The sequence below is a fragment of the Callospermophilus lateralis genome, chromosome 1, assembly GCF_048772815.1.
Source record: "Callospermophilus lateralis isolate mCalLat2 chromosome 1, mCalLat2.hap1, whole genome shotgun sequence".
In the NCBI taxonomy this organism is placed as follows: Eukaryota; Metazoa; Chordata; class Mammalia; order Rodentia; family Sciuridae; genus Callospermophilus; species Callospermophilus lateralis.
Genome location: NC_135305.1, coordinates 82403544 through 82937186, shown reverse-complemented (window position 1 = coordinate 82937186; position 533643 = coordinate 82403544). Strand labels below are relative to the sequence as shown.

Sequence of the window (533643 nt, the reverse complement as noted above, 5' to 3'; positions counted from 1 at the left end):
GGCCAGGAGGTCCTGTTGATTGACAGGCGTTAGTCAGGAGATGCCGCTGATAGGCAGGCGTTTCTGTGGGCGCCTGATTGATGTTTCTTTCCCGCTGGCTGCTTTGTTCTTAGTCATGCCACCGACCTGACAATAAGAGTCCTTCCCTGGGCTGGGATTGTGGCTCAGTGGTAGAGCGCTTGACTTGCATGCATGGGGCACTGGGTTCAATCCTCAGCACCACATAAGTAAATAAAATAAAGGGCTTGTCCTTAAAAAAAAAAAGTACTCCCCATTTGACCTTTCCTGAATTCTAGAGGAGCTACTGCATGTAAGGTAAGAAGTCTCTCTCTTACCATTTTTATTACCCATCCTACAAGGTGTAAATCCAAATCTACATCCTCTGAATTTTCACCAGTTGGAATTAATCTCTCCCCATCTGTTCTCCCATAGTGCTTTCTCCATCTGCCAACATTGCAACACTTGAACCATTCTACTTTGTATTTTTCAGTAGCTGAGGATTGATCTGTTTTGTCCGTTGTAAATTCTTGAAGAAATGTATGGGAAAATCTTTCGTTCACTTACATGCCTGCACAGTACACAGTACTGGACCTTGCAAATATAAGCTCTACTAACCATTACTCCCTTACTTCAGAGAAGAAGAGGATGCCCAGCTTGGGGTTAGCAGTTAGCTAAGAAGTTGAGCAAAACTTGTTTTAAAGGACCTTTTATGCGTGGCCCTGTGGCTCACACCTGTAATCCCAGCAGCTCAGGAGATTGAGGCAGGAAGATTGCAAGTTCAAAGTCAACCTCAGCAATTTAGTGTGTCCCTAAATTGTGAGACCCTGTCTCAAAAAAGAGCTGGGGATGTGGCTCAGTGGTTGAGTGCCCCTGATACAAAAAAAAAAAAAAAAAGAGTATTCTCTTTTCTCTCCTGGGGCTAGTGTGATCAGAAGGATTTCTATTTGTCCAGTAGAGGCCTGGGAAGCAGAAACTGACTTCTTAAAGTTGCTTCTCATTTAGTTTTGGAGGATGGGCAGGGGGTGATGAAGAGGATGAAGGAGGCCCACCAGTTTAGCAAGATTTGGACAGAAGCCCTGTTCATAGCTCTTGATCCCTGAAGAGAGGATTCCCGTGATTGGCTCAGTAAATGTCTGCTACATTCAAGTTTTTCCTGGGAATTTGAGGATACAGAATAAGGAGAACTGTGTGTCTCAAAAGAGAAGCCCCCAGGCAGGAAATGCTTATGAACCTTTGAAATGCAAAACAAGCATTTGTGAGCAACTAGGTCCTTATTCCTACCTTGTACCCTTGTTCTTGCTGGCAGGAAGTAAAATGAGGGCAATATCCCTGGCCTGGGCAAACTGGTGGGAAGTTATGTAACTCTCCCTACTACTATCCGTCTGCAAATAGTAACACCCCATACCAAGGGGTTACTGTCTCTTACTCTCAAGATGGCTGGCATTATCCCTTGAATGTGTATTTCTTACTTTGCTCCAAAAGGTGTCTCTACCTCGAGATAACCCACATTGGCCACTCAATGTGTCTCTGCTTTCCTAAATGAATCTGACTGGAGTGTGCTGAAATTCTTTTCTGTACCTTTGCCAAAGACCCTTCTTGTATGAGCGAGGTCCCCCTCTCCAGGAACTCCTCCAGTGATACTGACTGCCTGATACTGTGCTGGAGATGGTGAAGGATCTGAGCTGGAATATTTTTGTTCTGTAGGTTTATGGTTTATTAGGAAAAGTAGATATAAATTCTTTGAGAAAGAATATACTCAAATGCAAAATATTGTGAAGCCCTAGGTCCCTAAATTCAATTACTATTTCACACACACACACACACACACACACTCACACAGCCAAAATATTGAGATGTAAATGACCTCAGTGTTTATAAAGGAAGAGGGTGTGGCAGAGACCACCTTTTCTTTTTTTTTCAGGTGGTGCTGAAACAATCAAGAACATACCCTGCCACCACCACCCATTGGAAAAACAGGACCCCTCTGGATTAAAGGAAGAACATCTCTCAGGCAAAATAAATCAGCCGAGCTAGCTCTCAGTTTTCTGAGGTTAGCAGCCATATTGGAAAGATGGGAGTTAAAAGGTGGACTAGTCTTCAAGGCTATGGGAGTGAGATAACAGGCCAGGAAGTGGGAGGCTGGGAAAGTCAGCTCAGTCTTCTGAGACTATGTGGTCATCAGAACTGCCAACTAAAGCCAGACAAAGCAGTCTGCACTATTCTGGAAATAATTATTATCAGACACTTTCCCAGATGATAAGGGCAACTCCAAGTGGTGAGGGGCAAAAACATGGTAGACAGTGAAGTAACCCAGTGACCTTTATTAGCATAGTAAAACCCACTCTCCTAGCTGAAGACTGTGGGATGGTAATGAGACATTCAACTTGTGCAGAGAAGCATGATCAGGAAAAGTAGAAGTATGGGTGGGGGCATACCTCAGTGGTAGAGGGCTTGCCTAGCATGTGTGAGGCCCTGGGTTCAATTCCTGGTACCACAAGAAGAAAAGAAAAGTGCAGGGACAACTGAAGTCCCACTGCTACTTCAGGAGACCAAGTTCCTATCCATCCAGAAGACGCTATAAAAGCTTTACCTCTTTGTTGTTTGCTTGAGCCAGACTGACACCATCCCAGTCAGTGCTGTGACTCCCCCCTGGCTGGAGCAGATGTTCCTTAACAAAGTCTTGCCTGCACTTAAGTTCCTTCTAGGTTTAGTGTTGATTTCTACAACTCTGGATCCAAGAGCCAAGTACCTTCCAGCTTGTGCACCACCCTGTAATCCCAGTGGCTCCGACTCAGCAATTTATCCAGACCCTGAGCAACTTGGAGAGACCCTGTCTCTAAACCACTGAAAATAAATAAATAAATAAATAAACCACTGAGCCACAATCCCAGCCCCCCCTTTTAAATATCACTTCTGCCATTTATCTATCTATCTATCTATCTATTTATTTATTTTTGTGGTGTTGGGAATTGAACCCATGGCCTCAGGCATGCAACCGAGCTATCTCCCCGATCTCCTGCTGCAGCCCTTTTCGTATTTTATCTTGAAACAGGGTCTTCATAAGTCATTTAGGGCCTAAAATGGTGAGGCTGGCTTTGAACTTGCAACCATCCTACCTCAACCTTCTGAGCTGCTGGGATTATAGCCCTTTTAATTTTTTTAAAAAAATTTGTTTCATTTTTTATTTTGAGACAGGGTCTCACCAAGTTTCTTTGGACCTTGCTAAATTGCTGAGGCTGGCCTTGAATTTGCAGTTCTCTTTTTTCAGCCTGTGGAGTTTCTGGGATTACAGGTTTATACCACCACACCTGGCCAACCCTTGACATTTTTAACATGTGAATTGATAATCTCTATCAGACTGCTCACTTCACAAGTGGTTTACCTCTGTAGCTTTCAGACTGGTGGAAAGGAGGGCACATAAAAAACTTTACAGTAAGATATTAAACTGGAGATTGACTCATAATTAATCCTACATACCCTTGACCTTAATACAACAAAAGGTCCCATTTCTAGAAGTGCAGGATAGACTGGAGTGAGATTAAAGGGAAAGACTTACATTTAGATTTATTTCTATAATCTCTCTACCCATAAATAGCCAAGTGAAAAGTCTAAACCATTGTCTTGTAAAAGCTTTGAACAATCATTTACATCTATAAAATACTTAAATCATTGCAACTCAAAGGGTGGTATGAAACTGGCACCAGTTTGTAAACTATTTCTGACCTAGAAGAATTAAGTATAGCCATCCCTTGGTATCCTCATGGAATTGGTTCCAGGATCCCTTCAGATACCAAAATCCACTGATTCTCAAGTTTCTTATATAAAATGTGTAGAGTCTGTATATAACCTGTACATGCTCTCCCATATGTTTTAAACAATTTCTAGATTATTTATAATACCTAATACAATATAAAATGTTATATAGGTAGCCATTAAACCTTATTGATGAGGGACTAACAAGAAAAAGAGTGTGCATAAGTTCATACAGATTCAAATGTTTTTTTCAAATACTTTTGATTGACTATTGGTTGACTCTGTAGATACACATATAGAAACCTGACAGTAAATAGAATTGAGAGTTTTTAGAAGCAATTTGATAAATTTGTGATATCCAACGTGTAATCCATGGGCTTGGGTTTTGTTTTTTTTAATTTGTTTTTTATTCTGATTGTTATATATGACAACGGAATGTATTACAATTTATATTACATATATAGAGCACAATTTTTATATCTCTGGTTGTATACAAAGTACATTCACATCATTCATGTCTCTATACATGTACTTTGGATAATGATATCCATCACATTCTGCCATCATTTCTAACCCCCTGCCCCCTCTCTTCCCCTCCCACCCCTCTGCCCTATCTAGAGTTCATCTATTCCTCCCATGCTTCCCCTCCCTACTCCACTATGAAACAGCTTGATGATGGTTGTTTTAATGAATCATAATAATAGCCATTATTTATCAGGTGGTTAGTATGTGCCCAATACTTTTAAAATGCTTCATGAACTAGATTTCTTTTTAAAGTCATATTTGTTGAGATATAATTTATATATGGTACAATTTGCCCTATTTAGTTTTATAGTTATATGAATTTTGATAACACAAAAATAAAAAATTACAACATATAAATATGGATATATATAGTACTACAGTGAAGATACAAAATATGTTACCTTATTCTCCTTTACTTCTTTCTTTTCTAAGAACAAATTAGAGAAATTAATTTTAATATTTTCATTTAACCCAATGGATTACCAACATAATTTGCAAAGAAAATAATTGTTAGATATTTTATATTCATTTTCTTTGTCCTAGTAATTCTTTGGAATCTAATGTCAATTTAACACATAGCACACCTCAATTCAGACTAGACACATTTCAAATACTCAGTAGCCTCATGTAACCAATGGTTGCCTTTCTCCATCTTTCACCTTTTGGTGAGACATATGCTATAGGCTGCATGATAAGTTCCCTTGTTATGTGGTTTCTTGTTGCGTTCCATCAGAAAGGGACACCAAAGAGATGAACTTAGAATATACAAGAGTAGAGTGAGGTGTTTTATTCCTCCCTATAAGACTCTATTAGACTGTGAGTTGGTTTCCACATGTTTTTGGTGGGTATAAGTTCAGTTAGGTCACCTTCTCCTACAAGTTTTTTATAATGGCTCTCTTTTCCTTCACCTCCAAGTTTATAGAAAGGTGCTTCACAAAATTTGTTAGTTTCCCTCAACCTTGCCCTTACCTTTGTAAATACCTTATTAAACAATTTTTACTCTGATTTGCCGCAGCCCGGCTGCAGCAAAATAACCGGGGGGTGACGAACAACTTGTGTACATTGATACAGCAGGAGTAGGAGCCGTTTATTGTAGGACAACAGAGGTATTTATACATTCCACACAGCAGTCTGTTAAGGTCTGTAAACAAGTCTGGATGGCGCCTGGCCAAATGCCAGAGGGAGTGGTTTGAGAAGTAACAAAATCGAGCCATTAAGTGTGAAGATTCCTTATTGGTTGACTGCTGTATCTAGTTTATGCTAATTAAGATAAGCTGTGTAAAATGTATAAATACCGACGGTTTCCACTCCTGCTGTATCAATGTACACAAGTTATTCGTCACCACCACCTTCCCACCCCCCCCACCCCCCCACCCCCCCTGAGCAACTCAACAAGAACTTGTCTCAAAATAGAAAATTAAAAAAAAGAGCTGAAGATGTGGCTCAGTATTTGAGTTCAATACCTTGTACCAAAAAGTAGATAAATGAAATAAGAATAAATCTGTAAAAAGAAAGAGTGAGTGGCTTCTATTTTGCTTACCTCTCTCTGCATCCCATTTCACCCATTCCCTCTGGGAGCCTTCAGTCAGGGAGAAGGAGGCTGCCATGTCGTGAGTAGCCCTACACTGAGACTTGCATAGCAAGGCCCTGTATCTCTAGCCAACCACTAATATGGAGCCAAGGATTGCCACTAGCCACTTGAGACTGGAGGTGACAGTAGCCCTGGCCCACTCCTTGTTGCATCCTTACCAAAAGACTCTGAGCCAGGGGACATGTCTACACTGTACATGGATTCCTGACCCAGAAATGGATCCAAGATAATATGTGTTCTTTCTTTTTCTTTTTCTTTTTTTTTTAAAGAGAGAGAGAGAGAGAGAGAGAGAGATAGAGAGAGAGAATTTTTTAATGTTTATTTTTCAGTTTTCGGCAGACACAACATCTTTGTATGTGGTGCTGAGGATCGAACCCGGGCCGCACGCATGCCAGATGAGCGCGCTACCACTTGAGCCACATCCCCAGCCCTAATATGTGTTCTTTCAACCCTAATATGTGTTCTTTCAAGTCACTACATTTTGGGTGATTTGTTATGTAGCCATAGATGTCAAATATCAGTGGTTAATGTCAATTAAATAGAAGAAAAACCTAAAAATGTGCCTGTAATTATGCTGCACAATTAATGATAAATTCAGTGAGTGATTTATAACTGTGAAGTAACATTGCATCAACACATTTTGGTCTCTAGATGTAATTATCTGGCTTAATCCTCTAAATGTAAGATTATAGTTTAGCCCGAAAGATAGTTACCACTAAAATGTAGCCACCCTTCGCTAGTACAAGATGAGTACAAGTTGAGTACAGGCAGTAATTTTTTTTTGTAGCCATATAAATAGGAAATATCTTTTTTCCTCCTTATACTCTTATCCAGCACTTCTGACAACAAACATGTGGAGTTTCCATACCCAGCAATCAATCTTCCAGTTCTCTGAGGACACCAACTAGGTGCTCTGTAATTCAACTCAATCCTGACACTACCTGGAATTAGCGTCAAATCCCACAGGTGTGACAAGAGTGCCCCCACCTTCAGATGCCAATCTGAAGTCTGTACCTCTCAAATTTCTGACTAATGGGTTAAATTTGGGGGTTCCCACCACCCTCTCCTAAGGTTCTAAAATTTGTTCTTCACATGGCTCAGGGAAAATGCAGGGGAAACTTAGCTCATGCTTACCAGTTTATTATGAAGAATTCAATGAGTGCATTGTATAGGGCAAGGAATGGGGGGTGGGCTTCTCCCTCCTCTGGAACACCACCCTTCCAGTACCCCCTCATGTGTTCACCAGGGCAGATCTCCAAACCTTGACCTTTTTGTTTTCTATGGAAGTCTCTTTATGTAGGTGTGATTGATTGATTAAGCATTGCGATTGAACACAACCTCTAGCCCCTTTCCCTACTCAGAATTCCCTATCCAGAATTTGGGGGGTGGTAGGGTATAGGACTGGACAGGACTGAAAGTTCCAACCCTCGAATTATGTGATTGAAGTAACCAGCTGTGCCATCATTAGGGGCTTTCTAAAAGCCACCTAATGAATAAATCCAGGTGTGGGTGACAGGTTCATCATTATGGGTAACCTAATGTACTTTTTACCTTTATTGTTTCAGAACTAGTTCATGAGAGGAGCCAAAGGTAAGAACCCCAAAACATGGTCCTATTACTTGTTGTTTAGGAAGCTATAAGGGTTTAAGGAACCCTAGCCAGGATCCAGGGATGAAGACTAAATATATATTTCTTAGTATATTACAGTATCACAGCATCTATCCTAAATCAGAAAGCTTCTGTTAATATTAGTCATAGGCAATTTAAATTTGTGATAGAAATCCCAGGATCAAACAAAATAGCCTATTAAAGTTTGAGACAATAAATTAAGATATAAATGGTATTACCCAGGAGGAAGAATTAGATATTGCTAAGACTCAAAACAAGCACACTCAACAGAATTTAAATGAGTGAAATTGTTGAGACACTTTGCTTTTGAGAGAGAGAGTATTCAAATAGGCGAATGAATTTGCTATCTAGTACTGACTCTGGGATGATGAACAAACTGGTACATTTTTTTTTGAAACCAGGGATTCAACTCAGGGGTGCTCAACTACTGAGCCACATCCTCAGTCCTTTTTATGTTTTATTTTGAGACAAGGTCTTGCTAAGTTGCTTAGGGCCTCACTAAGCAATTGAGGCTGGCTTTGAACTTGTGATCCTCCTGCCTCAGGCTCCCAACTTGCTAGGATTACAGGCAGGCCCTTCCTCCCCACGCCTAGCTCATGTGTTATTTTCAACTATAGAACAGACTGATAAATATTAAGAGAATAAAAAAGCAAAGTTCTGTATTTATATACAAAGAGCTAATTACAGACATAAGATTTTTACCAGGGATCAAACCCAAGGGTTCTTAACCACTGAGCCATATCCTCAGCCCTTTTAAATTTTTTTTATTTTGAGAAAAGGTCTTGCTAAATTAGTTAGGGCCTTGATTAATTGCTGAGGCTGGCTTTGAACTTGCAATCCTCCTGCTTCAGTCTCCCAAGCTGCTGGGATTACAGGCATGCGCCACCATGCCCAGCCCAACTGATACTTTAATAAAGAGGAAGAGTTCATATCTTTTTTCCTATTAGTTGATACTCTTCTGAAAGTTTGGCTTTAAAGTTGCCTTGGACGTGAGCACGATGTTGATCATCATCTTTGAGCTTACACATGGCATTCACAATGGAAGCTACAGGTGCTGAGCCCTGCTCTGTGCTGGGCCCTTTTCATGCATAATTGCTCCTTACAGCAACTCTATGAAGCAGGGATCACCTCCATTTATATTGTCTAGATGAGACCCTTGAGGCTCAGGGACATGTCAGTCTCTGCCCAAGGACATGCCCTTGGTAAATGACAGAGCCAGCATAACCTCTCCTCTGCCCACTGCTGTCCACTCTCCGTGGCACTGTTTTACTTACTTAGCTATTGCTTACCCTCTTCGACATGCATGAGGGAAGGCCCTTCCTCAGTCAATGCATTCTTCCCACAGCTTTTGAAAGTGTGAAATCTGCCAAAGTCTTCTTTTCTTTGAAAAATTTCTGGAGAAATTAAGTAATGGTTTTGTCCCTCTTTTGTTTTACATAAAAAAAAATACTCATCTTGTACGGAGAGCTCCATATCTTGTTGCTTGGCTCTTTGGTGATTCCTGCAAAGCGTTGATTCTTATTGATCCACGCCAACTTTGTTCACCAAAGTGACTCATATTAAGCACCCATCGGTGACAGTCACTGGGATACAAAGATGTTCAAGGCCACAGCTTGCAGTCTCATTGGGGAAGCTGCATGTGAAATGCACACCTTTGATCAGGGAGACTGAGACTCCTGATGCCGAAATTATGTTTGTTTTAGACCAAGCCTATACCACAGAAACCACAGGCCAGGTAGGACTGTGGGCCTCCCACACAGTCTCTGTGGTATGAATTGAAATTCTTATTAAGGTTCCACAGTTGGCAGTTGTCGTGTGTGTGTGTGTGTGTGTGTGTGTGTGTGTGTGTGTGTGTTTAAGAGGATTGCAGAGGAGAGAAAGGGAGGATTAGGAAGAGGGTATAAGGAACATTAGGATTAAACTGATCAAGAAGTGAGAAATCTACTATAAGTTTATAGTCCTTGCATTTAGATGCAGGGAGGGACTGCCATTGCCAAACTTTTTCCTGTCCATCACATCCTAAGTGCTGCACCCCTAAACAATGCTGGGACTAGTTCTTTTTAACTACCCAACCAGCCTAATGTACTAGTCAGTGTAAGCCAATCCCCATAACAAACAATCCTGAAACCTCAGTGATTCCACCCAGTAAAATTTACTTGTTTTATTTCACAGTCAAAAGAAGGATATAGGGTAAAGAGAGTCAGTGATCTTTGGGGTCATTTGAGAACATAGGCCATTTTTTAAAAAAAAATGTAGTTCTGTCCTCCCTTTTATTCAGCTGGGAGATGGAGTGAGTGAAGCTCAAGCATGGGAGGATTTTTATTCCAGGCCTGGTAGGGGCACCCATGACTTCCACTCATCTTCCATGGGGCAGATCTCAGCTGAGGAGCCACACCTAACCCAGCAGTCTCCCTTGCAGGTACTTTGTGGCTTTCACTCCGGAAAGCATCTCATATAGCTCTGGACCAGAAAGCCAAAGATAATGACTCCACTCATGACAAAATTTCCATCTGGATGAGGAATTTGGAAGACTGCTTTCTCTGGCTCTGGGATGAATCTTCCTTTCTTTTGTAATACCTGTATCTGCCTGGTGACAATTTGAGAGTTGGAATACTCATAAATCTGGCTGCCCTCACTTCACACTATTTGCTGGGAGAAAAGCATGTTGGGTCATGGGCATGAAGTAGAAAACCCAAGCCCCATAACTGGCAATTAATATAAATAGAGTTGGCAGAGGCCTGATTTATTACTAGAAGAAACTTTAGGTTTTTTTTTTTTTTTTTTAAAAAAGGAAGAGTCCATCATTTAAATTTTGTTTTTAGTTGTAGATGGACACAGTATCTTTACTTATTTATTTTTATGTTGTGCTGAGGATCAAACCCAGTGCCTCATATGTGCAAGACAAGTGTTCTACCACTGAGCTACAGCTCTAGCCTGAAACTTTAGTTTTGAGGTCAATAAACTTCATCATTATTTAGTAAAGTTGATAGGTCTTTATTATCTGAACTGACTATTAATTTAGTACCTGAATTCTCTCATTTGTTTAATCATCTCCTTCAAGCACATTTATGTTTTTTATTTTTTTATTTTTAGCTATAATATTCTCTTTACTATTTCACATCATTAAACAATTCCTTTTTTTTTTTCCCTTTGGTACTGGGGGTTGAACTCAGGGGCACTCGACCACTGAGCCACATTCCCAGCCCCTTTTTGTATTTTATTTAGAGACAGGGTCTCACTGAGTTGCTTAGCAGCTTGCTTTTTGCTGAGGATGGCTTTGAACTCATGATCCTCCTTCCTCCATCTCCCTAGCTGCTGGGATTATGGCATGCACCACCGCGCCCGGCAAACAATTCCTTTTCAACTGCTTCTTTGTCCTGGTTGGTTTTCTCTAATGCCTAGTTCTATGGTCCTGTGCTGTGGGATCTCTATCTCATCTTAACTGGACAGCAGCCTTCTGGTTGCCAGACTATAACAACTGAACAGAAGGCAGATTCCTCAGTCAGTGAGGTCTACTTTTAAACCCCTGTTGTGCAATATGCTTTGCTGTGCATCTAATTTTGCTGTTGTGTGGTGTTTTCTTGTGAATCTAAGTAAGTTGACATTTTAATTTTGATTGATGAGACAATGCGTTGACAGCACTAACTCCATTTTGAGCCTGTAACACAAGCTGTGACTGAGCCAAGTGGCCAGCTGATGGCCATGCTTGACAACTGAGTGCGAATAGATAAGTTGTGTCTGGGACTTTTCCCTCCACCTCTGGAAGCTGAGTAACATACCTTCTGGGACTATAAATTTGAGACAGATCACCATAGAGACACATCTTGCTGTGAGTCTATCCTTTGCAAGCATTCACTCTGAAATTATTATATGCCTGAAGCTCTGCCTAAGTGAACAGTTTTTTGCTTTACTGTTGACAATGTGATAGCATTTTGAATTGGATGAAGTGTCACCTTGGAGTGACTGACTATGGACACATGGTGTTTCATCCATTACTAGCTCTCAATACTTGAGTGGTTTTCTTTTATTTATTTTCATAGATTCATTTTGCTTGTTCTGTTTTTGTGTGCATTGCAATAAACTGATCCATCCGGGAGCTATCTTTGTTTCATTTAACTTGTTATTTGGTTAGAGAATAAAGAACCTGCTCCTCTAGGAGGAGTTAGACATCTTGAAGATAAAATATCACCAGATATTGAGGAACCAGACCACCCACAATGGTCCAGTGTGACAGCCCCGCTCCAACCTGCCTTCTACCTAACTTCTAAAAAAGGTAAATACTAGTCATAGTTCTACTTGATTGAGTGAGTGTATCTGTGATATTGTAGTGGATTGAATAGTGTCCCCCAACCTGAAATTCACATTCACCTGAAACTTAGAACTATGACCTTAGATAGAAATAGGGTCCTTGCAGAGGTAACTAAGGTAAGGGTAGAGATAAGATCATACTAGATTAGGGTAGTCCCTAAATCCAATGAGAGTGCCTTCTAAAAGTCAGAAAGGCCACAAAAAGACACAGAGAAAATGACGATGTGAAGATGGAGACTGAAAGGATGTGGCCACAAGCCAAGGAATGCCTGGAGCTACCAGATGCTGCAAGAGGCAAGGAAGGATCCTCCTTGAGAACTTCAGAGGGAGCTTATGCCTGCCAGAACCTTGATTTCAGAATTTTAGCCCCTGGAACTATGAGAGAATACATTTTTGTTGTCTTAAGCTACACAGTGTGTGATCTTTTGTTATGACATTCCTAGGAAACTATTGTCAGTATATTTTTATTTTTCTTCCATTTTTGTCTTGTTCTTATTATGTAAGAATTATTTTCCATAGAAGATTATTCAGCCACAAAATGAGAAAGAAATCCTCTCCTTTGCTACAACACGGACGACTCTTGAGGATATTATGCTAAGTGACCTAGGTTAGACACAGAAAGACAAATACTGTTCAATCTCACTTGTATATGGAATCTTAACAGAAAAAGAAAGTAGAATTTATAGAAGTAGAGTGTGGAACAGGATTTGCTGAGAACCGGGAGGGAGAATGGGGAGATGTTAATTAAAGGGTGCAAACTTTATAAGATGAATAAGTTCAAGGGCTCTAATGTACAGCATGGTAATGACAACTAATACTATTATACTATGTACCTGAAATTTGCAAAGAGAGTAAATTTTAAGTATCTTCACCCTCCCACACACAAATGGTTCCTGATTGTGGTGATGGATGTGTTAACTAAATTGATGGGGTAATCACGTCACAGTGTATGCATATATTAAACCATCACATTGTATACCTTGAATACATTTTTATTTGTCAACTACACGTCAGTAAAACCAGGGAAACAAGGACCCTTCCTTTCCTGAGGACCACTGGGCTGCTCTGGATGCTGCTGAGTTCCATGCAGCTTGGGAGCACAGCATGGCATGGAGGGAGGGCACTGCAATGGGGAGGTAAGCTAATGGCACCAAGGAGGCCCACACTTATCCTCCCAGAGGAATGCATGAGGCAGGAGGAGATTTTGTCCAGGTGGTGGTGTCTTGTCTGAGGAAACCCCAACCTTTTTTAAAATTTTTATTTTACTTGTTCTTTTCAGATATATATGACAGTAGAGTGTATTTTGACATATTATACATACATGGAGTTTAGAATCCCATTCTTGCGGTTGTACATGATATGGAGTTTCACTGGTCGTATATTTGTATATGAACACAGGGAAGTTAAGTCTGATTCATTCTACTGTCTTTCCTATTGTCATCCCACCTCCCTTCCCTTCATTCCCCTTTGTCTAATTCAGTGAACTTCTACCCCCACCTCCATTGTGTGTTAGTATCCACATATCAGAGAGAATATTCAGCCTTTGGTTTTGGGGGATTGGCTTATTTCACTTAGCATGATAGTCTCCAGTTCCATCCATTTACTGGCAATTGCCACAATTTCATTCTTCTCTATAGCTGAGTAATATTCCATTGTGTATATATACCTCATTTTCTTTATCCATTCATTTATTGAAGGGCACCTAGGTTGATTCCATAGCTTAGCTATTGTGAATTGAGCTGCTATAAACATTGATATTACTATATCATATCACTGTAGTATGCTGATTTTAAGTCCTTTGGGTATATACTAAAGAATGGGATAGCTGGGTCGAATGGTGGTTCCATTCCAAATTTTCTGAGGAATCTGCATACTGCTTTCCAGAGTGGTTACACCAATTTATAGTCCCACCAGCAATGACCATCTTTTGCTTTATCCTTGTTTACCCTTCCAAGTTCATTTGTACTGACCATAGTATATGGAGACTGAAGAGACTCCCCCCCTCCACCGCCCGACACACACACAGGTAAGGTCCCAGTAAAACACTGCTACAGACTTTTGTCAGAGAAACTGATTAGCAGTTACCAAGGACTTATTTTCACAAATGGGAAACAACTTTTGTTTTCCCTCTGATTATAGATTATATCCTCATTGAATATATAAGACACCACAGTAAAGGAAACAAGAAATTAAAATCACCTAGAATTCTTCCAAAGCAGCAGGGTATGGTGTACACACCTATAATCCCCACTACTTGGAAGGCAGGGGCAGGAGGATTGCAAGTTTTGGCCAGCCTCAGCAACTTGGCAAGACCCTGTCTCAAAATAAAAAGGATTGCTAGAATGTGGCTCAGTGGCAAAGTACCCCTGGGTTCAATTGCTGGTACAAAAACAAAACAAAACAAAAAAACCTATGAAAGATAACTTTTTCTATGTATATTTTATACATAGAAATTTTTCATAATTGCTTAAAAAAACTCATATTGAATTTATCTTCCATATAAACAAACACAACTCAATACTGTCCTCTTAATAAATTATAAAGTATCCCATGCTACATATATATCTTGATTTAGCTAAACAATTTGCTACTGATAACATTTAGGTCATTTTAAAATTTTCACTACTATAAACAATTCCATGATAAATTCCTCTTACACATATTTTTGGGCACACATTTTATTAAATAGTGTAAATTCTCTAAATTTTTTTAAGAGAGAGAGAATTTTTTTTTAATATTTATTTTTAGTTTTGGTGGACACAACATCTTTATTTTATTTTTATGTGGTGTTGAGGATCGAACCCAGCGTCCCTTGCATGCCAGGTGAGCGTGCTACCTGGCATCCCCAAGTCACATCTCCAGCCCTCTAAAATTTTTGAGTCAAAGAATGGCAACTTTGGTGGTGGTGGGGGATGGTGGGATGTGGCGAGGGTAGCTTACCAATTGATTTCTAGAAAGGAATATATATAATGACTCATAGCCACTTTTAAAAAACAATATACTGTAATTTTGAATTTGCACATATACTCCCTGATTTTCTGAGCAAAACTAATATAACCTTGTTACTGACATCTAAATTAGAAAGGGTGTTCTAAAATTTTTTTCTATAAGAACTAGTTACCTTAGTTCTAGTCCTTAGTATTTCATCTTCTGGTCATTCTTCCTCCATCCTGGGTTTAATTTTGTAAACCATAAATTTCTTAGCATAACCTCTGACAGTTCCTTTTTTCTATCAGATGATGGACTTATAGGTCAGATAAAGTAGCTAACAACAGGAACATGATTAAAAAAACACGGACTCTCTCATTGTTAGAGAACCCAGTTTTCATCAATTATCTTTGTGTGTGTGTGTGTGTGTGTGTGTGTGTGTGTGTGTGTTGCTGGGGATTCAACTCAGGGCCTTGTGCATGCAAGGCAACCACTCCACCAACTGAGCTATATCCCCAGACCCATTCATTTTCTTTTGTTGTTTTAAGAATACTTATCAAGCTGGGCATAATGATGCTCACCTGTAATCCCAGCAGCTCCAGAGGCAGGAGAATTGTGAGTTCAAAGTCAGCCTCAGCAATTGAGCAAGACCCTGTCTCTCAATAAAATATAAAAAGGGCTGGGGATGTGACTTGGTGGTTAAGTGCTCTTGGGTTCAATCCCCAGTACCAAAGGGGGAAAAAAAAAAAAGATACACACACACACACACACACACACACACATCTATTTATCCAAAGGGGAGGTACCAGCATTGAAGTTCATTGTACATAATTATAATGTCCAATAAAAAGGAACACATTAAGAACATTCCTATAGTAATTTTGAATTTTTTTGGAGCATAATTTTCTTTCTTCTCCTCTCTCCCTTTCTGTTCTGCCTCATTTCTATTTGGCAGTGCTTTAGGACCACGGTATCTGAGAATTATTTACTACACTGTGACTTTTACAAGCATCAATTAACCAAGAGCATTACTCTCTTTAACGTGATGTCTTCTTATAATTCAGTGTAAATGCATTTTCCCAATTCTATTGAAGTGTATCTCTTCGAATCTGTAGGATTGCCAAGACGTGTTAGGAAGAAACAGGATCTGGATCTGTTTCCTATAAAAATGTCAATATTTGTTAAAACAAAGAGCTGGGAGCACCCCCATTGGAATACCATCTGTTCTTGTCTTTAAGAGCCTGCCAGGAAATCTTTTCCCAGTTGAGGAATGATTATTTGGCATCAGTGACACTGAACTTCAGCAAGGTGGCTTGCAGATCTGAAACTGGCGTTTGTCAAGAGACACTCCACTATGTGAAAACTGGAAGCACAGAAATGCATTTCATTTTTGAAACTATAAATTATGAATTGTTTACTGAGTATTTCCCATAGGAAGCTTTTAATTGGCAGGATCACCCAGTTGATTTAAACATTCAGATCATTAACAAGTTAGTTTCTTGTACAACTTTTTGGAAAGTGAGCAGTTGATAAGGTGACATAAAATTCCCTTCTCATCCTGGAAGATACATGGGCATGTTTACCTACTAGGTTTTTGTATGTGCTCAACTAATTAATTCAAGCCTTGTTCTTGGAACATTGTTCTATGAATAACATAGATTTCATCTATGCTACTTCTGAAGCTAATAAATTCACTACTTCCTTCTATTACCTGTGGCAACTCAGTTCTGTTGAAGGTTTTAGGGTTGAAGTGGGACACACAAAGCCCAACAAATCAGAGTACAGTCCCTAGGTCTATGCTGGCACCTCATTTGGGTTGTCAATAGCCCCCCCCCCCTTTTTTTTTTTAATGAAGCAAGCACGTCCAACGTGCTCCTGGCTGTGGGCAGACATCCAACCTGAGTTCCAGAGGAGGGTCTTAGCCCACTGGATTCCTTTGGAGAAAATGCAGATTGTTTTGAACAGTAATCTGAAGAGTGGTTCAAGAGGTTGTCTTGGGTCCTGGTGAAATTCTCAAAATACATCTAATGGTTTTTAGGCCCAATTCTCCTGCAGTGTGATGTTTGTCACTCAGAATTTCTAACCCATCCATGTATAGTCCAACACGTCCCTGAAACGATTAATTTGGGAACCTCAAGCCATCTGTGGTGTCTGACTCTATAATATTCTTGCAACCACCAAACACTCCATGTAGCTTCGTCCTTCCTTCCAAGTTTATTTTCAACACATACTGCCTTTGGATCCTTCATCTAATCACACTCTTCCCAGGAAAAGAACAATCATTCCAGCCTCAGTCAGGGCTCTCTGCCAGCCCCTGCAGTTGTCCCTCCTGTAGCCTGGAATGGACTAGAAGAGCATATTTTCTCACTGCAAGGCGTTCAGTTCTCCTCACATATCTCTCTCAGTTTAACTAAAGCCAGCTAATCCAGGAGGATTAGTTCTGGAAGATGCTTGGGCATGTTTACCTACTAGGTTTTTGGTTTTTTTTTTTGTATGTGCTCAATTATTTAACTCAAGCCTTGTTCTGGGAACATTGTTCTATAACAAAGCCCCAGATCTAATGGAACTTGCAATCCATTTGCGAGAGACAGTAAACGGTTTATCAGGGGCTAAGAAGTGCTAAGAAGAAGAAAAAAATTAAAAAATAGGAGAAAAGAGCGGGAGGAGAGTGATGGTATGTATAGAGGCACATACACCTGTGTTACCTGGGGAGGTAGCAGGGAAAGTGTGGCCTGAAGGAGGGAGAAAGCCAAACCGTTATCTGAGGGACAGTGAGTATGCCAGCTACAGAGAACAGCCAGTTCAAAGACCCTTAGTCAAGTGAGTGCTAATTACATGTGAGGAACACAGGGGAGGCCAGTGTAGTAGGAAGGGAGAGTGATATCGGGTATCAAGTCATACTGGATATCACCGTGGAGAAGAATAAAATTTTTTCAGTATTGGGGAGTAAACCAAGGGCTTTAGGCATGCTAGCCAAGCTCTCTCCCATTGAGCTACACTTTCAGCCCTAAGAATTTGTTGATTTGCTCGAAGTGGGGAAAGCTACTAGAGGATTCTGAAGAAGAGATTAATTCAGCCAAAACACAACATGCTGCACATATAAGGTAGGTACTCAAAGAAATTCTAAGTTTTATTTTTCTTAATTCTAAAGAAGATCACCATCCCGCCTTATAAGATTCCTATTTTTTTCCCTAAAATATGAAAAGCAAAAATAAAAATCCTGATATTATCATCCTTAGGTCTAGTTTAAACATCCTATGTCTAAAAAAAATTTGATTATTAGAAAATTAAGTCCCCAAGCCTAAGGCTTTAGGCCCTCTAAACATTTTACTGCTCAGCAATATTTTTCTTTCTTTCTTTTTCATTCCTTTTCTTTTTTTCTTTTAGGTACTAGGGGCTGAACTCAGGAGCACTTTATCATTGAGCTACACCTGCAGTCCTTTTTCTTTTTTATTTTGAGACAGTCTCACATTGTTGTTCAGGGCCTCACTAAATTGCTGAGGCTGGACTTGAACTTGTGATCCTCCTGCCATAGCCTCCAGAATTGCTGAGATTATAGGCATGCACCACTGCACCAGGCTCAGCAATAAATTAAAGGAAAAAAATTTTTTTTTTTTACTATGGATATATTCAAATTTAATACAAAATTAGATGGAATACCCAGCTCTAAGCAATTATGAGTTCTAGGCTAATCTTGTTTCTTCTATGCTACCATCTATTTTCCTCCCTTTTCTTACCTTGAATTATTTTAGGGCAAATTCCTGATATATCTTTTCATCCATAAATACTACAATATTTATTTCCAAAAAAACTTTTTTTCCATTATTGCAATATTATTATCACAACTAAAAATTTGAAAAAAATTTCAAAATATAAAAAATTAATTAGTAATAAAATTTTCCTGATTATCTCATGAATGCCTTTATTAAAAAAAAGTTTATTGGGCCTGAGTTCAAATACTGAATATTTGGTTGATAGCCTTGCAAATCTTTTTATATTAGATTGCCCACTCTCCTTTTTTCTTTCTTGTCATTTATTTGTTGAAGAAACCTGGTCATTTCCTCCTTAGGTGTACCTTATTTTGTATCTTGTTGAATGCATCCTCATGGAGTTGGTGAATATTTTCCACTTCCCTTTGTAGTTTCTGTAGGTGGTTATTAGCTCTAGGGACAGGGGCTGCTGGTAGTAGGAGTTACAAAAACACCTCATAGGAGGAAGGGCTGGGAACTTCCCATTGCCTCCCATCAGGAGGCACACCCTGCCTCTTTTGAGAAGTGAGGATTCCTGGGTCGGTTCAGCTAGAGTCCATGATCAGCCATGATGAAGTTGCCTGTGGGCCTTTTTAGTGGCCAGTGGGCAGTGCTCGGCCACTGTCTGTTCCACTGGGGTTCTAACAGCATGATTTTAGTAGGGGTCAAGGTAGATTTGCTTCTAGGCACCACTAAAGCAGCACTATTTTGCACAACCAAGTTCAAGGGACTCCCAAAGGGGAAGAAATGGGAGGGATTGGTGACCAAAAAATTAGGGGAAAGGTACATTTGAAGGATTCTTCTAGCTTTTGAGTCCAGTGCCCACTCACACTAGAGCCCCTGGGAAATTCTGTTTAAAAGAAATCTGCTCAGCATTTCCTTTTTCCTTCTTCAGTGTTAGGGATGGAACCCTGGGCCTCACACACAGTAGGCAAGTGCTTGACCACTGAGCCACATCCCAGCCTGTCTGCTTAGCCTTTTAATAACTATATCTGCCAAATTTATCTGATTGCCACCAGTTTTTTTCTTTATAATATTTCTTATTATCCATTGGTTGAAGAATACTATTTTTTTCCCTTTTTTTGGTATTGGGGATTTATATCCTTAGTTCTTTTTATTTTTAATTTTGAGACAGCGTCTAAGTTGCCAAGCTGGCTCAAATTTGTGATCCTCCTATCTCAGCCTCATCTAGATCCCAGCCTTTGGAGGGTCAGATCTTTCTGTCTTGAGGTCACAGATTCGTTGGTGGTTAAAGGTTAATATCACCATTGGCATGGTGGTGCACATGCCTGTAATCCCAGAAGCTTTGGAGATGGAGGCAGGAGGATAGTAAGTTCAAAGCCAGCCTCAGCAAAAGTGAGATCCTGTCTCTCAATAAAATACAAAATAAGGCTGGGGATGTAGCTCAGTGGTCAAGTGCCCTGAGTTCAATACCTGGAAACCCTGCAATCCTGCCCCTCAAAAAAAGGTTAATATCACAGGCATGTTGAAAACTTGATGGTTTCTAACACCCTGCTTTGGCATTCTGGCATTCTCTGGTCAGCAGCCTCAGCTCCAACATTGGTCTGAGTGCCACCCTCCAATTCTTAATCACTACTACCTTAGAATAAGGGTGTGTTCCTGGTACCATCTACTTAGCAGGAGATGCTAACATTATCACCACTGGTTAATTCTTTCCTTGTGAATCTGTGTCAGCTTGTCATCTCCTTATTCAACTTCCTTAGGAGGGGTATGCTGCTCCCCTGTGCTTGGCACTTGGGTGAGGAGAATGGTGGTGATGTGCCACCAAGGCCACCCACAGGACCTGCCTCCCTTCCGTGACAATCTCTAGTCATGGTCTCAGGGTCAAGTTTAGGTTGCTACTGTACCTTCCAAGAGAGAAGTGATTCCACCATAGAAAGAAGCTGTCTCAGAAGAATGAAAGAACAACTTCAAGCAGGCTCTCAATATTTGATGAAGCAACTTGTGCAGGTTATACTGGGTACAGCCAGTTACTCCTGGGTTGAAAAACCCAGTGACTAGAGAAAGGAGGAAGCACTCCTGAGCCAACTTGCTCCTGAGCAGGAAGTATTCCAATGTGGATACAAAAGCAGTTACCTCATTCTTGACTCAGCACATGCTGATTTCTGGTACAGGGAACAAAAGTTGAAAATTTAATAGTGACACCTCTCAAAACATGCCAGGGAAGGGAAAAGAGAGACTCATTAGTTATGGAGGACTTTTTGAAGGCTGTCTCTTAAACAAAAAAAAAAAAAAAAAAAAAAAAATGGGGGCTGGTATTTGGCTTCTCCAGGGTAGCTTACAGAATGAATGAGCATGCATGTGACATTTAAACTTTGCCAGTTGCAGATTTTCAAGGTGTATCACTTGTAGTTTTGGTTTCAGGATTGCTGCTGAAAAAATTTCAGGCCACTCAGATGACTATCTACAATTTTCATTGATTTAATTACTGCTTAGAAAAGAAGCCATCAGATTCATGTGCTCAGGAAAAGCCATGAGCATCGAGCACTACATTACTCAAGGTGTTCAAGGCAGAGTCCGTATCTATCAAAACCTTTGAGCAGCCTTTAGTCTATATGAAGGGGGTTTAAAGCAAATGAAATTAGCTGACTTATTTTGCGGTCCCTTCTTCATAGTTGCATGTCAGACAGTATCAAAGAGATCTTCCTGAAGTGGTTTGTATAAAATTTTTAAGTTTAATATTTTGTGGGTTTCTATAAAAGGTAATAATAGGAGAACTTCTGTCTCCAGAATATGGAATCACTTTCAAGTACCTGTGGGAGAAAATCCTGAAAAGATGAATAACCCATTTATGGGAGTTGAAATAAACTATGACCTATCTGGAATAAGGGTAAAATAGATGTGTGCATCTGTTTAAAGTAGTTTTTTTTTTTTTTTTTAAATTAGTGGAAATCTTGGCTTACTTTATATATAGTAAACCTAAACTTTGGCAGCATTCTTAATATTCCAGGGACTGCAATTTCTGTGGAAAGGGTTAAAATATGGTTTGTGGTAAGATCAAAATGAGTTTATAGCATAAATGAAAACCCAATTCAAAATAAATGTTGACCAAATGATTCTAAGACTGAGCACTGATATTGGCAGGTACATGATTTGGATATGTTTGATTTTTTATCACAGTGGGCAAGGACCTTAGCTGTCATCTCCTTTGGCTTCCCCAACATACTGTCCTGGGATAAACCCTTTGACAAGCTACGTAGGGTAGACATCTCCAGGACCTTGCAGACCCCACTCAAAGTTTATGGGGTCCTCCTAGGGACTCTAACCACTGGGACTGCTCTCTGGGATTTGTCAGAGTGAATTCCATTTCCACAAGAACGTTATCTTTTTCTCTTTTTAACCTTTATTTTGTTTATTTATTTATTTATTTATTTTTATGTGGTGCTGGGGTCCAATCCAGTGCCTCACATGTGCTAGGCAAGTGCTGTACCACTGAACCACAATCCTAGCCCTCTTTTTTTTTTTTTGTACTAGCTACTGAACTCAGGGCACTTAACAACCGAGCCACATCCCCAACCCGTTTTTGTATTTTATTTAGAGACAGGGTCTCACTGAGTTGCTTAGAGCCTCGCTAAATTGCTGAGACTGGCTTTGAACTCACAAACCTCCTGCCTCAGCCTCCCAAACTGCTGGGATAATAGGCATGTGCTACCATTCCCAGAGATTAGATGTTTTCTAATACTTGAAGGAAGGTGTCCTGGGTCTTCTAACTAATACCTTTCTTTCTCCAGGCTGATTTTGTGAATCTGGATTCTTCTGCTGTTGCTTACTTAATCAGAGAAGATGGAATTGCTGTGGAGAAGGGAGAAGGGTTTTATCCAGGCAAATAGCAAATAGTTGTGTTTCTGAACTTGAATTTCCAAAAGGTCCCCATTTCTAGATCAGCCTCCCATCCCATTCAGCCATTCCCCCTTGGAAGTTTCCAACCAGTCAGCATCCTACAGGACAGTTCTGAGTGACCTTACACAGACCCAATTCTCTCCATTTTCTCACTTGTAGTTCTCAAGAATAACTGTAGAATGTGCTGGGAGTATGACATCCTGAGATAGGGAAGGACTGACCGACAGCCCAAGCTCTATTCCACTGCAGTCCAGTGGTTCATGTCCCATTGGGTATAAAAACCAGGTCAGGATGCTTTTCTGGGATTCCTCAGCTGTGGAACAGTGAAGTGTCTGTGGACAAGACTCTATTCACTCCAGGTTGCCTTCCTGAGCCTTGGGAGACTGCTTGTAATAAATCCTGGTCTTCCATTGTCTCTTGCTGCCTGGGTCAGTGATAGAATTGCTTGTGTGACTTATGTGTGGGTGTTCTGTATCCCTAGACTCAAACAAGCTGACACCCAGAGTGCAGTGAAGCTGCTTCTCACACTGTGAAGGTCCACCACGAGGTGGACATCCTTTAGCCAATGGTCTTAAAATGAATGCTCAGGAAAAAAAAAAAAAAAAAAAGAATGCCGGGCGTAGTCTGGTTGGAGACCCATTTTCTGGGTCATACCCTTCCTGATGTCTGGGGAAGTTGAGAGGTTCACCCACTTCCTTTGGGCTCAAATTTAGCATTTCCTGAATATTTTCTTTACAAATTATTATTTTATGGTGTAAATTATATAATATCGTACAACCACTTTGGAAGAAAATTTCTCATAGTAAAGATGACTCAGCAATTCCATTTTTAGGTATATATTTTTCAGAATCTCTTGCACATATGTACCAGGAGACAAATAAAAAAATGTTTTCCTCAGTATTGTCTGTCCTAGCCATAAAAACAAAAAAATGAACACACCAACCCGGGAAATCACAAATGTCCATTCACAGGAGAATGTGTTAATATAGTATTCCTTCATTTTTTTCCTATTTTTCATTGTGGTCAAATATACACAATATACAATTTATCATTTTTATAAAATCTTTTTTTTCCCATGCTGGGAATTGAACACAGGGTCTCATGCATGCAGAGTAAGTGCTTTACCCGGATCCACAACCCCAGGCATTTTAACCACTTTTTCAGTATAAAGTTCAGTGACAGGAACATTCACATTGTTGTGTCACCATCACCTTTATCCATCTTCAGAACTTTTTTTATCTTTCCCACCTGAAACTCTGTAAACCATTAAACAATAAGTCCCCACTCTTCCCTTTTTCTCTAGGCCCTGGGAAATATCTATTTTACTTTCTGTCTCTATGAACTTGCCCATTATAGAGATCTCCTATAGCTGGAATCACACAATATTATCCTTTTTGTGTGAAGAGCTTATTTTTCTTAGCATAAGTAGCATAATGCCTTCAGGTTCTTCTGTATTTTCTAAGGTGGGCTAATACACACACACACACACACACACACACACACACCATATTTTATTTTATTCATCCATCCACCCATTCATCCATTTACTGTTGTCACTTTGAGTCCTTTGGACTATGGTGAATAACTCTGTTATGACATTGGTGTACAAATATTTGTTCAAGTCCTTGCTTTCACTTTTCTTAGGTATATACCTAGAAAAGTAATTGTGTGGTAATTTTTTTTTTTTTTTTAGAGAGAGAGAGAATTTTAATATTTATTTCTTAGTTCTCGGCGTACACAACATCTTTGTTTGTACGTGGTGCTGAGGATCGAACCCGGGCTGCACCCATGCCAGGCGAACGCGCTACCGGTTGAGCCACATTTAAAATTTTAAGAAATCACCAGACTCTGGGCCCAGGACTTGGCATTTTTAACAAGATCCCCAGGGAATTATGATGCTAAAGGACGCCTTTGGAGAAACCTTGTAGATGTAGCATCTTTAACTTTTTCCTTTCTTTTGTCTTTGTTTTCCAATTCCTCTTCCAGAAGGCCCTCAAGAATGGGCTCTTTGATCTGGGCCTGGTGCCACGTGCCTGTAATCCCAGTGACTTGGGGAGGTTGAAGTAGGGGGATTGCAATTTCGAGGCCAATCTCAGCCATTTAGGGAGATCCTGTCCCAAAATAAAAAATAAAAAGGGCTGGGGATGCAGAATCAGTGGTAAAGTGCCCCTGAGTTCAATCCCCAGTTCCAAAGCCCCAAAAGCCCCAAACCAGAGTGGACTCTTTTTTTCCATTTCCCCTTCACTTGTCTTTTTTTCCATTTCCCCTTCACTCAGTCCCAAGTACAACTGCCTATCCAGGTAGCTTGAGTGTGAAACTGGGAGTGTAGGATGATAAGCCAATTGGGCAGCCAGTTTATCCCAGTCTCGTCCGTCCGCTTCTCGACAGATTGTACTGGCCACCAGCACATACCTGAGAACTTTATGCAGCTCTCTGTTGCTGGTTGACCACTCAACCATGGATTCATATGAGCCTGCTGGAGTTCATAGCACAGGCTCTAGACTCCGCTGACCTCAGTTGGAGTCCCACCTGTGCCACTCACCAACATGTAACCCAGACAAGTTACTAAGCCCCTTTGAGCCTTTCCCTTCTGGTTTGTTCAACTGGACTTGCCTCCTTAGACTTCTGTGCGGATGAAATGGGGATAAATGAGGGTGTCTGGCACAGGGGCTTGTACATGGGGCATATTTCTATACGCTGTCATGAGCTGGGAGAATGGCAGGCAGACATCTCTTTTTAAAAAAAAAAAAAAATATATATATATATATATATTTATTTATTTATTTATTTATTTATTTATTTATTTATTTATTTATTTTCCAGTTTTCTGTGGACACAACATCTTTATTTTATTTTTATGTGGTGCTGAGGATCGAACTCAGCGCCCCGTGCATGCCAGGCAAGCGCGTTACCACTTGAGCCACATCCCCAGCCCCAGGCAGACATCTCTCTATCCTGTACAATCCCTGTTGTTCTGACCTCTGTACTTTGGCTGTTACTTCTCTCTGGAATAAATTTCTGCCACTCCTATATAATCCCGCCCCGCCCCCCAACTGGGTGTTGAACCCAGGGGTGCTTGACGCTTGAGCCAATCCCCAGCCCTTTTTATTTATTTTTTTTGCTTTGAGACAGGGTCTCATCGCTTAGGGCCTCACTTAGTTGCTGAAGAAAACTTGTGATCCTTCTTCCTCAGCCTCCCGCCCAAGTCACTGGGATTACAGGTGAGTGCCACTGTGCCCAGCTCCCATATACATTTAACTAAATTATTTCGGAGCTTTGCTAACGTATCATTTTTTTCTATGAAACCTTTTACAGTAGCAGTTACCTTGGCTCCCAGTCATGTTTTATTTCTTTCTCTAGAGTATTGTTATGATTTTAATTCCCTACCACACCAGTTAGGTTCTGATTTAAGTTCTGCCTTTTATTGATCTTGAATCGTTATGTGGGTGTGTTTTCTTATCTCATCTAAAATAAAACTCTTGGAGGCCAAAGTAAATATTTTCTTCCCATAACTGCAGGGAAAATCTGCATATATGAAAGGGGGATAAAAGTTTGCATTGACCAACTTGAAGTAATTTTTCTTGCTTAATACAGTCAAGGGCTGGGTGTAGCTTAGTGGTAGAACACCTGCCCAGCAGATATGAAGCCCTAGGCTTAATTTCTAATCTCACACACACACACACTCACAAGGAGTCAAGTCTCTGCATTTTAATTTTATTTTTATTTTTCGTGCTTATGATTGAATCCAGGGCCCTGAGCATGCTAAACACATGCTTTACCACTGAGCTACACCCAGACCTGAATTTTTATATAATTCTCACATATGAATTATATAATTCTCAAAGAACCATGCAGTTTTCTGGTCTATTCAGTCACATATTCCTGTGCATTATAAATACAGAAATAGGAGACATTCATTAAAACCTTGATCCTTTCTCTTCAACAGACACATCCACCTCTGGGGGGATACCTGAGACCTAAGATAACCATAATGAAGATGTTGGCTTTGGAACACTCATCTCAGCATTTTGCACAGATGGTGGTGTCCTCTCTTAGGTGCAAATGTGTTGGTAGGGGAATGCCACTCTCAGTCCCAATCCCTTCCAGGTTGGTTGTGGATGAATCCATAGGCTGTAGGTAGCTGTCTATGATTACCCTTCCACTCTGAGGAGGGGATTACCTAGGGGCACTCTACCACTCAGCTACACCCCCTCTCTGACCCCCTCCTTCCCACTTTTTTTTTTTTTTTTTTTTTTTAAATTTGAGATACAGTGTCTCCAAATTGCTGAGGCTGGCCTCAAACTTGTGATCCTTCTGTCTCTGCCTCCCAAGGAGCTGGGGTTACAGTCATGTGCCACCATACCAGGCAGGACATTCTCTTGAAGCAACAGCACTCTTAGCCAGCAGTGGGCAGTCTGTGCTGAATGTGATCACAGCTGCTCAGAAGCAGTCAGTGGAGCATTCCCAAGGGCCTGGGCTGGGGACATTCATATGACACACTCATTTGTAAATTCATGTGACATTCACATTTATATGACACACTCATCTGTAAATTTCCTCTTTGGTGATGAGAGAGCACATAGCTTTCAAATTTCCTGTTCCTTAGTTTTCTTCCTTCTGGGGACACTGTTTCCTTGAGGGCAGCTTTTAGGGAATCTTAACCTGGTGGTCGTGGGGCTTGATCTTCCATCCCCAGCCCCTCCCCCTTTTCTTCTCCGAAGCTCGAGATCGTTCATGCAAAGCGCCCTCTAGAGGCCTGCTGTGGCATCCAGTTAAATCATGTGGAGACTCTCACCGCATTTGCAGCTAGCGTGAGAAGCCTGCAGTGAGATGGATCCAAGAAAGGGGGAAAGGATGTTTTGAAGTTATTATATTTCTCCTGAATGTAAAAAAAAAAAATCTCAGTTTAGACTCTGATAACCAGTTTCTCTAGTGCATTTTCACACGAAGTTGAACTAACCTGTTTTACAACTTTTTTTTTTTTTTTTTTGTAACAGGGATTCAAATCAGGGGTGCTTAACACTGAGCCGTATCCCCAGCCTTTTTTATTTTTAATTTTGAGATAGGATTTCACTAAATAGGTTAGGGCCTTGCTAAGTTGCTGAGGCTGGCTGTGAACTTGTAATCCTCCTATCTCAGCCTCCCGGAGTCACTGGAATTACAGGTGTGTGGTACCAAGCCCAGCTGTTTTACAACTTTTGAGAACTGAGAATACCTAACTTTCCGTGTATACTCCTTGTTTGTGTTGAGATAATTTTTTCATAAGTTTACTCACCCTGAAGGTTTTTCTTGACTGGTTTGATTATATCTTTTGCAAAACCTCTTACTCAATTTAGGATGGGAAGAAAAAAATCAAATCAAACCAAATAACCACCACTATAAACTCTGGCATCCTGCCTACCCCTATGGGTGTTTACCATAAACTTACCTATTATTGGTATAAACCTCTTGTTTGGTCCTGTAAATTGATGAGTGAAAAGAACCTAATTTTCCTTCTTTCTTTACCTCACTTTGCAGTCAAGGTTTACAAGGTTTTCAGGAGGACCGGGATAAGAGATCTACAACTCTGTACCTTGCAAATAGGCAAGATTATTTTTTTAAAAAATATGTATACTGGGCTGGGGATGTGGTTCAAGCGGTAGCGTGCTTGCCTGGCATGTGTGCCGCCCGGGTTCGATCCTCAGCATCACATACAAACAAAGATGTTGTGTCCACCAAAAACTAAAAAATAAATATTAAAAATTCTCTCTCTCTCTTTAAAAAAAAATATGTATACTGAAAATCAGGCCCAGCTTTAACACTGAGCTACATTTCAGTTCTTTTTATTTTGAGACAAGATCTCACTAAGTTGTGGAGAGTCTTGCCAAGGTGCCAAGGCTGGTCTTGAACTTGCAATCCTCTTGCTTCTGCCTCGAAGTTGCTGGGATTACAGGTGAGCAACATACCCAGGGGGAAAAGGTAGATTTTGAAGGAAGATTACTTTTAAAAGATGGCTCTCAGCACTGTACTTCAGAGCCAAAGCCCCAAAACCGGCCTAGCGATGCAGAGTGGCTTAGACTGAGGAGAGAAATGACCCAATGTCTTTTAGTCACGAGTTGTTAACAATCACCTCCAGGGAGAAATTCACATTAGTTTAACCAACACAGTAGGCTTCCAGTTCAACTCAAAAAACCTGATGTTGCCAAATAGAAACACAGGCCCTTAGTCATTTCTCAAGTAAAATGAAAGAAAATTGATTGTCTATAAAATATTTATCAAATCTAGGCTAGTGCTTGAATTATAATATCTCCTACAGATTTTAAAATATCCTCTCTCTGCTTATTTCATTATTGATTAGGAAGACAAAATTTTTACTTAATGCAGCGACTATAATATGTTTACTGGAATTAATTTACTCACCCTTGAGGATTAATTTAATTTCCTTATGATAGCAATTTTTTCTGGGACTTTTTCCCCAAAGGGTCACATCCAAATTTATTAGACTGTTATATGGGTCAAAATAATTTGGATGTAACTGAATAATTCATACCTGTGTTTGCCAAGCCTGACTGCCCTTCAGAATTACTCAGGAAGTGTTTTAAAAAATATGTATTCTCAGGTCCTACCCTGGAACCAGTGAAGCAAAATGTCTTAAAGTGCAGGCTGGGAATTCTTCCATTGAAAGATGCTCCCCAGAGACTCAGGTGCAGCTGAGTCCCTCCTCTGTTGGTGGATGAAATTTTGGGAACTAATCCCTATAGTTTAGTCTCAGGTAATTTTGAAATCAAATACTATTGTCATTCAGTGTAAATTTTTCTTTTGCTAACACCATACCTCCTTGTTTCATTTCATCTCCCCCCCCACTAGAATTGCCTAAGTTCCCCTCTCTACATCAGAAGTGATCAGAAGAGGAAGGGAAAACACAAAATGAAGGAGGTTTAGAGTGGAACTGTATTGTCTCTGATGTCACAGTAACCAGAGGAGCCAGCTAGAGCAAGCAGAACAGCCACGGGACAAAGTTTTCTCTCTTCCACCTTCTGGGTTAACCTGAACCAAGCTCCTTGGATTGGGTTCACTCCATTTGGCTGGTTTCCTGCTATAATCTTTTTTTTTTTTTTTGGTACCAGGATTAAACGGGGTAGGGGTGGGGGGGGCTTAATCACTGAACCACATCTCCACCTCTTCTTCGTATTTTATTTAGAGACAGGGTTTCACTGAGTTGCTTAGCACCTCATTAAGTTGCTAAGACTGATTTTGAATTCATGATCCGCCTGCCTCAGCTTCCCTAGACGCTGGGATTATAGGCATGCTCCACCTTGCCTGGCTATAGTCTGGATCTTAAATGTCCCCTAAAAGTCCATGTGTTAAATGATTGGTCCCTAGTGTGGTGCCATTAGGAGATGGTGAAAATCTTAAGAGATGGATCCTAGGGGAGTTCTTCAGTTCATTGGGGGTGTGACTTTGAAGGGAATGCTGGGACCTCACCCCTTTTTCTTCTCTTCTGCTTTCCAGATGTGGTTCAGTGGTTAAGCCCCCCTGGGTTTAATCCCGGTACCAAAAAACAAAAAAAACAAAAACAAAAACAGACTATAGCAGGAAACCAGCCAAATGGAGTGACCCCAATCCAAAGAAGCTCAGCAGTTTTGCTCTACTGTCATGGTGTGCAGCCTTGCCACAGGTCCAAAACAGTGGGGTCAATGATAAAAATTGATAAAAATTGATAAAAATCTTCAGAAGTGGGAGCCAAAGTAAACATTTTGTTTTTGTAAGTCGATTATGTCAGGTATTTGTGACAGTGATAGAAAGCTAACAGTCTCTGAAGTCCCTCAGAAAAGCTTCCTAACCAAAAGCAATGGCTCATCCCCGTAATCCCAGCAGCTCAGGAGGCTGAGACAGGAGGATTGTAAATTCAAGGCCAACCTCAGCAATTTAATGAGGCCCTGTCTTAAAACAAAACAAAACAAAACAAAAAACAAACAAACAAAAACACAAAACAAACCAAAAAGAAAATCAAAAAGGGCTAGGGATGTATTTCAGTGGTAAAGTGCCCCTGAGTTAAGTCCCCCATACCAAAAAAGAAAAAAGGAAAAAAAAGAAAAAAAAAGCCTCTGAGCAGAATTCACTGTATTCAGTGACAGGAACTAGTATCTGGCCACAGGACTTGAAAAACCTGACCTGTAAAGTTAGTGGATAAGAAGAGGCACAGTTGTACCATTTCAGGACTATAAGGACTAAAATGACCGTTGAAAAACCAGCCTCTACCTCAGAGCAAAGCCTGTCCAAGGAAGGGACATCACCTTTGTCCTTGGAAAAACCCACAGAGCACTCCTAGGCACATTCCCACCATGCTAAGTTGGTTATCTACAAATAACAGGAGAGATCTGCTGCACCAGGTGTCCCTGACTCAGTCAGGCTGGGTGGAGACCCATAGTAACCCCCTAGTAGCCACCAATTAGCATGAGACAGGGAAATACCTGGGATGCCAGATGACCCTCCCAGTAGTTTATGGTGTTGGAAAACCATGTAATTCAGCATGAGCACCCCTCTTGGCTTAAACCAATCAGTTCAAATGAATACCCCTTTTGTACTGACCAATCACCCCTGCCCAACTTGTTCCCGCCAGTGAATGTGCTAATCATGTTTTAGAGTTGTTATTTGATTTTCCCGCGGTGTGTGATGATTTGCTAAGAGATGCTATGATGTATGTGAAGTCCCTGCCTTCCCCAAAGAGTGTAAACCCTGGGCGCGGGGCCTCTCAGCGACACCAGTTGCTGTGTGCGTGCGGAGGACCGAGCAAGCTCGCAATAAACACCTTACATTGATCTTGGTCTCTGGTGGTCTTTTGGGGGTCCCGAATTCGAGCATAACACCGTAAACATAATGATAACAAAACAATCCTGAGTATCATTTTTCTCCCCTTAATGCCAATGAAAGGTTTTTCTTTACTGAATGAATCCCATCTATTTTGAACTAAAAATCAGTTTTCTGGTTTGATCATAGCAATAAGAAGTATAAATCACATTTTAAGGCATGCATTTGGGGGCACGCAGCAAGTCCCAGCGGTATGAAAGGTACATGGTAAAAATACAGCTCTTCATGTTTTCCAGGTTTTGTTCTTTAGAGACTTTCACTGAGACCAGGTTCTCAGCTTTTCTTTGAAAAATATTGTATGCTCATATCATATACTGGTTCAGAGATGTATAGGAACCCCCTTTAAAAAACCAGCTGTTTCCAGCCTTTGCTTTTTATAAAAACTGCTCTAATGAAAGATCCATGTATCTAGATACATACCTGTGTCTCTGAGTCCACAGAGCGGAATATTTGAAGGAAAAAATTCTGAAAGTGCGCTTAGGAGCTCAATGGGCTTTGACAGATAGTTCAGATTGCCCCCAGGGGGTTGCCCATCTCACAGTCCTTGGGAGCAGCCTTATTATATGCCTTTATTGTTTCTAAATGATTTTATTGTTTCTTTTTCAAGTTGTATAATACATCGTCTGCAGGCAGACAGTTTTACTTCCTAATTTCCAATTTTAATGCTTTTTTTGCTTTCATTTTCATTAGCTAATAATTCTAGGGCAATGCTAAAGAATAGAGTGAACAACCTTGTCTTTTTCCCGACTCTCCTGGTGAAGCTTCCATTATTTCCTGTTAAGCATGAAAATGAAAAAAGAAGTTTTTCTTTAGTGAAATTAAAAAAAAAATCAGGATTGAAATAGTAAGTTTTACCAAATGCCTTTTTGAATCTATACAAATTATTTTATCTTTTGAAAATAATTTGCTACATTACAGAAAGATTGTTCCGGAAATCCAAGACTTCTGATTGCCCCAGATCTATCAAAAAAATGTCACGGTTAAACATCATTTGTAATATAAAAAAAAAAAAAAAAGAGGAAAAATAGAAACTATAAAAACATTTCTCAATGGGGAAATGGTTAAATAAATCATAGCACTTTTATACACCAAAGAGCTATGCAGCTCTTTAAAAAATAATAAAGTAAATTAAATATGCCAAGATGGATCAATGTGAGATCTGAAGTCAAGTAAAAATGTCAAGTGCAATACAGTGTGTGTTCTCATTTGTGTAAATAAGAAATAGGGACATGCATGTAAATATGTATGCATATGCAAAGAAAAATTCTAGAAAGACACAGGGTATACTGTTAGTAATTATTTATTTACTTCTTGATGAAGGATAGATGTCTGTGATTTGAAATATTCTATTCTGTGCTTGAGGAATTTTTTATCATTTTTACTATGTACATTTGTTATTTTTTCATTGAATATAAAATGTAATGGTTAAAGTTATTTTTGAAGAAAAAATTTTATTAAAGGTTTAAATACTGTTTAAAAGTTAATAATAGAAAGGAGCAAGATAAATGATATTAAATGTAACTAATTATGGGTAAAATTTGTTCTGGGTAGGACTTTTATCTTTATTCTTCTTCTTTTTTTTTTTTGCTTTACTCTTCTCTACCCTGTCCTGGCTCTATTGCCTGGACCTCTAGCACCAAGAATTTTCTGTTATTCCCCAAACTCCCCTGCAGTAGGAGCTTACTCCCCCTAGGCTGGCCTCACCCTTGCATCTAGGGAAGTCACTTTTACAGTAATTGTTCTCTGAATAGAGCTCCCACAGCCAGTCTTTTTAAAATTTTTTTTTATTTGTTCTTTTTAGTTATTCATGACAGTAGAATGTATTTTAACATATCATACATACATGGAGTATAAGTTTCCATTCTTGTGGTTGTACATGTTGGGAAGTTACATTAGTCATGTATTCAGATATAAACATGGGAAGTTATGTCTGATTCATTCTATTATTTTTCCCATTCTCACTCCTCCTCTCTTCCCCCCATTCTCTCCTGTCCAACCCATTGAATCTCCACTTCCTTCCCACTTCCAGCCTATTGTGAGTCAGCATCCACATATCATAGAGAACATATGGCCTTTGGTTTTTTGGGATTGGCTTATTTCATTTAGCATGATAGTCTCCAGTTCCATCCATTTACTGGCAAATGCCATAATTTCACTCTTTATGGCTGAGTAATATCCATTGTGTATATATACACCATCTTTTCTTTATCCATTCAACTATTGAAGGACACCTAGGTTGGTTCCATAGCTTAGCTACCGAATCCAGTCTTAAAAGCAAACCAAAACCTTTTTGGTTTTATACTGGCTAATAGGGACTCTTTTAACCTGGATGAACAATAAGGAAATGATTAATTAAACTGGGGCCAACAATATGGTGACACATGCTTTTCTTACAATTATGATTATGGAACTTGTAACAGGAGCAGATGCCTGCCATTATAAGTGAAAAGAGCAGATGACCAGATCTCATATACAATATGATTTTGACTTTGCAAAAAACAAAAGGGTAGAATGATTCTATTAGGGTGATGAATTTTTTCCAAATGTCTTCTAATGTTGGCATTACATCCATTATTTTATCAAAACATTAAAACACAAAAAGGAGGCAGTAAGAGAAATAATTTTAAGGCCCTGCTCTGGAATAGAAGAATAAATTTTCTTTTTTCCTTTCATGTCCTGATGTGGAGAAGGGAAGTGTCCAGGTTCAAGGCCACATGTAGCTAACATTCAAGGCAGGACTGTTGTTCTTATTTGCTCTTCCAAGCAAATGAATCGAGCTTCTGTCATGGCAAGGCTGGGCACAACTCTGAGTATAAATTCTATTGTGGAGGGATTATGCTTGGAGCTTCCTAATGGACGGCTGCCACTGTGGATATGGTTTAGATCAGTGTGTCTGGTCATGACATTCATTTACAAGTGATCTGTCTCACTATGTCTGGTGAGGCCTTAATGTTCTTTTGGTTGATGTAAATTTTTTCTTGTGTGAGACAATTATTTAGCAATTGAAGGAAAGTTTTAGAATGTTCTCCCTAAATGTTCAGACTCTGATTGACTCTGAGAAATCTGTTTGGTCACCATTGTTGAACATATTTTCTGCTTTTTGTTCCTCCATACATTCATCTTTCAGTTAATATGGTAAGCAGCACTGGTCTCTACTCATTAATTTCCAGGCAGATTAGGGAAGACCCATACTTGCTGAAACTCTTTCTTCCTATTCTAAAAGAAGAAATAATGCCCTGGTATTATTATATTTCTGTCTCTTTCTAGGGTATGACTTTAACTCTATAGCTAAAGTCCCAGCACCTTTTAGACTAGTGATAAACTACTTTGCTGATTGCTATGGGAGACCAGCCTTGACTAGAATAAGTCCTCTTCCATTTCCTGCACAGTGTCCTCTGGGAAAAGTGGTCTTCATAAAATGACACTTGGGACCATCTTACCCTGGCCAATTCAAAGAATGACCAGATGGGGAGGGAAGTTTCTATCTCGGTGATTTTATGAATTTATAGTTTGGAAATTACTTGTATTGTGGGGAAAAGTGAAAACATGGAGGTTCAGTGGGAAAAGGGCAGAGCTTTGGGGGAAAATGTGATATGCAGAGGCATGTTTTGCAAGCAGCCCTTAATCACATAATCAACCTTTGACATAAATCAGAGAAAAGTGATGAGAGGATCAAAGAACAGGAAATGATTGGTGAAGGGAAAAATCTTGGTAAAAGCAGCAAGGAGTGCTTACCTGGGGTTTAAGAGTATTTGAATGTCCCTTTTAGTTCTTAGGTGAATTGGATTACAAAATAAACCTGTGACAGACTTATCTGCAGTTTTCTATATCTCTCTCTCTATAATATATATTATATAATATATAATGAGATCATATACAAAATATGTGAGATATATATATATTTGTTCTGTTTGTGTGATACAGGACATGATGGCAGGGGGCATGGACCAGAGCAAAGCCCTTAACCTTATGGCAGGGAACTGGAAGAGAGAGAAAGAAAGAAGAGGGGCTGGGATCCTACCATCTCCTTCAAGGGCATGGCACCAGTAATCTGGAGGACATCCCATTAGGCCCCACCTTTTAAAATTTCCACCACCTCCCAACAGAGCCAATCTGGGAACTAAGCCTTTAATCCATGCGCCTTTAGGGAACATTTCAGATTCAAACTATTGGACTTGTCCTTGAGAAACAGCAATGGAATGTTCTTTTGGGGATCTATTCTATTGTATCCTACACATCACGTCTTGATGGAACTGGCGATCAAGTAGTACTGGGTAGGCAAGATCTGAGAACCAAGTTGGACCAGTTACGCTCTTCAGGAATTTGAATCATGAGTGAAATAACATCAGGTCAGAAAAATAATTCATCCTGTGAAGCATCATTATTTCCTGCTACTTAAAATATACTGAGCATACTGAGAAAGCTCCAACGGACTGAATGTGTATGTCCTGCCAAAATTCATGTGTTGAAATTCTAACCCCCCACCATGATTGTACTAGGACTAGGTAGGACTTTTGGGAGATGATTAGGTTACAAGGGTGGAGCCCTCACATATGGGATTAATGCTCTTATAAAAACAACCCTAGAGCACTTTCAGTCCTTTTCCTATCATGTGAGGATACATGAAAAAGGGTTCAGAATCTGCAAGCCAGAAGAAGGCTCTCACTGGGACCTCACTTTGCTGCAACCTGATAGGGGACTTCCAGCTTCCAGAACTGTGAGAAATAAATGTTGTTGATAAGCAACCGATTTGTGGCACTTTGTTATAGTAGCACAAACTGACAGAGACAGAGTAGCCTTGGCCTGTGTGGGTTGTGGAGCTTGATAGTCTGAGTTGTTTTGCCACTGAGTAAGTAGCACCTTGGGCGGGCTAATTAACCTCATTATGTTTCAGTTTCTTCAGGTTGTAAATAGGGATGGTTGTCATTCTCTTATAGGATTATTGTTATGTGAGTCAATGCAGGTGTGATCAGATATGGGAATATGTCTGAGGATTTTAAGTAGAAAAGGAATCTGATGCATGGAATTGGGAACATAAAAAGCAATGACGGGCTAGAATAACAGGCTCCAAGCTGCACAAATGGGCTCGTGAACATACTTCCAAACTGGCTTGACCTGGAACTGCCTCCTTCACCATCATCAGGAATGTGGAACATTAGTTGACCATCACAGGAATGGAAAACTTCAAGAATGTGATGTGAGGGGCTGGGGTTGTGGCTCAGTAGTAGAGTGCTTGCCTAGTGTGTGTGAGGCACTGGGTTTGATTTTCAGAAACACATAAATAAATAACAACAAAGGCCCAATGACAACTAAATGTGTGTGTGTGTATGTGTGTGGGTGTGGGTGTGGGTGAGATAGGGACTGAGGGACTGGGAAGGCACTCAGTTGCTATCTTTACCACTTCTCTTCACTCAGGTAGTTGGACTCTGGATCCTGGGCTGTACTTCACCCAAGAGTGTCAAGATCACCAAGGCTTACTGTTCCATGGTGAAACAATGGCTACTAGTTACTTGTATTATAGGCATGTGCCGCTATGCCTGGCTCCCATTCTTTCATTTTCATTTTCTTTCAGAAAAGAAATTCTCACAGGCTGAATATTATATGAAATGTTTTTATTGTAATTACATAAATATGTAAAACTACAAAGCCATATAAACTTTTGTACATTATATTTACACAATTTCATACATATACATATATGTATAATGTACAATTATAAAACAGTATGATTTTAGGGTAAGAATCCAGGTTTTGGAGCCAGACCTGCTTGGGTTCAAATCTTAGACGCACCACTGACTTTATGTGTAACCTCAAGTCATTTGGTCCCGGTGGGCTTCAATTTACTTACTGATATCAGGTAGTTAATAGTATAGGCAGGTTGGAAGGATTAAATAGGTTATTCATAAAAAATGCCTAGAATTGAGCAAACAATAAGCATGAGCTATTATATTATAAAAACAAAGCCAATGTATGAATGAAGTAAGTAAGCAGCATTATTCAAGTAAGCAGCATCGGTTTGATATGACAGGTGATGCTGTAGACTTGAAACTGACAAGTCACGTTGAGTGTAACAGTAGGAAGACACGGTGTTAGGCCTAGTTCTATATTTATTGCCTTTGGCCTTTGAGTTCAGTGCTCATGCAGAGAATGCCCCTTAGCCTGGCCTTATTAGAAAAACCAGACCTCATAATTAGCTGAAACTTTCCCCTCAAGCGTTCCTAAAATGCTGATTTTAATGAAATGCTTATTGGTAACTCTGTGGAACTGTCTTGTTCCTTCAATAGCAGTGCCACATCTGGGAGATCTGCACTGAGTGTCTAGTTGCATAACTGCTAGAAGAGAAAAGTTCTTCATTGTTTGTTGACTGCTACATTCATAAAAAATGAGCCCCACCAAGTTGGTAGGTATGAAATAGTGTCCATGAGCACTGTGAAAATATGCTTCTGATTATTACAAGTTTCTTTTGAGGTTGAATACCAAAATACTGAGCATTCTATTTATTTATTTATTTTTTAATTAATTAATTAATTTATTTATTTTAGAGAGAGAGAGAGAGAGAATTTTAATATTTATTTTTTAGTTCTTGGCGGACACAACATCTTTGTTTTGTGTGTGGTGCTGAGGATGGAACCCAGGCCGCATGCATGCCAGGCGAGCGCTCTACCGCTTGAGCCACATCCCCAGCCCAAAGCATTCTATTTATTTATGAATTTATTTTTTGGTACCAGGGATTGAACCAAGGGTCACTTTATCACTGAGCCACATCTTCAGCCCTTTTTATTTTGTATATTTTATTTACATTAAGTTGCTTAGGGCCTTGCTAAGTTTGCTGAGTCTGGCCTGGGACTTGTGATCCTCCTGCCTCAGCCTCCTGAGTTGCTGGGATTACAGCTGTGCCCTTCCATGCCTGGTGATACTAAGTATTCTAAAGACTTAGATCTTTTCAAATTACTTTGTCTCCTTCATTGTTCATTGTAATATGACATTGTTTGGCCTTTACTTAGTATGTATTTACTAACATAAATGAAATTATATGGCAGAATATAATTTTTTTTAAATTTTACACTTGGGCTGGGGATGTGGCTCAAGTGGTAGCACGCTCCTCTGGCATGCGGGCGGCCCGGGTTCGATCCTCAGCACCACACACCAACAAAGATGTTGTGTCCGCCGATAACTAAAAAAAATAAATATTAAAAAAATAATTCTCTCTCTCTCTCTCTCTCTCTCTCTTAAAAAAATGTTTAAAAATAAATAAATAAATAAATTTTACCCTTAAAGTGACAAAAACAATGTAGTAACTCTTGTGTAGAATTGAAGAGTCTCTGGGAATTCAAGGATACTCTCATTTAGTTATCCAGCTCCTGGCTTATAGTGGGTGCTCATTAAATATTTATTTCTGAATGAAAGAAAGGAACTAGTAAGGGAAGGGAAGACAATAGCTCATCCCTGTGGAATGGACCAACACAGTGAGGGTGGGTACGATGCTGGGACTTAGAGATCCTATGGACCCCAAAGGGCTTTCCTTGGGCACTCCAGCTCAGGGGCACTTTCAGGGAACAATAAGGAACAGAGATGGTTGGGCCCATGTCATGTTTGGAAAAGATGACCTAATTACTTGCCACAGTGGGTAGAAGGTGGAGCTGAGATACAGCCTTGGGGATTGCACCAGAAACTGGAACTGCCTGGCCCTGCACCTGGGACCGGGGGTAGCAATGGAGTCTGGGAAAACCAGTCCTCTGTGGAGGCAGGGACTGAGATAACCTCCATCTAGATGCCCTGGACAGCAGGCAAATCACACACCTATTCATATGAATATGCTTATCACTTCCATTTGATCCAATTGGAGAAAAATACATTTTTAACCTGAAGTTCAGAGCAAACAATCCAATGTCTCAGAATTTCCCCCAATGGAACAATAGAACACACTCTACATCAGGAATGCCCACCATGTGCAGATTCCAGGGCCTTGACCCATAGGGGTCAGGATTCCCGGGTCTCCTAGGCAGCCTTGGTATCTATATTTTAGATGAGCTCCTTAGGTGGTCCTGATGCTGCAGTGCTACAGCTCTGACTTCATGCACATTGGGGCATGATTTCTTTAAAAACTCCTCAGACCTGGTTTAGCTAAATAAGCCACTGAGTTAATTAATTAAACAGCCAGAGTATCTTCATCGATTGCTTCCACGTCAGGACTTTGTGCTGGGTCCCAGCATGCGAGGCAGTTTATTCTTACACCGGGTCTCCACTCCTCCCCGACTTTGTGCCCCACATCCAGTGCCTGCTATCTTCTTCCTGTAATTAAACCTTCCGCTTGTGCCCCAGTTTTACTCACTGGGTACTTGTATTGCTCCCTTGCTCCAGAATCTGTGCTATTATTTTCCTCTTTGTTCCTCTGGAATCGGAATTCCAGATTGCCCTCAGGACTTGGGTCCCCAGTAAGTCAGGCTGGCTCTTGGCCACCAGACTTCCTAAAGCTGAAGGGATGACTCGGGTCTGGTCCTCAGCTGTGCAGGCAGCCAGGCTGGTCCCATGGAGCTCTGTTCCTCTTCCCAGCCACAGGTGATTGGATTCTGCTGCCCCAGAGTCATCCCATTGTCTGTGCAGCTAGGAGAGATGAGAGAATTGGGGAACTTGGAGTCTAGTGATGGCTGTTAAAAGACCAAGAAGAACTTCAGTAGTTTGTAGATTTGCTGGATTCATTTGGGAGCTGTTTAATGTATACCGAGTTTCAAGAAACATAAAAAGACAATGGCTAATTCTCATGACCTCCTGAGATTGGGCTGCTCTGCGTCTTCTGGGAGTAGGAACATTTGTGTACCTTCCATAAACCTTATTTTTCCAATGTCACAAGTCCTGACTGGCACAGCCGTCTGCCTCTCCATGTCCCCAGCTGCCTGGACAACCCAGTCAACACACTCTTATGTGAAGTTATTCCTCTTACTCAGCGGGACTTCTGTCACCTATGTGGGATGTGGTCATTAGGCTCAGATGCCTTCATTTGGGGGATGAACCCATCCCATGATCAGCCATGTTTCTCATGTAGCCTGATGTTCAGACTCTAGTGTAAAATAGTAAGTTTTTATTTTGGATCTGGTTTTGTATTTTAGAAAAGCAGTTTCATATATTTTTTTTAACGACTGGGAGCCATAAATATCAGCTACCTTCATTTCCATTCTTTTAACAAACTTCAGAATTCCCTGCTGAAAGAAACACAATTTGAAAGGAAATGACATTTTTTGTTGTTATTTCTTTCAGGATGCTAAAATGTTGCTCTAAGTCCTGAGTATATGGACATTTCTGTGCCACTTATCTTTTGAGAGGACAGGGGAGGAAAGCAAACGGGTTTCCTAACTGGGATTCCTAATATAAAAATTGCTAACCTGATTCTTCCTATGTCTTGCTATTGTAAAGTTACAACCTGAAAAATTATATTTCTTTTTTTTTCTTAGAAATTTGTGGGCAGTGCCTGTGAGACTCCATGCTCTTAGAAGTTTAGTTAGTGTGCATCTGTTTTTAATTCTAGAATATATCTTTTCCTTCGTCTTTCTCCTTATTCTTTTTTTATGTGTTCAACTCCCTAGCAGTTGAACTAGATTGTTCAAGTCCAGCCTAGGCAATTTAGCAAGACCCTGTCTCAAAACAAAAAATAAAAAGGGCTAGAGATGTAACTCAGTGGTAAAGTACCCCTGGGTTTGATCCCCAGTATCTACCATAAACACACACACACACACATACATACACAAACAAACGTCTTATAGGTTGTAGACACACTCACACAAACAACGAGTGTCTTTAGGTTGTAGATTTTTCTGATGCAATGATTATGTCTGGGTGAAAAGGATTGATGATAAGTAATGTAAGAAATGATGATTCTAAAGATACTGACAACCAAATTGGTGCCCTTCAACAGATGAATGGATAAAGAAAATGTGGTATACACACACACACACACACACACACACACACTGGATATTACTCAGCTGTCCCGCCTGGCAGGACACATCAACATGGGCAGCGAACCTAGATGGAGAGGAATGAAGGGACAACGAAAGGTGACAGCAAGACAGGGGTCTGTTTTTTCCATATGAATTTCATGATTGCTTTATCTATTTCTACAAGAAATGCCATTGGGATTTTGATCGGCATTGCATTGAACCTATAGAGAACTTTTGGTAATATCGCCATTTTAATGATGTTAGTTCTGCCTATCCATGAACAGGGTATATTTTTCCATCTTCTAAGACCCAGAATAGCAAAAGCAATTCTAAGCAGGAAGTGTGAATCAGGAGGTGTAGCGATACCAGATTTCAAACTGTACTACAAAGCAATAGTAACAAAAACAGCATGATACTGGTACCAAAACAGGCGGATGGACCAATGGTATAGAATAGAGGACACAGAAACCAATCCACAAAATTACAACTATCTTATATTCAATAAAGGGGCTAAAAGCATGCAATGGAGGAAGGATAGCATCTTCAACAAATGGTGCTGGGAAAACTGGAAATCCATATGCAACAAAATGAAACTGAATCCCCTCCTCTTGCCATGCACAAAAGTTAACTCAAAATGGATCAAGGACCTTGATATCAAATCAGAGACTATGCGTCTGATAGATGAAAAGGTTGGCTCCGATCTACATATTGTGGGGTCGGGCTCCAAATTCCTTAATAGGACACCCATAGCACAAGAGTTAATAACAAGAATCAACAAATGGGACTTACTTAAACTAAAAAGTTTTTTCTCAGCAAGAGAAACAATAAGAGAGGTAAATAGGGAGCCTACATCATGGGAACACATTTTTACTCCTCACACTTCAGATAGAGCCCTAATATCCAGAGTATACAAAGAACTCAAAAAATTAAACAATAAGAAAACAAATAACCCAATCAACAAATGGGCCAAAGACCTGAACAGACACTTCTCAGAGGAGGACATACAATCAATCAACAAGTACATGAAAAAATGCTCACCATCTCTAGCAGTCAGAGAAATGCAAATCAAAACCACCCTAAGATACCATCTCACTCCAGGAAGATTGGCATCCATTATGAAGTCAAACAATAACAAGTGCTGGCGAGGATGTGGGGAAAAGGGTACTCTTGTACATTGCTGGTGGGACTGCAAATTGGTGCGGCCAATATGGAAAGCAGTATGGAGATTCCTGGGAAAGCTGGGAATGGAACCACCATTTGACCCAGCTATTGCCCTTCTCAGACTATTCCCTGAAGACCTCAAAAGAGCGTACTACAGGGATACTGCCACATCCATGTTCATAGCAGCACAATTCACAATAGCTAGACTGTGGAACCAACCCCGATGCCTCTCAATAGATGAATGGATAAAAAAAATGTGGCATTTCTACACAATGGAGTACTATGCAGCACTAAGAAATGACAAAAGCATGGAATTTGCAGGGAAATGGATGGCATTAGAGCAGATTATGCTAAGTGAAGCTAGCCAATCCCTAAAAAAAAAATGCCAAATGTCTTCTTTGATATAATGAGAGCAACTAAGAACAGAGCAGGGAGGAAGAGCAGGAGGAAAAATTAACATTAAACAGAGTCATGAAGTGGGAGGGAAAGGGAGAGAAAAGGGAAATTGCATGGAAATGGAAGGAGACCCTCATTGTTATACAAAATTACATATAAGAGGTTGTGAGGGGAATGGGAAAAAAATAAGGAGAGAAATGAATTACAGTAGATGGGGTAGAGAGAGAAGATGGGAGGGGAGGGGAGGAGGGATAGTAGAGGATAGGAAAGGTAGCAGAATACAACAGTTACTATTATGGTATTATGTAAAAATGTGGATGTGTAACCGATGTGATTCTGCAATCTTTGTAATGTTTTGAATAACCAATAATAAAAAAAAAAAAAGACAGGGGTCTGATCAAGCTGCAAATTTTTATTGTTCACACAGGGGTATTTATATGCTGGGGATGGGGAAGCTCTCTAATCAGCAATTGCTGGATGTGGGTGGTAAAACTGCCAGGTGCAAGATGTCTGATGATCCTGATAAAGATGTCTGATAATCCTGATAACCGAGGGATGTTCCAGGGAGGTAGGTAGCTGCAGGATGCCTCCCGGGCAGGATGTCTCCCAGGGGGCTGTCAGGCTAACCTTTGAAGGAGAATTTCCTTCTAGTCCCTGACACTCAGCCATAAAGAAGAATGAAGTTATGGCATTTGCTGGTAAATGGATAGAACTGGAGGCTGTTGTGCTAAGTGAAATAAACCAATCCTCCAAAACCAAGACTGAATGTTCTTTCTAATATGAGGATGCTGGCTCACAATTAGGGGTAGGGGGAGAACAGTTTATTGGATTAGACAAAGGGGAATGAAGAGAAGAGAGGGGGATGGGAATAGCCAAGACAGTAGAATGAATCAGACATAACTTTCCTATGTTCATATATGAATACATGACTGGTGAAACACCACATCATGTTCAACCAAAAGAACGGGATACTATTTAGAATAAGTATGTATAATGTCAAAATACATTCTACTGTCATGTATCTCTAAAAAGAACAAATGGAAAAAAAAAGAAAAAAAAGATGCAAAGATATTTAATTTGGAATGAGGATCTCACACTTCTTGTGGTCTTTAACTTCCTGTTTCCTCCCTTAGCTCTTGGTTTAGCCTTTGTACAGTTTGAGGAGGTTTCACTCACCACAGTGTCACCTCGTTGAGAGATCATTTCCCTGTCTGTTGTTCCTTTTGCAGATTTGGCTCCTTGACCTCCAGGAAGCAAACTTCACCTTGAGGCTCTTGTGGACTCGGGAAGATTCATTTAACCTCTAAAGATACTCATGGGGCTGGGGATGTGGCTCAAGTGGTAGCGCGCTCGCCTGGCATGCGTGCGGCCCGGGTTCGATCCTCAGCACCACATACAAACAAAGATGTTGTGTCTGCTGAAAAACTGAAAAATAAATATTAAAAAATTCTCTCTCTCTCTCACTCACTCTTTAAAAAAAATAAAAAATAAAAAAAAATAAAGATACTTATAAAAATGTAGGACTACTGATACATTTAAAAATATATTTTATTAATTGTAGAGCACTACAAGCAAAACAAAACTGCCTCAGGATTGTGTTTTGTAGATGCTTTTTGAGATGATGTGCACCAGGAACTGAACTCAGACCTGGCGCAGGGCCAGATGAGCAGGGTAGCTGCAGTACTGTCGCGTTGGCGCGAATTGTAAAGGCTGAGTCAGAACACACAGGTGTGAGGTCTGATGACATTTACAGAGAGCTCTTCTTGCTCTTCTTGTCCGCTCTGTGGGAGTAGACAGATTTACTAAGTCAACTCTCAAAATCCATTTCTGGAACTGCTTCTTTGGGGTTTTCCTTTAAAACCAGTTTAAAAAGTATGTGAAAAAATTAATTCCCATTACATCGTAATTACATTTCCCTTTTCATTTACAATCTAAAATGCTCAATCATCCACCTGTTCCTAATGCCCTTTAGCTGTTTAAAAAAATCAAATATACTCTGCAAATGGCAAGATTTGTCACTACCAGATATTAAAAATAATAGGCCTCAGGCTCTCTATAAAAGTTTCTAAAGAAAGATTTTAAAATGTTTTGAGCAATGTGTCATTGTTAGAATAAAGTTGTGTTCTCTTGAAATTTGTACTGTTGAGGATGTGTATGTTCTGATGTATTTGTTACTCTGTCCCATAACTTTAAAGTTTCTTTCTCTATAATTGAAAATAATACCAACAATTTCAACTGTGCATTAGTTTGCTGTTGTTTTGGGGCACAACCTCCAGCCTGCAGGAATCTGTGTGTGGCTCTTAAAATTATTCTTAATGGAGCATGAACATCTTCTGCAATTCAAAATGATCATGCCATCTATTTCATTGGATTCTTCACCTTTTTTTTTGTGACTTGAAACTATGCCAATCTAGTTCTTGGGAACCTGTTTTACAGATTTGAGCAAATAGAATAATTGGGCCACAGAGTAAACATTTACTGAGCACTTACTATGTTCTTGACTCTGTGGGAGGAATGATTTGAAGCCCTCACAGTCCTAATGAGTGAGATTTCCCTTTGTGCTTGAGGACTTCCTCTAACCTCAAGCCAGGAGTGAAATTCAAGGACTGTGAACACGTTCAAGAGAACAAAAAAATTCCAAATCCTCTGTAAAGCGAAACCTTGCTTCTCTTGGCCAGCAGGATAATTCTCGGATGACATGGGGTGTATTTTTCTTCCTTGGGCTCCACTAATCAAAGCATTAACTCGTCTTGGGCAAGCTTTCCCCAGCTCCAGTGCCTTTCATCTGAGATGCCGAGGCTGTCTATAAACAGCAATTATGTCTCAGAACACCCTTGTTAGCCCCATTGGACAGAGAAGAAAAGTGAGGTGGAGCAAGATTCCATTGCTAGGGCGGAGCCACTGACAGAGAATGAGGCCTGTGGCCTGCTGAGCCCAGTTCTGTCTGTGGGCGAGCAAAGGCACCAAGTAAGTCACCCCTCTCCAGTGTAACAACTCACTAAGTTAAATACTCTGGTTTCTTGGTTTAATTTCCTGTCTAACTGGGTTCTCAAAGTCGACTTTTTGACACCAAACTTAGGAATAATAGGAAATTGTTATGATGTCCTGGGAATCCTTCCCTAAAAAATTCCTCTTCTCTTCGAATGTAAGATATTGGGAAACTGCTCCAGCCTCTTTTGGAATGGTAATAGAAAAAGTGTGGGCCATATTTTCAGAACCAAAATTGGGGTCATAGTATGAAAAATCATAAGTGAATTTACTGAAACAATAGAGAGATTAAAAATTGAGATTGTTGTGGAAAATTCCATAAATAGGGCAACTCTAGGCACTAGAGTATACGTGTCTTTCAGTGAGTACTAAATAATAAATATAATTTTAGATCTACTGATGGGGAAAACATTGCATCTCAGTGAAAGGTAGAAGTAGTGAAGTAGCTCTCTCTCAGAATACCTCAGAGAATTCTGTGTTTTTTTTTTTTTTTTTTTTTTTTTGCAGTACTAGGGATTTTACCTAGGGCCTCCTGCATGCTAGGCAAGCACTCTACCTCTGAGCTATATCCCAGGCTCTCTTTCTCTTTTCTTAAGAACATTTCTATCAGCTGCCCTTCCTTGGAGGCCCTCTGGTTTCTTGCTCTGACTGAGTGAAGTGATCTAGCTATAGACCACATGTCCCAGGAGAAAATAGCCCAAATGCTCTGGCTGAGGAGATAGTTGGAAGGGCTGAAGGCAGGCAGAGGAAGGGTAATTCTTAATTTTTAAATTTTTTTGGTGCTGTGGATTGAACCTAGGGCCTCATACATGCTAAGTATATGCCTTATCACTGACCTCAACCCCCCACCCCAGCCCTGGCAGATGCTTTACTAATATTCCCAAGAGAATAGAATTGCTTTGGGTTATGTGAGTTATTATAATAACAGCAATGAAAAGAATGACAAAAACACTAATAGTCATATCTACCTTTTATTGAGTACCTATGTGTCAGGTGAAACATTTTTTATAACAAGATTGTAAATTTGCTTGCATTAATACTCTTATATTTGCAAGAAAATGTAGCATTTTTTTTCCTTATGACAGCTTGGTCACCTGTATTCCCCCTCCACCAAGGATACAGAATTGCTGTATTTAAGTTCAACCTTAGTCCAATTCAATAAGTGAAATAATCTCTCTCTCTCTCTCTCTCTCTCTCTCTCTCTCTCTCTCTCTTTTGTGGTCTGGGGATTGAACCCAGGGCCTTGTAAGTGTAGGACAAGCACTCTACCAACAGAGCTAAATCCCCAGCCCTTTTGTTTTGTTTTTAAACATAAATTTGTTTTAGAATAAATAAATTTGTTTCAAAAAGTAAGTGTCTGCTGGATAAAGTGGTTTGACTTGCTAAGTTTGTCCAGTTTGTCCCATCAACTCCCCCAAACGCCATCTCTGTGGGGGACACCCGGCATATTTCATACCAAGGCATGGGCGGGGCAGAGGGGCCCTGGCATGGATCCCTGCAATGTTCTGGTTGGTGTTCAGTGAGCTGTGGTTGGCATGGTCCCAATCAACCCCCGTTCTGCAGTTGCCCATCACGTTACTGTCTCCTCGTTTAGGCCATGGTGACCTTGCCTCTTTTGGGGAACATTATGGGTCCCTCTGAAGTTTGGCTGTGACTCCCAGTTGGATAACCCTAGATTCTACCCTCAGATGCTCAACTACAAGCCTCTTAGTCGTTATTGTGGTGATCATGTACATGAAGCTCCTAGTCCAGATCCTTAGCTCCATCTTGCATTCCTCCCTTGAGGGCATCTTGAAAACTTCTGGATACACTGTAAGCTGCAAGTTAAACAAGGGCAACCGAGGAAGCAGGCAGCCGGCTACCTGCTGCACTTAGGTTAATTTCCACATGTGCTTGTGCACTGGGATGAGCCTGAGGAGAAGGTCTTCCAGGAATAGGGAGGCGGAGGCCCTGCTTGCCTTGCCTTCCCTGCAATGCCCATTTCCCAATGTCCTTCTGCCCTCTGAGACTTGGGGCCCAGCAAGGAGGTGGGGACACGGAATAATGCTTCTTTCTCCTTGGATCTCTTTAATCCTTTTGATGTATTAAATGGGAACTAAAGGAGATTAGAAAATATTTTATATCAACTATATCTCACTTTTATGAACAAGACACAAAATAAGACTGGTTTTAAATTTGAGACTGCTCATTGGCCTTTGCTCAAGGCAGTACCTGCCATCTTTTCTGTGGTGTAAAAGCACAAGGTGAGCTGTCCAAAACAGGCAAAGCTCTAGAGACTGGAATTAGATTAGTGGTTGCCTGGGGTTGGGAGTGGGTGGCTGGGGATGGGGAGTGAGTGCTAAAGGGTATGCTTTTGGGGTTGATTAATATGTTCTAAATTTGAGGTGATTGCTGTCCAGCTCTGTAAATATAGAAAAGCCATTGGATTGTATACTTAACATGGATGAATTGTATGGTGTGTGAATTATATTATCATAAAATTCCTATTTTAAAAAAGTCACATAGCCATGGAGGAAGTCGACTATAAGTGAATATTATTTAAATGATTTTTTAAAGCCTGTGGTATAGTCACAGAACTGAATATTATACAATAATGAGCAGGGACATTCTATTGCTTCTCATGACAAAGTGAGTATTTCTCAGAGAAACATCATGCTAGGTGAAAAAAGTCAGACATGAGGAGTACATGCTATGTGAGTCCATTTACATCAAGTTTAAAATCAGGCCAAACTAGTCTATGGTGTTAGATGTCAGGCTGTGGTTACTCTGGGGAGGGAGGGAGATACTGCTTGTGTTGTTTCTTGATCCAGTTGCATTTGCTTTGAGGGTTCATAATTTGTGTTCTTTGTATTAGACGTCATTAAAATATTTACTTAAGAAAGTATTTATTTGCTATTTTAAGAAGAGTATTATACTTGTAAGGTAGATTTTCCTAGTCCCATTTTACTAATGAGGAAATGAGGTCTATCTAGGGTTTAAATAACTTGCTGAAGACCACATAGTACAAGTGACAGCCAGGCTCTAGGCAGGCTGCCTGGCCAGGGGGACCAGGACTTCACACCCTCGCCTGGGCTTTGGCTGGGGCTCCCTGCCAGACCTCCAATCTCTTTTCCCCTTGGCCATGAGTGGAGTTTTCATGTAGAGAAACTTGTTCTTCTTACAGGGCAGCTTCAGAGCCAGGCAGCCTTCCTTCCTGCTCAGCATGCGGCTGGGAAGGATCTTCAGTGCAAGGTGTTTTCAGGCCTGCTCCAGCCCCGTTCCAGCCCCGTGAGCAGCCCTGCCACGGTAACTGCAGCCTTTCACTAGTTCTAACTTCCTCTACCTGCTTCCACAAGAGGAGCAGCATTCGAAATAGATGGATGCTGTTCACCTGTCACATTATAGCTAAAAATAAAAAAGGGGAGGTTATAGTGAGATGCCATTGGTGGCATAATACCAGCTGATTGACACATTCTCATTGTTATTTCCAGTGAAAGGACCCATCCCAAGGCACCTCTGACATACAACATGGCAGTAAATTCTGGTCACTCATTAGGACAGTTGGAGCCAGAACTGTTCTGCAGGAAATGACACCGACAGCAGCGTCTTCTTGAACACAAAGGGAAATGAAACACAGTGAATAAGTGAAACTTAGGCATGCTTAGCATAGACTAATTGGATCCATGCTGCATCAAAGGATGACGCTCCCTACCACACACAGGAGAGGTAAGTAACGAGAGACTCAAGTGAACGTTCTGCTGGAAAAAGGCCAGGGCTATGTTTGGACTGAGACTTCAAATGCACCTTCCATTTTAAAGTGTGTGTGTGTGTGTGTGTGTGTGTGTGTGTGTGTTTAGCACCAGGGTTTGAACCACTGAGCTACATCCCCTGCCCCTTTTTATTTAGAGAGAGGGTCTCACTAAGTTGCTGAGACTGGCTTTGAACTTTTGATCCACCTGTTTAAGGCTTCTGAACCTCTGGGATTACAGGTGTATGCCATTGTACCTGGCCAAATGTATTTTTTGACATAAGTTGATTTGTTGAACCAAATTAAAAATTTAAGTGGATTTTTGAGATCTTCTGAATAATTTTGGAATTTCAGAAAATAATAATTTCTTTTCTGAATAATTTTGAAACTTCTTGAGCCTGTATTTCCCTTACGGTCCCTCTATCCCTAAAGTGCTTCTTTTAAATGTGTTTTAAGTAATGAAATGAAAATCTAACGAGTTTGCGCTTAGTGGTCAGGGCATGTAACAGTGTTACCATAGAAACCCGAATCTTGATGTTTGCTGGGTATGGGTGTTTAGTTTTTGGCACTTCCAGTTCAAAGGTTCTGGATGAAAAGGTATCCTGTCTCATGAGGGTCATGCTTGCTTGAAGAAGACCCAGCAGGATGAGACCTACTCTGACACAAAGGAAGCCATTTCTCAAGGTCTACATGGATATACTGATTGGGCCTCAATTTGCTTAGGGAGGAAAAATAAATAAATATTAATGATTATTTTTAACCTAATTTTAAAGTTTGGAGTTCTTGAAGGGTGTAGGCACAACAGGAAGAAGATAACAGAACCTCTGGATCACACAGTTGGAATATTTTAAATGAGAGATACTTTTAAATTAAGAATTAATTTATTTTTATTGAATAATAAATTAATGAAATTCATTTACCTTTATTTTTATTTTTTATTTATTATACATGAGAATAAGTTGATGAGGCTGGTTTCAAACTTAGGAGGTGATCTTCCTGCCTCACCTCCTAAGTTGCTGGGATTACAGGTGTGTGTTACCATGCCCAGCTATAAGTAATAAAAAAAAAAAAACAAAAAAAAAAAACCTATTTTATTGTGATAAAATACACATAACATAAACTTTACCATTTTAACCATTTTTAATGTTCAGCTCAGTGGTATTAAATACATCCATAATGGGCAAACATTGCCACCCTCTACCTCTATAACTCATTTCAATCAAATAAAATGGAAACTCTTTACTCATTAAATAATAATTCGTCATTTGCTTAGCCCCCAGCAGCCACCACCAGGATAAACTTAGCTTTATAAGATTTACTAGAAATGGGAATATGAGACCTGAATGTAGACTTTCAGGGGATGTAGAAACTACTTCATTATATTTCTTCACTTAAAAAATCAAAGAGGAAGAAAATTCTTTTGCTTTTAGGCAAAGGCGTGATGGGATCCCTGGGGACAAGTTGAGACAGCATTTGTCTTTAATTGGATCTGAAGTGTACTGGCTCAGAACAAAGGGAATCCTATTCATGTAGGCAAAAGAGAGACATCTGCTGGTGAATTGGTAGATTTACTTTACTGGAAGTTCCTAAGGCTTTTGGAATATTTGCAAGACAGGGACAAATTCGTCATAGTGTATGTGTCATGGCTTTTTTGAGGCGAGTGCTCTACCACTGAGCCACAATCCCAGCCCCAATCATGGCTTTTTTGAAAAGAGGTTTTGTCCAGCTGTGGAATTTGAATTCTCAGTAAAAGAGAACATAGCTTACACGTTAAATTTACTGAATTCTGTTGCTTTGGTTATATTTGACTATATCTGGATTGGAAAGCCAGGATTTTCCCAGAAAGGGCAAATTTTTTGCTTGTATTCCACATGCCTTTAATTCACAGCCTGCAGTGAGAGGCCCAGCAGGGACAGATCTGTGTGAAGGAGAGCTCCTTCCTGGGCCAGCCAGCAGGCATCCTGATGTGTGTGGTGTCTAGAAAGGGAGGTGTCTGGCTAGTGTCCAGCCCAGCTTCTCTCCGCCACCTACTTAACTCTCAGTGTTTTACTTTTCAAATGGACTAAGCACAGCACTTTCAAGACTGGATAGGAGATTTTGGAATGCAAAGGTTGAGGATGCTTGGTAAAGCTGGTTTCTTCCCTTCTCTCAGGGTCCCCCTAACCACAATCATCACCTTCCAGTTGGGCGGGATCCTCCAGCTCAGAAATGCTCTGTTCTCTGTCTAGCACTTCCAGCGCCTGATGCAGACTTCTTCAGTGTGTACCTCAGTCACAAAAACCTCAAATGAGATTTATTGCTTCCAACTGCCTCCCTTCCCTCAAATGGCTTTGAGGAAACAGGAGGTATTCCTGAGAGAATGGTGCAGCCTCCACTCTGTTGACAGAGCTTGTTCATGCCACTCCAAGCACAGGCTCTGAAGCTGGGACTGCAGTTTTCTTGAGAATGGGGACATTAATACCCGCTTCCCATGGTTGCTGTGAGGATGTGACCTGGTGAGCTCAGGCCCCGGCCTGGCTGAGGTATTCAGCAAGGTTACTTATTTTTTAAGTAATAATATGGTCTCACAGATTTGTCTTCTTTTCTCTATTTCTATCGCCTTCAGCTTGGGTTAATGTAACTGCTGCCATATTGGCCTCGGGGTGTTTGGGTACTGGGATGCTTGACCACTTAGCCATATTCCCAGCCCTTTTAATAGATTTTATTAGAGACAGGGTCTTGCTGAGTTGCTAAGTGCCTTGCTAAATTGCCTAGACTGGCTTTGAACTCTTAATCCTCCTGCCTCAGCCCCCTGAGCAGCTGGGATTATAGGTGTGTGCCACTGCGCCTGGCCCCCCTCCTGTTCTTGAAGCTTGACAAGGAATGTCCTTCAAATTCAGTTCTTATTGGGCTCTTCCCTAGTTAAGAAATTAGATGGGCTTCTTAAACAAGGCAAACTCCTTAGCCGGGGTCAAAGCTCTTTATCTGACTCTTTCTCATTTTATCCAAACTTCTCACTGATTCCTGATTCACATTCTCCATTCCAGGTAGGGCCCCTGAGCCTAATTCTGGCTGCTGTGCCTTTGCTTCTGCCGTTTCCCTGCTCCATCCCTCTTCCCTCTTCCAGACTTGCCTGTGTTTTAACATGTAACTGTGATCTCACCTCACCATCAGTTTTTCTTCAACTCTGAGGCCTATAATGATTTTTTCCTAAAGATCAACTCTAATTACTGTAATAAATTCAAACCCTTATGATACAAATCATCCCACTTAGCATCCATTAGTCAGGATCTAGTTACTCTCAAACTTTTCTAAGATCTGTAAAGTAAGGATCTGTGTTATAGCATGTCTCTGTGCCTCAGTTTCCTCCTCTGGAAAATGGGGGTAGTGACAGTTCCTGCTTTATAGGATTGTTGTATAGAATAAGTAACTTTATATACATAAAGCAAGTGTCCAGAAACTAATAAGCGTTAATAGCGTTAGCTATTATTATTGTCCCGACCACATTAAAAAGGGATCAGTACAACTTATTTGATTGTTGGGTATTGTTATGGTTTGCATGTGAGGTGTCCCCCAAAAGCTCACCTGTGACAAAATGCAAAGGTTCAGAGGAGAAATGATTAAGTTGTGAGAGTCTTAACCCAATCAGTGAATTAATCCCCTGATAGGGATTAACTGAGTGGTAACTGAAGTGGTGGGGTGGGGCTGGAGGAGGTGGGCATTGGGGACGTGGCTTTGGGGTATATATTTTGTATCTGGAGAGTGGAGCCTCTCTCTCTCTCTCCTTGCTGATTATCATGTGAGCCACTTTCCTCTGCTGCACTCTTCTGCCATGATGTCCTGCCTCACCTTGAGCCCTGAGGAATGGAGCCAATCTCTTATGGACTGAGACCTCTGAAACTGTGAGCCCCTAAATAAACCTTTCCTCTCCTAGAGTTGTTCTGGTTGGGTCCTGTAGTCACCGTGGTGAAGAAGCCGACTCAAACAGGCATGTTTCATAGAGAAGCCATCAGGCACTGGACTAGGGCCTTTCACAGCCATCTGACTCAGCATTGTGTATCAAACAGAACATGAATTCATTTGACAAATATTTATTGAGTGCCTACCATGTTCCAGGTACCTACTGTACTGTAGGTACTAGGGTTAGTTTTGTTTATTTTATATATATATATATATATATATATATATATATATATATATATATATATAGACAACCAGCTATTCACATCCAGAATACCCAGTGTAGGTCAAGTACATCCATCAAAGGGGCTTTGAGTTCAAGTCTTGTCTTCATTCATCTGGCCTTGGGCAAGCAACTTACAATATCTTCTTGGGCTTTGGTTGCTCTGTCATATAATGAGCACTAAAGTCTGTCTCTCTATTTTTTTATCTGTCAGAAGAGCCAACTATGGCTTCAGTCACATTTTAGCCAGGCAGGGGCTGGCTCTCTCTCAGGGCCTGGATTATGTGAGCTCCTTGTCCTGATCTGACACTCCACCAGCTTGCTCTGTGACTGTTAGTGACTCTCTTTCTACTCTTGAGGAAGAACCTCTGAGGATTTCTCTGTCCTTGTCCACAGCACTATCCTTTTTGTTATTTTAGACAAATAGAGGAAAATGGGGTCTTACTCCCCAAATGTTATAGGGGTGGAAAGGATGTGTGTACCTTTATCTGTTTGTCTTCTTTCCCTTTTATTTTCCTACCCTTTCTTAATTAAATTACATTAGTGCATGTATGCATAGACACACAACTCATTTATATGCTCCTCAACACAAGACCCTAGTATACAGACTCCTGTCAGTGCCCAGCACATTCCCAATTTCATATGCTTGCTTAATCCATGCTGACCGAGAGATGGAAATTGCCTGAGCTGCCATCATGGAAATGGAATGCTTTGTTTTTCCAGTGGTTTCCAAGTGTGGGTGGGTTGTGAACTCTACCATCTCTCTCTCTCTCTCCCCAACTGAGTCAGAATTTCTGGAAGTAGGGTTCAGGAACCTGGACATTTGATAAGTGTTCAGGTGATTTCTCTACACACTAAGGTTGAAGGCTGGTGGAGGCTGGGCCACCTGAATCAAATGCAAAGCCCCTGCAGTGGCACATGAGCTAGAGCAGGCCCTGTTCACTGTGAATTCAGATCTACAGCTTCACTGAAAGAGGCAACAGATGCCATTCAGTTCTGCCTCATCTGGCTGGAATTTCCAAGGCTCCCTGGTGAGATAACAGCTTCCTATCTTCAGAACTAAAGCATGGTGTCCCCATGTACTCTCTCAGTGGTCTTAGTTACCAAAGACATCTTTTCCTTGTAGTCTCAGTTGTTATGACATGTGGCTTCCTGAAGGAAGCTGAAATTTCTTTGGATTTGTGATTTGAACACCTGGGCATGGTCTAGCTGCTTGGATTTCTCAGGCCCAGGTTGCTTTATTCTGGGAAATAGCATATTGTAGAGCAGATTTAAACTTTTTTGGACCATGACTCAGGGTAAGAAATCCATTCTATGCTGAGGCTCAGTGTACATACAAACATACATGCTCATGTACTCTCTCTCTTTCACTCTGACACACACACCCAAAATATGCTCAGTACATAAATATAGCCGTCCTGTCTTTGAGCTTTGATATTTTCTATTTTACTTCAAGAATATAGCTTTTTTTTTTTGAGGGTATCAGGGATCGGACCCAGGGGCACTTAACCACTGAGCCACATCCCAAACCCTTTAAAAATATATTTTATTTAGAGACAGGGTCTTGCTGAATTGCTTAGGGCCTTGCTATGTTGCTCAGGCTGACTTTAAACTTATGATCCTCCTGCCTCAGCTTCCTGAAGTGAAAAAATATAGTCTTGAGGTGCAACATCCTCAAGTCCTTGCTGAGAATCTGATGGAAGCAGCAGTTTCTACCCTTCACCATTTCAGAGTTCACAATCTCCCTCATCCATCTACAGAACCCAGCTAATGCACTCTCTTGCTTGCCCACTCAAGAGAGCACACCACACTCCGGTGAAGGAGGGTGACATTAGGATAGGGTTTCAGAATTAGATATGGAATAATTTTCAAAATCTGGTGCTTTCCCTGCTCATGCACTTTCAGAATAACTGGAGTAGGGCGGGGGTTCTCCACCCAGGAAAGAGTAGTTAAAAAACCTTTGAAGTGGATTTTCCACACTTCTCACGTGTCCTGGGGAAAGAAGGGGGCATCAGTCCTCTGATAATCCCTATAGTTGGGAGCCACTCTTCATCTTTTCAGAGTGGACAAAAAACTGAGAATCTCTCCACAATTAATAACAAAGCACTTGCAATCCATCCCACAACCAACAGTCTGCGGTCACACCTGGTTAAAAAGCTGATTTCCCTTGACCTTGATACTCCTTTCTCATGGGTCTTCCAAAAATATCTCCTAGCTGCTGATATCCCCTTCCTTCATGCTGTTCCCTTTCCCACCTGGGCTTCCATGGTTCTAGATGGTTCTCATCTTCCAAGATCTCTCATTCTGAACCCCAATGACATGTTTTGTCTGTGCTGGCTAACTCCCTACATGTCTGATATTAGGGATATGTATCCTAACTCCAAATGAATGTTCTCGTATTTTAACCTGCAGGGAAGGACTGGTCTTGCCCTTTGTTGGATTTACCTTTGTACCCTGAAACAGCAGGTGGGCAATGAAAATTCCCACCTTCCAGTCTAGACTCTGAAGTTAGCACCTGTACATTCTGTTCACTTCTGAAATTGTGCCCAGTGGCAAGATGGCAAAAAGGTCATCATCGAATATTTGGGTGCTGGGTAGTTTAGTTGAAGTCTCAGCTTTACATATATGGATGCATAATGTTTTCTAAAAAGTATTAAGGGAGTGTTTTGAACAACCTACAATAAAAATTAATTAAAAAAAAAATAAAAAGTATTAAGGGAGGAGGCGGGAGAGATAAGCTCTAGGGCAGTGTGTTTACTCTGCTACTGCTTTGGAGTAAAAGAGAATGTGCACACTTATTAATGCATGACATTTCTTTGGGAGCATTCCATTGAAGTTAGTGACAGCAACTTCCTCCATGAAGGGAGAGAAGAATTTTTCTCTGGACATCTTTTGAATTTAGTTACGTGTGTATGCACTGCTTAGTTAAAAAGTTTACAATGTAATAATTCCAGCTTAGGTGCTTATTAGTTGTGCACTTTTAGGAAGTTGTTTGATTTTTTCCTAATCTTCAGTTTCCTCACCTGTAAAGCAGAACTAAGAGAGCCCTACTTTGTTGGGATTGAGTGAATTGAATAAGATATAAAATATTTAGCAGAGTGCCTGGCACATTTATCTTATGAATTCATGAGATGGTTGGTAATGATTTACTTTGTTACTTAGGTACACAATATTCTGTCCCTTGGTCTCGTATTTTAGCCTGCAGGCTAGAAGCATAGGAAATTCTGACCATCAGCTTGCATTTCTTGCCTGTTACAGTATTTCGTGACTTGAGTAAAGCCAGTGTCTGGCTGAGGACACTGTAACCTTGCTGTCCCTTTTCATTTCATGGCCCCCATAATCATTCCTCTTCTCTTTTGCCCTTCAGGCACTCTAATCTTTGTTCTTTGCCAAATTCATTCTCTAACTTAATCCCTCCTATACACTTCAGATGACACTAATGAGCGTCTTAAAAACTGGAAATTCTTGAATGAAAGCACAGGAGGTTCTACCCCAAGGTCTCTGACTTCCAGCTGATTGCTTTTCTTCTCTAAGCTAGGGTTGCGTTCCATTCCTGCTGCCTCCATCTGTGTAGCTTGGTGAGACTTTTTTGTGAGTCATCGACTCTCTGCCTTAATTTCTTTTCTGCTAAAAGTGGTTATGATTCATTAGCTTTTACTTACATCATGGGGAACAAATGAAAGTTTGAACTTCTAGAGATTAGAGCTTGATGCAAAATGATTGTCAACTCCTGTTACTCAATATTCTTCTGCAATCTTCTGGTAGTGGTGACCATACCAAAGCAGATTACTTATTTGAAAACAACTAACTTGGACTAGGGAAGACTATTGTGTGTCATTGTCTGATCACATTAAAACATAATAATAACAAACATTTGTGGAACATTTACTATGCACCAGACTCGGTGCCGAGCAATTAGTTTAATTCTCACCCTAAACAATGACTTGTTCTCCTGTTACAGATGAAAAAATTAAGTGACAGGAACTCCCACCCACAATACCGGCCACAAAGCTCATTCTCTCGATCCTCATCTAGATCTTGGGTTTGCATGCTTTTTCTTTGCAACCCTAGACAATATGTGAACAAATGGGCATGGCTGTGTTCCAATAAAACTTTATTTATAGGCTGTGAAATTTGAATTTCACATGATTCTTATATGTCATAAAATCTTCTTCTTTTGATTCCCTTCCCAATCATTAAAAAATGTAAAAGCCATTCTTAACTCCTAAGTATAAAACAGGTGGTGAACTAGACTTGGCCCATGGACCAGAATTTGCCACACTTGACCCAGAAAATTGAAAATAGGCCAATTATGGGAAAATGGAAGAATGCCAATAAGAGGCTTGCCTAATCTACTCTAGATCTTTCTAGAGTTTAGTGAGGGCCTAAAAAGAAAAGACTTGAAGAAAGGTGGCCTCCCCTGTTTGCCTTAATTCTCATACTTGAAGATCTTCTTTATCACTTGTCACCTGAATTACTCTTTCCATCTCCAAACCTCCCTCCCCTTCTGGGTTACTCAGAGCCTGGAGGTAGGAGGAGGATACTTAGATGTAGGTGTTCTAGGTGGTATTCCTTCCTTCCTCTTCCCAGCCTCCAATCTCTTCAGTGAATTGGCTCAAGCTAAAGTGCTTTTAAAATATTCACCATAATGTATTTTTGCTGTTTTTTTTTTTTTTTTTTTTTCCCTTCAGTGTCAAGGATTAAACCCAGGGCCTCCAGCATGCCAAGCACCAGTCTACCACTGGATTACATCTCCAGCCCCTAGATTTGCATTTTGAAGGGTGTTTCTGGACAGGGCAAATTGAAGATAGGATTCTCTGTAGCATTTAGTCCAGGAAGGTGGGTGTGGTATATTTTGGGGGTGGGGAAGGAACCTCTGAACAGACAGATTCTTTTTACTCTTGTAGCTGAACAGAGCCATGGCAAGGCAGGCTCTGGTCAGAGAACTCCAAGGCTTCCCAAAGGCCTTGGACTAGGGGGAATGACCTGACTACATAAGGTTTACTATTGTGAGAGCCCTTGAGGGCTCCTTACCTAACAGCTGTGGGTGATGCATTGTGGCTGGATGCTGGTGGATAAGATTTACTCCCCTGGTCCACTCAGATCCTGGGGGGACAACCCCTCCAGGTATCCACCTCTGTGGCACACAGTCTTTCGGAAGAGGCTGCATCAGCTCTGTAGCCTTCTCCTTTGCACCCAGCGGTCCAGCGGTTTCTAGTACTATGTGTCATTGAGAACCCTGAACCCTGGACACAGCAGAGGGCATGAGAAGATTGAGAAGTCAGTCAATCTTCTCAAAGGGGTGTTTGCTTTCTAAGCTATTTTCCTGTGTCACCTGCTCAAATATAACTATTAAAAAAATAGTTTTTGAGATGGGGTCTTATTTTGTTGCTAGTTTTAAATTCCTGGATCAAGTGATCCTCCCATCTTAGCCTCTGGAGTGGCCAGCACTATAGGCAGACAGCTGGCTTTAAAGTAGGGACTTGATCTTCTGTTAATTACATGCATGTTTCTGTGCCTACCAAACTTATCCACATGTAATGTTTTTCCGTTTATCATAAGTCTTCTTGGGAAGGCCAGTACAGTACCTGACTCCTTTTATCACGGATCCAGCTAAGACCCTGTGGCTGTTGAGAGATTTTTCTGTGGTATTCTGGTAATCGCAACTGGAGGAAAAGGAGCATTTGGCAGGCAGGTGTTTAAGGAATAGCAAGATGGGAAGAATTGCCTATTTTCATCACAAAAGTAGAATTTTCTCAAGGAAATACTTTTTTTTTTTTTGGTCATTAGGAGTAGGATAATTGTTTTTACTTTTATTTTGTTGCCAGGTGATATGTGTATATTTTTGAACCTGGAAATAATAAAATAAACTGTTACATTTCAATTGTATTAGCTCCCCCCCCCCATATTTTTTTTTTCTCTCCTTAAACTGTCAGTTAGTAGATAAACTCTTTATAACCCCAGAAATTTCCCTTTCCTTCTTTGGAGAGGAAAAAAGTAAAATGAATATTCAACCTGTGATATTATTTGACATCCCCGTTTGGCATCAGAAAGGAAATATGTAAATTAATAATGTCTTTTGACCCTTTTCTCCCTCTGGAGGAAGTCAGGCTTTCAGATGTGTCTTTACATCGACTCACTGAATTTGAAATGCATCAACATTAGATCATGTGGAGGAAGCATTCTGTTTGGCTTTATATCTGTCCCTGAGAGGGGACTTTCAGATGGACTGATTCATTCACCAAATGTTAAGCTAATAATCAAATTTTGGATGGCTCTGGGTTTGGAGCTCTATACAAGACTTTGCTGCTGAGCAGTTTGCTGGCTTCATTGATTCTGTCTTACTTTTTAAAAACCTCTGCTCATTTTCCACACCCACAGGTTTGAATTTGTCTTCCTCTGAACCGAGGAGATGTGAATACACAGCAAGATAAAGCACACAAGTGAACTACCTACTTACAAATTCTCCACTTCCACATAAGCCCACATTTTATAGGAGCATCTGAAAGAGGTATGAGTATAATTTAAATCAGTGCTTTAATTTAATTTTCTACATAATCCATTTAAAGACAGGGATGTTGCTATGGCGATGTCCCTTACATATTTGGTGATTAGAGCTACGATGGTATATAGTAATATTAAATACCATTTATTGAGCATCTAGACATCCTAAGGAGTCACCCATATTTTATCTCTTTGGTCCTCACACTAACTGTGCTAGGTGGTATTTTCCTCATCTGGCAGATGAGAAAAACGAAGGCTAAGTGAGATTATGCCAATTGCTTCAAACCGCACAGCTAGGGAGTAGCAGAGCAGCCTTTTTATCCAGGACTGGCTGACCCCAGTCTGTCTGTGAGCTTTCAACTCCATTACCCTGCGCCACCTGGTCCCGCTCTCGCTGGGCATGCGCGGCCGTGAGCTGGGCGCGTCGCTTCTCTTTCCTTTGTCTGCAGCAAAGTGATCTGCGCCCCCTGTCTCAGCGGTCCCAGCTTTGTGTTCTGCTGCGTTTTGTTTGTGAGACCTTTGCTCCCTAAATGGTTTAGTTGGCGTACAAGAAAAGAGATATTTAATCTTCTCGAAATTTATGTTCAAAATCTTGTAACATGGAATGGTGCAAGGGCTAAGCCGGGTAACAGCTGCAGAACTGTTTGCAAGGACTGAGGTTCAGTGAATTGTTCAGAATCACCTTGTGAAACAGCGAGTTCTGTGAGGTCAAAGAACCAAAGACGTGGATCCATGCAAAGCCTTTATTTGTCGTAGTAACGATTAGAAATGATGTTAGCACAAATCCTTTATCTTGTCTGATTTTTATTTTACAGCTCGCTGATCTTTTTGCTGTTTTTAAAATGCCTTATCCTATTGGGCATAGAAAGAGAATCAATCTCTCTCTCTCTCTCTCTCTCTCTCTCTCTCTCTCTCTCTCTCTAACTAGGTTGATTTTACATTGCTTTAAAAAACAATTGGGAAGGAATACCATTTCCAAGGACAGTTTACAGAGATCCCTACCATGAGGTAGTTTCCTGTGGGCAAATGCTTTTGGGGAAGTTCAGGAAACACCATTAGAACTTATAAATTACCCATGATCTCTAATTAGAATCCTAAACAAATGCCCCTGATTTAAAGTGAACTGTGAGAGAGGAAGATATAAGAAGGATTTTTGAATTTGCTTGGTCATTTTATTTTCAAAAACACATTTCATGAATGTGTTTTCCACCTAGATGCTTAGTTTTGGTTTTCCTCAATTTTATTTTGTTTTGAAACATTTAAATTTCCTAAGCACTGTAAAAAAAAGGGAGCATTCTAAATACTGTTAAGTTGAAGCCATTCCTTTCCCTTCCTCCATTCCTTTGCTCCTTCCTTTCTTCCCTTTTCCTTCTCTTCCTTTTTCTAAGGCTTCTTTTCCCTGATGGGAATGAAGCAAGAATTTAAAAAATATTTTAAATTTACCTAGAGATATCATTCAAAGTGAAGCTTTCATATTTTTCTTCCTTTAGACTAAAAAACAAAATGTGTATCTTGAAGCAAGACATGTTGAAATCTAAAAGACAGAGAGACATTAGCTATAAGGCATTTTTATAAAGACTCTGATAGCAAATGAAATGAGAGAAATGCTATTTGATGCACTATGGAAATGTCATGTTTTTGTCTTTCTGTCAATATAACCTGGAGTGATATATAGCCACCTCTCCCTGGCATGGGAGATTAATGAAATGACTCTAATTTTGGTAACCCTCGTACACTGGAAGTGGGTAATGAAACTCTAAGTTGATTTGTGTAAAGGGCAGAACAGACTTTAAACAGAGCATCATAGCATCTAGTCACTTTGGTGACCTTCATAGGGCTCTTTCAGCCCTGTTTGATGGAGGCTGTTCTGTATTGCCTCCTCCTGCCTGCACCAAGATGACACAGCCTCTGTCAGATGACATGCCTTTCAATGATTGTGTTTGCCAATTAGTTAACAGTTGTGCTTTGATCAACCTTAAAAGAATAAAAGAGTGTATACTTTGTGTTTTAAGATTTAACCATTTTTTTTAAAACTATGGTTTATCTCTACCTTTTTAAATTATTCATATTACCTAATCAAAAGGGGTTCTTCTTCAGAGCCCATAAGGCACTCAATGTGATTGATTTCTGTGGTAGTCAAGAGACTGGGCTTTGGAGGCTGATAGATTGGGTTCAAATCTGCCCCCCCCCCCCCACTGTCACCGACTCATGGGGATGTTATAATGATTAAATGAGGTGTACTGTACCTGGCATAGAGGAAAAACAGTGTTACATTTTTTTAAACAAAACTTTCTGAATGTTTGATCTGATTTCTTACATCATCACATATTAACAGAACCCATTGATCATCCATGGCCACTAACATACGAAGAGCTGAACAGCTGCCGAGGCACTTCTGATGGGAAGTACACGACACCGCTAATAAAGTAGTCTTGTCAAAACAGCAAACCTGAATCTAATCAAATCTCCATCTACCACTTCCCAGAAAATAATAGGCACAGGCTGTGAAACCCAGAGTGTGGGAACCTCTGGGACAAATGCCTTGATGTCTTCAGTAAGTGAACTGCCAGGAAAAGAAAAGTGTGTTGGGAGGAGACCTATAGAAGCCATAAATTCTCCACAAGAAGAACTAAACATGATGAAAACAAAGCAAGATAATAGCAAAAACAACCCTGCCAAAGTCAAGCCGGCCCTCAGTATAAAGCAACTCCCAGAATTCCTCCCCCTGAGGCTTCCTGCCCAAATCTCCATTCCTGTTTCTAGGTCACTGAATACCTGAGACTTCCTCAGGAGGGTGGGTGATTTCTCCCATCACAGTTTATTATCTTTAACAGAATTTGAGCAAATGGCTGTTTCAGGTTGGTTTCTGTCACCTGCCTCTGAGGTCAAATACTGCCATCAGGAGTTGACAGTTGCTATTTGGTGCAGAGTATTTGAGGTCATGGTCATTCCATTATCTTTCTAAGATAGCAATTTTTGAACCTGTCTTTACTGGATATCAGGTGCTCAGTTGGTCATCTTTTTATAGATGGCATCAATATCAGGTGGCATATAAAAGCTTTCCCAACTCATGATTGCCTTATTAATCAATTCATAAAACTGATCAGGAAAATGTTAGGGTATCTGTTATGCAGTAGGGAGGAAATAAATCTAAAACCCATCTTTGTTGAATAAGTGGATTTTTAAGAAGAAGTGGGGATAAAGTTCAAACAAACAACTGTGTCTTATCATTTAATTTGCTGTTTTCCTTCTTAACCTATTTTATATATATATATATATATATATATATATATATATATATATATATTTTTTTTTTGTACTGAGGATTGAGTCAGGGGCACTTGACCACTGATCTACATCCCTAGTCCTATTTTGTATTTTATTTAGAGTCAAGACCTCAAGGAGTTGCTTAGGATCTTGCTAAATTGCTGAGGCTGGCTTTGAACTCGAGATCCTCCTTAATCTATAATTTTTGCCTCAAGACATTATCTCCAGTTAGCAACCAAAGTATTTCTCTTTTCCGAGTGCAGATAATTGTAATTTGACAGCCTGGGTTTCCTTTTGTTGTTATTGTCTTCATTGTAGAGAAATTGAACTTAAGACTTTGAGGTTACTAAAAAAAGATTCTGAGCTAAAAGATAGCACATATTTTTGAATTAAAAAAAAATTATTTGTGAAAGTTAGCAAGGCCCTAAGCAACTGAGACTCTGTCTCAAAAGAAAAAATAAAAAAGACTGGGAATGTAGGCTCAGTGGTAAAGCACCTCTGGGTTCAATCCTTAGTACTAAAATAAACAAATACATACATAAATAAAATAAAATAGAATAAAATAAAATAAATTTGTGCTGGACATGGTGGTGCGTGGCTGTAATCCCAGCAACTAGGGGGCTGAGGCCAGAAGATCACAAGTTCAAGGCCAGCCCTAGCAATTTAGTGAGACTGGTTCTTCCTTCTGCAAGAACAAGTTTAAATGTTATTCCATCTGTGAAGTGATCTATTTTGTTACCAAGTCCGCCTCTAGCCAAATTAGTTCATCTTCAGCCCTAATCAACTGCATAAACACTGCAACCTTTAGCATTTAGAGAATCCCCAGACTCATCCCTGAGCACCCCCAAGGATTTGTGACTTGGCCCCTTGGTAATCCTGAGGCCCAGCAGTACTCCAGAGCCTCATAAAGTGGTTATTAAATGCAAGTCTTTCCTGTTTGTGCTTTGGCCTCCATTTTGCCTTCTGAAGCTCTTTTTCTTTTTGCATTTGTCTGTGGCCCCACAGTTCATTCAGGGCATTCCTCCCAAGGGTCCCTTTAGCGCCTCCTGCCAACCCTGGGATGTGGTTAAGGATGAGTTTACCTAGTGGTAAACTCAGTTTACCCTGAGTTTACCTAGGTGGACAGTTTATCTTCAGCTTGTGGAAAAACTGCAATTACAACCCAGGCCTCAGTTGGTAGGTGTTTTGTTTTGTTTTTGTTTGCAGCAAGCAGCTGTCAAAATAACTTAAATACATCAAGTAATACTTTTTCCACATTCCCCACTACTGAAAGATAAGACGGAATGAACCATTGCTTATTTCTCTGCAGCAATCCTCCACCAACTTTGGAGGTATGTACAAAATTTCAGGGAGGCACTAGGCACTGGCTCAACTCTCCCTGTGAGATTCTGAGGTGTGGGAAATGGGGAGGCAGCCTGAGAAATGGGTGATTGATTTCGGAGCTCCATACGCCACCCTGATAAGAGAAGGGTTCATATTGGGGAAAGGAAACTACATCACAGTTTTCTGCATTTTTCTTTCTAATTGTGATATGTACTTTGGAGTCCTGAACATTTTCTTAAAGTGTGTCACTAAAGAATAACAAACAGATCATGTCCAGTTGAGACCTGAACTAAACAGAGGACTCCTCAGGCCTGTCAGTCACTGATTCAGTGCTGAAATCCCTAGCATGCTCTGCCTTTTGGAACACCCATGTGACTGATGTTTCAAGGCCAGAGTTAGATGCATTTCCTATGAACACACTCCCATCCAGCTAAAAGGAATTAGAGCAGGACCCCGTGTGTAATTCGCACATGACTCTGCATACCAGTTTACAATAATCGTGTAATAAAAATTGCTTAGCCTAGGGTTGCTATGCAGCACTGTTTAGCAGCTTGCTTCCAATATTGCATTTACAAAAATTACATATTTCATATAATCAGGCCTGTCTCTTACTTAATCATCCCACACATCATATAAATCTTTAAAATGGACAGGTCTATAAATCACTAGCATTTTTCATTTACCACTTATTCTAAGCCAGGCAGTTTCTTATTTAAATTGCCATACGAATAAATCTAATAATCCTTATTCACTTACATCATCTCAAACTTTAAATCTTATTCCAGCTGAGGTCATAAGTGAAATCAGTATTGAGGGCAAAACTAGCAGCTGTAACAACTATAATAGCTTGCCAAATTATATTAAAGGGCCCAAATAACATTAAAAAAATGAGGAAAAATTGAATTACATGATTAAAGTGTGATCTGCTGAATCAGGCAAATGTAGGGCTTTCACAGAGCTCCTGGTTGGGGTATAGCTTCCATTCAGGGTTGGTGCCAATTGGAAGAGAGAACCACTTGCCTAAACCCTCTGGTTTGCCAACCTGAATTAAAATCTAGATCAGGGTTTCTCAATTTTGTTGCTATTGACATTTTGGGTCAGACTGTTCTTTATTATGGGACTGTCCTGTACATAGTAAGATATTTAGTAACATTCCTGGTTTTTCCCCTACTCAATGTCAGTAATACTCCTTACCCTGAGTTGTAATGACCCCAAATGTCTTCTGAGAGAGCCCCCCTCACACAACCAGTTGATAACTGCTGGTCTAGATTATCAGACAGGATTGAGCTAGGGCCTCTCCCAGGGATGTTCTGATGGCTCTGGGTCTTGTAGGCAGACTGGGTATGGGTGCTTTAGCTTCAGTTGACAGCAGGGAGTTCAGTGAGTTCCTTAGACTAATTGAGGGGTGGTCAGGGGAATGAAGAGGGTAACAAGCAGAATGAAGAGAGTAGGGAGTAGGGAGACAATTCTGGACCCAGTGCAAAACAGCTCCCATGTTTAGGTCAGACCATTTCCTCGCCTTTCCACATTGAATTAGCCGCCTGCTTTGTATGCTTTATGAGAATACAAGGGTGTCACACGTCTGATATTCACAGTGGTTATGTCAGCATGGTTTTTGTATGCATCATATATGGTTCAGAAAGGGAGTGTGGTTTTATAGTGATCAAAGGAAAACAGCCAATGTTTGTAAAGAGAACATTCAAATCTGAATAATTGGCTCATGAGGAACTTCCCATATCAGGCAGGCACTAATGTTGAGGATGAGGAATCAGGTCTCTTCTCTTCTTAGGGTTGGTAGATTGTGTCTTATGATAGCTGGCAGAGATGCCGATAGTTCATTTCTAAGCTGTGGAAGGAACTGGCTGCAATTAGTTTCCCAGAAAGATTCTGCCAGGTCTTTGACAGACTAAGGAGTTATTCCCCATATAAATCATTCTTGCTCTGCCATCTTAAATGCACATGCTTTTCTAGAAGGGCATCCATCCTGCATCACCTAAGACCAAATAAAGCAAACAGTGCCATTACAATTTGGAGATGAAACTCACTGACAACTTGATCTAACAGAATGCCGTGCTGGATGGGGGAGGCATTTATAATTATGGGTTGGCAGTAGCTCAATGCTAACTAATGGAAATGGTGATATCATTTATACAGAGCACCAGAAAGACAGAACCAGGAAATAGTATCAGAAAGATATTTCTTGTGCCCAGGAACTCTGCCTTTTGAAAGGTTTTTGATCAGCCTTGAGATCAGCAAAGTCATTCCATTGTCTTAAACCTATGGTGACTTCAGACTCATTGAGTCATCAAGCTGGATTCGCTTTATATAGGAAAGAGGATATTCATCCTGCTCAACTTTACCTGTAATTTTTGGAAACTCACTTTATCTTCCCCCCTTATTTCTCTGTATAAAATATTATTTTCATTCATGTTCTTTAAAGATGAGTTTAAAGCTCTCAGCTATTTCATTTAATCATCCTAGAGAAGATACAGATTATGCTCTGGTGTCTTCCCAACTAATTAAAATGCTCCAGGATGCCTGCTAGATAAGATGGCATTATTACTTCAAAAGGAAAGAGTATAAATCTCCCCACTGGCCAATTTTCTACCTATCCCCGAAATCAGCCCTATCAGGTAAGGATGATGGAGCCCAAGCCTGGTTTATTGACAGATCATTTTGTATCTCACATAAAAAATATTTTGCATTTTTAATGACCCTTTTTATTTTAGGGGGTTTAAAACATTTATAGAACAATATTAGTCTGTTTTTCTCCATAACCATTGATCCTGATGGGATGATAGTCAAGCCCAGAAGTGGGCCACATGGACCAATATGGTGAGGTAAAGCCTATGAGATGATTCATTCTAGAAGCTCATGGAATGCATCATAGCTAAAAAACAAAACAAAACAAAAGAAAACTGGGCTACAACATCTAGGCTGCTGCTGCTTGAAGAGAGTCTGTGTCCTCTTTAGTAGTGATGCCTACTCAGGGGCCTGTTATATAGAATGGTAATGATAACTGTCATTCAGCACCGGCCATAGTGCCAACTCATTTAAATTGCACACTAGCTGTGTAAGGTCATATGCTGGTAACTCTCTTTTGCTCTCAGGTTCATTCTCTGCCCTTTTCCTGCTCTGTGCTCTGTCAGCACATTTCCCAGGCCCTGACTCCTCCTTAGGTTCAGTCACTAACAGGCCATAGGGAGGACTGGAGGAGGGGGGATGACAGCGGATTTATCCCTTTCTTGCTCTGAGGCAGGCACAGGTTCTGGTAGCAGCTGTGTCCCCTCCCTGGCCTGGTTTCTGGACTCTGGCACAATGCCTCCTCTGGTTGTCTCTCCGGCCTGTGGGTGGCTTCATGCTACAGCTGATCTCATTCTGTCTTACCATCCCCAGGCTTTTCAGTTCTTCCATCACCTGAGTAAACAATTCCCCATGTTAAATGCCCTGTCTTGGAAATTCCTAGAGCAGTTTCTTCTTTCCTGGCTGGAAACTGGAAACTCTCTCACCTGTGCTCTAGATTTGAGGAAACTAAGGCTCAGAGGGATTAAGAACCGTACCCAAGTCTGATCATTCAGTCTAAGTTATTTAACGATGAGGCAATCCTGCCTCCATATCCAAATAACAACTCTTTCAACAATGAACAGAACGACTCTTAAACTTGGGCTCTCTGGAAAACATCTGCTACCCCTGCATCCTTGATGGGTTTGACCTCTCTGTTCTCAGTGCTACTTCTTTCTTCCTCTAGCCAGCTGTGTGACCTTGGAGTCATTCCTCAACTATCATAAAGATGCCTTAATTAGCTCACAAAGTAATTCTAATATAAAATGAAAGGCAGACACGAGATGAGGCTTCACAATTTGGGATCTTTCAAGAAACCACACCCTGGAGGTGGGATCACAATTGGGCCATAAAGTTTGTATGGTCCCTGTGGCGTTTGCTGCAGATCTCATTTTGGTTCAACCACAAGTTTAACAAATATTTTTGAGTGTTGGCCACATGCTATTGTAGGACCTTGACATTGAGGACAAAACAAAACAAAACAAAAGCCACTGCCCCCAAATACAGTCACGTTTTCCCCAGCCCAATACTAGGTATGATTGAACTCAAGGGTGCTGTCCTACTGAGCTACATCCCCAACCCTTTTTATTTTTTATTTTGAGGCAGGGTCTCTTTAGATGCCGGGTCTGACCTTGAACTTGGGATCTTGCTCTCTGCCTTGCTGAGTAGCTGGGATTTTAGCTTTGATTTGTTTTAGACATCCACAATATTAAAAATAGTGTTCCTAAAAAACCTCCGTATTGAGGTAGAATCTTAGAAATTGTCCACACTTCTAAAAGTGTCAGATGGTTGTTCTCTAAGCATATTCTTTCTAAAGTGTTAAACAAACAAACAAAACAAACAAACAGAAAATATTGGCCTCACCTGTAAGTTGGAGAGGGGAAAATAGGTGGAATTTTGGTCCTTCTAGAAGGCACCACAGAGAGGAGGTTAAGTGCATGCTTCCCCACAGTCAATCTGCTGCCGTTCAGGTATCCTTGGTATGACTCACCTGCTGTTCTACCTTAGGCAAGATCCCTAACCTCTCTAGATCTTAGACTCCTCATCCATAAAATGGGGATGGCAATACTAGTAAACCTAACGCATGGAGTTATTGCAAGGATCAAATGGGAATACACATACAACCCTTAGGATGGTGAGGAAAATGGCTAACATATCATTTTCACTTCATGAAGATTAATTGAGATAGCAAATTTCATGAAGTCCTTCAGACTGACTCTTGCCACTTTCAACAAAATCCTTCATTACTGTGGAGCACTGATCATTTTTCTTGGAATTTTGCTGCTTGGATTCCTCTTTTTCTCATATGAAATTGTGTTTTTCTTCCCGTAGTGCTCATCTCCTTTATGCTCAATAATTCTTTTGAAGTATCTGTGTTAATGAATATGCCTCTTAATAGGAGCCTAAGTATTTGAGACTCCACCAGAGGTATCATTGTAATTTAACTTGGTCCAGAGAACTTTCCTTAAGCCTCCACCATGGGCAACCGGGTTGCTGAGGGAGCAATAGACATACCTTGAGGTGACAGGAAGAGGGGTCTCTTGTAGTCCAAACTTACATTGAGCCAAACTGACACTGGCCATCTTCATCATCTATATTTACTGATTGTCTTAGTTCATTAATAATTCACCTTGCACCAATTTTCCAGCCATTCATTCAAATATCAAGCACCAAATTTAGGTGCCACACTGGTTTCTTAGGATGGCAGTACAAAGCAGACTGGTGTGATGCCAGTTTTTCTGAGCCTTGGAGAAGTTGAATAGTGTAACCAGTTGTATGAAAGAGCATCCTTTTATATAAGAAGGGTAACTCCTCCCACTGGCTTATGGGAAGACCTGCTGAGCTTGTGGAGAAGTCTCTCAACCCTGGGAAGGCCTGACAGACAGCCTAATGGGAAAGGGCTCTTTGAAGGCACCTTCTCTACAGTGTCTTAGTTTCCTCTTTCTTGGGAGCTGGTTTGGGGGTTGCACCCATTTACATCCCCCAAGTGTAAGAGGAGCAGGTGACTTCCAGTTTCCATGGTGATGGCGGGTGAAGGACAGGAAGTCCTGAAGCAGCTGCTGAAGCCGGTTTGGCTGATGGGTTAGAGAATGGCGTCCCTCTGTGTGCTGGAATCTAATCGGTAACATTAATCTCCTTGGGGCACAAATGAAATTAATCCTCTCTGCAGATGGCAGCAAAGTGACAAGAGTGCGTAGATTAAAAGAGATTGTGAGGTTATACAGGTGACAGCACCATCAATCGGGTTATGAAACTCGGCACTCCATTCTCACCAAAGGTAAATGGCGCCACTTCAGTTTTGCAAGTCTGATGGGTTTAAGTCCTGGAGAAAAGCCCATTCCCACTAACTTCCTTCCCATTTGACTCCTTTAAATTTCGGAACATCTATTTATGAGAAACTCTTTTCAACCATCTCTTATAGATGATCTCTAGATCCATCCTTCTGTGTCAAACTCTTCGTGGTGATGTGATCATTTTTAAAATTTTTATTGACTTTTATGTAAATACCTGATGGTTGCTGAGTTCCTGGGGAAGCTGTCTCTGGCTTGGGGGTCAGCAGGGAGGTTTACTGATGTTGATTTCTTCTCATTAGCATCAACATGTGCTGGGAAGGGAAGGAAGTGGCACCCAGCAGGAGGATTTGGGGCTTCAGTGTGGTCACACTGGTGGTTGGCTGGTTCCACGGTGATCTCTCAAACTGGGGTGGCCCTTTTCAGCTGTCCTTGTTTATGGCCCTCTGTCAATGGGTCATCAATGTGGGCTGTCCCAGGAAGGAGGCATGACCTACAACCTTCCCTGAGCGGGGGAATAAAACCTGGGGTCCTGCAGGGGCCTGTAAACTCAGCAGCTTGGGAGGCTGAGACAGGAGGATGGCGAGTTCAAAGCCAGCCTCAGCAAAAGCGAGACACTAAGCAACTCAGTGAGACCCTGTCTCTAAATAAAATACAAAATAGGGCTGGGGATGTGGCTCAGTGGTGGAGTGACCTTGAATTCAGTCCCCGGTACCAAAACAAAACAAACCTGGGGTCCTGCTGGGGAAACATGGGTGGCACTGAGATAGAAATTTAGGAATATAGAAAGAAAACTGAGTCTCTAAACAGACACTGCCACCACCATTGGAATGTTGCATGGGCAGCTTGTGGACAGTTCCTGGGCTGGGCAAAGGAGCCTAAGGGACCAAAATACATGAGCACCTGGAGCAGCTTACTTTGTAACTTACCAGTTCACTTTATGTTCCCTAGAATGTAGCAACGAGGAAACAAGACCTCGGTAGAAAGACACCATTAACTTCATGGGGTGAGGGGCATTCATTTGATTGAACCATGACCCTCTTGCTCCATCACCTGCTCTACTACCTGACCACCAGGGACACTGGTGCCCTTGGTGAAACCTACATGCTAGACCAGACACTCTACTGGGGAAATAGTGTTACCGCTGCTGACCGGTGACGAGTCCTTGCTTCCCCAATGTTGAAGAATAACACCAGAGAAGCACACGGAGGCAAGGTCAGAGTAGAAATTAGAAGTTTATTAAAGGACAGCAGAAGAGACTTCTCCCGGAGGAAGAAGGGGACCCAAGAGATGGAATCCATTGAAGGGCAAACGTTCCCCTTTTTATAGTTTTGGTGATGGAATGTAGGGGGGAAGGGTTGGGACACAGGTGGGCCAAACAAGTAATCTGTTCATTGACATTTCTTTGGGATGGGCTATCTCCAAATCTGTTGGGGGCTGTTTCCTGGGCTTCATTAACATTTCTTTGGGATGGGCTATCTCCAAATCTGTTGGGGGCTGTTTCCTGGGCTCTTTGGGATGGACTTTGGGCCTAGGGCTTTTTCGGGACTTCATTAACATTCCATGAGTTGTCCTGCTGGACTTCATTAACATTCCATGAGTTGTCCTGCGTTTCCCCGGAATTCATTGTCAGCATGGCCTCCATTTTAGATTTCACTTGATATTAGACCCGATTTACCTAACTACACTGACTACCTAATTTTAAATCTGGCTTCAATAGGATCTTACTTGATATTCCCCAATCCCAAGGAAACTCTAGCTCCTTCTACCCAATTATGCCTTTTTTTTGGGGGGGGGAGGTAGCTGGGATTGAACTCAGGGGCACTCACCGACTATGCCACATCTCTAGCCCTATTTTGTATTTTATTTAGATACAGGAACTCACTGAGTTGCTTAGCTCCTCACTTTTGCTGAGGCTGGCTTTGAACTTGAGATCCTCCTGCCTCAGCCTCCCAAGCCATTACAGGCATGCGCCATTGTGCCCAGCTCTCTTCTACTCAATTATGTACCCTGCTAAAGTATCCGAACTTACATCCCGGGGTGAGTTTGCTCTTGGGATAGCCTGCACTCTGCCCTAAGAATGTATACCTTTACCTTTTGCTTCTTAATAAAGCTCTTCCTATCTTTGCTAAAACTTGACATGTCCTTAAATTCTTTTCTGTGATGTTTTCAAGAGCCTGGAAGGTCTGAGGAGAGGTCTCCTCTGCCTCAGGAAAGACCTTCTCATATCTGCCGATGGTTGATGGCATAGCATAGCACAATCTCTATGACAGACACTTAGTAGAGGCCCTTAGGATAAATTGCACTTGTGAAACTCCACAGACTCCATCAATGATTTCATAATTATCTCCACCCAAAAGCATCCTTAGTCATTCTTCATCTCTTAGTAGCATTTGACTTCCCCATCTTTCTCAATATTCTCACTAAGTGATACATTTCACTTCCTAACATCCTGATTCTTCTCTTTCTTTGGCTTCTTTTCTAAATACTTTTTAAAAAAGTTTTTGGTAAGACTTTATTTTATTTATTTACTGATATGTGGTACTGAGAATCGAACCCAGTGCCTCACATATTCTAGGCAAGTGCTCTACCACTGAGCCACAACCCCAGCCCCTTTTCTAATTTTTGACTATGATCATATCTACTGAATTTCATTCTTAGAGTCCCCCGACCCCCACACTGGGAATGGAACCTGGGGCTTGCACATACTAGGCAAGAGTTCTACGGCTCCAGATTTCTTCTTTCAGCCACTCCTCTCTTGGTTCTTCCAGCCACCTCCATGCTTCAAAGATATTTCCCACCGGAAGGGGTTCCAAATCCATCAGGAGACTCTTAATCTCTTTCTGAGCTCCAGCATGGCATTTCTAATTGCTTGAAATTTCTAATTTCAAGCTCAGCATGCCTCAAATTGAAATTGCCCTGTTTCTCAAACCAGTTCTCCGGACTTCTCTTTTTTTCTCCATATGCTTGAGACCTCAAGTTCATCTTGAACCACATTTACCATCTTATTGGCCCTAAACCTTTCAAATTCATCTGTCAGAAGTATCTGCCTCTTTGTTTCTATTTCTACAACTGAAATTGCTGAAGTCATTATCACATCACATCTGGATGACTGCAGGAAGACAGTAACTGTGTGTCTTTGGAGACCTCCTTACCATTTATGTGGTATTTATGAAGCAACTGGCACTGACCTAAGCACTTTATGCAATATAACATTAACACATTTATTCCCCATTACTATCCTATAAAGGAGGTACTATTTTTAGACCCATCCTACAGACAGAAAACTGAGGCAGAAGGGTTAAATCATGCCTGAGGTCACACAGTGAATAATGGTACCACCAGAACTATGAACCCCAATAGCTTGGCTCTAGAGCTTGTGTTCTTAACATTAAGCTAAATTGCCTCAAGCAGGCACTTGGCTGGTGACATCTTCTTCATCATTACCCATCTCTTACACAAGTCTTAGCAAGCACTCACTGCCTCTTATCTCTTCTAAGTTTAATTTGAGGAAAATCTCATCTTCTTTCCCCAAGTTGATTGCAAGCTCTCTGAGGGCAGAGGCCCTGTCTTATTCTTCTTTGAACTTCACTGGTGAAATTCATTGATGAAGTATTTGAAATTCTACCTCTCAGATTCCACACTGGCTGTTCCTAGTCCTTGTTGCACACAGAATGGCCCATTTAAAATGCAAAGTAGATTTAGTTAATTCCCTGTTCAGGTCTTTTCAGTGGATTCCTACCAAATCCCAAACTCATGCCATGTAAGACTCTGCGTCACTGGGCTCCTTTCTATTCTCCTGGGCCACCCTGGCCCTCTGTGCTGCTAACCTGCTCCAGGACCCCCTACAGAGCCCTCTCACTTCTCCACCGTTTGCCTGGACCCTCTTCCCACAGGTCTTCCTCTGCCTCCTTCATTTGGTTCAAAGGTCTGGTCTTCTGTCTGAAATAGCCTTCTCCTCCCATCATTCTCTCTCTCCTCCCCCTGCCCTATTGTGATTCATAGTTAGAATTCTGATAGGATTCATCTCTACTTGACATATTTTATAGTTCTCGTTTCTCCCTTTTCAATGTCAAGATCTTGTCTATATTATACTATCTTCAGAGCGCAGAACACTGCCCAACACACAGGGAGCCCCAACCAGTATTCGGTGCATGCATGAATGAACAGAGGGAAATGGGGAAGTCTCAAAATGACCTCCGTGGCGTCTGTCCAGGTCTCTTCCTCCTTCAGCCAGCAGGGGGCTCTTCAACTCCCTGGAATTCAGAAGACTACACAAGCACCTTCATAGCAGTTTGCCTGAAATTCTGCCTTATAAAACCAGAAATATAACTCCCTGCTTTTTACCTCCACGTGGGATTGTGCAAACCCAGGCAAATATTGAACTTGGTGTTAACAAACAAGTTTTACTTTTTATAGGTGGTCCTTCAAGGATTTGTTGGTTTTGAAGGGTGTGATTTTTGCGACTAGAAACGTTCCTTTTTTTCTTCACTCAAAAAGACACATTGTCAGAGTGAAATGTATGGAACCAGCAGAACAAGAGCAACAGGGATGAAAGCTTATGCAAGCCTTTAAGCTCCACAGATTAAACAACCGATCGAATGAAGCCAATCAATTCTATTGTGTGTTTAGATCTTGTAAAGGAGACTCCCCTTTCTGTCTCTGCCTCCCCTCCCTCTTTCTTGGACAACTTCTCTTCTGTAACCTGGCACTGTAATATATCTGGTTGGGGACAGATGTCCTAAATACATTGTTAAATACAATATCTTCTTTTGGAAAACGCTATTTAAAATAGGGTGGTTTTAAAGTTTGTATCAATTTAGAAATTGAAAAAATCCCCACTGGAAGAAATCGCTCGTGCATTTGAATGCACTTATTGTCTCTTGCTCATTTCCTTTACAGTATATTCTGGCAGGAGTGTCAGACTCATTGCCAAGACAAAAAGAACTATATATCATGGCTGCCACTCTGCCAACACAGAGTGGACCTAGTCTGGCAACACTTAACTGTTGTTGGGAAGGTCCAGGTAGAGTTGTCAGGGCATTAATATGGTTTATATGCTGTTACTCACGTCTGTTTCTGTACAAATGCTCCTTAATTCTGTACCCAAGAAAATTTGCCTCCCTCGTCAGACAGGAGTTTCCTGGAAAAACCACAGTAACCTTCTGTAAATGAACCAGAGTAAATGGATTCTTATAAGGAAGGAGCAGAGAACCCGTGGGAATGGAGACTGACCCCATGGAGAAGGCTGCTAGCAGGGTATTTTTAACAAACAGAATCCCTTATCGCAACCTTCAGTTTTCAAACAGTAAACCAACCAGCTCAGATATTTTTATTTCTTTCTGGAAAAAAAAAATGGAAATTGCTGACTGTAGGCAGGGGAAATGAACCTGATGGCTCAGAGGCACTGAAGAAGCAAAGCGTGCGTGAGTCTGGGGACCTAATTCAGCAGGTGTTGTTTAAACAGATTCCTTAGAACAGAGAGCTTCAGGCATGACTTCGTTAAAATCAGGCATGTGCTTAGCCAATCAATAATAGAGCCAATGGGCAGAGATTCTTACCAGGTGATATGTACGGGCCACAATCAACACAATAGGCACCAGTCCTGTCCTCCGAGGGCATATGACACTGTGTGTAGCATGTTGCACACTTGAAAGAGGCACAGAATCATTTAAAGCTAATGCCTGTGACCTAGACTCAGTTATTGCAGAAAATAAGTGTCACCGAACAATCCAGTTTTAAAACTTGTCATTTTTAGATATACATGACGTATTATACTTACATGGAGTATAACTTATTCTAATTAGGATCCCATTCTTGTGGTCGTACATGATGTCCAGTTCATTCTACTGTCTTTTCTATTCCCATCCCTGTCCCTTCCTTTCATTCCCCTTTGTCTAATCCAAGGACTTCTATCCTCCACCTTGTCATGTGTTAGCATCCACATATCAGAGAGAACATTCAGCCTTTGTTTTTTTGGGACTGACTTATTTCACTTAACACAATAGTCTCTAGTTCCATCCATTTACTGGCAAATACCATAATTTCATTCTTCTTTATGGCTGAGTAATATTCCATTGTGTATATATACCACATTCTCTTTATCTATTTGTCTGTTGAAGGGACCTACATTAGTTCCATAGCTTAGCTATTGTAAATTGAACTTCTATAAACATTGATGTGGCTGCATCACTATAATATGCTGATTTTAAGTCCTTTGAGTATATGCCAAGGAGTGGGATAACTGAGTCAAATAGTGGTTCCATTTCAGATTTTCTGAGGAATCTCCATACTGCTTTCCAGAGTGATTGTACCAATTTGTAGTCCTGCCAGCAATATATGAGTATACCTTTTTACCCCAACCAATATTTTTTGTTACTTGTACTCTTGATGACTGACCTTCTGACTGGAGTGAGATGAAATCTTAGTATAGTTTTAATTTGTATTTAATTGCTAGAGATGTTGAACATTTTTTTCACATATTTGTGGACCATTTGCATTTCTTCCGTGAAGTGCCTTGGACAACCCATTTTTTTTTTTTTTTTGAGAGAGAGAGGGGGGGGGCGGAATTTTAATATTTATTTTTTAGTTCTTGGTGGACACAACATCTTTGTTTGTATGTGGTGCTGAGGATCGAACCCAGGCCGCATGCATGCCAGGCGAGCATGCTACCGCTTGAGCCACATCCCCAGCCCAAACAACCCATTTTTTTCAAAAAATGTTTTTTAGTTGTTAATGGACCTTTATTTTTAAAAATTTATTTATATGCAGTGCTGAGAATAAAACCCAGTGCCTCACACAGGCTAGGCAAGCGCTCTACCACTGAGCCACAACTCCAGCCCCTGAACAGCCCATATTTAACAACCGAAATTGTTCTGTAGTTTGGCTGTAAAAATCTAGTGTCTAGAAAGAACATCATGGTATGTCTGAAATAGTTTATCAATATGGCAGCCCTCCTGATCACAAAGGTGTTGAGATCTGGAGCAGGTTAGAGGGTAGGTCAGTGTATTTTTTTTTTCTTTGTTGAGGTCGGATATGGCATGTATATAAATATCAGTCTTCAATGACAATCAAAATTGTTCAGATGACCTCATATCTCAAGATAAGTGTATTTTAAAAATGTATTAAATGGCTATTTACCCACTCAGTTTTCCAAGGTGTAAGGCACAGTACCAGGTTCCCCAAGTTACTTTTGATCAAAAGAGGATAGGGCATGTATATGAATTGCTAACATAAAATAAACTTCAGGATGATTATCTCCAGGGAGGTATATATGAAAGGACCAGGGTGTTCAGAGGAAGGTGGATCACTTATGAAAAATAAAAATCTTGGGGAAAGTGTCAGTAGAAGGTGGTCATGATAGAACAAATAGGACTTAGACATTTTGAAGACAGGTATGTCCTGGGGCTGAAGAGAAGAGTAACCCGTCTGGAAGCGTTGGTTCCCCTGTCTTTGTGTACCAGATGCCCAGTCTGAACTCCATATTGATAAGGTCATTGAATGAACCTTCCCTCAGCATCTTTCCCTGTTCATAATTCTCTGCTTGCCCAATCTTCAGGAATAGTCCTTCAGATTTTGTTAGTTTACTAGCTCAAAAGTTATTTCTCCTAGTGCAAGTGAGTGCTGTGTATTTTCCTCAAAATTTTTGGACCCTCCTCAATCACAGTGAAAGTCGTCCCTTAAGCCCCCAAGTTCATGAACCTTTTTACAGATGTGACACAGCCCTGTTCTGAACAGAACGATGGTCAAGGAGCTGTATGCTTTGCACGTGTTCACATGATGGCTCTTGTGCTGTTTTATGGAAAATTGGGCACTGAAAACTGTATTCATGTCCTGCTGTTGACCCAGCAAAGGGGTTCACACATCTTGAAAGAGGAGCAGAAAAATGTCAGGGAGCACAGGAGACTTGGGTTTGGGGATGAAACTTCCTAATTCTCATCTGATCCATTAAGATTCTCAGCAGTGGTGTTTAGTTAAAATTTTTTTTTCATTTGTTCTTTTTAGTTATACAAGCCAGTAGAAAGTATTTTTATTTATTTGTTCTAATTAGTTATCCATGATAGTAGATTGGATTTTGATTCATTGTACACAAATGGAGCACAACTTTTCATTTCTCTGGTTGTACACAATGTAGAGTCGCACCACGTGTGCAATCATATATGTAAAGAGGGTAATGATGTTCATCTCATTCCACATCTTTCCTGCCCTCATACCCTCCCTTCTCCTCCCTCCCTTTTGCCCAATAAAAGTTCCTCCATTCCTCCCAGGCTCCTTTCCGCCAACCCCCATTATGGATCAGCATCCACTTATCAGAAAGAACATTTGGCCTTTGGTTTTGGGGATTGACTTATTCACTTAGCACTATATTCTCCAACTCCATACATTTACCTGCAAATGCCATAATTGTATTCTCTTTTAATGCTGAGTAATATTCCATTGTGTCAATGTAGTGACAGTAGAATATATTTTGACAATAATACATACAAGGAGTAAAATTTTCCATTTTTGTGGTTGTACATGATCTGGAGTTACTGGTTTTGTATTCATATATGAACATGGGAAAGTTATGTCTGATTCATTCTATTGTCTTTCCCGTTCCCATGTCCCCTCCCTTCTCTCACTGGCCCCTGTCCAATCCAATGAACTTCCACTCCTCCCTCCCCCTTGCCTATTATGAGACAGCATCTGCATATCAGAGAGGACATTAAGCCTTTGGTTTTTTGGGATTGGTTTATTTCACTTAGCATGATAATCTCTAGTTCCATCCATTTACTCGCAAATGCCATAATTTCATTCTTCTTTATGTCTGAGTAATATTCCATTGTGCATATGCTAATATTTTCTTTATTCATTCATTTGTTGAAGGGCACCTAGGTTGATTCCATAGCTTAGTTATTGTAAATTGAGCTGCTATAAACATTGATATTGCTGTGTCACTGTAGTACGCTGATTTTTAAGACCTCTGGGTATATGCTGAGGAGTGGGATAACTGGGTCAAATGGTGGTTCCATTCTAAGTATTCTGAGAAGTCTCTATGTTGCTTTCCAGAGTGGTTCAGCAGGGGTGTTAATATCCCTGTGAGATGCAGGCTTCCCATAGACACATCCAGGGTACAGTGGATTCTCCATTGTTACCAGGAATGTCATTTTATATAAAAGGTAAGAAGTCAGGATTTGGAGCATGCTGAGCTCATCAACCAAGAATAGGTACTTACTCCAACACAACCAAAAGGGCATGAAATGATATGATAAACAGAGATGCAGAAGCACTCCCACAATATTTCAGAACCAGAAAGGGGCTTGATACCTACTGGATGCTTTACAATGACATTTGGGTCATCTTCACATGTCAAGGGTGGCTATAGTTTGCTGTTACTATCTACTTGCTGACTGATGCCCCCTAATGTCAGATATATTCAAATATACTAATCTGTTGCCAAAACTTCACCATAATCCTAATTCATTTGTTCCCCAAGCTATATGGGTTTGTACCCATTACACGTATTTGGAATCGCTGCAGGCTTCTGTTAAACCATGTGATGGAGAATAGAAACAATCAAGTTTGCTGAGGGAGGGAAAACTAATTGTCCCCAGACACCCTGGCCCCTGCACATTTTTATTCACTGTTTCTGAGAATGCCACCCAATTCAATTGTCTACCAATGTTTCGCAATGTAGTTGTGCTACAGTAAGTCATTATCACGCCTTATTTTGCTCCAAACCGTTTCCCAAATGTAGAGGTGCAGACTTCCCTGGGCTCCCAGCACAGGGAAACTGCAGCTCCAACTTCTGCCCTTCTCAGCCTCTAGGCCAGCAGTTTGTTTTCCATCAGGATGGGCACTCACTGTCAATTTCCCCACACTCTACCTGGGTTGAAGTTGCCGCCTCTTTTTCCAATGTGCAGAAAGCAGTGTGGCCACGCCCCTGCATTTCCTTAGACTCAGCTAATAATGCATCTAGAGCCTTAGAAACAATTACAAAACATTCTTCAAAAGACAATAACATCCAGGTTTCATTTCATTATCTGTAAAAGAATTAACTACGCCTTATGCTGAAGGGCATAAAATCCATATTTTAGGTGTGTTTTTTTTCAAAGGTCTGACTGGTATGCAGCACCCAAATTTAATTACTCTTAAAGCTTTTTAGGATCCCAGATGAAAGATGCCGCTGCAGTGGAAAGTTCTAATATTATTTATTTCCATAGTCATTAGTGTTAGTTGGTTTCTCCTTTCTGGAAACCTATTTATCATTTGTATAAATATAGTATTGGGGAGCTTCCTGTATTAGATCATCTCCCGTCCTCTTCGTGTCCTTGAAGTTCATTACCCTTCCCAGAGAGGCCGCTGAGGCTTCAGTGCAGTGGCCTCCACTGTTGTTCTGTTGGAAGTTCTTTAGTATTGCTTCCTGCTTCGGAGATGAGATCTGAGATCCGACAACTGTTAGTCTTGTTTTTGTCTTATATAAAAATCATCTTCTTCCTCATTGGGGTGACCCGTTGTTTTTTCTTTGGATGTCAATCTTGTCATTCACATTTATTTTTGCCTCCTATAGTGTTAGACGCTGGCTAGGTTCTAGGGCTGTCAAGCAATTCTGGGGTCCTTACTCTTCTTCAGAAGCCAGCTCTGATTGTGTCTCTCTGAAAAGTGACATCTGGCCTGTTCTTTCCCACCCATCTACCTCACATAATTTGGTAGACAGACTTGAAGGTTGTTCCCATGATCCTGTCTCCTGGTATTCACACCTTTCTGTAATTCCCACTCCGGAGTGAAGGCAGGACCTGTGACCTGCCAAAGTGGTGGATGCCACTTCCATGGCCACACTACATGAGACTATGCCATCTGTCTTCCTGAGAAACTCTCTTATTTGCTGGCTCTGATGAAGAAAGCAACCATCTAGGGGAGGCCCATGTGGCAAAGAACTGAGAGTGACCTTTGGCTGACAGTCAGTGAGGAACTGAGGCCCTCTGCCCAACAGCCAACACAGAATGAGATGCTGACAAGAACCACTTCAGCTTAGAAGTGCAGCCTTCCACAACTGAGCTTTCAGATGAAGACTCAGCCCTGGCGATACCTTGATTGAACCCTTAGAGAGGACCCAAGTAAGCCAAGTGTGGGTTCTGGAGCCATAAATTCTCATAGATTGAGAGATAATAAATGTGTATGGGTTTAAGCTGCTACATTTGTGATACTATTGCTACACAGCAAGAGAAAACTATAGACATAGCTAATTTCTTCTATGGACTTTATGAATGTTGTACATAGCTCTATTACTATATTTAGATTATATTGTAACTTTTTTTTAAAGTATATGATCCACATACTTCCAACAGAATGACAGCAGTGGAGCCCACTGCATTGATGCCCCAGCAGGCCTCACCAGGAGGGGTAATGAACTTCAAGGACATGAAGAAGACAGGAGATACTTTAAGGATCATAATAATAATAACCACTGAAGAAGAGTAGAAGAATAGAAATGTCCATCAAATCTCAACAAATGTGCAATAGAGACAAAGTGTCATTCCTTTATTTTCCTTAACTGCCCTCATCTCAGTCCAAGGCCCCATCTTGACAGTGGTTGTTGAGTGCCTGGGAGAGGAGGAGTGACTTAAACTTGCCAATGAAACATACTTCAGACTTGAGTCTGCCTGGCTTTGTCTTTAGTCAGAACAAGTTCAAGACTCATATTCCCTTATCAGATGCTTCTTTCCTTTCAAGGCCTTCCTCCCCTGGCAGGTATAGGGAAGGCTTCCTGCCTTCCAGGCCATGACAGGATGCTGGTTTAGGTGACAGTCCTTGCACTGTTGCCTGTTCATGCTAGCCAGCCTCTTCGGAATTGTGTTGTTCGCTTTGTCACTGGGAATTCTGCTGGCATCAGAATTCTGCTGTATCTTGGCCTGATCAGGAGATGGTGGACTTCTTCTGCTGATTGAGTGCTGCGGGGGGCCTTGCTAGCTCTGCAGATACTCTCATTCTCTCCCATATATTCCATGCATTCCTGGCCTAGAAAGACCATTCTATGGTCTCTGCTATGGGCTACTTCAATGCCAGCCATGTCAGCCCTATCTGTGACAATCCTGTGAGTCCTTGGTGCTGAACTAGGTTCTGTGTTATTCATTGGAAGAGTCTGAAAGGGTCCTCGGAATCCCTTTCATGCTGCAAGGGACGCATTTAGAACTCTCTCTGCCTCATCGTAGCAAAGGAATTCTCTGTGAGGCAACCTTGTCCTCCAGTTCCATGGAAGCTGTGGCATAAACCCCGTGTGTCTTCCTCCAGCTCCTCTGCTCTGTTTTATGCTCTTATGAACAGTGCAAGACCCAGCGAGGGACAGTGCTGACTCTGAGAGAGACTTCTGCTGGAGTCTTCTCTCTGCCTCCTTCTTTCTAGATCTTCCTCTGTTGCTCTCATTTCTCTTGGAAGGGCTTCAGTTCCTCTCTAGTGGGAACTTTCCCTTATCTCATTTTCTTCTACCCAGGGTAGAACTTGCCCTTTTCTCTTCTCTGGGACATGAAGTCTCATGGCTTAACCATGATGACATGCATGCTGTAGGGAAAAAACAAAAAAAAAACAAAACCAAAAAAACCACCCCATTTACCAGTTAAGAGAGATGCATCAAAGAGTTAACTGAGCCAGGCATGTGGTGCTCGCTTGTAATCCTAACAGTTTTGGAAGCTGAGGCAGGAGGATTTCAAGATATTTGGGAATCAACAAAAGAGGTAAAAGACCTCTTCAATGAAATCTATAGAATACTAAAGAAAGAAATTAAAGAAGACCTTAGAAGGTGGAAAGATCTCCCTTGTTCTTGGATAGGCAGAATTAACATTGTCCAAATAGCCATACTACTAAAAGTACTATACAGATTCAATGCAATCCCAGTCAAAATCCCAATGACATACCTCATACAAATAGAAAAAACAATCATGAAATTCATCTGGAAAAATAAGAGACCACGAATAGCCAAAGAAATCCTTAGCAGGAAGAGTGAAGCAGGTGGCATCACTAAATCAGACCTTAAACTATACTACAGAGCAATAGTAACAAAAATGGCATGGTATTGGCACCAAAATAGACTTGTAGAACAATGGTACAGAATATAGGACACAGAGACAAACCCACATAAATACAGTTACCTTAAGTAGACAAAGGTGCCAAAAACATATATTGGAGAAAAGCCTCTTTGACATATAGTGCTGGAAATCCATAAGCAACAAAATTAAATTAAACCTCTATATCTCACCATGCACAAAACTCAACTCAAAGTGGATCAAGGACCTAGGAATTAAACCAGAGACCCTTTGCCTAATAGAAGAAAAAATAGGCCCCAATCTTCATCATATCAGATTAGGCCCTAACTTCCTTAACAAGACTCCTATAGCACAAGAAATAAAATCAAGAATCAATAAATGGGATGGATTAAAACTGAAAAGTGTCTTCTCAGCAAAAGAAACAATCAGTGAGGTGAATAGATAGCTTACAGAATGGGAGCGAATTTTTACTGCATGCACATCAGATAGAGCAATCATCTCTAAGACATATAAAGAACTTGAAAAACTTAACATCAAAAACAAACAAACAAACAACAACAACAACAACAAAAAACCCAAAACAGCCCAATCAGTAAATGGGCCAAGGAAGTGAACAGATACTTTTCAGAACAATCAACAAATACATAAAAAAGTTCAATATCTCTAGCAATTAGAGAAATGCAAATCAAAACTACTCTAAAATTTCATCTTACTCCAGTCAGAATGGCAGCTATTAAGAATCCAAACAACAATAAGTGTTGGTAAGGATGTGGGGGAAAAGGCTGGTGGGACTGTAAATTGGTGCAACCAATATGGAAAGCAGTATTGGAGATTCCTTGGAAAACTTGGAATTATACCACTATTTGACCCAGCTATCCCACTCCTCAGTCTATATCCAGAGGACTTAAAAACAGCATACTACAGGGACACAGCCACATCAATGTTTATTGCAGCACAATTCACAAGAGCTAAATTGTGGAACCAACCTAGATGCCCAATCTGGATGTAGATAAATGGACAAAGAAACTGTGGTATATATACACAATGGAATATTACTCAGCATTAGAAGAGAATAAAATCATGCATTTGAAGGTAAATGGATGGCATTGGAGAATATTATGCTAAGTGAAGTTAGCCAATCCCAAAACACCAAAGGCTGAATGTTTTCTCTGATATGTGGATGCTGATCTATAATGGGGATGGGAGTGGAGCATGAGAGGAATGGAGAAACTTTAGATAGGGCAAAGGAGAGGGAGGGGAAGGGAGGGGGCATAGAGTTAGGAAAGATGGTGGAATGAGATGGACATTATATTCTAAGTCCATGTATGAAGTCATGAATGATGTGACTCTACTTTGTGGACAACCAGAGACATGAAAAACTGTGCTCTATATGTATACTATGAATTAAAATGCATTCTGCTGTCATGTATAACAAATTAGAGTAAATAAATAAATTTTAAAAATCACATCTTATTAAAGAATAAAATTCACTTTCACTTTTCATTAAAAAAAAAAAATTAGTACTGGCGATTATCCAGAGGTGCTTAACCACTGAGCCACATTTCCAGCCCTTTTTGTGTTTTATTTAGAGACAGGGTCTCACTGAGTTGGCTTGGGCCTTGCTAAGTTGCTGAGGCTGGCTTTGAATTTGAAATCTTCCTGCCTCAGTCTCCCTATCACTGGGATTAAGGTGTATGCCACAATGCCTGGCTTCAAGTCTTTAAAAAAAAAAGGTGACTTTCTATTTCCTTAATCAGAGAGATTAATAAATTTTCCCTCAAAGGGCAAGAGAGTGACTGTTTTAGGTTTTGAAGGCCATGTAGTCCTTGTCACAACTATTCAGCTCTACACTATTGTATATTTATATATTTATTTATAAAATACATGCATACACATACACAAATATTCAAACACATACATATATTTCCATATGTTTAATATTGTTTGTATAAAAACTTTTTTAAAGATAGAAAATTATTACCCTTAAAAGTTGATAAAAGAAAATCCTGAGATGTCTTGAATTTAATCACAAAGGCTGGAAGGATGTGGGGTAGGTTAAGGGATGTCAATCAGTTAACAGTTATAGGTGAAAGCAACAAAAGACTTCTAAATAAAACTTGACTTAAAACTCCTCAGGAATCTGAGACAGGAGGATTAGGAGTTCAAAGCCAGCCCCAGCAACTTAGTAAGGCCCTAAGTAACTCAGCCAGACCCTGTCTCTAAATAAAATATTAAAAGGGCTGAGGATGTGGCTCAGTTGCCCCTGGGTTCAATCCCCACTACCAAACCAAACCAAACCCCAAACCAAAACCAAAACCAAAACCAAAACCAAACCAAACCAAACAAAAAACTTCTGGTGGCTACCCCTCTGGCATGGCTTTTTATTAACCCTAACTGACCCAGAAGCATCAAGTATTCTCCTTGTGGATTGTCTTCCTATCACTAAACTTTCCCTACTTTTCCATATCCCTTCTCTTTTGCCTATAGCCATGTAAGTTCAGTGGAAAGAATTAATGCTTTCCTTCTGCAAATTTTCATTAAAAAAAAAAAATCTTGGCTCTTAGGTTCTGTGGACCTATCTCCAGTTGCTAACCAGCCTTGCTGCTAGTAGTTGGTACTTGTTTCAAGACCTTGTCCTTTTCTCGCTAGCATTTGTAACAACTCAGTAAACACTTTTATTTGAGTCTCTAAGACTCAAATAAAAGTGGTCTCAAGAGTTTGGTTAACCACTATCACCTATTTAATATCTTCTTTATAACAGCTACATAGTATGACTATACATATTATTTTTAACTTTGGCGATAGACATAAAGTCTAGGCTTTTTTTTTTTTTATTGAGATGTGAAACTAGGTCACATAGGGGATGTTATGGGTTAGATATGGGGTGTCCCTCTGCCGCAGTCTGGCTGGGCACAAAATAACCGAGCGCCACACAGCCTTGTAGGTTCAAAACAGGAACTCCTTTTTCCTCCTCACTCCCGCGAATGCCATGCATGCGGCCTTCTCCCGGGACGCACCACACCAACCGGAAATCCCTCCTCTGGAAATCCCTCCTCCAGCACTTCCCCAACCAATGGGGACTCTCCGGGAATCCCTGCGAGAACTCCAAAGTAGCATGAGAACTCCAAAGTAGCAGGCCTAGTCGGACAGCAGGGGTCTAATATACAATTGAATACACAGCTTAACATAACCATTATCATCTCAATGGCTTGCTGGCATCACCTCTCAACCACTCCATTCTGGCAAAAATGCCCTGCGTCATTCCTACTCGGCTATGGCTCTCAGCATCCCCCCAAAACTCATGTGTGAAGCAGTACAAGAATATCTAGAGGTGAAGCAATTAGGTTATAAGAACCTTAATCTAATCAGCGGCATGGATTAACTAGACGGTAAATGTTAGGTAGGGTATAGCTAGAGGAAGTAAGTCATTGGGATGTGTCTTTGGGGTTTATAGTTTGTCCCTGGGGAATAGGACTCTCCTTCTGCCTGGTGGTTGCCATGTCCTGAGCTGCTTTTCCTCCACCTTGTCCTTCCACCATGATGTTCTACCTCACTTTGGACCTAGAGGTATGGAGTGGACTGACCATGGATTAAAACTCTAAAGCCAGGAGCAAAAATGAACTTTCCCTCTTCTAAATTGTTTTTGTCAAGTGTTTTAGTCACAGTAACGCAAAAACTGACTAAAACAGAAATTGGTACTGAGAAGTGAGGTCATTGCCATGACTAAACTGACCCTGTGGTTCAGAAACTAGTGAAAAACCAGCCTCTACCTCAGAGCAAAGCCTGTCCAAGGAAGGGACATGACCTTTGTCCTTGGAAAATCCCACAGAACACTCCTAGGCACATTCCCACCCTGCTAAGTTGTTTATCTACAGGAGAGATCTGCTGTGCCAGGTGTCCCTGACTCAGTCAGGCTAGGTGGGGATCCATAGCAGCCCCTAGCAGCCACCAATCAGCATGAGACAGGGGAATACCTGGGATGCCAGACGACCTTCCCAGTAGTTTATGGTGTTGGGAAACCATGTAGTTCAGCATGTACACCCCTCTTGGCTTAAACCAATCAGTTCAAATGAATACCCCTTTTGTACTGACCAATCACCCCTACCCAACTCGTTCCCGCCAGTGAATGTGCTAATCATGTTTTAGAGTTGTTATTTGATTTTCCCGTAGTGTGATGATGATTTGCTATGATGTATGTGAAGTCCCTGCCCTCTCCAAAGAATGTATAAAAATGCTGCAAACCTTGGGCTCGGGGCCTCTCAGCGTCACCAGTTGCTGTGTGTGTGTGCGCAGAGGACCGAGCTAGCTTGCAATAACACCTCTTTGCTGCTTACATGGATCTTGGGTCTCTGGTGGTCTTTGGGGGTCCCGAATTCGAGCATAACATTAGAAGTCTTTGGAGTTTGTGGGAGGAATTTTGAAAAGTTTAGAGTTGCAATTTGGAAAAACTTTAGAATGTTGTTAACTGGAGTTTAATGGGTGATTCTTGTGGGAGCTCAACCAGAATGCTGAGACGACGGTGGACCTCATAAAGACAGGGTTTATGAGGTTTTAGAGGAGGAGGACTCTACTGGAAATTATGTTCTGGCAAAGAAGTTGTCTACATTTTGTCCATGTGTGAGGCTTTGTGTGAGGCTGAATTTAAAAGTGATGTACTAATTAATTTGGCAAAGGAAATGTCAAGGCAGCACAGCATTCAGGTGGTGCATGTATATCGCTGGTGGCTTTTAGCTAAGTTGGTTGTGATAATCAGAAAGTAAAGCAAGAAGATTTGAAAAATCTACCTCAACAGCCTCCTATTCTCCCTGACTGTCAAGATCTAAAGTGGTACATTTGTTACACTCAATGAATATACCCTGACCCAATATTATCACCTAAAGTCCAATTCAATTTAGCACTCACTCTTGGTGTTGTATATTCTGTGGATTTTGATAAATGTACAAATGACATATATCCACCATTACAGTATTATAGAATAGTTTCAGAGACTTCAAAATTCCCGTGCTCCACCTTTTACCCCTCTCTCTCCCAACCCCCAGCAACTGATCTTTGTGTCTCTATAATTTTGCCTTTTGTAGAGTGCCATTAGTCAGACCCATATAGTATGTAGCCTTTTCGGATTGACTTCTTTCATTTAGTAAAATACATTTAAGTTTCTCCATGTCTTTTTCTAGCTTGGCAGCTCATTTCTTTCTAGAACTAAAGAATATTCTATTAACTGGATGTACGTGCCATAGTTTATTTATCCATTCACCTACTGAAGGACATCTTGGTTGCTTCCAAGTTTTGGCGGTAATGAATACAGCTGCTGTAAACATATGTACACAGGATTTTTATGAACACAAACTTCCAACTCATTTGGGTAAACATGAGGGAGCACAGCTATAGGATTTCATGGTAAGAGTATGTTTAGTTTTGTAGGAAACGGCCAACCTGCCTTTAAAGTGGCTGTACTAGTTTGAATTTCTACCAGCAATGAGAGTCCCTTTTGTTTCATATCCTTGCTAGCCTTTAGTATTGTCAATATTCTAGATTTTGGCCATTCTAATGGAATTGTAGTAGTATCCAATTGTTAGATGAATTTGCAATTTCCTAATGAAATATGATGTTGGAAATTTATTAATGTGCTTATTTGCTATCCATGTATCTTCTCTGGCAAGATGTCTTTTCAAATTTTTAACTCATTTTTACATTAGGCTATTCATTTTCTTGTTGTTGAGTTTTAAAAGTTCTTTATAACTTTTAAATAACAGTGCTTTGTCAGATATATCTTTTGCAAATATTTTCTTCTACTCTATCACTTGTCTTTTCATTCTCTTGACAGTATTGTTTGCAGATCAGAAGTTTTAAATTTTAATTAAGTCTGGCTTATTTATTAATTATTTAATGGAGGATTTTTTTAAAAATCAATACCTTGGTATGTCTAAAAACCCATGGTCATCCATATTTTCTCCTATGTTAACTTCTAGGAGTTTTATAGTTTTGTGTTTACATTTTGGTATATGATCCATTTTGAGTTTTTTTTTTTTTTGTGTGTGTGTGTGAAGCATGTAGATCTGTGTCTAGACTAAATCATTTGCAGGTGGATGTCCAGTTGTTCTAACTCATTTATTAAAAAGACTAACTTTTCCCCATTTACTAGCCTTGGTTCCTTTATCAATGATTAGTTAACTAACTCAGTATAGGACTACTTCTGGAGTGTCTATGCTGTTCTCTTGATCTATTTGTCTATTCTTTCATCAATACTACAGTTTTTTAAAATTATATTTTTAGTTGTTGATAAACCTTTATTTTATTTATTTATTTTTATGTGGTGCTAAGAATTGAACCCAATTGCCTCACACATGCCAGGCAAATGAACTACTGCTGAGCCCCAGTCCCAGCCCCAATACTGCACTGTCTTAGTGATTGTAACAATAGTAGGTTTTAAAGTTGGGAAATGTCAGTCCTCTAACCTTGTTCTTCAGTATTGTGTTGGCTATTCTGGGTCTTTTGCCTCTCCATGTAACTTTAACTTTCAGAATACAAATTTCAGATTTATTAATTTTTGTTATATATAAAATATAGAAGGATACTTTTATTTATTGGCTTTAAATTAATTTTTAAATTGATGCATTATAGTTATACATAATAGTGGAATACATTGTGATGTATTTGTGCATGCACATAAAATAATTTGGTCAATTTAATTCCCCAATACCTCTTTTCCTCCCTCACTTCTTCTTTTTTCTCTACTTTACTTGTCTTGGATGGATACTTTTAAATTTGATTTTTTTGGGTATTGTTGTTAGAGTTATCTACTTTATTTTCACAGAAGCTTTTCTCTATCTTACTCATTTTTTTTTAACCTCCTGGCATAGTAAGGTCTTTTGCCTCTCCATGAAACTTTAATTTTATGTAATTTTTTTTTTAGGAAGCCAAGTGGTTAATGTGGCTGTTTTAAAAAACGTGTAATCTACAGCTTAGAGTGTAGGTAACACATTTCCCACTTCTAGAGCATTAAAATACTTAAAAATCTAAACTGTGGAAAATATACATAAGATTTATCATTTCACCCATTTAATTAATTGATTATTAATTAATTTATGTATTTATGGTGCTGGGGATTGAATTCAGGGCTTTGCTCAGGCTAAGCAAGGTAGGCACTCTACACTGAACTACAGCCCCAGTCCTTACCATTTTAAAGTATATATTTTAGCAGTTAAATATATTTGTTTTTGTGCAACTAATCTCTTAAAACTGTTTCATCTTTTTTTTTTTTTTTTTTAATGTATTTTTAGGCCTGGGGTTGTAGCTCAGTGGTAGAGTGCTCACCTCATATGCTGTGAGGCACTGGGTTCAATCCTCAGCACTACATAAAAATAAATAAATAAATAAAGGTATTTTGTCCATCTACAACTAACAAAATATTTAAAAAAAATTTTTTTTAGCTGTAGATTGACAGAATATCTTTATTTTATTTATTTATTTTTATGTAGTGCTGAGGATCAAATCCAGTGCCTCACAGCATGTGAGGTGAGCACTCTACCATTGAGCTACAGCCCCAGCCCAAACTTTTTCATCTTGCAAAACAAAAACTTCTTCCTTTCTCAGGTTGAGTAATATTCCATTGTATGCATATGGCATATTTTGTTTATCTACCATCTGTTAATTGGTTCAATTTAAATATATTTTATGTGGAGCATACAGCTATGTGTACATTGTGCTGTATGGTGGAGTGCCGTTAGGCTGGAGCAATAGGCCAGCCTGAACTCCAGCACTCCAATGCTCCCTGTGGGATTCCACAGCAAGGGTGACATGCAAAATTTTCATTTAAACAATTGTGTTTAGAGAATTTGGGCAGAATCAAGGTAAAAAAGAAAATAAACCTTAAAATGCAAAGTGTTTTTCTTTATTTCTACATATTGAAGAAGGCAAAACTAACAGTTGAGCGATTGTGGGGAGAGAGATTAGTGACAAGCTTCCCCCCTCTGTATCTCAGAATATTTTTCTAAAATAATTTATCATTGGGGTGCAGACCCTTCATTTTATTCTAGATGTAGACTGCTGTTGATCCATTAGGTCAGAGCCCATGCTAAGCCCTATAAATCCCACACTGGCTGGGCATGGTGGTGTCCATTTGTAATCCTAGTGACATGGGAGGCTGAGAAAGGAGAATCACAAGTTCAAAGCCAGCCTCAGCAACTTAGTGAGGCCTAAGAAACTTAGCAAGACCCTGTGGCTAAATAAAACATAAAAAGGGCTGAGGATATTGGCTCCGTGGTTAAGCACCAGGATTAAACCCCTAGTACACAAAAAATATTTTTTATTACACTAATATAATTATATACTATACTAACATATGCTAATATAAAACTTATTATGTTAGCACATATAGTATATAATCATTTAGTAGATGAAAATTCCAGACATAGATATTGGAATACAAGGATTTACTTACAACTAGAGTCTATTTAAATAAAAATGCTAAATATAACAATAAATACAAACTGAATCTTTAGGGTGATGTTCTGGTTTGGATGTGAGGTGTCCCCCAAAAGCTCACATGTGAGACGATGCAAGAAGGTTCAGGGGAGAAATGATTGGGCTGTAAGAATCTTAACCCAATCAGTGATCTAATCCCCTGGTAGGGATTAACTGAGTGGTACTGAAAAACCAGCCTCTGTCTCAGAGCAAAGCCTGTCCAAGGAAGGGACATAGCCTTTGTCCTTGGAAAAACCCACAGAGCACTCCTAAGCACATTCCCACCATGCTAAGTTGTTTATCTACAAATAACAGGAGAGATCTGCTATGCCAGGTGTCCCTGACTCAGTCAGGCTAGGTGGGGATCCATAGCAGCCCCCTAGCAGCCACCAATCAGCATGAGACAGGGAAATACCTGGGATGCCAGATGACCCTCCCAGTAGTTTATGGTGGTTGATAATGTGTTGGGAAACCATGTAGTTCAGCATGTACACCCCTCTTGGCTTAAACCAATCAGTTCAAATGAATACCCCTCTTGTACTGACCAATCACCCCTACCCAACTTGTTCCCGCCAGTGAATGTGCTAATCATGTTTTAGAGTTGTTATTTGATTTTCCCGTGGTGTGTGATGATTTGCTAAGAGATGCTATGATGTATGTGAAGTCCCTGCCTTCCCCAAAGAATGTATAAAACTCCTGCAAACCCCGGGCTCGGGGAGAGCTAGCTTGCAATAAACACCTCTTTACTGCTTACATCGATCTTGGATCTCTAGTGGTCTTTTGGGGGTCCCGAATTCGAGCATAACAGTATCTGAAGTGGTAGGTTGTGTTGGAGGAGGTGGGAATTGGGGTGTGGCTTTGGGTATATATTTGTATCTGGCAAGTAGAGCCTTTCTCTGCTTCCTGATCACCACATAAGCTGCTTCCCTCAGCCACACTCTTCTGCCATGTTGTTCCTGTCTCACTTGGAGTCCTGAGGGATGGAGCCAGCTGTCTATGGATTGAGACCCCCAAATAAACTCAAATAAACTCTTCCCCTTCTACCGTTGTGCTGCACAGGTCATTTAGTCACAGCAGAGCAAAAGCTGACTAAAACAGATGATGATATTCTTAAGTACGATATATTCAATATTGAGAGTAATTTTTGAAAATACGATTGATCAGTAGTGATACCCAAGAGAAGAACAACCGAAAGCCACAAGATTTGCTGGATACCAAAGGTGAAAGGGTAGGCATTATGAAGGGGAACCTAAGATGCTGTCTTCAGCAACAACACAACAGTAAATTCAAACAGATAACAACCATTTATTATGAAGAAAGAAATTGAAACCCAAAGCACATCATTTAAAATATTAGAAAAAGTCTTCTTGCTTTTAAGGAATGGAAAAGGAATAAAAAAAATCATTAAAAACGCGGCATTGATTCATATTGGTGGCCCATGGCCTCAAATTCTGTCTCTGCGGTCACTCTGAGTAGTGCTTTGTGGCAGGGCAGGCCTGGCTCTGGGCTTCCAGATTCACAGTTATTGAGTTATCATTTATGAATCGATATAAATGTCAATCATTTGTTTGCATCTTATTTCACCAAAGCTGAAATAAGGTGATAATATCCACTTTGTACCGAGTCCCTAGATTTTCAAACTTTAAGTCATGTCCTCACATGTCAGAGTCCAGGGACTTAGAAAATGGTTCTCTATCTGTGTATCTTTGTAAATCTATGGATTTGAAACTAATTATTTTAAAAATCCAAATTCTCTCTTCTGCCCAGTGTATAGCATTTGCACCACAGGCCAGTATAAGGATGCAAATCTTTATATTTTCTGATTTAAAAATTAATATATGCTCAAAACAAACAACAAAAGTTAATATATGCTCATTATGAAAAATAAAGTATAAAAGAAATATGCAAAGAAAAGCAAAATTTCTAGAAATAATGACGGAGGCTAAGTTGATTGTACTCTTCTAGATTTTTCCCCCTCTGAATATCCTGCATAATACAATTATAATTTGTTTATTTTTACAGAAAACAAGATCATTCTACATCCTGTATTTTCTCTTGCTTTATTCATACATTATGTGCTCTTTTCAGGTCAGTGCTTAGAGAGCTGCCCAGGTCTTTTCCATTCCTACATGAGACCTTAATTGCATGGCTGCTCCATTAATTATTTAACCAATCACATAGTGGTAGCCATTTGAATTTGTGTCCAATATTTTACTCTTTGATACAATGCTGAAGTGATGTTGTGCTACAATATTTTTTGTGCATGTGAGTGATTATTTTTGCATATTCCTGGTAAAGAAATTGTTGGGTCAAAGATATGAGCATTTAAGTTTTAAAGGATCTTGCTAACTTGGACAAATGTTGGAAAGTTGTGGGTCTTAGTTCTAGAAGACAAGCAGTGAGTTTGAAACTGACAATGAAACTGGGAATGGAGAGTGGGAACGGACTAGGTGTAGACACAAGTCACATGAGTCCTGTGCCTCATTTTTTTTTTTTTTAATCTTGTGTTATATGGGGGCTTGAACCCAGGGGAGCCTAGTGTTGAGGAGTATCCTGGAACCCTTTTAATTTTTTTACTTTGAGACAGGGTTTTTCACCTTGCCCAGTTGGCCTTGAACTTGTGATCCTCCTGGCTCAGCTTTCTGAGTAGCTGGGATTACACGTGTGGCGTCACCACACCAGATTCAGTTTCTTTATTTACAAAATAGAGACACAAATAGTTCTCATCTGGCAGGATTGTTGTGAAGATTAAATTAGATCATATTTAATAAGTGCTGGGAATCCTGTCTAAAGAAGGCACTTCATTATAAAAGATGTTGTTATTAGGACTGCTTTAGGACAGAGCTGCAAGCCTGACCTGTTTATTGTCCCCAGAGCAGGGCTGGGCTCAGCAGGTGGCTAGGCCCCCAGCAAAATCCTCCCAGCAAGAATTTTCAAGGCCTACTCGAACCTTCTTTAGATATAATCTGATCTTTTCTTCCCTTGAATGGCTCTAGGAGATCATTTTACAGTTTATCGTGGATTAGGTGAATGGGAGCCAGAGAGCTACTGTCCTTATCCTTTTTTTTCAGACTGTTTAAAGGAGGGTCCAGTCCTGATCTCCATGAAGGAGGAAAAAAAGGAACTAGGATTTGATGTGTCCCTGCTATGTGCAAGTTTTTATCATACTGTAAATAAATGAATGTAAGGGCTGAGGATATAGTTCAGCTGGTAGAGTGTTTACCTCAAATGCACAAGGCCCTGGGTTCAATCCTCAGCACCAAAAAACAAAAACAAAAACAAACAAAAAACCCAAACATATATAAATAGCTGTGTGTGACTTCTTTTTATCCTCACTCTGCTCCATGATGTCCATATTACTATCACCATTTTAGGGATGAACCATTGGTGGTATGATGATATTCAGGAACTTGACAAGGCACACAGCTAATAAGTGGCAGAACTAGGATTTGGCCCAGGATTGTCATCAAAGTCCCTATTTGTTCCATGTTCTCCCAACTCTGGGCCCAAGATGTCCTTTGTATTCTGATTCAGTCTATAATTTTTAATAACCTCTGGTGGGGGAATCTTGATTCATGTCCTCTGAAGTTGAAGTGACTTTCATAGATGATTTGGGGCAGTTATCAGGTCTAGGGGTCACCTGCCTTGTGCAGGTGACAGAAGCTGTGGTGTGACTGGCTTAGAGGTCTTTCCATGACTGTTCAGTGGTATCGCCTCTTGTTGTGTATAGGACCATGACAAAGGGAACTGTAGTGCTGTTACTGGATGGAGGCTTCTCTGGACAAATGACCTTGGTTGTTCTCATCATGGTGGTCATTGTTGGAGTTGGTGTTTCCACCAGGCTAGTTGGAAATAGGACTGTTCCTATTTTAAGCAAACCAGAAAATTCTGAGTTTCTTTGCTTGTCATGGTCAGCTTTTTGCTGCTGTGACTAAAAGACCTGACAAGAACCATTTAAGCAGGAAAAGTTTATTTGGGGTTCACGGTTTCAGAGTTCAGTCCTTAGATGTCTGATTATGTTGCTCTGGGCTGGAGGGGAGGCAGCCTATCATGGCGGAAGGGTATGGCAGAGGAAAGCAGCTGAACACCAGGAAGCAGAGAAAGAGGCGGGGAGGGGAGAGAGAGAGAGAGAGAGAGAGAGAGAGAGAGAGAGGGAGAGGGAGAGGGAGAGGGGTACTGACTCCATTTTCCAGTAACAAAATGTATACCTAATATTTTATGTATGATTTGATGGCCATTTGATTATTACAATGTAAAAAAGTTGCTCAGGATGACATAAAGGAAAGCAAATGTTTTGGTTTAAATATTAGATGTCCCCCCCAAGCTCATGTGTGAGACAGTGCAAGAAAGTTTAGCCAGGTACTGTGGCATGTTTGGGTTGCTCTGTCTGCCCCTGTTGTAGTCTGTGGAGTGTGTGTCAGGGGGTGGAGCAGGGAATCAGAGACAATAGGCACATCCCAAAGACGCACCTCCTCCAGCCACACCCTACCTGCCTACAGTTATCACCCAGTTAATCCATTGTAATGGATTAATGCACTGATTAGGTTAAGGCTCTCATAATCCAATTGTTTCACCTCTAAACTTTCTTCTCCCCGCCCCCTTTAAAAAAATAACAGCTGGGGCTGGGGATGTGGCTCAAGCGGTAGCGCGCTCGCCTGGCATGCGTGCAGCCCGGGTTCGATCCTCAGCACCACATACAAAGATGTTGTGTCCGCCGATAACTAAAAAATAAATAATAAGGTTCTCTCTTTCTCTCTCTTAAAAAAAAAGGGGGAAAAAATAACAGCTTTATTGAGCTGTAATTCACATACCATACAATTCATTTTTTAAAAGTATAGTGGTTTTTAGTGTATTCACAAAATTGTGCAACCATTACCACAATCAATTTTAGACTATTTCATCACCCCAGAAAGAAACCCCAGACCCTCTATTTATAATCACCATCAATTATGTAATATATATATGATATATATATGATATATATATATATATATATATATATATATATATATATATTTTTTTTTTTTAACTCAGGGCACCACTTGACCACTGAGCCACATCCCCAGCCCTATTTTGTAGTTTATTTAGTCTCACTGAGTTGCTTAGCATTTTGCTTTTGCTGAGGCTAGCTTTGAACTTGTGATCCTCCTGTCTCAGCCTCCAGAGCTGAGTGCGTGGGCGCCACAGTATCTGGCTAAACTTTAGGGATTACAGGATTACAGGATTACAGGAGTGTGCCACAGTACCTGGCTAACCTTTCTTGCACTGTCTCACACATGAGCTTTGGAGGGACACCTAATATTTAAACCATAACATTTGCTTTTTTTTTTATGTCATCCTGAGCAATTTTTTTACATTGTAATAATCAAATGGCCATCAAATCACACATAAAATATTAGGTGCCTTTAGGATCATCAATTTTTATTTATTCTTGAAGGTGGACACTTTCCTTTTTCCTTTGGATGAATTTCAGTTCTCAAGCTGTCACCCTGCAGCCTTAGTAGCCTAATGTGGCTCTCTGGTTGAATGAGGCATGACTCCTTTTTGCAGTGGTGAGTTTGATCTGCACAACTTTCTTTCGCAGGTCTCTTAATAAATAATATTCATTATTTATTAATAATGAACTCCCCGAGGATTGTTTTCCAAACTCTTCCTTTTGGGGCCTTCCAGGGAGTACCTGGATTTTCTCACTGTCTCTCAAATGGAGTGAGGGCCCAGTGGTTGTTTTCTTTCCTTCTCTATCCCGAGTGCGACTCTTACTAACTTTTTGTGATACACTTTCCTATTTCTTGGAACTGTATCTAGTGTGTTTTCTTTCCTGGTAGTTTATAAAACCACCTGTACTGGAAGCTATCACTTGAATCTCCCTTCCACATAGGACTGGCTGATCTTCCCCACGGAGGGAAGGGCTACAGGGGGAGGTGAAAGGTGCTGAGTAGGGTTTCTCCCCCAAACCTTCTATCTCTCATCCTCATTCATTCAATAAATATTTATTGAGAATGTTTTATGTGCTTAACATAAATGGAAATGGACCTATGAGCCAGTCAGGCAAAATCCTTACTGGCACAGAGCTTGCCTTCTAGTGAGTGTTTATTAGGGATGTGGGCATGTGAGAAGGTGCATAGCAGCAGGGGGGCAAGTTAGTGCTAAGTGTGATAGAGGCACTGACAAGGGTATTGTGGCAGAGCATGCTGGGAGGGGACTTTTCATTAGAAGAGGCCTCTCTGAGGACATGATGTTTGGGGTAATGATTGAATGATACAAAGAAGCCAGCAATGTGGAAGATCTTTCTAGGCAAAAGGAACAGCAAGTGTAAAGGCCCTGAGGCCAAATGGGTCAAACAGAATGTTTGGTCTATTCAGAGAACTAAAGGAAAAATAGTGTAGCTAGAGCAGAGTTTGCAAGGGCAAGAAGAAGGGAAATGAGGTCAGAGAGGTGAGAAGGCCAGATACTGTAGGGCTTGAGATCAAGACAAGAAGTCAGGTCTATGTCACTGTGCAGTGAGAAGTCATCAGAGGCATGCACAATGATTGGAGTTACGATCTTAGGAGGCTGCTCTGACTGCCCCTATTGTAGACAGTGGAGTGTGTCAGGGAGGGTTTTTCCAGTCCTGAAGTAAGATGATAGTGGCTTAGACTGTGGAACCAACCCAGATGCCCTTCAATGGATGAATGGATTAAAAAAATGTGGCATCCATACACCATGGAGTATTACGCAGCACTAAAAAATGACAAAATCATGGAATTTGCAGGGAAATGGATGGCACTAGAGCAGATTATGCTTAGTGAAGCTAGCCAATCCCTAAAAAACAAATACCAAATGTCTTCTGTGATATAATGAGAGCAACTAAGAATAGAGCAGGGAGGAAGAGCAGGAAGAAAAGATTAACATTAAACAGAGATATGAGGTGGGAGGGAAAGGGAGAGAAAAGGGGAATTGCATGGAAACGGAGGGAGACCCTCATTGTTATACTAAATTACATATAAGAGGTTGTGAGTGGAATGGAAAATAAACAAGGTGAGAAATGAATTACAGTAGAAGGGGTAGAGAGAGAAGATGGGAGGGGAGGGGAGGGGGGATAGTAGAGGATAGGAAAGGTAGCAGAATACAACAGTTACTAGTATGGCATGTAAAAATGTGGATGTGTAACCCATGTGATTCTGCAATCTGTACTTGGGGTAAAAAAGGGAGTTCATAACTCACTTGAAGCTAATGTATGCTAATGTATGAAATATGATATGTCAAGAGCTTCGTAGGGTTTTGAACAACCAATAAAAAAAAAAAGATGATAGTGGCTTAGATTAGAAGATGAAGAGAGCTATATGGGTTTGGAATATGTTTTGGAGGCAGAGCAGGCAAACTAGTCTATCAGTGGGTTGAACAGGGAGGGTAAGTCAAGAGAAGAATCACAAACAACATCTAAGTTTGGTTTGAGTTCCTGAATGGATAGTGAATGTTATTTACTAAGTAGGAACTGTGTGTGTGTGTGTGTGTGGTGGGGGGAGGTTAAGTCATTTGAATCAGAAACATGGAACAGGCATTAGAATTTCAGAGTCTGGAGCCCAGGAGAGAAGCTCTTTGGATGCCTGTGTTGGGGGCAGGAGTGTGTCATTATGGAGCCCACAGCAGTAACATGATGCTTGAATATGGAAGATACTTCTTAGGTACCAATGGATTGAGCTATTTTTATTCAACTGTAAATTTGCCTAAGTGATCTTTCATTGTGTAGTATGATCTTTCATTGTATGATCTTTCATAGTCATTCTACTATGAATTTGCATGTTTATTTTATGACAATGATTTGAAAACTTATGTTTGAAAGGAGATCATAGAATGACTATGACTGATGGCTGGGCATGGTGGTTCACACCTGTAATTCCAATAGCTGGGGAGGCTGAGGCAGGAGGATCACAGGTTCAAAGCCAGCCTCAGCAACTTAGTGAGACCCCGAGCAACTTAGTGAGAACCTGTCTCTAAATAAAATATAAAAGGGGCTGGGAGTGGCTCAGTGGTTAAGTGCCCCTAAGCTCAATCCCTGGTACAAAAAATAAAATAAAAAAGATATGGCTGCACTGGATACTTGGAGTATCCTTGGGAAAGGGCTAGGGATGCTAAAGAGAAGGCCAGAAAATACTACAGCAAGTGTAACCTTGCTTAGGGATACTGTAATTTCTTTATTTCCAAAGGATGTACAGTCTTTTTCAATTGTATAGTTGCTGTCTGTCTTGTTTAAACAAACAAAATAGCAGCAGGAATGACAAAGTGACTTATTTTGTATTACACGTTCAGTTCAGTTTCTTTATTCTATTTCAAAATTGCATTGTGATGCTTTTATAATGTATAGAATTTCGACGTGTAGATATTCCTAAAATGCTTTGCTTGCCTGGGAACAGTTTCATAGAATAATGCAACTAAACCCCAGCAAGCTAGTCCCTTATGAACTAGTGTAATGTGGCTCCAGCCCTTCTTTTTTTTTTTTTTTTTTTTGAGGAAATACTTTTGGAATTCTCCCTCCATGACGAGTGTTATATTTAGCACTCAGTTCTGAGTCCTTGGGGACAAGCAGTGAGCATTTCTTTCAAAGTCTCTCTCCGGCTGGCCCATTGGAGACTCTATGAAGCCTTGGATGATAAAGGTGACTTAAAATAAGGCTGGTAACAAACAGTGAAACTAGTCTTTTCAGTTTTGTTCTTTGAGTCAAATCTAAAGAAAATGCACCAAAGGTTTCCGCATTAGGCAGTGTGCGTCTTATTCCACATTGGGTGCAGCCATTGTTACAAGGCTTTCATTTTCTTACAAAAATTATAAGAAATAATTCTTACCCTGAAAACCATGGTAGGAAGTTTAATTTTGGTAATGTTTGGAGGACCCTTTCCTCTTGCTTAAGGACCATTTTTAAATAAAGGTAAAATCATGCCTCTCAGGTAAAGTGAACAATCTATAAGACTTTATTGAACTTATTAAACAACAAGGAAACAGTAAGATGTTGCTACTAGTTCAAGGGAGAATTCAAAACCACATACATATTTAAGCCCCTGGGAATGCTGAAATGAATTTATAAGTAGATTACATACAGGATACCAGGCAATGACCGACTGCTTTTCTACCACCCTAAATTCACTTGTATTTCAGCAGGTAGAATCATTTGTATCATGACTTGTATAATAAAGTACCACAGATTGGATAGTTTAAAACAATAAAAATTATTATCTCTTGCTGGGTGCCATGGCACACGCCTGTGATCCTAGTGGTTCAGGAGGCTGAGGCAGGAGGATCTCGAGTTCAAAGTCAGCCTCAGCGAAAGTGAGGCGCTGTGCAACTCAGTGAGACCCTGTCTCTAAATAAAATACAAAATAGGACTGGGGATGTGGCTCAGTGGTTGAGTGCCCTTGAGTTCAATCCCTGGTTCTTATTTCCCTGCCTCACCCCCCCCCCCAAAGAAATATATCATCTCATGATTCTGGAAGCTTGAAACCTGAAATTAAGGCACCTGCTGGGCTGTGCTCCTCTGGAGCCTGCTGGAGGAACCTTGCCTCTTCTAGCTTCTGGTAGTTGCTGGCAATCCTTGTCATTCCTTGACTTGCAGCTGTAGCGCTTCAATCAGCCTCTATTGTCACATGGCATTATCTCCTTGTGTCTTCTCTTATAAGCACACCAGTCATAGTGAATTAAGGGATGTTGTAGTCCCCCCTTCACCATGTATCTGCTTTCTAAGATTTTAGTTACCTGAAATATGTCTCAATATCAAATGGAAAATTCCAGACATAAACGTAAATCTTAAATTGTGTACTTTTCTGAGTAGTGTGAAAAACTCTTTGAGTCCCATGCTGTCCTGCTCCATCCCACTTGGGATGTGAATCATCCCTCTGTCTAGTGTATCCATGCTGTATACACTATCCACCTTTTGGTTACTAAGTAGCCATCTCAATTATTGAACCAAATGTTGTGGCATCACAGCGCTTGTGTTCAAGTAACCTAACTTGGATATGCCAAAGATAAACTGTAAGGTGCTTCCTTTAAGTGAAAATGTGGAAGTTCTTGATATAGAATTTAGGACTATCTACTAGGGGTTTTGGAAAGTATACTTCAATGTATCTTTTAGGGGGACACAATTCAACCTATAACATTACCTATTCTCTACAACTACAGAGTTGCTTAAAGGCAATGTAATGTGTTTTAGATAAGGGGCTGGGAATATAGCTCTATGGTAGGGTACCTTCCTAGCATTCATGAAGCCCTGGGTTCAATCCCCAGTAACACACACACACACACACACACACTCACACACACACATAATGTTTTAGACAAAATAACTGGGACCATTTTAGTCTTTATTTTTTTTAATTAATACTTTTCCTAGTTTTGTCCCCAATTTTGGAGATTCTAGGTCCACACTGGTCTCCACAGATAATGCTTACTTAAAGGCAAGAAGCTATACTACTCTGGGCTGCCTGAGTATAAAGGCTTTTGCTGAGGTTTGAAGCCCAAATGCTAAATTCCAGGTGATGCCTTAAGGTTGCCAGGTGACCAGGTACATGCTTCTGAGGTGGTGCCTCTGCTCTAGGTGCTGCACAGGTAAAGCTAGCATCTGTTATTCCCCAAAGGGAAAAATCCACCCCCCTTCCCTTCCCAGCCTCAGGGACAGAAATTACTGCACTGCCCTTCAAATGCTCCAAGCATTTCTCACTGTTCCTTTTCTGGCAGGTCTCTTAAGGCACTTGTAGAAACTCTCAGTCTTTTTCCTTCTCCAGGGTGAGAGGTAAAGGATGGGTTTCTCTTTCTAACCCATCCAGGCTACATCTATTTATGATACTTGTACAGTGAAAATTGTGAGAAGGGCTTTTGTCATCTGATGATTCTCAGTCACTAGCTGGGCTGCACTTGGAGACCTGAGAATAGAATGATGAGTTTGAGAAAGGTGGTTGGAATGAAAAGGGGTTTCCAGTTCCCCTGGATCAAGAGCAGAGCGCTCCGTTCCCTACACATTCTGACAATGACAGTTGTTTGATGTGCTGCTCAAATTGCTCTTCTCACCTAAAACCACCTCCCTCTCCTATGTGTCCTTCTGGGAGCAATGGCATTCAGCTGGTGAGCATGGCGGGCCAATTCCACATCTTCTGGTGCCTTTGCAGTCCTCTGTAGGAACCCTTCTGGGCTCTGTGTGTGTTTTTTGGTCTGTTCTACTTGTTTTTCCCAATCGGCCATTCCATTAACCCCTGACCTTCCTGTCAGGCTGATATCAATCTTAGTGTTCTATAGTTGGATATTTATTGTTTAGAAATGTCCCTTTAGTGTACTTAATCATGATGGCATTTTTTTTTCCTAGCTTCTAGTTTATCTAAATAGGTTCTAAAACCTTTCCAAGACCCTCCTCCTTACATTTTAAAGCAATAAGTTTTAAATATGAGTAATCTTGCCCCCTTACCCATAAGAGGCATTTGGCAATATCTGAAGACATTTTTGTTGTCGTGATTGTGTGGCTGCTACTTACCTAGTAGATAGAATCCAGGAATGGGGCTAAACAGCCCACAGTGCACCAGACTGACGGTCCCCTCCCCAACTCCAACAAAGAAGTATCAGGTTCAAACTGTGAACAGTGCTGAGGTTGAGGACCTCAGTTGGAAAGAAAGAAAAAAGAACTGCATTTATGCTGTTTATGAGAAAAATCGAAAATAATAGATATGCTAAAAATAAAAAAAATGTAAATCTCTTGAAATTTCAAATAGTACATTTTCTGTTTTGGTTAAAATTTTGTTTTTCTTAAAGATATATTAAGAATAAATTGAATCCTTTCTTATTACCAGTAAAATTTATTTATTCCTATTCTTTTATCAAATTCAGTGGATTAAAAGCGATTGGCACAAGTTTTTATGGACTATTAGAAGCATAAAGCTAGGTTACAAATAAGAGCACAATCAGTTTCTATAATGCACAGGTAATGCATTCCAGGTATATTTCTAGATATGGAAATGCTCCCCAAAATGCAGAGAAGAGAACCTTGTCAGAGACGTGGGGAGCTGCTGAGCCTGCCCTCTTTCCCAGAACTCCAATGGGGTGTAAAGAAATGCTGGCACTCAGAAGTGAGGCTTCTGGAGGAGGCAGAGGCTGGCCCTAGTTGCTATTTTTAACATGAAAAACTTCTAAAATAGAAAGATGTTCAACTAATACCCCAGGGAAGGGAAGAAGCCATTTGGTGGAGTTAAAAGTTGGAGACAATGTGGCAACAACCTGGAAGTGTCTCTGAGTGACATTTTGGCCACATGGGTGAGGACTTCTGTAGGATTTGTCTGGTAACGCCTGAAAATGCTAGATGAGTGTGGGCTGACTGTGTAGTTAGGCAAGAAGCAAGCCTGGGGAGCTCCCCTCTGCTATGGAGCCGCTTTGAAAAAGTGGGTATTGAAGGAAGCAGTGCTCTACCAGAACTTCCGGGCTCCATCTGTGGGAGGCTCTGTGCTGGACGGGGCGTCAGGGGCACAGAGATGAATCAGGTTTTTGTCTAAGTCGAAGAAGACATAGAATATGTTGAGACTGGGGCCACATCTTTGCTTTTCTAAACAGGAAGTTGCCTCTTCTTGAAATCTAGAGCTGGTGCAGAAACTGTAGAGCAGCTTTTGTTAGAGAAGGTTGTACCAGTGGAATTAGTAGTGAGTGGATCTAGGCAGGACCTGTCAGAAGTTAATCAAAAAGGCTTTTTACTTAGAAGGAAGCATGGTGGGAGGGGCAGGGCTCCTTAGTAAGTTAAATTCCCTCTGCTGAAAAATTTCTGCAGCAGCTCTACCATTAGAAATTGTTTCCAAGAACAATACAGAGGTGAATCAAAGCCAATCAGCTGAGGAGTGAGACCCTGAGGTCTGAGATTGAAGGTGGGAATGGAACTTGAGCCAGAGGAGCACAAGTTAAAACTGAGGTGGCTTCAGTGTGGTTTGTAACGGGTCATTCTGTCCTTATTACTTATCCTATTGCTGTGTAATTTAAATAATTATTAATATAAATAAAAAAGAAATAATAGTATAAAGAGCCTGATGCCTTTATCAGCCAGTGTCACCAATTTATAATAAATAGCCTATTTTCCCTGACCTATCCAATCCCCCAGTAATATTGAAGGAAACCGTGCATCAGAATATCTCATCTGTAAATATTTCAATATGTATTTTGAAAAAAGAAAAAGAATATAATTTATTATCTATGTTTTCATACAATGAATCGGTCTGTTCTAAATGGCTGATTCTATCTATGCAGAAACATCCTGAAGAGAAGGAAGACTATAATTCCCTCAGAAAAGCATCTACCTCTTCTTCCCAGGGTGAGCTGGCAGCCCTCGGCCTGTGCATTTCCTTAGCCCCTGTGAGTTCTGCACTTCTTCCCTCAAAGCCTCATGCAGAAATGATATCCTTGTCTGTATTCTTCCCTGGTGTGGCATTGGTTTGAATAGACAGTAAATATCGTGTGCTCTCCACATTTTTCCTTTGCAGTTATGTTAGTGCCATGTGACTACTATGGACCAATGAAAACCCACTTTTCAAGACATATTTGTCTTGAAGAAGGAAGGAAGAGTTTAAAAAAGGAAGGAAGGAAGAGAAGAAGAAAGAATAGCTAGAAAAAAGAAGGGAGGCAAGCTAGCTTTCTCTGAGACCAAGGAGGTCAAAGTAGGAGTTCAAAATTTCTGATTCTTTGAGGATAATCATAGTAAAAGCCAACCAGCCAAACAACCCAGAGAGCTGTTTTATAAGTCTCCTGGAACCCTATCCTAATAGGTGTGTATTATATTATTGGTCTGCTTTACCTAATGATTGGTTCAAAACACTAAGATTTACAACCAAGTGCTTCTTTCCTGGATTCGGAAACTTGCTCACATCCTCAAGGGTCCACCTTTGTCACCTCCTTCCACCCTTCCTTTGCTTTTCTTGTACAAGGCTCATGTGGACCTCCTCTATGCCAGGTACTCCTTCCTGCTGCTGTGGGTATAGTAGGACCAAGAAAGGGCACAAGCTTGTTCTTGGGCAAACAGCCAGGTGAGAAGGAAAATTCATACAGACGGCAGGTACTATGTGTTCAACCTGGAGGGCCCCATCTCATCTAGGGCTCAGAGGGAGGTCTCACTAGAGGAAGTACCCCCAGCAGATCCTGCAGTGGAGTTCGTCAGGGGAGGAGTTGTATCTTCAGTGTCTTTTTGGTTGTGTCTTTGGTACTATCTTGCCTCTTCTTTTTGGCTCCCCATCCCTCTCTCTTTGGGTTTCTGTGCACAGTCTGCTCAATACTTTCTTCTGCTCTTGTAGGGAAAGATGATCACCCTAAGAAAATCAGTGGGAGAAGTCCACAACCCATTCCCACCATTATTGGAAAACCTCTGGCAGACAGGCCCTGCAGAGCCATGCAGACCTTGTTATTAACAGCAATCAACATGCAGCACTGGCAAATTTCATTTGCAAACAGATTCAATGAATCACATGTTAAAGATATTACTCTTGTTTCTGGAAAGTGAATCACTGGGAGTTGGAAGAGATGAATTTTACATTGCAACCACTTTGACATCTTCCTTTTTCACTGTCTTCATATGTGTCTCACCAAAACCTTAGTGATGAAAGAATTTCTTGGTCTTCTTTTAGGTTCACCTGGAATAGATGCACCTCTCTAGGATGTGTGTGTGCCTGGAGAACTGCAGTGAACATTCTAACATTCTAAAATGGATTTCAGCTCTCGCCTAACTAGGTTTATGTTTAGGGTCAGGAGGGGGCTATTTGTTTTGTTTTTGCAGTGTGCAATGTGGTCTGCAAAGTCTTGTAGCTCCTTATTAGCTTTAACCTGACCCCTTCAATGTATGACGATGACTTAACCAGTTGGGAGCCTCCTCCCAGCTTGGTCCTCAAAGGGTTTGGCTCCAGGCCCGGTCCCATCTGATGAGTTGCACTTTTGTTCTTCTAGGTTGGCCGGTTTCCTGTGGCTAAAGGTTGCAACTTCACTTGAGCAGCATGACAGGAGTTACGCCGGCCATGAAAAGATATCATCTCTTGGTCATCCTCGGCAGAAATGAGAACGCTTTAAAAACCCTTACTTTGCACTTGGACCATTTTTGAGAGAAAAGGCCTATTAGGTGGAAGGATGTAAGAGAAAAAAGAAGGACATTCCTGCCTTACTCCTCCTTTATATTTTTTGTTTTTTTAGTTGGGCACAATATCTTTAATTAATTAATTAATTTCTGTTTATGTGGTGCTGAGGATCGAACCCAGTGCCTCGCACGTGCTAGGTGAACCATGACCCCAGCCCCTTACTCCTCCTTTAAATGCAGCAATGTTGTAAAGGAGAACAGCTTCATTTCCCAGCAGAGAGACCTTCCAGAAGGAAGGACACCTTCTTGTTCTATTGCTGTGACGCAGGTTCTGCCCCACTGCCCAGCACAGAGCAGCAATGAACTCTTGGTGGGAAAGGCAAAAGCAGGAGTCATTATTTTTCTGTTCAAAAGGGGATTTCCCCCAGCTTCCCATTTCTCCAACATAGAATGAGACTAGAGATATAATGAAACTATTTCTAGATGACAGGAAAAGTAATTTATTTTTATAGTCATAAATCTTTAGTGTCAACATATTTTTGTTTAAAAGCATATTATTATAAAATCTGTTCTACAGAAATAAAATGTCCCAGCAAATAAACATGGATGTGTGAGAAATAACAAAAAAATTGAAAACAAAATATCAATGTTTGCAGATAGAGGACAGTTAAATAAATTTGGATTTATCTGTACAATGGAATATGATGTAGTTATTAAGAAAGTGAATTCAATCTATGTGTATTGACTGGGAAAATGTCCATCATTCATTGTTATAAGAAAAAAAAATTTCAAATAGAACAAGTTGCACCTACACGCAGATCTGTGACTCTAGAGAAGGGACACATACCAGACTGGTAACTTGGTTTTCTTTTGTGGTTGTGGAGGAAATAGAGATGGGGAGAGAAATGGTTTTCCTACAAACCACTTTTGTATTGATTGTCCCATTTCAATGAATCATGCAATGATCATGCAAAATGGACATGTTGCAGCAAAAAATAATTACAGAAAAATTCAATTTAAAATTAGAATATAAATATGACTAGGTTGGGGTAAAATAAGTAGCATTCTTCTTCCTATTGCTTATAAGTTCTTGCTTATAAGTAATTTTTATTCAAGTAATTTTTATTCTAATAGTTTACAGATGTTGTGTTCACAAGTACAAATTTAAAGCGGACACTTTGGATCATAGGACAAACCAAACAAAGTTAGGAGGCTTTGATTTAAAGGAAGAAGAAAAGTCTGGGAAGGGATATGATTTGGGGGCATTTAAGGTGAGGGTTTCTATTATTAAAGGGGTGAGCTGACACAGTAGGATGTGGCCAACACGAATCCATGTGAGTTGTGAATGCACATAAAAACCCAAAATAGGTACAATCATCCTGGGGATGTTGCTCAGTGGTTGAGTGCTTGCCTCACTTTCATGTTGGGAGAAAACTTTCTATTGGTTCCAAGACCAATAGATGCATTTCCCAACTTACATACATAGATTCTGCAACTACAGCATTTTTTGTGAGAGTCACAGCAAGGATCAGACACAAAGGGGACTTGGAGAAAGGGGTGGGGTAAGACATTTTGACTTTGAAGGGATATGGAGAGAATAATACAGAAATAAACCTTTTATTCTGAAGATTTAGCATTCAATGGCCCTCTCTTCCCCACTCCCAGTATGATCCCTGCCTTAAGGATTATTTGGTGGCCAAAAAAATAGAAGCCCATACAAACCATCACAGGTGAAAAGATGATTCATGGTAAAAATATAGGACCACATAAAACCCAATTGTGGAAAGTGCATGTGGACTACCAGGCACTGAAAAATTGTTATCCATCTGCTGCCTTTGTCCCTTACCTTTTCTTCATGTGTATCACTCTGGCCTTTCTTGTATTTGCTTCTGATTTTCCTTGTTTCATGATCTCTCTCTCTCTCTACCTACCTTGGTGCAAACATGGCTGTTCCAACCTGGACTTCATGTTACATTTCAATTCAGGGTCACTGCAGCATCTCCAGGCTGTGAATAGTCACTGTGTCTCTTCATGCAAGACCATGAGATGAAGCACCTGGTCTGCTAATGAGTTAGCTGATTCTGTGGCAGGTCCCCTTTATGTGGCCTACTCTCTCCTTGGTAGAGGCAATGGGACCCACAGAGCTTCTGAGAAAGCTCTGTGGGGCTTAGGTGATTTTCCAAGATGCCTAATAAATAGTTCTTGTGTCTCTTCCTCACCATTTGCTTTCACCCAGTTTCAATTCAGACTCTTGGTCTTCCCCAAACTATGTCTTCTCAATCTTCTTTGCTTTTGATCAAGGTGTTCCCACAGTGGCATATTCTTTGCCCTTCTTTGCTTATCAGGATTTTTTATACTTTCAGACATAGTAGAAATATCACCTCTAATATGGGACATCCCCTGAAATCTCCACTCAACAGTGGTGATTCCTTCCTCTGGGGCTGTCACACCTGGTACCTACACTGTAGGCACCTGCTTTTGTGTGTGTTTCTCGGCCTTCTTATCCCCATAGGTGAACATGTCCCATTCATCTTTGTAGCCAAGAAACTCCCCAGCACTAGTAGGAGGTGCTCATAAGTGTTTCTTGATTTCAAGGGCCCTATGGGTCATAGAATCATCAATGACCAGATTTACCTGCTCAAAGCATCATTATTAAAATAGCAGAAAAATACTTTTCCATTCTCTATTAAATTCACAGAAGTTACCTTTTATATGGGAGATGATTTTTCCTCATCAAGGCATAAAAAGGTATAGGGAAAACTGATATTTGCAATTTTGGTTTTCAGAGAAAAGTAGTAAAAAAAAAAAAGAGTGGTTTTTCTTTGATTTCTCAATAAATCAGAATTACTTCAAAAAAGAACATACCTGATACCCAATCAGAAACCCTAGGGTGAGTTCTAAAGCTGCTCAACACTTTGCTTAGGCAGCATAAACAATGCTAATTTTCTTCTTCAGTGTTTGTAATCTGTTTTTTGTTTATTTGTTAATCCTTTTTAAATCTGTTTTGAGCAGCTTGAATGACAGAAGTGTGAGTCTCTAAGATGAGCTATTATTTTGTCACATTGCCCTTAGCTAATGCCAGTCATTCTCGAATCATTTCTCCTCACACCACATGTTCAACCCATCAAGAACTCCTACCTTCAAAGTATATGTGGAATCTAAACTTTTTTTTTTTTTGTCCATTTCACTGTGACTGTGTCCTTTCTCCTCCATTCCTACAAAGTCCTCCTGACTGGTCTTGGGATGACCTGGTTTATTCTTAACACAGCAGCAACACAGAAAAAAACTTTTAAAACCAAGTCAGTTCTCCTTTCTCTAATCCCATTTCACTAGATAAAAAGCAAGTCCTTTTGGCCAACAAGGTCCATGATCCCTCTGCACCCTCCCAAGCCCTTTCCTCCCTGACCTCACCTCCTCTGTTTCCAGCATCTCTCCTTCAGGCCACCCTATCTTCTTCTGTGTCCTAAACACTGGCTTCCGGGTGCCAGAAGTTGAAAATCAGAACCGTCAGCAAGGCCAGTCTCTCCTGGACGGAAGGCTCCTCCCACACCTCTCCTAGCTTCTGGTTGCCCAGGTTCTGAGGCTCTGGCTGCCTCACTCTGCTCTCTGCCCTGTCTCCACATGCAGGCTTTTCCCTCTGTGACAGCGTGTTCTGTCTTCATGTGGCCTTCTCCCTGGATGTCTGTCCAAACTTCCCTTTTCTTATGAGGACACCAGTCACTCGATTACCACCGACCCTAATGACTTAATTTCAACATGATTTCATCCGAAATAACCCTCTTCCCCGCCTCCCCCAAAGTTTACATTTACAGGAACTGAGGGTTAGAACTTCAACATATGTTTTCTTCTTGAGGTAGGGGTGAGGATTCATAACTCACAAGAAACACCAGGCAGCTTCCTGACCTTCCAAGTGTCCTCGTGACCTGCTCCCCTCTTCTTTAGGACTTGACCTAAATGTCTCTTCTCATAAGGTCATGTTCTCAATGGAGTCTACTCCAATCTGTCCCTTTCCTCCCTGTCATCTTCCAACCCTTTTGAATTTGTTCCCCCACCCTGTGACATGAGTCATATTCTAACTTACTGAATCATTTTTTTATTACGCCTACAGGTAACTGTCCCAACCCTGTCCTTGAGGAGTAGAGTAGACCTCCTTGTTTGACACATCCTACCTCTTATGACAGACCCGGCGCTTAGACACTCAACGTTTTGTAGAACTAGATGATTGTTTGACTTCTTTTCAAAGGAAAGGGCAGAGGAAAGAATGGGCAGTTCACTGTTTTCCTGCAGAATTGCCTATTTAAATATAGTCATGTTTCAGATTGATGCATGTGCTTAATCACACAGGCCATGTGATTAACACCTATGTAAACCTTTTCTTAGGCCACTTTTCCATACCTTCACTATTTGTTCTGGGTGCTTTAAGAAATGGCAACTCAAGCAGTTGCATTTCTCAATCCCATACTTAGGACAAAGTATATAATAGGCTTGGGCTGTGGTTTCAATTAGCATAGCAAACCTCCTACATACTTTCTTCCTGGCATCCAGATTAAAGGAGCTGTTTTCACTTTCTAGCTCAGTTCTTATTTCTGCTCTCTCTCTCTCTCTCTTTTTTTTCACTAAAAACATCTATGGTATCCACAATAAATTGGTAAGTTAAAAAAGCAAGTCACCACACAGAATCTACATTATTATTCCATTTTTGTAGATGAAAAAAAACATGTAGTTATATATCATATATTTTTATAAGAAAGGGCAAGAGTTTAGAACCAAACACATCAATCGTGGGATTGAGAGAGACTTTATAAATATATATATGTATATATGTATACACATATATACACATATATATGTATTATATATATATATGTTTAAAATATAAATACTTACATTTACAAAATATTTATTTTTAAACTTGTGAACAGGTATTACTTTGGTAATATGAAGATTAAGAGAGAGTGAGGTTTCCTCAGCACAAGGAACAAATGCCCCTGGGTGCCGAATGCGCTGTGCTGTGCTGTGAGGAAACTGGAAGAAGAAATTTTGTGCTTCTCTATTTACTGCCCTGGAAACTAATGACTAATACAAGCACAGACCTCAGGCATCTTTTAAAAATGTGTAGAGAAAGCCTGGAAGAAAATATAAATACAGGAACAATGGTGGCCATCATCATGGGGTGGGACCCCATGCATCCACCATTGTTGTTGTATGTTTTGCTTTTAGTTTTATTCTTCACTCTATTAAAAATGGGTACCTGGGTGCATGTTGTGGACCAAGAACAGGAATTTCTTTGCTCTGTGTTTCTTCCTTGTTCTCCAGGTCTGGGGAGGTTCCTGGGCCTGAGGAGGGCCGGGCCCTCTCCTAGCAGGTGGAGATGGGGGTCTGTGTTCATGGGTTCTCTACACACAGAGACCTTGGGCATTGCCCCAGGGTAAGCAGCCATCTTTAAGGCTGCAGGAGCAAGCCTTGAACCTCTAGAAATGTGTCAGTTCTGCAACTTCAGTGAGAAACTGATGTGACTCCATTTTTGAAAATAAATAAATAACAGCAGCTTCTACCTCAAGGCCTGTCCCAAGGAAGGGGGTGTGACCCTTGTCCTTGGAAAAACCCACAGAGCACTCCTAGGCACATACCCACCCTGCTGAGTTGTTTGTTTGCAAATAACAGGAAAGATCTGCTGCACCAGGTGTCTCTGACTCAGTTAGGCTAGGTGAGGACCCCTAGCAACCTCCAATCAGCATGAGACAGGGAAAATACCTGAGATGCCAGATGACCCCCCAGTAGTTTATAGTGGTTGATAACATGTTGGGAAACCATGTAGTTTAGCACTTACACCCCTCGTGGCTTAAACCAATCAGTTCAAATGAATCTGCCTCTTGTACTAACCAATCACCCCTACCCAACTTGTTCCCACCAATGAATGTGCTAATCAATGTTAAGAGTTGTTGTTTGATTTTCCCGAGGTATAGAATGATTTGTTGTGTGATGTTGTGATGCATAGAGTACCCCCCAAACCTATAAAATCTCACTGAACAAAGGACCAGGACTCACTCCCTGGGACCACGGCGTCAGAAACGATTGTGAGTCCAGGCTTGAGCTTGCAATATACACTCTTGTGTGATTGCATCGGATTTGGCTCCTGGAGGTCTACTGGGGTCCCACGAATCTGGCATTACATCAGAACTGATGAGCATTTTCCTAACCCAGAGAGGATATAGAAAGGAGCTGAACTGAGATGTCCCACCTCTTCAGATTGACTTCAAAGAATTCCCCCAAGAAGTCATGTAGAAGGAGGTCAAGTGGGTTGTCTGACTGATACCATTTCATTCTTGCAACAGCAGGACCCAAACTGTAGAAGTATCTATGGTTCAATCTCTCCAATTCCACGTGGGCAGTACAGATGGCAAGCAGGATAGTTGCCAGGTCTCAAGGCTATGCCTTAGGCAAGATGAACTCTGGGTAGTTAAGAAGGCAGTCAAAACAGAAACTATGAGTTTGCTATTCTCAAAAACTGGTGTGCCTCAGAAACACCTGGGGAGCTTTGCTGCCCTATGACAGTCTAAATTCAGAGGTACTTGCCATGGGTCTAGGAATGAACTTTAATTAATATTCCTGTGCTGTTTTCTAACACCAATTCTCTGACATAAATCTTCTTCTGATACCACCTACCTGGGGTTAGTGTGATATTCCACAGATTAAGGGCTCAGGACCACAAAACTGAGTTCATGTTAGATGCTATTCCTGGGTCCACAGGATGCCTGCACTTCTCTCTAGATTTGGCTACAAATATAAAGATTCTTTCCACCCCAACCCCTCAAATTTGATAATTTACTAGAAAGACTCAAGCAACTCAGGAAAGCTCTACCCTTATAATTATTGCTTTAGTATTAGAGGTTTAATTCAGGAACATCCAAATAGAAAAAAATCACAGTGCAAGGTAAAAGGTGGGGAGCACAGAGCTTCCAGGCCCTCTGTGGGTACATCACTATCCTAGCAGATCAATGAGTTCACCAAGATAGAATTCCTCTCAAGTCTTGTCTTTCAAAAAATTTTCTTGAGTCTTTATACACAGCTAGGATTCATTAAGGCATTGGCATTTGATGACTGAACTCAGTCTCCACCTGAGTTGGGAACTTCCTAGAAGTTGGGAGATGGCTAAAAATTCCAATCCCTTAATCACATGGTTGGTCTAAACATGTGACCAGCTCTTCTCTGTTCCTTTGTACTCCTGGAACAAAATACTGTATGCTGAGTAATTTGTAAACAACACAAATTTATTTCTGGAGGCTGGGAAGTCTAAGGTCAAGGTTCCCACTGTCTGTGAGGGCTGCTCTTGGCTTCTCAGATGGTGCCTATTGCTTTTTTTCTCTGGAGGGGATGAACCTTACCTCCTTTGACAGAAGGGCAAAATGGCTGGCAAGGTAGTATTGAAGGTGGAGCCCTCATGACTTACTTTCTGAAGACCCCACCTCTTAATAATGACACATGAGGTCTTAGGTTACAATATATGCATGGGGGGGCCATGTACATTCAAACTGTAATACCCACTAAGAGTCACTTTATTAGCATGGCTTGTAAGGAGGTACTTTTTATGAAAAACAAAAGATGCTCTCAGCAATCAGGCAATTCAGAGTTTTGGGAGCTCTGGGCCAGGAACCTGGGACAAAAACCAAACTATATTACTATATTATAGACTATATGACTATATTATACCAAACTATATTACTATTTTGTAACCCCCAAGTGGATCTGATTCATGCTGCCATATATTGGGAATCACTGCATGAGATGGTATTGACAATGCTTATAAACTCCAAGTATCAGCACCATTTTGGTGAGGAGAGCAAAGAATTCCATTTTTGATGTAGATTGCTTCCTAGGCTATAATGTCTGTTTCAGAATGATCACAACGAACTACTGGGTAACCAACTTTGGAGACAAATCAATAGGTATAGAATGAGCAGTAGAGTTGAAATGAGAGAATCTCTGTTTATAGCCTGGCTCTGCTCCTTGGTGTTGGGAAGGGCCTGGTGCCGCAGTCTGGCTGGGCACAAATCACGAGCCATTCAAGAGGAACAAACTTTATTTCTGAACTCCACCAGCACACTCCACACACGCTCCCAAGGAACTCTCCCGAACGCCACGCGGCTCCTCCAGGAACCACCAACCAGAAATCCCTCCTCCGGCACTTCCCCAACCAATGCGAACTCTTCAGGAATCCCCGCGAGAGCTCAACCGGAACTCAACAGGAACTCTTTGAGAACTCAAAAGTCATCATCTTAATGGCTCTCTGGCGTCATCTCTCAACCACTACTTCTGGCAAAAATGCCATGCGTCATCCCGACTCGCTGTGGCCCTCAACAGCCTGGGGTAGGTTGCTTGCTTGACATCTCCATTCATTCAGTTATTGGTTCCACCATCTTTCATGGAGAACATACACTATGCCCAGTACAGTGCTGTGTACTTTATACATCATTTCATTTAATCAACGTACATCTCTGTAGACAATCATCTTTCCAATTTTAGAGATGAAAGAAAAAAAAATCACATTTCCATGCCTTCCTTGGCAACTTCACACTTCAGTCTTCAGATTTTTTCCCCCAGAAATTCCTGACCTCTGAAAACTGGGGCACAGTTGTTATTATTTATTCCATATGGATTCTGAGACTTCCTGAGTATGTAAAGGGAAATCAAGTTAAATGAAATTTTAGATTTGGAAGGAGCATGAGAAATGGCCTAGTTAATTTGTATTCAAAGGACGACTCAGAGCCAAGATCCTAAATTACGGAATGGGAGGTGATAGTGCCAGAATATAGAATATCTCCTTCTATCACCCAGAGCCTCTCTTGTTTTGACATCTCCTGGGTGGAGGGGTGGGAAGAAGAGAGGCCACTTTCATGGGGAGGTCTATCAGATCCAGGATGTTTGCAGAGGCTGGCAGCTCTGGAGCGTCCCCTCACACATGAAGGACTAAGGCAGGATCAATCATGGTCTCTGCTAGTGTCTTCATCGGAAACCCACACTCTAAACTGATTCCTGAGTTTTCCATTTATTTCTATGTGAGACCAACCCATGTAAAAAAAAATGAAAACAAAAAAACAAAACAACCCAAACCTGTGTGCAGTGGGTGGAGGCAGAAAAGGGAATTGGAAGCATCAACATATTTGTCAGAAGAAGCCCTTCAAGGGTCCTGGACCGGATGTGAGTGATGAAGTTCCCAGCACAAACTAAGGGCTTCTCCTTACTTCCCGCTGCTGGTGAGGTCAGAAGACCAGAGTTGAAAAAATGTCAGGGTTAAACGATTGCCTGGCTAAACAAAATAAAGACAGTGTTTAACTCTCCCTTTTAAATGTATGAGCATTTGTTGTTATGTTAAAAAAACAAATGCCTTGGGAAGTGGAGTTCCTTGGGGACAGTTTGAATAGACTGTACCACTTCCCCAGCCCAGAATCAAAGCCAGCCAACAACAACACAGACCCTACAGCTGGAATGCATTCTGGATTTCTACTCTGAATATTTGCCCGTGATTGTATATATTTTTTCATAGTGTTCCCATGTTATAGACATACGTTTAAAATCAAGACCCCAAATCCCTCAAATAAAACCTATTGCATGAATCACACACTCTTCAACCCACGTAAGCTTAGTGACTTGGGGGGGAAATCAACTAACTAAAATCTGAAGTCACAAGTGAAGATTCCAGCATTGGTTTACTCAGACCCAGGGCTTCCGTGGGCGGGCTCTCCCGGAAGAGAGCTCTGACAACATGAGTGTTTGTTCTATTGGATTTTGGAAGTAATTAAGTGACCTTTCTGTGGTGGTGTCATTGTTAGCAGCAGATTTGACCTCCAGATTAAGTTTGATATCATCTGAAGTTAAAAAATTATTTTGCTTTCCTAGGGCCACCCAAGGCACAAACAAGAGAGGGGACAAATGGGACAATGAGAAAAAAAAAAAAACACCATTTAATAGAAGGGGGTAGATGAAGGCTTGATGCATGGTAGGACACCACAGATTTGCAAGAGGATGGTTCTTACTTTGCACTGAATTTTGCCTCGGGCTTGTCCTGTTGCTGAGAAATAAGAGACTCTCTATCTGCAGCAGGCACTGGAGAAATATAAACTGTACATTTGCTTCAGGGCTTTTCCTCAACTCTCTGGGCCTGGACAAACACAGAACTGCATTTCTTGGATTCCTGCCCATCTGGAGTGGGGAAGCATCCTGCTGCATTGGCAAGACATCAACCGGAGACCACAGGAGAATGAACAAAAAGAATGGCCTCTTATCCACGTCTGGAGGGAAGTCACTCACAGGATTTGAGGTCCACTGCACACCGCTGAGAAAATGCCTGTCAGTCAGGGTAAGAGCCTCTCCTGTGCTTCCTGTAGCGTTACCTCCGTGGGCCAAATGTCACCCACTTTTGAACCAAAGCAAAGCCTTAGCTAAAAGCCAAGAAGAAGGTAGACAAGTGGGTCCTCATTTTTGGCCAAGTGATGGAACTCAAAGGATCTGGATTGTGTCACAGCCTGCCTTCAAGAGGTCCCCCACCACCGACCGACAGGACTCATTTGGATTTTCAGGGCAGTAAGGGGTTGCTAGTTTTCCAGTCTTCAGAGCAAAGCAGGAGAGATAAGGGGCAGACAGGTTCTGGGGGCTGTGCGCCTTGGAGAATACAGATCTGTCCTAAGACAGGGACAAGTTCAATGCAAAACAAAACAGCAGCGGCAATAGCAGCACCAATGTTGTTCCAAGGGTTCTGCGCGTGGCTTCTGCTCTGTATTCAGGTATTGTCTGCCACCACTGGAGGTGGGCAAAGTGAATCTGGTCAACTAGAGGAGTCACGCATGTTTTATTTCTTCTAATGTCATTATTTCTGCCTACGCTAATGACCAACCAGCAGCAGATGCTGCTGAGGACCAAGTGGTAAACATCATGGATCATTGATGTTCTCTGAGCATTTATTATGTGTCAGCCTGTATACTATGTGTGAGGATTCATTGAATCTTTCCAACAAGGTTGTGAAGTCTGCAATTTGACTTACCCATCATTACAGATGAGGACACCAAGGCTCAGGGAGGTGAGGACACCTGCTCAAGGTCATATGGACAGTGCCAGGCAAGGCTGTGACTAGAATCCACATGGATTGACCCCAGGGCTCCTGTTCTGAACCATGAGTATGAAGATGAATTCCTACCCAGTGCATCATTCACAGAGGGTGAGATGATGTCCCCATTTTACCCATGTTGGGCATTTCTAGTGTGTGGTAGCACTAATAGGGGCTCCACCTATGCAGGGTGACCTTGGGTCTGGCCTTTCTGAGAGGGCCTTTGATGCTGCAGCATTTTGGAGCCCTGGCTAGTGGATCCCAGGAGGCAGGGTCCAGGCATGTAGTAGATGCTTACTAAATATTTGTCAAATGTCTAACTTCCATCACATAAGCTCTTATCAGCCGCAAAATTTCATCCCTCGAAACGTAGTCATTGGCCAGCCTTTTGGGGCAGTCACAGATGCTCTCTGGAACTCTTACTGATAAGCTGAAGTGCTTGAAGATGGCAGAGGAAGAGGTGAGTTTCCAAGCTACATGGTCAAAGCCTCCAGTGGCTGACATCACTCACCTACCAGGAAGCCTGGACCTTAAGGAACTAGAGCAGAGATGGCGACGGTCCTGAAAGTCCAGGGTTATCTGTACCATTTCTCTAAAGCCCAGAGAGAGAGAGAGAGAGAGAGAGGACTATATGTGCATATTAAAGATCTTCAACCCCAGCGGAGTGGCTGGATCCAAGGAGCTCTGAATGACCTAAGCACGAGAATTCATTGAGCACGGAACGGTGGGAAATAAGCGGTCTGTTTCACACACGTTCTGCAGTCTCTGTTTTGTGGTTCTGGTGTGAGCAAGAACCAAGTGGACCCTTGTAAAACTTACAGAAGTATTTGTTTCCTTTACCAGGCAAAGCCCTTCATATCAGTCAGTGTTGTGACAAGAGGCACCATAATTTCAGAAAAGAATACTGTTTTCAATGTGGGTGAAACATTCTGAAACAAAATACAAGCAGAGAGAATAGATTCAGAGCATAGAGAATGCAAAGAAGCACTTGCAGTGACGTCTATGGCAAAAGCTACACCGCAAATGCAAGACGTTCCATGTGGTTTAGGGGAAACCATACCTTAGACATTTAAAGTCACTCTTAGGACAAAGTGAATTTCTCCAGTACTTATCAATGGCTAGGCAGAAACACCTACTGGAAACCAAGGCATTTCACAGGAGGGAAGGAACCATCTGGGGGAAGAAATAGGTCTAATCCAATCCCTATGGAAAGTCAGCAAGGTGTGAAGACAAAGTCGATGACTAACGCAGGTGTTAGCAGGTCTTGGAGACTGGAGTTTGGATAATGCAGAGGCAGGGCTGTTTACCTGCAGTGTGGTCTGGGTGGGGGGCACTCTTTGCACAGTGCATGATTCTCCAGCCATACTGGCCTCCTGGCTGTGCCTCAAGCACCCAAGGCTGCTTCTGCTCAATCCTTCACAGTCTGAAGTCTTTGCTCAAACGGCAACTTCTGTAATTATCCCATTCAAGACTTCAAGCTGCCCGGTTCCCTGCTCGCTGCTTCCATCCTGATCTTGCTTACACCTTTTTTTACTTTCTATTTTCCTCTAGACACTAATCATGCTCTAATACACTGTGTAAGTTACTTGTTCGTTATGTTTTTGATGTCTACCTGTCGCCTGGAGATGCAGGAGCTTTATCTGTTGCGTTCAGGACATGTTCCAAGCAGTACTGGGCACATAGTAGGTGTTCAAATAGTTGTTAAATGAATGAATGGATGAATGAATGATAGAAACACACAGATTCACTCCCCTTTTATCCCCATACCCCCATACAGGTCATTTGCCCTCACCAGCCATGATAATGATGTCTTTACTAAAGCCAGGATCCTTGGCTGGCTGCACGTTTAATCAGTGGTCACTGGATTCTGTCATGGGAGGGGCGGGTGGTGCTTGCTCTGGGTGATACGGGGCTGAATTTGCACAAGGAAGGGGCTGATGCAAACATGTTCCCCATCCCCTTGATGGATCTAAGATGAACATGCAAAAGAGATGCACATAAGCAAGGATCAAATCAAGAGTCAAGAGGTTTAACACATAACAGCTTTTGAGCTCTAGCTTTTGTGGCCATATAGCCTGAATCTTCCTCCCCGCCATTACTGAGCCCCATCCTGATTGGATGAAGGGCTATCACTCTGATTAAAGGTCTGAAGGAGGGGCTTATGTTTTGTCTCCTCTTCAGGGTTGCGCTGCCTTCAACATGCTACATACCGGAAAGGGGAGGAGGTCTGCCTTCTTGGGACATACCTCCTGGATTCCTCTCCTGAGTTCTGTGGCTCCAGTGCCTTACTTTGCTGATTTAGGGTGGGGATGAATCTGGAAGTCAGTCTCCTTGACTGAGGTAATCCCTATAAGGTGCTAAGAGCAGCCCTGTGTGTGGGAAATCCCCAGTCAAGGTTAATGGCTATTGGCACTGTTTTCAGGAATCCTCTAAGGGACCCTGATGCACTTTGCCTGACCGTCAAATACCCCTTTAGTCCCAATCCCAACCCTGTTTCCCAGAATCAGCTCTTCTTTGCTGCCAGACCCCCATCTCTTCACCCTTAGCCTGGACTCTCCTTGTTTTACTTTTTCCCTTTTACTCTCCCTTACCTTTTCCTCTTTGCTCTTCTTGTACCAGCTTAACCCTAGAGCCCTGCTACTCAGGCTCCATCACCCCCTGCCTGGCTGCTGCCTCTCCCTTCTCTGCACTTGTGCATTAGTGCTGCTGAGAGGAAGCCAGCCTGATGTTTCCTTGCCTCTTTCAAGGACCTTTTGAGAAACAATATTGGTCCTGCATTGTTAAACTTTGCTGGGCCTTTATCTTCATTCACAGGTACAGCCTGCCCTTGGAAACAGCCCTTCCTAGCCCAGGACAGGGGAAGACGGGGTTTCATTCATTCATTCATTCATTCATTCACAAATATTCATTCATTCCACAAATATTTATGGAGCACGAACTAAAGGTTGACAGAGACAAAGCATGTATCTATCATTCATTCTCCACAGGAGCCACATCTTCTGAAGATGATAGTGTGGTACACGTTTAGTTATAATGCAGAACAGTGTGTGTGCAGTAGTTTGTCTCGTGGCTTATTGAATTGAGCATGACTTTGGATGAAGCCTCACTGACTTTATTTATTTATTTACTTTTGGATACCAAGGATTGAACTCAGGAGCACTCAACCACTGAGCCACATCCCCAGCCCTATCTTGTATTTTATTTAGAGACAGGGTATCACAGAGTTGCTTAGTGCCTCGTTTTGCTGAGGCTGGCTTTGAATTCGCAATCCTCCTGCTTCAGCCTCCTGAGCTGTTAGAATTACAGGCCTGCACCACTGACTTTAAATGCTGGCTCTGCCTCTAACTGAGTGTGTGATCTTGAGCAGATTACATATCCTTTTAGACACTCTGTTTCCTCAGAGGTACAATGGATCGATGACCCACACTTCCCAGAGTTGTTATTTTCTATTGTCATTTATATTCTCTTGCTCTTGGGCATCCACTCTGCTGGGTAGCTCAAGGATGGGTGGACAAAAGTAGAAGGGCCAGGTGTTTAAACTTGCCAATGAGGGTGCCTTAGTTTCTTCAGCTTTAGGTGTCTTGGTGTAAGCTGTCTTAGGGATGGAGGCTCAGTTTTTCAGTCTCTTGTTGCCAAGACATTGTCAGGGCTAGTGGTTCTGAATCTGCAGTGATTTGTCTCCCAGGGGACGTTGGCTCTGTCTGGAGATGTTGCTGATTATCCTACTGGGGTGGGGGTGGTTACCACTGGCATCTCTTAGGAGAGGCCAGGGATGCTGCTAAACATCCTAAGATACAGAAGAATGATCTGGCCTAAATGACATTAGTGCCAAGTGAGAACCCTGGCTGGTCTAGTGGGAAGACTTCCCAGCCTCCTGACTGGGCTTTCCTGCTGCAGCCTGTGGCTACAGAGCCAGCTGCTTCTCAGCTCAGATGGGTGGCCAGGCTCAGAGTTCTATACCTTGTCTCTTCCTGGCACGGCTGACTCCACTGAATTTCCACTTGACCTCTTCCTGATCTTTCTGGTGGGGTTGCCTCTGCCCTTTTCACTTCAGCTTTTTTGCAAGACCTGTTAGCTCTCCACTTACTCTCACTCCTTGGGAGCTGAGGGAGGTTAGGACAGGACCCTTCTCTGCCTACCTAATGCTGGGCTGCCATATTGACTCTACTGTACCTACCGGCGGAGCAAGCCTCAGTAATGGGAGTCACCTCCTGGAGTTTCCAGTGAAGAGCTGAGTTAACAAGACCCTAGACCTCTAGCTTTCCCTCTATCTATCTGAAGCTGGCTCCACCCACTACTGGGATCTGTCCAGAGAGAGGGGAGGACGCTGGACTCTTGGGTCTGTCTGTTTACTCCTCCTATTTCTGCTCCATCCAGTTTGTCTCAGCACAGGAAGCCTGCCTGTCTCTCTTCCCTTCCTCCCTCCCTCTCTCCCTCCCTCCCTTCTTTCTTTTCCTTCCTTTCTACCTTTCTTCTTTCTTCCTTTCTTTTCTGGTCTTGTCTGACATATACATCCTCTTGGGTTTGTATTCTTGTCCTTCCAAATGACACTTCTTCCTCTTCCCTGGGGCTATAGAATGTCTGCTGGGAATGGGAGGAGGGAGTGGTATGAAAAGAGTACACCATTCATATTTGCCAGGATTATTCCTGTTATATAATGGATGGGGCATGTACGTTTCCAAGGCCTCCTCGCAGAGTGGACCACCTTGTGCCTTCCATAGTGCTTAGCTTTCCCCTTGCTATGGGGACAGAGGGAAGAAAGTGACAGAGCAATAGCATAGCAGCTTCTCAATTTTTGCCTGCAAACAAATTGTCCCTCCACTTCTCAGGCCGGGGAGGATGTCCTCTGATGAAGTTAACTGGTCTTTCCTAGACTTTGAGCTGCACTAGGGCAGGTCAGCACCTGGCCACTGTTTGCCTGGTTTATCTTGTTTTCTATGGGAAAAATGGCAGCTGTTAAACACTTAATAATTCTGTTAAGAGCAGTCATCTCCTGACAAGGTTGAGACTTTGACCATGTGTTCTTTTAATAACAATGCTCAACTCTGCTTTCGCCATCCTATCCCTGAGAAATGTGTCCCAAGGAATCATCTTACTGTGAATTCCTGAAATCTTAAAATATGAAGAAATATTTATTTATCTTCAAAAAAATGCTGTTTTAGTGCATTATAATTTCTGATCTCAGTAATTATAATTTGGCTAATTTATTTTTCATCTTGTAAGTGGCAAGATGCAACTAGATGGTATCAAGCCAGAGAAAAATTATGAAGTTTTCCTTCCATCTTTTTTTGTGGGGGGGGGCAGAGGAACCACTTAGGCCTTTATATTCTTTTAATGGTTTTATCACTTAAAACTTCTGGTTAAATCATTTTATCTTGATGAAGCTGTTTTTTTAAAAAAACATGACAATGTTTTATTATAAATTATAATTTTATGAACATTAGAAATGCAAACTTGCAAATTTCTGTTTATGTTTATATGTCAACATATTTAAGTACTAGCAGGTGTTCTGTGATCAATAAGACACAATTTATATACATTATCCTGAAGTATCCTTGGCTGAAAATGCTGGTTGGCAATATCCAAATTATGTCTGAATATGAATGATGATAATCAAGAAGAAGGGTATCATCAATATGGTCCTCCTGGCAAGTTTTATTTTAGTGGGGGAAGTAAAGTAGCTATTGATTTGAATTAAGCTGGTAAGCCCAACCATGATTTAAAATAGACTGGTAGGTCCAGTTGGGGTTTAAAATACTGCTAAAATCAACCTTTTTGTTGCTAGGTACATACAACTGCCAGCAATCTTGCATTATTTTATATGAAGTTTATTCCTGGAATAAATTTAGACCATATAATAGCTGAAACACCCCATTTGCATTTGTGGTTAGAAAATAAAATATAAAAGACTTTTCTTCTAATACCTGGCAAGGTCAGCCGAGAATTGAGATCCATGCAATTTATTAAATATGTTGAATTTGGGTTGCTATTTCAATGGTCATTGAATCACCTAGAGAATTAGAATCACCTAGAGATCTTAAATGCAAAACAAACAAAGCAAAACACTAGACAAATTAAAACGGTGTCTCTGGGGGTGGGTCCTGGCATCTTAAAATAAATAGGTGAACAAACATGTGTTTTTAATATGTATTGGGGAATTAGAACTTCTGACAAATAATCTCATTAAAGAAAACTTTAAGTAGTTCAACTAGTTTTCAGACAACTTATTCTATTGCAATTTTATTTTAGCTTAAGTATAGGAATTCTTCTTTAAAAAAATAATCTCTGCAAGATAAAAGGAGGGTGTAAATTTAGGATTTCCTCTGTGTCTCCAGAGTGTTTGCAAACACAGGTGAGCCCGTGGGAATACCTAAGTTGGTTAGTCTGTTGGGATGATGAGGATCAGCAAGCCCTCTCTTCTCCAAGTCCCTGTGAGGGTGGTGTCATTTCTGAGAGACTCCCTGAAAGAGTTAAAACAGTACTTGATTTTGAGTCTAAGGAATCAGTTTTGATTTCCAGCCTTGATGCTTCCTAGTCCTGACCCAAAGGTGTGTTCCACCCACCACCCCAGTATCAGGGAGCAGGTTAGAAATATAGAACCTTGAGCCTTACCCAGACCTACTGATTCTGCCCTGTAACAGGATCCTCAGGGGATTCTGTGCAGCTCTAGAGCAAGTCAATGGACCCTCTGAGCCTAACTTTCCATATCTTAGTAGTGGGAAATTCTGGTATCTTCTCTGCTTCTCCACAAGGTATTTGTGAGGAACAAACGCAAAATATGAAAGCATTTTCATATTTTAAATTTTGATTTAATATACATAACAAAACTTATCACAATCATTTTAAAAACAAATTCACTTTTAAAATTGGTACATAAAATTGTACATAGTAGTGGAGTACTGTGTGACATTTATAAACATGAAAACATTGTGTAATGTTTCCATCAGGTTATTCCTATCTGTCTCCTCAAATGTTTATCATTTCTTTATGGTGAAAACATTCAAAACCCTTACTGCTAGGTTTTTTAAATATACAGTACATAATTGCTATCTATAGTCATCCTACTGTGCAATAGCACATCAGTACTTCTTATTCTTATCTATAACTTAGTACCCATTGACCAACTCTCCCCATCCCTGCCCCTTATTCTCCCCAGCCTCTGGTAACCACCATTCTACTTTCTACTTCTATGAGATCAACTTTTTATATCCCACATACAAGTGAGATCTTGCAGTACTTGTCTTTCTGTGTGTGGTTTAATTTACTTAACACAATGATCTCTAGTTCCATATATGTTGTTGCAAATGGTAATAGTTCATTTTTTATATGGCTGAATAATATTCCACTGTATTAATATTAACATATCACCTTTTCTTTATCAGTGCATGGATGCTTAGGTTGTTTAATTTTCTTAGCTATTGTGAACAGTGCTGTGATTAAACATGGGAGTACAGAGCTTCAACATATTGATTTCATTTCCTTTGGAGATAAAGCCAGTAATGGAATTGCTGGTATATATGGTAGTTCTAATTTTAGTTTTCCAAGGAAGATTGTACTGTTTTCACAGTGAACATAGTAATTTAAATTGCCACTAACATTGTGGAAGGATTGAACCCTAGCACATGCTAGGCAAGTGCTCTCCACTGAACTATAGCCCAGCCCTATTCATTGTGATTTTGATTTGCATTTCCCTGAAGATTAGTGATGCCAATGATTTTTCTTTTATAGTTATTGACACTGTCTGTCCTCTTTTGAGAAATGTCTACTTAGATCTGTTGCCCATTTCTAAGTTGGGTTATTTACTTGTCTGTATGTTCTATGTGGTGTATGTGTGTTGCTGGAGATTCAACCCAGGACCTGGTGCATGCCAGGCAAGAACTTTACCACTAAGCTACATCCCCAGCCTCACTATGCTGTTTTGATTAGCTTTGTGGTATATTTTGATGTAAGGTAGTATGATGCTTCCTACTTTGTTCTTCTTTGCTTGATATTGCTTTGGCTCTTCCAGGTGTGTGCGTGTGTGTGTGTGGGGTACCATGCACATTTTAGGATTGTTTCTTCTAGTTCTGTGTGAAAAGCATCATTGGTATCTTGCTAGGATTGCATTGAATCTGTAGATTGTGTTAGGTAGCATGGACATTTTAACAATATTGATTCTTCTAATCCATAAACATGAGATGTCTTTCCCTTTTTTTGTGTGTGTGTCCTCTTCAATTTATTTCAACAATGTTTTATAGTTTTTATTGTATAGATTTTTTCACTTTTTTGGTTAAATTTATTCCTAAGTATTTTAATTTTCTATAGAGATTATAAATGGGGTTGCTTTCTATTTCTGATAATTCTAATTCAGACACATTATTGGCATGTAGAAACACTACTGATTTCTGTATGTTGATTTTGTATATTGCAACTATTATTAGTTCTAATAGTCTGGAGTCTTTAGGGTTTCTATATACAGGATAGTATCATCTGCAAGCAATAATAATTTGACTTCCTCTTTTCCAATTTGAATGCCTTTATTTATTTTTTTCTCATGTCTAATTGCTCTGGTGAGGACTTCCAGTACTATGTTAAATAACAGTGATGAAAGTGGGTATCTTTGTCTGTTCCGGATTTTAGAGAAAACTTTTGGCTTTTTGCCTTTCAATATAGTGACAGTGGTTGGCTTGTTACATATGGCCTTTATTATTTTGAGATCCATTACCTCTATACTTAATTTGTTCAGTTGTTATTATGAAGGGATATTGAATTTTACCAAGTGTCTTTTCTTCATCTATTGAAATGCTACTTTGCATCTATTGGGATAGGGATTATTAAAAAAAACACAGAAAATCATAAGTATCTACACCTATGATGATCATATGGGTTTGGCCTTTTTGAGATGGGTCTTGATAAGTTGCTTCATCTTCCTGTCTCAGTCTCCCTAGTATCTTGGATTACAGGTGTGTGCCACTGTGCCCTTCTAATCACATGGTTTTTTTGTCCTTCAGATTGTTGATGTGGCGCAACATGGTTATTGATTTGCATCTGTCAAACCATCCTTGCATCACTGGTGATTTCAATCATGGTGAATAATCTTTTAAATGCACCATTGGATTTGGTTTGCTGCTTTGGGGATTGTTCACCCAGCATATTGGCCTATGATTTTCTTTCTTGTATACCTTTTTAAGCGTACAGTTCAGAGGCATTGAGTGTGTGCACACTGTTGTGCAATTACATCATCCATCCCCAGAACTTTTCATCTTCCCACACTGAGACTCTGTGACTTTCTCACATCAACTGCCCAATTCCCTCTTCCCTCCAGCTCTTTGTAGCTGCCATTTTACTTGGTCTCTGGAATTTTGACTATTCCAGCTTTCTCATAAAAGTGGTTTATTTCACTTAGTATAATGTCTTCAAGGTTCATTCCTGTTATACCATATGTCAGAATTGCTTTCCTTTGAAAAAGCAAAATGAAAAACATTTTGTTTATCATTCACCCATTGATAGAATACTAATTTTTGGCTATTGTGAATAATGCTGTCATGAACATTGGTGTACAAATATCTATGTGAGACTTTGGTTTCAATTCTAGAAGTGGAATTTCTGGATCCTATGGCAATTCGATGTTTAATTTTTTGAGGAACTGCTGTAGTATTTTCCAAAGCTGCTGCATCAGTTTATGTTCCCACCAGTAAATGCCCAAGGGTTTCAATTTCTCCACATTCCTACCAGAACTTTTTTCCTGTTTTTTTTTTTTTTTTTAATAGCCATCACAATGGGTTAAGTGGCATCTCATTATGGTCTTGGTTTTCCTTTTCCTAATGATTAGAGATGTTAAGTATCTTCTCATGTGCAGATTGGGTGTACAGTATTTTATACCACATATGCTGTTGCAAGTTTGGGATCATTTTATATTGAACTTTAGAAACAATGACAACTTTGTTCAAGAAATCTTACAGATTTCCTTCAGCCGTTTTAGGAGTAAATTAGCCAAATTTTGTTCATAAAAACCATCCAACTATTGAATCATATCGTCTGAAGATACTACAGCATTTGTCTCCTTTTCTTTTTCCAAAAAAAGGAGAAAACAGTCCTACCTCATTGAACTGTTTCAAAGATTGAGTGACATAACAGATTTATTTATTTATTTATTTATTTTTTAAGTGTCACATTCCCTTTTATTTTTTTTAAATTTTTTTGATTCTTTTTTTATTATTAGTTGTTCAAAACATTACAAAGCTCTTGACATATCATATTTCATACATTTGATTCAAGCAGATTATGAATTCCCATTTTTACTCCTTATACATATTGCATATTCACATCGGTTCCACATCCACTTTTTTACATACTGCCATACTAGTGTCTGTTGTATTCTGCTGCCCTTCCTATCCTCTACAATTCCCCCTCCCCTCCCCTCCCCTCTCCTCCCATCTTCTCTCTCTACCCCATCTACTGTAATTCATTTCTCTCTCTTGTTTTTTTCCCTTTCCCCCTCACTTCCTCTTGTATGTAATTTTGTATAACAATGAGGGTCTCCTTCCTTTACCATGCAATTTCCCTTTTCTATCTCTTTCCCTCCCGCCTCTTGACCCTGATTAATGGTGATCTTCTTCTCATGCTCTTCCTCTCTATTCTGTTCTTAGTTGCTCTCCTTATATCAAAGATGACATTTGGCATTTATTTTTTAGGGATTGGCTAGCTTCACTTAGCATAATCTTCTCTAGTGCCATCCATTTCCCTGTAAATTCCAGGATTTTGTCAATTTTTAGTGCAGAGTAATACTCCATTGTGTATGGAGTATTACTCTGCCACATTTTTTTTATTCATTCATCTATTGAAGGGCATCTAGGTTGGTTCCAGCTATTGTGAATTGTGCTGCTATGAACATTGATGTAGCAGTATCCCTATAGCATGCTCTTTTAAGGTCCTCAGGGAATAGTCTGAGAAGGGCAAAGGCTGGGTCAAATGGTGGTTCCGTTCCCAGCTTTCCCAGGAATCTCCATATTGCTTTTCAAATTGGCCGCACCAATTTGCAGTCCCACCAGCATTGTACAAGTGTACACTTTTCCCCACATCCTTGCCAGCACTTGTTGTTGTTTGACTTCATAATGGCTGCCAATCTTACTGGAGTGAGATGGTATCTTAGGGTGGTTTTGATTTGCATTTCTCTGACTGCTAGAGATGGTGAGCATTTTTTCATGTACTTGTTGATTGATTGTATGTCCTCCTCTGAGAAGTGTCTGTTCAGGTCCTTGGCCCATTTGTTTATTGGGTTATTTGTTATCTTATTGTTTAATTTTTTGAGTTCTTTGTATACTCTGGATATTAGGGCTCTATCTGAAGTGTGAGGAGTAAAAATTTGTTCTCATGATGTAGGCTCCCTATTTACCTCTCTTATTGTTTCTCTTGCTGAGAAGAAACTTTTTAGTTTAAGTAAGTTCCATTTGTTGATTCTTGTTATTAATTCTTGTGCTATGGGTGTCCTATTAAGGTATTTGGAGCCCGACCCCACAATATGTAGATCGGAGCCATCTTTTTCTTCTATCAGATGCAGAGTCTCTGATTTGATATCAAGGTCCTTGATCCATTTTGAGTTAACTTTTGTGCATGGCAAGAGGAGGGGATTCAGTTTCATTTTGTTGCATATGGATTTCCAGTTTTCCCAACACCATTTGTTGAAGATGCTATCCTTCCTCCATTGCATGCTTTTAGCCCCTTTATCAAATATAAGAAAGTTGTAACTTTGTGGATTAGTCTCTGTGTCCTCTATTCTGTACCATTGGTCCACCCACCTGTTTTGGTACCAGTAACATGCTGTTTTTGTTACTATTACTCTGTAGTATAGTTTGAAATCTGGTATCGCTATGCCGCCTGATTTACACTTCCTGCTTAGAGTTGCTTTTGCTATTCTGATTCTTTTATTTTTCCACATGAATTTCATGATTGCTTTATCTATTTCTACAAGAAATACCATTGGGATTTTTGCATTAAACCTATAGAGAACTTTTGGTAATATCGCCATTTTGATGATGTTAGTTCTGCCTATTCATGAACAGGGTATATTTTTCCATCTTCTAAGATCTTCTTCTATTTCTCTCTTTAGGGTTCTGTAGTTTTCATTGTATAAATCTTTCATCTCTTTTGTTAGGTTGATTCCCAAGTATTTTATTTTTTTTGAGGATATTGTGAATGGGGTGTTTTTCCTCATTTCCGTTTCAGAAGTTTTGTCGCTGATATACAGGAATGCCTTTGATTTATGCGTGTTGGTTTTATATCCTGCCACTTTGCTGAATTCATTTATTAGTTCTAGTAGTTTTTTTGTAGACCCTTTTGGGTCTTCTAGGTAGAGAATCATGTTGTCCGGAAATAGTGATAATTTAAGTTCTTCTTTTTCTATTTTTATGCCTTTAATTTCTTTCGTCTGTCTAATTGCTGTGGCCAGTGTTTTGAGAAATGTATTGATTGAAGTGGTGAGAGAGGGCATACCTGTCTTGTTCCAGATTTTAGAGGGAATGCCTTCAATTTTTCTCCATTCAGAATGATGCTAGCCTGAGGCTTAGCATAGATAGCTTTTACAATGTTGAGGTAAGTTCCTGTTATCCCTAGTTTTTCTAATGTTTTGAACATAAAGGGATGCTGTACTTTGTCGAATGCTTTTTCTGCGTCTATTGAGATGATCATATGGTTCTTATCTTTAAGTCTATTGATGTGGTGAATAACATTTATTGATTTCCGTATATTGAACCATCCTTGCATCCCAGGGATGAATCCTACTTGATCATGGTGCACAATTTTTTTGATGTGTTTTTGTATCCGATTCGCCAGAATTTTATTGAGGATTTTTGCATCTAGGTTCATTAGAGATATTGGTCTGTAGTTTTCTTTCTTTGAGGTGTCTTTGTCTGGTTTTGGAATCAGGGTAATTTTGGCCTCATAGAATGAATTTGGAAGAGCTCCCTCTTTTTCTATTTCCTGAAATAACTTGAAAAGTATTGGTATTAATTCTTCTTTAAAGGTTTTTTAAACTCTGCTGTATACCCATCTGGTCCTGGGCTTTTCTTGGTTGGTAGTCTTTTGATTGCTTCTTCTATTTCATCCATTGATATTGGTCTGTTCAAATTGTGTGTGTCCTCCTGACTCAGTCTGGGCAAATCATATGACTTAAGAAATTTATCGATGTATTCACTATCTTCTATTTTATTGGAATATAGGTTTTCAAAGTAATTTCTAATTGTCTTCTGTATTTCTGTAGCATCTGTTGTGATGTTGCCTTTTTCATCCCGTATGTTAGTAATTTGAGTTCTCTCTCTTCTTCATTAGCATGGCTAAGGGTCTGTTGATCTTATTTATTTTTTCGAAGAACCAACTTTTAGTTTTGTCAATTTTTTCAATAGCACCCTTATTTGGTGCATAAATATTGATAATTTTTATGTCTTGTTGGTGAATGGTTCCTTTTAACAGTATATAATGTCCTTCCTTATCCCTTTTGATTAACTTAGTCTTGAAGTCGATTTTATTCGATATGAGGATGGCCACCCCTGCTTGCTTACGAGGTCCATGTGTGTGGTATATTTTTTTCCCAACCTTTCACCTTCAGCCTGTGTATGTCTTTTCCAATCAGATGTGTCTCCTGGAGGCAGCATATTGTTGGATTTGTTTTTTTAATCCATGTTACCAGCCTATGTCGCTTTATTGGAGAGTTTAAGCCATTAATGTTTAGAGTTACTATTGATATATGGTTTGTACTTCCAGCCATGTTTGATTATTTATCTTTTTTTTTTTTAATTTGATTTGTTTCTCCATGATTAGCTTTCCCCCGACCCTCTGTCTTTACTGAGGTACTTCCCACTGTAAGTTTTGGTTATTGTTTTTCATTTCTTCCTCGTGTAGTGTTTTGCTCAAGATGCTTTGCAATGCTGGTTTTCTGGCTGCAAATTCTTTTAACTTTTGTTTATCATGAAAGATTTTTATTTCATTGTCGTACCTGAAACTTAATTTTGCTGGATACAAAATTCTTGGTTGGCATCTATTGTCTTTCAGTGTTTGAAATACATTGTTCCAGGATCTTCTCGCTTTCAGTGTCTGTCATGAAAAATCTGTTGTTAACCTTATTGGTTTACCCCTGAATGTAATCTGCCTCCTTTCTCTTGTAGCTTTTAATATTTTCTCTTTGTTCTGTATATTGGATATCTTCATAACAATGTGTCTTGGCGTTGGTCTACAGTGATTTTGTATGCTCGGTGTCCTCTATGCATCTACAATTTGTACATCCATTTCCTTTTTTATTTCTGGAAAGTTTTCTATAATTATTTCATTCAGCAGGTTGCTCATTACCTTGGTTTGAATCTCTGTACCTTCCTCTATCCCAATGACTCTTAAGTTTGTTTTTTTTTTAATGTTATCCCATATCTCTTGGATGTTTTTCTCGTGATTTTTTACCAGCCTTTCTGAGTTGGCTAGACTCTTTTCAAGATGATATATTTTGTCTTCATTATCTTGCTCCACTCTGTTAGTGATACTCTCATTTGAGTTTTTAATTTGGTTTATAGTTTCCTTCATTTCTAGAATTATTGTTTGATTTTTTTATAATCTCTATCTCCTGATAAAGATGCTTATTTGCTTCTTTTATCTGTTTATGTAATTCATTTTCAATGTGTTCTTTCATTGTTTGAATTTGCTGTCTCATATCCTCTTTAAGATTCCATTCCATCTGTCTAAGGTATTCCTTGAGTTCTTTATTTGACCATTTTTCTGATGCCTCTAGGTCCTCCTGAATATTTAGGCTGTCCTGCATTGTTTGTACTCCTTTTCTTCCTTGCTTTTTCATGCTGCTCATGTTACTTCTTGTTCTGTTTGACTGCTGAGTTACTATTTACTCCTATAAATTTATTTGATGCTTGGGAGGAAAGGTATTAGAAGGAAGGGAAGAAGTCACTAAAGAGAATGAGAGTAAGCAGGTAGAATTCAAGGAAGGGGGAATAAGGAAATTGAAAAGAAATGAAAAGACAAAAGAAAAAAATAGAAAAAAAAATAAAAAAGAAAAAAAATTTAAAAAGTAATCAAAAAAATTAAAAATTAAAAAATTAAAAAACATAAAAAAATAAAAAAATTTAAAAATAAAAAAATGAAAATGAAAAAAAAAAACCCCAAATAATAAAAAAAAATTTAATAAATGCAGTCTTAGAGTTTGATTAACTTCTCTTCCAGTAGGTGGAGCTATGCCCACCGGGCCAAGCTTCTCCTCTCAATACCAGGAACCAATCACTGCAGCAGCTCCTCCTCCCAGACTGGGCGGGTCTCCAATCCTGAGTGCCTAGGGCCTTTTCTTGTGTCTAGTCACTTCCGCACTTTTCCTGAAGCCAGGCCCTGCTCACTGGTGATGCTCACCACAATACTGGCTATACGCCAGGTCTGCTTCTCCCGGGAGCCCTATTTTCTTGAATGACTGGGCACACTCTCCCTGTTTGCCTTTCCCTCAGACCCTAAGTTTGTGGAGCTTGGGGCTGAGAACCCTCAGCGTATTTTGCTTGCCCTCCGGTAGCCACGCCCCCAGTAGCTGGTGCAAGAGACCTCAGTTGGCAGGACTGGTGGGAGCGGTAGCCAGGGGTTCCACGCCGCGGGTCTCATGCCATTCCTGATTCCCTCGGTCTGACTGTCGTGCTCACGGGAGAGCTGGGAGGGGCCCTTAAGGTTTCCCCACTGTGTGGAGCGGAAGGGCTAGGGGGTTACACACCTGTCTCCGCCAGTTTCAATGAAGTTATCTCCTCTGCCGCATTCTGGTGACGTCAGTTCTCTGCCATGGTGGTATCCCATGCAAATGGCAACAGTTCATTCCCTTTGCCGGGTGACCAATGCAACGGGTGGGTCCTGACTGGCTCTCCCAAGCCCTGTCTCAATCCTGTGGCCACTGCCTATGAAGGCTCGGTTGGTATTAACCTCCGTAGGTTCAGAAGGGCCGACCAGTTGTTTCAGCGGGATCATTTAGTGCTGAGTCACAGCGGTTTGTCTGCGAGACGCAGGCGAACGGGAGCTTGAATTCAGCTGATCTGGGCTCCATGTGTGTTCTGAGAAGCCCAGACTATTCACCCCAGATCCACGTCAGCTCAGCATTGCCTAGTGATCCTGAGAAAACAGCATTTAGACGGTTTAAGACTCCCTATGCCCGCGCAGCTGAAGAGGTCAGAGACTTGATCTCTCCGCGCCCACCGCCATGTTGGATCCCACATAACAGATTTAAAAGGCTTAATGAATGTGGGTGTTCCTCTACTATGAGGGGGTTATCTCCTGATAAACTCAGAGTAGATTGAAATATCATTGTGCAAAGTGCATTCAATATACTAGCCTACTGAATCTGAGAGTTTAGTGCACAATATACCATGAAGCCTTAAAGAAAAGATCAAAATTCCAAATAGGGTTTCTACTATACTTTGCACTATTGTCAACTTGGCACATTATTAAGTTGAACTAGTTAGGGACCAGCTGTATACTAGAAGAGCTGGCTCTTACTGTATGAGGGTGTGGTGGGAATTACATTATGGTTTTGAGAAGAGGAGAGACCTGAGCTGGATGATGCAGGAATACTTGCCATGAGGAGATGCTGAGGAAGGCACAGAGAGAATATTCTGAGGGCATGAGGCCAGCCAGTGTAGCCATGAGCTGTGCTTAGGTTGACTGGTGAACTTGTTCATGGCTGTGGAGAGAGAGCAGGGGGAGATAAGGCTGGAAGGGTGGGTTAGGACAGGTGGTAGGGGCACGGAGGATAAGTACACTAAGAAGTGTGGCCTTTTGATAAAGGCAGTGTGGAACCACTGAAGGTTCTGTGTTGGGAGTGATGTGATCAAAGCCAGCCTTGTTTGCTGTTCTTCCTAAGCAGACAGGACTCTTGGACTATAATAGCAGCACTCCATCCCCAAGACTTTGATCTTGACCATTACCACTGTTTACCTTTTGGGGAGTACCTTGGATATTTACAAAGTGCCATGTAATCAGTTTCATTAGTTTAGAGATAAGATTTATTAGATGTTTGAGCAAGCCCTGGACTGAACTTGACCTTGAAAACTCAGGCCTTAAAGGAAGCAATGCTGGAGTCGGGATGGTGGTTCTCGCTGCAAATCTATGAGCTGTGGCCTCCTCTACTGAGGAGTGGGTAGAACACCATACCAAAAATGCCCTCAAGGGGGAAAACCTGGCTCCTGTATTCAAGGTGATTTCTGCCTCATTCGGGAGGGGTAGGAGTGCTGCATTAATACCAAATGAGGGATCTTCAAATATGCAATGCTGATGGAAAGAGCTGGAACCGGAAGCAGGGATATGATGAAGGAGGCCTGGAACCATTTCTATCCTGCCATGTTTTAATAGAATTTGCAAAGAATATTTTGTTTATAATAAATGGACTTTTTTCTGTCTTTAATGGAGATAATAAACAAATTACTCATCAGTTTCTGTTACTTTAAATGAATGTTTTAGTTATCTTAAACTAGATGGGAAAACAGCAAATGAGCACGTAAAATATTTGCATTTCCATTGAGGGGTCCGATCATATAAAGTGAAAAATTTGTCTTGAGGAATGGCAATTTGTGAATTATTAGTTTCCCTAGAGAAGCTGTCATTGAGTTTCCAAAGGTATGTTTGAATTTTGTAAACTGTACTTTTTTTAAAATCAAAGTTCAGTTTATGTTTTTGTATGATATAATTCTATGATTAGAGTTTAGAAATAAAGGATTTTAAATTAAAGTCCCACCAGGATGCTATTTTTAAATTTATGGCCAGTGTCATAATATCCCACAAACAATACATATGCCATAGGACTTCAGCAGGAATGGTTAATTCAAATATGGCTCATGAGAAAGGTGCTCTTGTGGTCTGAACCTGACTCTCTGGTAGATATCACTCAGGGTTCAGTTAGAAAAACAGAAACCATGTAGGAAGGGATTTAATAGGAAGAAATAGTTGCCTATTAAAAAAATGTTGGGAAGATTGAAGGAGTGAAACTCAGGAGAGGTGGTGCAAGATTTCAAGTTTGCCCCAGCATTTGCACTACCAGAAATTGCTGCAATGGCTTCACTCAGGAGGAGGTAGGAAAGTGATGCTTATGGTCCCAGCTGGTCATAGCATGAAACTGATAACCATAAAGGGAAAACCTAGAGTTGCTGTGAAACTTCACATCTGCTGAAGCCTGAACCTCCAAATCTTGCTCAAGGACACGTCACTGACAGAATGTATTTCTTATCAAGAACCATGAAAGAAACGGAATTTGGGACATAGTTACCAGGCTTCCAGTCCTGGGATATAGAGAAGAACACTGGAAGGAGGAGAAGTTGAATGTAGTTGCCAAAAAAAAAAAAAACAACAGCCAAAAGAAGAAGGGAATATTATTCTTATTTTACATATGAGGGAAACTGAGGCACAAGAATCAAGTAACTTGCTCAAACATAATATGAGATTCCAAGCCAGGTCTATCTGATTATAGACCTATAGCTTCTTACACTTAATTATATTGGGGACTATCTATCGCATGGCAGAGAACTCCCAAGCTGAATTTGCTCACTTTTTTTTTTTTTTTTAGGTTATGTGCTTTAAAATAAAACAGTTTTTAAAAAGGATGTTTTGGGCAACTTCTCATTAGGTGGGTATTTCCGAATGTATAATCCTTCTCACGTCCTTCCAGAAAGTGTGATCTGGCTAACTCTGGCAATTGCAGTAAGTTCCCTAGGAACAAAGTCTTTATTTGGTGATATTTAGGGAGTGAAGTGATGGAGACATAGGCTACAACTCCTAAATCCAGGTCTTAAGCCAAATTATGCCACAGACAATAGCTATTAAGTCTCTAAATCATGACCAAATTTCTTGTTCTTCCTTATTCTTTGAGTTCCTTATTGATGTTGTTTTAAGATTATAGGTCAATGAACAAGATTGGCAGTCTCCTGATTCTGACCCCTCCAAACCCAATAAATCATGTAGAAAGAGTCTATATTCAGTGTAACTCACTTATTGTTTTATTAACAAGCACTCTGTGCTGTATACTGTTTTTTCTCCATTTATCGCCTTCTTCCTGTGTCTCACATTCACACAGATCCCGTCTTCTCCCTCTCTGCCTGCTCGGGCCCCCCGGAGGGGGATTGCTGCCTTCTCTGGGCCCCCTTGCTTGCTGGTTTCCATTTGGGTTTGGTCAAGGGGAGGAACCAGCAGGCAGCAAAGGCAAGAGAAGTGACAGATGGAGGTGCTTCCTCCCTGCTCCTTTCCTACTTGCACCTCATTCTGACAGTGGTCTGGTGGTGGGCCTCCATGATCACAACTTTTACGACCCATCACTCCTGCTCCCACACTGGGTTCTGGTGCCATTGCTTCCTCTCCTTGTTCCTTCTGCCCCAGGGGTGCTAATTGCTTCCCACTCTTGCTGGTCCCTGGATGCTTCACCATTCCTTGTTTATTTCAGTAATCCACCCTTACATTTGTAAGGAGTCTTTTGGCTAACTTTTCTTCATTGAATCCATCTTGGGTATCAACCCCTGACTCTCCTAAAAGACCATCAGAACAACAGATTGGTCAAACAAAACCTGATTTATTATTTTCTAAAACAGGCATCATGTGAGTGGCGACTTGGTCATAAAGAAGGGGAATAAGCATAGAGTTTTGGAGTCTGAGTTCAAGTGGTTTGAGGTGGATCTTTAAATTTAGGAGTCTGGAATTGAGCAAAGTTGATAAAAATTTCTAGGGTTGGCAGGTACAATGAGGAAGAGAGAGTTTAAAAATGAGACGTGATGGATAGTTATTTGATGGGCAAACAGATTTGACTCCAGGGAGTCACCTGGTGTCCTGAGAAAGGGGCTAGCTACTCACCTGAACAACCTACTGTCCTGAGAAGATGACTGGTTGAGCAGTTTATGGTCCAGGTGAATGAGAATTAGTTGTCATTTATTGGTTTATAGCTTTATCTTCCTGGGCCAGAATTACTTCAAAAAATAGTAAAGTCATATGAAAAGAGAGGTCCCAATGTTAGTGCCAATAATTAAGCCACGGGGCTCCAAGCATCTGACAGGCAATTTTGTGACCACTTGTGGTCATTCTTCAGTCCAAGTTGTGGGATGGACCATTACATGTAGAGGTGGGAGAAATCTAGATCTTCACTCTGACTTAGGATTATCAGGTTTCTGGAGGTGGTCACTCCAACTTCTGTGGATGCCAATTTCTTGTTGCCAGATGATCATTTGTTAGCTCATTTGATGAAACTAACACAGCAGCATTAAAGATGCTGGAGACAGCACCTGTAAAGAATGCAACACAAACGAACACCAAGAGAAGGGCTCTGATTCCATCTGAGGTGTATATATGTATGTATGTATGTCCTTTCCAGGAGCCAGTGGTGCTCAAGTTATACCAGGAAAACAGATCTTATCCCTAGGTGGAGAGCCCTCAGAACCAGGTTGGGAAGATAGGCAAGCCACTTAATTTTATTTATTTATTTATTTTGTGTGTCTTCCTAGTAACAGCAAAGATCGCAGAGAGTTCTACAGGAATATAAGGACCACATTCTTCTTAATGCAACCCCTATTTCCTGCACAAGGGCTAGTGCGCTATCTAAAATAGTTCATTGGGACAGGGCATGGGAGAAAACCAGGTTGGAATGATTCACTAGTTTAAAGAGGAAAATGGGGGAGAGCTGTCATTTAGCCTGGAAATAAAAACTGGATTTGATTAAGAGGCTATTTTCATCATGGGTGGTTCAGAGACTCCAAAATTAGTTGGAAAATGTTCCTTCTTTTTACTTCTAATATTTGCTCCTTAAGCCCTAATAAGACACTCCTCTACTTACAGTGGTTCCACTAATGTTTTCCCACTTGACGGTGGTGGGAAAGCAATGCACATTTGTACTTGTGTAACAAATTCTCACCCAGTGGGGGCCTAAAACATCAAAATTCACTCTTTCATCATTTTGGAGGCAGGAAGTCTGAAATGAAAGTGTCGGCAAGGTTGGTCCCTTCTGGAGAATCTGAATGAGAACCCGCTCCACGGCTTTCTTCTGGCTTCTTGAGGTTCCTTCCTTGGCTTGTAGCTGTACTGCTCCAGTTTCTGTCCCCACATGGCCTTCCCTCTGTCTTTGTCCTCTTCTCTTCACAGGAGGACATGAGTCTTTGGATTTAAGGACCGCTCTAATCCAATATGAACTCACTTAATGTGTATCTGAAAAGACCCTCTTTCCAAATAAAGTCATATTCTGGATGGACATAATTTTTTAATTCTAATTTGTTACGTATGACAGCAGAATGCGTTACAATTCATAGTACACATACAGAGCACAATTTTTCGTATCTCTGGTTGTACACAAAGTCGAGTCACACCATTTGTGTCTTCATATGTGTACTTAGGGTAATGGTGTCCATCTCATTCCACTGTCTTTCCTATCCCCATGCCTCCTCCCTCCCCCTCCCTCCCCCTCCCTCTCCCTCCCCCTCCCTCCTCCTCCCTCCCTCTCCTTCCCCCTACCTCCTCTTTTCTCTGTCTAGAGTTTCTCTAATCCTCCCATGCTCCCTGCCTCCAACCCCATTATAAATCAGCATCCTTATATAAGAGAAAACATTCTCATTTGTTTTTTTGGAGGGGATTGGCTAACTTCACTTAGCATTATATTCTCCAACTTGGATGGACGTAAATTTTGAGGGCAGATTAGCTCTACAGAAAATCAGAACCAAGAGAATGTGTGGTAGAAGGGGGATGGAGAGACAGATTAACTGATTTTAAGGAACCAGCTCACACAATTGTGGAAGCTGCAGGATGATCCAGCAGACTGCAGACCCAGGGAAGAGTTGATGTAGTTCAAATCCAAAGGCCACCTGCTAGGAGAATGTCCTCTTTATCAAAGGAGGTCGGTTTTTTCCTTATGGCCTTCAACTAATGGGATGAGGCCCACCCATGTTATGGAGGGCAATCTGCTTCACTCAAAGTCCCTGGCTTAAATGCTGATCTCATCTAAAAAATACTTACAAAGCAACATGCAGATGTATGGCTTAGATACGTGGTGTCCCCCCAAATCTCATTGAGACAGCACAAGAAGGTTCAGAGATGGATTAATTCACGGATATGGATTCATTGGGCAGTAACTATAGGCAGATAGGGTGTGGCTTGGGGAGATAGGTCCTTGGGAGTGTGACTTTGGGATTTATATTTTGTCCCTAGTGAGTGAAGGTCACCATTGTCAAGATAGCAAACATACCCATCACTTCTAGCTGCTTCCTGGTGGCTGTGTTCTGAGCTGTTTTCCTCCACCATATCTTTCCACCATGATATTTTGCCTCACTCAGGCCTAGAGGCATGGAATCATACATGTATGGACTGAGACCTCTGAAATTGTGAGCCCCACATAAATTTTCTCTCCTCTGTCTTGTTCTTGTCAGGTCCTTGGGTCACAGTGATGAAAAAGTCAATTAAAACCCATAGCCTAGCCACAGTGGCATATAAAATTTCATATGCATTTGCATGGTGGAGGACACCATGCAATCTACTATTATGGGCAAATTATTTGCCCTTTGGTGGCTTAGCTTCCTCTGCTGTGCAATGGAGGTGCTAATTCCACCACATGGTTCCACTGTAAGAACTAAATGAGGAAAGGCACAGAAAGTGCTGGAGGTGACATTGAGCATTGTGTCTGTTTAGCACATCTCTCTGCTAGGAATAAAAGCTCCTTCATTTGGGGAATGGCTTGTATCACCAACGTGGGGTGCTAGTGAGTGTGGCCATCCTCTTCCTTGTCCTTTACCCTTAGCTGTCATTAGACTCCATCTGGAATATCTGTGCCAGTCAGACAGGACTCGGGATTTTTTTCAAACTGAAATTGGAGGAGAAAGGCCTTTGTCACTCATGGTGGAGCCAGGAAGGGGACTTCGACTTGCCAGCTGCCGCTCCGGTTGAGAAAAGAAAGTTGTTTGGGGCAAAAAGTTTTGTGGTCGTTAATCAACGATTTTTTTTAAGGTAAATTGATACACACACTGCACATATTTAAAATGTATAATTTGATCAAAGTTTGGGCATGTATGATTTCCGAGAAAGGTCTCCATTGTCAAGATAGCAAACATATCCATCACCTCAGAAGTTTTCTTGTGCCCCTCTTGCTCCGTTCATTGTCCAGCAACCACTGACCTGCTTTATGTCACTGTAAATTACTTCTTATTTTCCAGGATTTTTAATAATGGAATCTACATTCTAGATTTTTTAAATCAGGGTTTTTTTTTTAATGCCACTTAATTATTTTGAGATTCCTTCATGTCATTTCTAGAATCAATAGTTCATATTTATTTATGGTTGAATATACATAGAGCACAGTTTGCTTATTCTGTCACCTGTTAATGGACATTTGGGTGTTTATGGTTTTTGCTATTTTACTGAAAAGACTGTTATGAACAATCTTTATAGAGAACATATTTCCTTTATTTTTCAGTAAGTACCTAAGAGTAGAATGACTATATGCTATAGTAGACGTCTAACTTTGTGAGAAACTGCCAAAATGTTTTCCAGTGTGGTTGTAGTATTTTACATTCCCATCTGTGGTGTAATAGAGTTCCAGTTCCTCCATATTCTTATCAGCACTTGATATGGTCAGTCTTTTAAATTTTAGTCATTCTGATATATAGAGAAATCCCATTGTGATTTTATTCTGCATTTCCCTAATGACTAATGATGTTGAGAATCTCTTTGTGTGCTTATTTGCTGATCTCCTCTTTTGAAGTGTTCTTGATCTTGTAAGTGTTTGGTTGACTCTTTTGTTCATTTTGAATTGCATTATCTCTTTTTCCCTTATTTTTGGCTTTTGAGTGTTTTAAAAATATTCTTGATATGTCTTTTAACTGACATATGCTTTGCAAATATTTTTCTTTTTTTTTTAAAGAGAGAGAGAGAGAGAGAGAGAGAGAGAGAGAGAGAGAGAGAGAATTTTTTAATATTTATTTTTTAGTTATCGGCGGATACGATATCTTTATTTTGTATGTGGTGCTGAGGATCGAACCCGGGCAGCACGCATGCCAGGCGAGTGCGCTACCGCTTGAGCCACATCCCCAGCCCCTTTGCAAATATTTTTCTTCTAATCATTTTTTTAATAGAAGAGAAGTTTTTAATTTTAATAATTTGTTTTTTTTTTAATTGGTTGTGCTTTTGTTTTTCTAAGAAATCTTTGCCTAGTCCAAGGTCACAATGATTTTCTCCTGTTTTATTTTACAACTTTTAAAGGTTTAGATTTTCCATTAAGTCTATAATATATTACAAGTTAATATGTTTATGTAATAGAAGGCATGGATCCAAAATCACTTTTATTTTTGCATATAGACATTCAAGTATTCCAACATCATTTGTTGAAAGCTGTTCTCTCTCCATATCATTACCTTTGTGTTCCTGTCAAAAATTAGTGTGGTTTTATTTCAAGACTCAATTATTTCCATTGATCTTTCTCTCTTTATGCCTAAAACATCATTTTTGTTATTGTGGCTTTATAATAATTTTTGCAATTAGAGACTATTATCTCTTAAGCATGTCATTTTTAAGATTTATCTTTGTTATTCTAGGCCATTTTCATTTTCACCTGAATTTAGGATCAGCTTGTCAGTTTCTACAAGAAAAAGCTTGCTGAGATTTTAATAGGAATTATATTGGATTTGTAGATCAATTCAAAGAATATTTACATTTCAACAAATTATATATATATATATGATTTGTAGATGGACATAATACCTTAATAATACCTTAATTTTATTTATTTATTTTAAGTGATGCTGAGGTTGGAACCCAGTGCCTCACACGTGCTAGGTAAGTGCTCTGCCACTGAGCCACAACCCCAACCCCAACATTTCAACAATATTGAGTCTTATGATCCATTTTCTATTTCTTTAGGTTTCAAAAAGTTTTATCAGCAATGTTTTACAGTTTTAAAAAAATGGGTCTTACAAATATTTTGTCAGATTTATTCTTAAGTATTTCACATTTAATGCTATTGTGAATATTAATTTTTTTTCAATTTCAGCTTTTGATTGTTGCTAGTATAAATAGCGAATTTTTGTACATTGATCTTGTATCCTGCAACCTTGCTAAACTTACTTACTTATTTGTTCTAGTATTTTTTTTTGCAGATTCCATTGGATTTTCTACAAAGATAATGATCATGTTGTCTGAATAAAGACAGTTTTATGTCTTCCATTTCAACTTGGATGAATTTTCTTCTCTTGATGGCACCAGATTATATGGAATAGAGGTAAAGAGAATAGACATAACTATCTTGTTCCTAATCTTTAGTTTTTCATAATTAAGTGATACTTTAACTGAATACAAAGTTTTCTATAGATGCCTTTTAAAACATATATCTATCTCCTTTAAATTTTTTTTTTTGTTCCATTTTGTTTATTTTAATGTAGTGCTGGGAATTGAACCCAGGGCTTTATGCATACTAGGCAAGTGCTTTATCACTGAGCTATCTCCCCATCCCTGTAGATGCTTTTTATCAAGTTGAGGAAGTACCCCTCTATTCCTAGTTTGCTGAGAGTTTTATTTTTAATCTGGAATGCCGGCTAGATGTTGTCAAGTGCTTTCTCCTGTATTTATTGAGATGATCATATATTTTTGTTTTAAAATTTGTTTATATCATAAATTGTATTAACTTAATTTTCAATATAAAATCAACCCTGTATTTCTGGGATAAACTCCTCTTGGTCATAATGCATTTTTCTTAATATATTGTTGAACTAGATTTAAGGGTAATGCTGGACTCATAGAATGAGTTGGGAAGCATTCCTTCCTGTTCAATTTTTGAGGGAGAGTTTGTATAGAATTGATACTATTTCTTCCTTCCACATTTGGTAGAATTTGCTATGTGGGCCTGGATTTTTCTTTGTGAGAAGATTTTTAATTACAATTTTGGTTTAAAAAATAAATACAGGGTTATTCGAGTTGTGTGTGTGTGTTAGTGTGTGTGTGTGTGTGTGTGTTTGTGTGTAAACTTTTATAGTATGTGCCTTTCAAGGAATTTTCTTACTCCAACTAAATTGTTAAGTTTATAGGCATAAAGTTGCTTTTAATACCTTATTGTCCTAGTCTTATCTGTAGAATCTGATGTCACCTCTTTCGTTCCTGATATAGATATATTGTATCTTCCCTCCTTTGGTCCTGATCAATTGTCAATTTTATTATCTTTTTAAAGAACTAGCTTTTGACTTCAAAAGCTATTATTTTCTCTATTTTTTTGTTAGACAAAATGAGTTATTAGAGGTAGAGATAAAGAAAAGAATGAAAAATTCTAATGGTTTCAGATAGATTCTGATTTTGGTTCAGCTAGGTTATTTTATTTTTTTAATTGCTTTTATTTTTTTAATTGCTTTTATTTTTTTAAATACATGACAGTGGAATGCATCGCTACTCTTATTACACATATAGAAAACAATTTTTCATATCTCTGTATATAAGTATGTTCACACCAATTCATGTCTTCAAACATGTACTTTGGATAATGATGTCCATCACATTCCACCATCATTGCTGACCCCCGCCCCCCTTTTCTCCTACCCCTCTGCCCTATCTAGAGTTCGTCTATTCCTCCCATGCTCCCTCTCCCTATGCCACTATGTGTCAGTCACCTTATATCAGAGAAAACATTCGCCATTTGTTTTTTTGGGATTGGCTGACTTCACTTTGCATTATCTTCTCAAACTGCATCCATTTACCTTATTTTTAAAAATAACTTCCATTTTTTTTTCATTTTTAAGATGAGAGAGCTGGGAATTTTTTAGTGTTTTTAGAATTGTGGGTTGTGATCCATTAGAGGGTCATAAAATCAACAAGGTGGATCACAATCAAATTCTAAGAAATGAAATAAATAGAATAAAAATATTGAATGGCTTCATAAATAGTAAGGTAGACATTATCTCATGAATGTATTTGTGGTAGGTCACAAGAACTAAGTTTATAAAACACTGAGTTAGATAAGCTCTAATGACCATTCATTTGTTTGATTCTTTAATTACCATAATGAATGCATTTCACACTTTCATTGTGTGCTATACATTTATGCATGTTTCTGAAAAATGTTCTGCATGTAAATAAAAAGAAATAGCTTTGTGATTGGGAAGGTTCAGGTCTGGAAAAGTGGGAGTGCTTCATCAAACTGGTCTTTCCATGTTTTCAACATACAACTTTTATTTTAAATTATTTTGTGCAATTGAAAACCATAAGAATACTTAGGAATGTGAGTGATTTAATTTTTTAAAATTTCCTAATTCAGAGCATAATTAGCTCTCTTTTAAATTCCCTTCTGATTATTCATGTGTATTTACACATCTTACCTGGTTGTTAAATAAAAGGTATGCATTTATGTTTGGGGGTCAAACATTTTCTTATAAGGATTTCTACACAGTGAAAATCGACACATTTTAGGGTTGGTGCAGCTATGTAGCATTCAATGTGTTAATATGTAAGTAGCATGATATTAAACAACACAATAGTTACCCCACAGGAACTTTTGCAATGACCATTTCTGACAAAAAGGTGTTTTACTTGGTTAAGCACTATGCTAATTTTAAAAGATGATAGTTTATGATATTAGGCAGTTCTCCCATCCTTGGAGATGTTGATGATCCGTCCTTGGAGCCAGGTTGAAAGTTTCCATCAGTAAAGCTGAGGATCAAGCTGGGACACTGGCAGTGTTTGGTCTGGAGGGATGAACAGATGAAAGCTGTGACCAGGAAAACTGTTCTAGGGCCTGAGGTGAGGACACTAGATCCAACAGAGTATCAGAGCTAGAAACCATTTTGACCATCTAATAATAGAAGTCAACACCCACCTTACAAACAAGGAAACAGTTTCAAGTGGTGACTTTCCCTGTTTATATAATTCCAGTTCCAAAACTTGGATTTTTTATTGCTGTTGTTATTGTTCAGGGGATGAAACCTAGGTGTGTTTAACCACTGAACCACATTCCCAGTCATTTTTTATAATTTATTTAGAGACAGGTTCTCACTGAGTTGCTTGGAGCCTTGATAAATTGCTAAGTCTGGCTTTGAACTCACCATCCTCCTGCCTAAGCCTCTGGAGCTACTGGGATTCTAGGCATGCACCAATGCACTCAACAAAACTTGGATCTTCTGATGACACAATTTTAGCTTGATTCAGAAGTTTCAGGAGATGAAGATCCTAAGGACACAAAAAGAATCAAGAGAATATAAGAAGTATACAATCTAGAAAGTTCAGACAGGTCAGAGAGTGGGCATTTTTGACTGCCAAAAGCAGAGGAGAGGAAGTTTGAAATACAGAAATCCCTCAATCCAGAAGGTTGACATAGTACATGTAAGAGAACCACAAGAGAGCTCAAGGCTCAGGCAAAGAGTGATGGAGGTAGATGTCACCCTTATCCTCATAGGAGCTGAGATCAAGGTGCCAGAACACCCCCTCTGCAGTTAAGCTTGGGCTGAGGAAGGAAGGTGAGGTGTTTTTTTTTTCTTTCTTTTTTTTTTTTTTTTTTTTTTGCAGTATGGTTCTGACACAGAGACAAAAGCAAAGAAAGTTCTGGGTTGGTGGAGGGGAAGGCAGTACATTTCTTCTAACATGTAGAATTGCCAGATAAAATATAGGATGCCTGGTTAAATTTGAATTTCAGATAAGCCACGAGTAGTGTTTGGTTATAACTATGTCCTATGTAATATTGTAATAATAAACACTATACAATATAATATAACATACCATAATAAAATAACTAAAACATTATTTTTGGTATATCTAAAATTCATATTTAACAGAGAACCTTGTGTTTTTATTTCCTAAATCTTGCAAATCTTCCACCATAGCTAAAGGAGTAAGAAATACGATCATTTTCTTGGTGGTAGAGCTTCATGAGAAGGTGTTTTGGAACCGTGCAGCTCTCTGCCATCTGACCCCCTACTTGCCCACACACATCAAATATAAAAACTTGTTTTTCAGTTTCAAGGTCCCAGTTGACTAAACAGAATGTAGTTCTACGAAGGACTCCATTCCCAAGACCGATTGAGATTGATTGTACAGATTTATATGTATCTTGTAAGCTTACAGAGGAGTAAAAGTTCAGTAAGGGGTTAAGGAGCCTGCAGTTGGAGAAAAGATTGTTCCCGGTGTGGAAAGGCAATGGATGATCAAAGGCTGAAGGAGGAACGCTTCCTGCCTCCAGCAAGGAGCAGCTGTTGCACTGGTTAGAGGCAGAATGCAGGCTTGCCTAGCCCTGGCTCTCAGGCCACGTCCAAACATGCATGAAGGGGAGAGAGAGGAGAAGAGGGGAGGGGAGATGAGGGATGGGAGTTTGCTTCAAGAGGGATCTGTATTCTCTATTAAGTGTGTTCTAATTATTTAAGGAAAAATGGATATGCAAAAACCCTAATTTGGAAAATAAGCACATCAGAGTCGCTTGTATTTCAGAAAAGGCCGTTTCAGAATGCTTCTTGCAGCCTGGTTTGTGGGAGAAGAAAAGACAACATGGAATGTCTGTCTCAAGGGATGTGGTCTAGTGAACCATTTCATATTACACTTTGGAATATTTGATTACTACAAACTTGATGAGGAAAACCATAAGTACCAATCTGGAAAGACGTCTGTACTATATCACTATGTGAGAAAGATTAAAGGATGATGTGCACAATCTAATTGTAATAAAGAAAATGAAAAGTAGATCTGAAATTCCACCAAAGCTTCAGGAAGTATATGTGTGTTCTTGTATGTGCTTTTGTGAGAAGAATGTGAAAGGACTGGTATCAAACTCTCAAGTCACCTGGAGTGAAACGGGAGCTGAGATGTTAGGGAGCTGGTGGGAAGATGACTGGCTTTTGTTTGTACCTCTCTGAATACTTGGACTTATTATTATGAGTGGGCAGTACTATTAGTATGAAACTAACAAATAAATATCTAATAGATATTTAAGGTCATATGGTATATTAAATTTAAAAATTTATTTAAAGCCTTTTTTTTTTTTAAAAAAGTACACTTCCCTACCCAATTTCTTTTTCCTCCTTCCACCTTATATATTTAAAATAGGGTTCAGTTCACATAATTTACATTAACAATCTTTTTAGGAATGTACTTTCATACTGTGGTTTACTTATACCTTTTTCTCCAGAGAAACTAACCAGAAACAGGATTTTAGCTTACTAGGGGAATTGCTAGAGGCTATGAGAAAACGGAGATGGGTTAATGGTGATAAGATGAGTTTTTCCGGGAATCCCCAGTCTAAGAACCCAGGCTCAAATATAGTGAACTTGCTGAACAGTGGCTCTGAATAGCTTTTGTGTGATGAAGAAATCATGTTTGTATACATTTGTAAACCTTATTTTTAGTGATGCTTCTATTCTCTGCTTGTATCATTTATTTAGTCATCATAGAAAGCCCAATTTTTAAGGTTCGTATTCTCAGTACTGAGCATTGTGCTAAGTTGGTATTGTAGGTTGACCCTTCTCCAAGCCTCTGCTCTAGAAAGTTCTATGCACTTATATCCAAAGGGGAGGAAAAGGGTGTTTTCTTATATATTTATAGTAAAAAAGACATTTTCTCTCTGTATTTTCTGAAACCATCATAGATTCTTTCTGGAATGAGGCATATAAATAAAAATGAATATTAAATGCTCAATAATGTCATCAGTGAGGAAAGGGAAGGTGTTTGAATGATCAGCAGGGGAGGCATGAGTGTCACCACCTTTGTATTCCCTTTAATTCCTAGCTGAGTTGAAGTACTGAATTGGCTTCCATCTGACAGGTTGTTGTGGTTGAGGAAAGGCCTTTTGCTTCTAACTTATTATACTTTCTAAATTTTTCAATCCCCTGCCCAGTCCATAAAATTTCACCAGGGGATGTCAATACCAAATCCAACCCATCTAGACAGTTACTGTGAAGAAAATGAACTAAAATGTATAGATTTTTTTCAAGATTCTTAGAAATAGCTTTATTTATCCAAGGGACAATCACTATTGTAATGAGCAATCCTATTGGCCTTAAAAATAATGAAACAAAACAACAGCAGGTATGTATTTAACAATATATTGTATTAGTTAAAGGTATTCACCAGTTGTATGAAATTGGATGTGACAGGAGACTCTGAGATCCCTCTAGATGAAGTGCGAAGGTTCCAGGGAATAAATGACTCACTGTAGCCTTTTAAACAGCAAATGAGCATCTCTTGCTTTGCTTTTCTTCACTGGGTTCAGGGACTTGCCTGTCTTGTCTCATGTACAAAGACGTGTACTTTCATTGGGGCTCTCGCTCAGTGGTAGAGCGCTTGCCTAGCACATGTGAGGCACTGGTTTGAGCCTCAGCACCACATAAAAACAAACAAATAAGTAAGTAAATAAATAAATAAACAAATAAATAAATATATTGTGTCCTCACCTGAGGACATAGATAAGCATGATCCCTTCATTGTCCTAAAATTTTCTACAGTCTTCCTGGATCATACTGCTGGGTCACTTCTCAGTGGATCTTATGATTTCTGAAATCATATTTTGAAGTCATGGCAAAAATAAAAAAAATCCTTTGCACAAAAATAGAACTTGTGGAGGAAATTGAAGTCTGTACAACTTTTTTAATGTGCTTTACATATTTGAAACTACTTTATGGATACAAGAGGATCATACTGGAGTGTACATAATTTGGTTTACTTATAAAGGTACTGGGTTGGATTTTTTTTCTTGTATAATTTTTTAAATTTATAAATGACAATGGAATGCATTACAATTCTGGGTTGGATATTTTTGAGATTAAAAGAACTGAAAATAATTCTGTGAGAAATAATGAGCTTTCCTTTCAGTCACAAAGTCCAAGTGAAAAAAATTTGATTTATTAAGCATTCCATTTTATGAAATTTCACCTTCAGGGCTCCTTTTCTCTGGGAGATGAGAAAGGGCTTGAGCAGGGACAGTGCTCTGTCAGCAGAGGGGCTGCCTGGGGCCCTTGTGTCATTTGAAACAAGCCACATATCCCTGTACTGTTATCCCCAGCTCCTGCGCTATCATATACTACTATATATCCTGTTCCCTGTACTATATTTGTGCAGCAAAGACAAGATAGTAAACCTATTACTCAAAATGTTTTACATTAGTTGAAAACACACACACACACACACACACACACACACACAGTATGAAAAAACCCAAAACACCATTTTGTATCAGTTCACATCCATTCCAACCATAAGGATCTACAAAGCCAAGATCAGGAGGGTCTCCTTTGCTCTGTTCAACTCACGCCAGCTCCTTATTTGGTCTGGGTGTAAGACATGCAGCTCATTTGAATTTGAGATAAACTCTGAATGCATGCAATATTTGGGACATAACTAATTTGCTATTACATGCAGTTGTTATTCATCTAAAATTCAATTATAACTGGATGTCCTTTGTTTATTTGCAAAATGGGAATCCTGGTGTGGAGTCTTCATTTTGAATCCCTGGGGTTACCTACATTTTTTTCATTCATTCATCCAAAACATTTATGGAACATTTGCTCTGTGTCAGGCTCTAACCTTAAACAAGATAGGCATGGTCCCTTCATTGTCCTAAAATTTTCAGTCTTGTTGGCTAAAAAAAAACCCCAAAAAAATAGGTTTAAAAAAATCAACAAGACAACTTGAAATAGCGATGAGTGGTATAAAGATAGTGAAAAGAGATGTTGGCCCCTGGTGGTCGGAGAAGGCCACCTAGTATTTACATTGAACTGAGACTTTGAATGACCAGACAGTCATGGCAGGAGCTGGAGGGAGAGGGAACAGGAAATGCAAAGTTGGGCAAGAATGTCATTGGATATGCAAAAAACAGAAAGTTAGTGTGGCTGTTTAAGGGAACTAGGGTATAAGTGGTGATATATAAAACCAGGGAGGAACTTGGGGATCAGATCACAGACTTAGTTGGTGCTTATGGAAAGCTACTGGGACCTTTACCATCTGATTTATGATTTTAAAAGATCATTCTGCCTGCATATGGGGAGTGTAATCTAACGAGGAAGGAGTGGAAATAGGGAGAACATTTAGGAAGCAGTGGCCCTGGTGGATAGTGGTGGTGCACTGGACAGGGTGGAAGGAAGAGGCTGGTTAGGAGCTTGTTGACTGGACCATGCTGAGGAGTGCACAGGGCTTGCTGGTACAATGTGGCACCTGGAGGCACACAGGGCAGCCCTCCACCACCTCTGAGGGGACATTCTTTCTTTTTAACTCTCTCTTCTTTCCCTGTCCCTCTGCTCTCCCATTCTCTTGTGCTCCTGGGCCACCCCTACATCAGATGTGCCCCCTCCCAGCCCCCCTGGGCCTGTCTTCTGTTGGCCTCTGGGCCTGGTTCCAGGGTGTGAGCTCCAGACCTGTTTTTTTGTTCCCCACTGGGGCTGGACAGAGGGAAGAGGGAACTTGGAATTCCTAGGTCAGGGGAGTCAAGGGAGGAAAGCCCCACCCCCCAGCTGACCTTTCTGTTGGCCCATCTTTGAGTGTCCTTTTAAATGTGTTGGGTTTTTGCCTTCCTTCAGCTGTTCTAACTTTGGTGCATCAACCCAGGCTCCGGGAAGGACAAAGGAGGCACTTCTGCCCTGTTTCATATTTCCCCAAAGGATAGCTACATTTCAAGTAAACATTTCAGAGAAGTGTGAGAAGGGTCAGTGGATGGCACTTATTCTAGTTCTGAACGGATTGTGATCCCAAACAGAAATGTCTTCATCACTCCCAAGGTCAAGGTGATAAAGAATGATAAATATGCTCAGGGAAATAATATATGTTGGAAGGAAGGAACAAAAAAGGAAAGGAGGGTAGGAGGGAAGGAGGCAAGAGAGAGGAAGAGAGAGAGAGAGAGAGAGAGAGAGAGAGAGAGAGAGAGAGAGACTCAGACCTTCACCAGAATAATATCTGAGCCATAATTTATTGGTTTATTTTCTTCATCTAATGGTGACCAAACCCCATAAGCACAGACATAAAGCAGAACTAGTCTGAGAGCCAGTACTGATTCATATCAGGGATGGAGAGAGGCAGTGATTTAGGAGGAAAGCAAAACAAAAGAAAATGAGAACCAAACAAAAGTCCCTGACTTGGGTTTGATCTGGACTCCAGCAGCTGGTGCTGAGCCCCAAGAGGGCAAGGCCACGTGCCTCTTGCCATCTGCAGCGTGGTGTTTGGCACTGGATGTCCATGGCCAGCATTCAAAGCACGTGGAAGGAAGGAAGGTCGCAAGGAGCCGGCAGTGCCTCTCCTCTCTGGGCCCAGGACCTCGCCTTGCTGGGAAGCGGCTGGGCCAAAGAGCTCCGCAGCCTCGGGCAGCTCCGGTGCTGAGTTCCTGCCCCTTTTCTGTTTTCTCTCCATTGCTTCCTTCTCCTCTGTCACATGCCTTAGGCCCAGACCAGAGTCCCAGCGTTTCTCACTTGTGATGTTGGCTGCTTATTATTATGTTTAGACCTTGGGGAAGGCCAAGAGAGGAAGCAGTTGATTGTTGAGTCAAAGTCACCGACACTCAAGTGTTCGCGTTAGTATATAATCAAGAACCAGAAGAAAGATCTGTGAAGTTTAGATTTTTTTTAATACTGGTTCCAAAACTGCAGTAGAGTGTGATTATCGCATTCAGCCACCTTCTCCATGAAGCCACATAAAGCGTTTTTGTAGACAGTGATGACCAAGTCTGACATGGTTTGGAGAATGGCAGCTGGCCAGAGGCGGCTCCTCCCGGTCTTTGCAGAGCTCAGGAGAAGTGCATGTGTGTTCCTACAGAGAGGTCTATTTTGCCCTACCTGGGTCTAACCCTTAGTCACAGTTGCAGGGTGGTGGTGGTGGGGAGATACATTAGTAATGGGAAAACGTTTTGTTTTACTTAGGCTGTTTCAGTTATGAAGATGTTTTTCTCCTCCTAGGCACAAAGATGATGGTGTTTTAGAATAGATGGCCAAACAATTATCCCCATATTTCTCCAATTTCTGCCTTTGTTTTCAGAGGAAAACCTCAGTATCAATGCAGGAGAGGGATAACACATACAAAGGTAACAGCCTTCTGACACTTATCAACAAATGGATCAATGCTTTGTCTGCAAGTTATAGAAAATCAAATATAGATTTAATAATGTTTATTTAACATAAAACATAATTTTAGCTAGGCACAGGGGTGCATGCCTATAAAATCCCAGCAATTTAGGAGGCTGAGACTAGGGCAGGAGGATTGCAAGTTTAAGGCCAACCCTGACAATTTGGCAAGACCTTACTTTAATAAAATGTAAAAAGAATTGGGGGATATAGTAAAGTGGTAAAGTACCCCTGGGTTCAGTTCCCAGTACAAAACAAACAAACAAACAAACAAACAACAACAACAAAAAAAAAACCCTATCATAACATAATATAAAAATCTCAAGGATTCAATTTTATTATCAAGGACACAGTTTTTCTCCACTTCTCTACTCTAGTTTATTTTCTTACGACAGCTATTCTCAAGGTCTCCAAATGGCTGCCGTTGCACCAGGTAGTGCACTGAGGACAATATTCATAGCAGAGACAGTAATGTCCCTCCCTGTCTTATGTTGCACTTTAAGATCAAGGAAAACCCTCCCAGAAACCTTGCTGCCAACCCACAATTTTCATTGGTCAGAAAGGGGGATATATAGGCACATATCTATCTAAACCCTTCACTTTTAGATAAGAGTCTGGGCCCACCATGATTGGCCTAGACCTGTGCTATCTACTTGACCTAAATATAAATTTCTAGCAGTCAGGTTTCTCAAAAAAAGGATCAGGTAAGTAATATTAGTTCTAATAACATATTTTCTTAACCCCAATATATCCAAAATATTATCTCATCATAAATTAATATAAAAATAAATTATGATATAATAGTGTATTAAGAATTATAATTCAAAAATAAATTAAAATAATAATAATAATAATACCCCCAAATCCAAAAAAATTATTGTGATATTTATATTCTTTTCCTCTCCTTAGTTAGAATTCTAGCATATATTTTGCACTCAAAATATATCTCAGTTTGAATTAGCCACATTCAAGTAAGCAGTGGCTACATGTGACTGTTGGCTACTGTATCAGTATGTGTCTAGAGTTGACAGGGTTAACTCCCCCACCCCTAACTCATGATGCCTCAGAGAAGGGAGGTTTCTGGGGCTCTCTTTAGCAAGGGAGGAGAGGGGCAATGGGTGCTGGCTGCTGATCTCATCTCCCTCCCAGTCTACCTGTATCTCTCCCTATCATCTTGGCCTGGGGAGGGTACAGCCCCCACTTGTTCACCAGGAGAAACATGAAGTCATTCTAGACCCTTCTCTTTTCTTCACTTCTCTACTGTAACCATCCTCCATGTTCGATCAATTCTGTCTCCTAAATATTCTGCTATGACTGATTTGGGGCTCTCCATCACAATCTCATCTGTCACTGGCTTCTGCAAGGTTCCTCAGTGCTCCCAAAGCTTTCAGGATACAGTTCCTGTCCTTCAGTGCAATACACATTAGCACTCTGCCTCATTTCCATGAGCACAATGAAGCCCTGGCCCTGGGGAACTGCATGTAGTGCTTGGAATATCTCTGCTCTTTTATACCTCCATCCTTTGAAGGGATAATTTCCTATCTTCTGTCCACCCTTTCCCTTCTCCTTTTTCCTCTCTCTATTCCACAATCCTTTTTTTTTAGTAGACTTACTTCCTGCCCCCATGTGGCATTAACTGCTTCTCCCAAAAGTGCCACACACCCTGGGTGTCCTCTGGTCTAGCACATATATGTCTGGACTGAGTTGTGCTGGCTGTACCCCGTCCGCTGGATGGCACAGCGCTGCCCTGAGGGCTCTGGTCTCTGACCTCACTGCACAGGCACCCAGTAGGGAATATGTGGCACCACACTTGGGGAAGGGAAGGTGCCTTGTCTGTTGAATGGATGAGGGAGTGAATGAACGAGATGAATCCTCATCTTTCTAGTCCCTTCTTTCCAGCCATGAATGAGAAGCAGCTCTTTCCAGCTTCCTGCCCATTATCTAGAGCATCTATAACAAAGTGCCACAAACAGGGTGGCTTTAACAACAGAAAGGTATTGGCCTACAGTTCTGCAGGCCAGAGTCAAGGTGTTGGCAGTGCCGTCAGGTGCCATGAGAAGAATCATTCCATGCTCCCTCCTAGCGTCTAGTAGCCTCGGGCATACCTTGGCTGGTAGCTGACATTCTCCCTACATCCCCTTATCATCTTCCCCCTGCATGCATCTGTCTCTCTGTTGAAATTTCCCCTTTGGTCCAGTTGGATGAGGGCCCATGCTAATGACTGTATCTTAACTCAATCATCTGCAATAGATAGAGTACAGATCCCAGGTACTGAGGGTTAGGTCTTCACTATCTCTTTGGGGAACAGAATACAGTCCATAACTGAAACCACAGTTGAAGGCAGATGTATTCATCTTCTATTGCTGTGTAATAAGTTGCCACAAATTTAGCACACTAGAATGCACATTTATTGTCTCTTTGCTACCATGGGTCAGAAGTCCAGTCATGGCTCAGCTGGGTCTCCTGTGCAGTCTCTCCAGGGAGCAATAGAAGCCTTGGCTACAGCGTCTCATGTGGAGGGTCTGGGAATAATCTACCTCTAGCCATCCCGACCCCACCAGTAAAGGACCCCCGCAGTCCCCTCCATAGTGACCTGTGCCCGAGGCAGTTTACCCTAGGCAGTTTCATTTGTATCTAGATATTTTTCAGTGGGTACAGGACAGATTCAAATGTTTCTCTTCAGTTTTACTTCAGGTGTCTGTCCAGCTCTTGATGGAGTTGCTCTCTCTTCCACTTTTGGTCTTGCTCTCTTTCTTTCTCTAATCATGGGAGTGACATAGAGGCAAAGATCCTTCCCACCCTCCAGAGGAGGGGAGTGTGACCCTTTGGGATCACCTTAGGTGTGTCCATCACAATAGGTGTGTTACTTTTTTGGGCTCCCCAACTGTCTTGGAGCACCTGTGTTCTATTCCTATCTTCAGATTCTATAAAATCTGCCAAGAGGAGGGGAGGGTCCTAAAGGAGAGCATAATTTAGAAAATTGAACTCTAATACATTTTCACTTAACAGTGGGATGTATTTATTTATTTATTTATTAAGAGAGAGAATTTTTAATATTTGTTTTTTTAGTTTTCGGCAGACACAACATCTTTATTTGTATGTGGTGCTGAGGATCGAACCCAGGCCGCACACATGCTAGGTGAGCGCCCTACCGCTTGAGCCACATCCCCAGCCCAGTGGGATGTATTTAAACGCAACAATTAAACTGTATTTATTTTAAAAAGCGACATTTGATATTAAAATAACTATTTCAGAAATGATAATAATAACAGCTGATATTGAGTGCTGGCCACGTGCCCAGCACCATTCTAACACAATGATCATATGGCATCTCACCGGATTCCTGACATTTTCCCTCAGCCTTTCCTTCTGATTGATCTACTCTTCATGAATGATTAACCCTTCAATCCAATTATAGAAAAATTATAAATGTAACTTATGAAACAGAAGGGATTCATTAGTATCCAGATATTTTTCAGTGGGTACAGGACAGATTCAAATGTTTCTCTTCAGTTTTACTTTATCCAAACTCATCACTCCTGGCAGGTTTTGACTCTGACCACTCATGTTTGATTATGTTAGAGAGACGTACCACTCAGTGGTCTAAAAAATCTGTGAACTTAGACGAGTAGTTTATTTTAGAAAACAACAGCAATGACAGCCTACTGGCCGATTTCACTGGGGACCTGTGCTTTGACTCAGGTCCTAGTTTTTAGTCTGTGCAATCTCACAAAGAGAAGGAATCAATTATTAAAATTCTATGAAAATCTAATCTTTTATGACTTACATGTCATTTTTCTGGATGGCTGTTCTGATTGATAAAATTTGAATAATGCGTTTGTCGACCTCTTGCATATGTAGAAACAATGATATAATTCAGGATCTACCTAAGGATGTAAAACTTTTGCAAGAAAATATTTAATTTTTTTTTCTCTTTAAAAAGCAAGGGACATTTTATTTCCAATCCAATGAGTTGACATTCAGGTGCTACATGTTTCCATACTCATTTATACATAACCTGATAATTAAGACTCAACCAGAAATATATTTTTTAAATAAGAAAATAAAATCATTATGGTGTTTATGCAACACCAGAAACTACATTTTACTGTGGAAAGGCTCAGGTGTTAGCATTAGGGATTTAACAATGCCTAAAAGTTAACCTCATTGCCGTGCCATTCTCCATCAAACTGGTATCATCTGTCCTTTCTCCTTCCATGCCCACTCATCATTGGGAAGAGAAAGAACATGGTTTACAATTTTCAGCCCCTATTTTCTTTAATGGTTCAAGTTCTTGAGATATTGAGCCTGTCTGCCCCAGTTCTGCTTTCCTCTACCCCACCACTACCTCATATTCTATTTTCTCTTTTCTCATACTTAAGAGGACTTAAAGAATACAATAGTGTCCTAGATTCTGAAATTATGCCCTGCGTTCAGTGAAGAAAATTCACCTTTTCCCCAGGATATTGTTCAAACAAGTACTTCTTTTAAAAAAAGTTAATAGCAACTCTAATATCATTTTTGTAAATTTGGAAGATGAAACACACAAAAGAGGTAGAAGAAATAATCCAACATGAGTTTTTTTTTTCTTTTTTCTCTTTTCCGAATGTCAGCTCCAAAATCTTCTTGCCCAAATAAATGTCAATGATTCAAAAGAAGGAAAAAACATTTGACACGTTCATTAATTAGACTATACTTGTAACTATGAAAAATACTTGTTGGCCTGAATAAAATCTTGGCCTTGCCATCAATTTCCCTACCCTGTCGAAATGCACATATCCTTTGATCTATGCTGATTTTATAATATAGTGCACTGGTTCTCAGCCTTCCTTCAGAATTACCTGGAGAACTAGTAAATGTGCAGATTTCTAGTCCCACAGTTTCGAATCAGTATCTGGGGTGGGATCCACAGATCTAACTTTCTTACCAGACAGAATAAAGTTCTAAATGTTACACAAAGACAAGAACATAAAGAAGATGTTATGGGCCACTTGGAATACCATCCCCAGACACAAGTCCTACCTGGGATGCGTACTTTTGGTCTTAGATGCTCACATGGAGCAGACACTGCCAGGTCCCTGCCCTATGCCTGTGCTTGCATTCAGCCTGTGCCCAACTGAGAAACCAAACTGAGGAGGTATTGTCACATGTGACTACATTGGCCGGTGGTAGGTAAGCAGAAGTCTAAGGAGAAGGCTTTCTGAGAAACTATCATCTCCCTGAGCAAAGAAAAAGGAAAAAGACCCAGCTGTTCTATGACTTTTTATGCTTTGCCCTTTTCTCTTCATCCTACCTGGAGTGTGGTGTGAACCCTTCAGTGGCAACTATCCTCTTATGTGCCTGTACATGGAGGACACGGCCTGAGGGTCTGGAAGGAGAGTGGACACTTGGTTCTTGGAGCAGCTGCACCAACTCTGCACTGTCTTCCATTTTCACATGAGATACACAACCCAAGAATGTTGAAGCCACTACATTTGGCTTCTGTTAGAGTCCCAAACACAATCCTTACAGAAACAACTATATACATGTGGCTATAATCTCAGGACAAATGTGACTCAATCGGAGAGGCCTCTACTACCCATATGCATCCACAACCATGTCATTTGTCTTAACCTGCTCCAGTTTTCTTTGGAAGCTTGATGTGATTGTTGTTGCCTTGACAGTGCAGGGGATTCCAGCCCAGGGCCTCAGGCATGCTAAGCAAGCACTCCACCACTGAGTTACATCTCCAACCATGATTTTTTGTTTGTTTGTTTATTGTTTGCCTTCATTTACTATAAGGCACACTCCATGAGAATAGGGACTTTATTTTGCTGTTGTATCCTAACCATTAAGATGCCTAAGAAATATTCACTGAATGAATGAATGAACACAAACATGGAGTACTCTCATCTAAACACTGTTCTGTAACCAGTGTTTTCCCCATTTAACCACATAATGACTCTCCACGTCCATTCATATAGTATACCACCCACATTCTATTTCTTGTCCATGTGGTATTCCATTGTTTGAAATATTTATAATTTTTTAAAAATCCAATCCTCGATTGATAGATGTTCAAGTTCTAATTTTTCCTTACACATATGAAAAAGACCCATAATTCCCAAGGTTCACTCTGGGAAAGAAACACTTGATCATCTTTTTTCCTTTCTTTTCCCAGAGAAAGTTCCAGAATGCTCAACACATATATCACTAGGGGGAATATGACTACAGGGAAATCTGCACTGTAGTGTGTGCTCTAGCTTCTGCAGCTTGAAAGAAATTCCAATAATTGACAGTGCAAGTCCCAAAGTGGGTCATGTTAAGAAACATTTTAAAAAACATTGTGAGTGACCCCTATACTTCAGACCAGACAAATTAGTCCCCTTCCAGTGTAGCCTGACATAAAGAGCTCAGATTTTCATAGGCTCCTGGTGAATCCAATCTTTTCTTTCTTAGGAGAAGGTATGTATAAAAAGATACATATATTGCCTCTCAAAATCTAATATATTCAGAGATGGTTTAGTCTAAATCCATGTAGAAAGGAATGAAAAAGGAAACAACTCTTAGGAGATGCTATTATTATGAACCTATTTCCCTTACTTATTACACCACTTAACCTAACTGTTTGAGTTAATGGCAACCTCGTAGGGTTTTCTAAGAACAGTGATGTTCTTAGAAAATTTGTTTACACAAATATAATTTGTGATTTGTTTACACAAATATAAGCATAAATATAATTATTTTGTTAATTTTCTCTCAAACAGAGGGAGCTGGCTACAAAGGTGAATTGATCTTTATTTAGCCTCCAGAGAAAAATCACCCGTAATTTAAAATCAAATGAAACTTCCTCAGCTTTGAAATATTTTAAGCCCTACTGGGTATCCCGATAAACTTATAGCCAGTTTCATTTTATTCTTTGACTTTTAGGAATTCACAACCAAACTTGCATTCCACTATTGAATAATGAGACAGGACTTTGTGACACAAGATTTCATGAAAGGACTAGCCCTTCACTACCTGTAAAAAAAATTAAGAATTTCAAACAGACAAAAGCCTTTCAAATGAACACTGGGGGCCTCTGAGAATGATCTGATTCTGTAGGAGCATGTACCCTTGTTGATTTTACAACTCCTTAAAAAATCATAGAAAAAGGAAGAGCTATTTAAATAATTCTTATTTATAGGAATACAAATAATTTGTCTACAGAGTTCAACTGATTATTGCCTTATGCGTAAACCAATTTTTGCAAATTCATTGCAACGTTTTTTTACTGTATTCAAATTTATAGCGCTTTGACTTCTTTGAATTTGTAGTTCTCCTCAGTTGTACCATCATATTGGTTCCTTCGAATACTCATTGACATGTATTCATTTTATATTTTTATGAGTCAAAATTTTGCTTTCCTTTGAAAAATCATTTTTAATCAAACTTACAAGTTCTCTTCATCTTGATTTCACTTTGGAAATAAAATGTACTTTATAAATTATAAAACTTACTCATAATTTTGCAGAAAAGTTGGATAATATAGAAATGACATAGAATGAAACTTGAGTTACCTGTAATCATACTGTCCTCACATAACTACTACTAATATTGAATTTTTTCTATTGTTTCTCTTTAAGTTAGAAGTTAATTTTTACCAAAGTTATCCATGTATGTGGTTTAAAAAGACTAATAACACTAAAAGACTTATATTGAAACACCAGAAGTTTCCTGCCCCTGCTCTCCTGGACCCACCAGTCCCATCTGTCAGAAAATATCAACTTCACCTCTTTTAACTGAATCCCCAGGTATTTACTGTGTTTACTTATCTCCATGTTTTTAAACTATATGCTCCTTTTGCTATTTCCTTAATTTTCAATTCTATCTGTCTTATCTATCTATGCATGTCTTAAAATGAAAAAGGACTGGGGATGTAGGTCAGGACCCCTGGGTTCAATCCTCAGTACAAATATATATAGATATACAGGGGCTGGGGTTGTAGCTCAGTGGCAGAGCGCTTGCCTAGCATATGTGAGGCACTGGGTTTGATCCTCAGCACCACATAAAAATATAAATAATACAATAAAGAGTATTGTGCCAATCTACAACTAACACACACACAATCAAGCAGATAAAAAAAATCAAGCAGATAAAAAATAAAACAGGGGGCGCTGGGGATGTGGCTCAAGCTGTAGCGCGGTCGCCTGGTGTGCGTGCGGCCCGGGTTCGATCCTCAGCACCACATACAAACAAAGATGTTGTGTCCGCCGAGAACTAAAAAATAAATATTAAAAAATTCTCTCTCTCTCTCAAAAAAAAAAAAAATAAAAAATAAAATAAAATAAAATAAAACAGGGGGCTGGGGATGTGGCTCATACGGTAGCACGCTCGCCTGGCATGTGTGTGGCCCGGGTTCGATCCTCAGCACCACATACAAACAAAGATGTTGTGTCCACCGAAAACTAAAAAATAAATAATAAAATTCTCTCTCTCTTTAAAAAAAAAAAAAAAAAAAAAAACAGCTTTTAACTCCAGGAAAAACAAAGGGTGTGCAAGAAAGGGAGCATAGTTTAGTCATTGTTTGTTAAAAGCTGTTTTATTTTTTATTTGCTTGATTTTCTGTGTCATTACTGTTTCCCCAAGTGCACTCTTTGTCACATGCCTATTGTTTGAGTTTGTTTTTGCATCACTATGACCAAAATACCTGACAGGAATACATAAGAGAAGGAAAAGTTTATTTGGGCTCAGGTTTTCAGAGGTCTCAGTCTATAGTTGGCCGAATCCATCACTCTGGGTCCAGTGAGGTAGCCCATCATGCAGGGAGAGGGAGATAGGGAGAGCCACAGGGGCAGATGTGCCCAGCGACCCACTTCTTCCAGGCACTCCCCATCTACCTATAGTTACCAGTCCATTCATACTAGGTGAACTGGTTAGGTCATAGCTCTCATAATCTAATCATTTACCTCTGACTATTCCTGTATTAACAGGAGCTTTTGGAGAACACAAAAAGCCTCTTAACAATTAAAAATACAACAAAAAATTAAAATATTTTTGTTGTATTTTTAATTACCTATTATTATTTTTAAAATCTAAAGTGTATCTAGTCTATATTCACCCCTGCAGGGGCCTGTCTCCTGGAACCCTCTATCTTCTGTGTTAGGACTGGATGCCTGAAGGGTCATTGACATCCTGAAACTTCCCTTCACTGTCACTTTGGGAATTTTTTTTTTTTTTTTTTTTTGAATCCTGTTATCTGCTTTCTGTCTTAAAGTTTACTGGTTTTAAGTAAATAGTATCTTCCTGAAAATAGTATCTTCCTGATAAAGGAAGATACTTTCCTTTACTTAAGGGAAATCAAATTCTGTCTTTTTATACGTCTCAAAATGTCTTTATTCTGGCTGGGGATGTGGCTCAAGTGGTAGCGCGCTCGCCAGGCATGTGTGGGGCGCTGGGTTCGATCCTCAGCACCACATAAAAATATGTGTTTGTGTCCACTGAAAACTAAAAATTAAAATATTCTCTCTCTTAAAAAAATGTCTTTATTCTACTCTCACACTTCATTTGTCTCTTCATTGGTATAGAATTCTGGATTTGAAAGGTTCATTCTCAGAACTTTGAAGGTAGTGTTCCATGGTCTTCTAGCGTCCAGTGTTGCTATTGAGAACCCTAGAGGTGTGTGTGTGTGTGGTGCTTACATAATATTTGCTATGAACCTAGCTTTATTTTAAGCATTTTATATCTATCACCTCATATATAAGGGAGATATTCTTATCTCTATTTTAGAGATGAAGAAATGAGGCCAGAGAGGTTAAGTAATTCATCCAAAGTTGCACAACTAGTAAGTTGAGTTACAAATTCAGGTAGTTGCTTAGCTTCAGAATCCATTTTCTCAACTACAGTTCTATCTCACCTGCAATGCCAATCTCTTTCCAATAATTTCTATGTGACTTGTATTATCTTCTTGGAACGTGCAGTTCTCTTTAGACCTGATGTTCTCAAATACCACAGAGATGAATCTCGGTGTGTTTCTTTCATTTGTCATGCCAGGTGAGTCTCAGTGGACCTCACCATCTGGAGAAATGTTTCCTTTGATTCCAGAAAATTTTCTTTTGATATCATTATTTGATGATTTCCCCCCTCCATTCCTCTCATTTGTAGTTTTTTGACTCTTATTATGCAGATATTGGATTTTCCAAGTTTATTTAAAATTTTTCTTATCTTTTGTTTGCCCTTTTCTAACTCTTGGATATTTTATTCTACTTTCTAAACGAATTTTTGTTTTTATTTTCTAATGTCCTGAATTTTTTATTTTTATTATTTATTATTAATTGTTAAGAGGCTTTTCCTGTTCTCTAACTGGTCTCTTTTTATTGTATTCTGTTCTTGCTTAACTCTCTAAGGATACTAATTACCATTTAAAAAAAAAAAAAGTGTCATTTGGTTTCTTTTATTTTTTGTTTCCTCCTGCTCCCTTTGTTTGGCTCCATGGGGTGGGGATGCCTTTGATTTCGGACTGTGCACCTGACGTCCATGTCATGCCTGACACCTGCTTTTCCTAGCAGTAAGCATCTCCCAGCACAGGGTCTCTGGGGGTTCTGTGGAGTTGTAGCTTCATGCTTTTCTACCAGTAGGTTGCTTCTCCTCTCTCTGCTACACATCCTCCGTTGCCTGTCTACTGATGTTTTATCTGGAGCCTCTTTCTACAGGTGGATTAATCCCTTTTTATTAAAACTTTATTTTTTTTGTGTGAGGTTTTAAAAGAGTAGATAAGTGTGTGAGTTCAGTCTACAGGAGATCCATTCGCCCATTGCAGTCTGCAGGAGATCCATTCGCTCCCTTGCTTTCTAGTTTTTTTGAACTACACCCCCTTAAAATTCATATGTTGAAGTCTTCACCTGCAGTACCTCAGAAAGTGACCTTATTTGGACATAGGGTCACTGTATATGTAGTGAGTTAAGACGAGGTCATACTGGAGTGGGTGGGCCCCTAAACCAATATGACTGGTATTCTTAGAAGAAGGGAAAATTTGGACACACCTGTGCACCCAGAAGAATGCCATGTGAAGTCTGTAGTGATAGTGTCACAAGCCAAGGCATGACCCAGGAAAGACTCCTGGAACAGATCCTTCCTTGATCTTGGACTTCAGCCTCCAGAACCATGAGACAATTCTTCTGTTATTATAGAACTTTGTTACAGCAGCCTTAGGAAACTAATACATGTTTAAAATCTTATTTTGATGTATGTATGTGTTCTTATAGGTCATTTCAAATCCTTTTTTTTTTTTTTTTTAAAGAGGGTGTATGGGGCTAGAGTTATGGCTCAGTGGCAGAGCACTCGCTTAGCGTGTGTGAAGCCCTGGGTTCAATCCTCAGCACCACATAAAAATAAATAAATAAAATAAAGTTATTGTATCCAACTACAGCTAAAAAATAAATATATAAAAAAAGAAGGTGGACGGTAAGTGAATGAAAATAACACTAAGGTTTTGATTATAACCAACAGCAGTTTCCTAAGCATGGGATTATGGCAGGGAGTACACAGGGCTAGTGTAGCTATTATCTTGTAGTTCAGCATGGTTCATGGGATTTAGTCCATGTTCAAAACATTTTGGTAGCATTAGTTGTTGTTGCTAGTATTGTTGTAACTAAATGCACCCTACATTTCAAGATTTATTTCAATATCTAATTTAGAGAACCATTATAATTTTTCTGATGAGACCATTTCATTCAACAAATATTTAAGTATCTGAGGCAAGGAGGTACGAGGATTAGTTCTTGTCTATGGAAAGGACATTGAACTAAAAAAAGGTGTTTTTTGGTTTTTTTTCTCTCAAAATGCTAATAAGCAGCACTGTCTTCTCCCTTATCCTGGCTTTGGTAAGGGGCTTCAAGGAGTCAATACAAATTGTATATTGTTGTTTTCTCCATGGAAGCATCCTGCTGAAGGTCAAAGTTCACACTAAAAATTCCCTGCATTAAAGCAATTTTACATCTTGGTCATTTCTGGATACTTTAAAAAAAATTTTTTTTTAAGTACCTGGAATTGAACCTGGGTGAGGGCAGTTCACCACTGAGCTGCATCCCCAGCCCTTTTTTATTTTTTATTTTGAGATAGAGTCTCATCTTGCTAGGTTGTTTCAAGCCTCACTAAGTTGCTGATTCTGGCCTTGAACTTGTGATCCTCCTGCCTCAGCCTCCTGAGTCACTGGTCTTATAGGCATGTGCCACCACACCCAGCTCAGAGGCTGGGACACATCCACGAGACAAGTCCTATTTGAACAGAAGGCTCTTCAGGGCAAACCCAGGGGCAGCCTGTATGTCCTAACACAATGCTGCTCTGTGCAGTGAGTCTCCCCTCTGGGTGGTCACCGGGGCAGTCTAGCAGCAGGAGAAGAGCTAGGAAGAATTTGGTAGCCAGGAAAGTGTTCTGTACTGAGCTCACACTCCTATCCTTGGCTGTGCAGCTGTGGCAATTTTCATAGACCTATGCTATTTATGACTCTGCATATTTGCTCTAAAAGAACCATCTCATTTTCGGACTGCAACTGCCCACACTGGTCTGGCTGTTGCTGCGGTTTTTCCAGCAGGTCACCACACTGCCACATCACTGCAGAGCATCTTCCCTGAGTTCTCTGCTCACCCAATGTACTGAGGTTTCACTTTGGCTCATTCGTTCACTTTGTATCAAGGACCAGACCCTACCCAAGGCCCTGGGAATACTAAGGCACATATGTTGCAAATTCCTCCCTAGAAAGGTTTGCTAGCTCTGGGGGAGCCCCACAGGCTGTGCATCATCTGGGTTTTTGGCCTTTGATGTTTATCTCTACCCTCTTTCCTCTCTTTTCAAACCAAATCCACTGGGTAAACCCACCACTCTGCAAGTTTGTTTGGGTCTTTCCATTCACTCTCAAACCTTATAATATGACTGCACCTAATCATTCAATGCCCTGAGGTCTGGCTTCTGGCTTGGAGGAGGGCCCTCCAAGGTCACCAATCATTCACACCTGCTCCCCTTCCTTTCCTTGGGTTCCATTTATCTTTTGACCCTGATGACATAGGGTATCACACATTCAAACACCTGTTCTTGTCTGCAGATGGGGCCTGCCCTGATCTCCCCACGCCTGCCGTCTGCCCTGCTCTCCTCCCGTCCCAGGTGGCTTCTCTCACTTCTTCCCTTAGGCTCCAGGACCCTTGATTGTTCCTGATCTTCCTTCTTTCAACTCCCACACCCACCCAATTTGAGAACACCATGGTCTCTCCCATCTGGGGATCATTCATTTGACAGGTATCATAGATTCCCTTTGTGGCATCTTTTGTGTTGTTGAGTGGCATAATTTGACAGTTCATGTAGTTCATGAATAGTCCTTGTTCTCATACAAAATAAGCAGCCCCTTCCTGTTGAATCTGCTAAGGATTGAATTTAAATTTTTTTCCCCACGTTTTTAGTTAGCTAATGTGCCAGATCTGGTCTGGGAGCTTTCAGATCCATTACTTGTCCTTCCTGTTTCTCCTTTGTATTGCTGGAGGCTGAACCCTGTGGGCTGAGCTCCCTAGGGTTCTGGGTCAGCTGGTTTCTGGAAAGAGTTGGCCAATGAAAGGTACAGAAATGGGAACTGGGAGGAGAGAAACCACAACACTTCCCTCTGTCCTTCCCTGTCTTGGACAGAATCTATGGAAGCTCCTCCATGACTCCAGTCCCTGATGGACTAGCTCACTGTGGGTCAAGCTTCCATGAAATATTTTGGCTTCTGATAACACCATTGACTCCTTTGACTCCACACTTCAGGGTATAGCATGTTGGACTTGCTAAAATCTGGGTGGTCTTGCCATCTCCTAGTAGCTATGTAGCTCAGCTGTACCTAAAAAACAAACTACTCGATGAATTTCTACTTCCTGGTTGGACCATTGCTGATAAAATTATCCTTCCTTCCTTCCATTTATGAATGAGTTATTTAATATTACGTAACAAGTTACTCTAAAATTCAGTAGTTTAAAACAAATAAACATGTATTTTCTCAACAAGTTCTAGAAAGGATTCTGGGCAGGGCTTAGAGCGCCTCTAGATGAAGGTGTCTTATGAGTTTACAGTCAAATGTTGTCCAGGATTTCAGTCTCACTTGATAGCTTGTCTAGTAAGGGGAGTCTGTCCCCAATATCACTTGCTTAGAAGCATGGTCCCTTGCCATATGGGCTTTTCCATGGGTTGCATCCATGACATAGCAGCTAGATTTTTTTTTTTTTTTTAACTAAGGTAAGTGACCAAAGACAGAGAACACCAAGGAGAGACAACCCAAGACAGAAGTCACAGCCTTTTTTTATATCCTAATATTGGAAGTGCCATTCCATCACTTCTATATTGTTTGTTAGAAGTAATTTAATAATAAGTCCAACCTACACTCAAGAAGAGATTACACAGGGTATGAATACCAGGAAGTATTGGTCATAGAAGGCTAGCTCCTTTCCTTTCTCTTCCCTTTCCTTCCTTCTTTCATTCTTTCTGGAACTGGGAGAAAACATAAAGAGATTGTTTTTGATCTCAGATTTCCCAAGGCCAATTCCTTACTCTTTAAATTTTGCATACATCTCCTACAACATCAGCAAATTATAAATGAACTAGATTTCTATGGGCTGGTCTGGGAATCTAACATTTGTAATACTGTATGTATGGAAACCCATACCTGATATTCTACTTTGCAAATTTACAAGTACATTTTTTTGGATACAATCCACTTGTAAATGGCCAACTTGCTGGAATAACAACAATCATAAGTCTGTTTTGGGGAGAACTGTTGGTTATAATCATCAGAGAGATTGTCATGCTCTTTTGGTTGGTTTCATTTCACCTGGAACTGATATTAAAGGAAGCATATTGTTCAGATTACGGATGCAAGTTCTTCAGCGCACCTGTTGTGGATGAACTGAAGCATGAAAGTCAAAAAAGGGGCAGTGTTATTCCCTGAAAGATATCCATCCTTTTTGGAAATAGTACTCAATTCTTTTTTTTTTTTTAATGTCATTGAATTGCTGATGTCATTAGTAGGAGATCTATCTAATGGGCCACCTTTCTGCCAAACACATGATAGCAATCATTCCTGTGAAATATGACCTCCTTTCTAATATTGAGTTGTGGGGTGCTGACTGCATCACTCAAACAGGAGATGAGAAATGAAACAAAGATTACGTAGATCATCCCTGTACCCAGCTGTAAGATATGATATTCTATTTTTTTTCTAAGGATTGACGAGTCTCTGTTTCATGGCAGTTTCTATGTCAGTCTTTGAAAAGAAGTAAGGCAATATAATGAGGGGGAAATTATAGCTTGTAATTGTTGACCCCTTTCTGGACACTGGAATAGTTACATACTGTATTTGCCATAAATATGGATGTGGACATCTGCCTACTTCAGGAGTTACCTGTGTATTAGACAAAACAAACATAGTTGGGCTCTACTTAAGATATGTGCCTTTAGAAAGTACAAACATACACCAGTTTTTTGAAATTGATTTTTAAAGGTTATAATCAAATTCTCTGACCTATTCTTCTTATCACCACAATAAGAATAATTTTTTTTTTTTTTTTTTTTTGTAAGGGACTGTCCTAGAAGTTAGGGCTTGGAAGAGTCACTGCATTCACTGTACTATGCTAAGGCAAGGTAGGCCAAGGGGAGAGAAGAAAGTGCTGCCCAGGGGCTTAGGGAAAGGGATTGCATAGTTTGGAAAGCCAGCCAGAAACCCACACTCCAAGGCAATTTCATAATGATCACAGCAGGAATTTTTGTGGTAATTTTGCATATATGACTTTCATACCTAATTTTCAGTGCTTCTGCACATGTGCTCCATATGTTTACCCCAAAGCATTTTTGGCTTCCAGCTGGAACATGCTCAGAAACGACCTGTGACATTTTCACATTCACAAATGAAAAGCACTCATATCTATCCTTCAGTGTATCCACAAATGGCGTCCGTTTACTTTGGTGTCATTTTCCGTTCTGCTGCCATTTCATAGGAATAGGTTGAAAGGTGCCCCTAAGGTGATCTTCATGGGGCCCAGTAAAGCGAAGAGAGCCAATGTAAAAACAGAGGGCAATTGTTGTAAAAGGTCATAGCTGCTTTCATCAGGTGACATATGAACTGGTGAAAAGGTACCACATCTATGAGAAGAAAGAAAAAAAAGAAATAACAACACGACGGGCAGAATCAGGCACTCTGCATCCATAGTTCCATATCCCATGCAGCTTTGTAACCAGCCTTGTTGCTGGTGAGAGAGACTCTGTTTGCTTTGGCTGGAGCAGAATTTTTTCCTTTTTAAAAACATGATTAAAAAAAAAAAAAAAAAAGCAGAACAAGAAAGCACCCTGCCTTTCTCGAAGGAACGTGTGCTGGTGATTAAAATTTATGAGTACATTCTTATAGACTAATTCATCTTAATGGAAATATTGCTCTTCCAGGGTCGATGAGGTCAGAAGCTATGGCAGTTACCATGGGTACAGGCTTTGGGTGGGGTCTGTCCAAGAAGGGTAGGTTGTGGGATTGTAGAACTTTGCTGAGAATGTCCTAGACTCACACCTTTGCTGCGTGGCTCTTCTCAGATGCATTTTGGGACCTCAATAGATTCTCCTAGTGCATAGCTGGGAGGCAACTGAGAGGCCTCCTTTGATTACAGAGGAGCCCACCAGCCCTTCTTTGACCAAGCAGGCTTAATCCAAGATCTTTGGAAGGACTGGTTGCTCAGGTTTTTTTTTTTTTTTTTTTTTTTTTTTTTCTATTGCATTAGAGACGTCAGTGAAGAGAGTTTGCATGAGCCAACAAATTGGAGCCAAATTACAGACATAATTTAAAACATTTGTAAAACAAACAGACTTACTCTCTATATATTTATATAGGCAGTCCTCTAGACACTGGAGTTTGAACTGAAAATGATATGTATGTGAGGATTTGGGGAATGATATTCTATTTAGTTTTTCTTTGGGTGACTTTAATTTTCTACTGTTAAAAAAAATTCTGTGTGTTTTTGTAGCTAACAGCAAACACCCTTCACAATATTGGCACATTGTTTTGCAAGAAGAGTGTTTATTATTAATAATTAGCTAAGTTTGCTGGTTTCACTCCTGGGTTTTAGTCCTGGCTCTGGAATTAGGCAGTAGCTGTGTGGCCTTGGCCAGATCACTGAATTTTTTTTTTTTTTTTACTTTCATTTCCTGTTCTATCACATAAGAGGATTAACATAGATCAGGGATTCTCAAACTGTAGACCTCAGTCCATTAGCAAATCATGAAACCAGTTTAATGAGTTTGTGATTAGCATTAAAAATAATAAAAATGAATGGAAATGTTAGCATGCAAAATGTTAGCATGCATTCCATATTGCACAACTACGTATGCTTTCATTTTGGTTGCATCTATGCTTATTAGTTAAGTGTATAGATGGTTGCCATATTTTCTTACTATGGGGTGAAGTTCAAAAAGTTTGAAAACACTGAAAGAGATTATCTCCCTGGGGTCCCTTCAAATTTTAAATGCAAGACTCCTTGAGACAGTACCCCTAGCCACATACATTAGTGCAGATCATAAAGATTATTAGTATAATTATAAAGATCATAAAGATTGAGGTTCAGTGGAGAAACTAGGAGTTGGGGAATATGCTAGCGCCACCCTCATCAGGAGTAGCCTTTGGTCACCAAGGAAAGGAGGGGGCTCTCAAGAGAAGGGGTGTGCACTCCATTACCTTATTGGCTGAGGTCTGGGAGAAACGCATCCAGTTGTGATTGCAGAGTGTTGCTGAGATCCTAGTTACGCAGCCTGTCACCTCTTCTCACATTCCTCTTCCTTCCCTCTCCCCTGAAAAAAGGGTCTGTGGAGGGAGAAATGACCAAGGTTATTGTTGGAGTGGCCTCAGACATAAGGAGAAAGCACCAGTTGCATTTTTCCTCTTGTTCTCCTTGAAAATCCAGAATATAAGGTATCTCTACAAATGGAAGAGATCTCTGAAGGGCTGACCACCCACAAAGTCATTTGAAGATCAAGTGCCTTGTATCTAAAAAATGTTCCTCACACAACATTGACCTGGTTCCATCTACTCTGGAAAAGATTTTGGTCTTGGAGGAAAATGGTCAGAATCTTTAACAAGATACCTCTTGCTTCCAACAAAGCAAGGCAGATTTTTGTGGGCACCAGATCCCTCATTTCCAGTGAATTCTGGCCCACAAGGAGTAGAAGATGAGTGTCTCCCCTACCCCAATTTTTTTTGTGTTTAAAAAAACAAATAGTGTTATTCCATCTTTCTCTAATTTACCAATAGAAAAGCGTGTCTTTTCATAAAAGTGCCATATTGGCTAGCAGTGATCCTGAGGGGGATTATTGATGGCAAAATTCCGGTAGAGGAAGTTTTGTTGAAAGTGTCACTGAAAGAGAAAAGAAGTGAAAGGTGTCTGGAAAACTAGAAAGTTGGAATTCCAGGCAGAGGAAACAAAGCATCTGATATTCTGTATCATGCAAAAGTTTTTTTTTTTTTCCTTTTGCCACTGTTGGTGTGTTGATGTCATTAAATCTCGCAATCAAAACCCCATCAGCACAACTTAATAGTGTGACTCAAATGAATAAGCCAAACTGACTCCAGAGCAGAGTTATCCCTGCTATATAAGTTGGCAGATTTGAATTGAGCTACACTGAAAATGTGTCTATCAGCTTTTCTATTTAACAAGAGATTGCCTGATCTTGAGTAAATCAAACACTTTACTGTGACATTCACAATCTATGAGAAATAAAGTTATAACAAGTGAATCATTCTGGAAGATTAAATGAAGTTATAATCCATTATCCTCCCTTTTCCTCTTCTTGCATTATTTTAGAGAAACAAAATTTTCAACTCTAGAAGTTCAGAAACTTTTAGAAAATACCATATGATTCTGTAGGTAATATTTAAAGGGATAGTGCTTAAAAAGACATTGTGCCATTCATTTTTTTTGGTTCTTTTTAGATATATATGACAACAGAGTGTATTTTAACATATTGTACCTACATGGAGTATAACTTACTCTAATTAGGATCCCATTCTTGTGGGTGTACATGATGTGGAGTTTCATTGGTGAGGTACACATATATGGACATAGGAAAGCTGTTCATGTAGATCTTTGGTGAAGGTGACTTCTCCAAAAAGAAATCAAATCAAGTTGTTGGGTGAAGCATGAAAAGAAAGAAAAACATTGAATTTGATGCTATAAGTTAGTTTTTTCTATACTTTAAATAAACTATCTCATATTGGTCTATCAGATTTTTGTTTTTGTTTTGTTCCTGAACTGGTGATTGAACCTAGGGGCATTTTACTTTTTAGCTACATCCCCGACCCTTTTTATTTTTTGAGACAGGGCCTCATAAAATTTCTGAGGCTGGCCTCAAACTTGTAATCCTCCTGCTTCAGCCTCACGAGTCACTGGTAACTGGATTGAACCCAGGGGTGCTTTACACTGAACTACATCTCCAGTCCTTTTCATTTATTCATTTTTATTTTGACACAGGTTCTTACTTGTTTTCCAGGCTGGCCTCAAACTTGTCCTCTTCCTGCCTCCTGAGTTGCTGGGATTACAGATAGATGCCACCATGCCTGGCTTAGATTATCTCTTTAAAAATAAAAACGAAATTTAAAAATTCCTACAAAGAATGTCAGGCTACATCATACATCCGAAAGCAAAAGTATATATATTTTTTCTTTCCGCACCAAAGGACAGGGTCAGAATGTCCTTGACAATTTTAACACCTTTGGGTAATTCTTTAACTCTTTACAGGATACTTACTCTGATGCATGAAAAATGTACTAGGAAAGTTGCTTCGTGTAAGTCTGTTCTTCATTCTGTTTTTATCTTCCAATTTTAGCACAGTGATCCATTCAACAAATGCTAACAGAATGGCTCCGATGTGTGTGTGTTGCTGCTTTGGGATCTAGCTGTGGAAGATAAAGTCCTTCCCTCAGGAAGCTTACAGTCTTGGGGACACTGGGGAAAAACAAACAAGGAGTGAACAAACATATCCCATGTGAGATGGTGGGAAGTGAGGTAAGGGGGTTCTTTGATCCCTGCGGTGGGTGTGTTATTTCATAGAGTTGCAGATGTGGTTCCTTAAGTGGTGGCTGTATCATTATTTCATTATTTGCTAAAGAAGAAGAAGAAGAAAAAAAAAAACTATTGCTTAAGAAAAGAAACAAGAATGTGCATGTGCAGGAAGCTATAGCAGCTAAGGACCTAAGCAGACTTCTCAGACCCAAGGGAGATTGGGAAAGGAAATCAGATACCAGATAGGCTGAAAACCAGGTCGAGGCTGCACAAATTTAGTACCTGGCCTTTCCTTGTAAAGGTCTATGCTGCATGGCTTTCCTCGGGGTTCATGGGATTTCTGATGTCTCCTGGCAAGGACGGTTGCAGGGGAAAGAGTCTGTCCCATTCTCTTAGAGCAGAAGGAACAGAAGAGAATGACACAGATCAGGGATTGCAGATCTGAGCAGCAGCTACCACATTTTGTAGGACTGCCAGCAACTGGGCTGGTGGACATCCCACTACAGAGAGCAGAATTTCTCTTTTCTTGTACAGAAAATGCCTGAGGTCAGAATAGAACCTGGAGTAAAGAAGAACGATTCTAGCAGAAATGAGTTGGTTTTTATGTGGCTCCCAACTGAAGGATTTAGACAGGGTGAGGATGCTTGCATGGATGGCTCTTTGGAGGTGGGTGGCAGAGGGAGATACATCTTCTGAAGGTCCCAGGAAGGGGCTTGTAAGTTTTAAACAGGGCATTAGTAAGACATGCAAGAGAGTTCATTTTATAAGATCAGTACCTAAGGGGTAAAAAGAGTACTGATGACGAAGGTGAGAAGTTGAGATCTTCCTGACCACACGTTGGAAAAGTTAAATAGCTTGAGATTTGCAACAGAATTTCCCAGGGATCTGTAAGTGTCGGGTCTGTGATCTGATGCTAATTGATCGATACTTTTTCATTTATGTGGAAAGTTTTGCCTTTTCCTTTGGTCTTACCTTCAGACCCAGGGTGCACAGATAGACAGCCATGCTCTAGTCCTGCTCCTCCACTTCCTCTCGCTGGAGACAATGATCTATATTGAACATTTCATTTAGAGCACTCTATTTTGAACAAACCTTTAGGAAAAATCTTTCCCAGGAGTAGGTATGATTCAGCAAACAAGCAGGTCTGAGCTGTTGTCAGGAATGAAATGTCTTTTACCATCTTCTGTTCAATTGAACTAAATTCAGGGAAGAGGACGGATTTTTCTAGGCAGGATTGAGTTAGGTTCAGTCTGCTCTAAGTCCTCATTCTCCTTGGATCATAAGTCTTGGGTGTCTGTGGACTCTTTGTTAGAATTTTGGGGTGGCTGACTAATCTGATATGCGTGCTTCATCCTTGACTTGTACTATCTGGGTCATTAATTCCCTTCCTTTTGTTAAGCTGCATAGGTGATAGCCAGCCTTGGGGATTTAGTTTTGATTCTTGACTCTATGAGGAACCATCTGAGAGCTCAAGGGAGCCTACAGAGAATGTGGGCAGGTCCTTTTGCTTCAAGAATGTCATTAGCTTCTGACATTAGCTTCTTTCTCTGATTGATGGTGTCATCTCTAATGTGACACTCACCCAACTTTTAAATTTTCCTAACTTTTTTGGTTGAAAAAGTCTAAAAATGACCTCACAAGCTGAGAAAGAACCTTGTATGAAACACTATTCTGATGTCTACTATTGGATAAAGTTTATCTAATATTCTTGCTTTAATTTTCCTCCTTTATATGTGATCTAGTGTTCTGAACTTTACCCCAAGTTTATAAACACGACTTAAATAGAATTTGAGCTTCTGATTTAATGTCAGGTTCAGAATGCATGGCTAACAGTTCTTTTAGAAGTAACTTAGGTCTTTATGTCTCTTTCTTCATATATGTGAGTATGAATATTACTCATTCTAGTTTAAATCTGTACAATATTAAGTTTGTAACCAAACAGCAGTTCCTTATTCAGTGTCTGATACCTACGTTACTGCCTTTGACAGTAATGAACTTGAACTTCAACAGTAAACTATCTCTGTAGCATGACTGTAATACAATTCCTAAAACAGATTGAAACCATAATAAATTGCCATTTTTGTAGGTCAAAATGGCCAAATATTAACGATTTGATATGGTTCAATATTGTATAATATCCACTCATTCTGCAAAGCCTTGAGTGCCTCATTATGTAATAGGCCAATTGCAATGGAAGATTAAAAAATGAGAATGACATAGTTCCTCCTTGGCATCTCTAGTCTATCTACCACAATTTGACCACCTCAGAGAGAGTAATTTTCCCTTTAGAAGAGGAAAGCAGCTCTCTGGTTTAAAGGAGGAGACCATGGTTTAAAATGTGTTCCTTATATCATTAGAGTGCCTTGAGGTCCATAGAGTCTCATTACAAAATCTCACCCTCAAAGACTTTTGGTTCCTCAAAGTCTCATGAACTAAGGTCAGAGTCTTTAGTGTGGCCTTCAAAGTACTATCTTATTTTATTCCTTTCCCCTGTGTTTAAAATCACTGCTTTTCCATTTTTGCTATTTCTTCTTCCTGGAATATTTTTTTTTTATTCCCACTTCAAAGGCAGTAGATGTAGTGATTGAGTATGGGCACGGACTAGAGTCTGGGTTCAAATTCTATGGTGTAGCCCCTGGAAAGCTGTTTGATCATTGAGTGCTTCAATTTACTTACCTATAAAAGAGGGACAATATTAGTGCAGCCTCATAGGACTGTGAATGTTCAGATCTTGAATGTCCCCCAAACCCCCATCTGTACAGGCTGGGTTCCCAGTGTGGTGTTATTGGGAGATGGTGGACCATTAAGGAGGCGGGGCCTAGTGGGAGGACCTTAGGTTATTGGGAAAATGTACTCAAAGGGTATTGTGGGATCCTATACCCTTCCTTTTAGGTTTTTGCTTCCTGGCCATGAGGTGAGCAGTTTGCCACATCATGTGCTTCCTGCCATTGCTATCCAGCACCCCACCAGAGGCCTAAAAGCAATGGGTCTGCTTAAAACCTTTAAAATCATTAGCCCAAATGAGCTTCAAGTTAATTATCTCAGGTATTTTGTTACAGTGATGGAAAGCTGACAACTGTACATGTTAAATCATTGATTATATGTCAGCCCTTGGTAAGTGTTGTTTATATTATCACAACAGTCGCATCTCCAAATCTCCTTCATCTTTGAAGGCTCCAGATGAGGATCACCTTCTCCCCAAGGCTTCCTCCCGAGTTCCTAGGTGCAAGTTCACCTTCCTTTCTCTGGTTTCCCTTTATACCTGTTAACTGTTGTATGCACTCATTGTTTTTAAGCCTTTGTATCTTATCTCCTCTATTAATTTGTATATGTTTGAAGGTAGGAACACAACAATGCAACCCTGCAGGTTAAAGACAGTTTTGTGGAAGACTGTGTGGTTATTTCAGATTCAGACACCAACTTTCTCAGGAAGACCCCAGACCACCTACACTTCTGATCCACCAACTCAGAGGTTCCCATGACCCCATCAGTCTTGATTACTTGCTACAGTGCCCACAGAATTCAGGAAAGTGCCGTACTTCCAATTATGGTTTTATTATTTAAAACACACAAATCAGGATGAATCAAATGAAGAGACACAAAGTAAAGGATCTCAAACACAGTTTGTGTCCTTATCTTATTGTGGACTCAGGATATCTGTCCTCTGGACACATTGTTATGTTCACCAAATGGGAAGCTCATTCAAGTTACAGTGTTCAGAATTTTTACTGGGGTTCCATGAATGTAGGCATGATTAAGTGAGTCATTGGGCACATGATAGAACCCAATCTCCAGCCCATGTCCCTTCCTTGGAGATGGGGGTAAAATATCGCTGACTCAAGGCCTCAACTCTCTAACCACATGGTTGGTCCTTCTATCATGAATGGTCTTCATCCCAAGTCATCTCATTATCCTAAATTCAGGTATAGTCAAGGGGCCCACCATGGACAACACAGTGCTCCTACCCCCAGGAACCCAGGACACAGACCAGAGCATTTCTTTATTATAAACAGAAGCCATATCTGATTCACCTTTGCCTCTTCTCCAGTGCTTAGTGCAATGCTCTGCACACAACACTCATGTTTATTAAAACAATGACGAAGTGGGCTTTAGGAAGCCAACACTAACATTTGCGTAGGATGGATTGCAGAGATCAGTTAAAACTGTTGCAAGAGAACTGATGCTACTTCATGGACTCTTCCAATATTCTGTTGGTGCTAAGATTGGGGAAATGTAAGCTACAAAAGTTAAATTGCTCTCATGCTCCCCCCTCCCAACTGTAGTAATTTCCTGTATGTTAAACTTTTTCAATTAAGCCCTCTACTGGGAAGTTAAAGACCTTGTGCCTTCTCATTCATTTAATTGATTAACAGCTTGTGATAATGTTTTAATATTATTATATTGTTATTGATAGTTCTCCACACCAACACACCATGATGAGGAGGATTTGCTTCAAAATAATCCTGGAAGTGGATGGGGGGAGATACAAATGAAACAAGAGTGATCATGAGTTACTAATTATTGAAATTGGTGATGGGTGATTAGTACCATTAAAAATAAAATAAAATAAAGAACTGTAATGTTACTAATTGTATCCTCCACAGGCTCCATTCCCATGGTCCTTTCCTCCATCTCCCACCATTATCCTAAATTTTCTCTTTATTAATTTCCCTGCTTTTTATCACTTGATGAATTCCTTAAAAATACATTGCTTAATAAAAGAGAATTAAAATCATGGCATTTGCAGGTAAATGGATGGCGTTGGAGAATATAATGCTAAGTGAAGTTAGCCAATCCCCCCCCCCAAAAAAAATGCTGAATGTTCTCTCTGATACAAGGAGGCTGATTCATAGTGGGGTTGGGAGGGGGAGCATGGGAGGAATAGACGAACTCTAGATGGGGCAGAGGGGTGGGAGGAGAAAGGAGGGCACATGGGGGTAGAAAAGAGGGTGGAATGAGAGGGACCTCATTACCCTAAGTACATGTATGAAAGCATGAATACTGTGAATATACTTTGTATACAACCAAAGATATGAAAAATTGTGCTCTACATGTGTATTATGAACTGTAATGCATTATGCTGTCATATATAACAAATTAGAATAAAAGATTTGAAAAATACACTGTTTAGTTTGGCTTGTGTTTGAGCTTTGTAAAAATGGTATCATATTACAGTAGTCTCTGGGGACTTGCTTTTCTTTGTTCAACATTGTTTCTAAGCTTCATTCATAACTTTTTGAGGAGGTGTAATTGATTCATTTTCACTGCTATATAATAATCCATGGTGTGAATGGACCCCAACTACCACTGATTTTCATTATCTGCACCTGCTTACGTTGTCATACTTGTGAATTTTGCCAACCTAGTGGGTATAAAATTTTTCATGGAAGTCTTAAAATTGTATTTCCTTGTTACTATGAGATTTAATGGTTACCTATGCTCATAGGCTATTTCTTTTTCTGTGCAGTGCCTTCTTATACCTTTCACTATTTTTTTCCCTTATAGGGCTGTCTTTTTTCTTACTGATTTTGTAAGATTTTTTTATATATACTAAAGCAGTGTTCTTTACCATTTTCAGAAAAGCAAATTTGTAGTTGTAGCTGGACAGCATGCCTTTATTTTATTTGTTTATTTTTTTTATGCAGTGCTAAGGATCGTACCCAGTGCCTCACATGTGCTAGGCAAGTGCTCTGCCACTGAGCCCCAGTCCCAGCCCAGTATTCCTTACCATCTATCAATTTGTTCATCTATACAATTTTTATTACAAAATATGTTGTTCATTTCTTTCATGTTACCCAGGAAGAAAACTAAAGTGTAGAAGGGAAAAGCAACTTGCTTAATACCACATTTTTTTTTTTTTTTTTTTAGCAATGCTGAGGTTAGAGCTTGGACTTTTTACTCTGAATTAAATCATGTTCCTATGATACTGTGATAACCTCTTTTATTGGTTTGTCTCATTTTCATTTAAAAAATTAAAAAGAACCCAAGTGATACATGTTCATGATAGAAAAAAGAAAAGAAAATCCACACGATGAAGAAAATAAAAGTCAGCTTTGATATAAGCAACTGCAGTTTATATTCTCTATTTGCTCTCCATATAAGAACTATAGCAGATTGTTAATATGGAGTGCTTGCAATGTATTAATTATTACAGTGTGCTTATTAAGTGTTAGGCATTTGCTAAACACAATACATGTTTCTTTTAATCTTACCTAGGATTCTGGGTAACGGTGATGTAGATAATCACCGTTGGCCAGAATGGCTAGCAAGTGACAGGCAGAATAATAGCTTCCCAAAGTTTCCATATTTTAATCCCAGGAACATGTGATGATGTCATGTTACATGGCAAAGGAAAATTAAGGTAACAAGCAAATGAAGGTTAAAATGGGGCAATTATCCTGGATTCTCCAGATGGGCCCAATGTAATCAAAGTGATCTTAAATGTGGAAGAGAGAGGTAGAAGCATCACTGTCAGAGTGATGCAATGTGAAAAAATTTCAACCAGCCATCACTGGCTTTGAAGACAGAGGAAGGGGCCATGGGCCAAGGAATGAGGGCAGCCTCTAAGCACTGAAAGGGTACGAAAACAGATTTTCCCCTGGAGCTTTCAGAAGGGATTACAGCCTTGTGAATCTCTTGATGTTAGCCCAGTTATGGCTAACCTTGATGTTAGAATCATGCAATGGAGAGATTATCATGGATTATCTAGGTGGGCCCAATGTCATCACCAGGATCTTGATCTGAAGGAGGCAGGAGGATGAGAGTTAGGGAGAAGATATGTTGACTAGTGCAGAGGCTGGAGCACTGCTCTTTCAAGATTGAAAAAGGAGCCAGGGCCAAGGACTGTAGAAAGGCTAAGAAACTGATGTGGGATAAGCTATAGGAGAAGCCTCCAAATATTCTGTTGAGCATCTGGAGGGAGTGTGGTCTGACACCCTGATTTGACACCCAGAGGAACCCATTTTGGACTTCTGATTAACTGTAAGAGAATAAATTTGTATTGTTTTAAGCCAGTAAGTTTGTGGTGGTTTGTTACAACAGCAATAGCAAATGAATACACGTAGTTTAGAGCTGGCCAAGGCCACATGATTAGCAAGTGACAGGCAGCATTTGAACCCAAGCCATCTGACTTCGGAGACCATCTCCGAAGATATATATATAATATATCTGTATATATATCGTATATATATATATAATATATATAATTTATATAATATATATAAATAATATATCTGTATATATGTATGTATATATACATATATCACATATACCATATATATCATATATATATGTATATATACATATACACACACATACACATACACATCTGGGTATATAGATTTAATCAGTACAAACACTTCAATACATGCAAATCTTTCATATTATTTTAATAGTTATCTAGCATCAGCATATAAAATTTTTGTTTCATTGAACATCCCTGATAATGGACATTTAGGTTGTCTCCAATGTTTTGATATCATAAAACTGACAGTGACAAACATCTCTTTAATGATATTAATTATTTCTTTGGGAAAAACTTTTAGAATATCAAAAGAAGTACATTTTAGAAAAAGGCCAAATTACCACCAAAAAGATTCCACTATAATATAATTTAAAACAAATCACACAACTGGAGTAGGAATATATCTGCCTTCTGTTTCTGCAATTTTTCCATTATTATTGTGTTTTTCCTATTGGTGACACATGCTTGACATAACTGTTTTTGTTTTTAGCTATACCATGATTTCTTCTGTAGAATCTTTCTCATTAAGTTAAAGCAAAAGGGTATTTAGAAGTCATTTAAGTTACAGTTAAAGCTTCCCAGGCTGGGAGAGGTGAACACTCATCAGGCTGCCTGGCGAAAACAAATCCACAAGCCTGACTCTAAGTCCAGCTGTCTTTCCTCATCTGCTGCAAATGTCATGATTATAGCCCCCAGGTTGGTACCACTATTGATTTTTTTCCCCCTTCAAATCATGCGAGAAATCTCTTGTCCTTTTAATCAGAAGGGTACTATAGGGCTGTAGGACAAGAGGCTTCCACATACTGGTGCTGAAACAAACTCTAGCTCTTTCCTGGAGCAATCCTATTTTTCATTTTCTCCTGTGAAATTTGGTAGGATTGATGGCAGACAATACCCACCCCCCATATTTTAATAAGAGTTCTTAGAAGGGATAATGGGACATTTTTCATCATCCCCTTTTGCCTTTTATCCTAACTTGGTTCCCGCGTTCCCCAGTAACACTAAGGTAACGTGTCCTGGCATCTGATGTACACAATGGCATGCAAACTCTTTCTTCCCTCTGAAGCAAACAACGAAATAGGAAAGCACACTGCCATTTTCTGACTGACCTCAATCGCTGAGGGTGGACCCCGCACGTTACATCAGCAGGCCGGCTCCATTACACTGCCCTGCGCTGTGCTCGAGCTACTGAAATATTGATTTTTACAGAGCCGGCGCACACACACTGAAAAATCAATATTCCAGTGCACACAACAGAACAGGCGGCAGAGCCGGGACCAAGTCCGAGGCCCAGCAAGCACTGCCGGCAGGCCTCGGCCAAGCAGGGGGTGGGGGGCTGGAGGAGACAATGCCTGGGGAGAGGCCCCAGCAAACCCGGGAAGGGTCAGATAAACAAGTCAGTGTGGAGAGGGAAGAGAAAGGAGAGTGGAGAGAAAAATCCTTGAGGATAAAACAGTTGGAAGGAGCAGAGATTTGTCTTTCCATAGGGGGAAATAGGGAGAAGGAAAGAGTATATTAAGAAGAGAGAATGGGAAGAATTTTCCAGGTAAGAATCTTCCCATGAAAATACTTCTTTTGTTTTTCTGTATCATTCGGCCAGACTTAAGATGAAAAAATTATAAAGATGACACAGATACTTTATTAAAAGAAGAGGAAATAACTAGGCCAGTTCTGGGGGAAAAATTTTTTTATATCTCAGCCCCTTTTTTCTTTGGTGACTGGAGGCTGGGAGACCTTATGATAGCCACCAAAGAGTCAGCATTTATAACGTGGGGTCTATCTTTGCAATGCCATTTACTTTCTTTTCCTTGGGGAGGGGGAGGGAAGGAAAACATCCTGGTCATGTGGTCACTCATTGATTCCCTTTATTCTACAAAAGCAGCTTCTCTGGCATGCTTGGGGATGACATTCAGAATTGATTCCTTTTACCTACTCCATGACTTCTTAGGGAATTGGGAGCTTCCCTGAGTCACACCTCCTTCCAGATGTGGGGAGGAGAGCAGGACTCCAGGTTGTACTCTTGGGTGCCCAGTACCCAGCAGAGGTCAGAGTGGAAACCCAGTGGCCTGTAAAATTTTTAGAAAAACGTTAAAAAAAAAAAAAAAAAATCCAGAACTGGCATTTGCTACTTTCAGTTAGCTTTCTGGCCTCTTTTAAATTGTGGATGGGTGGTGGGCAGTTAATTAAAAAGGACGACTTTTAACTTTCGTGAATTCTTGATTTTGCTTTTTCCTAGAATTTTCTTACCAGAAATCTCGCTATGAGTTCTTTCAACTCCCAGTCAAGGGTAGGAAACTGTCCTCCCCGGTTGCCAGAGTACCTGCTGGTACTCTTCCCAGACGGCAGCATCGCTGCTTCTTCTTTCCCAGCCCAGAAGAGACCCAGGCCCAACGTAGGCTCTGGCCTGGGATCCTGGAAGGGGTGCCGGGGGAAGCGGGCATTCCGTGGCACCTTGCAAAACCCGGGTCCTTTGGGCCAATGGGGCTGGCTGGGGCCAGCGTTCAGCAGACTGTCACTGCAGGCCAAACCCGCGGGGTGGCAGCGGGGTGGCAGCGGGGTGGCAGCGGGGTGGCAGCGGGGTGGGCGGGAGGGCGGGACAGGACGTCTAGCCAGGTGGCCACCTGGAGTGCCCCGCCCTCCCAGCCCCGCCCCCTGACCGAGCTGGAGAGCCGCGCCCCCGCGCCCGCCCCGGTGACCGCCCCCAACCCAACACTGCCGCTCTATTTGCATAAGGAGGTGTCTCTGGGACCCGCCCGGGGCGCACGTGACCCCGGGGGAGGCGGAGGGAACCTGCTGACTTGACACGAGCCGCTTTGCGGCTCCCCTTGGCGCGGAATAGCGAGAGCAGCCGTGACCTCCGACCCCGCCCGCCGGCAGCCAATAAGAGCGCAGGTCGTCTCCAAACCCAAAATTTCCACGTCGGCAAAAGTCAAGATGGAAGGGAGCGGAGCGGAGCGCAGGGGGGGAGCCGGCCCGGGAGTGCCTGGCGACCGGCGCTGAAGGGACAGGCTGAGGACCCTGTGGCGGATGCACAGGGGACCCCACGCGAGGGTGTCCCGAAGGGGCCAGGCCGGAGTGCGACCACCGCCCGTAGCCCCGGGAGACTCTGGACGCCCCGCACTTCTCCAGCCGCCTGTGCACCCTGGCCCGAGATCGCAGCCCACTGCACGTCCGGCCCGGGCTCATGGGGGTCGTAGGGGACGGGACGGTGCGGGGCGGTGGGGAAAAAGATGGGGAAGGCACTTTCCAGACCTGTTGCATGGGCGCAACAGCTGTTCCAGCGCGGTATGTGGGGGGAGGGGCCTGCCGGGGTCGGGAGGGAGGGTGGTCGGAGGTACTTAAGGGACTGGGGTGCAGGAGCAGGGCGAACAGCCGAGGGCCGGTATTGGGGGGCTGTATGCAAGAAGAAAGGTTGTGTGTAGACGGGGTACGCGGGAAGCTCTGCTTAATAGACTCCCGAAGAGTGGGTGGGTGGAGCAGAGGGGACCGAACTGCATAGACACTAGTTCCCCTGGCTAGGCGCGGGCTGCTGCAAGATCGGGAATAGAATAGTGGGAATGGCTGGGTGAACAGGAGGCCCCGCAAAGCCTCGCTTTTCAGGCTGTCCCGTCTGCGGGGCATTTCTCGGGCCTGTGTTTGCCCACTCCCCATCTCCCAGCTCCGGGCATTCGTCCTTATGTAGCCCCCCTCCCCCATCAACTTTCCAGATGGGAAACTAAAAAGTTGCCACAAGTTAGGAGTGAATGAATTAGTTTCTTACAGAAGTCTAAATCACAGAACCGAGGACGTGAGGATTCCACCAGGAATGAGTTCTAATGGGGGTGGGTAGGAAGGAGGGGGGAGGGCGTGTGAGGCCAGCAGTCCATTTGCTGTGACATTGCGATCAGAATTTGTCATACCAGGTTGTTAGAACACCATTTCTGTTGGGCTTTTGCTCCTGCTGACTGCGGCAGTAACTTTCCATAATTAATGACCCGTTCCATTATCGGTCGCATCCTGAGCTAAATTGCTTCTAACGAGTTATTCTTCTTTGTCTTCGCTGGGGGTGGGGGAGCACACCTGCAGGAGGAAACGTCTAGAGGAAGACAGCCCGTTTGGTCTTTTGAGGCAAAGTTCTGAGACACTCCGACTCTGAGTATGATAGAAGTCAGTGCACTACAGAACTTTGTCTCTAGAGGCTGTGGTCGCCGCCTCCGCCGCGAGAGCTCCGGACGCCGGGCTGGGTGGCCCTGCTGGCCACGTCGCTGAGCCTTTCCTTTGGGGGAGGGGCGAGGATAGAGCTGGTTCAAGTGCCACACGAGGAACTTGATCAACTCCTTTGAAGCCAGGGGGTTAAACCATGTAAAGGGGAGAAATCCCCCAAATCTGTTAATCTTACCTCGTGAACACCTCACTTCGGAGGACAGTTTTTGTCTTGTTTTGTGTGTATGTTTTGATTTAAGGGGAGGGGGAAGCTTTGTGTTTTTTCAAGGTTATTTTAAAAATACTCAAAAGACTGGCTTCACTTATTGAGCGAGGAGAGCCGCAAGTTTATTAATGGGTGTGTTGGTGTGCAATGCCTTACAGGAATCTAAACTCTGCACCCTTAAAGAAGGAAATGATTTTGTTCCAAAGCCACGGTTAATGCTCCCTTTTCTCAAGTGCCCTGATGGAGAAATGAGAGCCTGCCAGGGTTGAGTTTGGAGATCTAGTCTCAATTCTGTTTCTGATTTAGGTGCAGTTTATTCTTATTTTTTTAAAGCAGGTTTCATTAATGGAAAGGAAGCACTTTTTCCAAGAAAGCATTTTGACAGACATTTAGGGAGGTGGCATTTATACTTTTGGGCTGTGAGATACTTTACATGGAAAAGCTGCTCTTCTCCTCCCTAATGGAATGTGGGTTGTGGTTCCTGAGTTCCTATCAATAGCCTGCTCTGTGCAGTGGGCAGTCACTGGCACTGAATTATAGACCTGTACCATAGGCATTGCCCTGTTTGGGTTTTATGAGCTTTTGGCTGGACAGCTGATCGATCCAAGGAATTACAAAAAACTCCTTATTAACAAAGGCCTTATCCAACATTATGTGTGTAGTGCCTGCTGGGATCCAGGGTCAGGGCACAGGGTGATGAACAGAAAGGAAAAGGTGTGGGTGCCATGCTGCTGACAGCCAAACCAGGGGAGGACTTCCTGGCATAATCTGTGGGGAGCTCCAGAAGTCTTGGGGTTGCCTGTTTCTGTGACTGAGAGGTCCTTGATTTAAAAAAAAAAAAAAAGAAAGAAAGAAAGAAAGAAATCATCTTTTTAATTATGTTCCAGCTGATTTATCATTGAAGAGCAGTGAAAATGGAGGAAGGGTAAATGGGGGAAAGTATTCAGTAATTTGATTAGAGCCTAATGGACAGATTTGCCAGTTGATTTTCCCAGGAGTGCTATGGCTTGGTCCTCAGGTAGCCTGTGTGTTTTGATGTGGCTATTATCCATATTTTCTGCCTTTTCATCAGTGACTGTTTTGCTTAATTTTCTCAATCTTTACCTAAAAGGTGGCTGAATTTTATTTGTTGAGTTAAATAAAACTATTCGAACTCAGTTACCTCTTGTGTTCATTTGAGATGGAAATTATGCTTATTTGTAAAGAAGATTCCCTTTCCTGATTTTTGTGTACAAATGTGTCCACAAGATATTCTGAAAATACCAAACACCTACAAAACTTAAGCCAACTTTGTAAGAGAATGCATGTGACTCTTTGAGGGGATAAGGTGGAGTCCTTGGCTAAGGAAGTGGTCATCCATGCAAAGGTTTGGATCAGGACATCATCTCCAAGGAAGGGTAAGGTTTGGAGTCTCCAACAGGGTTCCATCTGGTTTGACTTTATGCTAATATGATTTGCTTAGAAATCTTTGCTTTGTTTCCTTCCTGAGATCTCAAATGAGTGAAAGGACTAATTAGTCTGGAAGGCTGTGGTTTATCCTGGTGCTAAGGAAGGAACTAGGAAATTCAGCAGTCTGGAAGTGCTTACTGCAAACCTGGCTTTGTCATCTCCTGAGCATGAGGAGGGATGTGGGCAGTGAACACAACAGGCCCAAATTCTGGCCCTCTTGGAGGTCATTTTTGTGGAGGGAGACAATTAAGTGTAAGCTAGTCAGAAAGATAGTAAGCATGCCAGGGAGGGGTGGGTGTTATTTTCACCCAGATTGCTAGGTCAAAGAAAATCATCACCAACAGCCTACTTTGCGTGGCCCAAGCTCTCCTGCCGGGTGTGGTGGCACATGCCTACAATCCCAGTGGCTCAGGAGGCTGAGGCAGGAGGGTTGCAAATTTGAAGTTTGCAAATTTGAACCCTGGTTCAAAAAAATATATATATTTTTTGAAGTGAATGAACTGAATGACAGGCGCACTTGAAACTATATGTAAAAACTGGTAGCCCTTCCCCTTTTAAGAACATTTTTTGTTTTCATATGTAAAGGGTGGGAAATGGTGGAGGTGGTGCTAGAAAGATCTTTGGTGAAGAGGCAGGAGCTGGGGGAACCACGTCACTGTGCCACTGAATCTTCACATGCATAGTATCCAACCATATCTTCCAACAGCAGAATTCTAGGATTCTAGCTAACCATGCATTTCAGAAAGTGTTTGCTCTAAAAACTCAAGAATGCCTTCAAATATTCATTAAATAGTTGGGAGTGGGGTGGACAATATATTTCTTAGGATCTCCAGGAGCCACAAGTGTGCTGCCATTAAGTTCACATATGATATTCAGGAAGTACTTTTTTTTTTTTTTTTTGGCTACACTTTTTCTCATTATTTGATTTAAAATATTTTTTATTTACGTGGGCCACACATGGGGAGCTTTCATTGGATAATCACTACAGACACAGGAAAACCTTAGAAATACGAAAGCTGTGGACACAAAAGGAAAAAGGCAGAATTCATTGTTCACACTGCTCTCAGTGACATATCAAGAATAAAACCTGTGGTAGCCTTGGAGGAACCAGAAGGAGGGAAGAGGGTGTCTGTAGCATACCCCTGGCAATACTAAGACACAAGTCTCATGATTCTGACCTTTAAATTCATTACATGGTCAGTAGGAGAGCTAGCAGTGGTTTCACTAGGAAAAAGCCACTCCTGAAATGACTTCTCTGCTTTGCTTCTTAGATATAGCTCTCTTTTTTTGCCAGTTAATAGGAAAAATTAAAAACAAATAAATAAAACTACTAAGTTGCGCCAAGCCCTGTTATAAGCATTCACATGCTCAAAAATTTATTCTAGGAGACCAGTATTGTTACTATTAGTCCCATCTAACAGATGAGGAAACTGAGGCATAAAGAGGTTAAATAACTCACTCACAACACACAGCTGGTCAGTGGGTTGAAGCAAGACACAAGCCAAGCTGTGTGGGTCAGAGTCTGTGCAGCTGACTATACTGGGTATCATGCGTAATTGATCATGGTGTAGGATAAAGCTTGGGAGTCTAGGTTCAAGGTTAAAAGCCCTGAGCATATTAGGGCATAGCTCATTGCAAATCTTCAGTCTGCCTGTAGTATATGAGGTTTGTTTCCAGGGTGGCAGTTGCACTACTTTCGGTATTATTCTCATTATTTTCAGTTTACTGATCTTTCTTGCTGCCGGACAAAATTGAATGCTGAGAAAAAAAGAATAGTTTTTTAAACCATGCTCTAGATGTGAGAAAAGTAATAGAAATGGAAAATAATTAAATTGTGTTAATACATTCATTGACAGCCTTCTGGTTCCTACCACATGTCAGTCCCTGGCTGTAAGCAAGCCTTCGCAATGTGATACACACAGGGTGCTGCGACACCCACCTGAGTATCCAGAAAGGCTTCCCAGAGGCTCTGAGAGCTGAATATGGAAGGATGTATGGGGAGTACCTGAATAAAGAGGGAAAGGCATTCTAGTTCAAGGGAACAACAAGTACAGGCTCATGGAAATATGCAACCTTATGTTGTGCTTAGAACTAGGAAGTCTACTTGTGCCAGGTGTAAAGGGCACGTGTAGGTGAGCAGTAGGAGGTAAGGCTGAAGAGATAGGCTTGGCTGAGCCCTGAGGGCTTTGCGTGTTACAATTTAAAATTTGTGATCCATCCGGAATGCTTTGGGAAGCAATGAAAGATCTTAATCAGGGAAATGGCCTGATCAGCTCCGTTTTTGTAGAAAACGTCTTCTGGCAGTAGAGTGAGTGAGTTGTTTGCAGGCGAATAGCCAGTTTTGAAGCTGTTAGAGAAACGCAGCAGGCGACACAAGGAGAGGTGGTGGTGTGCACGAGATGGGTGTGGGTGGCCTTAGGATGGCAGTGGGGAGGCCCATTGCCCGGAGCAACATGTAAGGACATTCAAGCAGCCTGTCTAGAGCCCCTTACATACATTTTGCTGGTAGTACTAACCCAGGGGATGAAATTGGCAGTCAACTACTTTGTGTACATTATTTCCAAATATTAAACTTTTGCTTGGCTATAATCCTGAGTTAATTCTGGAAGTGTAATATTGGAAATAGCTCTTTGACCCTTTATGGTATATTGGAAATTTTACCATCATTCATCAAATCTTGAGAGTCAACCATTGCTAGCTCACAGTCAAAGCGTATATGGAGTGGGAGGCAGGGGCCACTGAAGAGGGTTTGATGCAAGAAATGTTGGCGGTGGGCATGGGCAGGGTGGAGAGTGAACCCCAAAAGGAAGAGTGAAGAACTCTGGTGCTGACAAGAATGGGGAGCTCTTCCACTCCTAGCCCTTCAGGGCTGAGAGGAGAGAACAGTTCTGGGGAGCTGAGGCTACGGGAGGTGTCTGGGCCTTTGGTGGAGGAGGGAAGCAACCTATACTCTGCAAGGGGGTGGGGGCGGGTAGCAGGGAGTAAATGCCCTGTACTCTCTCTCCTCTTGCCCTTCTGTCTCCTACCATTGCTTCTCATTGGCTGAACCCAACTGGAGGCCACAATCAGGAGATCAGGGTGGAGAGTGGATCTGGGAAGTCAAATAGGGAATTGACAGCACAGATTTATTTTTTGGCATCTTATCCTTTCTGTGCATACACAAAAGAAAAACTGTAAGATAAATGAATTGGTTGAAGAATTCCTAGAATGTCTTCATCTTCAGAGTATTTTTTTTTTTTCTCATACCGTTATCTTCTATGCCATCAAGGACACAAGTCCAGGTGCAGCATTCTGTAGGAGATGTTCCACTAAGGTCTCTGCACCCAAACCACTAACACTCACTCCTGCAAAGTTTGATGCTGGGCCTTTTAAACCCTCTCCCCCTTTTTTAATCATGGTGAAATATATGCAACACAAAACTTACCATTTTAAGCATTTTTGTATGTACATTTCAGTGACATTAGTACAATTTCACATTATTAGCTGTATGCTCCTCACCACCATCCATTTGCAGAATTTGTTCAGCTCCTCAAACTGAAACTTTGTACCCTTTCAATGGTAATTCCCCAGGGATGCCTGAGTTATTTTGAACTCATCAGAAGAGGCCAACAAAAGATTATCAGACTGGATTTCTGCAAAGGTAGAACATGTCAGTGACATGGTGCCACCTGGCTGACAGCACTTACAAGGCATTACTGGTTGTGAGATGCATCCTAATTTCAGAGATGTTAAAATGTTGGGAAAATATGTTGCTTAGAATGAATGAAATATGAATCCTCTTACAGCAGATCTCACAGCCGTTATTCTGTGAATGGGTTTCAGATGGGCCCAAAACTTGTTCTTTTCTGTCCCCAGGGAAGCCAAGCAGGACCTAAGGCAACTGGAATCCATAGGCTGAAAAATATTGGCTTTGAGCGCTATTATCCGTTTACCCCAATGTGCCTTAAAATATTATCATTTTCTGCGTGTAATGTGATCTGAAAAAGACTAGGAAGCACAGCTCTGGCGGATCTCCATCTTTAGTCTGGCCAGATTTCTAGATTTATATTTAATTCAATATTATCCGTGTACATCTGTAGGCAGGAGGTACTGATGAGAGAACTGTTCAAATATGCTTCACCTAATGTAACAGTAAAGCTGGCATCCCAAGCTCTTGAGGGCCCTTCTGCATCAGGCTAGGAGAAGCACAAACCTCTGAGTACCCAACACAGGAAAAATCTGTACCTACCTTCTGCACTGCAGTTCCATTTGTACTGCTTAGTACAGTCTTGGCACTGACTGAAAGGAAAAAGAACTTACTTTACAAGAAGCTCAGAGGTTGGGAAACTCCAGGGCTGATTAATTTAGCAGCTTAACAGTGCATTAAGGACCAACGGTTTCCAGATCTCTTCCCGTTATTCTCGGCTTTTCTGCCTCATTCTCAGACTAGGTTTTCTCATGAGTGTGGAGGATGAATCAACTCCCAGCATGATGCCCTCACAGAATGTCCCTCTGTCTCTTGTTTTCTCAAGACTTCCCAGCACTTTCTGTGATTTCCCACTGGGTCAAATTGAGTTGGATGCCCAGGTGTTAACCAGTCACTAGCAGGGGGAATGGCCTAGATCAATCAGGACTGAAGTCTGAGTCCTGAGGAGTTAGGGTGGACCTTGAACCAAGTCAAATCTATTTGCAAAGAAGAGGTGGGGGACTGTCCCTTGGGTAGGCAAGAAAACATCTGCTGACCCACTTTGAGGGTGCAGTTTTAGAAAACTGCATCTCCATGGCAATTGTACACTCATTACAGTATTGCCTTTAAAGGCAAAAATTTAGAATTAATCAGGAACTCCATCAATAGAAGACTAGTTAAATGAATTATGATACAGCCATATAATGAGATAGGTAATAGAAAAGAATGAGATAGATATATGTGCAACCAACATGCAAGGTGAATGAGACTTAAGTTTTCAATAAAGATAGTGTTGGAGAATAATAAATGGGATTCAATCCCATTTTGATCACTCTGGACATATAAACTCAAAATATAAATAAAATCTGTCTGCTATGAAGGGGATTAATAAGGGTAGAGTGGTTGAGATAGGAATTTTCACTTAAAAGGTTACACATTTTTGGGGCTGGGATGTAGCTCAGTGGTAGAACACTTGCCCACTATGAATGAGACCCTCGATTCAATCCCTGGTACTGGGCAGTGGGGTGGAAATATGCACTTTTAATTGCTTGACTTTTTAACAAATTGTATATTACTTTGTAATTTAAAAAACAAGTTTGTCTCATGGGTAGAAGGCAAATTGAAAATAACATATTACTATTAATGAGATCATAATCCTCCCCCACATTATAGCTACATATATAAAAACATCAACCCCAAATTTATTACTGCCTTTTTGGAATCACTTGCCTACACTGGGTGCACCTACTCTCTGGTAGTTAACAGAGCAGCCTCTTCAGCTGGGCTGTCTGAAACAGCAGCATCTAACCACATGTGGCTATTTTAAGTTTATTAAAATAAAATTTAAAATTCAAGCCAGGCATGGTGGCACATGCTTGTAATCCCAGTGGCTCAGGAGGCGGAGGCAAGAGGGTCACAAGTTAGAGGCCATTCCTAGCAGTTTAGCAAGGCCCTAAGCAATTCAGCAAGACCCTGTCTCAAAAAATAAAAAAGGGCTGGGGAGGGAGCTCAGTAGTTAAGTGCCCCTGGGTTCAATTCCTAGTGGGGCTGGGTGGGAGAAGAAGAAGTACTAAAAAAGAAAGAAAGAAAAAATTCAGTTCCTCAGATGCACTAGGCACATTCAGGTGCTCAACAGACACACAGAACTAGTGGCTGCCATGTCATACAGTGTGGATTATAGAACATTGCCACCATTGTAGAAAGACCAGCTGGTGGGCAGGTTCCAAGCCTAACAGCTTGAGTTCAAGCATAGGCTTAGTTTCTTGGTAATTAGGTGTCTTTGGACAAAGTATTTAACCTCTTTGTTTTGTAGCTTTCTAGTTATTAAAACAGGGATAATGATAGTATATAGTACACAGAATTGTTGAATAGATTAAAATTCTTTCTTAGTGCCTTGCTCATGGTAAATCAATAAAGTTAACTGGCATATTATGAGGAACTATGATTTGGAAATGGTTTGTCCCTGAAAAGTTTATGTGATGGAAATTTGGTCCCCAATGTAATGTCATTGATAGGTGGTGAGACCCTTAAGAGGTAGGGCTGAGTGGAAGGTAATTAGGTCCTGGGGCATAGCCCTCATGAATGAATTAATGCCTTTCTCAAGAAACTGGGTTATGTCTCTTGAGACTGGAATAAGCCTCTCAAAACTGGGTAAGTATATGCAGGATGGATTGTTATAACGTAGGTGGGCCCTTCCTCTTTCTCTTTTTGCACACGTGCTCCTCTTGTACAAACCCACTTCCTTTTCACTTCTCTGCCATGTTGTAGGCAGCAACAAGGCCCTCACCAGAAGCTGAGCAGATACTGGCACTTGTTCTTGGACTTTCCCACTTCCAGAGCCGAGCCAAAATAAACCTCTTTCATTTACAATTTATCCAGTTTCAGGTATTTTGTTATAGCAACAGTAAATGGGCTAAGACAGAAACCTTTCCCAATATTGATTTAGCATTTACTAAATCCAGCACCACTGTTTTGCTAAATAAGGAATGACAAGTTGAAACAGGGATGACAAGTGAAATAAAACTTCCCTGTCTCATGAGAAGAGTCAGGGGAGGGAGTAAGCCAGGACTGGTTCCAAGGCTTATATTCCTTGATGTTTATAAATGACATTTGGGATGGGGGAGTTGAATAATTAACCCTCTCTCTGGAGGCCCCTGCCTCCTGCCCTGCTCCTCCCTCTATGAACAAGAGCTGACTGTTCAAAAGAACTATACAACTTCAGATTTCTGATTAACTTTCTTTTTGATGGTGGAGGGACTGGAGATTAGAGGACAATCATTTACCCAATTTTCTGTGCTGTGTGAATTTTCCCATTTTCTTCTTGTGGATTTTCTAAAAGTTGAATAGCCGCCTTTAAAGGAAACCACTTTTGACCAAATTAAGGAAGGAGAGCTCTTGCCAGGGGATGCAACAGGAAGAGGCGATTATCTTGAGAAGCTTCTAATCAAAGTTAAAAATCATCCTGTGTCTCTGCTTGAAGGTTCAGTGTGTGCACATATCCCTTGCTTGGGGCTGGGGAGGCCTACAGGAAAGGACACGGTCACATCACAGGGGTGGTTCAGGAAAAGAGGAGGCAACACTGTCTTTGTTTCTGCAATTGGGGGGACTTGTATCTGCCAGGCACTTCTAAGCTGGACCTAGGTTGGTCTTCACTGGTATAAATGGCATCTTAATTAGAGTTCCTTTAGAATCCTTTTCCTGATTTTTTTTTTTTTTTTTTTTTTTTTGACAGCTTCTTGCAGTCAAAAAGATGTGCTTAATCCGGGAAGGGGACTGTGAGCCCCCTGCAGTGGCGCTGATAAGGAACTGTGCTGATAAGATCTTGCTTTGTGCTTCATTTTTTAAAATTTCTATTTATTTATTTATTTTTTCATTGTTCAGTCTTTTTTTAAAATTAGTTACACATGACAGTACAACGATCTTGACAATTCATACATTTGAATCAAATGGGGTATAATTTCTCATTTTTCTGATTGTACAGGTTGCAGAATCACATTGGTCATACAACATTTTTAAAAAAATGTATATTTTTTAATTTTTATATGACAGCGGAATGCATTGCATTCTTATTACACATATAGGACACAATTTTTCATACCTCTGGTTCTGTACATGCTTCATTTCTTAAGTTACAATTCCAGTTGGCTATTGTTGAGCTGATGTGCTATGAAAAATGCCCCTTAAGCTTTTCAGTCTTTCTAAGCTGAGAGAGAGAGAGAGAGATGTGTGTGTGTGTGTGTGTGTGTGTGTGTGTGTGTGTGTTAGGGAAGAGGAAAGGCGACTAGTGCAGCTTTTGAAGGGTCACTGAGAACTGGTTTGTTAGGGTGCTGGGATGTCCTGACTGGGGGTTAGAGTAAAGGGAGATGGGCATGCAGGTCCAGAGTGGGCTGTTTGGCCATCGAATGCCAACAGGTGATCAGGATTCCTCCGAACTTCGTGAAAACTGAAAAATGAATTCAGTTTGTTTTTCTAGCTTCCACGTGGTTACTCTAATGGATTGTGGATAATTTACATTGAAAAAAAAATTGTATTTGATTATAAAACCAGAAAACACTATGAGACTTTTACACTCTTGTATAATTTCTTTCCCTCCAATTCAAAACACAAGGTTTCCTTTTGTTTCTGAAATATGACTTTTTTTGGAGGGGACACCGTACCAGGGATTGAACTCAGGGGCACTCAACCACTAAGCCACATCCCCAGCCTTATTTTGTGTTTTATTTAGAGACAGGGTCTCACCAAGTTGCTTAGTGCCTCACTTTTGCTGAGGCTGGCTTTGAACTTTCTATACTTCTGCCTGAGCCTCCCTTGGGGCTGGGTTTATAGGCATGCACCACTACTCCTGGCTGAAGTAGAATTTATTGAAGACATATCATAGCACAGTGCCTAGAACATTTGCCACACTTGGTTTCAATTCTAAACTCCCAAGGGTACATATACCTATTTGTTTCCACAGCTCAACACACAGTGCTATTCCAGGCACATAGTGGCTGGTTTGTCAATATTTCAACATGCAGATGAGTTTGTGTCCTAACCTCTCTGTGTGTGCTTGTGTGTGAGTACCTTGACTTTGAGAGTTAATATAATTTCACTTTATTTCACTGATGTTGATCCCTTGATTTGAAATTGAGATAACCACACCCTCTCATATAGCTGCCTTCCAAGTTTTTCTTCTGTGGAGTTGAGTTAAAGCACACATTTTTCTTCCAACATTTTATTTTTTTAGGTTGATCCTGGTTTGGGAACTTCCAGGCTGGAGTGATTACAATCAAAAGAGGTGTTTCTCCTGGCTCTTCCTGATGCCAACACACCTTCTCTCTACTAAAACTGTATCTCCAATTAATGTTTTAAAGGGCAACATCTTCCCAATGGGCATATCTACCCTGGGAGGCAGATGGATATTTTGTAAGAGGTACTTGGTCACCAAAGCAATCAATTGTGTATCCTCAACTTTCCCCTCAACAAGTTTCTAAGGCAGATGTGATACATCATCAAAACCCTCTGGGCTCAGGATTTTTTTTTTTTTTTTTAATCTTCTCCTACCTTTCCTTTGCCCATCATCCTTTTCTTACTCTACAAAAGAAGGGCACTGCCCTCCCCAATTCCATATCTTACTAAAATGCATTGCCTGGGGTATAAAAACCTTTGTGAGCCAAGTGCAGTGGTGCCTGCCTGTAATCTCAGCAGCTTGGGAGGCTGAGGCAAGAGGATTGTGAGTTCAAAGCCAGCCTCAGCAAAAGCAAGGCACTAAGCAACTCAGTGAGATCCTGTCTCTAAATAAAATACAAAATAGGGCTGGGGATGTAGCTCAGTGATTGAGTGCCCTTGAGTTTAATCCCTGGTAGTCCCTCCCCCCACCCAAAACAAGTTGGTGCTTTCATAGGGACAATTTCACTCAACAACATACATTTATTGAATACCTACTGTATGCCAATTCTAGATGATGAACTCCCACAACAAACACAACAGTGAAACATCTCTGTCCTCATGGGTTTTCCATTCCAGCACTCTTGCTTTTCTGCCAAGAAGAAAAAAAAAAAAAGTGTTATGCATGTTTTAATCAAGCCCTATCATTTAATCAAGGCCCTATAATTTTCTCATGAGTCTCACAAAGAAATGCATTCCAAATTCCAAATTCTCCTTTATATGATTTAATTATTATATATCAAAACCTATATTTAGGTTATTTGGCTCAATTGTATACTAGTGATAATTGTAATGATTCAGTCTGGAAAAACCAGTTAACACATGGAGCAATAATGGAAAATTAAAACAAATTTAAGTCACACTTTATATATGTATTTTCATTGCAGAGAAGTATGGTTATCAACAAAAGTCTAAGTAAAAAAATCATGATTAAAAATTAAAAATTGTAGAAAGGCAGAATGAATTACAGTTTCAAGAAAAAATGAGACATTATAAAAGTTCTAATCATTAGGTAAGAGCTTGATCAGACATTTTTAAATAGGTAAATGTTGGTATGAAATTACTGTAACATTTTCACTGGATACATATAAAAGAATGTCACTTTTATTCAAAAACTTCAGTGTTTTCAATGACCACAAATCACATCTTTTGCAACTATTTAAATTTATGAAAAATGTTAAGCATCTACTTAAGTATGTGCGAGGGGCACATAGTTTCCTCAAAGTTCTTGTGGGGATAGGGGGCCAGCTATGTAAACAACATCTGAAGGCCAGACTGCAAGTTATATTTTTCTGAGAAGGGAGGTGGTGGGTGGAGCAGCACCATAAATATGTGGCAATATTGCCTGAATGTAAGTGATATTTGGCAGAATCATACTGAAGCTTTTCCTGGAGGGATAGGAAAAGTATGAAGATCACTTATAAAACACTGACTCAGGAATCTCTAGTTTTCAGTGTGACCTGGCAATCCCACTCCAAAGGAAATGAAATGAAATGTCATAGAGACATGTGTACTGCTAGGTTCTCTGCAGCTCTGGTCATCATAGTCAAGAAATGGAAGCAACCTAAGTGCCCATCAGCTGAGGACTCAATGAAGAAAATATGGTGCATGTTCACAATGGAACACTAGTCGGTCACAGAACGAATGAAATCCTGTCATTGATGACAACATGGATGGAACCCGAGATCATTACATTAAGTGGAATTAGCCACCTGCAGGAAGACAAGAACCTCATGATAGCATGCATAGGTAGAATAAAAAATGTCAATCTTAGAAGTTGAAAGTAGAAGGGTGCTCACCCTGGAGAGACTGGGAAGAGTCGTGAGGAAGGCTGATCAAGGTGACAGATAAATAGGAGCAACAGTTCTGTTGTACTATTGCACAGTAGGGAGGCTATAGATACCAATAATGAACCATGTATTTCAAAAAAGCTAGAAGAAAATATTTAGAATGTTTTCATCATAAGGAAATAATAAATGCTTTCGAGGGTAGATGTGTTTAATCTGATTTAAAATATTGTACAAAATGTAAACATGTATTGAAATATCACATTGTGGTCCATTACTATCTACATTTTTTATGGTTTTATGTATCAGTTTAAAAAATAAATTTAAAAATAGTCACTGGTTTTAAGTAATTAATTAAATTAACAACATGAGTAATTAAATATTATGATTATTTTAGATTGTCAACTCTAAACACTAGGAAGTTCTGATAACATTATGAAGATTCAGTCCTATTTTGATGAGCAACTCTGTAGCAATAATCCTGCAATCCGTTCATACCTGGGCATTAGCATAGATGTCTTGGGGCCTCTTTATAGGGAACTTGCCTGAATTCAATTCAAATTTGGGAGAACCATACTCCAGGGACAGTGTACACATCTTATACTACCCCTTACATTGTACAATATGTCATATTTCATGCCTGTGGCAAATATTTATTAAGCAAAATGTGCCATACATTGTGCCTAGCCTTTGTTTAGGTCCAGTGTTCATTTCTTGGAGAGGATCAGGTGAGCTTTTCAGGGCCAGGGGGGAAAATAGGTAGGGAAAAGCTTCCACCCTTGCTTGTGAACCAGTACAGAGTAAGCAGGAACTATATATAAGCTGCTGTTAATTAATAAAAAGTAATACTACTGCTTACTAATATTACCAATATTAGCTCTACCCCTAATCACTGTCATCAATATTGCAATCCAAATCTTGTGTATCTTACTCAAAGTTTCCACTGAAAAGAGCACCAATCTAGGGGCTATCTTTTTAAATATGCCAAGTATTGTTTTAAGCACTTTATATACCTTACCTCATTTATTGCTCACAATAACTTAATATTCTCTCTCTCTCTCTTCTCACAGATGAGGTCACTGAGGCACAGAGAAGTTTAAATAACTTGTTTATGGACACACAGCTGTGAAATGGTGGAGCCATTCCTGGGAGGGTTCAGTCCCAGGTAGTCTGCCTCCACAATAGGCCATTTGTATCACAATTAGAATTAAGAATGAACATTTACAGAACACATGATTTGGATCAGGCTTCATGCTGGACGCTTCACCTGGATTATCTAATTTACACAGCTAAGTAATTCTGGTGTATTATTCTCGCTTTATGAGGAAATGGAGGCATAAATCAGCTAAATTATCTTCCCATTGCAAAGCTGGCAATGGCAAAGCCAGGATGTAGTCAGGGTTCCAGAACCCTCAGGGACCATTTTGTAGATTTCAGTTTGCAAGCCTGTCCCATGGGAACGGCCAGACCTTGTGGTCTTACTGTGAGAAGTCTTTCTGTTAGGGTCTCCTCTGCCACCTTTCACTCCATCACTGACATCACCTACCCTGTGTCAGAATCTGCCACAGCATCCTAACATACCATGCAAGTAACTTCAAACTACCTTACCCTAAAATATCTGGGAGCTGGGGGTGTAGTTCAGTGATAGATCATGTGCTTAACATGCACAAGGCCCTGAGTTCCATACCCAGTACCAAAAAATAAAAATAAATAAATTATAGTGTCACTGTCATTGTATGGAGTGAAAAAGTACCAAAGTTGCTTTAAGGATGGGAGTAAGGGATGCAGAATTCACATAGAGTCTGAGCCTTAACGGTAGATAACCCAAACATTGATGTGACAGTTGTCTTCACAATGTTACATTTTAGTGTAAGGTCACCATCAAAATACAAAAATTAAGGCTAGTTATTTCATCCACAAGGGTCATAAATGACTTTGAAATATTTGGTGAGAGATGGTGACTTCTGACCTCCTTGTTTTACAAACAAGCACTTATAAGTAAATGGATGTGCCTTCAAACAGCTATCTCTGGGGCCAGATCCCTGGCCAAGTAGTGTGTGTAGTCCAGTTCCCACTTGAGATTCTGGCCAACTCCACCCACCCACTGCTACTCAAGAGCAAAGAGATGGCAAGTGGAGGCATGCTGATGTGCTGCAGGGGCTCCAAGCTCAGAGGGCCTCTCCCCACCTGTGAAGGATTTGCTTATTTATTGAACATTACTGAGAACCTTTTACTTGCCAGATGCTATTAGTACTGGTTCTACAAAGATGAGTAAGAAGTGGTTCTTGCTCTGCAGAGACTCAGACCCTGATGTAATGAATAAATATGTGAACAAGTCAGTGTACCATGGGAGTAGGAAATGGAATGCACAAGGCTGGGCTCAACACCAAGGAAGCAGTGCCCCTGTGGTGCCAGGAGAGGAAGGTCATGGAATAATTCCCAAAGATGGGATACTCTAGACCAGGGTCATGCAGGATGACAGGAGCCCTGAGAAGGAAAGGAACATTCCAGATAAGAGCATTTGCAAATGCATGGGGTCCTTGAACTGTACAGGAGTTTGAGATCTTGTATGGCTGGTATCACCAGCTGACATCACCTACCCTCATATACCTTTTATGTATAAGAGTGGGGATGGGGGTGGTGAGGTTAGAGAAACAACCAGGAACCCCACATCATGGAGGGCCTCATCTGCCCTCTATTTAGACTTTATGTTGAAGGCCGTGAGGACCCCTGAAGGCTCTAGGCAGGAAGAGACATGGTCAGACAAGCATTTAGGAAAATAGCTCCTCCATCTTGGATCATGAGGACCAAAACAGGATCCCAGGTTAGCTCAGCCTGAGTTCAAAAGAGCCTGGATCCCTGAGGACTTAGTAGAGCAAAGTGTCATATTGGCTGTGGACTGCCTACGTGAGAAAGATATAGATTTATATGGGTAGGCTATTTTTTTTTGATTTCTCAGACATGTGTAGCCGAACCACTAACTCTAATTAAAGACATCACTTACGGGGTTAAGTCTAATTTGAGGACTTCCTAATATCAGTTCAAATGAATGGTTTTATGTTTGTTCATTGAGAAGTCTTAGTAAGGTTTGGTTTTCCTAACTCCAGCTGCCACCAAATTCTCAGAAAGAATCTTTCTGAGAAGACTCTCAGTCAGGTGAAGTGAGGGGTGTGGTGAAGTGCATATTTGGATGTAAACTCTGACTTCCTGTGTAGTTTCAGAGAATTGCAGTTGGTGTGTCTATTAAACATAACTTCTCATTCTGTATTTTTGATGTATTGATACCTGGGGCCTTGCTGATCTGGAGGGACTATCCTCCTAGACCTATTAAACCACCACTATTGAGTTCACCTTTCATATGCAAACCAAGTACAGGCCCCAGGCTCTCCTCTGTTCAGCTCTTGTACTGAGACACTACTTTCCTGCCCTAATCTCCCCAGGGCCAAATACCAGACAGCTAGGGACAGCCCCTACACTCTAGAGCTCAGCACAGTTACTCAAACTGTCTAATCCTATGCCTGCTTACGCTGACTTGCCCATTTCTTCATGTGGAAACCACAATAGAGGCTCCTGCCCATGTTTTTCCTTCATTCTTTCTGTCTCCTGACCTGTCCGGATACTTCTCAAGAGGCCCTATATGCCTCCTTTCTGCTTGAAGGGATTGGCAAATTTAAAAGAAACTTCTTCCATTATGACAGTCATTTCTGTATCTGTGTGTGTTATTGCACCTGATTAAAACAAACCCCAGGTACTCTTAAAACAGCATGTACCTTGATTTCCCTGGCAGAAAGAGCAGCCTATAATTCTACAGCGAGAATGCTGATAAAAATATTTTAAAGAGGAAACCATGCAAGAGGGTGGGGACGGAATAAAATGATGTTCATTCATATTCATGGCATTTGATTTACCAAAGTGATGACTCAGAACGACTGAGCATTTGAATTTGAGATTGGATGCATAATTAGTTATTAATAAAGGAATGTTATTTAATCCTTGGAATAAGTATGTAATCCTCTAGATGCTTACTATTTCTTTTCTCTGAATATTTGTTCTATTAATTGGTGTTTATGTAGCACTTGTAAACTGCATGCAGTACTTTTACACAGGTAAATTATCTGCTTAATAAGAAATGAAATATCGGCCCCTCGGAACCCGTAGTTAAGAAAACTGTGTAATTTAGAATTAACATAATATACGAGGTGGTTATGACTAAGAGTCTTGTCATTTAAAAGGGGACAACCTCCTCCTGAGTGCCTCAGTACTGAGGCACTGAGTGAGTCATCCCTACACATGGCCCTGGAGACCTGGTCGCCTGCCTTTCTAGTCACAAGTGCCGCTGCTGAAGCAGCCCTGTGTCGGGAGCAGCACTGTGTTAGCTGAAGGAATGGAGGATTCCTTCAGTTCTAGTGTGTGTATGTCCAAGCTGACCCAGGATATAAAAATCTGTGTTTACACAAGAGACAGATTAAGGATAATGGTTCACTTTGCAAAGGATTGACCACTGTATGCCTTTTCAAGGTGAACTAACACTGTACATTTAGAATATGATTTAATTTTTGAAAACATCCCTTATTTAGGCAATTGTGTGTGTGTGTGTGTGTATGTGGGCAAGGGCATCTGTTGTATATATGAGGTCAGTCAGGGAAATTAGAAGGTACAAACATGAAATGTAGCAGTTTATGTTTTGGCTCATTTGTGACTTTACCTCCAAATTCGCTCAGCTTCTAAGCAGAGACATTCTTTAGACTGTGTCAGGGTGCACAGAGGTGGGGGCTTGATTGCAAGCTATAAAAGGGTTAATTGGATATATACATTTTTAGCATTCCTTAATGCAATGTAAATGCTAACAGCCTTTGCAAGGATCCATAACAGAGCTGTTTATAGCTTTCGGAGCACACTCTATGCATTATCTCATTTGGTCTTCATAACAATCCTATGAGGCAGGAGGTAAGGTAAAGTTTTCATGTCTGTTTTATTGATCAGGGTCCAAAGCTACTTGGATCAGAAGAGGTGGAGCTGGGACTAGAATGCAAGCCCTGTTCTCCCTGCTCCTGGCATACCCTGTGACCCAGAGCATCCACTCAGACTGCAGTTGTTTTAGAGTGAACCAAGGACCCTTGATCTATCACTTTGACTCCATGAATTTCATATAATATTCACCATCTCTGCAAGAAGATCAATCTTTCTTCCTCCTTCTTTGGTATGTTTTAACCAGCTCTGAAATGAAGATTTAGTGACTTTTGTGACTGTAGACCTTGGTATTGGAAAATGTTTACTTTTGAAGTCCTAAGAGGGAAACAATAAGAGTTGTGTTGCCTTCCTGCCAAATATACACCCACTTATTCATAATCAGCAGAAAAATATTGAAAGGTATCTTTATTGATGGTAGTAGATTTCTGTATAGAATGGAAATTTTAAAATGACTTGGATAATAATCTAATTTTTAGGGAAATTATATTCATCATGCCCTCTTTGGTAGTACACAGCAAATATTTTAGGAATTGAAAATCGAATGCAAGAATTATAAAACAATTCTGCTATAATAAGGTGTTTAAAAGAAATATTTAATATTTAAAAGAAAAAAAATGTAAAGAAAATAAACATGGTTATTGTCTAACCAACAGACAAGTTAGAATAAAGACTTTGGGAAGGTCAACTTTGCCTAGAGTGAGGCCACATTCTTCACCCAGAGGGGAACCCTCTCCTGCCTATGGGACATGCACTTAGCCCAGATCAATTTGATTCAAACAGGTAATAGCAGTTGCCCACAGGTAGCAAAAGCCTTCTGGGTCCTCCCTTTTTAGACCAGGAGGGATCCCCTGAATGAACTGAGCTGCTTTTGAATGTCTGAAGCTGGAGAGAGTGTCCTTTTCTACTTGTCTGGGGACACAGCAAGTAAATGTTGGTAACGTGGTCACCTGATTCTAAGAACAGAATGGAATTCCCATCACTTCTCTGAACCCTTCAAAAACTTTCGAGATCGACAATTACCTGTTTTGAGACCTAAGGACCAGCCAAACTTGCTTGAGTTTTATGCATAAAATATCCTTAAGATTTCATATCCCTTTGATCTCTGTATTTTGACTTCATGAATGTTCTTGATTTTTTTGAGCAGGTTCTTGAATTCTTAACTGTATCTAAACTAAATGCAAAATGAGACAATATAGGTGATACCTATTATGTAATTAATTAGCTTAATGTGGTGGCAATGATATGTAATAGAAAGGTCAGAGGCGTTCAGATCCTTCTTTCTAACCTCATAATCTTGGGTAGTTCACTCAGATATTTGTGTCATCTTCTTAAGAATAAAGATGCTGGATGTTTTTGAGCAGAACGTATAGCAAAATGTGTATAGTGTGTATGGATTCTTGGCACATTGAAAGCACTTAAAAATGCCAATTTTAAAAAGCTAAACATAAGCTTCAACACAAAAAGATTCATCCTTGACCTAAACATGTATTCTAGCTCTTAGTTGTAAACCACTTAGAGTTGATAAGTGGTAAACTTTTTATTTACTGCATTTCCAACATTGTTCTATCAAAACATGCTGAATGCAACTCCATAAGATAGAAATGTTAAACAGGTTTATCTCCTATGTTATCTTGATTCTCTGGTCAATTGTCTGTGAGCTGTGTTTGTAAGCTGTGAGTTTGTGGTTCTAAGTTAAAAGTGCATTCATTGAGCTGGGTGTGGTAGCCCACACCTGTGATCCCAGCAGTTCTGGAGGCTGAGACAAGAGGATCATGAGTTCAAAGCAAGCCTCAGCAGAAGTAAGGTGCTAAGTAACTCAATGAGACTCTGTCTCTAAATAATATACAAAATAGGGGTGGGGCTTGTTTTTTGGGGATTGGCTAACTTCACTTAGCATTATCTTCTCCAGAACGATCCATTTACCTGCGAATGCCATGCTTTTATTCTCTTTTATTGCTGAGAATAAATTCCACATTTTTTAATCCATTCATTTACTGAAGGGCATCTAGGTTGGTTTCTCTGATATAAGGAGGCTGATTCATAGTGGGGTAGGGAGGGGAAACATGGGAGGAATAGATAAACTCTAGATAGGGCAGAGGGATGGAAGGGGAAGGGAGGAGGCAGGGGATTAGCAAGGTTGGTGGAATGTGGTGGACATCATTATCCAAAGTACATATATGAAGACACAAATTGGTGTCAACATACTTTATATACAACCAGAGATATGAAAAATTATGCTGTATATGTGTAATAGAATTGTAGTGCATTCTGCTGTCATTTTTTTAAAAAAAAATCAATTAAAAAAAGGCAAAGTAGGGGTGAGGATGTGGCTCAGTGGTCCAGTGCCCTTGAGTTCAATCCCCAGTACCCCCTCCGCCCAAAAAAGTGCAGTCATTGATTAGTCATGTCTGCTATGAAGTTGGGAGAAGATAGTGGTGGTGGGTGTGCAGGCCTTTTCCTTGCTTGGCCTAAGGTGCTTGCCCTTGAGTCTTTATCTAAGAACAAAGAGACTTTCAAATTCGAGATTCTCTTACTGCTGAACTTTATGTAAGGTGCCCTGAGGTAACTTTATAATCAGAAAGCCAGCTTGTTTAAGTGAGAATAAGGAAGAGAAGGAGCTGGAAACCTGTTTCCCTGGCTTCATGCCTCCAGTATGCCACACCAGGTATCCAGTACTTCAGCCCCCATTGAGATGTCTCCCAGTTCCTAGGATGGGCCCCATCCTCTCACAGGCATATGGCTTGGCACAGGGTCTTACTACTTCAGAGAATGGCATTTCCCGTCTTTGCCTCTTGGCAAATTCCACTCAGACTTCGATGTCTAGCTCCTGTAGGTTCTTAACATAAGACTGTCTGTTAGATTCAACTCTAGGACTTCCTTGTATTCTTGGGCCCACCTTGTAATCCGTCCTCAACAAAGTACATGGATATGAAGGAGATATTGATGAGTCAAAGGTCTCACATTTCCCAGAGGAAATAATGCATGTTTGAGAACGACATTGCTTCCCTCTGGAGTCGGTAAAACCATCTCTGCCGCAGCCCGGCTGGTTGGGCAAAATAACCGGGGAATGATGAATAACTTGTGTACGTTGATACAGCAGGAATGGAAGCCATTTATTGTAGGATCTGAGCGATATTTATACATTTTACACAGCTTATCTAATTAGCATAAACTAGATACAGCAGTCAACCAATAAGGAATCTCCACACTTAATGGCTCGTTTTTGTTACTTCACAAACCACACCCTCTGGCATTTTGCCAGGCGCCATCCAGACTTGTTTACAGACTCTAACATTTCTCTGGCAAAATAACGTGCCAATCTGACTTGTTTACAGACCTTAACACATCTCATCTGGGCTCTTTCATGTTTTAAAGGGGTGTTCCACTCGGGTAACTGTTAAAATAAAAAGCAAAGTTTTATATTTGAAAAAGACGCCTTGAATTATGCTGAGAGAGTCTTATAGGAACTAAGACCAACTTTTGAAAGAATTGTGATAAAATACATATAACATAAAATTCAGCACTTGTCACCATTTTTAAGTGTACAATTCAGGGGCATTAAGTACATGCACATTGTCCCAGGGCCCTCACCACTATCCATCTCCAGAACTCTTCATCTTGCAAAATTCAAACTCCATATCCATGATACAATAACTCCCAATGACTTTGGTCCGGTGCATCAACCATTCTACTTTCTGTCTTCATGAATCTGACTTTAAGCCCCTCAGCTTATTTCACATAATATAATGTCAAGGTTCATCCCAGTCATGCAGTTGTGGCATGAGTGAGAATTTCCTTCCATTTTCTTTCTTTCTTTCTCTTTCTCTGCCTCTCTCTGCCCCTCCCTCCCTCCTCCCCTCTCTCCCTCCCACCCACTCTCTTTCCCTCAGTACTGGGGATTAAACCCAGAGGGTCTCTACCACTGAAGCACATCACCAGCCCTTTTTATTTTATTTTGAGGCAGGGTCTCATTAAATTGCTGAAACTGGCCTTGAACTTGCAATCCTCCTGTCTCAGTCTCCCCACTTGATGGGATTATAGGCATGCACACTGTATCCAGCAGAATTTCCATTCCTATTAAGACTGAATACTATTGCATTGTCTGTATATGCCACATTTTGTTTGTCTATTATCTGTTGATAGACACAAGTTGCTTCTCCCTGTTGGCTATTGTAAATAATGTTGTTATGAACATGGGTATACAAATATCTCTTTGATATTCACTTTCAATTCTTTTGAATATATACTCAGAAATGGAATTGTGAAGTACCTGGTAATTCTATTTTTAACTTTTTGAGGAAGCTCATAGTGTTGTCCATAGTGGCTGCAACATTTTACATTTCCACAAACAGTGCACAAGGGTTCCAATTTCTCCTATCCTTTCCAACACTTGTTATTATGGTTTTTTTTAATGGTACTCATCCCAGTGGGCAAGAGGGAATATATTATTATGGTTTTTATTTGCATTTCTCAAATGATTAGTGTCTTAGTCCATTCGCTACTATAATAAAATGCCATAAACTAGATAGCTCATAGCATCAGAAATCTACTTTCTCATAGTTTTGGAGGCTGGGAAGTCTGAGGTCATATTGTGGGCATGTTTGGTGCCTAGCAAGGGCCCACTTTCTCAAGGATGGTAGCTTCTTGATGTATGGTCATATGGTGGAAGGGATGAAAAGAACTCCCTTGGCCTATTTTATAAGGATACTAATCCTATTTTTGAGAGCTCTGCTTTCATGACTTAATTTTCTCCTAAAGGGTCCTATCTCCTAATACCATGGCTTTAGGATTAGGATTCCAACATGTGATTTTTGGGGGACAACTCTGGCATTTAGACACAGCAATTGGTGATAAACATCTTTTGTGTACCTGGCCAATTCTGAATTTTCTTTGGAGAAGTCTCTGTTCAAGTTCTTTGCCTATTTTTTTTTTAAATTGGTTATTTGGGGTTTGATTGCTGACTTGTAGGAGTTCTTTATATATTTGGAATTAACCTCTTTTCAGATATATAATTTGGAAATATTTTCTCCCATTCCCTGTGGTGACTTTTACCCCATCAATTGTTTTCTTCCATACACAAAAGTTTCAAATTTTGATATAACCCAATGTATTTATTTTTCTTCTTTTGCTAGAGCTTTTGGTGTCATATACAAGAAATAATTATTGAATCCAATGGCATGATTACTTTTCCCCTCTTCTAAAAATTTTAGCTTTTGTTTAGGTCTTTGATTCATTTTGAGTTAATTTTTTTATGGTATAAGGTAAGAGCCCATCTTTATTCTTTTCATGTGAATATCCAGATTTTCCATTTATTGGAAAGGCTGTCCTGTTGAGCTCTTGGCACCCTTGTTGATCATGTTTGAGCACATATGTGAGGGTGTACTTCTGGGCTCTCTATTGTAGTAATCTCTATGTTTTCCTTTATGCCAGTGTCACACTGTTTTGATTACTGTAACTTTGGAATATATTTTGAAATCAGGAAGTGTGAGACCTCCAACTTTGTTCTTCTTTTTCAAGTTTGTTTTGGCTGTCCAGGATCTCTTGAGATTCCATATGAATTTTAGTATTTTATTTTTAATTTCTGAAAAGAAACCATTGGAATTTTAATAGGGAGTGCATTGAACACACAAATTATTTTGAATAGCTTGAATTCTTAACAATATTATTTCTTCCAATTCATCAACATGAAATGTCTTCACTTATTATTGGTGTTTTTAATTTCTTTAGCAATATCCTGTAGTTTCTGGTATATAAGTCTTTTGCCTCTTCAGCTAAGTTTACCTATTTATTCTTATGATGCTATTGTAAATGGAATGAATTATTTTTAAATTTACTTTTCCAATTGTTCATTGTTAGTGTACAGAAATGCAACTGATCTTTATATGTTGCTTTTGCATCCCAAACTTTGCTGAATTTGTCAGTTCTAAGAGAGTTTTATTTTTGGTGGATTCTGTAGTGTTTTCTATGTATCAGATCAGATCAGATCATGTCATTTGTGAACAAGATAACTTCACCCCTTCCTTTCCAATTTAGATGCCATTTTCTCCCCTAATTTTTCTGGCAAAGACTTCTAGTACTATGTTGAATAGAAGTGGCAAAGACAGCCATCCTTGTCTTCTCGATCTTAGAGGAAAAGCTTCAGTCTTTCACCACTAAATATGATTTTAGCTGCGTGCTTTTCATGCGTTGTCTTTATTATGTTGTGGTAGTTTTATTGACTATTTTTATCATGAAATAGCATTGAATTTTGTTAAATGCTTTTTCTCTGTAAATTGAGATAAGTATGAGGCTTTTCTTTCCTTCATTCTGTTTATGTGATATATTAAATTAATTGATCTTCATATATTGAACCATTCTTGCATTGCAGGAATAATTTCCACTTAGATGTGTTAGTATAATCTTTTGCATTTTGTTTACAGTACTTTGCTGTATAATCTTTTATATTTTGTTTACCAGTACTTTGCTGAGGATTCTTGCACCAACATTCATCAAGAGTATTATTCTATATATACAGTGTCTGTTTGGCTTTGGTAGCAAAGGAATGCTGGCCTCAGAATGAGTTTGGAAGTATTTTTTCCTGTTTAATTTTTTGAAAGAGTTTAGTAGGATTGATGTTAATTATTTTTAAATTTTTGGTAGAATTCAACAGTGAAAGCCATATGGTCCTGGGCTTTTCTTTGTTGGAAGTTTTAAAAATTCTGAGTCAATCTCCTTAGTAGTTACAGTTCTGTTGAAATTATCTGTTTCATCATGAATCAGTCTTGATAGGTGGTATATTTCTAGGAACTGACCCACTTCAAAGGTCATCCAATTTGTTGTTTATAGTACTCTCATAATCTTTTTTTATTTCTCTAAAATCAATTGTAATATCCCCTCTTTCACTTAGTTATTGGAGTCTTTTTTTCCTTAGTCAATCCAAAGATTGTCGATTTTTTTGATATTTGAAGAATCAATTTTAGTTTCATTGATTTTTAAAATTGATTTTCTATTCTTTTCTGTTTGTTTGCTATAATTTTAATTATTTTCCCTCCTTCTGCTAGCTTTGGAGCTAGTCATTCTTCCTTCTCTGGTTCCTTAAGGTATAAATTTAGGTTGCTGATTTAAGATCTTTCTTCTTTTTAAAGGTACATGCTTTGAGCATTTTTAGGTAGAGCTGTCTATCTGTGTCTAGCCTGGAGACTCTGCAGGAAGAACCAGGGAGCAGCCAGCAGTACCGCAGCCCAGGTGAGGTACCTCACTGGGCATCACATTCTCAGAGTTCCAGGCACCTTCTAGGTCTGAGACTTTGCAGGGGCCCTTCCTGTTCATAGAATGCCATCAAAGTTTGCACTACCTGATTTTATGTTGGACCAAACTAATTTTGATTTATTGTGTTCATGTCTATATCCAAGAGTGAGCTTATTTGTTTTGAAACACAGTGCTTAGAGGAAATTCGTCTACTTTTTTTGCTTCTACAATATTTAATATAAAATGTTACCTTAATTTCATTAAGAAAGACTATAGTATGATTTGAACAAAAGAAAACACAGTAGTGACTCTTCAGGGAAATAAGTGGCTGCTGTGTTGAGATCTAGTATGTCCTCAACATCCCAGAGACTAAAGATTTAGTCACAGCCTGTGGTGCCATTGGTAGTGGTGGAACCTTTAGTAGGGTGGGCCCAGTGAAAGGAAGTTAGGCCATGGGGGTGATGCCTTTGAAGGAGGCATTGGGAGCCTGGATCCTTTTTCTTTCTCTCTTTCTCTCTCTTTGCTTCCTGGCCACCAGGAGGGTGGGCCAGGCACCCGCCCACCATCATATTCTCCCTTACCTCACACCCAAAGGCAACAGGGCCAAGTGACCCTAAACTGAAATCTCTGAAATCATGAGCCAAAATAGACCTTAACAGAAAAAGCTGACTCATGGTGGCTTAGAGTTTTATTGGCTCTCCCAATTTGTAGCTTAGAAGAGAAATATGTTTGGCTTGTGCCTACTTCCTTGATACAACAAACAAATCCATCACAAGAAGAATCAGAAATAGTTCTTTGTGGCTACAATATGGATTAGAAGGTTTATAGATTATCATGTCTTCAGATGCCTATAACAGAAAGCTAGACTCTAAATGACTTAAATATTAACTGTATTATCTCCTATCACTGGGAGTTCAGGGGCAGGCAGACACTGGATCAGCAAAGCTTAGTTATGTGATCAAGGACACGGGGATCTAGTTCTGAATCTCCTCATGGTCATAAGATGGCTGCCAGCAGCCACAGGGCCAATGTGCTTCCTTATGCATATCCTGAAGGAAGAAGTGAAGGAGACAGAGAAGGATAAGGAGCTCATTGTTCTCTCTATTCCACTCTAAAACAGAATTAAAGTCCTACATTGTCTGTTATGGTAACCGCTAGCCATATGTGGTTATCAAGCATTTGAAATGTGAATATTCCAAGTGAGGTGTGCTCTAAATGTAAAAAAAAAAAAAAAAAAAAAAAAAAAAAAAACACTAAATTTTTAAGATTTGGAAAAAAAGGAATGTTAAAATATCTCCTAAATTTGTATCGACTGTTTTTGGATCATGATATTTTAGATATAGTAGGCTACATGAATATATTTAAAAAGCTAATTTCTTTTTACTTTTTAAAATGTGGCTACCAAAAATTTTGAGTTACATATAAAGCTTGCAATATATTTCTACTGAACAGCATTGCTTTAGTCGAATGGCCTGGCTTTGGACGCAATTTGAACAGCCACTGTCCAGGAATGCCCTGTGCTGATTGGCTGGGACCAGTCATCTGAGGTGAGTAGATTTGGGGGAGTCAATTATCACATTCATCACAAAGGAAGAAGAGTGAAGAATTGGGCATCTTAATCCTTACTTAGGATCGGCAGAGATTTAAAAAAATGACTTTTCAGCAAATTTAAAATACTCTGGGATTTGAAAGAATGTAAACCCTCCCCAATCCATCTTCTTTCCCTTGTTTCAGACTCATTTTCTTATTTCCTTGAGGCCATTCCTTACCCGGGTCATGGATCAGAGAAGTTGGGTTGAAGAATGATGGGAAGAGGTGAGGAGGGGGTGAGGGTATGCAGCAGAGGGGTAGCTAGAGAAACAGCTAAGTTTCCATCACAAAATGAAGCACAGATCAGAAAAGCCACGTCTGAATTGCCTTGCATGAGACTGGTTATTTTATGCCTTCATAATAAAATGGACCATTATATGGTGGATCATCTCAGCAGATACGGCTTTTCGGCTTGCTGTGTTTGGCTGGTTTGAAAAAAGAGCATAGAAGGACTTTGTAAATGGGAAGGGGGTTGGCGGATTATTTCCTGGAGCCCCTACGTTTGGGTGGAAAGAAGCTGGGAGGGGTAGTGCAGTGTTAATTTCCTGGGCCATCCTTCCCTTGTCATTCCTTGCCCTGGTTGCTATTTTAATGCCTCATATTTCTTCCCTGTTCTCTTCGCCCTATATGGAATAACCATTTTTACTCATGACATTCTTTATTATAGAGTTTCCCCAAATACTCTTCTGCCTCTTCCTCATGTAAAATCCAGTGTTACTCATCACCAGGTGGGCTCTTCCCATGTTTGTCAGGATCATTCAGGCCACTGGCTTCAGAATCATCTGAGAAGCTTGTTTCCAAGCAAATTCCTTGGGCCCTCATCAACGCTCCTGAATCCAGATCTCTAGTATCTACATTTCTAACAAGCTACCAGGCAATTCCCATCCTCCCCAAAGACGGAGAGCGGCTAAGACTCCTCTGGAGATAATGGGTGCAGGCAGATGTGAATGGGGCAGTTTCTCCTGTGGAACCTCATGAGAGTTAAGTCCTAATTAAGGCACATGGGCATCTCTCAGTTTCTGCCAGGAAAACAGGGTCCATGTCTGGTGGACTGAGGAGCCATGCTGGTATCTGCCATGCCCAACCGTGAGTCAAAGAAAGTGTTCTCTCTCAGTGTTACAGCGGCCTAGGCCAGGGCTCTTCTGTTTTTTTTTTTTTTTTTTTTTTTTTTTTTTTTGGTTCATGGGCTTCCTCCAGGAGGCCACACTCTGGAGAAAGCAGGTCAGTTGGTGTCTAGTAGATGTGGCAGTCATTGGGAATTTCCAGAAGTAACCACGGAGATGGGGAAGATACGAGGTCCTTCAGTGGGGTACGTGAGGCTAATGGGGTTGCTAGGCTCAGCGTTAATGTTAACCTGCAATTAAGTAACTATCATTACAAAAAATTTTCAAAACGGCAGGAAAGCATCACATATAATACCTCTATCCCGGCACATCTGTGGCTTTAGTGTACACACTGGGAGTCCCATCCGTTGGTAGATCTAGGTGGAGACATTCTTTCTTGTTTCCTAGCTCTGTCCAGACCTATAAATTCAGATGCTCATCCTTTTCCCTTTATGGAAGAGCCAGAGCTCCCTTCAGTTGGCAGAGTAGTTGGAGTCATCCCAAGTGGAAGTACCCTGGTGTTTGCTGCCACCCAGGCAGCGCTGGGGAGGTGCAGTGGGCATCTGAGTCAGTGCCCTGTCCCACAGCCAACATAGGCATCAACTCTCCATGTCCCTGCTGTGGCTGTATAGATGTGAAGTATGGGAGTGTGTGGGTGTGTGTTTGGGGCATCTGGGAGGATTGGCCATGTTGGAAACCTTCAGCTATTCCCAGAGAGACTGAGATCTGAGTCTGTAACTTGGGGTGGAATTGAACAATGAAAGACCAGATGGACAGCTTCCTTTCCATGGGTGGAAAGGGATTGTCACTCAAGCAGGTTTTGGCTTCCTGTCTTCAGGCTTCCCCCGGCAATTCCTTCCACATAAGAAGCCTTTGAATCAGCTGAAGTGCCATGAAGTAAACTAGAGCTTCAGAGCTTTATATTTCTAGAAAACCAGGTTCCCAGATGGTATGTGTGTGTGGATAGAAGGTAGTTGTGGGGCAGAGGGCATCATGAGCCTTGGAACTCTGGATGACCCAGAACAGGTCTTCCATCTTAAAGAAATGTCTCTCTAATCTAGATGGTCAACTCTCTCAGGATACAGACATTTACTTTGGCCTTTGATTACATGAATTATTAGATAGAACCCTGCTTATCGTTTTAGGATTTTATTAGTAACACTTTTTACTATACTTAAAATCAATTGCTGGAGAACACCTTGGTATCTTCTGGATATATATGCAGGAAAATATTCCATTAGGGCATTTAATACAGTTTTGGAGTCTCCGTTATATGCAGTCTCTGTCCAGTGGAAGATAGGGAATTTATTCAGTGACTGAAATCTGTGTGAATTATTATTTTTCCCACAGAGCATATTTTTTCTTTTTGACAGTGTTTAAGGTTATGGACTCTATTTATATCTCACAAAATACAGCAGTATACAATAAAATCATAGACATAGACCAAATAAATGCACTCATTTTCTTTAGACAAGGACTCCCATTTCAATAACTGTAGGAATTGAGAATGTTTAACATTCTGAGAACATGCTAAGCTGAATTTAAGTGAAAGATGATCCCCAGTTCTTTCATTCTTGCTTTAAAAATAAACTACATAATTAAATGGCTATAGATACTTCTTTTGTGGGGAAAAAAACAGCAGTCAGATTTTTTGCAATCATGCCAACAGGGCAGGAGTTTTCCTAACCCTTTGGCAAAATAGAGAATCAATACCAATCAGAAAAAAATGCTAACAAAAGGGAAAATATCATGGGAGCCACAGGCGATAAAAGATTTAAAATGTGAATGAAACATCACAGGTCAGCATTAAAATAGATGGTACATTTCTCTGCCAAGGAAAAACATCCAAACTCTAACCAGAGGCGTAAAAACAGACCTAATTGCATGAAGGGGCCAAACAGAGAGCCCCAGACCAACCACTTCAAGTCCCCCATGGAAAGAGTCTCCTGACCCAGGGAAATTGGCTCCCTGTATTTGTATTTGGAATCAGACATTTCTCCTTGCTTGGAAAAAAAAAAAAAACAACTCTGCAAATGCAAATCTTGACCATATATAATTTCATAAACTAGCATACTATATTAGGAATTTGAGGACAAAGAAACTAGATTTGCTTTTAGAACAAACAAGATTACCTGTTGGTTCAATTCATAAATGAATAAGACCTAAAATATAACCTACACGAAGGTCCACTAGAGACAGCCTAGATTTTGACTAAATGGCAGCAGAAGCCATCTCCAATTGGAAGGGTTTTATGGACATGGTGGAGAGGAACTTTCAGGGGTGGATCATTATTCAGGAAGGGTCATTAGTTCTTTCTGAGAGGACTCTCATCATTCCAAAGTCAAATCCCTATTTAAAAGAAAAACCCAGAAAACAACATTCTAGCATGTGGTAACTGTCAAAGGAATGCATTTGAAAAATATAAGTCCAATTTTATTGTTGTTGTTGTTGTTATTATTATTATTTTGCCAAATCACAGAAGGTAGATCTGTGTCTTCACCACTTGCAATAACACAGTCAATCTCCAATCAGTGTAGCTAGGGTGGCCCAGGTGACTTGATCTCAGGTTCTTTAAAGTCTCAGGTGAACCTTCACCCATGCTCATCAGTCCCAATTTGGCAATAAAGTCCTGTCATGTTACATTAAATATCTATTTTGGGGGTGGGGGTACTCAGAGGCACTCAACCACTAAGCCACATCCCCAGCCCTATTTTGTATTGTATTTAGAGACAGGATCTCACTGAGTTGCTTAGTGCCTTGCTTTTGCCCAGGCTGGCTTTGAACTCGCTATGCTCTTGCCTCCACCTCCGGAGCTGCTGGGATTACAGGCGTGTGCTACTGCACATGGGTTAAATATCTATTTTAACAACTAGACCTTACATTGGAGACTTGCACACAGATTTCATATCACTTTACACTTAGAATTTAGAATATTTGAAAAATGATTCATAGAACCCAATTTATGCCCTAGCATTAACATGAGCTACAAAGTTTATCACCAAGGCTTAGTGATAATATCTAGCTCCTTTTCCCATCTCTCTGGGGACCATCTGGCTTTCCTTAATCTTTTGAAATTCATGCAATAATGACCTCATGAGCACATAAATGTGCTAGGCACTGTGCTAAACCCTTTATTTATGTTGGTTTTTGTGTTTAATTCTTATAGCATCCCCATGAGGAAGAAGCTGTTATTACATCAATTTTAGGGGCAAGGAAACTGAGGTTTGAAGAATTTGGCCAAAGCCACCCAGCTCTACCATGAGATGCAGTGAAGGTAGTCTGATGCCAGCCTGGGCTCTTCCATGAGTCAGAAGTGTCAACTTGCACCAGTATTCACACACATCTCACCTTATTGCTCAGCTGACTGATCTATCTCTGATGCCAATGTATTTGAGTCCTGATGAATTTCATCTAATTTTCTTCCTTTTAGTTTTGCCTCATTCTATTGTTTCCCATTTCCAGAATTGTTTATCTTGCATAATGTGTAGTTATCTGGAAATACTTGTTTTCTGTGTTAAATGAAACTCATATCATTGTTTGATTTATCGCCCTTATTGTTCTAGCCTTCCTAACTTTAGTAATATAGTTTTCACTTCAATTTAGAAGTCTGTCACTTACATATTGACATATGAGATCTGTATGTGATGCTGGTAGTAAAGTGCAGTATCTGTTCTACTGTACCCCTTTCTCAATTTTTGAAATGGTGACACAAATCTTCATCACCTGGTTTACTTTTTCCTGGAGCAATATGGCTATTCTTCCCTCAGATGAAATGTACAGCTGGTTTCCAATTGGAATATTCTAATTAAGGAGGAACATAAATGTTGCAAAATATTATTTGTGAACAATGAAGTGAAATATTAATGTTAATTGATATTAATATTAATAATTTCATATACATTACAGTATTATTATAACAGCAAAAAATCAAGAATAATATAAATGTGCCAAATAAGGGAATGGCTAAGTAAATTATATGCCATACATATGTTATAATGTGATACTTCCCTCCAAGTCACATTTTAGAACAGTCTTTCAAAATGGGAGAAATATGATGATAGATTAGTAAGTGGCAAAAGCAAATGATGAAGTAATATGAGTTATTCCTTAATCCATGAATTATTTCAATATTATTTTTTCATTTCCAATTGCTCTCATTTTTGTTGTATTGGATCATAATTTTTATGTTATTGTGGACAGAGAACATGGTCTGTATGATATCAGTTTCTTGGAATTTATTGAAATTTCCTTCTTGGTACAGGTTCAACTTTTCCTTGTGAGAGGAATGGGTGGTTTCTATTTGTGTGGTATCTTATTCTATGTAAATATCCATATACAGTTATAATATACACATATGTATTTATGTGTAAACATCTATGGAGCATCATATCTTTGTGTATGCACACATTGATGAATGTGCATGTATGTGTACGTAGAATGTATGTACTCACAAATTTTTTATGCATGTGTATGCATGTTTGCATGTGTATTCCTTCAACAAAGCCTGCCAGTATTGTTATCCAGATCATCTAGTTCTTTACACTGTTTCTGCCTGCTTGATCTCTCAGTTTTAAGAGAAGTGACTTAGAGATCTATCAATTCTCCTGATAACTCTATTTTCATTTTATTAATTTCAACTACATTTGTTAGGTATATGAAAGTTTATGGTTAGTGGAAATTTTTTTGATGGGCTCCTTTTGATAATGTACCTTTCCATTCAGTTGATTTTTACCTTGAATTATATTTTTACTAATATGAATAGTGCCATGCTTTCTGTTGGTTCCCATCTGCCTAGAAGTTCTAGGTTTCTCTTCCAAGTTGCCAAGTTTATCTTCATTCCTATCTAGTATCCTGTTTAACTTATCTATTGAGTTTCTTATTTCAATAGCTATTTTTTGGGGGGTGGAGGAACTGGGGATTGAACTCAGGGGCACTCAACCACTGAGCCATATCCTCAGCCCTATTTTGTATTTTATTGAGAGACAGGGTCTCACTGAGTTGTTTAGTGCCTCGCTTTTGCTGAGACTAGCTTTGAACTTGAGATCCTCCTGCCTCAGCCTCACAAGCCTCTGGGATTACAGGTATGTGCCACAGTGCCTGGCTCAATAGCTATTTTAAAATATTAGGGTCCTTGTTTTTCAAATCTGTCTGTTCTGATTTCATAATGCTGTGTTATTATTTATAAGATATTTATTTCTGCAAACATATTTAAATGCTTGTTTAAGTTTTTAAAAGTTGAAACATTGCTCTTTTAGTTTTAGTTGCTCAGGTTTGAATTTGACTGACTAGACTGTAGAGTATCTTTCTTGGCAAGTGATTACTTCATATGGTTGTTTGTTTTGTTTTGTTTGTTTTTACCAGGGTTTCAATCCAGGGACTCTCAACAACTGAGCCACATCATCAGCTCTTTTTATCTTTTATTTTGAGATAGGGTCTTGCTAAGTTGTTCAGGACCTCATATGTTTTAAAAAAAGTGCTCTCATCTTGCATGGGCATTAGCTCCCATAGGACCCCCACATATGCTCTGTGCTGTGGCAGCTTACTATGAGAGTTGCAGATATGTCTTTGTATTGGCCTTAGGGGGCAACCAATTTTTATACTGGCATGATTGGATTTTCATGTCACGTTATAGCTTAAAATTAACTGTCATACCTAAGACTGAGTTTGGCATTTTCCTGGATTTTGGAATGTAAAGGATGCCTCTTTGGTTGGTTCTAGTATTCAATTTACTATCACATTTTATGGGATTTAATCATCTTCTTTTTTAAGTTTGATGTTTTATAACTTAGATATCAATAAATAAAGGGTGACCTATCAGTTGACCTTGGGTATACATAGATCAGGATTTCTCAACCTCATCCTATTGACATTGTGATCTGGGTAACTTTTTCTTGGGGTAGGTTGGAGATACTGTCCTGTGTGTAGTAGATGGTTTAGAAGGATCCTTGACTTCTGCTGATAGGACCATTAGATATCAACACCTCCTCCCCAAGTTGCAATAATTAAACGTCTTGAGAGACTCCCAAATGTCTGCGGGGGGACAAATCACTTCTAGTGGAGAATTGCTACTATAGAGAAATGACAAGTTCTCTTTGAAAAGTGACTAAATATTAGTTTCACTGAGTCAATAAGCATATTTATGTAGTCATTAATGTATTCAAGGCACCAAGCTTTTATAAAAGCAGATTTATTTAGAACAGATTTATTTTAGAGAAAGATAGCCATAGTCCACTGTATTATCATGAAGCCATCTGTGATATATGAGGATATTATAAGAGCTGGCTTGTTGTAGTCAGCATTTTTGTCACTATGAATCAAAAGACCTAACAAGGAACAACTTTAGAGAAGGAAAAGTTTATTTGAGGCTTCCAGTTTCAGAGGTCTTGTCACATAGAGGGCTGACTTCATTGCTCTGGGCCCAAGGTGAGGCAGAACACCATGGCAAAAAGGTATGGAGGAAGAAAGCAGCTTAGAACAGGGCAATCAGGAAGCAGAGAGAACTGCACTTACCAGGGGCAAAAATATAAACCCCAAAGTCATGCCCCTAGTGACATACCTCCTCCAGTTACTCCGTGTCTGCCTCCCTACCACCCGGTTAATCCATATCGGTGGATTAACGTACTGATTATGTTAAAGCTCTCATAACCCAAACATTTCACCTCTAAGCTTTCTTACATTGTCTTACACATGAGATTTTAGGAGACACTCCATATCTAAACAATAACAGGGCTTCAATCTGTACAGTAGAAATAATGACTCTGTCCTTTTAGAGTTCTTGGGAAAATGTGTGCAAAAAGGTCAAGGTCAAGGCTGTTGACACAGCTGCCACTCAATAACTTGTAGCTTTTACTATTATATTATCCAGCCTGAGCTCAGCCCTCTAGACATGAAGCCTAGTCTTCCAGAGACAGTACTACAGAGCTCAGGCTGGATAATATAATAGTAAAAGCTACAAGTTATTGAGTGGAGGGCCCATCAACCAACTGAACCGGTCTGCCCCTGACTACATAATATGCATCAGTCACATCCACACATCTTTCTGGAATGTTACCAGCACGACCTTAGTGTCCACGAGGAAACAAACAAGCAAGCCAACACAATGTTAAAGAAAATCGTGTGAAGCCAACCAGGACTTGGCCAATAGTTAAAGATCAGATTCCAAAGTCTCTCTGTGTATCCAAGGAGTAGGGGTCTCTGCATCTGAGTGGCTCCTGCATACCATTTATATCTTGAGTGGTACCTAGATTTCACTGTTGGAGGAATGAATGATTGTTAGGAGGTTTCTTCAGCCTGGTTCATTATCTCTTTTAAACTATCAGGGCTCCATCTGAGCAGGCCAACAGGAAGCCTGGTTTTGATTTAACAGTGCTATGAACAAGCCCCTTCTATGGCTTTCCAAGAATTAATTACAGAGCTTAGTAAAAGTGCCTGCCGCAAAGTCCCATGGATGGCTTTATGAGCAATTATAGCAGCCACACTGATGCCAGCAGAATAAGAATTTCCTGTTGAAAGAATAGGGCTGGCTTGTGGAAGTGCATTCCCATGTAAGCTTGCAGAGGACCCTAAGAGACTGATTCACCATCACACAACACCTGCATTATTGGACACTCATACACCTGGACTTGTGTGATTGAGGCAGAGGGAGAGAGAGAGCTCTCATTCTGATGCGCAGCAATTGGAGTCCTGTGAAGGGAAGAAAACAACAAAATGCCCATTGGTGTAGGGCTCAAAGCTGAAGTCAACAGGATCTAACCACATGGTGCAGTGAGAGGCAGATTCTCTGACCCTGCTGCGCTTGCAGCTCCAGAGGACGAGGCAAATGCATATGGTGGCTGCCAACCCCTTGCAGCAACAGAGCAAGTGCCGAAGACCAGGATTCCTTTAAGAGGGAACGCTGAATACTGCTGGATTCCTGGCCAAAAACATTCAGGTGATTGTGACAGTTAGTATGGGGTGGCAGGAGGCAAGGGAGAAGGCAGTTCCTCTAATGAGACTGTCTGCAGAACCTCCTGGAAATAGACGCTGCCGCCTCCTACAGGGCAGGCTTCCTTCTTCCCTGCGTGTGGATGGAGCTGCAGTGGGTGGCCATAGCTACTTAGTGGAAGAATGTAACCAGGACAGGCTGGCACGGGCACCCTACAACCCAGATATTTTTACCGTTTTGAGATTAGCATAGTGGTAAAGAATGGTAGATCCCAAGAGGGTAGATATTTTAACATAAATATCTGGTAGTGCAATTAAGGTTATGTGGGGATTAGTCAGGGGTCCCCTTCACCAAGGAGACCGGTGAAACCCTCTCTTCTTGCATCCAGGGCTCTTGTTGCGCCAGCCCTCTAGACATGAATCCTAGTCTTCCAGAGACAGTACTACTGAGCCTGGCCTTGTGGACTCCGTGACCCTTTCTGGTTTTGCCTGTGTGTGTATTTTCACGCACACAAGAAATTCTATGCTTGTCCACCCGAACATTTGTGAATTTTCATTTACAGAGGCCTGTGGCTCCTGGCCAAAAGCTGTTACCATAATTGAGAAAAATAAAATTTAAAAATAGAAAATCCTTCCCTAAGTTTTTGAAAAAAAGTTTCTGAGGCCTTTTAACAAATATATAATAATCAAACAATCCATCTGCTATTGGTTATTTCTTTTCCTATTCACATCTCTAGGGAAATGAGATTCTCTGGATGAGAAGGTCATTCTCACCAGCTTGTGCCAGCTAGCAAAGCCCAACGAGGGTTTGAACCAGGAGGGAGAACTCTCCCAAATTCATATCTTCAGCGTAGACCTTCACCCTCAGGCCCATCTCTAATGCTTAATCACACCCCCCCCACACACACACACCAGGATGGCTACTTAGCCACCTTGCACCTCTGGATTCATTGCATTCCCCCATTTCAGGAAGCAGCACTTCTGCTTGCAGCAGCTCAGGCTAAAAGCCTTGGCATGTATCACCCCAGGATGTTCTCTTTGGCTCATCATCCCCCCACCCATCCTGGATCCAATCTGCCAGGAAAAGCTGTACTATCCAGATTCCAGCCATCTCTCCAGCCTCCTCTGCTATTCCCCAGGTCTGGGCTACCCTACTTCGGTATCTCTTAATTGGTCTCTTGGCCTCTACCTTCCTCCCTTGAAATATGTTCTCAGTGTAGCATCCAGAACGATTCTTTTAAAGCCTAAGTCCCATCATATCCCTCCTCTGCATACAACTGTGTAGGGTCTTTCCACTTCACTTAGAGCAAAGCCAGTCCTTACCAGCAACTAAAAGTTCCCATAACAAGGCCCGACATGGTATGCAAACCCTCTCTCTCCCCTGCTCCCTCTGACTCCTATTTTCTCTCCTGCTCTCTCTCCTTCAGGGGCAATGGCTCCCTTACTGCTCCTTGCTTAGGGCTTTGTCCTGGCTGTCCACTCTGCTGGAATGTTCTTTACCTAGACATCCACAGGCTACCTGCCTCACCTGGAAGTATGCACAAATATTCTCAGTCAGGCTCTGGCCATCCTATTTGAAATGATCATCTGCCCCTCTTCCCTTTTGAATGCCAAACCCCCCTTGCCCTTTGCTATTTTATTTTCATTTTTCTCTCACCCACATCACCTAAACTAATTTATAATTTGCTTATTCCTTATAGTTACTGCCTGTTTTTCCTAGTTAGAGGGTAGGGGAGATGTTCTTGTCTGTTTTGTTTAGTGATGCATCCCTAGAAATTTCCTTGCTCATAGTCAATGTGTAACAAGTTTATGATGAGTGAAGAGGTGCCTTCCTTCACTACATTTAAAACGTTCCAGGCATTGTAGAAACTAGGAAGGATTTGAGTACAAAGTGGAGAGTATTAAAAGAATCAATGTTTGATTTTTAAAAAATCACTTTTATTTCCTCTGATCTATGGTGTGTGATAGGAGAATAAAATCTATAAAATTCTCAGATTCATTAGGCTGGAAACGCCTCAGTTTTGGCAGAGACCCACTGGACCAGATCAGCTCTATATGCTGAACACTAGAGATTGGGGATATAGCTCAGTTGATAGAGTGCTTGCCTTGCATGCACAAGGTCCTGGGTTCAATCCGCAGCACCAAAAAAAAAAAAAAAAGAAAGAAAAAAGAGTATATATATGCTGAACACTGTCACACAGCATGGCACATGGCAGATGCTCTAAAATGTTGATTAAGTGCACAATGAACACATTTAAGAGTTGGTCTTACCATCCATACACACTGTTGTTCTAGGTCCTTGAGACAACTGAAATTATTTACACAATTTTATTACTATAAGATAAACTGACTAATGTATGTTATTTGTCAAGATGGGGGTGGGGTGCGATAGTGGAAAGACTATACCTAGGAGTAGGAAATCCTGGATGCTGGTTCCAGCTCCAACATACCCTGCTGTACTACATGACCTTGAGAAAGCCATTCACCTGTCTGAGCAATCTGTTTTATTTTCTAAAAAGAGTGAAAGTGGCTGGGACATCTGTAGAGTTATTTCCAATTATGAACCTTCTTTTTTTTTCCTAAGAAAAGGAGGTGTTAGTCACCTTTATTTCCTTCCTTCCTCCATTTCCTCATTCACTTCTTCTACCATGTGAGAAGGAAGTCATGTAAGAGGCATGGAAGTTTTGGGGTTCACAGCCTACACTTGGAATAGCTGGGCCCAGTTGCATTCAGGAGCTGCTCTAAACCAGCCCTGAATGTTAGAGTCTGTAAACAAGTCAGGATGGCACCTGGCATTTTGCCAGGGAAATGTTAGAGTCTGTAAACAAGTCTGGATGGTGCCTGGCAAAATGCCAGAGGGAGTGGTTTGTGAAGTAACAAAAGTGAGCCATTAAGTGTGGAGATTCCTTATTGGTTGACTGCTGTATCTAGTTTATGCTAATTAAGATAAGCTGTGTGGAATGTATGAATACCTCTGTTGTCTTACAATAAACGGCTGCCACTCCTGCTGTATCAATCTACACAAGTAGTTCATTGCCCTCCAGTTATGTTGCTGCAGCCGGACTGCGGCACCTGTGACCCTGGGTCAATTTCTTAACTTCACTGAGCATCATTTCCTCACCTGAAGAATGAGATGATGTTAATTGCATTGTACAATCTGGAACAAAGTAGACATTCTGTAGCTGCTAAGAGAGGATGAATGGGTAAGGGAGAGGCCACATTTGGCACTGGAGAGTTGGAATAAGTCTGAGGTATAACATCTATGTGAGTGAACTGTAAAGGTTTGCAGATTGGCCAGTAGGGGAGAGCTTCTCAAACTCACTTATTCTGGGACACACATAAAAAATAACAAAAACTTCCATAACTTAATTTTTCTAAGAGGAAAAAAAAAAAAAAAAACGCAAAGACAACTGTCTTCAAAGCATCATCCAGGGGTTGGGGCTATAGCTCAGTGGTAGAGTGCTTGCCTCACCCATGCAAGGCACTGGGTTCCATCCTCAGCACCACATAAAAATAAATAAAGATATTGTGTTCATTAACAACTAAAAAATCAATTAAAACAAACAAACAAAAAGACATTGTCCGACCCTTTTCCCTTTTTACTCTTTATTTAATTTTAGAGAATTGGGTCCTCTTGATAGTGGATGGATATAATTGACCAAATGATTTATTTTCTGCTCTAGAGAACAAAATGCCCACCTCTGTTAGAAGGTAAATATCTGCCCCTTGAGACTGGTCTGGGCTCAGTATAATTGAAAGCTATGATTTTGTAAATTTATAAAAGTCCAACTGAGTGTTTTTCTTCCAAAGCAGAATTCATGAATGAAACGGATGGCCTTATTGCCGCAGTCCGGCTGCAGCAGAATATCCGGGGGGTAGACGAATAACTTGTGTACGTTGATGCAGCAGGAATGGAAGCCGTTTATTGTAGGATCTGAGTGATATTTATACATTTTACACAGCTTATCTAATTAGCATAAAATAGATACAGCAGTCAACCAATAAGGAATCTCCACATTTAATGGCTCGCTTTTGTTACTTCACAAACCACTCCCTCTGGCATTTTGCCAGGCGCCATCCAGACTTGTTTACAGACTTTAACATTTCTCTGGCAAAATAACAGGTGCCAATCTGACTTGTTTACAGACCTTAACACCTTATGATTGCTTTGCATCATCCATGGTATTTGACAAAGTCTGCTCTCTTTATACGGCCATCATTAGCCTTCTTTGTGAGATCCAAGTCCTGCCTGTGTTAATTAGATGTAATTTTTGAAATGAAGGAGAAATGATTAAATTATCTGAATTCTAGGAAAAAAAACAACAAAGAATCCTTATTTCAGCCATCCATCAAGCCTTGACATCTAGAATATTACATGCTATAACTCAAATGAAAATATTTCACTTAAAAGTACAATGCCCCCATCCATGATATCATTAAAGGAAATCATTAAGCATTTATGCAGCACTTTGTGCCTGAAAAGTGCTTCACAGTTATTTTTATTGCTCACCAAAACCCTCAGAGGCAGGTCCTCCTCTACATCTTAAAACCAAAGCAAAGAGGAGATTGAATTACTTAGGTCTTAGAATAAATGGCTGGATCAGAATGAGAGCTTTGATGCCAAAGTCAGCTGTTTTAATCTACTGAACCATTAGGTTAGAAATTTATTCATTGTAAAAATGTTATCTGATGTAGGATTGACTTTTTTTTTCTTTAATACCTAGATCATATGTGGTATAGATGTGGCACATGAATTACAGCTATGGTTTGAATATGGTTTGTTACCTATGAAAGAAAACTCATGTTTAATCCCTATCAGGAGATATTAAGAGGCAGAACCAGGCAGGACCTTGAACAGGTGATTAGGGTTCTGCCCTTGTGAATGGATTCATTAATGTGATAGTAGGTTAATGGTTATTACAAGAGTAAGTCTGCTACAATGGCCACTTAGCCAAGTCTCTCATACTCTCTTGTCATGTGATATCCTGCACCGTTCTTGTGAGTCTACCACAAGAAGGCCATCAACCTTGGACCAGACCATGAGCCAAAATAAACCTCTTTTCTATATAATTTACCCAGTCTATGGTATTGTGTTAATATCAACAGAAAACAGACTAAGACAATTATATTTTTTTTAAATCAATTTGTTTCATCATGAGTAACTCTGAAGAGCACTGTTTCTGAAGAAATTTAATACAGTGAGCGCATTTTAAAAGAGAGGATTTTGCTATACTATCGCATTAAACAAACTGAAATCTCTGTGGCTCAGCCTTAATACTAAGCCTTGCATTCCAGTGAGAGGAGACTCTTCCATCTGGTGACTCAGGGATCCAGGTTCCTTCCATCTTAAGATGTGATTTACAGGATCACTGAAGCAGAGGTGAGCATGTGTGGAGAAGAACCCATCTTTCTTCCTAAGCAGTTTGGATGAAAGTGCTAACACAGTCTATCTGCTCAAAGTCTTGTGGCCAGAGGTATGCATAGCACCAGCCTAATCAAGAGTGGCTGAAAATGTTGGCAAGCACCTGGTCCCTTTGGACAGCTCTGTTGCCTCTTCCACAGACTTATCTTAGCTTGATTTCAATTCAATCTTTTGGACTTTGAATTTAAGGTCTAATGATAGTTTTTATTCATTTTGTTTTGATCTGGAATAGGTGACAAGTTATCCCTTGTAATATTTCTTTCATGGTCTTACATTTTCTTAGCACTTTATTATTTTTAAAGTTCTTTTGCATGGTTCATCCCATCTGATTGTAGTAAAAAGAGAATTACTGATAGTAAAGGGAACTTCAGTTCTTCTCTTCCATCTTCTCGGGTTCAACCGCTCTGGTACTCATAAGACAAAGTCTACCACTGAAAGAGGGAAGAGTCCATTGGCCCAATTCCTGGAACTGGGCTATAGAAAAGGATTAAAGTTATAAGTAATATTTATTCTGTCATTGGAACTAAATCTTGGTAGAGTACCCTCATCTTTTGCTCACTAATAGTGATGTCAGTGATGGATTCAGTTTCATCTCACCTGTGTTTGTGGAGGCTGAGAAGACTGGAGAATGGAAGTATTTGGGTGGGAGGGGGCTTGTGTGACAGAGTCTGGGAGCCAGGGTAGCGCTTCACCATTCCCCAAACTACAGAGATCCTGGTGTTGGGAGCTATTCACAGCCTTACTTAGGTACCAGCCTTTTTTCAGTAGATGATTCTAAAATTGGAAGGAAACTTAAATATGAAAGCACATGGAAAGAAGAGTCATTGAAAGTTCTGGAGTGTGGAATGATTTCCTTTGGTGGGGGCAAGATTAGATTTCAAGTTTTCCCCTCATATACATTTTTAAGACATTATTGCCAACCAGGAAGATAAATCCTATGAATTGGTTTCTGAAAAAGGCCACCAATGGAACTGTTTACAAACTGATTGGCCAGTATTCTGGCTTTAACCTTAAGTCTTCAGCGACATCCGACAACTTTGACCTAATTCTGAAAGGAGATTATATTTGGCTGAGTTGCTGAGCTGTTTCTCAGAACCTCCTCTTAGGATAGTTGCCAAATGCTCTTTTTGTAACTGTGTTGTAAAGTCTGAAGAAATTTGTTTTGGGTCACCACCCAGGGCCTGATGCCCCAATTTTAGACATATGCGTTATGATCTTTGTATTCCACTAGAGTTGAAACTGCCTTTTGCCTTGTCTCTCAGGTCTCAGAGACTGGATGTCTAGCAGTTGCCTGATGAGAAGAAAAGAATTTTACCTTTCAATTTTAGCAATTTCTTTGTCTGTTACAGTCTTTCTTTAAAACTGGGGTACTCAGGCTGGGGATATAGCTCAGTTGGTAGAGTGCTTGCCTAGCATGCACAAGACCCTGGGTTCAATCCCCAGTACCCCCCAAAACAAACAAACAAACAAACAAACCATAAATTACAAAGGCTGTCATGCTGACTGCTTTGGAAAAGCTAGTAGAGCCCCCTTCATCTTTATTTTATACATTGACTTGCACAATTTGGGTAGGTTTCTGTTTCTTGCAGTTCTATATGCCCTATTAAACCTCTGGACATTGTAATGCACCTCAGATTGCCACTTGAACACAACTTGAGTTTCGCCTCTGCAAAATGTGAACATGACATTGTTGCCCTCACAATTTAATATTTCTTTGGGAATCATAATGATCACACCTAAGAGCAGACTCTTATTTAATTCTTTTTTGAAGAACAGTGACACCTAATTAGAAAGATGTTTGTATTTAGTAAGAAGGCTGGAGGGCGACCGAAAAGTAGCGTAAGAATTTTTAAAAAGGAGGAAAGAACAAGACTGTCCATATTAGCCTTTGCTGCTGGGTTATGAGCTATTCTTAATCCTGACAGTACAATTAATGAGGGAAAAATAGTCCCCAGAAGAAATGTGGTTGGAGGCACTGACCTACCCTCCATCCCCCTCGCCAAGAGGGACAAAGTCTAGAGAAAGTTTCCCCAGTGAGAGTTACTGGGAAAGCGACTCTTTGGCTCTTGGTAAAACTTTCTTTATCAACCTCAGGGGCAAGTTAGTTTATAGCCAAGAGTTTGCACACAGCTTCCAAGGCAAAGGCAGAATCTCAAAGGCCTTACATTTGGATGGGCAAGAAGCATCTGCACTCTGGAAATGAAAGGCCCACACAAGGCTGGGGTTACCCAGAGCAGCCAGTGAAGAATGAGAAGAATCCTTTGAAGGTGGAGATTTCACTCTGGACACTTGAGAAAGACTTCAGGAGAAAGCAGATCCTGGGCAAACCTTGGAAGAAATACAGCTGCAGACAGACTGGAAAAGCAGGTAAGATTATGGAGGAATGGAGGGAAGTCTTTGTATTGGGTTGTGACAGTTAAACTTGAAAAATGTCTTGAGTTTATGCTTCCCCCTTCTAAATGCCAGTAACACCCGAATCCACAGAAGTGTTAACCCATGGTTTAATCTGTTATCCAAAATGATATCCAATTACATGTCACACATTAAAGTTAGGCAGGCTTACCTGCCTTATAGCAAATGGATATGGGATAGTTTATCCTGGTGAACTCAGAGTTGTGAGAAGATACACTAATGAGAAAGTTATCTTTTCTTGTTTTTTAAAAGGAAACTTCAATATTCCCATGAAAATTCACCTTTTTGTTCATTAGGAACAAAAAAATATTTGTTAGGAACGTATCCAGTTCCTAAGGTTTCTTAAAAACCCAGGGTCATCCCTCAATAAAAAGAAAGCTTTCTATTTATATTTACAAAGCATTTTCACATTCTTTATCCCATTTGGGCAGTCAGTACTGTTCCCAGTATTTGTTCTTGCTGCTGTGGGTTTTCCACAAAGTCACAGAACTACATAGTAAGAGATCAACTTCAAACCCAGGTCTCCTGACTCCTCCTCTAAAGTGATGCCACCCATTTCAACAGAACTCTCTGTTGTGCAGGCTGAGATAAAAACAGCGATCCTTCATGAGCACAGGGATGTAGCAAGCCAGGACACCTCACTCACTGTGACAAGAGTGCAAATTAAGAAGTACCCTTTGGGAAAAGCAATTTGGCAAAATGTATTAAGAACTTCATTCTGTTCCTACACTTTGACCCAGTAATTTCACTTCTAGGAATCTATCCTGAGTAATTAATGAGATATGTGGCCAAAGGTTTACGTAGAAACATGTTTACTGGAATGCTATTTATGACACCCAACAATAGGAGATTATTCAAGAACATTACAGTAGAGTGCAAAGATGGAATATTATCAAGGTCACTAAAAATCTGCTTTGAGGACTATTTATTGATAAGTCAATATCGAGAAAATATTAAGATATAAGGTAAATAAAAATAACCAACATCCAGAGAGAATAATTAGCAAAGAAGAAAAGAAATAGACCGAAACATTAATAATGCGTAGCTGTGTGTGATGAGATTACAAATAAATTTTTAAAACTCATATACCCATTTCCACATTTTCTATAGAGGATTTAATAATTTTAGACTTAGTAAAAAGATTATATTTAGATTTTTAAAAATGTAAAAGTAGCCAGTAAGTGTGAACACAAAAAATGAAGAGTGATTAGGGATTTCAGGTGGTCCTTTTTACCTAGACTGCTCTATAAACTGTACAGCTTATGTTCAGGAAAACCTAATAAATAAGTAAATGTGGTACCACTCTTAAAAGGAGCATATTATGATTTTTGATGTAAAGATGAAAAGCACAATTGCAATAGAGTATGTGGCAAATATCTAAAACTAGAAAAGTTCAGCTCTGAATAGTTGACTCACTTCCACAGTTGAGTTTCACTAAATGTGCAAAAGCTGGGCACTTCGAAAGTCTTGCTTCAGGAAGCTCTTAAAAGTTCTCCTTGCCTCCTAGGCATCTGATTTCTTCCTCTTCTGTCTTTGGCCCTGGCTTGTTCTCCATGATAAAGAAGGACAGAGTTATTAGTGTCATCAGAGCCAAATGCTAGCAAGCCAAATTTTGGAACTTTCTAGGTGAGAGGAAGGATGAGCAGAACTGGTAGCAAAAGCAACTCACAGATTCAGGGTTAACACTCTGCTTTTTGAGGAGACTTCAGCCCTTTGGAGGGCTTCCAGCCTGAATTTGGAGAAGTCATCAACAGGAAAACAAATAGTTGGCGTGCTCTGTGTTTACTTTGCCTTTCTCAAGGTTGCATCATAAATTTCCCGACTTAGACAGCCTTAAGGCCAAGGAGACATTCTGTGAGCTCAGGGCCTCTCCTCCAGTCTGCGTGAACTGCGTCCACTCTCTCCCAGGAGAACCTGGGCTCTGGCCCACGAAGAATGCCCAAGACAGTGCCCGCACTGTTTCACTCTCCTGGGGCAGGCTGGGAAAATGTGGGCTGGAAAACTTGAGTTCTTCAAATGAGAGCTGCTGGGCTGCTTTGGAAAAAAATACACTTATGCCAGGGGAGAGGAAGCCTGGAGAAATTCTCACTGGTTGAGTTGACAGCAGGTTTGCCATGCAAAATACCCAACAGTACTTTAGGGGCCTCGGCATTGTAGTGGAGTTTGATCAATTCTAAGAGCGACCGTCTGCTCCACCGTTGGAATATTTGTGTTCTCACCTCCACCCAACATTTCCAATTAGCAGAAAAGCCTACGCTGGAAACCGCCACATATAATCCAGAAAAACTGTCAATGGAACATTATAAAAATTGAATATGTGTCAGAAGTGGATTTAGATTCCTTGGGTTAATATTATTTTTGCAATTAGGTAATGAGCTGAAATTAATTTACTTGTGCTGTGCGATTAGGTTAATTTACTCCAGAATAATCTTACATTTTAAAAATTAAAAATGGTGGCCATATCTTCTCATTATCAATCAAAGTAGCAGCCGTGCCACAGAAACAGGCCCGTCTTGTACTCAATTGTGCTCTTATAGGCAGCCAAATAAGCATTAAAAATGACAAATTACTGTGCTCCGATAGATCGTCATGTTTAAGTAGCTACAAATAAGTGTCCATTTGTGAATGGTTCAAATTTGTCAATTATTTTTCCTATAAGCAAGATAACCTCTTTCATAAACAGAAATCTACAAATAATACTCAAAGTGCTTTAAATTCTTATATATATAATAATACTGCTGTGTGTAGAAAACAAAAATAAGCTTACAAAAATGAAGCTAAATATGTTACCCTTTATTTTGACCTTCACAAATACAAGAGTTCTCTCTGTGGCTCGATAAATGGTTTAAGTCCTTGAACGATGCAAACGTGCTGACGATGTTCCCACACTTGCTTCAACCATGGTCCTGTTAATAGTTTGAAAATTACTTTAATTAACCTTATTTCATCTTGTCGTGGCATTAGAACACTTTTATATTTTTTAACTAAGCATTAATTTCTTTCGTTATTAACCTTGGATTCTGGCCTTGGAAGTTATGGTAATTTATAATGCGAGTTGAGCCAGGTGCCAGTGCATCAGAACAAACAGACTGTGGGCCCTGCCCAGAGCTTTCTTGGTCAGGAGTCTTCAGTTTACAGGGGATGGAAATACAACCAGAGAGGGGACAATGTGCAGCAGGAAAATCCCAGGGGAAAGACAGCAGAATTCAACAGATACTAGTATGTAAAAACGTGGATGTGTAACTGATGTGATTCTGCAATTGTATACGGGGGAAAAATGGGAGTTCATAACCCAGTGAATCACATGTATGAAATATGATATGTCAAGAGCTATGTAATGTTTTGAACAACTAATAAAAAAAATTAAAAAAAAAAAAAAAAGAAAAATCCCAGGGATGGATTTTAGTTGACCAATGATTCTGACTCGGAGGGAGGATTCTGAAAGGCAAGGCCTGGGTCAGGTACTCACCGACCCACCCCACCTTGTCCTGAGACCAGAGAGGAAGCAATCTGTGACTGAAGAGGGGGCAGGGAGGAGGAGAAATAGTGGCCATCACCAAACAGCCTCTATTGTAATGGTTAATCAGAGGCACTTTAACAGCATGTTTGAACATGTACATTTCTTGACAATACCTCCTTCTCTCTTTTTCTCTCTCTGAACACATCCAAACAGCCAAATACTGCCTCCATCTCCAACTGAGTCCTGGGTTTTACATCTGCATCTTCAACTTGTCACATTTCTCCATAATCCGGGACTTCTGCCCTCACTGGTTTCTTTAGATATCCCACATCCATAGTCATGGAAGACCACGGTCCTGCTGTCAGGGAGTTAGGGCAGGGCGAAGCCGGACAGGCAGAGTCAGGAGCCAGTGTGAGCCCTTGCAGCATGCTCTCCCTTCTCTGGAAGTACCGTGGCAGGCCAGAAGAGGGCGAGACCAACCTCAGCAGAGCAGGCAGCTGGAATCACAAATTCAGCAAACATCTCCTATCCAGATGTGTCCAGGAGTCTGTTGTTCTGATCTTCTATTAACATATTTTCATTTTGGACATATCATATTCAATGACAGGAAATGATATCATATGAACCATTGAAGAGATATTCCAAATACCTCAAGCATATTGTTTTATAAATATCAAAATGACATCATTTGAAGAGTCAGTGCTTTCTAAGAGCCTGACTTCTCCTATTTGTTCTGATAGTCCCTGGGCCTGGAGGGCTCATTCACTCAGTCCTATTCCTGGTGGGTGTGCTCATTATGCTCCCCCACACTACTGATGGGGCAGGGGAGGTTATGACAAGCCAGGGCAGAGCCTCCAAAGCCACCTGTCTGATATTTACACGTCACATACTGTTACCAATTGAGCAGGGTGTGTCTGCCTAGAGGTGCACAGCAGAGTGGAGAAAATGGATTATGTGAAAAAAAGAAAACTCTTGGGTGGTTAAGAGCTCAGGCCACTTCCCCAGTCTACAAGATGGGGGGAGAGGATCCCGTAGGATTACAGGATTTTTCAAATCAGGGAGACACCTTGAAGAGCTTTTGGTCTAGCCCTTCTTTTCCTGCTGCCCAGGAAGATACATGTGCCACATTCACTGTCCCAGAACCAGGTGAAGTTCCTGGGCCCCTCTTGGATGGGAAGCCCTCAGGGCTGCCACCATCTTTCCTCCTGTTATCATGGTCGAAGGTTAGTTGTTCGACAATCTCAACCCGGAGTGACCTGACACACAGAAGCTGTGTCTTACTCATGGAGCCGTTGAATGTCGGTGTTCCGTGGGCTCCTCCCATTGAGCAGTTTTGGGACACAAGCCTCTTTCATGCTTGGCTCCCCTGACCCCAGAGCCCTCGAGGTTTGCTGCTGGATCTCCACATCTGTCTGAGACAGGTAGGGTGGGAGCGTGAAGGACTGTGCAGGTACGGGTGGGTCTGGAAGTGGGGTGCCTCACTCCTGTTTTCATTCCACCAGCTGGAAGCCACCCCTAAGTCCAACTCTCACAGTGAAGGAGGCTGGGAAATTCAGCCCAGCTGTGGGCACAGGAAGAAGATGGGGCTAAGAAAGCACACGGCAGGCTCTGCCACACCTGTCTTTCAAGGCAACTGAGGTGAGTCTGTTGACGGCTGTTCATTTCAGTCTTTAGGTTCTTTGTTTGGGATGCTGACATTGAATAGCAGAGGGCATGTGGTCTCTGCAGGTGGCCAAACTTGGGTTAAGATACTGTTGTGTGACCTTGGGCAAAGAATTGATCTCTTTGAGCCTCGGTCTGCTTGATTAGGAAATAGGGGCATCTTGAGATTATTAAATGAGATAGTGGATATAAAATATCTATTTTATGTCCTCATAGTTGTTGGTACACACCATTTTGACTAGATGGGGGTCGGGGACAGACTTCCCATGTCCCATTGTGGCAGCACTGCCCAGCAGGGCCCAGGTGGCTCCAGACAACATGCTCTATAAGATGCCAAGAGAAGTGGCATCTTTCCTCATTCTCTTGCTAAATTTCAAGGTAATTCAATCAGACCGATACAGGGCTTTGAAAGGTGGTGGTGGTGGTAGGGGGGGACATTTCCCCAACCCACAATCATCCATTATTTAATTCAGAGCAGCCTATCCGGAAAGCAGCGGTTTTAATATTTTCCTTTGAAAAAATATATATTTTGGGAAAGCAGTGAAAAGGGAAACAAACTAAAAAGGAGTATAAGTTTCACTTATAGGTTTGGGTGCCCTAGGGGTGGGGAGAAGTGTCTTCTCCCATGGTTAGGGCCCTGGGGGAGGATGTGGCTCAGGTACTGTGCCCTGCCCAGGCCTGGGGTCCCCGGGGGCCACTTGAGGGACTTCAACAGATACTTACGGACTGGATTAATAGGTGCAAGAAGACTGTTGCACAGATAATATCCCTAAATGGTGCCTTTAATTGTAAATGTTTATCAACCACCACACAACAGTTCTCCCCTCCCCCACGCACACTGAAGGAAAAGTAAAATGAAGACGCCTTTGTCTCTCTTTTTAGCGCAGTGTCCTTTAACATAACCTTCCAAGCCTGGCTAGTTAAGCTTAGTGGCGATAAGATATTGAAAGCAATAAATAAAATGACGTCTGGGGCTTAGAAGGTTAACAGTTTTTTCAAGAAATTATTCTCCAAATCCAAGGGTAAAATGGCGCCTGAAATCACAAAACGTGGTCCTGTAGTGCCCCCTGGTGGCACTTTTGTGGAATTGTCAAAGCCCGTAATTGTGTCCAGCCCTAGTCATTAGCATAATCTTGATTTATTTTGGAGCCTGGGACTTGTTATAGGGAGGAGGGGTGGGGAAGGCAGGAAGCTGGACTCCTTTCTTTCTGGATCTTTTTCAAATGGGTTAACATCACAATGCTAAAATAATTTGTGTATTACTGCTAGTGTATGATTTAAAAACTGAAACCATGTATTATCTTGAAAAGAAGCCCTTTCACCTCCAAAAAAATTATTGGCTTTAATTTTTTTTTTTCAAGTGGCAGATATTAAGCAGGTTTTTTTTTTTTTTTACTCATTAAAACATTCTTTGCAAATCAGACAGAGGACAGTTTTTAATTTCAGAGATTAATTATCACATGTAATAATCGAGCCATTCTTAATTTTTTTCCTCGAGATCTACTACTCATTTCAATAAAAGACATATAGAGCCAGTCTATAAAATGAGAATGGAGATTGTAGATAAAATTATAATATTACAAAAGGTAGTATTTTCTCCTTAAAAAAAAATCTTGAAATTTATTCTAATAAGAATATTCCTGTTCCTAGGAAAGGGAAACTAGTTAAATTATACACATTTAGCAAGTAGAAGTGGTGAAAGGTAATAATTAAGAATTTTAGATCACTTGTCTTTATTGATGAATCTGGCCGGCCTCAAAAACGCTACAACCAGAATTGTAGAATGTTATGAAAAAAGAAAGGTCTTTTTCTTCTTCTACCCACTTCTATGGTGGTGGAAGTCCATTTAACTGCAGGAACATAATGTGCCAGGCATCCTGCTGGACCCTGGCGTAGGCCAAGTCCTCGACTTTCAGGAGCTCCAGAGCTGGGAGGTAGACACACAGGCAAGGCCAGCCATTTCCAGCTCAATAGATGAATGCGGGGCTAGAGAGGCAAGAGTTGGGAAGGGAAGGCCAGAGGCGTCTGGGAGGCTTTCCTGTGAGTTTGGAAGATAGGAATTAGCTAAGTGGGAAAAGAGCAAGCAAGGGAGTTGTAGAGACAGGAACCTTCACAGGCCAAGGGGCTCCATAGCACTTCTTCCTAGGAAGGGGGCATGGAGGGAGGAGCCATAAACTACAGAGGGTCCCCGGAGTGCTGCACTAAGCACCCCTGCAGATGGAGACCTTGGTATTATGAGGAAGAAGCACGGGATACAGACAAGACAGGAGCTTCGATCTTTTCAGGTCCTCATTCAAAGCCCCTCTCAGTCACTACCAACCTTGGGCAGGTTTCCTGCCTTTCTCAGCCTCTGTTTTTTCATGGATAAATTGGGCATGGCAATACCTACTCTTACAGATTGGAGAAGGCTTGTAGGGTGTGATTGACAGAGGGACTGACCCTGCCGGTGCCCTGTGGATGGTAGCTAGCTTTTATCAAAGTGAAAATTATTCACATTATCTGAGCTCCAGACCAGCACACCTGTAATCCCAGCAGCTTGGGGAGCTGAGGCAGGAGGATCTCAAGTTCAAAACCAGACTCAGCATCTTAGTGAGGTCTTAAGCAACTTAGGGAGACCCTGCCTCTGAGTAAAACCTATAAAAAGGGCCAGGGATGTGGCTCGGTGGTTAAGTGCCTCTAGGCTCCATCTCCAGGATCAAAACAGACAAACAGACAAAATTGCAGATCAAGCCAGGTCCCGGCCTGGGATCTCATTGAGTCACCAAAGCATCCCCCAGTGTCTGGTTACATATATTTTTTTATATGATCAAATAATTGACATCTGCCTCTAGCTGGAAGCCCCCTGAGGGCAGGAGCTGTGCTGACCTTGTCACGTGGCCCACTTGCCCTTTGGGTGCCGGAGAATAGCTGTCAAATGAAGGAGGAAGGAGATGGCTGGGGCGTAGCTCTGCCGACATCTTGCTTTGCTGATGAGAGCAGGCAGAGATGGTGAAGGAACCCTCCGTGTGAGGTGCCATGTCCTACGACCCTGTAATTCTGGGTTGGTAACTGTTTTGGAAAGTACAGTTGAATTAGGGACATTAGTGTCTTCGTTTTCATCACCTGGGAGGACAGAGCTGTGGTTGAGAAAACTGACTTCTCTCCCACCCCATGCCTCCATGCATCTTTGGAAGAAGGATTAGACAGTTTATTTGCAGATTTTTTTTTTTTTTTTAGGATTAAACAGTCCATTTACAACTCACACATTCCATATCTATAGTTAGGTGTTATTATTGAGTATTGGATTTACAGATTAAAAAAAATCCTTTGGCTTTTGATTGTCTGTTCTGTAAGGCAGGAAAGACAAATAGCAGTTCCCATATTTATTTTCTGCAGTAAAGACAAATTATCCTGCATTCAGCTATAAAAAAACAACACAAAGAAACTCAAACCCAGGAACTCCCTTTGCATCATTAAATTCATATGAAAATGTCTCAGTGTGTAGACAGAAATTGTGGATAGCTGTAATTAGTTAATATTGCCTATATGTCACAAGCAAGTTTCCCATAGCATTGTTTGAAGAAAAAATGTATGTGTACTCTGTATTTCCATGAATGAAAGAGGTAAGTGCATTTCTCTTTATAAATATAGAAATATGTGTGGAAATAGAGACTGATGAGTTCAATTACATTCTCAGGTAGTGTTGGCTGCCAGGACTAAAATCCTGGTCTCCCGGGGTGCTATAGTTTGAATGAACTATTATTGTCCAAGGTTCCAGGTATTAAAGGATTGGTTCCCCAGGGTGGGAGGTTCTTAAGTCATTGGGGGTGTGCCTTTGGAGGGGAATGTGGGGTCCTGGTCTTGTCCTCTGTTTTTGTTTTTTTGGCTTCCTGGCTCAGAAGGTGAGCTGTTTTACTCCACCCATGCACTTCTGCCATGATGTACTGCTTCACCAATGGCCTGAAGAATGGAGCTTGATCATGGACTCAAATATCCAAAAGCATGAGGCAAAAATAAGTTACCTCTTTTCTTTAAAAGCTGCCTCAGGAATTTTGTTATAGTGACAGAACACTGATGAATACATACCATGTTCTGGTACAGTTTAGTTCTTTGTACAGTGTCTCCCTGATAGTTTCTTCTTTCCTCCAGACATCAAACACAGGTGGAGGGCTCACTGGGCAGGCCATGTGTAGCATGGAGTCCACAATTGGAAGGAACAGAGGCCTGGGGCAAAATTCTCAGAGGCGCATAGGTATCAACCCTTTAGCATATGCTGGATATTTGGGCTGATACCTTTAGTGATTACAGTGCAAATATTCAAAGGATAGTGACCAATGTTGTGGGAGGTCCACGGTGCCTAAGACAACATGCACAGCAAAACACACTACCCTGCTTTCTGCACACCTGTCAAATGTCCCTCCAGTCTCTACTGAGAGACCTGTTTATAATCATCTCAGCCTAGTTACTGAGGCTGTTTTATAATTAAATAGAAAGGTTTAACAATTTTTATTTTCAGCTTTTGGCACTCTGAATTTTCCACCACGCAAATCGAGAGAAGGTTGCCCTTTATTGCAGTCAGAAATTACAAAGTGCTTTTCTCCTGGCAGGAAAAAGGCTGCCTGTGTGCCCTGGAGCCATACTGAGCTGGTGGCACTGTGGGGGCGCAGTGCCGAGCAGCAGGCGCTGACCATGGCATCGTGTCTCCTGGTATTCCAGCTGGAACTGTGACTTGATGAAATACATACATATTTTATCAAAAACTTCATTTTCTCTTTATATTTCAGATAGGACCTTATACTGACTTGTTGACATGATGTGTTTATGTAGATTATCCCTGAATTTCATTTCTGGGCCGAAGATGGTGTGATGAATAGTCAAGTACAAGAAAGGGTGAAAGATTGTTGATTGGGGGGGGGATGGGAGAGCAGCAGGCTGGAAAGTTGGGGTAGAGCAGCGCCTCTGACTGGCACTGGGCACAGAGACCCTGAGAGAAAACAGGCCACAGCACATTTATTTAAAATGCTGCTAGCATACATATTAATCCTAAAGAAAATAGTCATAAACATTCAAGCCAGAGTCTTCCTAGCACCAGGGAGTGGATCTGAGCACCATGCTCTCCTAAACTTCTCAACTTGCTTCTGTATATGCAAAATAATGGGGCTGGGCTCTGTGACAACTTTGGAGATTTTTTTTTTTTTTTTTATCATCTACAGCTGCTGTAGTAAATCTCTCTCTCTCTCTCTCTCTCTCTCTCTCAGATTCAGGCAATGAATTTCCATAGAGACATGAATTTTTTCTCCACATTATTTTCCAGTTGAAAAAAATCCTAAGAGAGAAAAATCTGGCAAAAGGTGAAATGAAAATCTGTAATTTCTAGAAATACACAATTTTGTGGAATTTTTTCTTAGCATAAAACTACTAAGATGGATGAGTTTCAAATCTAGCTCTACCATTCATTTGCTGTGTGACCTCGAGCTAGTTGCTTAACTTCTCAAGATGGAAATGATAATCGTCCCTACCTCCAGCAATATGAGACTTAAATGAGGTAAGGCCTTGCACTAGAACATACCATGCCATTCAGTTTTGTGAGATGAAAATGTTCTAGAGATCAGTTGCACTACAATAGGAATATATTTAATATTAGTCAACTGTACCCTTAAGAATGATAAATTTATGCCATGTATTTTTATCACAATCTAAGAAACTGAATTGCAAAATGTATATGCATATGTGTGTACTAAGTGCTTAATAAGCATACCGTACCTATCATTATGCCTCTTACTTTGTTTTCAGGTGGGCTCACATCCTTCTCATTCATTCATTCCATGAGCAAGGAGCAAGTGTGGCAAGCACGGCCCTGGGTTAGGCTAGGGATGTCCAGAGAAGAACATCACTGCAGACCTCAAGAGTGACAGCCCTAGAAGGGGAGATGGGGGGTAAGCAGTTGCCACTTAGGGTGGTGAGGGCCATGGCAGAGATGGGACCAACAGGATGGGAGGAAACTCCTGTGTGCTTCTCCAGAGGAGAGCCCTGGGGTGGAGGGAGTGGAGAGAGAAGGGAACTGTTACAGCAGAAGGTTTGCTGCAGTGTTTGGGGCTGAGCCAAGGCTTGGGGGACACAGTGGAGCCGGCAGTCAGGGATGACACACCCCAGATTCTCTGAGTTTGTGATGGGGATGCAGATCTGCCTCTGCCACTGAGACAGGTTAAAACAACAACAACGACAGCAATAAAACCTATGCTTTAAACAGAGCAGTGGATGTACTAGTAGTAAAGGGCACAGCCAAGGAAGACCTGTCCCCAGCAACTGAAAACCACCAGCTTTCCTTTCAGGAAAGCCAGGGCCATGGATGAGCCATGGACATCTGTGATCCTTGTGCATGAGAAGGGGTGGTACTGATGGCTCACTCATCCCCAAGGCCCTGGCCTTCACACCAAGGGGGACCTGTTTGGGACAGCATTCCCATCTACTTGGCATTCACCAACTGGCTCAGCCCTGTGCACCTCCCTCCGACTCACTGCCACCCACATGGCTGGAGATATGAGGGGGAGTGACAGGCCATCCTCTCACTACCCATATGAACACTGGAGTTAATCTGTATCTGGATTATTATCTCCCGATGCAACAAATTATTTTGTGCATTTGCTTTATTGTAGACTCTTGGTTATGATAAAATTAGTTCTATTCCACATTATTGGTTCATAATTAGAATTACATGAAAAAAAAAAAAAAACCAGATACCATCTCTCTAAGCCTTCTCTGGCTGAGCAATTGAACTGACTGCACAATTTCTTCTCTCTTTCTCTCTCTCTCCTCCAGTTTCATTTTCAGGCTAATTTCAAAGTCCTTAAAATGTCTTGAAAGAATAAGACCTATTTCAATTGGATTTTTCTATAGCCCATAGGTAGGGTGACAAATTCAGCATCCAAACTGGGACAATGGTGTGAGGGAGAGTCAGGCTATTAATAATTAAGCTAGGACAATAGCATAAGCCAGAAAGGCTGCAGGCAAATAGCCACAGGTGGTCATCCTATTTTTAGGGGCAAGCTGACCCTCTCCAGCAGTCATGGGTTCGTCCTGCTAGGCAATGCTGCTTTTCCTGATTTCTTTCTTTCTTTTTTTTTTTTTTTTTTAAGTGTTAATTTGGGGCAATCATTTCTGTAAATTAAAAACTCCTTGTGATATGGATGGCTGTGGTACAACTTTAGTACAGATTTGAGAAATTAAAATGAGGAGGAGCAAAAGGTATATTTATATCTAGACGGATGTGATTGCTTGGGACTTCCTTTGACATGATAACTGCGAAGCGTTAAGGAGATACTTGGCTGGCATTTCTTTACGCCAAACTTGTGACCTGGACCAAAATATGAAAACGTGCTTATTTTCTCTTAAGGCACAGGAAACTGAAAAAGTGACATTAGAGTCTCCCTCCATTTCACAAAATTCAGTTTGGAGCAAATGAAAAGTCTACCCTTTGGCATCAAAATAGAATATACATCCGTAAATATATATATATATTTTCTGGGAAACAACCTTGTTTAGAAATACATAGTTAGTGCGCAGAGATCCTGACCTTGACTCCAGGTTGATTCAAGTGAAACTGGCTGCTCAGTGTCCCTGCCTTCAAGACTGCCACCTGCCACCCATTATACGTCATCCCTCCTGGCCAGCCAAGGAATGGCTTTCATATTAAAATGTGAGATTTGCTGCTTTTGGTTTCTTCCTTGATCCTGAAACATGTGAACCTCGGGTGAAAAAGTGAAATACGTTTGGTCCTCAAAGCAGCAGTGATTTCTGTAAGCACAAAGACTGCTTCTAAGATTATGCTACACTATGTCCCTACCATCACCTAGGTTTTTATGATCATGTGCTGGGTATGGACATATTTTGCTACCTTTAAAACCATAACAATGTGAGATATTATTCTCATTTCGGTATTTGCTGGATGGAATTCAAATAAATTGGCAGTCAGAAATTGAACTGTAGCATCTAAATTTGCCTATGATAAATCATGGTTTAACAGGGCAATTCCCCATAGATGTAGTTTACATACTTCTCTGAAGTCAGAAATGACTGCAGTTAGCAAAGTGTATGGTGGCCTAGGTTAAGACATATATGGAGGCTTGGGGGGGCTCTAGAGAATAAATGACTTCCAAGGAAGGAAGAAAAGAAGGAACAGAAAAAGGACAGAGGAGGAAGCAAGGAGGGCAGAGTAAGAAGGAGGAAAGGAAAGGAAAAGAAGAAGAAATACAGCCTGAGAACTCGTGATGGTTTCAACAGAACAATTTACAATTCATCCCATTCATCCTAAGTGAGCTGGGGGGCAACCACCCACACCACCATCTAAGGAAAACCCTGTTAGAATGAGGTCATATTTTCCCTCAAAACAACAAGATGGAAAGTGGCAGGTGAATTGGAATTGCACTACCACCTTGCAGTGTGTGGATCTGATTTCTTTCCACCACGTGCATGTCAGGACTTAGGTCCCCGAGGCTGGCGCCATACTGGCGTCCACACTGATGTGGTCTGAGCACTACAGCAGATGGACAGCTGAGGCCCAGAAGCTGGGTGCTTCCTGCAAGGAGCTGCCAATAAAGCAAAACTTCATCAAAGTACAAATGATCATCTTTTATCAGGATCATTCTCTCTCCTATCTCGTAATAAACCTGTCTGCATGGTGTGTGTGTGTGTGTGTGTGTGTGTGTGTGTGTGTGTGTGTGTAGAGGGGTGTGTGGAGCTGCTGAGCAGGTGCACACATGTGAGTGCTTGATGTCTTGTCTAGTGTGATTAAGAGAGGAAAGGGGGGAGCTGTTCTTTGTTTATTTTGCAGATAAATCTCATCGCTAATCCGGATGCACAGCAATGTCTTGTGCAAAGGAAAGGAAGCCCCCTATGCCACCCAGACGACATCCATATAAATCACAGGTTTTATTCTTTGGCTGTGAGGGGGCTCTGCAGATTGGTGCAACGTTGCACACTCTCATTGGGCGATGCTTCATTACTTGGCAGAAAATCCCCAGGGCCAAAACGTTATTTAAATGTGCTATGAAAATAAACATGATTTATATGTGTGTCGTCTGCTGAGATGTTCTCTGTTACTGCAGGTGCTGTCATGCATCAGGATTAGCGCTTCAATTTATCGTCAGTCCCAGCTACACACATGTTCAATGACAGGACGTTGTCCACATCTCTAAAAGTTCCAGGAAGGAGATGGTGTTTGCTGAGTGGTGGGTTTTAGCTCTTCAATGCTGTGGTTGACTTTTATGGACTGAGGATGCATGCGTGTGTGTGAATGCTCATGCTGAACCTGGGCTGTGTTTTGTTTGAGGGATGCAAGGAACAGACACTTTGTACTTAGGGGCATCAATTTCCAATGGCAGCAGAATGATGTTTCTGGTCAAAAGAGAAAGAAGAAAGTGCAATCTTTATTTCAGCTCAGGGCTGGGGCCCACATGTTCAGCTCAAAGTGAGTAGAAATCTCTGAAAATCAGGTTTAGGCTAATGAATGTCAGCAGGCTTTCAGCCCAAATGCAGTTGATTAGCAGGAAGGTGTGTGGTTGGGATGTTTCTATTACCAAAGACTGATTTTTAAGGGAAGGGCTTGTCTTCAGGGGTAGAAGACAGTTCCTCTAGAGGCTTAAGTAGAGGCTTTCCCAAAGGGCTTTCACAAACATTCCAAAAGCATGGGGCTGACTTTGGCTCCTCCACCAGCCCATTGCTCAAGACATGAAGACAGACTTGAGGCTAGGAGAGTGGGTGGAGCTAAGCCAAGAGCCCTGATTGAATACTGACAGGTGACGGGCACCTGCTATCCCAGTCCTTATGCAGCCCTGCATCATCCTGCCTCTCCTATTAAAGATGAGGAGGCCCAAAGGGGTCAAAATCCCACTCAGTATCCCTGAGTCCAGAGAATACAGGTCCTCTGCTTCCAGAATCCTCCTTCTCTTTGCTTAAATAGTAGCAACTTGTGTTTTGTGAGTCTTGCCTCTGGCTTCCCTGTTCTGTTTTTCTTCCGGATTAGGGCTCTCAGTGATATCTTAAATAGGTCCTACATCAAATTCTCTTTAGATTGATGTTGGGAAGCAAACAAAAGAACTTACAAATACACTACACCCCATTAGGTATTTATTTTGTTTGTTTGTTTATGTAAGCAACTGTAACACCAGAGGCCTTAATAAGAAGCCTTTATAGAAAAAAACTTTAATTTGGGAATAGTTTCATATCTACATAAAATTTTCATAGTACCAAGAATTCCTTCATTCCTGATGAAGTATACCCTTCATTAGGTTCCCCAAGTGTGAATTCTTTGCCATGTGTGCTTTGTCATTTGATGTGTGCACACACATGCATGAGTTTAAGTATGTGTGTATATTTCTTTTCTGAATGGTTTGGGAATACGTCATAGACATGCTGCTGCTTATCCTAAATACTTTGGTACGTACTGCCAAAGTTCACTAATATAACTACGGTGCGGTTATCCAGGAAATTAGCATTGCTATGATATTATCTAACGTCCAGACCGTATTCAAATTTCAGTTGTTGTTCTATTACTGTCTTTTCTAGCAAAAAAGAAAAAAAGGGGGGAGGTTCTTTTCAGATTGAGGCTTTTCTCATTTGTGGGGACTTGTGTCAGAGGGCTGACTTTACTGAAGGTTTAGGCTATTAATCTGAAAACTAAACTTTGCCTTTAAAAATATCAAATCTATTTTTACCTTGATGATTCTCCTTCTATACTTATAATTAAATGTTCCTAACTGGCTAATTCAAAACCTTCTTATCCTTGAAATAGAAAATAACTCCTGGTTCTGGGGGCCTCCTGAAGTTCAATTCAGTGTCTTCAACAGCCACTTGGTCAGGAGCTGTGTGGTTCCATTTGCCTATTTTCACAGGGTTTCAAAAGTCTTGGCCGTGGCTTTGACTCAGAACCTAGGGTGAGTAAAACCATGGTCCAAACGGTGCTTGACAAAGTGTAGTGAGACCTGGTAATTTGGTCTGAAAATGTTTCCGTGGAAGCAGAGCCCCATGAGGCTGTGACGTGGGGTGCCACTCATTAGAGCTGCCAGCGTAGTCCTCTGGCTGCTGTGAGCACGTGGCGCGTCCTAGGAGCTGGGCACAGGGAAAGTCGTGGAATGAAAAGACAGCATTGCTGGAGAGTTGGTGTGTCCACAAGGAGGATTAGTGGAACACCTTTATAATGCTGGTGTTGACAGACAAGACTAGCGTCTGTTTTATAGGCTATTGCCTGAGTTTCATCAGACTTCTCCTGGGTAGCGATAGGTTTCGGCCGACATGATTTGACCTGTGATTTATCCAAATCGGTGTAATAATAAGCTAGGTTGTAAGGGCATTGACTTGACCATGTATGCTCAACTACAGTAAACCTGTTATAAAACCAAGCAAATGAGGGCTTCTGTTTCTCTTGCTGGTGCACGGTGAGAGTAGGAGAGTAATGAACTTGTCCCCCCTCCAAGGCATAACCATCCAGAAGGTTTGTAAAAGCTCTTTATTCCTGGTGGGGAAATGATTTTAGTCTTAGGAAGGAAACACATGGCTTTCTTCTTACAGCTTCAGACTCCATCTTGCCAGCTGCATTTATTTCCCTTGGCATGGCACTAATGAAAGGAGACTTTGATGAGCTGTGTGTATGGCCACTCCAGAGAGGAGGCAGAAAGACTCAACTTTTTGGAAGGTGCTCTTTCCAGAGTGTTTCTGCCTTATCTCTAACACACATCTCCGAGAGACATCGCTGGTTTTTGATGAAAAGCTCACAGGGGCCTGAGTTACCTGCCAAAATGGTTTTCTGCAGGTTGGGATCCTTGGAAAGGTGATACCAGGGAGGCAGGCACACAGGCTCCTGCGTTCAGTAGGTTTGTGTCTCCCAGGCCCTGGCTGGGCCTTGTATACTTTAAAGCAAATTCCTGCCTTTTTTTTTTTTTTTTTTTTTGTTGTTTAAATTTTTTTTTTTTCAAGGTGTTAGCAATCTGTCTTACGTTCTCCCACCCCTGCTGGGATTTATGATCCAGTTTGTATTTTACTACATGATCTTGGCAGGCTCCCCTCGTTGAAATTCAAACCCAAGCAACTTGATGGGGGAACAGACATAAAAATATTAATTTGGTGGATATTAAAAAAAATCACACTGGTTATAAATCAGGGGCTGTCCACTGGTTCCTTTCATCATCTAAATGGTCCTTCTAACCAGACCACAAATCTTCCTGGGGAGGAGGAGGGGTTTGGAAGGTGGGTCCCTTCCTGAGGTTTCGGAGACAGCTCACATCCAACACTTCCTCAAACCTGGCTTTGTTTTTTAAAGGTAATAAAAAGTGAGTACTTCTGGTACAGGGAGGCTAATTAACTGGCCTCACAGAACAGACTTGGGGCTTAAAAGAAAGTTGGCTTGGTCTAAAAGAAATTAGGTTGTGGAAATGTCTGAATGTTGATTAAAAATACGATTTGGGAGGCTTCAGATGAGCACTGTGCTTCCCCAAGGAACAGGGGAGCCTGTTTTGTTATGATGGTGGTGTAAGGAGAACAGATGAAGTGGGTTGGTGTGACAACAACCAGGAGCAGCACACACAGCATGTGTGTACCTGGGATTGAGCTGGAGAACCGAGACAGCCCGTCTGTGGCTCCTGTGCCAGCCCTTGGATTTTAATAGGGAGCCATAACAAGATATAACCGAGGGAGGGAGGGTAGGTCCATTCCTGTTGGGTAGAATTAAGAAAAAATGGCCAAGAATTTCCCTCCTGTAATGATATTTTAATGACCTCTTTCATTTCCATCTTACAGCTGATCCTTACAGTTAAAAGACTCTTGATAGGTACTTTAAACTTTCATGAAAACTCTGGGAATTGATTTTTAACAACTGCAAATGGTTGAAAGGCTAAATACTTCTATAAGAGGATGCTAATAAAATGGAAAGTAAGTTGTCCCTCTCACCAATATCCATATATGCAAAAGTGTTTGTAGTCATGGTGGGAAATTCATTAGCATTTTAGAAGTTCAAGGCTCTATTTAATGGTACAGAATCTAATAAAGTAAATGAACCCCAAACTCAATCCAGTCAGGCTCACGGTGAACATGTGTGTTATAATGAAGGTCCAACACAGCTGGATCTTGAGGTGAAAGAGAGAGAAAATCCAGTAGCTGGGAAGGGGCAACCTGGTTTTCTATAAAAATCAAAGCAAATTCTTGATTCAAAAACTAGCATGACAGCAGGAAGAAAAGAGATTGTAAACGAATGCTGTTTTTTTTTTTAAAGGGAAAATATTGGTAACAATTGGTTCATATTACTTCTTTGCCATCTTTAAAGGCAGCATTAGAGAAGGGCCTCATTTGTGCATGAAGACGGTAATGATGAAAATTATTTCATCTTAAACAGACATCTTTCTACTTGGTTACCATGCAATCTAATACTGACAGTGCCTTGGATTTGAAAAATGATATTCTCATCTCTAAGAAATGGAAGGCAAGAGACAGCACAGTCATTCTGAGCTCCACTCTAAAGCAATTATGAGCTCTTCACAACTCTCAGAGGAGAATTGATTTTTATTTTTAGATTATTAAGCCGTGGGTGCAAGGAAGTCAGGCTATGTGACCTACTTTTGACCTTGTAGATTGAATTCTTCTCGAATGGATTCAATATTGAAAAGGAAAACTTTTTAAAAAGCATTTCTGCCTTCTATTTCCTCCAAATTCACTTTGCTTCTTTCCTGCCTGTACCAAAACCTTCATGTGCATAAAGACAGATGAATGCATAGGAATTTTATGTGCAGGGTGTTGAAAATAGAGCATAAGCAATGTCCTAAAGAAATGTCCTGATTAATGGCAATATCCTAAAGAAAACTAGAACTGAGAAATCCTCCAAAAGTTGGTGCATTTGATGTTATCATCAATAAACTTCCTCTCCAGCATTCAGAATAGTAACATGCTACATGGTGGGAAATCATGTTAGATATAGTTATATATAGTCATGTTATACATAGCATGTGTGTGTGTATGTATGTATATATATATGTATATGTATATGTGTGTGTGTGTGTGTATATATATATATATATATATATATATATATATATATATTCAGTTATCACATATATATGAACTGAATTGCCCCAGTAAGCTGAGAAGGGTCCTCTGGGTAGAATAAGATTCCTACCTAAGAAGCAGAAGGACTATACCATTGTATGTCCATGTGGGTCACCACACTTCCTTCTCTGATCCTTTCAAGTAGTTCAGACATGTGCCCAGATTGTGCCAACTTCCAAATTAAAATTCATGTGCAGCCTGGATTGCAGACTTCAGAGCTTTCCAGCTTTCTTTTGCCCGGCCTGGGTCTTTCACGAGGCCCAAGCTCTCACCGTGCCCTGTGACATGGCTTATTCTTGCCTTCCTCCACTGGGTTCTTTTATAGAGCGTTCTCTCCTGCCTCTCAAGTTTTCCAGTTGTTAGCAGAGTCTTCTGGGTGCTTCCTCTCTCCATCTTTGGCTCATCTTTTCTTACCTCTGGTGCATTTCTGGCAGAAGCCTCCTGGTTTGGTATTTAATAACCATGTGCTCTCTTCAATTGTGGGTTTTTTTTTTTCCTCTCCTAGTGATAACTTCACTTCTTTGAGTCTCAGATTCGTTCCTTACAAAATGATAACATATGCGGGGGTTGTTGCGAAGGTGAAACAAGACAGAGCACAAGGTCTGGTCCACAGCCTGTACTTCATAAACATTCCTGGCCTCTTTTCTTCCAAGAGGCTATTTCATGTTTCTGTGGTATCTTCTTCTCTATCTAGGGGAGCAAAATATTTTTGTGCATTGTTCTTCATGTCAAAAGCTTAAGTAAAGGCTGAGCCACTATACTGTGTCCCACTTTATAATGACAGGTTGCACAATTGCTTGGTTTCTCAGGGCAGGAATGGTCTAATGCTTGGGTGGGGATGACCTAGTCTGATGTGGACTCGTCTGAAGCAGCGAAGCCTGAAAGGGAAGAGATGGGAGCTGCTCCTGGAAAAACACTCCAAACTCTGAATATCAGGGTTAGAGGGACTTTGGAGATAAGCTAATCCAAATATCTCTCATTCTTGCCTACCCTCAGTCTCTGGGATGAACTATGACAGGGATGCCCCCAGCAGCCAGACCAAAGCAATCACAAATATAGGAAACAGAAATGAGAGCAGAGCAGGAAAGAAGCCACAGGAGATGTTGGTGCCTCTTTCTGGCAAAATGAGGAGACCCTGGAAGAGTTTAATTTTCTGGAAAGAGCTATGATGTTCCCATTAGGACCATGGGGTTGGTAATTACCCAGAATAACAGCAATAGTCCCCTTCTCTCCTTCTCCTCTTTTTTTTTTTTTTTTTTTTTTTTTTGGTACCAGGGACTGAACCCAAGGGTACTTAACCACTAAGCCATATCTCCAATCTCCAACCCTTTTTTTGTATTTTATTTAGAGATAGGATCTTAGTTGCCTCACTAAGTTTTGTGGCTGGCTTTGAACTTGTGATCCTCCTGCCTCAACCTTCCAAGTCACTGGGATTTTAGGCATGTGCCACCACACCCAACACCCTTCCTTTCTTGACCAAAGTCCTGGAGAGGCCTTCTCGGAAGCAAAGCTTCAGAAGGCGACCCCCTGCCGACCTCTGGTATGGCACAGCCAGCTTTGTGATTACACAAGATGGAGCCACCCCAAAGAGGCAGACCACATGCCAAAAACAGACCAGACTTCAGCTCATGTTGAACGTTTGTTGTGTTAGTTTTACCAAAAGCAACTCAAAGTACGATGCATGTGCATACATAAATGCTATCAAATCAGTGTAGACAGCTGGTAAATCATTAATTAACAGCAGTAATGGTCTTCCAATGGCACTCTGGGGAGGCCACAGAAAGAAGTTCCCCAGACGTGGTTTCAGCTTTGCCCACGATCTGAATTCATCCTCATAAAAAAGAAGGGAGATGGGACGGGAAGAAAGAAAGAGCCACATAGAGGCCACCATAACATCTTCTATCCCCTTTCCCTCCTTGCCAGCCCCAAAGAGAACAAACAACGGCTGAGCCATACCGCCCCTCTGTCTGCAAGCTATCCCCAAACCAGACAGACGCCAAATGAGCAGCGGGCATATGAGGCTGTGCCCAGCACAGGATAATTGTGCCATAAATATAATTAAAGTCAGCAGGAAGACCATTACGGAGAAAACCAAACTTAAAAAAAAATTAGTACTAGTGAAGAAAATATCATACATTCTTTTTATTTCAGTCTAATTTTGTTTACATGATTCATACAGTTTCCAAGAGCATCCCTGGAGAACATTAGGCAGGCACCACATGCATAAACATTCATATATAACATGTAAATTAGAAACAATCTCAGGATTTATATAGAAATTACAGCCACTTCTAGCAAATTAATTCAATGACAGAAAAAGGGTTACTGTCTCTCTTCAAATCAAGAGGGGAAAATATTGGGCAAAGCAGATTTATTTATTCAAGAGGCTTGTTTCTTGCCAGGAGCCAATGTCCCTTTGGCCTGAAGATTTCCATTTTTTTATTGGATATGTATTGGTGATTGAATTTGCTTTGAATACAGGAGCAGTCAATGAGGACCATAATGGGCTGTTTTAAGTTATAGCATTGCTAATATAGTCATAAAGTCGATTAGGCTAGAAGAGTTTTCTGGAGAGAAATGATGGAAGGAGGCCAGTTGCTCGAGTTAAAATATTCAAGATTATTGACTCTTCGAGTTGCAAGACCCCAAGAGCACAAACTTACCATTTTGTAGATGAAGAAACTGAGCCCCAGAGAAGATACACTCTGACCAAGGAAACAAAGAAAATGATTTACAAAGTCAGATCAGAACCTGGGTCTTCACCCGCAACACCTCATCAAGACACTCCTATATTTTAATAGAAAGGGCAAGTGACATTGATTATATATTCTTAAAGGATTTTGCTGACATCTTTTGGTGGTGATTTTGCTGTGGGGGACTATGGTGGATAGGTTGTCAAAATGGTGCTGTTTCTTGACCTTCCTGTATTCGTGTCCTTCTCAAAGCAACTTTATAATCCTTGAATCTGGGCGGGGCCTTGTGGCTTTCGTTGGCCAATAGAAAACAGTGTGGCATCAGTGCTAAGCCTAGAACCTTGTGGCATCAGTGCTGAGCCTAGAACCTTGTGGCATCAGTCAGGCATCTCCCATTGTATTTTGCTTTGGTGCCATAAGAATATGTCTGCTGGAGGGATGAAGGGGTGGCAGATGTATTTGGGACATACTTACACTAAAAAATTGATATTTATCTGAAATTCTTATTTAACTGATTGTCCAATACTTTATCTGTCAACTCTATTCGTAGAAGAGATCCCAGATGACCATACTTTATATTAGTCAGCCAAACCCTGAACATGTGGCAGAGCCCAGCCAAGATCAGCAGATCTTGCCAACCCATGATTGATGACAAGTGCCTAAGAGAATCCAATGGAGCCCACCACAGTTCCCCTTAGATTCACAAGGAAAAGTAAATACTTCTTTGTTATGCAGTATTGTAGCAGTAGCGAACCTACATACAGACTGTCCTAAATAAATAAAAAGTTCTAGAAAAAGACATTGGGTTTAAGTTGGAGGTGATCTAATTGTGAGGTCTTCTATGTGTTTTATGCAGAAATAAGAAGAAAGAAATATTTTTGAAATACGTTGAGAGACTACCAGAGAATCCAGAATAAAAATATATTAATAGTCTATTTATCTTGTACTTATTTCTCTTTCTGGGGTCTTTGGGGGTCTTGCCATTGTTTTAATTTTTTTTTAATGACCTAGTTTGAGGTTCTGTCTTTGTTATAGAAGAAAATGCTGGAATAAGATAATGGCTTTTTTTTTTTTTTTTTTTGCTTCTCCTAGAACCTTGATATATTCTCTCTAGACTAGTGTCTTTTGAGCTGTTTCTTTTCTTGCCTTCATGTGTCTTCTTTCTCATCCTTCACAGAGTGGATGATTCAAGGGAAGTTTCATCTCAGGACCCAGTAAATGTGCTTTATTTCTTCCCATGGTTACATTTTCCAAAGCTCAGCTTCATCTACCAGAGACCCTGCACTACATATGTATCTTTTCCTTGTTTAATACTTTATATTTTTAAAAGCACTTTCATGTTTGATACTTCACTGACACCCCACAGTCTCTGTGGGAGAGAACTTGGACTGGGCAATTGATATCTCCCTTTTACGGATGAGGAAACTGAGGATCAGAGTGTTTAAGTGCTTTTCCCAAATTAACACAGCCTTGCTAATAGGCAGAATTAAAACTAGAGTCCAGATTCTTGACTCCTAACCTCTGACTTGTGGATACGCTCTGCTGTCTTCTTCATCCTGGGGCTTTGGTCAATTGCTGCTGTAGCCAGGTGTTCGAAGGGTACCTGAATAAGGTTTCTATCTAGGAATGATTCAAGTGGAAACAACACATTCTTAAATAAACCATTAGAAATCCCCAGACCTCCACTTAAGCAGGTTTTGGTGCAGATGAACGAGGACTGTATAAATGCCTACACCTTGTAACGGTTGGCCTCAGAATCCAGAACAGAGTCCTACATTGTGGATTAATCACTCCATATCTTGGTTTTAAAATCATGTTATGGTCTTTTAAAGGTATGTTTTAAGATGTAATGTTCTGCAAGGAGGCATGGTCCATTTAAAAGCAGGGCTGCTTGCAGATTGCTGGTTGAGGAGAACAATTAAATGCAGATGAAGGGAAAAATGCCAGGATATTACTTTAGGAAACTTCTTTTTCCCTAAATCGATGAAACAGAGGCATAAACCACCCACTGAATTGTGTTTTTTGCCTTGGTTCTTTACTTTATCTGGATTCTGGAAGACTAACAGGTGATGTTATTATTGGTCTTAGTGTGAACAATTGTCCTAATTTTTCTTGAAATGTGAGACATTCAGAGCTACAACGAAGTCAATCCCAGGCAGTGATTGCTTACCCTATCTGATCCTCTGTATAACCCTTTGAGATGATCTGATGAATACCCCATCCCTACCAAGAGACAACTTATGTCTTTCACCTTGTCTGTCTTGCACACAAGAATCCTGGCACAGAGGAAACATATTACATGAACGTGTTAAAGTAATGAAAGAAATAATAACCTGTTCTGGATTCAGGAACTGCTCTGTACCCAAACTGGGAAGAAGATGGCTTAGAAATTAGAAAACTTGCTAAATTATTAACTTTTGTGTTAACTTTTGCTAAAGTCACTAATGGGCTATGTCTGAGTTTCTCTATCTCTAAAGAGGGGCAGTGACTAAGTTTCTCAAAGTTCCTTTTCCATTATTTAATCCAAAGCTTTATTGTATGGGACCAATATGGTGCCTCCACCCTGTCCCAACTCATTTTATTCTGACCTTCCAGGGGTCACTCACCAGTGCATCTTAGAAACCTCTCTTTTATCTCAGCCCAAATAATGAAGCTCAACTCAGGATCAGACATGCAGTAAAGCCTCCAGGCTCTTGCTTAGGGGTAGACCCTTTACCTCAATGCTGTCCAACGATGGCTATGTTCTGCTTGCATGGTCCAATATGGTAGCCACTAAGTGCATATTACTACTTAAATTTAAATAAAGTTAAAATTAAGTGAAATTTTGTTGGGTACACTGGTGCACACTTACAATTCCAGCAACTCAGGAGGCTGAGATAGGATTATAAGTTTGAGGCCAGTCTACCAATTAGTGAGTCACTGTCTCAATAAAAAGTAAAAGTGGTTGGTAATGTAGCCCTGAGGTAGAGAACCATGGGGTTTAATCCCAGTACTGAAAAATAAATAAAAAATAAAAAGTAGAGACACCAAGAGAAAATTTTTAGAGTCATAATAATGACATTTCAAGGACTCAACAGCAACTTGTAGCTAATGGCTACCATAGTAGACATTGCTGATCTTGATCATTTCCATCATCACAAAACATTCTACTGGAGAGCACAGCTTTAAAGAGCTGTTCTGAGTATTTTCTCAGAAACCCAGAAGGCAACCAGGGTAGAAAAAGGGGAATAGAAAAAGGAGGCAATGTGGACTCCATCACCATTACATTTTATCTATTGATCTGGAAATATGAGAATAATGTAGCAAATTTAGTGAAGTTTTGTTTGTTTTGTTGTTGTTGTTTGTGCTGGGTATTGAATCTACTAATGAATAGTGGTAGAAAATTTTCTACCACTGAGCTATATCCCCAGCCTTTTTAATTTTGTTTTGAGACAGAGTCTTGCTAAATTGCTTAGGCTGGCCTCAAACTTGGAATCCTCTTGCCTCAGCCTTCTGAGAGTTGGATGATCTTAAGTCTGGTCATAGGCAATGATCCTTTAAAAGTCAATAAAAAGCACAAAAATACATCCTCCACTGACACCAAGGAAGGAGGGTGGATGTGGTTACTTTCTTTTCATTAATCCTCTGATTAGGCTAGTGCTTTGGTCAACAAAAGAAAGCACCAGGAAATAAAATTAATCAGCTAACTGTAATAGTGGTAGAAAATTCCCTTTTTGTAAGGATCGTGATTGAAGACTTTTTTTCCTAGTATTTTGTACATTGAAAAAACATTGAAAAAAACATGGAGACTGCTTTATCATTGAAAAAAAGGTAAAAATCAAAATGAATGTTTAAGTGTTCATCTCTTGAAAGTGGCATTACTGTTTGTGTTTAGGAAGTAAATAAAGAGTGTTTTGTGGAATTAAAGCCTCAGTAACAAGACTTCAGAATTCCAGGAGCACATTCTTAGTTCTGACTATGTTTCTAGAAGCTGGATGACCTAGGGAAAGTGATTCCATCTCTTTGTGCCTCAATTTCCATCTTTTTCTAAAAAAAATATTTATTTTTTTTGGTTTTAGGTGGACACAATATCTTTATTTTATTTTTATGTGGTGCTGAGAATCGAACCCAGTGCCTCACGCATGCTAGGCGAGCACACTACCACTTGAGTCACATCCCCAGCCCCTCAATTTCCATCTTTAGTTGGAGAAAGATGATGTTGGAGTGAGTCCCTGGCATCTTTAATATTCTTTAAATATAATGGGGTCACTTTTTTGTGAACCATATTCCTGCTGTAAGCTCTAAACACTGATGTTTACCACCTTCATCATCCTTACAAACATTGTTCCTTTTAACACTCAGATGATCTGGTCATCAGTTGCCCTCCTGCGGCTCCCATACTGAAATCTGTTGGCATCCTAGGCCTGTAAACCTTTAGGCTTTTTAACCCCAGACATCGACTGCATGACTTAGAACAGTCTTTCACCTCTCTAAGCCTCAGTTTCTTAATCTGTCAGGCAGTGAAAATACTATAGTGGTAGACAAGGCAAGCCAGGAAGTGCATAGAACTTCAACTCCAGTGCCTCTCACTGGGCCCCTTGCAAGTCCTTGTGCAGTGTATGACTTTTGGTAATTTCATTAATTTTTTTTCAAAGAAGGACCTCCAAATATTATAAGTGTCGGACCCTACAAAACCTGGCTGTAGTGTTTAAAAATGAGATGGCACCTGGTATTCAATTATCTCATAAAGAGATTACCCATCAGTAAGCCAGCCCTAATTTCAGTTTTTCCATTTCTTGCAAATATAAGCCCAAAGCCTGTTCCTTACTCCCACCCTGGCACGCATTTGTGATACCTTAGCAGAGATGACCCCTTTCAGTTACCATCACTCTCAGGCACCATGGTGCATGTTCTTAGAGGTCATATAATTATAGAATATGAGACTCAAAAGGACCTCCAATGGCTTTTCCCTGTACTCATTCCCCCTCCCAAGAAATGTTCATTTTTTTCATTTTTCTCTTTCTTTTTTGCAGTAGTAGGGATTGAACTAAGGGGCACTCAACCATGGAGCTATATCTCCAAACCCTTTTATTTTTTATATTGAGACAGGGTCTCACTAGGTTGCCTTGGCTGAACTTGCCCTTGTCTTTCTTTTAAATTCTCCCCAGCTAGAGATTCCACAATCTCTTTTAAAAACTTGGTCTGATCTGACACCTTTCAGATCAGACTTTCTAATGAACATCTCCCTTGGGTGTAATAAAGTATATTCTCTGACTCAGGTATGACCATGTCTTGAATTTCTTATGGGGTGTTTTCACTTGCTTTCCAGAATCTGCTGCTGCGCATTCTCTTTCTAGAACCAAATCTAAGGTTCAAGGTGCTTAAACAAAAACCAAGCAAGCATTTAAAGGATCCTAAATATTGGGATTCTAAACCTTGAAGACCTCACACAATTTGTGGATGAGCTAAAGCTTATGAACAGCTTGCCTGTTGTTTCTGTTTGAGGATAGCTGTCTCTGCTTCTCTCAATCATTCAAATCTCTTTTCTGCGTTACTAGACTCAGAAGTATCAGTTTCTGCACTTGAGAATCATCAAAATTCCCAGCAGGGAGCTGACAGAGATCTTGTGACCCAAGATATCCTCTCCTGCCCCATTCCATCCCCATTATTTAAAAATAAAACCACAGTTCACTCTTTTTTTTTTTTTTTTGAGAGAGAGAGAGAGAGAGAGAGAGAGAGAGAGAGAGAGAGAGAGAGAGAATTTTAATATTTATTTTTTAGTTTTCTGCGGACACAACTTCTTTGTTTATAAGTGGTGCTCAGGATCGAACCCGGGCCACACGCATGCCAGGCAAGCGCGCTACTGCTTGACCCACATCCTCAGCCCACAGTTCACTCTTTCTTCATTCATTCTTTCCAAAATTATTTATTGGGTGCTGTTAAGGGCACAACACTAATCCTATATCAGGAAAAAAAAGCAAGCAAGCATTTTAAGAAAATGAAATATGGTAGGTGGTGTCAGCAAGATGTCAGAACAGGGATCCCCAAGCTCTCATTTCCCCATGGAGATGCCAATTTAGCAACAATACACAGACCACACTGACTGTGTGAGAACTTTGAAGGAGAGTCAGTAAAGGACTGACTCTGTTTTTCTAGACAAGGGGAATTTCTATTTAGTCAAATAGGAACCAAAACAGCAAAATCAAAACCAGAAAAAAAAAAAGAAAAGAAAAAGAAAAAAACACCTTTTGATTGCATTTTATGTGTTAGGCACTAAGAACTTAATGAATATTAATATAATTTTCACCTCAAACCCATGAGGTGGTCTATACTATAATTATTCTCATTGCACTGATGAGATACAGAAAGACTATGAAACTTGTCTAAGTTTGCACAGGTGGCCAAGCATTAGGCAGCCTGGATCCCAGATCCTCACTCCAGGCTGTATTTAAAATGGGAAGTTGGCACAATCTGGGCACAATCCTGAGCTGCTCAGATGAACAGATGCTAGACTTATGCTGATTTAAGGATCTTCCTTTCAAAACAAAGATGTGTTCCTGAAAGGATTAATTGAATTCACCCGGTCTTAGCTCTTGAGTTAATAAACAGAAGATGGAGAGAAGGAGCTGGTTTAAGTTTTGGGTCTCCATCTTTGATGCTAACCCTTGATGTATTTTAACAGACAAAAGAACAGAATGTCCAATTAAAGAGGGCAATGGCAATGATTGGGTGAGATCTTTAAGAATAAATATTTCTCAGAAATGCAGCCACTAGGTCTAGACTTTCACCATATTTGCACATGGAAGGAGGACGACTTCATACTCCAAACATTTTCATGTCTGTAATCCATGCACTCTGACACATGAATAAACATTCAAATAGGGATACAGATATAGACAGAATTATATAGCTTCTTAGATTTCTCTATGGCTCAGGAAGAAGTGAAGATTGGGAAACATTTAGGTAATACACAGGATTGGGGGAAAAATTAGAAAACCCTGAGTGGGTTTTTTGAGAGGAGGGATTTCCCTGATTTGGAACAGTATTGCTCATGCCAACTAGAAAGATATCAGCCGTCTCCCTTCCTTTCTACTGTGAAAATAGAACTTGAGAAGGATGCATGTGCAAAGGTTTGATCTGCACGTGCGTCCAGACAGCAGGGCATCAATTTGGATGCCAGAGCCCAGAAGTTCTTCTGTGGGATTTATTTTTTTTTCAAAAGACTTGATGCCTTTGTAAAAGAAACCACATAAAGAAGAGGCGATGTGTTGAAAGATCAAATGTTTGTCAGCACCTCTAATGGAGCAATAATAATTAATTTCCCCCGTGCAATTAAAACCTTATAATTAGAATGGGTTGGGTGTTGGTCAAATTTTTCAAACCTGGGATGAGCAAATGGAAATGCTTTCTTTCTTTCTTTCTTTCCTCCCCCCCCAACTCTTCCTTTATTTTTGTAGTTTGTGTAAAATACAGAGAGGAAGTGAGCCCATCTGTTTCTGATACTTCCAGGCTTGATGTATCAGAATGTTTTGAAGCAGTTATTTGATGTCTAGTATGCCTCTAAAGTATTCTCCATAAGCCCGAAGCCTGTTCCTTTACTGACCAGAACTTTGTTTCCATGGCATTCAAGGGTCAGTTGGACACTCAGAAATGAGAATGGAACAAACGGTCAATTTCTAAATTCCAAAATGTTTCCTACTGGAGAAAATCTAGAGAATAAAAATGAGTGGAATTACAGATTATTTTTTTTTTTAACGTTTTGGTCCATCTTCTACTCAATTCTCCATCGCCACTGATGTGCCTGCCCCATGGTACTTTTCCTTTATGGAAAGAGTCATACCAATGGCAAGATAGATAATGAAAGGACTTGGGGGCTCATTCCTGATAAAGGTCAGGAGGAAGGAGAATGAGGTACACTATGTTGATGCTGCGGAATCCCCCATGCTTGGTATGGGGATTATGTGGGTGGGTGGTGGAGGGGGAGCTCAATGGATCATGTTATATCTCCAAGGAGCACTCACCATGCTAAGCCTCTTGCTGGAGCACTTTCATGCTTCCCAAGCCCCTTGAAGCTAGCACAAGAAGAGCTAAAAACTCCAAACTCTGTTGTCACTTCTACTTTCTTGCCGTGTAGTCCTTACTGAGGGAATTCTATTCAACTTTGCCCTAAAATTGCTTATTAAAACAGACAAAGCCCCAGGTTGATATTCATTTTCAACAAATCTTGTGGATATTTCCTAAGGTGATCTGCAATGGTAGGCTGTACAACATGCAAAACTGCACAGAACTATTTCATATCAGTTCCAGAAGCAGGGATGATTCTGCTTGGCAGTCCCAGAGGCTCTGTCACCTCCACCTGCTGACTGCACTGTGGGCTGATTTTGCAGTAGGATCACATAGGTTGGGTGATGGTCTTTCAAATAAACTCCAAGCAAGAAATAAGAGAAAGAGATTGGCTCCTTAGCTTAGCTCATGATGTCATTGTCTCTAATAACTGCACCTTTAACTTCTCTTTGACTCCCCTTCCCAGCTGCCTTCATTCTTTTCTCCCTCTCTTCAGCTCAGTTGTATGGTCATCACTGAAAATGAGCACAGTTTGAACTACTGTAACTATATATGTAGGTCTATAGCACAGCACGACACATTTCATATACAAACATATGTTATCTGTAAGTGCACAGAGAAAGGATTCAAAAGCTATACACTAAACTGAAGCAAAAGAAGTTGGTCTATATAAACTTTAGTCTTTTTATTACTGAATGTTTTGATTTTTAAAAGCAGGTAGAGATTATTTATGGGCCACTTTTTTGGTTGAAACACAAGCAATGTGAAGACAAAAACAAAACAGCACACACGTGCTTAAAAAAAAAAAGAAAGAAGAGAAAGCAGAAAGAAAAGAACAAAAAGCCTTAAATATATGCAATGCCTTCCATAGAAATTTACCCTGCAGAGATAGTTACAGCTGCAGATGGAGGCATTAAGTCCATGTGTTCTGCAGAACTGTTTAATAGCACCTAAAAGTTAAATGCAGTTTATGATTGTTGAGAGTAGACCCCGCAGCCAATTCAGATAATGTTGCAGAGGAAGATTTCCAACATTTACCGAGGTTAAGTTAAAAACGTAATTGTTTACAAAACAGAAAGTGCAATATTTAATTCCTTGCACTGCAAATGTATACACACAACAAAAGATTTCAAGAATGTATGTCAAAATGGAGCAGTGGTTTTCTTTGTTTGGAGGTAAAGTTTTCTTCCCTCTATTCTTTATGTTTTTTTAAATGTATTACAATTACAAATATATCATTTTGGTTTCAAAAAATACACGGTGTTTTAAAATGTACTAGGCAATATGTGGCAGTTTTCACTAATGACTCTTCAAGATCAGACCAGGATGATCCTATGTGTATGGAGTTATCTGCCAACTTCACACTTGAATTTGGTCATCAAGATATCATTCATTCAGGCTGGGTTTGTAGCTCAGTGGTAGGGCGCTTTGCCTAGCATGTGTGACACACCAAGTTTGATCCTCAAAACCACATAAAAATAAGTAAATAAAAATAAAGGTATTGTGTCCATCTATATCTCAAAAAAATCATTCATTTATCTCTAATAGCCCTTTGAATATTCTAATGAATAATGCTGACATTTTTCATATGCTGCAGAAGACAAACTAAAATGTCACAGAAAACACTACCGTGATTAAATATGTGTTTTTTCCAGGAGTGATTTTTCCCCCTCAGAAATATGTACCATTTCATTTCTGAAAGTTTTCTATTTTAAATCCACAATTTAAAAAAGAAACATGATTTTTTCTGGCCTACTGTTGTTTGACGTTACGCAAATGTGAAAATTACACTATGACTCAGATGCTGGTCGATTGGGCACTTTGGAGTCCTGAATTTATGAGGCAAATACATAATAAATATCTTTTTCAGCACAAAATCCGTTTTACAAATTTAAATTAATAAAATTGTATAGTTTGGGGAGTGTAATATGGCTGTGAAATATTACTTGAACCCCCTTTTCTCTTGTAAAGAGAAAATTGAGATTTTCGATGTAATCTAAGCTTAAAGAAAAAAAAAAAACTTGTTCATTTTACATTTTGGAGCCAAACTATCTACTTTTTTCTCTCTTCAGGTAAAATTTTACCTTTGCATGGAAAGCTGATATTCTGGCACTATTTCGTTTTTATTTTATATATTACATTTTCTTATACTCATGAAAGTTAAAGGAGTCTACAACTATTTGCCACCTTTTAGAAACAGCTACAGAATACAGGATCCTTAAATATGGCAACTTAGTAAAGCCACTCATTTTTTCAAGTCTGTTTTCATTAATTATAGCACTGTGGGCACAAAATTCTTCATGTTTCCATGGGGAGGCAGGGAAACAATTTATATAACTATGATATATATATATAGTGAACTCATGCTGTTTAAATTTTTTTAAATACCCATGATGAAAGAAACCTGAAATAAACAAAACAAACACCCCCATGGTGTTCTTAATTTCCTCTCATGTAGATGATATTTGTCCACAAAGGCAAATGCAGTCTTTAAAATGTATATGATCAAGCACTTTCCCGCTGTGAGCATATAATTGGTCCATCCATTCTTATTCAGAGAGTTGCCAATGTATATTCTTATTTAATTCTTGGATACTAGCATGATATAAAAATAGTGACTCAAATTGCTACTCTTTTATGAACCATATCAAATTTTCATGAATTTTTCTTATAAAACCATAAGGGAAAATTAATAAAATTACCCATTTCACAGAATCAAACAAAATAACATGGAATACAGATTTAGACTCTCTCACAGTTGGCAATTTAGTTTATATATTTAGAATATAATTCAATTCTATCACTTGAATCCCTGTTTAAAAATGTTAGACTTAGTTATTATCATAAGTTAAAGGAAACCACCATGCAAAACCAGATTTTTTTCCACAACCTTCTCCACCACAATGAAATAATTTGGCTAAGAAATTTACAAGATGTGAGATATATTATAAAGAGTGTATTGTTATAAGTTTACTATTTAATGATAAACAGGATTTATTTGCTTTGTTACTAAAACCATAATGTCAAGATGGGGAAAAAGTAAATAGCATTAGAGATTTGTAAAACAAAATGATGAGATATATACTTTTGCTCAATTTAGAGGCCACAAACATAGCTAATCATGCATTTTGTTAAATACTTGCTTGATGATATTCTTAATTATGTGTTCTTTGTGGCTTGCTGGTATTTTCAGGTGCTATTAATAAAAATCAGTATTCCTAAAAGTGCAAATAGATTAGAAGCAGATGCCATTAGTAAAACATAATTGGGCTAAAGGAAAATTCTTGCAATTTGAAAACAGACTAATGTCTTTAATGTGCTGGTTTGCGGTGATTATACATTCTTGAAGGATTTGAAAAAAGAACAATCAGCAAATTAATCTTAAGAGGAATAAGAAGTATAGGAAAAGAGGATGTTGTCAAATTTGGAGAAGATGTTTATGTGAACAATATTGGAATTGCTGGCATATGTTGTAGAAGATAAGCTACACATGAAACAAACTCTCAAATCAATCTCTGCTAGATTAGAATATTAAAGTACAAATTTTGTCAAATCAATCTAAAATATGGATAATGGTAAATTAATTTTGAGTATTTTTTTAACCTAAAGAAGGTCTCATTAATTATACTGGCAATGATAATATAGCATTTAAAAAAATATATTTTAAAAAATTAAAAAATATATATTTAAAAATATCCCAAGAAACATTCAGAATTCTTTGTGAGCAGAATATTATTATATTGAATTCTACTTTTTTGGTGATTTCACGTGGTTATTTTATGAACATGTATTTCTTTATGATAAAATAAAGTTTAAAATGTAATTTTAATAAAACTGAATTTTTACAAAATCAAATTACATTTCAAGCAGAAAATAAGAGTAAAAATAAATCTGAACTTTGAAAAAAAAGTGGATTCTTAATATAAAACCCACTCTGGATTTTGTGACAAAACAAAAGAACAACTCCACTACTAACACATAGATAAGGTAGGAATGAAATACTAGAGAATATTAGATTTAATTCTTAATTGTGAAAATATATCTTTTGGGTTTTCCTCTTCTTACACCTTTTGATATTTCTCAGTTCTTTTTCAGGAACATATATTACTTCACAACTAGAAAAGCTTTATTCATTAAAGAAAAATGAAAAAATAAAAACAACAATGTGATGGTTTGGATTAAATTAATTTCCATTTAGGTTTCTAAAAATAGTATTTTATTCACTATCCCAAAGCTTATTAAAACAGCATAAATTTTATGATTGATTAACATGAAAAATTGATTAATATGAAAATAATTTTTTTTTGTCTCGAGGTTGTAAAATTAACTATAATTACTAAGAATCAGGTGTATAAAGTGCTAATATTTTATTATTCTATTATACTGAGTTCAATTTCAAATAACAACTTTCACCAATTATTAACTGACATAATTTTTCTTGGATTAAAGATAGATGTACATTATTTTAATTACTTGGAATATCAGAGGATTAACTGATATTTTAAACATTTAGACACTTGTTAGCAATGCAGTAATATTTCTGGATAGAATTTCACAAGGCAGGTATAAGGTAATGGGCTAAGCCATTTTAAAAACTACAAAATTAAATGAGTTAAATATAATCAAAATACTGTTATAAATCCAAAAAGATAGCAAGCAATTTTTCCTACTTTTGTTAAGTATAAGAAAATGTTTTGAAGGAAAAAAAAAGGACCATATTGACTTGACAAAAAATTTTTTCTTGTCTCTTTGATCTTAACTTTCCTTGAACTCTTTTTATTCTCCATCCAGAGCACACTCTGGTTTTTAGTAATGCAGAAATCATTTGGAAACCCATTCATTTTGGCACCAGAGGGTCAGGAATTGCAGCCAGAAAGGCGTTATTTTTATTTTTAGTTTCCAAGCGGGAGATAAAGACCTTTTGGTGTATGTGTGTGTGTGTTGTTCTATATTACTTTCATTATGAATTTTAATTTTATTTTTTTTTGAATTTTAATTTTAAATACCGTTTAAATAGAGTGTAGCAAGCCTGCCGAAAGAAATCAACCTTTTTTTTTAACCACACCTCCACTTTTTTTTTTTTTTTTCCATCAAATGAACTTGTTGACTACTCAGATTTTAAAAGGTAATATAAATTGAGGAACAAACACTCCCACATTTTAGTTTGGAACAAACATGCAATCATAATTACTTTTCTGAAAGCTGGAGAAATGTTACTCACTATATACACACAATTGGTAAAGGTTTCTGGATTCCGTGTGCATCTTTTTATTTTTCCAATTATTTGCCACCTGACAGCTTATTCCACAATATCCGAAATTGTAAATCTATGTTCAGTCTGACATGAAACAGAAGGAAAATTTTTGTAAGAAAAAAGAACCAAATAAATCACAAGAATAATTCGAGTATTTAAAAAACGTCGACTGAGTATCCCTGGGGCTTTTTACCGTTGGAAACAATTTTAACACTTGCATCATTCACAAGCAATTCAAGAACGCTTAGCCCGAAAGAATTTTCCATTCTTTTCTCGGTTTTTTACACACAGCTCAGCTAGTGGAAAATTAGGGAAACAGGCAATTCACAGGAAAGAAAAAAATTCCAGTAAAGGAGAAATTGATTACAAAAAAAGTATTCCTTCACAAAGGACCCGTCGGAGTGTTGGGCTTTGTGTAAAGTGGACTTTATAGATTAGAAGGAAATTAATTTTGGGAGAATATATCGGGAATCTCTACGTATTTCATAATAATACCCTGAACGACCTGTAGAAATAAACGAAAAGATACATTTAGGAATATATAATTCCCTCTAGAAGATGAACTAAAACCAATCTTTTCAGGAAAGCGTTTGTTTCCCTCAAGATCTTGGCGAAAAGTCGGGCGATCTGGTCTGGACCCACCCAAGACCCACCCATACCCTCCAGGAAGAGGGGCTGGACCCTCTTTCTCGAGTTTCAGCGCGGACTCTGAATGCCTGCCTAGTTTTATGCAAAACAAGAACACGCCCCGTCTTTATCAATGCAGCCAATGACCAAACGGCATCCCTCTCCGCGGGAGGTGGAGTAAGGAGGTGGGGGAGGAATAGCGTAGGCAAACCACCCACGCGTTATGACTCTCTCCGCCTCTTCCTTGTTCCCTCCCTCCACCCCGCCGGTACGCGGCCTCTCCCACTCGGTTTGGTTGGTTATTTACGCCCCTGGAGGAGGCGGGAACTGGGAGGAGCGAGGCGGGAACTGGGAGGAGCGAGGCGGGAACTGGGAGGAGCGCGTCCTTTTATTTGCATATAGCCAAACTATTGGCTTAGGCTAGCTGCGCCCCCCCAAAAGGGAGGGGAGTGTGTCAAAGTGAGCTTCAGGGATTGGCTTAGCAGTGCGATGACGCATAGAGGGCAATGTAAGCAAATGAGAGCGCTGGGCAAACGCACCTCCTCCCTTTTGCTCCACCTCGGTGTGAGCAACCCAATGAAAGATGAGCTTGTGTGGCACTTTTTCTCGGATATTTAAATGACAGATCAGGAAATCTAACTCTTTAAATATTTATGAAGAGGCGGGGGAAGTGTAGGGTGTCTGCCGGAAACGCTTCTGATTGGGTGGTTTTCTCAAGCAAGTGTCAACTCTAGGAAATACAGGAGCACCCTCCGGATCAATTAAGTGATTATGTTTCCTGCTTTTTTTCTTCCTCCAAAAGAGCCACACCATGTACACCTATTTTTCCTTAGTAATTGATTACACGTGCGGTCAGAGAAGTTCAGCTTTGTAACTATTTCACTCTCAATATATTTTCTTTTATAACTCAAGTTTTGTTTTCATCAATTTTTAAAATGCAAAGATAGGGGACAGGTGGAAACAATTAGAACCTCCGCTCTGCTGATGTGTATAATCTTATTAGTTTAATGGGTCACAGGGCGCAGGACCTATTTCCTATGGATCAAAGTGAAAACAAACACGGTTAATATCCCATTTTGTTTCAGAACCACGTCGGATCGGGTTCCCTCTGTCGGCGGTGGTAATGACAATATTGAGAGCTTGGATTGCCTTGAAGTTTAGAGGGAAAAATGGAGTCATTGAAATATTGTGGCTTAAAAACTCATTAATATTAGCACCAGGTAGCCGGTTGCAGGGTCCCTGAGCTCTGTTGGATTTATCACAATAGCATGGCTATTAAAGGATTTCAGTATTGCTTGTTTTGATCTATTGCTTTAATGGAAGCGAAAAATCATGAGTAGTTCGCTGATAATTATATGGCTTCTCAGATTTCCTCTATTCAGGCTCCATGCAAACTTCCTAGTCTTGTGTAATTTTTAGCTATGACTTTTTAATGATTTTTCTCTTCATCTGCAGATGGTGGCCATTGTTTCCAGAATTTAATTTTTTTTTAATCAACACAACTGGTACCTCAAATTTAGCATTCCATTTCAGGGAGTTCTCGACCATCAAAGCCAGTCCCTCAGGCTCCTAAGCATCAGTGGATCTAAATTAAGAACTTACACCTTAAGGAATTTTTTTTTTTCCGTATTTCAAGTTGTGTTTGGTTCTGCTATTCCGAAGCTAAAATAAAATCTAAGCACCTACCAGGTTGGGCCAGGGCCTTTCTTTGTGGCAAAGGCCCGCTTTGGAAACCTCCCGCAGTAAGCTTCTCACCCCAATAAATTAAATGCAGCCACAGTGTGGTCCATTACCCTGGAGTGTGAGGTGACGGCGCCTGTCAAAGGTGGCCGGCCCAGTATGGAGCCTTAAATATTCCTACAGATAATAAATATCTGCGCAAGGAACCGATGTAAATAATAGGTTCCTATTCCCTTAGAAATCTCTGTACTACAGCATAGAATAAACGCATTGCAGACTCGATGAGTGTCCCCAAGTTTCCACAAAGGGGATAGGAAATAAGGTCTTGAAAGTTATTCCCCCCCGCCCAGGGCCTGCGGAGACGGGTGCAGGGCTCGCCGCACTGTGGGCTACAGAGCGTCCTCGTGTATCTCAGCTGGGCCTCTAGGAATGTAAATACCACGGGTTTAGACAGGCGAGGGCCCCGGAAAGAGTAAGCAGTGGTTATTAGCAAGTCATTTTAATTTAGAAGCTGTGGAGAATATTTGCTTTCACTTGGACACGTAGGGCTGGCTGGGATTGATAAGAGAGGAAACTATGCTCCTGTTACCATCTCCCTGTGGGTTGGGACATCATCGGGTCGCTAAATTTTGGGTTCGGTTCTCCTAGCTTCTCTTCAGAGCGTAACCCAATAGGCTAAACCAGCCTTGCACCGCAAGGCTGCAGGCGCTCTTCCCGGAACTGATTTAGTTAAGAAATGAAGTTAAAATCCGTGGAGCCAACTGCAGGGGGGTCTGATATCTGGGGCAGATATGAATACTTTACTGATGATGAAGGAGGTCCCTCGGATCAATCCTAATTGTCTTCTTTCAATGTATCCTTAAATTTCATTTTATTTGTGCCTGATCTTATGCCTTTGTGCAACACTAGTCTTCCTGTACTTTTTCTTCTTTTCTTTTTTTCTACTGAATTTCTCTCTTGAGATCTTCTGTGTTCTCTATATCAATGGCATAATTTTATTTTGGGAAGGGGATTACTTTTCCCTTCTAGGGGACAATAATTTAATTCCCAATTTATCATATCTTGGAATTTAACCCTGTTATAACTTGTTGATCATAAAATATTTAAAGGGTTAAAATTACTTGATCATTGATCAAATCAGAAAGATTTTGTTTTTCAAAGTGGAAGTATGGTCCTTGTGTATATTATAGACAGATTAAGTCTATATCTTTTCCGTGGGCAAAAGAACATTTACATGTGTTAATCTAAGTAATTATTCATCTAGTGTAAGGAATTCTACCAGGCTTTATCTTTTTCATATATACTTCTTTGTGTCTAATACCCAGGGAAATTAACAACCTCCTCTCCCCAATCTTCCAGTGTAGTGCAGGTGTCGTGCCTAGAGGGACCTGAGGTCCAACAACAGATGTCCTTCTTTACATTTCTTCTTTGCCCCCTTCTTTTATATTTCTTCATCAACAGTCTCCCTCAGTTATTTATTTCAACCTGGTGGGCGCACGCTACAAATTCCTTGTAAACCAAAGCGGGGTGTAGTGGGTTCTGAGTCGCGCCCAGGGAGCGATCTGTCGCGCAGCTCTGGGGAGTGCTGAGGTTCCGTCATTACTGGAAATCTCAAGTCAATGGCCCTCTGGAAAAAAAGAATCTGGGAAACTTAAGTATACTTTTAGGTGCAGTCATCTAATCGTCCCTGATAACAATAATCACTGTCCCAGAGTTTTGACAATTTTTTGTTTTATTTCAAAGTTTTATCGTTTATTTATTATTGCTAATGGGAACGTGGGCACTTACGATGAAGACCCTCCTGCCTGAATCCCCAGCCAATTCACTCCCTGGTCTTCTCCAAAATAAAACGGCTTTCATCTAGGGAGGGTCAACCTGGATTCAGGAGACCTTTCCCGTAATCTATCAGTCAATTTCAATGCACTTGGTCTACGCCCCGGGGTTTCCTCGCAGAAAAGCCAGTAGAAAGGCCACGACTTCACTTTTACCACCACACCGCTACAGCCCTAAAGGGGGTTCTCTCGGGACTGGAGGCGGACCTTTTTCGGGTCCCGGGCCCGCCCCTACCCTCCTCTCGGAGCGCCTGGCCTAGCCCAGTCTCTTCCTTGCAGTCCAGTGCTGAGTGCCAGGCCCTGACTGAGCCAAGATCAGAGGCCTCAGGGGCCGCCTTGGTTTAAAGGGGGGATTCTGCAACCGGAAGTCATTTGACAAAACTTAGGCAGGCCTTTTAAATCTTTACTGCTCGGTAGAGCTTTGCAAATCTCTAAACACACTGTAACCTTCTTCAAACAGCACACCAGACACACTTGAAGGCCTTCTTTTCTTTTCTTTTTATTTTAGGGTCAGGCGGAATGGAAACAGCATATGCCCCCGGTTTCTTCCACGTGCAGGTCTGCACTTTTTGCAGCATTTCCCCCAGATTCCAACTTCTTGCTGTCCGCAGATTCTCGTGCATCCATGGGCCCACCGACCTGGGGGCCTTCCCTTCCATAGAAGGTACCAACAGCGTGTGCTGAAGAATCATCCCGCGTCCCTAGGGCCCGCGGCGTGGAGAAAACCCTCTGGAACTCAGCACAACGGGCGGAGGCGGGACGAGTGATTAATGACCATTATCAACTTTTTAGGAAGCAGAAATTAACCCGAAGGGAATTAGGACCGAGCTTTGAAGTTCACGGTTTTGTTTTCCTTCAACTCAGTCCTTGATCAAACGGTTCTTGATTTCTTCTACCTGACTCCTCCTCTTCAGTATCTCCCCACCCCATCCCGATGCCGCAGTAATTTTGCATTACTTTTCTTAATTCCAAAAAAAAAAAAAAAAAAAAAATATGTGGACACCAGCGACTTAGGTTTTTTTTTTTAATCTGGGGATTGAACCAAGAGGTGCCTTACCATTGAGGCATATCCCCAGTTTTTTATTTTTTTAAACACATTTTGAGACAGGGTCTCGCTAAATTGCTTAGGCTGGCTTCGAACTTGTGATTCCCCTGCCTCAAGCCTCTTGAATTGCTGGGATTACAGGCATGCAGCACTGCGCGCAGAGCAAATGAGGTCTTGACTGTGACCTAAGAACAGAGGCAACTTATTCCTAACATCCTTGTTTGCTTGGAATCGTGTTTTATATTTGAAAGTGTAATTTAGGTTTGGAGATGAAGTGGGGTAGCAAATTTGTATTCGTACTTTCCTTTGGCGCTTTCCTACTTTCAGTCCAATATCCCACTTGTTCCGCCCTGCGAGATTGGCCCTCTCCAGCAGAGCAGGATTGAGGTGGGCAGCAGCTCTGTGAATGAACGCTAACCTTTCAGTGTATCCTCCAGGTACTGAGGGTTTGTTAATTTTCCTTCTAGTTAGTCCGAAAATTTAAATCCAAACACGAAAGTCTTCCTGGGCCACTCCTACATTCTTACCTTGGTTCCTTTATTTCCATACCCCAGACGGCTCCCCCTCCCCAAACTGCAGTCCTCCCAGGGGCATCTGTCTCCTGCGGTTCTTTCCAGCAGGCGCCTGCTGAAAAGGCAATTTCCTTGGGGGTGTGGTTGGGGCCGAGAGAAAAACAGAAACCAGGATTGTTTGGGGGCCTGAAATCATCCAAGTTTTATTGCATCCGCTACAAAGTCAACTAACTCTTAATGAGTATCCAAGCGGAAAAAGGCCGAGGTTTACTCCATGTTAAGGCGGGGGGTGGAGAGTGATGGGAGTCTGCGTATTTCTTTCTCTAGCAACCCTAGGTTGCAATATCTTCTCGGGCTGCTATTCCTAGAGCCAAGAATACAGACATGAAAGTCAGAAGGCATCAAGTTTCAAGCTCCCTGAGTGATGGAAGATCATTCGGCCACGAGGACCTTCGAAGTTGGCCCTGTCTACAGCTTGTAATGAAAAGGATAATCTGTCTTGTAATAAAAACCAGTACCCATACAAACAAATCCAGCATCCAACTGCCTTCCACCTCGCACTGCTCTTCCCTTATATGGGCCAGTGACAAATATTGCCATCCAGTTACACCCCCCGCCCCCCCAAAAAAGAGGAAGCAGTAGATCTTCCTTTTAATAACTTCCCAAAGTGTTACAAATAATAAAAAGGATGCATAAATCATCGCGGGGGCGTTTGAATGCGGACCACGGAAGGATTTACTCTCCTCAATCCTCGGCTTCCAACTGCTCTCTCATTGGCTGCTTCCCGGTGGCCCGCCCCCGAATCTTCCCTCTTATTGGTCCGTCGAACGGGGTGACGTACGGAAAAGGCGTGGGGTCGATGGGGGCTGGTGACTACCAGCGCGCATGCGCCATACGTTATGCTTTTGTGATTGACAAGGGGAGATGTGGCGCGAGCTAGTGAGAACGGGTGAAAGAGAATGTATTTTATGTGGTGGTGGTGGGGTGATGGCGGTGAGAGCTCGCATTGAGGTTGCTTCTGCCAGATGAGTGAGGTGCAGTCCTCTATGCAACATTTTCCTGCTGAGTCAGAAGGCTGGTGGTGCAGACCGCTCTCTTACCGGCTACTGAGAGGGTCTCCAGCAGTAGGCTAATTGGGGAGGGAGTAAAGAGAAGTAGAAGGCGTGCGTTACTGTTTCTATATAGGGAGTCTATACTTTATACCCTGAGGAAGGGATTTAATTTTAGTGCTGTGTTGTTTATGCAGTCTTTGTAAAGCACAAACTAAATCCGCTTTGGTATCACAACACTGTTTTCCTATGTAACACACACTTCTCTTCCACCTCCTCTGAGCACCACCCTAGTCCTGTGCGATTCCCCGTAGTAGTCTCAGGTACACACCTATCTTAGTGACTTGTAAAAACGCAGACCAGGGACGAAAACACCCGGAATATTGTAATAATCCTAACTGGAAGGGGTGGTGGGGGGAAGACAAAAAAAGGAAAAAGAAGAAAACTGGAAAAAAGAAAAAAGAGAGAGAGAGAGAAAAAAAGAAAAAAGTTAAAAAAAAATATATGCAAAGATAAATAGAATTCCGAGGGAAAAATCTTTTTTGCTATTGCGTGAAAAGTTAGAGGATAGTTTCCTAATCCGGTTAATACCGTAGAAGCAATTCCAGTTTATGTCAATGCTTGTTAACGCCTAGTACAAAATTCTTCAGAGCCGAGGGCTGGCTAAGCGGAGAGTTGCAACGTTGTTTCATTACCCTGTTGCATCCAAATTCTGGTTTCGGGGGCGATTTGGAGACAAGCAGGAAGAGTGGAGGGAATTGTACTTGCACGTATTTTAGAAAGATAATAAACGTTTTACAGCTCTCCAGATATTTTAAATTACAGTAACCCTAGAAGAATTTTGTAGCGGATAAATCAAAGCTTCGGTCTTACGAATTCTGAAATTTAAAATTGGCAATTACTTCTTCACAGGCCCTGATATTTTCTTCTTTTTCATTTTATGTGAGTGTGTAAGATGAGAAATGTATAAACAAGTATTTTTGTGAGTGCACGGTAAATAAATAAAAAGACCAGAGTGATGGAAGTATTCAATTGTTAAAGGCAAAATAACGTTCTTTTCAATTCCGCTGTCGGTTTTTTTTTTTCTTATAAACAGAACTTTAGGCTTGCCTAAATATTGAAAACATTTCTAAACCATCACATAATTTATTTAGAAGCCACATGTTCACTTTTGGTTTCCCAGTGATCATTTGTGTTGTGAATTTATTAGCACTTTTATTCTGTTTGCATTTTATTATTCTTTTGACTACTTATCAATATTTTAAGCAGAATACATTACATAAAAGTAGTAAGCAAGGCTGATGGTTTCTTGTATTTGTTTAATTGAATGTGTTTTATTTGGTAAAAATACACTTAAATTGATTTTAATACCATGAGCAAAATAATAATTTTCTTTCGCTTTGCTAGAAAAAAAGTGATTTTTAATTCTTCTCCGTCCGATTCTTTCTCTTCCAGCTGCCACAGCCGACTGATAGGCTCCAGGCTGTAGAAGGACTAGTATGCAAATTTAGGATGATTGACATTTCTAGTAGAAACCAATCATGCTAGAGTAGGTTGCTGATTGGTTGACAGCCATTTGACGTAAAATTGACGTTTTAAAGACCTATCATCCAATCAAAACAATTCATGCAAATAATGGAAGGAATCGTATTACCAGAAGCCGGATAGACTTGCGTACGCCCCCACGTGCTCAGTGGTGGACATTGCAGAGACATCTGAAAAGTCTGAATAAATTGTACAAAAAGTTCAACTCTATGTCTCGCATTAGGCTTTCTTAAATTTCTTTGTCACCAAAACATAAATTACAATAAAAAACCCCAAAGTTATGCTGTGCACATGAATGATGGTTCATCAAAATTCTGTGTACTTCCAGGATATAGAACTTCCTATTTCCCGTCAACTCAAGGGAATCTGTCTTCAAATGAATCTTCGCTAATGAAGGCTATTTTCCTCCTTGGTTTCAAAAGGACTAGATTTACAGAGGTTTTCCCGAGAGAAAATCACTCTAGGCACAGATGGTTAGTAAATTTAGCTTCTTCAGCGAAGTTCCACATGGCACCGCCAGATGGCATAAGGATCTCTACCTCTTCACTTCCCACCTCCCACTCTTTACCCTACAAGTAATTTAGAAAAATTGAAAATCAAACACTTTTATATTTTATAACTAAGTGAAGTAAAAACATACTTGTACTATTAAGAAGCTACATATTACAAAATAACTTTGTTGGTTGTTGCTTTAATGTGAAATTTCCTCTTGAGATTTTGCCCAGGAAAGTTTACGAGTAAAATACTCATCCAGTGAAAGTGTTTGGAAAAAAATTTCCTTAAAGCAAACGTAAGGTAAAATGAGGCTGAGGCAGTCATTTGCAGGGCCTGTAGGATACTTAGGAATTTAAATGAAATTGAAGGGGAAGCTTAATTTCCCATACAGAGTTCTTCTTGGGGATTCAGCCTGGATAAGCCCTAAAGCAGAGGTTGTTGCGTTGCTGTTTTCTTCGGATGAAGTTGTTGCAGTAGCATGCGTTGTTTTAGAGGTTCATTTCGGGATCCCGATTACAGATAGGCAAGACTTCTACGCACAAGTCACTTTGATAGTGCCTTTTTTTTTTTTTTAATCAACTCCAGTGGGGGACTTAGGGACCAAACTTTGGGATACTATTGATCTCATCTCCCTTTCTTTTTATGAGTATATTCGTTTTTCTGCATAGTCATATGAAGAAGAGAGGGATTCTTTTTGCCCCTTCTTCGAGGCTAGACTAAGGGGTAATTATATTTGCAGAGGGGAGAAGAAAGAAAAAAAGTATTCAATTGAAGTGACAAGTTTTACATATACTTTTTACAGATTGGCGGCTGTCTTCCTTGGAAATTTCATGTTTCTTTATTCATTTATACAAGCAAAATAATTGTACACTCACTTTTGATCACTTTACCTTATAATTATGAATTTCATAAGCCCAGCTTTTAAAAATGGATCTTAAGTGGGTATATTTATTGCTTTTAAAAGCCTTTCAAGAATATAATATATTTAAGCCCTCATCTTACAAAAAGGAAAGATGATTCACTGTGTTCGTTGCTTTGTACTGTGTTGACTTTTGTTTAGCCAGAAACTAATAATTAGGGTGCCGACCAACTCATGCTTCTCCCTAAGGTCCTAACCGTGATTGACTTTTTTAGACTGGCATGGTATCCCTAGTGTTCGTAGAGCAAGAATGTGCACATATTCACCAGCTTCCCGTTTCTAGGGATCAACTTCACAAGCTGTGGGAATACTCAATCTGCCTTCTCATTTACCAAGCAAATGAAATAACATTATTTTTTAGTTTAGAATTATAAAATCGGAGTTCTTAGTTCAAGTTGAAGCTATGTGTTTCTTATTTTGTTTCACTATCTGCACGTTTTCTTCCCGCCTCCCGAAGCAAAATATGCTCAGAGAACATCCACATAGAAGCTAAAAGTAAAGCAAGAATTTAGGGAGTTTATTTCCTTTAGGTAGGACAAAGGGTGATGAAGAAAGGCCGGGAACTCTGGGAACTTTTTTTTTTTTTAAAGAAAACGTAAAGTTTCTAAACACAATCGCTCTCTTTTAATGTTTGCTTTCTGCGCTGCAGAAAAGGGAGCAAAACGTGTTTAAACAGATGGAGATGGGGCCTGGGGGGCTCTCTCTTCAGGTTTACACGAGAAGCTAGCAGCTGCCCTCCCTAATCTTTGCGTCTGAATTTCTCTTGCATCTTCCCGACGAAGGTCCCCTAAGATGTGGATTCCGCGCCCCTAACGCGGTGGATCGGGGTGCTGGGGAGTTGGGCAGCGGGCATGCAGGACAGCTCTCCCCGGCGAGGGACGCGGCAGCCTCCAGCTCTCTGGAGAACTCAGCCCGCGGTGAAGGAGCAGTGGAAGGCGGGAAGCTCCGTGGCGGTCCTGCGGGCGAGCGTGGCCTGGCCCTGAGGCCCAGTGGGCGCGGGATGTTGAGGCTCGACGCCCCCGCTGCTCTCCCCTGGCCGGGCCTCTTCCGGCCAGAGCCCTGGGAGTGGGTTTCCCCAGCCCCAGTGATTTCGCAAGAGTCCGGCCGGCGCGGCTGTAAATCAGCCTGCCCTCTCCGGAGCCGGGTGGGGGCGCGGGGGACGCAGGGGGCGCGGGTCCCGGCCGCGGCCACCCCCGGCCGGGTGCTGCAGCTGGATCAGCCGCCCCCGGCGAGGCGAAGGGGGTTAAACACCGTGAATCCATCAATCAAGCCCACCGCCGCCCTCCCGAAGCACAGAGCGCCGCCCGCGGGGCCTGCTTTGTGTCTCGCCCGCCTGTCCAGGGCCTGGGAAGTCGGGTCGGGCTGCTGCGGGGTCCCGGGGGGCGCGGCGCGTTCCCACGACAGGCCGAGGTGGCCAGGAGACCGCGCCACCTGGCTCCACGCTGGAGCCGGGGGTTGAGGCCGTGGCTTTCGCTCCCTCTTTTGATCACTTCATTGCCTCTTCCAACAGCAGAAGGCCAACGCTTCAATCTTTTCCGGCAGCGTTGACCCCCCCCCCCCAAAAAAAAACAACAACAACAACAACAACAACAACAAAAAAACTCTATCATCCCAGGAAAGGGTGCGAGAGTAGTCATGAGTAACCAGATTTCCTGGGCAGGTCACACCGTCTCAACGGGCCTTAGTTTGTAAAAAGAGGGGCTTGCATTATTTGCCCAACTGTCATGTTCTTTTGTTTGGAGAAGCCTGAACCCGTTTTGCTTGGAAGAGTTTCTTGAAATTCCCTTTCCTTCTACGTTATCTATGTTCCTTCAATCTTCTCCCTCCCCACCCCACAATAAGCTCCAGCGCTTTGCAGAGAACAGTCCCCCAGGCCAGGACGCCCGAACCCTAGAGGAGCTGACCTCCGGAGGTGTTGGTTTTGGAGAAGCCACCAGGGGGCGATACAGCCCAAGGAGAGAGCAGCAAATCTCCACAAAGCCTTTCCAAACTTTTTCAAACTAGGCGTTGATTCCTTTTTCTGGTTTATGTGCGATTCATAAATGGCGCAGAGTGATTCCTTTCACGAGTCCCATTTGATCCTCAGCGTTGAGGTAGATGGATGCAGTCCGGCGTACATGGGGAAGAAAAAAAGCACAAAAGCACTAATGAAGAGCAAGGTGACCCATGCCCAAGACCCAGTGGTGGTGAACTGGAGCAAATGTACAAAACGTTAACTTCAAAAGCAAAACTTTGCCACTGAAGCTATGCACACTTAATGAGCTTCCAGGCGGTGGGAGAAAGCAGAAGATGCAAAAGCCAAAGTGTATTGAAATGGTGGAAGGCATACTAGTGTATCCTAGTTTTGTAATTTATGGATTCACTTTGGAATACAAAATGCAGAGGGGGGAGGAGAGGGGAAAGGAGGGAGGGGGGAAGAGGAGGGAGATGGAGGGAGGGAGAGAGAGAGAGAAAGAGAGAGAGAAGGAACAGAGATCCTTAGAGAGTAGCATGGTAGGGGAGGAGGTGGAGAAGGTTAGAAAACCAAGTTTCTCAGTCATTGAGCAGCAAACCTGGTTCACCCTGGGAAGTTTCTGCATGTGTATAAAAGAGAAGAGCCTCATCCCTGCCCCTGTCTCTGAGGGCAGCATCAGATTGGTCTTTCATTTGTTTCCTGTGTATGTTTTACAGTACGGATTAGCAGGGCCCCAGAGGAAATGGGGCCTTGTTCACTGCAAACAGCCAAAGGATCTTCAAGAGAAAATGTGTTAGGCTGAAATATCATCTTTTCCCATATGTGCAAGACTCTTGGATTGTGTTTGCTTTCAAAATCCATAAATGTTTTTATTAAACTATATCTTTCTTGTGGCCCCTGCATACATAAAGTACTCGCAGAGTATGTAAACGCTTCCATTTCGGTCCTCCTTTAGGAAAACTTTGTAACTCTGCAATAAATATTTGCTCTGGGGTGAACTTGGCAAGCAATAGCTGAACTCCAAAATCTGGTTTCACTGTATGTGTTTGTGTGCATGTGTGCATGTCCTAACAGTATCTATACAGTACTGGAAAATTTGTAAGAGAGCTTGGTATTTTTACTTCTTTGCCTCAGGCAGGGATGTAAAAAGCCTGTAATTACCCAGGTGACATTTTAAAATTAACCAAATTCTCCTTCGAATTTGATTCTTCCTTGTGTGCGACCAGCCTCCCTCCAAATCATGTCAATTAAATAGTTTGACATCACTCTTTATAACACCCTTTAAAGGTAGCAATGATTTGGGTGGGGTATATTTTAAAGTATTAAAGTGTAGGTTTTGCTTTCTAAATTCTACCTTAATATTAAAGATACAAAATAATCAAACACATGATGATATTTACTTTTTTATGGTTATGATTTCATTTCCTATAATGTTTTAATTTGTAAACCATGCCAAAAAGATTTTCAGAGAGAAAAATGCAGACAGTTCAGTAGAATGATACACAGAGTCAGGATTTTGGATTCTCATCCCTAAAGAAAAACTTGAATTAAGTTTCTCCTCTGTGATGAAACAGACTTAATTTTTATGAGGACATTTTGATTAACTCTGCTGAGGTTGAGCAAAGAGAACTGTGTGGAAGATTATTAAAGTATGAAAACTGTTAGAACAGGTCTGTGTATTGCTCATCTTTGAGGGAATAATTAGGGATTAGAAACTCTGGTTAGCCTCATGAAACTTGTCATAGTAGTTGCAGAGTCAGTGGCTTCTCTGGTCTTTTTAAAAACCACCCTGAACCCCCACTGCATTGCAAAAATATGTCCATAGCCCTCATGTTGATTATAAGAATTTTATTTATTCTGATGGCTACTGCAGAGAGAGAAGGTAGCTCTGAGCAGGGAGAAAAAGGAAGCCCTGCACAGGTTTGCTGTCGGGTGGCCTGCCCATCAAAAATGGAGTAGACTTTGGCCAGAGAGCCAAATATGTATCTTTCAACCTCCTATGAAAACTTTGTCCCTGAAAAACATGGTGCGGACCTGAGTCATTTTTTGGAGCATCTGCCTCTCGGAGTTTAGTTTGGCATTTCTGGCAGGTATAATCAATCCCTCCTTTTACATTCTCTCGGCCCTTCTCAAGAGGTCCTTGCACCAGGGGCACTTTGAGAGGCAGCCTATAGACACATAGAGGAAGCCCCTTTGGTGTGGCCTTTTGGGAGCAGAGACTATTTGAGCTGTCCCAGATGGGGACTGTGTCCTTTAAATGAAATGTTACACAGATGTGAGAGCAAATCCATGAGAACAGAGGCAGATGTTGGGGAGTTAGAGAATTCTGAGATATGTGGGGCCTGTCAGTCTGAAGAAAGGCAAGATGACCTTTAGTGCAGGCCTTGAATTGGCCTCGATGCATCCATGTTTGGAAAGAACTGCAATTATCTGACCACTGAAAATATAACATGGAACGGGGATAGGAGAATGCATTTGATTAGGGGCTCATAGATATGGCCTGGGCAAGAAGTCTCTGTGTATTTGGATATTCTATTTTTCTCAAAGATGGAAGAAGAATAATTAAATCAACATTCTGAGATTTTATTTTTCCTAGAGCGCATCAGTTCAATAGAAATATAGTACCAGCTACATAGGTTATTTTATATTTTCTATAGGCCACATTTTAAAAAAAGTAAAAAGAAATAGATGAAGTTATTTTAACATTTTAAAATTTAATGCAGTAGTTCTAAAATATCGCTTTCATGTGTAGCCAATAAAATTATTAATGAGATATTTTATAATCTCTTTTCTTCCTTATCTCTAATATCTGGTGTATATTTTATATTCTCAGAACATCCCAGTTTGGACTAGCCATATTGCAAATGGTCAGCAGCCACAGTGGTCACTTGCTGCCATACTGGATAACAGAATTCTAGATACTACCAGTCTAAATAGTCTGGGTATATGTACAAAGCTGATTACAGATTACCCCATACATTTCCACTAAGGTCAACAGAAATTTTAGGTATTAGAGGACAGACTGAGGAAAACATATTATAAAACAAATATATTTTTAGCAGTACCATTTTAACTCTGAAAAGGACAGTCCTGGGCCATATGCCATGGGCAAAGGAAAATCTGGTGTTTAAAAGAAGTGGGTGCTGATGGCTTTTAGATTTTAGCCAATTTCACAGTATGTGTTTACAATGATAGAAAAAAAAAACTGTACTTGTTATAGAACACTTAAGATAAAGCTTAGAAAATAATAAAAATTATCTCTAATCCCATCACCTACAGATAATTACCAAAGTGTTGGGTATTGCCGTTCTATATGCAGGTCACTTTTCATAGTTGTGATTATACTGCAAATGCCCTTGTATATCTTGCTTTATTCACTTAATATTATATCACAAACATATCTATGTATCTATGTGGCTAATAATTATTCCTAAGAATAATTTTTAATATCTGGATGGTATTCCATACAGGGATGAGCAAGAGCTTGCAGAAGTTTGGTGAGTTTGATAGGGTAGGAGTGACCACAAGCTCATTAAATGGTGCATAAGACCAAACAATATCTTATGGAAAGGTCATCTTACAGTGTGGCCAACCTTATCCCTCACATTGGGGTTGTCCTTCTGTTCCTGTTGTCTCCTTGGCAAATAGAACCCCTTCTACAACTATGCTTGCTTTTTAGAGAAGGTGTTTGAGAAGAGAAATCTCCCTTCTCCCCAAGCAGTCACCCACCCCATCAAAGCAGATGTTTAGTTACCATGGTAACACATTTAGATTGTGACTTATGGGTTAAAGTAAAATTTTCTAAAGATTTTTTTTTTTTTAGAAAGAGAGAGAGAGAGAGAGAGAGAGAGAGAGACAGACTATATGAATCTTTTTTGTAGATGGACACAACACAATGCCTTTATTTTCATGTGGTTCTGAGAATGGAACCTGGGTCCCACCCGTGCAAGGCGAGCGCTCTACCGCTGAGCCACAATCCCAGCCCCAAAAAGAGATTTTTGAATTGAAAAATAAAAAAGAACGTTGCAAAGGATCTCATGTAGCATTTTATTTGTCTTGTTAAATCCATGGAACCTAAGATGTCACAGCACACTCTAGATACAGGTACTGGGCCACCCTTGGTTAAATCATAGTTGGATTTATTTTTGCTTCCCCTTTTGGCCCTCATTCCCACCATTTGTCATTTTCACAGGCTTCAGTGACATAAATCTTGTGGAATGTTGGCTATGCACATAGCATGAAGGATTCAGACTCTCCCATTTCAGGCTGATTGGCCAATGTAAGCAACTGAGGGTGGCAGAGACTGGGGACAGATACTATAGAAGAGTCAGGGGCAGAGGGACTCTGGAAAGAGCAGGTGATGAATGAAGATGACAGGGTGAAGGCAGAGGGAAACTGCAATTGACTCATGATTTCTGGGTAGCAATGGAGCCCATTGAACGCTGCACAACTTGAATGGAATTGTTCCCCCACCCCCCCCAGGCCTGTGATTTCCCCTCTTTATGGAGTCCCGATTCACCATTGTGTCTGGACCACGTACATTTCTTACCTAGGAATCCAGAAGGAAAGAGAGAGAGGGTGTTCAGGCTTCTTCTCTTACCCAAGTTGGCCTCCCAAACCCCCTGCTTCATCAGCCTGGTGGGAGAAGGGGCTCTTTGACAACCTACTTTGTGGCCTGACCCTTTCTGTTACAAAAGAGCCATTATTTTCCTCACTGTTATTGAAGAATTTGAAGGCACACAAGTGTTGGAAGGATTTTTATTGGGTTGGTCACTGTGAATACAAGCTTCCTTCAAAAGGGTGACTCTTCTCTTTCCCAATCCTGTAGCATTTACACATTTTTTTTTTTTTTTCTCTCTCCATCTCTCTTTGGCCCAAGCAAATCAGGGCAGGGAGTTTGAAGGGTATTTTGTTTCTGACGTGGCAGTCTGTAACATAGTAGACCTTTTAACATTGCACTGACAGACACTCTCAGGTCTAATATAATTGATGTATTCATAGGAGCTTAAGCAACGTAGCTTTCCAAGAGGGAGAAAAACTTGTCTTTTCACCTAAGCACTGACCGATTTGTGGTTTGGATGCTTACACGAGATATTAAACAGACTCGATGGAAAAGGTTGGTTTGCCTTGAGTTTGACTTTCCCTCATCTTGTAATTTTTGGCCTCGAGTCAAATTTTTGTCCATTCCCCTGCACTCCTTGGGTGGAGGCCAGCACCATGGGCTTGCTCTCTCCATGGTGTTGACAGAGTGTTTTTCAGCTGTACCAAAGGCCACAGATTTTATGTCAGACTTCAAGATACACATCTTGATAAACATGTCTGCCTCTGGCGATTGGCAGCATTCTTTCTGGAAAAGAAAACAAAAATTGTTTTATATAAATAAGGCAAGTGGCATGAATAGCATAGAATAACACGGTTTGAAGGTGTGCCTGAACCCTGGGCTTTTTTTTTGAGGCATGTTTTGCTCTTCAGCTCGATTAATTTTTGAATTCCCTTTGTAACCCACTACCCTCGGATTGCTCTCCTCAGTCATATGCGTCTGGTTCTGTAACAAATAAACAAATCAACAACCGATGAGTTTGGAAAGTTGGATAATGGTAAATAATTCCAGGATGGTAGTTTGAAAAAAAGTCTTTTATCCCTACATAAATATTTTATTTTTGTGCTAGATGAAATGGTGGGTTACTGTGAATCCCTTTCATTCACTGGAGTTTACAGAAACTCTGAGATGTGGCTGCTCTCTGATATTTTTAATTTGAATTTATTTCTACTTTTTCCCCTTGGCCAAGTATCAGGTCACTACATCTGGGTAGAGAATCAGCACGTGGGTATGACACAGAATGAGGCTCTGGGTTCTCTGGAAAAGCCATAATTTTAGGGCTGCAGTTACCAGTTTCCTACAATCAGAGACTAGGTAACTTCTGGGTGATTTCTTAAAATGGGAGGAGGGGTCTTGGTTTGCCACCTGAACTTCAAAGCCCATTGTGGAGAGAGAAAAGGCAGTGACACAGTGTGACAATCAGCACCCTGTTTCTCTCCTTCTCCTCTTTCTTCATTTTGGGGATTGAACCTGGGGCTTTGAGCATGCCAGGCAAGTGCTCTACCACTGAGTTTCATCCCCAGCCTCTTATTGCCCCTTTTCTAAAACTGCTGTGCCATTCAGCAGACTCCCTGGAAGCCTGAAGGGACACTGACTTCTTCGGGTTGACCACTTTGGAAGACTGATGAGATGCTGATGGTCTCTTCAGTAAACCTGAGTGATCTGGATGGCTTAGGGCCAGTGGAGGAGTCTCTGCAGCCTGGGTTGCTGCCTGGATCATTGCCACCTCACCTGGATGCAGGCTGCAAAAAGGCTGTGGGGACTCTGGGCTGCTGCTTTCCAGATTCTTCAGTGGCATTCAACATCAGCCACCCCTCCCCCAGGCCCTTCTGCAAAGCCCAGTGCCAGACCTCTGATGTCACTCTGGGCCTATGATTAAACACCAGCTGGAGATCAGCTCAGTGACAGGGAAGGTCATCAGTAATGGGTCTGAGAGGGGTTTCAAGGCCCATGGTAATATGTTATTCATTACCAATGTCAGTTGAGGAACAATGTCTGTTGGTTGGTATGACACCTCCCCAAGGTCAATGCAGAAGCTCATGGCTACTGGCATGCAGGTTGTATTTGATGAGAGTGTGTGGGGTGTAAACACATGTTAGTATCTCATCAGGTAGGAGAGCTGGGCAGAGATGATGCAGTTTATCAGTCTTTAGCAACTTCAGAAAGCTACACAAAAACCCAAAACGACTGCTCCGTGGACATGGTGAGCATACATACATCACACAAACACATGTACATGTGTGTGTGCATAGATGTATACATATGTATATTGCTTTTTGATATTTTAGAATGACTCTGAACTTAGAACATCTTGAAGATTTTTGTATGCACTATCCTATTTGCAGAGGACAGGAATGCATGCATAGTGGTCCTTGGGTGGTCTCAACTAGGTCCAGGAACCTCTATAATTGAAATTTTATATGGGTGAAATTTTATATGGGTGGCTATGTTACTCAACCTCTCCAAACTTTTTTAGTCATTTGTAAATAGGCAAAATAATACCTGCCATTTTGGGATAATATAAGGATTAAATGAGAAAAACTACATATAAAGCAATTAACACAATGTTTGTCCTGAAGTTCTCTGTCAGTATTAGATAATAATAAATATTATAATCATTGTTGTTGTTATTATGATGTGCTTATATGGATTTTAAGTGAATGTAAGAACCGTAAGTTAATTTTTAAAAACCAGATTGTGCAAAAAATTGAACCAAACAAGATAAGAAGCACTGTCTTTGATAGACCTGTTGGGGAATAAATTTTTTACAGTCAAACTCACTCTGTTGGAAAAGGAAGATGAATACATGTGATTTGTGAGGCTGACCAGTCTGGGGGAATTCTTAGAGTCCCCATGAAGCAGGAAGACCCTGCCAAGGTTTTATGTCACTGCTGTTTTTCTTCCACCTTCTATTAGTTAAAAAAGTTTTTTTTTTCTTTCTCCTTTTTTTTTTTTCCCTGAACAAAGCCTATAACTCATAGCCATCTCCTCTGTACATAAACAGAACCTGTTTTCCTACATCTTGAATTCTTTGGTTATTTGGCTATTATTATTATAATAATGCCTTTTTATCATTTAGTTTCATTTCATAATTATAAGATTAAAATTTCAACTGTAAACTGCAGCTTTTCATGTGACCATCAGTAAATGTTGCTATTTCCATTTGATGGGTTTGCAGACTGAGCAGGAGGAGGGTAATTTTTTTATAGGCCATGCTAGGTCAGAAGTAGTTTCTCTCCATTCAGGTTATACCAAACCCAGTGACCAAGTTCAACATCGCAAAGGAGCTTCTTGCAGTCCAGCAGCCTCAGGAATCTATTTGCCACAAACTCTCCTTTCGTAAATCTTCAGACCCTGTAGATTTGGCTACATGGTTAAAACCACCCTCCTGATGATCTGCACGATTTTTCACATAGAAACAAAAACCAATAACTGGGAAAGCTACAGAATACCAAACTACACATAGTCCAAGTAGACAGACCCTTCATCTAAAAATTAAATTAACTGCTGGAGGAAGTTAAATGGTATGATTTTATGTCTGGAAATGGCCCTCCTTTCTTATATTTAAAATTTACCTTAGGACATTATTACCTCACCACAAAGCCAAGTGTTAAATGGGAAACATTCCCCTGGCTGGTTGTTCTGTCCATTTCTTGGGGGTCCCTGGGGAACAGTGCTACTCACTGATCTCAGGGAAAGTGTCAGGGCTCAGAAGCAAACTTCCTCAAGGCGAGTCTTGTTGGAGTTTGGACTCATGCATCATTATCTATTCTCATCTGGAGCTGCATGCCAGCTTTCCATCCTATGGAATTGGCGGGAATTCTCTGAGAAGAATGTTCTAGGGGTTGAGAAACTGACCCGGTGTGCCGAGGCCTCTGCTGGAGCTGCCAAGAAGGAGACAGAGGAATCCTTGTTTAGTCAAGTCACTTTGGCTCCTCTTGTATCTTCTAGCCGACTCGAGAGCCCAGTGCTGTTCTCCATGTATGAGGCAATTGTGTACCAACAAGAGGAGGATTCAAGATCTTTTTCCAAATGGCTCTCTGTTTTTCTATTTGTGTTAAGAGTTTCTCTCTGGAATTTAGTTCATCAAATCCTCCTTTTCTCTACTGGTCTTCATGAACCTCATAGAAGAGTATGACATTGATTTTTTTTAAAGCATTCTTTTTTAATTTTTTAACCTTTATTTTATTTATTTACTTTTATGTGGTGCTGAGGATTGAACCCAGTGGCTCATGCATGCAAGGCAAGAGTTCTACCACTGAGCCATAACCCCAGCCCCCCTGACATTGATTTTTGTTTGAATCATTCTTATTATTAAAGAATGAGGAGCTTTGGGTTCTTAACTGGAGGGGACGCCTCAAGCACTAGCATCAGCAGTTTTCTTCATTCATGAGACCCTACATCATTTGCTGCACAGTCCTGTGCACTGTGGAGACTTTGGATGGACAGGATCTGAATCCCACTCTCATGGTGGGATGAGGTGAAGGGGTGGGGCATGCCTGAATGTAGAGAGCTGGGGAGGGCAGGACAGTGTCTATGGAAGGTCAGGGGACAGGAGAGAGATTGCTACTAGCTTTCACATAGGGCAGGGCTCCTTAGGGGAGGTGGCATTAATTCACTAGGCACACAGTGTAGGCAAATCCAGAAAAGGTAATATTAGTGGTGTGGGATTTTGATTCATTTTCCTTGAAAGAATATCTGTAGGTGCATATAATTTTTAAGTGGAAATTAGAGGATGATCAGAGCAGACTTTACTTTCAACTTCCAAATCTAGATTCTTTTATACAAGGCCTGGGGTAATCTCACAGCGAGAAAGTGTAAAAGTTAAAAATGCAAATCAGAAGAGCCAGTCCACAAGGGCTTGAGGATGGAGAGGGCCGGGGCTGTAGTCTCTTCTACACTGGAGTACTCATCAGGTTATTGTGTCAGATGAATACAGTCTCTGGAGTTGGAAAACATGACCAAGGTTTCAAAGCCCTCCATCTCCAAATGGCTGTCACATGGCCTGTACCTGTTTACAGAAGGCGTCCCAGTGGAATCAGGCAATCACGCTTTCCTGGAATGTCAGAAGGCTGCATTTCCTGGCGCCGTAAACAGACCCGGCCACCCCTCTACTCGGCAGACTGCAGACGAGAGATGGTAACAACCTTTGTCTTTGGGGCAGGAATAATTAATGGGTCGAGTGTAGGTTTGTGGCTTTCGAGCAGCTAGGGTGAAACTGCTTGTCCATTTCAGCTTTCCTATAAACTACTGGGCTACTTACTTCCTGAGTCAATGGTGATCCTGCAATGCTAACAAAAGACTCCCATTGATCATTGCCCTCGAGTAATTGCTGCCAGTGTGAGGCTGTCCTTCATAACTTGTTGACATCTCTTGACAATTTAAATATGGCCCATGCTAAAGGCCTGAAGCCATCATAACGCAGGGTGAGGAATGAAAAGGCACACATGAACTTTTCCAGCAAACTCAAGTAAAGGGTGCATAAGAGCATGTCCAGCGATGACATTTTAATTGTGCATTAGGAGACTTTTCAGTGAAGCCTCCAGGCTCTGCTTGTGCTGAGAGGTTGCTGGTAAGCTAAATCCCCACAGTCCCCAGAACACTTTATAAATAAGAAATCAGGAGGCAGTGAGGCTTTGTAAGCACACGGACATGCCCTTAGATTTTAAAACAAAGTTGTGTTAGGAACCAACAGGAGGAAAGGTCTTGAAACCGAAATGGGGTGAGGTGAAAGTTGGCAGCTGCGTCTGAAAAGCCACTTCACAAGTCATCTGCACTCTGTTCAGCAAACTGTGACCAGGGCTCAGCAAACTGTGACCATGGCCCAAATCCAACTCCACACCTGCTGTTTAAATAAATTTCACTGATATTCAGCCATTCCAATTTTCTTCATTAATTATGTACTATTGATGACTGCTTTCTCTCTACATGGAGTTGAGTAGTTTTGATAGAGACTGCATTGCTTACAAAGTTGAAGATATCTTCTATCTGTTAGGCAGAAGATATCCATATTTTCTATTTTCTACCTTGATGGAAAATGTTTGCTGATCACTGCTCTAGAATAATGTATGAGGACCAATTACAACTGTCATATTAAGGGACCAAACTGAGCTTTTAGTGGGAGATTTCATAATCTTAAAGAAGTCTTGCAAGTTAATGTGGGCTTTGAAGCCTAGAATGCTAGGCTTAAGAGAAATGGTGGTATAACTTTGAATTATTATGAAAACTTCAACACCCTTCTGCTTCATTCTCATTTTATTTCCCAAGATATGAGGGTTTACAGCTAACAGTTCCAGACTCCTGTGACTTTAGGGATCATGGGAAAACTGGTGAAGTTTTATTTCTGTTGGAACTTGCATAGTCTAAACTGCTGCATTTTAAATGGAAGTATAAAATTGGACATAAGTTTTTGATTGGCATTTGATTGAACATAAGCTTTTGATTGGTATTTGATTTAGTTTGGACTATAAAAATCCCCAGTGCCACAGCCAAGCATGCTTGTTCTGGTATTCCATAGTTAAGTTCAAGTTTTCTGAACTGCTTAGATACAGAATTCTTTAAGGTGGGAAGGAATTAACCTTTAAAATATCAGATTACTATAAAGATCAAAATTTTCATAGCTGTTTGGATGACAATTCTTTTGCTATAAATGGCCCTAGTTTAGGTCTGTCCTCGACATAGGTGCTGAATTGAGACCTGGCACTAGAGGTCACCTTCCTTGTTTTCTACCACTTTCTATTCTCAACTTCAAACTTTCACATACATGAAGATATTCTTTGCCTTGGATGAAAAAACCAGTGGGTTTTTACGTTGAGAAAGATTCTGAGCATGCATTCAGGAGTGATAGAAAAGAGCTTCAACCAATGTAGGTGCCCTTCAACAGAGAAGTGGATAAAGAAAATGTGGTATATCTCTATATATATACACACACAGTGGAATATCACTCAGTCATAAAGAAGAATGAAATTATGGCATTTGCAGGTAAATGGATGGAACTGGAGACTATCATTGCTAGGTGAAGTAAGCCAATCCCCCAAAACCAAAGGCCAAATTTTCTCTCTGATATATGGATGCTAACACACAATAGGGTCAGGGAAGAATAGAAGTTCATTGGATAGAGACAGGGGAATGAAGGGAAGGGATGTGGGATGGGAATAGAAATGACAGTAGAATGAATCAGACATAACTTTCCCATGTTCATATATGAATACACGACCAGTGTAACTCCACATCATGTGCAACCACAAGAATGGGAAGTTATACTCATGTATGTATGTCAAAATACTTTCTATTTCATGTATAACTGAAAAGAACAAATAAAAAAATTAACAAAGAATGCATTAATGTAAATGTGGCATATATGAAAAAAATTTAAAAAGAGCTCCAAGAGCAATAAGTCTGTGATACTTCAGAAGGGGAAGAAGTGGCTACTCATTCTGCGTAATTGATGCCCTTGCTGGATGCTCTGAAGGCTACAGAACTGCAGGGTGGCCGTCTGCCTCTTTGTTTTCACCTCCCTTCTCTGCTGTCAGTGCCTCTGAGACTCAATGTTCCAGCCACTGGGTCTTATCTTATTTTGTTACCTCTGGTTACTTCATTGCTCTACTTTTATTTCTTTCTATATTTATTCATTTCTCTTGGCTCCTCTTACTGTGGAAAGTTCTCTTGAGAAGTCCATAATTTTTGGATGCTTCTAGTGCATAAGGGTGCTTCTTTCTGCTGTCCAGGGCCAGTGCACATTGGATTGTGATCTGGACAAAGGGGATGACTGGAGGCTTAATCCAGAGTGCATCCACTTCTTTCATGTAAATCAGACTCCATTCTACTTTGAGGAAAGGGGTTTCTCTTTTCATCCTTTTCTCTCTCTTTCTTTTATCCATTACTTATAAATTTCTATTTTATTCAATGGATTTTAATATATTTATTCTGATGTTCAAATAGCCCCAAATTTTGCCAGTGGGAACCCTTTGACGTTAGTTCTTATGCTTTCAGACATATCATTGTAATTTTTGTGAGAACTTTGTTACACAATATACTGGTCCACTCTCATCTTTACTTTCCCAGCCCTAGCCTTGGAGTCAGCCATATCTCCAAGGAGTGCTGGCTCCTTTAGTTGGGAATGGTACTTAGAAACCAAAACTGGGGTGCTGAGTGTGCTTAGCCAGAGTGTAATTGCTCTTAGAATTAAAAAAAAAAATTAGGCTAGGTGTGATCCTGCATGCCTGTAATCCCAGCTATTCATGACGTTGAATTGGATGATTGCAAGTTGGAGGAAAAAAAAATCAGAAAAAACTTAATGACATCAATGTGTTTAGGTTGGTGCACTTCCAATTCCAATTTAACCCCATAATCTTTTGTTTTCCCATTCCATTTTTGTATTTCTTTTTTTTTTATGGTTAAAACCTTGGCCCCCAACAACATTAACTCACTTACTATATCAGAACTATAACATTTACACACTTATCTATGTTTCCAGGCTTGTTTTAATTGTAGCTTCACAATGATATATATGAAGTTCTTACCATCCGTTCTTTTGTCAAACTTTCCCCTTTGTTGTTTGAGTTTCAACCTCTAGTAGCTTCCAGAAGAATGGCAGGTGATTTGTTATTTTTCAAGCTCACAGCCTCTCTTACATTACCCCTTGCTTTGGCTTGATTGGGCTCTGCTGGGCTCCACATTTCTTGTCATCCGAGGACCTACGCTGAAGAAACAGCCTCTTTTGGGACACTCTTTTCATGGTAGAGGGTAGGAACAGAAGTTGGCACAAACTCTTCAAGCACATTTAAAACTTTCTGCTTGGATGTGGTGTATTTGTATTTGCTCACAGACCCTTGGCTAGGGCAAATCACCTGGCCATTCTTCCCAATGGGAATGTATAGCCCTCCTGCATGAAAGCATAGCAAAGGCGAGGGGAGGCTAGGACTTTTTCAGGAAAGGGAAATGCCGAAATGCTCAAGTGCAAAGTAAATCTTCAAGTGGGAGATTTTATTTAGTAGAATTTCCCAGATTAATAGACCACAGAACACTTTCTTGAGGTATGTTCTTTTAGGATCCGTGTTCCCTGGAGATCACTTTGGAAAATGCTGCTCTGGTCCAGCTTGAGGTGTTAGAGCTGACCTCAGAAAAGACATTCCTTTGAAAATCTGGGTACATGAGTTTACTCAGTTCTGACACTCATGTTTCAGCAAGTGAGAACCAGACCTTTAAACCTTCCCACATCAGTGAGTCCAGCGCCCTTTTATTAGCTAACACTTTGTCATCCCTAAAGAGCTGTGAAAATCAGATTTGGAAAATAATCCTTAAATTCACAGGCTTTCTGATCCTGTGGATCATCAGCAATCTCCTTAGGAATCATCCCTGACTCCAACCTTCTTCTTCTTCTTCTTTTTTTTTTTTTTAAATTTTCCTCTGTTGCTATGGAATTATCATTCACTGTGCATTTCTTACAAAATCAACACTCCCCATCTGGTTGTCTCTTTCTGTATAATTATTGTCTTTGTTGGAATCAGATATGTGAATAATACGTTGTTTTTAATGATGATGAAAACTTGTTTACTGAGTGTGTGGTATATGCATGGCAGGGTACCTTCATTCTGTGGGCTTTGGCTATGTGGAAAACATAAAAACAAAAAAAATTAGGAACACATATTCTCTCTTTATAGAACAAGGTAAGTGACTCAGAACCTTGAAGTTATGTGAAATAGGTCATTGGGCTAGAAAGATGGGTGGAGACAAGGGCCCCTCATTTGAGCGCATACCTTGGGCAATTTGTTATTAGTCTTATTAGTCTTTAGTCTTGTACTCTTCAGGATTCTCACCTGAAAAACAAGAGATTCCACGTGGAGTATAGAAGATATTCTACTGATGAAGACTCTAAAAATGAGAGAAGTGTTGCTGAAGGGCAGAAATGAGCCACCTGGTAGGGATTAAGTTGTGTTGATTTTTTTTTTAATCTCAAAGGTGTGATCTTTCAAGCCTTCTTGTTCTAATTTTTTAATTGTCAAATACATATAACATAAAATTAACCATTTTAAACCATTTTAAAGTGTACAATGATGTAGTTTGTAGTACATTCACAATGTCATACAATCAACACTCTCAGTTCCAGAACTGAGTTTTCATCCCAAATTCTGTACACATCAATCAAAACTCAATCCTCCCCAGCTCCTATTCTATTTTTTTTCTCTGTGAATTTGCCTATTCTAGGTATCTCATATAAGGAGTATCATACAATATTTGTCCTTTTATGTCTTGTTTATATCCCTTAGCATAATGTCTCAAGGTTCAGCCATGTTCCCACACCTTAAAGGGTAGCCACATAATTTGTGCCCGTGTATTGTACTTAGATCTGAAATAAACTGAGTCTCAATCAGAAAGGTCCAACAAGTTATAATTTAGTAAGATTAGTCTTGTCTTTTTCTCAAAAGGTAATTTAAATTAGAGTTAAATAGATTTATGCAAAATTCCAGTGCCATATTAGTAAGATCCAAATAACTCAGAACGTCATTCTTCTTGTGACTGAATAATATTCCATTATCTATTTATATCATGTTTTGTTGATCCATTCATCTGTCAATGAACACCTTTTGGCTTCTGTGAATGATGCTGCTATGAACACGGGTGTATGAGCCACTCTGGGTTTGGAAGGCCCCCGACCAACTCTGCAGTATTCAAGTCTGACCTTCAGTTGGGAGGAGGTACAGCATCTGGAGAGTGAAATGGGGAATGGGCAAATGGTTAAAGTTCTGGTTTGAAATTTGAGTGGTTGAGTTTTTTCCGGATTCCTTAGGGCCGACTTTCCCTGCTAGAACTACCTTGGTGTGTTGGGGGTTGGATGATGTGAGAGGCTTAAGTGGACAAGTCATAGAACCAGCAGCAGAATCCTGGCCCTTTCCATTTCAACGGGGCTGCTTACTGTGGTGGCACTGAACAACTGAGTGACAGCTGTTTAATATTCTAATTACATGAACTTTCTGTGTTATGGTTTTGCCATTTGATGTATTAGATTTCATAATGTGATTGAATTTGTAAGTTGGAACCATGTTTATTAATGGAGACTGACATAGTTTTACTAAGGGTCTATGCTAAGCTGACTGCAGTGATGTGGGAAATCTATGATGGTATTTGGGGTTGGGGAGGAGGGCAGTTGGAGTCCACACGGACCTCAGTCTTTTCATTTCAATTTTCACAAACACTTTCTTGGAGTGAGATCCATGTTTTCACTCATTTGGGCTTATTGTGTGATGATGGATATGAGATGAGAGAAGACTGAGCCAAAATAGGGGCTTGCAGAAGTCAAAAGTCAAAAGAATTCCTGTTTTTAAAGAGATTGTCAAAGGGAGAATCACAGAAAAGCACTGAATTGTCTGATTTTATTCTTGTTTTCCCTTGCAATGCCTTCCTTGCTGTGGATGTAAATATATACTCGTTAGTAAAAGTTTTAGGCTTACATTTTCTCTGGAGAATAAATAAGGTCTGCTCATTCCAAGCTGGGTAGCTGGGTCTAGAGACATTTTGCAGGGCTATTATGGCCTAAAATGGTAGTAACCTCATTTTTGCCTCTTTGCTTAGCTTAGATCTAAACCAAAGGAAAGGGGTCTCACCCAGGAGGCTTTGACAAATTTTTATTTAGTGATGTTAGGATTATACGGGTCTCATAAGGTAGTTTAAATAGATTTATGCAAAACTCTAGTGCAATATTAGTAAGATACAAATAAATCAGAAAACTATAGTCATTTTCATTTTCTGGGAAATTATGGTTTTAAATTAGCAGAGAGGGTCTGTATGGTTAAAAATGATAAAGCAAGCAGATGGGTTCTATCCCAACTAGGTTTCAATTTTTTAATTATTATATATTAATTTAAAAAATTTATGAATGTAATTAATTATGGAGAGACTCTTATAAAAATATAGAGCAGAAAAGAATTACGCATAATCCAACACCCTAAAGCAGCTACTATTGTATTTTTGGCATAATTCTTTATAGTCTTTTCCTTTGGTATAACTATTTGGCTATTTTTCTTTACATATTTGTACATACAACTTCAGGACAGTTTGTATCTAGTTCTTTGTATTTACTATTGTGTTAAAATGCTTCCCATGTTTCTACATTGTTTTCATAGCCATCATTTAAGTGGCTTAATTGAATGATATCATGTAATGTAGAGCATTCTGCTCACTTCCGGTTTTAAACTAAATGAGACCATTTGCCATTTGCAGATTTATTATTCAAAATTTCAACTCTTCTCAGGCAATTTCAAAGGTCCCTGGCATGGGGTAATTAGGAATTTTATGGAAGTATTTGGGGACTCTGAATCACAGGATTGGAGTCCAGGAGCTAGCCTGCTAGTCCATGAACCAGAAAACCTAGCATCAGGTCTTGACCTAATTTGTTTATTCTCTATTTGTCCCATATGTGTAAGGAATAAACTCCTGATGGGAGATTTTCTAAGATTAGATTTTCATAAGAGAAATCAAGATGGCATTGGAGACCTAAACATGTGCTTGAAGAAAAGATACAGAGAAATGAGACTTTCCTCTTAACAGTTTTGGATGGGACAGTGCTGCCCATGAAGGACTTGGTTGGTGGTGTTAATGGAAAGCTTGTTCACATGGAGAATATGCAGTGTTATTATAATGTGTTTCTTCCGTGGTTCCTGCTTCCCAGGGTTTTAGATCTAGGGACCTGAACAGAACTGGGGACTCAGGGAAGGGGCAACCCCTAGTCATGGGCAGGGGTGATATATGATGTAACAGGCATTGGCTTTGATCAATGGGAACGTGGAAACACATGAGCGGGTCAGAGATCCTTGGGATGGGCTTAAAGATTAAACACCATCTTAAAGTAGAGGGAGTGAAAGTCTGGGGAGTTGATTTGGTAGTGAGAAGGATGCAAGGTAGAAGCAGCATAGAAGATGGAGGTAAAAACAAGAGAAAGAAAGAAGAAAACCCCTCATGAAACGATCTGTTTAAGATAAATTAATTAAATGCAGAAAAGGTTAAGTCCAATTTTCCCTCTTGCTAAATAATACATGCAATTCACATAGCTATGGAGATGATTATTCAAGAATCACCATGAACCTCAGACTCCTCGGGGGGATAGCCAGGGAGATTGCCAGATCCTCAAGGGGTGAGTCTTAATCACCAAACTGAGTTTTCACCGACACCGATATAGAACATGTAGAAAAATATTAGCATTTCCTATTCAAACAAATAGGATACAGTCTGGGGACACAGGGTTATCTAATTTTCCCTGGAAAAGATAACATTTAAGAAAGCACAGAGTTGAAACAGTAAAAACACTTTGCACACGGTGACCCACTGATCCACACTGGGGTAGTCCTTCTGGCAGTGAGAACAAGCCCAGCGTTGTCTCATCAGCGAAAAGAAAGACAGCCTGTGATCTCCTAAGTTGGTTCTGAACTGAATTCTTGGTTAGAACCTAAAGGTATATTTTCTTTTTCCTTCTGTGGCCTTCCTTCTTAATTTTTTTAACCTCTTATTTTTTATGGCACCAAGTGGACATTGAAGCAGGCTGAATGTTAGGAGAGACTACATTTCCTATGTAAACAAACACAGCTCAGCTCAGAGAGAAAGGAAAGCAGTCTTGTCAACCAAAAAGGACCCAGCACATGGTAATTTCTGTAACTGAAGTATCCCAGGGATTCCAGGGCACAGGAACAATCCATAAAAACGACCGGGACCACACAAAAACATACCCATGGCTCCAGGCGGGCATGTTTGAAAATAAGCAGACCTTTCAGAGTAGGAAGCTGCAGACTTTTGCATCAAATGATCTTTCTAAATACCCCTCTAAAATTCTAGTCCTTTCTAAGCTTCCTCCAGGTAAAAATGTTGTCTCAGAGGGCTGAAGGCTGTGAAACTCAAGCAATGCAGGGAGGAAGACAAAAAAATCTAGTGAGGTTATGACCTTGACACTTACTATTTTCTTTCTGAAGGTCTTTTACATGCGTCCTTGGATTACCTACCGTTTTAAGACTGGGATTGCAACTGAATTAATATCCATTGAGAACTTTCTACCCGGTAAGCTCAGAACTGGGTGATTTTATACACCTTCTTTCATTTGAATATTTTAAAGTCAGCATCTGATTATCCCTAAGGGAAGCCCTAGTTGAAAAGACAGGATGATGAGAGAGTTCCTAGATCGATTCTAGACACAGTTGTTTTGGGAGTTCTTTGCCATGGTCAAGGGTGTTTTCTTTGTCCATCTTCTTCTGTAAAATCCTTGACTGTGGAGTTATCTAAATAACTGTAATTGGAGTAATCAGGAGAAATGTTAACTTTTAAAAATGAGGTTCTATCTGGGATCCTGATAGTTTCCATCCTACTTCCAAATGGAGTGCCATAGAGGCCAGAGTCCAGCCTCCAAGGGCTGGGAAAGAGAGAGGAAAGGAGAGACCCTGTTATCTCTCTGTGTGTGGGGGTGGTGATCACCCAGCCTCTTAGAGATGGAAGCCAAGATTTCCTTCAGTATAAGTGGCAGCTTTGACTGGCTGCAAGGAGAGCCTGAGTTTGTTTAATTTGGAGTAAAGTTTTATGAGTTAATCTCTAGTGAGGGAAAGCAGCAGTAAACACAGAACATACTGGTCATTATTCTAAGTATTTCTACATTCTTTCTCATGCATGAAAGGGGAAAAAAATGTCAAAAGAAAGAAAGGAAGAAAAAACCCCCAAACCCTAGGGAGGCATGGTGCTCAACTGTGTGTGTGTGTGTGTGTGTGTGTGTGTGTGTGTATGAGTGTATGATTTTGTTTTGACCAAACCATCTGGTGTGTACAACTTACCCCAGGAGCGTGAAGGCAAATATTTACCAGGAATTCACATGGTTTCTGCTGTGTATACACATATTTGTAGAAGACTCTAATGTTTCTAGAAAGTGGAGATAAACACAGCTCTCTCTATACATTTATGAACAGAGCCCAGTCCTTTGCAGACCAAACTGTTATTTATTTTAGTAGGCCTTAAAAAACTCAGGTGGGTAAAAAATGCCAGGGAGACACACAATCTGGAAATGATCAGTGTCATGTCTGAGGAAAGCGTTACCTTTCTGCTCAGGTTTAATAATACGGACGAAAAATTCAAGGCGATTGCGATACAATGGTGTGTTGAAAAGCAGATTAAATCTCGATTACATCACAACATAAATAATACCTTAACGAAAAATGTTAAAGGTGAACTTGAAATGGTCTTAAAAACAAAGGAGGTCATTTACCTGATTTATTAGGGGAAGAGGAAAAAGTAGCTTGGTGTGTGTTCTGTGGATTTTATGTTTAATGGGACAGACTTTTAGGAAAACTGCTGGGGATTTGAGGAAGCTAAACTCAAAGCCCCCAGAATACTGGCTGGATTTTTAAGAGGATAGAGGGAGGGGGGGGAAAAGAAAACACCCATCCAGCAGCCTGCCAGCCAAACAACCAAACAACCAGCCCAGGCGCTGGAGACTCAGCTATTGTTTCCAAAGGGGGTCCTGGCTATCAGAAAGCCACGCAATAAGGGAGCACTTAAACTTCAAAAAGGGAAAAGGAGATTTATTGAGAGAGCCACATAAGGCTTTCGGGGAATGTTCCTGGTAACCAGGACTCCCGCTATTCTCATTCCTGTGTCTTTTGTTGTCAGAAACCCTTGGGAAGATCCAAATATGGCTTTGGTTCTTTTCATATCAGTTGCAGCTTGCATATTTTGCATCACTATCTCTCTGAAAAGTTCAGGGTGTAGGCCCTTCTTTTGTGTGGGGGGGTGTGTGTCTCTAAGTTCCTCATAAAGAATAGACCAGATGCATTTTCACTGTGAGGCAGTGCCGGAGGTAGGATGGAGTGCTGGGGAGGCATACCCCTAGATGGTTGTGTTCCTGAGCAGAAGATACCACCTCTTGAGTCCTGGATTTCCTCACCAATAAATAGTAATCTTGCAGGTCTAAGATTATGATTCTCAGGGGTGCAGGAATCCCAGTTCCTAAGCAAAGAAATCTCATTGAGACAGGGTGGAATAGCTTGCCAAAGGTGTGCTGGCAAGTGCGTGGGAGTTCTGTGGAGAAATTGACCCTGTGCCTCTTTTCTGACAACTGGATTCTGACATGTGATAAGGTCGTGGACTTTGGAAGGACAATGGCCAGGCCTGTCTTTGCTCATCAATGTGTGCCCAAGCTTCAGGCACAGAATGGAGAGCCAAAAGATATTTATCAAGTCCATAAAATGGTAATATGAATAATAACCAGGGGGTTCCCAGGAGCAATTGAGTTCTGAGAGGCTATTTCCTCAGTTTGATGGCATGGGCCTCATGTTATCAGTAAGCCTGAGTTTTGTGCAGGGGAAAGAGGATGGTCCAACATGCTAGAAGAGGAACTGGCAGAATGATTGGCAGTTTAAGACATTTCTGTCTATCATTAATACTGATGGCAGAGTCTGCTGTGTCCTATGCCAAGTGTGCTGGTACTGGAGGTGATACAAGAAAAATCAGATGTCAGCTTTGACTCTGTTAATACTGATGAGTAAATCGGCAACACTTCAGCTGTCTAGGGTTGTGCTATAGATTCCCACTGGCTAGTGAGACATCTGAAGAGAGTAGTTTTCTTGATTGGGAACTCTTCATAAAACACCAGTTGTAGGTTTTTAGCACCCTGCAATGCAATATCCACATTCCAAATGAAAATTAAAGCTCCATGAAATGATATACACCTTTACTCTTTGCAATGTACTCTGATATTTTATGTTCTATTCTATTTAGTTTTTTTTTTTTTAAGTTCTCTCTACAGTGCACTGAGTTAATTTCTTGCTCAATGCACAGTTTGGAATCAATATTCTAGGATATGTTGAAGGACTGACGATGGCATGCGCAGACTAAGTATTTCATCTTCTCTTGCTTTGCTTTTTTAAAAATAGCTTTATTGAAATATAGTTTACATACTATAGAATTCATTCATTTAAAGTGTCTAAATTTGAGGCTTTTTGGCAAATTTACAGATATGTGCAACCATCTCCACAGTCAATTTTAAACACTTTCATTACTCCCCAAACAAACTCTTATTATTTAGTTATCAACCCCTTTCCACCCTTTCATCCACTCTAGCCCCAGGTGTCCACCAATCTATTTTCTATGTATATAGATCTGCCTATTCTAGACATTCCATGTGAATGGAATCATATAACATGTAGACTTTTGTGACTGGTTTTTTTCTGCTTAGCATAATGTTTTCAAGGTTCATCTACCTTGCAACATATAACAGTACTCCATTCACTTTCATATTATATAATATTCCATAGTATGGAATATACCAGATTTTGTTTAGCCATGCATCTAGACATTTCATCTTCATTCACAACATAGGCTATCCAGGCTCCTTAAACTAATTTAGTTTTTAACATCCAAGATGATGTATACTTGGCAGGAGCTCCATCTGTCATAAAATGTGATAAAAATTTGATAAAAATGTTTCCTAGTCCCATTTGTAGCCTCGGATTCCCACTCTGAATAGTCTCCCTATTTCTTCTTTGTTCTCACCATTGGCTAGAATCTCAAAAAGGATTGGGTGTGCAAGAAAAAAAATGATTCTGTCCGGAGGCTGAGGCAGGAGGATCATGAGTTCAAAACCAGCCTCAGCAAAGCAAGACGCTAAGCAACTCAGTGAGACCGTGTCTCTAAATATAATACAAAATAGAGCTGGGGATGTGGCTCAGTGTCCACCGAGTGTCCCTGAGTTCAATCCCCAGTACTCACCCCCACACCCTCCCCTCGCCCCCGCCAAAAAAAAAAAAAAAAAGAAAGAAAGAAAGAAAAAGAAAAAAACTAATTTTGATGGAAATTAAGGCCGCAGAGTGCTATGGTTTCTTCTTTCATTGGCTGCCAGATAACTGCAGAAGCAGTGATCATATGGACCCATTTGTTTGGGCCCATGAAAAGTGCTCTTTGAAGTATCCTGTGCTGTACTTGGAAGAGCCCACAGGGCACAGAGCCTCTTGGCCCGAAGTGGACCTTGATCTGCTTCTCAAATTTCAGATGGAATCCCTTACTCAAAAGAGAGTTCTTCCCAATAGAACATTATCACTCATAACTTTTTAAACTTGCTCTTTAAGGTTGATAAAGTCTCCAAAATCATGAAGACAAATTACTAAGCTGCAACTTGAGTCGCTTTTAGGGTCAATGTTATTATTTTTTAAAAATCTCATTTCATGCTTCTAAATGAAAACATGAGTGATATGTGTACAAATCCTCAGATAGGAGACAGTGGGTATACTTTTGTCCTCCAAAGATCTTATAGCAGTTAATAAATGATTTGATTTAGTGTTCACTAAAAAGCCACCTTTGGCATGACCTGATTTCTGGAATTTTCTGGGTTATTGAAACTGTGCTGTTTTTCATTTTTCCTGGCCTTGTCTCTGGCATTCCATTGCTGACACGGCTGCATCTGCCTCTACCATGTCTGAAATGTTCTTGGCCTTTCCTTGGGTGTTTGCTAATCCAGTGTTCTTTGAGATGGATTCAGAGAAGAAAATCTGTAATGGAGCCAGGGCAGAGAGGAACCGGTGCCACTCAGAGGGAAATATTGTCTTTCACAAACTGTGACAGGTATCAGAGCCAAATGACAGTGGATCAGCTAATGTCATTTAGTCTCACCCTGAGGTGGTAGTCTCCTTTCCAGATATCGGTGGTAATATGTATATTGAGGGACCGGGGGAGTGGGCAGGCTCACTTTTGCAAGTAGTAGGTCCTGATAATGAGTCATATGGACAGTTTCCAAGTAGGCAGAATAGAGCAGGAGTTTTATAACCCTTTTGTTTTGTTTGGAGTGTATTCCAAGCTGCAGGGCAAACTAGAGAATATTTTCATCTTTATGGAGTTTCCTTTTCTTATGGAAGGTAAATCAATCTATCAAATAATCAATCAAAATATCCTTGCATATTATGATATTGGGTAGAGGTAAAGCTCCTGAAGACAATAAGAATTAAGAAATGTGGAGGAAGGTGCTATTATAGACTAAGGGGCCAGGGGAGGCTTGTTCCCGGAGACAGTACCAAGCATGACTGTAAGCTGGTGAATTTCTGGAATGCATATTCTGGGTTGAGGGAGCAGCTCATGCAAAGGCCCTAAGGAAGTTGCTTGCTTTGTGTGATAGAGATGCAGCAGGAGCTACAGCAAAACCAACACCAAGTGATTAAGGGTGGTCATTGAGGTAGAGTTGCAGTGACCACTCAACACCTTTTTTTTTTTTTCTTGACAATGCAGGACAGAGCTCTTCAGTGAATAAATGGTAATATGAACAGGAGCAATGTATAATGGTGCCCAAAGATGCAGCCAGAAGACAGTAAGAACATTCATATCAAGACAACCAATTATGAAACACAAACTTATTTTACCATCCAAGGTCCTGGGTCACCCTGGTTACACTTGAGTATCAGGGATAAGCTGCTGACTGACTCTACAGCTCCTCCCAGATGGATTTCCACCAGCTTCCAAAAGAGCAACATTTAGGTTAGATGTGTCTAAGCTTCTATGGAGCTGGATAGGCACCCCTGAAGTGTGCAAAAAGATACATTATGGGGGCTGGAAGAAGGTGGTGGACATCCTAATGTACCTAAAAAAAAAAAAATCTCATCCTTTGGTGATCCTCCCCCACCTTGCTTTTCCCTTTCTCTCTCCTTCTCTTCTTTCTCCGCTTGTTCTGTCATATACTAGCTAGTTGGAATCAGATGACCAGAGTTTGAATTCCAGTTCTGCAGCTTCCTAATTATGTTCCTTTGGGTAAGTGAATCACTCTCTGGGTGCTTTAGGTTCTTCATTGGCAAAATGAAAACAATAATATTGTCCACTTAACCGAGTTGCTGTGAAGATCAATGAGCATTAATAAATGCAAAGTTCTTGGAAGAGAACGTGGCACGCGATTATATACTTATTTGACACAATTTTCCTATTATTATAAGTAAATATAATTATATTTACTTAAGTAAATATACTCATTTGACACAACTATTACTTAGAATAATAAGAAAATTGTGTCAAACAAGCATATTCATTTATGTTTTGCTTATAATTTGTAAGTAAATAAATATGGACATGTGTTTTATATTTTTTTCTTCCACTGATGGAATGGATGATTTAGAAAAATTTGGAGAGCTCTCCTTGAGGTGATGAGAATCCTTTTCATCAAATACCGTAGGCATGAGGATTTGTTAGGGCCTGACTTGCTGATGCCTCTAGGTTTATGCAAATAAGTAGATTTTAGTATCAACACTACAGAGAAAACACTTGAGATATAGAGGCACAAAGCCTGAACAGGGCACCCAGTTTCTTTCTAATAACCAGCATATTTTCTGAGGCTGGTCTACAGAGGGCTGAGCTGCCGTGAGAACAAAGGGACATCCCAGGCTTCAGAGACCTGGAGAGCAGATTATTCTGGAATAATTGCATTCTACACATTCTAATAAGAGATCCAGAGAGAGATTAATTTTGAAAATCAAGAAGACCTTGGAGACTCTCCAACTAAAGAGGTCTTTTGTTTTATTTTCTTTTTCCCCCCCTGGAAGTGTTCTGGGAAAGAGAAAAGGAGTAAAATGAGATTCATTTTAATTCAAGATGTATTTGCCAGATACTCTTATTTTCTTGGGTGTCCATTTTTCAGTGCTTCAAATTAAAACATCCCCGGTTAACTCATAGTTTGCCAGGCTGATGGATTGGCTTCCCACCTTTCAGCTGGGTTCCCTTAGGAAGCCAGATATCCTCATGTCACTTTTCCTCCTGCCCCCTCCCCGCTTCTCTTCACCTGAGCTACTTACAAGTTCAGGTTAGGAGATTCAAGGTCAAGATTCTCTCCAAGCAGCCTTTCATGAGCAATGGGTGGAATTCTGCCTGAGAGAATCTACAGAATGGGTTTTACAGGGCTTAGCATAGTCTCTGACTCATGGATCAACAGCAGTCTCCATCTAGAGTCTAACAAAGTGTCTGTACCACAACTCTGAAAAGGGGTGCCCTGCTACAGCCACCTAGACCATTCGTCTGGCTGTCCAAGAGAAAGCAATATGTAAATTCTCCAAAGCAAAAGACAAAACAACAACTAAAAAACCAAAATTTCCCCTGGCACAATAATACTTCTTAATGACAATATTGAAACAAATTTTATTAGGGGAAATTTTAAACACATATGAAAATAGAAAAATATAGTGAGTCTTTTTTTTTCCCATCAATCAGATTAAAAAATTACTAGCTCATGGCCAGTCTTTTTTGTTTATAGTTACCTAATTTCCCCTAATCCATGGAATATTTTGAAGCAAATTCTAGATATGATATTATTTTATTCACACATATTAAAAAAGGCCATTTGGATATTGAATCACATGGTGAATAGTAAGAAGGAGAGAATCCAATCCAAACCAAAGCAAAAGAATTGAGTATGCCCTTGAGCTACGAACCTCCATAAGGACTGAGTGAAGAAATAGCCAAATTATACTCAATCTCCTGACCCTGACCCAGGCAGTTACTAGGGGACCTCTATCAGGAATCTTAAATTCTCTCATGACATTAGTTGATAAAGAAGTAATTTTTTGTTATTTTGTTTTTAGTGTTCCACTGCATTCTAGTAATATTGTAAGTGTGACCAAGAGCACCTATAGGACCAAGGAATAAACTAGAATCTGGGAAGCTGGTTCTAGTCTCAGAGGGGTTCTGAAGCTCCCACCAGTGTTCAGTGTTTTGATCTTGGAATGTTAGGATGGACTATTGAGATATGCCAACAGCGAATTTTAAATTTGTGAGAAATAATGACAGGATTGGTAGAGAAAAAATTAATAATGTCCAATTTACCTTCTAAAAAGAAGTTTTCAGTGACCTTTAAGTTACTTTCATTTGTCATCCCGCTTGAGAGAGTGCAGTAAGTATCGATTCCCTTCAAGGATACTAGATGCATCCTGAGGGACAGGCCACAGGGACAACTTTTCAAAGGTTGCCAACTCTGGGGACAACTTTTGAAATGTTGCTAGCTCCTGATAGAGATAAAATCAAATAAGGAATGTTGAGTGAAGAACTTTTTTTTTTTTCTTTTTGGCTTTTGTTTTTGTTAGAAGCTTGAAACTCTATAATGGTTTATCCTGCATTTCTACACATTTATTTTTTTCTTGGAGATCCTAAATAGTGTCTTTATTTTACAAATTTTGCACAAACAGTTCTAACACATCAAGTTCAACTTCCTTCTTTTTTTTCTTCTTCTTCTTCTTTTTTTTTTTTGTTGTTCTAGTATTTTCTTTTTGGTGATCAATGCCACAGGAAAAGGTATAGTTTTAACTTTAAGGCAATATTTCTTCCACCTAAATAAATCGTTAAAGACAATGGAAAGGAGAGCAAATATGTTTTTCAAGAACTAGGATTCTTACCCTTGTTGTATCAGCTCATTGTAGATGACATATGTACAATTCACTTTTGACTGAATCGTAATAAATATGAGACAATATGGTATAAACCACTTTTATAATGCAATGCTCACCAATAAATTTTACTTACAGCCTTAAATCAAATTGGTGCAGATGCGAAAATTATGTAAAACTGGTGGTACCTGTTCCTGACCTTGCAGGGGCCCTCCCAGATTTGGACTCAATAAACTTTTTCTTCCCTAATGATCTGGCAGTTATTCCTATCAAGAGAATACAATGGGGGTGCTGAGAATTGGGGAAGTGGAGCAGTGATTCAGAGACCACCAGGGCCCTTAAGAAGATTAATTTGTATGAAGTACATGAAAAGTTGGAAAAATCTCAATGCATTTTTGAATACACATATTCATTTTGAGCTGATTTCTGTTCCTCTTGTGCCCTGTAAAATTTCAAGGAATGTGGTTGAGGTCTGGAGATTTCCACAAAGAGATTAAGAGAGGCTATAAACTGAAGAAATAGTGGTTTTGTATAACTGTTGGGCATGAAATATTTTCAGTACCAAGATGTCCTGATTTTCAGTATAGAAACTGAGTAAACACCTTGTAAACATTCAGGGAACATTTCTATTAATGCCCTTAATAATAGGGCATATGAATTTCAGTCTAAAAAGGGACTGCATCTGTTATTTTTACTTGGAACAATGTGCAAGTCTGTTTTTATATTTATTTCATAAACTAGTCAGTGAGCAGCTGCATTTTCTATAGACATCTAGGTCTGATTTTGTGTTTTGTTTAAGAGCCAACCCATTTTGGGTTCTCAATAAACACTTCTGTTTAATGTTCGTTGGATTTCATCATCCTAACTAGATACTTAACTCTCTCTACTTTTAAAAGATATTGGTTGGGTCCTTTTAGCCCATATGAAATCCTGAAATGTTCTCTTGCAATGGGGCGGCCCTTTCAAAGGGAGGATACCAAGTTTGTTGCCGTGGTCTTGAAATCTCGATATTGGGCTGGTTCTGTAACTACTTGGGGTAGGGAGCTTATCTTGTGTGGGGAGGTAAGAGCAGGGGATTTCACAGTAGGGGATTTCATCACCCAAGGTTTTGCTGATGTCTGACTCTGGGTGGCCCTGGGGTGAATAAAGAGCAGGGAGGGAAGGACAGACTGTGAATCAGGTAGACTGGGAAGCAGCCTCACATGTGCTACAGGAGCTATGTGGACTTAGGCAGACTACCTGCCTTGAACATCTGTTCCTCTCTGTGAAACACAGACAATACTATTTACCTCCAAGATAGATGTTAGGTCTAAACCATAAGCTTTGTAAAATGGTATGTAAACTATAAAGAGGTATTTTGTTATCATCATCTCATTTTAAGTGGTCCAGTATCCCCAAGAGACAAATTATAGGGACACGACCTTGAATGACAGAGAACTTAATGGTCTTAGAACATTTCGTTCTCTCCATCACAAGGCATTCTTCATCTCAAATATATTAATTAAGCACTCTTTATGCATTAAGGAGCAGTTTTTATTTCTTGGACAGTGGTGTCTTCATCTATGGTAGACTGTGTTGCCAGTAACGGCTAAATTAACCCCTTGGTTGTGGAAATTTTAACAGTGTTGTTGAGGCATAATTTCTATAGTAAACTGCACCTATTTTCACCCTGATATGTTTTGATGTATATATGTGAAACTATTCTTATCATCCAGAACCCCCAAAGTTTCCTGATACCCTTTTATTTTCTCTCTCCTGTACCCCTCCTGTTGCCCTCTCCCCCCCAGGCTATCACTGATCTGCTTTCTGGTAAGACTTTTATATAGTTTTGTGTAAATGGTATTATCTTAGCTTGGGCGGACAAAATGCTATACATTGGGTGGCCCAGACAACTTAAATGATGGCTAACAGTTTCAGAGGCTGGAAGTCCAAGATCAGGTATTCAGGTTTCATTGGGAGGGCTCTTGGCTTTTGGCTTGCAGCAGGCCTGTGTCTCTCTGTGTGCTCAGATGCTCATGTGACTTTTTTTTTTTTTTTTGTTAATGCATGAGGAGAGTGAGCAAGCCCCCTGGTGTCTTTTATTTTAAAAGCACTAATACCACCAAGAGGGTCCCCACTCTCATGATCTCATCTAAACCCAATTACCTCTCAAAGGCCCCATCTTCAAATACCCCCACGCTGGAGGTTAAGGCTTCAAAATATGAATTTGGCGGAGGGACAAAAGCATTCAGTCCCAAACGGAATCACAATATGTACCCATTTGGTTTGTCTTGGTTTAGCATCTCTGAATCAGCGTAATGAATCTGAGATTCCTCCATGTTCTTGTATCTCAATAGTTCATTCCTTTTATTGCTATGTATTTGTCTGTTGTGTAAATCTATCACAATTTGTGTGTCCATTCACCTAATAATGGACATTTGGATTGTTTCTGGTATTTGGCTTTAACAAAGTTGCCATGGATGTTAGTGTACAAGTCTGTCTTTATGCTTTCTTTAGTCGTGAGTGAAAAACTGGGACTGGGAGTGATGGTGCTTACCTATAATCTCTATAAGCTGAGAAGCTGATGCAGGAGGATCTTGAGTTCAAAGCCAGCCTCTGCAACTTAGTGAGGCCCTCAATAACTCAGTGAGAACCTGTCTCTAAATAAAATATATAAAAAAAAGGACTGGGGGCTGAGTAGCGCATGCCTGTAATCTGAATGGTTTGGGAGGCTGAGGCAGGAGGATCGCCTGTTCAAACTCAGCCTCAGTAAAGTGATGCTCTAAGCAACTCTGTGAGATCCTATCTCCAAAGAAAATATAAAACAGGGCTGCGGATGTGGCTTAGTGGTTAAGTGCTCCTGAGTTTAATACCAGGTACCAGACCAAACCAGACCAAATAACAACAACCAAAAAACAACTAGGAGATGCTATAGTTGCTTTGTGTTTAACTTTTAAAGAAAGTCCAGTTTTCCAAAGTGTTTATACCATTTTACTTCCCACTTGCTGTGTAACGTTTTCACTTGCTCCATATCCAACACTTAGTATGGCCAGTCTTTAATTTTAGTCACTTTAAATAGGTTTATAGTGATATCTCCTATGGTTTAATTTTTATTTCCCCAATGATTAATAGTATTGAACATCTTTTAATTTGCCTATCTGACAACTGTACATCTATTTTTGAATGAAGTATATAATCTATTTCTTTTTTGGGTCATTTTTATGTATTGAATGTTGAAATTTCTATATTCTGAAGGCAAATCCTTTATCACATATATGATTTCTAAATATTTTTTATGTGACTGTGGTTCATCTTTTCATTCTGCTGTGCCTTTCAAAGGACAAAATATTTTAATTTTGATAAAATACAATTTATCAATTGTTTTCTTTTGGGAATCATTCTTCTGATGTCATGTGTAAGAAATTTTTGGCCCAGCCTGGTGTCACATACATGTAATCCTAGCAGTTAAGGAGGCTGAGACAGGAGGATGGTGAGTTCAAAGCCAGCCTCAGCCAAAGCAAGGCACTAAGCAACTCAGTGAGACTCTGTCTCTAAATAAAATACAAAATAAGGCTGGGGATGTGGCTCAGTGGTTGAGTGCCCCTGAGTTCAATCCCTGCTACAAAAAAAAAAAAAAAAAAAAAAAAAAATGGCCTAATCTGAGATCATAATAATTGTTATCTGTATTTTTCTAGAAATTTTATAGTTTTAGATTTTAATTCAGGGCTATAATGTACTTTGAGTTAATTATATCTATAGTATGAATTATGGATTAAAGTTCATTATTATTATTACTATTTCACCCACGTCTATCCATTTGTTCTAGCATCATTTGTTGGAAAGGCTAATGATTTCCCATTGAATGCCTTTGCACCTCTATCACAATAGTAGTCTATATATGTGTGGATCTATTTATGAACTCTCTATTCTTTCCCATTGATCTCTTTGTATAACATGACACCATTATCACACTGTCCCCATGATTGTAGATTGTAGCTTCATCATCAATATTGAAATCAGATAGCATTTACCTTCTAATTTTATTCTTTTTCAAAATTGCTTTAACTATTCTAGAACCTCTACATTTTCAACTTAATTTTAGTACCAATTTGTCAAACAACTTCTACAGACAAAACATCATCAACAACAAAACGCTGCTGAGATCCTAACAGGGCTTGTGTTAAAATCCAAAGATCAATCTCAGGAGAATTAATATCTTAGCAATATGAGGTCATTGGACCCATAAATGAGGTATGCCCATGAACGAGGTATGACCCTCTGGTTATTAATGTCTTGAAAATTTCAGTGATTTTTGTAGTTTTCAGTGTATATTCTTCTGTCATATTTATTCCTATTTCCATTTTTTGACACTGAATGGCACTGTTTTTGAAATTTCAACTTCCAACTAGTATAAAGACATGCTATTATAAAGCTAGTATAAAGATTTTTGTATGTTGATCTTTTATCTTGTAACCTTGCTATGCTCATTAATTACTTTTAGTCACTTTTTTTTTTTTTTTTTGTAGATTTCATTGATTTTGCTCCCACTCCGCCATATGGAGGATTGAATCCCAGGGTGCTTAACCACCGAGCAACATCCTCCAGTCCTTTCTTATATTTTATTTAGAGACAGAGTCTCACTGAGCTGTTAAATTGTTGAGGCTGGGTTTGAACTCACAATCCTCCTGCCTCAGCCTCCCAAGCCCCGGGATTACAGGCGTATGCCACCTTGCCCAGAAGATTTCATTGATTCTAAATGAACTTTCATGCTATGAACAGAAGATTTACTTCTTCCTTTCTAATCCGCATGCCTTCAGTTTAATTTTCTTGCCCCATATTGTTTAGAACCTCTAGGGCAATACTGAATAGAAATGGTGGAAGATGTCCTCATCTTGTTCCTGATCATTTAAGGGAAACATTCACTCTTTCTTCACTAAGTACAATGTTAATTTGAGGCTTTCCAAAGACGACCTTGTCATATAGTCAGTTGAGGAAATGGAAACTCCCTTCTATTCCTAGATTTTAGAGCTTTTTTTTTGGGGGGGGGCGCGGGTACAGGGATTGAACTCAGGGGCACTCAACCACTAAGCCACATCCCCAGCCCTATTGTGTATTTTATTAGAGACAGGGTCTCACTGAGTAGTTTAGCGCCTTGCTAAATTGCCGAGGCTGGCTCTGAACTCTTCATTCTCCTGCCTCTGCCTCCTGAGCCTCTGGGATTACAGGCATGTGCCACTGCGCCTGGTGATTTCAGAGCTTTTTTAAAAAAATAAATCCAAAATGGATGTTGGATTTTATCAAATGCTTTTTCTGTGTCTATTGAGATGACAATATATTTTTTTCTTGACTTTTTAATATGGTAAACTTTATTGTTTGATTTTCATATGTTAAGACAACTTTATTTTAATTCCTGAGATAGACCTAACTTGGTCACACTGTAGTTATATAATTTATATTTTATATAAATCATAAATCTATACATAATACATTGTTAGATTTCATATGTCAAAGTTTTATTTATCATTTTTTGTATCTCTGTTCCTAAGGGATATTTTTCTGCAGTTTTCTTTTCTTGTAGTATCTTTGGTTTTATTATGAAGATAATAAAGCCCTCTTATAATGGTTGGAAGAATTCTCTTCAGGTTTTTGGCCAAATTTGTGTAGAATTGGAATTATTTGTTACTTAAATATTTAGTAGAATTTATCACTAAATAACCATTTCAACCATTTGAGACTGGAGTTTTCTTTCTAGGAATAATTTAAACTATAAATTCAATTTCTTTGGTAGATTTAATGCTACTATTATTTCTTTCTTCTTGACTAATTTTTTAGGCTTTGTCTTTCAAGTATCTCTTCATTTAGTATAAACTTTTTGAACTTATTAGGGTTATTTATAAAATTCCTTTATTGTCCATTTGTTTATTTATTTGATTTTTTTAGTTGCCATTGGATCTGTATTTTATTTATTCATTTATATGTGGCTCAGTGTCTCACATATGCCAGGCAAGCATTCTCCCACTGAGCCACAACCCCAGCCCTTACTGTCCTTTTAATATGTATAGAATCTAAAGTGATGTTGATGTCTTTATTCGATGTATTGTTAAAATGTGTCATTTCTCTATTTTGTTATTAGTTTGGTGAAGGGTTTATTAGTTTTTTCCAATTGTCTCGAATAAAAAAAACTTAGGTTTTATTGATTCTCTCTATTGTTTGTTTCCATCCTATTTCTTAATTTCCACTCTGATCTCTATTATTTTTTTTCCTTTGGGTTTATATTTCTTTTTCTAATGTCTTAAGGTAGAAATTATGCAGCAGTGTCCAGTGGTTAAATATTTTGAATATGACCTCTGTCTCATGGACTGAACTGCATCCCTTCATATTCACATGTACTATATGACTATATTTGGAGATAAAGCATTTAAAGAAGTAATTCAGGGGAGATGAGGCCATGAGAATGGGACCCTGTTCTTACAGAATTAGTGTCCTTATTAGAAGAGACACTAAAGCTATGTGCTCCCACCCCCACTATGTGGAGGGCACAGTGAGAAAGTGGATCTCTACAACCCAAACAGAAAGCCTCATCAAACACCTACCTTGCTGGCACCTTGATCTTGGACTTCCTAGGCTCCAGAACTGTGAGAAAATAATTTTTTGTTGTTTAAGCCACCCTGTCTGTGGCATATTGTTATAGTAGTCTGAGCAGACTGAGACCTCCTAATAATATTTCAGGGATTTGTCCTGAAATAACAGGAGTTTTTAGTTATCCTTAGGGGTATGGTAGCTTGACAGGTGATTTCTTTTTCCTTTGCCATTTTCAGTTTATCTGTTTATATGCAATTCTGTAAATATGAATTCCAAGTTCACATATTGATAGCATCCACCCCCAGGTGTGGTATACCTTAGGGCACTGGCTCTGTCCCATCTTCACACTGTCTGAAAAAGAAAGTTCTCAGGAGAAATTCCTCATTCAATTCCCAGCTAGGAGATTCCTCCAAGCCCAGAGCCCACAGATAGCCCCCACCCCCACATCCCCATTGCTTACATTATCCCCATCCTCAAGTCCTTAAAGCTTGGGTTAAAAATTAAATCCAAAAATCTTCCCCATGGAAATATTATGCCTCATGCTCCTTCCTGCACAGAGATAAGCCAAGTGATCATTTAGGGAAAAGGTAGTCCGCAGTGGGCCCTGGGAAGAGGGGGAGAGGAGGAAAACAGTTTGATTCCTATTTTAGTTGTTGCAGGGTTTGTATTTGTCCTCAATTTTTCAGTAAAAAACATTAGGTCTGGTTGTCCATGAAGGATCTTTTTCTTTTGTGGCTTTATAAAGAGGTGAGTATTATCCAATAGGCATTGACTGAACTGGACCCATATAAGCTAGTGATGGTAGAGCTTCCATTTTGTTTTGTTTTATTTGAAATCTCATGGCTCAATGAAAATATTCATTCACTTTCTTGGGAAAAGTTGGGCCTTTCATGTTGTTTGAAAATGAATTTATTATTTTTTACAACCCAATAGACATTTTTATTTTCTGCTGGGAATTGAAGCCATGTCCTTATGCATGCTCAGCAAATACTCTACCACTGGGCTACATTCTGGGCCCCAGATTTCTTTCTTCCTTTCTTTTGGTACCAAGGATTTTAACTCAGGGTCACTGAGTCACATCTCCAGCCCTATTTTGTATTTTATTTAGAGACAGGGTCTCACTGAGTTGCTTAGCACCTCGCTTTTGCCGAGGCTAACTTTGAACTTGTCAGCCTCCTATCTCAGCCTACCAAGCCGCTGGGATTACAGGTGTGTGCCACTGAGCCCAGCTCAGATTTCTTTCTTGATCAGGCTCTTCAATATCTTTTATAAAAATACTTTATCATTAGTTTTTTTTTTTTTAGAACTTCATTGTGAGTAGCCTTTGAGGTATTCCTTATACAGAGATCTCTTTGGTTAGATTTAAATTTATTGAGGCATAAGCTACAAATCTACTTTTTGACTTATTATTGGGAAGGTACAAAAGAGAGCTTATCACATTGACATCCCTTGAAGGATAGGACAGATCCAAGCCCATTAAATAGTTGTTTGATTCAATAGGAGCTTAATTTTCTTCCTGCCAGTGTTCTTATCTGTTAGAATCTGTCTAGAATGCCCTTAAGATGTTTGCACATCTTGATCTCAAAAATGACTAAACCATGTGTAGAAGGGAGGACCCTCTTCTTTGCCATTCATAGTGGCTCGCACTGTTGGAATTTGCTAGTGTGAGAATGGAGGACCCAGGCTGCTCATTCTCATTCCATGAGCTGGATTGCTTTTTATGGTCATAGTGGCTTCACTGTTGTAGCTGACGTCAACATTGTCCACCATGCAAAGGAAAGTAAGATGATCTCGGGTCAGAACTCTCATATTCTATTTTCCAATTCAGACTGAACGTCTAAAAAAAATTTTTTTTTTTTAATTGAAAGCTCACTTTACTATAGGTCATTGATTCTCTTGGAGAAAACCAAGCCACAGAATCTCAATGCTGGGAATGTGTGTCTCCAGACCATGGTGGGTTTTTGGGAAAAGAGCCAGGAAGGTTGTTTCTGGAGGAGAAATGTCAGCATTTTTCTTGTGGAAATTTAATTGGAAATAGGATGGTGGTTCAGCCTAGAGAAGAGATCAAAATGAAACAAGCTGCTGTTTTCATCTTCGTCCCTTAATGGACCATAATCCTGGTCATAAAAACCCACCACTTAAACTTTGGCAGTCTTACTTTCCCAGGAAGCTTTATTACTAAGTATTAGCTTGAGTAAGTCAAAGCTTCTCCAAGTCCAGTTTGAACCAAGGCCATGGGTGAAGAAAATGTGTTTGTGGGCAAGTTGGGGCCCCCAGTGGTCCTGCAGTAAGCTGTGCGTGGTCTTCTGAGGCCCCATGATGTTTCTCTGGGTGGAGAAAGTATGCTTCAGCCCATTCCATACAAACCCTATCTCTGGCCAAGACACAAAGGGAGGTGGAGAGAATTCTGAGCCACGGGTTTTTCGCATTCGGCAAGCCAATACATAATCTCAAACCACTTTAGGAACTCTGTCCCCCTTGCAGTGAGTCCAGCATGCTCTGGATGATCTTGTGCAGAAGGATCATTCCCTGCAGGTCTGCTGGGAATGCTGTTCCTAATCAGCCCTCCCTCGCTTGTGCCTCAAGATCCATGTGTTTACCTTTGTGCCAATCAGATCAACCCTCGACACTCTTGACCTTGGCATTTGGCCCTGGACATTTCACAATCAGTGGAATCTCTTCCCTCCATGCTGCCAATCAGTTCCTCCCTGCTGCAGGCAGTTGCTTGCTGAGCAGGCATTAGAAGCTCTTGCTGCCTTCTCCACTCTCCCTCCACAATAATAAGAAATGGGATTTGCTCCAGCAAAAACTCATCCACGACTGCTTTATGAAGCTTTCATGTCAAAAGTGGACCCAATCCAGGGACTACCTAGACAGGGGATAACTGTCTATGATTCTAACAAAAACAATTCATGTCCAAATCAAATCCCCTTTTAGGTACAATGAACTTCTTGAACACTCCTGTAGCTTAAAGAAAAAAAAAAAATCACAGTGGCAGATGAAGTGTTTTCACTTAAGTGACCAAGTCTTATTTTTTCCAAATATATGATTGAAACCCTTAGATTTATATTGCCCCTCTTGCTCCAGAGCACTTTGCAGACCCCCAGAGGAATGGTGCCTCTCTTCAGCATCCATGCAACGGCAGTGGGTGAAAAGCCAGCACAGCCTGCCTTGCACGCTGTCAGACGATGAGGTGAAAACCATTTCTGCATCTGAAACGAGAAGTGGGTATTGTGTAGGCAGGAGGCAATTATCCGGGTTGGACCAGGGCCAGGCCAGTAGGGTTCATTTGCTCTTCTTGCAAAATTTACCATCTGGACTTTAATGACCTGGAGTGGTCAGGCTGGCATTAATTTACACCTCATCCTAGGAAGGCACCTCTGAGAACGGGAATGCTTATTAGTGTAATATTGCTCCCTGGCTCCAAGGGAAGGGTGTGGATGCGAAGTGAAGATGGGAACTGCTTGCTTAGAAAAGAGCATATTCTAGAACGAGGGCCAGAGTTCACCAAAAGGCTATCAAAATAGAAGTTAGTAAAAACCCAAACTAGAGCCCAGACACTAATCATGTGCAGTATGTTTGTTTTCCTGGTGGAGGCTTGCCAAAAACTCACCAAGTACCAGACCTGGTGGCATACAGAGATGAAGAGATGGTGGCCTCTGTGCCAGTCTAGAGAGGTGAATGTAGAAACGTACACAGAAGAGACATTCAAGATGCTCTGACACCACAAGTGGTAGAGGAGGAGATTTTTTTTTTTTTTAGAGATGGGAGATGCAGAGTGAATCAAAGAAAGGTTTTCAAAATATACTAAAGGTAGCCCAAGTGCTTTAATACAGGATGAGCGCCCCTAATCTGAAAAATCCAAAATTTGAAATACTTTCACATCTGACCTCATGAGATGGGTTGCAGTTAAATGCAATGGCCATTAAGAAAATCATATACAATCACCTTCAGGCTATGTGTATAAGATACATAAGAAATAAGTGATTTTTGTGTCTAGATTTGGGTCCCATTCCCAAGAGATCTGATTATATATATGCAAAAATTCCGAAATTCCCCCAAATTCAAAATCTTAGACATTTGTCATCCCAAGCATTTTGAATAGCAGGAAACTCAAAATATAACATTTGTATAACATTTAAAAAAATCTATAATGCTAGTTTATATTTATTTGGTCCCTACTATATACCAGTTGCTGTTTTGAGCTCTTTACATATATTAATAAATGACATTAGTCCTTTCAGAAGCTTTATGAAGTAGGTTTTTCCAGTTGAGGAAAATAAAGCACAGAGACATGAGGCAACTTGGCCAGGGCTGCCCAGAGACCAAGTGGCAGAGTCTTGAGTTGAACTTGGAACAAGACAGAATATTAATCAAAGAATATGAAATTATATGGGTTGTACAAGAGAAATCAGTATAAACTAATGCATTGCCTTGTAAAATAATGAAATCTTGGTTATTAAGAATAAAATACATTTTCTTGATATTAAGTACATTCATAAGTGGACAAAATTGCCTTGAGTCTTTCCTTTTGACTAATAGAATATTCCTTAGGTTGTAAGGAAAATTAACTATGAAATAATCTTGAAGAAATCCTATTTCCAGAATGGATAAAAACTATTCTTCCCAACACAAACTTGTATGAACTCAATAAATAGTTGGAAGAAACTAGATTTTCATCAGTCAGTTTGTAAAATTCAGTGAATTGGGCATTTAGGTAAGTGGATCATGGAGCAGTTAATTTTCAGTAAATCAGTTTCTGCTGAACTGTGTTCTGTTACTGATTTAGAGCCAGTTCACATGCCAGGAGACAATGAGGTAGACTCAGCCAACACTTCCTGTTGTAGGTCGGTCTACAAGTTACAAAGAAATCTATTTCTAAGCACAATAATGCTTTCAGTAGCAGCCAAAGAGACCTGAAGATGCGATATGATAAAGAAGAAGTAAGACAGGTTTGTATAAGAGAATTTAGTGGCTGAAACTTTATGAATGAGCAAATGCAGGATTTGAACTTTATCCTCGCTCCCAAGTTTCATAGCCTTTCTCCTGAACTCTCATTTTTACGTGAGCTTTCACATGCCCATTAATTTTATGGGGAAGCAGCTAAGTGGACTGAGTTCTGAAGTCTCCTAAGGGCTCCTTCCTGTGTTGGCTTTGTAGACTGATACCCATGGTGCCTAGCCTCTCACAAAACTCATGCAAAGAGGGCTGGAGAAAATGAGAAGGAAACAAAGCAAAACAAAAAAAACCTCATGTACACAAAATAAAGAAACTAACTTACCTACAGTCCCCACATGAGTGACAGGTGATATTAAAAAAAAATGGTAACAACTCTTCTGACATCTTGCTAGAGAAGGCTGGAGATGGGCTGTGTGACTTCCTTTAGCGCCTTCCAGTCTTGTGAGTCTGACACCTAGTGAATTTTGGGGGACGTGTGTTATTGGACCAATGACCTGACCTATTGTCTATAAGCAAGGTCAGGGTATGGATTCCCTAAGAGCGTTCTAGCTTCACCTTGCCATACCCACCTTCTTCAGAGTTTCCTAAAGAAATTCTTGGGAATGCGTTTGGCCTGTTTTCAAGCACATTATTCCAAGGTGCTCAGGTTGTACCCAGAGTCACTGTACATCAAAGAGGCGTCGATGCCATGTTGGCATGGATTCAGCACTGCTCTGCAGGGCCCAAGTGTGTCGGATTTGTAAACTTGATTCCACGGAGCTTTCACTGGGGCCTAAGGCAAGAGCTAACATTTATCGTTCAGCAAGAGTGTCCTGATGGTAGGAAATTGAGGTATAACCTCACCCTAGTGAAGACAAGCCCTCCTTCCATGAACGCCAGATGGCATGAGTCTTTCTCTTGGGTATTTCTGCAGTTCATTCCTATTACACGTGCCTTGTTGTAGATCTTTCCTTTTCTTTCTCATAAAACTTTTAATAAAGGAGGACATTCCTAAAACAAAGAGTATTTTCTATAAAATCCTCTTTTGGTGGCCATCTAGTAATTTTTTTTTTAAATGTAAAAATAGGTTGTTAACACTGGAGACTTTCTTTAAACAGGGCTACTACTTACTGGAGACCCTGGAGGATTTACTCAAATTGCAGGACTATAAGCCAGGAAGCCTGTGGCTTTAAGAGCTATTGTGCTTTATAGTTGTGAAAATTTGTTTTTGAAACAAGTTTTTATGGATTTACAATATTGTACCAGCCTGGCAACCTAAAGCGCCTGTATTTTGGTGAGATTTTGCTCACTCCCCCTTCCCCCAATATCACCTTCATCACAGGTTCCAAAAGCCTCAGGGGTCTCCATTTCCTCTGACGTGGCAAAATATGGTACAAATTAAACCACTCTGGTGGTGTACAGAGAACTGCCAACGTTTTCATTTTTGGCGCTTTTATCTTCAACAGGGCAGAATTGGCCCTAACCATATGTATTTTATTTACATTTCATACATATATGGACAAGAATAGTTACCCCAAACTAAGCAATATAACATTTTTTTCCATCACAAGTTTGGTAATATATACAAAAATTGCTGCTGCCTGTGGGTCTGTTTGGCTTTGCAGACTATCTTGATGGACACGGCTCTATTTTTACCGAACACTTTATTTTCATTTGTCAATGTGATTTTGGCCCTCATAACAATACTTATAAAACTGAAGTGTTTTTATAGTGCTCCAAATAGAACTTTCAAGAGAAAAATTGCTACGATTAAAAATCATCTTGGTCCCTCTATTCAAAGAGAGTAATTCACTTAGAAATGTTACTGACTTGTTTTACTTTGCAAAAACATTCTCTTTGGTTGTTTGTCATATACTTACTATTTGAAAATTGAAAATAGAAATTATCTGTGTGTAGGGTATGTCATATTTTGGAGGGACACCAAGTTTCTGTGTGTAACCTGGAAAATGAAAATAAGTTGACTTGCATTACACACAAGTAAGTTAATAAATATAAAAGCATTTGTTGTGTCTTGCAAGTAATAATTGAACTTGAGGAAACAGTCATATTGAAATTTTGGAAGGACAAAAGGTAAGTAAAAGAATCCTTTAAAACAAAGGGAACTCTCAGGGCAGACTATGGAGATAATTTCATCTCAGGAATTCACACAATAATATATATGTAACTAAAGCGTGGGAGTGTGGAGAGAAGTAATTGGAAGGTACATAAATGTTTTAAAATCCAATGCTGGATCCATTGATGAAGCAGAGATAAGAAATGTCCTTGAGCACAGTAATAGATACAAAGTATGGGTTTATTTGCAAAAGTCTGTGGATATAAAGGCATGCCTCTGAAGAGTTAGTTCTAGAAGAATGAGAGGGGGAATCCCTGCTACCTTTTATTATCACAAAGAGACATTGTAGAGAGGAGCACAGCATTTGCCAGGGACTTTTAGCCTCTTGTGCTATGGTCTAGCTGAAAGATGGAGAGGGACCCTCTGGTGACAAGATTTTCCATGAGATTCTTTCCCATGTCAAATAATAACATCTCCAACCACAGATACCCATTCTTATATTTTTAAATATTCTTGGAAAAAATGTTTATTCCCCACAGCAGAAACCCTTTGCTGAATTTGAAAACTGGTTTCATGAATTAATGAGTCCCCATCCTAATTTTCCTGTTTATCTGGATATGTTATTTATGAAGTGTTCTGCCCTGTAAATCAGAAAATGGGATACTAATCTCTCCTTTTCTATGATTTTCCAGAGAAAACTAAAACTCTTCTAGTTTTCTGGTGGCAAATATTTAAAATATTTTATTATATAAAATTTCAAGCCCAAAACAAAAGAAGAAAACAGACTATAATGAACCCCCCTGTATCTCTTATCCTGATTTAACAATTTACCAACATTTTGCCAACCTTGAGGGAAGCCTTTCTGAAATGTAAGCATCAGGTTACATTTTGTTGCACTTAGACTTGTTCCAGTAAAAAGGCATATAAATTGAGCTCTTGTACATTTATTGGGGAATCTTGCTTTTCAAAATCATCATTTTAAGGGAAACATATTTGTTAAAGTGAATAATCACCCTGTTAATCTTCCATTTTATAAACATTTTCTAACCCTCATACCCTCCCTCATTTTCCTTTTGCTTCTGCAGGGAATACTTTTTGCAATACATTGAACCAGGAAGTTGTCTTTTTCCATAAAATTTTGCAAGCTGATAATTTTAATGGGAAAGTGATGAAGAGTGTTTTGAGGAGTTTTTTTTTTTCTTTTAAAATAGCTATGTGTGTGGTTTATATTTTATAGTCAATCTGGTAAGAGAAAATCCTGAAGCCACTTGCTTCTAGCATTCATAGCAACCACTTCTTGATCCCATAATTGCCCATGTTACACAAAGCATGATAGTTAATTCAGGACTTCACCCCCTAGGAATTCAGTTCAAAATTGTCCCTCTTTGGGAGCAAATGCCTCTGGTCCTTACCAGAGTATTGGAGAAGACAGCCTCTTTCACTGTAGCCTGGTGTGATTCTCTCTAGGTAAAGATTTGTGACTTCTTATGCACTATGGTGGATCCTGCCAGAAACCTTCCCAGTAACCCTTGTATTCTTGCTGAGAGAATCCCACTCCCATTGGGATGGCAATACACCCATCCATAGCACCGCATATCCCAGCTTCTCCAGTGAGACAACAGTTGAAATTTGCTGAAGATTTTTTGGGGAAGACTTTGCTTTTCTGATATAATCTGGTGTCAACTTCTTCCTTTCCCCCTTTCTTTCAGTTTGGATGGAGGACAGTCTGGATGGAGTCGGGTGGGGGTGGGGTGCGGCATCTTGTGACTGAGGTAAGAAGCCTGAGGATGATGTCACAAAGGGAGGGGGTGAGGACCTGGCTCCTGCTGTGGAACTGCTGCCCCTGCCTGGACCAGACACCTCAGGAGACCTTGCTGTGTTTGAGAAATAAATCCTGTTTGATTTAACTGCTAGTCAGGTTTTGGTTACATGCATAGAAATGCAATTGCAAACAGATCCATACATCATGTATTAGGAAATCTTGCTGTTTTTCAACATAGTCTTGGGGAGTACCATTGTGTGTGTCTTGAATTAGAGAAATTGTCTGAGACTAGGACTCAGTTCTCAACATAGTAATTATCTTTCTTGAAAATAGCCTGCATTTTCTTCTGAGGGCACACCCAAATTGTTCCTTAAAAAAGAACATTCTCATTCCTAGGTCTATCTATGTTCACAAAGTGTTTGGAAAACAGGGGAATTCCCAACGAGAGGCCTGACTCCACAGGAACTTTCATTTAATTGAGCCACAGGGGAGTTTTAGACATGAATCAAGATTACTTTCCTCTGTTGGCATAGCTCAGCATCCATGTTTATAGGTATTGCATGAATCATCTAAAAAATTTAGGTTTCTACAGCTCTACATTTGAAAACACTTTTGTTGTTTAGCCGAGAAGGTACAAGAAAGGATGGCTTATTCTGAGGTGAGTCAGGCATGGGATGGCATCGCCAAAATGCCTTCAAATGCTTAGAAAGTGTCATGTGAAGGAAAGGACATTGAAAATTGGTCTTTTCAAGAAGTGACAGATTACCTAACACAATAATCCATGCAATTGGACAAATTGGTTTGAAAAGGAAGACAGCTGGCTTTGTTCCAACACCACCAATGCTATGAGAGGCAGTGACAGAATAATGCCACAGGGCAGGGGGCCTGTGCAACAGACCTGGCTCTGGGCCAACTGAGGGGAATAGGCTCAAAGCACTTTTTCTTCTTGTTTTCCTGTTGACATTTGGCATGCAGCAGTCACATAAGGGTTGTTAACATAAGCCTGTTGCACAAATCTAAACAGGTTAAAACAGGACCGATTTTTTAAGACGGAGAATTTTCCAGCAATCCGTCTTGAACGCAGAGCTCCGATGTTCCTCACTCTCCATAAGGCCTCCTGTTCCAGCAGATAATTTATGACTCTCAGATCTTGGCATTTCATTAAACCCAAAGCATTTGACAAACTGTATTTTCAAAAAAAAAAAAAAAACCCCGTTTTTCCATGAGATGGTTTCTAGCAGGAGGAATTTATGGTGAGTTGACTTAATCTTTGCTTTTTGGAATGTCTAAAAAAAAAAAAAAATTCTTTCTATAAACAATGGAATTGAGTGGAGTGGATCGAAGACCAAGCAATGGCTAAGATGTAAGTTCTGCCTGGTGAAAGGAAGCTCACCAAGCGCTCCTCACAGGCCCCGTGTGCAGGCCTGTAGCTTGTGTGCAGTCTGAGGACTGGCCAGCTTCCAGCCTCACCTGGAGCAGGCTCACTGCTGAGCCCAGGTTGCCTGAATAGTCACTTATTACAACTAACCACTGTGAAATCATTCACAGACCTTGGGAATAACATGCAAGGTGATTTATTTATATATTTTGACTAATAATCTTAACTTGTCATTTCGTTTTAAAAATTTGATAAACGGACTGGGAATTTGAAGAGGGAGCTGTTTGTGTTAAATTTATAACCCTACTTCCTGGCATTTTGGGGTTGGTTACTGCTTTTGGATTTCTTTCCGTCAGGAATGCGCATGTGTGCACACGTGTGTATCTGTGTGTGTGTGTGTGTGTGTGTGTGTGTGAGGTCTCCTGCTTACCCTTTCTGGTTCTTCCCAGTATGCTATTATGATGTTACACAGAACATTTTTCAGAGATGCAGAGGACAAATTTTTATGCACTAACAGAGGAAAACTCAAAAACAAAAACGTGAGTATAGTGTTTTATTAGTACAATTGTGGCCTTTTCCTACTATATTATACACACTATAAATTATGAGGCATTTTAACAATAATTTAGTTATTTCAATAGGAAAAAGAAAAGAAAATTCAAATTCCCAAATAGATTTCCTTTGTGTGTTGCCCTAGATAATGTCATCATGTAGAATTCAGTGATGGTCATGCATCCATGTCACTTTGGGCTAAATAGACATCACTTCTTAAATCTGCCTTGTCTGTTTCTATGATCAGAGAGAAATGGACAGGGAAATGTGAGACAAGTGTTTGGAATAGTCCTATGAGTAATGCAATTGCTCAGGGGATAATGTGAGTAATATGGTAGGCACAATTACTGGTTTGTTTCCTGCTGGTCCCTGACTGTGCAGACACAGGTCCATGTGGCTTGGGTTAAACAGCAAGCATAGGTGAAGAAAACCAGAGATGTGGCAATTATCTGGATAATTCGGATAAAACACAACTTATCCTTGAAATATGTTCAAGGGAAAAATGGCTTATTTAGATCGGAGCTTGGCAAACTTTCCATAAAAGGCCAGAGAGTAAATACTTAAGACTTTGCAGTCCATACAGTCTTTGTTGCAACCACTCAGTTCTCCTGTTATCGCAGAAAATTAGCCATAAAAGATATTTAAAAGGGTGGGTGTGGCTCTATCCCAATGAAACTTTATAAAACAAGATGGTGGACCAGGTGTGATATAGTGTATGCTTGTAATCCCAGAGACTCAGGGAGCGAAGGCAAGAGGTTTGCAAGTTTGAGGCCACCTGGGAACTTAGTGAGACCCTGTCTCAAAATAAAATATAAAAAGGGCTGGGATGTAGCTCAGTGGTAGAGACTCCCTGGGTTCAATCTTTGGTACCAGAAAGTAAAACAAAACCAAAAGCCCCAAAACAAAAGGCTGGATGAAATTTAGTTTGCCAGCCCCCTGATATAGTCCAACTTCCTCGTTTTTTTTTTCAAGTAAAACAAATGTACCCAGAGGAATAAAGCAAATCATTCAAAATCATCCAGTTACTTGAGACAAGAACCCTTTGCTCTTGGCTCCGGGTGCCATGGTTTCTCACCAGGACAGCTTCCCTTAGTTGTTCCATGTGGATCTTCATTCTCCAAGTTGCATAAGACCTACAGTGGTGATTGCTCTGCCTTGTGGGAATGGCAAGCATGTGGGTCTAAGTATGTATTGTATGGAGATCTGATCAATACTATTTAAGGATGTTGAAGTGTATCAAAACATAAGAAATCGTGTCTGTAAGCTACTTGTTTTAAAATTTCAAAATGTTTTGCATGGTCTTGTCTCCTGCCAGTCTTTTCAGTTGTTCTAAGTCTTCCTGTGTTTGTGCTGTGATCAGCCCAGGCCTGGCTGAGAGTGATGACAGCCAATGGGAACGGCTGTCTGAGAGGCAGAGGATGGAAGGTGGAAAGCCAGCACACCTTCTAGAAATTGAAGAGGACCGTATGGTTTAGGATGACTGGAGAAGTGAGTAAATGGGCTGTTGAAGTTAATTAGACTGTGCAGCCTTCTTTTTGAGGAGAACTCGTCTGCTGTGCATAGATCATAGATTGCTTTTTTCTGCCCTGATCCCTGATCCATGAGCTACAGTCATGGGCAGGATGGTTGTACCAGCCAAGAGAATCAGTGATTTTCCTAAGAGCATCAGAAGGGGATTCTGGTGGGGATGGGGATGGTCAGAAAGTTGCAAGCTAGGGATGTCTTTGGCCATGCTCCCTGTGGTGTAGATGGCCTACAAAGGAAAAGAAAATGTTCCCACAAGGGAACTAATTAAGTATCCAAGTGTTCAGCTCCTTTTTGTGATGGCCACATCAGCTCCGTTTCTGGGAGCCACCCCACTGCCTTCGTGATCGCCCCTTTTATTTTGCTTTAGCTATTTTTAGTTGAGAATTTGACAGCCACAATCATATAGCACTGACTGTTTTTTTAAACCGCCTCTTTGATAAAAGTATCTGTCTTCAAATGTCAAGTTGTATATAAAATCCATATTTTCATAGAAAATCTGTTTCTTTTTAACAAAATTGATGTAGCTCTATTCCTATTACATTCATTTTTTTTTTCCTAAGGGAAGTAAAGATACCTTTCAGTATCTTTTTAGGAAGGAATATATAATTCTATTCAGAACTCTACAGATTTGTGTCCCCACACTCAGAGGACACATGTATATAATCAGGTCTGCCCCTCTCTGTCTGCAGCCAAGGTTGCTATTTTGAGATACGGCTGCTTTTCACAGTGGTCAAAATGAACAAATAATGAAAAGAACAAAATTTCCACAGAGACTTAAGCAACTACAGGAATCCTGCAGCTATGTAAAAGTATGTTCTTTGCTGTAAGGAAATGTCTTGCGTTTTGGATTCATAAAACCACATCTCTGGTCTTCTTGGATAAAGTGAAACAGAAGCTCTGACAGTCTTCACAGCATAGAGTCAAGTGGAGAACTAGAAATGTATAGTCAGTGTTCACAAACAAGCTATAAATTTCAAGGAAGAAGGAGTCCATTGCATATATTCATTTTTGCAGGAGGTGGTCCATAACAGTTTTGATAGACAGCATTTCCAGTATCTACTGGATTCTTCTCAATGTTGTCCAAGCCAAAATGGAGACAAATTCCTAAAAGAAAATTTTAATCATTTTGATTTCTAGTCATCAAGATATACTTTTGACTTTTTATAGTTCATATAAAGTTCACAAATCTTATGTGCAACTTACTTAACAAATTTTGTTATGCGGAGACAAGACACTATTGGAACCATGGCTCACATCAAGATTACAATACGTCCGGCATTCCAGAGTTCACTCAAGCCCTGTCTAAGTGTGCATCCTCACCTAAGATAGCCATTATTCCAAACTGTCACCATAGACCATTTGCCTGTTTTTAAACCTCTATAATCACACCATACGCTGTGTCTCTTTCCTGGTTGGTTCCTCTCTCTCTATGCTATGTCTTTGAGGATCATGCACATTGTTAAGTGTTCACAATTTATTTAACCATTCTGTTTCTTATAGAAATTTGGGTTATTTCCAGTTTGGGCCTATTACACATTAAAGTACTAAGAATATTCTTATAGGTATCTTTGAACACACAGGTTCTTTTCTCTTTATTAATATGTCCAGGAGGGACATTTTAGATCATAGGGTAGGCATATGTTTAGCTCTGGCAGATACTAGTAAACAATTTTTTTCAATGTGATTGTATTGATTTACAGTCCCACCCCAAATGTATAAGAGTTCCAGTTGCTTCCTATCCTCCTCAATACTTAGCATAGACTGTGATTTTATCTTAATTTTACCTCTGTTAGTGTCTGTCTTAGTTTGATTTAGCTGCCATAACAAAATACAACAGAATGGATGGCTTAAACAACAGAAATTTATTTTTTACGGTTCTGGAGGCCAGCAGTCCAAGATCAAGATGCTGGTAAATTTGGTATTTCGATAAATCTAAGAGTATTCAAATTTTTCTGTTTCTTCTCCAGGCAATTTTTGTAAATAGTATTTTTCTGGAATTTGTTCATTTCATTTAAGATTTCAAATTTATTTCTATATAGTTCTTCATACTATTCTCTTATTATCTTTTTTAATGCCTATAGAATGTGAAGTGGTGTCTAGTTTTTCATCCTGGGAATTGGTTACTTGTGATTCATTAATTTTATTAATCTTTTCAAACTACCAATGTTTGGATTTGTTGATTTCTTTCCACTGCATGTTTATTTTATATTTCATAGCTTTTGTGCTTCCTGTGCTTAACATTATTATTGTTATCCTTTGATTTTTCTTGGCTTTAACTTGCTGCTCCCTCTCGCAAGCTTCTTAGATGGAAACGTATCATTAATCTTTAATGATTTTTCTTTAAAAATGTATTTATTTAATGTATTCATTTTATTTGAATATCTACATTTAGTTTTGTATGTGTCCCTTTAAGGACAGCTTAACTTGCATTCACAAGTTTTGATGTGTTGCCTTTTCCCTTGTTCAGAACATTTTCTAATTTCAATTTTGATTTCTTTGAAGACCTGTGGGTTATTTAAATATGAATTGTTTAATCTCTAAACATTGATGACTTCTTATTTATATTTCTGATATGGATTTCTCATTCAATGATTAAAGAAGATATTCTGATTTTCTTTTCTTTTTCTTTCTTTTTTTTTTTTTTAAAGAGAGAGAGAGAGAGAGAGAGAGAGAGAGAGAGAGAGAGAATTTTTTTAATGTTTATTTTTAAGTTTTCGGCGGACACAACATCTTTGTTTGTATGTGGTGCTGAGGATCGAACCCAGGCCGCACGCATGCCAGGCGACCACGCTACCGCATGAGCCTCATCCCCAGCCCCGATATTCTGATTTTAAATATAAAATTTGTTGAGACTTACTTTATAGACTAGTTTGTGGTTTATTTTGGTAAATGTCTGGTATGTACTTGGAAAGAGTGTGTGTGCATTTTCCAGATGTTAGGTAGGGCATTTTAAATATAAAAATAGATCATGTTGATTAGGCATGTTGTTCTAGACTTTTTCTGACCTTTATTTGCATATTCTATCAGTTATTGAGAAAGATGTGTCAAGGCCAGTGCTGCCTGGAACAGGTATGGGCTCAAACATCCCACAACCCATTTCTATATGGTGACCACTTTCTAGATGACCTATGTGCTGACTGCATATTGTCCCTGGCTGTGGGCTTGGCACTGGCTAACAAGTGAGCAGAAACTTCTTTGGAGCATCAGGTTGAGAAAGAGCAATGGTTTTTGAATTCAAAAACCTCTAAAATTAAATTCTACTCTGGCCCTTTTAGCCACATAGACCACAGGCAAAATCACCACCTCTTTGAACCTTAGTGGTTTTTCTTTTTTCCTTTCTTTCTTTCTTCTTTTTTTTTTTTTTAAGGTACAGGGGATTGAACTCAGGGGCATTTGGTCACTGAACCATATCTCCACCCCTATTTTGAATTTTATTTCCAGGCAGGATCTTGCGGAGTTGCTTAGGGCTTCGCTAAGCTGCTGAGGCTGGCTTTGAACTCGTGGTCCTCCTGCCTCAGCCTCCCAAATAGCTGGAGTTACAGGTGTGCACCACCATGCATGGCAAACTTAGTGTTTTTATCTGTAAAACTGGATGCATAGGGTTTATGGTTAGAATGAAATGAAGAGGAAGTTCTTAGCACTGGGCCTGTGCTGTAGAGATAATCAACATGTATTAATTCCTGCCCCCTTTGTTTCCCAGTCTCTCAAGTACACAATGTCCTGTTTGTGTTGGGTGCTGGTTGTGTTGGCTGAGGAGCCTCACACTGGATAAGGCTGGGAATAGGGAGGGTTGAGGTCCAGTGGTCCAAGGCCTGGGAGACAACATCACAGTTTTCTCACAAAAGAAATGGGGACCAGTTCTTAGCTATATCAGACCCTGCCCAATATCCTGAGGTTACACAGGGGTATTTAAACATCCCCAGAGAATTGTAAACCAGCATATCCAGAGAAGACACGACTGACATTTCACATGTATCCAAATGGGGAAAAGTCCTCGTGAAATCAGAAGTCAACTCACATATAATTCCAATGTTTTCCTTTTACAGGGGACTGGAATCTGTTAGCACTCGTAGCTTTCTGAGATTTGCAGGAAAACCCATCAATAGGAAAATGTTATTGCCGGTGACTGCAGGAGGGCTGGTCGGTTCAGCTCAGCAGGGACTCCGGCAGGAATGGAGGCTTTGACTCAGGCTGACAGGGCAAGTCCGGAAAGATAGCGTCACTGTGAGGGTCCATGGGAAGGCTCTGGGAGCCCCAGCATCTCTGGTAATGAGGGCAAGCATTCTGGGCAGAAATGAGCCTGTCTACACTGGGAGACATGATCCAGGCAAAGCATGAGGTAAGCGTACACTGTGTAAGAAATCATCCCAGGATGGGCCTCATCCCTGACGGGCTGCATTAAGGATCACTCCAGAGGCTCTTCTGGGCTCAGCTGGAAATCAGGTTGCCCTGCCCATGACTAGCTTGAAGTCTGCCATGGAGCTGGTTGGGACTGGTTGACTCATGTACTCTTTCTTTTCCTCATTTCTTTTAATGTTTAATTTTTTTTTTTTCAAAAGAACATGTTTACCTAATGGGAAAAGCTGATGATACTATAGTGTTACAGTGAAAACTGCAGTCTTCTCCTCGTCCGGGAGACTTGATCTCCCCTCACCAAAAGTCATACTCTTTCAGTTTTTAAAAGCTATGATTTTGAAGTCCATTTTATTCTTCATTCTTCTATTATGATGGTATTGAATACATATAGGTTGAGAGGACAGCACTGAAAGCCCTGTGTTCTGCCACCCAGTTTCAACTATCATCATGGCCAGATTTGCTTACTTACCTTCCTGTACTCTCAGACTATTTCACAGCAAATCAAGTTACTGAATCATTCAGAAGTGACTCTCTCAAAGGTAAAGACTGTAGTCTTTGAGTAACCACATGCCATTATCTCCTTAATATCTTCAAAACATCCAGAGTTCTAATTTCCCTGATGGTATCCTAAATAAAAAAAAAAAAGTCACCCCAATATTTTTAAACATACGCTTACATTTGAGTCATCTGTTCTCAAAGCCAATATCACAGTGGCTCTCTCTATTCCAGTCTATTTTAGAGCAGGTCTGCAAATCCCCAAGGGGCAGGAAAGTGCCTTGGGTGAGGCTGATGGTCTCCCATCTGGGATCCCTCCCCTTGTGGCCTCCCCCCACAGACCTTGGCCTTCTAAGCAGCTGAGTCCTGTGATTAGCTAACAGGGGGCTTTGTGTTTTCACTTTGTGAATCTGGGCAAATGAAAGTGGGGAGGGCTTATGTAATAGCACTTGAATTCACTCCTGACACTGGAAGAAAGGGGATATAATGCCTATTGTTTCTGAGAGAGCCAGTGTGGTATAATGGAAAAAACTCACAATTGTTGGCTCTAAAGAGCTTGGGTTTAAATCCAGGCTTTGTCACCTAGCAGCAATGTGACCTTAGGCAAAATATAACCTCTTTGTGTGTCTGTTTTCCACTTGTGTGATGCAGGGATAAGAATGCTGACCTTGAAGGGAAATTGTTGTAAGAACTAAATGAAATTACACACATAATCCTTTGGAATAATATCTGGCATATAATAGGAACTCAATAATTTCACATGTTCTCAGTATATATGTATGTGTATATACATGCATATGTAATATCTGTATGACTATATAACTATGCATATTATTTTACTTTTTGTAGATAAATGCATAAAAATTGAATTTGCTTTTATTTTGTATGTTTTCTATTGTAATGACTTATAAAACAATCTTGCTTTTCTACTTAATCTTCAACATATGACTACTTAAAATAAAAATCTGAAACATAATAGAACAATTTCTTTTAGTAAAACTTCCTTAATTCACATTGAGAATCTTAATTATAGACTTAAAAGAATAAAACAAAATTTGCTAGTTTCATGTAATACTAACTAATGAAATAAATTAACTAATGTAATACTAACTAATGAAATGGTTGGACACATGACTCATACAGTTAAAAGTGTCTCAGTCGTGGCTACATTTGCAAATGAAAGGGAAATAACACAAAGTAACTTAAAAGAGGAATTTTATTGGTTCACAGACATGGGAAGTCTACAGGTTGAATGGTCTGCCATCAAGTTGTGATCCAGGGGCTCATAAAACATTATTAGATTTTTGTCTTTCTCTTGCCATTTCTTCATCTCTCAACTCTGTGCTTTAGCATCGATCTGTAGTTTCTTCCATTTTTTCCAAAGGAATTCAAAGTGACCAAATGCATCTCAGTTTGTGTGGTCCTTGTAGTTCTCAAATCCAGGGGAAGAGAATCCTCTTTTTCCCCAGGATCCATATATTCTGTATCAAGGAAGACTGTGATTGGCTCATTTTGGTCATGTGTTCCCAGCTGAGGTGAGAAAAGAGCATGGGGCTGGGTGGTTGCTAAGATGGCTCCTCTAGGACCAGACTATGTGGAGGTAAAGGGGTGGTTCTCCAAAGGAAAAGCAGAGAGTTGATACCACATAAAGGATGCTGTTCACAGGGAAATAATTGCATCATTTACTTATTTGGCAAATGATTATTGGTCATGACAGAAGATATATTATGCTTTTATGGAACAGTTTATTCCTCTAATAAGGCAAACGTTTCTTTTCTACAAATTATGTTTATCCTATTAATTCCATATCAAACAACTTATTTACAAGCAATAATAAATGATAATGTTCCTGAGTGCTATTCTAAGCACCTCACAGGCCTTAACCTGATTTAATCTTTGCCAAAATTATGCATTTATTCCCATTTTACAGGTGAGTAAACCAAGGCTAGGAAAGAAGCTTTTCCCAATTATAACAGCAAGTAATTAGAAGAGCTCAGATTCAAACCTGGAGAGTGTGGATAGAGAGCTGGCTTTCTGAGTACTGTGGTCACAGAAGAGAGTTTCCATTCAGCCTGTGTCACAGCAGCACAGATGATAACTAAACCAAGTTCATGCTCCTTGTAATACACAATATATTCAATATTCTTAAATAAAGTCAATCCATCAAAGTCTAAGGAGTTAACTCTGTATGAAGCATTATGTTAAGTATCTTAGGGGTTGGGAAGGTCAAAAGATAAGTCTAAATGCATTCAAAAGATCTATGTCTAGCTGGAAAACAAAAGATCTATGTCTAGCAAAACAAGAGCATGAGATCCTCTGCCTTAAGCAATTTGTAATTCTGTTTGGGAAGATGAAACATGCAAATAGAAAACAGGAAAACAAAAATAAGACAAAGTGCTACATGTCCAATCTCTCTGCTAACCCCCCAGCATGCTCTCTCTCATGGAATCCTCATTGTAAACCTGTGAACAGGTGTTATCATTACCTTGTTTTAAAAAATATGTGGAAACAGAGTCACAGAGGTGGATATGTAACCTGCTCAAGGTCATACAGTAAGTAAACAGAACTGGGATTCATACTGAAATTGACAGACCAAGAGTACAAGTTCCCAACCACTATGCCCTTGGGTATATCTCATTTAAAAAATGTTGAGCATTGTCATGGGTCAGGCACACTGGGAGGACTGATAAAGCATTCATTGGAGTCTAGATGTGGGAAAGTATTCCTGGGTGTCCAGTGCAAGTGAGTTGGGTTCCATCACCTTCACTAGAAGCAGAGCAGGTGATCTGGCAAAGGGGCATAGACACATGTGGCCCAGGGTGCATCACACCAGGAAATGCCCAGGCTCTGTTTTGTCCCAACCGAATCATTATAGTAATTTCTACAGAGTGTCTTTCCTGGGACCATACTTTATCTAGGCACATCTAGGAAAGTGAAAGTTGGATTATAAAATAGCTGTTTAACCTGACACCAGCAAGATAGCAAGGCTAGATTATTCACCGGATTAGCTCATATCAGCATAATCTGAGTGAATCATCCCCAAAGGCCAACCCAAACTGTGAATGAGATGCAATTATCAGAGATAAAGGCAATAACTCACAAAAGCATCCAAGCAGCATCTTCTGACTAACTTCTCACCATACTTTAGGTTATAGTGTCTGCAGGCACAGCCTAGATCCCTAGGTCCTTCAAGTCCAGGAGGAAGACACAGTATGTATATGTGTCTATTCTGTGAACATGCATGAGTGTGTGTGTGTGTGTGTGTGTGTGTGTGTGTGTAAATTCATAGCCCACAACTCTGTTGTATGTGTTATGTGGCTGAAAAATGAGAAGAGTGTTAAGCTCTGCTTTAATTGGATTTTCTAAAGCATAAATAAATTCTAGAGAAGAGAGGTGCATTCTTACAGGAGGTGGGTAAGGGTGGTGTCGCCAGGCTGGAAGAGAAACCGACTTGTACTCTTGCCCAAGATTGTTTTCCTAACTAGGACTGGAACTAGGGGGGAACAAGCTAGACCACTGGGGGGGGATGTCATTGAGAACAGCCAGAAGGATCTTTCAAGCATGCAAACACAAGGACCAAAAGATAAGTCTAAATGCATTCAAAAGATCTAGCTGGGAATTCTGAAACATAAAAGGCAGATTCTAGAACCTACTAAGGTTCTGATTTTCTGCATTTCCTATAAGTGATCAGGTAATTTTGATGCTGCTGGTCTGGGAATAACACTTAGAATGGGGAGTGTTCAGGCACTAGCAATGTCAGGCTGTGGGTCACATCAGCTTGCCACCTGTTTTTGTAAATAAAGTTTTATTGGAAAACATCCATTTATATGTGTCTATAGGCACTTTTATTGCTACAGTGTCAGAATTGAATTGAGGCTACAAAGACTGTATAGTCCATAAATTTACCTGCTTGTACAGAAAAGTTTGCTTTTCCTGATTTATGGACTCTGATTTGTTTATTTCTTATCTCTCACACTTCATCCAAATGTCGTATACTTTCATTGGGGACTTTGTAAATGAACTCACTTTTGCCTTGATATTCTGTCTCTTCTCTTTGTGCACTCCTACCTTATTCTGACTTCAGCTTAGATGTCATTTCTTCCATTGATGCCTTGCTTGACCTCTGAAGGTTGATTTTGGTGACTGGCATGTATGCTTTCAGAGAGTCTGGAACTTCACATCATGACACTAAAAAAAAAAAAAAAAAAAAAAAAACCCAACAAAAAAACCCCCAGTAATTGCCCTCTATGTGAATTGTCTTTCATCACGTGGATCTCCTATTAGATCCCAGGCTTCCAGAGGGTAGGGAGTATATCTGTTAATTAGAATGGATTCCATGCACCTGGCACATAATATTTAAATTTGAAAACTTTATGACAATATTAGACACTTTTCTTGTTTTGAAGCACTCTGAGTAGAGAGAGACCTTAATAATTCAGAGAAGCTCAATCTAATTTGCTTTCCAGTTCTGGTCTCCTTGAAGAGTGTGAAACATTTAGGGGCCATCCACTATAGTGGGAAGAATGCCACCATAGCTGGCCACCACCACATGTACCAGCACCCACACCTACAGACACCTGCACCTACCTGCTCTCAGCTCTTGTTTCTGGGTGAGGCAAAGGATCTACATACCTTTTGAGATTAAAACCTTTGAAAACTTAAAAGTGGATCTATTTTTTTTTTCCTAGAATTTTCTGCACTGGCTGCTTAAGAGCTAAAGGTAATAATTTTGGCAGCCAGGGGTGGGGTGGGGTAGGGTGGGGGAAGAAGAGAGTGAAACTCTTGCTTAAAATGATTCTTGGACGGCATTTATTCCGATTCTCCTTTAATAGGGAAAATGGAAATCCAGTTCAAAGGACCATTTCAAGAAAATCAGGCGTTGGGTCAGTGCCTCTCTGGAGGCCAGGCAGGGACTTGCAAAGCTTCCTCCACTCAGCAGGGCCAGTGGAATCTTGGGTGAGGTCCAGAGTCCGCCTAGTGAGTGTCTGTGGGCTTGCCAGGGGTCTGGCTACTGAGGACAGGCCTCTGCAGTGGCCTTGGATTCATTCGTGCTTCCAAGGAGCCCCTCTGCAGGGTGAAGAGGTGTCTTTTGTCAAGTGTAATGACCTCAAGCCAACCTTGGCTGCAGGTTGGTGAGATTATCTGGGTGAGACGGTCTGAACTAACCAGGTACCCCTCAAACCACCAGTTCTTTAATTCTTTCCTGAGATCTTTAAATCATCGCCACAATATTTGCACATCAAGAAGCATTATGTCTTTTCTTCACTCTTCTTTCTGCTCTTTTATGGTCCCTTCTACCAGGCCCCATTCCCTCTAGTATTCATGGTGAACTATTAGAACCTGTGTTTAGTGCCATGCTTTTTCATTATCACAGATGAGTGCCTACGCCTATTCAATATCATAGGTACTTCCTCCTCCTCCTCCTGTCTCTCTCTCTCTCTCTCTCTCTCTCTCTCTCTCTCTCTCTCCCTTCCTCCCTCCCTCTCTTTTGAAGCAAGAAAAGTCTCCATAGGAGAATTATGTAACTCTAGAAAGAACAGCCAGCATTTGAGACATGCTGTGACAGCGAAAAGCCATATTCCAGATGTTGGGTTTTGATTTTCCAAAGAAATATGTGCAAGGAAGGGTGGGATCAGAGTTGGATCAGGAACTCATTAGAGATTTACCGAGTTCCCTTGCTGCTCAGGGAAGAGCTCAAGGCGGGCAGCTGAGTAGGGCTTGGGGCACAGGGCACAGTGGGAGTGCCTGAGGCCTATCTGGGCAGCTATAAGTTGGGCAATTCACAGTCCCTCCTCTTGCACAGGCCCAGCCCAGCCCTTCCTGATATTCTCATTAAATGTTTACCCCAGAACTTCTCAGGAAGGATTAGGTTTACTTATTTTTTATATATAATAAGGCTTACTTATTTATTATTATTATTATTTGTGTGTGTGTGTGTGTGCACATGCCAATCTGAATATGTTGAAAGAGAAACTTCTGGATTTTAAAATAATTTTGATCTTTCTTCCCACATCACCCTCTTTTTTTGCGGGGGCGGGGGAGTATTGAGGATTGAACTCAGGGGCACTTAATGACTGAGCCACATTCCCAGCCTTATTTTGTATTTTATTTAGAGACAGGGTCTCATTGAGTTGTTTAGTGCCTTGCTTTTGCTGAGGCTGGCTTTGAACTCTTGATCCTCCTGCCTCAGCCTCCTGAGCTGCTGGGATTACAGGCATGCAACATTACCCCTGCCCCTCTCCCCCTTTTTATATGAAGTAGCTATTCATTTTTCTGTTTTTGTTTTGTCACAGTTGGGATTGTTCAGGCCACACAGAGACATACTTTTTTAGTTTTGGCAAAAGCAAAAAGCCAAAGCTCATAAATTATACTCACATTTGGTGATGTGTTGAGTTTTTTTTTTTTTTTTTAAAGAAAAGAAAACTAAGGTTGGAGGAAAAGAAAATTCTTTATTTTACTGTTTGAAAACTTGAGAGTGGTCACTGAGAAACAGAAATGAACTTTCAAAGCTTTCAAAGGATGCGTATTCCTGTCCCAGTGTAAGAGCAAAGAAAACATCTTTTGATTTCAATAAAATTTTGAATTAAGTGAAACACAATGACAGGGTGAGAAAATCGTTGTATTTAGAGTCGATGAATCATGGAGAAAAAGAAACCATGATCCTGGAACTAATCAATGATCTAATACAGAGCTACTCGGGACGACACAGTGGTTGGGGCCAGGGAATCTGGCTTTCTCGCCTTCCCCTCCTGCAGGGAAGCCTGCACTGTCCTGCTATGTCTGGAGCAGAGAAATTATGCGTACCCAACTTTAAGAGATTCTAAAGCACAACCTTTAGAGTACATCAGAGTTGATGCTGGGCTAGAAATGGTGTGGGCATTGGGGAAAAGTTCTTGACTTTATAACATTCAGTCCTGGATATGTCTAGTAGGTCTAATGATATTTAAAGAAGGATTGGATTTCTAAAACATTGCACAACATTTTTTGGGGAATCTTTTCATTGCATAAAGTGAGATATTCTTATTCCACCCAATTTCCTCTGAGGTTTCTGAGGGTATCAGGACCAACATTCTTTTGATATTTCTCTCCTCAAAAAACTTCCATTGGCTTCCTACCACCTATGGCCAGGGTTCTCAACCTCAGCACTAGTGCCCTTAGGTCTGGGTAGCTCTGTGGTAAGGGGCCTGCCTGGGGATGTGGTGGAACAGAATGGAAAATTTAGCCATTTAAGAGCTGATAGGCTGTAGTTTTGCACGTTGACACACAGCTCTGTTTACTGACATTTAACCATAGAGGCTTGCAGTGGCTAAAAGGTACCTGCAGGCTTAGTGCAGTAAAAGTCTCTAAGCTATATAAGCTTATTGTTCCTAGGCTGTTGACCAGCTTGCAACCATATAAGGAATGTAGAATGCACCCTCCTAAAGAATTGCACCAACTCCTTGCCTTGATGCACCCAAAATATTCTTATGTATAAAAGTAAAAGCCCTGCTGCGCTCGGGGCTCAGACTTTGGTATTTCCTCTGGGCGGTGGCACCACTAATAAAGTGTTTCTTCCAGATCTTGGTGTCCTGACCTTCATTTCCTGCTACAGTGCATTGTGAGATGTTTAGTAGCCTCTTATGGCCTCTACTCAGCATGCTGCCTTAGTCCATTCTGGCTGCTATAATAAAATGCCATAGACTGGGTGATGTACAAGCAACTCCAATTTACTTTCTCACAGTTTTGGGGAGTCCAACATCAAGACATCAGCAAATTTGGTATCTGGTGTGCATCTAATTCCTCACAGATATCTTCTCACACTTCTCACAGATAGTGAAAGGTCAGAGGTCTCTTTTATTAGGACACTAATCCTTTCATCAGGGTTCCACCCTTATGACCTAATCACCACCCAGAGCCTTACTTCTTTTTTTAAATATTTATTTTTCTGGTGTAGATAAACACAACACAATGCCTTTATTTTTATGTGGTGCTGAGAATCAAACCTGGGTCCCGCTCATGCTAGGTGAGCACTCTACCGCTGAGCCACAATCCCAGTCCAGAGCCTTACTTCTTTTTTTTTTTTTTTAATTTCTTTTTGTAGTTGTAGACGGACAGAATGCCTTTATTTTATTTGTTAATTTTTATGTGGTGCTGAGAATCAAACCTTGCCTCATGCAAGCAAGTGCTTTGCCACTGAGCTATAGCCCCAGCCCCAAGAGCCTTACTTCTTAATACCATCATCTTAGAGGTGAAGACTTCAACGTGAATTTGGGAGGGACATGAATGTTCACACCATAGCATACTCTCACTCTCAGATGTGACAATCAAAAATATTTATGGATGTCACCATGCATGTTTCATGCAGGGGAGGAGGTGGGCAAAGCCAGCCCTGGACGAGAAACATTGGCCTACTGAATAGCTTGTAGGTCTTTCTTTCTCCAGTACCAAAAGTCTGGTCTCTCTTCCCTACCCTCTCCTTGAGGCACATCAGAATCCAGTCTCTCAAGCTCCACACTTTCTACCATGTACTTTACTCTTTGTTCATGGTCGTCCTTCCCTTGAAATGCCCTTCTTTTTTGCTATCCCCATCCAAATCTTCAGAATATTCTTTAAGCCCCACTCCTTCAGGTTTTCCTGTCCACAGTGGTTTCTTCTTCCTGATACAAGTAGAGGGTATTCTCCCTCTTGCTTCTATGGGGACAGACAGAAATTTCAGATGTGCTTAGGGGTATCTGAGAGCAGGGGACCTTGACCTTCTGGAGGGGGCCTGGGGAAAAACTAAGACTCCAGAGTAGAAATTCCTGCTGGGGATAGCCCCCAAAGTTACTGAACTGCAGAGGGGGCAAGAACCAAGAAAGCTGTGTAGTTGGGTGATGTCTGATTGTCATCTGAGGAGCACAATGCCAGAAGTTTAGATAATGATAAAGAAGGCTGAGGGTGTAGCTCAGTGGTAGAGTGTTTGTGCATGGGTGAGGCCCTGGTTCCTTCCCCAGCACCAAACCAAACAACATAAAGCACTCCCTCCCCAACAGATAGGGACAAGGCATATGGCTATTGTGATGACAATAGCAATGAGGACAAGCTTTACTGCATTACCTTGGCACTTCAGGCAGTCAGTGGTAACACAAAGGGGGTGGCTTTGAAGATTAAGAACTCCAGAATCCCATCAGATTTATTATTTGCGATGATGATGATGATGATGTTGATTCTTCCTCTTGGAGTGACCAACCTGTCCAATTTGTCCCAATTTACCTTGGACAGGTGCTGGGACCATAGCAAATGGGACTTCCATCTTAAAAGTAAGAATTCTGGGCATACTGAGAAGCGTTGATGACCCTATTACTGTATTACTACTAGAGTTACTACTGGCGTCACTGCTAGGGTTTGTAGTACGCTCTTGTGAACTTAAGATACATTTAAATTTTCTCAATTGAATGCAAAACAATTGAAAGCTAATCTAGATTTTTTTAAATTCTGTAACATATAATCCAAGAAAAATAACTGCTCACCACACATACACCTTCCAATGGACTTCCACCCTGGTGAAGTGCCTCCTGTGTAGAATTCTGAACTTGCCATTGCCAAAGAGCCCTGATTGTGACCTTTGCAGAAAGCCTCTTCCTTAGCATTGGGCCCTTCTGATTTGGATCAGGACACTTGTGATAATGAGAGTCTACAGTCCGTCTTGAAAGAATATCCAAATATTAGAACAAGCATGTTTTCTGTTTGCACAGCTCAGGTCTTTTTACTGGGCAAGTCAATGGACTGACCCCACCTATCCAGCCTGGGATTGCTGTAGGCAACTGTTCCATGTAGAAAGCACCTTGAGTTCCAGATAATGTTTAGTTGGTTAATCAAGATTCTCCAACAAGATAAAAAGAAGCCAATAAAACTAGTTTAATTTTGTTTATCCAAGTAGACTTTGCCACAAAAATGAGTCCTGAATTCTAATCTCATATTCATTATGACAGGCTATATAATTTGCATAGATGAGTTAGCTTCCTCTAACTCCTGGCTTTCTCATCTGTAAAGAAGGGATAATATTAGTTTGCTGTCCTAATTTTTTTTTTAAATTAATTTTTATTGTTGGTTGTTCAAAACATTACATAGTTCTTGATATATCATATTTCACACTTTGATTCAAGTGGGATATGAACTCCCATTTTTACCCCGTATACAGATTGCAGAATCACATCAGTTGCACAACCATTGATTTGCTGTCCTAATTAGTGATTGCTTAGTTTGTATCCGATGAGATGAGAATGTGCTGAGAAGTGGAAGGGGCTATACAAATGGAAGTCTTTGCAGTGAAAGTGGTTTTCTGCCGCAGCCCGGCTCGCTGGGCAAAATAACCGGGGGGTGACGAATGACTTGTGTAGATTGATGCAGCAGGAATGGGAGCCATTTATTGTAGGATCTGAGTGATATTTATACATTTTACACAGCTTATCTAATTAGCATAAAATAGATACAGCAGTCAACCAATAAGGAATCTCCACACTTAATGGCTCGCTTTTGTTACTTCACAAACCACTCCCTCTGGCATTTGGCCAGGCGCCATCCAGACTTGTTTATAGACTTTAACATTTCTCTGGCAAAATAACAGGTGCCAATCTGACTTGTTTACAGACCTTAACAGTTTTCTTTGGTAACTTAAAAAAAAAGAATATTATGTTAACCTTAACCTGGATTTGTGTTCAAAAAATCTCACAATGCATTAGCCTTTGATTTTGTCTGTGCAGAGGTTCTGAGGTGTTATTTTGGGCAGATGTCATCATTCTACTCTCTGTGCAGTCCTGAAATTTAGTCCCTGAGATAGCACATGTGGGATGGAGACAATGGAATTCTCTGGGCTCCACTAAACGCCATGGGACTTTACAAGTGGCCCCTTGGTGGTAACTCTGAGCCATAGTACTCTAGAGTCTGAATAACTGTAAAGCATTAAAAGCTCAGACAGATAGAGGTGACTGGCAAACTAAACCCAGCTTGAATTTCCAGGTCAGAAGAAAATAATCAACCATCTGATTCCTGTTTCAACCTGGGTGATTAAGGCTAGGTGTCAGCTAAGACATATGACCTACTTTTTCAATAGCATTCACTGTGATGAGAATGTCACAGAGGTTCTTATAGAATGTGCATATGGAGGGATGGGTGACAGAGGAGCATGCCAACTTTTGGGTTAGCTGCGCTGGGTATAAAGAGCTCCATTCATCACCTGTGCCTTTGAATGAAGGAATAATAATAAAGATAATAAATAATTTTATTATTATTTTAGCTCATTTGAGATAATAATGTGGTCTATGCCTCTATGTCTACTGACTTGGGTTATAATAGACAACATCTAAGGATGTATTAGGACAGGAATTAGCTTTGGCCTTATTCTGTCAACTGGACTCTCCTATAGAAGGAGAACTTGACTCTCCTGTGAAAGGTAAAAAAGGGAGGACTACTATTGGCAGGTGGAAGAAGAACAGAGGAAAATGCCACATAACCTGAGGCAGTGGTGAAAAATCTTCAGCATGTGTGGTTGGGAACAAGAGTCTCCAGGAGCCAATGGTAGCTGGGCCGAAATCAGGGCAACCGAGGGAAGGGAAGATGAAGTTCAAGTTCATGCACGTTGCTCCTCAGGAGTCCTGTCGTCTACACCTGCAGCTGTTGGAGGGTGTCAAATAAACCTTCCTCCTGGCTGTGGGTACCATGCCCTTGTCTTCCTCCCGACCTTGTGTCCTCTCCAGGCTTCATCCACTTCACTGTGGTTTTTGTCTTTGAGAATCTAGTTCACCCTTCAAGGTCCATCTTAAATGATTCCTCTCCATGGAAAGAGTCCACTGAAGTGCTCTCTCCTTACTCGAGTTGTGGTGCCCAGACCACTGGGGTAAAAGAAAACAAAAAAGAAACAACATTGGGACTTGAGAAGGATAGTATCCTAAGCTTTCTGATTTTTGAATTGACAACTTTTAATTGAATAAGTAATGATATTTAAAAAGGCACCCACAGAACTGTTTTCTACTTTTTAATTTTATGATGATTAATATGTTAATCTCAAAGGTAAGAAAGGCATGATTCCAGGACAAACAATAGTTTTTAAATAAAACAAAGAATCTAAAAAACAAACAAACGTATCTATGTGTTTTTTCTTTCCTCATTTCTCTTTATATTTCTGAAAAATTCACTATGGATATTGACCTTTCTGCTGACTGCAGTGTCAACATCAAACCTGTGACCATTTCTTGGTACTTCTCTGGCCCTTCTCAAGCTCCAATTAGGCTGACACTTTTTAGGTTCATGTCTATAGTATCCTAAGCTTTCTGATATTAGGACTCAACTTGTACTCATTTCTGTATCCCTTAGGGCATTAGCCTAGGGTTGATCCCCACAAAGTTTCAAAGAAATGGAGGGACATGCTATGCTAAACAAAGTAGACTATTGAGCAGACCATAAAAAAATGGTAGGAGTTTTCCCAGGTCCTTTGCTGCCTCAGTTTCTGAGAGTTCTGAACTATAACCAGAACCATGGTGGACTGATTGCCTTGAAGGCCCCCATTCTATGTCCTTCCCTAAGCAATTGTCCCATAGTCCTCCAAGGGGACCAGGCATATTGATTTGTATGGAATGGCTGGATGTTAGTCGACATTATGTTAGTAGAAGCTTGAAAAGGCACTTGCTCATTTCTATTTGTGGTCTTGCTTTCTGCCGCTGCCTTGAGGAGAACACGTTTGAAATAGTCTGCTGGAAAATGAGATAACTGAAGAAAGGAAAGTCATCCCAGTCATCTGTTCAGGGCTGACCTAGATCAGCTGGCAGACATGTAAGCAAGCAAACCTCCGTTATTGGCAGAGACAGTTGATGGTTCTACCTGCAGCTGAGTAGCTTAGGGAGAGCCCCTGCCAAGATCAGCTGAGCTCAGGCTGGATTAGCCAGATTCTGTGATGAGTTCACCCAACATTTATTGTATATGCCACTGAGATTTTGTTGTCATTTGTGATATACCACTTTATTAGGACAATAGATAATTGATATGAGGGTACTATACTATGTTAGTTTCCTAGGGTTGCTATAATGAAATACATAAACTGGTAGCTTAGAGCAACTCATTCATTGTCCCACAGTTCTAGAGGATAGGAATCTGAAGTCAGAGGGTTCACAGGGCCCCTTTCCCTCTGAAGCTGCTAGGAAAGAATCTGTCCCCTGTCTTCCTCCTAGCTTCTGGAAGCCTTGGGTATTCTTTGGCTTGTGGTCATGTCACTCACTCCATCTTTACATGGTCCTGCCTGTGTTATCCCCCACCCCCCTCCACCACCAACACACACTTTTCAGGGGTCCTGACCCCAAACACCCATCCTCTGCAAATGATTTTGTTAGTCTGAACTTCTACATAAGTAACTACTCAACTGTGAGTTAAACACATTAAAAAGCAACTAAGTGTTTTCAAAACAGAAGACCACAAAAAGTACCAAAGTTTTTATACTTAAAACGAAACCAAATAATACAAGCCCACAGCCTCTTGATGCCGCAGTGGTATGATGCTTTGGATTTTCAGACTTCCTCAGCCAACAAAGAGAAGGGGAGGGCTCCTAAATTTTGCAAGCATACTATTAGCCAGTCCTATCAGATTGTTTTTTAATTCACTGCTATAGGAAATGCTTTGCCCAGCTCTGGCTACAAATTTTCCTGCCATTTTGGAGAGATTTGGATTTACTGTCTCTCGACACAAATTTTCATTATCTTTTGTCAAGCCAGAGGCCAGGTGCAAATGAGTCATTCCACTCTGGCTTTTTCCAAGTTTTAAAAAATTAAACCTTCCTTCTAATCTCAGGGATGCTGCTTTGAGAGAGCTCAGGGAAGAGAATAAAGAGAATACACATTGGCCATTCTCCAAAAACTATGGGGGACTTGCAACACTGGTTTCGGCACCACGTGATTGCTCGTGATCTGCCTTCTAGTGAATGGTAATTGCACCTCGTGCTGCACCTACATCTAAACCTATAGAAACTGCTGTTATTCTGCATAAAAAATTAAGCACCGGGTCTAGGTGCTGGGCAATTTGTTAATGGTTAAGCAGTCTTTGGTTCTGAAGAGCTGGCAGATAGGAGCATGTGAAACACAGATTAGTGATTCTCTACATTGGCTGCAGAGAAGAAGCATCGAATACCTTGAAAAATACCTGTAATGGCTCATTTTACGTGTCAACTTGACTGGGCCACAATGCCCAGATATTTAGTTTAATGATATTCCATGAATTTGTTTTTTTTAATTATATTTAACATTTAAATCAATGGACTTTGAGTAAAGCAGGTGCCCTCCTTAATATAGTTGGGCCTTATCCAATCAGTTGAAGATTTCCTATGTACAGGAAAAGACTGACTTCTTCTCAGGAGGAGGGTGTTCTGCAGCAGACAGATCTTCAGACTTGATCTGTGGCATGGTTCTTCTCTGAGTCTCTGGTGAGCTGGGCCACCCTGCAGATTTTGGACTTGCCAGCCACAATATCATGTGAACAAAGTTTTTAAAAATAATTCTATTGATACACATCCAGTTGGTTAGATTTCAATGGAGAACTCTGATTAATACAATACCTACATCTGAGCTCTTTCCCCAGTGATTCTGATGCTATCGACCTGGGGTGGGCAGAGGGACAAGTACTAATTTTAGAAGATCTCCTGGTGATTTTCTTGTGACTAGGGTTGAGTACGACTTCCAGACCCACATTCTTCCCCTTACACATGAATCAGACCCTGGTTCAAATCACTTTACTATCATTTGAGTGCTGACCTTTCTTTTAGTTGGCTACATGACTTTCTGAGCATCAGTGTTCTCTGTAGAGATAATAATACCAGTACCATTGGACTTTCATGAGGGTGAAGGGTGTCGAGTGTAATGAGGTGTAGAGAAGCACAATATTTTCACTTTATAGGTGGGATGGATGTGTGCATCTCATCTGCCTGTTACCTCTATAATCGCCATGGTATACAGTTCATAGCTCTGTAAACAGGCTCAGTCTCAGCAGTTTGCCTAGTGTAGCCCAGAGCCCTGGATCTGACCTAGTTTCAGCATAGCAGGGGCTTAGCCTGGATGGGTGGGACCCTGGAAATTCAGGATTCAGGTCTCTGTGTGGGGGCTCTGCATAGGGCAACTGTCTGGGACTTTCAATGAAGTCATGGGTCACTTAGAAAATGTTGGTGAAACAAATTGAAATATTGTGGTCAAATTGCAGCTGTGTCTGAGACCAGGAGGCATATGTGACCGATTTCCACGGTTGGTGGACAGGCGCACTGTCGCCAGGATATAGGCTGGAGCTCATGCGTGGGTGAAAGTGATCCCCTGCCACCTCTGGCCTTGTGGGCAGCGTGCTGGGGATGGCACATTGCTTTCAGGTGGTCATGCTCCCGTTCAGGTATCAGAGTGCCTGGCTGTGAAGCTTGCTCCTCTGTGCGATTTCATACCAGGCCATTTGAGAGGGTTACGGGAAACCACTTTTCCAGTGCTGTCATCCCGAGTGAAATGTACTCAGGATATGTTAAAAGTGTGCCTTTTAATTTATGGCAACATAAACAAAACCTGAGCACCCTGGACTGAAACTACAAAGATGGGGGGACAGGAGAGAAGCGTGGGCGTGGATAATGCAGTTAGCCCCTGTCCACCCCAGGCTGCCTGGGTCCAGGCAGGATGGCTTTGGAGATGGGATCATCAGCATGACCTTTGCTCACATTAAAATCATAACAATAGTTGATTTGTTTGTATTTTACCTTGGAGGAAGACATTTTTAGTAGCTTAAGGAAGGAGTTTCTTTGGAAAGAATTGAGGAATAGAAAACCTATATTCAACTTACATTCAGAAGAGCTTATGCTTTATTTTCATCCAGGAAAATAAACTATTAGAATGGTGAAAAGCACACCTAGCAAGAACTTGAAATTACTCATTCACCTATTTATTTCATCCTATATTTATAGGTTGCCTCTGGGTCAGGCTTGGTGCTCAACCCTGGAGAGGTAAAAAGATGTGTTCATCCAACGTCTTCCCTAAAGAGGCCTAGGTTAAAAAGTTGTAGAAGGCAGTGATGAACACAGGTTCACTTTGTTCTAGTGGTGAAATTACATGTGAATTACTTTAAGACTTAAATTTCTCATCTGCACAATGATGATGATTGAATTAGTCAGCTTTTATCACTGTAAAACAATGCCTGAGATTAATCAACTTATAAAGAAGAAAGGTTTATTTTGTCTCACAGGTTTTGAGGTTTCAGTCCATGGCCCTGTTGCTTTGGACCTATGGCAAGGCAACAAATGATGGTGGGAACACATGGTGGAGCAAAACCACTCACCTCATGGCTGGGAAGCAAAAAGAGGAAGGGGCCAGAGTCCCACAATCCCCTTCAAGGACACACCCCAATGACCTAGTGACCTTCTACTAGGCCCTACTTCTTAAAGATTCCATCACCTCCCAATAACACAAGGCTGGGGACGAAGTTTTTAAGGCATGGACCTTTAGGGGACAGCCCAGATCTGAACCATACAGTGATATGATGATGGTGCTAATGACGTGATAATGGTAACAAATATGTTACCATTATCAGGACTTGAAATATGTTACCATTACCAGGACTTGATTCAAGCCTGGGGCATACAACACCCCAGGCTTGAATCAAGTCCTGGTTTGAGGAACTTCTAAGTAGTCCTTTTTCCATTTAATTCCTTATCCAATTCCAACAATCCAATAAGGGGGAGATTCTATTATTTTCTCTTTTTACTTCCTTTCTAGGATATTGTGAAAATTGAATAATATTTGTGAAGTTCTTAGCATAATACATGACATTAGATCTCAGTAAGTCTTATCAATAATAATGAATACTCAATCAGTTGACAGAAGCCAGTCCCCAAATAACTGTGATAGGTGCTGTATGAGCAAAATGTCCTGAAGGTTCAAAACAGGGAGAGAGCACTTCTCTCAGGAGCTAAGACTTCCCATGAGAGGAGGTTGTGGAGCTAGCCTTCCAGAATGGATGTGACCACAAAGAGGCAATGGGATCTCAAAGAAATGTCTGCAGAAGCCCACCATGAACCTGGTCCCAGTGTGGGGCATGTTGGACAACTGAGATGGCTGGCTGGCTCTGAGGGAGGGAGAAACTGAGGAGCTAAGATGGAAAATATAGGTAGCATTGTGAGCACCCTGGATGTAGTCCAAGCATTTAGAGTGAATCTGGTGGGCAAGGCAGCCTCTCAAGTGTCATGAGTGGTGGATTCTGTGGTCAGAGCTATGTGTCTTGAATGCAGCCCTTCAACAGTTACCCAGGGAACACATAAAATATTGGCAAAGCCATTGGTCCTGGGATTTAAAATGAACTCAGAGCTCGGCCACAGTCCAAAGTAGATGAGAGTTTGGCTTTAAGGATGAGGATTAGATCAGACCTGAAAACTCACAGGGGTCAGACTTAGCTGGTATGGTTCCTGCTCAATAGCAGTGCCAATAATTTATCTCTCCTTATAGAGATTCCCCCCCCTCTTCCCTTCCATCACCTTGCCTGTTGTCTGCCTGACAGTTGCTTATAGGAACAGGAAGAGGTGCTGGCACACAGAGCACACCTGGCCCAGAGCCAGGCTGGCTGCAATTTGTCTAAAATGTTACAGCATTCTGTCTCCTCCCTTCATTTTCAAAGGGGACAAAAAGTGACTGCAGGACGATCAATGTAATGCACATTTCCATGCGTCTTTGATGCATGTAGCACAGAGTGTTAAAGCCAAATCAACATGGCCTCTGTCTTCTCAAGAGCCTAGTGTTTGCAGAAAACCTAAAGGGGACATTGATAACTATCAGATCAAGGGAGGGGGAGAGGACATTTAAGGACAAGCAGACAGGGTGCTTGGGTGATAGAGGAGGGTGCAGGAGAGGATGTGTCTCTTGAAAGTAAACAGCAAATCTTTGCTCCCAAATTTTGTCCTTTTTATTTTACACATCATCCACTGTGAGCTCTTTAGTGTAGCGTCTTGAAGCAGAGGAACCTTGATTTGAGTCCTGGTTCCATTCTTTACTAGTTAGATTTCTCAGGTCATTGTTTGAGCTTCAATTTCTAGAAGATGGGGATTATTATATTACCTCCTTGATCTAATTGCTATTGGGGTATAAAGGAACTGACATAATAGTTTGGACCTTTTTGTCTGCAAGCAACAGAAGACCTAATACAAACTGCCAGTTAGTGAATTTTCTAGCCTGTGAAGAGGAAATTGAAAGTGGAGTAGCTTCAGGAGTGGACCATATGTCAAGGAGCAGATTCTTTCAGGCTCTTCATTCTGCCATTTACAATGGCAGCTCTTCCCAGAGGTACTTATAGCTTATTGCATAGAATGGATGTCAACAGGGCTGCACATAGGGGGTCACTCTCTTTGTCCCTACCCAGTTCAATGGAGCCATGGAGGTCATCTGATTGCTGCTGAACCAGGAACAATCTCCATAAGTTCCTGGACCAATTTCTGGCAAGCTGTGTGACTGTGTGTAGTCACTTAACCTTTCTTTGCCTAACTTTTCTTATCAGTCAAATTGATTTCGTGATGGTACCCATCTCCTACAGATGTGGTTAGAATTTAATTCATGGTGGTGGTCAGCTTACATCAGCATTTTTATTCCCCCCCAGACCAGACCATCTGCAGCCACTTTATTGGCAAATCATGAAATAAATATAGTTGGTTGCGACTAGCTTGAAAGCCAAAAGAAAGGAAACAAGAGAGAACAGTAGGGAATGGACAATATCAGAGCATATTGCCCACAATAAAGGAAAATATTATTTTGTGAAACTATTCAATTTTATATGTACCTGTATTTATTAGAAAACAATTCGTATGAACTTTCATGAAAAAAAAAGTTGAGAGAAATTTAGCTTGGGCTGAAAGATTGGCTAAGGCTGGAATCATTCTTAACTCGGGCACATGGGGGAGGGGAGGAGAGATAGACACTGGGAAGAAAGATAAGTTGTAAGCCTTTCCATAGGGTTTAACAAGTGCCAAGCATTGATTTCAGAGGTTTAGCTAGATGTATCCATGTAACTTTCATAGGATCTTATGGGTTAGATAACTTTATTGATCCCATTTTATAGTGATCAGAACTGTGGGAGATAGGTAAGTTCCTGGGACCATGTCACACAGCTAGTGGTGGTTGGGCTAGGATGCCACCCAAGCAATATGGCACTAGAGCCCATGTTCTCACCACTACATTTAGTGGGACTCAGCCTTCAATGTTCACTACCCTAATGTAAAGTGTTCAGCACTGTGCCAGGCATGTCCAGCGAGCTCACCACATCGCTAGCTCTCACTAGGAAGGTTAGTTTGGAAAGCCTATTTGCAATCATGAATGGCTTTTCTCTGTTGTTTTCTCCAGCCTGAGGCCATGGAGACCACTCATGGAAGGGAAGGGGCCTTCTACTTCCTGTTTTAATTTGCATGTTGAGTAAATGAGACAGAACGTACCCTATTCGGTTTGGGCTGCTATGGCAAAGTGCCATAGATGCAGTGGCTTATAAACAACAGAAATTTATTTCTCACAGTTCTGGAGAATGGAAGTTCAAGATCAGGATGCCCACAGTCGGGTTCTGGGAAGGACCCCTTTCCAGGTTGAAGACTTCTATTTTCCTCATGTGGCAGATGGAGAGTGACAACACTTTCTGGGGTCTCTTTTATAAGGACTCCAATCTCATTCATGGTGGCTGTATCCTCATGACCTAGATACCTTCCAAAGGTCCCACCTCCTTCTGCCATCACCTGGGGGGTTAACTTTTCAATGTGAATTTTGAGGAGACACAAACATTTAGTCTACTTATTGTATCATGTTGTCCCCCCAAAAACCTAGTCATACATGGTCAAGTTACTAAAAGTATGTGAGTATGTGTGTGGTGGCACTGGGACATCGCAGAGGTAATTTCCTTTAAAAACACCTCTGTTACCCAGGGCATGTGAAGTAGCAATAGTCGAGCTGTCCTCAGAAGCCACTGAGAGCATTTGGTGAACAGAGGGTCAGTTTGATTCCGATGTTTAGGGGATTATCTGATCTCTTCCTGGACCATTTGAAAGAAAATCCAGAAGACTGGACAAAGGTCATGTGCCCTGGTATAGGTAGGAGCAACAAAGAAATACCCTGAAAGTGCCTGACCTTATTTTATTACAGGGCCATCTTGATGAGGCTAATCTAATACAGTAGAAGTTTTTTTTAAAAAAAAAGTCCCAAGAGGACTAATAAAATGGCTTTGAATTTCATTATGCTGTAGAGAGAGGCACTAATTCCATTAGCCATCAAATGAGAATTTTTCTACCCCTTCTGTTGAAAGAGTTCTGAAGATAACCCACATCTGTGGAAATACCAAGACTGTCTTTTAACATAATCTTCCTCCTGAAGAAACAGGATTGTTAAATTTTGGTTCAGCTATTGAACCTTAGCTCCTCTGTAAAATGGAGATAAAAGTGGGTATTACCTCATTGGGTTTGTTGGGAGAATCACACATTTAACTCAGCACTGGGCACAGAGTAGTCAATAAATAATAGCTATTATTCTTATTCATTCTTATTCTTAGTGATCTTGTAACAGAGAGCCAACAAAGGCTTTTGTTTTTCTTAGCTGGCTTTAAACTTTTTCCCAATGCTTTCATTTTTTTTTCCAGGCTTAAAGGATATCAATCAGTGAGTACTGGAAAGTAACTGGAAGAGAATAAGAAATAAGGATAAAAGATATTTTGCTTGAAATGCGCAGCAGAGTTTGGAGTGAATGGAGGAACAGAATACAGAAAAGTTTTCTTTATCTGACATCTCGAAGAAATTGTATATGCCAGCAAAATAGATTGATAAAGCTGGGAAATGACCACTTATTTGTCATTGATTCATATTTACATGTTGAAGTTGGGTATTGCTGTCACTTTAACCTAAATTATTCTGTAATTATAAATAATGCCCAAATCTCAGTTTAGAACACAGATTTCCTTCTTGTTCATTATGTCTCATTACATTATGGTGAGGAGGTAACTCTGTTCCACATCACAGTTTATTCTGAAAAGCAGGTAGAAGGAGCAGTCTTGGTTTAGGAAGTTATTGATCTGGAGGCCAGGGAAAGAAAGCAGTAGAATAATTCAAGGGCTCTTCAAGCTTTTGCTCTGAAATGGCAGATGTCCCCTATATCCACATTTTGGGAGCCACAGATAATCTTCCAGCTATGCCTATAACCAGTGGAATGGGAAAATGGAATTGTCCTATGGGGGAATTAGGAAACAACTGGGGAAACCCATGTTTTATTACATCTGGAGTCTATTATCAGTCAGTTGGTAAGACCAATTGAAATACATGCATGCATTTGATGAATGAGCAATACTGATTGTATTCCTTTTTCTAATGCTGTGCAATAAGTTAAAACAACCCTTGCTTATTGTCACCTGGTTTGCATGGGTCAGAGGTCTGGGCTGGCCTAACCACATGCTCTGCTGCAGTTCTCACAGGCTCAACTTATGGTGGTGCCTGGGGTTGCAGCCTCATCTGACAAAGACAGGTTCTCTCTCAGGCTTGTAGGGTTGTTGGCAGAATTCAGTTACCGTGGTTATGGACTGAGGCCATTAACTCCTAGGAGCCACCCATGGTTTTTTTTTTTTTGTCATGGGGCCTTCACTACATGTGGTCCAAATCATGAAGCACCCTCTTGGTCAGGGCTGGCAGGAGTGGACTCTTTCCCTCCTACAGTGGCTCCTGTTTTCAGTGTGTCTTTATTGGGAATGAGAAGGGCATAGTAAAAAGAACATAGCCTTGGAGTCTGCTTCTTGTGTTCAAATTCCAACTCTACCCTCTGTAGATAACCTTAAGCAAGTTAATGAACATTTTGGGCCTAAGTTCTTTAATTCACAAAGTAGGAATAATGAATGTAGCTCTCTCTTGGGACTGTGAGAATATTAATTTTGTTCATAAATGTTAAATGGTTTAGGAGAGTGCCTGGGGCGCTCTGTGTTTGCTGTTATTCCTGAGGGTCTGCCACGAGCCACATATGCACAGAGCTAGACATAAAAGGTTGAGAAGGCTAGATCTTTCCTCCTGGATCTTAGAGTCAGTAGAGAATGGTCAGCCAAGTCATCAGTGCCCTGAACAACCAAAGGCAGAAGCAACTGTTTCTGGAAGATGTGGGGAAGGCTTTTCAGAGGAGGAAGACCTGGATCTTGAGAGATAAAAGGGACACTAAGGGGTAGGGAAATGATCAGCATGACAGGTTGCAGGAACAGGTCTTTTGAAGCTTTGGTGTGTCCAGGGAATGGAGGGCACTTACCAGGGAGCAAAGCTAGGGATTTATGGTGAACTGGTGAGATGTGAGGCTTGAAGTCCACCATGGGAGGGATAGACAAGAAGATTCTTTTACATAAGATTCTTTTACATAAGAACTTTTGTGAGCTTTACAGAAATCAATAACTCTCGTCTGGGTTTCTTGGGGGGCAAGCTTCAAGCACTTTTGGAGAAGACCCATCCCCTAGCTAGATGGTTATGTCTTGGGGTTGACATTGATCTTTTGTTGGCCACCACGTGGGTGATCCTCCTCACTCTCTATAGGGAATTTGTTATTCTGTTAATAGGATTCTGTGTGAGGTTTGGAAAGAAAATACCTACAGTTTGTTATTACTAAATAACAGCTAACTCATTACAATCACTGTTATAGTTTTTTTTTTCCTGTAGTGTAGATAGTTTTTGACTTTGGCAAAATTTGTCTTTTTGGCATTGGAATATTCTTCTAAGTTTCCCACCCCCAAACTCATTATCTTCCAAATCCTATGTGCCGTGAAGGCTTTTACTTGTAAATGAATCACATGCTAAAAATTCTTTCTTTCTTTTTCTTTTATTTATTTATTTATTTTTGGTGCTGGGAATCAAATGCAGGATCATGTGTGTACTAGTCAGGTACTTCACTCTTGAGTTACACCTTCAGATTCAGTTTGAGTTAATTATTTGGACCACCAACTGCACAGAGTTCTGCAGAAATCATAGTACAATTTGTTGTTAGATCTCTAGGAAAGTCTTGGACTTAGCATAAAATGTAGCTGAATGGTTGCTTACATTTATTAAAAAATTAAAATTATGATCATTTTTGTTTTAAAAAATTAGAAAAAATAGTAACACTGAATAGAAAGCTTCAATTTCTATTCTATTTAAAATACATACCTACCTTGAGAGATTGCTGTCTCTTGCATCCTTGACAATATATAAGGTAACTTTGGATGCTTTAGCTACTTGAAAGCTGATGTAAGACAGACTGATGAGGCCTGATGACCAATGGCTACAGCCATCCAGAAGGGCTAATGCCTAAAAATCTCTGGACCCTGAGTCTGAAAACTTTTTTAGATTTATACTCAGTAGGATGGTTACATGACAGTGGGAAAGGGTGGGAACATTGGGAACAATGGGTGGGAAGAAAGTTATTCTTTCCCATATTCTTAAGCTAGAAAGGTTTTAATTTTTTTTTAACCAAGAAAACAGAGATAGTACCTTTAGAACAGAGAAAACCTCTCTTTGAGACAGACTCTGTCACACCTTTTGTGTGCCAACCTGGTATTTACAAGAAAAAGGAAACTTCAAAACCACACTGAGTTCTCTGCAGAACTCCTGTGAAATCCTGTTGACATTCTTTGTAAAAATCTTGGTGACAAGAAGAGAAGCTTAATTATGGTAAGGGTCTTTTGGGTGGGGGTACCCAGCTTGCTTCAAAGCCTCACCACCATCCTGGGAAGTCAGTGCAGGTGGGGAAACTGGAGGTGATCTGGCTTGCCCAACAGTATGCACCCTAGTTTAAACTTTTTCTTTGTCTATCGGTACGATTGGGATGATGGATGGAGTCAGAATTACCTTCCCAATGTCAAATGAATGGAAATCATACAACATTTGGACTAGCACTCTTAGTGGGGATGGTGATTATGACAAGATCTAGAAACTACTGTATTTCACTGCATCAATCACTGCCACCACACAATTGTCGCATCCAGTTTTTCAGGCCAAAAATTGGTTTATAACCATTAGTCTCGTAATTGCCTCATGGTATAACTCTGTTCCTCATGCCTCTTAAAAGGCAAACAGAGCAGCAATCCACTCACCAGGGACATCTGGACAAGCACCATAAGCCTCCTCACACCGCATCGCCTGGACTTCTCAGGGCAGGTGCATTGTCAGTAGACTTCAAAGCCAACTTGCATGTTTTTAGAGCCCCGAAGCACCAGTGGGAAACACGTTCTATATGAGTGGCATGAGGATGGCATGTCAGAGAATGAATCCAAGGATGGTGCACAACAAAGAAGATTAAATTTTACAAGTCCAGACTTCGCAAAAATTGGTAAATTTTCTCAAGTGTAATAGTTCAACTGTAATGCCCAGATCAATAACAACTAATGTGTTGACTTTTTTTTTTTTCTAGACTGGAAAAATGTTTGCAAAACTGTGGCAAGGAAATGATATGGGCCAATTTAGTATTCAATTTTAATGTATATTCAGGAGTTTCCTGTGCATTCTAATCAAATGTTTAGTAATAAATGATTTTAAAGTAATATGGGCACCATTAAAACAAAGTAGCTTCACATAATAGTTGTGTCCCACTTTTTTTGCAAAATGAAAAAAATTAGCATAAAATCTGCAATGGTTGTGTGGTGAAATATGGTACTTGTCTAAATTACTAAATATTTTTTCAAATTCCTACTTATTATTTCTGGGTTCTGGGGGTAGGGCAACAGATTTTTAAGACATGTTTTGTCTTTGGTATCTTGGTATAGGGTGAGAAATTATAGGGCTTAAGGCTTCTTGTTCAACACATTTGAGATTTGGAGTCAATGATAATTTGAGGTTACAACCAGAATGAAAACATGTACATGTCTTACAGATCAAATATCAAAATGTCGTTCCATAGAAAATCAATTTAGTCAAAATAAATAGCCTCCTTTGAAAGACTACAAAAAGCAAGCTGCTTTGTAGTGGAATAAGTATGTCTTATGATTCCAGAGAACACAGAAGAAAAATGAGAGAATATTAGGTTGAGATATATGACATGAAATAGTCATCTGCTAATAGCAAGCCCCCCTCCTCAGGCTCTCAGGGCAACTTTTTGTAGAAATCATTTTATGGCAATTAAAAATATTATTTCTAAAATTGATGAATAAAAGTTTTACATACTTAGATATATAACACAATATTTTGAAATACACGTATGTCATGGAATGGCTAAATCAAGCTAATGAACTTATGTATCATCTCACAAATTTAACATTTAATTGTGATGTGAACACTTAAAATCTACTATTAGTAATTTTCAACTATACAATATGTTGTTATTAACTATATAGAGGGTAGTTTGAAATTTGCCTGAATGTTCCTTAAAATTAGGCACAGAATTATATTCCTTGGCACATAATCTATTTTTGGTACATAGTGTTCAATTAATATTTGATGAGATATTAAATAATAATTTATCATAATATTGATAATGCAAGTATAACAATATCTCAAATCTGGGCCCAGAGAGTCACTCTCCTTTCTGCACCCATAGCTATTCCCCAGTGGCAGACCGAGGCTTAGAGATGGGAGATTCTGCCTCGATTGAATTTCCAGATGACATGACCAGCTCTCTTAAAGATGCATTTCTGTTCCATTCCATGAAGCACATTGTAATGATGCTTGGCTGTCCCCCTGAACCTAATGACAAATCTTCATGGAATACATCTCTTTGAAATAGGGACATGTGCCAAGAAGAGAAGTGAAATCCCATCTACCCTATTTTTGGGGGAGGCAATTTTCCAATGTTAAAAAGCATAGCAGAACATTTCGATCCCATCTCCAGGTTTTCCTGGAATGTATTTCTTTTTCCTTCAGTAGTACATTAAAGCTCTGTTGTTCTCAGTGTATTTATTTGTAAAATGGATTTAATTCTATTCTTATAAAGCCTTAAGAAAGCCTGTCAGGGGCACACAGGGGCACAGAATGCTTAAGAATGATGTTAAAGTTTTAAAAGTGATTTATTTTGACCCTGAGGCCAAATGGCACAGCCTGAAAATGTGATAAATCTAGCAAATAAATAAACAAATAAATAAATAAACATAAATGCCTTGGAGGAGGCTACTGGCCAATAGGCGGCTCTGTAATTGGCATTTAGTTTTACAAGAGCACTTGTTAATCCCACATGCTCAGGACAGTTATAAAGGTTTCATTTCCTCCCTAGACCTTGGTTCCTCCCGGGTGTGTGGAACACAGCACTCTATTTGAGATTGGAATTGTGAATGTACTCCCTATAAGGTGATGACTTCATGTATATTGATATTGCCAGTAGGGGTTTATTTTCCTTCTTCCTAGGCTGTGATCCTTTGAAGTCAAGAACTATGATTTACACAGCTCTTTGCACGGAGCTTTATATATATATGGATTCTACAAACATTTATAAAATAAACGAGTGAAGAATGTCCTGTTTGCTGCCGAGTCTCCAGTGTAGGCACAGTGCTTAGCATGTGGGGAGACCCCCATGAATATTTGTTAAATGAATGAATAAATAAGTGAATTATACAAATCACAGTTTCAGCGGGTATTTCTATCTTCGATACTCTTGCATATCAGAGGCAAGGCAATATTGGGATTTTTTGGTTACTGGAATTACATATATACAGTTGGCCTTCTGTGCCTGGGAATTTCCATTGACAGATTAACTAACCTCAGATGGAAACAATTAGAAGAAAAAGAATTGCATAGATACAGAATGTGTTTAGACTCTTCCCCTTATTATTATTCCCCAAACAATACAATATAGCAGTGATTTACATAGCATTTACATTGTATTAGGTGTTATAAGTAGAGATGATTTATAGCATTCAGGAGGATGTGCATAGGTTATATGCAAATGCTGTGGCATTTTATGAAAGAACATGAGCATCCACAGATTTTGGTGTCCATGGGGTGGGTGTGGTCCATACCAGAGCAATAGTCATATTTGAAAAATTCAGTGTTGGAATGTACTGAGATAAAGTGTTAGACAGTGGGAAAGGGAGGAGGGACAAAGGGGAGAAGAATAGAAATGAGCAGAATTAAATGTCAGTACATTGGTCTTCTGTTATCTATTTGTCTATTTTTTCTTTCTATGTGACTATCCACCATCCATCTATTTATCTATCCAGACACATAAAACTTGTTGAATTTTTTTATTCTATGTGGAAAACTAAAACCTACACATCTATCTATCCCTGTCTATCTCTGTGTAGTTTGGACCTACCTCTTCTGTGTAGGAGCCTATAGTTCAATGAGCATTTTTACTTACATGGTGAGACTCGTTTTCAAGATCCTTCATGAGACATCTTTGACGACTCTGGTTTAGCCCCTTGGTGACCTACTCCTAGAAACTGCAGTCCCTTTCCTCTTCTCCACCATGACTCTTGATGGGCACCTGCTACATGCCAAGCTCCAGAGGAGGTGTACATGTTTCCTCCCCAGTGTTTTGGACACAGGAACACTACCTAGCTTCTGCTCAGCTGAGTTGAATCCTAATCATCCTTTAAGGCACATCAGATCCTTCATTCTCCAGGAAGCCTGCCTTGACAGTCCCAATCCACAGCTTTTCTTCTTTATGGGACTTATGTGCTTACAATCTTGCATTAATTCATTTTGATCTTTATCTCATTCTTCAAATTGTTCCCATGGGAGAAGAATTCTGTCACAACCTCTTCAGGACCTTTATTGGTGTGTCTGTTTCTTGATGCAGGCATTTAATAACTAGGGGGTAATAGATTATGTAAATACTTCCAACATTTTGAGCCTCTTGTTATCTTCAAATTTAGTATCACTTTAATAATTAGAAAAGTGTGCTTCTGAGGCACAAAATATCATACTAAAATTTGAGTTATCAGTATTAATGTAGATAGCAGTTTGAACACAGACATTTAAAGATGCATTTGCCCTTTTTACTCTTTGCTAAATTCTTTTTTTCTGGAACACTAGTAAAAAGTAGACATACCATGAACATTGTTCTACTTTTTGAGCTTGAAAAGATTGAAAAAAGGAATAGCTAGTTAAAGTTTAAATCTTTCCTTCATTCTTTGTGAAATAGTGGAAGGGTTGTAAGGAATCCTATTTCTCAGGAATCTAGTTTGTTCTCCACCATCCATTAACTGTGCAGTCTTGTGTGGGTCACCCAATTGCTGGGTTTGAGAACACTTAATGCTTAGGAAAATCTGAAACCCTTAAGTTCTATTTGAATATTAGGTCTTATCATTACCATTGTGTGCCACAGTCTGGCTGGGCACAAAATAACCGAGGCGCCACGAGGCACTTGTAGGTTCAAACAGGAACTACTTTATTGCCCAAACTCCACCAGCACTCCACGTGCACTTCCCGGGAACTCTCTCACCCTCCACCGGGCTCCACCGGGAACCCGGGAGAACTCCACCGGGAACTCCAAAGTAGTGGGAGGCCGAGGCAGCAGGAGCCGCCCTATTGTGGGTCAGCAGGGTCCATATACAACTCAATACACAGCCTGTTTCAATCCAGCATCATCCAGTACAGCAATTATACACAGCTTAACTTAATTATCATCATCTTAATGACTCGCTGGCATCACCTCTTAACCACTCCTTCTGGCAAAATGCCATGCGCCATCCCGACTGGCTGTGGCCCTCAACAATTGTGCAATCATCATCCTGGTCACTCTATCACCTCTGGTACCATCTGCCCTCAACTTGGGCATCTGGAGCTGGTGACCCTTTATAGAAACCAGCAATATACCATTTCTCAGTGTGAATGGTTCACACACTATACTTTTTTTGTACATCGCCACTTGAATGGCATTGACACTTATCTCTACCGCTGCACTGGGATTTCCTCTGGTTTTTGTAATTCTTGTACCCACTGCCTCATGAACATTTTCGATTATAAAAAATGTTTATTGGAAATGGTCAGAGGGTTTTAGTTTAACATCGTGAGCAGGAGATTCAGATGTACACTATTTTGTTGAACCTAAAACACCATTATAAACACAGCGTGTTGCTCTTTTTGCTTTGACATGGCAATGCCAACCTCAGTCTCCAGGCTCCTCTGCTAAATCAGCAGGGTAACAGGTTGCCTCAGAAGGAGACCCTTCCAGCTCTGAGGAGTCACGTCGCCCGGCTTATATGTTCTCTTATCCAGAGGTGCAAAGAAATCAGGTGCCCACTTGATGTTTCCCCAAAGCTTGAGTAGCTTCTGTTTGGAAAGATGGAAAGGGTTCATCATGTGATTTAAGATGGAGCCTGGGCAGTTTCCATGCTTTGTCTATCAAGGAATTATTTTAAGTTGGGATTCTTTGGGTAAAATTAGGTTTAGTCTTGTATTATGGTCAATGTGACAAGTAATCTGATGTATGGACTTGGACCTAAAAGCAAAATGGTTTTCTTTTTCTCCAAGATCGAAGTTAGGGCTGGCCTCACTTTTGGAAGTTCCCAAAAGTTCCGTAGCTATTTGCAGCAAAATGCATGATCCCTGCCCTTTTACGTAGGGGGTGGGAGCGCCCGTGTTCTCAGGTGTCACTACCAACTGCAGATATTTCAGCACCTCTTTTCCTTCAGACGTCTTGGGTTTCAGACAGGGAGGTAACCAGATCCTTCACATTTGCTACAGAGATGCTGTTTCAGGCCCTGTTCCTTGACCTTACAAGTCACCTTCTTCTCTTGAGATATTGTCACCCTGTTGGGTCAGACATTTACTACCCAGATTTTGCTAACAATGTTAGGAATAATTTGCAGCTCAAACTCATGTCATTGCTTCATGTGACTCTTGTTTTGGGTAGCAGAGTATATAATTTTATTCTGGTTGTAAGATTAGTTTAACTATTTTCATTCATATAATCCAGATGAAGGTCCTGTGGATTATTGTCCCTGGTCACTGAAACTTTAACCTCTCCATAGTTTTTCTGTCTGCTGTGTAAGTCTGTGTTCTCTAGTTATTTAAGAGTAGGGTACTTTCAACTGTTCCATAGCCCTATATCAATAAGCCCAAACACCTTAGCATGGCACACATTGTTGTATTAGCTGGGACGCTTTTAGGTCAAACTAGCTCAAGCAGAAAAGGAACTTAATGACGCTTGTAACTCAGAAGACCAGGGGTGAACCTGAAGCTCCAGGCATAGGTGGACCTAGAGGATTGAACAGTGGTCTCAGGGCTCTGTCCTCTAGTCATTCCTAAGCTCTTGGTTGTCATGGTTTCATTTTTACAAACAGCCTTTCTCCAGATATTGGGAAATATTGTTGCCAACATACCCAATTTATATCCTTTCACTCTCAGAGAAAAGGGCCATTTCTGTCTTCTGATATCCTTAACATTAATCCAAGAAATCCCTGATCAACCCTGTTTGGGACTTGTGTCCTTCTCTAGACACCTCTGATGATTTCCTCCTAAGGCAGGACGTCTCCCCACTGTGGTGGGTGCCTGGACACAGAGATGACAGCTTTACCGGGCCCATACACAGTGGTGAAGGAGCAGCTTTCTAAAGACAGTATGGGTGGTGGACAGAAAAAACATCACCTCTAGAAGGTCCTCTACACTTCTACTCATTCTGTTTGTCCAGCTCTTCCTAACACCATTGGCTTTTACCTCTGAAACACGTTGGACTATTTCCTTCCCTTTAACACCTTATTTTCTTTACCTAAGTGCTCCCTGGAACTTTTTCTTCTCCTTCTACTCTTGTTAAATTTCTTCTCAGTCCTCAAGGGTTAATTCAAATGCTGCTTCCTTCAAAATTCTTTCCTGTACTTCTAGTTCTTCCACTGTGCTGTCAAAGGACTTGGCTGAGAGAACTTTCATAGGTTCTGTTTATTCTTCCCCCTAGTAGGAGTTCCTGCTCATGTGTCTATGATGTGAGGATGACCCTAAGCATCCAGTGTTCTTTCAGCGTCACATAGAAGATGTGCAATAAACCTTTGTCTGAGGGGTCAGGTTTCTCTCAAGGTCTTTTGGGAGAGGATTCTATGAACTGGATTTGCCTAAACACATACCACACACATGCACACACTTAGAACATGAGTCCATGCTGTTAGTGCTATTCCTTTAGGATTTTTGTGTATTTCGAGAAATGAGCTGGAAATAACTCTGTTAACTTAGTTACAACTCGTCTTATCTGATGACTTTCCTCTTTCCAGGTTAGGGAGGGAAAAGAGTCAATAATGGGCTATGGAAGAAAATCTAATAAACGGGGTGTGCTGTAGGACTGAAACGCATCTTCCCTGGGAAAAAGCTTCAAAACTAAGGAAGCTGCCGAGCATGATGGGTGAGAATGTAATTCCTGGGCTGGAAGTCTAATGCTTGTTAGCTGTGTAATCCTGGGCAAGTTAACTAAGGTCTCTGGTCTTCCATTTCTTTTCTACAAAAAAAAGAGAGTGATATCAAAGTATTTATGTTGTAGAAGTATAATGAGAACAAAACAAGATAATGCATGTAGAAAAACTAATATACTACCTGGCTTCCAGTTGGGGCTGAAAGTAGGTGCTCCCTCCTATTGTAAAGCCAAGGTGCAAATCAGTACAGATGTTCCTAGAACTTACTGTGGGGCTGTGTCCTGATAAACCCATTGTCGGTTGAAAATATACTAAGTCAAGATTGCATTTCCCGCACGGAACCTACTGAACTTCACAGCTCAGCAGCACGGTGCTCTGTGAAGTGTTGGTTGTTTCCCTGCAGGATTGTGGGGCTGACTGGGAGCTGAGGGCTTTGCTCCTACCCAGCACCTCAAGAGAGGATCATACTGCATCTCACTGTCTAGGAAAAAAATAAAAATAAAAATGTGAAGTAGTTTTTACTGAATGCATATGGTTTTTGCATCATCATAATTTTGAAGAATTCAACTTGAAGCATTGTAAGTCAGGGATGGACTGTATCTGATCTTTTTTTCCTCAAGTGGCCACTCACATTGGTTGGATCTATATTGGGAATGCATTATGAAGTACATACTCTCTCAGTTCTGATTGTAGCTACCATGGTAACAATGTCATGATCTAATGACCAGAAGGATGATCACCCTGAAATGATGGTATGTGTGGATGATCAGCTAATTGTCTCTGATGAGGGCAGCAGCAGCAATTGCATCTGAAAAGTGTGGGGAGCCTGGAGAGAGGGGAAGAAGCCCCCTGGTCTAGGTAACTCCTGGTGTGTGGGGAATTCCCCATTTTGGTCCAAGCCTCTGCATGTTAAGGGAAGGAAACCAAGTCATTTTATGGATTAATTCTGTGCCTTTTATAGTAACCTAACTACAGGAGCTACAGGGAGGGAACCCTGGACTGTGGGCCAGTGCTGGAATGATGGCAACTCCAGCAGCTTTAAATTTTATTACCCCTTCTATGATACCCACCATCTCATATATTCAAATGATTTTCATATTTGTAAAGAACAGCTATGGTGCATCACCCAACCAATGCTCATAACATTGGAGAGGAAGACACATATGTGATTCATTTTCTTAATGATGAAGTCTAAAGATTTTACCTAAGGACCCAGGAATGTCATGAGGTAATTTTTCCAAGTGCTGCAGGTGGCGATTCTCCATTGGCAGGCTCACCTCCTCTTCCACTAATCGGCTGTGGGTTTGCTTTTCCAACTGGTGACCTTCCATGTTAATAATCTGACAGAATCTTCAAGGAGGCAGAAAAAGCTGCACTGCTTCATGAGTAAACAGATGGCTGTGAACAACCTTATTCCCTGTGTAGCTGTCCTGGACTCCGGGAGAGAGCCCTTATGATCCAACACTTCCCTGAGCCATAGAATGAGGGGATAAGATCAGGAAGGGGACCTTACTTTAAAGGTCATCTATGCAGACCCAGTCATTTTACCAAAAAAGGCCCAAAGAAGCAACACTATATGTCCAGAATCCCCAAAGCAGTTTTTCTCTTTGCTTGAAGACTTATCACGTTGAATTGTGATTACCTGCATACCTATCTATCTCCCTGTATCAGTTTAGAGGTTTTAAAGCTACAAGTGACAGAAAACTTAACCCAAATTACTTTAAACCAAAAAGGACTTTGTTAGTTCAGTAATCAAAATGTTGGTCTGGATCTAGAGGTTCTAACAATGCTCCTGGGATCCAACCTCTCTCCTCCTCTGTCTTGCCCTTGTGCTGGCTCCATCATTCAGGCACACTTTACCTGGTGAGGACAAATAGATTTCTGTGGTTCCAAAGGCAGAGGAGCAGCACGCCTTGGTTTAGATGGGCTCTGAGCCACTCCTGAACAACCGTGCAACTCTGCTTGGTGGGCCTGGGGTTCAGGCCTCTGGAGTTCAGTGTGGGGTCAGCCCTACATTGCAGGGATTAGACTTGCAGAAGAATGTGTCCTCAAATGATATTTGGGACACCATTATTACAAGGAGGAAGAATGATGCCCAGCATGGAGGCAGGTGGTGGATTTCCACTGCACTTCCTGACTGGAGCTTGAACTCTTCAGTGGAAAAACAGTGTGCCTGCCCTACTTTCTGGTACCAGGACTGGCAAAATAGAGGCTCCCCATAATGATTAGGGTGCATTGCTTGGTATTGCAAGAGCAGGGCCTGATTCTTGGTACAGTGCTCTCTTCCCCATGCTCTTCCATTGGGGACATGGTGGCTTCTGGAAAGGTATACATCATCCATGCTTTTAGCATTTTGACCCTTCCATTTGAATCCTTTGTTTAGAGAAAGTATTCTAGCCTTGCTGTTCAGAGTCAGACATTTCCATGTCACTGATTTTGGTCATGGCACTTGAATGAATTGATCAGTATTTTGCAATGCTTAGTTACTTAGTGTTAGGACAAACCTGTAGTCCCACTTGGCCTAATGTGTTTGCCTTACACATCTCATGAGCTCCCTAGGATTCCCTCAGCTTTGTCCCACTCTACTCAGGTCTTGCCGTGGTTTTCACCCCTAGGAAGACCTATACTCTTCTGCAGCCCGATGTCATGCAGTCAAAGCACCCGAGCTTCTGGGTGCTCCTATCTTGCCAGGCACTGATGAACTGCCACTCTGTAGGCCATTCTTCATCACAGGCAGCCAGATGGTGCCATCTTGAAGTGTGGGGAAATTAATTCTCTATGCCGCATGCTTTGACCAATGGCAGACAGGAGATGCGAAGGAGGTAGGTAGATAAATTCTTTTATCCCTGTATGGACTCCGGTTTCTCTTTGAGGCCCACTGTGAGGCAGTGACCAACATCTTAATACATTCCTTTATGTTGCTTTTCATCCTTCCCTGACTCACTTTCTCTCTGTTTCACTTTCATTGTCCTGGGATTGCACCTCCCAAAGAAAATGTTAGAACTGAATTTCTGCTTCAGCTCTGTTTTCTAGGAGACTGGAGCTGACACAGCATTTTTAAATTTTTTTCAGTGACATTTTCTCTAGAAGCTTCTGAAAAGGTTTTTAAGGTTTTTAAGTCCAATCGTCTTGATTTTCTCTGATAAAATGGGAATTCTGTTCCTTCCCTTGTTTGTATCATGGAAAACCGAGATGCACTGGGAATGTGTCTTGTCCAAAATTACAGGCTTAATCATTAACCATTTCCACAGAATCCAGATTTCCAGTCTTCCCTACTTTTGAGTCTGCACATACAAAGTGCAAAGAATAATTGGGATCATTATCCTAATCATTGAAGCCAAGCAACCAAATTTAAAAGAGCCACATAATTGAGTAATATGTCTCCACTTCACACAGGGCCTCTGGAAACGAGACTAGAGACCATAATCTTGTCATTGTGTTGTTATAAGTGCTACTGAATGTAGTGGGTTTTTCAGCAGTTGACTCCATTTCTTGAAATATTTTGCCTAAGGGATACCTTCTTGGTTTTATTAATCAATGGAGATAAAAAAAAAAAAAGCTCTACAGACAATAGACTCTTCTTCACAAGAGGGAAATGCCATAATGATAAATAAAACATTTCAGATTTGCCTAGAGGTATATTATAAACCTGAAGGTCAGGTTCATTAGTATATGGACATTTTTGTGCTTTGGTGTCATATTTATTTCAATATGACACTTTGCCATTGCTTTGTGTTTGCTTAAAATGAGTTTTTCTTTTGTTATTTTTAAGATCTAAAGTTATATTCAACCAGTTATAGAAAACCAATAATAAAGAGGAAACTACCACACACACTCACAAAAAATTCTGGTGATGACATAAGTCCCAACCTAAACCTATGTTGCTTCTGGTCTTTTCTGGGGGTGGATGTTGATATTCAGGGTGGGTGGATTGGGGCTTGTATTGACCTTCTGGGAGGAGGATTCTGCTCTCTTTCAAGGAACTGATGATCAAACTGTAGTTGCATAATCACATTACTGCTGTCAGGTATCAGAAAGCAAATCATCTAGAAAAAATCAATGAAAAACACTTCTGCACATGAACCTCCCAAGTTGTGGCATACCCACAAACTTACATTGAGAACATGATGTCTTTTTTTTTTTTTTTTTTGGTACCAGGGATTGAACCCCCCAGGGGCACTTAAGCACTGAGCCACATCTCCATCCCTTTTTTATTTTTTCTTTTGAGACACAGTCTCACAAAGTTCTTAGGGCCCCACTAAATTGCTGAGACTAGCTTATGAAATTGTGATCCTCCTGCCTCAGCCTCCCAAACTGTTGGGATTATAGGCATGCACCATTGCACCTGGTTGAGAGAACAGTGTCTTATGACAACTATTTAAAAGTAGCAAGTGAATAGTGAACAGTCTGGAAAAACAATCAATGAGACAAATGTTTCAAGTATTTGAAGGAGAAAAATCTCAGCTTTGATGAAATGTATATCTAAAAGAACTGAAGAAAAATTTTAATCTGCTTCATGTTGACAAACAGCTGGAGAAACTGGTTTTAGGTTCTTGGTTGGTCTCCTGCTTGGATTTTGATTTGCCCATGGCCTGTAGCAGGGAAGAAACAGGGAGAAAAAAGCACAGACCTTCATGGAAATTTTTACCAGGAACCCAGAGAAGTGACACACATATATTCTATCCTAGCAAGACTGAGGCGAAGCATGTTTAGGTTTTACAGCTTGAAAGGAGACCAGGACAGCGGCTAAACCACAGAAAGAAACTCCTTTGAGCACCAGGAGTTTGTAGTTGATGCTGTTCTCATTTGTCAATCTTTTGTTTGTGTTCTACCTTCCTATATTCCTGTCTCAGATGACTAGGAAATGGTCAGGAATTGATCAATTCCTTTGGAAAATTGGGCATTTAAAATATTCTATCAAGTGTATGGAGCAAATGAAAAACCAGGATGAGCTAGATTCTTCCTTATTTGTGACCTCCTGAGTCTCAGAAAAAACTTGGAGGTTTCAAAAAGTTTCCCATTTCCAAGGAACAATGAGGAGGTTCCAGAAAGGAGTAAGAATTGGCAGTGGAACACTGTGAACTTGTCAACACTGCTAGATAGAGCAACAAATGTTTGAAGGGCAAGAGAACTGAGGGTAAGACCTTGGAGTAAACTTCTGCCAAAGATTCTAACATCTACTCCCTTTAAAACTACAATAAAAAATACCATGACATTCAATGAAATACATTAAGTTTCAACACACAAGCAGCATTAGGCTTTCAGTTCATGCTAAAGGCAGGCTTTCCCAGGGCAGCAGAAGTCACTGTGCTCTGTGAGAATTTGCTTTTTCTAACACAGAGCTTGCCAGCATTTTAGTGTAAACTGCTCAGTTTCTAAATGCATAGAAGGCAATTGAAGTTAGAAAACAAAACAAAACAAAATAATGGGCAGAATTTGACAATTAGTTCCTTCATGCTGTGGATGTGCCATGATATCAATTTGTTAGGAGATGAATGAATTTCTCCCCATTGCTCAATTTAAGCATTAGTTGAATGTCGTCATCTTGACAAACCTCATGTTGGCTCACTTTTGGGGTGCTCTGGCTCAGCTTTTGGGTTCCGTGGCTTTCTCAACCTAGATATTGAATAACATTTTAGAGATGATCGTAATTAACTTTAGTGACAGCTTACACATCTTAAATTCTCATTTCTTCTTTTGTTCACTCCATTTCTTTCTCCCATTCCTTCTCCTTCCATATTTAAGAATAAAATAAGTGTCTGAAAGTTAAAGGACATAGCATTTTTTAAAACAGTGAGTCATATACGAAAAAATAGGTAAACCCTAAATACTTGGATTTATAGTCCACTCCATTCTCAATATTCTCAATAAGGGTTAATTTTTACCATTAGCTTCGTTTTTTTCTTAGCTAAGTTTCTTTTAGAGAAGCTGGTCTTTTCCTATATAATGATTGTTCTAATAAAGTCATACATTTACAATCCATGGGTCTAGGAAAGTAAAACCAAGATTAATATGTCTATGTATCTTTAATCCCCAGTATAAGATCATTGCTGAGGATCAAAGTCTTAACTTGGAAAAATTTAGCCTCTTTACTGTTTTGAATTCTGACAGCTGTCTCTGTACTTTTAATAGATCAATTCCACTCATCTTTTCAAATGAGCTCTTTCAAAATACTTCCACGAAGTGCCAGGAATATGTGTCTCATATGTAGTTTTGTTATTTAAGAATGACATATTGGATTTTTTTTTAAGTCAATTCTGTTTAGTTGTTCTGATGCTTTCTGTATACCAGAGCTTTCAAACTTACTTCTACTTTATCACGAAATCTACAAGTGTGTAGCTAGTAGAAAATGTTGACAATGTTAACAATAATGATGTCTTATGTGCTTTTGAATATGGGAATATGTAATATTTTATAAATTTACAACATTCTGAGGAACACATTACAACCATGCTCCCAGGATTTGTCTCAGCAGGGACTATGAGGGTCATTTAAGTCCCTACTTTCTGTTTCCTTCTGGAGACAGACTAAAAGATGTAACACCGGCACAAAGTGACATGTTAAGTGTTTATATTCTGGCTCAGAATTTTTCTGTGTTGGAGGGTGGAGAAGTTAGGTATTTTTATGTCAAGTGTCTCTTGCCAGGCCAGCCTTATGGTTTGCATGGGAATGAAAGCAAAAGAATGGAAAAGTGACCTTTATGGGTTTTATTGCTCTTTTATGTGTATAAGAACCTGAGAGGAGTAAACTAATTCGCAGTGCAGGGAATGAGTAGATTATCTAAACTTATATACAAATACTAAGTAGTAGCAACTATTGATTCAGTTGAAATTGAACTGTAATTGGTATATTTAAGGTTACCCACAATGTAACCAGTCAAGGGGAACTACAATAAGAAAAAAAAATCATCTAAGATAGTACACAATGAATATTACACATAAGGAATGAAGCGTTATTGTCCCTGAGGGCCCAAAGGACCACTTAACTTTTATTAGCACAACTGAAAGAAAAATCATGAAGGTGCAGTACCTAATATAATAGATGTTGGAACACAAGCCCAGAGAGAACTAGGTAGAAGCCAAGGTGAGCACAAACAGCCAGGCTTTGTTTGAGAAGGCAGCAAACAGAGATGGTTCTTTTCCCAGCACAGACAACTTGATATTCTGATCTTGTACTACTGGGCTTTCCATTGACAGCCTTTTGAAAACCATTGTCGGTGGTAAGGCCAGAAATGTGAGCATCATGTGACAAAAGATCTGAAGTCCTTGTGAATAATGCTATAGGAAGGCATGGGGTTATAGGACACAGGACTGTGGTGTGGAGTGCCAGAATGGGAATCCACGCCACCATCCAGCATCCAGAAACTCCAAGGCATCTGCTCCTTTGGCGCTACTCCATGTGATGTTTTGAAGGCAATTCATCCTAAGCAAAATGTTCCCAACATTTTTTGATCCAGCCACTGCAGTCTCTTTTTGGTGATGCCCCAGAGCTCTGTGTGTATCTCTGACTGTCTGCCCTCTCCCTTAGGTTGGCTTCCTCTCTGGCTTCAGTAATGAACATGTGCAGCAGTAACTACCCAAGACCTGCAAGGCAATTTGGAAATGTTCATTCATTAGTGAACTATCCGTGCTTCTCATAATTGCTATAGATTCTGATGGTACAGATGGCAAAGGGCTAGGTCCTGAGCGTGTCTTCCTGGGGTTGGACGCAGGAAGATGACTTGATTGTTCTCTTTTTTTTTTCCTTTCTCTTTCCCTTTCTCTTGTCATTATCATCTGGTCCACTTGCCCTTCTGTTCATAAACTTCCAGTGCCAAAAATCTGGTTAATTTTGAATTTCCCCAGGCACAGTTTGGATTTAGATGGTACATATCCAGGGCCCAGCATCTGGGTGCCTGAAACTAGTGTATTGCTTTGTGGACAGATTTATGCTCAGGAAGTGTAGGACCACAGCAGAGCTTTCAGAATTAAGGAAGAAAAGTAATAGATTTCATGGCCTTGGCATCATGGAGAAAGCTTTATGCACATGTTCTTTTAGAGTTTGGCTAAACGTTTTGTATGGTTCATGTGGACCTCATGAAGAACTGTAGCAGAGGCAGAAACATTGCAACACAATGGTGCCACCACGGGGTTTGGCAGCTGCGTGTTCCAGCTCTCAGTTTGGTACAAAGTGCCATCATTATCATTTGGAAGTGGCTTCCTATATGTGAAAAATCTTCCAAGGAAGCACCAGGAATCTCAAATAGCCAGCAATAATACAGAAAGACAACCTTGTATCTTTGCAGGTTGTCTTCACTAGTGAGTCTCAAACAGAATCCAAAGTGTGAAGGGGCAGTGGAGGACAGGAGGGAGTAGGGGTAGGGCAGGAGTAGGGGTAGCCAAACCAGAAAGCCCAGGTAAATGTCACCCTCCTTCCTAGTCTTGGATCTTCAGTGTGATCAGGGAGGTGGAAGAGTACTTGGGACAAACCCAGCCCTTGGGGAAGGTAGGGAGCAGAGTCAGAAAAACAGAGAGGTGGGAAGTGGTTGCTTGGTGCTGAGTTTGGCCTAGAGTTTTGGGCTCCAGTGGACTCTTCAGGCTCCAAGCAAAACTCAGTGGGGAATGAAACCCACAGCAACCCAAACAAGGCTGGGGCTTGGCAGGAGGCCACTTGAGGCCTTCACACTGCTTTGGGCCTGTGTGGGCCTCTCGGCTGACTGAGCCACCTTCCGCGGCAAATCCTGTTTCTCCAGACTCCTCTGAAGCAGCGTCATTGAATGTATTCAGTCAGTCAAAACTTGATTTTTCCCAGGAGCAGAGGCCCCTTCTAACACCCAAGAGTGTGTCCTTGGCTGGGGAGTTCGTACCCTGTAGCATGGCCAGGCAAGGAAGTCTCGGGTTGTTTTTGTGAAGAAATTCATACTGAGGGGGAGGACACACGGCGGGGGCTGTGAAAGGAAAATATGATCAGAGGTTTGGAGCCACCACTCTTAGAGTCTGTTGGGGTGAACTCCCCCCCATCCCATAATAGTTCTAGAAAAACAGGCGATGTCGTCAGAGCAGCTGCTGATGGCCTGACAGACAGTTTCCGCAGCGCTACATGAGGCCCTTTGGTGTCCCTGTCAGGAGATTGGCAGCTGAATGACACCAATGAGGCCGGGCCTGTATTCCCTCTGGGAATGCCGCCCTAATTGATAGACAGAAGGCAAAGAGAAGGATTGTTTTTGAACCTGAAAAGAATCCCCTTTTTTTCTCCCTAAAGCTCATGCCCCCACTCTCCACAGCTCTATTTTCCCCTCCCCCCCCCACACTTTTTTTTAAAGGTGTTTTGTTCCAGAGCAGTTACAGAGCTTAATGGAACTGAATGACTTTTACCCTTCACAATCTGTCAGTCAAAAGCCCGACTCCAGGACTGTTAAATAAAGTCCTTTCAGAGGCAGACAGGAGAGGAATGTGTCAGTCAGGCAACAGACCCTGTTGTGTTTTCATCTGTCAGAGGGGTGATGGGGGAGAGCTGTGGGCCCCAGGCGGGGCACATTCCCAGCAGCAGCTAAGAGGCCTTGACAAATCCAGGTGTGGAGCCAAAAAGTCCCCAATCACCAACATTCTTGAGGTATGGACTCAGAGCCCCCAGGCACTCGGGTTTGCAATCAACTATGAGATGTTTGGGCAAACTTTCAGTACAGGTCTCATACTAAGCATTTTTAACATAAAACCAGCCACTAAGTGCTGGGTGTTCATACAAGGCATGGCTTTCAAATTAATACGCCGCTTAGCTGAAAATACTGCAGACAGTAATGCTCTGGTGGAGGGGCCTTCAGGTAGACTCCAATTCCAAACCAATTTTGTAGAGCCATTTCATTTTCTTCTAATACTTTCCTTTCCCATTATATGACAATCCATTAATCTTGCCCATTTACTTAAAATTGCTGGGCAATTTTTTTTTTAAGAGTACTGAACAGTTGCTTTTGTTCACTATAGATTCAGAGCTTTCCATAAAAAATGTCCACTGTTAGACATACTAATGGCCAATTCCTTATGTTTTGGTGACTTTCCTTTAAAAGCTTTAAAAAAAAAAAAACTCGAAGAAGGATGGGGGTAGAGTAGAAATAGGGTAAAGTAAGTAGAGAAGTTGATATTCAAACAAACAGGGCTTGTTCTTATCAGGGTGCTAGAAAAAAAAACCACAAAATACCAATATGGGTGTTTTAAACCCAGAAGTGAAGGCCTGGCGTTCAGACAGGAAAGTCACTCACCTCCCAGGACAAATGGTCTGCTCACTGCCGTGGGTCTGGCTGGGAAGGAGGGTCTGCAGTCCCTCAACCCAGAGGGTTGTTTGAGCTTGGAATAAACTTGGGTCTGTTATTTATTACTTGCTTGTTTTCTTCCCTCTCCTCAGGAGATTTTGTATAAAGCAAAAGCAATGCCCCCCACCTCTGATAGTTTTCTTTTCTTTGATATGCCTATCTTCTAGCTCCCAATACACTAGTCCCAAAGTAAGCCCAGTTAGCAAAACCTTATTCCCCTTCTTTTTCTCTTTTCATCCTATGCCCAGCCTAGGTTTTGGGAGTGCATCTTCCTGCAGCACCTGGGACCACTCATGTTACTTAGTGTATGTATGCTGCTCCATTAGGCAATGAAAAACTCCCCTTCTCTCCTTCCACCCGTCTCTGGCCAAAATGTAGACTTTTATGTTTTCTTCTGTCCATGCCTGTGGGTCCCCAGGGATAAGCCTGTTTTAGACAGACTAAACTGCAATTTGAAAGGCCTCTGCCATAGGCTGATAAACTGTCAGGCTGAAGCAGGTCTAAAAATTGTTAAAATAAATATGGCATATACTACATTACCAAAGCTAAACTATTTGCCAAGAAATGGATCTTCAGCTTTTGCTGCAACATTTGAGATTAGAGAATCAGAATGGGCTAAGCCTGAACTGCTAAATGACAAAACAAAGCGCAACAGCTTATTTCTATATTGGGGTGGAGAACCTTCTGTTTCCTCAAAAGGTAATAAAAATTCTTGGAGCTGTCTTAGAGTATACAACTCCTTAAGGTATTTACAAGGGACTGAGGGTTAGAATTTAGGCCCATAGAAAATTTCCTGTGGATGATATTTTTCTGGAATACTAATGAATGAATTTCAGTTCTAGAAATATGTTTTGTGTTGAATACTAATGAATGAATTTCAGTTCTAGAAATATGTTTTGTGCTGTAGGCTTCCTGGGTCCATCCTTCACTGGTTATTAATGATCTGCCACACTTGAAAAAACAAAGCCATTTCTTGGTTCACTTTCTGCCTGCCTGTCTCCCTTCTGCTGGGAAACACAGGAGCCTTTTCACAAGGGAAATATATGCATTTTTTTTAAATGCCTGAAACTTAAAATGAATGCCATGGCTTCTGTTTTTAACATTAATAGCCACATAAACACTTGCAAGCAAAAGCTCATAGCTGATTGAAATTCTTAAAATGGCAATGTATACTTTAGTGCTGGGGAGGAGACTTCAGACAAAGTCCCCAGTTTCCCAGATTCTCCCCAGGTGACACTCAGAAAATTGTTATGGTTAAAAAGCAAATGCATGCAAACCAGAGAACCAAAATAGGTCAATATCTACCCTTTAACTTTGTCAGCCCTGAAGTTCAGTCGACACAAACACTGTTACATGCAAATAGCTTTTTTTGTCTATTCTGGTCCTTTCCCATGGACGGGGTGGGGAGAAGTAGGCAGAAGGCTTGGATAAGATGTGCTCCTGCCACACAGGCCAGCACTATCAGAATTGGTTTGGTTGTGCCCTCACTATACCAAAACATCCTGCCACTCAGAACCAAATGCAGTGGGACCTGCAGCTTGCTGGTGGGTGGACATAACACTGGCCATCCTGGGTTTCTCCACTTTCATGATTAAGTAATGTCTGCAGAACACCTGTCCAGCTAGATTTTCACTGTGATGGCTGCCATTCTGTTATTATTGGATTAGTAGTGCTAGAATCGCCCATTATTGAATGGGTGCAGAATCAACACAATTTCTTTTCTGTGCACATGGGAACAACTGGAAACTATGTTTCAAATCTGGTTGATAATATTTAAATTGTTTCTATCTTGGGGACTGATTTAGGTTTCAGACTTCTTTTTAAAAAAAGTTATACTATTTTAATATTCAGAAACTTAGGTGTCAATTTGGCAGGTAATAACATACTTTTAAGAGTTTCAGCTGAAGTTTTCAGAACTAGATTACAAAAAAAAAAAAAAAAAACTGAAGAAGTCATCTCTAACTCAATAACTCAGAATGGAAATAGGGTCAGAGCCTATGTGATTTTAGTAAAATAAAATCATCCTTACTACTAATTATTTGTAATAATAACAATCCTAGTAATTACTAATTATAGCATGTTGAATATATATTATTTTGTATAATAACAGCATGTGCAAGTGCATTCCTTGTGCATTTTATATGCGTAATCTTATTTAAAAGACAACTCCCTGTTGGGGACAGTGTTTTTAGTGGTTTGAAGTATGGTAATGCTGTTTGATACTGGCATGAGTGATCCTCATTTGTAAAATGGTAATGCTGTTTGATACTGGCATGAGTGATCCTCATTTGTAAAATGGTACGGCCTTCATGAGCATGAATGTAAGGAACAGTGAGTGTATGGACAGCCTTTAGAATGGTTCCTGGAACATGGTTAATGCCATATGTGTTATTACTATTATCGCTATTTATTGCCCCAGTGCATACAGCCTGCATTAATAATGTGAGAGGTGGCTTCGATCAATTAGGAATAGCATTCTTTAACAACCAACCTCCAACTTGTCATTCTGTTGGTATACAAAATGGCTCATGGGTAGCAAAGGTGAATTTCTGGTGAGTGAATGTAGTATTCCAGGGAAAGCTCACTTGTGAGCAGTTGTAGCCAACTCTGCGGGGAAGGGTTTTCCCTGGGACAAGGCTAAATTAATCTCAGTGTGGTTGAGACATCTACAGAGGTGGCTGAAGACTTCTGAGGGGCTCAGGAAGGCCCCTTTCTCTGGACTCCTGTATGTTCTTCTTGCTGGGCAGTCTCTGAAGTGCTGGGTTGAGCTCTTGAGGGCCAGATTCTTTCAAGATGTTTGACCCCAGTCTTATTGAACTTGTCTTGGGTCTTGCTCAGGCTGTTCTTGATCTTCACCATTAGGTGCCAGGGCAGGATATTAAAGTGGCGTCCTCTGTTAAGAAAATAGTTTTAAGGCTAGAGGAGACCTCGACAGGGCACGAGGTGGAGCTTACCTGCTCAGTTGGGGTCTTCTTGAAAACCAAGTCTCCTGCCCTTTCCCCACCTTAGTGTGTTTTCAGACGGTTTCATGCAGCGAATGCTGTCATACCTTTTGGGTTTCAATCACAGCCACAGTGAACCCGCTGCTTCCCAGTTGCTATCAGTTTTAGAACTTGCCCTTGAGGAAGACAGATTAGTCCACCCATCATGCCATGCTTGCCTTTGAATTGAGAGATCAGACAACCTTAACTTAATTCAGTTTAATTCATACATCTTTACTAAATACCTATCCATAATTTGAATCATGTTTTTCCTATTCATAGATCCCCAGGTAAATATTGTAATAATACAAGAAAACCTACAGACTGTTTTCGCTTCATTTTCTGAGCCCTTTCCCCTCCCTAAGTTAATTCTGAGATGCCAGTGATGGTGGTTCATTCTAGAAATGCAGCACAGCTTCCTGCTGGGTTCTTATCTTTTGCAGGTTTGCATAGTATGGTGGATTTGCATTGACATCCACATTTATCTTTGGTTTTGGTGAAATAAGGACACCTTATTCTAAAACCCTGACCAGGTCTGATCTGGCTGCAGAATTGTTTTTAGTTTTGTTTGTTTGTTTTTTTAAGTGATAGTGATTTTTAAGTGATAGGGTCTCACTGTGTTGTCCAGGCTGGCTGTGGACTCCTGGATTCAAGTAATCCTCCTGCCTCAGCATCCCAAGTAGCTATGACTACAGATGTGTGCCATCATGTCCAGTCAGTATTGTCTACTGACATGATATAGATCAGAACTATCTGGCTTATATGGAGACCAAATCCATTGGTCAGAGCAAAAGAATGTACTAACCCTTGTAGCCCCTTGGCCCTGATAGAAAGCAAGAAACACATAAATTCAATTGCTGAGGATCTGGGAGGGTGGAATCATTCAGATTGGAGTAAGTGGTGATTTGGTCTTTCAGTCTCATAAATACCAACTTTGTAATGAGGATATAGTTCATGGGTCATAAATATATCGTTATAGAGTTCTCAGGATAGTGGCACATGAAGGAACTAGTGTGTTGGCCCTAGGACAGATTTGAGATGCTACGGATGGCAAGTTATATATGGAGAAAACTATGATAAGAAAGAAGGAAGCCGACATACAAAAGAAGAGATATAAATAGAACAAAGAGATGAGAGAGAGAATATATATATCTATTATTTAAATCCCTGTTTCTGAAAATATTCTATTCCTTAGCTTCCTAGTTCATAAGCTACCAAATCTACTTTTCTGCTTATGGTTGTCCATATTTGGTTTCTTTCACTTATAATGGAAAAGGTGCCTAACATGCAAGGTTATGGATGTAGCTAGCTATTCAAGTAACTCATTGGCGTTAGCATTCTCTTAAATTACGTACACATCTCTTTTCTCACTTGTAAGTGGAGTTAAGTTCAGATGCAGTGATGAGCATATACCTCTTAGGCCATGTTGGTGGAATGGAAGAGAAAGGTAAGAGTATGGGTAAAGTTAACAAATAATGGGTTTAACATATGCAATTGATATATTTGACCATTTTTTGAACAACAACAACAAAACCATTTTGTATGGTTAAATTTTTAATTATTGAGAAAATAAGCCTGGTTGTCAGTTGACATGTGTTTATTTATAATGATTTTATTAGTGCACTATAGTCATAATAGTGGGGTTCATTTTGACATCTTCATATAAGTCTATTACATAATTTATTTTATTTCCACCCCTAGTACTTCCCTTTCCTTCCCTTCCTCTTTCTCCCTAATCCCCTTCTTCTCTTCTATTGGACTTCCATTTATTTATTATTTTTAAATTGGTACCTTATAGTTATACATCACAGTGGACTTCCTTGTGATATAGTCACACATGCATATACCATAATTTGGTCAATTTCATTCCACAGTTCTTCCCCTTTCACCTCTTTTCTCCCTAACCCTTGATCCCCTTCCTCTGCTCCGAGAAGCTGCTCTGTGTGGGCATTATTCTGGGTGCCATGGAGAAGCTAAAGATGGCGAATACAAGGTTCCTCTTCTCAAGGCACTCCAGAGCCTAGTGAGGGACTTGATTTCCTAATGAGCTATTGCTGTAGTGTGGTCCTTATTCCATAATTAATTAATAAATGTTTTTAAAAGATTTCATCTTTGTCAATGAAATGCCACTTCTACAATCTGAGAAGAATGTCAATAATGTAAAATTTAAAGAAGAATTCTGTCACTATACTTTCTAGAACCCCGCTGTTTGCAGCCTCGTTCTTCTTTGAACCCTTTGGGACTGTCACAACGCCCCCAAAATGTCAAGGGTCAAGGAAAATCCTGCACATAATGTGCCTTTTTGTTAGATTTCTGTGCCGATTCACCCCATCTGCATGAGAATTTTCTCCTTTGCCTCTTTTGTCTGGAAGAGACACAACTTAGAAATCTTATCCGTGTTATATCACATTCCCAATCCATGCCAAGCAGAGGGTAAGGAATCATAATGACCCTTAACAGAAGAACAACAAAAAATTTTGTGACTTTAGCCTGTGCATAACCAGGTTCTCTCAACTAAAGGGCATCTCAGATGACCTTTCACGCTCTCTCTGTCCATGTTTCTTGATTTAGATTTCTAGACGTGGTGCTGTGGTCTGGTGCAATGATTTATTCTCAATTTCAGTGTGTTTGCCCACTGGTTCTCCTCCACATAATGTGTTCTTAGAAACAGCCAATTTGCCTAAATCAGGCTGGCTCCCCATCTCATGTAGAGAAAGAACTACCCATCGAGAGAATGCAGTTATTAACTTTCCAGGCGTGAGCATTGATCAGCTTTCCTGCCCAGGGTCCCTGGGGCTTATTGACTTTTCCCCAGAAAGGAACACTTCTCAGCTTTACATAAACAACGTTTTCTTCCTTTCTTGTTTATTTTAGGTGAAGTTTCTTTTTGCCCTGCTCACTTCTTTCATTTAAAAAAAAATTAACTTCATGTGGAATAACTTGCTGTTTTGCCAAATCTGTCCATCAAAATAAGGAACTCTGGGACCGTTTTAGTGGGCCTATAGAATAAGTGTTCTAATGTATGATAGACTTACAGAGCAAAAATGCATGTGGTCAGGGCCATGGTCACTAGCATGCAACCCTAATATTTTAATTTATCTTCTGCAAACAAGGGCAGTATTTTTCTTCTAGGCAAAACATAAATACAGCAGTTTGGTGCAATCCAAACTGTGATATGTGGCTTCAGAGCACTTCTGGGGGGTGCCAAATACCCTCTTGATTATGTACACACATTTTACAAGGGGGCATTCCTGTTGCTAAAGGAACTTGTCACTTTTTCCTGAATGCCCTGTGATTGGCAGCAATGCTGACTGGTGTAAATATCATATTGTTTGGTGGTGGAGAATATTTTTTATTGCTAGTTCAATAGCATTTCACAGTTATTAAACCAGAGTCATTGTCCCTGGCGGCTCTTAAAGGCTCAGAAACTTTAGGACACAGGAGGAAAAAAAATCCACGAGCACAAAACCTGTCAGTTATCCTCATTGTTCCAATGTGGCCGTCATAGTCTTGGCTGAAGGTATTTGGGGAGAAATGTTGAGAAAGTGGCTTTTTGAACATATTTATGGACAATTTGTTTTCATAGATAAGAATTTATGTGACCACATTCAGTTGCAAAGTTTAATTTGAAATGTTTAAAAATGGAAACATTGAAGGGAGAGAATATCTAGTTATTACAACTAGATAGTAAACATATAGATTGAAAAAAAATGTTTACAGTATTAGCAGATATTGGCCAAATATGCCCCAAGATAAATGCCTGCCTAAAGTCATTGCTAGGGCCCAAATAGAATGCTCCAAGAAGGAGATGAATGGATGTGATTAGGGAGGGAGCACATATATTTCTGTGCAAGTAAGAGCTCCCCCAGCTTATTTAGCAGATAATGAAAATATTCCACAAGTGAGCCGGTGGATGACCTTGTGCAGCTGCCAGGAGTTAGCGATAATAGAAGACTTGCCAGGAGAAAAGGCAGCCAGCAGATGTTCCTCCCCTTTGATAAACCTGTTTTAGTATGAGGATGGCGTGCAGGGCCTTAGGCAGTTTCTTCAGGACTCCTAGGGGACCCTACAAGCAGCACGGTACACTTATACGGGTCACCCCCAGTGGGAGGCATTTAAGGTCTTTTGCAAACACCCAACTTTCTGGGAATTTGACTAACACTGTGTTAACGTCTCCTGACAGTATCCAGCCAGTTCCGGGAGATTTCGCCCTTTTCAGCTCTTTGTGTGCTTTCTGTATGGTTTTGCTTTGCTTCTTCCAGGCAGAGTTTGTGAGGCCCCGAGGACTACGCCAACACTCAAGTCAGTGGATGCCCAATTAATCTTCTGCTGAAAGAAAAATGTATTCTTATTTCTCTTCAAGTGTCTCTGGCCACCACTGGGTGTGGGCAGGAACTTGTGTTTACCTAAACAAAAACCGAAGATGTATGAGTCCTCTGAGCACTTCTGTGGCTAGCTCTTCTCTGAGGATGCTCTTCTCTGGCTGGATGCCAGGATTCTTCTATTTTTCTAGTAATAATTGAAACTGTAGAGGAATATACCCCTCGGCTGACATGGCAGTCTATGAGTTTGTAGTGATGCTCATTCTGTTTGGGTGTGATTTTCTACTTTTCTTTGTGAAAAGGGAAAACCTTCCTCAATTTCCTTCACAATTTCCTCCAGGTCCTCCCTTTTGTCCATGCCTGTCTCCTCCCTCTCAATTCAGGCTGTTCTTCATTTCCAAAGGGAAGTTAGGGCTCCTTGATTGGAGATTTGGAAGATAGATTCCTCCCTGTGCTAACTGTGAGGGGCAGTTCTCTGACTGAATCTTTCTCCCATCCATTACTTAACATCTTGCAGAGTTAATCTACATGTCCTCTGGTCCACAGTTTATCTTTTGGCTCTAAATTTCCCTGCATCGCTCAAAAGGAGGTTGCTAGACTCTGCCCTCTGTATTAATATTTAAAATAGAGACATCTTTAAGGTTAATTCCAGGCAAAAATCATTAAACTACTATTTAATAAAGAAATTTAATGGCTGAGTTGTTCTCATTAGCAGTACCATTTAAATTTTATCAGGTCCTAATTCTTCCTCCTCCAAGGGAAATTCTGTGAATATATTTGTGAATGAAATAGATTAATACCTTAAAACATTGTTCTCATTGAAAAAAAAAAAACCTGGAAGGATATGCACCAAAAAGGTAGCATAGTTATCATTTAAGGATTTTAATAATTTTTCCTGTCATGTGAATTTGTACTTATACTTAAAAAAGGAGGCATTTTAATATCAGTGCTCTCCACAAGTTGTTCAGATTGTCATGATTTCTTAAGGGGTTCCTTGTAGGGAGATTGTGCCTCCAAAGAGGAACTCAGCAGAACTTAGTGTTCTTCCTATGTTAATGAGTCACTTTGAGCAACTCACTCGGTTAAAGACAGACCTTCACATAAAGTGAGACTGACATCTACTTGTAGGAACTGTGCTGAGAATCTAATGAGATAATTAATGTACATGAGAAAACCTGGATATGTGCAAAGTGCTGCTCACATGGGAGGAATAGCAGTGGCCATCATCTGTTTAGGGAATCTATGGAGCAAACACAGGCCAAGGGATCAGAAACAAGGGTATGTGCTTGTGACCTGACACATGGTGTTTTACTTTTATTAATATGAATGGATGAATTCTTCCCTTGGAGCCTTCAAATGTGTATGGACATTTTAATATTCTTTTAAAAATTTTTTAAAAATTCTAATTTGTTATATATGATAGCAAAATGCATTAAAATTCATATTACACATACAGAGCACAATTTTTCATGTCTTTGGTTGTATACAAAGTATATTCACACCAAATGCTGACTGTTTCTCTGATATAATGAGTCTGATTCATAGTGGGGTAGGGAGGGGAGCATGGGAGGAATAGACGAATTCTAAATAGGGCAGAGAGGTGGGAGTGGAAGGGAAGGAGCATGGGGTTAGAAATGATGGTGGAATGAGATGGACATCATTATCCAAGTACATGTATGAAGACATTTTACTATTCTTAATGGCAGTTTCCACAATTGTTTGGGGAAAGGGAAAATGTGTGTGTGTGTGTGTGTGTGTGTGTACGCACGTGTACACGCGTTAGTGACTAGAGTACCCCAAATGCAATATACAACAACATTGAAGTCCATGTAAAAGTAATGGTCATAGCATCCATCTAACTCACTGCTGGACTGATACAGGATTTTTAAAGACTGAGTTATGTGCCAGATATTTGGTAAACTGTCAAAGGTAAAATAATTAAAAACAGAAACAAACAAGAAAAACCAAACGGAACAGAAACAGCAACAACAATCTCTTATAGAACACCTGACTGACTCACTCCATAAAACAGCTATTCTGGTATCAAACTGCAGTAGAGTCTACCCATTGCGGCAGTGGTGACAGTGAAGTGGCTTTCTGGTAGAATCAAGAAGAGAGTAGTGGGTGGTAGTGGCTGGGGGTTGAAATACCTCAAATATCTCTGGATGCACTGGGCACCCCTGGGGCTTGGTGAAGATGACCCGTAGGTATGAGTTGAGGACCATTTTTAGCTCATCTCAAGTGCCAGGTGGGACTGCTTGTCTAGATCCAGATTGCTCAGCAGTGAAGGGGTTACATGTAAGGGTGATCAAAGATTTAAACTGTCATGTCGACAGTAAGCCAGGGAACAGGCTGTGCAGGGGCCTTAATAAATCTGCCCTTGACTTATGGCCGAACCTCATTCAGCAGAAAATTATTTCTGCAGCATATTGAGTGCTCTGCTCTGATGGAGACAGAAATAAAGGAAAGGTGGAAATGGGGAGAAGAGAATGGAAATTCAATCCACATGCGATGTGGAGGACTCTTCAGTAAATTCTTTCTCAGATGAAATAAGAAACAGAATGTGTAGGACTCTTGGAACAGAGTGCATTCCTTTGATTACTAAAATGTCTTAGGGGAGGAAAATGGACAAGGAGTGAATCTCAGGGAAGATCTATAGGGAGGGCAGGGAGGGGAGTGAGGGGGCAAGCCTGTCCCCTGGTGCTTTAGGCCTGATGGCTCATTCATTTGTTCATTTAGCTGGTCAGGCTTTATTGAGTCCTTATTGAGAGAGGCACTGTGAAGACTGAGATGAGCAAGACATGCCACTGATGTCTCAGCTGACGAGTTAGAACCATGTCCATTGCCCCTGTAAAAAGTGCCAGGCACCAGCTCTGTGCCACCCAGCACCATGGTGATGTGCTCCTGACCAGGGAGCAGAACATCATGGGAACCTGCTCTGAATAAAAATGTGAGGATGTGCATGTAGCAGGATTTTAGACAGCAGTTCAGGGCAGCACCTTTCAATAATACATTTTCTCAGTAGTGTTTGCATTAATTTGAAAATCTGATTTAAAAAAATAGAACAAAAATAGTCTTTCTCTGGTGATATATAATTTAAATCTCCTTATTGCCTTTCTTACTGACATTTTAGAAGGAGAAGAAAGGGTTAAGATTGGAGGATTCTGTATTTTTCAGTCTAGTTCATAAAGCCATGAAGGATCCTTTCAATCCCAGATCAAAGATCATTTGAATTTGAAAGATAATTTAGGAGACAGGACTCCTTCTCTCTCTACAGTTTTAAAACTATTGGGAAAAGCTCAAGAAAACACATAAAAATAATGAAAGTGTTTCCTCTCCTAAATAATTTATTCACTGTTTTTTTTTTCCTTCCTATGCTTTCATTCCCGGAGCTGTAATGAGTTTTAGGAACATAAGGTGTCAGATATTGGCTTTTTGTTGTTGTTGTTTTTGAGATCTCTAAATTCATGACCCCTCTGGGCATTCTAGGCATGGATAATACACAATTTACAAAGAGATCTGCAGGTTTCATCTTCTAAGTTTTGGAGCTTTTTATTCACAGAGTGTGATTTGTTCTGCTGTAGTAGAACCAGCGATATTTCCAGAAGCTTCTGTGGAAGACATGGCACTCTACAGCACTCTGATGCTTTGGCAGGCTCGCCCTGAAGGTGCAGGTATGCTTCTGTGGGGTGTGAATGCTGATTCTTCCTGTCCAGGGGTGTTTCTACAGTTGATCTGTACTAGAAATAAGGGAAGGAGAAGGACTGAGGCAGAACTAGCTGGTTGTCTTAAGGCAAATGGTTCAAGGTCAAGGCTTGGATCACATGTGAAAATATTCTCAAATGCTATTGAGAGTGGTGGATGAATGAAGGTAAGGAACTGGTGTGTGTGTGTGCGGGGGTGGAGGTTATACTCATGTTAATCTCTTAATGCTTCAGGGAACAAAGATATTATTAGACCATACATTGATCCACAGTTCCCAGAGCAGGGTCAACCAGCCTACAAGCAGTGCCCCAGTGCAGTCTCTTTGGGGTGTCCTGATGGGAATGAGAAGGATCTTCTGTGATTTATCTCTTTTTGAGAAAGAAAAGTTGAACTCTGGTGGCTTGAAGAAAACTGGGACTGTGATTTCCTCTCCAGGGAGACCTGGATAGAGCTTTGGGTTTCAGAACAGGAGAGGCTGAGGGGACCAACTGCTGCCCAGGAGGCTGACCCGTATTGATCTGCTCTTCTCTATGTGTTATAGAGTTAATGATGTATTTTACTATTTGAAGGATTATTCATCAGCTCAAATTAAGCTTTTGGATATAAATACACATATGGTTAATTTTTTAATTTAAAAATTTAAGCTTACTACCTATTAAACTATACAAACAAGTCTCATCCTCATAAGGCTTCCTGGAGAGCAGGATGTTATAATATGGATGCAGAGAACCTTGCAATGACTTTGCCCACCCTGGATAAATTACATCATCACTATGGTCCTGGCTTTCCCCAGTTGGGCAAAAAGGGAACCCAACTCTTTCCCTTTCCTCATGGGGTATAAAGACTAAGCTGATCCCCCTCTTTACCCCATCCCACCAAGACTTGAAATTCCTTAAAGAAGCTTCTACGGAAGTAAGAATAATGATTTTCTTTTATTCTGATGACAATAATCTGTCCACCGTAGTTTATAATTGGGAGCAAAATTATAGACACTTGGTGTTCTCATGAATAGTTTAATTATTAGGATTTACATCTGATGGCTAAGTTCAGGTTGTCTCTCTAGGAGGCTAGATATCACTTTTTGCCCAAACCCTGCCATGACATTAGCCAAATTGAGTTTTTCAAGGACTTTTCTTCCTTTGAGTCAGGGAGAAGTGTTAGTACGTAGCTCAGAGTTCAGTGTGGCTGGACCTTTTTTCCTTCCTTTCCTCTCCTGTCAGCCCCCCTCCCTTTTTAATTTTTTTTTTTTTAACTTAAACCAAATTCCTTTTCTTTACGGTTTGAATTCAGAGAGTTTCCATCAGACAAAAGGGATGGAGAACTCAGAGGGAATTTTTGACAAATGCCTTGGGGTGAGGGGGTGAAAAGGAGGAGGGAGAAGCCAAAGGAAAAAGAAAAAGATTTGGGCTCAGAATGAGGAGGAGGAGGCCCCAGTGATTGTGGAGGAGGGCTTGGTGAAGGGTTCCTTTTAAAATTCCTAATTTGACCTGAAACAAAGGAGGCCTGGAGCATTTAAACTAAAGGGAAAAGATGGGACTCAAACAAAGCTGGTAGATTTTAGGGGAGAGTGGCTTATCGGCACTTACAGAGAGAGCTAGGATATTCCATTCTTGGAGGTGTAATGAAATCCACTGATTGGACTGATCAAAACTCAGGAGAAAATGAAAAGAAAGGAATGTGCCTGAAACAGTTCAAGATGCAAGCTTATAATAGCTAACACTGAAATTTAGCCAAATAATTTCGGTTAGGTTTTGAAATACTAGAGGAACTGAATAGCTGTACGAATGGACTATTTGGGATGACTGTGAAAGATAAAATTTTAAACCAGAAAGTCGCACTCAGTAGACTTAAGGGAACACACAAGCAGAGGGCAGGGGATGGCATTTTGTACTTGTGAGTTTGAGAATGAAGGTGTCTGAGCAAAGTTAATTTGCTAAGTTTTGAGTTGCCAGTTCTTTCCTTGATGTGGTTTCCTGGAAGGATTATAACTTCCATCTTTTATGCAAAAGTGCCATCTTGCTAGAGAACAAAAAGCAATAGCCCCTGGTCACTGTATCTGAAATTCTGTATTTTGCTTCCGGCCTCCATCTCACATCCAGTTAACTGTGGAAATAAAATTGGAGGGAATTTGGCCTTCAGGTTATAGGGCTGGAAAATGCTTTGAGAGACCTTCTGGTTGGATTACTTCTAAACCCTCCCTGACAGATGAAAATTTATCTTATTTTTAAAGGTTCCCTAGAGGAAGAGTGTCCACAGACTCCCTTAGTAACTCATTCCAGTTTTTAACAACCTCCGCATTCAGGAAATTCCTTCTTCTGTCCTACCTAAACCCATTCTGCTTCAGCTTAAGTCCATTTTCTTTTGACCTGCCCCAGTAGAGATGGAAAAAAAAGAGACCATCCTCTTGCCTAAACATCCTTTCACATAATTAAAGATTAATTTTTAAAATCCCCAACATTCTCGAGCTCCTCTTCTTTGTCACATGGAATGTCCCCACTTCCTTTGCGTTCTGTCTGGGTTCCATCTCACAGCCTCTTATTCACCTTTGCTGTGGCCTCAGGAACCTCCTCCTCCCTGGTCTCCAGTCTATGCCGTGCCTTGGGGGAGCAGAGACAACATGGCCATACATGCCTGTCCTTAACTGGGCTGCCTGGGCCAGATGCTATGTGGTGCTGAGAAGGTTTTGAAATTTTTTAACATTTTTCTTGCTTACCTTTCAATTATTTTCAAAGTCAAATTTGCTCAGATAATAGGTCTGTGGGCATTTACAGGAGTGTATATAATACCTGTAGATTTTGGAAGAGAAAAAAGAAGCATGACTGTACATGAACATAATATACTATGAATTACAGTCATTTTTCAGTATCCATAGGGGGATTAGTTCCAGGACCCTCAGGATACCAAAACCTGCAGATGCTCAAGTTTCTTATATAAAGTGACACATTATTTGCATATAACCTGTACACATTCTTCCATATACTTTAAATCATCTCTTGACTACTTATAATACTTAAATGTAAGTGCTATGTAAGTAGTTGTTACACTTTAATGATTAGGAAACAATGGCAAGAAAAATGTCTGTACATGTTCAATACAGATGCATTTTTTCCCCAAATATTTTCAATTCATTGTTGATTGAATCTGCAGATGGATCTGGTAGACTGACTGTACTCAGTATAAATACAAAGGCAAATTCAGTGGTGACTCTGAGATTAGAGAAAAATCTATTTTTGTTCATAAGGTTTTGCTAGGCATGGACATTACAGAAAATCTTTCATCTCTACCTAATTGCTATTTGAAGGTTTCGTAAATCCGTTTTCTGGTCTTTGATTTGATTTGCTAACGTTGACCTCATTCTTGGTGATGAGACCCTAGAACCTAAATAGATAGCACATTTGCCAGAACCTTGCACACATAATTTCAGGGCACAGCAAAAGTCTTAATGCATTTTCTTGGGAATACAAGGTGTTGACTAAACAAAGTAATAGATCACTTATAATTTAATGTTGTATTAAACAAGATCCCTTTCTTATCCATTTACATAATTTCCAAAAGACTTAAATATTTGGGCAATAGAGGCTCATAGACATGACTTTATAACTCTCACTTGAAAATATTTCCAAAGAGCTCTTGAAACTACTTTGAAGCAGCCTCAGATTTCCTTGTAGTTTTCAAAACATGCCTGGGAGGGTGCTAAGTGGATAACAGGTGCTTTTAAAAAATCTGTTGCTATTTTTATGAGTCATGTATTTACTCAGACTGTGTCTTAGCAACAGATAAAGGAAGAAGCAAAAACACAGAGAGAGCAGGTTATGGGTCAGTCTTTCTGTAGAATGAACTCATAGCCCACCAGGGCTCAGTGGTGATTAGTTATAGCAGGTCAAGAGACACATATTCATCTAGCCTTCATCTCACTTATTAAAGGGCATCCACCATGGGCTGGGCACTAGTCTAAGTATCAGGGTTATTGCAAAGAATAAAAAGGAACAAAATCCCTGCCTTTGGAGAACCTATATTTAGTCTTGGTTTTCTACATTGATCTTCTCCAACACCTATTACAGTTAGCAATTTTTCCCTTATAATAATAATTTTTAGAATAAAAAAAGGTGCTTTTTTTAAAAAAAAAACAGAATCCTTTATTTTGCAGCCATTAAAATGATTATTTATGAGAAATTAATGATAAGATGGAAAATGCTTCATGGGTAAAATACTAAATGACAGGGATACAAAGTCATGATGCATTCTGTCCTAAATTGAAACTTAAAACAACAACATAATCATTCCCTTTAGCTCCCCACAAAGATGTGGGAAAAGACATACAGAAAAGATGTCAAACTGTTAATGGGACTTGTGTTTGGGGAGGAGGATGATGGGAAATTTTCTAGCTCTTTACTTTTCTGCATTTTTCATTTTTCATAGTAACTGTATATTACTTTAATAATAGAGTGACACATATCCATTAAAAGAAAATTATCCCTTCAATCTTTAAAGGCTTTAAACTTCTGCAGTGTCTCATTACAATACACCTGGAATGAGTCAGTCCCTAAGCCATTATCAGGAAGACTTGAAAGATAAATACCTGGGGAAGAGACTGAGACGGTGCCAAGAGGGAGGAACAGGGGAGGGAGGCACAATCAGGGGTGGGCCCATCACACCTTTCCCCTCCTGGACAGCTGCCCTTTGGCAATGGAACAGCACTGAATAAGTGCAGTAGGCACTGTGCATTTCCCAGTGTTTTGGCAGAGAGGGGATGAGCTAGGAGGCATTAAGAAATCGTTTCCAGAAAGGAAAATATATGGGCAGGATTCAAACCCAGGACTCTTGGCTGGATGAGCTGCTGATCTGCTTTTCCTGAGCTTTCAGAGATCCTCCCCCAGACCTCCCAAGGTTCTGAGTAACCACATGCCGAGAATGGTCAAGGCAGTCCCAATTTTAAAAGAAATGACCTCAATAAGGGTCAAGTGTTAACTATGTCACTATAATTTTTTTAATGTTTACTTTTTAGTTATAGGTGGACACAATGTCTTTATTTCACTTTATGTGGTGCTGAGGATAGAACCCAGAGCCTCACACATGCTAGGTGAGAGTTCTACCTCTGAGCCACAACCCCAGCCCATGTCACTGTAATTTTGATATTTTTGTCAGAATAGTCTCTATCGGTTCCTTATGCGTGTGTATATGTATTTTCCAGTTTGTGTTCAAGATTTGTGCTGAAGTGTCTTGATTCCTGCAATCTCAATATAGTCACAGAGTCTCTAAGACTTGTTAGATTGTAGATTTAATAAGAATTCTGGTAAACTTGAAAATTGTTGTCCTGATGTTGGTCTTTGAAGGACCAGAGGCTACAGAATGACCCAAGTAGCACTTTGTTTGCTGTCTTGCTTATTAATCCAGGGTCCTTGGAAGTTAGAGGCCACTGAAGAAGAGATTCTATTTACCACTTTACAGGAGGTAAAGTCTCAGAAGGTCGAGTCACTTATTTCTGCTTTCAAATATCCAGAGGTCACACAGTGTGGGTTGGTTGGCAAACCAATACACTTTCTACTTTGGGGGACCCAAATAAAAAAGGAATTTAGTGACTTAACTCATCTGGAAGCCAGGGCTCAAGAACTCCTTTCAAACTCTTGACGTTGGAACATCTGAAACCACACAAGCACCAAACACTTGGGTAAGAGGACTTAAGGAGGAAGCCAGCCGCATTGGTGGATTTTTCTTCTTTTAATAAGAAGGAAACTCAATGAAATTTTTTCATGAAAAGAGAATAAAGTTCTATTGTTGGTTTTTAATGATAGCATGGAACTCTAAGTAAACATGGATGAAATACAACTTGTCAGCACAAAAAATACTGCCTGTCATAGTCATTTGTGTATAAAATATGACCCGCAGGTTTGAACCATATGGTTACATGAGGTCTAATTTACGTGGCATCCTCTTAAGTCAGCAGAATGCATCCCGGCCTGCCCGTGGGAGGTGGAGTCAGCACCTCACCAGTGCAGTGAAAAGGGCTCCCTGGAGCTTAGGCCAGTTTGGACTGCTCTAGCGATCAGAGATCTGCAGGGCGACGTGGGACCCTCCCCAGGGTGACTGAGCCTTTCCCTGCAGTGGCATGGCTGACCAGGCTGTCCCTGCAATCAGCTCTCAAAGTCGGACATGCGAAATTGAAAAATATTCAACATCACAGCTTGTGACTTTGCCGTTCCTTCTGTTCCCACTGGGGTGGGTGGGGGGAAGGAACACAATCTCCCCTCCTCAGATGGGATAGCGAGAGCGGACATTTGGATGCCATTTTAAAACAATGTTTAATGAAGTGAGAAAACGCATTTGGAGCACCGTGCTCCGTGGCACTCTTATGCAAGCCCAGAAGCGCACAATGGCCGGCATTTTGTGATTTAGACATGAATGGGAAAAGCCAAGGAAATGCCATGGAAATAAAAATCAGACTTGAAAGTCGAAGCTGAGCCAGAAACAGATGTACTTTTGGCTACTTAAAAAAAAAAAAAAAAAAGAAGTTCTTCTGTCCCCTCCTCTCTTTCCCCCCTCAAGCTGTGCCCTGTCACTATCTTAAGATGACCTTTCCACCGGGTCTCCCTGAGATGCTTTTAGTGAACTGGTTGGAGCACATGACCCTTGACCTTTCTGCACATTCTTCAGGGAGCCCCAGGGTTCTACAGCTGCCCTCTGGGTGGTCCCCACAGACACGGCCACAGATGTCTGCTCCTGATAAGTCCAGAGACCAGGGACCCGAGACCCATCATGGGCTCCTTTGCAGGGTGAAGGATGCAGCAGCCTTCTGGGAGGGCCAGGGGCTTGGGTCCACAGCAGCTGCTCACACTGGGAGGCTGAGGGCTGCCAGCTTTGTGTCTTTTTTCTTCTCTGGCAGGTGTGGGGGAGGTTACTCTTGCTTTTTGAGGATTATTTTTTTCAAAGCTGCTGCCATCAGCTCTGACAATGAAAACCTTCCAGTGTTTGCATTCACCTGAAGGATCCTCTTCGCATAAGACCATAAATCAGTTTTAGATACTCATGCTCAGTAAGTCCAAAAGTGGGACTTGTGATTTACATTGTGATGGAAGAATAAACAGGGCAGCCCCATTAGGAAGGGATCCATGTCCACCAAGTATAGAAGGGAATGACTGATGAAGCCAAAGGACAACAGAGAAAACAAGTCTAGAAACTATTCCAGTTGCTAAATAAATGAAGTGCCACCAGGCACTTTCCTGCTGTGGACTCATCCAGTCTTCACCATAACCCTGGGGAGGTGGTTCTAATGATTCTGTTTTAAAGATAAAGACACCTATGTTCACTGATTCAAGCAGGTGCTTTGAATCTAAGCTAATAGACAGTTGAGCCAAACTCAGGTTTGTCTGAATCCAACTTCTGTGCCCTTTTTCTTTGTCTCCTACTGTCATATTAACAACTGCTCTGAAAGAATATTGGCTATTGTTTAGAATCAAGACTGTGTGATCTTCATTTCCAGTAACAAATTGGAATTTATTGTTGGTTAGAAACAAAGCATCCTTCATGGATGAGTTTTCGGTACAAAGAAGTTCACCCCTTTCATGTCTCTTTAAACCTGCTTGTCCGTGTACATCCGTGCTCATATTGTGTGAAGTCCACTTCAGGTAGGGGATTTTATTTTCAGAACTCATCTGGCCCATTTTTTTATTGTCCGTTATGATACCATTTGCTCTTAGATTTCTCAGTTCTTCAACTCCTGTTTGTGTGGATCCCATGTTTTAGCTGTTGCTCTATTTCTTGCCCAAACAACTTGGTTTGGGCTTCCTCTTCTGGCATTGGCTGTGTATCCTGGAGGGTGCAGACCCTTCCAGGTTTCATGCGTGGCTATGACCAGCAAATGGCAACCTCTCTTTCTGGCCTCCCTTATCAGTGTATATGCTGCCTTTTATCTGCATCATAGCTTTAGTTCAATGATTTCTTCTAAAAATAGAAATAATCCAGTGGTATAATACACGTTTCTGCTTTCTCAAGGAGAAATATGAAGCTTCCCTGTAATATGGTGATACTGTCACATGAATCTCTTGGCAGTGCTACTATATATTCTTAACCTTTGTATCAGGCCTTAGTAGTTATGTTGCTTCTTTCTGCCGTTAGTGTCGCTTTTCAAACACATTTGTCCTGGCCAAACCCACGTTGCTTTTCTCATGCTTCAGAATGTATGACATGGGCTTCTTTGATAAGTCTTTGTTTTTAGAGGAAATCTCCTTTGCTTACCTGTCTTCTCTACCTTCCAGATAAATGAAGTTGTCTGCAGTTGATGGTATGTTGAAAGTGCTGCTTTGAGGAATAGATCAGTAGTCCTCAAACTTTTTGCTTTCCACAGACACTTTCTTGTTTTCTTTTTCAGAGGTGTAGATTTGTTCTGCAAATTATATTCATTTTCTCCCTTCATCCTCATTATTTTATTAATTTACCAAAGACATGCAGTTATTGAGTAGCAGAGTAAGATTCAAACCCAGGTCTATTTGTTGACTAAAACCTGAGTCCTTGGTCCCTGTGTCAAATTGGTCCTTGGTCAAATTGAGACAAGTATTAGATTGAATCATGAAATTACCAGTGTTTGATTATTTTTGACCTACTAAAAAATGGAAATTGCTTATGGGCCCTCCAATAACATTTTTAGGCTGAATTAATATAATTTCAGAAAGAACCAATTCCTTATATGCCAGTTGGCCTAAGTTAGCTGGATCCTGGAAAACAGGCACCTTCAGGAAGACTTTTGTAATAATGACAACAGCTTTAATCCCATTCCTTCCTTCCCCCTGCCCTGCTGTCATACTTCCTGTCATACTTCCACAGACTGCTAGGGCTGGGGACATTAACTTGGGAAAGAGAAAATTAGGTAGATAATATAAATTCTGTCTGATGTAATATTTTTAAAGCTTATAGCCACACATAATTCATGTTCAAGTAGGATTCCCTTTCCTGTTACATTGTCTAGCTCTTTGTCCCCAGTCATTGAGAGCGGGAGGAATTTTCCAAGAAGAAATAGTGAACTAACAGTTGGAGGAAAAGTCTCACAATTTGGGTTGCTCATACTCTGAACAAAGTCTGAGGCTGCTTATGATTTCTGATGAGACCAGCGCTTCCTACATGGAGGGCGTTAATCATCACCCTTATCATCATCAGCAGCATCACCATCATTATCCTCATCCAAATAGCCACCATTTATTTGGTTTATAACTTACAAAGAAAATTTGCATATTTTGGGTTCTCCCAGTATTCCTGGGAAACAGATACCATTAGTTTTCTAATTTTGCACATGAGGAAATTGAGTGAAGCCCAAGTTTACAAAGGGGGATCCTTGGCTCTACGGCAGCACCATCAAAGGGATTGAAAGCGGTTACCCGTGAACCTTGCACAATCTTCTTGTGCAAAAGCTGTTAAACTGTGATATTCTGATTTGTCTGGGATGCCTGACTATATTGTCCCCTGAAACATCCCTAAGACAGGGTAAACCCAACTCCGCCAGTCTCTTTCTAGCCATATGGTATTATGACAAACATGACTAATTCCTGCTATTTGGTCTGAATCATGTTAATCTGCCAACTGGTTAGCATCCTTATAAAGCAGCTTTTATCTGGAGATTCTCATTAGCATGTGAAATTAGTCCAAGCCTAAACTTCATTTTGCCAGATCCTTCTGCAGTCTGCTCTTGAGATAGAGTCTGCTCACAATAGAGGTTTTGTTCCTTGACTGTCAGGCTACTTCCTTAAGTCAGATGATTAGCTGAATTTTTTTTTTTAACTATCAGATTTTTAGCATTATATGATACAGTCTAAACTTTGGTAGGCATATATATATATATATACACATACACACACATATGTATGTATATGCACATATATATGTACACACACACTTAAGTTTCTCTTCTGCAACACAGAAATATATATCTTTGGTTGCTCAACAGAGATATGGTTTCTTATATCAATTTGGCTTTATAAAATTTAATTTTAAAATATTCTTTTGTTAGCTTTCCCTTAATTTACTGATACATTATCTAATTGTTCCCTTGCCACTAAAATCTTTCAACATTGCCAAAACACCTTCTTGGTGTTGTTTTGCCATACTTTTCTGTTAGTAATGGAAGGTACTACAAAGAATCAGAAGTGGTTTGATTGAAGAAAGTTTTTTTTTTTAAAAGTTATATTAAGAAGGACAGGCATGCATATGTGGTTCCCCTAAAAATTAGGTTTATTTCATTCAAAATAACATATTTTTAGTTTTTCAAAGATATTCATGATTGAAAATATTAGAAAAATCAGAAACACTTATCCCAACAGCTTCTTAAATGAGTAAAATTGAAAAATGAGTTGGACAACTCTTGTTCAAGTGAGGGCCATTAAAAAGAGAATTAGAATGAATCTTTTCTAGGCTCATCACTTTTTAAGAAGAAACTGCATCACAATTCAAAAACAAAGGAAATCCCAGCACAAGAAAAAAATGACCATTTAAAGTGAACTAATTTAACTTTATAGAAACTATAATTATTGAAAAGTTTTCTTTTTCTAATTTTTGACTAGACCTGAAAAAATAGACAATATCTATTGTCCATTTGTGGACAATAGATATTGAGGAGAAAATAAAAGCTGCCACCCTCATTTATACTTTATTGAAATAATTAATGTCTTGAAAGAAGAAACCTCCATTTTCCTTAATATTTCCTGGCTTTCCCTGTCTTGTCAACCTCGCTTTGTAGAATGTTAGCAAAGTTCACCTAAAGGTGAAATGATCACAGGTAAACACAATGTGTTTTTCCATTTTGTTGACTCTCCTTTTAAAATATTTATTAGTGCAACCAAAGCAAGATGGGAGATAACCTGCAATGTCACTCAAAGCCCATTCCTTTCTCTGCAGTCAGGAGGAGTTACTAAACAGTAGGAGACATTGTGGGGCACTAGCTCAGAGCTTGCTCTTTGAAACCTGCTGATCTCACTGTTACTTACTAGCTTTGGAAAAATTCTGTCAGTTTTACCATCTGTAAAATGGGGTAGCGGTGGCTTCCCACTGACTACAGATCTTGTGAAGATTAACTGTCAGTTGGTTAGCATGGCATCTGGACCCTGGTAAGGGCACAGTGAGTGGCAGCTATTGTTCCTATCTGCAGGACCCTGGGCACTGGGTGGAAGGTAAAGAAGCCTTTGTGTTTCTCATTGTTCTGGCGTATTGTCATTGCTCACTAAGTATCAATACTAACCATCACAGAAAGTGGGTGGATGCTCTTTGCAAAGGGCAGGAAGGGTCTGTGCAGGGCAAATGTCAGATGCTTTGATGTGCTGCTGGGTCATAGTTAGCTTCTGAGAGTCTCCAAAGAACTCGAATTTGCCTCCTGTTGAATGTTGATGATCTCTGAGGCTCAGGATCCAGGAGGGAGAAATTGAGAGAAAGCTCAAGTGTGGGAGGACTCATGAGAAAAGCCGCCCAAGGAATGCAGGGGGCTGGCTGGGTCCCCTAGCATCAATGGCCCATTGTGAAGGTGTCGAGAATCTTAGATGTTCCCTGGGAGGGTTGAGCTTTCAGAGAGGACAAGTTCTGGAAGGAGATTTGGTTATCACTTCAGGGAAAGTCAAGAGGCTTTAATTTCTTCACATTTATTACAGTTTTGTTTTTGTTGAGGAGCAGGAGGGAAGCAAGGAGATGGAGCTGGTCACCCAAGGACTGTAAAACTGGAGTCTACAAGTCTTTTGGGCTATAGTAGCTCTCATGTTTTGGGTTCTAAACAAGTCTTGCTTTATTTATTTATTTCTCCATCTAATCTAACTTGGTTTCTACCAGAGGGTTTTTGGTCAGTGGGAGAAGACTCTCTTTGCTTCAGGTAGCATTCTTTTCTTCTTTCATGGCTGTTCTCTTACTGGGAAAGAACTGCTGGCAGCCTACCATGCTCTAGGTAATGCTGTTTTAATCTAGAAGCATACGTTGATTAAACTATTTAAGCCAGGCTGGGTGCAGTGGCACATATCTGAAATCCCAGGGACTTGGAGACTGAGGCAGGAGGATCACAAATTCAAGGCCAGCCTCAGCAACTTATGGAGACCCTAAGCAACTTAGTGAGAACTTATCTCAAGATAAAAAATGAAAAGGGCTAGGTATGTGGTTCCATAGTAAAGTATCCCTGAGTTCAATCTTCAGTGCCCCCACCCCCCAAAATTGGATCATAACTTTGGCAAATTGTTTAACTCCCTCTAAGCTTCAGTTGCCCCATTTTTAAAATGGGGAAATAATAATCACACTGAGCTAATATGGCATTTGGGAGGAACAGAAGTCAAAATGCTTGCAAAAAAAAAAAAAAAAAATGGAGCATGGTATGTAACCAGAGTGGCCTCTGAGTGAGCGTCAGTTGATATTAGAACAGGACAAGTAGGAACAGGCTGGATGTTTCATGATTTGTCACCAGTTTCTGAGCTTTGGACACCGCCAGTACATTTTCTTCAGCAACAATCCCACCACTCCTCCCCCACCCCCCACCCCCAATTCCTTTGGTCAGTGGGAGAGGACTCTCTTTGCTTCAGGTCTCCATTGCGGGGTGGCGGGGGACCATGTGGCCCCTCCCAATTTTTACCTCACAATCAGAAATAAAACTGGAGTTGCTCCCTCAAAGCATAATCTTCAAAAAGTGGGGCCTTCTGCAAATAAACAGATGCCAAATGTTTTCTCTGATATAAGGGGGCTGATTCATAGTGGGGTAGGGAGGGGGAGTGTGGGAGGAATAGACGAACTCTAGATAGGGCAGAGGGGTGGGAAGGGAAGGGAAGGGAGGGGGCGTGGGGTTATAAATGATGGTGGAACATGATGATCATTATTATCCAAAGCACATGTATGAAGACACAAATTGGTGTGAATATACTTTGTATACAACCAGAGATATGAAAAATTGTGCTCTATATGTGTAATAAGAATTGTAATGCATTCTGCTGTCATATGTAATTAAAAAAAAGTGGGGTCTTCTGAACTTACGTTAAGATAATATGATAATATGCTGGCTTGAGATTGGTTGTCTTTATGATAAAAAGCTATTAGAGAAAGGCACGAGGAGTGGCTGGAATCCCACCAGGGCTGTCCCCGGGGAAGCTGCTTCCCTCGCCTACCCAGGCAAGTCCTGGCTGCCCTCACCCCAGCTCATCCTCCCCTCCACCACTGGAACACTGCTGTCTCCCGCCTCCTAGTGTGGGCCTCCTTCTCTCTTGAGGTTCACTCTTGCCTGATTTGGAGCCTGGGGTTCTGAAAACCCGATCTCCCACAGTGGTAGGAACTGAAGGTCAAATGAGTCAACAGTGCTCAAAATTACAAATGAATTTCAAGAACACGAAGCTAGTCCACAGTGGTGCCTTTCTTAAGTTTTCTGAGCATGGTGAAAGACTGTGTCTTCTGCGTTTTTACCTTTGGGATCATCACTTGAAGGATGGGCCTGGGCTGAGAGATGCCTTCTGTGACTCTGCACCAGAGATTGCGTTGGCTTTTGTTTTTCTTGTTGAAAGCTCACTGTTCCACTGGGAGGACGCAGTGTGTGCTGTCTGTGGTGATTATTCTGTTTTCCAGGTGCCTCCCCAATTTGGCTGGGGTTCAGGAAAAAAATTGGGGGCTGCAGTTGTCAATCTCATGTGGCGTCTTGTCCTTGAGGATAATTTGGTGGGTCTGGTTTGGGTTCTGAGGCAGCCAGGGCATGGACTGGGGCTTGGGGGCCTCCCTGTCAGTGAGAACCCCCTCCCTACACACATGCTCACTTCTCCCCCTGCAGACAATAAATTCCTCCATGGATCAGAAGCTCAGGGCCTCCCTTTTGAAGGAGGCAGCCCTCAAGAAAATGTTGAACGATAAGAAGCCAAGTCTGGTTCAATTCCCAGGGATGGATTCCACAGTGACTGATGGTTCATCATCTGCTCTTCGATGTCATAATAAAGACAAATGGAAACTCCGGAAAAGATCTCTCTATAACTCACCTGCAGTAGTCAGAGCACTGAGGACCACAGGGCAGGAGGCTGGGCCCTGAGAAAGGCAGTTATTAGTTAATAGGTACGCACTGAGCTTATAAAATGTTTTATTAAACGACAAACTCCGAAACATTATACAGGGTTCTATTTTGTGGTCTGTATGCTGACTCAATTCCCAGATGACTTTAATGAGCAAATGGCAGCCCATTAAAATTACAGTAGTTTTGTAAAGAAAATAGGTCCCCAGGGGAGGACAAGCAAGTACACTAGGCTGCTACTGTGTCCACAGTTGTCCTGGAAGCTTCCTTCTCTTCCCCTAAGATTGCTGGTAGGAGAAAAAGCTGCCTTTCTGAAAAATGGTTGTTCCTGTTGGATCCAAACTCCTGTGTCTGAGAGCGGCCGCTTGCTGGTGATAATCGGCTTCTACTTGTGCTGACCTTGAAGTAATGAAGAAAACAACACTTGAGTATGTAGTTTGCTTAATAAAGAAAACATTTATTGTCAAATCCTGGGAAAAAATGAACTAGCTTCTCCATCTTAGTATCGAGGCCTCAGCTTTCTCTCCTAAGAGGTGACATCAAAAAGTGATGACCAGTTTCTGCCAATAAGTTATCAAATTATAACTTACAATTCATATTTTATTAAAGAAATAATAAGGGGCTGGGGCTATAGCTCTGTGGTAGAGCGCTAGCTTTGCATGTGTGAGGCACTGGGTTCGATTCTCAGCACCACGTATAAATAAAATATAATAAAGGACCATCAATAACTAAAAAAAAAAAAGAGAGAGATGATAAACCTCGTATTCATATTAGAGGTTACTGAGATTTTTGCTTTGTTTTACCTTCATAAAAGGCATTGTTTAGTGCACACCCAAGGGGCAGTATCTGGCCTTGCTCTTTATTTTTTTGAATGTCCATATAATACTCAGGAATGCCCTGGACAAGGTCTCCAGGATCTTAGGGTTATTCTCAGAATTTTTATTTTTATTTTTTTTAGTGTACATAATCATGCAAGTACACTTTATCCTGAGGGTGTGGGAAAGTTTTTTTTATAACACCCAAGATGTAAACCTCTTTCAGCTCCTGTATATCATTTTTGCTAAAAATGTCCTTCTATAACACTTGCCACTACTGGTCCCTAAGTGGATCTCAGCCTTCAACTGATGAATGCTGAGAAGCAGGAGGTAAGAAATACATTCATTATATTATAGAATATTACATTCTATTGTGCTATAGAGTATGTCAGGGGCACTCAGTGAACTTTATGTGATGGTGAAAATATTTTATATCTGCGCTGTTCAAGAGGTAGATCCTAGTTCCAGGTGGTCATCCAACACTTGAAATGTGATTAGTGTGACTGAGAAATGCAATTTTTAGTTTAACTTAATTTTAATTAATCCAAATTGAAATTACTATAGCTAGATGCAGCTGGTGGTCACAGTATTGGGTCGCATAATATACATACTCAAGTTTTTTTTCCAGGAATAATATGAAGCAAACTAGATCAAAACAGTATAAATTTAAAATAGAGATTAAAAAAAATACAGAACGCGAGAGTTAAGATGATGTGGGGCCAAGAATAAGGCTAAAAGAATACACCAGAATAACCTATCTCCACTGTGGACTGACCACAAGTTGGACTCTAAAGTTTTGTTTTCTAGCAGAGAACACATATAAAAAGAAACCCGGTCCATTCCCCAAATAGAGATGCCCAAGGACCCACAGCAAGCCTATTGTTTAGGAGAATTACAACGGTTCTAAGGTCACAAGGGAATTCCTCCCAAGCCACCCTTTTTCATCAGCAGTGTTATACTGTTGAATCCCCTGTGGCCTCCTACTGTACTTAGGAAAAAGTCCACGTTCTGACCATGTTGTGTCAGAGTAAGTTCTTAGTTAAAAGTAAAAGAAGTGAACTCTGGACTATTTAGGCAGCAGAGAAAAGTCATTAAAAGGCCTTAGGGTTGGGGTGGGTATAGAAATAAGGAGGCTGTAGAAGTAGGCTTAGAAAGCAGTCAGACACAGGGAAGGACAGGCAGTTGTCAGGGCTACAGCCGTCATGTGTATGACACCCACCCTCCCTAGAGACACTGGACCCTACTCTGAAATGGGGCCCTTCATTGCCCTTCGAAAGGCTATTCTGAGATGATTCTGGCATCCTATGAACTTGAGTGGATTCTCCAGGATTCACGCTTCTTTCCTCTGGCTCTTAGTTTAAAGACAGGCCAGTGCATCTGCAGATCATGCAGCTGCACCTGGCTGTGGGGGTGGCTGAGAGAACGAGTCTTCAGTGTTTCATGTCATAGCAAGGTGTGATCCTGACTCCCATAAAGACTCAGAAGAAATTCTTCAAACTTAAGAAAGGGGTTCTGTTTATTGGGTAGACAACCAAGAATGGAAGAAAGGAAGGGGTATGGGGAATGAAGAGAAGAAGGGAGGAAAGAAGGAGTGGGGAGGGAGAGAGAAAAGACCTAGCAAAGGAGCCACCAGGTCCTGCATAGCCCATTACCTAACTCTCCTCTCTGATCCCTGTGGGGTCTTCCTTTTGTCTCTGTAGCACACTGTTGCTTTGAACTTGCCACTTTCTGGCTACCGTGGCACATACCTAAAAATCCAAAGACTGAGGAAGCTGATGCAGGAGGATCACAGTTCGAGGCCAGCCTCAGCAACTTAGCAAGGCCCTAAGCAACTTAGCGAGACCCTGTCTCAAAATAAAAAATAATAATGATGGGGGGGGGATAACTTAGTGATAAAGCGCTCCTGGATTTAATCCTCAGTAAAAAAAAAAAAAAAAAAAAAAAGATATAAATCGGGCACAGGCAGCGAGAGAAGGATTCTAAACAAAGACCAGCACTTCAAAGTGAGTGAGCTCAGAGCAGTTTCAAGGCACTAGACCCAAAGCACAAAGCTGGAAAGAATGGAGAGAAAGGTGATGTCATCAGAACTGCCCAACTCTCAGAGGAAACAAACATGGAGGTGAGGTGGGAGGTCTCAATCTACCTGGGGATCCATAAAACAATTATGCTGGCAACAGGCTCACTTGTAAGGGTCCAAAGAAAGATGCATGTCACATACATCAAGCTCATTCAGACACATTATGGAGTGAGACTACAGAGACTCAAGCCCAAGCACCATTGTTATTATTTTCCATCAAAGGTTGGACCCAGGCCAGAGGGTTTTCTATAATAATTTTTTTCCTTGCATTTTGTCCTGTGTGATACATAAAGTTGAGGGCTGTCAAAAGAAAAGCATTCTTTAAACCAGGAACAACTGACATTTTGTTCTTGCAGAAGCTAAGTGGATATGGCTCCAATGTGAGAGAGATGAAAATTATATTTATTTGGCAAAATATCTTTGTTGGAAAAATAATAAAAGCAAGCTACAAATATTAAGTCATTGAACCTTCCTCTTTGCATGGAAAAAGTTTCTCCGTTGTCCCACATGTATATCAGTTTTCTCACCTGAAATGGCAGAGAAGCCTGATGCAGGAGCTTAGCTGACTAGGTTTGGGGCCTTCATTCTGGTCACGCATCAAATGCTGTACTCCAGGCTGGTCTGAGGAGTTCTGTCCTCTTAAAATATCAAGGGCTACCTGGGCTATAGTAGTCACTCAGTGACTCAGCATGGATTTTGGAAGTACCTTGCCATGCTAGCCTCACCACTAGACTGTGGATCACAGTGGCCAACAAGACAGACAAGGTTTCTGCTCTCACAAAGATCCGTTCTGGTTGGGGGACCTGACAACTATCAAATCATAAACAGAATGTTGTGGTGGTTCCTGCTGTGAAGGTGCTCCACAGGATCTGGGGTAGAGACTGGCCAGAGAGGAGGAGTCAAGGAAGGTCTCTCTGAAGAAGTGACCACAGGCAGAAATTTCCATGATAAGGACTGTTTTAGTCTGCTTTTTTGCTTCTGTGACTAAAAGACCCAACCAGAACAAGTGTAGAGGAGGAAAAATATATTTAGGTGTTCACAATTTCAGAGGTCTCAGTCCATAGACAGCAGGCTGTATTCCTAGGAGTTTGAGGGGAGGTGGGACATCATGGCTAAAGAATGTGGTAGAGGGTAGCAGCTCACATGATGATCAGAAAGGAGAGAGAGAGAGAGAGAGAGAGAGAGAGAGAGAGAGAGAGAGAGACTCCACTCACCAGATACAAAATATATACCCCAAAGCCACATTCCAATTCCCACCTCCTCCAGCCCCACCCCACCACTTCAGTTACCACTCAGTTAATCCTATCAGAGGATTAATTCACTGTGTTCAGATTCTCACAACCCAATCGTTTCTCTTCTGAACCTTCCTGCATTGTCTTACATGTAAGCTTTTAGGGGACCACATGTAAACCATAACAAGAACTGGGCATACTAAGATCCAGGGAGGGAAGAAGGAAGGCCTTGAGGAAGGAAAGGGATGGCAAAGCTCACCAAGTACTGGGAGGTAACTCAGGCTGGGGGCTCTGAAATCAGGTGGTTCTGGTTGGATCCTGGCTTTGCTGCATACTAACTGTATGAATTTGGACAGGTTACTTTTCTTCTCTTTAAACTGAACATAGTATAGTATCTGCATTTATGACATAAATAAGTAGAATTTCTGGCAGAGTAAACATTAAATAAATGCAGCTCTTCTTCCACAATACTTAGTTCAATTAATATTTATTAAGCATCTAGTATGTTCCAGACATTATGCTGCAAACCTATCGCCAGTGGTATCTTCTTTTGCTGTTATCTAGTCCTAAGGATTGAGGAACTGTTTCTCTTTAGGCTGTGACCTTACAGTAGACACAGGGGAGAAGCTGCTTTTTATGTATCTCAGATGGTACTTGTGAGTTAAATGTTAAGTTATTGTTCCTGAGAACATTTATTTTCCCAATAAATATGCATTGTGTGTGCCTTCTCTAACAAAGAGCAATTTGGAAAACCCAATTTTCAGCATTCAAGAGTTGATAACAGGGCTGGGAATATATCTCGGTTGGTAGAAGGCTTGCCTTGCAGGCACAAGTTCAGTCCCCAGCAACACACATTTAAAAAAAAAAAAAAAAAAAAAGAGTTGATAACATAGGAAACTAGACCGGCTCTATTTCTAATCAAGAAAAAGTTCTGAGGAAATATACTAAATATAATGAAAGAGATTCTGTTTTGGAGTCAGGGTGACCAGAGCCTGAAGCTACCTCCACCTCTTTGCCTTAAGACTCAGCTTTCTCCACTGTAAAATGGGAGTAATAGCTGGCCTTTTTTTTTTTTTTTGTAATTTAAATAAGATATTTTAAAGTTCCAGACCAGCAATTGCTATTAGAATGCAATGTCATTTTCTAGTCCCCTTCTTTCCTACTTACCTTCTCTGTTCCTGTAACTCAAAACTGATGTTTTTTCCTCCATTACTAGCAAAAATTCATTTATAAGTGGGGCACATGGTTAATCTCAATGATAAAAATTTTGTTCAGGAGAAAGACTTGAGATATCATTTGTTTATTTGTTTGTACCAGGGATGGAACCCAAGGGCACTTTACCACTGAGCCACAGCCCAAACCTGGTGTTTTTTTTGTTTTTTGTTGAGACAGGGTTTCACTCAGTTGCTGAGTCTGCCTTCTGGCTTGGAACTTGCCGTCCTCCTGTCTCAGCCTCCCAAGTTGCTGGGATTATAAGTATGCACCACTGTACCCAGTTCAAGGTATCATTTTTGAAATTTTTATCTCAGGTACTATTCACCTCCTGGCCTGAGATGCAGTCTTCTCGTTAAAAATACAGGGTGATTGTTCTTGACAGCTGTCACATAGGCTGGTTTATAAGGATTAAGTGAGAGGATATGTATAAAGGACTTACCACTGGCACGAATTATAAAAAAAAAATTGGTAGTTGTTATTCGTATACAGATAATTTGAGGCTCAGGGCATCAGATTCATGGGCTGGTTTTTCATTGCTGGATGGTTTTGAGAAAGAGCCACACTCTAAGCTGTTTTCAACTTGAAACTGAGAACAGAGAGCATGGGCTGTAACCTCATTTGCTCTTGACTAATGGCAGTTGTGCTCTCTCTTGAGACAAATGTGAATTAAATATCACTTTGGACATTCGACAAACACCACTCTGGGTATGGTCAAATGAAAAACTCATAAGGTGAGTTTTCCTTTAGGACATAAATGGGTAGAAAGTCAAAGGAGAGGAGACTATTTTAGAAAAATTGACATTTTTATTTGGCTCAACAGGGCATGAGGCTTGACAATCATTCCAAGAGTACACAAACTTTAATATACAGATTTATCCAACAAATATTTATCAACACCCACTGTGTTCAGGCCAAAATTTCTGGTTTGCTGTTCCATTGAGCCTAGACCTCAATCTTATTGTATAACTTGTATACTCCTCCCTAGCTTGTTTTGAAAGTGTGGCTAAAATTCACTCAACTTCCAAACAAGTCAATATATTAATAAGGAAGAGATGCATTCCTTTTTTTAAAAAATAAAGTTTGAAATTTAATTAGTGAGTCTCAGTAGAGAGCAGTTGACATTATTGCCAACATTACCCTGTAGGAAATCCAAAAGATCTCTGGCCACATTTGTTCTAATTATAGAGAGCAGCGACAAGAGGACCACAGGCTTTGCTAGAGTCAGTTGTCCCAGCTTCATTTCTTCTTCAGGAAAGAATAGAATCTTGTTTGAATACTAATTGTGCATATGGATGTGTGTTTTAAAAATTCATTTTTTTAAAAAATCACATCATTCGATTTATGTTCAGCTTCACTTTGTTCATCTGGTGCTTGAGTTTCATCTTATTAAACTTCTGAAATGGAAGGTTAAAGTCTTTAGTGGTATTTTTCTATGAGCTTCTCTTCTATCTCCATACTTGTCCCAAGCCAGAGACATCCCAAGAAAACCACAGACTATTATTGCTTAAAAATATAGGCGCACAAATCCCTTAGCAAAATATTAGCACATTGAATCTGATAATATAAAAAGATGAATGCATCAGGTCCAGGTAGTGTACATACACACACACACATTCCAAGAATGCTGGCTGGTTGAAGAAGTAAAGTTCATTCATCAATGAATGGGTGTGGATCACAATATTTACAGGTTAGAGCAAAGGCCCTATGAGCATCAATTTTTTTTTTTTTTTTTTTTTTTTTTTTTTAGTACTGGGGATTGAACCAGGGCCTTGTATATACAAGGCAAACATGAGCATCTTGATAGATGCAGGAAAAACTGAAAAATTCAGTCTTCATTCAGGATACAAACTCTAAGCAGATTAATAAGAGAAGGGAAATTTTTTAACCTGACAAAGGACATCTATGAAAAATCTATAACTGACATTATACTTAATGGTGAGAGAATGTTCCCCAACGATGGGGAACAAGTCAAGAATCTCCTCTCTCATTCCCATTCAGTGAAATTGAGATGAAAAAGAAAGAAAGCCATATATCTTGGAAAAGAGGAAAGAAAGATGTCTCTATTTGAAGACAATATAATTTTCTGTGTAGAATTTCAAAAAAAAATCTATAATAGCACTCCTAGAGCAAGAATAAATTTAGCAAAGTTGCAGGATATAAGATCAACATAAAAAAGTCAATTATATTTCCATTTACCAGCAATGAGCAATTGTAGAAAACGAAATTGTAAGTTTTCTCTTCCATGGTTTCTTGCCATGGAAGAGAAAACTTACAAATAAGTTAGGTACTGATGCTTAGAATGAACTCTTCAGTGCTGGATTGGAGTCAATGAATATCATTATTAAGTCATGTTTATTTTAACATGTGTACAGCTAAACAGAAATAGCAGTAAATATACACAGGGTAGTGTACACACACACACACACACACACACACACACACACACACACACACACCTGCTTCTGCCCACTAATAGGGCCAAGAAGCAGTGAGCAGTGACATACCTAGATCCAGAGTGTTTTCTACACACCACTCTCCAATAAAAATAGGTGTTCTTGGGAAAATGACTAATTCTGTCAAACTAGAAGATGGGTTTGGAACATCTCATGGTGCAAAAATGTTAAAAAGGTGTTGAGAAGGAAAAATAAAGGTAGGATTGGGACATATCGAAAGGTCACAGAAAGTTTACATAGGTTAATGCTGGAAAATTTGAGAAGCAAAATAAGTAATGATAGACTAGATTATAACCCAAAGAATAAAATAAGAACCTATGATTGCATACTACAAATACTGATTGAATAAATAAATACGTGTGTGTGGGGGGGTGGGTGGGTTGGTGGGAGGGAACAACTCTTCCTTATAGAAGAATTCCAATTAATAAATACAGAAAGAATAGGGAAATAGAAAATCACTGTTAGAACCTCATGGTAATAAATGCTGCCAAAAATAGTGGATAAAACTTCAAAGAGAAATTGGAGAGCTGCCTCCCCTTGAAGTATCTTCCCCAAAGTGTCTATTTATTACTCCAGTGATTTTAACATGTGTCTACCAATTCTTGTGCTATTCCTCTTCCAAGAATTGAAGTTTAATTCATCTCCTCTTGAGCGTAGGCTGAATTTAGTGACTCGTGTCTAATGAAAAAGGGGAAATTAGCAACTTTTCCTTGAAGAAACAGACATTACCTTAATCAAGTGATCAAGGTTCGCTTCACCAGTAATAAGACATGTTGGTATTAGAGCCCTGAAATGTTGCAAAGGACACCTGTCTCTCTGGGGGTCCTTCCTAAAATCTATACTTCAGTGTGATACAGAGAAAACATCATACATATCCACATAGGCAGACAGCTGAAAAATTTTTGACCAGAAGTTTTCAAACATGTTTAGATTATGAAACACAAGGAAAGATGGCAGAGAATATCACTGACCAGAGGAGACTAAGTAGAGATGAAAACTAAATGCAACGTGGCATCTGGAGGAGGTCAGAGAAATCTTAATAAAATCTGTACTTTAATTAATGGTATTGTACTAATGCTAATTTTGTAGTTTGATAATTCTTTTTTTCTCCATATTTTTATTGGTGCATTGTAGTTGAACATAATGGTGGAATTTGTTATTACATATAGTACATGCACATAATACAACAATATAATTTGGCAGGTTTTGATAATTCATCTATGGTTAGGCAGGATATTAACATTAGGTATAGTTGGGTGAAGGGTAATTGAGAACTGGAAGGTCTTTGCAATATTTTCCAAAGTCCAAAATTATTTCAAAGTAGGAAGTTTAAAAACAAAACAAAAGCAATAAGGGAGAGGAGAAGAGGCTGATGACAGTGAACTAAATTGTTATACATAATGGCAAGGAAGTCAGTAGTTATTGTCTAGAATGAAGAAAACGAAAACAAAATTTTCAGCATAACATTTAGTCATATGTGGGTAATTACTTGAAGAAACAGCTAAGAGAGTTAAGAGTGGTTGCTTCTGGGGAACAGGACTGGGATGGAGGAAAGTGACCTTGAACTGCTGCTTTTCACTGTGAGCTGTCTGCACCAGCCCCTTTTCAAGGAATACTTCATTCTGAAATAATTTCAGACTTGTTGAAAAAGTGTTATAAAGATGACTGCAAATGTTAGCATCTCACATAGCCACAGGACGATGGTCTACAAACTAGGAAGCTAACACAGAGAAAACATTGCTAACCAATGTATAGATCAACAGTTAACTATTAGTTAATCTGCAAATTTCTTTTTTTTTGTCTCCTAATATTGAAGGTCCGATCTGTGATCCCACATTGCATGTGATGACCGTTCCTTACTCTTGTCCGATCTGTGATAGCTCCTTAGTCTTTGTCCTGACTTTTGTGAAGAGTACTGGCTGGCTATTTTGTAAAATATTTCTGAATTTATCTTTTTTGGGGGGTTTGACTGACGTTTTATGCCTTTTTATTTGAAATGAGACATAAAAAGTGTTCGTATTTATGGGGCAACAGTGTGACATCTTGATACATGTATATGTTGTTCTTGACTTAAATAAACAGAATCCATAATTCACTTTCAATTACCTGATTGATCCTTTCTGATGTTCAATATACTTTGTTGGAAACTTATTTTTATATATTAAGACTTTTCTAATGTTCTTAATGTGGGCTTTGTTTCTTTCTGGATAAATTGTTGGTGGAGGTGAAGAACAATCCTCACTTCTAGCTCTTTCCTCAGCATTCAAGCTGACAGCAAAGAACAGGCCTGATTTCCTTCTGTCTTGAGAGGAAACCAACCACAGAGGCAGAGCCTGGCTTTGACCTGTATAGAGGTGCCTCAGGGGGTTGTGGAAAGGAGGGCAATCCTCCATCAAGGGTTCTGGCAAGCCCCCAAGCTGCCCCTTCTCCCCTGTGAGTGAGCGCTTAGGGGTCAAGCTCTTCAGGTCTCTGCCTGTCAAACACTTGCCTTTGCCCAGTCTTAGCCTCTCACTCCCTTTGAACAAAGGGAGTGGACATCATCGGCGTCTCCAAATGTGCCCTCTGCCTTTTGAAGCTTCTAGAGGCTCTCTGAGCTAGCATAAATCATAGGAAAGGGAGCTTATTCATTTAGCTCATCAGAGAAATCCCACTGTCATCATGTCACACACAGGAGTTTATTCTTTTAATAGCTTTATTCTTTTCCTGTTAAAAAAAGGAATTGTTCCAGGGCTCTTATTCCATACTCTATATTAGCCATTTCATTTTTCATAGAGGGGAAAAAATATCTTTCCACACATGATTAATACTGCAATTGAATACCAGAAGAGCTGACCATGTGCTGGCTTTGGGCCATCTATCAGCAATTTAACATCTGTAACCTAGCCACAGTGAGTCACATGAACACCATGAACAAATCATGGCTGGGCCACGGCCTGAGCAGTTTCTGGACCTTGTGTGAGCCGAACACGAGTTCTCCCCAGGGATTTGACAATGATCATGATATAAAGCAAGGAAAGGTACATATGAAAGGAGACCCACAGGTTTTTGTCTTTAAAACATTCCTATCAGATTCTTGACAATGAGAGTTCAAAGCCCTGTCCTGTCCTTAAAGGAGATCAGGAAAGGAAGAGTGGGGTTCGGTCTTTAGAGAAGAGGGGACACACAGAAGCAGAACAGGGGCATAAACACTTTTGACTTTGATTCTCCCATGGGTCTAAATTGTGAGTGCACAGAATTCCCTCCATGTCACCCCGGGGAAACTTGTCCATCAGATGCTCCAACAACACAAGTTGTCCCGGAGACTGGTGGACTGGGTTTGGGTCTCAGTTATCTTTAGATGAGCCACGTAACCTCCCTGACCTCCACTTCTCTGGGATAACAGTACCCATCTGGCACGGTTGCCGTGAGGCTCCTTGGAGCAGTGCTAGCAGAAGTGCTGCTGCCTGTCACATAGTGGGTGCTCCTGGACATGTGTTTCTGTTCTTCCCTTGCTCTTTCCTGTCCAAAGAGAACAGGGTGTCTCAGCCAGGATTAACCGATCAAGACAACTTTTCTGGAAGTTTAGTTGAAGGGCAGATCCTTTTAAGGGAACACGAATAGCTTTATAAATTGCCTTCAAAAGTAGCACCAAATCCTTCAGTCAGTTTTAAAGGAACTGTTTACTGCTGCATATGGCAGTCATTATTTGGAATAATAAACCCTCTGAGAATCTGAACATTCATGGGCCAACAGATGGGTCAACCTGCTTCGCAATTTAACAAAGTAATTTATTTCAATCACTGGGACAGGGCATGTGAAGATTACTAATTCAGTTCACAAGCAAAAGCAGCAAACACCACTTCGTTGCTGCCTTGTGCAGGCATTATGGAAATGCACACCTGTTCAATTGGATTTTGGGACAGTCTTCATTTCGATTAGCATTTCCTTTTCTTCAAAGGTATGGATTAAATTGCCGTTGATTCTTCTGCTGAAACTCATGTGCTAATTGGTGTCAGGATGAGATAAAGATCTCAGTGAAAATTTATGCCCTATCGTAGGTAAAATTAGGTTCATCAAAGTCGGCTTTGAGAACTAAAACAGGTGTATCAAAAGTATATTCTTATAATAATTGGGCAATGTGTTGTTCTTTCTTCTTGAAGCAATCTGCCCAGGGTTTAATGGGGGAGAGAAAAAAGTCAGGATCGTTTTTCCCTCATCTTCAAATCTGTTTAAATCTCCCACATCTTGGCTTCGTCTCTCTCTGTGCACGTTCACTCAGGTGCCCAGTGGGGGGGGGGGAGAGTTGAAAAGATGGTCAGAGAGCTTCTCTAAATTTCTTATGTGCTGAAAAGTGGAATCAGAGGTGTTCAAAATATCAGGGGTAGTGTTCCCCTTGATAATTGCCTTCCTCTCGTTCCATGCTCCATCTTAGAGTTGGACAGAGATTCCATAAGGATGTCAGGAAGCTTCACGCAAAAGATGGTGCCTGGTTTGCATTTGAGACCTGCCATATGTTAGGTATGATTACAAATTCTGCAAGATTGATTTGTTGCCTTTTTTGAAATGAAAATACTCTTTTTTCTTCTACCAAGTCTACTTTGATGTCTATAGTTATTACTTCCATAGAGATGAGTTTCTTCTTTGTCTCAGTCCCCTCAAAACTAATTATTTTTGAGTTGCCTTCTCTCTCTGTTAGAGGTCAGACCAGCTACTGGAGTTGCAATGAAACAGGACATCATTTTGTCCTTCAGGTAGGCAGGAAGATGGGTAGGGAAGTGGCAATTATAATTCAGTGGAGAGATTGCTATAATTAGAGGTAAATGCAGGCTATAAAGGGGCTGCTCGGAGATGTTCTAATTTTTAAAAGTTTCCATGTATATTAGAACAGTGAATAAATATTCTAATGAGGTTGAAAGTGTGTGGTAAATTTCCAAAGTTCATATTTATCAAATTGTCGATGCCAATATGAATTCAAGGGCTGTAATATATAGATTTAGTGTCTGAGTCCTTTCATGCTACTGTAACAAAATACTAGAGACTGGGTAATTTATAAAGAATGGAAATTATGTGGATTTGGAGGCTGGAAAGTCTGAGATCAATGCACTAGCAGGTATGGTGTCTGGTGAAGACCTGGTCTCTGTTTCACCCAGGGGCCGTGTTGTGTTATTATAGTCTCTGGAGGGGACAAAAGTTGTATCCTCACATGGTAATGAGCAGAAAGGTAGAAGGGCCTATACTAGTCTCCTTTAGCCTTTTTGTTAAAGCACTAATCCAGTGAGAGGATAATCCTCAAGACTTAATTACTTGCCCAAAGACACCACTACTAATACCACTCAGTAGGATTAAATTTTAGCATCTGAATTCAGAGGGACATTCAGACCTTAGTACTTATTTGGAGAAGACATCAAAAGTCTCAGTGTCAGCAACTTCATAATTACAAGGCCTAGGTCAGTGGTCCTCCTCACCACCCCTCCCGCCCCTGCCTGACAGCTCCCTGCCCAGCCCTGTCCCAAACTCAGGGTCTCAGCCCTGTTTATTTCTTCCTTAATCACCAAGCCAAAGCTTCATGCCCAGGTCCCTTTTCCTTTGAATGGTGACAACAGTGTATTGTTATTGACCTTGAATTCCTCCCTCCTGGTTCCCTAAAATCTGACCAGTTGTTGAGAGCTGTGGGCTTTCCTTTTGCCCTGGGCCTGGAACTCCTGTATCATTTTCTTTACTTAAGGCCCTGCCATTCACCTGGATGGTTATCATGCCTTCTAAGAGGTCTCTCCCCTCTCTGGCTCTCACCAACAAATTCCATCCCCTACCCACTGGGCAGATGGAATGTCTAGGTATCAAGACCTCTGCCAGCTCCGATGGCCAACAAAATTAAATGGAAACGGCCAACCCAAGAGTCAAAACCCTTTCTAGAATGGCCATAACTTCCCTTTTCATCCCTGGTTCCCATCCCTCCCTTCACACCTCCAGCCTAAAATGAACAGGAATGCTAACCATTCCCCAAACACAGCTTGGTTTTCCACCTCCAGGCATCTACACAGGCTGCTCCTCTCCTGCCAACCCACAGATTCTGTGAGGTGAAACACCACCCTTGCTTTAGATTCCATTCAAATGTGTCAGGAAATCTTTCCTCCCTCCTCACCCACTTTGAACCAGATGTGTGAGTCTCTCTTTTAAGCACTGGTAGCCCTTTTGATTCTTTTGATGTCTTATGGAACTTATCCTTTTCTAACTTGTATTTTGTACAATTCCATTCCACAAATATTTAATCAGCACCTACGAGGAGCCAGAGACTGTGGCATGGGCTGGTGATAAACAAAAGATCTAGGGACTCTTTCCTCATGGAATTCACAGCCTAATACAGGAAGGTGACAAGTAAACAGTCAATTGCCATCAGGTGATAGAGTAGGACACGATCCGATTGTAACACAGGGAAGAGCCACTCTCATAAGCTGGGATGGAAGAGGGAGGTGTGGCATGGGAGCAGGTGACACGCATGACCCTCAGTCATTTGTATTTCAAGTTATTCTTTCTAGGTCGACCCATTCTTGAGTGCAATTGACTTATACCACTGCATTCCTCGAAGTCTGAGTCCTGTCTGTATAGCAGCACTTAAACAACTGTGCAAAAAAGGTTTTTATAAATAGCACCTGGGCCTTAAATTTGCATGAAGTTCCCTGTGTAAAAATAAAGGTCTTGGGAAAACAATAAAATAGAATAAAATGCAAAAAGGATTTTTGACTCCAAAACTTGCACCCTTTTTCTAGAACTTGAATGAGTTACTTCAGAGTCTCCATAATTATTGCCACTTCATGACTTTCAGAAATAAAACTACAGGCTTAGAAACTGCAATCAGAAAAGAGCATTTAAGTCAAATGGCTTTGCTAGACCCATTACTCACCTCAGAAATACCCTAATACCTTTACATCAAGTCCCCCAGAGGGGCTGGACAAGTCAATACTGAGCTCTGTACATGTTGGAATTTGGGGGAAAAATCTTGTAAAGTGCTGCCTGGATTCTAAAGACTGGTTAATTGTTTGCCAGACCCCTTTCTTTTTCCTCTGGGGACCACTAGCTTATAGTTCTTGCCTCTCTTGCAGTTTATTTGGTCACAAGAATGAGTTCTAGCCAATAAGATGTGAGCATCCCAGTGGGCACCCCTCCTAGTCTCCACACTAGTTCCCCTTGCTGCCAGGCTTAGGTTAAAGATGGCAGAGACAAAGTTGGTGGCAATCAGCATTGTCCTATCTCCATGTGGATGCTGCAGGCTCACTTGGCACACTCAGGTTGTTTGGTTAGGTGAGCAATAAAAAATATTCCACTATGCTAAGTCATGGAGCTTGGGGGTTTATTTGTTATAGCATCTGGTATAACTCTGACTAATACAATCCACTTTACACTCTGCTCAGAACAGTGAGGACAAAGAGGCAAAACATCCCTAATGGGTTCTCTGTGAAATCAGACCACCTTGCAGTGGGTTGATTGCTCTGTTTCAGAGTGCCCTTGGTGGGCCTTTGGAAACTGTTTCTTTTTTGGAGCAAATTTAGGTTGGGCCAATAGTACGTTTGAAGTTGTTCTGTGATGAAGTTAAAAAATCAGTAGTTTGTGGATGCAAATTCTTCATAGCTTTAGCAACTGAGAAAAAATTTCCAGATGTTTCACAAAGCACTAAAATACTGTACATTGTTTTCTTTTTCAATGGGAAATTATTCACAGGGCAATAAAAAGTTGTTTTTTCAGTAAACAGATTATGTTTCAGTCCGCGGTGTGAACACTTAAATGGAACGATGCAATATGCCACTTCTTAAAAGAGGGTTTTAAACATGTCAGTACAAACCTTTCAATCCTCTGTCCCATAAATTCAACTTTTTAAAATGAAATCAACCTGAGCCCTGCAAAGGCTCATACTACTATATCAAAACCAGCGAATTTGCCTGTTTATTGCCACTTATGGAATGTGGCAAAGAAACATTCTTTTCACATGGGACAATTTCTTCAACTTTACACCAAGTGAAATTTAATTGCTTTTCACTTCCTGGAATCATTAGGCATTAGTTCTAATGGAGGCGGAGCCAAAAGAGAAGTTGAAAAATAAGTCTGTGTTTAATACATTTCACCTTGGAATTTTTATTCTTTTTCCTTCTATTACTGGCCATGTGGCAAGTTTCAATCTGAGAGGCCACTTTAGAAAAATTTAGAGTTCACATCAGCACAGGTAAAATGACACTCAAAATAATTCCTCATGCCTCAACCAATACTGTCATCAAACAATTGGAATGTCTTGATTCTTCCAAGTTCAGTTTTAGTAAGTAGACACAGTACCAGGTAAGCAAAAGAAGCCTGGGTAAAACCGTCTCCAAGCTGTGGTTGAACACAATATAGGAAGATTGGAATTATACAAAATCAGTACAGTGTGGTGACTTTATTCACGTCACAACAGTGGAATGTATTTCAAAAGGATTTATGGATCCTTTTATATTTAATTATAAATCAAGTATTACAGCTCCTTACAGGGCATTTGAATGAAGACTAGAGCAATTATTTGACAGAGGGGTTGGGAAAGGCTAAAATTAAAGACAGTTGTTAAAATTGCTGCCAGGAATTAAAGACACAATCTCTGGGCATAAAACTTAAGATGAAAGGTAGGTAGGAGCCAACAGGAGCTCAGTCTTCCATATCATATCCTTTTATAAAGCAGCGTATACTCATGTGACACTGGAAATGTCCTTTTTCACTTGCTGGGGTCCTTGTCTTATGATAATCTGCAAAGTCTCATTGTAATCACAAGGCTGGACACTTGTTAAAAGTTGGTTGGGGGGTGGGGGGAGCTGGGGCAATAGTTCAGTGGTAGTGCACTTGCCTTGCATGTGGGAGGAGGCACTGGGTTTGATTCTCAGACTATATATATATATATATATATATATATATATATATATATATATATATATATAAAGAGTTGGCTGGAATCTGAAGTCTCTCACTTAGAATCACTCTTTGGGGGATTCCAAGGATGAATATAGAGTTGGAAAATATGAAGAGGAGGAACACAGCATGACTTTTTTGTGTGGGGGGATACAGATATGAAAAAAGCAGGATGATAAAATGAAAGCAAGAATTTCTTTATAGATGGGAACTTCCATATGTACACACAGTGGTTTCATAGTTCAATTAAAGTAGGTTCTGAGCATTCTATAAATCTTAGCAGTGTTTCAAAATGGCGGCAACCATTGCTTGTTAGTGGATAACTATATACTATGTTTTTGTAACAGTGTGCATGCTTGTGCTTGTAAAATGAAGCCTCTTCCTTTTCTGTTCCCTATATTCAGTAAACTGTAAACTGTGAAGATTCATTCTTCTCTGAAACATTTCTTGATGTTGACTTCACTGAATTTCACCCAAATGCAAAGCTTAGTTGGGATGGGCTTTGCCTTGTTAAAAGCTCTCTAGAACAGTAAAATAAATGTTTTTTGAAGGCCTATATGTGGAGGTTCTTGTTTAGACTTTGGAAAGGTTATACTAGCAAAACAGACCTAGGCTTTGCATTTAGGGACATAGGAATATTGGGGATACAGACATTGAAGAATGGACCCTCTCAGCAGCTAGTTATCTGTTATGTGCTCTGTGATAGAGGAGGCCTATAGTCTGTGTACTCAATGGGTGAGGTGTCCTCAAAGAAGAGATTCTTTTTCTAAGACACGTGGTTGAGCGGGAATGAGCTAGGAGAAACAGGCCTGAAGAACATTTGGAGCACAGCCTTAGTCCTGAGTGGCTGGAGATGGGCAGTGTGGTGGGAAAGGAGGCTGGACTAGGTGATGGGGATGGGGAGGGGCTGATCATGCTGAAGCAGGTGATGCTGGTTGTGGGAGGCTGATTCTCACTGTAGGGCAGGAAGTTTGGGATAAGCTTTGGCTAAATAAGTGCTTGCAAAGGTTTTAGCCTGTTCATGCTTGCTGGGGTCAGGATGAGGAGTGGTGAGGTGGTCCTAGAACATTTTTTTCCCACCTGGGCCTGATCTCTTGAAGAGGATGCAAGCAGAGTACCATGGTCCATGGTGGGAATTCATATAATGTCCTAAAGCTATGGGAAGCTACTAGAAAGTTTTAATCAGAGGATTGACTTACATTTAACAAGTGCCGTCAGCTCCTAATGTTGAGGACTTGGATGAGGTTTGGCAAAGAGCTTTACAAGGTTTGAGTTTACTTGTAGCAAGTCATGCAATTCTTAGAAAGTGTTCAAAGGAAAAAAGGGCTGGTTAAAGAATGGAAGGCATTTGATCTAAATTCTTATTTAAATGAACAGCATATAACTATGCTAAAAGAGAATCTAATTCAGTATTGGTCTGTGACTTGTGGGTATTTTGAATCAATTAATTTTAAAAAAGTTAATTTGTTCTAATTAGACATACATGACAGTAGAATGCATTTTGACACATCATACATAAATGGAATATAACTTCTTATTCTTCTGGTTGTGAATCAATTAATATTTATAGTAATCTCATTCCTAAAAAAAACCCTGTGCTCTCAGAGGAAAATCATGGTGGAAGGATCAGGAGCCATTGCTGACATCCCAGTCTTTGATATGGAGGTACAGTAGGCAGACATGAATTTTCCCAGATTAAAAACAAATGTGTAATGGAAGTTGAAATATAAAGAATTTCTCCATTTATCTTCTTGACTAAAGGGGGAAAAAAGCATCGTACACATTGTAGATCATTTGAGTTTTAGGCTGATGATTTGAAATGATTTTATAATAATTCAGTGGCTCTTTTTGAATATCCAGATGTTAATAATGGCTCCCTGCTATGTGATTAGGAATGAATCTGCCAAGGAAAAATGAGGCCTTTTCTCTTGGGGAAAGTTGAGTTACTTCTGTTATTTTCCCAGGCTTCCTGGGGAAGTCTATCAACATATGAATAAATGATGGGAACTAGAGTTTGGCTGGTCACCACGGAATTATCCGCCTTGTTTTCTCAGTTTGACCTTTATTATTTACACACTCAGCTTGAAATACGACAAATGTAGTAACTTCCCAGCTATTTTATTCCTTGAAATACAACAGTCCATACAACTTTTGAGTGGAAAGGCTGTGCTGTTTTCATAAAAGTTTCTGCTGTCCCTTGTGGTGAAAGCCATGACTCTGGCCCACATTAAGAAATAATATGAATAGCAAATGGGGATTCCCTCTGTTTCATTAATTTTTTTTCCTTGGGAGAAAAATATCATCCTATTAAAAAAAGAAGAAGAAACATTAAAAACCACACATCTTTCTTAGAGATGTCAAATAATTGCTTGAGGTAATTTTTATTATTTTATGCCTGATATGCCACCTGCTTTAATTTTCTTTGTAGAATTGAAGGTATGATGCTAGGGTGTCTAGAATCCTTTTTGGAATAATTATGTTTTAGCATTAAAATATTCTTTTTGTTTTTTTTTTTAAATGTTCATATTCTTCACTTATGCTTAGGGACTGAAGCATTTCTGGTATGTTCCTTAAACATAAAGATATATCTGCAATGACCTCTTCTTACATTTGGCTCTTAGTCAATAAACATTTATTGACTGCATTGATGAATTGAATAGTCACACCTTTTGTGGAGCTCCATTGTTACTTGAAAAAACAGTAGGCAAATAATGAATATTCAAACTTGGTAGATTTAGCAGATCTTTTTACAAGACTAAACAGAATGATCTTACTGTGTCTGGGAATTTAGTGATAGTATTTATGGTTAATAAGAATATTTGAGTTTTCAATGCAATCTAGAATTTTTTTCCATTCTTTTTAAAAAAATTAATTGATTTATTTTTTTAAATATATGACAGTGGAATGCATTACAATTTTTATTACACATATAGAGCACAATTTTTCATATCTTGGTGTATGAAGTATGTTCATGCCAATTCATGTCTTTATACATGTACTTTGGGGTTTTTTTTGCATTACAATTCTTATTACACGTATATACCACAATTTTTCATATCTCTGTTTGTATATAAAGTATGTTGACACCAATTCATGTCTTCATACATGTACTTTGGATAATGATATCCATCACATATCAACATCCTTGCTTATCTCCTGCCTCCTCCCTTTCCCTCCCACCCCTCTCCCCTACCTAGAATCTATTGCTCCCATGTTCCCCCTCCCTACCCCACTCTGAGTTAGCCTCCTTATATCAGAGAAAACATTCGGTATTTGTTTTTTTGGGAATTTCACTTAACATTATCTTCTCCAATGCCATCCATTTACCTGCAAATACCATGATTTTATTCTCTTTTATTGCTGAGTAAAATTCCATTGTGTACATATGCCACATTTTTTTATCCATTCATCCACTGAAGGGCATCTAGGTTGACTCCACACCTATAAACACTGATGTGGCTGTGTCCCTGTAGTATGCTGTTTTTAAGTCCTTTGGGTATAGTCCAAGGAGAGGGATAGCTGGGTCAAATTGTGGTTCCACTCCCAGATTTCCAAGGAATCTCTATACTGCTTTCCAAATTGGCTATACCAATTTGCATTCCCACCAGCAATGTATGAGTATACCTTTTTCCCCACATCCTCGCCAACACTTATTATTATTTGTCTTCATAATAGCTGCCATTCTAACTGGAGTGAGATGATATCGTAGAGTAGTTTTGATTTGCATTTCTCTGATTGCTAAGAGATGATGAGCATTTTTTTATATATTTATTGATTGATTGTATATCCTCTTCTGAGAAGTGTCTGTTCAGGTCCTTGGCCCATTTGTTTATTGGGTTATTTGGTTTCTTGGTGCTTAGCTTTTTGACTTCTTTATACATCCTAGAGATTAGTGCTCTATCTGATGTGTGAGGAGTCAAAATTAGCTCCTAGGATGTAGGCTCTCTGTTCACCTCACAGATTGTTTCTTTTGCTGAGAAGAAACTTTTTAGTTTGGCAATCTAGAATTTTTGACAACTTCTATTCACCACCATGAACTTGATAGCTTCAGAATGCTTTAAGACTTTTCTGATGGAATCAGAGGTGATGTTAGCATATGCCATTCTGTGATATTGTCAAATAGAATGTACAACATTTGGAAGAGTATATAACATATGACAGTTATAATTTGGAAGATAATATAACACATATGTAACATAGTAAACCAAAATTTCCCTAATAACTGGTGCTTGATGTTACAAAATCATGCATGGGCCAAAGATTTATTCAAAGTATAAAGAGGATGATGGCTTTTAATGTGACAGTGTATATTAATTCATATAGTTTTAGATCCCATATTATAAGTAACCTTGAGGAAGCTACCACTTTTGAAACTATATTTTGAAATACATCTTGATAATTATTTTTAAAAATCTGGTCTTTTCCAAACAATGACTTTATTTCTTACTTGATGCAAACTGGCTTTAATGTTTTTCTCTTGATGAATATTTTTAGTTAACTCTTTAGACATGGAATCACTGAAGACAATTTTTGAATTTGATTAGAAATAGTCTGTGTTAAAAATAAAAACTTAGGAATGGCATATCAATCTCTATTACATTGGTGATTAACATGCTTAATAAATATAGATGCTGCCGAATTAAGACATGCTATGATTTCTGGGTACGATGACTTATTGATCCAGGCTGTTGCTAGCCTGAAATTTGAGTGTGTGGGCTCTAAATTAGGGAGGACCACACAGGATTTTAAATTCAGTGGGAGGAGTGTCTGAGAAATGTGTTTCCTTTTGGTCTCAGAGGAGTGTGGCCTTTTGGTCTTCTGCACACTTGGGGTTGACTTACCTCCAAAGCCACATTGACCACATTAGTAAGAATGTGTAATTGTTTTTCTACTAGAGCAATAGGCAGGCTGAAACTCTTCCTGCCTTCAGGTGCATAGTCCTGTCTCTGCCTCCCCCCGCCCCCTCCCGCCCCCTTGAAGAGTTTGGGGATGAGGCATGTGGATGATAGATGCTTCCAGGAGACCTGATCCAGTGCTTAGAAGCCTTTGAAAATGACTTGGCCTGATCTTTTATGTAATACCATTTAATTCTGAAAATCACAGATTGTCTGAATTTAAAGTGAATCAAAAAACTAATGATTCGATATACTCCTCTCAAAGTTAAGGAACCAGAATTAGAGAGGCTGAGTGATCTGCTCTGGTCAACAGTGAACAGATGGCTGAGTTGGAGCCCAAACCCAGGCTTCTGTTGGTGGAGAACATTTGTGGGTCTTTTTTTGAATGAAGTCCTGCAGTGTAGAGAAAATGGGATGAACCCCACCCCAGCCCACTCTGTGTGTGTGTGTGTGTGTGTGTGTGTGTGTGTTTGTCTCTCTCTCTCACGTGCACACACATGTACACACGCTGTACTTTTAAGTCTCCAGCTCTGACCTCAGCAACTGTGTGATTTTGCTTGCATTCTCCAAGGGAGCTCTGGCTGCCGAGAGTAACTGGCTCCATGGAGATGGCGAACCTGTGCCAGGGGCTGCTCAGATTCCGCGAGACAATGCTTGTGGAAACCCTTTATGAGGTACAGAGCAGTGGTGGTAACAGAAGCTTTTAAACCAAGCCTCTGAAGTGCTTGTTCGCACAGTTTTGGGTACAGGTACAAGAAAGCTCAAGAGGTCATGATTCCTGGTCTGTTTTCATTTGCATAATTCATAACTCTGTAAGATGATATTGTCATAGCCAAATAGGCCTCTCCCTCTCTCTCCTCATCCTTGGCAGCCTTTTAAGCCAAATTCTCAATTTCAGACCTCTATGGAAGTCCCCTTGGACCTTCAGTTTGTTATTTCAAGACTAGGATAAAGGGAGTTTAAGGTACAGACATGTTTAAGGAAAATATACTTATTGCTCTGAGCCTTTTCTTTCATTCTGTGTTATTTGGCAAGTGTGTTATGCTTGCTGGAGTGGTGGTCTGGGGCTTAGGAGACTGACTGGGTTTTGATCCTTGCTCTGCTCTGTGTCCCTTTGGATCTGATACTTCACCATGGTATAAAATAGGGCCAGCTGGAGGACCGTTAAATGTCCTGTTTTAGTCAGTTCAGGCTGCCATAACAAAATACCACAGACTGAACGACTTAAACAACAGAAATTTATTCTCTCACAGTTCTGGAGGCCAGGAAGGCTGAGATCAGAATGCCAGCCTGGTTGGGCTCTGGTGAGGCCAGCCATCTTCTCAGGCACACTCACATGGCAGGAAGAGAGATGGCTCTGGTGTCTTTTCTTATGAGGACACTAATTCTCCTTCAGAAGGTCCCTCTCCCAACTGCTTCTAAATCTAATCATCTCCCATTGATTCCTTTCCCAGATATCATCACCACTGATGGGGGTTATGAATTTGGTGGGAACACGATTTAGTCCATGGAATTTTCCTTCCAGTTCAAACGCTGCAAATCTGTATCTGTGAGGTGTGGTGCTAAGTACTATGAGATATCAGAACATTTGTGGTGCAGAAAATCCAAAAATAAACCTCACTCCCCAGGAACACAACCTGGTTGGCATGCAACCATACACAAAGTGATGTAAGAAGAATCGAGAAGGGAGTAGGGGTGATGAGGGCCTACAGCTTCCAGCTGCAAGCATCAGGAGGGTCTTCTCAGAAGAGATGGTATTAAGCAGGATTTTGGAAAATGGCAAGGTGTCAGTAAATGGTGGGTGCCAGGTGACAAGAACAAAGATGGAAAAATGCTTTTTTTTTAAGAACAAATGAGTCACTCTACTTGCCTGGAGATAGTCCTGGAAATATTGGTTAGATCCAGACACTTCCAAAAACCAAGCTAAGAATTTTGGACTGTGTGTGATGCCTGGGGAACCTTTACTGAGTTAATATATAAAGTAAACTTTGGGGCAATTAACCTTATGACAGAAGGGAGAATTGCCTGGGACAGAGAGAACATGAGGCCAATGTGAAGACTAGCAATGTGATCTTGAGTGACTTCTGAATTTCTCTTAAATATCTGGAATACCCCCTCCTCAATCTCCCCCCACCCCCAAAATAAAAAGACAGCCTGGGATTTATTCACCATTGGGAACTCACCAGCACCCTTCTAGTTTTGGCTTCTGCTTTGGGTAATGGGATTTATTTCCTCTAGTCAAACATTACATTCTCTTCGGTAACAGACAGAGGCTCTGGGTACATCCTGAGAGGCATCTGTAGCCAAGACATGATGTCGTTTCTCGGAGAAGCTGACACCAGGCTGGCTTTCACTGGAGCTGCAAACCTCTTCTCTGTGAAGGGCAGGTCTGGACTTGGTGGACCAGGAGCCCATGATAGCAGAACAGGCTGCCATCCTCAAGTATGAGAGACTGTCACTCCGGTTTTCAATACCCTTGACTCCTGCACGGTCAAAACAGTCTCCTTGCTGCTGTCACCCAGAATCCCTCAGGCTTCTCCTGCCTGGTGTCTGAAGGAGGACACCTTGTCATGAATTGTCAGATGTGGCTGCCTCATTGCTTCAGGCTTGCTATGGCTCGAATGTGTTCCCAAGGTTTAGGTATTGGACACCCAATCCCCAGTGCAACAGTGTTGGGAGAGGGTCTTTCAGAGGTGATTAGGTCATGAGGACTCTGTTCTTGTGAATGGATTAAAGCTGTTATTGTGGAAGGGGGCTCTTGATAAAAGGATGCATCTTGCCCCAATCCCCTTTCGCCTCCTCTCTGTCTCTCGTGTGTTTGTGTGCCCTTGCCCTTCCACCTTCCTCCAAGGGATGAACAGCAGGAAAGCTGTTGCCAGTTGCCCCTCCCTCAATCTTGTCCATTCTTCGTAGATGACTCCATCTCTGGTGTTAGAGCAGGATAAGGACTCTGTGGACAGCACAGCCTCTCCCCTTTCTGTCCAAGTCTACTGATTTGATTTAGGGGCATTTTTCACATGGGTTCAGACATAGTTCTCATAGGTACTTTTTTCAGGTTTCTTTGTGTCCATTTCCCACATAGCCACTTGAAAATGCTGATTCCTGGGGACATTTTGCCCTCTTCCCTCAGACTGTCCTGGACACTGATTGTTGGAGAGATACCAAAGGCCCCGGGCCCCCTTTGGTGCTCACTGTGTTGGAGCCACTCCACAGCCCACCATCTCCCCTTGAGCCTTCTTTGGTGCCTCTGCACTGGGCGGAGAGGCACGAACCTTCCTTTTTCTAGGCTGTACAAACACCCGAGTCCATCTGTGCAGAAGTTTTTCAGATATAGCCAGACTCTGGATCCCAGTTAAAGTTGAACCTGAGTCCTCCTGCTGCCACACCAGTCCTCACGGGGCTTGTTACTGTCCAGATGGCAGAGGGTGGAGCTGGTTGCTGGAGACCCTGCAGCGATCCCTTAGAAGGTGTTGGGGGCTCTCGGCAGAAAGTAGGATGTATTGTCCATGGAGACTTCATTTTCACAAACACCAGGATGGACTGGGTCTTCCTGGGATCCCAGCAGAGCTTCTGTTCTGAGAGGACTGGCTCTGAGAGCAAGGCTGGTACTGCAGAGTCCAGGAACCGCTTCCTCGGGCATTCAGGAGAGGGTAAGAGACCGGGCTGCCAGGTGCTTGCCACAGGTTGGAACTTCTCAGGCAGGAGAAAGAGGCTAGAGCACCAGAGAGGCAAACTGGGTGGGCCTGTAGGCCTGGTCAGTGTCCTGGCATTGGGTGTAACATGGTATTTGAAGATTGCATCCACAGAAAAAATTTCCTTGCTTTCCATCAGAATGCAGAGCTTCTTAATTCTGATTCTGAGAATGAATTCTGGAAGTTTGAAGCAGGAAGGATCTTATGGTAAGAAGGAGGCCTCTCCTTTTCACAAGTCAACACAGTCCCCAAGGGACTGACCAGCAGAGCTGGCGTCCCCTGGGCTCTGTCTTTCAGGAGAGGCTTATGGTTTGGACTCTGGGGGTTAGGAGGCCACCCTGAAGGGCTCTTCGACCAATGATCATTATGCATCTTTACTGAATGCTGTGGTGGGAAAACAAAGAGGAATAGATCCTTCTCCACAGAGCTCAAATTCAAGATGGAGAGACCAATACAGGTTAAACATCCCTGACTCAAAAATCTGAAATCTGATAGCAAGCCTTTTTTAAAAATTTTAATTAGGTATATATGACAGCAGAATGCATTTTGATTCATTGTACACAATTGCAGCACAACTTTACATTTGTACATGATGGAGTGTTGCACCATATGTGCAGTCCTAGGGTAATGATGTCTAACCCATTCCACCATCTTTCCTACCCCCAGTCCCCCTCCCCTTTGTCCCATCAAAGTTCCTCCATTTTTTCTATGCCCCCCCCCCCCATTATGGATCAGCATCCACTTATCAGAGAAAACATTCGCCCTTTGGTTTTGGGGGATTGGCTACTTCACTTAGCATGATATTCTCCAGCTCTATCCATTTACCTACAAATGCCTTTTTATTCTCTTTTAATGCTGAGTAACATTCCATTGTGTTCAAAACCTTTTTTAAGCATGGACAGAACACTCAACAAGATTTACATTTTGGATTTTCATATTAGAAATGCTCAATTGGTAAAGTCTATGCAAATATTCCCAAATCTAAAGAACTCCAAAATCTGAAAACATTTTAGAAAAGGGATAATAAACCTGTAATTGCAATTTTAAGAAAAATGCTTTAACTGAGGTGACCTATAACAGAGATGTGTTCCCAGCAGCTGTGTCAAGAGGCAGACAGTGGGAACAGGCAGAAGATCCTTGTGGGTGGATGGGTGGAATGTGAAGTTGTGGAGATGGGAGAAGATCTGGCTGAGGAGAAGAAGAGGGCCCTCTGATAACTGGGAGCACAGAGACAGTGAGGGGTGCTGATAGATGCAGAGATCCCAGGAAAAGAGCCTAGTTCTCAAGATGCAACAGTCATGATGGAAAAAGGCACGGGCATCCCAACACATGGAAATGGAGGTGGTTCCAAAGACCCCTGGACAGAGCCACTCCAAATTCTCTCTGTGGCAATCTAGTTTTAGCATAATGTTCCAGAATAAGCTCCTTCTGTGTGAATGGGCTTCAAACGTGGCAGAGTCTAATGGAAATGATTAATCTGAGAGTGTGCCTACTGTGAGATCTTTCGTTTGGAAGTGTGTCCTTTTAAAGATCTTTCAAGTTTTAAATAATTGAATAATAATATATGCACATGGTATAAAAGATGCAATATTTAAAACTACTTAATGAACACCGTCTCCTCCCTACCCTGGTCATCCAGCCACCCTCCTCCCCTCTCCAGAGGATACCATTATTTTCAATTTCTCGTATTCTCTTTCAGAGATGTTCCCTGGACAGCACAAATCACTTTCTCTATTTTCATACATACACATCACCTGTGTAAACATAAATGGGAATAAACTATACAGTCTGTTAAAGTTTGGATCGTGAATGTGCCCTGAAGACCCATGTGTTAAAGGCTTTGTCTCCAGTATGGGGCGATTGGGAGGTGAGAGGCAGGGCCTGGGGAGAGGTCTTTAGGGAACTGGGGGCCATGCCCTTGGAGGGGACTGTAGTTCCCTTGTCTCTTCTCTTCCCTCTCTTTCACTTCCTGGCCATGAGGTGAGCGTTTTTGCTTTGCCATGTGCTCCCACCGTGACATTCCGCCTTGTCACAAGCCCAAAAGCAACAGGAGCAACCAATCATGGACCGAAACCTCCCAAACTGTGAGCCAAAATAAACCTTTTCTCTTTGCAAGTGGATTGTCTCAGGTCTGTTTTGCTTAGAAATACATCTGACTCTGATTCCATATGACTTCATATGGCATTTCCTGGTCATTATAGCTTCATCATACTTATTTATGGGTATAGCTATTGATAATACTTCTTGATGGACAGTTAGGTTGCTTTTAGTCGCTTGCTATTGCGACAGTGGAGACGTAAGCATACCTTACATGAGGAAGGGACTCGTTTCACATACGAGGGAAATACTTCTAAAAGGCAATAGATGTCTAGAAATGGAGTTATAATGTCAATTTACATATCCATTTAGACTGTAGTTAATGGTGTCACATGGTTTTCAGTGAAGGCCATACTTCTCTCAGCTCCCACCAGAAACTGTAAGAGGGAGTCTGTGCCCCCAACTCTTACCAAGACTTTCTATTGTTAAACTTCCTTGGCTTTGCCAAACTGGTGAAAAATGTTTTCTCCTTGAAGAAATAATCTGTGTTTCCTATTATTTTAAAAGATGTTGGGCATTTTTAAAGAGTATATTTAAAAAGTCATGTCTTACCTCAATCCCTTTTGAAGGAAACAGGAGACATAAGGGAACAATAATTCAGAAAACAGAGTTCTCAATCAGCTGGAAGATAATTGCAGTAAGTTCCTTGAGGACAAGTGTGTGTCTTTCCCCCCCTTTCATCTTGGTTGGCACACAAAACTCACTCTAAGTGTATGTCAGGTTGAGTTTGCGTCACTTTGGTGTAAGAGGGGGAACCTATTTCATACCTGCCCTTCAAACTTTGATGTTTCTCTCTCAAGAGTTTGAAAGTGTTTTCTTGGGGGGAAAAAGACTCAGTTCAAAGAGTTCAAGTTTCATCTCTTGTTATAGTATTGCTTCCTGAAGGTCCCATTCATGTCTGTTATTTCCATGACTTTGTTGTTGTCGTCCCTAAATTGTTGGGTATCTGTGGGAAGGGTGTGTCACCTGGCAATGATCTCAGAGCAGGGTTAGAAAACAGATTGGCCTGGACTCCAGAACTGAAAGAAGTTTCTCTACAGCCTGTGTTTGCTGCTGAGTTTTTCATATTGCAGCAGCCGGTATTAAATGTCAGTGAGTTACAGCACGATGGTGCACTAACCTTAATTCTGGGACATTTACCAAAGGAGTTCTGATCACTGAGTCCCATGGGAAACATTAGTATCATCATCTATATTACAGCCAGTATTGAAAATTTTATTAGAACGCAGCATGATATATCAAAATCTCTAAAAAAATGAATCATTTTTGCAATTTGACTTTGCAACCATTAAAGCTTTCCATAAACATAGATCTATGCAGCCAATAAAGAGCATACAAAATGATGTTTTCTGTATGCTCAAATATTTCAAATTTTAGGATAAAAGGGTTAGTGGCAATAAATTGGATATCTATGTCCCTTGCCCTGCCCCCTAAGGAATAATAAAAAAAATCTGTTTTTAACCACAAACTTTCATGCTATGTTAAAATAAAAAAAGATTATGGATTAGATCTCATTCCCTCTTCTTCCCTCCCTTCCTCTTTTCCTTCTTCCCTTTTATCATGTATTGAGCAGTGATCACATCCCAATTACTGGGATGGAGTTGAAAGAATTTACAATTGCATTTGAATATGACTGTCTGCTTCCTCAGTCTTTGTAAAGACATTTTTTCCCCCCTGAAAACCTTGTTGATAACAAACATTAAACTGATGTCACACCTAGGACTACACTTAGGTGAAGTACCACCTCCTGTACAAGATTCTCCTGTACAGAGGTGCCAGGGTGCTTGGAGTTCTACCAGTAGGGTTTTAAATCCATTTGGTTTAAAGTATTATCCCATAAAGTCCACGTTAAAGTACAAATATAGTACTTGGAATAAATAACATAAGCTGATATGCACTGGTATGCTGTCTGGGATTTAAATAGTAAACTCCCATCATTTGGCAGGAACCCGCCTCAGAGGAAACAGAACCACCGGGTGGATAACATTTGATGGGAAATGAGGGTGAGCCAGAACATGGGATGTGGCTGGAGATTTGAGGATGCACAAGACAAGGATCATACGATCCAAGCAGGAGGACACAACAGCTTCATTATCTCTGCATATGAGAAAACTTGGTCATTGGTGTGTCACCTACACCCTTCTCTGGGTATGTCTCTTTTGGGTGGTGACTGACATTTGTTGAATGAGTTTCCTGTCGTTCCCAGGACCAGGACTGAGCTTTCTAGTTGACCGGTTCCCCATTTCCAATCCAAACTCTCTCCCAGGCCTCTTGTCCTCTGATGACCCCCACCTAGCCTTAAGGGCTACTTGCTGTTTCCCCACAAGTCAGCCTGTTTTCTTTGTTCACAGTGCACCTGTGTTGAAGATGAGCTTCGTGGCCGCTACCAACTTTTTTTCTTCAAGTCTCAGTTGGGGAATTGGGAATTGCTACTTCCTTAAAGCATTTCAGGACCTTGCCATCTTCACGTCCTATCCAAGTACAGTTGACAGCCCTCTTCTTTCAGTACCCACTGAATTCACACTTTTAGCACAGCATTTGCAACTTTTATCACACTTATTGGTTTACCTTTCTCCCCCTCCACTAGATCCTAGGCACTGTGAGGCTCAGGGACTTGTAACTACATCTCAGCACCCTTTGCTTCTTTTCCAGCACTAGATAGGTAGCATATGCTTCTTACTCTTAGCTGAATAGATAACAAGTGACTGGATGTCTTAAAGAGGGAACCTGGTGATGTATAGAAGAATTCATAGATGATGAGCAGTGGAGTCTGTTTTGCTTCTGGAGAACTCCATTCAATTAGATATAATCTAATATCTAACCTAATCTGAGCATTTAATACCTGTGTTACTCTGACTTAATCTCTACTCCCAAAGTGCCAGCAGCTTCGTATACGATCTAACTTACTCTTCAGTCCAACCTAAGAGTTATGTATAATTATGTCTGTTTTTGATGAATAAATTAAGACTTGGCAAGATTAAGTAATTTGTTCAAAATTACATTAGCTATTCAAGATTCAAGGCCAAGGTTGCCTGGGTTTGAGGTGCTTGCTCTCTCTTAACTGTTGCACCATGATAGGTACAGGGGATGCAAAGGTGCTGTGAGCATTTTACAGAAGTTAAGACTTGAACTTCAACTCCAGGCATTGGTTAACTGCTATAATGAAAGAATAAATACAAAGATTTATAACCAACATTTGTATATAAACAGAGTTGACTAGTTTTATCCTCATGATACATAAATAATTAGCTCTATTGTTCATGTGTCTCATAAACAGATTCTTGAAGGCTTCTTCAGAGTTTGAAGCATGCATTTGGTGTGCTCCATTGTCACGCTTTCGTTTCTTGAAATGAACCAAATTCTAGCCACAGGTCATTGTCCTGGGCTTATCCATCTGAGAGGTGTCTGTGGGTGATCTAGCTTGAGTCTTGCCTTTGTTTGACTAACTTTGGTACCATGGAATTGAACATTGGGGTAGGCTAGCAGGGTCATGGCTGTGGATTGGAACATCTTTGTTAACTTAGATGTAGTATGAGGTGGAGTGGAAACTAAGTCACAATGAAACCCTTCAGAAGGGATGGTGCATAGATACTAATGAATGAATTGGGTGATTCTTGTAGGAATTATTTTCCTTCTTTGTAGGAAGGGCATGAACAGTGCATGGGAACATAGTCAACTGAGCATGTGAAGACCCAAAGTCTGGAAAATTCAAGAGATGACTATTTGGGTTAAAGGGTGGGTAAACATGGCCCCTTGGTCTAGACCACCCAGCTGTGTCTGCTGGTATGTGCATTGCTGTGGAGTGGAGGCTTGCCTGGCCAGCCCTGTCTCTGATCTCCTTGTGAGAGCTATTGAGTGAGAGAAGGTCTTGATAGAAGGAACAGATGGCCATCCAGAGAGAATTTCAGTAGTGTCATTCTGGTGCTAACTTGAAGAGGAGTTTCTGAGAGGTTGCTCTAGGAAATAATCGGGCGTTTAGTTTGTTCTTGAGAGGTCTAAGGGGTTAGTTGAAGAGAGGAGTGAAAACCGTCAGGATTGGCAGAAATCTCAACATAATGGTGGATTAAATAATAAAAAAGTATATTCTTTACCATAAAAGGAAACCAAATGTATTCATCCGAAGCATTATTTTATGCCATAATGTCAGGGATCCAGCCCCTTCTACCCTGCTCAGCATATGGATTCCACTTAATGGTCTAACATGGCTACTCCAGCTCCTGCAATCGCATCCTTATTCTAGGAGTAGAGAGGAGAAAAAGGCAGAGAAAAGCATGCCTCTCCCTTTTAAGCATAACTCCTAGATGTTGTATCTAGCGCTTTCTACAGCTGTATACCTACCTGAAAGAGAATTTTACACAGAATGACCATGTCTCTAGTCCCAAATCAGAGATTCTTTCACAAAATGAGGACAAAGGGTTTTTCAGGACAACCATTAGTCTTTGTCACATTAAGGCAGACAGAAGGAAACTTTTCGAGTTTTTTGGGGAGTAATGATAGTGCACTGACTTGGGCCAGAATCCCAGGACTGTTACTTAGATTTGCATCTTGGGCCTTAAAAGGATTGTCGGCATGTCAGCAGAAAGGGAGGGAAGAGGGATGGAGAGGAATTTTGCCAAGGCTTGATGTGTCACAAGTACTCCACTCCCAGGTAGACTCACTATGTGGTTCAGCGACCGTTCTTGAGATGTGTTCCTCAGAACAGTAGATCTGCAAAATGGTGAAGTTATGATTCAAAAGACGTGAGTCAATGATAAACTAAGTTTTTACAACATCAATTTCTAGCAGGTCTCAACAGTGAGAAGTTGTAAGACCTTGAATGTGGACTTATGAGCCTTGCGGAAATTCAAGCACAGAAAACATGTGTGGCATACCTCTTCCCAGGGCCCATCTCTGAGGTTCTGTGGAGCTTGTCCCAGGGGCTTCTCAGGGCAGGGCAAGGCAAGGGACTCTGCAGTTGCCAACTCTTACAGTGAATGTGAATGCAGGTTTTGGTGACAGAGAAATTTGGTGGGGCAGCAAAGAGAGCAGAAGATGAGGATGCTCAAGATGAAAAAGGAGGAAATCTCCAGGCCCAGTGTAGAAGTTCTCCGTCATCCATGACAAGAGGGCAAATGCAGGAGGATTAACGCAGAAGCTCTCAAATTAATGGATTTGGGCAGAACCATGACTGATCATTTTCCCAGAGAGTGGGTCTGATCCTCTCTTGCCACCTGCTCAAACCTGCCTGCTGCAGACCAACCACAAGAAGGCAGATAAAGCCTGGGTGAACACCGGACACATCCTTCCTCAACAAAAACTTCTTTTTTTAATTGAAAGTTCCCCTTCCCCTAAAAGATGTAGGAAAAAAACTTCAGTTTGTAATTGATGGTGGTGGTAGAGCTTGGTGTGGTGGAGGGTGGGCCTGGCCTTCCCGAGTTCTCTTTCCCTGCATGGGATTGTCTACATCACCTGCAGTCATGGGAGCAGGTCTACGGCTTTGAGCTCCCATTATTTGCCAGAGTAGAGGAATAAAGAGGAAGGGAAAAAGAAAGGGCTAGAAAGAATAACGTTTCTCTCGGGCAGCACACACCCTTACTCTTCATCACACACTCTCCTACTTCTGACTCTATGGTTCACTATTTCTGAAGTCTGTCTGTTTGATGGTCTTCTGGATGCCCCCATCTCTCTCCCATCCTGGGGGTTATTATAGTACACTTTGTCCTTACCAGACTGGCCAGGGCTTGCTTACTGGCTTTTCTAAATGCTGATAGCACAAGGGCATGGCTTTGTGGGCCTGGGTCCCCGGATGCAGCCTCAGTCAGGGTGCAGGTTGGAAGTGGGACTTCTGGAAGGAATCTGCCAGCTCACACTGCTCGCTGAGACTCCTGTGCATACAAACACTCCCCGGGCAACTTAAACCTCCTTAAAGCGTGATGATTATTTTAACCTGATTTTCTGGAAGTCAATTCATTTGTGGTGAGAGTTAGGGGCAGAGAGAGAACAATGCTCATCCCTGTCCTTCTGCTATCACATCCACCTGGACACTACCTGCGGCTCTGCCAAGTGGAACATAAAATTGCTCAGCCTCGTTGGTTCCGCATCTACTGGAATTTAAACCAGACAGCATTTGTGAGTTCTGAAAGAGCCTCTGGTTTCTGTGTTTGAAGATTAGTGTTCCCGCCTGTATTTCTAGAACAACATGATAGGACCTCATAAACGCTGCCAGTGCTTCCCCAGAGACACTGTTCACTCATAAGTATGTCTCACTTGGTATGATAATTTGCCCCAAAGCTATGGAAAACTAGCAAAAGGAAAGACTGAGAATTCACCGATGTATAATTTAAGTCCAGGCTGATATTTATTAGATTCATAAGGCTGAATTACTGATAAAGAGAGAGGGAAACAAGCAGAATTGTCAGTGACATTAATAATATGCGCCAAAAGGGAGAGGCACCTACCCAGTTGTAGAGGGTGATAAAAAAAAAAAAAAAAATGTCGGCACATCAAAAGAATGCAGACATCCAGTAACCTCTGGCCAGAGCTGCAATAAATCTATATTGGACTCCAAACTTGAGAATCTTGCATTGATAAATATGCCACTTCATTTCTCTGAGCTGTGCATTCCATATGTGGCTAAACACTTCAGCACTTCGAACCACATCCTTTCTGATTTTAGAGTTTTTCCAAACACAGCGTGGATTAAAACCCCAAATCTTGGATGCAAGGAGAAAAGTTTTGTGGATGTACCAAGCAAAATGTTCAGCTGCCCGTGGCTGCACAGCAGAAGACAACATAAGCATTTACAGGCTGGGCCTTCTGGAATCCTCGTTGAGAAGTGTTGGAGGGGCCTCCACACAGGGCTGCCTGCCCCCCAGCATTCACACACCCTACCCAGACCTCGCACCTCTTCTTCTTTCAAATATCACATGACAAAAGCAAAAACTTCTTTATTTCCCTCCATGGGAAAAATAAACTTTGATTTTGCAAATTGTAGAGAGTAAGGTTTAACAATTTTTTTAAAAAAAATTTTAATTTTTAAAATTGCTTACCCACATTAAGTATTTTGGAAGCAGTTAACATTCATATCCTCTCCTCCTCCTTACCCCTTCTGTAGTGGCACATGAGTTTTAGGTCTGGAATAGTTTCATAACCCATCAAGAACTAACCTCCACAGAGCTGCTTGGTTTTCAATCATAAATGTCAGCATACATAAACAATGTATGTAGCACTGTCCTACATAACACAATTAAAAATGTAAATACAGGGTCTTTCCATGAAATCAACTATGTGGATAAATATACTATTGAATGTTTTACATATGTGCATCTTAAGAATCATAAACATGCACATCTGTTTAACTTTTGTATAGACAAAGTTCACACACAAGTAAAAGTTGGCAAAGTTATTTTCTCTGCCCAAACTGTTTTAAAAACTGGGTGTGTTTGTGTAGAAAAATTAGGTACAATCTAAAAGCAATATATATTCTCATACAAACGTTTATGTAGAATTAAATCAACCACCTTAGTTGTCATCTGCATTCACTTTCTTCCTGAGCAATATTTTTAAAGGATGGTTTTATTATTTATACAGTGCCTGCTGACATCTGCTAAATATAATTGTGATTTTTAAGGGATTAGATAAAAGCAGACTTCTGTCTTAAGCTCAGACCTCACCCTCCTGCGGGCCAGCTCTGTGCAGTGGCCAGGGAAGCAGTGGTTAAACAAGGTGAGTGGGGACTCAGCAACACCAGAGGCCACCTCTGCTGGTAAATATTAGTACATGCCGGATGCACCGCTGAGAGCTGCCAGTCATGCTGTCATTTCCACAGCGGAGGCGACGGGCCTGCTGAAGCCAACTTTCTGTCAGGCAGTTCAGCAAGTCAGCTCCGGTGCAGGATATGGAAAGGAAGGCATGCGAATTCTCACATTGACTCCTTCAAAGTCAACACATTTGGTGGTGCAAGTTTCTACCAGGCTGCAAAATAACCAGAACTGAGAAATACCTTTTTTGTTTTTTTAATGTTTGAAGAAGTTGGGAGGTAGTAATTATTCTAAACAGTCAACAACCACAGCCACAAACATGTTGGTCATTGGGACCCCTGAATGCAACCTATCATGCGCACGAGGGAGATGTTACTATGGGTCCTTTGCTGAAATTTTCGGAACACTCTCAGGGCCAACATTGCCCTGGATCTCCCTTTCACTCTACAAAGAAGGGAAAAAATCAGGTAAATGTCCGTTAACTCAGAGCCATAGAATCTCCTATGGTGTGGGCTGCACTAATCTCTTGGTCCCTAACACCCAGAGAGGCTGTGATTTGCTTAAGGTCACAGAGCTATATGCCAGTTGTAGCATTGCATCTTAGTTCAGTAATCTTTTGTTCTGTTTCAATCACTTTTTTGGGGAGGTGGGAACAGCTTTAGGTTTAAATAAAATATCGAATGCAAAGTACCTGGAGTTTCCATATGCTCCCTCTTTCACCTGCTACTACCTTCAGAAAGTCTCAGTTTTTACCATCTTGCCTTAGTATGCTCTATTTGGAGCAATTAATAAGATAATTAATTGACATTTTTATTAACCAAAGTTCATGGTTTACATTAGGATCTGCTCTTTGGGTTGTGCATTGTATAGGTTTTGAAAACACGTATCCACCATTGTAGTATTGCCCCCAAAAAGTTTCACTGCTCTAAAAATGCTCTGCCTAATCATCCCTTCCTATCCCCAATCCCTGATAACCATGGATCTTTTTATCATGTCCACAGTTTTGCCTTTTCTACAATATAGTTGGAATCAAACAGCTTTTTCAAATCAACTTCTTTCACTTGGCAATATGCATTGAAGTTCCCTTCATGTCTGTTAGTGGCTTGATAGCTCATTTCATCACTGAATAATATTCCATCCTATGAATGTATGTATTTATGTATTAAAGGGCATCTTGGTTGCTTTCAAGTGTTGGCAGTTATAAATAGAGCTGCTAAAACAGTAATCTTTTTTATTATAACCACATTCCTTCCACATGGACTTAACATCAAATGTTAAGGCTTTGCAAGATCTGTTCCTAAAAGTAGTTGTATTTGGCAATGTTTGGACCTCATCATACTTTTCCAGAGGTATCTTCTCTGTGCAAACTCTATGCCTCTAAGAAACTCCTTTATTCCATCCCTGAACCACCCCTAATAAAATATGCTCAGGAAGTCTGTCCTTTTATTTGAATATCTTTATTCTATTTATAATTTTCCCCCTTCTAGTTTGACAATATGAATCTTACTTATCCAGGTCCATTCACATCCTGCCTTTGCTCTGAAGTACCCCACTTACTCACCTGCCCAACATGCAGTAAAGAGTAGGCAGAAAGATGTGGTTTGAATCAGCTCCTCTACCCCACTAGCTCTGTGCCCTCATGCAAGATACTTCACTTCTTGGAGTTCAGTTCTTCCATCTGTAAAATGGGTTGAATACTATCAATGTTTCAGGTTGCTGTGAGAATCTACATAAAGTGCTCAGAATACCTCCTGACACTCCAATTAATGATGATGCCCTCCTTTTCCTCATCTCTAAATCCAGATATGATTTCTCCCCCTTCTGTATTCTCATTTGTGTCCTTGGCATGTGTGTCCTTGTCTTGTCCATGTTATAAAACTAGAATGCATGAGTAAAGGGATGCAATCCAGGGTAGGGTTGGCTTTTTGAATTGTATTCCTTTAATTTTATATTTGTGAGGTTAAGCAGCAATAAGCCCTGAGCTGTGGAACCCTACCCTGGCTAACCTCTTTGGTCTGTGGGGGTGCATGCAAACATCCCTAAACCCCTCTTTTTGCTGGGGCTACAGAGGGATACTCTCTTTTGATACCCAAACCATTTCTAAGAGAGTAAGAGGATGACAGTCTCAGGATGGGGGTGTCTGAGACTCTGTGGCTAGTGTTTTCTTTTTAATTATTCATGGCTAAGGATCCAAGTGGAAGATAATCCAAACCCTTCCAATTCTCCAGCTGGCTTCTTATTCCCAATTCAGACTAAAATTAGGTAAGGAAACTGGAAGGAATGGCCAGCTTTGGATTCAGAATGATGAAAATGTTATTGGCATCAAGAAAGTTACAGAGTGGTCTGATTAGAAAACGAATAACTAGTATGTCGGTGATCCCCTACCAACCTGGTGACATTTCAGTACAAGATGTAAAGGCAATGCTGTGTTATTTTCTCACATTTCCTCATCACAGTGGGAAAGGGGACCTCCAGGAATCTGGGAGTCTGGCTGTCATGCAGGCTGCATAATTGCCCTTGGATTTTATGGTCCAGGGCAGCAAACCTTTTCTGTCAAGAGCCAGATAGGAAATCCTTCAGGCTTTGGGAGCCATATAGTCTTTTTCCAACTACTCTGCCACCATAGCACAAAATCTACCGTGACCAATATATAAACAAATGGGTGTGGCTGGGTACCTATAAACAACTATTTATGGACATTAAAATTTAAATTTCATATAATTTTCATGACTCACGAAATATTATTCTTTTAGTTTGTTCCCCAACCATTTAAAAATGTAACAACCAGTCATAGTTTATGTGCTATCCAGAAACAGGCAGCAGCTGAATTAAGCTGTAGGTTGCTGATCCCCAGTTTGTATCATAGAGAAAGCTGGCTAAGGCAGAGTTGGGGTGAATCAGATGCAGCTCTTTTGTGGGGTGAAATGGAGATGATGAAAAAAGAACTTGGTATCCCTTTATCTCATTGCTTTCATCCAGAGCCTTAATTCATGGATCCACCATATCATCTCAAATTAAATTGATCACTGGTGCAGTATTTTTCAACCTTTGCACTATGGACATTTTGAGTCAGGTAATTCTTTGTTGGTTGGGGAGTATCCTGAGCACTGTAGGTTGTTTAACAGCATCTTGGCCTCTGAGCACTAGATACAGGTAGCACCTCTTTCTTTCCTAGTTGTGATACCCCAAAACTCTCTAGACATTGCCATGCACCAAGTTAGTGAAACAGCTTCAAAATGACAGGAAATTCAGGGATCAATCAAATCACTAGGACGAATTCGTGCACCTATACCCGGGTCAAGGCAGTCTTCTCTGCGTTCCCACAATGTTAAGGCAAATCTAGAAAGAAAATGGCAGGAAGTAGAAGTGAGTAATTTGCCTTCTCAATGACAAATGTGTAATCACAAATAATGCTTTCCCTAAAGGGAGCTCTCCCTCAGGGAAGACTGCAATCTGATCATTAGCAGGGTGTTTCTAATTATCAAGTAATCAAGTCAGGCTCTGCAGCAAGTAAACAGGACTCCAGGCTTTTAATAAGGCCGGCACTGTGTGATTACCCTTCACATGGCAATTAAAGGGTCTCCTGTGTTTAGTGGGGGGAAACTACTTCCTCCCTTCTATGGAAAAAGGACCTCAGTAGGAATTGAATCCTTTCACTTCTTGGGAGGGGGGAAAAAAGATGAAAAGAAAAAAAAAAAAAAGGTCTTTCTTGAGAGGCCATGAAGTGTTAGAATTCAAAGGAAAATTTGCATGTACTATTTTAAACTAGGTTTTCAGCTAGAAAACGAACTGAGGCCCGAAATAAGGCAAAAAACTGGATTACTGTTCAGGATCTGGCCCCTGGTATATTATCAAAAAATAGCTGTGACAGATATTGTGTTTACAACACAAAAAAGTAGGGACTGAAACAATTGAAATGACTTTTTACCAATTTGCACTGGTTATTTGTAATTTCAGATGAAACTGACTTAGAGATGTATAAGGATTAGTTTTGCCACTGAAACAAATAAATCATTGGCATTACCACTTGCCATAGTGGAGCAGAGCTCTAGGAACAAAAGCCATGGTTCCGCTTTTTTGCCAAGAGTCTTCCCTCTCTACAAGCCCCCCAGATGCCAAAGGTCAAACCCAAACTGAAGTAATAATCAAGCCCTGTGATCCTGTGGAAGAAGTTAATTGAAATTACCCAAGTGAGCTACTTACTGCTTGTCCTACATTTATTTGCTACAAATCAGCTTGTGTTTATTTGCTTCAAAACTCCCATTAAGTAAAATTTCTCTCATAGCACACAGATCATTTCCCATGACTAAAATGCAGATATGTCTGCTTTGCCTACCAAAGAATCTGAGCTATGTTTCTTTTCAACAAATCCCTATTCCCCAACCCATATTATACATTTTGCAGTGTTTTGTCTACTTGTCTTCTGATTCCAGCTGTGTCGCTTTAGTTATCGTGCCTTTGTGCCTCAGGACAAACATCTTAGACTGGGAGCAAGTCGAGGATACCAACGATATAGCATTAACCCAAATTTGGTCGTCACATGCCAGCATCCTAACCAGTGACTTACACCCTCTCACGGTTGACAGGAGCATTTTTTTTCCTAATGCATATTTTAGTCTTGATTGACCATCCAACATATGGCAGGATTGTCCTGTGGGCAAGCTGATTATTAACAGCTCACAGCTGGAGTTACAATAACTATACACGGCTGTGACATTGTACTAATTGACCAAGACATGTCTTAGACCAAGGCACGGAAAGTGGTCATTGCAAATGACGCCAAGCACAAGCACAGGGTTTATTGGAAAACACCAGTTTCAGATCAGATTTTAAGATCAAATTGGTGGTGGTAGTGGGGGGGGCAGGGAGCGGCACAGGCGGGGAGAAGAACTGTTGAGGGCAAGAGAGGAGGTAGTAGAGTCAGGCAAGGGCTTTCTTATAAGCCTCCGTTAGGTCTTTATTCAAATGAATTATTTTAAACAGATTCCTGTTAATGAGAAAGAAGCAACTGCACTCAAAGTGGAATTAATCCTGCATTTTTAAGCACTCAGACAATTAAGTCACTAAATCCATTGGGTGCCTTCCGTCCATATTTCCCTGTCTAATCCTGCTGTCACAGGCAAGGCTGAGAACAGTGTGGGCTGTGTTCCATCACTTAGCATTAGAGTTAAAGAAGCTGAGTGTGGCGGGGACTCGGGCTCATCTGTAGAGGCGAGTGGGCTGATGGGGGCAGGGACACCAGTGAGGGATTGTGCATGCGTTAACTGGCTACCACTGGCTCCTCCGGGGGGAAGGCTCTTGAAAAGTTATGAAATGTGAATAGGCTGTCTGTGCATCTCCCAGTAAATTTCTTTCTCAGATGTTTCCAGCCAGTGTGACTCGATTGAGAAATGACTAGGGGAACAGAGGATAAAGCCAATGAGCTCAGTGTCTTATAAATCAGCAGCACCGAACTGAACTGGAACTGTCAAACTGGGGGCGGCGGGGGTGGGGGGGGACCTGCTGCCGTGCAAGCTTGAGTCTGCTCAAAAACAAAGCCTCACCCTTGCCTGGCTCTCTAGATGGGAGAAAGCTTAATTAAAGTTCACAGAGTGAGGAGTGGAAAAAGAAATATGATTTGCTAAGAAAATAAAAACCAACAAACTCAAGGTAGTACATATGTAACATGTCCCAATTCAGATCTTGGCTCAGGCACGGAATTACAAGTGGGGTCATGAAAAATAGCTAAGTGCTGTCATGGGGAAATCTGGCCTGGAGGTCCAGTAAGGCTCTGGGCTCCAAAGCAAAACTAACCAAATGATCCTACATTTTCTGATATCATTTATCCCTATCTTAAAAGAAACTGAGGCCCAGAGAAGGAAGAAACTTGCCCATAGTCCCACATAGAGGGGACAGCTGGGTAGGATCTGAACTTGCGAAGTCTGGTACCAGAATCCTCACTCCCAAACTCCCTGCCCATAGTTTTTCTTTAGGAACATCATGGACCCCAAGTTAATTGCTCTTGCACGAGGCAACAGAGCAATAAGCAGGTATGATCCTGAGACTTCTGAGTCCTTCTCAATCCTTCTGGGACTCAGATGTATACAGCTTCTGGCTTTGTGCCTATGATTTTTATTCTTTATACCTATGTATGTGTTAGAGTACATATGTTATAGGGGTAGGAGTTATGTTAGAACCCCTACCCCTATCCCTACCCCGAGTCTTTTCGCCAAATGATGGAAAAATTTACAAGCCTACAATTTAGAATCCAGTTAGGTTTCCAGTGGCAATTGAAGTCTGCCATATTGCATTGTCTCCGTTGTCTTTGGCCACATGAAGGCCTGAGGGTCCCCTTGCTCATCAGAAAACAAGGCCTGTGGACCAGCTCTGAAGTTGTGTTCCTGTTGCTGGGGAAACCGTAATTGAATTTCCTGAATTATGCACAGTGCGATATAACATTGGTTGAATAACCATATTTATATGCCTTCTAGGCCCAGTGGCATCTGTTGAGTTCACAAAGCTCCTATTGACTGAAGAGGGGTGTGTTGATCCAGAAAGTTGTGATGGGCATCTGAGGCACTAGGAGCCGGAGGACGCCTGGGAAGGGCCAAGACTTCTCATCTAGCTCAGCAGTTGCCAGCCAAATTGCCTGGCACAGGAAATAGCCTGAGTCCCGGGTGTGAAATTGATCCCTTTTCTCTCTGATGCTCTCACTTCTCCACTTGGAAAAAAAAGAAAGCGTGGGAAAGGACAGGATGGAAAAGGAGAACTAGCAAGAAAGAGACATGATGGGGTGGGGGTGGGGAGGAGACAAGTAGTAGAAGAGGCTTGGAAGGCAATGGACCAAGCTCATCTACATTCTTCACATGAAAGTGGGTGGCATGCTGTGCTCAAGGGGCAAAACCTAGGGAAGGACATGCAGTTGAACGAGATGCCATTCAGCTCCCTAGCTAAGGCACCAAATACATCCAAGCTCTGCAAGCAAAGAATTGTGAAAATAGAGGAAGGTCCATTAGCTCTGATGAACAGATTGTGAAAAGACCTGTGATGGAGGACCCTGAAGATAAGGTCTTAAAATGAGCAGGATTTCAGTGGGGAGATTGGCTTCTAAAACTTGGGGAATGGTAAAAGTGAAAAATGCAGGTAGGGAGGTTCCATATACCTTCTACACTGGGTATTCTTGGTACTTACCACCTCTGGCCACCCTGGTGCAACCCAATACTCCAGAAGTTTTCAAGCATGTGTAATTCAGTCCTTGCTGTCAAATTTCTGTGGATCCAAATGAGTGACAGGCCCTCTACTTTCATTCCCTGCCTGGGCAGCCTGTTCTCTCCTCTTGCAAGGAGCTTTGGAAGATGGTGTGCTGGCCTTCCCATTGTCCACACAGCCAGCCAGGGAACTGGATGGGAACAGCAAAACTGGATAGAAAGCTCATGCTCAGGTAAAAGAAAAGAGTTAATGGCTTGGAAATGAAGGGTCCACTACATGTTAGTGATGTCTTCCCTGGAGCAGAGGAACATGGAACAAAAGAGGGAAGGGACAGAGATTTTTGGATGCAAGGAAAACAAACATAGAGTCCTCTCTTTTAGAACAGGGGCACAGAACTGTTGCTGGATGACAGAATTCAGGTCCCAGGGATCCCAGGGCTTTTCTGTCTGAACAGAAGTTCATGAGTGTTGCAATCGGCAATCAGCTCTAACTGAGTCCCTGCAGCTCTCTAGACCCTGTGGGGTGGAGTGACTACTTCCCTAATGTTTGCTTTAATTGGGTTGTTCAGTAAGTAAGAGAACAATGCAGTCACACTTCCATTATCTGAGGTGTGCCTCTTCTTCACGTATCATTGATCAGACTTTTCAGATAACTTTAATGTTGTTTAGTCCATCCTGCTAAAGAAGATATCTAGGAAATGTTTTCCTCCAAAACAACACAATGAAGGGGCTGGGGCTGTAGTTCAGTGGTAGAGCACCTGCCTTGCATGTGTGAGGCACTGGGTTTGATCCTCAGCACCACATAAAAATAAATAAAGATATTGTGTTCATCTACAACTAAACATCATCAACAACAACAACACACACACAATGAAAAATAAATTGCCTTAAAAATTTTTAAGCTTTTGGTTAGGAACATCTCAAGCAGTATTGACAGTAGAGAACATGACCTGTGAACCAGCAGGTCCCTATCAATCAGCATCAACGGTGGAGTTGGGCTTAGCTCCCTCCATCCCCAAGTCTGCATCCCTGTACCTCCAGGGGTCCACCAACCCCATCCACTGTGTGGTTTAGAAATAAATACCAGATATCATGCCTTTGGATCCACAAATACCTCAGTATGTATTTTGATAAAATATATTCGTGAAAATATATAATTATAATGCTGTTATCACACCTAAAAAATAATCATTTCTTAATGGTCTGTGTTTTAATTTCTCTAGTTGATCCATAAATGTCATAAGACAAACCTACACACTGACTGCATTTGGTGGTTTTGTCTCTTAAATCTCTTTGAATCTGTAAGTCTTTCCTGTCCCTCCTCTACTTTTTTCCAATTTATTTGTTGAGAAAACTAGGTCATTTATGCTGTAGACTTTACCACACCATAAAGTTTTCAAATTCTAGTGACATCATACATCTAGGCCATGATAATCAATGGCTGCAAAACCATCAGGTCAAATGCTGAAAGAAAGCTTCATAAGGGATGATAAGGCTGATGATACCGGAGCCATCAATCATCATCTCGGAACAATCTGATGCTCACATCACTTCCTATAATTAATTCCTACCAGAAAATTTAACCTGAATCCAATTGAGCCTTCAACTGTAATTGCCAGTTTGTAGAACATAGAAGGGACAGAAGAAATGAAAAAGACCACATAAGCTCCCCTCCCTCATCTTAATGTAGCAAACATTTATTTAATATTTATTTGATTACTCTTTTTAACAGGACGGTTGAGGAGCAGGATGCATTTTTTTCCCCACTAAATGGACTCAGGCTGTTGTAATGTTTTTTGTTCTGTTACCTGATTTTTTTGTGGATTTTAATCTACTTCCTGATGATCACTGATTGTCCTGAAACACTTTGCCTCTGTGATCTTCCTTCCCAATCTTTCTCCTCTACCCTCACTCTGCCCACAAGATTCTTTCCAATTTTATGTGGATTATGAAACCAAATATCAACTTTTTCAGAATTTACAAAACAAAGTTTGGAATGGCTCTGTGGACTATTAGTAAATATAAGTATATTAGTAACCATACTTGAGCAATGATCACTGAATGCTTCATTTTTATTTATTTTTTAAAATTTTTTGACTTGAGTCAATTCTGATGGCATTCTGCATAGCAGAAGCTTTTGGAAAAATGAGATGTAATCTAGTCTTGGTACATTGAACACATTGTATGTTCGACTTTGTGTAGCAAAGTTTGAACACAATCTTTACTACACTGATTATATTGAATAGAAAGTTATGACTTGTATCAATAAGCCATAGTTGCACACAGGGTAACTTCCAGGTTGGGGAAACCTGGGCTGCATATGAATCTGGAAGTCTGATAGGAATGTAACCTGACTTAGGTCATTAAGGATAAGCAAATGGGACAGCCCTGCCATTGGCATTTCCTTCTTAAAACACCAACTTCCTTTGGATTCCCGACTCTCTCCTAGTTCAGTAAGTCAGGTTTTTTTTTTTTTTTTTTTTTTTTTTTCCCACCTCCTGGGACTCTCTGCAGTCTTTTTCCTGGCTCATTCTCTTCTTCCTGACTGTTAAATATTGGATAATTTCAAGACTTGATCCATTGCCTTCGTCTCCTTCAAATTCTACACCCTCCCACTGTGATCTCGTCCATACTTATGGTTTTAATTATTATCTATATACCAATGACTCTTAAATTTATATCTTTAGCCCAGACTCTCCTCTGAGCTCCAATCATAAATCCAATTGCCTATTCAACATCTCGACTTGGCCATCTCACAGCACTTCAAACTCTGCCTGTCCAAAAATTGAACTCATACCTTCTCCCCCAAGTCCATTCCTCCCCCAGCATTCCTTCTCTCAGTGAACAGCACCGCCATCCAGAGATGAGCAAGCCAGGCCCTTGGCAGCCGTCCTTGACACCTCCCTCTCCCTCACTGCCCTATCTATTGAAGCAGTAAGTGCTGCTGAGCATCATTTCCAAATCCATCCACGTCTCTTTGTCTTTGCAGATGCCACTGTAGTTCAAACTCTTGCAGTCCTCCTCCGGGAGTATCTCAAGAGCCTCCAACTTGCCCCACATCTACTCTGTGTCCAACTTGTTCTACGGGCAGTATTCTTTGAAAAAGCATGCAAATGTTTATAACTATGCCATCATCATGGGACCTCTAGGATGAAGAACAAAATCCTTAACATGGCTAACAAGGCCCTTTGTTATCTGTCCCCCTCCTCTGTCACCAGCCTCAATCTATTTTCCTTTGTTCTTTGGGATCTGGTCATACTGGTCCTCATTGGTTTGGGTCTCAGGACCTTTGTACATGCATATGCTTCTGGTAGGATTAGTCTCATCTTCTCTTTTACCTAGTTAATTCCTTTGTGTCTTTCTGAAATTGCTTCTTTGAAGAAGTTTCCAATGGCTGCTGGCAGGTCTCTTTAATGCCATGTTCACAGTCCTTATTCATTATGATGCAAACTTCTTTAGAGTTGAGGAAACTGAGATCTAAAAATGTTAAGGAACTTGACGGGGGCTCAGGTAATGGCTGTGTGGAAACACACTAGACAGATTTTACTTCCATAGCAGCTGGATCGCTTGTCAAGCACTAGAGTTCCCTATCAAGTTTTGGTCTCTAAATGTGGTGTAGAAGCTGGAATGAGTTGAGAGAAGCAGCAGCTAATTAGAGGAACAGTAAGTGAGGCCTTGGAAGGAAGGTTAGAGGGGATGGAGACTGTTTAGTCTAATATGGTTCAGGGACATGGGAAGAAAAGGAGATTTAAAGTTTTCACCTTTGAGGATGGTATTATAGTACATAGACAATAAAAATATTTTTGATTGGTCACAGAGTATAAAAGATTGTATCTGTTCTCATGTCTCTGGAGAGATGAGATATTGTAGTGGAAGAGAGTTTGGCTTGGCAAAAGAGAAGGTGATTGAGGATCTGAACAAATACAGTGTGAGTTCCTGGTATTTCTTTTCACAGAAATGCCAAAGGGCAGGATCACCCATCATCTGGCCTACCTGGTGATTCAGGCCTTGACCTACTTCAGGCAGGGATCTGGGCCAGTTGACCTCCTGAGTTTGCTTGAATAAGTGAATGAATGAATAGGAAGGTGAGACTTGCTATCTGTCCCAGTCTGGATCAGACTCCCACCCTGCATGGAGTGGGAAAAGAAATATTGAGTGGCATGTGTCCCCAAGGGGTCCTCACCTGATCACACTCCATTGGCCTTATCTGGCTCCCAGGTGTTTCCATTTATCTCTGATAAACTGTCAGCCAAGAGTCAGCTTTGGGGTGGGAAATGGGGGAATGAGTGTAGGGGAGGGTAATACCCCAGATGTTTTCCAAGAGGACAGGAGAAAGTTATTCCTCAGGACTAATACATTTCGTCATCCTATCTGCCTGCAGATGTTCAGTTTGGGAACACTTCCAGGTTCCCTTTTCACTCTTAAAATAAGTTGTGTATTTTAAACACCCAGGACCCAATCATCCCCAGGGATATATCTCTTTTGCATATGGATAAAGCTTTAGGTCTTAAGGGGCTACTAAATTTTACTGGCTGTGCATCTTTTTTTCCAGTTTAATCAGGTCTGTGGGCTTTCTCAGTTGGAAACCTGGGGAAAAAATGATAATGATCAGGGAGACCATCCACTGAATTCCTACTGTGTGCCATGTAAAAGCAAGTCACCATGGCAATGCCACAATGGCCAGATTAGGATCCACTTTATAAATGGGGACTTTATCCAAAGATAGTCATTTTCCCCAGTTCACGAAACTACTAAGTAACAGAACCAGGGCTGTGTGACTTCAGATAATAATTGCAACATTCTGAGAGCTTTCTTATAAGATAGTTACTCACTAAACCCTCTAGAGTAGGTCCATTTTGCAGCTGAGGAAATAAGGTATTGGTCACACAGCTAGTATCCCGCAGAGCAGAGTGTCATAGCCCAGTGACCTGGCTTCAGAGCTTGTGTTCTTGCAACTATCCACCCCTTTTCTGTACCGTATAGATGGTAGGGTTGGCAGAACGTGAACTAGTTGATCCAAACTTTTCAATATTAGGTAGAAACTCTCTTTCCTGTATTTCATCTTTACGTTGGTCTTCTGTTTTTTAAGCAACTGTAGGATCCCCACCATGTGCGAGTCTTTGCATAAAAGCCATTGACTGCAGGTGGCAAGGTTGTGGCTGTAATTCAAGTCTCCTCTGGAGTTGGATGTTCCAGAAAGGACACTGTGTTCCACAGGGCTGTCTCTCTGGCGTAGGCTTTGATCTGGGAAAGGATGAGCCTCATTGCAGTGTTGAAGCTGTCTGCCTGCTTTGTTTACGTGAGCATCCTTCCAGGACTCTGTCTGCTTTTGGGGTGGAAGTGCCCTGCCAAAAACTCCAGCTCTCCACACTGGCTGTGTGGCCCCCGTATCTCCCGCCTTTGCAATGATTTCTCTGCTCTGGGTAGACAGCGGGTGTCTCATAATAATTTGGAAACTACAAAAGTTTCCCTGGCAGGATGAACGATAGACTCGGCAACAAGCTCTTGCCTTTTGGAGTTGTCCTCAGTGTTTCCAGGCTTGATTCTGTAAATCATTTCATCTTGTATAAATACTGGGCTGTGTGCACGGATGATCTCAAAGGCAAGGATTACTTGAAACCTCATTTGAGAACCTCGTCCCCCTTTCAACAGATTGATAGAGCTTGAATTTGTGAATAAACATGTACTTTGGTGCATGCCGATGTGCAGGTAGTTCTAGAGCCTTTCAGGGGAAGTAGAATATGCTTTTCCTCCAAGAGGCTTTGGAACAAGTAACTTGTCTCTGTATTGACAACTAATTTATCATCAAAAACATGGAAGGCCCTAGTCTAGGTAAGTGCTCTGAGGCGGGGTAACCACTGAAGTATTCTTCTCGTTTTTCCTTATTCCTACAAGAGAATTGGTCCAAGGCTGTGGTGCAGAAGGTCCAACAAATGTCCCATCAGAGAGGATGCTTCTTCGACATCTCTGCCTTTAACCTGTTGACAATAGTTGTCCAAGTGCAGTGACCATTTCACTTTTGAAATGGCCATTCTTGAAAAACCAAATGCAAGAAATGATCTTGCCGACTTTTGAAGTGAAGGCAGGGGTGTCTATTTTTAGCTGTGCTCAGAAAATTAATTTTTTTTTTTTAGGATTAGAGTTCACACAATTCAGTGTGGCCCAATGTGGTGTTTAACAAATAGATATGGTTTTAACTTTTTCTTTCTTTTATTTTCTAATTTGAGAAAACCTTTTCATTAAACTCTACCCTGGTAAAAAAAAATTGTATGATTTTAATAAAGTTATAATGATGACAGTCTATCACAAAATCATGGAAATTGATAAGTACAAGAGAGAGAAAAGTGAAAACCTTCTGTAAGTTAAGCATTAGAAATGATCTTTCGTGGGCTGGGGCTGTAGCTCAGTGGTAGAGCACTTGCCTTAAACGTGGGAGTCACTGGGTTAGATCCTCAATATCACATAAAAAACAAACAAAGACATTGGGTCCATCTACAACTAAAAAAAATAATAAAACATAAAAAGAAATGATTTTTCAGTTAAATCTTGCAAAATGCCTTCCTTTTCACCAATGAGGAAACAGAAGCTTAGAGATGTGAGTAAATACTTCCAAGTTTCTCCGACTACCTCATCAGTGGCTCAGCTCATGAAGGAGCCTACAGCTTTCCAACGCTGAAATGAATGAATGCCCCTTCAGGTCCCTGGCCAGCTCTCTTACCACCTAAGTGGAATCCACATGGGGGTCTCCCATTTTCCTGTGCAATGGCCAGAGGGGTGAAGGGCGAGACAAGCCTGCCTCCTGACAAAGGCAATATGTCATAATCAGGAGGGGAGTAGTTCTTGAATTAGGCTGCCTGGTGCCTAGAAAATAAAAACAAATGCTCAATATGTTCATGCATTTTCTCATTCTTTTTGGAGATTTTATTACGTCTAGTTATTAATTTCTTTAACATAAAACTACACACAGTGAAACTTGAAGGTTCTTATGAGAGACAAAAATTTTAACACTTGTCAGCACGATCAGATGTTTTAAAGAAGATGGGGTAATCTTTGAGACCATGCATGGTAAAATGATGGACCATGTTTGTTTTTCACCCAAATGAGAGATTTTAAATCAAGGAATGTCTAGAACCAAGGTGAAAGTTACAAGCAACTGTGGTGAAGCCCAGTTCCTATAGTAACAAGGTACCAAAGAACTCTGAAGAGGGAACAAGACTAAGGTGATGCCTTGGTTCCAGCTAATTTCATCACTGTCATTACCACCAGTGCATTTTTTATAAAGGGAATTTTAAAAGACTCAATTCTGTTAAATTTTGGTGTGATATAGACTCAGAAATGAGCTACGATCATTGAAACATCACACTATTCGCCATGACTACACACAGCTGTGGTGTGTTAATTTAGGAATCGTGACCCATGGAATATGATCCTAAGCCAGAAAAAGCAAGTTTGCCATCTTATGAGAGTATTCCTTTAAAAAAATTGAAAACGAACAGTTTCTGACTAATTAGTTGATTTATGTTGAACATTTTGAATTTTCCGTTATGCGAAGGGTCTGAAATCTTTTTGCCAACAGCAATAAGGAAAATAAAAGTCAACAAAACACCCTTTTGTATAAATTCCACTTATTTCTGCACAATCAGAATATGCATTAATTCTCCTTGTACCCATGGAAATCATTCAGATGAAGAGACTCCATCCTAGATGCGTCAAAAATGGGGCCTTTTAAAAATAATTCAGGTAACTTAAAATTTCTGCTAAAATAAAAGACTATTTTTTTCTCCTAGATTTTCCTTTATGGTGTTGCACAGCTGACCATGACCCCTCGGAAAACTTTGCATTTCTGGGACGTTTTATTACACATTTTTGCCTTCAGTGGTGAAGTCCTTGCTCCTGATTTGGGGCAGGGGGCAAGATTAATGACAATGAAGGTCTGCCCTTACCTATCTCTATTGGAGCCATGTTGTCTTAGTTTTGATAATTTCCTCCAAATTAAGATTTCTGCATAAAACCCTTATGTCTGTGTTTGGCTGGCAGTTTTATGGCTGACCAAACTGTACACTGGCCAGTGTTCTGGTTGGCCTCGTGTTTATACAGGCTGTTAATCAGATCTGGGAGGGGGCAGTGGGTATGGGGACAGTCTGTGAGCTGGAACGGTCCTGTTTGCTGTCGTGTGCAAGGGCCTGCACTTTGTTACTACAAATTACATAATGACATGTTACATTTCAAAGTGTATTTTTACTTCAGGGAAAATTAAACCAATAAACAAACAACCCTCATAGGGAGAAAAAAAAAAGAAAGAAAGAAAGAAAAAATAAAAATCCCTGGCTTCCAGATCTTCCTCTTCGAAAGGTTCTTAATTAAATTGTAGCTATAAACAAATCTTTGTTTTATTGAGAGGGGAGCCATCGTGTATAAAAGCTATTTTTAAAAATTAGGATGTGAATGTTGGCTGGACATGGGTCTGGTTCATGTTATGTGCTTTATGATCTGTAGAAAATGAAAAGGCAAGCTCGTGTGGTGATGGTAGCTTTTCAATTTTTGATTGCTAATCCCTCTCAAATGTTACTCCTGCCTCGCTTGAATGGAGCCTGTAAACACAGGAATTATCATAGTTTTTCAAGGTACTAATTCAAGCAAAACTGCTTAGTGTGATCACAAAGTTGCCAGCTCTGGATTTTTGGTCCTGTAGAACAATCAGATGTCTTCTGTATATTATCTACATTTTAACAACTTTGAAACTTAAAAAGAAAAAAAAAACTAAACGTCAACCCTCTAAATCAACTTCTAACCCTTTCACCGAATACCTAGGAATTCAACATTCATTCTTTCCTATGAGCTGTTGAAATGAAGTCTATGTTCAGGATCCAAGGTTATAATGATACCCCTTTGGGTAATAGTCATACTCATATATTACTCAATTATGCATGTAGGTACGTGTCCAAATGTTTTTTTCAGCATAAACTATGTTATCAAAAGAGAATGTGTCCTCACTCTTTTCCCAAGCCCAGTGAAGGACTGAGAAGAACAACACTTAACTGAACTGCATTTTAAATGTGTTACTTGATCAAATCAATCCTGCCTAGGATCTGCTGTTATCGGAACAATGTGGCCTGGAATTCACTGGACTTGTTCAGGTGTTTGAATAACAGCAGCCCAGGAAAGAGTGGGATGAAAGATTGCCCCTTTTATATTTTACACATACCCTATGATGCTGACAATTCTGAGGCAAAATTATGATACAACTTAAGATAATTTATCAGTACCATCCACAAAATGAAAAATCACATCAATTGAGAGAGAGACTGAGGCTTTCTGTTCAGAGTATTTATTTTTTAAATTCAAGATGCTTAAAAAGAATCCCCTCTCCCCCAAAATCTTGGAAATAAATAATGGGATTTTGAAACTTAACAGTTAAAATTTCAGATTTCAGTAAGATTGGATAAGAGAAGAAAGGTAGCAAGAACAGATAGTCCAGACTTTTGGGGGTAAGAAGGGACCATTTGAGACAATGCTATTTGTAAACAACAGCCATGCAAACATGTTAAGACACCCTTATTATTTTTAGCAAAGAATGTTTTTCCTCTCACCTTGGAGTTTTAACAATTTCATTTGAATAAGTAATTTAGATTACTTTATTACTTATGAAGGGACCCAATTATGACCCAAATCATTTCTCTAACACTTTTGTTTGGGATGGCAGGCATCTGAGTTTAAGAACTGCTATCTGAGACATTCTTATTGGACTTGACCTAAACCTTAGAGGGAACTGGAAAGCCCCCCAGACTTAGAATGTTGATGAACTTTCACAGTTACCAGCTCAGGAACAGTTCAAAGTGAAGTCAGATATTAATTCAGGGCTTTTATCCTATGAATGACTAATCCAATAAAAAAATATTTTGATCCAAGAAAGAGCCTAAGAGTTACCCAATAAATGAAAATCTGCCCATGAAGAGTTAAGATGTCTTTATCCTAGTTTGTGCTTAGCCAGCATTTGAAATGATGGATGAAGGGAGAGACATGTCAGGGCTTGCTGAAGGAACGAGTGAAAACGGGCAATGTAAGAATAACAACAAGGAGGAGGCCTTTCCTCTCGTTCGTTCTCTTTGAGGAGTGGATGTTCTCAATTTACTCAGGTTGACAACGTCTCTCTTCTGCCCATTTTGCCGTCCATGGCATGGTTTATGTCAAGGTCCTATGTGAAGTCCATCATCAGCATCTCAGCTCCTCTGCAGAAATCCAGACAGTGGAATGAGAGAGGTTTAAGGCAGAAGGAAGGGTAAAAGTTCAATTCTCAGATGGCAATTCAGATTTAGAGAACAGAATGAGAAAGAGTGGTAGTGGCCATCTCTCTAGTTTGACTTTAACCTCTTAAAAATTATCTGCATCTCTTATCTTCATCCATCCACCCATCCATCCATCCTTCTCTTGATTACCATTACTTCTCTTCTCCTCCTCTTCTTTTTTTTTTTTAAGCAAAATTGGTGCTAAAGAAGAAGTCTAAAATTAGACCTTAAAAACTAGTACTATTCTTTTTTTTTTTCTTTCTTTTAAAGAGGGATGGAGATTTGCTTCCTTGCTTGGCTGTAGCACTTTCTCTTGCTTATTATAATTGTCTTTACTGTGACGTATCAGAGAATCTCTGGGAATGTTGTTTAATGGGACTCAGAGAAGTCAAAGTTAAATTTTAAAAGGCAAATAAAACTTTTTGATGTGGACTTCATAATTTCTGTGGAGGTCCATTTTCCAATGCGTGCGAATCTGTTTAAGATGCTGTTTTAAACTTTAAATCATGCACACACACACACATAAAACTCACTTATGTGTTTTTAAATGCTATTTAAAATTTTAAAGCATATGTATAAAAAAAGCCAGAGAGTGAGAGCATTTAATATGCATTATAATAGCATGCAACCTGAAAAATAAGTTTACTTGAAAGCTTAACTGGTTTTGCAATGCAAAAGATGAATCAAGTCACATTTTATATAATGTATATGCCTATAAGCTGCAGTGTGGAAATGTACTATTTAGAATATTTTCCTGATTGAATGAACAAGTCCACAGGTTTACCATTTTTATATTTGTTTTCTTAAAAATGTGAAACTCGTTTGGAAAATGCTTGTTTAAATGGGCATTATTAAGTCTTTATCAGTTCTGAGCATTTCAGTCCTCTGCATCCAGAAATTTCTCAATCTGACAGAATAAGAAATGCATTTACATGGCCTAAGCTCTTAAATTGTCCCTTTCAATTAATGCCCCATCATGGAGCAATCTGGAAACCATTACTCAGTAACTCTTCATTATAATTGCTTGCAGCTGAGTATCCAGCCCTTGGTAATATAAGAATAAAAGAAAACTCAGTTAGTAACAAGTGCAATTGATTCCATTCAGAATTCCCTTGGTGCTTTGCCATGTTTGGCCTGCATAAGAGGAAACACGAGGGTTTTTTTTCCCCCCTTTTGGGGCCAGGAAATGAATTGGCAGACATAAGATGGTTTGTGTGGTGTGCGCCTTCATTTTTCAGCTGGTCCTTGTTAAAAATGAGACGGTGGGGCTCCTGCCTTCTCCCCGACCAGCTACATTTTTTTTTTTTGGCTGGTGGGGGGAGCTCTCTGGTAATAGATAAAACTACAAAACTTCAATTTGCTGCAAACTAACAGCATCCAGAAACTGTCACCTTTCATGGCCATAGCCCATCCTGGGACTTACTCCTGCTAAGGAGTGGATTTGGGAATTTTATTCTCTCCTACCATGATCCCCTTTATGAGAGTGAAGTCCCTGGTGCATTGTGTACAGGTGGAGAGTGTTTATGTGTTTGGAGGCTATCAATCACCAACTCCAGAGATGTAAAGATCTAAATTAAGATAGATGAAAATGTGAAAATGTGGTGGGGTAAGCTCCCTCCCCACCATGTTCCCCACGAAAATCAAGGACTTGGCTTTTAAAAATGGCAGAGGGAAATAAAGAATATTCCATTACTCATTACCTTCAGAGGCAGTGCGTTTCAGTGCCGGTACTGTGGCCCAGTATCCATGCCTCAGTCCCCCCCTACACTGAGCAGGAGGACTGACCCAGTTAGTTCATAACATCCCATTTCCCCTTTTCCCTTATGGATGACAAGGACACTCGATTTCATATTTAAAATATGTAAATTATGCAATGCATTTTTAATTATAAAGGAATTGATACCCATCACAGAAAAGTGGAACCTCATAAATTCTAACTGTTCTTAATTAATTTCCATTCTTTGTTTTCTTAATAATGTGTGTGTGGGGTGGTGGGGAGGCTCTGCGTGAAGTTAAATACCATTTTATTTTGATTTGTTGAAAAAAGAAGATTGCAAACTCTCCCCTAACCAAGGGAAATTGCTGTAAATATTTTAGCATATTCCATGTATTTTGTCTGTGCATTGTGTGTGTGTATGTGTGGGGGGATCTTATTGGTGTGATGATTCTGTATTTTCTACCCTGTTGTAAACTTCTAAAAATATAACTGTTACAAATTATTGCATAACTTAAAATCCCACACCAAGGTTTTTACATAAGAGAGATACACTCTGGACTTCTGAACAGAGAATAATAGGAGTAAAGTATCCTTGACCTTCACAGGCTACTGAGTCTTGTGGTGACAGGAGCTGGTGGGATATCAGCTGGTATCACCTGGAAGCCAGACTTCCCCAGACTCTCAAATTCTGCAGCAATTCAAGGAAACCACCAACAAGCCTTACCAGAGAAATTTTTTCTATTAAGAAATAAATGAAAATGAATACTTAGAGACAGGTTTCATGAGGGCAGGAAGAATTGAGTTGTTTTGTGTGTGCACGATAATGAAATCAGCTGATGTCAAATAAGCTTGCCCAGTGACTATGAATTCAGGCCAATTAATTATATTATTGATTCCAGTCCAGGGGTGGCAAGGCAGCTGGGTGGTAAAAATCCATTTCCAATAAAGGAGATCTATCCAGTAGCTTGGACATCTGTGTTTGAGATAATCAGCCCCCTATTTGGGGAAGTCTGGACTAGGGCTTTAGCCAAAGGGGCACCCAGCTACTTGCATGCCTATTAATTTCCCCCATTGAAAACCTCCTCTCTTCTTTAAGGGAACCTGTCCTGAATGGATCATATTCCTTTCTAAACCAAGGAGGGTTGTATCTTCGGTTCTCTACTCTATTTACTGGATCTTGTGTTTTGTGTCCGTTTTCAGCACCTTTATTCCTCTTCTCTTCCTCCCCCAATCCCTCCCCCACCAGGCAGTATTTAAGCAATTCTTCTTCTTCTTCTCCTTCTTCTTTTTTTTCCCCAATCAATCAACAGATCTTTCCCGAGGTCTAATTGGAAGGAATCCTCCATCTCTTCCCAATGCTGCTGATTAGTAATGTTTGTGGCCCGACTTCCTAAAGACCAAATTCTTGGATCTTAGCTTGTTAAGGTCTTCTATTATTAATGAAGATTATGAAGATTATATCTACTAATGCTGGGTAATTTAAAATGCTAGGAAAAGACCATACTTCTATGAGGAAGTGAGGTAGATTTTCATAGTAGATTGATTGTGCTCATTTGTATTCCTAGTGAGAAGTTCTTAATGTGGATTGTTTTATTTTTACCATTGCATATGGAATTTCTATGATCTGCAAATGTACAAGTGGGCATGAGGAGTATGTTAGTGATACCTGACTCTCAGTTGTTCGTGCAGAAGGAGGGTTGCTTGCAGAATCTGCAAACCAGAGGCTCCATGGGCATCCACCATCAGATGTGTTTGGTTAGGCCAGTAAAGTATTTTTAAAAATGTGAATTGGTTTTCATCATCACAGAATTGGAATAATTCATATAGAAATATTTCCCCTAGATTTTTCTGAAAATCAGTACATCTGGCAACAGTAGGCCCCGTTTGGATTGGCAGCCATGAACAAAGTGGGGGAGCAGCAGCCCCTTCCCATGGGCAAGAGTCCTTCCCTTGCTGACTTCTTCCAGCCTTTGAGTGTGACCTCCACTCTATTTTAGAACTACTTGGAATTTCCCACTTTTTCTCCTATTCATCACTGATGACCAAACTACCCCCCCCCCTTTTTTTTTTTTGGTACTGGGTATTGGACTCAGGGGTGCTTACCCCTTGAGCCACATCCCCAGCCTTTTTTCTTTTATTTGGAGACAGGGTCTCATTAAGTTGTTTAGGACCTTGCTAAGTTGTTGAGACTGGCCTTGAACTCACAATATTCCTGTCTTAGCCTCCTGAGCCTCTGGGATTACAGGTGTGTGCTACCACGCCTAGCCAAACTCTCCTTCTTCATGTTGCTTTATAGGAACTTACTTGTGTGTTGACTGTGAACTCAGCCCTTCATGATTGTCTTGGAATAAAACGTTTCTCAGGAGGGAAGATCAAGGAAGAATGGGAGGAGTCCTCTCTCCATTCCCTCAAGGAGGGACACTGCTTTTATTTCCTCTTCCTGTCCATTGGCTGTGAAGATAATAATTGGTGAAAGCAACATGAGATTGGAAGGCAGGGAGAAAAAGAAAGAAACAAGCCCAGAAATTCAGCAAATCCCCAAATGCATCTTGAGCAGTTGAATTGCACAGGACACTGAAATAATGTCACAGAAAATCTTTCCCATGATTCGAACAATAGGCATTCCAATCTAAGCACTACACACAATGGCCTAGATGGTTTGTCCACATGGCCTATGCTCATAGGCCCCTAGCTAGTCTCTCACCTAAACAGTGAAATGTTTCTGTGGTTGGCTGAAGGCATGGGCCCCAGATCCACTAGATAGGGAGTTTATCAGGTCTCCAATCTCTTCCAGAATCCAGTTTTTTCTAGTTTAGGGATAAGGAGTGGGCACACCTATGGTGGCCCTTCTCAGGAAAGTAGAATCTAAAGGGAGAAACAGAGAGCTTTCCTCAACCCATCTCCATGTTTTGGCCTTTGTGATGTGGTCTGAGAAAAGGAGGTGATTTTGCATCTGTGCATTTTTCTGGCTTTCAGATCCCTTCCCTCCAGGGGGGTCCCCAAACTTGGTTTGGATTGGCAAAACTGGCTGAATGATGACCAAATCAATTCTGAGAACTCTCTCAGTGTTAAAGGTTTCCAGCCCTTAGGATCCATAAAAGCAAACAAGATAAAGTTACACTCAAAATAGGAGCAATAGGAAAAGAGGTCTCCTAGGGTTTACCATAAAAATCAAATTACTCCCAGGACCTCGGTGACTGTTAACTCCCTGGGTTCCTTGTGTCATACCGTCATTACACCGTTAGAGTCTTTCTCACAGATCTACGTTTTGTTGTCTGTGCTCTCTGTGTATCTGGTCACGCGCAAACCACCTGAGTCCATACCATGATGGGTGGTGACATCCCACAGTGGATAACAAATGAGATGACACCATAAAATTTCAAAATCGAGCTCCTTAGATGAAATTCCTTCTGACACTAGGGACCAGGGAAAGAAAGTATAAAGAGCAAGTGACATGGCGGGTCTGTATCAAAGTGCCAGCCCCAGCTGTGGACTAAAGAAGTGCTAAGTTTTTGTGGGCCACCTATCAGTTACGACTCTGACCCTTTCACAGTGCACGCCTAACTTCCTGTCATGTTGCTTTATTGTTTTAAATATCCACTCACATGTTCAATGGTAACAAAGGAGCTATGATTTCTTGGTAATTCGTTTTGTCATATTTTTTCCTTTCTTCTCCTAGAATATGCTCCCCGTGGGCAGCCCCAGGAGTCCCCTTACCTAGAAGTCAGAAAGGGGAGAAACTGCACACAGTAAGTCAGCTGGTTTTCCATCCTATCTCCCTCTTCCATCAGTGATAGAATGTCCAAAAGAGCTGAAAAGCCATGAGGGAGGCTGCTGGGGAATTACTGAAACCTTGCTTTTCCTTCATCCCCGTTTACATGGCTGAATGCATTTTCTAGTCTCTATTGAGGAAATAAGGCCTAGGAGTAATTTGAAGGAGTTGAAGTTTATGGAAGGGTGGAGAAAGAAAAAGACCCACCTGTCCTCCACAGTCTTCCAAGTAGATTACCATAGAGAGCCGAAGAATAGAATCTAGAGTGGATCAGTTGGGCCCGCCATACACTCATCAAACATGACATGCTTGTCTCTTGGAGAGATTGACATCTCTCCAGGCGATCAGGCTCCAACAATACCATGGATGCTCACTTGGGAAACGTCAGAGATCCAGATTGTAAAAGTCTTGGAAAAGTTTGTAATTGGCAGAGAGTGGTGCCTGGGGTCTGTAATTAGTTCTATCCCAGAATTGCAACCTTTATCCATACATGGCTAGAAACAACAGAAAGTATTTGAATGGATATTTTAATTACAAAGTAGGAGAAAGGAAAACCTACAATAAAGATGTTGGGTTCTATTGGCTATAATCTTGGAAATGTCTGAGGAAGATATGCTTCCACAAAACTCTCAACAGGTTCCTCACCTAAAGGGAAGAGACTATGTAGGTAGAAAAGTAGAAGAGACTAGAATAACCTTGACATTATTGTTGCAGAACATTATCATTGCATTCCTCAAGACTTTCTTGAACAATTGGATCCCCTTATAGCTAGATCACTTTGCAACCCTGAGATAGGACCACATTTGAAAGTATACCTTTCCAGAGGCTGCTGTGCTCCTGAGGGATAGCATTTATAGCAATAATCACCATGGATTGGTGGCATTTATTTGGGAATACATGTACTGTTCAGTACTTTTAGCCATAGATACTGAAAATTAGAAGACATAAAGGAAAAAACATCCAATTTCAAATATGGCTGGGAAAATTATCCTTTATTTAAAAAACACTATCTCTTGGCTAAATTTAATCATATTTTGGATATATGTGGAGCAAATATATATATATAGTCTGAGGAGACCATAGGTTACATAATTTTGTTCAGTCATTTTCTCTTTCCAATGCATAAATTCAAGGAGGGAATTAAAGATTGGTAGTTTTATTTTGTTATTTTTTTTTTATCATTGTGAAAGGTGTCATTCATTTTTCTGCAACCTGGAAAAACAAACCACTAACAGAATGAAGCAAAGTTGGTAGAGACCATGGTCAGAAACAGCTGATTACTTGGAGACTGGAGGAAATGGAAGTGTGGTTGCTATTAAACTAGTAGCACTGCATGGCCACTCGGGGAAATGGTAGGGATAGAAAGTTCTTTCCGTATCTGGCCACAAAATGCTCTAAGCTATTTTTCAGAGATGGCTACTGGACCAGCAACAGCAGCAGGAATGTAAATTCTCAGGCCCACTCAGACCTACTGAGTCAGGAACCCTAGAGGTGGGTCCTCCAGTCTGTCCTGTAACCAGCCTCTGGTGGTTTTGTGGAGGGCCAAAGGGTCTCTGCAGTTGGAAGCATAGCTTTGCTGTTCTTGTATTTGGCCTCTGTCTTTCTGTCCCTCCATAGCATCAGCCTTTTGTTTACTATGTGCCATTATAGTGTTGATAGACACATTTTAAATGACAACTTGTCCCTAAATACAAGCTCAGGTGAAGTCAGAGTCCTGTGTTCAATGCTAGAGGAAACCCAGCTGGCTGACTTTGTGTTCATCTTCACTGGGCACAATCCCTCATGATTTTCAAGGATGACTTTGACCATAATTGGTTTTCACCTTATTGGGATCACTTTGAATCCCAGACAGATTCTGCTGCACTTATCCTGCCTTAGTTCAGGCCACTCCCACTGTTCTGGCTTCTAATTTGGAAAACCCATGCCCAGCACATGCCCAACCCTATCCCACTCGGCTTACTTTGCCATTCAATCAAGATTCACCTACTCCCCTATTCTGATAAAACTCCAGTGGCATGATCTACAACACAGGATTTTTTGAAGAGTTTTTTCCTCACTTTTCAGAGCTTTAAAGCACAGTGTTCCCCCAACCGTCTTCTCTTGTACTTGGGATAAGTATCCTGCATCATCCTTTGGCATTATTGAAAGGCTTCTTGTTTGACTATCAGAGGTCTCAGGAGAGAGACTGATGTAAAAGGCCTATTTAAATCCAAAGATAACATAGAGAAAGCCCTTTTCTGTAGAAATAAATGTTCACACTATTTCCCAGGGAAGATGCATGAGAACCCTGTTATTTTGCTAAGGTGTAAGGCAGGATTTGCACTCAACACTGTTTCTTATGTGGGAGCCAACCCACCCTCCATGATTCCTTGATAGGTGGAAGTGCAGTTTGCTTTGCTGGGTTTAACCACATACCACGGATAGAAATGAAAGATTAAAAACCAGTGAAGAGGGGAGTGAGAGAAATCCAGCCCCTAGAGTGTGAAACATTGCAGCCTGTCTGGCCCCTGATGTCACACACAGATATTACACTTTGCAATTGCCATTGAATGTTGGAGGTTTCACGGATGATCACTCTGCAGTGATCACAGAGGCCACCTGCACAAAGGTCCCCTGGCTGGCTCCTTCTTGACATCCACTACTCAACAAAAAAACACTAGCAGGAAAAGATTTACGATTTGGTGTGCAAAAGACAAATGGTTTCAGTTTCTGGATGCTTTAAGAACAAATTTTTGTACATCATATGGTTAAAATTGATTTCTCTATTGACTTTTATATGGGACGGGGCCAAACTAATGATGTTAGGTAATCAATATGAAAGGGCTGTGCATGAAGAATTAAAAACCACAATAATGGATTGCTCTGGCAAAAGGCTCCTCCTAGCAAGAAAAAATAGAGGGCTGGTCACATTCAAAGAAGGGTGTACTAAGAGCCATTCCCTTGGCTCCGACACTCTTGGCAGACTCAATTATAGACTTGTCTGAGAAGTCAGCCCTGGGTCAGTTAGATGTCTTTGCATGAAGATTCTGAGTTCTCTGGGCTGGTGTTGCCTGCCTGTGTGACTTGCCTTTTACTTCCAAGAAATAGCTCCCAGGGTGCTGCTGTTTGTTATAATTAGCTTTGACTATCAGCTTTTCCTGTTTAAGCCTGTGTGAAGGACCAGGCCTCCTTGTAACCCACTGAGAGGAACTGAGCATTGCTGACCACACTCTTTCCCTGACTCCTACCATATGTTTGGGCCACTAGCCTCCCTGTGTAACTGCTGAACATCCCAGGGCATCTGGATCCACAGATCTACCCCCCACCCCACTCCTCACTTCCCAGAAAACATGTGCAGAATAATACAAGGGCATTAAATTAGGCCTCATTACCTAGCCAGTTGGGCCGTCCAGCTCTCCCGCACATAATAATGAGGTCTGATTTATTGTGATCATTATTCAGGCATTACAGGTCACTAAATAACATGCTCTGCCCACACATGTCTTCTGAGCTAATAAATATCCTGAGAGGAAACATTCTTGAGGGCGTGAGTCTCAGGTTTGGATCGGTAACTCCAGGCTCATTAATTGTGTGAAGCACTTTGCCTATTGCTCACATCATCTTGGGAATAGAGATGAGAAAAAGTCTAATGAGCAGCCTTGAGGGGGAAGTGAGTGAGGACTAGAGAGACACTGCTGGATTCTTTGACCTGTGAGCACAGGCCAAGGTGGGCCCACTAGTGGAGCGGAGAGAGCTGAGGTTGACCCCAGGCTAGTAAACCATGATGCCAATTCCATAGTGCCTTTTGCATAGTCTTTTGGGAGCTGGACTTGGGGTTTCTCTCCTATTGTGTACTCCCAGAATATCATAGGGAAGTTTTCTATCACTTCCTGTCTCTCTCTCTCTTTCTCTTACCTCTGGGCCTTAACAAATACTCTTCCTCTCTATCTGGAATCCCATCTCTCTCTTTTTCTTAATATGTTATTGCTTTTGGAGACTCAGCTTAGATGTCATCTCTACCCAAAGCCTTTCTTGGTCTTGTAGGACCAAGTATTCCCTAATGTATCACCCAGTACCATTTGCATTGACTTGTCTCTACTGTCTACTAGACCTCAAGGGCTCAATCTGAATCTTATCATTTGCTATATTCCTAATGCCTACAGCAGCCCCTGGGATATTTGCTTGATGAATAAGGCATAAATGCCTCAGTAAAAGGGAAGAAGTATATGAAACCAATGCCTTAAATGTGGTAGTGCCAGTAGTAGAGGGTTGTTTTTAAACCTGGCAATCTCTCTTCAGGGAGAAGAGGCTCTTAGCCACCTTGGACATCACTTTCCTGAACTGCTCATTATTCAGACATATATCACTTTGGAAACATATATCAGACATATATCCTTCTCCAAGGAAAGAAATATGATTTGGTTGATCTTGTATACCTGAGGACCTGGTGTGGCTCTTGGCATCTGGCAGGTATCTGTAACTGCTGAATTTGGTTATGGGCACTAATAGCTGGGCTTCCCACTGACCAGAGGTGGGGGACACTGCCCCCAAATGTGACAGGAAACTGGTTTGTGGCTCCTTTTTGGTACCTCCTCCAGGTAGAGAGGCTAAAAGGCAGAGAAAATGCAGATTTGTTAACTGTATGGGCCCAGGTGCAGCAGGTTGACACTGTTGTTCCTGGCCACAGGATTTTCTTGTGTAATCTCAAATCACAGAGTACTGAGGTTTCAGTTTGGGACATAATACAATTACGAGAAAATGATCCCATCAGTGGATTATTACAATGTCCACATTTAATTTTTTGGAATTGCAATATATATGTTTAAAGGCTAATTTGCCTTAAGGAAGACACTGGGGATTGGAAAACAGGATTAAAAATAATCCTTTGTTTCTAACTCATAATGCCAAGTGTGTAACTAGTAAATACTAAGTAAATCTGACCAATATAGCTACATTATTTATGGGAATAATTTAGGATTATTTGCTTTATAGAAAATTTGCTGGAATGCTTTAAAAATTACTGAAATTAAATGAAATCAGGCCCTGAATTATCCATGAGTGCAACTTCATATAATCAATACTTCAGCCATTCTGGGATGACATTACATCTCAAGACTATTTTCTAACTTAATAAGATTAGAAATAATAAACTGATATTATTTCTTTGTGAATTGGGGCTTCTGACCTCGTAATTTAATGCCTTCATTATTGCACAAGGAGAACAGCGAGAGATCCACTGAGACCCACATACTCACAACTACATTCTGTCCAAGCGATAGCCTGATTCCTCTCGTTTTCTTTGGATGGTGGGTTATGTGCAATTGAGGAATATTCTTAACTTATTTTTTGAAAACACTCTGAGCATTATTTTCAGGAGAGTAGCATATCTATTTTTTAAATGGAGAGTTTTTATTGATTCAATAACAGAGCCCGGGGAAGATAAGATGACTTCTTCCTGAATTGTGTTGTTCCAGATATTTTCAGGCTGGCCATGACGTGAGCTCTGTCAGAGGGCCATGAGAGAGTTTGTTTTCGTCCAGCCCAGGCTCCATGAGACTTGTGGTTCTTGCTACTTTTTTACTGCTATCTGGGAGAAAACGAAGGAAAGGATGTTAATATCAGAAAGTTCTGTGGGGCCAGAGGTGGGGCTGAATTCCTGTCCTATTTTCTCATGAGTTCTGTTCCTGCCTCTTCTGAGTTGGGGAGTCTCTTGAATCTGCCCATATTTAAGCACTTTCTCATGGACCTTTCCCATTGCCTGAGCAGCTCAAAGGGAACTTCCTGCCCTTCTTAAAATATGTTGGGCCCACATCTCTGCTCAGGCCCCCTGGTGAGGCCTCTTCCCAGAGAGCCACCTGTGGTGAGAAACTGATGGATGACTGGATTCCCAAGGCCATGAACCAGACTGCAGATTGGGAAATGCAGCAGCATGCATGGGAATGTCCTGGGGAGAAGGGCAGTGCTAAAAGGAGGCTGGATCTGTTCTATTTAGGGAGCTCTGTTTAAAAACACTGAACACTAAGGACAAAGGAGGCCATAATGAGGTCTTAAATTGGCCAGGATAGTAGGAAACTGAAATCTCTCTGGGTGAATGGAAATCACTTGTCCCCTGGGTCTGTTGACTGTGGGTGACCCATAGAAATGGTTCTGTCAGGGGAAGGCTCTGTTGAAGGTTACTTGGGCCCACTTGGTTTTGGATGATACCACATAGTGCCATCATGGCAGCCCAAGGTATTCCAGCTACTATCATAAGTATTTTTCATTAATCATCTTGCTTCTCCTTAAATAAATCCCAATTGTTAGAAGTAGACATCAGTATTCCACATTTAGACACTTGAGGCTTACTTACCCTTAGTCACCCAGCTGGAAGGGGTAGGCCTAGGATTTAAATCTTGAAGGTCATGTGCTTGTAACTATGAACTCTGTAACATAGCCATGCCAGAAAGATGCCAGAAAGGATGGTGAATGTACAACACTTTCAGCTTATTCTAGCTCCTTCTCACATAATTGGCCCCAGTTTTGTAGAAGGTGGCTCTGTATCTAAGAAATTTCGTAAATAGGGAGCTAGTTATTACTCAAAAATAGCACTTGCTTCTGGTTACTTCACTGAGTCTCTAAACATCCTTGGAAATGCCAGCATTGAGTAAACTTTCATGGTGATCCCAAAGTACTCCCATCAGATCTGAGTTGGCATGGCCCCCCGGGGATACTTATTTATTTATTTTAATGATGCCACATGGCTATGAGAACAGTAGAAGAACTCTTCCTTTAATTAATTAATCCTTTTGCAACAGGCATTATCTTGGAGATTCGAATAGTAATGGTGACTGTGACTGACATTTATGGAGTGCTTATTATGACACACTCTTCTAAATCCTTTATGTGCAATCTTAGTTTGTTGCATTCTTATAGCAACTCTGTCAGTAAAGGTTATTATACAACTTATTTCTGCTCATCTATTGGCTGGAATGAGTCAAGGGAGGCTCAAACCAAGTCGTTGGGGCCCAGATAAAATGCTGGGCATTATGTTATTAAAATAAATAGAAGGAGTAAAACTAGAAGGACAGTGAACACCTCTGCTCACTCTTTGAGCAAATGAACTTGTTCTTGGAGTAGCCCCCAAATTGGCCTTTCTTGTCTTCTCCTCTACTTAAGAGGTTCTTAATTTCACTGAGTTGCTCTAAATAGATAAAAGACAGAAAAGGATGAGAGGGGAAGATGAACAAAATTAAGAGTTTCTTCTGGAAACCTTCTTTCTTTGGGCAGAACCAGTGCTTCTTGTTCATGAAGTTCGCACTTTTGCCTGATTTTAGAAGTTATAAAAGCTGTTCATTGGTTCTCTTGATCAGTATTTATTGAAAGCCCATGAAGTACCAGGCCCTGGGTCTAAAAAGATGCACCAGATAGACAAGGTTTTTGCTATTAGAGAATTTATGTACTATTTGGGGGTGACAGTGGTACATAAATAAGTGAACAGGTAATTTCACAAATATATGTGTGTAGTATGTGTGTTAGGTGGAGACACACACACACACACACACACACACACACACACACACACACATCTCCATCCAAAACTCAGTTGCTTATAACATCAAGCATTTATTTTTCTTGCTTGGCAGCTGCACAATTTGAATATCCAGTACAAAATGAAAATATTGGTCCCCTTGTTAAGAAAATTAAGAATTTCAAACAATAACAGGAGAACATTAAGCTAAGCTAAGCTCTCAGCTCCTTGCACAACTGCACAGTTTAAGTTCTTATAAAGTTGGCAACATTTGCAGGTGCAGAGGTTGACGGAGCTTTGCTCCAGGCTTTGTGTTGGCTTCATATCTGCTCTGAATGTTTCCACATTTTCCATGTCATAGGGTATGTTGTCTTGGGGGCAGAGACATAGCAGGGAGAAGGTTTTGTGTGTAGAAGCTTCTCAAACCACATTAGATAGGCCTGCACACATGGCTGGGGGAGTCAGCAGGGCAGCTACTCCTGGTGCACCATGTGGTTGGAGGCTGTTCTTGTAGCCTCCCCTTTCCTGCACTCTTTAACACTAAAGAGATGCTTCCTTTACAATCCAGTGAATCTAGTTATTATTTCCTCCTTTTCTCTTGAGCAACCAATGAAATGCCTAAGGGTGATTACACAGCAGTCTGGTGATTACACAGCAGTCAATGGTGCCCTATGATCATAATAGTTAGACTCCCAGTGTACAGTCTTGGCACCACTGATATTTTGGGAACACAATTCTTTGCTGAGGGCTAGTGGAAGCTGTCCTGTGTACTGTATGTTTAGTGACATCCTTCTTTCCACTATTTACCAGCAACCAACCCCCAGTTGTGACAACCAAAAGCAACTCCAGACATTTCAAATGTAGTCCCCTGGAGGGCGGGTGTCTGAGAACAATTGTACCCTCCCCTATCTTGTCTCAGTTACAATAATAACATTAATAAATATAACTAAAGACATTAAAAATTTTCCAAGTATTCTAAAAATTTTACTTGAATTATCTAAATAATCTAATAAATAATAGGGGAATAATAAGTAATAAGAAATAATAAAAAGATTAATAATAAAATAAGATTAATCATAAGAAAATAAATAATAAGAGGAAAAATAATGCTATGGAGAGTTTCCATTTGCTTTCCATTGTACAGAGGAGTGAACCAAGGCATTCAGCTGTACCACGCTACTGCTGAGGACCTTGGGTAGTTTTCTTGCTGCTAAGTTCTAGGTGAGCTTCAATCCCACCATCCAGAAAACTTAAAGAAGTTGACCAATAATTACCTCCATATTCCATAAGAAAGTTGACATTGGCTTCTTGAACATTTATTGCATTTTATAAACACTGTATGCCAGCTGCTGATTCAAGCACTTTTTGGATGAGAACTCTTGATTCTTGTCACATATGTCCCATTGTTACCTCCTCATAGGGATGAGGAAATAGAAGCATAAAGAGGTTGAGTAACTCATTGGAGGTCACACAACTAATAAGCTGCAGAGCCAGAGTGCATGGGGTTCTGGCTCCAGAGTCTGGCTTCTGCCCAGTATGCTAGGCCTAGTCCCTGGTGACCGCCAAGGCCCATGGTGCTGCTGGGCTTGGGGGAACCAGCAGGCTTGGGCAAGCCAGGAAGGGAGGTGCTGGATGGTTTTGGGGACGCAATCACGAAGCAGAACATGTACAATTGTATTAGAGTTCACCACAAGGGATTTGAATCTCTTCCCAGATGGCCCCTGTGGCTCTAAATGACCCCAGAGAATTGAGCCATGTTCATGGGGATCTCCCATCAGCTGAGCAGCCATGGTTCTAATTCCATCCCTCTGATCTTTAGCCTGGATAAAGGCGAGGCTGCCCCTCCTTATAGCTTTACAAGGCAGTTTTTTTGTGACAAGGAAGGCAGTGTTTTCTCTATGGGGAGGACAAAGACAAGACTGAAAAACTCCACTGGACTCCATTCCCAGAACCCATGCAGCAGCTAAATCTGCTCTAAGTATAAAGATCAATCAGGAAGTGGGAAGGTGGAGATACAGGTTCTGGCTTGGGCAGATCGGACAGAAAGATAGACATGGCAGGCAGTAGGCCATCACAGGCCAGTGACCACAGGACTTAACTAACATCAGGAGAAGCAAAACATTCACAGCTCAGTCTCCAAAGGGGCAGGACAGGGTGATGACAGGAGACTGGCAATGACTATATCAAAACAGACCCAAAGAGCCCTCTTCCCAGCTTGGGGTGACCTGGGAAGGGGCACTTCAACATTGAGCTGACCTTTGGTCTAAAACTAAGCCAAACTTTCAACAGGCTGAAAAGAAGACATTTTTAGATGGTCATGGCAGTTCTTTCCAGATTCCCACACCCTGCCCCATTCTGTGAGGGTTCACTGTCTTAGGATAAAACTCAGAGGTGGTATCTGCCAACCTGCTAGAGTGGGCCCCACAGGAAGTCAAGAAGAGTCAACAATCCAGGAGGTCACTTCTCTCTGGAGAGTCTCACTGTGGTTTCCAGACTGGAAAGGTCTGAGAAGATCTCAGTAGATAGCGAGGCATGACAGGCGGGCTCACTGCAGCCTGGGGTCAGGGAAAGGTTACATACACAATGCTAAGCCTGGTTTTCCAGGAGCCCAAGAAATTTGCTATTTATTTTTCTAAATCACTCACCCAACAAATATGTATCTCGAAAGGCTCTGTGTAAGAAAGTGAGCTGGGGGCAGGGTGGAAGGAAGGTAGGAGATAAGGAATACGAGAATGACAGAGCTCCCTCAGAGGGGTCTAATGGTCTAAATAGTAACCCCTATGTGAGTTCTTCTCTGCTCTTAGCTATACACAGGCAGCCAGCGGCCAGTGGAAAGCAACTTCTCCGAAAATAGAATCATTCACTCCAATAATTGCTCCCATGAGATAGTTGGTTACCCTGAATGGATGCCCCAACTCTGTGGAGTTTCCAATGGGCATCTCCTAGAGTCCAGGAAGGAAGACGAGGGAACAGAGGCAGCATGTCTCTTAGAAGCCTGGCTATTTCTCTCTAATGCTTTGCTGCCTGACTTATACTTCTCATGTGTAGATGATCTCATTGGATCCTTATGACAAAATTATCCCTATGGAGATGGGGTGATAATAAAGCCCCCCGTCTACGGGAATCCTTACAACATACGGGGCTCTGAGCCCAGGATTCCATCAACAGTTGCTTGTTAAATTCTCATGGCAACCCTAAGATGGAGGTAATGTTTTCAATAGAATTCTAAGGAGAATGAGGCTCAAAGTGTGATCTGCTCAAGGCTGCATAATAGCTACAGTGCTAAGCACAGGATTTGAACCTAGGTATGGCTGATTCAGAGGTACTGAAGTCAGTCCACAAGATGTCTGATTTGCTAAAGATACACAGCCAGCTGAAGAAGGGCCCTGAGTCTGGCCTCCTGATTCAGGATCCTCCCCTCTGCCCATACTTGGCCTGGCTGAGTCCCTCTAAGTGGGTGGTTTCCAACTTTTCTCCTCCCCAGTCTGTACTTCTACATGTCCCACCTCCCATTAACCCCTACCCCCTTACAGCTTCCTTTCTGCATGCATTAATGAGCTCTCTAAGCCTCTACAGTGGGCCTGGGGTGCCAGACACTGGGGCCATTAGGGCCGCAGTGGGAGTTTGAGGGGGCAGGGCACATAGGCTTCTCCTGCTTGTTTTGGGAAGGTACCAATTCTGGACCACCCAAACTGCTCCTTAGCCAGAGCTCACTTGGGAACTCTGACATGGAATTGGCAGCTTTCCTGGTCCTCCTGATAACTCCCCTGGGCTAAATGCTCAAGTACCATAAGCTTCTCAAAGCACCAAGAGCAGCCTCCTGCTGGGACTCACAACACAGCCCTTGGCTGTAGATGTCCAGGTTCCCCTATTCAGAGAGGAGACAGCTGCCCAACCTTGTTTCGGCAGCCCTGACTTGAAACAGCAGGGTCCGTTTCTTCCCTCCTGGTCCATTATGCTGAAGTCTCAGCCCGTATTGATTTTCACCAGGACCCACCTCCCCAGCAAAGTCAGGGCTTCTTAGTCTGGGCAATATTGACATTGGGGGCTAGAAGATTCCTTGTTGGGAGGGGGGTGCTCTGCAGGATGTTTAGCAGTATCCCTAGAGGCTAGCACCATCTCACCGGGCTAATTATGGCAACCAAAATGTCTTCGGATATCCTAAATGAAGCTGGGGGGAAGGGGCAAGAAAAATTACTATTTTAGGCTCTTAATAAATTTGAAAGTCTTTTTTTTAATATTTATTTTTTTTTAGGTGTAGATAGACACAACACAATGCCTTTATTTTATTTTTTTTTATGTGGTGCTGAGGACCGAACCCTGGTCCAGCCCGAGCTAGGCGAGCGCTCCCGCTGAGCCACAATCCCAGCCCTTGAAAGTCTTTTTTTAATGAAAAATTTCAAGCATTAATAAAAGTAGAAAGAAAGGGTAATGTTCCATATATATCTACCACTCCTCTTCAATAATTTTTAATATTTTGACAATCTTGTTTCATCTACCTAAAATATCACTTATTTCATCTACTTATTTCTTCTACTATATCTACTGTGGGAATTTAAAGCAAACCTTAGGCACCATGTCATTCCACTCATGAATATGTTTAAGAATTTATCTCTAAAAGATAATTAAGAAAACATTGTCCCTCCAGGCATGGTGGCACACACCCGTAATTCCACCTACTTGGGAGACTGAGGCAGCCTCAGCAACTTAGTTTTTATTTTGAGGCAGGGTCTCACTAAGAAAAAAGAGCTGGGGATGTAGCATATGGTATTGCATCCCTGGATTTAATCCCCAGTACCATAAAAAACAAAAACAAAACATTGTCACAATGCCATTACATATAACAAGAATTCCTTTATATGAGTTAATACCTAACTCCTGTTCAGATTTCAATGATTATTCCACATCATGAGCTTTTTTTTTTTTTTTTTACATGGATTTGTTCATATCAGGATCCAATAAGGCCAGGAAATACATTTACATTTCTTTTAATCTATTTTTTCATGCCATTTATCTGTATAAATAATTAATAAATCTTTTTACTTACTGAAAGTGAGTGGTTTTGAATCACATTTTTGAAGCAAATAGTGAAGGTTTCTACAAGTTGGAATGAAATTTTCTATCTTGAATGTTGTAATTAACATGTTCCCACTACCTAAAAAACATTTATTTAGAAATAAATACCTTAATTTTATTTTTAAGTACATTTGCAATGCTTAGAAGTTAAAGTCAACATGCTAGGTATAAAGTGTAGCTTGAGAAAGAAACATCGTCTTCCAGTGTTGATTCCTCTAACTGGCTTTCCAATCTGGTCGAGTATACATGGAAAGGAAGCTCCTGTTGACATCATTTGCTCCTTTGTTGATTAAGAAGTTTAGATATTTAAAACAATTGCTTGGCTAGTAGTCTCTTTAATCAGAAGTGTATTCATGTTTAAGCATACTTCCAGACTTTAGATAATATCTTTCTTTTTGTGTTTACAAAATTATTTCTACAGCCAAATAAGAGTACAATTTATTTTCTCTGCAAAAGTAACCTCAGGGTGATAGGAAAAATTATGTATCTATCATGTTACATTGTTGTTTGCTTGTAGAAGCTGCAATTTGTTTTCCTCTCTTGAAATGTTTGCTTTCCCTATGACATAGGGAATATTTGGAGATATATTATGCATGCATTTGCTCTGTGCATATATTTTTGCCCTTGGGTAGAAATCTAGTGTCCATGAAAGAATGTGGCATTTGATTGAAAGCCAGAGAGTCTGCTAGTTTTCCAGCAGTTACAGTTCACAGTTCTGCTTGAAGCAAATGCCTCCAACTGCGGACAATGTACCTTCCTTGAGAACCTGAGACAAGTTGCTGGTTAATGTCTCTGAAACAGCCTGTTAAGACTGTTACTACAAATTAGAGTCTGGATCATTCCGAAACCCAAATAGACTTCTTTCATCTTCCAGATGGCCGTCTGATTGGGAGCTGGGCAGGATCACATTTCAGGTTGTGACTTAATGATTCAGGACAATATTTATGGTTATTACTTGACAGAGGGCAGTGAGGAAAATTAAGGCACAGCCTCATGCTTCATTTATGACAAAAAACAAATTCATGGCAGGGCTGTAGATTAGAGATGGCATCTCGAGCTCCAGGCAAAGTCCAGGAGCAGTTCTGAGATGACCCACTTGACCAGAGACAGCTAGGTTGGCAAGTCCGGATTTCCAAACCTCTGTGATTGCATTACTATTGGAAACAAACAAATAATCATCTAATAGGAAATCTAAGGAAAGGTACAGCTATGAGTGAGAGATTTCAGAGGAGACAAATAATGCAATTATATTCTTTGCTGGTATGATGACTACATACAGCTGAAATATTATGTTTTGGGGCACATTTTTTCTTTATTATTATAGTTGGTAATATCAACAGGAGAAAAAATAATTACGCCTGCCAGTTGCGGGCATTTTGTTTATGTAGTGTGTAATTTCTGCATTAACTTTTCCTTCTAAAACATGCTCTATATGATATAATATTTATCTCTTGCATTACCCAGAATTTTAGGAATTGTGTAATTGGGTGCTATGGGGAAGAGAGAAGCAAGATAGGGGAGACGAGACATAGAAAAGGATAAATAAAACTTGAGTCAGTTAATGAAAGTGTAGATTGTCTAGTAGTAAGCCAGCAGAAAGTTTATCTTGCTCCATTAATTCTCTCCCCACCCTGTGAAATGAGAATGCACATATTGTTCTGGGGGGAAAAAAAAGAGAAAACTAAACCATATGCCATTAATACATTTGACCAACTGTGACATTTTTTAAATAAGGTTTTAACTCATTTTATTACACCAACTGTGTAATTTCAAAACTACTCCGTCATCTATTATATCTATTATAAACAAGTACTTTGTTTAACCAAGCCAATAATAACCTTCACAGACTGAGAAGGTTGGGATTTGAGAGAACCAAATCCTCTGATTGTTTAGATAAGGGGAAAGAGATTCTTTGGCTAGAAATAGAGAAAAAAAAAAAAAAAGAACATTATTTTCCTAAAAGAACTTTAAGTGTATCATGCTATTTCCCAAGGTTTGATCTCCTTTTTCGTTGTGTGGAGGAGTGGCCCAGTGCCTGAATCCCACCCTTGTGGGAGCACTGTCTTGGTCCCAGGACACACAGTCTGTCCCTGGGCTCTCAGCTTCCTCAGGGACGCAAAGCAGAGCTGTACGAATGTTACCCGGGGTGCCTGCTGAAGGGGGAGTTTGATTTTGTTTTCCTTAGTGGGTGGTGTTCAATGTGAATGAGGCTGATAGCAAAAGCCCCTTGCTCATCTCTTAACGTAGCAAACTAGGGTCAATTTGGGTGGCTGCTTTGGGAACTCTGGGGGCCAGGATCTGTACCTGGCTTAGGTGAATGAGCATGGGTTTTCAAGTGGACAAAGCTGAGCTAACACCCTGGCTCTATCCTCTATGTGATCAAAGGAAATTAACCCTCTCTGCCTCCAGCTTCATCTGGAAGATGGGAACAATAATCCCAGCTCACAGCATTATGGTAAGGACATAAACTGCATGCTGGAGATGTGGGGAAACACTCCATCACTGAAATATTTGCCCTGATCTTTGCAAAAGCAAGACTAACCTGTGGGGGATATTGCACCATCTGTGCCTGAGACCACACAGTTTCAGTAGGAGTCATTAACCCAAGGCTGTAGAACCAGGGTTCCCAAGTTGCCCTTGGCTTTGGGTTATGACCACTTCCTAGTGGCTCTGTTCTCTACATCTGAATCAACCATGCCCTTGCAATGTCATCACATTCAGTCTTGCAACAGGCAGTCCTTGGGTGGTTGTTCCTCTTGCTGGAGTCGTTATATTGTCAAGCTGAAATTTACCTAATTTATTTTCTAGGCCAGAGCTTCTACTTGCCTGGGGAGGTCCTGGAAGTCCAGGAGGTTATGTAACCTACTAAGGACACTTAAGCTAGCTTGTGGCAGATGGAGGTGGCAGATCCTGATGGACAAGCCACTAGACTTTTTAATGATCAGAGTCTCATACTGTTATAGAACTTTTGTGTGTATACGTAGGAACCCTACCCATGCCTCCACCATACACACACACACACACACACATCCTTAGATGAAAAGTTCCATGCAGGCCTATTGGTTTTCAGGTTGTCTGGCATTTTAAAGAGGTAATTGACAAATACTTGCTGAACTGAGTCAGTTGAGGGAAGGAGCGATTTCTGGACGTGTCAGCAAACAAACGTATCAAGTAGCCTCCCCTTCAATTTTACAGACATATTGATCTGAAAAGCAATACAGATAAAATTTTCATGTAGGAAGAGGAGCCCCATAGCCACTGGCTTCTTTCCCAGGGGGCTCAGTTGTCCTTGTGAAGGTAGGAGTTGAAATATCTGAATCACAGCACACTGGGAAAAGTTCCTTGCAGCAGAAAGGACAGGGGATCATTTGGGGCTTTTTGTACACCTTCTGTTAAATGGGATCTATTTAAGACAGACTAACTCTGTCTGCATCCAGCATCTCCTAACCTGTCTTTTAACTTAGTCTTCAAACAGCATCTTCTAACCTGGTTGGTTTTCAAAAATGCTGATGGGTGACAAAGGAAATGGAAAGTATTGCAGAAATTCTGGGAGAGAGGTGGATGCAGGCAAAGCAGACGCCAGTTGGCCAATTAGGGGAGAAGTGAAACAGATGACGCCTGACACTGGCTGGAGAAGGCGGAGGTTTTCAAATACATATTGGATTCCGTTTTCTCCAAAGGTCAGCTTTAATCAAGTTCCCAATGTAAATATTACCAATATAAACCAAGTAATGGAGGTTAAATGGCTGCTCTCGAGGTCAGTGACTCTTGGTCAAGCTGGAAGATTTCACATGAAATGGACCAGTTGGAATGTACCTGGAGGGCCTCAGTGCCCGGCCATGAAACTTGAGCCTGCCTGCCTCCCCTAGCTGTCGATGGAGTACAGACCGAGGCCTGTCTCTGCTTTCCAGCTCCTTAGTTGGAAACCAGATGCATTGAGGCCCTGGGGTTTTTATAAACACACAGAGCTCAGTTTCTCTGTGGCTGAGGGTGGAGGGGGCCATGTGAATGTCAGATGCTCCGGATCAATACTTCCTGATTCTTCACATCACTATGGAGGGTCACCTGGCAGCCCTGGGTGAAGACCCCTTTCCTCCTTGGCTCTAGAGGCTGAGGTCAATGATGACTCCTCAGGTCATCTTTTATCAAATGTGCTATAAGATCTTGCTGTAGGAATACAGTTACTATATTAAACCAGAGGCAAGCCTGACCTGGAGTGGATGTGATCCTGATTTTTTTTATTATATTCTCCCCTCTTATTGCCCTTTTGCTCTTGTATAGCCAGGTGGAGTGCCCTGTCTATAGCATCCTTTGTCTTTGTCTTCTGTTGTGTCCCCAAATCATTGTCTTTGTCTTACTATCTGCAAACTTAATCTGCAGACAGCCTGAATTTCTTGGCTACCTTATCTTTGTGTTTTATTTAAAAATTGTATATTATACATATATGACATATATGAGTGTAGACGTATACTGTATGTGCATTATATATGTAACAAATATATATGTAGATGGACATAGCACATACTTTTTTCACTGTACTATATGAAAAATGAAATCATTGCTAAAGTTTCTTTTGTTCTTCCAATATGCCCACACTATGCTAATTGGCTTATATATGGATGTGAAAACATCCCCCCCCATTTTTTAACCCATAAGATAAATCTTGTGTGCATGACATTCCATCTTCATAGTAATCCTATCAGGTAGATACTCAAATTATTCCTAATTTGCAGATGAAGAAACTGAGGCAGAGAGGCCAAGTAACTTGCTCAAGGTCACATGATGGTGGAGAGAGTTTGAACTCAAAAATCTACCTGACATCAATCTGTGCCCTTAATCATGACTCGTATCACCTCCTCAAATAGCATCATGAAGCTGGCATCTCCTCTGCATGTGGGGCTTTGAATTCTCACTCATTTCTAACCAAGTGCTGAGTAAATAGTTTGCTATTTCATGTCATAGACCTTTCTTCCAAAAATAGACTTTCATTCAGAGATGTGGAAAGATCCCTTCATATTTTAAAACTTAGAGGTAAATCTATATGCATAACAAACATGTGGAGAAGAGGAGGGGTGCTGGGCTAACCTCCAAGGGTGTCCATCCAGAGTCCCTGAGGAGGCTCAGGAGTTTCATGCTCCCTGGCTGGGTGCCTCCCTGGTCACTGAACTCTGCACCTGGAGGAAAGCAGGTGACCTATCTGGTAGCATTGCGCTTTGCTGCCTCCTTTACCTCCACACTACCTCCTCTACCTCCACACTGCCTCCTCTACCTCCACACTACCTCCTATACCTCCACACTGCCTCCTCTACTCTCTTTTTTGCCTGAGGAGCAAAAGCTGCTTCCTGGGAAATGTGCCGCCTGTCATCTTTATGGGCACTCTAGACCATAAAACCCAGAGAGATATGACAGGAATAACCATGTTCTCTCTCCTTCAAGGCAAAAAAAGAGAGGAGGGCAGAACAATGAGATTGATGTGCAAAAGCAGGAGTCTAAATAAATGATCTACATAAATTTGCATTTTCATGAGAGCATTGTTATAAAATGTGGTCTTCATTAAAGAGAGAAGTAGGCCTGTACCTAAGGAGAGCCCGACACATGTGACTTCTGATCCTCTGGCTCCCTTGGCTTTTTAAAGTCTAGACTGAACATGGAATATTTGCCTGGTCTAACTAATGCTAGGAAGTCACCTGAAATGAGGGCTTCTGAGATCTATTCATGACAATTCTGTATCTTATATACTTAAAGGGGATTAAAAATACATATTCATGTGAGCAATTCCCAGGTGCCTTGGACACAAAGTAGAATGTTTTTGGAAAATTGTTTGAAAAGGCATCTTGGTTAGGAACTCAGGTAACTTACTGGTTCTATAAGAAAACTGAAAAGGAATAATTAAAGTGACCTAAGAATTTCCCTTTATAGAAGGGAGGTAGCAGTTACTCAATGCATGAGCAAATTAAAAAAAAAAAAAATGGCTTCAAACAACAGCATGAAGGATTTAGGTTTGAAAAATGACAAGCTGCCTTTCTGGAAGATTGTTTTGTACAAACGGCCATCTGTTCTGGTGTAAAGTGAAGTCAACAAAGGAGAGTAGGATGACTTGGGACCCTTTTAGAAGGTGAGGTGAGGAGAATAGTTCCCAGCCTTGCTAAAGATATTCAGAAACAGAACCGTGCTGTGGAATTGCCGGGAGCTATTATAAAAAGACTGGAATTCCAGACCTTGGTTTGAAGTTATTAGCTGTGTGACCTTTGGGAAGTTACTTCCCTGTGTTGGACTTCATTTTCTTCCTTTGTAAAACTGGAGCATTGAACCAGACAGTATCTAAAGTTATCCAACGTTTCTGGAATAACTATTGACAGTACATATTTTCATTCTCAAAGTGCCTTGGTTTGGACCACGAATTATATGGCCACCCTACCTGTGGCAGTTAATATGACAGTTTTCACTTGCAATCAGCTTACATTGTTTCCCACAATACTGTTATTAACCAGAAAAGAAATATAAGTATTCAGTTCAACAACTAACTTCGTTTCTTCCAAATAATAGTCATAAAAAGCTCATTCCTTGAGTTGACTGCATGCCTGGCTTTCTTGTCCAGAGTTTTCCAAGCATTAGCTAATGTAATTTTCATTTTAATTCTAGAAGTCAGACACTACTTATTTCTCTTTTATATTTGGGAGCATTGAGCCTCAGGAAGTTAAAGTAACTTGACTAAGCCAGTATTGGAACTAGGTGTCTCTGGCCCCTGGGAACAAGCATTTCGGATTTCTGCCATGCTGCTGGTAGTAGAACTAATTTTTCAAATAGCCTAATAACCCTGCCCACCAAGTGCTTTGACTGGTTCTAGCAGCCAATCTTCTTGGCTGAGAAAGCAAAGCCTTTGTGAGTTCCAAACTTTTCCATATGACATTGGGACTTACAGATGAAAATCTTTTAAATCACTATGATTTCATATGAGCAGCATTTTTCACTTTCCAAAAAAAGTCATTGTAAAAAAGACTTTGGATCTCTAAACTTTTTGATATTTACTAAACAAGGCCTGCCCAGAGATGATTGGGAAATTGAGATGTTGATTAAATCAGGATGTCCCTGCTACCCAGGGAGGCAAAGGGTTCAGTGATAAAAGCAGTCCAGTGTTCTAAAATCATTTTCAAAGTAAAAGAGGGTTTGAACAAAATAAATGATTTGAATGCAAGACATAAACAACCAAACAGGCCCGCAAATGAGACCAGTAATGAGGCATCTGGGACCCCGGTTCTGCTTCTGATGACTTTCAGGGCGAGTCTTGATGCCTTTCAGATTTTCAAAGAAAAATAAACTGGTGACAAAAGAATAGCAGCTGTGGGCCCAATAAGGAAATTAGTTGGAGCAGATTTGTAATTAAGCATTGAAAATGGATCAGTATGATCTCTCACTATGAACAAATCCCTTTTGCTTTTGCTTCTTAAAATTCCTTTTTTTTTTTTTAAATAAAAAAAAAAACACACTTCACCCTTAATCATGCATGTCCTGTCCTGGATGTTAGCAAAGAACATTGCCCCACCCCCCCAACCCCGGGAATAGCATTAGCTCACACGCAGTACAACACCCCACGAAATAAAATAACATTGGTTTTGGGTTCCTGTTTGCTTTACTTTTGTCATTTTATAAATTTGGAAAGACAGAAAAGCTGCCTCTATCAAAAGATTGTATGTTTAGACAAGATGAAGAAAGGGTGAAGGATCCTGGGGCGTTGTGAGGACAATTTAGTTTCGTTTCCTAATACAAGATGAAGATTAAAATTTTATGATCTACATGATTACTCAGCCAACATCATTTAACAATCACATCATAGACAAAGCTTAAGTCGAAGGATATTATTATATACTGACTTTTTAAAAATTTTTTAATAGCAACACTTCACAACTTCAGTGTTAAGTATATTATGGCTTCTAGGTAAGAGATGCCCACACCCATACCCATCACTTAGCTGTCCATTGCTAGTCAGATGTACCCTAGTGGATATCATGGCTGAGACTCCCCAGCAGCTATTTGAAAGGGACAGAGCTAGACCCTTCTGCAACTAGAAATTGGTGCATCTCTGAGAGGAACCAATTCCTATACCCTGGTTCATCCTGGGGAGTGCACCTTCCTCCTGCTTCCTGGACCCTGTCCCCTTTTCCTGTTCTTTCTGCAAATCACTCTAAGCCTGGAGAAATGGAAGAGGACCAGGTCAGACCCAGGTTGTCCTGAATCATTAAGTACAGCAGCTCCTCTGGGGGCTGACCAGACCCACTGAGCTTTGACAGCCGTGAAATGTGACAAGAAAGTAAATATCCTTGTGCCCCACTTAACCAGAGGTCAGACGTTGTTCCCTCAACCTCAGACTTCTGGAATTCAGCTTGCAAGGCAGGAAGGAAGCAAAAGAGGCTCAAACAGCGGAAGCACCAGTCACAAAGCAATGCACTTTAACTAGGTCTAATTGACTCTTAATTAACACACCCTCCTAACAGACCCATTTATTTAGTCTCTTGCCCCACAGTGAATTAAAAGCAGAAAATTGGAGGGGGACAAGGAAAGAGGAAAGAGATTTGTAGTGATCACACTGCAGGCCCTAAGGATGGCAAATAGTTTGACATCAAAGGAAGAGATAAAAAACAAGCCTTTAGAAAGTGGTCCTAGAATTAGCAAAATCACTATCCACAGCCATTTGTATTGGTTTAAACAACACTGCACATCTGGAAAGCCCTGAGGGCATTGTCTTGGTACTGAACACCATAGTTCCTGCTCTAAACGCCAAGACACTGTGTGTGAAGGAGAGAACCCTGAGCCTTTGCCAAGTCTCCATCTTCCAAATCCCCAGGGTTTTCAAACCTCTGAATGCTTAGGAATCACCAGGGAAGCTTGTTGGAAATAATAAGCCAGGGGATTGTGATTCAAACTGTCTATATCCTCAGCCCAGAATTCTGCATTTTCCAAGGCTCTACCCACTATGATGCAAACTCAGAATCACAGTCTCAAAACTGCTATAATCCCTTCACTAAGCTGGCCAATCTGGCAGAGGCAATCACTGGGCCTTGATTCTTTTGTAAAATAAAAGGTTCGAGTTGGTTACTTTTCAGTTCTTTTCAGTTCCCCGACAGCTTGACCTACTAATAGCATATTCTAATTTTCTAATGAACTCCTAGGCAGCTGCTCAGCAACCAAGGAAGGGATCATGAGGATGACCAAATGGATTCTTTATTGAAACAGAAGGCCTGGCTGGGTGTGGTGGTACACGCCTGTAATCCCAGGGGCTGAGGCAGGATGATTGCATGTTTGAGATCACCCTCAAGGACTTAGTGAGACCCTCTCTAAAATTAATTTTAAAAAGCGACTGGGAATTAAGCTCAGTGGGTCAGCATCTCTGGGCTCAGTACCCAGTACTCCTCCAAAAGCAAAAACAACAAACAAAAACCAAAAACTGGAAAGCCTAGTAAGAGTGGGTTTAATTAGCACTTCTGCCCTTTTTTATTGCCCACTTCATCAGCAAAATTTTGGAGGTTTTATTCCCAATAGATGTGCATTTTTATATACTTATAATTGATGCCTATGTTACTAATACATTGCTTATATCATAACTTGCACAAAATAAGACATAAATTAAATTAGACATTTTGATATTTTCTTTATATACAAGATGACTCTCCACTTTTCACCTAAATCCTGCAGTAATCTGCTCATGGGTTGCTGGGATTTGGCAGTCTCCTTAGAGATAACATGAGTAGTTCCTGGGTCTAAGAGAAAAAAATTTCTGTAAAAGAAGAGGGTAGAACCATCTTTGAAAAAATGTAAAAGATGATAGATGCTTATTTCATTTAGTTTAACACTTCTTAAACTCTCTGGTCTTATGATCCTTTTACTTTCTTAAGAAATTATTGATGATTCCAGATGGCTTATGTTTATCTGGGCTATGCCTATGAATATTAACCATTTTAGACAATAAAACTGAGAAATTTTCAAAATACAAGAATATCCATTGCATTAGCCATCCAGAGAATGAAATCTTCATGTTGTGGAGCCTCTAGAAAATGACACAATAAATCACAAGCGAATGGGACAAAAAGGGCAAATAACTTGTCACTGTTATGAAGATAGTTTTAACTTCATGAACCCACTGGAGGAAGGGCCTCAGGAATCCCCAGTGGTCCCCAGACTATACTTTGTAAACTGATGATTTCATCCATTTCAAAGGCAAAAAATATTGACCAGATCCACTCCCAGAAGAAAGTATCATCCAAGATATAAGAGCAACATGTGGCTGGAGGAGGTTGAAGAATTTCATTTAGACTGGGTCTGCTTAGGTGATGCCTGGTGGCCCCCAAATTGTGACAAAAATATGCACCATGCTATGCTAAATGTGGAGGACATGGTATTTATAAGAATGACCTTTCACCTCTGAAATATTTCGAATTGGTGACCTTCTCTTCTTGACATGATCCTTGACAGAGTGACCAGTGTTCCAAAGTATTCTTTACTGTGGTTCCCTCTGGAAGTCATTAGTTTCCGGGTGTGGGTGAAGAATTCGGAAGGGTAGTTGCTTCAGAGCTCAGTCCTCAAGTTTCAATAGCAGTGTTCTTTGAACTGAGACCTTGACATTTCGAAAGGAGTTTTCTGCTGTGTCAAAACAGTGAAAAATAGGAACCAATCCCTTGAACGTTGTCTAACATTTTAATATTTTTACACTTGAAGTTGATAAAATACACAAATACTTGTTGCATGATCGAATAAAATATGAAGCATGATGCCAACAAGAATGTGTAGCCATGGTCTTGGAAGGCCAGCTCCTTTCTTAGGGTAGAATGAAGGGTCTTCTCTTCTTTTTCTAGCAAGAGAAGGGCACATGGTTGGACTCACTCCTGATAGAATAGATTGGTCATGTTGGAGACATCAGAGAACAAGGGAAAGAGTTGGTTACAGTGTGGAATAAAATGCAGGGGACCTTGTTCAAAAAACATGGAAAAAGGTGCACTAAAAGTACTAAAATATAAACCTTTTTCCTATCTTACTTAGTCACCCTCTCTCTCTCAACTCGTGATGGTACACTTTAGTTGTCTGATGTCATCGAAATTAAAGAAAAATTAAAGTTTTAAATTATTAGCACAAAATATTTCCACTCATCTCTCTATGGTGCAATGACAGTTTTAAATTTAAATATAAGAGCCTGTGTGCACAATCACTGACATGATACAGTTACGTTTTCACAGCCTGTGCAGGCATAGGCATTCTTACCAGAATGGTGTTAACATTGCACAAAAGCAGCTGCATTCTTTATTTCATTTCTTGAAATGTGCATATTCTACCACATTCTAGAAGAAGGTGGCTTCAGGAGTATGTTTACCTTGCATTCACTCTGCATCTTGCTGGACTCCAACACATGGAAGATCCATCATAATTGTTGTGCACATGAAGCATCATCAACACTAACCATATAGGAATGAGGTGGCAAGAAACAGTGGACACGTATATTGTGAATATGTTTTTTGCTCATAGGCATACTCCATTGTTTCATCAGACCTCACTTAAAAAGTACAAGTTCAAAGATAACATTTCTAAATAATTTTAAGATGGCAATATTGGGAATTAACCAAGTATAGGGACTGTACAAGGCTGCATGTCTCTGAAGTTGATCCTGGCCTGGTGTGATGCTACTTTGCTGAGATCAGAAGCTTATTCTGGCTAGTGGAGTTGCTCTTGGTTTACGGTATACGTAAATCTCTCACAAAGATGGGGTGTCCTGGATCCCACAGAAGAACACTCTTCCTGCTGGTTAGGGAGGTTAGATAGCAGAAGGAGCCCCAAATCATCTGTTGAGGGTGCATGAAGTAAATGATTGAATTCCTTTTTTACACTGAATATGTGAGCACATTCTTTTAAAACTTCTGTATAGTGCATGTATATTTTCAGAATGCACAAATCATATTAGCAGAGACATAAATTTTGAATATAATTTATAAAATTTTAAACATATATTGGTGTCTGTGCCAAAAAAAAAAAAATCACTGAAGGGAGAGCCTGAAAAACAATCTGGAGGACACCATCCTAGAAGATAGCATAAGGGACAAGGAGGAGAGTCTAAGGACCCAGGAGAGGAAGAGCCCCATTTCACTTAGCAATGGCTTCCCGAGAGAAAGGACCGAGTAGAAAGTAGAAACAGAATATACTACCCTGCCCAGGGCCAGTCAGCACCCCACCCATCCTAGGGGAGGATGATCAGGCCCAGACAGGCAGGGCTAGATTTCATGGGAGTCCCTTGATGTATAGGCAGGGTCATTTAAATGACTTCCATGGAGGAGAGCAATGGATAAAGCTGACAGTGACATTGGGTCCTGTCAGCATGAGCAAGAGACTAAAAAGGAGTGGCAAAACAAGAGGAGTCATCAGTCATAGCAATTTGTTGAGTTATATGCCATTGGGTTATAAAACAGGTCTTGTTATTCCCTTTTTACAGATGAGGAAACAGAGATCCTGAGAGTTAAGTAACTTGCTGAAGGTCATAGAGCTAATTATGGCCAGGTTTGTCTATTGCTCTTTAGATATCTCCTTATGTGCCCAAGTTGCAGAAATGCCCCAAAAAGCAGAAACTAATACTGTTATCTCTGTTTCACAGATGAGGTATCCAAGGCTCAGCAGAAGGCTTTGGTGACCTGTGGTGGTTCTGGGCAGAGACTGAGCATATGGTGTATGATAAAGTCTGGAAGCCAACTGCCATGGCTAAGATGATCAGTAGATCCTGCCCAGGATGCACCCAACTATCTGAGGGTTGGAGGGACCTAAACCATCAAACGGGATCTCTAGCTTTAGAAATGGATGGACATAATCTTCAGCCACTGGATCAGACATTACAGGTTTAGTTTACTTTATCCTTCACAGCAAGCTCAAGGACATTTATTATGATGTCTTTGGTATGTATAATATCCCTAAAAGGTAACAAAGCAGTCTCATCTCATATTTATATCTACTCAGAGTGAAGGTGCTGGAACAAGGCCTTCCTGCTTGTGATTGAGAGAGACGCTGTCCAACTCCAGATCCCCACACTGGCTCTGACACATGCTGCAAATAAGGCGGCTTCTGACCGACTGTCCATTTCTTATTTTACCTCATTTGGTTAAACCACACAAGCTCCGAGCTTGGAACTTCCGTTTTCTTATCTCGAACATCGCGTACTGTTCCAGCCCGCAGCCAGCCACCCAGGAAGGAAGCATTTTATTCCTTTTGGACAGACAGCCTGGCTGGCCATATGGCCACGCGATTGAAAGCTCTGTAAGTAACATTATCTCTATTGCGTTAAAAAGATCTATTAGAACTTGAGACTGTACAGAGCGTTAGAATTTAATAGTCATTTCTGGTCTGTTTATCTCACAACAAATATGCAAAGAAAAATACAGAGGCTAGAGAGAGGGCGAGTAAGGACACAGACACACACACAGAGCAGGGGAGAGAGAGAGAGAGAGAGGCGGGCGGAAAGGACAAAGCAGGGGTCTTTTTCTTATCCATTTTGAATTTTCCTAAACTCAATTATAAATTAACAAATCAATATGTCAGGCCTCAATCTATCTGATACTTGTTGAGAATCTAAACTATGCTAATCCTTCATTGTAGTCCATGTGTTATTCAAATTGGTATTATATACTTGTCATTTTTAATATTGCTTGAAAAATGTTTTTATGCTTTTCTCCTTTTTTTTAACTTTACCTTGGTTGTTTTGACAGTTACAATAAAAATATGTAGACATAAAAAAGAAGTTGCAGTAAATGCATTCCTCTGGCAGGAAAGAAAAAAAGGAAATTTGCACCACAAGTTCTCTGTCTTGTGTTTTTATTTTCCTGAGGCTTCTGGGTTCTTGGAATCAGTGCTTTAAACTAGCTATTTACTTTTGATTTACGCTGCAGAGAATTTTGAGAAGTTCTAAAGGAAGGGTAAAAAAATGTTTTGAGTGATGCAAAAATGTAAAGAAATGTGCCATGGAAAAATGCTGGAATCTATTCTTTAAAATCTATGCTGAATAGAGATTTTTACATTTATGGTCAAAACGGCATGGTTAATGAAGCACGACAGACAGGAGGAATTATATCATGAGTTGGGTGGAAAAATATATACACCTTCTCTTTCTATAGATGGAAATTAAAACATACACATCCAATTCTAGATGATTAGGAGTCCTGGTGGGAAGCTCATGGGTGACCTGAAATAGTATTGATGCCTACTCAGCTTTGGCATGTGTAGATAGGATGATGAGAAATTGCATAATGTTGCAAATAACAGTTTTACTTTGGAAACTTGAATTTGTGCAATCAGAAAACTAACTGGTTAGTTCTTCCTCAACCTGTAAATCTCTGATCCTGTCCCCAGCCTAGAGATGGGTTAATTTTTTATATTGAAAGATAATGCTTTGAGGTGGAATCCCTCTGTCTTCTCCCTTGCCATCTCCCTTGCTCTACTCCCTTTGTGTCGTCTTTGGGTGAAAGTGTCCCAGTGATAATAATAGCTGGGACTTCCTGAAAGTTCACCCTGAGCTTTTCTGTTTACCCTGGTCTCAGGTTCTTAGATGTATCATAGCCTTTAATCTTCACCAAGATACATGAGCAGGGTCTGTTAATATCCCCATTTTATAGTTGAGAAAAGAGAGGCACAGAGAAATTAAATGACCTGTCCAAAGAAGCAGAATTTGTAAAAGGGGTAATGGGTTTCAACCCAGGCAGTTTGCTTCCAAAGCATGTGCTTATAATCAAATATTAGACCCCCTTCTTCCCCTCACCTCTAAAATGGAAACAACTACATTGGTTGGAGTAGAAATGGGAGGGTAATGATTTGAAGGACGCACAGGTGGGCAAGGGGGTGGGCTTCTGTGTTGGAAATGATCCATTTCTTGATCTGAATGCTGGCTTATGTGAACCTTATAGAAAATGCATGGGACTGAATGTGAAAGTACTTTGGTATATGCATATTGCAGTTAAATTATATTGACGGAAAACAGTAAATAAACAAAAGTAAAGAATTACATATATCTACTTAACCAATGGTAAGTTGATTTTCTGTTATATATTCAATAATAATCTGCTTGTAGAAAACATCTCAAATTAATGGAACTTAGCTCACGTGTAGGTGGTCCAGCTGAGTGGTTGAAAATGTACACTCTAGATCCAGACTCTCTGGGTTTGAGTCTTGGTACTGCCATTGGGTGATTTTGGGAGAATATCTTGATCTCTGTCCATTCCTCTGCTGCCTCATCTATAAAATTGGGGATAGTGTATTTCCACATTGTAAGGTAGGATGAATTGAGCTAATTTGCATAAGAATTTAGGGGTGAAGTACCGGCAGTCTCCTCTTTTGGGGGGCCATGTGAGCCTTGGTAGGTAGGACAAGTTGTTGGTGCAGGAAAGGGAGCATCAGACATCACAGACAGGAGCCGTGATCCATCTTCATGAGTTGGATAGAAAAAATATATGAAAAATATATATTTCATTCAAATAAAAGACGTATAGGTATTTAAAAGCTATTTTGTTAGCAGAATCAGGCCTATTTCTTCTCTTGGTATATAGCTTTTTCTTTGAAAACAATTTGTATGGCCAGATGCAAGGTTAGCCAACTGACACTAATAAATCCACTGGCTTGCCCTAGTTCAGAGGTGCAGACATTCCTAAGAGTACATTTCCTTGTCTTCGGTGTAAATCTTGTGTTCCATAAGCAAAATGCTGACATGAAAATGAGTGGGTCTGTATTATTCCCTAAAGGTTATGATAAGGCTTGATTCCAGGGAGAAGTAAACAAGGAAAGGAAGAAGTTAAATCTCTTGGATGGTATGACAGGTTACTAGCTTCCCATTGGCTTGACGTACTGTGAATCTGCAAAGCCCGAAATCTTTGTCCATTTCTTTTTCATCCTCCACCACACCAAGCCAGCCTCCCCCGGCATTTACAGGATGCCCACCGTGTGTGCCCCTTTCTTGTGCCCTTCCCTGTCTGGTATCCTGCCTCTTCATCACAAAGGCCCATTTTAATTGTGCCAACAGTCAACTCTACTTGCCACGTTTCTGTCAAAGCAGACAAATTAAACATGTCAGGTGACATGCGGAGGAAAAGGTTCTCTGATTTATTATGGAACTTTTTACGAATAAGAGTTATTTCTCTTGGCCTGATACCTGCTCTCTGAGACTTGATCACATTTCAAGGCACTCCAGCCGTTTACTTAAGTATTCTGCATCCTGAGATGTTTGCGTGCTTGTGTCTGTCTGTGTATTTACACATCTGAATGCAGTTGGAAAACTGGAGCAGGATGTTGATTACAAAGTAAGAGTGAAGGGGAAAAGTTGTCTCCTGACAGCCCTCGTTTCCAGTAATTTTAAGCTTCACTATGGCTACCTCAGTTGGGGAAAGGACTTAGGGTCACATTGCAATTAAAAAATAATCTTTAATGTGGACAAACTTGAACACATTGTATTATTTATTTGGAATATATATATTTGTGTGTATATGTGTATACTCACACTGAGAAAAAGACACAACAATACCCTATTTGCAAGCACAAATAGAAGAAATAGAGCTTTTCATATGCTTCTCCAAATAAATAGTAATCTCTGTGTGTGTGTGTGTGTGTGTGTGTGTGTGTGTATGTATATATATGTATGTATAGGAAGGTCAGATTTGGGGTGATCATTTTCCTCTAGCTTTTCAGATGTCACAACCAGATGAAGGATAATTTAAGAAGCACAGAGCTGGGTGATGGGTCTTGCAGAGCTGTCCTTCTGTTGGACCTGGAGGAAAGCTTATCCCAAGCAACGTAATTTATGACCCCAGGCGAGCTCAGCTCCCTGCAGGCAGCACAGCCTAAGTTCTCCAGAAAACTCATGGCTTATTGGAAAGAACTGTAAGACTGGAGACAGGATAAGTTATGGCTTTCCAGTGGCTTTCCCCTCTTTTTCCTTGTTGTGATATTTATTATTTGTGGGTAGGGATGAGAAGGGTTCACTTTGCCAACTTTTGAACCCTCTCAAATTCATGGCTCTGAGTTTTGTACCGTCCCTGAACCTTCCTGTATCAGAGTTTCTATTTTCTTAGCATCCTGCAGCTTCTTGTTTTGAACTGACAAAGGCTCTAAAAGATTTACTTTAAAAGCTGGAAACAATTCCTTAACCATCAAATAGCTTTAAAAAAAAAAAACCAAGAAAAATATTTTGATGAGTCAAGTATAAATGAATTGAAAACATAGGTTCCAAATTTCCTCACTTCATGCCGCAAGTTCATGGCTGAATTATGATTAAGTTTTATTGGTTTCAAAGTTGATAAGAAATAACGGGACAAGAGAAAGACCCAGACACATTTGTTCTTTTTATTTCTATTGCTTTATTCCCTCTTTAATATAAAAATGGGCTTTGGTCGAGCTCTGGAAGTTGGAAAGAAGAGGAATGAGCAGGAGACATTTATAAAGAGGGTTTTTGCCAAGAAAGAACTCTGTATTAGGAAATAGGGTACATTTGGCTACAGATTTAAATTCTTGACTTAATGGCTGTAACCTTAGGAGGTCGACATAACTTTGCAATCTGGGCTGCTTCGCTCTCTACCATGCCGGAGTCGGCTCATCTCCTTCACACCTGTAGCTCATTTGGCGCTTCCTTTGTGAGCTTCAAGCTCTGTCCTTAAGAACCCTGGGAGGTTATTTGGGTCTAGTGCTTTCTATGACCAATTGCCTTAAATATGTCTTTTGGACCTGAGTCCTATGGGTATACAGACAGCTCTGCAAAGGCAGCCTGGGATGAAGTAGAGGAAATCCTAGGCCATTCTCGGGCATGCTCCTTGTGCAAAGGCTATCCAAGGCTGCTTCCACCTCAGGAGACCTGTCTGGGGGTGTAGCTGGCTTATGGGACTCAGAGTACGTGGCAGAGGTCAACAAATGCCTGCCAAATGAATGTGGTCAATCAGTGTCCATCAGATGGTCACTGGATATTCTGTAGTGTGTGGTTGGGAGAGAGTCATCAAGAGGTCACAAATCCAACAGAGCCATGGAAGGAATATCTCCTTTTGTTGTTGATGTTCTCCATCCAAAACATGGTGGGGAAGATGACTCTGGGTCTGTCCTATTTGCACACTTGAAAACGCCGCCAGTCTCTGGAAGTGAATGTAGAGAGAATGTGAGAAAGCCCAGAGTTTTTAGGGACCCCTGTTTTCAAGGCAAGCACCCACAGAAAGTACCATTCACCAGTGAAATGTGTTTGTAGCATCAGAACCTTAGAATCAGACACTCTACAGGATGGGGAGGAGGGAGAAGCTGGTTCATTTGCAGGTAGTTAGCAACCAGCTCTCGATCTGCTCTCTACTCTTTTGTGGAGAGGAAAACAGTTGTGCGATGACAGAATGTGTGGAGAAGAAACTGCCAAGAAAATCCCTTTGCCCAAGCCCTGGGTCCCCCTGCTAGCTGGGATTATCTGAAGTGGGTGTCCTTAGAGAGAGCAGGCATTCTCTTCTACCACAGACTGTCAAAACCTCCCCATTCAACTGTTTAAAAAGCTGCAGAGAATTAAACATAGAAGCCTTTCTGAGAGGGGGAGAGGGTCCTATGGGGACACATTGTTTGCTTTGGTTTCTATCTCCCTCCCTGGAATGTGGTAAAAACCTGGGGAAGTCAGCATGCAAAGAGCAGGCCTTGCAGAACTGAAACCCCTCATGCCAAAGTGAAGGGTGAGGAACTCTCTCTGGGTTCTGGTTTTATAATCATTTCTGTTTATAGTAGGAAAGAAATATCTCTCTTCTTGAATTCAGTGCATGTAGTCTTTTCTTCCCTCCTCCCCTTCTTACACAAACATTATAGAGCCTAATCCTTCAATGGGTTATTATTGGCCAGCTAATGGTAAATACAGACAGACGCTGCTGATTGAATGGGATGCCTGTGTCGCTCGGGCGGTGAAAGTACCATTCATGCATAGGAGGTGGTGATTGCAAATGGCAGCCACCAGAGTCCAAATAGTTGGATGTGTGGGGAGCATAGTGACTTCCTTGCTCTTATGAAAGTTCAAGAGCAGGTGTGAGGGGTTACAGAGGGGACCAAAAATCGATCTATAGACCACTGGTCTCTGGAGCACTGATTTTAGCCAGGGTCCTGGGAAAATGAGAAGTGGGGGATATGTCTTGGGTCTGAGGGCTAGCGTTAGACCATTTCTCTCTTTCTCTCTCTCTCTCTCACACACACACAAACACACACACACCTATGTTCACCTAGCTCAGATTATATTATGTGAACCCCCAGAACTATGATGAGTAAGAAAAATTCCAAGTGTTACCCTAGAACTTGATGGAATAATATTTTATGAGTGATCCCAGCTGACCGTCTGACTTGGACTTGTATCCTTCTGAGAGCCCTGTGGGGAGAGGACACAGTGAAGAGGAGTAAATAAATATAGTGATCAAGCTGGTTTAAGGAGAGAGGGTTCCCATAACCACCCCCACCCTGTTTCTTGCAGATAAACCAGGATCACTTCCATTTACCTTCCTCCCGAGTATCTGCCTGGCTCTGCCTATGTTGTACTGCAGCATGGTGGACACTGTGGTAGCCATGCTGTGGTGAGGGGGCCCTTCTCTCTCGTAGGGCCAGAGCTTTGGTATGGAACTGCTGATGCCAACTCAGACATTTGCAATATCTGGGACAGTGAGTTGGATATACATTCATTAGTCCCCTACTAAGAAGCAAAATGTCTCTTCTTACTCTGTAGTGAAAGAGAACTTTTGAGAAGTGTATCTTCTGTTTTTACCTCACAAGGGTGATATGAAAATTTTAAAAAAGTTAATATTCTGATGGGCCAAACTATAATTTGAAGTGGCTGTCATACTCAGGTGATAGGCAGAGCAATGTTATGTTTATTATTATTGTTCTTGCTGTCTCTCTCCCTGCAGGCTCATCACTCCCTCTCATATCACATGGGTGAGTAAATATGGTCTCCTTGGGAAAAGGCAACAGTACAGAGTGCTAATGAGAACATTCAAGGGGCCACAGAGGACAGCCACTTCAAATTATAGTTTCCTTGGGCATTGAGCATACATCATTCCAAAATGAAGAAATTTGAGAAACTGACTACCTTAAAAAATATGGAATGGGAAGAGATGAACCAACAATGTTCTAATTAATGTTCCAAACAATGCAAAACTCATTTCAAAGATGTTTGATTTTCTGGCCACATGTGGCTAGAAAACATGAAATGAGGCTAGTCTGAATTAAGAGTATTGTACATGTAAAATACAGCCTGGATTTTGAAGACTTACAATGAAAAAAGTATGTAATCTATCTCATTGATACTTCTTTCATACTGATTATGTTGAGATATTTTGCATATATTTATTTAAATATTTTATTCAGTTTGATTATTAGTGTTTTTTTTTGATGTGGCTACCAGAAAATTTTAAATTACCCATGTGATTGCATTTGCAATGGGCATTGTTTCTACCAGAGAATACTCACCTAGTCTTTGTTAATAGATGGTGTGGGTGTCACCAGAATTCAGTATTTTCTTCCTAGTCCACAACTTCAGGGATGTGATTGCCCCGAGTTGACTCTCCTGTTGTATAACTTTCCAGGGAAAATGATGAAATACTCTAAAACTGATAAAAGTAATAAGAGTCTTGTCTAATGCATTCTTGGAGGTAGCTCTACCTTTTATTGGTTTTTGAGCTATTTTATAGTTCTGTGAGTTTTAGAAAACTGATAATGATGAAAATAACTCATTTATAGAAATGAAAATTTGTATCTTTTGGAATATAATACATCATTGCTTTGCAGATAGACCCTTTTTGCATCTCTTCATAAATTTCATTTTGGCCTTCCTTATTGCTTTATTGAATCAATGTCAGCATCTTACTTGTCCCTCATTAACTAATGAATTAAAGTCTTTGACATGAGTTCATTTTTTTTTTTTTTTGTATGAGGGTCACAGTTATACCTTAAGAAAAAAAAAAGACACAATAATAGTGAATTTAGGAGTTCATGATGGTCCAGATTAACTGTCCTGTCCTTCTCTTTCCAACCCGGGCCACTCCCCAGGATCCAGGGGTTGAGCTACTCCCTGGTACTGAGATGGAATATAGAATGCATTTTTCTAAACAAAGTATTTTATCTAAGAGCTGATTGCTACTTAAATGCTATTCATATAGAAAGTAAGCTAAATTGTGTGTTACTCTGAATTTTGTGAGCTAGCTAAAGAATCTTCCTAGCCAGTGGAACCCTTGATTCTAAGAGAAAATGTGCTGAGTTCCAAACAATATAAGAGAAACTTAAGTTACAACTCATTCCTAAGTTGTGCACCATGGATACTGATCAAACACCCAGTTGTATAAAATCTCTCCAAAATAATGTCATACATGTTCAAAAGAAAATGAATGGTTACTGTTTTTTTGTTTGTTTGTCTTATAAGTATTAAAAAACCAGTCAGTTCATAATTTACCTTGTAGTCTTTTTCCAAAAGAGAACTGGCTTCCTTAAAAGTAAGGTGAGACAAGATGCTCCAGGCACATCGGGATTTATTTTCCATTTCCATTTATTTCTCTGAACAGAAGTGATTTCAACAAACATAAGCAAGTTAAATACACAGTATTGATAATGTCACATACTCTTCCTTTTTAAAAAATTTTGAAAATACCATACATAGGCTGCGTATGTTTTGTTTCTTTTCTTGGTTTAAAAAACAACAACAACGACAACAACAACAACAACAAAAAACAACCTCAAAAACGTTGTTGGCTTTTTAAAGCAGAAAGATCATTAAGTTTTGTGAGTTTTGGCCTCCAGCATTCAAGTTTTTACAGAACATGAGAAAGTTTACAAGTCTCCCGCAAGCACGGATGTATGATTTTTATACATCTGTAATTCTGAAAACGAAACCTTTATTCTACAACAGAAGAGTCCATACGGATGAAATATTTTCCTTACATAATCTACCCATATATAATAATTTTCATTCTTGTTTCTTTGGGAAATAACATGTAGAAGCTTTGTGACAAATATACCTCTTGACTCACATATTTTTAATTTACTTGGGAATATCATCAAGAAAACCAAAATACATATTAATATAAAATATCAAACACATTTACAGATTAAACTTCAAAAATTAATTTCAAACAGCTAGAAATTGTTAAAAGTTTTTCTTGGGTATTGTTGCTTTTGCTTTTGTATATTAAATGCTTTTAGAAACTGCTAAATAAGAAGAGCATGAATTTATACCAATTATTTCAGAATAAGATACCATTCTCTTCTAAGAAGTTAATTTGATTAAATAAAAACCTTTGGCTAAACTTGAAAGATCTCTGAGATTTTAACGTATCATATAAAAAGGTTTTGGTGTATCATAATTCTCCATAAAATGGGAAGAAACACTGACATATTAAATCTTCCACCATTATTCAAAAATAATAGAACACTGTTTTAAAAATAAAACCAAGGTTTAATTTGCATGGAAAATTTATTTCCTATGGAAGAGCTTTAGTTCTGACCTATTTTCCACAAAAGAGAATTACTGCATTCTTAGCTCTTTTTTTATCTAAGATTTCCTTGATTAGGATTTTTCCTACCAAGCTGGTTTTACTTTTTTTTTTTTTTTTAGAAAGTGTTGTTGTGGTGATGATTGATAATTAAATTAACAGATAGAGGGAAAGATATAGATTCTTCTGAGAGCAAAGAATTGTGGAAGTTTTTCCATAAAATAGTTTCACTTTCTATTAACCCAAAGATATCTAAAAGATTAATAAGAGGGTGATGTGTTTGTCCTCTGCTATACTCTGAGCCAAAAGTGTTTGGAAACAGTTACTATTTATCACATAGGACTCTTACTATTTATGAATACTGTTGACCATATGAATAACACCACTATTTATGACATACAGACAGCTTCATAATGTCAGAAGAACATTGTTGATATGTTCATTATTCATGTAAACCAGATAGCAAATAAAGGGGTAAATTCGAGAGGTACAGAATACCTCAGGGATTTGTAATGTGGGCTGCAGGTTATCCATACAATGCTTGAAATTGGAGGACATGCTTCATATTTGTTTTCGTTTGTTTGTTTGTTTGTTTAGAAAGGGATCTTTATCAGAGTTGCAAAAGTATTTTGGGCTGGCCCCTCAAATAACATTTAAATCTTCTTAGGATTGATAGTTTGTTGCTTGTCTTTACAACACCTGGATGAAGATTTTTAAAAGATGTCTTATTGGTTTGCTCATATGACAGTCTACTCAATGCAATCCAAAGTCTATACCTTTCATATGGACTTTGGGAGATGTATGTAAACCTAAGGCAGCAGAGTCTTTTAATCAACATGCTGTTGCAGCCTCCCTTTCCTTTCAACATCATACCATCTTGCCTCCTGCTCGGACTTCTCTCTCCTCCCTTTGAATTAGCAGCAAAACCTGAGGGCACTTTTCAACTTAATAGAGGAATAGATAATTCTCATTCCATGGGTAAAACTGCAGCACTGTGATCCATTTAAAAATGTGATCGATATCTGTTCATACAGTGCATCTGTGTTAGGAATCATGAAAGGAAAATTGTTAATAAGGGGATTTATTATTTTACAAACCCTAAACTCCACTTTTTCTAATAATAAACAATGTGAACAAGAAAGTGATGAATCATTTAAAATTGACCATGATGGAGAAGATACCATTAAAGCCAGTATTCGCTAGTACCTTTCTAAGACTTGACCACATTACACTTCTTTTCTCATGCTTTATAGAGTTTCCTGTATCCTAAAATAAAAGCATAGTCTAACTTGCACGTGAGCTGAAATTGAAGGAAATTTGCAAAACAACCTCCGAAAGATGAGCATCTTGCCAGGAAAATGTATCTGATCTCTAAGGAAAGGGTGTTAGAAAAGATAGAGAAAATCCTCCTGCCATTTCCTATCACAATTTTGAGTTCTTTTGACAGCAATGTTTCCCTGATTATGAAGCCTGCAGAAATACGCTCAAGAAACGAGGAAGTTTTGAAGACATAATTGGAAAGAGAAAACTACAGATGAGGAAGTTGTTCAAACTAGCTACATTCTCAGCTAGCTGTTTTCAGAATTTTTCTCTGCATCCTACCCTAACAAAAACCCTGGGCAAAAACCAAACCTTTTCCAGATGTTTTGATGAATTTGTGCCCCCCTGCTTTCAGGTAATAATAACTTTTTCTCTCAGTGTGGGGGAATAGAACCCAGGGCTTTGGTAATAGATGAGTGGTCTACCCATCAGCCACATTCCCAACCTTTTTAAAAAATTTTTGTTTTTGGGACATGATCTTGCTAAATTGCCCAGATTGGCCTCAGAGTTATGACCCTCCTGCTTCCCACTTCTGAGTAGCTAGAATTACAGGTTATAGGCATGGGCCACCGGGCTTGGCAATAACTAACTTTCATTTAGGGCTTTATGTATTGAAGAGCATGTAACTCATTTAATGGTCACAATAATCCTTAAAAGTTGTTATTGTCGTTATTACTGCTATCATGCTGTTTTTATACAGAACAAAACCGAAGCTCCAGTTGTGTTTAATCATCTGAGTCAAAAGCAGTGGAGCAGGAATTTTTAAATACAAATGATCAAACTGCAGATTCTCTCCTCTTCTCTTCCTTTTGGATGACAGTGGGGTAGAATAAGATAAGCATCTTTTAATAAATTGTGTTTGCTTTTTCAAATAAGAGCTTGGAGAAATGCAATATGCCATTTTATGAATCCTTAAAAAGGCTTTGTTTGAAGAATCTGAAGTACTTTTATGTTTACGGACTTATATAGTATTTGTACCATTTTGAAATATTTAGGAAAGGAGGAAATATAATTCTTTGCCATGAAAATAAACTAACACCAGCAGGCTGGGAGTCAATGCCAGCCAAAGCATCCTGATTGTTCATGTACCATTGCTGGCATTTTGAAAGTTGGCAATGGGAAGAAATGGGACTGGCCTCGTGTGGATTGTGGCTGGCACTCGCACCAACCATCCCTCCACGGTGCTCTTCCTCCTCCTCCCACTTTCTCCCATCCCACTCAGAGCTTTCTATTTCACAAATGAGAAAAGTGAAGCAAAGAGAGATTGTCCAACATCCACTGAAAAATCAAAGGAGGATGCATGGATCTTCCCATGATGCCATGCAGTTGCTTCAGATGGGTTTTTCTACAGAACTACCTCTTAGTTAAATCCCAAATGGAAAAAATCAGAAAAAAACTTTGCAGCCATTTTTTTTTTTTCTTAAAGAACCAGGCTCCCTTTCCCACACAGAACTGCTTCTCAGTAATACAGGTTCGTCTCTCAGCAACAGATGGATCCATATGTGGAAAGAGACCTCGCCACTGGTCCAGCAGCATGTGGTCCTCTTCAAAGGCACATGCAGTTCTGACCACATGACTTAACGCAGTCTCCTCTTTCATGGGCCACCTCCTCATCAGCTGTGATGTTCAGGCATCCATGTTTAAGTCACAGACCTCCGGCAAGGCCAGCATGTGTGCCATGGAGCTTTGCGGAGATTTGCCAAAGTTACAGGCCAGCATTGGGAGAGGGTAGTGATGATGGGATCTCAATTTCATACCATCTGTCCCAGATTTCTTTCACTAGCAGGCTGGCCACTGGCTTTGGAGGATAGTCCTGATGCCAAGGCCCTGGAATACTTTGCATGAAGCTCAACAGAACAGGCACCTCTGGGGACTCCATGGCTGAGTCTTGTGACCGGGAAGTGGATGGACCTGGCTGGCTTCCAGCAAGAGATGTGCTTGAATTGTCCTCATGAAAGCATGTTAAGCCTTCAGGGGCTGGCTTGTGTCTGAGAGCTGGCCCGGCGATGTCAGCTTGCTCCATGGGTGAGAGAGGACATAGGCAACAGAGAAGGGAGGAAATGTGTTGACATTCTCCCCAGTGACAACGTTCTTTATTCTCAGGAGACCAGGGGCCTTATGGTGTATTTCCACACTGCCACTACCCTCCCTTTTCTTTCTCTAGCAGGATCTCACCATTCCAATAAGAACCTAAACCATAAAGTGAAAACAGGAAGAAGAAAAAGACTTTTTTGGGGGGTGGGGTGGGAGCAGGCAGGGAATGAGAAATTTTTCAAATGGTGGTTGGGTTTTTGTTTGTTTGTTTCTGTTATTTTATATATATTTTTTTATTCAGGCCCTTGAATGAATATTTTCTTTGCTCTCAGGAAATCTGGATTAATTGATATAATCAAGGTCTGGAAGCCCTAAAATGTTGATTCAATTCCCAACTCCTTACACAAAGAAGCTAAACAACCTGCAAGAGAATATGTAGCAAAATCAACAACAATTTTCCTATCTGCAAAATAGAGTCGGGGTGCCACTGGGACCCTGGGTGGCATTTTAAAAAATTGTATTCCAAATGCTAATTATTCACCAGTTGGTGTTCCAGACCCGGTCTCTTGACATAAGTAAGTTAATTGCTAACAGGATGATGTTACTGGTTTCACTTTTAAATGTGGGTTTCAAAAGCATAAGTTTTCAAAACCATCAGAGAAACAAAAGCCTGGATATGGAAACATCTCCAAGAAGAAATCCAATGTCCATTCCACTCATTTCACAAGGAGGAAACTGAGGCCTAGAGATTCCAGTCAGGGTTAGAGCAGAGCCAGGACAAGAGCTGGGTTTGCTCTTTGGTTGCTATCACATTCCATCAGCCTCACTGCTTTTACTATGCCTGCTTTTCCATGATGCTTTCTGGGGAGAGGATTTTCCACAGGCTGGATGTTTTGTGGCTCTAGCAGGGGGATTTGGGGTTGCGTGTTAGGACAGTTTTTGATAGAGCCATTTTGCCAACTGGAACAACACTCAGTCCCTGACAATGGAATTGCTGGCATCTCCTATCAGCTACTGAAGTCCTCAGAAGTCCTGGGAGTAAACAAAGCCTGACAACTCTGTTCCCTGTGCTGTGACCTGTTCACCTCCCTGCCACTTCCAACTTCACTTCTCCCCAAGTAGCTTCCATGTTATTTAATTGAGCAGGACTTTCAGAAATCAGGCAATATGTGCTGAAGATGTCAGAAAGAGTATTTGCACAGTGAGTGCATGTGGGTCTGAGCTCTTTAAACTCCAGGTTGAAGCTGGTGCAGAAGAGTCTCTCTCTCTGTTACTCCAGTTGCTTTTCCTCTTGAAACTTCCTTCCAGTGATTTCTTTACTTACTCTTAACCACTTCATGTCATAAAATCACTAAGCTTCTCATTCTGATAAATGTTATTTCTTAAAACTCTCAGGTGCCTACTTACACTGGAATGTTCTTTTTAACAGGCATCTTATTAAAAGCATGAGGAACCTTTTAAAGCAAACACATCAACTCAACTTAAAGTTTACTGTGAATTACAATAGTAATCCTACCTCAAATTCGTTTGGTAATGTCTATTTGTACACTAACGTCCACAGCAGCATTTTTCATAGCTATTAAATGTCTGAAGCTAGAAAGTGGAAGCAACCCAAATAAATACTGATGCCATCAACCTGACGCCTGGGTGAACTAAATGTGGTATATCTATACAACAGACTATTACTTGGCAATGAAAATGAAGTAAGATAGATGCTAAAACATGGATGAATCTCAAAAAGTTATGCTTGGTGGAAAAAGTCAGAAAGACTATATTGTATGATTTCTTTTCTGTACAATGTTCAGAAAAGGCAGATTCAGAGAGACAGAAAGTAGATTAGTGACTGTCTAGGATTAGAGATGGGAATGAGGAGGAATTGCAAATGAACATAAGGTCCCTTTGGGGGATGACAGAATTGTTCTCCACTGAGATTGCAGTGATGGTTACACAACTCTGTAAATTTACTAAAAACCATTAAGTTGTGTACTTCAAAAGAGTGAATTCTATGGTATGTGAATTATACTTCCATAAAGCTTCACAAATCAACAGCCATCAGAGAGAAGCCCCAGCTCCTGCTGCAGGGAGGAGGACCTTTGGAGTGGAGGGCTGTCAGGTGTGCTTGGGTCACTGCGCTGATTCAATCTTCCAGTTACTCCCTTACCCTGGCTACTCCTCGTGGAGAGCAAGCAATCTTTGAGTCAGGGCAGGGGCCCTTGACATGATGCAACCATTTATAAAGTAAACTTATTGCCCTTACAGGGTGAAGTCTGACAAAGCCACAGTTCAGGGACACATGTATTCAAAGTGAAAAGCTTGTTGAGACGGCAGCAATTTAGATTTGCAATTAAGGCATTTAATGTGTTGAGGGCTCAGAAGGAATTAAAGTAAATGTTGGTTTAGTTGTAAAGTCTTCAAAGATAGAGTCTTGCAAAAGGAGCTTACATAATGGCAAAGTTGTATTTATTTATGCATTGTTATTATCTGTAAAATAATCTCTCTTTTCCCTGGAACTTTTCTAACCAGCATTGGAACCCTTAGCAGGGGAGACTGGAAACAGGTCTGAATAATGCATTTGAGATAATTTCAAAAAATCACCCTTTAATGAGTACCATATTCCCTCCAATTTTCCCTTATATATGATTCACCATTTTGCAAATACTGATGTATAAAGAATGCATTGAATGTGGCAAAAGTTGAAGATAGCCCCTGTGGATAAGACCTAATGGACACCATCCTGAAATAATACATATGGCTCAACCCCCAGACATGTGTCTTCAATTTAAAATAATTCAGCAATCATGTTCAACCAGAACCTGATTACACAAAATGGGACTTTTTAACTCCCAGACTTGGATCAAATTTTGAGGTCAAGAAAAGAAAAGTGGGGTGGGGGGGGGTAGATAATATGTGCCATGTTTATATATTCCAGATACTGTGATTAAATGATTCACACACACATTTAACTGTTTCGGTGAGCTTATCAAGGTACCTAGTACCATTTTCCACCTATAAATATTAACCTTGCCTTTGAGAACTTGCATGAAAGTCCTGACTGGGATGCAAAACAGAAAATAAAGCTGGGCCTTTGTCAGAGTGCCATGGTTTCCAAAGTGCTGAATTAAGGTCTCATTTTCCACTTGCTCAGAGGCTGAAGAGTGAAGAAGACTGATCGGAGTCAGCTCTCTCTCTCGGGTGGCACATGGTGACCTAGCACAGGGGACCAGCATGCAGTGTCTGCTGGATCTTGAAGATGCTTTGTTTCCCTTTGATGTTTTATTTTGCTGCTGGCTGCCTCCTCTTCTTTCTTATGTCTATATAGGCATCCTTTCATAATAGACTTTGTACTATGACTTCTGAGATGCTAAGAGATCCTCCTCTTTGATAGGCTGCCCAATACTTGAATTGCTATCATCAGTACCTACTTATTTTCTTGAAATCTCTTTGATCAGAAGAAATCGTGGGTACAAAGTATTTGTAGAGTCCCAAGCAATGGTCTGTAAGGATAAGATTGCCAGAACAAAATATAAAACACCCCATTCAATCTGAATTTCAGCTAAACTACAAATACTTCCACATCACAGGAAGAAGGGTGATGAGCTAGTTTCTTTACCTGAAGAATATTAAAGCCCCAACACTTGAAGTCCTAAATATTAGGCAGCATAAACATTAGGGGAAAAAAAACTTTTTGTTTCTATGAGTTGTTTTGAAATAAATGGACCTATTTAGAATGGGTGATTTTTCTTTTTATATTTCTCCTTTTGTTGACAGGTCTTGCAGGTGTTTCATGGGTTAAACAGTAAAAATGGAACCATTTCTGGGTACTAGATAAGGGAAAGAGTCTTTGTCATTTTGGACTTCCAGGTCTAGGGTGAGGTGGCCCACAAGCTCCCCTGGAGGGTACAGGGGCTAGATATAGAGTTGAGTTGTCCAGAAACTGATTTGTCCCCACAAATCTGTTACTAAAAACAAAATGCAAAATTTGCAAGTGATTTACTCCCCTCCCTATATAAACTAGAGTGGATTCAAATTTATCTTTTTTAATAACTTCATGTTTAATCCCTTGGATGCCAGGTAGGAGAAGAGGGTGGCTTGGAAGTCAGCATTCAGGGAGAGGGAGAGTGACCCACAGCCACCTGTCATTCATGCTATCATCTGCCACATGTGTGGGGGCAAAATGTTAGATTGAGATTCCAGGAGGGGAGACCCAAGGATGAACTCTCTCAGCCTCTTTTAGTATCCCAAAGCCCCACATTTTAGAAGGGAAGCCATTTTTTTTTTCTTTCTCTTTCCTACCTGGTGCAGGAAAACTTGCTTTTAATATATACTCTGGGTCACACAGACTTGTGGTTCAAAGAATGGAAAGAGGAGATTCAAGGTGAAGATTCTGAAGAACAATGACAAGGTTGGGGTAAATGGAGCAAGAACAGGAATGTACACAGCCCTGTGGAGGGAGGAGGGGGCACCTGCCAGTGGGTGGAAACCAGCAATGGCAATTGTACCACACCCAGGAAATTTGGTGACTATTCAAAATATGTGGACCTCGTTGTCCCCCAGGGGACAGGAACTGTTTCTTCACATCAACGATGGAAGGGCTAGATCTGTTTTGTAATTTTTTTTGGTTGTTGTTGTTTTGTTTTTATTTTTTCTCCAAGGGATTGAACCTAGGAGTGCTTTAACACTGGGCCATATCCCCAGCCATTTTTATTTTTTATTTTGAGACAAGGTCTCTCTGAGTTGCATGGGCATTGCTAAGTTGCTGAGGCTGACTTTGAACTTGTGATTCTCTTGCCTCAGCCTCCTGAGCCTCTGGGATTCTGGGCATGCACCCCCGTATCTGGTTATCTGAGGTCTTTCCCTCCCCAGGTAGTCATGTTTCAGAGGAAAACTAAAAGAACTTTGTTATGACTTATTTAAAGATAAATGTGTTGCTACCTGAAGATGCAGAGCCAATGAAGACGTCCCGGGATCTCAGTTCCAGGATTTATTCATCCTTCCTTGCATAAGCGTTAGTGGTTTACAGTCTCTTCATTTTAAGTCCCTTGAAGGCAAAATAAGATCCTTCCTATCTATTTATCATCTCTCTCTCTATCATCTGTCTAGCTCCCATCTTTCTCTATCTCATGTCTTCTAATAGCATGTTGTTGTTTGGTCCATCATAGGAAGTTGGTAGATATTCAACTGAATAAACATTTCTATTGCTGGAAAAAAATATTTTCAACTAACTTCTTTCGACTTGTCATCACTATATTTTAAGAAAGTACCCGCAAATTAGGTCTTCAAAAATAAAATTCCTAATGAGCTTTTTGGTAGAAAGCACCACACATACACACACACACCGCATGCACGCACACACACACATAATTTTTAACTTGTGCATTTAAGAACCATAGAGTAACCATGATAATCCATGGGAAACTATGATATGCTTCTGTGGCCAGGGAGAGCGCGAGGAAATGATGCTCACAGGTCATCTTCAAACCATGGCGGCTCAAAGGTTCTCTTGCTCCCAAAGTTCCAAAAGTGAAAAGATAATTGATGTGCTTCTTTACCTCCTCTTATTTTGTATAGTCCCTCTTTTGGTGGAAGCAGAGATGACATGGGCCATGCAGGATTTCATCAACCCTAAGAGGCCATTGGTTTTAAGACACAGCATTGTTTTTAGGTACCAAGCAGGGTTAAAAAAAAAGCATTGCCATGGAAACATCCCAAATTCAGAGACATTGGAGACATGAAAATGTAGAAAAATGAGTGTTTAGAATCCAAGAAATGTAAATAATATTCTCTCCAGCTTGGCTTAAGGCTTTGCATACTCTAAGTGGCCCATAAATATTTGTTGAATGAGTGAGTGAATAAAGATGAAAATCAAAAATACCTAATTTTTTTTAATGCCTAAAGGTGGTTTCTGAGAATAGTGAGCCAGGGCTCTTCTTGATATTGCAATTAATCACTGAAAAAAACAGCATCAGCTGATCTCTGATTGCTAAAAACAAAACACAAATAACAAGCAAAATGAGATAGCAGAACTGTACCCTGCCAGCCCATCCTAGAAGAGTTAGGAATCGTGAGGTTTTACACCATAGATCCAGCCCAATAGGTACTTACCTCTGAACAATCAAAGAAGTGATTTTTTTGTGCAAGAAACACACTAAAGTGTGAAGAATGTGCAAATGTGCATGTGTAGGTTAAGGAAGGCAGGTAGATACAAATATGAGAGTAAACAATTCTTTTTAGAAAGCTTGCAGGGTTTAATACATGCATCATTCATACATCAGAAAACAGCACATACTGGTGACTCTGTACCCACAGATCTCAGAATCACAGTTTGTAACTTGTGTGTCTCCTCTCAGTGATAAATATGGGCAATATTAATGTCATCTTCTAGCCCCCAAATATATAGCTGACTCTGTTCAACAAAGCTGGTCACATTGTGGCACATAAATCATCTACAGATCAGAAGTCCATAATCTTCAGGGCATTTGCAAAATCTAGGGGCACAGAGTGACAGATCTGGAATATTGATATTCCTACATAGCCCGTTCTGCTGGAGGTTTTTTAGGTCTGACACTGACCTCCTTGTAGTTTGGCTTAGTTCCTCTTTTTAGAGGGCAATGAGAGAACCAAGGAGCCTTTTCAATTAAGAGTAGAAATATAGATTTGGAATAGTGATATGTGTTTTTAACTCTTAACTCATATTTGATAATGGTTGTGTTAGGCCCTCCTAAAACCAGTTTGGTTTTCAGAATACGACTAGAATCTCTCTATTCTCATCCAGTTGTGTCAACTGAGTGCAACTTGAGAACTTGATCACTATTAGACTCTTTAACTGGAACATCCGTATTTGATTCCAGCAGTCACCTTCCTAGGGCCAGGCATAGGTATCTGAGTCTAGTACCCACTCAGATAATGTTTATTAAGTAGATTAATGATGAAGAAATGAAACTGAGAAGCATGTGTCTATTGGTATGATGGCATAGCAACTAGAAGCTTTTGGAGTTATCTAAATTTTGTTTTACAAAATACAATCTGAAGAGTGTATATAAATACAGCAATCCCCCCTTATTCATAGGGGATACATCTCAAGACCACAGTGGATGCCTAAAGCCACTAATCATACCAAACCCTAGATCCAATATGTTTTTCAAATGTGCACTGTATCAATGCCACATAGAAGTAAAATTTGTCTGTCCTTCTGTGTTTTGTGCTTTGGTGCCTCCTTTGCATCACTACTCTTGAACTTTAGGGCTATTCTTAAATAAAATAAGTGTTACTGGGACACAAGAACAGCTGTGCCCTTACAATCAATCTGATAACCAAAAGGGTCTCCATGTGACTAATGGATGGGTGGCATAGACAGCAGGGATATGTTGGACAAACAGCTGATTCACATCATACGCAGGATGGAGTGGGATGGTGCAAGATTTCCTCATGCTACTAGAAAGGTGTGCAATTTAAAACTTATAAGTTGTTTGTTTCTGGAATTTTCCACTTAATATTTTCAGTCTGTAGCTGACCATCAGATAACTGAATCCACAGATGGTGGTGGACTGGGGTTACAGTATTATATAAAGAAAGGAAATTTGTGTTAAAAAATCATTGAGCAGAGGTAAATTTAGCAAGGGTTTTCACATTTTATTATTTGTGTTTTCCCTGAAAGTATTTTTAATATTCTTTTTGTTTTCACATTTAAAAAAATTGGTGCACATGTACCTTGTCACACTTTTAGGCTAATGTTTATATTCTTTATCACAAGTTTCAAAAGTTAGAAAGGACATGATTTCTGGCATTGGTACTGACAGTAAACAATTAAAAAGTCACATAACTCGTATTTATTAAAAAGTCACACAACTTTTTTAAAAGTAGACATAGAATTTAAGTATCCCAACAATTTGATTCTTGCTATTTTTTTAAGAAAGTAGCAAAAAAGCTATTGAAATTTTATGCTATTTTTTTATTTCATTAGATGCATTATTTATATTCTACTTCTGTTATGTAATTTTCTTCCTATGGGATTTATTTTATGCCTAAGAAATTTTATTTTTTATTTTTATTTTTTTTTTGCCCAAGAAATTTTATTGAACACTTTGTTTTACTTCTGTGCAGTAAAAATATGTACATAATCTGAAATTGATATTTGTTTTCATCATTTCTCTAAGGTTCTGTATCAGAAAATTCTATCATTGATTTTTAATAATAGATTTTTACTTTTTAAATAACTTTGATATGTGAAGATTATAATTTGAATAAGGCTTGGACAAGTCCTTAGATAAGAGTTCTTGATCTCCTGTTTCCTTTTTTGTGAGAAACCAAAAATGGTTCCTGCAAAAGGCATCATAGTGTGGATTAACTGCATTTTACCTCCTCCTATTGTTTTTAGAAGTTCCTTAAAAGAACCAGCACCCTTAGCTTGAGTACTCCTTAACCTAGGGAGGGGTGGCTGGCCCTTTGTTTGTGTCTTGATCCTGTCTTGATCCATGAAGGAGGCAGGTTCCTATCTTGCCCACTAGAGAGAACATACATACCTAAGTACTATGTGGGGATTATGAATGACAGCAAAGACTTCAACCAGGGAGGTAAGAAAGCTTGAGTTGGTGTAATGAAAATAATATTATGTTAAATCTATCAATTAAGTTCCTCTAGCAACCATTATTTAGTGCTCTTAATTTATGCCAGGAACTCTGTTAGGCATATGGAATACAAAGAGTTAAGTACTAGCACCCTTAGGGAAATCACAGTTTAGGAAAGGTACCATGTCACCTAGTAATAGTGACTCTGTGTGATAAGAATGAATCACTTAGCACAAAGGAAGTAGGGAGGGAAGACCAAGCTACTTAGGGGAATAAGGGAAAACTATTCATTTATTCAACATTATAGGTGACTGACTATGATGCCCCAGGACCTGTTTCAATGCACTGTAGATTCAGCATTGAAAGATGGTGAGATGTTTTTGTATATTTGTTTCTCTCATGAAGCTTACATGTTAGAGGATAGAGGTAGACACAATAAGACAAGATGCTTGACTTGCATTATCTTCTTGATATTTCAGCTTGAGAAAAGAGGAAGTTCAAAGACAAGAGTGTTCAGGATAGTGTGACAAGGTTGGAAGACTAAGGACTTGGGGTCTGGTGAAGCTCAGTAACCAGGAAGGATTTTGCACTGCATGATAACAGCACCCAGTTCAAACTGGCTTAAGCAAAAAGGAAACATGGGGCTCAGGGAACTTAACAATCTGGAGTGTAGCTGGTTCTAGACACAGCTCGAACTAAAAGCTCAGGCAGTATCAAGAAGACCTATATGTCTCCACCTCTTGGCTTTGACCTTGTCTTCATTCTAGGGTTCCATGCGACAAGATAACTGCCAAGAACTCCTGCCTCTTGTCCTTTTCTATTGGAGCTCTTGTGAAAAAAGGAGAGAATTTTACTCTTCTCTCAACAGCAAATGTCTTTCTACATCTCAGACTCATGGGATCACCTGGCCGGCTCCTAATTGGAACAGGATGCTCTAATTGGCCAATCCCGAGTTACATGCCATGCCCTGTTGCCCAGAGTCTCTCTGCCCAAGAAAAAAATCAGTGATGTCCCCAGAGAAGAACAAATGCACATGAATAGCCAACAAACAGTTCCCAGTACATCAATTTCAGCCTGCCATTCACTGGGCAGTCAGGATGGGCAGCAGATTGAATAGGACATGAGTGCAGTCAAGAGTCAAAGGCAGGTGAGTGCCCCCCGGGGAATGCACAACTCAAGGCTGCTAGGAAAAGACACAGGGACCCTAGGTTCAAGTGGCACAGGGTTTGCCAACAAGAGGGGAGAGAGCATGCATGACATCTCCTTGGGCAATGCTTTGGACCCCCATGGCCAGCAGATCTGTTCTGGATCAGATGTGGCTGCACACACCCCACTTGGTGGGCCTAGAAGGAGTCCTCTCTCACCCTCTGTGCAAGTCTGAGTTACAGAAGTGGGGGTGGCCTGTCAGAAGGCCATTGATACATGCATCTAAGCAGAACAAAGGCACACTCAGAGAATCTAAAACAAGGTTTTTCTTCCCAGGAAAGATGACAAGCCCAGCACAGGCTGTGCATGCCTTTTGGTAAGGAAGTGTTCCTGGCCCAAGGCATATTCTGGCCAAGTGGGGGCATAAAGATGGCCCACACTTGCTCAAATGAGACTGCTTTTCCCAGCACCAGGTTACACTGTGCAGAAATGAAATGAGAAAATTAACAGAAGCAGGATCATAGAAGGCCATCGGTGGCAGAATAAGAGTGAGGACTTTGGGCACCAGTCTGTGGGGAAATGGGGCAGCCCAGGAGAAGGCTAGTTAGATCTGGGACTCTTGAGCCTGCATATCTGGGGTGAATCTCAACTCTGCTATTTAGAGCTGTGTAACTTTATCAATTAACTCAAAAACAAATAATTTAGCCTCTTTGTGTTCCACCTTTCATATCTATGAAATGAAAGTGATGATAACATGTCCTAGCGAATACTGCCTGGTCCTTTGTAACAATGTTGCTTCTTTATTGGAGGAAATTTAAGGACCAGCTGCATACCTTCTAACTAGCTGGTGGCAGTTGGATGAACTAGGCTAGCATTTGAAGTTTTTGAGTCTCACTTTCTTCCTCTATGAGATTCAGTCAGATGTAAGGTACAATCTCCTCACTCTGATGTTCTTTATTTGTCAATACAATGTAGCAACAGGCTTGCAATTGAACTTTCATATGGACCTGAGTCAGAAGGCAGGAAACTGACAATCCAAGTGGAACCAAAGCTCTTTAAGCAGAAGATCTCACCTCATTGTCCACTGTAATTCATGAACTCATGAAATACCACCTTCCCATGCTAGGAGCAAATGCCCATTTTTTTTTTTTTCAAACAGATGAGCACAAAGCTGTCAGATGGCTATGAATTTATACAAACCAGGTCCTTCCTCATCCCCTACCGGCAACTATTTTGAGCATTTCAAGCCAAATGAATTCTCCATGTCAGCAAAATTTTACACATGTTATGCAAAAGCACACCACGGAAACACAGAGAAAAAGACATAAATAATGCAAATTGAGCATCCATCTTAGCCCTGGCCAGATGAAGCGGGGGCGGGGGCTACAATTAGCCAGTCTGGGCCTGACAATGGTTATTGTGGCAACATAATCTATGGGAGGTGTCTGGTTAGACTGCACATTTGCAAAGCAGAAATATATGCTTGATAAAAGGGAAGGACAAAGAAAAATTATGAGGGGTGGAGAAACAAGGTAGGAGGAGAGAGAGAAACAGAAACTCAAAGACAGTCAGAGGATGTGCTCACAGAAGACCAGCTTTAGCTTTAAGCAAGGGCAAAAAATGGCAGTATTGCCCTTGAAATCCTGGCCATGGGGTCTTGATCAAGCTGTTGATTCTGTTTGAGCCTCAATGACAAAGAACTGTGAATTATACGTGGAAAATTGTCCGGATGCATCCCTTAGCAGATGGGAAGACTGCGGTGGTAAATGAAATTAACATGCTGCCTCGTGGAAAGTGTTCCTGTGCTTTCCCTCTGTGGTGCATTCAGAGTACCATGCCAGGATCATCGTGAACAAAATGGTCATTTAAAACAAACACCCCCTTTCTCTGCAGAATTATTAGACTAATTCCCTTTTCCAAGAAATTGCCAACTGGTTTGAATTCTTGGAGATTTGGGTTGGAGTAGTGAAAGAAGAAAGGAAACTTCTTCCCTCACTCACAGTCCACCCTGGCCACTTCGAATTACATCATTCCCCTCGAGAGGGTTCTGCATGGGGAGCAAATGAGAAATTCAACTGTCGTTGGAATGAAGCCTGCTCACCTCTTCAGGGGGCGGTGCTGGCCAAAATTAGTAGTTTCTGCTGAAATTACAATGAAACTTTGATTCCTTGGAGGGTTCCAATGGAGAGACAGACATTGGGCCCCAAGAATACCAAGTAGTCAGTGCAGCAACAATCTGAAGACAGTGACCCTCACCAGCAGTGTGATGGGAGGTGAGAACTATGGGGGACCACTTTTCTCTGAGAAGCAGCTCTCTGGTGAGCTGACTGGGGTTTCCATAGAGTCTGAATTTTTGGAAACCATCTCACTGGCCTTGTATCTTGGGGGTGTCATAACCCAACAAATGAATACCCAACATCATGATAGTCATTATAATATACAAACTAATGGTAATAGAATGGGTTGCAATCATAAATACATGCATAATGAAAGCTGATACATAATGCCTACTGTGTACCCAACATGGTGTTATGTAGTTTTACACATTTCACATTCAATTCTAGCAAGACTTGGAGGCACATACTACTACCAGCTTGGTTCAAATAGTGATGAAACTGGTTCAGAGAAGGGAAGCATCTCCAAGGTCATTGGGGTAGACTGAACACCAAAGTGACCTCAATTCTTCAATCTTCCCAGTTTCCACACTCTGTAATATGATTCTGCAACTTTTGAAGGTCTGAGGGCTTGCTGTTGACTAACAGAATGAGGCCTTGCTGATAGTGTCCCAGTTCTGTGCCTGGGTCTCAAGAGAGCACCTACACTTCTGCTCTTTCTCTTGGACCCCTACCAGGCTGCTAGAGGATGAGAGGCCACATGGAGCAGGCATGAATTGTCCCAGTGGAGGTCGTATTAGATCAACCTGCTCCTGCAGGCACATGAGAGAGTCCAGACAAGCTCATCTGATTGGCAGAAGTTCCAAACTAATTTGCTGACCAGTGAGCCATGATAGATATTTACCATTTCAAGCTACCAAGTTTTGGGATGGTTGTTACATAGCAGTGAATACCTGAAACAATAACCTAGGTTAGGTTTCCTTACTCCAAGGCTCTTTGCCTTTTAACCTCCAGCTGCTCACAGCACAATCCCAGTTGTGCATCTTGGTCGCCAGCACCATATGCTTGATTCTACCTTTCTCTTTTCAGTTACAGGTTCTGGGAACAGACATTTGTGGTTGCCCCCATTCTTGTGACCCATCTTGGCTCCTTGTGATTGACTTCAGCAGTAAGTAGTGGCCGTAGGATGGGAAGCAGTATGACTGCAGGGTGGGGTGAGAGGAAGGAGACTTCTGGGAAGTGCCAGGAGCATGACTCAAGTGTGGTCATTCAAAAATCCAGGGAAGCAACAGATGTTCTTGTGATGCGTGTTCTCTGGGGCCTTCTCCCTCTGTTGGCCCCAGCTTTTCCTCCTCATTCTCCTGGGCCCAGGAGAGTTGGAGTGTGTGCCTTTATTTAGGGATATCTCTCAAAATATTGAGCAACTGGCCCAGACGCAGACCAGTCAAAACCAATGGCTGCTGTAGCACTGGGGCAGAGGTTTGGAGGCCCCAGTTTTTGGATCATGGGGGAGTTGGGGCATAGTTGATAGGGAAGAAGACTCTTGAGAAGGGCTTGGGTCAAAAAGATTTCCCTTGGGTGCAACCACTTGGGGGCAGTCAGGACAGCGAGTGTTGGCTGGTGAGTTTTGACTTATTTTCTAAACTTTAACAGCTTGTTGAGCCCCATTAGGGCATGCCAGACAGGACTCAGTGAAAAAATGTATCATGTTCTGCATGTTTCTGCCCGGCAGACCAAGTAGCCTAGAGCCCGGAGACACGGTGTGCAGTGGTGAGTACCCAGCACCCAGTACAGCCTGCCACACACCAGCTGTCTCAGTGCAGTTGGACAATTTGAACACAATCAATAATTTAAACCTTGAGATTCTTTTGTGTTTTCTAGTCCAGATTCTGAATGATGAGGAATCTGGTCCCAGCCATTTTCCCCTTGAAACAATTACTTCTTTACAGCAGAGTTTTGAAGAACTAAGGTGACCTCTGAAAATCAGATCTGACCTCTTCTACCCTGAGATGTCTCAAGAATAAATTGTCGCATTGAGGAGAGCAGATGATGGGGGGTGGGGGGCTGCAGGGAGAGAGTAGCTCCCTGGGTCTCACAGGCCTTGGAGCACACTGTGCCCCTCAGCTGCTAGCCTCCAAAATCATTAGCAATTCAACAGTTCTTATTGGACTGAGAAAAGGGCACACCTCATGCCGCTTATAAACCTTGGCCTGGGAACTCCTAAATGCACTTGGACTCCCAGGAACTGGGTACTGTGGGGTCCTGGAAGGCACCATTGTGTCCATTTTCCCCAAACACCAAGCAGCCTCTGACCCACAGAAGGGACTCCAGGACCATCTGCTAAGAGCACAGGTGAAGAATGAATGAATGAATGAAAGGTAACCTCCTTCCCAAGTAGTTGTTTTGAAAAGAACTTGGAATGAATTTTGGAGTCATAGTAATTTGAGTTCAAATCCAGGTTTTGTCACTTAATAGCTTTCAGTTTCTCATGTACAAATATAATAAAACAAACCGCAAAGACTCGCACTTGTGTGAAGTGCTCAGCATAACGCTCATAAATGCTTAATAAATTGTAATTGCTCCTCTTCTGCTATGTGTGTTTTATTTCTCTTCATTTTGTATTTTTGATTTTAACATTATTTAACTCACTGCTCAGAAATAGTCCTTGCATGTGTTTGGACACTGTCGTGTGAGCTTCTTCACCTAAATCAAATCCTGATAAATCATCGTATACATTGTCTCTTGGAACTCAAAGTCTTTTATAGCTTTATTTTTTTTTCTTCACCATATAATTTGCACACACTGAAGAAAAAAGAACCAATTGAACAAGCCCAGAAAGGAATGTCATATCTAAATACAGTGGTACTTTTCTTCTCTCTCATGTTTATTGCATACTTACAGTGTGTGAGGCCTAGCACAGGCATAACTCCCCAATTCCAGTGAGTGACTCCAGTTGGTTTAAACCAACCCTGGTAATCCTATGCCCTTTGGATGGTGATTGGTTCAGATAAACCAGATGGTAGCTCATCAGTGCAGGGCATTCCCCCTAGCCAATCACAATGAGATCACTGGTAGCCCCTAATGAGGAATCTGACAGCCTTGATTGCTGCCTGCAGCCATCCGGTAGCCTTGAGGGAAACTGGGGGATCCATCTGAGGATGGAGAGAAAGTCATTGCCAGCGTGGAACCACTGGAATAAGCAATTCAGGAGCCTGCTCTGCTCTGGTGCGACACCAGCCACTAAATTCCCTCTACTACTAAACCGTTGTGACTTGGATTTTCTGTTACTTGAACTCCAAAGCATTCTACATCATATGGCAACATTCAGATCCAGTTCTTTCTAACCCTAGTGCAAAACTGCTGGCCACTCTGCCTTCTGATTCCTTAACGATGGGCTTGAAACTCACACCTTTGTTAGCAGCTCACAGCCTCACTGCGTCTCAGCCAGCTGGCAACATTTCTGGGCAGTTCATTCTCTGGCTGAAGGTCAAGTTTCCAGGAGGTAGATGGTGAACATTTAAGGACACTTTTCAAATTAGTGACTGGTGGCCATTAGAATAAGCTTATATTTTTCTAGAGACAGTAGTCCTCCTTTACCTTGAGGGGATAGTCCAAGATCCTTATGGATGCCTGATACTGTGGATAGTACCAAATCCTGAAATACGTACCTATGATGAAACTTAATTTATAAATTAGACATAGTACAAATTAACAACTAATAATGAAAATAGAAAAATTACAACATTATAATAATAGTTATCTATATGAATGGGGTCTTTCTCAAAATATTTGTATATTTTGAGATTTATGCATATGTATATGATTTTTTACTTTCCTTACTAAATACTTTTACTTTAAGTAAAAATAAGAAAATACTTTAAGTATTTCCTTATTAAATATCTTTTACTTAAAATGAATATAACTTTTCACTTAAAGAGATCAAGTTACAGTTTCTCTTTAGCATTATGTAATCTTGGGCTTTGGGGATGTTATTAAGTAACATTAATTAAGTAACATTAAGTAATTAAGGATTACTCTAGCACAGGAACTTGGACACTACAATGGTGGATTTGATAACTGAGATGCCTACTAAGTGACTAACAGGTGAGTAGTGTATACAGTGTGGATACACTGAACAAAGGCATGATTATTCTGGGCAAGACCAAGCAGGATAGTAAGAGATTCCATCATACTACTAAAAACGGTGTGCAATTTAAAACTTTTGAATTATTTCTGGAATTTTCCATTTAATATTTTTGGGCTGCAGTAGACCTTGGACAACTGAAATCATATAGCATGAATCTGCATGTAAGGAGAGACTGTTATATAAAACCTCACCCTGTAATGACTCTGACCAAGATGGGCTTTGCAAAGAACAGACTTCAATGGGGACCAGAGAAATAAACAGACATCTCTAATGACTGCTTATCAAATCTTGATGTACTGAACATGTAAAAATGTTAAACTCCTCTGACTGCAATTTAATTTGTACAAGTGCTTAGAAAGAACACTGAATTTATCAGAGCTTGAAGTGCAAAATATTAAAAAATAAATCACTGCTAGTAAAATTGTAGCACTATCAGGAGATCCATTTGAAAAGACAGTCAGCAAAGTGAATTTGAGGCATATTCATCAAACCTTGAAACCATGGAGAAGGCCCCATTCATATGGGCTTCCTTTTAGCCAGCCCAAGAGAATCCTGCAATTTAAGTCAGTTAATAGTTGAATACTGATAATTAGGAGTCAGATCCTTGGGAATTTTAATAAAAACGCTTAAAGAGATCAAAGAATGCCAGCCAAGCAGCTCAGACTAAGGGGATGACTTTGACTCTTCTTTGGCTGGACTCTGCCTTTCTAGGTGCTCGGTGGTGGGAGTGACCTTGGTCTCTACGTGCAGACCGAGTCATGCCTCAAAAAGCTTCTGATTCCAGACATCCAGCCATATTCCCAGACCACCCTGGAGTTCGAGTGACTGACAGTTGAGACCTTCTGTACTGAGTCTTGAGTCTTCTCAACTGCATGTAATTAAGCTTCTAACTTTCCCAAAAGAACCAGTTTGCTCCTCACACAGGTTTGGGCCCCCTAAATTCTGAATAGTCCGTTTCTTTGTCCAAGCCTCCAAACCCAAAGAAGTCTAAGTTGCTTGGACCAATGGCTGATCTATCCCATGCTGTGTAGAGTCACACCCTGGGTCAGTCTCTACAGTCCTGTATCTTTCTCCTGGGCACCCTTCCTCCCACCCATCCTTTACTATATGAGAAGATGTGAACTTGATCAATTTGTGGGCTAAGCATTGTTTTTTTTTTTTTTTTTTGAGGCAGTATGACATGGCAGTTTAGAAAACAGTACTTCTTACACTATCTGTGGTGAATATCCAATGCTTAATTTTTCAGTCCATCACAGAATGAAATGTGAGTTCCAACAGTACCTCATACCTCATGGTACAATGCCAAGTCAACAGCCCTGAACTCATCGATACCCTACTGAACGAGAGATGCTCGCTGGTCATGCTTTTGGATGCCATGAAAATGTCAAAGTACCAAAAATTCTAAATGCCTACTTTCAATTCCTAGAAAATTTTGTCACAGACCAGTAATAAATAGTTCATATCTGCAGGTCACACTTTAAGTACCATTTCTTTGGCTCTGTGTTTCTCAAAGTGTGGTCCCTGGACCAGCTGCATCATCTGGGAACTAGTTAAAAATGCAAATTCTCAGACCTCAACTGGAATCCAAGGAATCAGAAATTTGGGGGATAGAGCCCTGCAATCTAAACTTTCACTGACCTTCCTGGTGATTGTGAGGATGCATGCCAGGTAGGAGAACTACCACTCGAACAGCGGGGCAGGGGGAAGAGATGACAGCAACAAGGATGTGAGATTTCTTCTATTAGAGTCTTAAGTACCAGTCAAAGGAAATGGTCATGTCTGTCTTAGGGACCTATTGAACTCTTTTATTTACTTATTTATTAAGTTTTGAACTGATCAGCCTTGAAGTCAATGAATCGGACATTCCACAAAAATTGACTTAAGTCCTTATCTTGACCAAGACCACAATTGGGTTTTCAAAGTTAATCTTTAACACATTTGAAAGGAAGGCCACTTTTTAGCTTCTCCCTCCATCACTCTTACACTACCTGTCAGATCTTCTTTAGCATCATACACAGAGATGCTCAGAAAGAGGGAATGCCCAAGGTGACCTGCGTTCAAATCCTGCCTCTCTCTCTTTAGCCCCCTGTAATATGGGAATAATAATGCATTCTACCTCACAGGCAAATTTTTTAGGATTGAATATGATAAGGCACAAGAAGCACTTATTGCCATACCTTTAATAATATTAAATAATATTGGCTATTATTATCAGTTACTCTTCATCAAGCATGGAGTTTTTCCTAGTTGGCCCAACAATGCCTTGCTGTTAGATTTGAGTTTACATCCAAAGCCAGAGAAAGTGATGTCTAAAGATAAACTTCTCTGCAATACTCAGATCACATCATGCTTTATGAGTTAATTTTGAAGGAAACAATGGCTTTCCCACCCAAAATATATCATCCCTGGAAATATTCCAGCTGATGGCCATACAGCCAAAAAGAAATAGTAATAAACATAATATTGGGCTCTGCAAAAAGGCTCAGCAAACTAAAGATGCCCAAACTCATGCTGGCCAAGTCTCCCTTATTTGGAAGTAGCCCATATGAAATTCTAGAACCCAGTACAGGTCACCCACATTTGGTCCACTTGCTTTCCCGTTTTCTGTTTTCTTGCTTACTTATGTCAAGCCTTCTTAATATTTAAGAGGTTTTCAGGAAATTCAGTTTTAAAAAGACAGAAAAGCAGCTTTAAACTGGCAAAAAAACTTCACATTTCAGAGGGTGATGCTAATCCAAAGAAACACACTATTATCTTTGTTATTTCCAATTTTTCCTGGAAGCATTTTGCTACAGAGACCAGTGCCAACTATTAAGTAGAGGAGACTTGTTTGGGTTGCCAGAATTAGCTGAAATTAAGATCCTTTGACATCTTCTTACAGAAAAAAGTCAGTTTCAGTACAAACAATTCAGAATTTAATAGATTGTGACAGGTTATAAAATTCTATGCATTTGAAAGAAAAGCTTCGCTGGTGGAATAATGTGTTTCTAATTTACACATAATAGGCCCATGAAGCTGTGACTAGAACGACATTATAGTAATGAGGAAATTCCAGTTATAGACACCTTATGTAGAGATCCTAATGATTATGATTAGGGCAGTTATTTTCCCAAGTACCTTATGTAGCTAAAGCCATAGTAAAAGTGTCCAGGACAAAGAAAGGAGACTCAAGAGCAACAGGCTTCAGGATGAAGGGTAAGGAAGGCATTTTTGAGATAGTTGCTCAACCCCAATGTGGAGGATTGAATAAATGCTATGTTTACTGAATACTTACCAAGGACCAACACTGGTGCTTTGCCAAGAATGAAGAAGAATTATCAATGACATGAGCAAGAGAATGGCAATATTTTTGTGAGTGAAACCCTTCTCCAATAGAAAAGGAGAAAGATTCTACTCGATCCTTTGTCCCCACTGTCATCCCACCAAGCCACCCTTATCCATTCCAGCCATGATTAACACAATGCAAAATGGCTCCACTGAAGCTTTTGTTATTTAAAAATGTCTGTACCTATTACGTTATTTAAAATGCATACTAGGGCTGGGGCTATGGCCCAGTGGTAGAGCGCTCGCCTAGCATGCATGAGGCACTGAGTTCGATCCTCAGCACCACATAAATAAACAAAATAAAGGTAATTTTAAAAATTGCAAAGATGGCAAAGAAAATTTGGAGTGTGTCATTCAATGTGACTTGGGGTAGCCATTCTTGTGCACAAATGAATGCAGAGATAGGGGAAGTGGCTCAAGCAGAACAAGCTCCTGACCAAACGCTTATGAATCATTTTATTTCCAATCAGTATTTTCCTGCCCATTTTTGATACTGGTTTCTCAAATATAAGTCAATATATGCTAGAAATCTTCTTTCTAAAAAAAAAAAAAAGAAAAATTGGACTATTGTTCTGTTACTGCTTCTGCTATTGTTTATACTTGGGGTGCTGCATTTAACATATTATAGGTAGTCAATAAATATTGGCTACCCAAGTGGTAGGAAATCTGGTAAATTCTTTTTTTTTTAAAGTTTCTCAGTAAGAGTTTTATGACTTCCTCTTCTTTCTCCTTTAAAAAATATGTTTTGAGCATTTTCTATATACCAGGCATTTCCAAGGCTCCGGAGAATGAGGCCCTGGGTTCACAAGTGTCATGTTTAAGCTTGACCTGCTGGGGTCTCTTCTACCACAGAGGCCTTTCTTAGCTTTGGCCTTACCTGAATGTAATGTATATATGTACATATGTATGTAAATGCATATAGACCATGCACTGCAAAGGAAGTTGGTGGATGTCACTGCCCACCTAGAACCCTGCCATTGGGCTAGTCTGAGAAGACAATGGATTTACAATTTAGAGATGACCATACAACCATGGCAAGAGTAGAAAGATCAAAATACAACAGAAATGTTTATGCTGGCAGCTTTGCTCCCCGCAAGCCTATCTCCTCCACACTGGTCCAAGAGACGTGAGGTTTGGTTACCAGATACTATTTTCTTCTTCCCCTTCTAAAAGTATTTTGGACATAAACTAGGATAAACTTGGATAATGAATGGTTGAGGTTCTTCAACAATCTGTAACATGAGAAGACAACTCTAGTTTTGTGGTTAAATAGAAATATGCAATATTTTCACTGCCTGGGCTTCTAGGAAACTAAATTCCCAATAGGCTGAAATTTGCCCTCCAAAACTGGTCTGTGATTTCTTTCTGAGCAGACCCATGGATCAGACCATCTTATTCCAACTTCTGAAATTCAAAGCAGAATTTCAGAGTTGGAAAGAATCATAAAGTTCTTTTCCTTTTATCTTCACCCTTCCCAAATTGAACACCTTCATCTCTTAAAGGACTGAACACAGGTACAAATAAAGACTGGTTTGTGATACATAAAAAGTGCCGAGCTCAGATGTACGCAAAGAGATTTATACAGAGAATAACTGGATAACCAGAACAATCCTGCTGAGATCCCAAGTTCAAGCAGCCAACCTGTGGTTTTGAGGTATAAACCCAAACTGACTGATGATATCTAAAGCTCCTCTATGACTATGGAAGAACAGAGCACCTTCTTTTAGCAGAAGTTCCTAGCCAGACACATAGACATTACCAGCTACCATTTTTCTATAACCCTTATTCCTTGAAAACACCTATATAATCCATGCAGTTTCTGAAATCTACATTTCAAAGTCATTACCCCCTTCACATACTCACTGAGCTGAATAATTATTTAACATTCCTATTATCTACAAAATACTTAGAAGCAATCAAACCAAAATGTCTTGAGTGGCATCCCATCTAAGGAATCTAGGGAAGGTAAGGAATAAAAGAATAAAGATACTAGGTTAAACTTTCTGAAGGGAATTTTGTCAATAGCTTCCAAAAAACTGGTGTGTACTCTTTGACTTAGCAATTCTACTTCTACAAATTTATCCTAAAAATATGGACCTTAACAATGAAAACTGGAAGTAATCCAAATATCCCATATTAGCTGTTAAGGGAATTAAACTTAGCTTGCTATTACATATTATGTTATTCCATTGAGATTTGGCATTATAATTTTTTTTTTTTTTTTTTTGCTAATGCTAAAGTTCTAGGTGAATTATTTGGTGACATTCCATTTAGTGATTTAAAGATCCTGGTTCATTCTGCCTTGTAGTTCCACTTCTTTCTGAACCCCAAAGACCCCCTGTGGATCCTCTGCATTTATCTGACTGATTCAAGAGGAATGCCAGGCTTAGTAATGAACTGGATATGTCTTACATCATTCTGACCACATTCTATTGGCCAGAACCTGGTCAGATGATCACAACAAACTGCAAAGAATAATGGAAAGTATAATCTTCAAATATTCTTAGGAAGAGTAACAAGATTGGTGTCTAGCCAGCATATATACAGGTTGGCTAAATAGAATATGGTACATTCATAAACATGATGCTTATGCATCTATTTAAAATGAAGCTGTGGAGCCGAGTGGAGTGGCGTGCACCTGTAATCCCAGTGGCTTAGGAGGCTAAGGCAGGAGGATCTTGAGTTCAAAGCCAAGCCTCAGCAAAAGTGAGGTGCTAAGCAACTCAGTGAGACTCTGTCTCTAAATAAAATACAAAATAGAGCTGGGGATGTGGCTCAATTGTTGAGTGCCCCTGAGTTTAATCCCTGGTACCAGAAAAAAAAATGAAGCTGTGGAAGAATTTTAATGAGTTAGGAAAATTTATGATATATCAAATGAAAAGGCAGATAACAAAGCATTTAGAATATGACCATGACTTTGTCAAAAAATACATATTTACAAATAAAAATCCTGGAAGATGTACATTAATATTCTTTCCTGAGTGATGAGCTACAAAGGATCTTTCCCTGTGCTTTTCTATATTTTCCAGATTTTTGCATCATGAACATACATTATATTTTATAATCATAAACAGTTGTTAAAAGTAACTTTACTTTTGGAAAAGGGGAATGGGGAAATAATGGTCAAAAGGCACAAAGTATCAGATAGACAGGATAAATAGTTCTGGAGCTTTATTGTACAGCAATACAATTGATTATAATTAATAATGTTATATTGTATACTTGAAAATTGCAGAGTTCTTAAATGTTTTTCACCACAAAAATAAGACTAAAAAGTGATGGACATGTCAAGTCACTTGATTTACTCACTTCAAATGTATAACATCCATCAAAAGATCATGTTGTATGCCATAATTATGTACAATTTATATTTATCAACTTTACCTTAATCAAGCTGGGGTGGTATGGGGAGAGTAACTCCAAGAGAAATAAAATTTCATGTGAAATTTGCATTATAAGTTAGAAATAAAAAAGGTAAAATTTCATTAACATTTAATTTAATCTGACGTATTCCTAAGTGTAATCCATAAAAATTAAAATATTAAAAATAAAGTAAAAATACAAATGAAGTATTTTATGCTTTTTTTATTTACATGAACTCTTTGAAATGTGTCCAAATGCATTTTACACTTAGAGCAGACACTGATTTGGTCTTGGTGCATTTCCAGAGCCCAGAGCTTCATGCGGTTGGTGACTACTATCTGTTTTATCATCAACTTGGAGTGTTCCAGGGCAGAGCACACGAGTGTGAGGGAGCTCAGAAGGGGTGTCAGATGTGTATGGGGTGGGAAAAACTCTGTGAATAAAGTGCTTTGGAATTGACCTTGGAAGATAGCAATACTACCATTGACAACCCTAGTACCATTAACATAGATTTCAAGCTCGCCATGGGGTCATCACTGTACTGACCACTAGAGGGCAGTAGAGAGGTAGACAAGGATTTTCCGAATGGGGGAGCAGCAGCCACAACTGTAAAAGCAGAAGGGTGGAGGATGGACAATGCATTTGGAAATACAAATGTCCTTAGCTTACAATGGAGATTTGTCCCAATAAATCCACTATAAATTGAAATATTGAAAGTCAAAAATGCATTTAATATACCTAACCTACCAAATATCATTAGCCTATAGTAGGGCAAAATCATCTAACACATTACCTAATTTATCATAAAGTCTGGATAAATCACATAACTTATTGAATATATACTGAAAGTGAAAAACGGAATGGTGGTATTGGTTTGCTTTGCACCATTGTAAAGTCAAAAAATTGTAAGCCATATTACCCTTGTAAATCAAGGACATTTGTATTTTGGGGGATTAGAACAATTCGTTGTTGAATTCCTAGAAAAATGCAAGAAGAAAAGGTGGAAAGGCAAGTCGGGATCAAATTCATAAGCACCTTGAATATTAAAGGAAAAACTCTAAACCTAGTTCAGTGAGAAGTGTAGAAATAGTGTCAGAGCACTCTGTTGGCACCTCCTGGGTAGCAGTTGCTGTTCCAGTGCTTAACAGGCATTAACTCACTATAAGATATCTACTAATATGGTTCCCATTTTACAGATGAGAAAACTGAGGCACAGAGACATTAGGAAAATTCCCATCATTAAACAATGTATGGCAGAGCATGGATTCCAGACTAAGTATTTCTGTCTCCAAAATCTACCTCTTAAGTTACTCACAGACTATGAACTTTGCAACCAGAGACTTGGATTTGTATTCTAGGATCTACACTCACCCCCTGGGGACTTGAAGGAGATCTCGAGTCTTTCAGACCCCCAGCTTCATCCTTCATGAAAACAGGGCCTGTCTTGCCTCTCTTGAAGTGTCATTGCATGGACGAAATGACTTTGGGCACAAAGCACAAATTATACTGCCTGGCACAGAGCAGATGCCAATAAATGCCAGTTGCTCTGCAAAATGCACTGGGGAGACATTTCAGGACTTTAAGCTGGAGAATGGGGTGATTGGACTCACATTGTAGGAAGACATCTTCCCCACTTAACCTGCCAGGATGGATTGGAGCTGGGAGAGAAGTGTTAGAAAGACACAATCATCCCCAGAAAAGGTGATGAGGACCTGTACTGGGCCAGTGCAAGGAGAATGCAACCTTATTATGTAATCATAGGATTATATGGAATTATGGACCATTTAGTCCACTATCCACATTTTACAGAACTAAAGAGCCAATACCCAGACTTAAATGATACATCCCAGGATAAGTAATGGGACATGATCCTGCTCTTTTAATTTTTTCATTCACTGATTTTTTTCCCCCCTCAACTCAATCTGTGCCTAATAAAAAATAGCATGGTGTCTCAGTTTTGTGTAAATTGTATGGTTTCTATTTTTCAATAGTTTCCATTGACATTGATCTTATTTAATCTTGCCCAAAGCAACTCCCTCCTGTCTGCACAAGAAGATAGGTCAGGCTAGAACAATGGATAAACTGAGGCACATGGGAGATAACTTATTTTGGGCTCAAATCCTCTTAGATATTCTTCTCTTAGTTCTTTAAAAATTAAAGTTTATTTTAGGTTTTAAATTAACAAGATTCAATACACATAGAATATTGAAAAATTTTCATCCTGAACAGAATTTCATAGAGACAAAGAAGCTTTGAAAGGTATCTTTCTTTACATCCTAAAGGTTTATGATTAGGGATCACTGGAAATTACATCAAAAGGAAGACATCAGATGGAAATTGTATCTTTTTTCTGTCTTAAACATGGTAAACAAAAGTGTATCTTGTTTAGAAGATATGTTGAAATGCTAGCTATTTCTTCCCAAGAAACCCAACAGAATAACAGTTTTCTTCTCTGTGGTGGAAAGCTATATTCTACCACAAGAGGGCAGAAACGTCAGATGCTATTTTAGGAATCAGACACTTGGTGGCGCTACTCTGCTAGTTTTCTTCAGGTCTGTTTTTAATTCAATTTTTTTATTCCTTTGTTTTAGTTAATGGGGGTTAGCTTTAGCTGTGTAAAATGAATTTTATTTTCCTCTCCTCTTCTTAATATGTCTGGCCCTGTCATTATGCCTTTATGAAAGTATGATAAGAAAAGTGACACTAGTTATTTTAATATATTTTCCTTATAGTATACAGACTAATTAGTTCTATTTTGCTTTTGCAGTATTTTTCAGTGTAAGTCCAAATTAACTTTTCCTTCTTTAGTCTTTTATTGTTCATACTCTTTAGAGCTTTGCTGGAAATTTCATTTTAGTTTGATTTTTAAAGAAGACACAATTCCGAATCTCATCAGAGCTGCAAAATTATAACATAACCCTAAAGAAGAGAAAAATAGTTATCAATAAAGGAGCTGGGGATGAATTCTCCTATTTGGGTTGTGTGAAGTAGAATTTGTCCAGCATTCTTAATTATTTAGCTAATTAGCTGTGTGTCTGTGAGTTACAGCCCTCTCTGGAGTTTGAATTCCTGATTATTAAAACAAGGCAGTTCCTCTAAATATCCTCAAAGATTTCTTCCCAATCTCAAAATCTATAGTCATTCCCCTGCCTGACCCAAACACAATTCTTGAACATATATAGATAAGCTATGACTTTTTAAAAAACCAAAGTAGTCTTCAGTGGCTCAACACAAACAGTTAAGAGCCCCAGTTAGCTGTTCAGTCCCTGTTACCTGACTATAGTTCTTGTGAGAATACAGTATGAATGAAGTTAATTGCCCTGGCAGAATCACACCACAGAGAACTTGCTGGATCTGCTTGTTGGGAAACTTTGGACCCAATTCTGGCTCCATCCCTTTCTGACTAGCAGATGCCAATTCATTAATTAGCAAATAGCCCCTGAGCTTGGTGTTAGACACCATGATGAATATGTGGAGAAGTACAAGGCCAGGCACTGGATACATCACAGCCCTGAGGGCCACAAGTTGTCTATTAGAGGGTTAATAATAATGAAGAATAACTGCCAAGGGAGATCAGGTCGGTGTTCTTGGCCTAAACCCTGACCAAACTTTGGCCGCTGGTTGTCATCCTGAGAGATGATGCTAAATCACCACAGGGATTGGCTGAGTTTGTGTGGGATCATCCAAGTTGGGATAGAAAAGAGTTGAGGAAGGATAGGGAGGGAGACGAAGTAAAACATTTAACATTCTTTACCAGCTGGTAGCTAATGTTAGACATCATGATCAATAGTTTTATACTTTCTATGAAACAAAAGAATCATAGCTATAAATATATTAGGTTCAGAGACATTCACTAATCTGGAAGCTAAGTAAGTCTACAGGGCAGAGACAGAAAGGGGGATAAAAATCCCTAAGACAAACTACCCTCAACGATGCCCACTGGTGTTGGAAAAATCTCCAATGTGAGCTCATCAAGAGGTGCATATGGAGCATTTTCAAGTGGTGTTAACAGACAGAAACAGTTGTACATTTTTATGCATGCTATGTCAGCTGGTCACTAAGACAGAGTGGCTAAGTAAGTGACTTGCTGAAAACCACAAAGCATGTTAATGTTGTAAAAACAGTACAAACATGGAAGAACTGTGCCCCTAATGTCATCTAGACTGAAACCAGTAGAAATGTGGTAGGTTTTTCTGAGACCCACTGCTCTTGTTCATGTGACAAACAGAGCCCCAGCTCTTCTGGATCAGGGCAGTGGTTGGGCTGTTGGGGCACAGGAGATTGAAAGTGAGTGGGATAGAATTTGAGTTTGGAAGCTGAGGCAGAGAAACAGGGGATGGGGTAGGGGATGCAGCAGCACCCACTCAGGTGCAAAAGTTCAAGCACTAAATCTTGTAATCCAAGGACAGTTTATGCAGATTCAAGATGGCGGCACCATCAGTGGTGGACAAAACTCTAGGACCCCCTAGCAAAGAGGTAATTTTCCTTCTTCCAGATCTATCTTCAATCAAAGATTCCCAAAGGGCATTCCTTCACACACTGGCACTGAAGGATGCTAATAGATGAGGAAAACAAATGTTTTTGCATCAAATTAGTTTCAAAAATGCTGGATCAACCAAATTTCTTTGGTATCTGAAGCTTTTAATATATGCTACCATATATTATAACTTCTTAGAAAATTTATTTATATGTGTCTTCCTAAACTTTGAGTTTGCAATCATTTTTTTTTAAAATTTTGAATTCAAGAAGCATCTTAAAACAAAAGTTCTAAGAAACACTTCTGTAAAACCATATCCTCATGCATTCTAATTTATTTTGGATGAAATTCTATTTTAGTAATTTTCAGTGTGGATTTTTCAGGATGAAAAGACTGGTAGACAAGTGAAGGATTTGTTGAACCAACTTGGTAATGTGCAAGCAAAATCATTATTTTTTTATTCATTTATTTGTGTTATCTATGATCATAGGCACAATCTTAAGAGAGGTAGTAGTCCCATTTTTAGATTATTTTTCTCCCATGCAGCTGTGCTAGGTCACCTGTGTATGTGAACAATCGAGCCTTGCTTACATGGTACCCACTCTGGGTACCTGGTGTCAGTCTAAGCCTGTCTTCTGCTATGAGAATAAGAAGAATAAATACAGTTCCTGATTTCCAAGTCAAAGACAGTGCGAATTGATATTACACAGTAAAATGCAATGAGATTAAATCAATAACATCTGCAATAAGGCATAATGAAGGTAAAATTATATCTCTAGCTTCCTGAACAGCTGTGAATCTATTTTTAATGATCCTCATTTTTGGCAGTCAGCTAACAACTTCTAAAACGTCCTAGAAATTGGATTGTTAAGCAGATGAGCGCTGCAGTGGCTTGGAATGTCATTAATTTCAGCTGCCTTATCCATCTGCATGGGTGAGATGGAGGCACCGAGAACTCACCCCCCCCATACTGCTCACCCCACTGAGCACCCCACTCATGGGCCATGGGTGGCCCCAGCAAATGCTGAGAACAGCAAAGCAGGGGAGGTGTGGGAAGAGGATAATTGGGGGGAACATGGACTGTTGAACAGAAAGGACAGAAAGGAAGAGTTGTCATTTTTCGTAATGCCAATTACAGCACATTATTGGTTTCCTCTCTTCATTGCAGGATTGTTATACCTAGGACTTTGTCAAGGTCACACTGTCAAGAGAGTGCAGGAGCCAAGACTCAACCCAGCTCTTCTCATAGGAAAGCCAGGGCTGTTTCCATCTCCCAGCAGGCCCTCTACTTGTTTGATTAGTAACCATGGGAAAGACACCGAGAAAATTTGGATACTGAGGAAATGGGAACATTGAGGACAATCTGTGTTTTCTTAATGGCCCGGACCTTGGCATCTTGTTGCACCTCTTACTAGAAGCTGTACCTGGGTTCAGGCCTCATCCTTCTGTTTGATTATTTTGACCTCACTGCACTTGGCTTCCAGGGACAGGGCAGTGGTAGGTGGCACCCCATACTCCACAACCTGCTGTATTTTGCAGATACCCAAGTTCGACTTGCTGACTGGGAGGCTCAGATGGCCCCAGGCAAATGGCGTCCAGGAAGATTCATGGAGAATAGAAACTTACCTCTCAGATTCCCTCATTGGCTGAGTGAGAGGTGAGAGAGGAATATGAAGCCCTTATGCTTCCAGGTTGAGAGGGAAGATTTTTGAGCAGAAGATACAGCTGCAGCTGACATGACCAGCATTAGCTTAGGGGGCTGACCCCAAGTCACCTTGCTTTCAGCAACAGGGCTACTTTTGCAGTCTTCAATATCTGACAATTGGAGGATTCTATGGGGCCAGAGGTGGGCAATGCCGTGTGTTTAGACTGGAGCTAAAAGTCTGGGTCCAGAAGAGTCAGCCTATGACAAAGGGAATCTGAATTTTTGTGTAAAGAACTATAAATGGATACTTCGGCTAAGCAAGAAAACACCTCCCAGTGGCAGAAAGGAGCAGGAATGCTGTTAAGAGAGATGGAGGAAGAGCAGAGGGAAGAGGGAGCTTGGTTATACTGAACCAATATAATAAAATGTGAATGGTCAAAATGATGTCTATGTACTTTAAAACTAAGGCATCTGAAGCTCTTGGGATAATGGGATGGACTGAGGTAATACAGAGGTAGACAAATGATGCTCAGGAAGAGAAGGCAGGGAGGTGAGGGGAAAATGGGAGAGCCGACTCTACCAGGCCTATGGGCTAAACAGTGAACAGGAGAGACCCTGGTGGACCAGCCCTTCCCTGCAGTGTTAGGACCTGATTGACAGGCTAGGGAATTGTGTAGGGGATGTGCATTTCTTCTGGCTTCTTTTCTCCCAGGAATTCCTTACCACCAGCTACCACTACATGTATTAATGGACAGTGTCAACATTTTATGTAGCCCAAGAGGAGGTTTTTTTTTGGAGGGGGGGGTACTAGGGAATGAATCCAGAGGTACTTAATCACAGATTCACATCCCCAGCCCTTTTTAGGTTTTATTTAGAGACAGAGTCTTGCAAAGTTGTTTAAGGCCTCACTAAATTGCTGAGGCTGGCTTTGAACTGGCGATCCTTCTGCCTCAGCCTCCAGAGCTGCTGGGATTACAGGTGTGTGCCACTGTGCCCAGCCTAAGAGAAGCTCTCACACAGCAGCATCTAACTTGGTTGCTTAATTACCCATATTGGCCTTACGGCATTAGCTGGGGTGAGGTGAGGGTGGCGGGAGGGGATGATCCAGCCTTTCACTGCACCAGGTGCTGGTGGTCTGTCAGTTGCCTACCCTCATTCCTTTGCTGTTTATTGTCAAGGGTTTAATGAAAGGCTGGCAAGTAAGTCTTTACTCATGTGTCCAATCGTCTCACTGTGTTCAGCAGGATTCTGAGGCTAGATCTAGGGTCACAGGAAAGAGCTTTGCATTCAGTGAGTGAAATGTACTCAGGGTGAAAGAGAAGGAGGGGAGTGGCAGACCTCCTTGTCCCCACCCTGCACCATCTCCACCTACCTCCTGCTTTCAATGAGGTGTTTGCCTGTTGAGTGGAGCAAAGTATAAAAAAAGGGGGTGGGGATGTGGCTCTGTGGTTAAATGCCCCTGGGTTCAATCCAAGGTACAAAAAAAAAAAAAAAAAAAAAGCCCCAAACAAGAAAACCAAGGGTACTTCAGATTCACAAGTGGAGGAAATGAACTGGATGGAGGACAGCTTCCCACCAACGTGAAAAACACACAGTCATTTCAGGCTTTGGAAGCATCAGGAATCAGCTTCACTGCTAAAAAGGCTGTTAAAAGAATGGAATCTTGGTGGAATGTGATAGGCATCATTACCCAAAGTTCATGTATGAAGACACAAATTGGTGTCAACATACTTTATATCTAACCAGAGATATGAAAAATTGTGCTGTATATGTGTAATAAGAATTGTAATGCATTCTGCTGTCATTTATTTTTAAAAAAAATCAGTAAAAGAAAAATATAAAGAAAAAATCCAATAATCAAAAAAAAAAAAAAAAAAGAATGGAATCTTGAAGAAAGGTAAAGTAGAAGCCAGTGGGTCAAGTTATCCTGGTGACCTTGGAGCAGGAAACTGGAGTTATTGCCCACCAGATATGAGCTACACAAATGCTCTTTACCTTCCCATCTTGAACAGTGAAGGGAGAGTGAATCCAAGGAGATAAGGGAGATGAATATCCACGTGGATACAGACATCTGGCATTCGTGTGTGTGTACAGACATGCATACAGATTATATGCATCACTGAAGTATTTATGTACACACATATACATACACGTCACATTTGCATTCTCTGTATCACGCACAGAGGAGGACAAATTGGAAAAGAGCCAGGAGTCCTTATCCCTTGCTGGTCTAGGTCAGGCTTGTTGCTGTTTTGCTAACTAGTTAAAAGCAAAGTCAGCCCAGTCAACCATATCCATGGAGGGCAGCTCTCTTGTTGGTCAGACCCCTGAAAACAGTCCTACTGCCATGGACTGTAAGCCACAGGACAGGGGAAACAATTTGTCTGGTTCTGAGAAGATCAGAACCTAGGATGTTGGTGGTGTCTGGAAACTTCCCTGTGGATTTCAGTTAGTTCCATGAGTACCTGTAGGGCTTCAGTCAATTAAACAGCAGAGCTTAACAGAATTTTAAATAAGAGGTGTTACTTTTCAAAGGTAATCCTATGTATTATAATAGGATTTCTTTTCCCACATACTAGCTTCCTGATAGCATTACAATAGGATACCAGTGAAATGTCATCTAACAAACAATAGGATTTCGGTTTTAAAAGGAAAAGCCACATGAAATGTCTGCATTGGCTAATTTAGCTTAGGATGTCAATATCACATAATGGCTGGAATATTTACCCACCTGGCCTGAATTGCCTAAGCCAAGGTACCTGCTGACCACAAATGGAATCAAGTGATGGACCACATGTCCAGGAAGAAGAGCTCAGCATTTAGAGCTGGGCATTCATTTCATCAAATAACCTGTCCTTCTGTCCAGGCTCATGAGCAGACATCTGTAATCATGCTAACTTATAGCAGAAGGCACGACTGGTTCCCAGCAGAGAAAGAACCTCAAATTTTTCTCAAGACAACACTCCATTATTTCTTATACCTGGATTGCAGCTGACACAAACACAGTAAACCTTATTACATTCAGCGTCTTGTCTACCTAAGAAATAGGGCAATTCACTATGCGCACTTCATAGAATGACGAGAATGGTCCTTAGATATTACTTGGCTGTTTATTGACTGTTGAGTTTGGAAACCATCCTAAATTATGAACTGATGGCAATAGATGAGACACATTGAGACCCTGGGACTTTTTCCAGGATGCCCTCCAAAGTGGTATAATGAAGTGATTCTTCACTGGGGTCCCATGTGGCCCACATATAGAATTGGAGGGTCTGTGATCTTGGATGTGAAAATACATATCATCATTTTCACTGACTTCTAATTCAAATTTTGTATTCCTCTCAGTCATGAGTACCAGCAATAAACCGTTATTAGCAGCATCTGTGAATTCATGAACAGAAATCACAGGTTTCAGTATCCTACAGAATCACATGTGCTCATCACAGTTCTGAAATTGCAGAAGGTCTTAGACCAGCTCCTAGTTGCTGGTATTTATGATGGTATTATGGAAGCGCATACATTATTACATCACAGATTTGTTTTTTGAAAAGTATTTTGATAACTGTATTGTAATATAATACATTTTCCTTGGAAACCCATATGTGTTATAAGAGATGAGGGTAGATCATGGAAAATGATTCTTCCAGCTGTCAAACTATGTGCCTTCCTGTTGGTCCCTATGGTGCTGTTTTACATAGAACTCTGCTTAGACTCAGTTTTAAGTGACTGTACTCCAAGACTGGCCTATCAAAGTCCTAACCATGTGTTTTTCAATTCTATATGTATTTACAAAACATAAAATATAAAATGAAAACTGGTTTCGAGATCTTAGCTAATTTAAACCTTTCAAGTAGATAAGCTTGATGAGATGTTCCCTTCCTTTATCTAGTCATCTTTGGGACACTGGGGCAACCAACCCAACTATTCTGGGATGGGCCCATGCACATTCTGCTGGATTTTGTGAAGTACAAAAAAAAAAAAAAAGAAAGAAAGAAAAAGAAAAAAGAAAAAGAAAAGAAAAGAAGAAAAGAAAACTCTCCTCTTTTTTAAATATCCATGGATTTTTATGACCTGTGGACAATTCAGGGGCCATTCTAAGGTTCTCACTGCCATTCCTGATGCCTAATTCTAAAATAATTTTCATTTGTCATTTTAAAATTTCAGCAGATCACAGAAACTTATTTCCACAACCTTGTAAAGGATCCAAAAGATAAAGGAATAAGGGTTCGTGGAGATAAGGGACTAGCAATAAATCCTCACATGGGGTCAGCACAAAACATCCTGAACAGAGTTCACTTGAGGATCTGAGTCCACTTCTTGATTAGTTGACTCTCACCCTCAGCTTTATTAGATTGTAAAACAGCACATGCTAAGGCAGTCAGAAATAGCACAAAGGTTTCTTAGGCGGTACAACAAATACATATTTAATGTGAGACAAGAAATTGTAAATTACATGTTTATTACATTATTCAATTGTATGCTATCTCCCATTCCCCCACATGCATACATCTAAAAAGGACTGCCCCCCCCCCCCCCCCCCCGCCATTACCCTGCTTTCTCCTCTCACCTCTCTCTGACATCAGCGAAGCCCATTTTGCTCCCAGTCTGTTCCTTTGTTACATAACCACACTCTGAGCCCTTCGCTTCATTTCCTTCCCAGGGCTTTCCATCACACAGAGGTTTTGGAAGCTCACGTTTGAGACACCTCATTACACCTACTGCATGTGGTGTCCAAGAACTCACTGTGCTCAGCCCCAGACATTCTTTGCTTACAAATGCTTTAGATTCTTTTCCTGGAGAGATAAACCAAGAAATCTGCACATTCATACCTAATCTGTCAACGCCCTGTCACCCAATTCTCTCCTCTCTAAACAAAATCCTTTTGGTGAGAGGAAGACAATACCCCTGTTTCATAAATAATTTTTTTTCCACCAACCTTAATCTGCTGCCTATGAATATTAATGAGCCTCATCGATTCACGTCTCCATTTTATGTCCTACATTAGACACCTCCCCACAACGCTGGCTGTCAAGGTTGCAAAGGAACCTATTTCACTTTCACATTAAATTAGCAAAATGAAAAAAGGCGACTTCCTTGGCTTGTGGGTTTCTAGAGATCCCCTTTAAGCCCTCCACTCGGATTTCTTTCAGTGTTCTAAATTACAGGCTGATCCTTGCAGGAAAGAGAGACAGGTCATTTCTTTCTTGTCTGTTCCAGACAGGAGTCGACTGGTAACTGGTGACCTGAAACCGGGGAAGCCTGGGAAATGTTTTCCCCAGAGACCACCTATTATGGAGGATGGGTTCCAGGACCACCACTGGCATAGAACTAGCATTTTAAATTCATTATTGTCTAGTAAAACAATCTTCGTGAAAATTAGGAGAGAACTCTTCTGAGACTAATTACAAAATGAAATTTCCTTTAGAGGGACACACCTTGTCCTCTGGGTGGATGTGGCTAGGACCAGGATCCACACTATATTTTAGCACTCACTCCTCCCTCTTCTGGGAGGACCCTGGTTCACCTCTCTCTTGAAACCTTTCACATCTCCCTCTGTTTCTTCCTTGGGCTCAGGTGCTCCTGGGACACCCGGGGCCTGCCCTTTGTGCACATGTCCCTCGAAGGGGCAAGTCGCTTTTCCTTCTTTTCTCTTAGTCGCAGCATTTGTGTTTAACTCCTCGTTGATCTGCCAGGTTTTACTGGAGCATCCTAAATTCATCTTTGTGGCTTTGAGCAATGTGAATAGGAATTCTAATGACATCCTTGGGTTTCTGATTGTTTATTTGGTTGGTTGGTTTTTTAATACATGCACTCACATGCTCACAGACTTGCTTGCCCATAGCACTATTTGTTGCTGAAATGATAAACATGACCAGCTGTCAGAGGAGGCTGTGTTCTTTGAGGGGGTCCAGGAAGCCAGCTCTAGTTTTAACATACCCTTCCATGCTCGCCACTCTGGCCTGAAATTCCACCTTAAAGTCATATTCCTTTGGGTTGAGGGAAGGCCACCGCCAGAGCTGCCCTTCTTTCCCTCAGAACACGACACACTTAGAAATAACTAAGAATATGCCGTTGTCATATCATAGAGTGATTCTCACTCTAGTGAGAATCAGTTCACAAAAATTCTCAGAGAAGGAAGAAGGTCTTGGTCATATAAGGTACTAACCCTCTGGAGGGTACCTGGTTAGGTGAGTAGAATATAGTTTGCCACATTGGGCATTTGTGGGTTCCCTCAAATTATAAGGGACCTATTAGGCAAACTTCCTTTAGCTCTGTTTTGGTGTAGAGTGATCCCAGAATAGAGCTTGGCATCAGCTATTCAATAGTATTGGTGTTTCCCAATGTGACTAGACAGCTGAGAACTCAAGTTTCATTCTTTGGAATTAAACTAATAACTCCTGGTTTGACCTGTCTGGGGGAGACCTTGAACTTCCACACAAACCCAAAGCTACTGATGTTAGGCCAGGTTGCACACCTCCAAAGAATTCACTTCTCACATGGATATGGCTGTCTATAGAATAAAGATCTTTGGGCAACGGATCATGAATGCAAAAAAAAAAAAAAAAAAAAAAAACAAATTGAAGAAATAAAGGTCCTAAATATCAATCTAGTCCTGAGTTTCTCAAAGTGGGCTGCACACACATCAGAGGGCACAAAGCCATGAGTTATATACAAATTAACACTAAATTAAGTTTACACATCTTCCTGGAGTGTCAGTTTTACTAGACAATAACGAATTTAAAATGTTAGTTTTAAATTAAAACAAGCACGACTAGATTTTGAAATAGAATGCAGCAGTCATGTGAATTTTTTCAAGTGCTAAAGGACATAAACACAGATCACAAAAGATGGAGCTTAGAAAGATCTTAGAAATTGTTTAGACCTGTATTTTCAGACCTGACCCAATGTTGCATCAGAATCATCTACAGAACTCCACACAAAACTTCAAAACAGCACTGATTCTAGGCCTCTTTCCAAATAGGTTCTAACACATTGGTATTTCTCAAAAGCCTTATGGTTGATTTGAAGGTGCAGCCTGGGCTGAGAATCACCAAATTCTAGCCCAGCGGGAGAGGGAGAAGGGCGGGGGGAGAGAGAGAAAGAAAGAGAGAGAGAGGATTCCCATTCTCAGAAAGGTAAAATAACTGGTCCAGGATCACACAGCTAATTTGTATTTGGTGTTTTTAGCCCCTCCCCCTTTCTCCCTGAACAGCTTTTCAACAGGATCAGCTATATAATTAGCTATGCAAAATGAAAACTAGATTATTAAGAATGTTAAGATGTGACATTTTAGAAGCACAGAACTCTTCTAAGTACAGGAACTAGTTGGAAGTCACCGCTGTTCCCTAAAAACCTGAACAACACGTTTAGTGCTACAGTTACCTTAGAGTGGCGGGTGCAGCAGGTCCACAGGACAGAGAGGAACCATGCCTCTCTCTATAGTGTCTAGTTAGTGGGGTCAATTAACTCAACACACACATACACACACTGGGACAGGTGCTTCAAAGACACTCTGGCAGAAGTATTTAGCAGAGATTAAATGTGATATTTTTTCTAATGGAAGAGCCCAGCTTGCTTAAGAATGGAAGTGTCAGCTGTTGAGTCTAACCTTGCTCAGATGGATTTGAACTTCTAGCTCATACTTCCTCCCCAAGTCACAGCCCCCTCCCATCCCTGTACAGTTGCTTACATTTTTAGCTCTTTATCTGGAATTGGAGACTCAGATGACTGAAAAGAATTGTGACATATTTCGACGACAAGTGAGTTAGGTCTCTTGTGAGTTAAACAAGTGTGTCCGTGTATTGTGGAGAGTGTGAGATGGAGGAGCTGCACATATGTGCAAACACATGCACACACACGCGCACACACAGAGAAGGGAAACATGGCACCGCCTATAAGGATTCCAGATTCAAGAGTGAACTGCACACTGAGACAGTCGTCCTCTCTAGAGAAGTTTGAGCTCCACTGCATGTGGATGAAGACCCCTGAAGGGCAGGTGTTAAGGCGCATGCGTGTTCCTGGGGGCGATGCAAGCAAGGGAGGACCGTGGCCGATGTGTTTGTGGAACAGCGGGTGCATTCATTGGCCCCTTAAGATTCAGCCACCAGGCAAGTCAGGGAGAGTTAATGAGCAAAGGAAGGAAGGGGACACCAGGGAATTCAGGCTTAATGAATGGAATCCTCATTACGTGGCCACGGGAATTAACATGCACACTTTCCCCTCTCCCTGGGTTTCTTCTTGGCACTGGCTGCTATGAACTACTTGGGACTAAAGATAGGGCAAAGCTCAAGAGGAAAGAAGGTGATTGGTGTTCCAGGGAGTTTGTGTCCAGTAGGCACAGCAGACAGTGACCAGTGACTGCAGGCCTGCTGAGACACTTTCTTGAGAACCTAGGAATCATTAGCCATCAAGTTCTGCTGGCAAGGACATTCTTCTCAGATGGGGATGGATCCAGTGTGCCCATTCCACAAAAGCTGCTGCTCTCTTGGTTTGCTTTCTTGAGGCTAGATCCTAATACCTAAAGATTGTCATTTCTATGAAGTTCTGGATTGAAAGACTAAGGATTCACTGAGATTGAGAAGATCCACATATGAGCATGCTATAAACAGTTTGCTAAATATGTAACTGCAGACCAATACCATATAGGCAGGTGACTATGCACTACAGACCACAGGTGCTGCAGGGAGGTACTTGGTGCAGTTTCAGTTCAGAAAGGTGAACTCAGTCCCTGCCTCTATGTGACTCTGGCTCCTCAGACTTGGTTTTTCCAACTTTAAGAAGTTGCATTGGGTACTGTTATCTTTCTGAGATATCTGAGATTAACAATTTATAAGGAGGAAAGGTTTATTTCAGCTCACAGTTTTAGAAGTTTTAGTCCATGGTCAGCTGGCTTTATTGCTTTGGGGCCCGTGGTGAGGCAGAACATCATGGTGGGGAGCATGTGGGAGCAAAGATACTCACCTCAAGGAAGTAGGGAAATGAGGGAGAGAGAGAGGGAAAGGAAGAGGGGGAAAGAAGGGGGTGGTGGATAGGATTCCCATTATCCCCTACAAGGCCTTGTCCCTACTAGCAACCTGACTTCCTTCCATTAGGCCCCACCTTCTAAAATTTCCATGAATCCCCAATGGAACCATGGACCCAGTATTAAGCCCTCAAATCATGGACCTTTCAGGGACATGTCAGGTCCAAACTATAGCAATACCTATTTCAGAAACTTGTGTTAAGGATTAAATGAGATTATGTAAGTGAAGGTCTTAGCATAGAACTCTGGCACATAGTAGATATTCCATGTAAGTAATAGCCACAAAGCCTTTTCTTCCCTCTGAGTCTAATCTGGGAATTAATGAAAATGTTAGGTTAGAGGATGTTTCTGGGTAGCTCGTGTTTCAATCTTTTAAAACTCTTCTGTCTTAATTCTATGTTGTTAGCTGGCCTTCTATGTCACATGAGTCCTTTTCTACAAAAATCCTAACAGACTTGGCATCTCTTCATAACAGGGAGAAATCATTAATTGAAAAGATAGATATCTCAACATCTGTCTCTTGCTATTCAAATGTCCCACTTTGAATGTGGGTCAAGACTATAGTCCTCAGTTGCTTCCTGATCAATTGGGGCAATGCTGGGAACTGAGACGGCTCTTTCCATTTCTTCCAACATGTGTTCAGCAAAGTGACCTCAGGCTGGCATCCATCTGGGGTGGAGAATTGGATCACTGGGATCAGAATTTCCCAGGTGATACATGCCCTTCAAGAACACATCTTTGTGCACCATGTTGCAACATAAGAACCAGGAGAATTAAGTCTTTTAAAAAAAAAATCAGCAAAGCTTTTTGGAAGTATTTTCCTTAGCTGAGATTATGGTTTGCTTATTTTTTTCAAGATATACCTCTATGGGGCTGGGGTTGTAGCTCAGTGGTAGAGCACTTATCTTGCATGTGTGAGGCATTGGGTTCAATCCTCAGCACCATATAAAAATAAATAAAGATATTATGTCCATCTGCACTAAAAGAAATTTTTAAAAAAAGATATACCTCTCTGGGCGCGGTGGTACATTTCTGTAATCCCAGTGGCTCAGGAGGCTCAGGCAGGAGCATCATGAGTTCAAAGCCAACTTCAGTAACAGGCAAAGCAGTAAGCAACTCAGTGAGACCTTGACTCTAAATAAAATACAAAATAGGGCTGAGAATATGGCTCGGTGGCCGAGTGACCCTGAGTTTTATCCCTGGTACCACCCCTACCCCCTGCCCAAAAAAAAAAAAAAAAAAAAAGTATGTCTCTTGGGTGTTGAAAAATGGAGAGAAGAGATTGGAGTAGTTTTATTTAATGAACTAACATGGGAAAATAAAAAAGTAGGCAAACTCATGTTATTCCCCCCATCTACCACCCAACTTTAAAAAACATGTTACTGGCTCATGAAAAAATAAATAAATAAAAAGCTGGAAACCACTAATATGGACCACCCTGGCTTTTGAGAAAGAAAATAACTTCCAGATTAGCAGTTACCTAGAAAGTTTCCCCCCGACTGCAGCCCCCTGGGCTTCTGCTGCATAAAGTATTTCATGTCTCGTACGAGGCTAACCTGATGAATGAGGGTGTGAGGTGCTTTACAAGAGTTCATGGGTTCTCTAATAAACCAACAGTGGGCTAGTAAGGACAGGCACAAAGTCAGGAAGCTGCCCCATTCCCACCATGTGTGCAGACCCTTCCTCTTGTACATAGGACTGAGAAGATTTGGCTGTCAATGCAGGTTCAGTCCTCCCAAAATATCAAGTTTATAGCTTTATACAGATTCTTACATGAGGTTGTCAATTTCCACCTTGTTTTGTTTGGATCTGAAAAGATCATATTTTTCTGGGTGGGGGGGTCCAATAGGATAACATGACTTCTTTCATCATTATAATTTCTAGGTCCCTAACTTCACTAGCCCTGAGGTCACATCTCCAGTAATCTCCCCTGTGTTGAATGGTGTTTTGTCCTGTCCTATTGTGTTTTCCAAGGCCTTCAGTATTTCTAGGACTCTCTCAGGGGGGTGCTACGGTTCTCCAGAGCTTCCCTGGGCTGGCCTGATGCTGCAGCCAGCCGTCAAGCTCCAGGCAGCTGGTCTTCTGCCATCCCCTCAGGCCTGGGCCATTCTAGATGGCCCTGGTCTCCTTCACCCTCGCTTCTCCTATTTGTAATTCATTTCTGCTCTCCTTCCTGGAATGACTGCTCAAGTTCTTCCCCTCCTCCTGGGCTCATCTCCAATCACATTTCTTGTAGGAATTCTCAGATCCCCGAGATATAAATTACCCCTCCTTCCTACCCTCCAACTGCACCTTGTACTCCATAGACCAAGGTACACATAATGAATGCCAAATTGGTTATTTATGTATCTATCTTCCTGCCACCTCCAGCTACCATGTCAACCAGCCCCAGGAAGCAAGGATTAAATCATATTCTTTCTTTTTCCGTAACTCACCAAAACACTGCCATAATACATGGTACATAGTTAGTTTGGCAGATGTGAAATAAAACTAAACTGCCTCAAATTCTTACTAAGGTGTAAATGACTGGTTGTCATACCTCTTCAAAATGTATAAGAAAAAAAAAAAACTCTGACTCCATGGTAGGAATTTTTGTTCTAATCAGTTCATGCAGAGAAAAGGCAATTTTTTGAGTCCACCAGGAAGTCACATAGACTAAGTAGTGTACACGATATTCAGGTAAGTAAATTGCCAAAGGAACATGCAGGTTTGTGACAAGAATCCCCACTGTGTCCCCCACCGATCTCTCTGAACAACATCATTGGCAGATTTTGCACAATATTATCTTCCCTTAACCAGCCATCATTTCCTCTTAAAAAAAAATGAGGAGAGTTAAGGGTGAGTAGGAAAAAATGCCTTTGAATTAGAATCTTCGCTTTTCTTTGAACATCCTGATGATTAAATGAGATCCAGATGAAAGCAGGCAATTTCCAAAAAATAAAACCCAGCCAGGGGTACCTGCATTCCCTCATGTTTCCACTGGTAACCCCGCGGTAAAGTAAAGTAATGATTGATTTGAAGAGAATTATGGCTATTATAAACTGTAATCAGTGGTGGATGAGAATAATTACACAGGGAAAGGCTGAAACATGGCTGAGCATTGTTCTGATGGATGGGGAAGTCATTTCCTGGCCGTTAATGACTGATTTTTTCGACAGTCAGCACATAAGCTTTAATCCCAGAGGGGAGCAGGAGAAAGGATTGGCCATATTATTAAGGATGCTCTGATTTAATCGTAACAATTTAAAGTAGATGTAGCTGGTGCCTGTCCCACCCATCTCCCGGCTTTTGTTCCTACTATTGCAGACATGCCCTCCAGGGGTGGGGTTAGGACCTGGCCTTTCACCAAAAGATACCAGAAAGAGTCATGGCCATAGAGAAATACCTCCAAGCATGGTGGAGGATGGAGCATCATGGGCCATCAGGACTGGAAAGGCTACAGAAATCACATCATCCCATCTCAGATGAGCCCAGGGAGGCCAAGGGACTTGTACAAGTCATGCTAAAGATGGCTTTAAAAGACATAGGGGGAAATTGCCCTCCTTGGATCCAGAGGGAGACCAGCCCTGTCAGAGGGGTATGATCGGATCTCTGAGGAGGAGACAGCTGTGCTGACTTTGATCCAAAATGGGCAGCAGAGGCTGGTTCTGTAGTTGAGTATTCTCCCTGCATAGGTTGTTACTCGCTGAGGTCACACAAGGTCAGAAGGGGCAGGGATGTGTAATGATCTGCTTTGGTTTATGGACCAGTCCTCTAAACTGTGATGGAGGATGGGGAGAGGGAGGAGAGAGAGAAAGAGGAGAGACATCCAATTTATGTTATTATTTGCAGCCATAAAATAAGATAACTGATGGAAGCTCGTTAGAGTTATGAAACTATAAAACAGGACAGGCAAGATTCACTTGGTAACAGACATCCCCTGCAGGGGTCTTAGGACTGTGAAGAGCCTTCTGGATACTTCTGTGGAGTGCAGGGCTTCCTTCTTGCCTCCTGTGCAGAGGCCCCAAGGAGAGAAAAGATGTGAGGTGGTGTTGGACCCATGACAAATTCCAGCCCACCGCCCCCGCCCCTCCCCCCCACTGCCACTTAAGGACAAAACCAGTTGGGAAGAGAGGAAGGGTCATCTTCTGAGAAAACACCATGGCCTAGAGGCTAAATCACGGTCAAGACAAGACAGGAAGGTCCAGATGCTCTTTCTCCAATCTTAATTAAATTTGGACTTCTTTGGGGGAACTAAAATACCTCAGTTCCAGGAAGAATTGTTTTGACCTCAAGTCTGTTTGAACCCTGTTTTATGAAAATAAACATTGTAATCAAGATTACAGCAATGTTCCTGGATTTTTGCTGTGAAGGTATTTTCTGGAGTAAAATTTCTTGAGTCACTACGTTTTCTTGGTGATTTTCGATTTCTGCAGTGTTAAATAGCTCAGCTTTCTTATCGATATTCAGGTTTAGTTTTCTGAAATTATTTGCAACAGAATTAATTCCTTTTAAAGTACATTTTACAATGTTGCTTTGAGAAATTATTTTTGCATCTGGTTTTCCCTCCCCTTCTTTAGGTCCTCAAGGGCTCCTGGCTTTCCTGTGTTTCCCCCACGCCATGAGTTCCTGACACGGCTGCAGATCCTGGAGCTGCTGCCCGTCCCACCAGTACCCTACCTGATGCAAGATGCAGAAGAGGGCACCAAATCCTGGCAGGCCAGTCCAAACCCTCCATCCCCAAACTTGAAATTGCGTAACTTATGTGAGGAAAGTCCATAGTTTTCTTGAGATATGCTATACAAATGCTGAGAGTGATGTGTGCGCCTCTTTAATTTGGAACAAAAGCTATAAGGTTATGGTTTTTTTAGTTGCCTGCCCTATTGTTTTAACTATAGGGAGAGAGATAGAGACAGAGATGGAGGAGAGGGTGGGGATTATGCTAGCATTCCAGACCTTGGATCCAACTGAACTTGACTTTCTTATTTATAATCTTGAACTTCCCAGTTATGGGAACCAATAGATTCCCTCCTTTGTTATAAATTGGATAGAATTAATTTATTCAATTCAAGGAGCCACTCACAGAACTGAATCATTCACAATTCAAGGAGTCTTGACTGAGACCAAGAATTTCCATTGATCCTGCTCTGATCTCTTTTAAAATTTGGCCAGAGTGTGCAGGACTTATTTTTGAAACTGAAAAATATATAATGGATTATTTTGGCAGTAACAAAGGGCTATAGTGCTGTATAAAGCAGAGAGTAAACACCTTTAGATTATAACTTGGATTTCCAGGTCCATTATGCATCTTGTAACCAGTTGTTGGATTTTGAATGAATGAATGAATGAATGAATGATTAAACATTAATTTGGCTATCAGTCTTTCAGATATCACCAACTGGAAGTCTCTATTCTGTCAATGTGCTATTAGACTAAATGATTCTTCTAATTAACCATGCATGCACAAATCATACTATGAAAATAAAACAAAAGCTGTCTAAAGACAGTACTTGAAGTTGTTCAAGGTGCAATTTAAGGAAGGGTACCGTTCCCGAACAAATAGTGCCAATAGTCAGATCAAATTTTAAGAACTTCAATGGCATGCAGAAATCCCAGAGAAGAAATCTGGGCATCTGACTGAGCTATTCAATTTCTCCCCTCAGGATTGGACCTTCTATACCTTTAAGGACTAGTTTCTACATAATGAGGATGCCACTGCATTCTTCATAAACTCTGCCCTGCTCTGCACAAAGCAGGAGGAAAACTGGAAAAATGTGTGAATGGCCAGTTCTGGTAACTCACATATGTGGAGATGGGTGCCTGAGGCCTCTAGGCTGTTTAAAGATTTTTCCCCTGAGCATGGGTACCTCCTAGAAGTGGCACTGGTTGGTGACTGGTGAAATAGGCTAATGGGACAGTCATGTCAGGCAGAGTGCACAAGAAATCCTTCAGCTCAATGGGAAATTTCCCATCCCACCCTGTTCCATCCATGTGAAGAAATTAGAAGAGGGGCTGGGGATGTGGCTCAAGTGGTAGCACGCTCGCCTAGCATGCGTGAGTCACTGGGTTCGATTCTCAGCACCACATAAAAATAAAATAAAGATATTGTGTCCACCTAAATAAACTAAAAAATAAATATTAAAAAAAAAGAAAAAAGAAATTAGAAGAAATTCACAAAGAGAAAAGGAAATACCACCAGTAATTCTACCAAACAAAAAAGAGGGGGGGCTTCACTCATGTCCATTCTTTTTATGTATATTTTTGGTTATACATTTGAATAGGCCAAACCATGGTATTAGAATTCTGCACAACCCTCTTTCCACTCAGCCCTACAGGAGGAATTTCCCCTATGTTTCTCAATTAAATTTCAACCCTACTTTATGCATTCCTTTATGAGAATAGTGTGTGACATTTGTGTAGCCCTGATCCTAGAATTAGGGAGTGGGCTCCACCCCACTTTTCTTTTTTAGATTATTGACAAATCTCACAATGCTATCCCCAACCTCCTCTTAGTCTCCCCTGTAACACCTTCCCTTGCCCTAGCACTGGGTGGAAGGAACCTCTTGCCAAAGACAGATTTCCTTCTCTACATGAAGGTGGGCAGCACTGGCTCCAGACTGCGCCCCGGCACTGGGAAACCAGTTTAAGTGTGATGTCTTCACACTCGGGTGTGGATTTTCAGTTCACACTTCCCCCAGCTTCCCAAAGGCACCTTCGGGCTCTGGAGCTGGCAGCATCTGGCTGCGGGCTGTGTGTGTAATGCTGGCTCTCTGCATGGTGAGTGCACTATTCAGTGAGAGGCAAGGGAACCAGCTGCTTGGGGCAGCAGCTCTCCCCGAGCCACCCCATCCTTTGCCTGCCCTCACCCCATCCCCACTCTAGCCTTCCCCAGATCTGCTGTCATTTAGTTGGACCTAGAAGCACAGAATTCAGAACAGAAAAATTGTAGACTAGAGAATAAACATTGTAGAGAAGGTGGTTATGGAAAGATTTAGGCTCAAAGACATTTTTATATAGTTTTTAATGCATCCATAAGTTCCTTCTCATAGAAATGACATGAAACCAATTTGAAATAAAGGAAACTCACAGAGAGTTACCATAGACACTTGAAGCCAAATGAATACAAGTGAGAAGAGCCCAGGAGGCAATGACGAGTGGGAGGGCGATTTGGTGCAGCCCAGCCTCCTGGCTGCACCCAGCTCCAAGCACTTCCAGGTATCTCCAGGAGGTACTAGGGGTCAAAAGGGAGACAGGGTCAAGGTGGGAATGCAAAATTTGACCCTACCATTACCATAGAAATATGTATTTGGATTTTGTGTTCTTTTTCTTTCTTCCTTCCTTGTTCTCCTTCCCAGTTGACCTTTTGTTATAGTTTGGACATGAAGTCTCACCAAAAGCTCTTATGTTAATGTAAGAGGTAAAATGATTAAATCATGAAAACCTTAATCTGATCAATGGATTAATTCATTTGGTGGATTACTAATTTGAATGGGTTACTGTGTAGTAACTATAGGCAGGTGGGGTGTGGCTGGAGGAGTGGGTTACTGTGGGGTTGTCTTTGGAGATTATACTTGTCCCCTGGCTCCATCCTCCCTATTTTCTGGCTACCATAAGGCAGGAAGCTTTCTTCCCCTGTATTCTTCTGCTATGATGCTCCACC

General features: G+C 40.5%; 1 long non-coding RNA gene and 1 other non-coding gene across 4 annotated transcripts; both read left to right on the top strand.

Annotated features, from left to right (window-relative positions):
* The first annotated feature begins 226733 nt into the window (after positions 1-226733).
* Positions 226734-226806, top strand: Trnaa-agc (transfer RNA alanine (anticodon AGC)). The gene has a single exon. It is a non-coding gene; the product is annotated as a tRNA-Ala (tRNA).
* Positions 226807-227416: 610 nt separating this feature from the next.
* Positions 227417-531301, top strand: LOC143381801 (uncharacterized). Of its 3 annotated transcripts, none has more exons than XR_013088894.2 (7): positions 227417-227722; positions 232730-232865; positions 449716-449785; positions 454087-454257; positions 501116-501194; positions 501680-501796; positions 530564-531301. It is a non-coding gene; the product is annotated as an uncharacterized LOC143381801 (long non-coding RNA). The 3 variants fall into 3 exon arrangements; XR_013154552.1 differs by lacking the exon at positions 530564-531301 and adding an exon at positions 504067-504127; XR_013088895.2 differs by lacking the exon at positions 454087-454257.
* Positions 531302-533643: the final 2342 nt, after the last annotated feature.